At 35.4% G+C, this 576,716-nt stretch overlaps 2 protein-coding genes, 1 long non-coding RNA gene and 1 other non-coding gene across 7 annotated transcripts; 1 reads left to right on the top strand and 3 right to left on the bottom strand.

Moving 5' to 3' along the window:
* Positions 1-24,201: 24,201 nt before the first annotated feature.
* On the bottom strand, positions 24,202-24,899 carry LOC126956130 (uncharacterized). The gene has a single exon (XM_050792984.1). The coding sequence runs from the start codon at positions 24,897-24,899 to the stop codon at positions 24,516-24,518; it is 384 nt and encodes a 127-aa protein (XP_050648941.1). The 3' UTR covers positions 24,202-24,515.
* Positions 24,900-49,731: 24,832 nt separating this feature from the next.
* Positions 49,732-125,200, bottom strand: LOC126957360 (uncharacterized). Of its 2 annotated transcripts, XR_007726723.1 has the most exons (4): positions 125,045-125,200; positions 119,349-119,407; positions 56,188-56,340; positions 55,138-55,292 (listed from the first exon to the last, which is right to left on the bottom strand). It is a non-coding gene; the product is annotated as an uncharacterized LOC126957360 (long non-coding RNA). The 2 variants fall into 2 exon arrangements; XR_007726722.1 differs by lacking the exons at positions 55,138-55,292; positions 56,188-56,340; positions 125,045-125,200 and adding an exon at positions 49,732-50,145 and having other exon boundaries at positions 119,349-119,441.
* Positions 125,201-172,842: 47,642 nt separating this feature from the next.
* On the top strand, positions 172,843-484,427 carry PRR16 (proline rich 16). 3 transcript variants are annotated; one of them, XR_007726721.1, is made up of 3 exons: positions 172,843-173,264; positions 385,335-386,234; positions 483,524-484,427. XR_007726721.1 is itself a non-coding variant. In XM_050795120.1 (2 exons), the coding sequence occupies exons 1-2, from the start codon at positions 173,106-173,108 to the stop codon at positions 386,088-386,090; spliced, it is 915 nt and encodes a 304-aa protein (XP_050651077.1). In that variant the 5' UTR covers positions 172,843-173,105; the 3' UTR covers positions 386,091-386,693. The 3 variants fall into 3 exon arrangements, 2 of the variants coding, with proteins under 2 accessions (XP_050651077.1, XP_050651078.1); XM_050795120.1 differs by lacking the exon at positions 483,524-484,427 and having other exon boundaries at positions 385,335-386,693; XM_050795121.1 differs by lacking the exons at positions 172,843-173,264; positions 483,524-484,427 and adding an exon at positions 322,172-322,259 and having other exon boundaries at positions 385,335-386,693.
* LOC126957845 (U4 spliceosomal RNA) lies at positions 404,744-404,887 on the bottom strand. Its single transcript, XR_007726990.1, has one exon. It is a non-coding gene; the product is annotated as a U4 spliceosomal RNA (small nuclear RNA).
* Positions 484,428-576,716: the final 92,289 nt, after the last annotated feature.

Below are 576,716 nucleotides of genomic sequence, written 5' to 3'. Positions count from 1 at the left end.
TCTGCCTCAGCCTCCTGAGTAGCTGGATTACAGGCGTGGGTCGCCATGCCCAGCTAAGTTTTGTACATTTAGTAGAGACGGGGTTTCACCCTTTTGGCCAGGATGGTCTTCATCTCCTAACCTCGTGATCCGCCTACCTCAGCCTCCCAAAGTGTTGGGATTACAGGCGTAAGCCACCCCACCCAGCCTGAAATTTGTTTTTAAGATCTCACTATGTTGCTCAGGCTGGTCTCAAACTCCTGAGCTCAAGATACGATCCCACCATAGCCTCCCAGGTGGCTGGGATTACAAATGACTACTACTGTACTCAGCTCAATTAGAATTGGAAATTAAAAATACAATGCCATTTACATTAATAACAAAAAATTAAATGTTCAATTATTAATCTAACAAAATGTGTACAAGATCTATTTGAGGAAAACAAAACTCTGATGAAAGAAATCAAAGAAGATCTAAATTAAGAGACATTCTATGTTCGTGGATAGTAATATTCTATATTGTTATCAGTTCTTCCCAAATTGATGTACTGATGCAATGTAATCTCAATCAAAATACTAGCATAATTTGTCATGACTGCCAAAAACCAGAAGAAATCAACATGCCCTTCATTAGTTAATGGATAAACAAACTATAGCATACAGGAGAACACTATTCAGCAATAAAGAAGTGAAGATCCTAAGCCACAAAAAGACATGGAGGAAAGTTGAGAGTATATTGCTAAATAAAAAAAGTAAATTGGAAAAGCTATGTACTGTATGATTCTAAATATATAACATTCTAGAAAAGGCACAACTATGGAGACAGTAAGATCAGTGGATGCCAGAGGTTGAGGAGGTGGAATGGGGGTGGAGCACAGGGGATTTAATAAGTCTACTCTTATTAAGTAAGGGAGAGTAGTAAATCTACTCTCCATGATAGCATAATGGTGGCTACATGGCATTATGGAGTCATCAAAACCGTAGAACTGCAAAATGTTGATAGAAAATCCTAATGTAAACTGTGGACTTTAGTTAATAATAATATATAAGCTTATTAGGCAACAAATGTGCCACACTCATGTAAGATGTTAATAATAGGGGAAACCATGAGCAGTAAGAAGTGGTCCATGGGAACTCACTGTACTATCTGCTCAATTTTTTGTAAACCTAAAACTAATCTATAACATAAAGTCTATTAACTTTTTAAAGCTTACATTAGATATTTAATTTTTAAAAGATTATTTTGTCCCATGTTTTACTTTCTTGTGTCAAATAATGAAAACTAGTTTTAAAAATGATCATTATGAATCACTGTAGAAATACAGAGATGACTTGTACATGTGTATAAAATAATTGATTTTGATAAAAATTGACTGTAGTGATGCTTAAGTAGTTAGAAGGTATTTTAAGTAGTTGAGAGGAAGAGAGAGGTAGTGATTCCAGTAGGGAAAAGAGCATGTGTTGATTCAAGAAGATGGAGTAGCCATGTTGTGAGACAATAAAGGGGGAGGCAATGGCATATGATAGAGGTTATTTAGAAAAGTAAGTTAGATTAAAATTATGGAGAAGTTCCGATGCCAGGAGAGGTGTTTATCCAAACCTGGAGGCACAGCAGTAACATAAACAAAGTAGTGTTGTAAGGATTAAATAATGTCCATGGGAATATATTTACTCCAATGTCTGGAATATTGAAGGGACTCTATAAATGTTAAACTTCTTGTCTTTTCAGATAATTATTTTCATGGTTAAATCAACTCTCAAGCAATATTAAGTGGGTGACTCATAATAACCGACCACTTGGGACAAAATATAATTAGTACACTTAATTAAAATTACGTTAAAATACATTTTTCCTCCTTCAGTCACAATGCTAATTGATTAATGTATATGTCATAATTTTATTTAGACTGAAAACTTCTAGAGGGCAGAGTATTATAATTTTATCATTAGAAACAAATTCTATATAGAGTGGTTATTAATTAAATATTGCTTAAGTATTAAATGAATCATTAGGATGCAATTGATAAGATATGATTAGAACTCAAACTGATTAAAATGCTCTGTAATTTGGATAATCTGTGCTGCTTTTCACTTTTCAAGCACAAAATAACTAAATTCTTCTCTTTCTCCAATAGGCTAAGGTTATGATGATTCTTAAGTGTTGGTTACTTGAAAAAAAAAATTATTTAACAGACATATGTAGAGGATTTTCTTATATAAACTAAAGTATTCTCAGTTGATTCTCTGTTTAATACAATTTAATTTTCACAGATCTTTGTGACATTATTTGAGCATTTAATGAATATTAATAATTATTCACCGAAAAATCTAGTCCAAGGGATTTACAGTGACTCAGAGCCTTAGAGATGAGGAAATGAGGAGGTCTCACATAATGAGGCAAGGACCCTACAATGGTCAAAGAGTTTCATGATGAGGAGAATGTAATTAGTGAAAGAACAAAGTTTCTATTTCTGAGTGCTAATTAACCTATTCACACTTAAATCAAGAAGAAAAAAAAACTTTGGGTGAAAGAAGTCTTCCTATCTTCAAGTGGACTTTTGAGACTGCTATTTCTCTTTTTCATTACTGTGAGATTTCATTGTTTAGTCTAAAATCTGAAATGACAACTTTTGATGTATAGAATCTAGTATTAAAACCTTGAATTTCTAAACTTCAAGATTGTTCAGCATGATATTTTTTTCAGTACAGCAACATTTCAGCATGATTTTTTCAGTACATTAAGTATTTTCGGTTTTAAAAATACATATTTCAGAAAGCACTACTCATCATCCCCCAATACTCTTAACTATCATCATCAGATTCAATTGATTAAATTCATTAGATATTTAATATTTAATTCTAAAACTCAGTAGACATATATCACTTAAAATAACTATGGTTAACACCTGTTAAAGATATTTGTTTGTGTAAGTTACAAATATTATTTTTTTAAAAATCAGCTTATGTATTTACACCTTGACTAGGTCCTTGACCATGTTCAAGGCAATCTGCCTTTTTGTTTCTGTCTCTATCATCAGTGTTGTAGTGGTGACCCCATTATCATATTGATGACTCAGCCTACAATTGTATATGCAGGACAAAATGGAAAACAACTTCACATAATCTGCATGAATCAAAGTGCTAAAATAGTTTTAGTTCAGTCCCCTAGGTCCAGACTCCAGAAGATTTGAGGACAGCAAAAATACACTACAGGTTTGCAGTTTTTGTCCAAAACATTATAAACTAAAGAAAGATAATTCTCCACTTCTCTTTAGTTCTAATCAGCATAAGGAGCTGGCCTCATATTTGCTCTAAAATATTTGAAAGGAGTTGCAGGTTAACTTAAGAAAATAGTCTCATAAAAATAGCAGTCTCATAAAATGGAGAAAGAATTCCAATAAATGTATTACCCGATTTGAACATTACATTTCATTGATAGAGTGTTAGGTTTCATGGTATAGTAACTGATGGAAGTTGAAGAACAAGGTTCTGGAATGCAATTTTAGTTGGCATAATTCAGAGAAAGAAGTTCTTTCATATTCCCCCTAAAGTATTTTACATGGGGGTAAAGAATTATTAAAATTCTTTACCTCCTAACCCACCTCACCAATACATTAGAAGATTTTATTTACTAAATAGCTTAAACACAGCGAGCCTACCTTTAAGATCTTGCTTACACTGTAGAATATAGGGAGAACAGAATGAATGAACCAGATTCCCAGAAAAGGTTTGTAGGTGAATAACAAGGTGAGTGTATAGTTGGTTGAGTCATGAGATACCATAAAGATCTATAGCTGGCTGGTCCCTGAGGCATTTTTCAGAATGATTTGAACACATTTAGAGAGTTCCTGAGGAAGTTGTTTCTTCAAGGCATTTGTGTGTGTGTGTGTGTGTGTGTGTGTGTGTGTGTGTGTGTGTGTGTGTGAAACCAGAATGTACTTCAGCACACAGTCTATTGTAGAGCAGTTCTCAAACTGAAGCATGCAGAATCGCCTGACGGGCTTGTGAAAACACAGATTGCTGGGCTTCAATCTCAGAATTTTGTATCCACTGAGCCTAGGATGGGACCTAAAAATTTGCATTTCCAGCATGTCCTCAGATGATGCCAATGCTGCTGGTCTGGGGACCCCACCTGGTGAATTCTAACTGTTCTGGAGCAGATTCGGTCCACTCGATAGCCACAGATTAACTAAATAACTTGGAAGTCAACAGAAATCCACCTTCTAAATCCTGCTTTAGCAATATCTTACTAAGAACTTCTTGAATTTTAAGCCAGCTGTCTGGCTTCTATCTGTGTCCCCTTGGAGTACAAATCCAAATAACATGTTGCTAAATTTCATTCCCTTTTCATCATGTCCTGTTTTTCCCTGGGTTGATAAATCTTTGAAATTGTTTGAAAATGTTCAATAATTTGGTTCAGTGCTTTTGGTCCCTATAGAAATGAGATATCATTAGAAATTATAGGCTTTTTAAATAAAGACAAAGGTAATACTTTTAAAATTAAATTTTAGGTAATTAGCACTTGCATACCTTGAACTAACAGTATTTGAAACTTATGCATGAAATGTATTCCAAGTGAAAATATCATCTCTGTGTTTATGCCTGTTTCACATTCACAGTTTTTTTTTGAAACTTAAAAATTGGACTGGATTATGTTAACATTTCTGAAAAATAACTGCAACTTACCTCCTCCAAATACCTGAGGAAATAGAACAAAAATACTAATAATTCTCCTAATACCCATTCGACACTCTACATTAATATACACGTTTTCAAATGCATGGACTGAGTTGATTATTTACTTTAAGGTATACACGGGTATTATATGTAGAAATTAAAACTTATCTTAAAAACATTTTGTTATCTCTCCTTTCTACTTCTCAACTGTTTACCAAGCATACACTATACATTTTTCCCCTTTGTCCTTTTATTTTTCTTTATCTTATTTCTAATCATACAATCTTGAGAAAAAGGATATTTGAGTATATTTTTGATGAATGTTATATGGGTAGGTCATAATCTGTCTCATTTATTTTTAGAGGTGAAAATCCCTGATGGGAAAGACATGTCTTTCAATGCAACATGTACCACATGACTCCTAGAATTTTGGGGGTATTTAATAACCTTTACATCACCATCATTGATATTATTATCATCAATCATGGAAGCTATTCTCAGCTCTGATTCAATTAGATGTAGAGAAAAAAGAAGTCTCGTATGTTTCTGGTTGCTGTTCAGCATAACAGCTCCCCTTTTTAAAAATACATCTGCTCTCTTTCAAGTAATTTTTGTGTACCTCTCAGATCTGTAATGCTGGTACCTTCAAATTAGTGACAGAAAAGTTAATTGAAATGAGCTAGCAGTTACTGATGAAAGCAAGTGCTGGGTTCAGCATGATAGTGCTAACCTGTTTCCACATGGCTAACCAGTATTGCACAAAAGCAAATCATCACTGAAATGTAGTCATTCTCTTAATCATCTAATGATTCTATTACTTACGTATATAGATAAATGCACACAGGGCACCCTGTTGTCTTCAGTAAGGTCATTCAGTAATCATTAGAGTCGAGTAAACAAGGGTTATACTGCCCTTCCCAACAACGTAAACTTACCTACTTATATATATCCTATAATTATGGAGCAGAAATATAAAATATAAAATGAGTTTCACTGATACATAGATTTACAGAGCCTGTAACCAGAGACACTATTTTTCCCTTCAAAAAGCTAAAATATTTTAGAACCTGAAAGATGTTTTGAATTAATTTTCATCTATGAAGTGCTTTGTTCAAATGGAATTTTATTTGGTAACACTTTATGTGAAAGAGATAAAAGCATAAGTTGTGAATGAAGTCAGATTGGGAGGTCAACTGGTTGAACTGCTTTTCACACCAGCAGTTCCCAAGGAGCCTCCACAGTAAGCCAAGGGATGTCAAAGCAGCATAAAAACTTCACTCTTTGAAAGTTAATCAGTAGTCAGTTTTTTTCTCCAAAGCATTTATCACAATACAACATACCATGCACAGTATTTTATTTTCTTACTTATTAATTACTTTAATTGGGATCTAAGTTCTCTGGAGGGAGGACCTTTTTGTTTGTTTGTTTGCTACATCATAGGGACTCAAAACTGTTTTTTGAATGAATGAATGCATGGATGAATATGTTTACTAATTAGTGGAGTGAAAGAACAAAATTAGATTTCCAGAATCAAAGCAAAAGTGAGACATAGTCACTGACTCAAAAGAACACACGGAGAATTTGGAGCAGATTAAGTGTCCAAAAGAAACAACTAATAATGTAAAGCCACTTGATAGCTTTCCAATGGTAGAGGAACAGTGTACTAACATTAATTTGGAAGAGAGGAAACTGGGTCAAGAAGATCAGGAAAAAATCAGTAGGGGAAATGAAGAAAGAAAGTAGCTAACTAAATGTATGGCCTTAAATAATTTGCTTAAACTATCTGGGTCTCACTGTCCTCATATAAAATGTTTTTCTAGCTAAGTGACCAGCAAGAACCCCAGGAGTTTTAGGCATAAAAAGGAATCTTTGAATGGATGGTAAAATCCTAAACTAGATGAGGGACAATTTGTCTGCAAATTTGCCTTGGGAACAAAGTAAAGTTTAGTGTAGTATAGAGTTCATAACAGCGTAAACTTTTCTTTAAAAACTACAGTATACTGACTTCCTACGCAATAGATTAGTTTTGCTCCTTTTTGAACTTCCTATAGGTAGAATCTTATGTGACGGACTATTTTCTTGCTTCTTTCACTTAACATTCTGTTTATGACATTTATAAACTTATAACTTTAATAATATATTTTATTATATATTAATATATTAATTATAATATATTTTTAAGTATTACTTTTTTAATGTAATCATCATCTGAATACTGTACATTATACCCATTAAGAAATTACTCATCCTGCCGGGCACGGTGACTCACGCCTGTAATCCCAGCACTTTGGGAGGCCGGGGCAGGTGGATCACTTGAGGTCAGGAGTTCGAGACCAGCCTGGCCAACATTGTGAAACCCTGTCTCTACTAAAAAATACAAAAATTAGCCAGGCATGGTGGTGCATGCCTGTAACCCAAGGTACTCAGGAGGCTGAGTTCAATCACTTGAACCCAGGAGGTGGAGGCTGAGGTGAGCCAAGATTGAGCCACTGCACTCCGACCTGGCATCCTGGGTGATGGAGTGATACCCTGCCAAAAAAAAAAAAAAAGAAATTACTCATCCCTCAGCATCCCCATCACATCCGCACCCTTCCATGTCTCCAGTGGCTGTTATTCCACACTTTATGTCCATGTGTACAGATTAATTAGCTCCCACTTATAAGTGAGAACATACAGTATTTGACTTTCTGTTTCTACTATTTAAAAATCAATTATTTGTTCTTTTTTCCTCAATCTTACCTGCTTGTTGAGTAATTATTTAAAATTATTCTGTTATTCCTCTTTATTATTTTTAGTTCTCTTTTACATTCACTTAGTAATTTTATGCCAAATATTAGAAAAAGTTTTCAAGATGTCTCAGGATCTCTTTAAAATTTTGCAAATTATTGGGAATCCCAAAGATCTTTTGATAATGCAGGCTACATATATTGATATTTGTCATATTAGACATGAAAACTGAAAAAGTGCTAAAACAAGGAACACACAACTACTTGTTACATTAGTCATCTAGTCATCAGAGCAAGGATAATACCACATGTTATGTTACCTTTGGAAAACTTCACTATATAATTACAAGAGAATGAAAGCAAAAAAGCAAATAATATCTTAGTGTTGTTATGAAAATAATTGTCACTGCACACATTCTCTGAAAGTTTCTTTTTTGGAACTTGCTATCCTGGAGATTCAACATGAATAGTTAATTTATCAGACTCTACTGCAGATTCATATTTTTTGTGTAATTTCTGCCCCTTGATTGTGGTGTGAATATAGTGACTCACTTCTAAGGAATAGAATGAAGCAAAATGGTGGGGTGCAAACTCCATGACTAAGTTTCAAAAAGATTTTGGCACGTGTGCATTCTCACTCCCTCTGGATTCACACGTTCTGGGAGAAGTCAGATGCCAGTTTACAAAGCAGCTTTGTGGAAAGGACGGCATGAAGAGAGCCTACAAGCAAATACTTCCCTAATCAAGTCTTGAGATGAATGCAGTCCTGGCCCAATCTTGATAGCAGTCTCATGAGAGATCCTAATACCCAACCATCCAGCGAAGGCCTCCCAGATTCCTAATCCGCAGAGGCTGTGAGATAATAAATGTTTATTGTTTCAAGCTGCTAAATTTCAGGGTTGTTATATAATAATATATAACCTGGTATACCTGGTGCATGATTTCCATGCTTTACCTTCACATTTCTGTGTTTTTATACCTAAATGCTTTTTATTTTTAATTCTGTAGAAGACTTTAGGCAATTATTTGTGTTATTTAGTCAATTTGCATATTTATTTGTAAATTTAAGTTCATATCTACTATCTTTACTCTTTTCAATTTAACAGAATAGTGTTACATTATTTTATATTTCCTTCTCGTATTTTGGATACTCAACTTTTAAAATTCATTTCTCTGTATTAATGTGTTATTTATTATTTTTTTCACTGTTTTCTTTGTGGTTATCCTGGCAATTATGACATACATAATTATTTAAGTCAATTAAAAAATCTTACTTTTTCACCTTCCCCTAGTAATTCTGAAACCACAGAAAAAATTAATTTAGCTGACTTCTTTCTACATATCTGCCTATGTTTTAGTTTCAAATGTATTTAAAATATCATAAGCATTAGAATAATTATTCCGTGTAACCAGTATTGTGTTTATTTACATGTTTACTCCTTTGTGTGTTCTTTATTCCATCATGTATTTTCTAATTTCTAGAGCAATCATTTTATTCTGCCTGAAAAATTCTCTTTGCTATTTACAGTAGGCTTCCATGTAATGAATATTTCACTTTTTTTGTTTAAAAATGACCCTCATATTTTGCCCTCATTTGAATAATATTTTCCCTGGAAATAGAAATTTTGTTTGACATTTATTGTATGTCAGCACATTAAGAATGTCATACCAGCAGACAATAGAATGTCTACTCGTTTCTATAATTTCTATTGTGTGTTTAACTCAGTACTACTACATTTCCTTTCTTCACTGCATCTTAACCTCAAGTATTGGGTGGATGTGTCCTAATGCTTTCAAATAGTAAGTTTAAAAACAAATTTAGCCTATTTTTATAGTTATTCTAAGACAGAGGGTTGATAAGTTATTAGCTATTAAAATAGTCAGAAGCAGAAGTCTAGGTGGTCATTTTTAAGTAAGGATTAAATTGGAGACAATTTTGCTAGACCTTTTATTTGTTGGGGTGGAGGACTTTGTCTTTTGTAGAATTAAAAAACCCTAGTTGCAGTGTTTTCATAATTTGAACATATTTCCATTGTGGTTGAACAATAAAATTGCTTTTGATATTATTTTTATTGCACTTTGCATAGGAAGAACATTAAACTCAAAGATGGTAAGGACAACAGAGATAGACTCATTCATTATGCCTTATGGCTGCTATATACAATATATCAGTTTGGGGAAGAATGAGACATAGGAAGAATTGAGTCTAAAAAAAGTAAGTTGATGTAAACCTTTAGGGAAAACTGACAGCCCTTTCATGAAGATAGGATTTTATTCCACAGAAATACGAGGAGTTACATGAATCACATTAGTTATAGTAAGATCACAGACCATAGTCACATTGTGGTTTAGAGGGACACAGCTTTTATAAAACACAAAGAAAAGGAGAGTAATATTAAAATTGGAGAAGTTATTGAATAGGCTATTAAAACTGTCGAAGTAAGTGAAAGTTGATTTAGTACTGAGAAGTATCACTAGAAATAGAAAAGATGAAATGCAGTTACATGATATTTCAGGGAAATAGGCATTGGGCTTGATTACAAATTGGATGTGGAAAGGAAAGATACACAAAATGAGTAGGTCACTAAATTAGTTAAGAGTTTATTAAATAAAAATTAATTACTTAGATACAAATTATGTTCTTAGAAATTTACATATCCAGAACATTGTGATCAAAACTAATTCTGAAACTCTCTTAGCACTCATGAAAGTAATCACTATTGGAGAAGGCTGGATTCATGATATGGCATTGGAGGAGAAGGGAGGGTTCTTTCGTAGAAGAAACATATATTTGTAAAACAAAATGATGTCTTTGTACTGGACAGTGGGTAATGCAGTAGACCCAGGGGAGAAGCACTAAGGGCACAGTGGGAACCTGAAGTACTTTCTCTGTGGACTGTGGTGGAAATTATTCTTCATTTCTTTATTTAATGACTCAGTCTCTGATTCAAAGCCAGCTAGCACTGGAGATTCATTGGCTAGTAACAATGGCAAAGAATAAGACACATAAAAACTAATACAAGAGAAATTATGAAATCTATGTCTTTCAGTTGTATTCACTATGTTAATTTAATGTGGTAATTCTTGATAAAGGAACTAACATACCAAACTTGACTTGGGGAAGGAGTGAATGTTTTATAACTGTTGGATGTTTGATGAAAGGGCATAGAAATTGTTAATGAGTTCTAAAATCTTGCAGTTTATAGGCAAATAAATAGTGATGTTGCTGGTATTAAAATTAATAGTTATTTTGTGGGAAACTTGGAAAATGTTTGTAAAAATAAAATAGAACAAAAACATTATTATCTTGGCATACAGAGATATTGACGGATAATAGTTCAGAAATAAGCTTTCATATTTTTTCCCTAAATTTATCCCAAATAGGCTCAAATCTATTTAGGAATAGAGGCATAATTCTAGGAACAATATATAGTTTTCATAAAATACAAGAGTAGTCATTTATTTAGCCATGGAAATAAATGCAATAAAAATACCCTAATTTGAAAACTTCCCTTTTGTTATTTTAATTCAATTAAGTAAAAAGCATATATCTTTATAATATGAAAATATAATATAAATATTATTTGAAAATTGGAAGCAGATATTCCTTACTCTAAATTGGAAGACAAATCTTTCATCATCATTAACTCTGTACAAAATTTTGAGAACTATATTCCACATAATATTAAATACAGTAACTATTTCAAAAATCCATGATCGCCTCTATGACTATTGGAAACCAAGAAGAGACTCCTTGGTAATGGCAAAACCCAGTGGAATTGGGAGCCCCTATGCATAAAACAGTAGTCCATTTCTTGGAGCCATTTCCATTTTCCTACAATCCCAGGATGCTTCCCCATTCACTAACCAGCAACAAGTCATCTCAAATATGGAGGCAAATACACAAGCAAGACTCATTTAACATTTTAGGAATGCTAACACCATAAAATGGAGGTTCCAAACTCAACAAACAGAAAAACTGAAACCCAAGAAGAGAGATTTATAAGAGACTAAGAAAAAATCAAAATAAATATAATTTATCTTCTCAGAGATATTTGAAAGATGGTGACATTCAAAAGAAGAAATTGGGAGGAATTATAAAAATAAAAATTTGATTTTTGAAACGAAAATCCCAATTTGAATAACAATGATTATGGCTGAAGAGAAAATTAGTAGGGTAAAAATAATTAAGCTAAGATAATCTTTCAAAATATAGCTGAAGAAGATAAAAAGAAAGTTAAATAAAAAGTAACTCTGAGCATTCAATTTCCATGTAGCAAGTGATAAAGAAGAAAAAACAAGTGATTTACAAATAACAAATATAGAAAGCCATCATAGAAAAAGAAAATTCAGATCTGAACTGAATTTTTATTTTCCATACTGAAAGGACAATTTAGTAAACAGAATGAATAAGAAAGGCTACATCTAGATTGTATTAGTCATGCACAAGGCAATTTACAAAAGAAAGAGGTCTAACGGACTTAGTTCCGAGAGGCCTCACAATCATGGCAGAAGGCAAGGAGGAGCAAGTCACATTTTACATGGACAGCAGCAAGTCACATTTTACATGGACAGCAGCAGGCAAAGAGAGAGAGCTTGTTTGGGGAAATTAACATTTTTAAAGCATCAGATTTCATGAGAGTTATTCGGTATCACGAGAACAGCACAGGAAAGACTGGCCTCCATGAATCAATTATCTCCCACTGGATCCCTCCCACAACACATGGGAATTATGGGAGCTACAAGATGAGATTTGGGTGGGGACACAGAGCCAAATCATATCACAGATACTTATAATACTTAAATTCATTGATAAAATGAAACGTAAGTGATTCTAGACAAGAAAACTGAAAAGAAATGAGGATTTGATTAATATACTTCTGCTTCATTAAAAGGGGGACAAGGAAACAATAAAATCCGTAAAGATCTGAGAAAAATAGTGTTGATCTAAGAAATATTCATAGAATTATGTAATCATATGTAAAAGGAAATATTACACGTTTTAATATTTGCAAATGCTCAGAAATTTTACCACCCATAAAGACTCACAGAAACAACTACAGAAAGATACAGTCTAGCAAAACTGAAAACAAACCAAAAACTTGTGAAACCCAAGAAGCAATGGCAGGATACAAAACTAGTAAATCTTTTCGATTATAAATGTTTACTGAAAAAAGGCATGTGTATTTGTGTATGCATAATAACACAATGGAACTAAAACAGTATTGGTTGAAAGCATGAGAAGAAATAATAGAACAAGTAGAAAACTGGCAATGTATTAGACAAATAAATCAATAGACTGGGGTAGAATAGTTTATAAATAGAAACATATAGAGATATAAATTTACCACATAATAAAGTTAGCTTTTCAAATGGGCGAAAAACTGTATTCAATAATTGGCTATACATTTGGATTTATATATCTACATACTTTCTTCCCATGATCAATACTAAGTCATGTGGAAACAAATAGCTATTCATTTGAAGTTATGTATCTTCAATACATAATTCCACAAAATAAATTCCAGATGAATTTTAGTCCTTTTGGAAATAAAGATATTCAAAAGAAACTTTGGGAGAATATGTATACAACTTTGGTTTGGGAAGGCATTTTATTTAAATATTCAACAAACCATAGCCATAAAATTAATGACTAATAAATTGACTACTTATAAATGTAAGCTTTAAAATAATGAAAGTTACCAAAACAAAGTTAAAAATAGTTTATAGACTCGGAAGAGTATTTAAACATTTATAACAAATTATTATATTTGAAATAAACATATCCTACAAATTATTTAAAAAGCAAAAACATACAATCTAATAGAAAAAGAAACAAAACAAATGAACAATTAACAAAAGATGAAATATAAAAGGCCAACAAACATAAAGGAAATCATTCAACCTCACAGGTAATTTTGGAAAATCAAAATAAAAATACAATTAGGTACATCAAACAGTTTATTAATAATTTCAAAGTTTGACAATATCAGTTGAGGTGAAGGCACAAGAGCAGGTGCTCTCATGGATGAGGATGATTGGTGGTAGTATTAAATGGTATAACCACAATGGAAGACAATTTTGGAGAATTGATTCATACTGCAGCTCTAATCTACCAATCCCACTTAATCCCACTTCTTAGTATTCACTTAAGAGAATTATTCAATATATGACTGGAAGAGCATGTGTAGATGTTTTTACTAAAATATTATTTAGAAAAATGAAAAGATGTAGACTACAGTTTTTCTTTAGTAGAGAAGCAACATGGGCAAATCTCAAAAACAAATGAAAAAAAGTAAGTTGTAAAATGATACACTTCTATCATTTAAGTGAAAACTAAAAACGTGTGTGTACATGTACATGTGTATGTACAAATGTCTGTAATTGTAGAAATGTATTAATCAGTAAACTATTAATCATAGTCACCTCGCACAAATAAACTTAAACTGGAAACAGTAAAAATAAAAAGGAGCATAAACATTTTTTAGGTTGTCTAATATTTTATAATGTATATTTATGTTATTTGTGTAATTATAAATAAAATTTAAAATTTGACATAATTCTGCTATATTCAAAATAGTTTGTAATTAAGTAGTTTGCATGTAACTAGAATGCTGTCATTGTGAATTAGGAAGATTAATACTTGAGAAATAATGAGTTATATTGTGTTAGAAGTTGAATAATTTTTTTCAGATATGATGGAATGGAATTAAGTCTGTTGTCCTATTGTTTTTTTTTTTTTTTTTGAGAAATTTAACATGATAATATCTTGAATATAACCCCTGACTATAGATTAGTAACAGGAGAAAATACAAATATCTGTTTGTAAATAAGTAACAACTGGAAAAACTTTTTGTCATCTTCACTTAACTGATTAAAGCCATCTCTTTGACTCCTTTTTCAGCTTTATTGAGGTATAATTGACAAATAAAAATTATTTATATTATACAACTTGATGTTTTCTTATACATTATGAAGTGATCACAATAAAAACACAAAGTTAATTAACATATCTATCACAGCTACCATAGCCTCTTCTCTCTATTCTTTTTCTTCCTTTTTTCTCTTTTTTTTTTCTTTCTTTCTTTCTCTTTGTTTCTGTGGTAAGAACACTTAAGATCTACTCTTTCAATAACCAGCTAATATCATAATGACAGGATCATGTTCACACATAACAATATTAACCTTAAATGTAAATGGACTAAATGGTCCAATTAAGAGACACAGACTGGCGAATTAGATAAAGAGTCAAGACCCATCAGTTTGCTGTATTCAGGAGACCATCTCACATGCAGAGACCCACATAGGCTCAAAATAAAGGGATGGAGGAAGATTTACCAAGCAAATGGAAACCAAAAAAAAGCAGGGGTTGCAATCCTAGTCTCTGATAAAACGGACTTTAAACCATCAAAGATCAAAAGAGACAAAGAAGGCCATTACATAATGGTAAAGGGATCAATTCATCAGGAAGAGCTAACTGTCCTAAAGAGATATGCGCTTTAGGAGCACCCAGATTTATAAAGCAAGTCCTTAGAGACTTACAACGAGACTTAGACTCCCATACAATAATAATGGGAGACTTTAACACCCCACTGTCAACATTAGACAGATCAATGAGACAGAAAGTCAACAAGCATACCCAGGAATTGAACACAACTCTGCACCAAGGGGACCTAATAGACATCTACAGAACTCTCCACCCTAAATCAACAGAATATACATTCTTCTCAGCACCACATCGCACTTATTCCAAAATTGACCACATAGTTGGAAGTAAAGCACTCCTCAGCAAATGGAAAAGAACAGAAATTATAACAGTCTCTCAGACCACAGTGCAATCAAACTAGAACTCAGGACTAAGAAACTCAATCAAAACCATGCAACTACAAGAAACTGAACAACTTGCTCCTGAATGACTACTGGGTAAATAATGAAATTAAGGCAGAAATAAAGATGTTCTTTGAAACCAATAAGAACAAAGATACAACATACCAGAATCTCTGGGACACGTTTAAAACAGTGTGTAGAGGGAAATTTATAGCACTAAATGCCCACAAGAGAAAGCAGGAAAGATCTAAAATTGACACCCTAACATCACAATGAAAAGAACTAGAGAAGCAAGAGCAAACACATTCAAAAGCTAGCAGAAGGCAAGAAATAACTAAGATCAGAGCAGAATTGAAGGAAATAGAAACCCAAAAAACCCTCCAAAAAATCAGTGAATCCAGGAGCTGGTTTTTTGAAAAGATCAACAAAATTGATAGACCGCTAGCAAGACTAATAAAGAAGAAAAGAGAGAAGAATCAAATAGGCACAATAAAAAATGATAAAGGGGATATCACCACTGACCCCACAGAAATACAAACTACCATCAGAGAATACTATAAACACCTCTACGCAAATAAACTAGGAAACCTAGAAGAAATGGATAATTTCCTGGACACTTACACTCTCTTCAAAGTAAACCAGGAAGAAGTTGAATCTCTGAAGAGACCAATAGCAGGCTCTGAAATTGAGGCAATAATTAATAGCCTACCAACCAAAAAGAGTCCAGGACCAGACGGATTCACAGCCGAATTCTACCAGAGGTACAAGGAGGAGTTGGTATTATTCCTTCTGAAACTATTCCAATCAATAGAAAAAGAGGGAGTCCTCCCTAACTCATTTTACGAGGCCAACATCATCCTGATACCAAAGCCTGACAGAGATACAAAAAAAAAAAAAAAAAAAAAAAGAATTTTAGACCAATATCCCTGATGAACATTAATTCAAAAATCCTCAATAAAATACTGGCAAACCAAATCCAGCAGCTCATCAAAAAGCTTATCCACCATGATCAAGTGGGCTTCATCCCTGGGATGCAAGGCTGGTTCAACATACACAAATCAATACATGTAATCCGGCATATAAACAGAACCAAAGACAAAAACCACATGATTATCTCAATAGATGCAGAAAAGGCCTTTGACAAAATTCAACAGCCCTTCATGCAAAAAACTCTCAATAAATTTGGTATCAATGGAACGTATCTCAAAATAATAAGAGCTATTTATGACAAACCCACAGCCAATATCATACTGAATGGGCAAAAACTGGAAAAATTCCCTTTGAAAACTGGCACAAGACAGGGATGCCCTCTCTCAACACTCCTATTCAACATAGTGTTGGAAGTTCTGGCTAGGGCAATCAGGCAAGAGAAAGAAAGAAAGGGTATTCAGTTAGGAAAAGAAGAAGTCAAATTGTCCCTGTTTGCAGATGACATGATTGTATATTTAGAAAACCCCATTGTCTTAGCCCAAAATCTCCTTAAGCTGAATAGCAACTTCGGCATAGTCTCAGGATGCAAAATCAATGTGCAAAAATCACAAGCATTCTTATACACCAGTAACAGACAAACAGAGAGTCAAATCATGAATGAACTCCCATTCACAATAGCTTCAAAGAGAATAAAATACCTAGGAATCCAACTTACAAGGGATGTAAAGAACCTCTTCAAGGAGAACTACAAACCACTGCTCAGAGAAATAAAAGAGGACACAAACAAATGGAAGAACATACCATGCTCATGGATAGGAAGAATCAATATTGTGAAAATGGCCATACTGCCTGAGGTAATTTATAGATTCAATGCCATCCCCATTAAGCTACCAATGAGTTTCTTCACAGAATTGGAAAAAACTGCTTTAAAGTTCATATGGAACCAAAAAAGAGCCCGCATTGCCATGACAATCCTAAGCCAAAAGAACAAAGCTGGAGGCATCACGCTACCTGACTTCAAACTATACTCCAAGGCTACAGTAATGAAAACAGCATGGTACTGGTACCAAAACAGAGATATAGACCAATGGAACAGGATAGAGTCCTCAGAAATAATACCACACATCTACAGCCATCTGATCTTTGACAAACCTGAGAGAAACAAGAAATGGGGAAAGGATTCCCTATTTAATAAATGGTGCTGGGAAAATTGGTTAGCCATAAGTAGAAAGCTGAAAATGGATCCTTTCCTTACTCCTTATACAAAAATTAATTCAGGATGGATTAGAGACTTAAATGTTAGACCTAAAACCATAAAAGCCCTAGAAGAAAACCTAGGTGCCGGGCACGGTGGCTCAAGCCTGTAATCCCAGCACTTTGGGAGGCCGAGACGGGCGGATCACGAGGTCAGGAGATCGAGACCATCCTGGCTAACACGGTGAAACCCCTTCTCTACTAAAAAAATACAAAAAAACTAGCCGGGCGAGGTGGCGGGCGCCTGTAGTCCCAGCTACTGAGGAGGCTGAGGCAGGAGAATGGCGTAAACCCGGGAGGCGGAGCTTGCAGTGAGCTGAGATCCAGCCACTGCACTCCAGCCTGGGCGACAGAGCGAGACTCCGTCTCAAAAAAAAAAAAGAAAAAAAAAAAAAAAAGAAAACCTAGGTAATACCATTCAGGACATAGGCATGGGCAAGAACTTCATGTCTAAAACACCAAAAGCAACAGCAACAAAAGTCAAAATTAACAAATGGAATCTAATTAAACTAAAGAGCTTCTGCACTGTGAAAGAAACTACCATCAGAGTGAACAGGCGACCTATAGAATGGGAGAAAATTTTTGCAATCTATTCATCTGACAAAGGGCTAATATCCAGAACCTATAAAGAACTCAATCAAATTTACAAGAAAAAAACAAACAACCCCATCAAAAAGTGGGCAAAGTATATGAACAGACACTTCTCAAAAGAAGACATACATACAGCCAACAGACACATGACAAAATGCTCATCATCACTCACCATCAGAGGAATGCAAATCAAAACCACAATGAGGTACCATCTCACACCAGTTAGAATGGCAATCATTAAAAAATCAGGAAACAACAGGTGCTGGAGAGGATGTAGAGAAATAGGAACACTTTTACACTGTTGGTGGGATTGTAAACTAGTTCAACCATTGTGGAAAACAATGTGGCGATTCCTCAAGGATCTAGAACTAGGAATACCATTTGACCCAGCCACCCCATTACTGGGTATATACCCAAAGGATTCTAAGTCATGCTGCTATAAAGACACATGCACACGTATGTTTATTATGGCACTATTCACAATAGCAAAGACTTGGAATCAACTCAAATGTCCATCAGTGACAGACTGGATTAAGAAAATGTGGCACATATACACCATGGAATACTATGCAGCCATAAAAAAGGATGAGTTTGTGTCCTTTGTAGGGACATGGATGCAGCTGGAAACCATCATTCTGAGCAAGCTATTGCAAGAAGAGAAAACCAAATACTGCATGTTCTCATTCATAGGTGGGAATTGAACAATAAGATCACTTGGACACAGGAAGGGGAACATCACACACCGGGTTCTAGCGTGGGGAGGGGGGATGGGGGAGGGATTGCATTAGGAGATATACCTGATGTAAATGACGAGTTAATGGATGCAGCACACCAACATGGCACATGTATACATATGTAACAAACCTGCACATTGTATACATGTCCCCTAGAACTTAAAGTATAATAAAAAAAGAAAAAGAAAAACAAGATCTACTCTTTCAGCAAATTTCAAGTATTTGATGGAGTATTGTTAACTATAGTCAACATGTTGTACATTAGCTCTCCAGAATTAGCTCTAGTTCATTTAGTAGTAATGAAAACTTTGTGCCTTTTGGTCAACATCTTTCCTTTTCTCCCTCACCCAGTTCCTGGCAACCACCATTCTTACTATCTGTTTCTATGAGTTTGACTTTTTAGGTTCCACATATAAGTGAGATTATGCAGTACTTGTCTTTCTGTGGCTGGCTTATGTCACTGTGTATAATGTCCTCCAGATTCAGCTGTGTTTTCACAAATAGCAGAGCTTTCTTTTTTTAAGGGCTGAATAATATTCCATTATATATATATGTGTGTGTGCATATATGCTTTTATGTTTGTATGCATGTATATCACATTTTGTTTATCTGTTCATCCATTGATGGACATATAAGTTGAGTCCATCCATCTCTTGGCTATTGTGAGTAATGCTGCAATGAACATGGAAGTACAGGTGTCTCTTTGAGATCCTGATTTCATTTTCTTTGGATATATATTCAGAAGCAGGATTGATGGACCACATGGTAGTTCTACTTTTAAGTTTTTGAGGAGCCTTCATATTGTTTTTCTATGGTGGTTATACTAAGTTACATTCCCACCAGTGTAAATTAGTGTACAAAGTATACTACAAAATGTATACTGTACAAGGGTTCCTCTTTTTCCACATTCTTGCTGAACTTGTTACCTTTCATCTTTTTGATAGTAATCATCCTAATAAGTGTGAGGTGAAATCTCATAATGGTTTTGATGGACATTTCCCTGATGATTAGTTACATTGAACACCTTTTCATATAGCTGATGGCCATTTTTATGTCTTCTGTTAAAATATGTCTATTCAGGTTCTTTGCCCTTCTCCTTGACTCTTTCTCCTTTCTTTCCTCATTCAGATTCATTTATGTTCACCTCTTAAAATGTGAAGATTGATTGACATCTCAGCTTTAGACGCTACTCTTTTAGCAAAAAAAAAAAAAAAAAAAAAAAAAAAAAAAAAAAATTAATCGCTAAAATAATACTATAAGTTAAGAGCTTTTTATTCTCTAAAATTACCATTTTACTTGAAATGCAATTTTTATTTTAAGTATGCCATGACTCAATACCCAATATTGATTGTCATGTCTTGATTTTTTAATGTTTATTTTTCCTTTGCTATTTTATTTTAATTGTTTTGGAAAATTAAAGCAGATATTATGGTATACGAGAAATATCTTTTATATGCATCTTTTAAAAATGATCGCATCTGATGTTATCTTATTCTAAGATGTAAGGTTCTTGCCACTAAAGCCAGGTAAAGAGTTAAAGCAATGATCCGTGTAATTGAGGGAACAGTAGCTTTAGTTTGACGACTAACCCGAGTCAAGGTTTTACCACTGGAATTACTTAGGTTTACTTTCTAAGTCCCCAGAATGTCTCTTGTATTCTGGGCGATTGATTAAAGAGTTCACAGCAGTAAGCACAACAGAGCCACTATTATCCAATTCAAGGACGTAGTATGTACATGTGAGTCACCATAAAAATGAAGTGATATGTATGGGGGATGCCAAAAACTGTGTAGTAGTTACCAATTTTTGCACGTATTGAAGCTATTACAGGATTGCTATTTCCCTTCCAAACACATCCATACAAAGAACATGCTTGTTTTGCTCTGCTCTCTTGCCTTTCTAGCGCCTGGCATAGACTAGGCCCTTAATAAGTACTTGTTAAATTAATGAAATAAAGAGCTTAAAATTGTGGAATCAATTTGATGATAATTAAAATGCAAAAATAATTTTCCAGCCAAACCCCAGGATACTTTATCACTCTATTTTGTTTTATTTTTATTAGAATTTGACACTTGTTATATTATCAATCTGTTTATTGTCTGTTTCCCAACCAGAATTAGGATTGTCAGGGATAATCATATGAAGACAAATACTATAAGCCCAGAGATTATTTATTTCATTTTCTACTGTATCCCAGCCAAAATATTCTGGCATGAAAACATATTTTGAACAAACGAATAGATGAAGAGTTGAAGACATCTTAACCACAGTAGGACACAAATAAGTTTGATTCATATAAGCACTCCATCTCTGGTTTGTTTACTAACCAAATATTAGTGAGTAGACACAGTTGAAAGTGATAATTAATTATTCTAATATTTATTGATGAGTTGATTGATTTACTCTTTCATCATTCAATATAGGACCTAGAAGGAGAATTTAGGACAGGGTTCCTCATTTAGGGCATGGTTCCTCATTTCCTAGAAAGGTTCTGTTAAATATTCAAGTTTAAAAAAGAATTCTTTAGGAGTTAGGACCCCTGAACAAACTGATATAGTTCAGCTACAAAATAAATTAATCAGGTGGCTTAATGGTTTAATGTTTTTCCTCTGGAGCAAAAGAATATTTTGACTACATTTTTATTTGAACCAACTAGGTACTACAGGGAATATGCTAAGAATAAATGATATTTTATTTCACTTCTATTTATGCAACCACATGTAAAGCCAAAACTGATCAATTATGGTTTAAATAGTTCAAAAATTGTTTTTCATTTTTGTTATCCTGTTCCTGAGTATTCATACACACAATTACCCAGTTTTTTAAGGAAACTGAGCCATCATGTAAGCTAGAATAAATCTGTTCTGAGTTAAACCTCATGTATTTTAAAATTAATTATATTCATGCAAACACTTATAAAACCAATATTTTAACAAATGCAGTGCCATTTAAGTGGAAGTATGTAAAGAACTGAAAGTAGAGTTTTCTAAAAATTATTTTAAAAAGTGATTTAATAAAATGAACCAAAGAACATAGAAACAACCACCTATAAAGCAGACACTGTGAAAGAAGCTTGGGAATAAGAAAAATTACATTAATTATAATATTTTAGTACATGGGCAAAAACAAAATGACAGTGTCATTTTAGAATTACATATCATAATGGAAAATGGTGTTGAAAAGGACTTTTCCTTTTACCAAAATTCATAGGTAGTATCCAAAGTTGAGGACAAAATATCAAGTACCTCACATTCCAGAGAGAAATGAACTCAATTGGAACCCCACTGGTTCTTCTACACCCCAGCATCACTTTAGCCTTCACCCCCTCAGACCTCCCCTGTGTGATAGGAAACGAAGGAGTAGAGAAGGAATGGGATAAACAATCAGTCATTACTGTCATGGGACTTGACTTGGACATAAAAATCTATAGTTTTTGCTTTTTCATTCCTTCTCCAGGAAGAATGGGTGTCTTCTGGCTACAAGAGAATTATGCATGGAGTTTAGGCATGAAACTGCAACTGCCTTTCCATTCTGTATTTGCTAAGTGTGACGTTGCTGAGCAGCTCTCCATACTTATTGGAGAAGAGAGGAGAAAGAGTCAGATACGGCAGAGTGGAAAGAAGATACCAGTGATGCAGTCTGAATCTTCATATTTAATGTGTAATAACGTGCGGATTTACTCTGGTTTACGTGATTAACACTGAAGACAGCCAAACCTAAATCAGTGGATTTTTAAGGAGGGACATCACAGCAGCAAAAACTTTTATAACAAATAAAAACGTAAGAAAAGAGAAATGAAATCAGTGCACTTACAGCTGCATTCACCGTCATGTCCATTTAATGTGGTAATTCCGACAAAGCAGCTAATACATCAAACTTGACTGGTGGAAGGGAGTGACTGTTTTATAACTGTTTCATGGCTTATAAAAGAGCATAGTAATTGCTAAGTAATTCTAAAATCTTACAGTGTATGGAGAAACAATTGCATGATAATTTTGCTTGTATTGAAAGTAACACATTTTATTGCCTCCAATTTCTTACTAGGCTAGCTTGGCTTCTTTAGATGGCAGTCTCAAATAGTTTTCCAAGAAAACAGTAGGAATATACTACAAAGTTTCTTAAGTCCTAGCAATTAGAAGTATTATGACATCCCTTCTGCTTAATTCTACTGGACAACTGCCAGCCCAGATTCAAAGAGAGGAGGAAATAGACTCCATTTCTTATGGGAATGACAAAATCACATTGCATAGTGGGTACATACTGGATTGGGAGAAATCTGTGGCCATATTTTGAAATCTACCACAGGTAACAAAAAAATTAGCTGAGAACAACTAACATGGACATACTTTTCATCAACACTGAAAGAGACACAAAGTAGAGCACGGGTATTGATTTCCAGTTACTTCTCACTAAAAGGCTGCTAAAATTGCTTGACCAACTATGATAAAGAAAATATCTTTGTAATAATGGATTGTGTATTTCTCTTTTGGCATTGTCCAGGTTCTGTTCATTCTCTTATGCCCTTAAAAAAAGTGCCATATTCCATTATAAGCTTTATACTTTATCCTTAGGATAACAAAAATAAATAGTCATAATTACTCCCTTTTAAAAGATAAGGAACCAACGATTTTAAAGGCTAAGTAACTTACTAAGCCACATAGCTGGTGAGTGGTGGAGCTGGAATCCAAATCCAGACAATCTGCCCCACGTCCATGCTTTTAACCACCATGGTTACTGCCTATTTGATTAATTCGGGGTTCTATTTTCACTCTTTTGTAGATTAGAATATAGCTTGCTTATATCAGGGATTTTATTTTTGGCCTCTGCTAATGCACTTGTTCAAAATTCATACTTAAAATAACATCTTAATCAGGGTGAAGTAGTCAATGTTTGGCGTAATTAATCTGCTTCAGTCATTAGTGGGATTGGTCTAATCTGTGTTGTATAGACTGGATAGTGAGTTAACCACACCAATATGTCTGAAACAGTCATCCACCAGAGCCATCAACTCAGGCAGTGGCAGATGGAAAACAAAAAACAAAAAACATAGATTTCATAATGGAAGAAGACACAGGTTGGGACCAGACTGCAGGGTTTCAAATTCTAGCTCTGCCACTTACTAGCTGGGAGACTTCGGGCATGACCCTTAATCACTGGGGATAATAATAGATTCTTCTTGATAGTATGATTATGAAGATTAAATTTAACGAGTTCATATTTGTAGAAATGCTTGGAACTCTATTTTTGTGCCTTTTAAACAATTTTTAAAAATTGTATTTACTTCAGACCACCTAGCCAGGACAAATGATGTGTCTGGGCACTCAGTACATCTGAAGGGTCTGGAGTGGTCAGATGTTAATCTAAACACAGGGTTTTTTTTTGTTTTTTTGTTTTTTTTTAAGTTTTTAAACTTTTTATTTGCATATTAAAAAAATGTGCATTCCAATAATTAAAATCATTTGAACAACAACAACAACAACAAAAAATGGCACTCTGATTAAACTGCATTACAGCCTTCAGGACACCTTGGGCCAGCTTGGTTTTACTCTAGATTTCACTGTCGTCCCACCCCACTTCTTCCAACCCACTTCTTCCTTCACCAACATGCAAGTTCTTTCCTTCTCTGCCAGCCAGATAGACAGATGAGAGAGGCGGGCGCTTTGATGTGAAAGGGGCAGCACAGTCATTTAAACTTGATCCAACCTCTTTGCATCTTACAAAGTTAAACAGCTAAAAGAAGTAAAATAAGAAGGCAACGCTTGTGGAATGTACAGTGCATATTGGCGGCGCACGCCTCATTACGATTCGCCTGCTTGCTTCTCCTGTTCAATCGTTTCTTTGGAAGGCAGTGGATTTTTCTCTTGTGTCTCTGTCTTCTTCAGTTTCGACTTACCGAAATTCTCGATCTCAGCTATACTGGGTTTGTCAGACGTGGTTGCGGAGGAAAAGCGGAGCGAGGCGCGCGAGAACGAGCGAAGTCTGGTCTGCGCAGTGGCCACCACCAAGTTGTCCCAAACATAGGTTTTATTTGTCCCAGTATCCAATTTGTTCAACCTACTGAAAATACTGATCTTCCGTTTGAGAATTGTCTTTGGTTCAGCTGAACTAGAAATGGGACTGGGGGATGACTGTGTCCTGCATTTTACCTCCCAAAGAGTGGGAAAGGTATTTTTTGTCCTCATCCATACCCAGTATTAACCACAGGTGGGTTTCAGAAATTAAAAGGGAAAACTTTCCTCGCTTAGCCCCAGCCTGGGCCCTGAGTGACCTGGGTGACAGTAGCCCCTTGACCTATCACATCTCATCAGCATCTCATGCTTACAAAGTTCTACCCATGGATGACAGATAATCAACCCAGTAGTCATGGTAGCCCAGTCTCCCTTTTCTGCACCTCTGGACCTTTGCACAATGAGCACTAGGCTGAGGTAGTTCAAATGATCTGAACTTCAAAATTAGAAAACGTGGGGCCAGGCATGGTGGCTCACGCCTGTAATCCCAGCACTGGGAGGCCGAGGCAGGCAGATTACTTGATGTCAGGAGTTTGAGACCAGCCTGGCCAACATGGTGAAACCCCGTCTCTACTAAAAATACAAAAAATTAGCCGGGCGTGGTGACATGCACTTGTAATCCCAGCTACTGGGGAGGCTGAGGCAGGAGAATCGCTGGAACCTGGGAGGCAGAGGTTGCAGTGAGCCAGGATCGTGCCACTGCACTCCAGTCTTGGTGACAGAGTGAGATTCCATCTCAAAAAAAAAAAAAAAAAAAAAAAAAAGGAAAAAGAAAAGAAAAGGAAAACGTGGTTCTCTGGCATTCACTGGCTCTTAAAATTGGAAGTTATTTAATCTTACTGAATATCTCTTTCCTCAACTGTACAACAGGGATGATAATAAAACAGTACCTAATCTCAGTACCTAGTGTATCGTTAGCTCTCATTAAATGGTAGCTATTCTCATTTATTGGATATAGTGCATGCTTCAATTATTTCTCTAAAGCTCAAAGGGCCTAGTTCTCATGGGATATATGCCTATTACTTGGCAAATGTATCCATGTATAAACCATATAATATTGTGCTTTGGAAAAGTACATGAGAAAAGTAAAATTTATACCCAATTGAACTGTAGGAAAATATAATGTTTCAGATAGAAAAAATTTATATCATTTATAATTAGAAGGGCTACTGATTACAAATTTTGTATTTCAAAGCTCGTATATTAACCATAAAATATACATCATAGTGTAAGTTAAATGTACCATTCTAAAGCCTCTATTTTAATTCATAAAGTTCATATTTTTATTGCTGCCTTTTGATTTATTACAAAAGTGATTGCTTTATTTACCCAGTATTGATCTAATATAAACTTGCTAAGCTTCATTCTCTTATCAATTAAAAAGTTCTGACTCATGGAATGTTAAGATAATCCATTAAAAAATAAAAATATACTGCATGAATGGACAAAAATGTATTATATACACAATGGAATACTATTCAGTCATAAAAAATAAAATGCTCTAATTTACAGCAACATGGATGAGCCAGTAGAATATTATGTTATGTGACATAAACTAGACACAGAAAGACAAATACCATAGGATCTCACTCATGTGTAATCTACAAAAGTTGATCTCATAAAAGTAGTGAATAAAACAATGGTTACCAGAGACTGGGAAGGGAAGGAAAGAAGAATAAAGAGGAGAGATTGGTTAATGTGTAATACAAAGTTACAATTGGAAAGGAAGAATAAATTCTAGGGTTTTGTTGCATAGTAGGGTGACCATAGTAACAATAACGCCTTGTGTGTTTGAAAATAGCTAGAAGAGAAGATTTTGAATGTTGCCACCACAAATAAATGATAAATATTTGTGGTGATGGATATACTAATTGTCCTGATTTGATGATCACACAACATATATGTCTATCAAAACATTACAGTGTACCTCGTAAATATGTACAATTATTGAGTCAATTAAAAAGAAAAATAATTTAAAAATAAAAAAGCCTGAGATTTGAGCTGCTTACAAATAAATATTATAACACTACATTGTCATTATCACATTTTGACTCTAATACAAAACTATCAGTTCCACAGCATTTAAGAGCATTTGTTTAATGTCAATAGCAGAATTCACAAAACTGACAATTTATCTCACTCTCTTGCTCTCTTTACGTTAAATAGATCAAAATCATGACCAATGGTCTGAGAAAATGTGTTGTTTATATTTAATAGAGTTCAATGCAACTAGAATTTATTCTTAGAAAAATATATTTCAGAAAATTTGAAATGTCAACTCTAGAACTTGAGATAAAAATTCATACTAACTTTGAATTTGGTTCAAAAATAAAAATATGACCCTGCTAGAATTATTCATTAATTGCTTGGAGAGATTTCAAATATTTGACAGTAGGACTAGACAATCCATCATGTTAGAACTGGCATGTGTCTTTGCATTTTAGCTAAAATATTCATGGTTTTAGAAAGATTTAGTATTGTCTTAGTTAATATTATCTTCAGAATACATAATTAGCATTGAGTTTAGATATTTATTACAAACGGGATAAGAGTTCAATATCACTCCTTGGTCAAATAATACAAACATTAATGTATCCATGTCATCACACTGCCAGCTGCTATTGTTAGAGCATCCCCTCCAAAACTTAATGTGGGAAACTTAATTCCCAGTGTGGCAAATTTGGGAAGTGGAACCCTTACAAAGTGAGGTCTAGTGGGAGGTATTTGGATTAGGGGGCTCTGCTTTCCTGGGCTGCTTGGTATCATTCTCATAGTAGTGACTTCTCCCTCTCACAAGATTGGATTAGTTTTCGTGGGAATCTATTAGTTCCCGTGAGAGTGGGCTGTAATAAAGCAAGGACACTCCTTGTGTTTTGTCTCTTTGCACTTGTCTGCTTCCCATTTGACCTTCTGGGATGGCAGCACAAAGACCCTCACCAGAAGCCAAGCAGATGCCGGTGACATGCTTTTGGACTTTCCAGGTACCAGAATCACAAGCTGAACAAACCTCTTTTCTTCACAAATTACTCAGCATCAGGTATTTTGTTATACCAACACAAAACAGACGAGACAAAGACACCACCTAAATACAGAAAACAGTATATAAAGGAAATCAAGTCTTACAATGTTCAAGTTAGCTTATAACATCTGGCTTTGGTTTATTCATGAAATAAATATTTAAAGAGAACCTGCTTTGTGAAACTTGGAGGAACACTTGATCTTCTCCATTTCTGTTTACTTCTTGAGTTTTGTGGATAGAATACTACTGTTAACAGCTGTTCAGAGAAAACAAGATTAAGAGTCAAAATGTTAGAGAATCTTAGATTTTAAAAAGCAATTGAGATTTGTTTATGGCAAAAGTTCTTGTTCTTTTAAAAAATTCTTTAAGAAGGGGATTCAGGGTGTTATAAAATTTCCCAAATATAAATGGCCATGGGCCCCTTACCTCCTATCCTAGTAATATTTATTAATATATTAATCAACATTATAGTGTTGTGAAATCTGTTCCTGAGAAGTCGTCTTTTCTAATCTACTCTTCTTGTGGAGTGGGTGACTGCAGACTATTAAATGTAAGTTTTTCTCAAGGACAATATTAGATTTATTTTGGAATTAAACATAGATTTCTTCCACTTCAAACGGATTTTTTCTACTAAATGTTATTTTTTCCATCCAAGTGGAGTCTTTTTCTAGGATCCTGCCATCTAGAGGATCATGAAATGAATAACTTGATATTATCTAATTAGGTTTAATTTGCTTTTACTGCTTAAAATATGTTATATTTTTCTAAGCTCTCAAAGAGTTAGATAAACTCTAATAAAAACTCAATGATCTCCTTATGTAGAAATTCTTTGTAAAATGTCATGAATAATTAGTACTAACTATAATCTAATATATTCATAAGCATATATATGCATACATATATATTCACTTCAGATGGTCAGGAAGTCTTCTGTACTTGTAGATTTGTAGTTTATGGTTTCAAAAATTTATATCATGGTCTGCTCACCGTTATTCTTTTTCTTGTTGTTTTTGTTTTTATTGATATTATGCTCCTCTCTTACCAAAATGTGATAAATATTGAAGTGTTTATTATTTATTCGTACTATCAATCATGTAACTAAAACTTAATGTTAAGTATATGTAGTTGAGAGGGAGAAATATTTGCATAGTGGGAACAGAACAGTATTTAAAATTACCTTATTAGAAAGCCTCCTAAATTATCTTCTATGTGAACGAAAGTACAGAAAATTAAATAGGAAATATCACTTTCATTAGAATTCCTCTCCTTTGTACATAAGTTGAAGTTTTGTTTCAATATAAAATTACTACGACAAATTCTTTGTCATGAAATATAGGTTCATCTTCTACATTTTTTACCTAACATATTAAAACTTTTTATTTAAGTAAGTGTGAATTCTGAAGTTACCTTGATATTAGTTAGCTTTATTTAATGAGTGGTGGTAAGAAATGAGTTCTTATTAAAATGGAAGAATCTTTGATTCATAAGTAATAAAAGAATGCCTGGAAATTGACAGTTTGAAACAGGCAAGCATCTAATGATCCAGTCGAGATTATTTTAATTGGCTGGACCTTTGTCACTCTAGTCCATCCCAATAAAAAGTTGGTAAGTTACAACAATATGAAACTCTATACAATATGCACATCATCACAGGAGGATCGAGGTTTTGTGGAATCAGAAGCTTATACAATTTGGAGGAGTAATTTTTAATAAAATATTACAAATACAATAATTCAAAATTTCTAGACATTTCTTAGCAGTTGCCTATTCCAGTGAGAGCTCTTGCAGCTTTAAGTTTCAACAGGTTTATGATAAATAAGCCTTTCTATATTATTCAGATATCAAGAATATCTGCTGGAAAAGCATCACAATTGAGGACAAGAGAACTTTACCATTTCTGAAATTAATCGTTCTGGATTTTGATTTCATTACAACATAGGCAAGTGTGCATTACATAAAATTATCTCTAAGGTTTCTTTTGATTGAATAATTTCTATTTTTAAGTGGAAAATTTATTACTTTCAGAGCAAGGCATTCTCCTTGCTAATGTGGAAAAGTGAGTGAATCTTGTTAATTTATTTTGGTACCCTAATTTACATGATTATTTCCTGCCCTCTAAGTTATATTTGCTTTCATAGAGCAAAATATATGTTGGCTGTTCTCAGAGGCCTCAACTGGTTAAAATATCTTGTTCTTGTTTTACAGAATTATTCAATGTATTTTCTAAGTCAGGGTCCTGAGTACTAGCTCCAGATCGTTTGTTTTCACAGAGCAAAATATATGTTGACTGTTCTCAGAGGTCTCAACTTGGTTAAAATATCTTGTTCTTGTTTTACAGTAATAGTCATTATATTTTCTAAGTCAGGGTCCTGAGTACTAGCTCCAGATCATTAGGGAGACGTGGGGATCTTACAGCAGAGAAGAGATAAAAGGAAGAATAGGAATCCGTTCCCAGCATCTGCCTTCTCTTCTTCAGCAAATCTTAGAATTGAAAGCTTGACCTACTAACTGAGACATTAATATCATATATTTGAAAGTTGAAATGATAAGTTCTTATCATTTAGCTTCCACTTATAAGTAAGAACATGCAGTATTTGGTTTTCTATTCCTGTGTTAGTTTGCTAAGGAGAATGGCCTCCAGCTCCAGCCATACTCTTGCAAAAGACATGATCTTGTTCTTTTTTATGGCTACGTAATATTTCATGGTGTATATGTACCACAATTTCTTTATCCAATCTGTCATCGGTGGACATTTAAGTTGATTCTATGTCTTTGCTATTGTGAATAGTTGTGCAATAAACATTCATGTGCATGTATCTTTATGGTAGAATGATTTATATTCCTTTGGGTATATACCCAGTAATGAGATTGATGAGTCAAATGGAGTTCTGCTTTTAGCTCTTTGAGAAATCACCATACTGCTTTCCACAATGCAGATGCTAGGGTCTACTTGAGGAGGGAGATGGAGGAGGGAGAGGAGCAGAAAAGATGACTATTGGGCACTGGGCTTAATACCTGGGTGATGAAATAATATGTACAACACACCGCCATGACACATATCTACCTATGTAACAAACTTTCACATGTACCCCCAAGCCTAAAATAAAAGTTAAGTAAAAAAGAAAGCTGAAATGATGATTAAGTTAGGTGGGTAAGCAGAGTTTTGTTTTTTTAAGCACCAGATAAGTAAATATAGAATTGATATGAATATCACTGACATGTGAACATCTTTTCAGGACTATTTTCCCAAAATCAATATAAAGATAGAGTCTCTTTGCTTTCATTTTCTATTTATATATGAAAATATATAGAGAAAAATTATTCAGAGATGGACCAAAATTTTATCTTTGTGTGGTGCCTCTTTGTAATCATTTTAAACAACTAAAAAACTGTAAGACAGACTTTTTGTTTTTGAAATGGGATTGAAAAATTCCATTTTGTGAACAAAAGAGTTAATTTATAGGATTAGCAATAGCCAAACCCTATCTTTTATATACACAAGTATATAAAGCAAAGTAGTCTTAAAGAAAAATTAAGCATTGTACTGAAGTAGCCTTCCAATTTTACTACAATACATTTTTTTGTGGGATAGATTGGGCTATTTCACATAGATTAAGTTTGACAGGATACCAGACTATTGCTATATTTTTACTTTTAATTCAGTACCCTTTTTGATAAATGTGAGGCAGAAAATACATATTTTTGGTTTTTTTTCTGATGGGGAAAGTCAATTGAATAATACTTCAAAACTCTGCCATGACTGTGTATCTGGCTTACATTATTTTATAGATAGCTGGAGGGTATTTTAGCCTTGACGTTTCACTTGTCCTGAAAATAGTGATGATACATGGACCAGCACTACATAGAGATCCCATTTTTCTTTCCAAAAGTGCAGTGTGATTAGCCTTTTTATCCTCCCAAGACTGCTACCTAGGGAGGCTCTCATGTCAAAGCCAATGCAGCTTTGATGAAGCAGCATCTCAAGATACTGTGGTTTAAATTCAGGGCAGCAGTTGGGAATGGATTGTTTACTGGTCTTATTGTTCACTCAGATTTGTCCCTGTCTCATACAGAGATTGCAAAGGATTTTTTTTTTTTTAAACGGAGTTTTGCTCTTTGTTGCCCAGGCTGGAGTACAGTGGCACGATCTTGGCTCACTGCAAACTCCCCCTCCCAGGTTCAAGTGATTGTCCTGTCTTGGCCTCCCGAGTAGCTGGGATTACAGGCGCCTGCCACCACGCCTGGCTAATTTTTGTATTTTTGGTAGAGACGGGGTTTTACCATGTTGGCCAGGCTGGTCTCAAACTCCTGACCTCAAGTGATCCACCCACTTCGGCCTCCCAAAGTGCTGGGATTACAGGTGTGAGCCACGGCGCCCGGCTGAGAAGGATCTTTTAACTGAACTCTGCATGCTATTTATGGCCTTTGGAGACAGAAGAAATCCAAAGACAATACATTCAGGGCAAGGGGAATGAAGGGAGCTGGGAGAGACTTAACAGTTCGTTTCTACCCTGGCATTATGGAAGTTCCCGGGCACATATGCCAGTCTGTCAAGCTGAAAATATAGTTATTCCTGCAAACACTGAGAAAAATTTCAAAATAAAACTCTCAGATATGCAAAACTTTAAAAGGATAGGTCTAAGAATAAGCAAAATTAATGTCAGTTAAGACCGTTTCCCTCTGAATAATGGTGAGAGCACTTGGTGGAGAAGTCTAGGTATAACTGACTCTTAGCATTTGTATCCAAATATCATTATTGATTTATAACTTTCCCTGGTTTATCTGAGTCCTACAATCTACCTATGTTAGTAATCCCTGCCTAAGGTGGCACAGCTCACTTTGGCCCATGGCAGCATGGCACATTCACCTTTGAGGCCCAATCTGTTCTGAAGATAACAGAAGGGACCCCACTACACTTTAAGAGATTACTCAAAGGGATTCTATCACTGTGAGCTTCTTCACACTGAAAAATGGGATAATGGCAATTCATCTAACAGGAATACAATTCTTTGGACCTACAGGCACCAAAATAACAACAAAAATCAATGAGAAGGAAGCTAAGAATCCCACTGGACCCAATAGGTAAAACAGAAAAATTCTCATTATGTTCATGAGACATTAATTTGTATGTTTTTTTTCATTTGCATCATGTCTGGAGAAAGGTAAACAATCCACACATTATTTTAATTTTAATTTCTTTTTAGACAGGGCTGTGCTCTGTCACGCATGCTGGAGTGCAGTCGCATGATCATGGGTCACTGCAGCCTCAACTTCCTGGGCTTAGGCGATCCCCCTGCCGCAGCCTCTCAAGTAGCTGAGGCCACAGGTACATGTGCCACCATACCCAGCTAATATTTTTCTTTCTTTCTTTCTTTTTTATTATAGAGACAGGGTCTCACTATGCTGCCGAGGCTGATCTTGAATTTCTAAGCTCAAGCAATCCTCCGCTTTGCTCGCCCCGAGTACTGAGATTGCAGGCATGAGACATCATGCCCAGCCTCTTAATTTTTAATTTTTAAAAATATGATCAAACAGGAGCTGAGATCTACTTTTATGAAATGGAAGAGTGGTGGTCAAAGAAGCAGTCATTGTACTAAGAAATGGCTTGAAAGGATTTCGCTTTTCTGTCATCTCCATTAACCCTCCCCACCCACCATTAAGCAAAACAAATCAAAAACAAAAGCAAACAAACGAAAATCAACCCTCAGTAAATTTTCCATTTACATTAAATTTTGCCATGCAATGTTTTAAAACACATGTTTTAGTCTCTCATATAACTCCTTGATTCACACACACACACACACACACACACACACACACACACCCCCTCTCCTACCAAGAAAAATGGAGGCAGCAGGACAGGAAGAAGAGACAGGACTTCACTTACCTTGGTGGTTACTACATCCAATCTTCCTGGCTCCTTCTTCCTCCTTTTCATTGGGGGCATTTGTAAATTAAGGCATGCAGAAGACATCTGCTATGATTACCCTAGGATTCCTTGTATTATCACAAAATTCACTTCCAGGTTTCCAAGGGATGATCCAGTTTGCATATTAGCCATGCTTATACAAATAAATAGAATACTTTGTGAAACAATTTGAAATATTTGCTCAGAATGAACAATATCCTTTACTCAGTAGGTGACGTGTATTGGTTGAAGTTACATAACGGATATTTTAATAAGAGAATGCTTTTTCCCACCTCACCCTTCATCACACATAGTTTCTTTCTGCTGCTAACCCCACTCAGCAGTGGCTAGTTGTAAACTGAAGGCTAAGATGTCTGCAAGAAGCTGAGATTCATAACATTGTGGAGTGTAGGCTGTAGGGTGAATGGCAAGATAGAGGTAACAAAGTATAGAGAAGCAGGGAGAGTTTCTCTGACTGGCTAGGACATGTCATATATTTAATGGAGAAAGCAGTCCACATAAAAAACACGTCTACATATAAGGTGTGATTTAAATGGCTAAGTTTAAATGAAGATGGTCTGTGCCTCATATTGATTTTTATGTTATTCTTTATCCCATTAATTGAAATATTATTATCTGGATATATAATTCTCTTATTAACAGCGTCTGTGAGAAAACCTGTAGCATGAATTGTTCATGTGGTGTGCATATATGAAGGAATTTTTAAATTTTCACTGGGTTTTTTCATATTTCAGAAAAAAAAGTAGCAAATCACTCCTTCAAAGAAGAAAATGTGACATTATCAAGGATGTTGTTCCCATGGCATCATTGACTTTATCCAATCACAGCAGCTTATATTTCCATAGAAACTGGATCTGACAATGACTACTAAAAGTGCAGTCCCCCATAGCAATATCAGTTGAATTAAAAAGGAAGCGTAAATTGTCTTATCAAAATCTTTTCCCACAAAGTCCACATTCTCACATTGTCCTCTGCTATTTTATTAAATACTGACTTGCTGCCCAAAGGAGTGACTTTGTAAGAAGGCTTGAGAGATATAATAGTAATACCAATGATGTAGGTGTAAATTTTAAAAAATTATCGTGCTTATTTCATTTGTTAGAGATAAATGTATATAAATCTTCCAGCAGAGAAGTTTCCAAATCACTTGTTTTTTCCTTTGTTCTTTACTTCTTTTTCTTCATTTATTTTTTTCTCCCTTCATTTGTTCTATCCTTCATTCTTTTTTCTTTCCTTTCTTTCTTCTTTCCTTCCTTTCTCCCTGTCTCTCTCTTCCTCCCTCTTCCTAGCTTTTTTTCTTTCTATACATCCATCTTTCCTCTCTTTCTTAATTATCTGTTTTCCTTTCCATATTTTAAAAGCATCCAGGATTAAGTCCTGTACTAACTAAGGAACCAACAATTTCTTGATCTTCTCTCTCATTTTTTAATTTGGTCTAGTTTATACCTATCTAGCAATGAGTAATCTGTGGCTACAAGAAAAATAATGAGTTCAAATCCCTTCTAACGTAACCGAGAGAGCCCTGTGCGCACACCTGTAAAGACACAGCCATCTGCCATATTCCCCAACTTTGTACCATTCAACAGAAAAACTCCCAGGAAGAACAGCAGCTCAGAATTTTTCTAGTAAGCTCTTTGATAGGAAAGCCAAGATGCCCTTTTCTTCTTTTCATAATGGGCTGTTGTTTCTGCCTTTCCTTTAAGGGTGTCAGGCAGGGAGATAAAACTCAGGAGGGAAGACTGGATGCAGGCTTCTGACTAATAACTTGAGTCAGAAATAGGAAAAAAATAGTTCCTTATTTTCTTTCCATCTGTCTGGCCTCATTTATTTATTATCCGTTCATATAATAGATATTAACTGAGTCCCCACTGTTTCCTCACATCTCCACATAATGCCACTTACCTGTTGCTTTGCATTCTTGATTAATGTCATGCCTCACTTGGATTTCTCTGATAGCTCTTACTTCCTGTCTTTTTCTCATCATCAACCCTTTTCTTCAACCCACCCTACAAATCTGCAGCCAGGTCAAGCTTGCTATGGGGCTGTTTGGATGCTATTATTTCCATTCTTATGAACTTCCAGAATTTTCCCAGTTTTATAGAATAAAATTCAAACCTTTTAGCCTTCAATTCAGGGTCTTATAATCTGGATCCAACAATTCTACTTTTTTAATACCTTATACATAAGCAAGACTGAGCTATGTGCTTGTTCTCCTTGTCCTCTTTTTCTCCTCCTGTCCGCATGCTGTGCTCTCTTCCGTAAGTGCTGATTGACTCACTGATCCTTTTGGCCTTCTTCCTTTACTCAACTGTCAAGCCTCCCTTCATCTTCCCTTTTCTGCTCTCCAGCGGGAATTCACTTCTAGCTCTTCTACAACCCATGGAACGTTATCTCTCCTGTAACATTTTGCATTTTTGAGTTTATAGTTATGAGTATTTGCATACATCACATATTTGCCATTGTAGAATGTATGCTCCTTGAGAGCAGAGCGCACCATTGAATACGCTTTATAGTTCAACAGCATGCTTCGTAGTCTTCAACTGAGTAAATGGATATGTGTTCTGCGATGCCACTCTCTATTAGTTTTAAAAAGACATGTTTAATAATAAGCCTATTGCTAATTTCAGCTATAATGGGGGTGATATTATGGTCCAGTAAGAGCCTTTTGTATCAAGACTTTAAAAACTTTTCTTGCTGTGTAGACAGTGGCAGTTCCATCAGTCCCAGCAAGATCAGAACCTCTGGAGAATCATAACCTTCCTTTGGTACACAAACTATTGTCCATTAACATCTTACTGACTGTAATGATGCTTACCAATCAGATTAAGAAATGTACTCCTAACCCAAGACAAGGATACCTTTTACTCCTTATTTCTAACAGTCTTCTTTGAATGTGTTTTTAAAAATTCACAAGTTTCCAAAATAAAAATGTATAAAAAAGTATATAATGCAAAGTCTCCTTGCCACCCTATTCGTCATGTGCCCAGTTGCCAGTACACTGATAAATAGATATTGCTGTGTTAGAGTTTTGGGGATCTTCCTAGACAGCTTTTTAATATAAATGTTATTATGTTTATTTAAGATATATAGCATGATGTTGTGGGATACATATAGATAGTAAAATGATTAATGCAACAAATTAAAATATCTATCATTTCATATAGCTCCTCTATTGTATATGTGTGTGGCAAGGGCAGCTAATATCTACTCATTTAGTAAAACTCCTAATTACAAGGCAATATTATTTATATATTTAGTTATTTTTATTTTTATTTTTTGAGGTGGAGTTTCGCTGATAAGCCCAGGCTGGAATGAAGTGGTGTGATCTCGGCTCACTGCAACCTCCACTCCTCAAGTTCAAGCAATTTCTCCTACCTCAGCCTCCCGAGTAACTGGGATTACAGGTGCACGGCACCACGCCCAGCTAATTTTTGTATTTTTAGTAGAGATGGGGTTTTGCCATGTTGGCGAGGCTGGTCTCGTACTCCTAACCTAAGGCGATCCACCTGCCTCAGCCTCCCAAAGTGCTAATATTACAGGCGTGAGCCACTGGCAATATTGCTAACTTGGCTGGGAGGCCCAAGGCAATATTATTAACTATAGTCCTCATGTTGTACATTGCTATTAGACCTGTTCATCTTACCTGTCTGCTACTTTGTGTTATTTGAGCCCATTTTCTCCCCAGGACCACCTCCTGGTAACCACTGTTTTATTCTCTACTTTTAGGGAGATTTTTATGTACACAAAATCAAATATAAATGAACGTTTTTCTCATGTTTTATGCCAATCATATCATACTATACAAATTTTATGTGTTTGTGTTTTTTTTCCTTTAAAATGTTTCTTCAATATCTTCCTAGATCATATTGTGTCATATTCAATTGTATGGTAGTGTATCACATTCAGTTCTGGGGATATAACATATTTAAAGAGTTGCTAGTTGACAGATAATGAAGTTTGTTTCTAAACATTATTACAGCCTATACCACAATGAATAACCTTGTACATACATTATTTTCTGTGTATGGGAACTTATGTGTATGATACCTTCCTAGAATTTGTTGCCGAAAGTGTATATAATCTTGGATAGATACCTTATAGTCTTGGACAAATACTTCAAAATCATCCTCCATTTAGACTGTACCAACTTGGACTTTTATCAGCAATGAATGAGAGTTTCTATTTCCACAGACTTGCTAGTTGTGTTTTGAAACTTTGATTTCTGCCAAGTTGATGCTGAAAAATAGTCGCTTTAAAAACTATGAAATGTTTCATGAATTTGCACATCCTCTTTGTTCAGAGGCCCCGCTAATTTCTGAATGGCATCAATTTTTGGGATATGTGTTGCTGAAGTGAGCACTCTGTTTACCTTTTATTTGTGTCTCTATGATTGTGAGATCAATATGTTTTCAGGCATTAAGATATTTGCAGATGTTTAATTTCAAGATGAATTTAATACAATTTACTTTAATAGTAATTTTGAATTTAATATGAGTTTTTCTACTTTTTAAACTACAAATTCATTGAAAATTTTTATACATTTCAGATCTAAACTATGATGTGGCTTGCATATATTTTTTTCAGTTTATCATTTGTCCTTAGCCCTTCAATATGATGACTTTTGCCATGTAAAAGGGTTTTGTTATTTTGTTATTTTTTTTTTTTGATGAATTCTGAATTTTGAGTCCTAGAACGGACTTTTTATACATTGAGATTATAAAACAATTCTCTTGTCTCCCCACCCCACACAATCTCACCCTCTGTAGCTTTTGTGGACTCATTTCCTTACATGTAAATTTTGAATCATTTGAAATTTATTCTGGTATGGATCTGACACTATTTTTGTACCAATAGCATTTATTTAATGTCATTTTATAACTGGTATGAAGTGACTTTATAACATACTAGCTTTAACATACTACCTTTAAATAAGTTTGAGATCAATTATTGAAAATTCTATTCTATTGAATTCATATTCATGTGCCAATACCACAATATCTTAATTACTGAGACTTATAATATGTTTTGCTATTTAAGAGTACTAATTACAAAATATTGCTCTTGTTTTTCATACATTTTATGGCTCCTTTTACTTTTTCATTTTACAGTATGCAATTTAAAGTCAGCAATGTATTTTAAGAAAATGTTGATTTTGTTTCAAGAGCATATTAAATTTATAAATTAATGGGGAAAATTGATTACTTTTTAGGCTAAATCTTCCTATCAAACAACTCTGTAAGCTATTACCTCAAGCTTTCTTTTGTCAGAAGTATATTAAAATTTTACTAATTTTTTGTTAAGTTTGTTGCTAAGTACTTTTCTTGCTATTAGAAATTTTACATTTCATTTTGTCATACTTTCTAACAAGTTGTATATGTGAAATCATTTACTATAATTATAATAATTATTTTCTATGGCTTACTTGCCAAGTTCTCTTATTTGCTGTAGTGATTTTTGTTAATTATACTTGATTTACCTCCAAAATAGCAATCCCCAGTTATATAATTTTCAAATAGATATGTAAAACCTATCTTCAAAGCTTATAACTCATTTTTTCTCTATATTCTAATTGTTTTGGTTATAAAATTATTAAATAACAATGATAGTGGACTTCCTTTTTGTTTTATCCTCTGCAACAGTTTAAATAGAAATGGAATTATCTGTTCTTTTGGATTTTATAGAAAATTCCTCTGAAAAATAATCTTAAACTAGTAGTTTTTGGTGATACGTACTTAACAAAATTTTTCATTTCTTTTATGTTAATTTATCTTTTTAAATGCTGGTGTGTTTTTTCAATAAAATGGATTTCTGTAAATTATGTTTTTCTAGGAAATTGCTTAACTTTTTAGGTTTTACATAGAAGTAAACACAATTATTTCTTATGACTCTAAATTTTCTCCTTTTGTACTTTAGGTTAACTAGCTACTTAATATTTCTGGCTTTTGGTAATTATGCTTTCCTCTGTTTTTGCTAGATTTGTTTCATTATCTCTATTTTACTGTTTTCTTCTGGTACTTCTAGGCTTTCCTTGCATTATCCTAGTTTTTCTCTTATGTTTCTGGTCATTGTTTATCAAATTTCTTTGCCATTTTATTTTCGATATCTAAATTGTAAGCGTTGCAGGTTAAAGATTTAGCCTTCTTTCTCAGCATATTCTTTTTCTATATAGGCTGTCTCATCGATAACGTGGTTTAAATGACTCCCTAAAATATATTACTCATTGAAATTCCACCTCTTAGTTATAGGCACACATTATTCTTTCAGTCATTCATAGACTAATAAAATTACATATATCTAACACTTGGTTCTCTTCCTTCAGTGTTTCTTATCACTGTGAACACCACCAGCATCTGCCTAGTCTCAATCACAGAATCCTAAAGGGATTCTCTCATATATTTGTTCTCTTAACGTCTATTCCCTCTAAATTAATGGATCCCTTTAATTTTCCCACTTAAGTGTCTCTTTAATATATCTTCTCTCTTTACTGTCATGACCCTCTTCTAAGCCACCATCATCTTTTGCCTACCAAGGGGATGGCCTCCTGCCCAGTCTCGGTTTCTTCCCAATTCATTCTTCATATTGAAGCCACGTTAATTCCATAATCCCTTTCTCTTGCTTAAGTTCACTTATAGCTTATTATTATTGTCCAGGGAAAACACTAGAAATATTTATATGGTTTTTAAGGTTCTGAATGATGTGGGCCCTAGACACCAGTCTCAGCTCGAGCCACTCTACCCTTTGCTTTCTCCAGTCCAGACAAACCAGCAGTTTTTTCATTTTCCAAATGCATTCTTCTTCTTGTATCATCTTATGATATTTGCATATTTGCAGTCACTGTTTCTTGAGAAATTCATTCTACTATTCCATTTATTACTAATTCATTATCTTTGGACTTGGTCTTCAAGATGTGTTTCTCAGATTTTTTTCCTCCTTTTTTATTTTTAATTTTTGTGGGCACATTGTAGGTGTATATCTCAGATCAGATTCCTCATATTCATCTTTTCTAGATCCTTTGGGTAGCTCTCTTTCCTCCGTATACCAGTTGAGTTTTCAGGTACACAACAAATTACATAATTATTTGTTTAGTGTTGATTTTTCATACAACATGTAGCCTCAGTGTGGATATCTCTTTGGTACATGACTTAACCCCCCAGTCATAGTAAGATGACTATCTACTAAAGAGTTCAAAACATTGAAAGAAAAAATGTTATCAAGGAAAAAATGATAAAAGTTTAGAAAATGTATTATTATTCTCTAAAAATTGAAACAGAAGATCTGTATTAGCACAATATTAATAATCTAGCAGGACAAATAGTTCCAAAGAGAATTATAAATTTAACATTTCATCTTGGCAAAGAAATAAATGATTAATGATCAGTATTACTGTAATTTTCTAACCATCTAGAATCATAAACAGTATGAGATGCCCAAGTTATACAAAATAAACTCTACATGAATATATATGCAAATTTAATCTCACGCATGTAATCTTAGCCCTTTGGGAGGCCGAGATGTGTGGATCACCTGAGGTCAGGAGTTTGAGACCAGTCTGGCCAACATGGTGAAACCCTATCTCTACTAAAAGTACAAAAAATTAGCTGGGCGTGATGGCATGCGCCTGTAATCCCAGCTACTTGGGAGGCTGAGGCAGGGGAATTGCTTGAACCAGAGAGTGGAGGTTGCAGTGACCTGAGATTGTGCCACTACACTCCAGCCTGGGCAACAGAACGAGACTCTATCAAAAAAAATAAAGAAAAAAAAAAGAAAGAGAAGGAAGGAAGGAAGGAAGGAAGGAAGGAAGGAAGGAAGGAAGGAAGGAAGGAAGGAAGGAAGGAAGGAAGGAAGATTGCTGGTAGAAAAAATTTCATAAAAAGAAGTGTTCACAACAGGAGGGTAAAAGTTGTTTAATATATGTGACGGAAAATAAGTTATTGTCCTTACGTGTTAAATGAAGTCTTTGTGATTATTTAAGAGATAATCACCAAGAAAATGACAAACGCCTAAGTTAAAGAAAAAAATAATGATTTTAAACAGGCAATTCATACAATATTAAATGCCGAATTATATGGTAATTTTGACTGCTTTAATAGCCACGGGAATGAAAATAGAAAGGGTATATTATTTAATTAGGATGACAATGATTAAAAGAATGATAATATAAGAAATAAAGAATATATTAACATAATTAAGGAATGATCAGAAGAACTAGCTAACATAGAAAAAACAGACATTGTTATACAAAGATGGCAAGATTATAAATTGAAATAACCTTCACAGAGGACAAATTGGCATTATGAGTCAAAAATGTTTAGAATGGTCACACTCATTCATTCCTCTCTGAAAAACAACCTAAGAAAATATTCAATTGAACACAAATGGACATGTCTTACTTGTCATTTAGTGTCCTACTTGCAGAAGTGAATAGGACTTTATGGCATAAATATTCATATTATCCATGTTTATAGATACATCTAATTTTCTTCCCCTTGCTTTTAAAAAATTTGTTTTTTATTCACTGTAATTTTTTTCTATAAGTCCTTACATATTTAGAAACACATCCTGAAACAAGATAAAATACTAATACACATACACACACACAAGTGCACACACCATTGCTATTTGTAGTTGCAGCTTTTAACAGAGTGCTTAATGTATAGAAACCATTCCATAATTTCTACTTAAATCAAACTGAAGTGAATACTGTATCATAGGAATTATACAAGCAGAACGTGTATTACCCACTTGTCAAGGATGTCTGCCTTCTTGTGAAATAAAATAAATCTTTCATGTTTTTCCAAACCTCATCTCTAGAAGCTAAGTCATGGTATGCTTAATTGATTTTGATTTGCTCTCACATTTTGTATATAGATTTCCTTCATTTAACAGAAACACCATCTCTATTACAGGATTTGGGTAGAGCTATCAGAGCTGCTGTTTACTCTAGTAAGTGCCCTAGAAAGTCAATTGTTGAAGGCTGAAAGAGTGAGGGTCTTGATCATCTCAGTATACCACTGGAGGCTATGTGAGTAAACAGCAAACTGTTCTCATGAAAGCAGGATGTTGGCGAACTGACAAACTGCGTCTGCCTCCCAGAAGGAATGATGAGGGCAGTCATGACCCAGGTACAAGTGTTTCTTGTGATCAGGCAAATCTAAAGCCTGTTAGCAATAACGTGAACCTGTGATCAATCAAGCAGTTGACCAATCATTACCTCCTCCTCCCTGCTCTTGTTACCCAATAAATACTAAGGGCTGTGAAGCTCGGGGACTGCCTTTGCTCACTAGAAGCAGGGAGCTCTCTTCTTCCCCAGCCCCTTCCTTTAAAACAGTTTTATTTTTGTCTTAAGTTTTCATTTCTACATTTTGTTCCTTCCTTCAGTCTCATAATGATGGTCTCAAGTAGTAACAGTAGTAACAATGGTAACTGCTGTAGTGATGGTCTCAAGCAGTAACAGTAGCAACTGCTGTAATGACTGTCTCAAGTAGTAGCAGTGGCAGTCTGTCACAGTCAATTCTACTTTATCTACAAGTCACCAGCACACAGGTACCTTTTGTTTGCAAAGGCAAATATACAGTAAGTTGCCAGCCAGCAAAGTCTTCATCACTATATCTAAAACTTAAATTTTCAGCTAAGCAAGTCCAGAATTAAACTCTTCATTACTGCTATTAGGCATTAACTTAATCGGTGATGATTATTTTGGTACATTTTTCAAAGTAACATACTCAAATGGCTGTGACATGACAATCTGGAAGTTCAGGGCTAAACGAATATTTTATTTAATTTGTAGAAAGTATAATTCTTGAGATAAATTAACAAATACTAATAAATGCAAAGTTTAACATAAAATTAATGTTATACAGAATTGTAATAATAAGGGAAGTGTTTTGATTTTGTAACAGTTTAGCTTTTAAATAAATACAATGTTTCATTACTTTATTTGAAAAAAATGATTATAAAACATACAATTTGGTAATTGGATGCACATTTTCTTGGAAGGAAGATATTGCAAGTACATGTAACGTAACATTAAAATCAAGAATATTACTACTGTTTAGACCTAAAAGTGTTTGTTCATCAGAAATTAAAGATTTTGCAAATAACTTGCTGTTGTCATTTTTTTTTTTTTTTTTTTTTTTTTGAGATGGAGTTTCGCTCTTTTTGCCCAGGCTGGAGTGCAATGGTGCGATCTCGGCTCACTGCAACCTCCGCCTCCTGGGTTCAAGTGATTCTCCTGCCTCACCCTCCCAAGTTGCTGGGATTACAGGCATGCCCTACCATGCCCAGCTAATTTTGTATTTTTAATAGAGATGAGGTTTCTCCATGTTGGTCAGACTGGTCTTGAACTCCCAATCTCAGATGATCCACCCACCTTGGCTTCTCAAAGTGCTGGGATTACAAGTGTGAGCCACCATGCCCAGCCTGTGGTCATACTATTAATGAAACAATAAATATCCTGATGTCATAAAGCCAAATCACTATGATATAGTAAAGACCTCAGATTAAAGACTATTCTTATAGTCTCTGTAAACACAGGGATTCTCACACCTTGGTTTGAGTACCTTTTACAATAACTTTTAAAATGGTTATTGATCATTTGTGATTACAATTACTTAGTGAATTAGTCTGTCAATATTTGACAACTCCTAAGATAAATCTAAAATTTCATAAGTTGGTTCTAAAATTCACCTGTAAGATTAAATGACTAAGAAAAGCCAAGATAACTTTAAAGAATAGTGATGGGAAGTTTATTTTAAAACTATTTTTCATATTTATTTTTATTTATAATAACTGGTAATAAATTTAAAAAAAAATTTTTTTATTGGCAAAAATAATTGTACATATGTATGGGGTACATGTGATATTTTCATATATGCATACAGTGTGTAATGATAAAATCATGGTAATTGGGATATGCATTACCTCATTTTTCATTTCTTTGTGTTGAAAATACTTCAAATCTTCTCTTCTAGCTACTGTGTAATACACAATAAATCATTGCTAACTATAGCACCCCATTGTGCTATCAAACACTAGAACTTATTTATTCTCTCTAACTATATATGTGGACCCATTAACCAACCTCTCTTCACCACCTCACCCTCTTCCCAGCCTCTGGTAGCCACCATTCTCCTCTCCACCTCCACGAAATCAACTTTTTTAGCTCCCACATATAAGTAAGAACACATAATAATTGTCTTTCTTGCTTATTTCACTTAACATAATAACTTCCAGTTCCATCTATCTTGCTGCAAATGACAGGAATTTATTCTTTTTGGATGGCTGAATAGTATTCAGTTGTGTATATATAACACATTTCCTTCATCCATTGATTGTAAAGTTAGGAATAGTACAGTAATAAACATGGGAGTGCAGATGTCTTTTCCATATATTGATTTCCTTGTTTTATATTTAGATACATGCCCAGCAGAAATTGCTGGGTCATATGGTAGATCTATTTTAATTTTTTAATGAGCCTCCATACTGTTTTCCACAATGGTTGTACTAATGTACATTTCCACCAAAGGGGTGCCAGCATTCTCCTTTTTCTGCATCCTTGCCAGCATGTTATATTTTGTCCTTTTGATAATAGCTATTTTAAATAGGGTGAAATGATTTTGCATTGTGGTTTTTATTTGCATTTTTCTAATGATTAGTGATGTTGAGCATTTTTTCATATGCCTATTGGTGATTTGTATGTTGTCTTTTGAGAAATGTTTATTCGAGACATTTGCCTATTTTTAAAAATTTATTTATTTATTTTGTTTTTGAGACAGGGTCTTACTCTGTCACCCAAGCTGGAATGCAGTGGCACTATCTCAGCTGACTGCGGCCTCCACCTCCTGGGCTTAAGCAATCCGAGCACCTCAGCCTCCAGAGTACCTGGATTATAAGTGTGCACCACCACACACAGTTAATTTTTGTACTTTTTGTAGAGATGGAGTTTTGTCATGTTGCCCAGGCTGTTCTCAAACTCCTGACCTCAAGCAATCTACCTACCTCAGCCTCCCAAAGTGCTGGGATTACAGGCATGAGCCATGGAGCCCAGCCGTGTGCCCATTTTTAAACTGAATTGTTTTTTTCTATTAAGTTGTTTGAGTTTCTTATATATTCTGGTTATCAGTTCCATGTTGGCTACATTAATTTGAAAATATTCTCTTCTAATATGTAGGCATCTCATGCTCATGGATTGGAAGAATTAATATTGTGAAAATGACCATATCACCAAAAAAAATCTACAGATTCAATATAATCCCTATCAAAATAACAATGATGTTCTTCACAAAAATAGAAAAACAGAATCCTAAAATTTATGTAGAATCACAGAAGACTCCAAATAGCCAAAGCAATCTTGAGCAAAAACAACAACAACAAAAACAAAAGAAAAAACAAACAAAGCTGGATGCATTACACTGCCTGCCTTCAAAAATATATTATAAGGCTATCAAAACAGCATTGTACTGGCTTAATAACAGACACATGTTCAAATGGAGCACATTAGAGAGCCCAGAGATAAATCCAAGTATTTCTAACTAACTGATTTTCAACAAAGGTACCAAGGGTATTGACTGGGAAAAGGACAGTCTCTTCAATAACTGGTGCTGGGAAAACTGGATATCTGCAAGCAGAAAAATGAAACTGTATCCCTATCTCTCACCATGTATAAAAGTCAAATCAAAATTGTTTAAAGACTTAAATGTAAGACCTGAACCTGTGAAACTACTAGAAGAAAACATTAGGGAAATGCTTCAGAGCATTACTCTGGGCAAAGATTTTGGGGGAAGACCTCAAAAGCACAGGCAACAGAAGCAAAAATAGACAAATTAGATAACGTCAAGCTAAAACGCTTATACACAGCAAAGAAAACAAGTAACATAGTGAATAGACAATCTACCGAATGAGAGAAAATATTTTGAAATCATATTAATTAAAAGTTTGTTGCTAGTGCTGAAAAAGACAGTAGTTAAACCAATAGAGCAAGAGACAGCACAGAAAGAGTCCTGAGCATAAATGGGAAATTAGATATGACAGAGGCAGCATCTGGAGAAAAAAACACGAACTATTCAATGAATGTTAACAAGAAAAGAGACGATTCGTAGGAGGGAAAATTATCAGATTCCCATTATAATCATGCAGAAAAATAAATCCTCAATGGATCAAAGACCTAAATGTGCAAAGCAAAATTATAAAGACCTATGAAGAAAATAAACAAGCATGTGTTTATACCTTAGGATTCGTAAGGATTTCTTGCAAAAATACAAGATATAAAAAATTATTGATAGAGTTGATAACAATAAAATTAATAAACTATAAAATAAAGTTAAATTACAAACTAAACCAGAAGTTATTTGCACTGCATTGTCTGGCAAAGGATTATATCTAGAATATATGAGGATATTGTACAAATCACTAAGTAAAATAATTTAATGGGTAAAATTATCCAAGAATGTAAAGGCTAATAAACATAAGGAAATATTCTGAAATATTATTTCTTGAATAAAAGAACTGTCATTGTCATTATATTGTTATGTCCTTCTTATTAGATTATATTATCGAACATTTTAAAATCTGACAATTCAAAATTTTTTGTGGATATAGGACACTATGTATATTTCTGGTGGTAGTGTAAATTGGTACTACTTTGCGTAATGAAAGTGGAAACACATAGTAAAATCAAAGACGCACACCACACACACACACACACACACTACAACCCATAATATTCACCTCTAGATAAATTTTCTATAAACCAGAGGAAACCTATCATATCTGTAATAGGATATATACAAGAAAATCTGCTGAAGGTTTTTGTAATAGAAAAATACTGAAATTATTGTTACTGCCTATATACAGAAGAGGATTAAAAATCTAAGATATTAGGCAATGCTATTTATTCAGGACAGGAATAGGAAAAGATTTCATGATCAAGATGCCAAAAGCAATTGCAACAAAAGCAAAAATTGACAAATGGGTTCTAATTAAACTAAAGAGCTTCTGCATAGCAAAATAAACTATCAGTTGAGGAAAGAGAAAATCTACAGAATGGGAGAAAGTTTTTGACAACTGTGCATCTGACAAACATCTAATATCCAGCATCTAAAGGAACTTGAACAAATTTATAAGTAAAAAACATTAAAAGGTGGACGAGTACATGGACAGACACTTAAAAAAAAAAAAAGGCATACATGCGGCCAAAAATCATATGACAAAAAGCTCAGTATCACTAATGATTACAGAAATGCCAATCAAAACCACCATGAGATACCATCTCACACATGTAAGAATGGCTATTACAAAAAAGTCAAAAAATAACAGATGCTGGCAAGGTTATGGAGAAAAAGAAACACTTATACATCGTTGGTGGGTGCATAAATTAGTTTAGCCATTATGGAAGACAGTGTGGTGATTCCTCCAAAGCCTAAAGACAGAAATAGCATTTGACCCAGCAATCCCATTGCAGGGCATATACCCAAAGTAATGCAAATTATTCTATTATAAAGACACACACATGTGTATGTTCATTGCAGCACTATTCACAATAGCAAAGACAAGGAATCAACCTAAATGTCCATCAATGACAGACTGGATAAGGAAAACATGGTACATACACACCATGGAATGCTATGCAACCATAAAAAGAACAAGATGATGTCCTTCCTTAGCCAGGACATGGAAGAAGTTGGAGTCCAGTATCCTTAGAGAACTAACACAAGAACAGAAAACCAAAAACTGCACTTTCTTACTTATAAGTGGGTGCTAAATGATGAGAACACATGGACACATAGAGGGGAACAACACACACTGGGACCTATTGGAGAGTGGAGGATGGGAGAAGGGAGAGAATCAGGAGAAATAACTAATGGGTACTAGGCTTAATACCTGGGTGATGAAATAATCAGTACAACAAACCCCTATGACTCAAACGTTTACCTATGTAACAACCTGCACATATACCCCTGAACTTCAAATAAAAGTTAAAAAAATCTAAGGTATATCACTGTGATGGAAGGCTACTTAGTAGTGAATTAATGAAATAGAACCACATGAATCCATGTAGATAGATCCTTAAAAAATACTAAATGTGTAAAAAAGCAAGCTGCGAAAGTATGCCACCTATTATGGTAAATACTAAAAGCATCCAAATCAATATCATATATTGATAAAAACTGTAGAACACCATCCTCACTCCAGTGATTTTACTGTGCTGGCTCACAATTTAGAAAGGGAGGTCTAAGTCATCTAATGTTAGCAATTGCAATATCTTCAATAAAAATATGTACATCTTTGGTCAATACCTGAGTGACAAAAGAGAGAGAAGAGATTTTCTGTAGCCTGCTTTCTCTCTCTTTTGTAGTTTTGTTTAGAATGGCATTCTAGTTGGCCATGAGAAGTAGAGAGCAAGTCACTTGAAAGGTAGTCTCTCGGCAGGAATGTTCACTGCTTAGTCTAGCAGTTTCCTTTGAGCTACTCTGTGTGAAGGCACTTTCCTGTCTGCACTTTGCTGACGCTGCTGGTAGAGGTGCAGAGCTATAAATCCTTTTCTAGAGTAAAAGAGATGACACTGTGGGCTCTAGATCAGTTAGAGGGCTGCCATATGACAGAGGATGTTACCACTGTGGAAAACTGTACATGTTTATTTGCCTTTTTTTTTTTTCTCGTAAAAATCTTTAGAGCACTGAGTTCCTGCCCCAAATCTGACTCCATGTTAGGAACCAGCTGCAACAATGGTCCTACTTTGCTAAGGGGAGGGCTGATATTCAGTTAGCATAATCCAAGATCTCCATGTCAGTTGCTAAAACATTTAAATGCTTTCATCTTGACTGCTCCATCTCTGACCTTCAGAGGGCCAGCAAACAAAAGGTTAATGCACTTCTTCAGGATGTATCTGTTTTTACTGGGCATTTGGGCTTTTCAAAATTCTAAATATTTTATTATCACTTCGGCTTGGAGACCAGTTATATAAATAAAAGTTTAGAGGGTTGACTTTTATGCTTTTCTGTCACACATGGAGACACACACACACACAGATTTACATAAAAAATGAATGGGGAACAGATTAGCATATAGAGTATATTGTGTATTATTTATATTAAGGGATGTCTTTGGGATGAACACCTATGATTGTGAGATAAAGGGAGCTAGATTGGGCAGAGAGAGAAGTTGAGGAACAACGTAAGTCAACAACAGCCTGAGTTGACTTCACAGGGAGCTTTGTACCTCATATGACCCATTGCAGGTGCACCTCATTGGGACAAAATGGCCAGGTCTTTATAATCTCCGTCAATCAGTGGAGTCTGCTGACTCAGGTAGGGCGTGACCTTAGGTGAGGTTGCTCTACAGCTCAGAGCTTCTCCAGAGTCACTGGCACCTGAAAGGTCTCTGCTGACAGGAATTCCATCAGCAGAGGCAACAAGTCTTTCCTTGAAGAGAAATCCAGGTTCATCATAAATCAGCACTATGGTTTTATTATAGCACTGAAAAAAAGATAAATGCACTTTAAGATAGGTTCGGCTTTAAAACATGAACATAGATCAAGTTTTTTAAACTGTATGTTTTAGCACATGCACAACATTTTAAATTTGGACTTCCACAGATATTAATGTATGTGAGATTAAATATCTTCCTGTAGTCTAAAAATATTAAATCAGTTTCACCATTTCTCTTATTACCTCTTTTCTTTTTGCCCCTCTATTTCTTCTTCATTTTATCTACTTTCTTTATAAAATACTCCTCCTTCATGTAAATCATAAATAAACTCAGGAGAATAAAAATGTAGGGGTCAGATTAATGTAGAATATACTAGAAGACTGACATTACAGATATTAGAAACCACTTACAGATTCTTTTAGTATTAATAGGCTCACACATTTGTAACAACTTCAAGTTTGATATTGTACCATATGACTCAGTTCCCTCCGCTTACACTGCTATAATTTTCCTCAAATTTTCTTGTAGACCAGAAGAAAATTTGGAAGATTCTAAACATTACTGTCTGAGCCAGGATACATTACAACACAGAGCCTGAGGTGAAGCTTACGTGCTACACTTTATTAGGCATGCAATACCAGGGGAGCAAGAATGAAAAGAGCACTGGAGACGGTAAGAGGGAGAGCATAATGGTAAATTTTATGTGTTATCTTGATTGGGCCAAGGGATGTCCAGACAGCTGGCTAAACTTCATTTCTGGGTGTGTCTATGAGGGGGTTTCACGGAAATATTAGTGTTTGAATTGGTAGACTGAGTAAAGCACATGGGCCTCATCCTGAAGGAGTGGCCTGCCCCTCCACACCTGTGGGTGTTTCTCGATAGGTGGAACGAGAGACTTGAGAAACGAAATGAGACACAGAGACAAAGTATAGAGAAAGAGAAAGTGGGCCCAGGGGACCAGCGCTCAGCTTACAGAGGACCCATGCTGGCACCAGTCTCTGACTTCCCTTAGTATTTATTGATAATTATCTTTACCATCTTAAAGATAAGGGGGTGGCAGGACAATAGGATCATTGTAGGGAGGAAATCGGCAGTAAGACATATGAACAAAAACCTCTGTGACATGAATAAGTTTAAAGGAAAATGCTGTGCCTTGAGATGCATATGCAAACATCTCCATAAACCTTTTAGCATTATTTCAGCCTATCACATGGGGAGAAACCTTGGACAATACTTAGCTTTCCTAGGCAGAGGTCCCTGCGAACTTTGGCCCTGTACGTGTCCCTGGGTAGTTGAAATTAAGAGAATGGTGATGACTTTTAACCAGCAAGCTGCCTTCAGGCACTTGTTTAACAAAGACACATCCTGCACAGCCCAAAATCCATTAAACCTTGAGTCACCGCAGCACATGTCTCTTGCAAGGACAAGGTTGGGGGTAGGGTCACAGATTAACAGCATCTCAAATACAGAACAAAATGGAGTCTCTTATGTCTACTTCTTTCTATATAGACACAGTAACAGGCTGATCTCTCTTTCTTTTCCCCACATCATCCAATCAACTGAGGTCCTGAATATAACAAAAAGATGGAGGAAGACTAAATTAACTGCCCGACTGCTGTGCTAGAATATCAATTTTCCCTTGTCCTTGCGCTCCTGATTTTCAGGTATACCTGAACTAGAATTTATATCATTGGCTTTCTCGCTCTCAGGCCTTCAAACTATACCACCATTGTTCATAGGTCTCCTAGGGAGCAGATGATGGGACTTTCCAACCTCTATAAATATGTGAGCCAATACCCTATAGTAAATATCTTCATGGATGGATAGATGTAGATAGGTGTCCTATTGCTTCTGTTTTTCTGGAGAACCCTGACTAACATACAAAGTGAATAAAAGGTGACTACTGAAGATATCTTCACAAGAAAGTACAACTGATTTCCATTCTGTAGGTTGCCTGTTCACTCTGATGGTAGTTTCTTTTGCTGTGCAGAAGTTCTTTAGTTTAATTAGATCCCATTTGTCAAATTTGGCTTTTGTTGCCATTGCTTTTGGTGTTTTATACATAAAGTCCTTGGCCATGCCTATGTCCTGAATGGTATTGCCTAGATTTTCTTCTAGGGTTTTTATGGGGTCTAACATTTAAGTCTCTAATCCATCTTGAATTAATTTTTATATAAGGTGTAAAGAAGGGATCCAGTTTTAGCTTTCTACTGATGGCTAGCCACTTTTCACAGCACCATTTATTAAATAGGGAATCCTTTCCCCATTTCTTCTTTTCATCAGGTTTGTCAAAGATCAGATGGTTGTAGATGTGTGGTATTATTTCTGAGGACTCTGTTCTGTTCCATTGGTCTATATCTCTGTTTTGGTACCAGTACCATGCTGTTTTGGTTACTGTAGCCTTGGAGTATAGTCTGAAGTCAGGTAGCGTGATGCCTCCAGCTTTGTTCTTTTGGCTTAGGATTGTCTTGGCAATGCAGGCTCTTTTTTGGTTCCATATGAACTTTAAAGCATCTGACAAAGGGCTAATATCCAGAACCTACAAAGAACTCAAACAAATTTACAAGAAAAAAACGACCCCATCAAAAAGTGGGCAAAGGATATGAACAGACACTTCTCAAAAGAAGATATTCATACAGCCAACAGACACATGAAAAAATGCTCATCACCACTAGCCATCAGAGAAATGCAAATAAAAACCACAATGAGATACCATCTCACACCAGTTAGAATGGTAATCATTAAAAAATCAGGAAACAACAGGTGCTGGAGAGGATGTAGAGAAATAGGAACACTTTTACACAGTTAGTGAGACTGTAAACTAGTTGAACCATTGTAGAAGACAGTGTGACGATTCCTCAAGGATCTAGAACTAGAAATACCATTTGACCCAGCCATCCCATTACTGGGTATACACCCAAAGGATTATAAATCATGCTACTATAATGACACATGCACACATATGTTGATTACCGCACTATTCACAATAGCAAAGACTTGGAACCAACCCAAATGTCCATCAATGATAGACTGGATTAAGAAAATGTAGCACATATACACCATGGAATGCTATGCAGCCATAAAAAAGGATGAGTTTGTGTCCTTTGTAGGGACATGAATGCAGCTGGAAACCATCATTCTCAGCAAACTATCACAAGAACAGAAAACCAAACACTGCATGTTCTCACTCATAAGTGGGAATTGAACAATGAGATCACTTGGACACAGGAAGGGGAACATCACACACCGGGGCCTGTAGTGTGGTGGGGGGAAGGGGGAGGGATAGCATTAGGAGATATACCTAATGTACATGACGAGTTAATGGGTGCAGCACACCAACATGGCACATGTATACATATGTAACAAACCTGCACGTTGTGCACATGTACCCTGGAACATAAAATATAATTTTTAAAGAGTGATATAAAATTACTGTTAACAAATTACATCTGATGAAAGAAAGAGATTCTTGTTCTATAAAGCTTTTATGTATAAGTATTCCTTTGACAGAAAATAAAATTTAAATTGGAAACAAAAAAGAAAACAAACAAAGAAAAACAAAAAGAAAGTACAACTGATTTCTTAGTCACTATGGATGGTGCTTAGAAGCTGTCATAGGGGGAGAAGGACAAATCATTTACCTTCTTGTTCCTTTCAGTGTATTTTTTCTTACTGTTCAAAGGTTGATCCAGAGCCATTAATTCCTTGATAATTTCAGGGTAAACTTTATATAGCCCCACCAGGCAATCACTGGAAAAGCCAGATTGCTCTTCCCATGGCATGGAACCTCACCAGAGTGTGAACATTGTGAATAAAACCAGAGTCTCCATAGCTCTAGCAACATTAAGATGAAAGTCATGCACAATGCTGGCCTTCTTATCTGGGGATACTAAGTTGTCAGGAAACAAAGCTAAGGGCATAGGTTGGGATTGCATGCACAGGCAAGCTACACCAATAAAGACTGAGCTGTCTCAGGGGTTGTCTTACTGACCCAAGGATAGAGAAACTGGAGAAGCTCAGGTGAGTCTGAGTCTGGCTATACAACCATGCCTGGGTGAACTCAGCTAAACAAATCCAGAAATTTACACAACATAATTCACTATAAATCATTTCATAAAATTCCATATGGCATTGCATTCATATAAATAAAAACAGTGGTTCCCTGTTATTAACTTATAATAAAAACTCAGACTTGGACATGACCTTAGAAATCATGGAAGTAAGTTTCATCACCATTATTAGGAAAGGAACAATAAAATGACTTACTCAAAGTTATAGAGAACATCTGAGATTGAAGAATAGAACTTAATGGATTCCTAAGCCAAGGATTTGATTCACTGTTTCACGCTTTCTCTCATTTCATATCCTAAAATCTTTAAACAGACTTAACACAGGACCCTGTTCAAAATGATACACAACTCACCAACATTTAAAAATGTATATGCAAAGAAATAGACATATGAGAAGGAAAATTATTCATATTGAGAAAAGATCTTCTGATATTACAAAATGAAATCGTACCAGATGCCTTAGAATAGTAAGGTTGATTTCTACCATGATACTCCTAGCAAAGACTTTTCAGATTATCTGGTTCATAGAATATTAATGTGGCATCAATGGGCCCCTTCAGGAATTTCCACTGAAGTTACATGCAAAGCATTGTGCCTGTGTATATTTTCATAGGAAGAAGTTTTATGGTTTATAAGATCCTCAAAGAAGTCTGTTAAAGGTTAAAATGATAGAAAAAGAGGAGGAGCAAGAAAAGGCTTACTCAACTGCTTAATTTTTATCCAGGAGGAAACAGAGGCTCAGAGAACTGTCAAGTAACAGTCCCAACTGCACAAGATGAATGACTGGCAGATTTAGGGCTAAATTATTGCTCTCGTGACTCTAGGTCCAGTGCAATACCATGAATAGAAACCTTTCTTAGAGCTTTGGACCAATAACTTTTTCTAGAAGAACCAAGAGTTAGAAAAAGACAAGAAAGCTAAATATTAAGGTCAAAGGTATTTTTATTCTTTCCTTTAGAGAGAGTTTACAGGTAAAATGTTCATATTTTTTGTAACAGAAAAAAGTGAAAACCTAAGAATTTTTGCTTTTCCCAAGAGGTTTTGCCTTTCCCAAGGTTTCAGTCAGTTAATGACCATGCTGATCTGGACTCTTTGGCTCTATCTTCCTTTCACTCCTGCTGTTTCTGAAAAAGTGAAGCATGAACAGAAATTAACAGAAAGCATGTATGTCAGTTGCACATTCACAGAAATCAAAATTTACAAACTCACTCTATTATTAAATCTCATATTGTATGGAGAGAAAGACTAGGTAAGAAAAATAATTTTGTATACCCTGGAAAGTGACTTTTAGAACTTGAAAGTAATGTGTAGATAGCTATGGTATTTCTTTAACCATGCCCTTTTTTTCTCTAAGTTATGGTGAGAAACAAGATGTTATTCCTGGTCTAAATATAAATAACAGCTTATCCAGAAATTATCTAATTATCTAGCAAACTTGTTAATTTTTACTCTACATCTGTCATTACAAAACAACTTTTAAAGTCATCTTCATTATTTAATAGAGACTTTGATTTTTTTAATATTCAATAATAATGTGGATTTCAAAGGGCATTTCAGCAATCTCCCTAAAGATATAAACCCAGTATTTTCAGAATAGGTATCTTATTAGAGAAAACCTGGGGACTGACAAGGTTTTTGTGATTTGGGGTCAGTTCTTGGGTTATATTTTCTTTCAGAATGAAGTTGTTCTCTCTTCATTATATGCCATGTTCCTTTTATTCACTTTATTATTATTTATGCTATATTAACTTTGCCTAAATTCTGACTTTTGTCCTTCATTTTGCTCTTTTGTGTAGATTGGCAGCTCTATTTATACCCTTTATTTTATACTGAAATAGAGTAAGTTTTTCTTGATTACTGTGTATCTGAAGCCTCTCTCTCCTCTGAGCGTTTTGTTGAGGACTGGATTTTTGTAGCACGTGAACTGGGGGTTGTAAGAGACTGCAGAACTGGAAGGGTTCAGTAGGACTATGTGGTATCTGCATCTATTTTGTCCAAGTTTTGTTAAATGCTCCATACCTGTGTTCATTCCACTGTGTGGGGGATGCATCCCTGCCCAGTGCAGATAGGACCTTTGACATCAGATAATTCCCATAACCCAATTTGGAGACGCTGACACATTCATTATGATTAGTTCAGTTGTTATCTCATCTTTTCTCTTATATCCACTTCCTAACAATAGAGGAGAAAAACATATGCATAATGTGGTTTTGGCATTTACTTTTCTAAGTTATTTGTTAAATTTGTTGTGGGCACCTGGTAGGTATACATATTTATTGGGTACATGAGATGTTTTGATACGGGCAAGCAATGTGAAATAAGCACATCATAGAAAATAGGGAATCCATCTTCTCAATCCTTTCAGTTACAAGCAATCCAATTACATTCTTTATTTTAAAATATACAACTAAGTTTTTAATGACCATACTCACCCTACTGTGCTATCAAATATTAGGCCTTATTCATTCTTTTTACATATTTTTTTTACCCATTAACCATACTTACCCTTCCCCACAATCTTCTACTACCCTTTCCAGCCTCTGGTAATCGTTCTTCCTTCTACTGTCTATGTCCATGAGTTAAACTGATTTAATTTTGAGATTAAAAATATAGTGGCGAGGGAAACAGCCGAGGAACTCCATAAGCAATGTCTTCCTCCCACTTGCTCTCAACTTCTTGCTTATTTATTTGATCTTTTATGTTCTGCTTGATTAAATTGCAGTTTCCTACTGGAAATAATTAGCACTAAGCATTTATGGGACTGTTTAGCTTTTCCTTTACGGCTTTGTGCCCATTAGGGAATCACCAAAATGGTGAAGTACAGTCATTTTCCCAGTCCCTTACAGTGACTCAGAAGAGGTCAGGTGGGGGCTTCTAATCTTGTGGAAATGTCTACTTCCTCCCCCAGACTCCCGAAACTCATCCGCCTTCCATTATTCTCTTGAGTGGAGCTGTGAGTGATACTTTTCAGGACTTTGATTTCTCTTCTAATCCCCAGCCCCCTCCTCAGCACACAGTGAGCAAAATTTGGCACTGCTTCCACCGGCCCAAGCCAAAACATGTCAATATTTTGAACACAGTACTACCCATTTGTTTTGCTATCCTGCACTCATTTTCTTTTCTTTTCTTTTTTTTTTTTTTTTGGAGACGAAGTCTTGCTCTGTCGCCCAGGCTTGAGTGCAGTAGCGCGATCTCGGCTCACTCAACCTCCTCCCTGTGGGTTCAAGCAATTCTCCTGCCTCAGCCTCCCGAGTAGCTGAGACTACAGGCACCTGCCACCATGCCCAGCTAATTTTTGTGCCTTTTGTAGAGATGGGGTTTCACCACGTTGGCCAGGATGAGCTCAATCTCTTGACCTTGTGATCGGCCTACCTTGGCCTCCCAAAGTGCTGGGATTACAGGCGTGAGCCACCGCGTGCAGCCAATCATTTTCTTTTATTGTATATTTGATTCGTATATTTTTGTTGTGTTTTTTTAACTTTTTGTATCTCCTCATTGCTTGATTTTCTCATAAACAGCTTTTAGTATTTTAATGTAAGTTCACTGGCTTAAAATTACTGTCTAGAAAAGATAACCTTTTAAATGACTAAAATATGAATGCATTTACAGAAGGACTGCTGTGATCAGTGTTAATGGACAAAATACACGAAAAAAGTAAAGGGGGCATTGATTCTTTCTCAATGTTTTCTTCTCATTGCATGTTTATATTTGTTTCCTTGATTTAGTGTTCCTGCCTGGAAAAGTCTGTTTTCTCTTTCATTGTATACTTTGAGTATTCACAGCATATTATATCAATGTTCTTAGGAGGCACTTGAATCTCAGTATTCTCATTACTCACGAAAAAGAAAGAAGGAACAAGGTGTGGTTGAATTCTGACAAGAGACTTTCTCCTTCCTCCATTTCTCAGCTCAGTACACACACACACACACACACACACGTTCTCGCTCGCTCTCTTTCTCTCCCTCCCTCCCTCTCTCCTATGTGTGTGGTCATCATAGACTGTTGGGAACAGGCCCCCAAATCTGGCTATAAACTGGCCCCCAAACTGGCCGTAAACAAAATCTCTGCAGCACTGTGGCATGCTCGTGATGGCCTTGGCGCCCACGCTGGAAGGTTGTGGGTTTAACAGAATGAGGGTAAGGAACACCTGGCCCACCCAGGGCAGAAAACCGCTTAAGGCGTTCTTAAACCACAAACAATAGCATAAGCAATCTGTGCCTTAAGGAAATGTTCATGCTGCAGATAACTAGCCAGACCCATCCCTTTATTTTCGTCCCATCCCTTTATTTCCCGTAAGGAATATTTTTAGTAAATCTTATGACTGGCTTGCTGTCAATAAATATGTGGGTAAATCTCTGTTCGTGGCTCTCTGCTCTGAAGGCTGTGGGACCCCTGATTTCCCACTCCACCCTCTGTATTTCTGTGTGTGTATCTTTAATTCCTCTAGTGCCGCGGGGTTAGGGTCTCCACAACCGAGCTGATCTCAGCAGTAGACTATAATATTCTCTTAGTTGTACAATCAGAAATACAATGTTCAGAGATTTCCTTTGTGGCTCAACTTTTCCCACTGAGGTCATGTGATATGAATCTTTATTAAGATCCTCCTCTGGAAAAGGTAATGGCCACTATCAAGAAAGTTGATGGGTTTCACTGAAGACAGCACCTAGTGCTACTGAGAAGTAAAATTAGAAAGCAGATGGATACCTGCAAAGAAAAGGCCTAATTCAGGAAGTTAGCCAAGGCTGCTGTGCTGGTGATGTTGCCAAGACTCCCCAGTATTCTTCACAGCTACAGGGTTCTATTAAGTTAATAGGAGACTCCTACAATGGCCAGAAATTAATTCTGTCTTTTTGTTTAGCAGTGAAAGTTATATGGACTTTGTTAAAGTCAAGATGCCAAGCATTAATTGAATACAATTGCCATAGTAATGTCACAATTACAGGATACCTTCACAGAGGATATGACACCTTTAAAAATATTTGAAAAAACTGTGCACACATGTGCCTACACACACACACTTAGAAGATACACATATAGGAGAGTATATATACATATATCAAGTATAATTATAAAAATATAAAAAGACATATCTATTTATATGTCTTTTTATATTTTTATAATTATATATTGTATATTTGTGTGTGTATGGAAAGTGCCCAAAAGAAATCATTTGATTCATGATTGTGAAGCTGACAATCAATTTATATTCTGAGGAAGTGGCCATTATATTAAAATGTGTCCTGTATTTGTTGAATGAATGATACTAGAAGATAATGGTTTTATTATAATTTGTGCTATTCTAAGCAAATATAAATTGTCAGTAGTTTATATCTAAGCAACTAGTTAGTCTAAACAGAATGAGTAGGAGCTAGGAATTATTACCACAAAGGAAAACAAAATGATAAAATGTAATTTATATAAAAGAGCTAACCCAGAGTCACTATTTAATAAATGGTAGCTATTGTGATAATAATGATTCTAAAGTATTTTATTTTCAACTATTGTTTCCATATAATACTAACTTCCAAAAAATACACTGAAGCAGTATGTACTAGAAAAACAATTTTTAAGGAACTTAGTAACTACTTAATAAAAGCTGAAACAGAGTGAGAAAGTTATGTTATAAAGGATTAGAGGTAAATTGGGATAGGGAATTATCCAGGAAATGATGAATTAAGGGAATCCATTGCAATTGAGCACAAAACTTACCTCTGAATATAAGTCAAGGAAAGAAGAAAAACATAATGAGACATAACTTTAACAGCTGAAAAACAAGGAATCATACCAATTTTCCAGAAGAGACAAATACTCCCCTATCTATGCAATCCATCAGAAATTTATCTTGTGAGTATTTCTATAAATAGCATGGGCTACTTCCAGTTTGCTAGGGGCTCTTCCAATATAAAGCCTATAATTATCTATGTAAAACTTTCACTGGAAAACATTAATGTTTATAAAATAAATTACATGGCCTTCCTCTTAATAGCAGAAAAGGTACTGAAACACATGAATTAATCTAGTTTTAATGAGGTCTGAAATATATTGGAGGACTTTTTTAAGAAACAGAATATACAATTATATATACAATATTAGAAAGAAAATATTTATTTTGTGAAAAAAATAAATCACACAAATTAATACTTGAAAACTTGACCAAAAACTAACAGTCTGCAGTAACGCAGTATTTTGCCTGTTTGCTGACTGTATTCTCTAGGAACACCTCTTCCTAGGACAATAATTTTATTATATTATCTATAAAGAGAATAGCATGATTAAATGTATTTATTATTACTGATAGTTACAAGAGGTTTTTTAGAGCTTCATAGTTTGTAATGCCACATAAATTTTTAGTATTGTTGTCAAATTTGGGAAAATCTTAATCAAGTTCGTTTTGTATATGAGCTATAAGAATTCAGGGAATTTATATTTTAAGTTTTCTTGGAATGACTAATTTTAAGTATTTCTTAAACTGACAGCATACATTGAACCAATACGGTATCAATACTATCGTTCCAGTAATGTATGAGTCTTTTTGTCTCTATTAATGTCAACAATTCCTGTCAAATTGAAATAGTATCAGCAAGAAATTTAAATACTTTCTATGTATTCACATGATGAATTCCTCTTCATTAATTGGATTATCAAACAATCCAGAAGTCTATTTGTTACTTCTATGAGAAATTTATCTTTCTTCTTCAGGATTTACTGTTTTAAGTATGATCTAGTTAGCGTTTTGTCTGAAACTTCAAGAGTTCAGCAAGAGAAGAGCTGTTGGATAAAAAGATATGATCTGAAGCACTGGAATGCATATAACATGCAACTTCACACACACTTACTTGCTGTTTATAGCACCTCTACAGGTTTGTGTCTTACAAAGACAGAAATTCTGATAGATACTTTTCCCTCTCTTCCCATGGGGGAAAAATGTCCTGCGGTTGCTTAAATTATTTATGCTATGTTAAGTTTATTCCTTGCAGGGAGAAACTTCTACATTCACTTCGCATCAATGGAAACAGAATGGTCTGCTAACCATTCTGCATGTTTTATAGTTAGAAGAGTTGTTGAAGGACTAGTTATGGCTATATTTCAAAGCATGTTTCTTTTCCACTACCCTCATTCTTCCAATTCTGGCCACATTATGAACTCATGCCCTGCAGCTTTGTGTCGAGCTGGCACATTATGTACCAAGATGGCTAGGAATAGCGATATTTTCTAATGAGATGACTGCCATCACATAATACAACCATTAAATTTCAAATAAAGGTTTGACCAACCCGAATTCCTCCTAGATACCTAACATTTCTGGGGCCACACTAACTTCAACAGACAAGGAAAGAATTGTGTCAAAGGAGAAAGTGGAATGAACTCAGGCAGTGATTTTAATATGTTGTTGAGAAAATATTTTATATCTTGAAATTTTATGAAATTTTCTACTTTATGAACCCAGTGTAAGGGCCCCTCTTAGGGCCTAGGAAGGTACCTATGGGAGTAACAGGCCCTGAAGGCACAACTTAATTGTCTTCACGGTAAGTCTCACTGGGCAGATGTGATACAAGGGGACTTCCATTACTGCAGGTCTCAGTAAAGTCCTAGGGCCATGAGTTAAGTAGGAGTGAACCCTACAAAGCCTTGAAATAGAGCTTTGTAGTTTGTTTTACCATAAGAAATCTAGAAAAATCAATGTTTAGAATATCCTACTTTAATATCAATACTCTAAGCAAAACATTTTTTATGAGACAATTTAAAATTGAGATAGGTAGGGAAGGAATTCTGTATTATCAATCTGAAAGACACCTACATGTGTGAACATATAATGTGAAATAGTCAGGCTTTAATTTTACTAATACCAACTTCCATAAGGGTGGCCCTGGTATTTTCCAATCTGATCTCCAGAATATTGACTTTACTGGGCAAGGCTAATAGCGAATGTATTTATATATCAAAATATATGTCTTTTATTTGGGATTTTATGAAGTCATATCTGGAGTTATAGAAGATGACTGAGTCTACTCCTCTGCAATAAGGACTACAGATGGCAACATTGACAATTAGTTAAGAAAAATAATTTCCTACGTCAAAGTATGTGACATTGCCAATTTTATAAAATGCCTGCATAGGAAGAAAGTATTTGCAGTGGATCTTGAGAAAGTAACTGGCTCGAAGGAAAGACACTTTAAATAGGAGAAAACAACTTGACCAAAATTGTGAAGATAGGGGTGTTTTCTTAAAATAAAACAATACTCTTTTTGAAAGCAGTAACACTTTCTCCATTAAAAATGAATTTCGAAAGTCTTATAGTCCCTAATCATTCCCATTGCAATAGTTTTCTCTCAAAATTACTGAGAAAAATAAACAAAAGGAAAAAGCAAATGGCTTATTTCATGAATTATTTACATCTTTACTAAGAAAATAAAGTAAAGGAGTTGAGAAGAGAAAAGGCATGGCTTCAAGACTTTGATCTTTCTCGCTAGGATGGAGAGCTCCATGCACGTGAGTACAAGGAAACCCAAGAGGTTCTTTAGGGCTTGTGAAAAGAAAAAGGGACAATTGGGGCCTCTTTCTGAGGAAGCCCAGAAAAAGCAATCCTTTTGTTTCCCGTCTTGAGGAGAAACATGGTGTGGGGCTCACTCAATGTTTTTATCTTCTCAATCATCAGTCTTATGCATAAATTGATATGAGATCATAAGGCCTGATATTCAAGGCTTGAAATAGTAGTCTCGTGTTTCATTTTCTCCTGTCCTTCTGAATAGCCTCTTGGTCTATTTTCTCCTTATCCCACGTATTCTGAATTGTAATCTTATCATGCATTAAATTATGCTTAACTTTTCTAGCATCCTTCAGGATGCTAGACAATTAAACATGTATCATATGTTTTTGTTGATAAACATACATCTATATCTGACTAACGCAAGAATTTGTACTTTATAATTTCTGTGCACAGTCTTGCCCCAGCCCTCAAGAGAAGCATCATTACAAAACATTGCAGGGAATTAAGATATTGTAGTTGAGGATTATTCCCCCTAAACATACCTACAATACTTATATTTTCTATTTTTAAACCAAAGACTCACTTTCGCTTCTATAGTCAATAATAGAGGAAATACCTTTTTAACATTAGTGTCATTCTTATATAACATTTGAATGAATTTCTTCCTCCAAATCTAATCTAATTTTTAAAAATAAATTGCATAATATGTTTTCAAGTATTGTGTGAGTCTATATTGCATTATTTCAATTGGGAAAAGTTATAATATATTCCTTGCCTAATGAAAAGTTTCAACCACAGATACTATGAAAATTTTCTTAGACATCTAAATATCACATAAGATTAACTGTTTACAACACCAATTAAGTAATATCTAGGTAGCTTGTTAGTGGCATGTATGTATTCTAACTGTGATGATAACATATAGAATCAGATACAAACTATATTGCAATAACACCTATTGCAATATTAATAAAATTGAAAACATGATTTAGATAGGTAAGAAATGCAGACAACAACTAGCAGAATAAAATATAACAAAGCCATTATAAGGCTGGTTTAAATATTGAAATATGTTGTACTAAAATATTTTCATATATGGGATATAAAAATTTACAATCACAACAAGCATTTTCAAAATGAGAGTTTGGCATTACAAAAGCTTCATTTTTACACATTTTAAGCAAAAGGAAAAGAATGATTTCAGTTCAGATTTTTTTAAAAGAAAATATCTCTAAAAGCATTTCTAAATGTATTATGAGTGGCTGAGTAAAACCTAGCTAATAACTTCAATTTAGAAATGCAAATTATATTTTACATTATTCACTTTCAATAAGCCATCAGTCAAAGGTGATGCCACTGATAATCATTTTTCTTTCCCATTAAAAGTAACCAAAAGTTCCTTTCAACACATTTTTATTTCTGCTGTCTAAAAGACAGTTCTTAAATCTGTGACAATTATATTTTTAAAATTAAAAACTTTTTTCACAAAAAGCAATGCATTTTTTTAAAAAAAGGAAATATAAGAAAATTCACCAGTACTATATATATATAATGACAAAAAAATGGGTCATACTTTTCACATCTTTTTATAATCCTGACTTATTCTAAAATATGGTTAGATTCTCTTTTTTAGTGAGATTTAGAATTGGAAATGATCTTGTCAAGCTATCGTATAAAACCTTAAAACATATTTTGCCTAGTAGTGCTTTCCCAAAGATTAAAAAAGGATTAATGTTTTTCTATGCTTTAAAAAAATCATTAGTTCACATTTTGTTAATTTGAAATTGTTGTAATTTCAACCAGTACTGGACTGAGGTTTGCCTTTTTTAAATAATATTTATTGAAGTATAACCTACATAAGGAATATGGACAAATTATATGTTACAGTTTGATGAATTTTTCACAAACTAAACATACCCAGCTAGATCAAGAAACAGTATCGCACCAACCTCCTAGAAGCACTCCCTTGTGAGGTCTTCCAGTGAGTACTAACCCCTTGGTCTAATAGTATTCCTGACTTGTAACACCATAGATTAAGTTGTCCTGTTTGTAACTTTACATACAAATCATACAATATGTAGTCATTTTTGTCTGGATTATTTCAATAAGGATTCTAATTGTGAGACTGATCTATATTATTGAGAGTAGTTGCCACATTTTAAATTATCACTGTTGTATAGTACTTCATTGTATGAGTATATAAAAATTTGTTCTGAAGTCTTCTATCATTGGACATTTACATAGTTTCTAGTATGGGACTATCATGAATAGTGCTGTAATAAATATTTTGTATGTCTTTTGGTGAACATATGTACACATTTCTGTCCAAATAGAAATTGCTGGGTCAAAAGATATGGATATATTCGTGGTTAGTATATAGTGCCAACTAATTTTCCAGAGTATTTTTCAAAGTGATTGCATCAAGCTATATCTCCCACCAAGAATGTATGTGACTTTTGGTTTCTCCACATTCTCATCCACATTTAGCACTGTCTTTCATTTTCATTTAGTCATTCTGGTGGGAGAAACTTGCCATTTTTATCTGTAAAATCCTTTTCTAGGCAAAGTAGTAGTGGAAGTAATGATTAATCATAGCATTGTCAGTATTTCCTTGTGCAGTTGTGACTGTTTCACCATTTGAAATGGCACACTTTCAGTGTCAAGTGTAGCAATTAATAGATGCTGTTGTGCATAATATAGTGATGCATACTCTTTTTCATTCTTTTTTATTCAAAACCCTCAATTTTAGATACAACATTAGACTCTTTCCTATTTGGAGAACAGTCACCTAAAAAATCACAATAGAAATACGTTAAGTCTTCTAAATGCATTATCTATCCAAGATTCTTCACTTCTCTGTAACTATTTTACAGTCATGAGTTGCTTAACAACAGGGATACATTCTGAGAAATGCATATTTAGGCAATGATTTTTCATTGTGTGAGCATCATGGACTATATTTATTTTTTATTTATTTATTTTTTTTTGAGATGGAGTCTCACTCTGTTGCTCAGACTGGAGTGCGGTGGCACGATCTTGGCTCACTGCAACTTCTGCCACCCAGTTTCGAGTAATTCTCCTGCCTCAACCTCCCGAGTAGCTGGGATTACAGGTGCTGCCACCGCGCCCGGCTAATTTTTGTAGTTTTAGTAGAGACCGAGTTTCACCATCTTGGCCATGCTGGTCTTGACCTCCTAACCTTGTGATCCATCCGCCTTGGCCTCCCAAAGTGCTGGGATTACAGATGTAAGCCACTGCGCCCAGCCCATAGACTATATTTAAACCAATCTCGATGGTAGAGCCTACTGAGCACCTAGCCTATATGCAATAGCCCATTGCTCCTAGGCTAAAAACCTGCACAACACATCACTGTACCAAATTTTATAAGCAATTATAACACAATGCTAATATTTGTGTATCTAAACACAGAAAAAGAACAGTCAAAATACAGTATAGAAGCTGAAAAATGGCCCAACTATATGAGGCTCTTGCCATAAATGAAGCCGGAAGTTGCCCCAGGTGAGTCAGGGAGTATGTGATGAGTGACTGTGAAGGCTTAGGATGTAACTGTTACACTACTGTAAACTTGATAAGCACTGTACATTTAGGCTACACTAAATTTGGAAAAACATATTTTTTTATTCCTCATTAATAAATTTACTTTCACTTACTATACTTTTTTACTTTATAACCTTTTTAATTCCTTAACTTTTAACACTTAGTTTAAAATACAAATGCACTGTACAGCTATCAAAAATATTTTGTCTATATACTTATTTAAGATTTTTTTATTTTCAAAATATAAAAAAAGTTTTAAATTTCAAAGCTTTTCAAATTAAAAACTGAGACACAAATACACACATTAGCCCAGGGCACATAGGGACAGGATCAGCAATATCATCATCTTCCATCTCCACATCTTGTCCCACTGGAAGGTGTTTAGGGGCAATAATACACATGGAGTCTTCATCTCCTGTAAGAAGAATGCCTTCTTCTGGAATACTTCCTGAAAGAACTGCCCAAGGCTGTTTTATAGTTAATTTTTTTTAATAAGTAGTTTTTAAAATAATGTTTATATAACAATATGTTTATATGATATATAGTAACATACATTTTTTAAATAAGAAGTTTCAATAGTTTTAAAAAATAACAATAAAATATAGAATATATTAAATACATAAACCCGTTAACATAGTCATTTATTGTCAAGTATTATATACTGTACATAATTGTATGTGCTATACTTTTCTATGACTGGCAATTCAGTATGTTTGTTTACACCAGCATCACCCCAAACGCAAAAGTGATGTGCTGCACTATGACTTTCATGTCACTATGTGATAGGAAGTTTTCAGCTCCAGTGTAATTTTATGGGACTACTGTCATCTATGCAATCTTTTATTGACCAAAATGTTATGTGGTACATGACCGCATTTTAAAAATTGAATACATTTAGAAATAAGTGAGGAAAATGTTTAGATCCTTCCAATAGATATCATGTGGTACCTTATAAATAGGGTGACCTAAATTTCAGGTTCCCTGGGATAGTCCTCCAGGTTCACAGCTCTTCCCCTGGAGTAGTACCCCTTTGACTTACAAGGGTATCTTAGTTTGGATGATATATTTATGAACACCCTACTCATACCCAAAACAAGCTCATCTCCTAATGTTCTGATTAGTTTAAGTAAGAAACAGATCCTGTCTTTGAGTGGCTTATAGCTTAGAGTAATTTTCTACTTCAGGTTTGTCTGACTCAGCTCATATTTGATGAACTTTATTTTGGAAACAAAAATTTTTTCATGTTGACTTAATACTGTATAATTTCAAAGTTAGTTCCATAAAATAAATTTGAGCTTTCATATTTGTCCTTTTTGCTTGTTTGAGATCTGAAGCAACACTTTTCAGTGTTTCAGAATGGAATTATGTTGCCTTACCATTACCCTTATTTCTAAATGTGAATTCATTTATTGATCTGGAACATTTTCTCTCAATGATATTGTTAAAAATGTTTTCTTTCATCGCTTGATTTCCTTTATTTGTTAAATTTTCTCTCAAAGCAGCACAAACATTGTGTATTTTAAAATGAGGCTTTATATTCATTTGAATGTTCTTTTAAGAGAAATGACAGCACATATTAAATGCTTTGTGATAATGCAATGTAGCATAAGCTGGAGACAAAATAAGAGTATATGAGTGCATATAAAGGATGTCAGTATTGAAATTCCTTTTGCAGCCTGAATATATTATAACATACTATTTTATGTACCAAATCCTTGGATTTATGTGGATTACATTATGATATGAGAAGTTTGCCCTGAGTAGTTCTGGCTGTTTTAACATAATAAAATAGGTATGTGGAGCTTAAAACACTGACCAGGGATGAAGTGTATCTCAAAGGCAGAAATATGGATTTGATATTTAAGGGACCAATCTGTGCTTATTAATCATAATCAAAATAAGGATAAAATATAATCTGGTGAGTGGTTTTGCATCCACGACCAGTAAGTTTGTAGTCTTCCAGCTACCATATCTTAACAAACAGTATCTCAGGATCCTCTCTCTTACACAATCTCCATCTGGTTGAACTATTTGCAACTAGAAATATATACTTTCAGGTCTACAATTTGGATTACAGCTGTTTGTAATAATTGTCATGTTACATCTTTGCTTACCCAAATCCATGATCTCATTATACTACACTCCTAAGACACAGGGTGATCCTAACATATGAACCAATGATACTGGAAGTGCTCAGCAAGGAGGAACTTCAGAAATGAGCCATAGAAATTATGGGGAGTGATCATTAATAGGAACATTATCAGATATTAAGTAAGTGGTGATAAAACAAAAAAACCATGCAGACAAATCATTGTTTTAAAACCACGAAAAAAGTTGCCTGGAACTGTCTTCATTCAAAATGCTATGGAGTAAATATACCCGTGTATTGCTCTTTGTATAGTCTGTTGTCCTTTGTGCAGCATGACATTTTGGTGAATGGTGGGGATCTGAAATCAGCCAGAACTGATTTTGAATCCCTGAGGCTTTAGATAGGTTGCTATTTCTCTAACTCTCACTAGTTTCACATGTAATCTGGAGGTGATAATAATAATAACAATTTTCTTATGATGTTATGCATATTTATTGAAATGATGTATACAAAGCACTTATCACAGTCATGGCACTTAGTAAATATTCTATAAATGATAGTTATAATTCTTTATTTAAGTCTTGTGCTCATGCTAAAGACAGCATTCCAGAATAATCAACGTTGCTCAAAAAATCCCTAGGAAGTCTAGAAACTTATTTAAAAATACTGCTTACCAAATTTTGAATACTTTTATTCAGGCCTTTCTGAGGGCAAACAAACAAACAAACAAACAATTAAACCCCAACTTGGGGATATACTAAACAAAAATACATCCACTAAATAATGTTAATAAACACTGTGGGTATGGCATTCCTATAACTCCTCCTTCTCCCTGGGAGATTGTAGGAATGCTTTGTCGACTAAGCATTAAGTCGACACGACTAAGGATGTTGCTCAGATCCAGGTGTTCTCTGTCCATTCATTTGCTAACTCTTTTCTGTATGCTACACTATGGGGTTCCAGATTAAAGTCCTGAACTTACTGCTTCCTAGATTGTGATTTTGAGCAAGATATCTACTTTTTACACCTTTTTTTTTTTTTTCTTATGACATGGAGGTCAATATAAAGCACAACTGTGTGAAATTATCATGAAGGATTTAAGGCCTAACATATTGTAAAGAGCAAGTAGAAGTTAGCTAACTACTTGTGCTTTAATAGTCACTAACTCTGGAATCGGTTTACCACCAGCTTCAGTTGATTTTTAGTGTCTCTGAAATTGCTGAAGGTTCAGACATGAGGTAACCATTTTAATTAATTATTCCCATGAATCTATGGAGTGCTAGAATTTTAGAGGACTGCTTGCTTTTCAAATGCTGCCTGAAGCTGCTTATTAGGAGGAAGGTCCTCTGCGCCCTGCCTGCGCTTGCTCATTCTCTCTGTTCTCCGTGCTCTCTGATCTGTGTCGTGTCTCTCTCTGAACTGTGTTGCCAAAGTGGGAGTTTTTTTTCAGCTCCATCTTTAAGTCGGAAAAGAGTTGCTTCTAGGTCATATATGATCTCAGAATGATTCCTTGGCTGTACAGAGAAATTCTGGACTGTAAATTACTTTCTACAGCTACAGTTTTGAAGAACCACCCTAGTGGCAGCGCCTTAGGAATTTGCTGTCTATTTCAATTCACCATTATAAGGAATTATCACGTAGACTATCTACATTGAAGTAACAAATGGACTTCAATAATAATTTTATATATCTTTCATGATTTCAAATTATATTCTAAATTTTCTGGTTTGTAAGATTCATTTATTCATTTCACTCATTCAGCAAATATTTATTAAGTACCTTCCATATGCTACATACTATTTTAGGTATTAGAGGTTCATTATGGAACATAGTTGGAGTATGTTAAGTGCGGAAGTTTTAATTTTGAATATTGGCCCAGAGATAACATTTGAGTAAAGGTAAAATAGCAAGCCAGTTGATATTTGGGGAAAGAGCATTTCAGGCAGGGGAAAAGCAAGTGCAAAGATCTGGAAACAGAAGTGTGTCTGAAGTCTTCATGTAGTTGCAGGCTGAGCAAGAAGACGGATATAAGATAGAAGACCAGAGAAATATCTAGGGATGAGGACAAAATGGGCACATGCCCCTAGGTCATTGTAAGAACTTTGGCTTTTACTTTGGGTTACTGTTTATAAACTCAGATTATCTCTGCAAGATAGAGATAAGGAGTACACATATGGGAAGGCTGTCCAGCTATGCAGATACCTGAATGCCTTGTTGAGAGTAACTAACTGGAAAAGGAAGTTGTAGGTGACTTTATCAGTAGATAGATTAAGGATTCAACCAAGTACAGGAATGTGGTTCAACCTCTAGCTCTTCAAAGTGTATTTTACTCAATCTTACACCAGTTATCACATGACTGAAATTCCATCCTCTTTGATTATTCTTTCTGCTTCAAAATATATTTCTTCCGAAGTACTATTATGAAAAGCAGATATGGTTGAGAACAATAGTACATCTAGCAATGACCAGATCTCTGAGATTAAGGATTTTTGACAGTAGTAAACTCTACGATAGCTAAAGTAACACCTGAAATTTGGTAAGTACAGTCATGCTCTGCATAAGGACATTTCAGACAACAATGAATTGCTTATATGATGATGGTACCATAAGATTATAAAGGAGCTGAAAAATTCCTATCACCCAGTGATGTTGCAGCCATTGAAAAGTTGTGGTGCAACATACTACTTACGTTTTTGTGGTGATGCTTGTGTAAACAAGCCTACTGTGCTGCCAGACATATAAAATTATAACTCATACAATTAAGTATAGTATATAAGACTTACTAATGATAATAAATGGCTGTATTATCAATTTATGTATTTACTATACTATATATATATATATAGTTTTGAGATGGAGTCTCGCTGTGAGCCCAGGATGGAGTGCAATGGTGCAATCTCAGCTCGCTGCAGCCTCCGCCTCCCGGGTTCAAGCGATTCTGCTGTCCCAGCCTCTCAAGTAGCTGGGACTACAGGCATGGGCCACCACACCCAGCTATTTTTTTCTTTTTTTTCTTTTTTTTTTTTTTGTATTTGTAGTAGAGATAGGGTTTCACCATATTGGCCAGGCTGGTCTCAATCTCCTGACTTCAAGTGATCTGCCCACCTCAGCCTCCCAAAGTGCTGGGATTACAGGCATGAGCCACCGTGCCTGGCCTATACTGTACATTTCTGGTTTCTTTTAAAGATAGGGTCTTCCTATGTTGCTGAATCTGGACTCAAACTTCTGGACTCAATCCTCCCTCCTCAGCTGAGACTACAGGCACACACCACAGGCCCTGGCTTTCTTACTTTGCATTTTATCATTACTTTAGAGTATACTTCTTCTACTTCCTAAAAAAAAAAAAAAAAAATGTAAAACCTCAGGCAGGTTCTCCAGGAGCTATTCCAGAAGACAGCATTGTTGTTATAGGAGAAGACAGCTCCATACGTGTCATTGTCTCTGAAGACCTTCCAACTGACGAGATATGGAAGTGAAAGACAGTGATGACTGATGATCCTGACCCAGTGTAGGCCTAGGCTAATGTCTGTGTTTATGTTGTAGTTTTTAACAAAAAAGTTTAAAAAATGAAACTAAAAAAATTGTTAAATAGAAAAAAGCTTATAGAATCATGATAAAGAAAATGTTTTTGTGTAATTGTACAATGTGTGTTATATTACTACAAGAGTCAAGATGTTATAAAAATGTAAGAAGTTTGTAAAGTTAAAAAGTTATAATAATGTTAGGTTAATTTATTACTGAAGAAAGAAAAATACTTTTTATGAATTTAGTGTAGCCTGTGTATAGTTCTTATAAAGTTTAGAGTAGTGTACAGTAATGTACCTAGGCCTTCACATTCACTCAGCCCTCATCCAATGACTCACTTGAAGTAACTTCCAGTCCTGTAAGCTCCATTTATGGTAAAAGCCCTATACAGTTGGACCACTTTTCATCTTTCTTATTGTATTTAGACTGTACTCCTTTTATGTTTAGGTACACAAATACCTACCATTGTGTTACACTTGTATATGGTATTCAATACAGTAACATGCTGAACAGGTTTGTAGCCTAGAAACAATAGGCTATACCATATAACCTAGTTGTAAGTACATCTGTAATGCTCATACAATTATCTAGGTTTGTGTAAATATACTCTATAATGATTGTACAATGAAGAAATTGCCTAATAACACATTTCTTAGAATGTCATTAAGTGATGCATTAACTGTACTTAACTATTAAGCAATCAGGTGTCAAGGTGGTCAATGACAATGGCCTTAATAGTGGTCAAGGACTATGAGCCAAACTGAAAGTAACAAGCCTTTTTTCACTTAGTTGTCACAATACAAGCAAGAGGCAAAAAGTGATGCTAGTTCCCTCATATTCCATTTTCCCCATAAAACAGTACCGGGCAAGGGTCAGATGGATGCAGCAAAAATGGGAGAACATATCTTACTGCCAGGAAGTCCAGAACTTCCTGTATCTTTATGGACCTAAAAGTGAGAGTCAGAGGTGGTGGGACTAGGAATGAGTGAGTTAAAGTGAAAAAAGTACATGAGCCAAGGCTTCTTATAAAGGGATCTTAGTGGAGGCCCCTGGGAAATGCCTCTGTTACCAAACACCAGGGCTTAATTCTAGGTCCTGCTGCTTGCCACCCAATCACTGAGATGATGAGTATTGCCGAGGAAGAAGGCTTTAATCAGGTGTGGCAGCTGAGGAGATGGGAGCTCAGTCTGAAATCCACCTCCCCACTGACTAAAGCTAAGGGTTTTTATAGCAGGGAGGAAATGTAACAATGTGTAAGGAAACAGGAACTAGGACAAGGTAAGGAAACAATCATGATGAATAAGGGGTCCTGCATATCATTGTCTGGATGTGGTGATCTCTATGGGACTTTTGGGTCAGTTTCATTTACAGCAAGACTTTGGATAAACAAGCCTCCAAGTGGAGGTGTCTGAACTAGAAATGCATATATGCATGTGAGCATGAGTCACACAGAGAGTCCTGAGTCCTTAACTGCAGCTCCCTCCAGAAAACTGCAATGTACTCTCTGTACAATCAGTCTGGTGGCAAAGCCTGCTAACTGCCTATGGTCTACCTCAAAATATCAAATGTAGGATTTTGGCCTAGAGGCAGACTCCTCATTAACAGATATTGTTGAATGAATAAATAACCAGTAACATCTAGCTGAATGATAACAGCTATATGCTTTCTAATGATCATAATGTAAGAGAGAGAAGAGAAAGAGCAAATGGCTTCACTATGAACAAACTTCTTTATACTTTTTCTTACAAATGATCCTGAGTTGATTTTACTAGCGCCAGTTTAGATGTCCTAATTAGCTGAAAGAAAATTGTGTCAGCACAAAATAGCAGTAAAGTTATATAAAAGACTGTCAATCTATATTTTGATACTTTCTTCCGTATAACTGGAACAAATTAAGATGAATCATTTAAATAAAAGTTGCCCTAAGGGAAGAACTTCAAACAGTATAAAGTGTCTCTAGTGGCATAATTTCTTTTTAAAAATCTACTAGAATTGGATTCAAGTTTTTATGTCATTATTGGTGAGACTTTATTATATCTGTAATCTACGTTTGGTAGAACTGTTTGATAAATAAATGATGGTTGCTTTAAAATAAGAGGAATATTTTTCTCGATTTCATCATCTTCTCTATTCTATTAGTAACTATGAGATATTGAGACAGATGGAATTTAAAATTAAGACTAAGTAAAAATAATATTGAAATTACTTAGTTTAAGTAACACAGATATCCAGCTGTCCCCCGAATACTGACACATTAGCATAATCTGATATACCTCAAAGCATTTGTTTGAAAATTCAAATAGCAACAAGACTGTTAATGAATTTGTATTTTACAAATGTAATCACTCTAGCAAATTTTAGCGAAGTGTGAATTACCTGAAAAGGCTAAGTCTTGGTTCCAAAGTTCTTTAGTAACAGAATATAGATTGTTTACATAAGAAAAATAACACAATGGTTGAGAGAATTAAATATTAAAAGCTACAGTTGTGTACTCATTTCTTTGTATGTGGATTGAAATACTTAAACATATAAATTTCTGAAGGAATGTAGTCATTGGAAATAATACATATAAATCATCAGTAATAAATTGTTTAATGTTTTCTGAATCTTGAATACATGTATAATATGTTAATATATTTAGAACATTCTGTCATTAGGGCTTTGGGTTCTTCTAGGAAGCTAAGGAAATATTATTTTAATGTTATCTTTCCTCCATATCTATATTATTTCCTTCAATTTGCTTTTAATTAAATATTTTTAATCATATTTAATTTTGTGAAAATCTGTTTAGAATCTAAATATGTGTGTGTATGTGTATATATATATATTCAATAAGGATAGCTTATCTAAAACTTGTTCTGCCATTTTTCTTCCTTAGCAGCTTTCCTTCTGTTTTGTTTTGCTCTCTGGTTAAGAAAGATGACTCGCATCTAAGTATCCACGATTGGTGTTATCACCAAAAAATTGTATTATTATGTACTCAGATGTCCATACTTTAAATAGGATTTAAGATGTGCATTAATTTGTTTTACTTAGAAACCCTACAATGAATATATTTTTTTCTATTCATGTAACAAAACTTATTTCTAAAGAGTTTTTAAAATAAATAACAAATGCAGAAAAAAATATATTTTTTTTCCATCATAATGATGGCAGCGGCAGCCTGTCTGGAGTGGCCACTGTGAGGACACCAGCTGCAGCAGGGAAGGTAGAGCCAGGGCTGTGCACTCAGTGGAGACAGTGGGGACCAGGAATAGGTGATCCCAGTGGCAGCCCTGCACCCTACTGAGTTGGCAGAGTGGGAGCCTGCACTCTCAGGCACCGCTGCAGCCTCCCAGTTGCGACTCCAGACCTGGGCACCCCTATACTCTCTGGGCCCAGGGAGTTCCCTGCCCCTGCAGGCTCAGCAGTGCCGCCTCCTACTTCCTGGAGGAAGTAGGCACTTCCTCTCTCCCCACTCTCGGCACCTGCTCCAGTGCACAGCTAGGTTGTGGACAAGTCTGGGCCCTGTTGTGACCTAGCTAGGTGTGCGTGTGCTCAGGGCAGTGCTGACACGACAGCTAGTCCCCACCATCGCCTTGGCTTCCTCTGAAACTTTGGGTGCTGATGAGCTCAGGGAGGAAGGCTGGGGTAGGGGTAGTGACGGCAGGCCTGTATGTGCCCCTCAGCACAGACATCCTGGGCACCACGGATGGCATATTGATGGCAGCAGGAGACAGACAGGTTCTTAGGTGGGAAGGGGAAGGTCCCTGGGGAACCCCCACATTCAATCCAGGGATAGCCTGGGGGCCAGGCTGCCAGTTTCGGGTGGAGTCCATGACCCAGAGTGAGAACTTCATTGATGCCTTCTGGGCAACGGGATGATGCTTTTTCCAGGCCCACCTATGGCTACCCATGGACCGATTAGCATGGAGTTCCTCCATTCTGAGCACATAAAAAAACCTGACTCAGCCAAACACACACTTATGGGAACAACCTGCCTGCAGAAAGAAGCTATCAACTTCAGTTCTCCTGAGAGCTGTTCCATTGCTCAATAAAGCTCCTCTCCACCTTGCTCACCCTTCAGTTGTCAGAGTAACATCACTCTTCCTGGAGGTGGGACGAGACCACACGGTAGGAGCAAAAGGAACTGTAACACATTTCTGGCAGACTCACTGAGCTACAGGCAGTGACACACTCTGGGACTGTGGGAGTGAAGAGTGGCAACCCTTCTGGGGGTCCGGACTTTGGGGTTCCCTAAGCCAGAACTGCTGTAATACTATAGCATTCTAGCCCTCTGTTGGCACTGGGTGGCTGCCCCATGTAATGGGAAGTAGTGGTGGGACTGGGCCAGGCCAGGTGCTGCTGGCCAGAGCAGGGTGGCAGGACTGAAGGAGCTGTAACACAAACGAGCTGAAACATGCCCCCCTGCTCTCTACACTGTGGGTGGCGAGAAGGAGAGAAGAGATGTAGCCCTTTTACAGGTCCAGACCTTAGGTTTCCCGAGCCTGGGCTGTGACATGCTGTAACACCCTCTTTGGGGTTCTGTGGTTCCTGGCATCTCCAAGCTTTGGGTGCCACCACATTCCCCAGTGCCCACAGTGGAAGCCACTTGTGGTACGCCTGGTTCAGCTGCAGCCTTGCACGGAGGCAGCACCTGTGCCAGCATCTGGAGCTGCCCAATCTGCTGCAGCTGGTATGCCTGGTTGTGCACACTGGCTGGACCTTGCTGCTCCACACCTGGCTCACCCTTGGCAGGCATGGGATGCATGTAGTGCTAGCTGAGTGCAGCCTGCTGGGCTGAGTGAGAAGAATGAGCCCAGCAGGCTTGAGCAAAACTCAAGGAGAGGAGCAGCTGGCCACAGAGGTTTCCAGGTAGTGAAGCAACACCCTAAGGATCCTGTGACAGTAATGGTACTTGATGGAAACTTTTCTTTGATAAACTTAGTGTGAAGTTTTGTGATTAAAAGTTATTGTTTAAAGTCACTGCTACCTCCCCTTTCCTCCATGATTTTGGTGGAATAAAAATAAATAAGGACAGAAAAATAAGACTTTATTTTTAACAAAACTGTAGAAGAGTCACTGCCAAATAGAATAAAATATAAGTGGAATTGAGGGAAGATACTTAGGATTTAAACCATTACAGATGCTTCCATGTTTGTGGCTTTTCCCCCATGAGTTTTCTATTCTGTTGCATTGGCCTGTATATCTGTTTTTGTACCAATGCCATGTTGTTTTGGTTACTGTAGACTTATATTATAGTTTGAAGTCTGGTAATGTGATGATTGCAGCTTTGCTCTCTTTGCTTAGGATTGTTTTGATTATTTGGACTACTTTTTGGTTCCATATGAATTTTAGAATAGGTTTTTCTAATTCTGTGAAGAATGGCATTGGTAGTTTGATAGAAACAGCATTGAATCTGTAGATTGCTTTGGGCAGTATGACCATTTTAATGATATTGATCCTGTAATCCATAAGTATGGAATGTTTTTCCATTTATTTTTGTCATTTCTGTTTTCTTTCAGCAGTGTTTTATAGTTCTTCTTATAGAGGATTCACCATCTTGGTTAGCTGTATTCCTAAGTATATCATTTCCTTTGTGGCTATTGAAAATGGGATTGTGGTCTTGATTTAACTGTTAACCAGGATATTATTGCTGTATAGAAATACTACTGATTTTTTTTTTTTTTTTTTGTATTTTTAGTAGAGACGGGGTTTCACCGTGTTAGCCAGGATGGTCTCGATCTCCGGACCTCGTGATCTGCCCGCCTCGGCCTCCCAGAGTGCTGGGATTACAGGCGTGAGCCACCGCGCCCGGCCTAATACTACTGATTTTCGTACACTGATTTTATAGCCTGAAACTTTACTGACGTCGTTTATCAGTTCTAGTAACCTTTAGGCAGAGTCTTTAGGGTTTTCTGGGTATGGAATTAGATTGTCAGTGAAGAGAGATAGTTTGACTTCTTCTTTTCCTATTTGTATGCCTTTTATTTCTTTCTCTTGCCTGATGGCTCTGGCTAGGGCTTCTAGTACCATTTTTAATAGGAGTGGTGATGATGGCATCCTTGTCTTGTTCCAGTTCTCAAGAGAAATGCTTCCAGCTTTTGCCCATTCAGTATGATGTTGCCTGTGGGTTTGTCACAGATGACTCTTATTATTTTAAAGTATGCTCCTTTGATGCCTAGTCTGTTGAGGGTTTTATCATGAAGTAATGTTGGATTTTATCAAAATATTTTTCTGTGTCTATTGAGATGTTCAAATAGTTTTTGCTTTTAATTCTGTTTATGTGGTGAATCACATTTATTGATTTGCAGATGTTGAACCAATCTTGTATCCCAGGAATAAAGCCTACATTACAGATTTCAAAAAAGCCACAGATCAGATTACTCCCAAATTAGGTGGCATGCCCTAAGAGGAATAAACCTGTGATTTCTTCTTTGTAAAGTGAGGCCAATTGGAACATAAAGGCTCCAAGTAAGTCCCTGTATGCACATGACCCCAGAGTGACAAGGTGGTATGGTTTAGCTGTGTCACGATCCAAATCTCACCTTGAATTGTAATGATCCCCAAGTTTCACGGGTGGGGCCAGGTGGAGATAACTGAATCATGGGGTACTTTCCCCCATACTCTTTTCATAACAGTGAGTTCTCACAAGATCTGATGGTTTTATAAGGGGTTTCCCCACTTCAATCAGCACTCATTCTCTCTCCTACCACCATTTGAAGAGGTGCCTTTTGCTGTGATTGTACGTTTCCTGAGGCTTCCACAGCCATGTGGAACTGTGAGTTAATTAAAACTCTTTCCTTTAAAAATTGCCCAGTCTTGGACAGCATTTTATAGCAATGTGAGAACAGACTAGTAAAGTGGTACTACAGGGAGTGGATACCCATAAAGATACCCAAAAATGTGGAAGCAACTTTGGAACTGGGTAACAGGCGAGGTTCAAACCGTTTGGAGGGCTCAGAAGAAGACAGGAAAATGTGGCATAGTTTGGAACTTCATGGAGACTTGGAGGGCTATGAAGACAAGAAAATGTGAGAAACTGTGGAACTTCTTAGAGACTTTTTGAATGGTTTTGAATAAAATGCTGATAATGATATGGATAATGAAGTCCAGGCTGAGGTGGTCCCAGATGGAGATGAAGAAGTTCTTGGGAACTGGAATAAAGCTGATTTTTTTGCTATGCTCTAGCAAAGAGACTGGCAGCATTTTGCCCCAGCTTTAGAGAACCATGGAAGTTTGAACTTGAGAGAGATCATTTAGGGTATTTGGCAGAAGTGATTTCTAAGTCGCAAAGCTTGCAAGAGGAAGCAGAAGATGAAAGTTTAAAAAAATTTGCAGCCTAACGCTGCAGTAGAAAAGAAAAACCAATTTTCTGAGGAGAAATTCAAGCCAGCTGCAGAAATTAGAGTAAGGAGCAGCCAAGACAATGGGGAAAATGTCTTCAGGACATGTCTGAGACTTTCCTGGCAGCCCCTCCCATCACAAGCCTGGAGGCCTAGAAAAGAAAAATTGTTTCCTGGACTTGGTCCAGGGACCCTTTCTGTGTGCAGCCTCAGGAATTGGTGCCCTGTATCCCAGTCACTCCAGCCTTGGTTAAAAGAGGCCAAGGTACAGCTCAGGCCATTGTTTCAGAGGGTGCAAGCCCAAAACCTTGGAGGTTTACATGTGGTTTGGGCCTGTAGGTGGTCAGAAGTCAGGAAGTGAGGTTTTGGAACCTCCGCATAGATTTCAGAAGATGTATGAAAACACTTATGTTTCCAGGCAGAAGTCCGCTGCAGGGGCAGAGCCCCATGGAGAACTTCTGCTAGGGAAATGTGGAAGTAAATATGGAGTTGGAACCCCGACACAGAGTTTCCACTGGGGCATTGCCTAGTGAAGCTGTGAGAAGAGGTCCACCATCCTCCAAACCCCAGAATGGTCGACTCACCGACAGCTTGTACCGTGCACCTAGAAAAGCCACAAACACTAAACACCCGCCTGCAAAAGCAGCAGGAGTGGGGCTTTACCCTGTAAAGCCTCCGGGGTGGAGCTGTCCAAAGTTGTGGGAGTCTACCTCTTGCATCAGCGTGACCTGGACGTGAGACATGGAGTCAACGGAGATCATTTTGGAACTTTAACATTTAATGACTGCCCAGCCATATTTCAGACTTGCATGGGACGTGTAGCCCCTTTATTTTGGCTAATTTCTCTCATTTGGAATGGGAACATTTATCCAATGCCTATACTCCAGTTATATCTTAGAAGTAACTAATATCCTTTTGATTTTACAGGCTCCTAGTTGGAAGGGACTTGCCTTGTCTCAGATGGGACTTTGGACTTGGACTTTTGGATTAATGCTGGAATGAATTAAAACTTTTGGGGGTCTGTTGGAAAGGCATGATTGTTTTTCGAAACGTGACGCCATGAGATTTGGGAAGGCCCAGGGGCACAATGATATAATTTGGTTCTGTGTCCTCACCCAAATCTCACCTTGAATTGTAATAATCCTCAAGCATCAAGGGTGGGACCAGGTGGAGATAATGGAATCACAGGGCCATTTCCTCCATACTGTTCTCATGATACTGAGTGAGTTATCATGAAATCTGATGGTTTTATAAGGGGTTCCCCCTTCTCTCGGCACTCATTCTCTCTCCTGCCACCCTGTGAAGAGGTGGCTTCTGCAATGATTTTAAGTTTCCTGAGGCCTCCCCAGCCGTGAGGAACTGAGTCAATTAAAACTCTTTCCTTTATAAATTACCCAGTCTTGGGTGTTTCTTCATAGCACCATGAGAACAGACTAACACACAAGGGAAATGGGGTAAGATGAAGAATATCATGGACACATTATCTTCGCCTGAAGAGTGTCATCACTGTGACAGGGCAGAGGGGTATTGTTAGTGGATATCACATCAAAAACTAATCTCTGGCAACTAAGGAAAAATTTAAAAACCAGCAAATGACACGTAACACATTTTGGCTGTCCCACTAACAGTCAAAAATATCTTCCATTCCTTGAGCAGAGATACACCTGTACCATAGAATGATAGTAAGTTAGTGCAACAGACTCAACTTCTCTATGCGTGTCTCTTCAGCTCAATGCCCTGGCTCACAATAAAGTACTATTGTTAAGTAGAACAGTGGCTTAGAAATAAAATCTCTCATTCCAAGATGAGTAGTAATTAGAAATGACAGTGTGTGATATCTGCAAATAAATTACAAGAAAATATGAGCAAAGAAATACCACAAATACATAAAGCAAATTTTAAACATCACAAAGAATACTAAACAGAAGAAATTATAGAGAAACATGTTTTTCTTTAAAATCAGTTACATACAATGTGACATATATAATGGAAAGAAGTTAAAATAATAGTTAATTGGCTTCAAAGAAGACACAATGAGAAAACAGCAGGACAGAGGTGGGTAGCATAGCTCAGGGATAAAATGGAAGAGAAAAATAAAATTATTTTAAAAATTAAGAAAGGTCTTTATGTAAAGACAGATACTACAAAAAAGTCGGTTATTAGAGAACAGGTTGAATATATCTCAAACAAAATGAAATTAAATATTGAAATGTATGATTATTTGCATAGGAAATCTAGAAAGTAACAAAATAAATTTAACAGTGTTTCTGTGGCGGCTAAACAATTTGGGGGTCTTGAGGTTGTACATTTAATTATGTACTTTTATTTTCTCTTATTATAGTCTAGTTTTTACCACTTTATAGCTTTTTAAAATATAAATCAGCTACTGTCTGCATACTCCATTATGTTATAGTATATTAAACTATCTAACAGACACCTTTTAGGTGACATTTATGGCAATTAGATTTGTATTTTATTAATGGATCTTTGCTTTATATAGAATGTTTCATTAAGACAATACTGCACAATCATTGATAATACTTAAAATAACATGATCAGAATTAAATGGAGATGGAAAATGTACAAGGGTAGAAGAGAGTTTATAGAACATAAGAAAGAAAATAAATACAATGGGGCCAGGCACAGTGGCTCACGCCTATAATCCCAACACTTTGGGAGGCTGAAGTGGGCGGATCACGAGGTCAGGAGTTCAAGACCAGCCTGGTCAACATAGTGAAACCCTGTATCTACTAAAAATACAACAAAACAAAACAAAACAAAACAAAACACAGCTGGGTGTGACACATGCCTGTAGTCCCAGCTACTTGGGAGACTGAGGCAAGGGAATCACTCAAACCCGGGAGGCAGAGGTTGCAGTGAGCCAAGACTGCACCATTGCACTCCAGCCTGAGCAACAGAGCAAGACTCTGTCTCAAAATAAATAAATAGATAAATGCAATGAAAAGTCATATTTCAAATGATCAGAGACCATTGCTATTAACAGTAAATGTGGCCAGATGAAATATATTTTTCTAGTCCCCAAAGAATGGTGGACCAGCTAAACCTTTCTATGCGATAAACACACACAACATTTTGGTCATGGACTGGGTCTTGTAATTTGTATCAGAGTCCCAATTTTCTTTGCATAATGCCATTCTCTCTCTTCACTCTACTGTTCCTACCATATCTTTCTTTGTCAGTTCCATTGGTACAGGACAATGTTCACATGATATAAGCAAGTTAATTGAAATGAGAACATCACTTTAACCAATATGTATAAGCTATATGATAATAAAGGGCAGTGTGCTACCCTTTGATAGAGAAGACAGGGCCAATTCTGCAAACCCAGAGAGTTATGGGGGATCTAGGGATTCAGGATGTGTTATTCTGTAGATGCACATCATCCTTTTACAAGTCACAGTGTACAGCTCCCCTGAACGGCCTTCATCATTGCAGAGCCGACTTTCAAGGACTGAGAATTCAACCTTCTCTAGAACTCCAGTACCCTTATAATTAAGTTCTGAGCTGGATCTTACACATAACTAACTTTTTGGCTCCAGATGATGAAAGTCCCTTTATATACCGCATTTAAGTCTTTGGATTCACATTTGGCCTTAAACAGGTGATTAATCACCTTCAGCCTTCATTGTCTTTATTCAAAGTTTCTATGAACCCCTAAAGTAGTCATTCAATTGTCTAGTTAGTATGACTATTGCTTTTTCCAAACTTCCCAAATGACTTGAGATTGTATTCACCTGTGCATTCTATTACTCCCCTATCCCAACCCACTTAACTACTGGTGAAAGTTTTAACAGTTACACGTCTACTGCATGCAGAGTACCTACCTCACTCACTCCTGGTGATAGGCCCTCTTTGCCAACCGGCCAGCAGGGAATCGAGTTCCAGAATCTTTTTAGAGCCTACTTTTTTGAACTGCTCCTAGCATTAACTGTCATATGTGAGGTTACCCAGGCAACAGACTCTCAGATGCAGATTGTTTTGCCCTTGATTTATTGGAGAATGCTTTCTTGGGATCAACACCTACAAGGGAGTAAGGGAATCCGGTTTGTGTAAAGGGATATTTGAATTGATATGCAATTGCAACAGAGGTCCCAGTTAATTCCATGGAAACTAAACTGGCAAAGATATCCCAAGTTGAAATCAATAGGTGGAACTTTGTAGCCCTCCTCCCAATTGATTTTCCTGCAGAAAAGAGGCCTAAACTTGCACCAGACACCTTCCTTTGACCTAGGGCATTCACTAGGGAGAGGTCCATATGTGAGCAGTTAGCGGCTGTAGCTGGGAGGAAGGAATACTTAGCTTACAGAGGGGATATCTGGCAGTGGAGCACAGCATCTAATAAAGATGAATAATTAAAATGCCACTCTCTTCTTGAAGTATTCCTTGTCCTACGTAGATAACATAATGCCCATCCAGTTGTGTGCGCGCCACTGTTTCTCATTCATTTGATTCATTTGTATTATAAATGAATGCTTATGTATCTGCTCAACAGCAAACTTTTAAACTTTTTAAGAACAGGGATTTTACATCTAGTCAATGCTTTACACATACGAGGTACTGGGTAGCACTTTATTATATATGACTACTTTTAGCATCATTAAGAACTGCATCAGAATTCCAAATAAGCAATGAACTAAACTGTCTTGCAATCTAAGCACTTATTAATATGATAAGTATTCATTTATGCAACAATATGAATAAGGAAGAATACTATACTAGAATGATAAAGAATATAGTGGAAAGAACATTTTTGACATTTCTACTGATATAAAAGATGTTTAACAAGTATGGGGAAAGAGACTTAGGATAGATATAAGGAAGAATTTCTTGTTAATAATAAATGTGAAAAATTTGAGACTATTTCATCTAGCACCTGGTTGTATAAATATAGACATAGGTTCAGAAAAGTTAAGTTACTACCCAATACTTTGCTCCCACTTATTGGCAAAATCAGGACTAGGATCAAGGATTTTTGATTGTCTGGTCATGCATCTCTCCTATGCTTTAGGAACCCACTAATTTTAATAGGTAAGATTCAGAGCTGAAAATGAAAATTTACATATAGAAGATACGCTGCTTTGTTTTTTCCAGTGCTACCCTGGACCATTGTTCTAAGTGAGTTTAATGGTAGATACAAAATATAGAGCTCCACATTGTTAGTTTTTTGAGTTAGTTTTGGTCTAAATGACTTTAATAAATAAAATGTTACATCAAGGTAACTTTCTTATAAAATCAAAGGATTTTGTTTCTGTCTCTTGCATTATAATCACAAGGATGATCTGATGACCAGAGTTTTTAAAAAATGATATCCAATACCCTGCAGAGAACATGCATTAGATATGCTGTGTGACTCAATGCATAGCCTCGTGTAAAGATAAACAGAAGTTTCAGAGGTGTTACAATTCACCCTGATATGTTGTCCGGAACACTGTGTTTATTTATTTAATCAGCAAGTGGCTCCATTCACTTAGATCGAAAGACAGGTTGGCATCATTTGGACTATACCATTAGTGGGGATTGTATTTGACAACATGTTGATGCACATTTTGATTTTATTTTAAAATGAGAGGAAGGAGGTTACATACATATTTTATATAAGATATAATTAATAGGTCAATCAATCCAGAGGTCATTTATTGCTTTTATGTTATTAAACAAGTATTATGTTTTATAGGTTAACTTGCACTTAAATATTCCATTTTAAAGTTTTCATTGATGGAAATTCAGATACATTTATTTCCTGTTCATATTTTTGTTTTCTTAGTAAATTAAGTAGCTGCCCATTGAATTTGATTCTAACTTTCTATTAGAAACATGTTCTATGCCTGTAATCCTAGCACTTTGGGAGGCAGCGGCGGGTGGATCACCTGAGGTCAGGTGTTTGATACCAGCCTGGCTAACATGATGAAACCCTGTCTCCACTAAAAATACAAAAAAAAAAAAAAAAAAAAAAAAAAAAAATAGCTGGATGTGGTAGCAGGACCTGTAATCCCAGATACTTGGGAGGCTGAGGCAGGAGAATTGCTTGTACCCAGGAGGTGGAGGTTGCAGTGAACCAAGATCATGCCACTGTACTCCAGCCTGGATGGCAGAGTGAGACTGTGTCTAAAACAAAAAAAAAGAAAAAGAAAAAAGTAAAAAAAGAAACCTGTTCTTCTGTTCCTTCCCATAGCTAAGAGTTCTTTCTGATATTACTTAGCCCACCTCAAGTTTTGATTCTACTGTTTTATCACATATAAATCCATATGAGAATCTGCACATTGTACTCCAATCTCTACTGTGTACCACATATATTTCACTTTGTAGGCATGTTTTGAACATAGGAAAGTGTGAACCCCAGGAACATGATATTTAAAAAATCAAGGCAGCCACTAGAGAATTTTCTTAAAGCTGTTCATTACAAATCTAAGCATACCCAGGGATCCTCTATCATTCCGCAGAGTCAGGGACATTTTATACTAATAGTAGACAGGCATTTTGCTCACTTTTAAATAGTTGTTTTGCAGTCTGCATTACAGAATTTCTGTAAAACCTAATAATTATAGGTAATTTTGAAAAAACACCAAATTTTGAGTTATGAATTAGGATTTCCTATGTAGGTATTAAATACTAAGCTATGAGCTAACAGTTCTGTTCATTGGCCAAAAAATATTTTGCCTACTACACAAAGAATATACTTAACAAGTTTAATAGCACAAGAATATAAATATACACACAAAAATATAGATATATGGAGTGAAATAAAATAGAATCCAATTCAGTTTTCAGTCTCTGGAAATTAAGCCACAATTTGGCCATTAATTTACCTCATGAGAAAATTTGTACTTCTACATTTTATCTTTGAATAATTATGTTTAACAGCCATATACTATTGAAAACCAATATTTGGATGCCTACTTGAAATGAATTGTAAAATATAATTTGCCAGCATATCAGATTTTGAAGAATTATTTTGAAAGTTTGTAGTTATTTATAAGACAGAGGGTTGAGTAGGTAAAAATGTTTTAATTTCTTTCATAAGAAATTAAGAGAGAATATAACAATACATTTTGTTTGAGAAAGGGACAGAAGGCAATAATTCTTATAAACAAAAATGTATATATTTGTATGAATTCATTAATAGAAGGAAAATAATAGGCAACAAGAGGCAGATAGGTGATGGTGTGCAGATTTAGAGACACATGAGATCTATCATCTGCATGACAGAATTTCCTGGTAGCTAGATTGGAATGACGCAGTGTGGGAAGGAAGGGGCCTACGGAGCCTTCCAAGCAGTGGTCAGAGACAGAGAATCAGCTGGAACCACAGGAAACTATTTCCAAGAAAGCTGGTAACATCTGGTCATTATTTGGGTGAATAATTGGTGCTGGGATTGGAGAGGAAGAAATGATGTGTTCCAGCTGGTTAGTGGAGCTGACCAAAGAGACATCTGGATGAATTATCTTTAGAAGTCCATGATGGACCTCAGCTTCTGTGATGTGTCACCAATGAAGATGAAGTCCAAACAAAAGCAGAAGTTAAGGGTAGACTCCGGTCCTCAGAAATGCACACTTTCAGTTGACAAGAGGCCTCATCCCCAGACAAATAGAAAAAAAAACAGGCAGACTGCTATAGCAAGTCCTGTGATATTGGTAGGTATCAAATAAAAAGTTCACTTTTCTTACTAAGGCATTCAGCCAATGGATATTAGAAAAGGGCTATTAAGCTTTGGAGAGGCCTGGAGTTCTTTTGAGAATGGGAACAGCACTGGGAATTCACATAGAGATTAATGTCAGCATCAAGCAATCATTTACATGGTCAAAGTTGCATGGCAGAGTGAGTTGGGTATGCTGCATCCTTGGTCTACTTAGGAGTGTATGTCCAAGACCACTGCATGAGTGGAGAAGGAGAGGGGGTACCAGAGCTCTCCATTCACCTCAGTCATTTAGTCTAGGGTGGAAATGAGCCTTCATAGGTATCATAATAATGTAAAGTCTAGAACATAAGTTCCTGGAGAGCCAGTATCTTCTCTGTTATTCACCACTCAACATCAGTACATCACTCAGTGCCTAGCACATTTCAGGCACTAAGCAAGCACTTGTTGAATGACTGAATGAAGTAAAAATAAGAGAAAGAGATAGGAGAAATTATGACTCATGCAAATACATAAATTCAGGGGGAAATGTCTATGCAAAATAAAATTGTGAAAATCTGGTCATGCGAGAAATGAAGTATTTTACACAAAACATTTGAATAAGTCTTAGGAGGTCTCTCCATATAAGTATAATGAAAGCATCTCATTCCATCTTTTAAATGTACCAATATTTATTTATGCAGTTGACTATTTAGTTGTTTCTTTCTCCGCTTTGTTATTTATAAAGCAAATAGTTCTATAAGAAAAAATAAGTCATATAGAGCTTTTAATATCTTCAAGAATCTACTTAAATAATTTGACAGTTTATGTACGCTTAAAATGATCTTGTTTGCAGTGGGAATTTTGCAGGCACACAGAAAGAATATTGTGTAATTCATTGAAGCAAAATATTAGTAAAATTTAAAAACTGGAAGTTGAATAAACAGATAACATTAACATCAACTTGGCAGAGGTAGGATATTGTTTTGGATCAAAATTATGATTAGCTCCCTGCAAAGAACACATTTTTAAAACAATAAATTCTCATTTTTTCTAAATACAAGTCAATGTCTGTGAAACTGTAATGGAAGTGAATTCCCAAACTGCTTGAATTTGCAGCAATACCATAAACACCATTCTGTGTGAACCATATATAAAACATGTTAGACAAATAATGAATATGTCGGGTTCAGCTCCCACTCAATTCAGTAGGAAAAACTGATCAATATTTAGATGGCATACTTGCCTGCTGAATTTATTCTGAATATCATCCTCATAAGATTTCTATAAGGAATTTCCATTGGTTAATAATTTACTTAGGGAGAACTTTTTCCATCTTTTTACAAAGAAATACATGAGGTCAGAATAATATGATAAAGGCTTTTGTTCTATCTTCTTGATATAGTTTTAATAATAACACAATGGAATGTATATAGGCTACCTTATCAAATTAGTTTGTTTTCATTTCTTTATTGCCCAAGGAAAAACAAGATTTATATTTGATTTTATGTGTTTGCATGTCTATGAATTACTATCTTTTTGCAGTAGATGCGACATAGGGTATTAAACTTCTTTGACTCCTCCATTCCATCTTAAGAGCCAAGGAGAAAACCTATCACATTCAAGCAGTGAAAGGAATCTGTCACTCTGTAGTGGACTTGGTTGCAGTAGATCATTGTGTAGCATTATGTAACCTCTTTCAGTCCCTTTCTTTTAGCTTGTTTTTCTCATCCCAGACAAATCATTAATAATGTTAGTATTCTCCTTTTTAAAAGAAAGTTATGTTTTTGTTTTATATCATATCTAAATAGGTTCAATGAGCTATATGCCTTAGATGTATGAGTAATAGCCACTATGTACAGTAATTGTAAGTTATGGTTGCCACTTCTGGACAGACAGTTGCCTGAATCTTTATTCATGAGTCAAACTTTTTCTTAAACCAAAATACAAATCATTAGACTCTTTTACTCTGGAAAATGTTTCACTTTGACAATAATAAATTACTTTAAAGAGATTATGCAAGCCTCAGGAGCTGAAGACTCACTACATTTTATCTGGGTTGGCTCTCAGTAACTATCAGTTCATGGAAAAAATGAAGCAAGAGGGATGATCAAAAACAAAAGAAGCCAAATAGAGAAATAAATTAATAAAGAACCAAAAACATGTCAGATACAAGATTGAATATTTTCAGCATATTGCCGTTTATGTAAATTATTCTCTGAAATAACACGCATTGCTATAACCTTACCAGAGTGTTGGAGACAAATAGCATACAATCTGAAAAAGCAGTATCTTATTAAAAGCATGCCATTTTCTTTGATATTTGCTCAAAATATTAATTTCTTAATTTAAAAAATCTAACTCATTTGTTATAAATTTAAAAACAAAATAGTAGACCAAAAATAAAGGGAGATTTAATGTTTGAGTGGAGGGATTTCTTTATCGAGGCATAGTGTACTTAAATTGAGATGGTTCTTTAGTTAGCCTGTTATATCTAAGTACAAAAACCTGATTCAAGTTAGGAGCATCTAGGGTACTTATGCTCAGTTTCACTACCAACCATTAGGACTTAGGATCACAGAAATAGTATTTTTAAAACCAGCAAAACTATCTTTAACATTTGAGAAAGATTGTCATGTAGCAATCTCTGGAGTTCTCTATCAGCCACTAAAAGCTAGAAAATATTTAGTAATAATTACCCTGCAATGAAATATATTTTGTTTTTGTTTAAATGGAAAGGAGAAAATCAGTATCAAATCAGTTAAAAGAGGGAAACGATCAGAATAAGCATAAGCACAGACTTCCAAGTACTATAAACAATCTGGTAAGGAAAGAGATGAAAACCATAACAAAGAATCAAGTTAAGAGTACAAAAAAGAAAATTAGAATCAATTACAGAGGAATATATATGTGTGTGTATATACATATGTATAAAATAGACAATTTTTAATTTAATCTACTTACACCTTGCTATAACCTAGCTTTTTGGTTTTTTTTTCTCACTAACTTTATTGTATTGTTCCAAATATATATTATATATTTTATTGTAGAAAGTTAAGAATACAAGCAAGTAGAAATAAGAATCAAAACGTTCTTAAAGACAAAATGTAAAAAAAAAAACATTTAATTTTTTTTCACAAAAATAATGATAGATAGGGTTTATTAACACTTTCAGGCAGACACTGCCATAATTGACTACATGTATTATTTAGTTCATACAAAAGCCCTAAGTAACAGGAACTCTTATAATTTCACTGCTCTTAAAGTTTAGAGTTGTTTTGGTCAGATAATCAATAAGTAACAAAACCTCTTTTTGGAGAAGCATATTCACTGTAATCTTAAAATTCTCTCAGCCTTTTGATTTAGATAATACATTGGGAATTACTATATGATATTTTGATACATCAAGCATCTTCATTATATGTTGGGTACATTAATACTTATTTCCATTTTTACATAATGTTGACAGTATCTGTATGGAAACATTGCAAAACAGAAAAAAAGAATAAAGTATAATACCTGGATTCATCAAATAGTCAGTAAATAATGTATTAGTTTGCTGTGGCTTCCAGACCATATTCCATCAGCTTGGTGTCTTAAACAATAGAAATTTATTTTCTCACAATTTATAGAAACTGGAAATCTAAGATCAAGGTGTCAACAGATTTTATTTCTTTTGCGACTTCTCTTCTTGGCTTGAAGATGGCTATCTTCTCCCTGTTTCTTCACATGATCTTGTCTCTGTGCCTATTTGTGTCCTAGTTTTCTCTTCTAACAAGGACACCATTCAAATTGGATTAGGGCCTACCCTAATGATAACATTTTAACTTCATTACTTCCTTAAAGTTCCTATCTTCAAAAAGTCACATTCTGAGGTTCTGGGAATTAGGACTTCAACATATGAATTTTGAGTGACTCTACTCAGCCAATAGCAGATCCAATTATATACTTTTTAAAACTATGTGTGGAAATTGTTTAGGGAATTACATATTAAGGTATACAAGCGATATGGTTTGGCTGTGTCCCCCCGCAAAGCTCATCTTGAATTGTAGCTCCCACAATTCCCATGTGTTGTAGGAGGAAACTGGTGGGAGGTAATTGCATCATGTGGGCAATTTCACCCATACTGTTCTCATGACAGTGAATAAGTCTCACAAGATCTGATGGTTTTATAAGAGGAATTTCCCTACCAAAGATTTCTCTTTGCTTGCCATCATCTATGTAAGACATGACTTTGGTCCTCCTTGTCTTCCACCATGATTGTGAGGCCTCATCAGGCATGTGGAACTGTGAGTCAATTAAATCTCTTTCCTTTCTGAATTATCTAGTCTCAGATATGTCTTTATCAGCAGTGTGAAAATGGACTGATACAGTAACTTGGTATTGGTAGAGTGGGGCGCTTCTGCAAAGATATCTGAAAATGTGGAAGCGACTTTGGAACTGGGTAAGAGGCAGGGGATGGAACAGTTTCGAGGGCTCAGAAGAAGACAGGAAAATGTAGGAAAGGTTAGGACTCCCTAGAGACTTGTTGAATGGCTTTATCCAAAATGCTGATAGCAACATGGACAATGAAGTCCGGGCTGAGGTGAACTCAGATGGAAATGAAGAACTCATTGGGAACTGGAGCAAAGGTAACTCTTGTTAGTTGTAGCAAAGAGACTGGCAGCATTTTGTCCCTGCCATAGAGATTTGTGGAAGTTTGAACTTGAGAGAGATGATTTAGGGTATCTAGCAGAAATTTCTAAGCAGCAAAGCATTCAGGAGGTTACTTGGGTGCTGTTTAAGGCATTCAGTATTATAAGGGAGCATAAAAGTTTGAAAAATTTGCAGCCTGACAATGTGATAGAAAAGAAAATCCCATTTTCCTGAGGAGAAATTCAAGCCAGCTGCAGAAATTTGCATAAGTAAATATGATCTGAATGTTAATCACCAAGACAAGGGGTAAAATATCTCCAGGGCATATCAGAGGTCTTCACAGCAGCCCCTCCCATCAAAGGCCTGGATGCCTACGAGGAAAAAATGGTTCCTGGGCCTGGACCCAGGGTCCCCTGGCTGTGTGCAGCTTAGGGACTTGGTGCCCTTCATCCCAGCTGCTCAAGACATGGCTGAAAGAAGTGAATGTAGAACTTAGGTTGTGGCTTCAGAGGGTGCAAGTCCCAAGCCTTGACAGTTTCCATGTGGTGTTGAGCTTGTGAGTGCACCAAAGTTAAGGATTGGGGTTTGGGAACCTCTGCTTAGATTTCAGATGAGGTATGGAAATGCCAGGATGCCCAGCCAGAAGTTTGCTGCAGGGGTGGGGCCTTCATGGAGAACCTCTGCTAGGGCAGATAAGAAATGAATTGTGGGGTTAGAGCCCCCACACAGAATCCCTACTGGGGCATGGCCTAGTGGAGCTGTGAGAAGAAGGTCATCATTCTCCAGACCCCAGAGTGGTATATCCACTGACAGCTTGCATTTTGCACCTGGAAAAGCCACAGACACTCAATACCAGTCCATGAAAGTAGCCAAGAGGGAAGCTGTACCCTGCAAAGCCACAGGGGTGGAGCTGCCCAAGACCATGGGATCCCACCTCTTGTATCAGCGTGACCTGGATGTGAGACATGGAGTCAAAGGAGACCATTTTGTTAAGACTTGACTTACCCTGTCAAATCTTTGGTAAGATTTGACTTACCCTGTAAGATTTGGCTGCCCTGCTGAATTTCAGACTTGCATGGGGCCTGTAGCCTCTTTGTTTTGGCCAATTTCTCCCATTTGGCATGGGTGTATTTACCCAATGCCTGTACCTCCATTGTGTCTTGGAAGTAACTAACTTGCTTTTGATTTTACAGGCTCATAGGTGGAAGGTACTTGCCTTGTCTCAGATGAGATGTTGGACTGTGAACTTTTGAGTTAATGATGAAATGATTTATTGAGTCATGACTTCTGAGTTAATGCTGAAATGACTTAAGACTTTGGAGGACTGTTGGGAAGGCATGGTTGGTTTTGAAATGTGAGGACATGAGATTTGGGAAGGAACAGGGGAAAAATGATATGCTTTGGCAGTGTCTGCACTCAAATCTCATCTTGTATTGTAGCTCCCACAATTCCCACATGTTGTGGGAGGAACCTGGTGGGAAGTAATTGAATCATGGAGACGGGTCTTTCCAGTGCTGTTCTCATAATGGTGAATAACTCTCATGAGATCTGATGGTTCTGTAAGGGAGAGTTTCCCTGTACAAGCTCTCTCTTTGCCTGCTGCCATCCATGTAAGATGTGACTTTGCTCCCCCTTGCCTTCACTATGATTGTGAGGCCACCCCAGTCATATGAAACTGTGAGTCAATTAAACCTCTCTCCTTTCAAATTACCCAGTCTTGGGTATGTCTTTATCAGCAGTGTGAAAATGGACTAATATAACAGGCATACCTCAAAGATACTGCACGTTTGTTTCCAGACCACAGCAATAAAGCAAACATTGTAATAAAACAAGACATACAAACTTTTTGGCTTCTCATTGCATATAAATTTATGTTTACATTACATTGCAGTCTATTAAATGTCATAGCACCACATCTTTAAAAACATATATACCTTAATTTAAAAATGGTTTAATGCTAAAACATCATAACAATCATCTGCACCTTCAGGAGCCATAATCTCTTTGCTGGTGGAGAGTCTTGCTTTCATATTGATGACTGCTTACTAACAATGGTGATGTTTGCTGAATGTTGGGGAGGTTGTGGCAATTTCTTAAGATAAGACAACAATTACTTTTGCTACATCAATAGACTTCCTTCTCTGAAAGATTTCTCTATAGTATATGATGCTGTTTGATAGCATTTTACCCACAGTAGAAATTCTTTCAAAATTGCAGTCAATCCTCTTAAACACTGCTGCTTCTTTATCAAATAAATTTCCAAAATATTCTAAATTATTTGTTTTCATATCAGCAATATTCACAGTACCTTCACCAAGAGCAGGTTCAATCTCAAGAAACCATTTTTTTTTTTTCTCATTGAAAGAAAGCAACTCTTGATCCATTCAAGCTTGACTGTGAGATTGTAGCAATTAAGTCACATATTCAAGCTCCACTTACAATTCTACTTCTCTTGCTGTTTCCATCACATCTGCAGTTAATTCCTCCAGTGAAGTCCTGAACTTCTCAAAATCATCCATGAGGGTTGGAATCAACTTCTTCAAAATGCCTTTTAATGTTGACATGTTACCATCCTCCCATGAATTACAAATATTCTTAATGGTATCTAGAATGGTGAATAATTTCCAGAAGTTTTTCAACTTACTTTGCCAAGATCCATCAGAGTAACCACTGTCTACAGCAGCTAGAGCCTTATGAAATGTATTTCCTGGAAAATAAGACTCGAAAGTCAAAATTACAACTTGATTTTTGGGCTGCAGAAGGGATATTGTGTTAACAGCCATGAAAACAGCATTAATCCTGTATATCTTTATCAGTGTTCTTGAGTGACCAGGTGCATTGTCAATGAACAGTAATATTTTGAAATAAATCTTTTATTCTGAGCAGTAGATCTCAACATGGGCTTAAAATATTCAGTAAAGCATGCTGTAAATAGATGTGCTGTCATCCAGGCTTTGTTGTTCTGTTTCTAGGGGCACAGGCAGAGTAAATTTAGAAAAATTCTTAAGGCCCCTAGGATGTCCAGAATAGTAAATAAGCATTGGCTTCAATTAAAGTCATCAGCTGCATTAGCCCCTAACAAGAGGGTTAGCCTGTTTTATGAAGCGTTGAAGCTAGGCATTGACTTCTCTTTCACTATGAAAGTCCTTGATGACATCTCTCATTACAAGGCTTTGTCTACATTGACAATCTGTTATTTAGTGCAGCCACCTTTATCAGTTATCTCAGTTAAATCTTCTGCATAACTTGCAGCAGCTCCTACATCAGCACTTGCTGCTTCACCTTGCCTTTTTATGTTATAGGGATGGCTTCTTTCTTTAAACCTCATGAACCAGCCTCTGCTAGCTTCCAACTTTTCTTCTGCAGCTTCCTCATAGAATTGAAGGGATTTAGGGCTTTACTCTGGATTAGGCTTTGTCTAAAGGGAATGTTGTGGCTGGTCTGATCTTCTATTCAGAACACTCAGACTTTATTCATATCAGCAATAAGGCTGTTTCGCTTTATTATCATTCATGTCTTCACTGGAATAGCACTTTTAATTTCCTTCAAGAACTTTTACTTTGAATTTACAACTTTATTGCTTGACACAAGAGGGCTAGCTTTTCGCCCAACTTTATTTTTGAAATGCCTTCCTCACTAACTTTAATAATTTTTAGCTTTTCATTTAAAGTGAGAGATATGTAACACTTCCTTTACGTGAACACTTACAGGTAATGGTAGGGAGTTTAATCAGCCTAATTTTAATATTGTTCTCTCAGGGAATAGAGATGCTTCAGGAGAGAGAGAAAGATGGAGAAGGACCAGACAGTGGAGCAGTCAGAATACATACAACATTTATCAGTTAAAGCTGTGGTCTTACATAAATGTCATTTGTGGTGCCTCAAAACCATTAGAATAGCAACATTAAAATAATCACTGATCACAGATCACTGAGAGATATAATAATAATTATTTTTATATATTGTTGAAGTTTAAATATTGTGAGAATTCTCAAAATATGACACAGAGTCACAATGTGAGTACGTGGTGTTGGAAAATGTTTCTGATGAACTTGCTCAATGCAGGATTGTCACAAACCATCTGTCTGTAAAAACAAACAAACAAAAACCCAGTGCAATAAAATGAATTGCAATAAAACAAAGTATGCTTGTATTAAGGGCCCTAGCATTTGAGATTTCTTAGAATATGTGCTTTATCTTGAAAACACTATTCTCCAAATACATTGGCTTATATGCTGGTTAGGGATTGAATTAAAAATCGTGTAAATAATAAATTTATTTGTCAGATACAAAATATCAGTAAACTATAGACAGCTCCCAACTTACCTATGGCTCATCTTATGATTTTTCAACATTACAATGGTGTGAAATGATACACATTCAGTAGAAGCCATACTTTAAATTTTGAATTTTGATCTTTTTTAGTGCTAGTGGTATGTGGCAGAATACTCTTTCGAAATTCTGGGCAGCAGCAGCAAACCACAGCTCCCAGTCAGCCACAGGATCACAAGGCTTAACAATGATATTCAAGAATGTACTGGGTTGCCCAAGATATTTGAATATTGTGTTTAAATGTTCATCATGTCTACAAAATGCCCATTCATTATGTCTACAAAATGCCCATTTTTAACTTACGATATTTTCAACTTACACTAGGTATATGGGAGCATAACCCCATTGTAAGTTAAGGAGCATTTGTATTTAGAAGACAGTGAAATGTTATGTATTTATCTTCTGTTTTAAAATATTATATCTTGTTATATTTACCTACTGCTGTGAGCAAAATTGACTTAGTGTAGGGTTCTATAACATTAATATATGAGTACATGAATATTACAACAAGATCAAACCCTCAATTTCCAGATAAGTAAAGTTATCTTAATGCTGGGTACCAGAGTTAACAATCACATGGAGTTTTATTTTTTCAGCTGTGTAAAGTCTGGTTTTAGAACACAAGTTAATGAACATTTCTGCCTTCATGTTAAAAAAAGTGTGTTAGTCAATATTTAAATTCCGTAATACTGTTATGAAGACCCCTTCTCTATACTTCTAAATTAAAGAAAAAAAATACTAAATGGAAATTATTACAATAAATGATTATATTTTAATTATGTAAGTAATTTGTCTTCACTGTTAGAATTTTATATTGTGTTGCCAAAAAATAATTAAATTAGGGAAAATGATAAACAATTATGTTTTCAACCTTCCAAATTCTTTATTTATAAATTATACATCCTGTGATATAGATAACAATGTGATAATATCTACATAATATTGGAACATCCAGGTGAAAATTTAAAATTATGGATATGATAGACATATTATTTTTAATGTAACATTGTAATATATCTTGCATTATATTATACTTTATATATCTTATATATATTATAAGATATAATAGTATAACAATATTATATATACCATTTTGCTGCCTACTTATTGATTTTATCTGATGTGTATAGACCCATGTGCCATACATTTAATGATCTTATTTCATATTCCACCTTCCATCTTGATAGAATATCATTGTATAATATTCAGTAATTTTGTATGCATCCCTCTATTGCTTTCAGTGTAAGTTGCTTTTATTATTTTATGATATACACTAATGCATTGAGAATTCCAAAGAACTTGTCTGATTATATTTTAAGATTAACATCTAGAATTAGAATTTGTAGAATGAAAAGTATGCACATATTTAAAGCTTTAGAATCCTGGGTCAAGTTCCTCTTCAGAAAAACAGAATAGTTCATACACAATTCACAAAAATATTTGAGGATACCCAATTTCTTACATGCCTATAAATTCTACTGACATTGTTTTCAACCAAGAAATTGAATAATGATATATTTTGCCTATAATTTATGTCCTCCGGTTCACATTTATTAACAACTATTAAAGTTCTTTAGGGGATTTCTTCTTTATATTTTTGCCCATTTTTTTGCTAATGTGTCCTAAATACTTACAATATTAATAAAAATTCATAACTACCAATTATTGGGTACTTTGCATTACAGATACTTTCTAAGTACTTTATGTGTACCTAATCACCACACTCTCAAAACTTTCCTAACATGAAAATAGTATTATTATCCCCACTTGACAAGTAGGTGGAAGATTCAAGGTTTGAAACCAAGAGGTTTGGCTTCAGTGTCTACCTTCATATCCCTCATATAATGTTGTCCACCTTTATTTTTGTGTTTATGCCTCTTTATACAAGAAAGATTTTTTTTGAACTAAATTTTGAATATTATTTAATTTTAAATGACTTTATCATTAGCCACATGTAGTTAGTGGCTAATATTGTTTGTTGTTTTTTCTTTTTTAATTATACTGTATGTTCTAGGGTAGATGTGTACAATGTGCAGGTTTGTTACATATGTATACATGTGCCATGTTGGTGTGCTGCATCCATTAACTCGTCATTTACATTAGGTATATCTCCTAATGCTATCCCTCCCCGTCTCCCTACCCCACAACAGGCCCCGGTGTGTGATGTCCCTTACTGTGTCCAAGTGATCTCATTGTTCAGTTCCCACCTAGGAGTGAGAACATGTGGTGTTTGGTTTTCTGTTCTTGCAATAGTTTGCTGAGAATGATGGTTTCCAGCTGCATTCGTGTCCCTACAAAGGACACGAACTTATCTTTTCTTTATAGCTGCATAGCATTCCATGGTGTATATGTGCCACATTTTCTTAATCCAGTCTGTCATTGATGGACATTTGGGTTGGTTCCAAGTATTTGCTATTGTGAATAGTGCTGCAATAAACATACGTGTACATGTGTCTTTATAGCAGCATGATTTATAATCCTTTGGGTATATACCCAGTAATGGGATGGCTGGGTCAAATGGTATTTCTAGTTCTAGATCCTTGAGGAATCACCACACTGTTTTCCACAATGGTTGGACTAGTTTACAGTCCCACCAACAGCGTAAAAGTGTTCCTGTTTCTCCACATCCTCTCCAGCACCTGTTGTTTCCTGATTTTTTTAATGATTGCCATTCTAACTGGTGTGAGATGGTATCTCATTGTGGTTTTGATTTGCATTTCTCTGACGGCGAGTGATGATGAGCATTTTTTCATGTGTCTGTTGGCTGCATAAATGTCTTCTTTTGAGAAATTTCTGTTCATATCCTTTGCCCACTTTTTGATGGGGTTGTTTGTTTTTTTCTTGTAAATTTGATTGAGTTCTTTATAGGTTCTGGATATTAGCCCTTTGTCAGATGAGTAGATTGCAAAAATTTCCTCCCATTCTGTAGGTTGCCTGTTCACTCTGATGGTAGTTTCTTTTGCTGTGCAGAAGCTCTTTAATTAGATTCCATTTGTCAATTTCGGCTTTTGTTGCCATTGCTTTTGGTGTTTTAGACATGAAGTCATTGCCCATGCCTATGTCCTAAATGGTATTGCCTAGGTTTTCTTCTAGGGTTTTTATGATTTTAGGTCTAACATTTAAGTCTCCAATCCATCTTGAATTAATTTTTGTATAAGGAGTAAGGAAGGGGTCCAGTTTCAGCTTTCTACTTAGGACTAACCGGTTTTCCCAGCACCATTTATTAAATAGGGAATCCTTTCCCCATTTCTTGTTTATGTCAGGTTTGTCAAAGATCACGTGGCTGTAGATGCGTGGTATTATTTCTGAGGACTCTGTTCTGTTCCATTGGTCTATATCTCTGTTTTGGTACCAGCACCATGCTGTTTTGGTTACTGTAGCCTTCTAGTAAGACAGATATTAATACTTTATGTATGGAGCAGATAATTTTTCTCAGTTAATTATTTTCTTTGAATTATGTTTCCGATACTTTAATAAAAATACATTTAGTCCTCCTTAAGTTCTCTCTCTCTCTCTCTCTAATCTTGGTTTTCTGCTTAGAATAGCTCTCCCAGGTTACATTCCCCAGGTTACATTGTACATACACATGTACTTCTTTTTTACTCGAATTTTTAATTCAGCTTCTCATTTCTCTCTTTTTTCTTTTTTGGAGACGGACTCTCACTCTGTCGCCTAGACTGGAGTTCAGTGGTGCAATTTCAGCTCACTGCAACCTCCATCTCCCAGGTTCAAATGATTCTCCTGCCTCAGACTCCCAAGCGGCTGAGATTACAGGGACCTGTCAACATGTCCAGATACTTTTTTTTTCTTTTTGCATTTTTAGTAAAGACAGAGTTTTGCCATGTTGGCCAGGCGGGTCTCAAACTCCTGACCTCATATGATCTGCCGCCTTGTCCTCCCAAAGTGCTGGGATTACAGGCGTGAGCCACTATGCTCGACCAGCAGGTGATAGATTTCAACACATATTTTGTTAAATGGAAAGTGAACGATGACTTCTGAAATGAGGATTCCTCAGCCTGGAGCCAAATCTGCATGTTTCATTGTGGTTATTTACAGATATGATATCAAGGCTAATAAATAAAGATATAGGGATGTAAGTAAATTGTAGTTATGAAGTTAATCAGCAGGAGAATTAAAATAGGAAAATTTAAAAGTACATCTTTCTGAGGAGTGGGAAAAATATGGCTAAAAACTGTTACTTTTTATTATAATCCAGAATTACTTTATATTTTTTCATGTGCATGTACTACTTCCATACAACTTTTTAAAACTTAAACTTGGGTAAAAGAATTTCATTTTAGCATAAATATGGGGCACAAACATTTCCTTTATAAAGAAATGATTATTTTTTAAGATCCATTCTTTCTGTATCAAACTGAAATGTCAACATTAGTTATATCTGTTTATGGACTAGTTTTTGATTTTGTTATCAGATCATTGTACCTATTCTTAATGCACAATGCCATTTTATATTCTATAAAGAATTATTTGTTTACCGAATTATTTTCAACAATTTTGATATTTTTATTTGTTTAATTCTCTAGAATCCAAGCATCAAAAAAGAAAGCAAGAAATTTGAATCGTGACAGAGGAAGACTGTAACTCATATTGGCTTAGGGAAAAACACACACATGTAATTCATTGAACAGAAGTGCCTATTTTCGAAACACTGGTTGTCCAGGGTTAAAGTTTGTCATTGTTTCTGCATAGAAACTGACGTCCAGAGCCCATCAGACATTATCTTTGTTTTTGGCCTTTCTCAGTTAATTTTTTTTCACAGGGCTCAGTAGTTTCTTCTATAGATTTCAAATATTTAATCATAATATATAACAAAGACTTTAAAATGTAGATCTTCAGATTACTAAGATTGATCTGTGCGCCTTTGTATCTATGCGACATTTCCTCATATATATTTACATGTACTTATAAGTAAATCTAATGGACTATGATAATGAATTGTTTTTTTCATAATCACCATTATGTTCTCTTTTGAAATGTTAGAAATTAGAAAAAGAAACATTAAAATATCAAAAACATGTCTATCCCAGTTTTGCTACATCTGTGAAAATCTGTGGCTCTCATCTCCAACTGCAGGCAGGATTGAGAGGTGCTCCATGCTGCTGCCTCACTGGACCACCTGGCAGGTACTGCTGAGGCCTACTTAATGAGTGACCACACTCAATGGGTGATCATGATGGAGGTATGGCTCACTTTATTTGGGCTACTGTAACAGAATTCCATAAACTGGGTAGCTTACAAAGAACAGAAATATATTTTTCACAGTTCTGAAAGCTGAGAAGTTCAAGATGAAGGTGCTGCAGATCTTGTAAAGACCCACTTTTAGGTTCATAGAACAGCACCTCCTCACTGTGTGCTCATGCGATGGAAGGAGGGAGGGTCCTCTCTGGGTCCCTTTTATAAGGTTCAGAATCTCATTCACAAGGTCTTGGCCCCAAGACTGAATCACCTCCCAAAGGCCCCACCTCTTAATAACATCACTTTGGGGGACAGAATTTCAACATATGAATTTTGGTTGGAACACAAACATTCAGACTGCAGCAAAGAGTAAAGAAAGGAAAAATTTGAAGATTAGTGTCTGTGGAGGGCCCACTTTCTGATTCATATTTGGCACCTTCTACCTGTGTCCTCACGTGGTGGAAGGGAAGAATTCTGATCTCGTCAGATGCTTATAAAGTCACTAATACCATTTTTGAGTGCTCTGCCCTCATAAACTAATCACCTCCCAAAGGTCCCTTCTTGAGGATTAGGCTTTAACATACAAGTTTTGAGGAGATGCAAACATTCAGTTTACAACAGGTATGAGTGTAAGGCCTCCTTCCCCCACTGGCCTGGCCCAACTGGCTCAGAACTGCTCTGCAATGTCAAATTCTTCCCACCCCATCATTCTTCCTTCCCCTTCTACTTCTGCAGGTTCAGATCTGCATCTTGGTTTGGAGGTTCTTCTCACCTTCTCCCACTCTCTTGCCTTTATCCTCAGCAGATGTTTTCCCAGTAAATGTTTTTCATATCTAATCCCATCTTGGTATTTGTTTCTCAGAGAACCTTAATTTACATAACCTAAAATAAATAAATGTGAAGAAATGTACTTCTATTTAATTCCCAATTCTTTTTATCTCTATTATTCATAGATGTTTTCATATTAATTGAATATTCACTCGAATCAATTTAAATCTCAGTTCTTTAGCTTAGCTTTTCCTTTCAAAATATAACCTTGAGGCTTTAAATTAGAACTGGTGTTTTTGCTGGGGAAATAATTCAAAAGTACCTTAGACTAAGAGTATTTGTGATGACAAAGTGCAAGAACTAGAAAAATACAATTAAAATAAACATTTTAAAATCACTTTCATCGGTTCAATAGATAAGTTTCCTAAAATTATTACAGTAGCAGCAGATTTTCACAGATATCAGAGTCTCAGGTCTTTGTTCCTATATGCAGTATAAGGGTTTTCAGGGTTTTTCTGCCTCTTTGGTGGGGATGCTGACCATTCATTTAATAATCAGTTCACTTATTCATTAACCAGATGTGTGTGGAATATTGTGCCAGTGGGTAGGCTCTATGCTGAGTGTATTTCTCAAGTATTTATTAGATCCTAAATACAGCTAACCTTTGCCTTGTGTTGAATTTGACATTTGGAACACAGATTTAAGTAAATGCCAGAGTTCCACTCTAAAGATGAAGTGATTTCCTCTATTTGAAACTGTTTGTCCTTTTTGGTTCTGCACAGCTCAGTCAAAAGACATTTATACAAACTTCTAGTGGCTGATTCCTATAACCAAATTAACCACAAAATTCTACAAGAACAGGATATGATTCATACCTTGCTCAATGTCTTCATTTCTGTCAGTTTGTACAATTTTTTTCTTTTACTAGTGTTAGATGGATTAACTCTAATATCAGCAACAACATTTTATATGTATGCACACCTTTCTTCCTGCCTCCGCTCCTATGCCTGCCATATCAAAGCCTCTGCAGTGCTCTGTAACAGTCTTCTCTGGCCAGCACTGTCACCACTTTTCCCAATGTCCCCCAGTCTTTTTTGCATGCCTGTTCTCCTTTCCTGGCTCCCCTTTGACAATCACCATTTTTTTGGTACCTCTCCTCATCCCAAATTTTATGTTTCACTGTCCAGAGATGCAAAACTTCCAGATGCTAAAGGAAAACTTCTTTAATCAAAGGACCATACCTTTCCTTCCCAGTTATCCCATGGATAGATCTCTTTCCAATAAAATTATTACCTTCTATGTTTTTGAATTTTCATTTTTAATGATTTCTACTCTTGCTCTGAGAAATTGATTAAAAATTTTGCAATAGGCTGGCATGGTGGCTCACACCAGTAATCCCAGCACTTTGGGAGGTTGAGGTGGGTGGATCACCTGAGTTTGAGATCAGCCTGACCAACACGGCAAAATACCATCTCTACTAAAAGCACAAAATTAGCCAGGCGCAGTGGTGCATTCCTGTACTCCCACTACTCGGGAGGCTGAAGCAGGACAATCTCTTGAACAGGGGAGGTGGAGGTTGCAGTGAGCTGAGATCGTGCCACTGCACTCCAGCCTGGGCAACAAGAGTGGGGCTCTATCTCAAAAAAAAAAAAAAAAAATTTGCAATAACTAATTTCAGAAGATATTTTAGATACTTGGAGCCTATTTTTAGAAACATAATATAATTTTATATTTAATTATATATTCATATTTTAAAGAAGTGTGATAGAGTGTTTAATAGATACATTCAAGCATAAATATATACTAGGATAAAAATTCCTATGGCAAATTGGATTAAAATATAATTTCATTGAGAAAAATAATAAGCCTTTTCAATATTAAAAATAATTTGTTCATATACTGAATGATAGGTTAATCACATAATTATTGTTATATTTATAATCCTCTTGGCTGTCTTTTTAAAAAATATAACAGTTGTATTTAAAATGGAAATAATATCCTTTTTAGCTATGGAAATACATGATACAAATGTTAGATTTTAACTTTTAAAATGTATATGAAAATACCTAGTTTTGAAAATCACCTTAGCAAGTGTCATTATCTGTTCAGATGCTATCACAAAATACCTTAGACTGGGTGGCTTATAAACAACAGAAATTTATTTCTCACAGATCCAGAAGCTGGGAAATCCGAGATCAAGGTAGTGCAGATCTTGTAGACTCACTTTCAGGTTCATAGACCAGCACCTCCTCACTGTCTCTTCATGTGATGGAAGGAAGCTCTCTCTTGGGCCTCTTTTACAAAGGCACAACTTCATTGATGAGGGCTCTGCTGCAGACCGAATAGCTTCCCAAAGACACGACTTCTTAAATACCATCACCTCAGGCGTTAGGATTTCAACATATGAATTTCAGGGTGATGCAAACATTCAGATCAGAGCAGGCAGTAAAGGATTGAAAAATGTGAAGATCCACAAGGCTCAAATCACAGCTTATCAATGCTTATGAGTATCACAGTTTAATTTTGCCTGTTTTATTTTAAATTTTTAAATTTTTTATTTTTTGATAAGGGCTTCCTTCCTCCCTTCTAACAAAGTAATTTTTCTTTACCCAAGACTCTAACAACTATTCAACCATTCTTAGGAAAATATTTTTACATTTTTTTCTTAAAGACAGACTCATCACTCATTGGCAAATTTGTTTTTTGTTTGTTTGTTTATTTTTAATTTTTGTGGGTACATAGTAGGTATATATATTTATGGTGTACATGAGATGTTTTGAAGCTGGCATACAACGTGAAATAAGCACATCATGGTACATGGTGTATCCACTCCTCAAGTAAGATGATCCCCCTTGCACGGGTAATACTTTTGCTCTACATGCTCGCTTCTTCATGTCAGGATAATTCCTTCAAATTGCCCCCTGCCCACCCCAGTAATTTGAGGTCACTTCATTGCCTTGAACAGCACATAGGAGGTATCAGGTTTCCAAACTAGTTGAGAAGGAACTCCTAATCTCACTTATAGGGAGCCAGAGGATTTCATCAAAGGGAAGCTGTGACCTGCAGATGAGCCACTTTCTGGGGGTAAGGAAAAAACCCTCCTCATCACTCTAATATTCTAACCTTATTTGAGCTTCCCAACACACCATTTTCCTGAAAAATCTTCTGTCAAATGTTGCCAATCACTTATTAAGTATTAAATTTAAAGAATACACTTTGAATGTATATCTCATTTGAACTCTCTACAGTATTTGACAAGCATGACAATTTCTTCTTTGAAATCTGGGCTTCCATCACACCTCTGTCTTAGGGTACCTGCTACTTTTCCCACTACTTTCTCTCAAGCTCCTTCATGTGCAGTTCCTTCTCTGTGTGCTCCAAAACTCTGTTTTTCTTACTCTGAACACTGTCTTTGATAATCACACTCACTGTCTGGCCTTCGGTTACCAATAGGATGTTAACACAGCTTACATCTATGTTGTCAGCTTAGGTCTTTCAGCTGAGCTTCCTTTGAATCTTACAGCCTACACTCAATAGGGCTCTTTGTTTTGATGTCAATTAATGTTTTTATGAAATATGAGTAAAATTGTTACTCCAGAAAGATATATGATGTATATCCCATGACTTTGCATATACTCTAACACAGAATCTCAAAACCTGTAGGGACATACATCTTGTTAACTAAGCATAGGAAATCTAGCCACAGTCAAGTTATTCACTCCTCAGCATTAGAACACTTCTTTAGCCAGTTAGACCACTTTTCTCTCCCATATAGCTATTCTCCATCTCTTTTCTAAGCCTCTGCTAGTCAGTCTCCCCACCTAAAATGCTATTCTTTCTGTTCTTATATTCAAATGATCCCCCTTCTTTTAGGAAATGATGCCCCTTCTTTTAGGGGTTGACTTAGTCTTTACACACTCAGTGAAGTCTTTCTTAATTATTCTAATACCCATTTATCATACCTTTCTAGAACTCAAATTGAATGTATTATGCATACAAATTCATTTGAACATTAAGTCAAATACAGTTTTAAACTTATATATACCAACTTTAAGCATATATTTTTTGATTTTGCAACTACAATACAATTATAGGCTGAATGTTTGCGTCCCTTACATTTCATGCATTGAAATCCTACTCTCAATGTGATGTATTAGAAGGTAGGGCCTTCAAAAGGTGATTACGTCATGGGAGTAGAGCCCTCATGAATGGGAATGGGAATGGGAATGGGATTAGTGCCCTTTTAAGCATTCCAAGAGAGCTTGCTTAACTTTGCTCTCTGTCATATAAGGATACAACAAGAAGTCAGTATTCTATAACCTGAAAGAGGACCCTCACTGGAACCCAACCATGCTAGCAACCTGATCTCAGACCTCCAGTATACTGATTGTGAGAAATATATTTCAGTTTTTTATGAGCTACCCAATCTATAGTAATTTGGTATAGCAGCCTGAACTAACTAGACAAATTCCTAAGCTTTTATGGTATGAAATTCTTTATTGGCTAACTTTTAATGCCTAGAACAATGTTCTCAACATAGTAATATTTAACAAGTATTTGTTAAATGAATAGCTTAAAAAAGGCACTCATTTTCAAAGTCAGAGTATATCAAATATTGTTCGAATGACAACTGATAATAGTTAAAATGTTGAGGAAACAGGAGATTTATTTTAACTTAAGAGTCCCAGAGCCACTGTTATATTTTTCAGGAATAAGCATTCACTTGTGAGGTAGGATTTGAAATATATTTTCTTGTCCAAATATATATGCCTTAAAGCTTCTGTTTGTGTGCTTATACTTATCATATTAACTATTCCTTGGAGTTAACAAAGCCCAAATAAAATTTGAAAGAATATTTTGGATTAAATTTCTTTATCAGGTTAGGCAGACCTCAAGAGGATATTGGAATGGACAGAGATGAGGAAAAGAAGTGGAGGGAAAAGTTTAGAGCCTGCAGCTACAGGGAAGGCAATGTCAGGGAAATACTTCGGGCATCAAAGATGTATGATAAAATTGCTGAATATGTGACACAAACAAAGTGTGGGCTGCCAAAAGCAGTAGATACAGAAAGCAGCTCATATCTCTACTAGAGGGATGAGCTTTGTGCAAGGTAACTTTTGTTGCTTGAATATTGAGTAGGGGCTTACAGTTAGTAAAAATATCTTCAGTTGTAGAATAAAGTTGTCACCTTGAGCAAAATGTTCTATCAAGTATCTAAGTGCCTTGCATAGTTAGTTACTCCACCAAAACCATATTTCTTTGGGTATTTTAACTTTTGTTTAATTATTGTTTATGCAAAAACAAAAGAAGGTAGATTAAGAAGAAGTCAAAAATGGAACAATTAAAAGGAGAATAGGAATGTGTACATGGTGAGCATTTGTTTGACTGGTGCAGTGTAGGTCTGGAAATGCTTATTTTATATATTTTCACAATAAGAGAGTTATAAGTACCCTCATTTCTCCAAAAAGAAACTGAAATTTAGCAAAATTATGTAAACAGTCCTGTGTCACTTGGTTATTAAGAGTGAAATCTGGTATTTGACCTGAGATGTCTATAACACCAGTGCTCATACTATTTTACAAAATTCTAAATGAGCAAAGACAAAAATACCATGAGGGCTTAGATTATTTTTCATCATGTGAATAGACATTTTTACATGATGTAAGATTCCCTAATACAGCAGGATAGGTTTATGAGCTGTAAGTAATAGAAATTAATTTTAGATTCAGTATCTTAGTTTGGATCCCAGAATCAGACTTTGAGACATGATTTATATGCAAATAATTCATTTGGGAGGTGGTCCCATAAACATAAGTAGAGGAGTGGTGAAGCGATAAAGAAAAGGGAAGGAAGCCAATAAAAGTGCATCATCAAACAGGTTACTATAGTGGGCAACTATAGCTTAGTCCTACAAGCTTATTACCCCTGAGGAGAGAGAGTTGCATCATATGAACCAGATCTTGGCAGTTAATGATTAAAAGCCACTCCTGTGGAACGTTAATTCCCCAACATTTCCAGCCTGCTTTATGCACAGGTGGAGAGGGCTCCAGTAGCCAGAGCAAGCCCTCAGGCAAAGAGAAGTTAATGATATTTGGAAGTCTATTGGCAGGTATTAAAAAGGCAAGGGGTATGGGGATAAAGAACTCATCTGCTACATTAAAAAATTAAGATGTTAAAACTATGTTAGGCACCTTTGAGAAAATATATTCTCTTTAACACATTGTGTTGGGATAACTGGATAGCTACATGTAATAAAATAATATCTGACCCCTATTTATACACAAAAATAAATCCATCAAAATGGTTTAAAAATTTCAATGTAAGAATCGAAACTGTATACCCTACAACTTAAAGTATAATAATAATAAATAAATTTAAAAAAAAAAGGAATCGAAACTGTTAAACTCCTAGAGGAAAATGGGAGAAAAGCTTCATGACATTGGATTTGGCAATGATTTCTTGGATATGACACTAAAAGCATAAGAAACAGAAGCAAAAATAGACAAATGAGACTACATCAAATAAAAAGCTTCTATATAGTATAGGATGCAATCAAGAGTGAAAAGATAACCTGTGGAGTGGGAGAAATATTTGCAAACCATATATCTAATAAGGGGTTTATATCGAAAATATATAAGGAACTCCTACAACTCAGTAACAAAGAAACAAATAACCTTATTTTAAAAATGGGCAAAGGACTGGCATAGATATTTATCCTCCTGAGAAGACATATAAATAGCCTATAGGTATATGAAAAGATGATCAGCATTGTTAATAATCTATGCTCAACATTATTAATAGTCAGAAAAAAAGTAAATCAAAACAAAATATTACTTTATACCTATTAGAATGGCTATTATTAAAACACAAGATAAGTATTGGCAAATGTGTGAAGAAATTGGAACCTCGTACCCTGCTAGTAGGAATGAAAAGTGGTGAAACTGCTATAAAAAGCAATAGGAGATATGGTGTTTCCTAGCATATTAAAAATGGAACTACCATATGATACAGCAATCTCACTTCTGGGTATGTATCACAAAGAATTGAAATCAGGATCTTAAAGATACATCTGTAATCCCATGTTCATTGCAGCATTTCTCACAATAGCTAAGGTATTGAAACATTTATGTACGTTAACATCCATTTATATATAAATAGATAAGGAAAATGTGCCATATACACAGGATGGAATATTATTCAGTCTTAAAAAATAAGGAAATCCTGCCATATGCTACAAGAAGGATAAATCTGGAGAACATTACACTAAGTGAAAAAAACTAGTCACAGAAATAAACCAGTCACAGAAATACTGCATAATTCCAACTATATGATGTACCTAAAATAATCTAACTCATAGAAACAAGAGAATAGAATGGTGGTTTTCAGGAACTGGAAGGAGGTAGAGGGTAGTTAAAGTTCAATGAGTATAAAGTTTAGTTATGCAAGATGAGTAAATTTAAAGATCTGCTGTATACCACTGTACTTATAGTTAACGATATATTGCACACTTAAAATTTTGATAAGAGAGTGTATCTCAGGTTGTGTTTTTACCACTACACACACACACACAAACACACACACCGTATTAGTCTGCTCTCATGCTGCTAATAAAGACATACCCAAGACTGGGTAATTTATAAAGGAAAGAGGTTTAATGGACTCAGTTCTACATGGTGGGGGAGGCCTCATAATCATGGTGAAAGGTAAAGGAGAACATATACACCATGGAATACTATGCAGCCATCAAAGGATGAGTTTGTGTCCTTTGTAGGGACATGGATGCAGCTGGAAACCATCATTCTTAGCAATCTATCACAAGAACAGAAAACCAAACACCGCATGTTCTCACTCATAGGTGGGAACTGAACAGTGAGATCACTTGGACTCAGGAAGGGAAACATCACACACAGGGGCCTATCATGGGGAGGGGGGAGGGGGGAAGGATTGCATTGGGAGTTATACCTGATGTAAATGACGAGTTGATGGGTGCAGCACACCAACATGGCACAAGTATACATATGTAACAAACCTGCACGTTATGCACATGTACCCTACAACTTAAAGTATAATAATAATAAATAAATTAAAAAAAAAAAAAGAAAAAAAGAAAAGTCATGTCTTCCATAGTGGCAGGCAAGGTAGCTTGTTCAGGGGAACTCACCTTTATAAAACCATCAGATATTATGAGACTTAATTACTACCACAATAATAGCATGAGAAAGCTCTGCCCCCATGATTCAATTATCTTCCACTGGGTCCCTTCCATGACACATGAGAATTTGGGGAGGTACAATTCAATATGAGATTTGGGTGGGGACACAGCCAAACCATATCACACACATATTAGTTTGTGGGTGGAATCATCGTCATGCCAGGAGAAACAGACTCCAAATTACATAGCCTAGAAAATTTCTCCACACTCTTTATGAAGGCATTTTGTGATGCATAATGGCCAACTCCCACAAAGCAGTAAAAGCTCCAGCTTGCACCTCAGCATAGTTAACCCTGAGCATACGACATTCGCATTAGCATTCCTGTTCTGGCTGCTCTTGGCATTTAAACTTGTTTTAATTTTCCCCTTTACCAGAGGGTTTCTTTAGTCCATCATCTTCAAAAATGCTTATCTTTGGATGGTTTCATCTGATTTGCAAAGCCTAGTGGTTTTGCCTGAATCCTAGTTGCAAGGGGTATAAGGAATTTTAGCTTCCATGGTGAAAAGTACACTCTTTCCAGTCAAACTCATCAAAACTCACAAGGTTGTGGGAGGTAAGTCTATAAGCATGGGAAGTTAAGAGACTGATCCTCCATAAAGAAATAATAAATATCCATGATATATAGTTAATATATTTTAATCCACAATTTAATTTTTTTTAAAATAAATTCCCAGAAATAAGCTGGGCATCAAGGCTTTCAATCAGAAAGTGTAAAAGCAGTGTTTGATTGAAGGTCTCAGCTTTAATTGAAGAGGCACACGGATTCCTTCATTCTTGGTCTTATCTCCATTTTTCTTTAATTTTCAGGGCCATTGTTGTTTTTCTGGGTCAAATTTTTAACTCTCCTGGCTTTTTTCTTTACTTTTTTTTTCTTTTTCTGTGTAAGAAACTTTGCTGTAAGAAGTCTTTCTCCAAATGCATCCCTAGGGCACTATTAAAAGCTGAGAGAGGAAGGCTCCTCTCCCCTCTGTTCAATCTGTGAGTCACTCACTCACTCATTATACGCGTCATAAGCCTAAGCCTAAGCCTACCCATAACTCTGTGAAGGCAATTCATTTTGACAATGCTACACTATGCACCAAGAACTATTTGAGGCAAAGAAAGAGGTAAAATATGAAGATAAGAAGAAACTGGCCTCAAGGGAGTTTATGATCTCATAGAGTGCATAAACTAGACAAGTATATAAACAACTGTATTACAAGGATATAAGCAAGGAAAAAGATGATTACTATGACAATATGGAGAGAGGCAAATGAACCTCCATTTAGGACTGGGTCAGGGAAAGGTTAGGGCATTTGAAAAGCTACTTCTTGATGTTTGGAAAGGGTTTGGACAAATGGAGTTAAGATGTGACAGGAATATCTTCTGAAGAAACCAAATAAGGAAAATATGGATTATATTTGACAATTATTAAATAGCCTAATTTGCTCAGAATAAACACTGTCTATAGAATAATAGGAGGAGACACAGACAAGCAGCATGTGAATAGTCCCCTGGTGAAAAGTATGAATCATGGATATCTCAAAAGAGAAAATGGGACCCAAGTTGAGTATTAAGCTTTGTGTTTCTTCTCATGTTGAACAAAGTACCTACTCTTTGACCTTATATTGGCATTTAACTCATTACATTTTAATAAGAAATATAGTATTAGAAATCATTCTCTTTAGACCAATTTCACATTCAGAGATTAAAAAGTGTATGCATGTACCAAATGTTGAATAGACATTATTTTACTGAACTGAGAAACTGATCTTTCTTTATACTCTAGTTTAACATCTTTCTGAATATCCCAGTTTTATAGTGACAAGCACCTTGGATATAATGAGCCAGACAGAACTATTCTGAAAGGCACAGTATAACAAAGCTTCAAGAGTGTCTCTAACCCTCTTTCTCTTTTGATTTCTGCCAGAACTCAGTGGTTAAAATAATGCCATTATACCAGTTTCCAATAAGCATGACAAACTGTTCTAATTAAGCCATTTAAAACAACAATTTTATTCCAAACATATGTGCAACCAAATGTGTTTTTAAATTAATTTTCCCTTGCTCTTTTGTACAAATTAGGATTTTCATAATTGTAAGTGTGTAAAATGAAAATATTAGAAGCCACACTTTCTGACAACATAAATTCTTGACTTATTAAATTTTACACCAGTATTACATGTTAAAAAAACAGTACTTCTGAAACAACAAAAATCTTAACTAATTTATGAATGTTAAAAAATAAAAATATGATATTATAAAAGTAGAAGTATAAGAATGATCTTGATAGCACATCTGTGCTTTAGACAACATTAGATTAATTTGAGAATATTTTTCCTTCAAATGGAGTTTGAAAGGTTTTTAATTCTTCACTCACCTTATCACACATTTAAACATGCATATGTAAGCTTAGTGTCATTGCTATAGTGCTATACAATTATTTACACAAACTTAAAAATGTTCCATATTTCCTGTTTATCACTTATGATTATATCCATATGCCACAAAGGTCTAAACTCAGAATAATTTGGGAATAAGTACTTTCTAAAAATTATGAATTTTGCAAAGGCATGAAGAACAAAATTCAAAGAATTTGGTTTATACCTTCATAATTTGTAGCAATGCAAACAAAGCCAGAGCTATAATTTTATTTATGTTTTACAGTTCATTTTCTCTGGAATGCCACTGCTATCAACCTATGCCAGAATCTCTGTCTTGAACTGTTACTATGACCTGCTGAAATATCTTCCTGACAATCATGACTTTCCCACTTCAATCTGTTTTCACAAGGTAGTCTGAGTTATCTTTTAAACTTGAATATCTGGTAATAGCACTTCACTTATTTAAACTTTCCATGGCTTCTTATTGCTCTTGAAATAAGTAGAAAATTATTAACATGGTCTTGAAGGATCTGCATAATGTAAACCTTGTCCAAACCTCTATCCTTCACCCAGATTCCACTAAAAATAACTGTTTTGGTGGAATATTTATTCCTCAGTTTTTCAAATATGCTCTTCTTTTTATAGAATGCTTTCCTGCTCCTCCATTTTATAGTGATTAAATAGCTTTCAAGTTATAGAACTGATACAGTTTGCCTGTATCCCTAACCAAATCTCAGCTTGAACTTGTAGTTGGCATAATCCCCATGTGTTGTGGAAGAGACCCACTGAAAGGTAATTGAATCATGGGGGTTGTTACCTTCATGCTGTTCTTGTGATGGTGAGTGAGTTCTCACAAGATGTGATGGTTTTATAATGGGCTTTTCCCCTTCTTTACTCTGCACTTCCTCTTGCTGCCACCATGTGAAGAAGGACATGTTTGCCTCCCCTTCCACCATGATTATAAGCTTCCTGAGGCCTCCCCAACCATGCTAAACTGTGAGTCAATTAAACCTCTTTCTTTATAAATTAACCAGTCTCAAGTGTGTCTTTATTAGCAGCATGAGAACAAACTAATACAGTAAATTGGTACCATAGAGAGTGGGGTGCTGCTATAAAGATACCTGAAAATGCAGAAACAACTTTGGAACTAAGTAACAGGCAGAGGTTGAACCAGTTTGGAGTGCTCTGAAGAAGACAGAAAATGTGGGAAAGTTTGGAACTTCCTAGAAAACTAGAGATCTCAGAAGACAAGAAAATGTGGGAAAGTTTGGAACTTCTGGACACTTGTTGAATGGCTTTGACCAAAATGCTTATAGGGATATGGACAATGAAGTCCATGCTGAAGTGCTCTCAGATGGAGATGAAGAACCTGTTGGGAACTGGAGTAAACGTCACTCTTACTATGCAAAGAGAATGGTGGCATTTTGCCCTTGCCCTAGAGATCTGTGGAACTTTGAACATGAGAAGGATGATTGGCCGTATCTGGCAGAAGAAATGTCTAAGCAGCAAAGGGTTCAAGAGGAAGCAAAGCATAAACGTTTGGAAAATTTGCAGCCTGACAATGAAATAGAAAAGTGAAACCTATTTTCTGGGGAGAAATTCAAGCCAGCTTCAGAAATTTGCATAAGCAATGAGGATCTGAATGGTAATCACCAAGACAATGAGAAAAATATCTCCAGAGCATGTCAGGGACCTTCTTGGGAGTCCATCCCATCACAGGCCCAGAAGCCTAGGAGGAATAAATGGTTTCATGGCCCAGGCCCAGAGCCCCTCTACTGTGTGTAACCTAAAGACTTCATGTCTTGTGTCCCATCAGCACAAGCCATGCCTAAAATAAACCAAGGCACAGCTAGGCCATGGCTTCAGAGGGTGCAAGCCACAAGCCTTGACATCTTCCACATGGTGTTGAGCCTACAGGTGCACCAAAGTCAAAAGTTGAGGTTTTCGAACCTCTGCCTAGATTTCAGAGGATGTATGGAAATGCCTGATTGTCCAGGCAGAACTTTGCTGCAGGCAGAAACCTCATGGAGAACCTCTGGTAGGGGAGTGTAGAAGGAAAATGTGGGGTTGGAGCCTGCACACAGAGTCCTCACTGGGGCACTGCCTAGTGGGGCTGTGAGAAGAAGGCCTCTGTGCTGCAGACCCCAGAATGGTAGATCTACTGACAGCCTGCACTGTGCATCTGGAAAAGCCTCAGACACAACACCAGACTGTGAAAGCAGCCAGGAGGGCGATTGTACCCTGCGAAACCATGGCACAGATCTTCCCAAGGCTATAGGAGCCCACCTCTTGCATCAACATGACCTAGATTTGAGACATGGAGTCAAAGGAGATCATTTTGCAACTTTAAGGTTTAACGACTGCCCTATTGGATTTTGGACTTGCACGTGGCCTGTACACCCTATGTTTTGGCTAATTTCTCCCATTTGAAACAGGTGTATCTACCCAATGCCTGTGCCCTTCATTGTATCTAGGAAGTAACTAACTTGCTTTTGGTCTTACAGGCTCTTAGGTGGAAGGTAATCACCTTGCCTCAGATGAATCTTTGGACTTGGACTTTTAAGTCAATGCTAAAATGAGTTAAGATTTTAGGGTAGTGTTGGGAAGGCATGATTGTGCTTTGAAATGTGAGGACAAGAGATTTGGAAGGGGGTAGGGGTGGAATAATATGGTTTGGCTGTGTTCTCACCCAAATCTCATCTCGAATTGTAGTTACATAATCCCTATTTGTCATGGGAGGGAGCCTTTGGGAGGTAATGAAATCATGGAGTAGGTTACCTCCATGCTGTTCTCATGATAGTGAATGAGTTCTCAGAAGATCTGGTGGTTTTATGAGGGGCTTTCCCCCATCTTTTCTCTGCACTTCCTCTTGCTGTTGCCATATTAAAAAAGGATGTGTTTACTTCCCCTTCTGCCATGATTTTAAGTTTCCTGAGGCCTCACCAGCCATGCTGACCTGTGAGTCAATTAACCCTCTTTCCTTTATAAATTACCCATTCTCAGATATAACTTTAGTAGCAGCATGAGAATGGACTAATACAATAACAAAAGATACTGCATTTCAACCTGGGTCTCTTCTGTTATTATAGCCTCACATAGAGCCACATTCTTTCCATTTATATGGTTTACTTAGTAAATAGTAATAATTTGTGTACCTATTTGAATAAAATGTGTCTCCCAACTACACTGTTCATGAAGGAAAGGATTATATATAATTTTGAGCACAATTTTATCTTTAGGGAGTAGAAAAATACCTGTCGTTTATTGATAAATTGAATAAATTACTAAAAATAAAAGCAAGCAGTAAACTGAGTCCAGCAAAGCATAAAAATAATTCTATACCAGGACGAAGTGGGATTTATCACAGGAAGGCAAAGTTGCTTTAACATCTAAAAATCAAATACAAAAAAGCCCACCATATTAATAAGTACAAAAAAAACCACATGATTATCTCAAATGATTCAGAAAAAATACTTGACAAAATCCAACACTTTCATGATAAAAATGGTCACAAGCAGCTGGGCACGGTGGTTCACACCTGTAATCCCAGCACTTTGGGAGACTGAGGCGGGTGAATCACGAGGTCAGGAGATCAAGACCATCCTGGCTAACATGGTGAAACCCCATCTCTACTAAAAACACAAAAACAAAATTAGCCAGGCGTGGTGGTGGCACCTGTAATCCCAGCTACTTGAGAGGCTGAGGTGGGAGAATGGCGTGAACCCAGGAGGCAGAGCTTGCAGTGAGCTGAGATTGCACCACTGCACTCCAGCCTGGGCAACAGAGCAAGACTCTGTCTCAAAAAAAAAAAAAAAAAAAAAAAAAAAAAAAAAGTGTTAACAAGCTAGTAATGGAAGGTAATTTTCTTGATCTAATAAGAGACATATGGGAAAAAATAAAACAGAGCCACATAATGATGAAAGACTGAATTTTTTTTTTTTAACTTAAAATCAAGAACAAGTTAGGAATATCTACTCTTTGAATTCTATTTAAAATTGTACTAGTGGTCCTAGCCAAGGCAGTTAAGTAAGAAAAAGAAATAACAGATTGGGCACAGTGGCTCACACCTGTAATCCCAGCACTTTAGGAGGCTGAAGTGGGCAGATCACTTGAGGCCGGGAGTTCAAGACCAACCCGGCTAACATGGTGAAAGCCCATGTCAATTAAAAATACAAAAATTAGCCAGGAATAGTGTGATGCACCTGCAATCCCAGCTACTCAGGAGACTGAGGTGGGAGAATCACTTAAACCAGGGAGGCGGAGGTTGCAATGAGCCGAGATTACACCACTGCACCCAACTTGGGTGACAGAGTGGGTCTTCATCTCAAAAATAAAAAATAAATAAAAAATAACAACATCCAGGTTGAAAAATAATAAATAAAATTAGTTATTTTCATATATGACATGCACTTACATAGATAAATCCTAAGTAGTCTATGAAAAGTTATTAGAACTGATAAATAAATTCAATAAGATTTCAGGATAAAAGATCAACACAAAAATATGAGTATTTTTATATGATAACAATGAGTATTCCAGAAATAAAATTAAGGAAATAATTTTTATCTGAAATAGCATCAAGAACAAAAGGCTTAGTAATGAATTTAATAAAAGAAGTACAATACTTATGCAATGTAAGCTACAAAAGAATAAATTAATGAAAATATAAATAAGTTGAAAGACGTACTATGATATCCTGGATCAGAACATAATGTTCTCATGGATTAGAAAACATAATATTGTGAAGATGGCAACACTGCCAACTTCATCTAAAAAGTTGATGCATTCCCTATCTGAATGCTAAATGCCAGGTTGGTGTTTTTTGTAGAAACTGACAGTCTGGCCATAAAATTTATATAGAAATGCAAAGGATCCAGAATAACCAAAACAAAATTTTTAAAAAGTTGGAGAACTAACACATCCTCATTTCAAAACTTACTACAAAGCTACAGTAATCAAAAAAGTATAGTACTGGCATTAGGAGAGATTATATATCAATGGAAAAGAATTGACAGCCAAGAAATTAATCTTTACACTTATGGTCAGATGATTTTCAACAAGGATGTCAAGACAATTAAATGGAAAAAAATACTCTTTTCAACGAATGTTGCTGAGTCAACTGAATATCCACATGCAAAAGAATGAAGTTGAATTCTCACCTCAATCATATACAAAATTAACTCAAACTGGATCATAGACTTAAATGTAAGATTTTAACATTTAACCTGTAAACTACTTAGAAGAAAATATGAGAGTAAACATCCTTAACTATTGATTAGGCAATGTTTTCTTAGAAAGGATAACAAAAACATAATAAAAATAGATAAATTGAATAACATAAAAATTTTTAATGTTCATTATGTGTTTCAATAACACCATCAAGTGAGTGAAAGATAATCTGCAGAATGAGAAAAATGTTTACAAATCATATATCTGATTAAATACTTGTATCCAGACTATATAATGAACTCTTACAACTCAGTAATAAAAATACAAATAACCCAATTAAAAGTAGAAAAAGGATCAAATCGATATTTTCCAAAGAAGATATGCAAATGCTCAATAAACATATGAAAAGATACTCATCATTACTCATTAGTGAAATACAAATTAAAATCACAATGGATACCATTTTACTACGGATATAATAAAAAAGACATACAATAACAAGTGTTGGCAAGGATGTGGAGAATTAGAATCTGCAGACCTTGCTGGTAATGATGTAAAATCACCAAAGTGCAGCCACTTTGGAGATCAGCAATTCTTTCAAAAATGTAAATATAGAGTAATCATGTGACTCAATTATTCTTCCCAAAAGTGAAAACATGTATCCGTACAAAATATCTACATGAATCTTCATGGCATTATTATTCAAAATAGCAAAAAGTGGAAAAAATGCAAATATCAACAAAAGAATAGATAAGTACTAAGCAGCATATTGAAACACTAGAATATTATTTGTTAAATAAATGAAATATTAATACATGCTATATCTAAATGATTCTTGAAAACATTATACTAAGTTACAGAAGCCAGTAACAAATGCCACATACTGTATTACTGAATATTAAATGTCCAGAATAGGCAAATCTGTGGAGGAAATCTGATTAGAGGTTGGTGAGGGATAGGGATGCTGTGGGGAGGCAATAGATATGAAGCTGATTTTAGGTGGGAAGAAAATGTTCTAAATTTAGATTACGGTAATGGTTTCACAACCCTATAAAATATTTTTAAAAATTAAAGTTTATACTTTAAATTGGTGAATTGTATGGTATATGAATTATTTCTCAACAAAGATGTTCAAGAGAGATTGAATGAACAAATTAATACACAAAAAATGGTAAACATTGAAGATATTTAGAAATAAATATATTAAGTATGTTAAAGTTTGTTGTATGCTTAATGAAAGAAAATGTAAACTATTCTAATTGCTATGTTAATTAGATATTTCCAACCATTTCTAATGCAGGCTCTATGGAGGCCACTAGCAAACAACAGTTTGAATGTGTAACCTGTTTGTATCGTTCCTAAAACAGTCTGTGGTTTTTATTTCCCAACGTTGAAGCAGGGCTTGATTTTTCATCTTAGCCCTCCGACTTTACTTTTTAAAAATCTTTATATTTATTTACTGATCTCTGAAAAAGATTGAGAAGCCTTCTGACTTCAAGTCTACTACCACATCATTAGTGAGATGTGTGTAGATTTCAGTTAAAAAAAAAAGGTGGGGGGAGTCATATTTAGGAGAGGAGATAATAAGTGTTAATAAAAAATTCCATGTGGAAAATATTTTAATAAATATCTCATTTGGCACTTCAATCCTCCCATAAATTTCTTCTTCACCTGTCACATGTTTTTCACCTCTCTGTCAACTTTCCTTCCACAGTCTAAACCTATTTTTTTCCTGACCAATTGCTTATTCAGAATTTCTTGGTGTTATTACAGTGCCAGCTCACCCATAGCCCTGGACATATAGCTTCTCTCTTAGTCAGTCTTGCTCTGCTATAACAGAATTCTATAGACTGGATAATTTGTAAAGAAAAGAAGTGTATTTCTTACCATTTTGGGGACTGAGAATTCCAAAAGCATGGTACTTACATCTGGTGAGAGCTTTCATGCTGCAATATCCCATGGCAAAAGAGCAGAAGGGAAAGCAAGCACATGCAAGAGAGCAGAACATCAGTGACTGGCCTCACTTTTATAACTACCCTGTCATATGATAACCAACTCATTCCTGTGATAACAACACTAGTCTATTCATGAAGGTGGAGCCCTCATGACTTAATCACTTTTTAAAGACTCCACCTCCAAATACCATCATAGTGGCCATTAAATTTCAACATGAGTTTTGGAGGGGACATTCAAATCATAGCAGCTTCCAAGTTTATCATGTTTTACCTCAATAAAACTATTGGTATTTTGTTACTATGCAAACACACACAGAAAATTTTTTTTTTCTACAGGTAGATCCTTATAAATAAATTAATGAATATTGTTAAGGTATTTTGAAAGACTGAATTTATTAATATGAACAATTAACATGTTCATGGTACAAAAATTTTGCAATTTAACCAGTTTTATTTACTAATATTTATTTATTAACACTGTGTGTCAGATATATGGTAGATGCTGAGTATATCCAAATATTGAAGTCATAGTCCTTGCACATAATTGAAATTCACAATTCAGCTCTTTCACAAGCATGATCTGCATTTACATCCCCCCAACTGTGAAAGGAAACTAAAGCAATATGAGAAAATTAAGGCTCTGGAAGATCTTGATGAGTCATGCAACTACTGTCCAGATTTGTACTCACAGTTTCTAATAATAAATGTGTGGGTTTTTTTTTAATTGCGCCAGTGAATCACACTGACTATAAAAGTTTGCATACATTATCTTATTTAGGTTTCATATAATCCATTTTTGGATTCAGAAACATTTAATCAGTATATCTTGGATAGGTATCATTAACCCCTGTATCTATCAGGCCAGCTCATGTTTTTTCATCTATGTATTACCTTCATTCCTCCTGCCATAGCTACTTCGTTAATGAACTCAAACAAAATCTGAGATGGTTGTATAAGAAAAGCTAATTGATATCAACAGAGTGGTTTATTTTGTTAATTACTGACCATATCCTCAGCAGCTGGATGAAAAATCAGACAGGATGGTTTCTCCCAGACTGTACTCATTTCAAGAAAAACCTTTCCAAATTTTTACCAACATTCTATTCTTATTTACATAAAACAGAACCCACTATTGCTAATTGATATAGTTTGGCTGTGTAGCCACTCAGATCTCATCTTGAATTCCCACATGTTGTGAGAGGAACTCAGTAGGAGGTGATTGAATCATGGGGGTAGGTCTTTCCTGTGCTATTCTTGTGATAGTGACTAAGTTTCATGAGATCTGAGTTCTATAAGGGGCAGTTTCCCTACACAAGCTGTCTTTAATCTTATCTGCCACCATGTGAGAGGGGCCTTTCACATTCTGCCATGATTGTGAGGCCTCCCCAGCCACGTGAAACTGTATCCAATAAATCTCTTTTCTTTGTAAATTGCCCAGCCTTGGGTATGTCTTTATTAGCAGCATGAAAATGGACCAATACAGTAAATTGGTACCAGTAGAGTGGGGCACCACTGAAAAGATAACTGCAAATGTAGAAACGACGTTGGAGCTGGGTAACAGGCAGAGGTTGGAACAGTTTTCAGGGTTCAGAAGATGACAGGAAAATGCAGGAAAGTTTGGAACTTCTTAGAGACTTGTTGAATAGCTTTAACCAAAATGCTGATAATGATATGGACAATGAAACCCAGGCTGAGATGGTCTCAGATGGAGATGAGGAACTTGTTGGGAACTGGAGAAATGATGACTCTTGTTATGTTTTATCAGAGAGACTGGTGGCATTTTGCCCCTGCCCTAGAGATTTGTGGAACTTTCAACTTGAGAGAGATGATTTAGGGTATCTGCAGGAAGAAATTTCTAAGCAGCAAAGTGTAAAGATGTGACTTAGGTGCTGTTAAAGGTATTCAGTTTTCAAAGGTAAACTAAGCATAAAAGTTCAGAAAATTTGTAGCCTGACAATGTGATAGAAAATAAAATCCCATTTTCTGGGGAGAAATTCAAACTGGCTGTGAAAATTTGCATAAGTAACAAGGAGCCAAATGTTAATCCCCAAGACAATGGAGAAAATGTCTCTGGGACATGTCAGAGGTCTTCACAGCAGCTCCTCCCAACACAAGCCTGGAGGCTCAGGAGGAAAAAATGGTTTTGTGGGCCAGGCCCAGGGTCCCTGTGCTGTGTGCAGCTAGGGACTTGGTGCCCTATGTCCTAGCCACTCCATCTGTGGCTGGAAAAGGCCAACATAGAGCTCGGGTCATGGCTTCAGAGGGTGCAAGTCCTAAGCCTTGGCAGCTTCTACATGATGTTGAGCCTACACGTGCACAGAAGTCAATAATTGAGGTTTGGAAACCTCTGCCTAGATTTCAGAGGATGTATGAAAGTGTCTGAATGTCCAGGCAGAGGCATGCTGCAGGGGTGGGGCTGTCATGAAGAACCTCTGCTAGGGCAATGCAGATGGGAAATGTGGGGTTGGAGCCCCCTCACAGCATCCCTACAGGAGCACCAGCTAGAGGAAGGCTATCATCCTCCAGACCCCAGAATGGTAGATCCACTGACGGCTTGCACTGTACGCCTGGAAAAGCCACAGATGGTCAACACCAGCCCATGCAAGCAGTCAGGAAAGAGGCTGTACCCTGCAAAGCCACAGGGGTGGAGCTGCCCAAGATCATGGGATCCTACGTCTTGCATAAGTGTGACTCAGATGTGAGACATAGAGTCAAGGAGATCATTTTGGAGATTTAAGATTTGACTGGTCTGCTGGATTTTGGACTTTCATAGGGCCAGTAGTCCCTTTGTTTTGACCAATTTCTCCCATTTGCAATGGTTTTATTTACCTGTACCCTCATCGTATCTAGGAAGTAACTAACGTGCTTTTGATTTTACAGGCTCATAGGCAGAAGGGACTTGCCTTGTCTCAGATGAGATGTTGGACTGTGAACTTTTGAGTTAATAGTGAAATGAATTAAGACTTTGGGGGACTGTTGGGAAGGCATGATTGGTTTTGAAATGTGAGAACATGAGATTTGGGAGGGGCCAGGGGTGGAATGATGTGGTTTGGCTCTGTCCCCATCCAAATCTCATCTTGAATTCCCACATGTTGTGGGAGGGATCCAGTGGCAGGTAACTGAATCATGGGGATAGGTCTTTCCCATGTTGTTATCATGATACTGAATGAGTCTCATGAGATCTGATGGTTCTATAAGGGGGAGGTTCCCTTCACAAGCTCTCTTTTCTCTTGTCTGCCACGATGTGAGAAGCGCCTTTCATCTTCCACAATGATTGTTAGGCCTCCCCAGACAAGTGGAACTGCAAGTCCAATAAACCTCTTTACTTTGTAAATTGCCCAATTTTGGGTATGTCTTTATCAGCAGCATGTAAATGGACTAATACACTAATTTGAGATAAATGAAATTAATTACAGGACATTCAACATGTGGGTAGCATTTTGGCATGATAGTTAGAGGGGCCATACTCATTCTGATGCTTTACAATGTTTCTGGGACCACATATTTTGGTTTGGGGAAAGAAGAAAATAGCACTGTATATTAATTGCTGATTCAGAATATATGCTACACCCTGAAGAACTGTTCCAAAGCATCTCAAGGTGTATCTTCCAGCAGGTGCTGTAACTGTCTTCAATATTCTTTTCCTCTAGTAGTTTCTAATTCAGATAGTTTCTAAGTGATGAGGTACATAATGAAGACAACAAATTCTGTGACCATAAGCTCCATTGCCTTACTACTTTTGCAAGATGAGTTTCTTAATCAGAATAAATATTATAAATAAATAAATATCATGGTATTAAATATTTTATAAGATATGAATACAGTTATTACTGTTCTTAGAAGTATAGTAGGCAAGAGAATTATAACTATATACCAAATATGTGTTTATTACAATAAGAACAAATTTCCTTCTAATGGACTTCCTAGTAGAAGGAAATCTGGTATGAGGTGGTTTGTTTCTTAATCATATAGCCATGTGGAGGGATTGGGGCCGGAATTGTTGCTATTAAATCAGGTAAAAATTGGTGCAGAAAAGTCAACTTCAATGATGGCTAGCTTGTGCTTCTGTGTCTATGTATTACCTCTATTCCTTCTACTGTAGCCATCTGTTAATGAACTCATTATACAAATTCTGGGGTCGCTGAAGAAAAAATACTGATTGAAAGCCATACAACACTTTATTTTGTTAACTTCATTACTGAGCATATCCTTAGAAGCTGCATAAGCTTTCTTGTAGGACAAACTTTCTGTCAAACTGAACTCATTCCAAAAGCACAACTTTCCAGTTTTTTGCCAAATCTCCATTCTTATCCCTTCCAAGTCCATGATTATCTTAATCCATTTTTAGATGATTCTCGAACATTTAAGTATAAGATGAACTTTAGTGTGTGTTATATATACATTATATTATACATTATATATATATAATTTCCAAGAAAAAATTTATATTTTGCCTATAAGGAAGTTTACTCTGTTGCTCTTTAGGGCCAAGTCCAGGTGGGGTGATAATGCAATAATAGTCCACTTCCAGAAAGCACAGCCACATTGCATAAAGTCATTTGCAAGCTAAGCTGGTGGGACTTACTATCATCTCTACCATGCACAGACACTTCAAACACTAAGGTGCTTAGTGAAATGGCCTGATGACAATGCTGTCTATGAAGAAAGCTAAAGGAAACTTGTTTCCTGTAGGTAAGTGCTGCAATTTACAATTTTCACACAAATAGAAATTGAGATCACATACCAACAGCAAATCTTATTACAGAAAGCACTGAAGGTTATATTTACAAATAAGAAAAAGTATTCAGTAAAGAAGATCTAAGGGTGCTAGATGAAAAAAATAAAAAAAGAAATTGGTAAACAACTGGGAAAATATAAAATAGCAATATTACCTAATTTGAAAATTTAACTGAAGTTATATATATAATGTATAATTTTATATATAGCCTAATATGTAATCCAATTACTGAGACTGTGTAAAATTCAGATATGTGCTATTTAAAGGAAATGTAATTAACAGTAAGCATACAGAAAGAATGAAAAATAAAGAGAAAAGAACACACCACCTAAATACTAACCAAAGTAACGCTAGGATAGTGATATGGTTTGACTGTGTCCTCACCCAAAATCTCATCTTGAATTGTAATCTAAATTGTAATCCCTATGTGTTCAGGGAGAGAACTCCTGGGAGGTGATTAGATCATTGGGGTGGCTCTCCCATGCTGTTCTCATGATAGTGAGTTCTCATGAGATCTGATGGTTTTATAAGGAGCTTTTCTCTACTTTGCTCTGCACTTATCTCTCCTGCTGCCATGTAAAAAGACATGTTTTCTTCCCCTTCCACCATGATTGTAAGTTTCCTAAGGCCTCTCCAGCCATGTGGAACTGTGAGTCAATTAAACCTCTTTCCTTTATAAATTACCCAGTCTTGGGCAGTTCTTCAGAGCAGTGTAAGAATGGACTAATGCATATGGCTATTTTAGAAATAGATAGAAATCAGAGGACTTGGAGCAAGATGACTAAATAAATGCTTTCAGTGATTGTCCCTTCTGCAGGAATACCAAATTGTATCCACACACAAAACAATACCTTCATGAGAACCAAAAATTGAGTGAGCTCTCACAGTACCTTGTTTTAACTTCATATCACAGAAACATATGAAGGTTGTAACTTCATGTCACAGAAAGAGGCACTGAAGAAGGTAGGAAAGACTATCTTGAATTGCAGACACCACCCATCTCCTATCCCCTGGCAGCAGCTGCATGGTGTGGAGAGAAAAATGTGTGCACTCGAGGGAGGGAGAGTGCAGCGATTGGGAGATTTTTGCATTGGAACTCAGTGCTGCCCTGTCACAATGGAAAACACCAGACAGAACTCTGCTGATGCCAATGGAGGGAGCACTTAGATCATTCCTAGCTAGAGAAAACTTGCCCATCACAGCAGCTGGAACCTGAGTTGCGTTAATGCTTGCTACCATGGACTTGAGTGCTCTGGGATCCTAAATAAACTTGAAAGCCAGTCTAGGCTGCAAGGACTGCAATTCCTGTACAAGTCCTGGTACTGTGTTGGGCATGGATCCAGTGCACTTTGGGAACACATGACCGAGGGAATAATCTTCAATCTTTCCATTTGTTTGTGTCCTCTATTATTACAAGTAATTCATGATAGTTATTTGTTCCATTTTTTTCATTAAAAGATAGATCAAACTAAAGTATAAGTTGATTGGAAGGAAATAGACTGACATATAAGGATGAGATTCATTCCAAAACGAATGTTAAAAACTGCACAAATTGTACTGAAGTTACAAAATTAACTGTTTCTATATTTATGTGTTTATTTGACTAATGTGTTTCTGCCATCTTTAAATGTGGTAAACCAAAAACCTTTGAGAACAAAGAATATTTGGTTTTGTTCATCACTGCGTATTTTTCAAGGCCTGACACATGATAGTTTACTTGTTACTTAGTTATAATATAATGCTTATTAGATTGTTTATTAATTATAATAAATGAAAAACTATTCAGATATCAGATAATTAAGGACTAATTGACAGCAATCCAGCACATGCCTAATACTTGATTGATATCTTGACCTTTATATTTGAAAAAAGAAAATACAGGCCAATGGGCATTTCCTAAGGTTTTGCTAACCCCTATTCTAATTTAAGGTAAGATTACTAGTATTGAATTCAGATTTAATTTGAAGTAAGGGTTCTCATAAATAGTTGATACGTTTTAACCTGTACTTCCAGCACCATTAGTTGAAGTGGCTTTTCTTTCCTTACTCAATTGCCTTTGTAGCTTTGTATATATGTAGGGATATTTGAGGACTTTTTCTTCGGTCCCATGCTCTATTCATTTACCTTTACACTATTTCCATGGTTTTTACTACTGCAGTTTCATTGGAATTCCAAAATAATCTAGAACATCTCCTGAAAATTTGTCCTTCTATTTCAAGTGTTTTCTTTATTCAAGGCCCTTTGTATTTTTCAAGCCAATTTTAGAACCAATTCGTCCATTTCTACCAAAAAAAAAAAAAAAGTTTATTGGAATTTTGACTTGGACTGCATTTAATCTGTGTATTTTTTGGGGAGCGATTGACATCATACTTTATTATTATCTTCCAAGTTTTGAAGATGATATATGTCTCCATTTATTAGGTCTTATTTAATTCACTCAACAATATTGTATAGATTTCAGTATAGAGCTCTTGCACATCTTGTGTTAATTCATAAGTGTATTATTTTAATTCTATTTTAAATGGTTTCTCTATTTCACTTGCCAATTTTTCTCCTTATATGTAGAAATACACTTAAGTTTTGACTCAACATTGTATTCCACAGCTTGTTAAATTCACTTCTGATTTGTTGATTGATTGGGGTTTTCAGTGTATACTGTTATGTTGCCTAGGAATAAAGGTAGCTTCATTTCTTCCCCTCCAAACTTAATTCCTTTTATTTATTTGTCTTACTTCCTTGTACTGACAGGTTATTATGTTAATAACTGTAGGGTTTTTATAGATACATTTTATCAGATTGAGAGTTTATGTGGGTAAGACAACATAAACTATCAGATTCTCCCTGTAGGTACTATGCTGAGAATGTATTTTATTTATTATAAATGAGAGTTGATTGTATTGATTTTTTAAAAATTTATTCTGTTAATAATCAATACAATTGATTAACTTTTAAATATTAAATCAATCTTTCATTCCTGGGATAAATTCCAATCAGCTGTAATATATTATACATTTTACATGTTGCTGTGTGCAATTTGCTAATATTTTGTAAGGGTTTTTGTATCAATTTTCATGATAGTTTTTGGTCTATAATTTTCAATGTCTTTGCATAAACGTTTACACAATATTAATATTATTTCTTTTTTAAAAGTGAATATAATTCATCAGTGAAACCAGCTGGTACTAGAGAATAATTAGTGTATTTTTCAGGTACAGAGAAGAATAATAAAAGAATTCTTACAAAGAAGTATTTTGCCAATCTTTAACACTAGCCTCTATTTTTTTAATTTTCCTCTCATTTTTCATATAATTGTTTAATATTGTGAGTAAAAAGGGAACTGAGACAATAAAGATGTCACTAAAAATTCCCATCAGAGCATTTCATTTTCCCTGATGAATAAAACTAGCTGGACAAAATAGAACAGAAACTGCTAAAGGAATCACTCAAATGTAATATTATAAACTATACATCTAATAAAGGTCTAACACCCAGAATCTATAAGGAACTTAAACAAATTTACAAGCAAGAAACAAAGAACTCTATTAAGAAGTGGGCAAAGAACATGAACAGACACTTTACAAAAGAAGATATACATGAGGCCAACAAGCATATAAAACCAGCTTGGCCAACATGGTGAAATCCCGTCTCTACTAAAAATACAAAAATTAGCTGGGTGTGGTGGCAGGTGCCTGTAATCCCAGCTACTTGGGATGCTGAGGCAGGAGAATTGCTTGAACCTGGGAGGCAGAAGTTGCAGTGAGCCAAGATTGTGCCACTGTACTCCAACCTGGGCAGCAGAGCAAGACTGTCAAAAAAAAAAAAAAAAAAAAAGAGAGAGAGAAGAAGGAAGAAAAAGAAAAATGTTCAACATCACTTATCATTAGGTAAATGCACATCAAAACCACAATGAGATACCATCTCACATTAGGCATAATGGCTATTATGAAGTCAAAATATAACAGATGCTGGCAAGATTGTGGGGAAAAGGGAATGTTTATACACTGCTGGTGGGAATGTAAATTAGTTAGGTCATGTAGAAAGCAATGTGGCAATTTCTAAAATAATTTAAAACAGAATTATGATTCCACTCAGTAATCTCACTACTGGGTATATGCCTAAAGGAATATAAATCATTCTACCGTAAAGACACATCCATGTGTATGTTCATAATTGCACTACTCATGATGGCAAAGACATGGAATCAACATAAGTGCCCATCAATGGTAGACTGGATAAAGAAAATGTGGTACATATACAGCATGCAATACTACACAGCTATAAAATCAAATGAGATAGTGTACTATCAGCAATATGGATAGAGCCGTAGGCTATTATCCTAAGCAAACTAACACAGGAACAAAGCAAAATACTGCATGTTCTCACTTATGAGTGGGAGCTAAATATCGAGTATATATGGACACAAAGAAGGGAACAACAGACTCCAGGGTCTACTTGAGGGTGGAGGGTAGAAGGTGAGGATCAAAAACCTACCTATCGGGTACTATGCTTATTACCTGGGTGATGAAAAAGTCTATACACCAAACACCCATGACATGCAATTTACCTATATAACAAACCTGCATATTTACCCCTGTATCAATAATACTACTTTTTATAAAACTTTTATTTTGATCTAAAATAAAAGTTTAAGGTAAAAGTTTAAAGCCTAAACTAATGTAAAACTTAAAAGTTTTTTTTTAAAGTAGTATTAGTACAGGAAGTCAGTTGTTCTGATTTCTTTTTATTAAGGCAAAGTTATCAAGGATCAGGAGAGTTTATGTGGGTAAGACAAATGGAACAGTATTTTTTGAAATTAGAGTTCATTCATCTATTAAAGATGATGTAAATGTCAGTATAATCTTTCTTGCAATCAGAATTTCCTCTAGCTAATTGAGAAATGGATAGATAGAAATTCAAATATCTATGTCTTCCATATCCTCCTTCCTATTCCAAGCCCTGCTACCTTATTCTTAGAAAAGTGTAGATTAATCTATAATCAGTAACAACTATTTGTTTGTCTAATTTCTATTGAGCTAGTTAATATTACAGAAGTTTAATTCTACAAATACTAGCCTAGTTAGCATGTTTAACACATATGCATACACACACACACACACACACACACACATACACACGCACATAACTCATATTTGAAAAATACCACACATAGTAGTGGCATATAATATATGAAAAAAATCACTGTCCTACAAGGAGAAATATATAGCGGAAAAAATACAACCCTTGTTTATGTAGCTCATCACATGCAAAAAGGCAGTACTGGTCTGCTATATTATTATATTGTTCCCCACTTACTTTGCCTTTATGCAGCTTTTTAGCCAGCATTTTTAGATACTTTGCCAAGCAGAGTGATTTACGTTTTTATTTTTTAGACGTGGAAGGCACTTTAGAGTTCTTCCTGACAAAAGTAGTAACATTCCTAAAATATATATTAGCAAACCTATTTTCCTTTGATATTCCAGAGATATTGATCCAGAAAATGTGACCTTATTTTCAGCCTCCTCTCATAATGACAGTAATAATCACAAATGATCAGATGAGATTCAGTTTTTTATGTTTTAGTTTCAGTTTCCAATCATCATCATTCCCGGTTCTCAGTTGAAAATAAATGAATTCATTTTGGCTAGTTTTAGTAGAAAGGTATATTCTAAGGATTATGGACAGCTTTTCCAAATTATCATCGGAGCAGAAGCATTAACTCTTGTTTGAACCTCAAAGAACAAGGCACTTCAAAGATGCTTCAAATTCTGCCATTTTCAGGCTATTACAATATCAGCAAGCCATAGCAAAAGCTGCCAGTGCCAAGAGCATTTTGACTTTGTGACAACACAACCAGAAAAATATAGATCCCATTCTTATAAAATCTAATTCTGCATTAGAAAGCCTTGCGTGTTCACCTCTGATTGGCTCAAAAGTGATCACATAGTGAGCTAAAGCTGCAAGAGAATCTGAAAAAAAAATGTACTTTTTATTATTCTATCTCCTCCGCATGAGAAGTGGTTTGGAATGGGTATTGAGCATTTCATTTACAATATAAAATACTCTTAGGGAAAAACTACTTCTTTTCTGAATAATTAAACCTCTACTCTACCAGAGCACAGAGTAGAAAACACATAAAACATCCTGCAAGAGAGCTTCCAAGTTCATCAATTTTCATCTTCTACCTGAAGCCACTGAGAGGACTTCAATAGGACATTATTGCTCTTCCAATGTTTCCAGATATTGGGTTGCATAACAATACTAGTGAATCTCAAACATATGTACTTATTAACTTACTTTATTTCCCCATTAAGTGCATTGGTATGCCCATGCACTATTGTGTGGAAATACATGATGGAATGTAGAGAATTTGGTAAGCCCACAAATGACTGCCAGAGGTAAATTAAAACTGTGTCTTAAAAGAAAATAAAATGTTTACTGCTCACTTCATAATGAAAGGGACCTAGTAGAATCAATCTGCCATCAGGTGACATGTAGCATACCTTAATTCATGTTAGCATAAGGGAGTCTCAGGAATGGTCGAATTGCTTAAAATGTGTGACTTCAGTTGCCACATAGGGTTCCAGATTGTCTTTACCTCCCGATTGAGGTACCTTCTCCTCAACCCCTGACCATCTGACTACACTGTTAGCCACTGGTTGCTCTACCTCTTCTTCTAAGTCAAGTAAATAATAAAAGTGTCCAACTCAATATTCACCCATTGCCCTTTCAGGACACCAGTGATACAAGCTGTAATGGCACAAGATTCTATCTAGATGGAGTGGACTTATTTTTAGCAACCCACAGAAGCTTAAGTACTATTTTATGACATCATCAGTCTAGAATTTGGGATCTAGATTTGAGTCTTTTATGTTATTTAGTGCTGTCAAAAAATACGTTGTGTATTTCTCTTGTTGTGGCCCCTTTCTATTTGCTTTAAAATTTTATACACCTATCATTTGTTCCATTCCTTAGAGTTTCAAACTCAGTGAACTTATGGTAGTAGATCACAGGAGACAACCTGATTAACTTGTTTTGTCCCCATGTATCATAGGCTACTTGCCATCCTCTGATTTAAAAAGGACTAAATACCTATCAATCTTCCTTGGCCAGACATTTAATTCTAAATATTCCACATGTCCCTAAAGATCTGTGCCTAACATTCACTCTCTGGGACCTATAACTGTGTAATTCAAGATTCCACTTTGTTGACAAGGAACAGAAACTAACGCTGGAAAATTTATTGATTTATTTCAAAGATTTATTTTAAAAATAGCTGGGGTAGAAAACAGAAATCAAAGAAATAACTGAAAAAGTGAGGTCAAGAGAAAAATTGAATCAGGAAATTTCTGGAAACCTTCACAACAGTAATAAACAGGTCTCTCTAGAACAGTTCATCAAAGTAATTCTGTTCCATCAAATTCTTTTGTCACATTGCCAGTTTTCAAATTCCTTGGGTAACTTCTCTGACTCAGTTTAAAATTGTTTTTAAGAAAGTAGATTTGAAAGGGCAGAGGCCAGGTCACACGGCAGTTAAGAATTAGTGGGTCTCCTATATTGAGGTTGTTTCCAGAGAAAGGGAAGCCATCAGAATATATTAAACTATTTTCTTAGGACATCATGGTAAGATGGTGAATCATTAATGACACAGGTCATGCTTAACATGTCTCTGAAACTTTGTGTCTAAGCCAGATGTTTATCTTTCCTCTCTACTTTTTCCTCAATATTAGTAGTTATATAAAATTCTCATTTTTCCCCATTAAATTTGGATGATATATTAGTCTCTCTTAGAGTTTACCAGTTGTATTCTTTATTAATACATTTACTAAAATCATGATTCAACACGCTATTATTAAATTTTTTCCCTTGTGGGGTTGAACCATTTATTTCAGCTAATTTAGTATCTGTTAAATATTTCAACACATGTAAAATCCATAAAATGTATATTTTGCTAGATTAAAATTTTATTTCGCTTGCCTGGAGCTTTTATTTGCATTTTAAAAAGTTATCATCAGAAGTGTGCTGAGAATGGAAAATAGCACTCAAGTTTCTGAAGTAACTATTTAGTCATTTGATTGTTAGTTTTATTTAGAAAGAGTTTCACTAAGGTCAAACGCAAAGAAAATTACTAGACAAGAAAGGTCATTGCTATTAGACAAGATTCAAGAAAGAAGAATTGCAAGATCATGGCACCCAATATTATTTTTTACTCTTCCTTTCTGGCTCTGGAGCACTTTAATTCATGCCATGGTCATTTGAATGTCATTGAGTTGGGTGTTGTGTTCATGCAAAGCCCTTGGCAGGATTGTGTAAATGTAAAAGAAGACTGGAGAAACTGTTGTCAAAGAAAAATTATTTTGTGATTTCTAAATGAAGGTAGCCTGGATAATTGCTATGTTTGTCACATGAAAGAAGCTATGTGATTACACTTCCACATCTTTAAATAACCTCAATGATTTTACACTTTTCTCCATTGTACATTTATATTGTTCATTGGGCTATATAATACTTAGTCTTTGAGACATTTTTGGGGAAGATACCAAATGTTTCTGCTCTATTCCACATATTTGGAATAAGTTGTGGCTGGCATAAACTCTAACAATAAGAAGATAATTTTTCACAGGAAATAGTTTCTAAGTTACATTTACTAACAATATAAAGAGGTGTGGTTAGAAAAGGTTGTAATGTTTAAAAAATGACTGCTAATCCACACAAGAGCTATGCACACAAATTTACCACTAGATTAATATAGAAGGAGAACAAACTGAGGAAAGGGGCTTGAAAGAATAACTTCAATGAGGGACTAGACCTTGAGGCATGTGAATGTACTAAGCCATGATACAAAACAAACTGAAAAATGAGTATTGTATTATCAAGAAATGGTACTGAATAATCAAATATAAGACACAATGTTAGTCTTTAGAGGTTAAAGAAACATATTTTTGCTATGCTCTTTATTTCCATTTTAATTAAATCCATATATGTACAAATTAAGTAGAATTGATTAAATACTATTTGAATATGCCAATCACATAAGAACACAGGATATAATCTTGGCTACTAATAGTCTTCACAACAAGACAGAGAACCATTTGTGTAGGTGGAGACATTTATTATATACATTATATCCTGCAATTTTAGATAAATGTCTGCATTGGGCACAAAGAAAATAAGTAATAATTTTAATATTTTGAATGAAAAGTAGGAATAATAAGCATAAGATTTATTTGGCATGAATAAATGTAAAAGAATTGTTTTATTTGGGTGACTAGTGTCTCCTGCTATAAATCACCCCTAAGAATTTATAACGGATGCCAGGACAAATGACATGTAGGCACTAATGGATATGAAATAAAGTTTATTACTCACACAGTAAGACACAAAATTATTTCCTAAGGTGAAGGGCTCAGATTTTGAAATAAATGAAACAAGAGAAAAGCAGAGGGCAGATGTTGGGGTCCTTAAAATGGCTAGGGGTTGTGGCTGGAGAAGAGACCACATGCAGGGTGGGAATTCACCAGAGTTTGCACCCAACCTCAAAGGATAAATGGAGCACAGAAACTCCTTTATCTTAGTTGTCCAGTGTGGGGTAGCAGGAAAGAAAGATGGGAATCTGAAAGCCGCCAGGTCAAACACTAAAAGAGGAACCCATCTCTTAATTATTAGAATAAAAATAGAAGAAATCAATTGTTTTAGAAGCTGTGGTACAGTAGGAGAAGATGGGGATAGGTAAACAGGGCTTTAAATTAGAACATGAGACACTTGTATAGGTTTGTCAGATGAGAAAATTGCTGTAAGTCTAAGAATTTGGGCAAGACCTGAGCACTATCTCTGGGAGTCACATTTATGTGACTAGGAGCTGGAGTGTGCTAAGAGGTAATTGAGAAGGAGAGGATTTGAGAATGGTTTTGACGGGGTCTACTTAACTGATGTTACTTACAATAGTAACAGGGGATGTGGTGTGAATATCACGGGGGAATATTTCCTTTTCTCCTTCAGAGAAATGTCCAAAGCAGGTAATGCATGTTGGGTTTGAGAATTTAATAATAATCACTTTTAGTAAGACAGAATATTTAAAGTTTCTTAAAGTAAAATTATACATTTTCTGAAAAAATGATGTAATCTATAAATATTTATTGAAAATCTACCTGATATCATGCATTGTGTTAGAAGCTGTAGTGCATATAAAGATTGATATCTTCAAAAGCATAAATATTATCCTAGCATGTAAAATATTGTTTTCCAGAAATATAGGCTTTGTTGGGAAATACTGCATATTATAAAACCTGATTGTTTTCTATATCTTATATTCAGTAAATATTTTTTTCCATGCTAAGAGATAAAAAAAACGTTATGCCACTCATTCATCCTAAACATTTTTTTGGAGGGTGCTATGGTTTTACTTTATTTTAATTTTGATTTTTTGTTCTAGGGTACATGAATAGGATGCACAGGTTTGTTACATAGGTGAACATGTGCCATGGTGGTTTGCTGCACCTAGCAACCCATCACCTAGGCATTAAGCCCAGCATGCATTAGCTAATTTTTTCTAATGCTTTCGCTCACCCCATCTCATCCCCGATAGGTCCCAGTGTGTGTTGTTCCCCTCCCTGTGTCCATGTGTTCTCATTGTTCAGCTCCCACTTATAAATGAGAACATGTGATGTTTGGTTTTCTGTTCCTGAATTAATTTGCTGAGGATAATGGCTTCCAGCTCCATCCATGTCCCTGTAAAAGACATGATCTCATTCCTTTTTATGGCTGCATAGTATTCCATGGTGTATATATACCACATTTTGTTTATCCAGTCTATCATTGATGGGCATTTTGGTTGCTTCAATGTCTTTGCTATTGTGAATAGTGCTGTAATGATCATACACATGCATATATCTTTGTAACAGAATAATTCATATTCCTTTGGGTATATATCCAATAATGGGATTACTGGGTCGAATGACGTTTCTGCTTCTATATCTTTGAAGAATCACCCCACACAGTTTTCTACAAAGGTAGAACTAATCAACATTCCTACCAACAGTGTAAAACTCCATCTTGAGTGAATTTATAACGTGTGAGGAAGGGGTTCCGTTTTTTTTTTTTTTTTTTTTTTTTAATTTCTCCGCAACCTTGCCAGCATCTGTTGTTTCGTGACTTTTTAATAACTGCCATTCTGACTGGCATGAGATGGTGTCTCATTGTAGTTTATTTGCATTTCTCTAATGATCAGTGATGTTGAGCTTTCTTCATATGTTTTTTGGCTGCATGAATGTCTTCTTTTGAGAAGTGTCTGTTCACCTCCTTTGCCAACTTTTTAATGGAGTTTTTTTTTCTTGTAAATTTGTTTGAATTCCTTGTAGATTCTGGATATTAGACCTTTTTCAGATAGATAGATTGCAAAAATGTTCTCTCACTCTGTAGGTTGCCTGTTCACTCTGATGATAGTTTATTTTGCTGTGCACAATCTCTTTAGTTTAATTAGATCCCATTTGTCAATTTTGGCTTTTGTCGCAATTGCTTTTGGTGATTTCATCATGAAATCTGCCTGTGGCTATGTTCTGAATGGTATTTCCTAGACTTTCTTCTAGAGTTTATATAGTTTTGTGTTTTACATTTAAATCTTTAATCCATCTTGAGTTAATTTATAATGTGTGAAGAAGGGGTTCGGTTTCAGTTTTCTGCATATGGCTAGCTAGTTCTCCCAGCATCATTAATTAAATAGGGAATAATTTCTCCCTTGCTTGTTTTTGTCAGGTTTGTCGAAGATCAGATGTGCAGTAGATGTATGGTCTTATGTCTGAGTTATCTCTTCTGTTCCATTGGTCCATGTGTGTGTTTTTGTACCAGTACCATGCTGTTTTGGTTATGTAGCCTTATAGCATAGCTTGAAGTCTGGTAGTATGATGCCTCCAGCTTTGTTCTTCTTGCTTAGGATTTTTTTGGTTATATGAGCCCATTTTTGGTTTCTTGTGAATTTTAATATAGTTTTTTTCCTAATTCTGTGAAGAATGTCAGTGGTAGCTTGATGGAAATAGCACTGAATCTATAAATTATGTTGAACAGTATGGCCATTTTCACGATATTGATTCTTTTTATCTATGAACATGGAATATTTTTCCTTTTGTTTGTGTTCTCTCTGGTTTCCTTGAACAGTGGTTTGTAGTTCTCTTTGAAGAGGTCTTTCTCTTCCCTTGTTAGCTGTGTTCCTAGGTATTTTATTCCCTTTGTAGCAATTGTGAATGGGAGTTTATTCATTATTTGACTCTCTGCCTGCCTGTTGTTGGTATATGGGAATGCTCTGCATATTGATTTTGTATCCTGAGATTTTGCTTAAGTTGCTTATCAGCTTAAGAAACTTTTGGGCTGAGACAAACGGGTTTTCTAGACATAGGATCATGTCATCTGCAAACAAAGACAATTTGACTTCCTCTCTTCCTATTTGAATATACCTTCTTTCTTTCTCTTGCCTAATTGCCCTGGCCAGAACTTCCAATACTATGTTGAACAGGAGTGATGAGAGAAGGCATCCTTGTCTTGTGCTGGTTTTCAAGGGAAATGCTTCCAGCTTTTGCCCATTCTGTATGATATTGGCTGTGGATTTATCATAAATGGCTCTTATTATTTTGAGGCATGTTCCATCAATACCTAGTTTATCGTGAGTTTTTAACATGAAGATATGTTGAATTTTATTGAGGGCCTTTTCTGTGTCTATTGAGATCATCATGTGGTTTTTGTCTTTAGATCTGTTTATGTGATTAACTACATTATTGATTTGCATATGTTGAACAAGCCTTGCATCCTGGGAATGAAGCCAACTTGACCGTAGTGAATAAGATTTTTAATTTGCTGCTGTATTCAGTCTGCCAGTATTTTATTGAGATTTTTTGCATCAATGCTCATCAGGGATATTGGCCTGAAGTTTTCCTTTATTGTTGTAATTCTGCTGCTAGGATTTTGGTATCAGGATGATGCTGACCTCATAGAATAAGTTAGGGAGGAGTCCCTCCTTTTCAATTGTTTGGAGTAGTTTTAGAATTAAAAAAATAATATCAACTCCTCTTCATATTTCTGGTAGAATTCAGCTGTAAATCAGTCTGGTCCTGGAATTTTTTTGGTTGGTAAGCTATTTATTACAGTTTCAATTTCAGAACTTGTTATTGGTGTATGCAGGGATTCAATTTCTTCCTGGTTCAGTCTTGGGAGGTTGTTATGTGTCTGGAAATTTATCCATTTCTTTTAGATTTTCTAGTTTATTTGCATAGAGATGTTTATAATATTCTCTGATGGTTGTATTTCTGTGGGGTTAGTGGCAATATCCCCTTTATCATTTTTTATTGTGTCTATTTGATTCTTCTCTCTTCTTCTTTATTAGTCTAGCTAGTGGTCTGTTTTATTATTTTTTTCAAAAAACCAGCTCCTGAATTGATTGATGTTTTGAAGAAGTTTTCATGTCTCTATCACCTTCTGTTCCACTCTGATCTTGATTATTTCTTGTCTTCTGCTAGATTTGGGGTTTGTTTGCTCTTGGTTCTCTTAGTTCTTTTTTAGAGTGTCAATTTAAGATCTTTCTAGCTTTTTGATGTGGGTGTTTAGTGCTATAAATTTCCCTCTTAACACTGCCTTAGCTGTGTCCCAGAGATTCTGGTACATTGTATCTTTGTTCTCATTTGTTGGAAATAACTTCTTGATTTCTGTCTTAATTTCATATTTACCCAGGAGTCACTCAGAAGCAGGCTGTTCAGTTTCCATGTAGTTGTGTTGTTTTGAGTGAATTTTTAAATATTGAGTTGTAAATTGATTGTGCTGTGGTCTGAGAGACCGTTCGTTATGATTTCACTTCTCTAGTTATGTAATCAGTTTTAGAATAAGTGCCATGTGGTGCCAAGAAGAATGTATATTCTGTTGTTTTGGGTGGGAGTTCTGTCGATATCTGTCGGGTATACTTGATCCAGAGCCGAGTTCAAGTCCTGAATATATTTGTTAATTTTCTGTCTCGATGATCTGTCTAATACTGACAGTGGGGTGTCAGAGTTTCCTACTATTATTTTGTGGAAGTCTAAGTCTCTTTGTAGGTCTATGAGAACTTGCTTTATGAATCCCGGTGCTCCTGTATTGGGTGCATATATATTTAGGATAGTTAGCTCTTCTAGTTGAATTGACCCCTTTACCAGTATGTAATGCCCCCTTTTTTTTTTTTTTTTTTTTCCTTTTTTTTAAAATCTTTGTTGGTTTAAAATCTGTTTTGTCAGGAACTAAGATGGCAACCCCTGCTTTTTTTCTGTTTTCCATTTGCTTGGTAAATTTTCTTCCATCTTTTTATGTTGAGTCTATGTGTACCTTTGCATGTGAGATGGATTTCTTAAATACAACACATCGATGAATTTTGACTCTTTCTAGCCTGCAGCTCTGTGTCTTTTAATTTGGATATTTAGCTTATTTACATTTAAGTTTAACATTGTTATGTGTGAATTTGATCCTGACATCATGATGCTAGTTGGTTATTTTGCAGACTTGTTTATGTATTTGCTTCATAGTGTCACAGGTCTGTGTACTCAGTATGTTTTTTGTAGTGGCTGGTAATGGTTTTTCCTTTCCATATTTAGTGCTTCCTTCAGGAGCTCTTGCAAAGCAGGCCTGGTGGTGATAAATTCCCTCAGCATTTGCTTTTCTGAAAAGGATCTTATTCCTTCTTCACTTATGAAGTTTAGTTTGGCCAGATATGAAATTCTACACTGGAAATTCTTTTTTTAAAGAATGTTGAATATTGGCCTCCAATCTCTTCTGGCTTGTAGGGTTTCTGCTAAGAGGTCTGCTTTAGTCTGAAGGGTTTCCCTTTATGGGTGACCTGGCCCTTCTCTCTGACTTCCTTTAACATTTTTTTCTCCATTTTGATCTTGGAGAATCTGATGATTATGTGTCTTGGGGTTGATCTTCTCATGGAGTATCTTACTGGGGTTCTCTGGATTTCCTAGATTTAAATGTTGGTCTGTCTTGCTAGGCTGGGGAAGTTCTCCTGGATGATATTCTGAAGTGTGTTTTATAATTGGGTTCCATTCTCCCCATCTCTTTCAGGTACCCCATCAGTCATAGGTTCAGTCTTTTTATATGATCCCATAGTTCTCAAAAGGTTTTGTTCGTTCCTTTTCATTCTTTTTTCTCTAATCTTGTCTGCCTGTCTTACTTCAGCAAGATAGTCTTCAAGCTCTGATATCCTTTCTTCTGCTTAGTCTATTCAGCTATTAATACTTGTGTTTGCATTATAAAGTTCCTGTGTTGTGTTTTTCATCTCTATCAGATCATTTATGTTCCTCTCTAAACTGGTTCTTCTGATTAACAGCACCTGTAATGTTTTATCATGGTTCTTAGTTTTTTTGCAGTGAGTTAGAACATAATCCTTTAGTTCAGTGGAGTTCATTATTACCCATTTTCTGAAGCCTACTTCTGTCAATTCATCCATCTCAGCCTCAGCCCAGTTTTGTGCCCTTGCTGTAGACGTGTTACAATCAACTGGAGGAGAAAAGGAACTCTGGCTTTTAGAGTTTTCCGCATTTTTGTGTTGATTTTTTTTCATCTTCATGGGTTTATCTACTTTGATCTTTGAGGTTGCTGACTTTTGGATGACATTTTTGAGGGGTCTTTTTCTTTGATGTTTGTGTTGTTGCTTTCTGATTGTTTTTCTTTTAGCAGTCAGGCCCCTCTTCTGTAGAGCTAATGTGGTTTGCTGGGGGTCCACTCTTGACCCTATTCTCCTGGGTCTCTCCCACCCCTGGAGATATCACCGGTGGAGTCTGCAGAGCAGCAAAAACGTCAGCCTGCTCCTTCCTCTGGGAACTCTGTCCCGGAGGAGCACAGACCTATTGCCAGCCAGAACGCCCCTATATGCAGTGCCTGGAGACTCCTGTTGAGAGGTCTCATTCAGTCATGAGGACCAGAATTCGGGACCCACTTAAATAAGCAGTCTGTCTGCTCCTTGGCTGGGCAGGTGTGCTGCACTGGGGGAAATCCCCTCATCTGGGCTCCTCTGACTCTCCAGTACCAGCAGGCAGAAAAGGCTAAAATTGCTGACCCATGATGCCACAGCTGCCCCTCCTCCTACAGTGAGTTTCTATAGCTTTGTGCTTGGGACCCAAGGCTATGGTGGAGTGCGCTCAGGAGGGGACTTCCTGATCGATGGGTTGCAAGGATCCATGGGAAAAGCATGGTTTCAGGGAGGGGAAGCATAATCCTTTGCCACCTCCATTGGTCGGGAAAGGGAGTTCCCTTTTCCCCATGTAGCTCCTGTGTGGGCCCTTGCTCCACCCTGGTATTCTGCACTCTCCAGGATTCACACCAACCACCAAGTCAGTCCCAGTGTTCCTTAATTGATGATGCAGAGCTTACTCGCAGTTTTCACCCTTCTTGGTGGGAGCTGCAGAGCAGAGTTGCTTCTATTCAGCAGCTGCTCCCCCAGTGCTATGGTTTTAATGTGTCCACTCCAAAGTTCTTGTTAAAGTTTAATCCCCATTGTGGTGGCATTAAGAGTTGTGGCAGAGTTTGGGTAAGCAGACCCCTCATGAATGGTTTAGTGACTTAATTAAAGAGCTAGAGGACCTAACTTAAGTCCTTTTTTGCCCTTCCACCTTCTGCCATGTGAGGATAGTTTTCACCCCTTCTGCCATGTGATGATGCAGCAAGAAGGCGTTCACCAGACATTGAATGCCGTTGCCTTGATCTTGGACTTCTCAGCCTCCAGAACTGTGCAAATTCATGTGGCTGTGTCACCACTTATGGGGTGCCACCAATGTTGCTAAGTAACAGGGGATGGAGGGACAGGCAAGGCAACCCCCACTTTGAGGGGAAAACCAGGCTGGGCCCAGAACCACGCAGGCTGCCATGGAGGCCATCAGCCAAAACTGTGTTTTTTAGTACTTTAATTAATAAGTCTAATAAAATGTGTTTCATATTTTTTTACATATTCTTATAGAGAAATCCAGATTTGCTTTGTATCTATCTGTGTCTTTATATCTATTTTTATATCTATTCCAGTATGAGAATTATTTTTGTTTATTTAGGACTGAATTAAAGACATGTCATTGAAACAGGATCTTTTTTTCTATTTTTAGGTCATTCCAATAAACTATCATAGTTCCAGCAGCTTTTAAGGGCTTAGTACTGACTGGTGTGTGGTTAAGAGGAAGAAATTTCTTAAGCAAGGTTTTAAGATTTGGCATTTGGAAAATTAAGAAAAAGTCATGAATGGTCTCTTTTACTTCATTAGCCAAAAAATAAATTATACAATAATAGTATTATTTGGGTAGCTTTCAATCCTGAAACTCTTGGCATGCAAAGAACTTAACTAGAATTTGATTGACAGATGGACCAAAGACCTTAACAGACATCTCACCAAAGAAAATATGCAGATAACATAGAAAAAGATACCCCACATCATATGTCATCAAGGAAATGCAAAGTGAAACAATAGTGAGGTCCCACTACACACCTATTAGAATGGCCAAAATCTAGAATACTGATAGCATCAAAAGCTGGTAAGGATATGGAGCAATAGGAATTCTCATTCAATCCTTCTGGGAATGAAAATAATATAGTCACTCTTGAAGACATTTTAGCATTTTGTAAACAACTAAACATACTCTTATGATATGATCCAACAATCACACTCTTGGTATTTGCCCAAAAGAATTGAAAACTTATATTTTCACATAAGTACACAAAAATTTGTACTAAGATGTTTATAGATGTGTATACATAAGTACACAGAAACTTGTACACAGATATTTATAGAGGCTTTATTCATAGTTGCCAAGATATCCTTCACTATCTGACTGGATAATTAAACTGATATATCCAGATAAGATAATACTGTTCAGAACTAAAAAGAAATGAACTATCAAACTGTGAAAAGACATGGAGGAACCTTAAATGTGTATTACCAAGTGAGAGAAGCCAATCTGAAAAAGGTACATAGTGTATGATTCCAACTATATGACATGCTAGAAAAAGCAAAACTATGGACACAGTGAAAAGATCAGTCAATTAAAATAAATAAATATGGGCCAGGCACAGTGGCTCACGCCTGTAATCCTAGCACTTTGGGAGGCCGAGGCAGGTGGATCACGAGGTCAGGAGATCGAGACTATCCTGGCTAACACATGAAACCCCGTCTCCACTAAAAATACAAAAAATTAGCTAGGCACGGTGGCGGGCGCCTGTAGTCTCAGCTACTCTGGAGGTTGAGGCAGGAGAATGGTGTGAACCCGGGAGGCGGAGCTTGCAGTGAACTGAGATCGGGCCATTGCACTCCAGCCTGGGCAACAGAGCAAGACTCTGTCTCAAAAAATAAAATAAAATAAAATAAAATAAAATAAAATAAAATAAAAAGTTTTTAAAAGTCAATAGTTTCCAGGTATTAGGGAAGAGATAGGGATGAATAGACAGAGCATAGAGAACTTTTAAGTCAGGGAAACTTCCTTGTATAATATTCTATAGTGGTACATGCCATTAGACATTTGTTTAATCTCACAGATTGTATAGCATCAAACATGAATGCAAAATAAACTGTGGAATCTTGGGTGATAATGATATGTCAATGCAGATTTATCAATTGTAACATATGTACCACTCCAGTGGGGAATGGCTATAATGGGGAAGGCTATGTGTAGTGGGACCTCATTATTGTTTCACTTTGCATTTCCTTGATGACATATGATGTGGAGTATCTTTTTCTATGTCATATACATATTTCTATGTCATATGCATAGGGGCAGAAGGCAAATGGGAAATTTCTGTATCTTCTATTCAATTTTGCTGTAAACCTAAAATTGCTCTAAAAATAGCCTAAGAATGGTTTTATAATAACAGTAGGCCATTATTCATGTTAGCATTATCATTATAGTCATGAATATAGTCTTCTGTTGACTATAGGGAACACAGTGCTTTTAGATTTCCTAGCATCCATTTAGCTTCCATGTTAAAAATAGAACAACACTAAGAACTTCTATATCATATGCACTATAAAACCATATATTGTAGCTCATTAATTTATTTGGTAATAAATTGCTAATTAGTGATATAATACTCACTTGAACAAGTTAGCTGAATGATGCTAATAATCATAGAACACATCCTGAATCTCCATCAGACTTCTTTTGTTTCATTCAGTTGGTCACAAGGAGAAATAGAACAAATGTAATGAATCAAAACACAACCATAAATTATACTAGAAAAAATAGCTCAAAATATATGTCCAGCAGAGTTATTCAGTGCTGTTAACTCCCATTTCCCTATTACCATTTGATTACTACATAATACAGTTGAATTCAACCCTCGAGCTCTTTTTGCTTTATTTGATGGTTATATTTATTGTGTATATCAGGGATACATATTTTAGTGTATCCAATAGCGACCCACATTAGTACATTGGACCTTGATGAGCTTAATCTAAAATTATAATCTGCAATAACCTTGTAATACTACATAGAATATTACTGAGCCAATAAAACATTCTCATTTTTGTTTACCTTTCAATTTACATATAATTTAAATCTGCATTTTATCTAATTAAAGCCAGACTGTTGGACTCTCAAATGTCTTGAGTGATCTATCACTTACTGAAGTGCATGATACTTTTAAAACATAAATGAAAACTTCAGAGAATTACAATTTATATTACACAAATACAACTTCTGTCAATTCTGTCACAGTCAAAACATAACCAGCTGCCTCTGCAATGATATCAAGTGGCAATTAAAATAGCACCAGTAATGTTACACTACAGTGAGGTGCAGAAAATATTTTGTCTAGTAAAAGCAAGAATTATATTTAGATGGTTGAGATTCATGTTCCATATTAAAAGAACAAATGTTCTGAAAGATTAGTCTTTGGTGCCATCATGTCTATTTGTGCATAATCCTGGACACAGGGTGGCTTGCATGAGCCAGATATTTGTCTTGTCCAACTTTAGTCCACTAAGCCGTGGTCTCCATGTATCTTCTGCAGACCATTAGTTCAATGAAATACTAACAGGAATTTTGTCAAAAAATAGATTCTATGATCACAGAGGATTTGGAAATGCTATGTTAAGCTTGCACATTTTTCTCTCCAATGAATTGTCAACTCTTTAATGTACTCACATGCACTATGGATTTTTTTAAGAGAAAATGCATAACTTCCCCCAAATTATTTAATTATAGAACACATGCCAGAATAACCATTAACTTAGATAAAATAAGTGTTTGGGACAAGCAAAGTTGGAAAAAATTATGTTGTTATCTGATATTTGCTTAAGCCATCAAGGAAGTTAACACCAGAAAAAATAAAAATTTAGTTGGATTGGTTACATTTGTTGCACAGTCTAATGTGCTTATTTTGGTAAGCATAGTGGGTGTAAACTTGATTTTTTTTTAGTGCTAACGGCCTTTAATGGAATTGATCCAGAACTCTTTTTTCAAGGAAGATCTACTGGAGTAATGTTGCAAGGAACACGTTTACAGAATTGCATTCTAAATCCCATTTACCACATTTGCCATTCTGCTCATCTAAAGATACTAAAACATTTTTCCGCTTAGAAGCTTCTAATACCAGCAGTTCCCCTGGAATAACTAGGGGTCTGATTTAGCCACCCTCTTAGAATATACGAGGGCCGAGGAGCATTTACAACACATAGTGACACCAAAGAGGTCTTCTTCTTTGAGCAGTTAGAGGCAGCGGGGCAAAGTGACCTGCATTAACCCAAATTCTCCTCTCTCTTAAGTTAACAAGGATTCTGCTTGATGCAAGGATTGACACCTGACATTAGGACCAAAGCAGGCAAAAATAGCAAAGCCAGTGATTTATTTTTAGTAGCTCCTTTTTCAGTGTCTTTCCTTTACTCTCATATTCCAGCCAACCATCTCCCTGGAACCCTTGAGCAGCCTTCTCTCTTCTTATTCCGAGCCTTCTTACTCCAACACCCACTCCTCCACTACTTCAAAATTATGACCCTCATTGACCATTGGTGTTTATGTGTTCTCTTTTCAATGCTCAATTCAATGACAGTAAATGAGTTTTTGTAATGGCTTTATTACACTGAAGAAAAAGAACTGGAGCACATACAACATAATAGAATGGAGAATCATAATTGACTTAATGAAATGGAGGAGGTTAAAACCAAATAATTTTCAGGGAGGCATACAAGGACAAGTAAGGCCATTTGCCCTAAATAACTCAAGAAAAGCTAAAATGTTTAGAGCTATCAAATCGACAAAATGCAAGGATTATGTGGAACTAAAAACAGAGGGATTGGTCAAAAGCAAAGTTCTGTAGATCTTTGGAATCCATTACTATCTTAACTCCCAGAATCTGGAAACCAGCATGCACTGCTTGCCACCACCACCCCCTCAAAATGAAAAGATTATTAAATCAAGAAAATGACAGAAACTAAAGAGTCCCAGGGAAGAAATACCCACCAATATTGATAAATGAGATGGGGATAATGAAAAGCCTGATTTTACCATCATTATAGTGAAATGAACTAAATCAGTGCATCTCAAACTTGAGTGTGCACATAGCAAGAACCTGAGGTCTTACTAGAATGCATACTTTAGTTGATTAAGTCTGGGGTGTGGCCTCAGATTTAGCATTTCTAATACTTCTGCATTTCTGCTGGTCCATGAATCACACTTTGAATAAAAACACAAAAGACAACAAAGTACATTTGTACTCAGAGTAACTAGTCCACTTTTTACTACTTCATTCTTGAATACGGGTAGACAGATAAAAATTGCCATCTATTTGAAGGAAGCCTCCTACATAAAAGACAGAGACCAAAACAGATATTAAGAAGAAAAGAAAGTAAAGTACAGCTAGAGTACAGCTCTAGATATTATCATAGAGATATAAAGTTCATTTATGGAACTAGAGAAGAATTCTAAGAAAAAATAAAAATCAGAGAGCAAAAGCATGATTCTAGGAATTTAAAATACATGAGACACCAGGTGCAGGGGCTCACGCCTGTAATCCCAACACTTTGGGAGGCCGAGGTGGGTGGATCACTTGAGGTCAGGAGTTCGAGACCAGCCTGGCCAACATGGTGAAACTCTGTTTCTACTAAAAATACAAAAATTAGCCACGTGATAGTGGTGCACATCTGTAATCCCAGCTACTCAGGAGACTGAGGCAGGAGAATTGCTTAAGCCTGGAAGGCAGAGGTTGCCCTGAGCCGAGATTGTGCCACTATACTCCAGTCTGGGCAACAGAGTGACACTCTGTCTCAGGAACAACAAAATAATAAATAATCAAATACATGAGAAAAATATCAATAGAAGTTTCAGAAAATAAAATAGAGAAATTGCCTAGAAAGTTGAGTATACATCAAAAGATTTAAAATAACAAAGTGGTTCAAGACCAATCCAAGAAAGCCGGCATATGAAATATGATATATTTAGTAACAGAAAAAAAAGGATGGAAAAATACTAACAAGACTTATCTAAGAAAAAATATTGAAACTAAAGACATACGTCTTCAGAATGAGTTCATGTCCTTTGCAGGGACATGGATGAAGCTGGAAACCATTGTTCTTAGCAAACTAACACAGGAACAGAAAACCAAACACCACATGTTCTCATTCATAAGTGGGAGTTGAACAGTGAGAACATATGGGCACAGGGAGGGGAACATCACACACCAGGGCCTGTCAGGGGGTGGGAGGCAAGGGGAGGGATAGCGTTAGGAGAAATATCTAATTCAGATGATGAGTTCATGGGTGCAGCAAACCACCATGGCACATGTGTACATATGTAACAAACCTGCACGTTCTGCACATGTATCCCAGAACTTAAAGTATAAAAAAAAAAATACAAAAATTCGGTAGGTGTGGTGGTGGATGCCTATAATCCCAACTAATCAGGAGGCTGAGGCAGGAGAATTGCTTGAGCCCAGGAGGCAGAGGTGGCAGTGAGCCGAGATCATGTCACTGCACTCCAGCCTGGGTGACAGAGCAAGACTCCGTCTCAAAAAAAAAAAAAAAAAAAAAAAAAAAAAGGAAAATAAGATAATATTGTAAGATACTCTGAGATAAACTAGAAGGGGTGAAGTCATCTATTTGGGGCTTAATTTTAAAAACCATTGCTTTTTCTTACGTTATATAATTTTGAAAAATAAAATACAATATATTAGAGACAATGTTAAAAACGTAGAAAAGAAAAAGGCCTCCTAAGATATTTCAAGAAATATCAATATCATACACAGCAGCAATACATATTTAACCTCAGAATCTAAAAGACAGCATATAAACACCATCCAAATTCTGAGGAAAAAGCATTTCTATGCTAGAATTCCAGGTTAATTCTTATTCACCTGTTGTGGCAAAACAAAGACATAGATACAAGGACTAAAAATGTGTCTGCTATGCATGCAGTTTAGGACATTTCCAGAGGATGTACTGTAGCCAAATGAAGCATTAAATTAACAAAATGAGAGACTTAGGATCCAGGAAAAAGGCAACTCATGAAAGGATACTGGAAAAACTAATTTCCAAGACAATGAGAAAGAAACATCCCAAATGGACAAATGCATAGCAAGTGCAGAAATAAATGAGTTTAATTGGATTTGAAGAATCAAGGTAGGAAAAAATAGAAATAATGTATTTGAGTATATAAATGGCAATAATAAATGCGGTGAAAAATGTTCCACTTTTGGAAAAAAAAGATAGACTTTTGTAAAAGGTGAATAAATCAATTTGGCAATCATCAATTCTAGGAAAAAAAATGGAGAAACAGGAATGGAAAAATATGTTTCATAACTTAGTTGTTTTATCAGTAAACAACACCTGCATAGTCATAATCATGTAATGTAATCAGTGACTAGTGGTTTTTTTTTTTAAAGCATAAGTTATAACTATGTAGGAGAAGGAGGGAGAGATTATGTGGTTGAGGAAGAGTATTGACAAGTTAAAGCATCATCCATCATGGCCAGAAGTAAAGGGGTCATCTGTAATATTGATGAATCATGAAATAACAGTATAAGCCTATTAATTAGAAATGCAGATATAAATACGTTAAATTCTGTTTGGCTCAAAGTGGCCTCCATACACAATGAGCTGTACCTTAGTTTGATGTTTAAACAAGTTGTAACCTAACTAGTAGTATACCCTTAAAATTAGGCAGCTGAGTCTCGCTGATCTCAAATAGAAAACTGCCAAATTTTGCCGAAATAAGGCAAAGGCCAAACTGTACTAATCAGTTTGCTGCTCATGTTGTAGGCGGGGGCATTTTGAACCATCTTCAGTTGGAAGCAGCCTGCTTCTAGAATCTTTTTCTCTTGTTCAAATTAACTTTGTTAAATTTAACTGATCTCAGTATTTTTTTCAGCGAATACCATAAACAACAGTTAAGAGAGCTGATAGTAATTGCTTTGATAATAATGTAATTAATTTTAAAAATAATATGAGCCAGGGCAAGGACAATCAGTGTTCCAGTAGTTTTAGCTGTGGCACACCCAAAGTAGAGCCTTTATCCCTCTAGTGGGGCTTTGCAGAAGAATGGAGCCCAGAATACTGCCATCCCTTGGTGGTACTTGCCTAAAACATCCCCAGCATCAGAAATCTGGGGGAAGGATGAGGAATGAGGGCCTTCTCCTCCCTAGAACATAAGCCAGGAGCTACATGGAGAGGGCTCTGTTCTTGGCTGCACCAGCCTAGGGTGGAGTTTCCTTCTTCCAGACCAGGAAGAGACGATGAAAGGAGCAGGACTTAATTCAAATGCCATACTGAATTTTAGTATATTTTCTTTAATAAATATTTCTTCATTTATTCTATGATCTTAGAACCATTTCTAGAAACTTAAATGTTTGTTTTATCAAAATAATGTTTGCCAGTTTGACTGGGGATTACGCTGTAATGCCAGAACCAGCCCTCCTCTAACCAGCTTTTGATTTTTCACAAGCAACTCACCTTCTCTGAGATTTGTTGTCTTTTCTTTAAAATGAATACTGTCTAATTTTCGAGGTTTTCATTGGCATTGAAGAAAATATGCAGAAAGGTGTTTAATGTAATTTTTGTCACATGGAAGGCTTCTTTTGTTAAAAAAAAAAAACAATTCTTGTCTTTGAGGAAAAGTGATTATATGTCATGTATTCTTTCATCCACTCAAATATGGCTTGAGCACCAGATATGTGTGCTATTCCAGATGGTGGAAATTTTGAGCAAAGCAAAGGCGCTTCCTTCACAGAGCTTGTTCTAATGGAAGACATAGACAATAAAAAGTAGATATATAAAATGATGTCAGGGATTGATCAATATGATGGAGAAAAAGAAAACACATGAAGAATTAGAAAGTTATATGAGACTGCCATACATACAAATGGACATATGGAGAAAATGGTCTATTTTCTCCAAGAATTCATCAAGGTAAAATTTTCAAGTTTTGCCATTCAAATGCTTTTTGCCTTTAGAAGTAGAATAAATATCTTTTGCCAACACCTCCTAGTAAATATGGACCTGGTAAATATATATATATGTGTGTGTGTATATATACACATATATACATATATACATAAATATATATAGTTGTATATATACTATATAGTATGTATATATACTATATACAAATATATATACAAAATATATACACATATATTTTCAGCTGCAACAGAGGCTAAGCTTCCACAGCAATGCTTAAATGTAATAACCTTTACATATTGCCTCTATTCTTATAAGTTCAAGACTGCCTGAAAGTGTGGGACAGTATAATAGACTTTGTTGACTTCTAATTCTGTACTTCTATGACATAAAGATGTGTGATATATATGAATGGGAGTACAGACAGAGTGAGGGAGATTCTACTAAATATATTATAAATGCTATAAACCACTGCTGGTGTTAAAATATTGTGGATGTCAGATTTTATTATCTTGAGAGTAACTTTGAAAAGAGAAGGAAATATAAAATATAATATAAATTACATAGGAGAGCTAATTACTAAATTAATTTCTGCGCAATATTCTCGCAGATGACAGAATGCCCTCTTGACTATTCTCTCTAAATCACAAACACTGAGATTTCATTGAGTACATTATCAGAGAGTATGTAATTATTATTAAGACATACACCCTGTCTTCAAGGAGTTTGTATTATAGTAGAAACAATAAAAACAGAAATGGCCCTGTAAAGTTCATATCTCGAGACCACCAGCATAGGAATCATGTTAGTAAGTTATCACTATAGCTGCTCTGATGCTGAAAATTCTTCACCTACTTCCTTCTGTCTCAACAAGGATAATGGAGAATTTAAAGGACACGGATTAGTTTTTGGATGTCTTCTGCTTTGTCCTACTCTTGGTTTCCCCCAACATCTCTCAGAGGATCAGATGCTGCTGGAAAAGTTCACAATTGGCTGTTTCAGCTACCAGCCTCGCATGCAGCAACAGGGATTAGGAGATGTGAAGGGATGCTATTCCACACATAGTCTTCCTTTGCCTTAGGCAGGAAGTTGGGTGCTGAGAGTTTGTGCAGATAAAGTTGGCAAACTTTTATGTCACAGAGAGAAACAAGAGTTTTAATACCCAGGCTTCTGCTCCCTCTGAGACAACTGCTGTATTCTACACAACCATTACCATTATTCACCGCTGGCTACCATCATGCAGGATTATTCATTGCAGCATCTCCCCACAACATGCTCTTTTCATTGCCTATAATAGCTTATTTTCTTCTCTCTGTACAGCTTCAAGAAGCTGTTGGCTATGCCTTTCCAACTTGCCTCTACATGTTTACAAATTATTGATCCTGTTGTCTCATGACTGACCTGAAATTCTCTCCATATCCTTTTTTTCTAGAAGACTTCTAGAAGTTCATTAAAAACCCAAATTACCCTTTTGGAGCCTCATCTGTGCCAGGAACAACTTCTAATTCTAGTCAACCAATCCTCCTTCCCAACGCCACCAGCAGATTTGTTTTGAGAGGCTTGGAGAGGAGAGAATTGATATGAAAGACATTTAGAAGGCAGAAAGGGCAAAACTTAGTGACCAGTTGAATGTGTTGTATGGCAGACTGGAAAGAGTTATGGTCAATTTTCTGGATTCTGGTATGGGCACGTGGGTAGAAGATAGAGTATAGGAATTCAAGTAGGTGAGGAGAAGAGAAGAGAATTAAAAGGCTTCAGTAATTGTCATGATTACATTTCAAAATTCTTGCTGTATGTTCAACTTCAGAGGGGTGGAATGAAAGTAGAGCTAACATCAGACAGAACACAGGCAAAAAAGAAAAAATTGCAGGCCCTAAAACAATTAAACTGGCATGGATGATACTATTCATGGGCACCACTTGAGGTACTTGGCAGAGTTTTCATCCAAGTGATAGCATTCAAGAGTCCAGGCCAGAAAATTCTTTCTTTGTTGAGAGAGAGAGCAGTTACTTGATCATGTAAAATAGGTCTATGGCTGTGCTCTGTTCTTAATAAGTTCAAATACCAAGTAAGATGGACATAGGTAAATGGGAGATAAAAGATGGATATGTGATCTGGGAATGAGACAATGAAGTTTCAGAGATGGAGCAGTTCTGGATTATTTAAGGAGTAACGTGGAGGTAAAGGAGATTAGAAATATAGAACATAAACAAATTGTGAGTCTAGTGTATTGGAAAGTGCATTGTCATGGGGGTTTATATTAAACAAAATATCAGATAGAAACAAAGCAAAGTACCATGAATAAGGCAGATTATGTAAAATTTTTCATTTGGAGGTAACTACCATAAGAGGAATGAAATACATTTTTTTGTGAGGAAGAAAACGAGCATGATATTCCACAGCAGCCCTCTTTAATAGAATGTTGTGTAGTGGTGGAAATGCTGTATGTCTTCACTGTCCAATATACTAGCTACTAGCCACACGTGATATTGAGCACTTGAAATATTACTAGTTTAACCAAGGAACTGAATTTTTTAAATTATTTCAGTATATTTAATTTTAATTTCATAAGCACATTAAGGTAATGACTATCATAATGGACTGTATAGTTCTACAGATCTAGAAGAACAATAGACTGAAAATGGTAAGAGTGAGGTAGCACATTGCTGACTGTCCCACCAAAGTGGACCACAGGATGAAAGCGAAATTTGTAATCTTGCCCATTTATCTTTCTAGCCTTCTTACTATCTACCCTGCCCTTTTGAGAGCACAATAGCATGAAGACAAGAAAGAATAATCATGTATAGGGGGCAGAGTGTATGCCATTTATAATTATAAGCTCTTGTTAACTAGGTGCTGTTGATCAATATGTGTGATTTCAGTACTTCTGCCAGCATATTCTTCAGGCTTCTGTATAGAGCAGCAATATCTAGAGTTTGGTCCATGGAACCCTGAGGGTTCTTAGGATCCCTTCAAGGGTTCCAGGAAGTCAAATTTACTTTCAAAATATACTATGACATTATTTGACATTTTCTGTATGCTGACACGGTACTGATTTTATGCAATCCATGATAGATAAAACAGCACCAATCAAGGCAGTGGCACAGAACTATGTAAATCATTATTGTATTCTTCACAGTCAGGCACTTGCAGCTTTTTTAAAAAAAGAAAATTTTATTTAAGAATGTCTTTAATGAGACTATCATGTTTATAAATTTTATTGAATTTTAACTCAATTATTCAACTTAAAAATATTCTGTATAACGAAAGGGGAAATACAAATAAAGCACTTAGGCTGGGCATTAAAAAACAGTGGTTATTCCAAAAACACTGTGCAATTGAGTTGTGATCTGAACATCATTTTCACTCAAAGGAATAACTGAAAATTGTTATTATTCAGAAAAGTTTGGCAGACATTTTCTGGAAAATGAACAAAGTGACCCTATCACTTCAAAAAAACAAATTGTTGATATTATACACAACCCATTTGAGCTTTGACAGGAAAATTTGAATATTGAAAAACGTATATTTTCCACTGTGAGCTTGACTGTTGCTCAGTACTTAAAGACTCTTCTGAGGATATTGGTAATGACATTAATGGATGTGATTTTTATGGTGTATAATGAAATGTGTCAAAATTTTGAAATTATAATTCTGAATAATTCCACAAACAAATAGTTTTCAAATGATCAGTATATAATGATTTAAAGATAAAAATATCAAAGTGCAAGACAGATCAATTGATTTTAATGAAACAGGCAGGGTAAAAAAGTTTACTGATACAGTTTCAGAATGCACATTACAACGAACATGTAAGAACTTACTACTAGTTGAGTTTTAGTGTAATACTATTTTTAGTTATCTGAAAACACTGTTAAAATTATTTTCCCTTGTTCAATTATATACCTGTATGAGGTGGGACTTTCTTTACATATGCCAATCAAAACAATATTCTGCAACAGATATAATACAGAGCAGATATGAGAAACCAGCAGTATTAACCAGACATTAAAAAGACTCACAAAATTGTAAAATAATGATATTCTGCAAACTCATATCACTGATTTATTTGAAAATATTGCAACTTTTTATAAAAGAAAAATATGTTTTAATGTTAGCATACAATGATTTTTATTGTTATCTGTAAGTGAATTAATAAAAATATGTTGTAAATTTTGGTTTTAATTTACAATGTAGTTTATATAGATAAATATAATGCATGTAAACAGAAGAATTTTGGCTCACTCAGTTACTTTTAAGAGCATAAAGTTGTCCTGAGACCAGAAAGTTTGAGGGCCACTGATGTAGAAATATCTTATGCATTTTGCAGGACCTCAGTCTTAGAAAACCTTTTCCTGACTCCACAGCTACTCAATCCTCGTTTTGTGTTAGTATAGCAATTTGTGTAAATGTTTCTTTGAATGTGTTTACACTGTATGAGAGAGAAACAAAGTTGGAAGCAAGCAGACAGAAACATACACAGGTGGAATTAAGCAGTGGCCCTTTTTATAAAGTGGAAACAATCCATATTTATTAACAATAGGGAAAATCAAAAGAAAATAGTGGAACAATGAAAGAGGAGCATTTGACAGGTTTATTTAAGAGAACTAGTTGTGAAGAAGAGTCAAGGTAAAATAATTACGCATGGAAAGGAACAACTTGCATTGTTATCTACACTGAGATAAGTTAGTGTTGATAAAAATTCAGCATTGGTGAAATGAAAACTTAGAATGGTAAGTGCTATGGTCTGAATGTTTGTGTTCCTTCCCTTTCCCCAGAATTATTTTATTGAATGCTAATCTCTAAGGTAGTGGAATTAGGAGGTAGACCTTTTGGGAGGTGAGATTAATGTCCTTATGAATGAGGCACTAAAGACCACTTACCCCTTCCATCATGTAAAGACACAGCTAGAATGTTCCATTTGTGAATCAGAAAGTGATAATATCAGATCATTAATTATATGTAAAGAGAAATAGATATTATTTCAATAATTAATTGTAGCCACAATTTATTATAAAATACCCCCTTTCATACTGGACTATAATTTCCATAAAAGATAGAAAAAATGTGTACTTATCCATAGGTACACCTTTACCCATAGATTTCTTAGAGTGCCTTACACAAGCTCGATTCATAATGAAGTAGTGGTGAATGCCTGTCAAATAAGTAAGTTTGGGTTAATCTGTGTAAAAACATAAACAGCCCAGAAACAGAAACTACTAAGTGTTTCAAACAGAGAAAATAAAATTCATGGAATTGTTTACATGGGTTAGAGAAGAGCTGGTAGGTCAATAAGGGTTGGTGAGGCAAGCCAGAGATTAACAGCAGCTGGAAGCAGGACAACCCTGGGGCAGGGACAAAGAGAAGAAATGGTGATAACAAATCTATAAGGGAAGCTAGATTCCTGGCCAGGAACCATCATATCCTAGAGAGAGGGACTGTTCTGTTACGAGCTGAGATGATAAAGCCACTGCTAAAAATGTTGCCATGGTATCTAACTCTCTCCTAAGAAACAAAAAATACTTTTGTTTCTCTCTTACTCCCCTTTTCCAGTTTTCACCATTAATAAACTTGCTCAGAGGCTGACTGGCAAGAAAAGCTCCCTGGCAGGAAAATGGCATTCCTTGTGATGTGTAACAGTGGAGAAAGGGGCAGGAAAAGGACTACTAGAGTATTAACAAATGCCCACTACAGTAGATCCTATAAGCTACTTGGTAGACTGATTTCTGAGGGAGCTAGCCTGCAGCCAATGGAACACAAAAATACTTCCGTATAGAAAAATTCAGTGTAGATGTTTTTTCTGGCATTATTATTTCAAAAGAGAGTGGAACAAAATATTTCTATTCAGAAAAGGAAGTGTTATACAGGCATTAAATCTACACGTGTTCAAAATATGTTACATGATGTATAGGAAAACATATTTTGAGTAATGAGTGAAATGGATTATACCCATAGACAAAGATTATACCCATAGAGTGATTATTTCTGGCATGTAGAATATGTAAGGCTGCTAGAAACACAAGATGCACAATGGCAAAAGTATTTGCTTTTACATAAGTGGGAAACATTTACAGCTTCTGGAATATAAAACTGTATGATCCTAAACAATCTTGTGTTTCTCGGACCTCACACTTATGGTGCAAGTCATAAATTTCAACCATCAGAGAAAACATTTCAGATTTTTTATTTTCATGTTTTCATTAAAGAGCTAAAAGGGAAATGAGAGAAACATAGTCAATTGCATAAATATGGAGGGTTTTCAACAAGTAGGCTCTGTCTCTAGAATAAAGAAAATATTATTAGGGTAAAGAGGATGTTGCCTACTCTTGGTGAAACAAATTACATGTTTGTGTATCTGTAATATCGACATCAAAGGTACCCAGGAAAGAAAGTAAAACCACAAATGATATCTTATTTCTGTCTCCTGGTACAATCTCCTATGAAATAAAAGGAATGCAAGAAAAAAATGAATAATTCAAATTTAAATTGCCAAGAAAATCTAGTGTACTTTAAAATATCTGGGCGCTTGATGCAAGCTCAGTAGGTAAATGATTAAATAAATATTTGAAGTTTTGCAGGTGGAAAAGTTCTTAGACACCATCAAGTAAAATATCCTTATTATGTAGATGAAAAATGAGACCCAAAAAGAACAAAACACATTCCAGTTTGTATATACGTGATGGATAACAAAGAGTTCCTTTTCTTGACTCAAACACTTGTGGTTGGTCCCTGAACTGACACTGTAGTCAATCAGACCTGGGAAATAATTCAGAGCTCTGCTACTTCCTCTTGTGTGATCATATACAATTAAACTCTTTTTGCCTCAGTTTTCTCATCTGTACATAAAGATAAATGTATTACCTAACTCATAGGATATTTGTAAAGATGAAATGAGCTAATGCATATAATGCACTAAGCGGAGTACATAAGGACACAGCAGATGTTATCCTATTCTCGTTCTACATCACTCCCTGACTTTCCATCAAGCACTGACTAGCTAAGCATTCCAGTTGAAAATATGGTTTACATCCCTATGGAGACCTATAGAAGGAGGCAACAGTCACTCAAATGCTCTTGTAATATTTTCTTTATGACTCATTCCAATGCCTTCCCACTATCATGATGGTATTCTTATCCAGCCTTGATTTCTTCTACCCTGATTGCTTCTATTACCCATAATGAACAGGCTGCCCCAAAGCAAACTGGTCACTGCAATCTTTAGAGTATTTGGACAAATCACTTGGTAATGAAGCCTTTATTAAAGATGTGGTAATGAGGAGTTTCAGTAGGGACAATACTAGGTGGCTTCTGCACTGAGGGGTGGATATGAGTTTCTGGGGCAATTCTCTGCCACACTGTAAATACAAAATAGGCCAAAAAAAAAAAAAGGCCATGTAGAGTAACATGATTTGTATATGATTGGTGTTCATGAAGTTCTGTTGTAATACAGTGGATCAAATGATGTGTAATTGGAATTTGTGCCAGGCATGATAGGCATAATTTATCTCATAGTCAAGGCAAACATGTCATGGGTTTTTCAAATTCTTAGCATTCACTTATAAAAAAATATATAATCCACATTATCAGTAGTCATCATAAAGGCAAAAGTAGTGTGGTCCAGGAAGGTGTCACTATAAAGATACTATTTTAAAATTGGCTACCAAAGGTGGGATGCGGTGGTTCACTCCTGTAACGCCAGCATTTTGAGAGGCCAAGGCGGGTGGATCACCTGAGGTCAGGAGTTCGAGACCACCGTGACCAACATGGTGAAACCCCATCTCTACTAAAAATACAAACAAATTAGCTGGGCGTGGTGGTGGATGCCTATAATCCCAGCTAATCGGGAGGCTGAAGTACGAGAATAGCTTAAACCTGGGAGGCGGAAGTTGCAGTGAGTCAAGGTGGCACCATTGCATTCCAGCCTGGGCAACAGAGCAAGACTCTATCTTAAACAAACAAACAAACAAAAACTAACAAAAGGTGAGGCAGTGCATCTTGTAGCTGTGTGAGTGAAAGAAAAGCATTTCAGTTAGAGGTCCTGAGGTGGCTGAAATACATTGCTTCAAGATTCCCCTTAGACCTCTAGGCCTGTGGACTGGTCTACTCTGCCTTGTGAGAAGGTATAACGGCTCTGTGACAAGTACCTTACAGGGCAACCTTCACCTAAGCTTCATTCACCTACCCTTCCTGCCACCAGACCAATAATTTTGTCAAATCTGAGAATAAGCTGAATGGGGAAGAGCTCCATATGTGAAAGGAGAACAGGAATTTTATACCAAAGGAACTATCAGATCTGGTGAAAATGTATAATACGTACCCAAAGTAATTGGTGAGGATGACTGGGAATATATATTGAAGGTACTGAACCAGAAATCACAAGAATATAATTACGAACATGAGTTTTCCATTTGGAGCCCCTCCCCCATGCCAGGAATTAAGATGCACACACAGGTCTTTGGAGATGATTTTAATATACTTCCTGGATGACTCTTAGAAACTTGGAAAAGGCAGTGACCTACATTGAGTTGGAAATAGCAGAACTGCTGTGGAAGAATATGGAAGAATGGATCAAAAGTTTCAGAGAAGAGCCTATGCTAGAATGAATGTTTGTAAGACTCAAAGAAACACCAGCTGAATATGCCAAAGCAATAAAGGATGCACTGGCAAAAGAAGCACCAGAATTCCTGAATGCCTTAGTAATGGTTGTCCTCTGTATGACAGGGCTGACAGTGGGAGATTCTGTCACTTCGCCTTAACAGTGGGAGTGAGAGAATCTCAAAATAGCAACAGCCAGGGAGCAGTCCTTAACCATTAGAAGTAAGGTGGGTGTAATGATCATAATGGGCATCTGAGTTAGAATGGTAGCCCTGAAATATCTAATATCTGACCCAGAAGATGACACACAAAGCATGATATGCCAGAGGTACCCAACAGGAATATTGATTGTATATAGCTATAAAACCTCAGTGATGCAATTTATATTTTAGAGTTCTTGGTGGGACCAGACTAAGTCTCAATAAAGGGCGGGGATTTGTCTGAAAGTACATGTTATGGACTGCTTGTGTTTCTCTAAAACTCATACGTTGAAACCCTAAGCCCCAAAGTGATAGCATTTGGAGATGAGATCTTAGGAGGTAATAAAAATTAGATGAGGTCATGAAGGTCAGGTCATCATGATACAATTATTGTTCTTGTAAGAAGAAATACCAGAGAGCTCTCTCTCTGTCTCTCCCAGCATGCAAGTAAGAGGTTATCTGAGAACACAGGGAGATGTTGGCTGCCTACAGTGAAGAGAACAAACAGGCTTCAGAATAAAACCTACTTTGGTGGAAAGTTGATCTTGAACTTCTAGCCTCCAGAACTGTGAGAAATAAATTTCTGTTATTTAAGCCACACAGTCTATGGTATTTTGTAATGGTAGCCCAAGCTAATACAACATATTTTCATGGTTTCTTCATATTCTGCCCTGCTTTCTTCTCATCCTTACAGGTTTCTCCTGAGAGCACTCTCTCAATCAAGAGTTCCCATCTCAGGATCTGCTCCTACAAAACCCAACTTAGGATAGTAATGATGTTTATCACTTATTAAGTGAGCATGTGTCAAGTGCCAGACATGCCTACACTCAACATGCAGTGGCAAGCAAGACAAATATTTTACCCAGTTTACAAGGCTCAGAGGCTTGTGGTCTCACTAGTGTGATTTACTAGGTATTTTATTAATCAAAAATTACAGTAGTTTGTAAAAATACCTTTGTTAATGTCATAATTATTTTGACATTAGCTTCTGAATTTATGGTAATCTGATCATAGGATATGTCATGTAATATCTGTTTTAGGAAAAATGTATTAGGAGCTTAAAACATTTCATACATATTCTAGAAATATTCAAAGAGAAAGTATATTACCTGACTCCTCAACCTGGTTTTTACTATACTTTTCTAGTCTTGCTCCATATGTTATGGGATCCTTGGGGTGTTGCTTCACCAGCCAGGGACCACTGTGGACAGTGGTGCCTTTGCCTGAGTTTTGTTCAGTCCCACTGGGCCCACTCAGCCTGGTGGACTGTGCTTGGTTTGTGCTACTGGCCTGGATCCCATGCCTGCCAAGGGTGAGTGGAGTGCTGAGGGTTATGTGAGCAAGCATGGTGTCCAGCCACTGCACACGGCCAGGCACCTTGGGGGCTGTGGTGGGATGGGCAGCTCCAGGTACTGGCATGGGCACTGGCTCCCTGCAAGGCTGTGGCTGGACCAGGCATACCGCTAGCAGCTTCCATGGCTGGCACCAGAGAAACATGTTGTCACCCAGAAGCTTGGAGATGCCAGAAACCAAAGAACCCCAAAGAGGGTGTCACAGCCCTGGCTTGGAGAACTCCTAGGTCTGGGCTTCCCAAAGGGCTGCAGCTCTTCTTTCCTTCTTGTCACCAATAATGTGGCAAGCAAGGTGTGTGTTTCAACCTTGTTGACTTCCAGGGCCACCGACAGTGCAGAGGTGCCCGGGTCCACAGCCACAGCTTGGGCGGCTGCTGCTGCACCCAGGAGGGCAGGTCTCTTGCCTGCTGTCTGTCCGCAAGAGCAGAGGGATGCCTGGGTCTGCAGGGGCAGCTAAGTGCTTGCAACTGCGCCCAGGGATAGCGAGGCTCCACCCTGTCAATTCGGAAGAGGGCAGGGCTTCCTCCTGTTCCTGGCTGCCACCGGCTGGGTACACAGGAAACCCCAACTGCACCTCCCCGACTGCTGCTGGCATCACGGCAGCAGCCACGTCTGGGGCCACCACTGCTGTCACATAGATGCCATATTTCTACTCATTGAAATTGCTAAAGAGGTATCTTTTAAAATACTGTTTGGCTGGTTTCTTTATTATTTCTTCAATCATTTTCTTCCTGTGTTTTCATAATTTAATGGTTTTCTTTACTTATTTTTCTCAGTATTTAATCATAGTCCCTGTGTTCTTTGGTTCTCCTCTCTATGGATTCTACCTAAGAATTTGCCAACAATCATAGTATATCAGTTTCCTTGTTCTTTGCACATTCTTCTTGGGTACTGTTGAAAACTTCAGTGCATAACCAATAAGGCAGGTTGGGATACGTGATTTCAGGCTAATTCTTGGTGCATAAGTGGCACCTCTTTGGTGTATTTCTGCTTTAAAAGATGATCTTATTTTATCCTCTGCCTGTCTTCTTATATTTCCAACTTTAATAAGTACAATTTCCAGTATCCAGGGGTACCTCATGGTCCTTTAATTATTTAGCTCATTTTGTTCTCAAGGACTCTACCCTACCACCCACGTTTTAATCTACATATCCTCTTCACAAAGCGGGTCCATTGTGATCTGTCAGCCACAGCCTCTGCATGGATGTGGAGCTGTAGAAGTGTATATTAGAAGTGTTCTGATCACACTAAAAGAAGTCCCCCAAAATAGATAGAAAGACTGGTTGTGCCTAATATCATTTTAGTAGCCAGGTACCTAATTTCTTATTTTCTTTGTCTTCATAGAAATTTGAAAAGAAAATTGTGGGGGAGGGCAGAATCAAACACCACTAGTAAGAAACCTTTTAAAATTATAACCAATCAATTACATTTTGATATTTTTCAATATAGGGTTAACTTTAGCTACAATTTCCCAAAGGATAAAGACAAATTCACACTCACTGCATGACCTGAGAACGTTCCTTAGGGATATGGTCAGCAACATTCCACCTTCCTCATGCCCCAGTGAGAATCTGTTCAATATGTCTTCTCCAGTCTTCTATTTTATAGATATATGTTGGAGATTGGAGGGGTCCAACGGTACAAAACTCTATACAAAAGCATGCTAAACATTGTTCTAAAAACTAGAATGATATGAGAAACCACACAATATAGAGATACATGTATCATTATAAAGTATCTAGGTGAGAACACTCAAATGAGAAGAAAATGCCTGCACAGAATGAAAAGAAACTTGAACCTCTAATAGACTTTCTAAATTAATTAACATATAAATAAATTTTAATATGTCCTTTTCAATTTCATTAGCAGTGTAACTGACTATTCTATGAAAACATGTAAGCAAAGAAGTTAAAAATAATCCAAGTGCACTTTAAAATATTTCTTTTCATCTATGATTAGGTTGTCCAATATATTTTATTTGCCTTATGTTGCTTATGGAAGAAACAATTGGCACTACTTCTACACAGTAATGGTTTCTGAATATATCTAATTGCCTAGGAATATAATCTGTACTAGATGTGTATGATGGTACAGTTATTTGCACAATTTATGAAAGCTGAAAAAAATCACAAAAAAATAGGAAATTTTGTGCACCTGTAAAAACATGTTTTTATGCACCATATAAACTCATCAATATTCTACTGTTTTAACCTAATATATAACTGGTTTATTAAATATACTGATTACAAATGCCCTTACATTTTAGGATAAGCTAAAATGTTGATGGGAGTAGGACCTTTGGACCAAGATTGGGGACTCCAGGTCTCTCTTCTCATAGACTGAATGACTTCAGATTTCTTTCATATTTTTGTAAATAGGGACCTAACTGGTTGGGTGGCCAGATATGTGCAGACATGTCTATATAAGGCAGGGTCAGGTAAAAGATGGCACTTTCCTAGTGAGTAATTTGAAAAGAGTTTAATACGGGATAGTTGACAAAAGTCTGCATAGGGTGTAGTAAAACCAACCAATGATGCAGAAACTCAGAAGAGGATCAGGTCTGAATGGAATAGGGGGAAGAAAGGTAACCAGAATCCAGAAAGGTCCTTGTCAAGGTATGTGACTCAGGGGTACAGCCAACCCTACAGAAAATATGCAAGATAAATCAATATTCTTTCTCTAGTCCCCAGTACTTGATCCAATCTGGAAGACAGAGAACAAAAGAACACATGGATGTTGTCTATATGGATAAGTTACCTGTGCACAGATCATTGCAAAGAATAGTAGACAGTGCATCTGGTTTTATTAATTCAAATCCTCACTCTGGTAACTCCCCTGTCAGGCTCCATACATCAACCCTATTACCCTCCACCTGCCCTCCAGTTAATATTTCATAACAGTAGAACAATTTCAGGAGAAACTGACATATGATCCCCATTTTATTTTTATAACTTTATTAGGGTTATCCTTACAAAATTGAATGAAAATTTTTAACGTATGTACTATGTCAAAATATAAATAATAAAATTAATTTTCTAATATGCAAATTATCACTAGATTTAGTGAAACACTATATCTTTCAATGATTTTTAAACTTGGAAACATATATGATGCCAGTTAGATAAGAAACAGTATGTACCCCATTAGAAACAATATTGTATAAGTCACTGATTTTTGTGCTGCAATTACTAGATCAAAAAAACTCCTGGGTCAGGAGGAAATTGAATCCAATGGTCACATTATTGCAGAGTTTGGTACACAGTATGTTTTTCACAGAGTTTCAACCATCAGTTCACTTGGCTGTAAATTGCCAGGCATTCAGCCTATTAAAGAAAAGCTGACTGAATCTTACCGTGTGCTGCAGCATGGTTATTTGCCAATGTAGTCTAAGTCACACTTTCTATTCATGTGCTGCTCCACAGAACAGCTCAGATATGTCAGGAATGTTACTGAGCTGCCAATATGTCAAATGCATGGTAGAAGGTACATGGTGGAAAGCTTTCCCTTTTGTTTTCTTGATTACATTAGTGTATTCAGAGCTCCTTTATGGCTCCAGATGGGCACCACTTGAACAAGTGCTTTTCTTTTTATAAAATATTGCCATGCCATTATGACAGGGAAATATCCATTGTTGTATTACATTCTGTTTTACTACAATATTATTAACCCAAACCCTTGAGGATTCAGTCTTGTTTTTCAAAAATTGGAAATAGCCACAGGCTTTGAAATTTCTTGAATAATTCTCAGTCTGAAGTTGAGAATAGGATACTTTTCCTTTAGTAATTCAAACCAAATATCTACCGGCCAACCTCCTTTTCCTATTTCTAAATATCCAGTAGCAAATAAAGATAGAGGTTCAATTATCAGGCAGCTAAAACTAAGCCTGCAAATTCAACCTCTTTTTTTTTTTTTTTTTTTTTTTTTGAGACAGAGTCTCTCTGTTGCCCAGGTTGGAGTGCAGTGGCACCATCTCTGCTCACTGCAACCTCCACCTCCCAGGTTCAAGTGATTCCCCCACCTCAGTCTCCCCAGTATCTGGGACTACAGACACGCGCCACCACACCTGGCTAATTTTTGCATTTTTAATGGAGACATGGTCTTGCCATATTGGTCAGGCTGGTCTCAAACTTCTGACCTCAAGTGAACCCCCCACCTCAGCATCCCAAGGTGCTGGGATTACAGGTACGAGCCACCATACCCAGTCAAATTCTACCCTCACATTTCCGAACTGAAGCAGAAAATACACTACTTTTTTGCACTCAAGGCCAGAAAAGAGATTGGAGGTGCAGAATATGAGAGGCAATGAGTCTAAGAAGTCATGCGTTGTAGGAGAAAGCTCAATGAGTAAGAACAAGGACGCCTGGTTCTGCTCTTAATTCTGTCCCATAACGCCAACTAAATCTTTTAACTTCAGAAACCTTATCTGAAGATTGAGGATAATAGCAGTTCCCTACTCTAGTTTATTGGATTATACTGAGAATCAAGGAAGATTGTGTTATGACATTAGAAAATGCTACAGAAACAGTAAAGTTCTGTATCAGTACAACACAAATGAAAATAGCAGAAGTAAATTGTTATATGAAAATATAACAATATTCAATAGCAATAAAAATACTACTGACACGCACACACACATACACACACACGATTCCCAATAAAGCCTTTCTATACAGAATAATCAAGGCTTACAGACAATCATTTGGGAAGGCAAAAATATGATCAAAGTAATTAATATAAACCTTAATTACCATGTTTACCAAAATGTATTTCATGGAAATTCTTTAAACAGGCTATTTATAGGTGTTAGGTTAAAGGAAGGGAGGGTGGAAGGAAGGAGGGTGAGAGGGAGAGACAAAAGAAAAGGGAGATTCCATTGTAAAATAAAATAAATTTGGAGATTAAATTTAAACAGGTAAGATTTTTCAGACTTTAATATCCTTATATTTAACCTCATCATTATATAAAGTGGGGTATAGAGAAGGCAGAATTTCCAAAATTTTATGTCAGTTGAAACTGCTGGAATATACTTTGAAAAATGCTGTTATAGAGGGATTTGCTTAGTCAAGTAATTCTGGAAAGCAGCCAAATCCTAGAACAGTGAAGTTAGCAAGTTCCTTAATGCACACAGAAGATCAATCAAAGTAAACACCAAAAAGAATAACCATGGCTAACATTTGTTCAGTAATTCACAGATAATAAAACATTCTCACATAATTATCACTTCTGATTCTCCACCCATTTTTGATAAATAAGTATTACATCCACATGTGCAGATAAAGAAGCAAATGCTATTGGAGTGTTAGTGTCTAAGATCACAAAGCTGGTGGCAGAACATTAGTCTCAAATGTAGTGTCCAATCCATAGGGTTTCCATTATAACCTGCTGCTTTACTGTTGAAAAAAGGAAGAGGTCTTATTCTTGTTATAAGGTTACTAGTCCTAGCTTAAAGGTCCCACCGTCACGACTTCATACAACCTTCGTTACTTCCCAATGACCTTATCTCCAAGTATCATCACATCGGAGGTTAGGGCTTCAACATAGGAGTTTTGGTGAGGAGACACAAACATCAAATTTATAACAATATCATTTTATACAGTTGAAGACAGGCTTGAGGCATAAATCATAGCTCATGGACTTGTGGTAAGAGAGGGGGGTAGAAAGTGGAAGTAGCATGCCAATTAAATAGATTAGTGGCATCATTGTAGATCAAAATGATTTTATCAAGGTCCACCAGTTCAGATTGGCATGCTGTCTAAGGCCTTACACTTTAGCCTTACACAGAATGCCCTTAACTACTTGCCAGGCTGCAGATCTGTGTCAGTCATTCCATTCTAGTTCCTGGATGAAGAACTAAAACTGCCTACTATATGTGGTCGCACACAGTATTGGTGACCACCTAACAGCTAACAGAATATGGTTTTATATCTGAAGGTCAGGGAGTATAGCTTTTGACAACTTATTTGTCCACTGTAATTTTATCCTTGATCATAGTTACTCATTTCCTTGGAGTGGGGAAAGTACCTTGAAACTTAATAAGGACAGAAATCTCTAAGTACCTTCAAAATTATCTGGGTATCTGAATGATTGAATAGGGCTTTCATTTACCTTGATGCATGCTGAGTGTATTGAGTTCTGCTAAATGATTAAGGTGTCCTTTGTTCTAGCTGAATCCCCTTCCAAGGAAAGGGGCTGTTAAGCTGTGTAGAGTGGCAACAGGTAAAATTTTAGGAACACCTCCTTGGCCACAGCTGTGTCCTGGAGTAAGTAAAGTCCTAGGTTCTCTTACCACCTAATCCAGCAATTTGAAGCTGTGAGGTAGAACGAGTTTGGGACTACCCTGTTAGGCACTGGCCTCAGGGTTTCAGGACAAGTGGTAATTCCTAAAAACTTGAGTGAAATGGAATAATCGTTTGAGCATTGCTTGCTCATTTGGTGGGCACTTCAGCAGAGCACTGGGATGCTTGAGGTGAGATTTTTATAGATGGGACCTGAGCCTGAAATTGGAAAGGATGAGGGGGTTGGTGGCTTTTGGCATGGGTAAACTGAATGCCAAATCTAGGTCTTGATAGACGCTAACTTGGGGAAGCAAAAACAACTAAAAAACTTCCATCTATGAGATAAAAGTAAAGTATATAATCTGTAGGGTCCAGCCCTACAGGGCCCGTGGGTTTTTCTCTTCATGTGCGGAGACCAGAGATCGTAGAAATAAAGACACAAGACAAAGAGATAGAAGAAAAGACAGCTGGGCCCAGGGGACCACTACCACCAAGACGCAGAGACCGATAGTGGCTCCGAATGTCTGACCACACTGCTATTTATTGTATACAAGGCAAAAGGGGTAGGGCAAGGAGTGTGAGTCATCTCCAGTGATTGATAAGGTCACGTGAGTCACGTTTACACTGGACAGGGAGCCTTTCCCTTTTAGGTAGCCGAGGTGGAGAGAGGACAGCTTGAGTCATTATTTCTTCTATGCTCTTCTCAGAAAGATCAAAGACTTTAATACTATCACTAATTCTGCCACTGCTATCTAGAAGGCGGAGCCAGGTGTACAGAGCGGAACATGAAAGTGAAACAGGAGTGTGACCGCTGAAGCACAGCATCACAGGGAGACATTTAGGCCTCCAGATGGCTGCAGGCAGCCTTGACTGATGACAGGCCTTCCACAAGAGGTGGTGGAGCAGAGTCTTCTCTAACTCCTCCAGTAAAAGGGAGACTCCCCTCCCCGGTCTGCTAAGTAAGGAGTGCCTTTCCAGGCACTGGCGCTACCGCTTGACCAAGGTCCGCTAGGCAACAGGCACCTTCCCAGGCACTGGTGTTACCACTAGACCAAGGAGCCCTCTAGTGGCCCTGTCCGGGCGTGACAGAGGTCTCACACTCGTGCCTTCTGGTCACTTCTCACTGCGTCCCTTCAGCTCCTATCTCTGTATGGCCTGATTTTTCCTAGGTTATAATTGTAGAACAGAGATTCTTATAATATTGGAATAAAAAATAATGCTAGAAACTAATGATTAATAATATTAATATATAATCATATTTATATTCTATTTCTAGTATAACTATTCTTATTCTATATGTATTCTTTATTATACTGGAAAAGCTTGTGCCCTCAGTCTCTTTCTTTGGCACCTGGGTGGCTTGCTGCCCATAATAATCCAATATAAATACTATATGGTGGATATATATATATATATATAGAGAGAGAGAGAGAGAGTTTTAATTTTTTCAGTGGTATGTCTACTTTTTGGGGGAAAGAAGTAGGCCACAGGGTAGGCAATTTTATCCAAGTTGGCTGAATCATTATACTTCTTCACTACCAGTTACTGACCCATGAAGGATGACTGCTAATTCATATGCTGTCTTTCTTTGCATTAATTTTAAAAATAGAATCACTTTCTAAAAATACTTTAGTTCCAACTATCAGAAAATTATCATAATATACATATTTTGAGTGAATAACTCATTTTACAGACATCTGTTGGAAAATTGCAGTAATAAATATACACAACTATGACTTTTCTATAAGAATGGCACAAGTGTAATAGTAGTTTTGTACTCTACAACCCCATCCAAATCACAGTGATTGACTATAGTGTGTGTTCTTGATCTAAGTTGGATGTATAAAAATTTTCTCCTGAGAGCTTGCTGTGATGACCATCCTTTTCTAGTTGTAAAGTTGTGAAAATGTGAGCATGAGTTTACCAGTGACCAAGGTTCAAATTTGTGGAGAAAATGGTATACAGGCAAGAAGCCAATCCGCAAAAGGGGAGTGGGAAATAGAGTCACAAAGAAATAGTCCCAATGATTCTAGAATTTCTGGCTCCAATTCTACCTGAGGATATTTTTATCCTCACTTTTCTATGGTTCAACTCTGAGACATTTTTTTCTGTTGAGTTGAGCAAAATTCAGATTTTTTCACATGGTTAAAAAGTCTTCCAATTAACATACATTGGATGTTCTCTTAATCCATTTGGGCTGCTATAATAAAGTACCACAGACTGGATGGCTTATAAAGAATAAAAATTCATGTCTCACATTTCTGGGGCCTGTGAAGCCCAAGGTCAAGACACGAACTGATTTCGTGTCTGGTGAGGTTCTACCTCCTTTTAGAGACAGGTCTCACTGTAGACTCATATGATGGAAATAGGGAGGAAGCTCTCTGGCACCTCCTTTGTAAGGACACTAATCCCCTTCATGTGGGCTTTGTCCTCATGAATTAATAAATCCCAAAGGCCCCATCTTCTAATACAATTACCTTGGGAGATAGGATTTCAAATTAATTTTGGAGGAATAATCACACCATAGCAGAGGTCAAATAAAATGAACTCACTATAGTTAAGAATGAGGGCAGGAAGAGATACTCCGAGTAATCCCACTTTGTATTAGAGTCATGTAGAGAATTATCTAATTGTTCCTGCTGGGATTATGTCTAATTAAATCTAGTGGCACATCTACTCTTAGCATAGATTCTTGCTCAAGCATTTACAAATATTTGTTGAATTGAATTAATTTCAAAACACACAGAGAAAACAGTTTACTCATTCATTCATTTTGTTAAGTATTTATTGATCAGCCTTTTTGCAATAGACAGAGTTCTAATTTCTCAGGATATTGTGTTGAGTACTTACATTTAAACTCCCAGGTCTCATTTTTTTAAACCTATATACATCAACCGTAGATAGTCATCATGCCAAAAGCAGTTGATACATTAAAAGGAGACATTGTCCAGAACAATAGAGACAATTCAACAAAATGTATTAGTGAACAAGGAATTCTAGCTCTCAATTCATTGTTCCCTAGATGTGATATATTGGATATGCCATTTAGCCTACTAAGGTCTTAACATTTAAGTAGATGCTCTTTAGATTTATACTTATTTAAGATTTATCTAGATGTTCTTTAAAGCTTATACTAAACAGAAATTTAACTAGATGATTTTTAAGGCTTATTCCAGGTAAAAAGAAACTTAAAGTCTTTATTTTAATCTCTCAAATTGGTGGTTTTCAAAGTATGGTCCCCTACCAGCATCCTAGAAATTTGTTAAAATACACATTTTAGACCTCACCCTAGACAGACTGGACTACAAACCCTGGGGCAGGGAGTATAGCAATCTTTTTTTTTTTTTTTTTTTTTTTTTTTTAAGAAGTTCTGATGGGTACTAGAGTTTCTCAACCACTACCTGGACATATAAAATATATTTAATAGTAAATATATGTATGGAAAACTTTTCTAATTTTTCACAGCTATATCACTGATATGGTTAGGCTTAGTATCCTCACCCAAATCTCATCTTGATTTGTAATCTCCATAATCACCACGTGTCAAAGAAGAGACCAGGTGGAGGTAATTGAATCATGGGGGCAGTTTCCCCCATGCTGTTCTCATGATAATGAGTGAGTTCTCATGAGATCTAATGGTTTTATAAGGGGCTTTTCCCCCTTCACTCCACACTTCTCCTTCCTGCCACCTTGTGAAGAAGGTGCCTTGCTTCCCCTTCACCTTCCCCCATGATTGTAAGATTCCTGAGGCCTCCCCAGCTATGCTGAACTGTGGGACAAAATATTTTGGGAATATTCTTATGCTTTTTGTGAATTTAAAATTATGTCAGTGTCACAGAGTTTATTTCCTATGGGTTAATTACTAGGGATCAGCTGCAGTGGATTAAACACACACACACGCACATGCACATATGCATACACTTGAGAATACTGATGAAGGCTTGTAACTGAAGAAACAAAAACTAGATGATCTCTTGTAATTATCCAATTCTTCCTGTTACAAAACTCAGAAAATGATTAATAGAGAGACAGGGAGAATAAAATCCTGGGTTTACAATCACTTCTGTAAATGAGTAAGACCCTCCTTTATTTAGAAATCCTTTCTAAGTTAATAAGTAATGTGGTTTGGGTGTGTACATTTGCAGCTAGCACTAGTACATTAATGAACTTATAGAAAGATTTACCAGAAATTTTATTAGGTGTCACTTTTGCTGTTTGGTCTCTATAACTAGAGTCTAAAACATCCTACATACTGATCTCTGAGAGAGTCTAGGATGACCCAAAGGAATGAAAGATTTTTCCATAGGGTAATACAAAAATAGGAAGTAAATACACTTGATTTATATTCATGGGCCCTTTTTATTCTGTCTTCTCCTCCTCAATATTTTTAACTCTCTTTATAAAAGTTTCTTCTTTAGACATTTTATGGAGATTTGCTTTAAGTGATCCTTAATGACTAGAAGATAGGGACAGACACCACTGCTGCAATCCTACCAGCTTTCTCAGTTTGGGCCTGGAAGCCAATTTTAACTTTTCCCTATTCAGTTAACTCCATATTGTATAAAGATATAGATAGATAGATGATAGTCATTATCTCAGAGTGAATTGTGATATGGGTGTGGGTGGTGTGTTTCTAAGCAATAATTTTGATTTGATTTTAAGCCAGAATTATTTGTTTCAGTAGCAGCAGTGGATATTAGAGTATCAGAAGATAACAGTTTTCTTTCTTTCTTTCTCTCTCTTTTTTTTTTTTTTTTTTTTTTTTTTTTGAGACAGAGTCTCGCTCTGTCGCCCAGACTGGAGTGCAATGGCGCGATCTTGGCTCACTGCAAGCTCCACCTCCCGGGTTCAAGCAATTCTTTCCCTCAGCTTCCTGAGTAGCTAGGATTACAGGCACCCACCACCATGCCCGGCTAATTTTCGTATTTTTAATAGAGATGGGGTTTTGCCATCTTGGCCAGGCTGGTCTTGAACTCCGGACCTCGTGATCCACCCATCTTGGCCTCCCAAAATGCTGGCATGAGCCACTGGCATGAGCCACTGCGCCTGGCCTGTGTTTTTGTTTTGTTTTGTTTTGTTTTAATCTTTAGTGAATGAGATTCAGAGTAGCATGGATATCTTCTTATATCGTGGGAGGATTATTTTGTCACTGTGAAGGAAAATACAATTTCCTTTCCTCCTCTCCAATATCCTTGTCTAAAGTTTGACTTAACTTTGAGTTTGGGGGCTTTCTTACCCACTTGCCTACTATTAAGAGTCAAAAAATAATTCTAATCTAGAAGAATAGTACTTTCTCTTTTTCCCTACCATTAGCTCTGGCTATTTTTGACAATTTTGGAGAGTCTGTAAACCTGATATAATTATTTTCATGTATATTTTTATAAAATGAAGAATTTGAGGATATAAAGGATGTTTTAAAAAATCTAATTATCCCTACCTCAGAGAACTCAAGCATATTACTTATTTAACACTTATAATCATTTCTTCTCTTTTTCTTTTCTCCAGTTTGCATGCTGCAGACTTGTTCTTATAATCTCTTCTTAAGTCTTTCCAGCAGCATCTGCTTTTCCTCATTTCTTCCCCTGATTTTTCAATGCAGTTTTCAATGGTTTTCTTTTGACACCACTTTCAAATTTCATTTTTTTCTTCCGTTCTCTTTCTTCCTCTATATTCCACATATGACTTCCAAAGGTTTTGTAAAGATGAATTGTTCAGGATGAAGAGAGTGATTGATTAAGAGCCTGCAGAACTGGGAAGAGGAGAGCTGCCAAGATTGTCTTCATGTGTAGAAGCATAGTGGAGCTACCCAGAGTGTGAGAAGCAAGAAACAGAGAGCCGTGCTAACGCATGACGAAAAGCGGAAGCCTATTAAAAGAATGATCTGGAGGAGTGTGCAGTGAAGAAAATAGAGTCAGCCTGCCGGGTCAGTAGCTAATAGCCCATGGGTTTGCAACTAAGGAAATTAAAACTCTAGCTAATGAGAATTGTAGACACCTACTGAGAGTGAACCGAAGGCTTCCTATTAACTTCCCTTCTTGGGTCTTCTTGACAGAAAAGTCAGAAAGTTGTTTCCTAATTGTGTAGTAGCAAAAGAGTTGAAATGGAGGTTTAAAAAATGATGAAAGAGAAGTTTGAGGCAAACTCTTACTCAGCTCCTTCACGAGGTCCAAATAGGATGCCTCCCCCACTCCACTCAAAATGTAAATCAGCATAGGTCACAAAAAGAGGAAGGACAGTTAAAAAAAAAAAAAAAAAAAAAAAAAAAAAAAAAAAGAGTTGGGCCAGATAAGACATACAGCCAAGACGACTCAAGACAGTCAGCGGGAATTTGGGGTGTGGGGACTCCAAATTAATATATCCAATATTAGCTTTGTGGAATTAGCAGGATTAGGGTACCTCTTTCAAGAACACTGGTTAAATTTCATGATTTCAATAGATGACCAATAGCTATTATTATGTACCTCCCCCCCCGCCCCTTTTTTTTTTTTCTGCAGAAGTTAAAAAGTTTGTTTGACTCGCAGGTCACCAAGAGATTGATTAGAGGCCTCTCGACATCATTTGGGTTTGGATAAATCTGTAGGGCCACTTTACAGACTGTCTCCAACTCCTGATCCCACTGTGGTTCTTTCTGAATTGATCCAGGTCCCTGCTAGCAAGTGAAGCAGAAAGAATTCAGGCTAGTTGTGAGATGACATACAGCAGGCTGAGATGATGGGGACATTTCAGAACCAAGAGGAGGTGGCGGGCAGGACACAGACTTGTTTCTCCCACCTTGATGCCAACGTGGTCTGGGAGAGATCTCGAAGGGCAACGTCGAGGGGACTGCTAGCGTCAGCCAGGGCGCCGCGCGGTCCGTCGCCCCTCTCCGCAGGCGGGGAGCGAGCGCGTGTGCGCGAGAGCGGCGGGCGGCGGCAGGAGGAGGCGCAGGCGCGCTGCTCGCCCGTCTGCAGCTCCGCGCCGAGCGCCGCGTCTCGGGAGTTGATGGCAGCACCACTGTGCGGCCGCCCGGCCGAGCGCGGAGCGCAGCCACACGCTGCTGCCCAGGGAGCGCCCAAGATGTGGGGGGACCGGGGCGGCAGCGGTTGTAGCAGCGCCAGGGACGGGGGCACGCAGCAGCCTCCGCTCGCTCGCCTGTCCTGACCTGCCTCGCTTGCCCCCAAAGAATGTCAGCCAAGTCTAAGGGGAAACCCTCCTCGTCCTGTCCAGCCGAGGGACCGCCGGCAGCCTCCAAAACCAAGGTGAAGGAACAGATCAAGATCATCGTGGAAGATCTGGAATTAGTCCTGGGCGACCTGAAGGACGTGGCCAAGGAACTTAAGGAGGTGAGAGGCGCGGGGGTGGGGAGGGAGTTCGGCGCCCTTCGACCCCTGCGGGGTCCCCTTCCCATTTTCGGCAGGGACCGCCAGATTTCCAAACTCCTGGGAAACTACAGAAAAGGCGCCTGCAGACGGACTTTCTTTGCTCAGGGTACTCCTGAGAGGAGTTGTTGTTGCACTTTTTAATTTTTTTTTTTTTTTTTTTATCAGGAAGAAATCAACTAGTGTTTTAATCGATGGACCTGGGCTGGTGGGAGGGGTGAACGCACGCGTGTCTCTGAATCTGTGTGTGTGACGACGGCGGAGGGGGTTAGCTGGGGGTGTGTCGGCAGAGGAAGTCGTGAGCAGCCCGGCCGGAGCGTGCAAGATGCTCCTCTCCTGCCCTCTTGCTTCCCCAGAGTCCTTTCGCAAGTCTGCTGCCTATCTGGCAGCCTCCCCAAGTCGGGGCTGAAGAGGGGCCGGGTTCTGGGCCCTGGGCCAGATCAGGGAGGGCAGCCTGGGGGAAGCTTTGCTCAGACTCCCCTCCCTGTCTCCTGAGCCTTGCTGCAGGGAAGGCGACCCGGGCTGCTGGCAGCCTTGGGGCTAAGGAGAGGATCTGGGACTTTCTCACTTTCTCAGTTTCTGAAGCATCCCCTGCTCTCCTCCGAATGTCGTTCCCAGTAACTCTGAGCCTTCCTGACACCCTACCTCTCCTTCCTTCCTTCCACCCTGTCGCCACTTGGCACTGAACCCGAGGAGCAGGACGCGCAGGAGAGTGTGTGTGTGGCCGGGGTCTTGCCACTGGCGTCGTGGCTCTCTGCAACTGGGACTGCTTCGGTTCTTCCCCCCTTTTCCTCTGTCTCACTTATGTTCAGCCCTACTCCCGCCCGCCCCTAGCCCCAGGTGATCCAGATGGAAAGAAGCAGGGAAGGTGTCAGGGTTGAGGCTGCGTAACTCAGGCGGCGGCTCCGGGCGGGGGCGGGGGCCGGGCTGGGAGGGGTGGGGTCTCCCGAGCCAGGCTGGCTGCCGGCGGCGTCGCGGAGCTGGTGGCAGAGTCCCAGCGCGCCGCTCACTACTGAATGGGCTCCTGGTGCGGTTCTCGGTGAGGGAGTCCGTAGCTCCGCTTGCGTGAGAGCTAAGACTGGAACTTCGAAGGTGGTGGTGGCTGCAGCGGGAAAAGAAGGGGCGGGGCGCAGTCTAGGTCCAAAATTGTAATCCTGTTTCTGAAGCCAAGGGGGAGGAGACTGAGGGTTGTTTGGATGACTGGCCTCTAGAGATTTCAATTTCCAAACCAAATTTCAAGAGCCCCGTCGTCTTCCTTCCCTCCCCCCATTACCTCTATGAACTGAACTCCGCATTTGTTACCTAATATAAGTCTGGTAAAATGGGCCATTCGTCACCAGGGTTAAGTTTGCCAATGGCAAATGTCGTTCCTGTAGGTTACTCCGCAGACAGAACATAATTACTACTGAGGTCCTGAGAGTGGCTGTTCATATAGATTCAGGGATAAAACTTGTTCGTGTTTTCAGGGTTTTTCTAGGATTATTGCTTCACAACTGGTTGACAGATGGTGGGGTTATGCATTGAAATTCAATTCTAAAAATGCTGTCCCTTTCTTTGTTATTCTTTTATATGACATCTTTGGCAGACTGTGTTTTCATCTGAAACATTATGGCGTTTTAAAAAATGAAATTGGGCATATTCCTTTCGGCAGAATTGTGCTTAATAATTGGTAAGGTTTCTATGGGGAATGTAGAAAACCTACAGCGGCACAGAAACGTATTTACTGTTATCATGAGGCTGAGACTAAAAGAAAGGTAGTTAAGCAGAATTCTGCATCTGTGAGCCATACTTCCTTATGTTATAATGCCAGTCCACTCACTTTTTTTGCACAGAATAAATGACAAGAAACTACACATGGTCCTGGTTTTACTTTGCATCATTATTTATGGACATTTAGAGATCAAGTAGATCTGTAGTGAAATCTTCAACCTCCCTGTGGTTATTGGGTAGAATCACAAAAATGTAAATCAGGAAATCTGTTGATACCACTTTCTGTGTCTTCATTACTGAAGATTTTTTAAGGTGAAAAAAAAAAAGGTTGTTTATAAGAGGAATAGAAAGCAGAGATACTGTACAACCCAGTAGATGAAAATATATAACAGATCTAGAGATACAATTTTGACTCAACATTTTGGAATATTTGTTTGCCTTAAGGATCTGTTTGAGTAAAAATCTCACCATGAAACTGAAATTTATGACTGATAAATAATGTGATGTGATTGTTAATTACTTTTGTGGGGTATCATCATCCTAGATTTGCACAAGGAAGTGTACCTACTATGGCCAAATCCCAAAACATTGGCTATTCATATAATACGAAGGAAAGTATTTTGAGAACAAAGTATTTATAGGGCATGTTTAACCTATGACATCTTGCAGTTGTCCAGCATGTATCTTTTTAGGATAATCCTGCATATGTGAGTGAACATGTCTTTGGTATAGTTTTGGATAAAGAAATAACAAAACTTCGTATATTACAAAGCTTGTTGGTTTCTGTAAATGAATGTTGCTATTCATCAGTTGTCATATTCAATATTCTGGCAGTTTAAAATGAGTACATGTTAAATATACACTGCTATATTTAGAATTCTAACTCCTTTATTGGCAATGCTATGCTTTTAGACCATAATATATTTTAATATAAATTATCGGTGAGTTCTTCTTAACTTGGGACAGAAATTAAAAATAAAAAAGTAGTTATGACTGTATCACTATGTCAGTCATCACATAGTATTTGTTTTTTCTTTCTGCTTTCAAAAAATATCTAGTTAAAATGCAATCTTCTTTAATTCTGTTCTTTGTTTTTGCATAATTTCTGCACCAACAATATTAAACTTTGGTTTGAGGTTATTTTGAAATTGCTTTTCTTCATAGAAGTTCTCTGGGCTTAAGTCATCTGAAAACTCAGGTAGTAGAATAGATTCAAACATAATAGTAGTTGCTTGAAACACTTTAATAAATAGTGACAAAACTCCAGTCTGCTCAGCAAGATGAGTTGTTATTTTGGGTATCTGTTTTATGATTATTTCATTCTAATTGCTTAATCAGTTATAATTGGATTATATATTAGAAGCAGAGGAACAGGCTTTCTAGAAAGTCCAAGAGCAGCCTTATTCTACTGTCAGAATTTAGTAAAATCTCAAACAATTTGACTTTTCAGAAATAATATGGGTCCTTTAGTTTTCTATGCAATTAATTTATTGGAAAAGCCTTAAATATAATTCAGTATACTTATTGAGCACCTACCATGTTCAAAGTACTAATACCACCTTTTTAATTGCCACCAAGATGAATAAAGCATCGTTTCTGGTCTCAGTGAGCTCCAAAGGTTAGGTAGGGATATATTTATACTGTCTTTCAACCTCAGCGCTATCAAAAGGCATTGTGGCCTTTAGTGGCCACTCTCACTGCAGGCTTGGGGAAATCGAGAATTGAGAATAAGAATGAGTATATGTTGATTTATAAAATGATACATGCTGCATACTTAGTAGTATGGCAAGTCTTTGATGAAGAAAGAAGCTTAAAAAGATTAAAATATATGAATTTTGAGAAATTTGCAGGTGATTTAGTTTGTCATGATTAACATGAATGGATCAATACCATATACAGGAGATAACATGTTCAAATGTTGTAACTAAATATTGAAGATTTCCATTAAAGGTGAGTCTTTTGGAGAAATGGAGAGTTAAAAAGGAAGATTTTGAATTCTTCTTTTTCTTAATGTAAATTAGGTTTTAAGAGATAGTCAGAAGGTAAAAGGAAATAGGTTTGGACTACATGAGTAATCCACGTTGCATTTTTCTACACATTGAAAAAAAAAAAAATAAAAAGAAAATAGTAGTGAAACTCTAGAGTTTTAGGGATAAAATTAACCATAACTGGTAGAGTAGGTGTGAGTGATACTTTTTCACTATGAAATGTAGAAACAAGGCAATTGCTTTTTAAAATATTTCTGAAATAATCTAATGCCTTTGAGTAGCAATATGCCTGTTCTTTTATGAAGATCTCACTGGTAAACTGTTTTGCATTACATTCAGGTATTAATATGGGATCACATATCTTACTCGTCACAGTGACACTGGAATCTCTAATAATCAGCCTTTTATCTGGAAACAAAATTAATTGCAGCTTTAGCGGGATTCTCTTCTAGTTTAGACTTGTTATAACCTTGAGCTTTTCTTGTAGTGTTTATTTTTATGATTTGAAGCAACAAAGCTACTGTATGAGTTGAAAAAACATTTATATATATAATTTCTTGAGAGGCTCTCTGAGTAGACATGACTCTAATGGAGGAACAAGTTAAAATAAGTTGTTTTGTTGTTGCCTTAGAATCACTCAGTGACTGGATCTCCATTGATGAGAAGTATGTCAGCATTGTTGCCATGGACTGGAAAGCACCCATAATTTGTCTTATAGTGGCATAAACTGAAATAAATTTAAGTTGAATTTTGAAAAATTCGAAACCCATAGGAAACAGTCTGATTTGAACTGATGAAAACAGAATTAACAATTATCTGAAAAATATTTTCACTTTTAAATGTTCCCTCTTTTAATGTCTTAACCACTTGATACTCTATAGTTTGTTGTTCTGGAAAGTCCTACTGAGTATTTTTTGGTTAATGAGCCCATGCATAAAAAATTCATTACAAGAAAAAATTATAGAGAATAATCTTGGAAGTATTTTCTTTTTGTTTGAGACAGAGTCTTGCCCTGTCACTTAGCTTGTAGTGCAGTGATAGAGATCTTGGCTCACTGCAGCCTCCATCTCTTAGGCTGAAGGAGTCTTACCAGCTCAGCCTTCTGAGTAGCTGGGACTACAGGCATGCGCCACCATGCCTGGCTAATTTTTAATTTTTTTTTTTTGGTGGAGATGGTATCTTGCTATGTTCCCCAGGCTGGTCTTTAACACCTGTCTTGAAGTCATCCTCCTGCTTAGGCCTCCCAAAGTGCTTAAATTATAGGCATGAACCACCATGTCCACCCCAAAGTATTTTCCAGGTTCTAAAGTTGTGAATAAATAGAATTTAGTAGTTCTTTTAATTGTAGCAATAGTCATACTTTTATTACTTTATACAACAGTCTACCTCCCCAAATTGTGGTATATTTATCAAATGCTAAAATGCTCTAAAATTTTTCTTTACTTAGGCATGATGGCCTAGCATGTTACCAAAAATAATTTTGAGAACATAAACATAGCCAGTAATCATCCATCATTGTCTATTTCCAATGAGTTAAAACATTCAACACTTAGAGGATTAGCTGATAAGAAATTCAAGCAACCTTAAAGTAATAGACAATGTGTTTCAGGAAATAGTGAAGTCATAGATAATAAAGCCCGTCTAATAGGTTTCATTATTACCTGAATTATGTTATTTTCACCCTTGCTTCTCTGAGGATCTCAGGTACTTATATCTAAATATAGAAAAAGAGATAGAAATGCAAGTTGGAGCAAAACATATTTTCCCAAACTATAGAACTTTCCTTCTGTAGAATAGTTTATGAAAAATTTCAGGGTCAATTTTTGAGAATTCGCGTAATAAAATTCCAGTAGGTCGCTGATGCAACTCTGATTGAAATATACATAACTGACATCAAGCTGCAAATACAAAATTAACAAACAACAAAGGGCACTATTAAAAAAATCAAATTTATTTTTTCTGATGTTAGGAGCAGTACATGAATATTATAGAAAGTTTGCAAAAATCTAAAGAAATATAAAAGAGAAAATAAAAATTATCTGTAGTACCACGTAAAAATAGATATACTAAGCATTTTGTTATATTTCCTTTTAGTCTTTTTGTATGCATATTTTAACATAGATGAAGTTATACAAAGTTATAGATTATAAACAATGACATTTTCTACTTTCTTGAATAATATAGATCATAACTATTACACAGATTTACTGTAAGTTACTTCATACTTCTCTTAATGTTGGATAGTCTATTTATTTCCAGCTTTTCATGGTTATTAAATATCACTAGAAAGAGGAGTTTTGGCAATATGAATAGCTAACAGAGGTCTTACTCTCTGCCAGGTACTCTTCTCAGTGCCTTTATCTATATTAAATTATCTAATTCTCAGAACAGATAGATGAGGAAGTTACTAATATTGCCGATTTTACAGATAAGAAATCTGAGGTCTGAGATATTAAGTCATTTGCCCAACTCACTTGACTTGTAAGTGGAGAAGTGAAGTTTCATTGCCAGATAGCTTGGTGTCAGAGAACAGCATTGACCACCAAGCTCTATCACGTTTCCTAATTGTTTTTAAACATTTTCTTAGAAGTCAAGGATCTAAAAGCTTTATAATTCTCAATTCATGTTGCCAAACTGTCTTCCAGGGAGTTTTCACAAATTTTTGCTTGCAGCAGCAGTATATATGTGGACACTGTTTCTTAAATTGGGAGTGAAGCTAATAAACCATTTCGTTATTTCATTAAGGCTTGCTGTAGTTTATTAACTTCATGGTAACAGTCATTGTTTTTGTGGGTTGCAGAAAACAGTATTGAGACAAAATTAATACTGAGTAAATTAGACCTTGCAATTTAAAATTTGCGAATAAAGAGGTGCTGTGATTAATTACCTTTAGTTTATTCAACAAAAATGTTGATAAGAATATTACATAGCTGTTTAATATTCTGGCTGAGAAAATAAAGGAACAACTAGTATGGAAGCTTGTTGATATCTACCATTGTATATAATTGTTTCAAATGAATAAAAATAATTTGGAATGTATTATTCTCTTTTGTTGCTGTTAAATTACCTTAGAAGAGAGACAGTATCCTTAAATTTTCTGAGACGTTTGGGGTTTGACAGTTTTCTTGTTTTCTGCTATGACTGAAGAATTAGAGAATCTTGTTGAATTCTTTACTAGGAGCAACATTGTTGAACTGGCTAATGATGTCATATGTTTATTATAATTTGATTTCTTGTATTAACTTTAGTGCTGTCGATTATAAACCACTTCCTCTCTCCCACATATAAGGGGTATAAGAAATGGCCTTATTCTAAAATTGTTTTCTTTTCCAGTATATTATGAATAGAAATGTTTTTATTGTGTTAAAAGTTAGTGTTCATTTGGAGAATGACTCTGAATTAAGTTTCCCACAGGAACTGGGAACCCAAAGCCAGCAGTAATTCGTCTTTAAACAAGAACCAGAAAGTAGCATTAACTGAAATGAGAAAATAAAGACATATCTAATATCCAAATCAAAGTAGACTCACAAGGTAGTCTGTCAGCTCAGGACAAATGTTGTCTTGCTTATATGGGGTAAGCTATTTATTTATTTAGAAAGGAAAGACATGAGGATTCCAAAGGATTTAAACTCCCAGACCCCACTTTCAGGCAAGAAATATTAACATTGTTAGGACTGAATTTATATTCATCATCTTTGTTTTCTCTCTTTCTACTTTGCAAATGGTACTTCAGATTGGTGTTTGAGATAAATGTTTACTTGCAGAATAATTGAAATTTGGCAAATTACATACTTATGCTCAATGAAACAGTTATGATGTTTAGGACACTATAAATAGATTTTCAGCTACAGATAACATATGTCATCCTTGTCTGGAAAAAGCAAATTTGATGATTTCTGACAGGTTCTTTCTCTAGTACCACACAAATGGTAACAGATATATTGGTGTGCATATACCCCTTTCATAATATCACATCTTATCTCAAGATTTCAAACTGTATGTTTATATGAGAGAAAAACATTGGGTTAAAAAATATCAGTCAAATCAATTGCCTTCTAGCATCAGTGGTTGTTAATATTCCCCCTACCCCCATATCACAAACCCCTTCAAAAGAAGGAAAAAAAAGTTGGGATTATTTCTTCTGGAACAAAATGTCACACAAATGTGGTTCCTGCGCATGTTCAGAGAATCTTGGGTGGGTGGGATGACTCAGGTAAAGAGACAAAACAAGTGGTTGATTGCCATTTTATTTTTTAGAAGTTTTAGCTAATTGTTTGAGGTTCAGCTCCATAATTTTCAGAATTAAAAGTCCTGGCTCTACAAAAAGAAAAAAAAGAAATACTGATGGCTGTGGTTTGATGTTTTTTATGTAGGGGAAAAAAATGAGTGGTGTATCAACAGTTTATTTCTCTTAGAATGTGATGTCAGTGTGAAAATAGATAGTATATTTATAATTCACTACTTTGCAAAAATTGTAGGATGTTGTGTGTCTAAAGGTTAACTCTCTCATTTGGTTGTTTCTTATGATGTGTGCCATAGTATATCAGTAAATAGATGGACAAAAAGTTTTCAGAACTCAATGTAAATTAAGCATATTCTCTTCTTAAAACTGATTCCAGAACAGCAATTTTCTTTATTTTATTATTTTCCTGTGTGACATTAACATGAATTATGAAAGACATATTGAATTATTGATATGTGTAAGTCACTATGCTAAAGAAAGTAAAAGATGCAAATATGAATAAGCTTAATGATCTGCCCTTGAAGTAACTATTTTCTGTTTACTTCTGACGACAGTGATAACACTGTAGGCTGACTATTATTAATTGAGATAACTTTGTAATTTTAAAGCCCAAATATCAGAGATATATTTATGTTTATTCAATTATATATATATATATATAAAATAAAGTATAAATTTGGTTGTCTATTGCACTGATCAATGTTTTTGATAAATGTTTGGGGTTATCTTTTTTTTAATAGGAGAATTTTAGTCTGTGTTACTCAGTAAGGTAGCATAGTATAGAAGGGTGAGAGCGCAAACTCTGAAGTCAGACTGCTTTTTTTCCAAATTGCTCTGCTGTGCAATATTGAGCACATTATTTAATTTCTCTCTGCTTTCATTTTCTCCTTAGCGTGGCGATAGTGACAATGTTACGTGCAGTATAAGTTGGTTACAAAGATTAAATGAGTTCTTTGTAGAACGTTTAGAATAGTTCCGATGCATAAAGCAAGCATTGTATGTGTATCTGTCGTTATTATTATTATTTGAATTTGTCTGAGCCCCTTTATTCATTTATTCAACAAGCAGTGTTTAACACCTACTGTATACCAGGCACTGTTCTAGTTTCTAGGGATATAGTGGGGAACAAAACAGACAAAATTCCTTCATGGAGTTTACGTAGTGGATGGTAAGGGCATGGGGAAGATAGGTCAGTAAAATAAACACCAGTTTACATCAAATATTAGAAGGTGTTCGATCTTATGAAGTAATGAAAGATTATAATGGGATAAACAATGATGAGGAGGAAGTGCAATTTTAAATAGGATTGTCCAGAATAAGCCTCAGTGAGAAAGCGGCATGGCGGCACTGGGGGGAAGGCTTGAAGGCAAAGGAGCAAGCAGTAAGGAAATCTAGGGGAGCATTTTCCCAAGTAGGAAACAGCAGCCCCAGGGGCCTTATAGTGGGCAAGTTTTCCATGCATTTGCAGCAGAACAAGGGGCCAGGGTGGCAGGAGAGGAGGAGCAGGGCAAGAGTAGCAGTGGTAAGGTCAGATGGATATGGGGGACATGTCTAAGGATTTTGACTCTTCCTTGGACTAAAATGGGACTTTTGAGCAGAGAGGTGACTAAATCTGTTATACTTCCATCTTTTTACCTTTAATCTCTGGCTCAGGGTTTCTCCAACTCTGCACTGTTGACGTATTGAGTGAATAATTCTTTGTTGGGGGGATTGTCCTGTGCATTGTAGGATGGTTGGCAGCATCTACAACTAGATGCCAGTAGCAACCAAAAATTTTGATGTGACCATGGAAAATGTTTCTAGATGATGCCAAATGTCCTATTTCCACTTTGCAGTCATAGCACTGGGAACCCAAAGGGCTACTTTGAGAACTACTGCTCTTGCTCTTCTATCTTATTCCATATTACTTAATACTGCTTTTGCTACCTGCCTTTTTCTTTCTTTATGCCTATCCATCAAGCATTGAGACTTCATGTCTCTTTCATGTCTTGTATTTGCTATCTTTTTAAAATACCATTATTTGTATTTTTCTTTACATTTACCTCATTCTTTTTTCCTTAATTCAACCTACTTTAAAAATATGCCTTCCAATTTCCATCCACCACTTCAATTTTCTTGCTTTCCATTTTTTTCACAATGAAATAAAAGTTAAATTGATAATTTGTAAGGGATTTGGGTAAATATGTGTGTTTTAGGATTGGGGAGAAAAAAGGAGAAACTCAGAAGGAATGAAGGGAGCAGTCGAGGCTGAGCTGTTTGTCTTCTTGCCAGGTAGTTTGTGAGTGAGATCAGAGGCAACCTTGATTAGTGGAAGGACTTTTGTCTCATCCATCAATTAGTCTTATGCCGCTTCTGCCGTTTTCATTTCTGTAGACAGAAGAGAATTTAGAATGGTTTCACTGCTGTCTAGTAGGGGACAAATTACAGATGATGATGATACTGATGACTGACAACTGTTAAATGCTCACTGTGTACCAGGGACTCTTGTGAGTTAACTACTTTAATCCTCATAGCCACCCTTTGAGGTACCTGTAATTATTCTATAGGTGAGGAAGCACAGACAGAGAGGTTAACTAAGAGCAAGTGTTGGAGTTGATCTCTTGATATTTCGCCCTTTAAGCCGAAGTCCATGACCTGCTTCCCAATTCCTGGCAGCCACACAGTTGCTCTGCTATTTTTCAGTCTTCTAACTTCAACATAATTTCTTTTTACTCTTTTTCATCTTCTGCTTTCTTTAAATCATGTCTCTTTTTCCTTTCTTGTTTTTCTCCTTTCTCCTCAACTTTCTGTCTTCCTTTTTTTCTTCTGTTTTTCTGCCTTTTGCTTCCTTAACTTCTTTGAAATCCATACCTTATTTACTCATTAAAATTTTTTTTGACACTTTGGGAGGCAGAGGTAGGAGGATTGCTTGAGGCCAGGAGTTCAAGACCAGCTTAGGCAACAGAGCAAGACCCTGTTTCTGTAAGAAATGAAAAATAAGCTGCATGCTGTAGTACGTGCCTATAGTCCCAGCTACTCTGGAGCCTGAGGTGGGAGGATCGCTTGAGCCCAGGAGTTCAAGGTTCCAGTGAACTGTGACCATGCTCCTGCATTCAAGCCTGGGTGACAGAGAAAGATTCTGCCTCAAAAAATAAAAATAAAAATAAACCCAGAAAAATATTTCTTTTATTGCCTACTGTATGCAGGGTACTGGGCTAGTCCATATGGATAAAATAGTCAGCAAAACATATGTAGCCCCTGCCATCTTGGAACTTATATTTTAGTAGAGAGACACTATTCAAATAACAATATAAATAATATTTGTGGTAGAGTATTAAGGGTTATAAAAGAAAATTACAAGATGCAACAAGAGTATATAATCCTTGTTAAGTCTTGTTGATTCTTGCTGAGAAGGGGATTTTGATTAGCTGCTTTCTTTCCCACTGCCACCTCTCTAATCCGTATGCTGTTAATTTCATGGATGGTATTTTAATAGCCCTAGAGCTCATTTATCTGCCTTTTGTTCTCCTCTGCCAGTTCATTCTCTAAACACTGCCAGATTAATCTAATGTACTGCTTTCTTTGGGCCAGTCCCCTGCTTAAAAGATCACACACTATCTCCTATTACTTAAAATGTCAAATGACCAAACTCAGCCTTCCAGCCTGACATCCAATGGTCCAGTCTTTCTAATTTGGCATTATCTCTGTCTTTCCTTCAGTGAGTAACACAGAGACCATCCCAGACAATCTTGACATTATCAAAATATTTTACCCAACTTGATATCTGTACCCCTTATGTTTATAATTACTACCCCACTATCTTGGATTTGCTTATGTCACTTCAAAGTTATTCCCTGTTTGTGCATTATTTTACGATCTAGTAATCTTTCTCTCTCTGTTGATTACTAACTATATAACCTTCAAGAAAACATTTTGAAAGTCTCACTGTTATTATCTGATCAGGAACTTGAACTTGAAAATTCAATTCCATGTAATACTTATTAAGTACCAAAAGCCAATCGTTCTACTTGTATGTGAGAGCCCATTATCTCCCATTTACTCAAGAACATCATGAATAATCTTCCCCTATCTCTCATATACCATCATTGTTTTCTCTGTCCCCTAAATGATTCCTATCAGCATACAAATGAAACAAGTATTAAAACCCTTTCTTAAGCCCTCTTCCCCTAAAAATTACCATCTGATTTCTTAGTTCTTCTTTAAAAAATAAAAATTTTAAAAGAAGTGAAAGAGTTCTCTGTACTTGCTGTCACCTGTTTTCTCCTGTTCTTTCCTAAATCCACTCCAGTCAGATCTATACTCTCACTACCATACCAAAACTGCCTCTATCAAGGTTGTCAGTGACTCCATGTTATTTAATCCAATAGTCAACCCTCAGGCCTAATCTAGCAGCAGTTGACAGTCTCTTTAATAATCTTTCTTCACTTAGCTTGAAGAATTACCGTTTCATTTCACTGATTTTTCTTTTTGTTACCTTCACTTATTCCTCCTCTAGGATGTCTAAACCGAAATTTTCGTTCTTTAAAAAAGTACTCTTCTTGATATTTTATTCAGCCTTGTGGATAAATTCCATTTATATGTCTATGATTCCCAGCCCAAACCTTTTTTCTGAACTTGTGTAGCCAGCAGTCTACTCCCTATCTCTGCTTGGCTAAGAGACACCTTAATTTTGCCACGTAGCAAACTGAACCCAGATCTCCTCCCTCCTGCAAAACCTGATCCCATGCAGTTCTTCCCTCGTCAGTTGGTGTCATCGCCATCCTTTACACCTGGGAGTCATTATTAATTCCTCTTTCTCTCATGCGTTATGTTTAATTCACTAGAAAGCCTAGTTAGCCCCATCTTCAAAATGTTTCCAGAATCTGACCAATTTTTATCTTTTTCACTGTTACCATCCTGGTCCAAGCCACACATTATTTCTCACTTTGATTGCTACAATAGTCTCCTGACTATTCTCCTTCTCCTTCGCTCTCTTAAACCTTTCTCAGCATTATCAGTAAGGGTAAAGTTAGACCATGTTACTCTTTTCAGATCCTTGTAGCAGTTTCTCATTTTACTCAAAGAGCACTTACTGTGTCTATGAGGCCTTGCACAGTGGTCCTCCTTTCCTTGTTATGGTTCTAATGTCGTCCCCTATTTACTACTTTCTCTGTGGCTCTCCTTACTTCAGGCTCAGTTGCAGTTGTCGGCTGTTACAGGAACAGATGCGCTAAGCACATTTTCATGCCTAAATCCCCACCTGAGCAAACACTCACCTCACTCAAACTTTGCTCCAGTGGCACCACACCGCAGACTGTTCGGGCAACTACACATGTTATTGTATGCTGCCACATTTCCTGTTTTTCTTTCCTTTTTTCTTAATAATTGTCAGCGTTTCATATACTGAACAAGTTATTTCTCATATTTATTATTGTTTCCTGCTTCCAGCTTCTGAAGGTCAGTGACGTATTTTTGTTCTCTTTTTGTATTTCAAGTTTCTACAGCAGTGGCTGGCATGTAGTAGATGCTTATTAAATGAATTAATAAATTACCGATCTCTTTCAACTCTAAACTCATCCTTCTGAAGTTCTCAAGGATCAAACTATTACCGTTTTCTTTCTACTGCAATCCAGTATTTGCAGAGAAGGAACAAGGAATAGATATTTATTAGATATTTCATATGGATTATTTATCTTCTTGCCCATTATATACGTTGGTAGTTTTTGGATTGGCTGAAGGGAGCTCTTGTTTCTCCTACTTTGATTCCATAATCTACTAGTTCATTAAACTCATCCCATTCCCATTCAACTCAACCCATGTCCTTATTTTTTGGAATAGACAAAGGATCTCTCAGCAATAGCTAGTACCTGAATGCTTACTGTGTGTCACAGTTTTGAGTTTTTTAAAAAATATTAGCTCATGAAGTCCTTACCCCTCTCATCTCCCAACCAGTGGCTCCCACGTTGTCCCTCCTATGTAGAAATTTTGGAGACATTGTGTCTATGTAAACCCTAAATGTGGCCTGGAATCTCAGGATTTCATCTTCAGACAAAAGTCTGACCCTGATTTAGGAGTGCCCATTTTTCTCTTTTGCCTAGGAATGTAATTTTAAACTCTTTGAAGTACTTAGAATTGTATATTCTAAATCAGACGTAATTCTACTTTCTTCTAATAGAATATATAAACTAAAATGGGGAGAAAGTATGTCTACTTTTTACAACCTTCTTTGTTTTTCTGCTTCTTGAATATCGTGCATTTTTCTTGCCTTTAGACATTACCAATTTTAAATTAACTGGAAAATGACATTTAAAAATGGATATTGGATACTGTTTAAATAAGTTTTAAGCATTCTACTTATGTGCTTTAGAAATAAGCAAGCAGATTGGTAAGACCTAATGCAATTTAAAACACCGAGAAACTAGGTAATATCACTTTGGCTTCTTTTTCTTCTCTTTTATATACTCCCTCTAGTGTTCAAAAATATGGGTACTTACAATCAGCCTATTCAGATACGAAATAAAGTACTACAGTCGTTAAGGTAGAAAGAGGGCTTTCCTAACCTAATATTGTTTGGAGATTATACTATCAAGTTACTGAACTTTCAGTATATTGTATACGAACACATGCTGTCTTTCCTTGCTTGTGGGGATTGAGTCATGCGAGGCCTTTTCATATGCATTTTCAATCTGTCCACTTCAGTCAGGGAGACTATTGGACCTCTGTCTTTAAAGACCATACTATGTTGCAAACTCTCCCTCAGTTTTTATAACTGAAGTCCAGGTTTTAGTTGTGCAATCTGAATATGACATAAACCTCCCAGCATGCTAAATTTATGCAAAGAAAGAAATACTATGTACTGGAATAACCACTACTGGATTATTTTGAACACAGAAATTAAATAATCTAATGAGATCATTTTGCTTTAATATATTAAAATGTTATTTAAATATATTAATTTCAAACTGCTTTAACAAATCACCAAGAAATCCCTAGGAACAACAAATCAGAGAAAAAATATATACTATTGTCATTTAATATAGAATATTAATTGTTGCTAGCACATGTAAAGAAGAAGATAACTTTAAATTGTAAAAGTAACTTATTGCTGTTTACTGATTTTTTAAAATCAGGGACTAGTATTTGAATTAAGTTTTTCTAAACTGACATCTGATAGTATTCAAATTTGTTTGATGCCCTGTAGTTTTTAAGTAACTTTGATACCTACTAGTTCAGTTAGTCATCGTTAGGCAAAGTAAAAAACATAGGATAAGTTACTTCCAATAATTTTCTGAGACATTGTTTCATAAGCTGTATTCACTTATGGAAGTACTTTATGTTATAATGATTAATTCATTTTAAAATAAAATTCAAAACTAGACATTCACCCTGTAACATTTTTTAGGGAGATTTATACTTGATACTGAAACCTTATTCGTAACAGGCTGCATTGTATGCCCTTGGGGAAACTAGCATTTGCTAAAATACAGAATAATATGGCACAGCATGAATGTTTATGATTGTTTCATTAATCATAGACAGTATGCACCAAAATATCCAAGAGTTTAACATCTGCTTCCTAACGTTACTAATACTCATAATGTCCAATGAATTCCAATACTCACCAATAACCTCTTAGTTCTATAGCTCAGGTAACCTAAGATTTACTTTGCATGAATACTGGATTAGCCAATAACATTTCTAGGATTTTATTTTTTGTAGGGAGGGAGATAGTTATCAGGAAAACATCCAAGACAATTTTTGCTCATAATGTTTTTCTTTTTGTGATTTCACTAAAAAGTGAAGTCATACTTAGTATACTGACAATGTAGTATTATCTAATGGAGTTAACTCCTGTAGTATATAGATTAGCTGTTGCTTAGATTTGAAATATTTCTAACCATATTATGTTCTTTTTGGTTTCTGATAATGTGTCTGCAAACTGATGAAGAAAGAGATTTAATGAAAAAACACTGGCACCTGAACAGATGCAGAGAGCAAGGAAAAACAGGGAATGAAGAATATATTTAAGTCTTGTTTTGTATAAACAAGATACTATTGTTAAAATATTTAATGAACCTGCAGATAGGCCATTATTTACTAAGCTGATACAAGATGATGATTGTCTTAAATTGTGAGGAAAGTAAACCAGTTAAGTATTTTTTTATTAAGAAACTTTGATTTCCTATGCAATTATAATATTAAATGTTCTTTTTTCACTCTGTGCTAACAGTAAATAGATGAGGTCCGACTCACTTCATGTCTTCAGAAGTCTTCTTTTAAACCACACTAATCAAATTAGCATTGACTTGAAGTATTTTTCAATATAAAGTACATGGCAGGCAATACTTTGGCCCATCTAATTCCCTTTGATATTTGTGAATTTTCAGATTAAACACAGCTACTTTACAAATGTTTTAAAATGTATCTTATTTCATTTTATTTTTTTTTGGAGATGAAGTCCCACTCTGTGTCCAGGATGAAGTGCAATGGCGTGATCTGGGCTCACTGCGACCTCTGCTTCCCAGGTTCAGGCGATTCTCCTGCCTCAGCCTCCTGAGTAGCTGGAATTACAGGCATGCACCACTGTGCCTGGCTAATTTTTGTATTTTTAGTAGAGATGGGGTTTCACTGTGTTGCCCAGGCTGGTCTTGAACTCTTGAGCTCAAGCATTCCGCCTGCCTTAGCCTCCCAAAGTGCTGGGATTACAGGTGTGAACCACCATGCCCGGCCCTTTTTAAAATATATCATTGCCAATGTTGTTTCCATATTAGTATAGGAAAGGAATTTAACATACATGTATTGTATGCATAATAAAATTATGGAAGTCTTTGGAAGAGCTTCTGTTTTTTGAAAAATAATACTGTATTATTTTAATAACATTCCTTTTAATTGTAGAAAGCAGATTACATTAATCAATACAGTGGAATATGTTCGATTAACATGGCTAGAAATATAATTTAAAAATAAGATGTTTCTGAAAATTTAAGAGAAATTTTCTGACTAAAGTGGTGCTTCATGTACTGTGTCATAGAAACAGAATTTGGTTAGTGATAAAATTTTAAATTGTAGCAGTTTTGTGAAATTTGTTTCAATTTGCCTAGAATAATTTTCTGTTTCAAAATAAATTTTGAAATCGTTTAATGGTTATATTCAATTAGGTTTCCATTACACGAGAGAACCAAGAAGTATCTAACTTGAGTTGGTCACAATCTGTCACTCTAAAGGGCAATTGACTAATGGTTCTTTTTAATTGTTGTTATGAGTGCCATAATATTAATGTGTCTTTAGATGAACTTTAGCATGGGAGCAGAAATTGCGTATGTTATCTAATACAAAGAATGAAACATTTGTCACCTTTTTAAAAAATGAGCTTGTTGCCCACTGGACATTTTCTTTCTTTCTTAAAAAAATAATTTCAATTTTTATTTTAGATTTGGGGGTACATTTACAGGTTTTCAACATGGGTATATTGTGTGATGCTGAGGTTTGGAGTACAGTTGATCCCTTCACTCAGGTAGTGAGCATAGTACCCAACAGTTTTTCAACACTTTTCCCCCTTCTTCTCTCCCCCCACTAGCCCCCAGTGTTTATCACTGCTGTCTTTATGTCCTTGAGTGTCCAGTGTTTAGCTCCTGCTTATAAGTCAGAACATATAGTATTTGATTTTCTGTTCCTGTATTAATTTGCTAAAGATTATGGCCTCCAGCTGCATCCATGTCACTGCAAAGTACATGATTTCATTCTTTATTATGACTGTGTAGTATCCCATGGTGTATATGTACCATATTTTCTTTATCCAGTCCACCATTGATGAGCACCTAGATTGATTCCATGTCTTTGCTATTGTGAATCGTGATGCGATGAACATATGAGTGTGTGTGTTTTTTGGTAGAATGATTTATTTTCTTTTGGATATATACCTGGTAATGGGATTGCTGGATTTAATGGTAGTTTTATTTTAAGTTCTTTGAGAAATGTCTGACTGCTTTCCACAGTGACTGAACTAATTTATAGTTCCATGAGAGTAAGAACCTTGTATGCCTTTTATGTTATTTTACCCTGTTAACTTATGAAAGTGCCGATCATGTAGCAACATAGCAAAGTATATTTAATGAAGATTTATAAACATAACATTTTAAATTTTTTCTTGACAAGTATATTTAGATGACATAGGATGAATAAGGAATTTTCAGTGTCTGAACAACTGTAATTTTAGTTTTATGTTAGCTCCCTTTGTGTCACTTTCATTATTTTAGAATTCAACTATATTATTGGTTATGGTAGGTTAGGTAGGTTAGGATATGCTGCAGGAATAAATCAACCCTGAAATTTCAGTGGTTTCAATCAACAAAGGTTTTTTTGTCTAACACACTGTATTCTCCAGTGCAAGTTGGCTAGGAGCTCTACTCCAAAGAGTCACTCAGGAACCCAGCCTCCTGCAATACTCTATTTCAACATATGGTTTCCAGGGAAAAAGGAATGCAAGAATTCACACCCACACCTGTATATTTTAGTTTGTAAATGACACAGATTACCTGTGCATAGAGAACTGTATCCCCAAGTGAAATGCAAGAGAAATAAAGCCTTCTTATAAATCTATGATGAAAAAAAAATCAGTTTGGACTTGATGAACCCAGTATTGTCTTGGCCACAACTTTACTATTTTTGGATTCTTCCTTTTCAAAATAAGGTTTATGGAATATTTATTTTATCAGATAGGTTTAACATACATACATACATACACACGCAGCTTCTCACAGAGGATTTGCTAAACTCAATACATTTGACATTATTTCTCAAATTTATTGGGATAAAGATTTTGATTTTCGGACACCATATGTCAGAGCTAGTATTCTGTGAAGCAGTTTTAGGAAACAGTGTTCTTGATCATGTCGATTGAATAAATATCAGAATGTGTCGCAAACAGAAGAAACTAATTTTTAATTAACTCTTTAGCCTATAGTAAATTCACAAATATATCAGCTTTTATTTTGCTTGTCAGTAAAATTTTAAATTTAAAAGTAAAATATTGTTTAGTTTATCATGAATATAAATTTCTGAGTATCTCAGATAGCGGATCTGGCCAAGAACCTGGAATTAAATGGGAAAAGAAATGCCTACAGTTGATGTAAATGATTCTTAACAAATTTGCATGAAGATCATGCACTCAAACTTACTTTATTTCAATCAGTTCCAACTTGGACTTAATTGGCACAGAATATTAACAATCTTAATTTTCAGTCTATAGTAGATTGTAGATACCAAATTAGAAGGGGTTGCAAGTTTTCTTTCCTTCTAAAAATTTTCATACTGTCAGAGGTATGAAACAGCATACAACTCAACAAAGGAAAAACCCAGGATAACATTTTTAAAAAGCAAGCATGTAGCTAACAATATTGTTTAATAGAAGAAAATATTCCTATTTCTTAACTACTCAAGTTATCTGAACAAAGTTTAATTACTGTTAGAATACTCACTTTTAAAATGTGAGGCAAATGTGTAAAACGTTTGAAATGATTACCGATTCTAGTACTGAAAGTTAAAAAGGAAAATATATTTTATATATATATAATGTATAATAATTTATATTATATATAAAATATGTAATATAAGAATATTATATGTGAGATCTCATATAGAATATATAAGAATATTCTATATGAGATCTTATATATAATATATAAGTATATTATATATACCAATCCTTATATATAAATATATATCTTATATATTAGATATATTTTATATCTAATACATATTTATATAACTGTATATAAGATATATAATATATAGTATATATAAATGTATGTACAATATAATACATAATTGTATATTGTATATATGAAATATATACATTTATATATTATACTTATATACACATATATAAAATATATACACATTTATATATTTATATATTTTATTCCTAAAAACTGGAACCTTCAGAAACATGGGATTTTCAGAGCATATCATTTTTTTCCATCAATGTTAAATTGCAACACAATGTCATAATGCTGTCTTGAATTTGTAAAATAAAATCTGTCATACAGATTTTTTTCTTATTTTCTTTCCTAGTAAGATGATGGAATAATTAGGAAGTTGGTGTCTATTCTTGTAAGGAGTTGTTTTAAATAGTATACATACATATATTTTAATGTAATTTAATTTCTTATATACTTTAATTCTCTGATTTAAAACATTGTATTTATTTTTTGTCGATAAAAATACATATGATTCCATGGGGGAAGGAATAGATAAGTTTTTTCTTTCTTGAACTTCTGGAAAATAAGCTTTACTCTGATTTAAATAGTATAGCTGATTGTCTGATTTTAGTATAATTATTTCACATAGACAACTTTTGTTAGCATTTTAAATGAGCAGTTAAGCACTCCTAATTTACAATTATAATGAAATACTAATTAACTTGCTAAACATTTATATTTTATGTCTTTTAGAAGAGTGGATTTGAAAGTATTTCTCTATATTTTATATAATAATTGAGTTTTGTAAATAATTGTGATATGCTTTTCTTTAAAATGTTTTGCATGGTTCCAAAAAAGTATTAGGATAAATATTGATCATCCTGTTTTAGACATTTTATTAATGAAATATTATAAAAAGACCATATATAATTAGGTATACTTTTCAGCATGTTTCTTAGAGGCATTTTGGTTAATGGCAAATGCCAACATTAAGCAGACATTAACATGATTATCTACATGTTTACAACATCTGCTATTTGTTCTTGCAATGGATTTGCTGAAGTTCTCTTAAATGGAAGCAATGATGTATTGTGCACAGAAAAGAGTAAACCACAGTGAACTGTTCATAATGAGTTACTAGTAGGACTTGCAGATGTTGGTGTAAACTATGCCTAGATTTAGTTTTTAATGTTTCCCTGGTGTCACACTGAGTATAGCATGAGGAGTCACTGGTAAAGAGTGGAAAATAACTTGAGATTAATTTTCTGGGAAATCTGTAAGCCTGACATTGAAAATGCATTATAAATACTATTTATACTATTTCTTAATCATTTTTTCTTCTTGTGAGTTCTGTGTTAACTTAGATACAAGACCTAAAGACATACACTCACTCCTTCCTTCCTTCCTTTCTTCCTTCCTTCCTTCCTTCCTCTCTCTTTCTTTCTTTCTTGCCCTTCCTTCCTTCCTTCCTTCTTTCCTTCCTTCCTTCGTTCCTTCCTTCCTTCCTTCCCTTCTTTTTCTTTTCTTTCTTTTTCTTTCTTCTTTCCTTTCTTCTCTTTCCCTCCCTCCCTCGCTTGCTTCCTTCCTTCCTTCCTTCCTTCCTTCCTTCCTTCCTTCCTTCCTTCCTTCCTTCCTCCCTCCCTCCCTCCCTCCCTCCCTCCCTCCCTCCCTCCCTCCCTCTCTCTCTCTCTCTCTCTTTCTTTCTTTCTTTCTTTCTTTCTTTCTTTCTCTCTTTCTCTCTTTCTCTCTTTCTCTCTTTCTCTCTTTCTCTCTTTCTCTCTTTCTCTCTTTCTCCTTCCTTCCTTTTCTTTCTTTCCTTTCTTCCTTTCTTGATGGAGTCTTGATCTGTTGCCCAAGCTGGAGTGCAGTGGCGCTATCTTGGCTCACTGCAACCTCTGCCTCCTGGGTTCAAGTGATTCTCTTGCCTCATACTCCCAAGTAGCTGGGATTACAGTCACCTGCCACCAAACCCAACTAATTTTTGTATTTTCAGTAGAGACGAGGTTTCACCATGTTAGCCAGGGTGGTCTCGAACTCCTGACCTCAGGCAATCTGCCCACCTCAGCCTCCCAAACTTCTGGGATTACAGGTGTGAGCCACAATGCCCAGCTGACCTACACTCTTTATTTTTATTGATTTCATTTTTTAAAACGATCTCCTATTTTAAGGAAATTATGTCACTTCCCAAATCATAAAACTTTGATAACAAAATTCATGAGGAGTGTTTAATTGAATCAATGCATTTAGAATGACACAATTACCAATATAAATGTTATTACAAAAATGTGTATAGGGTTTATACATTATAGTGTTCAATCTCTTTGTTTACCTTTACTGTTTTTTATTTGTTTGCTTTCATTTTGTTTTGTTTTTTTGAGACAGAACCTTGTTCTGTCACCCAGGCTGGAGTGCAGTAGAATGATAACGATCCACTGCAGCCTCAGCCTCCTGGGCTCAAGTGATCTGCCAAACTCAGCCTTCTAAGTAGCTGAGACTGCAGGCATACATCCCCATGCCAGCTAGTGTGTGTGTGTGTGTGTGTGTGTATGTGCGCGTGCGCATAGTGACAAGGTCTCCTTATTTTTTCTAGAGTGGTCTCTAATTCCTGAGTTCAAGTGATTCTGTCACCTTGGCCTCCCAAAGTGCTGGTGTTACAAGCCATCTTTACATTTAATTCATATATAGAAAACACATAGTGTTCAGTTTTCTAAGGATAATTTTTGTAACTATTATTGGATTTTGCTTACTTCTTTGGTTTTTAGTTTAAAAGCCTTGTTGATTGTGTTATAGACCACTCTTTTAATTTATTCCTATTTCTATATATTTTACTTTTTAAAATTTCAGTAGTTTTGGGGGTTCAGGCAGGTTTTGTTACATGGATGAGTTGTTTCGTAGTGAATTCTGAGATTGTAGTGCACCCATCACCTGAGCAGTGTACACCGTACCCAATGTACTCTTTTATCCTTGCCCCTCGATATCGCCTATGGGTCCCTACAGTCCATTATATCACTGTGTTTGTTTTGGGGTCCTCATAGCTTAGCTCCCAGTTATAAGTGAGAACATATGGTATTTGGTTTTTCATTCCTTGGTTACTTGACTTAGAATAATCGCCTCCAATTCCATCCAAGTTGCTGCAAAATACATTATTTTATTCCTTCTTATGGCTTAGTAGTATGCCATGGTGTTTATGTACCACATTTTCTTAATCCACTCGTTGGCTGATGGACATTTAGTTTGATTCCACATCCTTGCAGTTGTTAATTGTGCTGCTATAAGTGTGTGTGCAAGTGTTTTTTTCTTATAATGACTTCTTTTATTTTGGGTAGATATCCAGTAGCAGGATTGCTGGATTGAATGGTAGATCTACTTTAAGTTTTTTAAGGAATCTCTATATTATTTTCCATAGTGTTAGCACTAATTTACATTCCCACCAGCAGTGTAAAATAGTTCTCTTTTCACCACATCTACACGAACATCAACTGTTTTTTTTAATTTTTTTTTTACTTTTTAATTATGGCCATTCTTGCAGAAATAAGGTGGTATCTCATTGTGGTGTTATTTTGCATTTCCTTGATGATTATTGATGTTGAACAGTTTTTCACATGGTTGTTGGCTATTTTGTAATTTTTTTTTTGAGAAACATGATTGTGTTATAGACTACAGCAATGCTTTTACACTTTTTCTTATTTCTCATTTGATCAGTCTTTAATAAGTTGATACTGTTTACTTTTTTAATGTAAGCTTTTTATTTTGAGATCATTGTAGATTCTCATTCAGTTGTAAAAAATGATGCAGAGAGATCCCATTTCCCTTTACCCAGTTTCCTCCAGTGGTAACATCTTAAAAAACTATAGAATAAGATCATGATCAGAATATTTACATTGATATAGTCAAGTTACAGAACAGCACCATTGCCATGAGGATCTCTCCTGCTGCCGTTTTTAGCTATACCCACTTCTCTACTGTTTTGATAGAGACTGCCTAACCCTGGAAAATCACTAATCTGTTCTCCATTTCTATAGTTTATCTTTTCACGATCGCTATATAAACAGAATAAAATGATATATAATCTTTTATAATTAGGCTTTTTTCACTGAACATAATAATTTGGAGATACATCCAGGTTATGATGTGTATCTATGGTTTATTCCTTTTTTTGCTAACCCATTTTCCATGGTATAGAAGTACCATAGTTTGTTTAAACATTCACCCATTGAAGGACATTTGGGTTGTTTCTAGTTTTGCACTATTTTTAACAAAGCTGCTATAAACATTAATGTACGTGTTTTTGTGTGAATGTACATTTTTATTTCTCTACAATAAATGTCCAAGCATACAATTACTGGATCAAATGCCAGTTACATGTTTAGTTTTATAAGAGACTGTCAAATAGTTTTCCAGAGTGACTATATTATTTTCAGTCCTACCATCAGTGTATAAGTTATTCAGTTTCTCTGCTTCCTCACCAGCATTTGATATTGTCACTACCTTTTTCTTAGTTATTCTGAGTGTAGTGCTACCTCATTATGGTTTTAATTTGCATATCCCTGATGGTAATAATGTTTTAGCATCTTTTCATTTGCTTATATGCTGTACACATATCCTCTCCAGTGAAATGTCTGTTCATGTCTTTTATTTTTTTGTAGCGATGGGATCTTGCTACGTTGCCCAGCCTGGTCTCAAACTCCTGGACTTAATCGATCTTCTTGCCTTGTCTGTTATGTCTTCTGTCCATTTTAAAATTTGTTTTTTTCTCTTTGCTATTGAGTTTTGAGGGTTATTTATATATCTGATATTAGTTCTTTGTCAGATATAGGGTTTGATAATATATTCTCTCATACTGTAGCTTGTCTTTTCTACTTCTTCACAAGGTCTTTCTTAGAACAAAAGTTTTAAAATTTAATGAAGTTCAATTTATCAATCTATAAATGTTATGAATTTTGTTATTGGTGTCAAGTTTAAGAACCTAACCTTAAATTCTGAAGGACTTCCTCTATCTTTTCCCTTACAATTTACATTTAATTCTGTAATCTATTTTGAGTTAATTTTTGTATATAGTGTGAGACATAAGTTGAGGTGTATTGTTTTGCCTAAGGATGTCCATTTGCTCAGCACCATTTGGTGAAAAGACTAGCTTTCTTCCATGAGTTGCTTTTGCACCTTTACAAAAAAATCAGTTCTGCATCTTTTTGTTATACTATTTATGGATCTGTATTCTGTTCCATTGTTCCGTGTCTGTCCTTCTACTGATACCAGATAGTGTTGATTACCATAGCCATGTAAGTCTTGGAACTATGTAGATTGATTCTTCCCACTGTATTCTTTTTCAAAATGACTTTCGCTATTCTAATTTATGTGTTTTGTTTTTGTTTTTGTTTTTTTACATTTCAGAATAAAACTTTAGGCTAATCGTGTCAATATCTACTATACTGCTGGAGTTATTACAGAAATTGTATACTTTCGGGCATAGTTAAAACATTTACAATGTTGAATCTTCTTATCCCTGAACATGATTGTCTATTTATTTGATCATGTTAGATTTATTTCATTGTCATTTTGTAGTTTTGAGTGTACAAGTCATGTGTATGTTTTGTTAGATTTCTACCTTTTTTTTTTTTTTGAGTGATTGTAAATACATTAGTCTAATGGTATCCATGGAGCATTGGTTCCACATCCCCTGATAATACCAGAATCTGTCGATGCTGAAGTTTCATATATAAAATGGTATGGTATTTGCATGTAACCTACACACAGCCTCCCATCTGTAGATTACTTATAATACTTAGTAAAATGCCTACAATATCACTTTGTTCATGTGGATTCAAAATAGTACTCAGCACATGGAAAATTCAAGTTTAGGTTTTTGGACTTTGTGGAATTTCTTTCCATAAATATTTTCCATCCACAGTTGGATGAATCCACAGATAAAGAAGACTGACTGTAGTATGTTATTTTTAATTTTGGTAACTATCTGCTCATTCCTAGTGTAGAGCGATACATATGATTACCTTGTATTCTGTAACTTTTCTATCATTTAGGATATTTTATGTAGACAATCATACCCTTTCCAAATAAAGACAGTTTTATTGTTTCCTTTCTAATTTGCATGACTTTTATATCTTTTTCTTGCATTATTCCCTTGAATAGAATAAGTTCAATGAGAGTGGTGAGAGTGAATATCCTTTTCTTTTTCCAATTTTAGGGGGAATGTATTCATTCTTTCACTGTTTAAATTACATTAAAATTAAATTTTTAGCTGTAGTTTTTTTTGTAGATGCTCTGTATCAACTTAAAGAAATTCCTTAGTATTTTTACTTTTCTGAAAACTTTTATCATGAATGGATGTGGAATTTTCACAGATATTTTCACCAATTGATAGGATTATGTGATTTTTCTTCTTTAGCTTTTTAATATGGTTGATTAAACCAGTATTACATCCCTTAATTAAATGCTACTTGATCATGATGTATCAATTTTATATATAGCTCAACTCTATTTGGTAAAAAAAATTGATAAGGATTTTTGTATCTATAGTTATGGTATGGACATTGGTATATAATTTTGGTGTTTTTTTTTTTTTGTATTCTTGATCGATTCGGGTAACAGAGTGATAGTGACTTTATAAAATGAATTGGAAAATCTTCCCACATCTTCTATTTTCTAGAAAATATTGAATAGAATTTGTAGTAATTCTTCCATGAATGTTTAGTAAAGTTCTCTAGTGAAACCCTCTGGAACTGGAGATTTTCTTTCTTGGGGTTTTAAAAATTATTAATTCAGTTTCCATAATGGTTATAGAGTTATTCAAATTATTTATTTCATATTGTACATGGTGAGGTAGTTTATGTTTTTCAAGGAACCGATGTAGTTCATGTAAGTTGCGAAATTTAAGTTTGTAGAGTTGTTTATAGTATTCCCTTCTCATTGTTTAGATATCTGCAAGACCTGTAGTGATATTCCCAATTCCATTCATAGTGTTGGTATATCTTCTCTCTTGTTTTCTTTGTCGATCTTTTTAGAGATTTGTAAATTTATTTTTTTTAAGTAAAAGGGCTATGTATTTGATTTATTTTGATTTTGTCTATGTTGTTTATGTGTTTTTTATTTTATTGGTTTTTACTCCTATATTTATTGCTAAGTTCCTTCTGCTTGCTTTGGTTTATTTTTCTCTTTCTAGGCTCTTGAAGTAAATGCTTAGATTATTGATTTTAGACTTTTTCTCTTAACTAATTTTAAGTGTGCAGTGCTACACGTTTCCCTCTCAGCACTGCTTTAGCTGTTCTCCACATATATTGACTTGTTGTATTTTCCCTTCTACTCAGTTCAGTATATTTTTAAATTTTTCTTGAGATTTACTCTTTTACCTATGAATTATTTGAAAGTGTGTTGTATAGTTTCCACCAGTTTTGAGATTTTAATGTTCTCTTTTTGTTATTAATTTCTAATTTGATTCTATTGAAGTCAGGGAACTGACACTGTTATGATTTCAATTCTAACAAAGTAGCTGAGGATTGTTTTAAGGCTCAGAATATGGTCTGTTTTTGTATGTGTTTCACAGACACTTGAAAAGAATGTGCATTCTGCTCTTTCAAGGAGTGTTGCACAGATATTGACTAGATTCTGTTGGCTCATGGTATTGTTTACATATATCCTTGCTATATGTTTCTAGTTACCCTGTCAGTTTTGAGGAAGGAATGTGAAACTGTTCAACTATACTTGTGGTTTTTTGGTTTTTTTTTCTCTTTTTCCTTTTAGTTCTATCAGTTTTTGCTTCCCCTATCTGAGCTGGAGTGCAATGGTGCGATCTTAGCTCACTGCAACCTCCACCTCCTGGTTCACATGATTCTCCTGCCTCAGCCTCCCGAGTAGCTGGGATTACAGGTGCACACCACCACACCCAGCTAATGTTTTGTATTTTTAGTAGAGACGGGGTTTCACTATGTTGGCCAGACTGGTCTCAAACTCCTGACCCCGTGATCCGCCCGCCTCAGCCTCCCAAAGTGCTGGGATTACAGGCGTGAGCCACCACGCCCAGCTGAATTGATTCTTTTATTATATAATATTTGTCTCTCCTCAGAAATTAACATTATATAATGATAACATACAACATTATATTATAATCACATATATTATTTTATATTATCATATATATAACATTATATATGTTTTCTTTGAAATTTACCTGCTCTAATATTAATATAGTCACTCTTGCTTTTTTGATTAATGTCTGCATGACATATCTTCTCCCATCTTTAATATCTGTCTATACCATTATATTGAAGTGAGTTTTTAATAGATAGTATATAGTCATCCATTTTACTAACTCTTTTAATTGATGTATTTAATTGATGTATTGATGATTATTCACATTTAATCTAATTATTAATATGTTAAGGTTTATGTGTGCCATTTTAATTTTTGTTTTCTGTTTGTTTTGTTTTTGGCATTCCTTCTCTCTGTTTTCTTCATCCTGACTTCTTGTGTGTTACTTGAAAATTTTTAGAATTTTGTTTTTATTTACTATTCAGAAATCTATTTTGACATCTGTTTTCTGTGTTTGCCTTTTTATAGAGTCTTTTTGAGTAGTTTTTCTAATAGTTTTTCTAGATATTACATATATATGATATGTGTATATATATAAAATACCTATATTATGTTTTATATATCTATACATATACATATATATCTATACATATCTCTATATGTCTATCTGTCTATCTATTTGTATAAAACTTACCACAGTCTTCTTATGTTGCCATTTTGCCAGTTTAAATGAAGTATGGAAATGTTAACTCCTTTTACTTCCCTTTACTTTCTTTCATTTATGGTGTATTTGCCTTAACTATTTCGCTACTTATATGTAGAAGCACATCAGACAGTGCCATGCTTTCTTTTTCAACCATTAAACATAAGAGAGAAAGCTCAAGAGGAAAGGAATTGCATTTATCTGTATTTTTGTTTACTGTGTTCTTACAGATTATTCTAAGGCTTTTTTTTATTGTTTCCTTTTTGGTTTAAAAAACTTTCTTTAGTCATTCTTTTAGGAAAGGTCTTCTTGTGACCAATTCTTTTAGTTATTATTATTTTTATTTTTTTAATCCAAGAACATCTTGATTACTCTTTCTTCTTTAAGAATATTTTCACTGGTTATAGGATTCTAGGTAACTAGTTTTTTTTCTCTTAGCATTTAAAAATCGTATGCCATATTCTTCTTGTCTCCATGGTTTCTAATAGAAATTTCTGCTGTCTTTTAAATTATATTTTTCCCTGTAGATAAGATGTTATTTTTCTCTTACTACTTTAAAGATTATTTTTGTTTGCCTTTAGTTTTGAGGTTGACTATGAGGTATCTTAGTTTGGATTTCTTCAGATTTATCCTATTTGGGGTTTCCTCAGTTTCTTCAATCTGTAGGCTTGTAAGTCTTTTGCCAAATATGGGACGTTTTCAGTCATCTTTTTTTTTTAATCGCTTTTTTTTTTTTTTTTTTTTTTAAGATAGAGTTCCGCCTTTGTTGCCCAGGCTGGAGTGCAATGGCGCGATCTCAGCTCACCACACCATCGGCCTCCCGGGTTCAAGTGACTCTCCTGTTTCAGCCTCCCGAGTAGCTGGGGTTACAGGAAGGCGGCACCACGCCTGGCTAATTTTTTGTATTTTTAGTAGAGATGGAGTTTCTCCACGTTGGTTAGGCTGGTAATCACTTTTTAAGCCCTATCCTCTTAACTCTCCTAGAACTCCAATGACATGAGTATTAGCTCTTTGATTTTGGTCCATGGATCCCTGAGTCTCTTTTTGTTGTTTTCAGGCTAGTTTCTCTCTGTTGTTCACATTGGGTGATTTCCATTTCTATTGTTATATCTTCAATTCATGGATTCTTCAGTTTCTTCTGTTCTACTATTGATTCTATTCCCTGGTGTTTTAATTTTGATTTTTGTATTTTCCACTACTATAGCTTACATTTTACTCCTCTCTGTATCTTCTATCTTTGCTAAGGCTTTCTTTTTCTTTTCTACTTCTCCTATTACTTTGTTTCAACATTTTTCTAATTATTCTTTGAAACATTTTCTGTTGACAGCTGTTTTAAAACCTTTGACACCTCTATCCTCAAGCTGTTGACATCCATGGATTATCCTTTTTTTTTTTTTCCATTTCATTTGGGATCTTCTTGATTCTTAGTGTGATGAGTGATTCAAAATAAAACCTGGACATTTTAGGTGTTACATTATGAGAGTCTCGGAAGGTGGTGTAACATGTCACTACTCCCAGGAAAGTATAGAAGCCCAGTTTCTCAACACTCTTCTGTTAACACCGGAAAGAGGGAAAGTAGAGTGGAGGAGGGAAGCTACTTTTTACTGCTTTTTGAATATTAACATCCAGTCTCTCTCCTTACTCAGCTTTTTCTGATACCATGCCAATGTGGAGTGGAGGTACTTCTTCACAGCTTCTTGAGGGTTAGACTCTAGCCCACCCTCTTGGCTTTTGCCGGTGCAGATGAGGGTGGAACTCCAGTTTTTCTGTGCTGTTTGCTAGGATTAGAACAACAATAGTCTGAAAGTTTTCTGTCTTGCTAGACTGTTTCTTTTCTCAAGCCTCATGATATTTCTAAGTTACTGGTTTCTTCAGCTGTAAGTCTGGACTATATTAGGCAAAAAGAATACCCAAGGGAACTCAACACCTCTTCTTTTGACTGGGGATTGGTTCTTGAAGTCCCTAGCTTATCTTTCTTCTTCTATCACCCTTTTGAAGTATCTCATCTTAGTGTTATATATAATGTCCAGGGTTTTTAGTTGTACTTTGTGGAAGTTAAAGACAAAATTACATTTACCCCGTCTGTCTGGAAGCAGAATCCTTAATGCCTCCATTTTAAGACCAAAACATTAAACTTATTCTGTATTTGATAATAAAGACATGCATGTCTTAAAAACTAAAATTTTGCCTAAAATGTTAAATTTTATGTCATGAATCTCAAAAATAGGGCAAGTGCCATAGAGAAGCATTTATTCTTGATTTCTTGCCTATTCCAAATTAGATAATGGAAATACCACATGGAAAACTTATTCTTTTTTATAAAATTTTGATATCTTGTCAATATCACTAAGTAAAATGCAAATATACAAATTATACTAAAGGACATAACATGTTTTCTTTTCTGTTGTTAAAATAACAAATTGTTAAGCATGACAATTAATGTAAATTCATGAGGAGATCATCATAATTTATTAAATTCATGCTAAATCCTGTAACTTTTATTTTTTTCCTTTGTTTATCTTATAAATTAGATAGAATTTAATGATTGGATAACACTCCCTTTTGTGTTTTTTTCTTCTGATCTTATTCCTATATAATAACTAAGAACACTTAACAAAGGAAGTGACTATTAAATGAAATACAACAGAAATATAAAATGACAGATTAAGTATTTTCTCCTAAAGAATTCAGAGAGGAAACATTTAACTTCAGCAGCATAAAGTTTTTTAATTTAAAATAATACAAAAGGTTTTGCAGGAATATATAAAGCAAATGTGCAAAGGATTAGGAAAATGCATAGAATTAATTTAATGACAAAATCCTCAGAATTAGGTTTACTCTTTGTAGGTGACACATTTAATTTAATAACACAAATTAAGTAGAGAATTCTACCATTAACTTTTACGCTAAAATAGGTTTAAATATACATTGAGATATTATTAGAAAAGAGGGAGTATGTCCATCAAAAGCTTAACCAGTTGCCAGATATTTCCTTTGTCTAGAAAGGAACAAAATATGACTTGGAGATATTAACACACACACACACACACACACACACACACACACACTCAAATAACTTGAATCTTTATAAAGATAAAATAAAAATAAGTTTAGTTTTTTTGTAGTATATTAAAAAAGTAGTTGTTTGTCATCTTAGGGAACATCTTTTATAAACAATATTTTCCCTATGGTTTAAAAGATTTTTCTGTTAAGATGGCATTTCCATATTTTGGTGCAGATCTCATTCATAGAAATTAGTGGAATTATCCAAATTGAAAAATGAACACATAATATAGTCCAGTTGCTCATAAAATAAGAAAAAGAAATGGCTAGTATAAAAAGTTACTGTGGAAGAGAGGGGGGACTCAAGTACTCCTCAGATGAAGTATGTTAATAAAAGTCTGAATTGGAACAACAGTTCTGGAGGGAAGTTTGCCAGAATTTATCAGAAGCTTTGGAAGCCCTTTGTTTCAGTAATTTCACTTAAGGACATCTGTCCTAAGGAAATAATCAGAAAGGCATAGAAAATTTTAAATAAAAGAGTATACATCAGAATATCCATAACAGTTTCCTTTTATATGTTTTCCTTTGTTCTTTAATTTTCATTTTTCTGTTCCTGTTTTTCAACTTTAGCCAACCAAAAATATTAATTCCTAATTAGTAAAGAACCCCAATAAATATGATTTCCAAATATATGTTTTATATATGTCATATATATATATTAGAAATTGAATTCTAATCCATTTGAACTACATATAATAGGCACTCAAGGGTTAAATTTTTTTCTTACTGTCTTTGTTACTTCTCAGGCAAAAAAAAAGGTCTTTTAAATCTTCTATGTGTTTGTGACAGGAATGTTTTAAATGGTAGAAAACAGAAACTATAATGGAAGGATAACTGATACAGGAAGAGGCTCTGTGTGCCTAAAATGCAAGGCCATCTACTGTGGGAATTCAGAGGTCTTGGTTTAGATTCCAGCCCTGTTACTAACCTTGGGCAAGTCTTTTAATCCCTATTGGAGACAATTTTCTTTTTATTAGTCGAAGCATGTGACCTTGCCATTTTTGTTGGTCAAAACACTTTCATACCAGCAATTTCTAGTTCAACCTGATAAAAATGAGTAACAGACTGTCTCATAACTCTAACAAACTGTGGGTCCATTGTGAAGTTAATGCTGTTGTGTCCCAAAAAATAATAGTAAGTAGTTTCTTCTTATTCAAATGATCTATTTTAGGAGGCAAACGAGCTCCTTTGGCCATTCAGAAACCTTCTCATATCATAGAGTGAAATGGTTAGCTCAGCAAACCTAGGACCTATTCTTTCACTTAAAAAAAGATTTTTTTCTGTTCACAATTCCATATTATGCATTGAAGCATGTGAAATAGTAGAAGCCACTAGGTTAAAAAAGATAATTGCTACAATTTTAGTTAATCTTAGTTAAAGACATTGAAAGCTCTTCAATAAATTAAAGAAAGTTTAAGAATAAATTAGTAAATATGAGTACTGAACATTTTTGTAAATAGCGTTAAAAAATCTTAAGTCTTACATAGTTTTCAGACTCTAGGGCCTAAATTTCATGTTTGATGAATGAGGGAAAAGGAACAAAATTGTAGAAAAATATTTACTTAAAAAGGGATGCAAATTCTAAAGATTTAAAGTTACTTTAAATAATATTTCATTAATTTATAATTTCTGTAAAGTGCCATAATTTTCCATGTTTTCACTTACAGCTAAGAAAAATTAGTTTGTTGATGTCGTGTGAATGCCCTAATAGAAATAATAATTGCCCTAATAGAAATAATAACAGACTCAGAGTTATTGCAGGGAAACCATGGATGTTTTCTTATATAAATATGGAATTTTTCTTACCTATTGTATGGTAAGATAAAAAAGAGAGCAATTAGATTCAGAAACCTTACGAGCTGAGAACATTTGTTAACACTCAAGTAGGAGTTACACTTCTTTAGGAAAAACCTGTTTGCACAATAATTCAGCTGTTGGAGGCAGTGATATTCGGTAGAGGTTCAGGCTCCTCACCCACTCTCTTCTTCCTTCTGCCCTGGCCTTGGTGCTGATTCTGCTAGAAGTAAACAACCAACCATGTTGCATCACCTCAAGTTGTAAAAATGGCATTGGCAACACACTCAAATCAGTAGTCTTTTGAAGTCTTACATTCAGATTCTAGTGGAGACAAAACAGAAGGGACAGGAATTATTTTGAATTCCTACCAAGTGTCTCTTAAACATGGAGCTGATAAGTTACAGAAGAAATTGTGGGGATATATCTAAAGTCTTTTTCATCTACTGTCTTGAGACTGCCTGCTTTGAAGTAGTCTGTCACATACTGACTGGGATGACATGTCTTTGAGAAGTAGTTCCAATTTAAAAAGAGCAGTGAGTCACCCTTCACGGGGTTGACATGGACAGTGATCATTGATGTAAGAAGGTCAGTCTTTGGAAGGAAATGATGTGGTCAGAAGAGAGGAGCTCAAGCAAAATTCAGAGAAGGGCACTAAGCCAGTTTCTTGCTTCCCAGCCAAGCGAGTCCCTCAGCTACAGGGATCCCCTTTGAAGCCAAACCTTTGAAGGGTATGATAAAAATTGGGCATTTTCATGTCACTTCTTAGGTATATTGAGTGCCAAAGAGTCACATACTCTGGGATTACCTGTGCCATTCCAATAAATCCCCCAAGGCCCATAGTTACAGATCTATAGTCAAAGAAATGCCTTGCATCTTCAATGATTTGATTGCAGTAAGTCATGGGAACAGGAGAAGGGGTTGATGATAGAAGGCAAGAATACTTTTATTGTAGCACCTCTCAGGTTCTTCAGGCTATTATTTGTTCCTGGACATTTGGAATATAATCTGGAGAAACATGCTACATTTCAGTTATTTCAAAATAATACTAAAAAGGAATTTCATGTGATTAATTTAATCCTCCCCTCATTTCCCTCTCCTGCCTTCTTTCTTCTCCCTTTCCAAACGCTTTTCTGACTAGTGGAAATGAGTTGCACGATAATATAAACTTAATGAAGTTTCTCATAAATATTTGAATTGAAAACTCTAATGTCTAAAGAAATACTGAAGGGGTCTCTAATAAAGAAACAATTTCTAATCCATTTGGTTATTAAAGCATTCCTGAGCAAACGCATTAAAACAATCCAAGTCCTGGATAAGAACGCTTACAGGGCAGGGAATAGGTTGCTTAAAAGGTGTTGAATGTGGCTGTTGCTTCCTGCTTGGGCAGGTGTCCAGTCACAAATGGACTTCCCAAATGGGCTCCTTTGCACCCCACTTCATACTTGGAGAGGACTTCAGTAGTTGAAACTGAAATTCCAGAACTTGTTTCTCAGAATTGACTTTGAGATTATTTATCATAAAAAAGACCAGACTATCCATCACTGGAGGATGAAGATTGAATGCATTTGGTGACTGTACAAGTGTCAGTTATTTCAATGAAAAAAGTGAATTGGGATTTTACACTTTTATTTTATAACAGATTGCTGCAAAGTAAAGTTTTAAACAGTTCAGAACCTTCTGTTGTCCCTTTTTCTTTGATTAATTTCTCAAAAGCTATAAAACAAAAAGAAACTTTCCATGAATTATTTAGCATGTGTACTTTAAACTGATATAGATATATACATTTTAAGTTTACTGCTGCTCTTCTGAAAGTATGTGTGTGTATTTATATATATGTATATATACACATGCATATACATATGTGTATGAGTAATATGTATGTATACACATACATAGGGATATATATGTGTATGCATATGTGTGTATGTGTATATATACACATTTTTTTCTGCATAGAGTACATCTAGTTTCATCACATTCACTTCATCATGTTTGCTTGTAAAGCTGTATCATATGACAAACAATGAGACTTTTCTTGCCTTGAGAACTTAAAAGTATTGATTTTCCTAGAAATGATGCTTTACGAATAAACAAACAAATAGACAAACATATATTCTGTACAGAGGCTGTGGAGGGTCTTTCACGTGAATTCTTATTGAGTTACCATGTGTGTATGCTTGTTTTAATTTGCAATTTTCGCAAAAAGTAGTTTTTAGGTATTCTTTACAACTTCTTTCACATGTATCTTTTTTTTAAGGAAAAGATACATACAATTTTATTTTAGAATAAATTCTTGCATAACAATACTAAAATATATTGAAATGTATTTTGACTACCTATTTCTAAAGATAAATAAATAAAAATCTGTCAGAGATATGGCCTGATGTACAAGGAATAAATATAATGTAAGCTGAACTGATTTGTATCAATTAGGACTGTGTTCAGCCTTGAATTATGGAAAACATGATTAATGGTGGTTTAAAGTTATGCTGGCCATTTTTATTATATAACAAGAAGTTCTGGGTAAAAATCATTTTAACTGGAGTGAGATGATACCTCATCATAGTTTTGATTTGCATTTCTTTGGGACAGGCAGTCCAGGGATACAGCAACAGGTCCACAGTGTTATCAAAGGCCCAGGCATCTTCTTTCTATTTCTCTATCCATTCATCCCTTCTATTCTAGACATGTTGTGTGACTTTTCTGTTATGGTGGCAAGATGACTGCTGCATCTCTAAGTGTCACATCAGTTTCCAGACCAAAACAAAAACAAATGAACAAAAAAACCAAAACAAACCAAAACAAAAAAGCAAAAAGGGAAAGGAGGAAAAGACTAAAAAAATGCTAAGAAGAGCTTGCTAGCTGAGCCTATCCCTTTACATTTCCCATTTGTTACCATCTTCTCTTTGAGCACAGTGGGGTTCCAAGATCAGAAGGGAGGCCAAAGGGGGTCAGCATTTTAGCTTTCTGGCCTCAATAGAAGAAGGCAAGGAAACTGTTAATGGCCTTGGGAAGTAAATTCAATGTCTGCGACTCCATTCATTTCAACTTACTACCAATGGTAATAGCAGGCTAAAGAAAGACAATAGGAGAAATCCTTTCTGTGAATGATTTGTCTTAAAGGATACTCCTATTTTTATTTTTGAGAATATATCTAGAATCACTAAAGAAACTAGAAACGTAAGGGCACCATCTCTTGCATAGTATGCCACAAATGCACTTTGTATGAGATATAATACCTTGCATCTACAATATTTAAAGATTTCTACCCTTTAAGGCATTTTTATGTTGTATATACCTATGCTGTCAAAAATAAAACAGACATTAAAAACTTATTTTCATTTTTGATGAAATATGTACATAAATTATTTTACTTAAATTACAAAACAAATGTTTCAGTGATCGTCATTCCTGATTTATCAGCAGTGTTTCTCAGCGTGAAAAACCTTATAGTTAGCAAAAGTGGCAAATGTGTGACTGCGTGCAGAAAAGATGGAGTACCTCATCAATTTATTTTGATCATCTTACAGAAAAAGTGTGATTCCTTCAGGATTGAAAGTAAGGAGAGAAGCATGATAAAATGTTGGACTGACATGACATAGACATAGTTTGTATATATAAAGCCTGAAGACTCATATTCAGTGTTTTTGTCATTGTTATGGTTTCATTTTGCTTTGTTTTATATTTTTTTAATTAAAAGTTGTTTTTTTTTTTTTTATTTTCTTACCAACAACTGCTAAGGAAAAGGCATGCTAGTGAACCACTTTTTTTTTAAGGTTGTTCTGAATTGTTAAATATGACAGTTTGAGCTTGGATGTCTTTAAAACAACATTACTGTCTGATGCAAGAATCCATATAAACTTTCTATTTTTCAGACACTTTCAAAACCATATACTATTGGGTTAGATGACAGCTGGATGACAAAGCAGTGCATTTATAACAAGGGCAGATACTGCTACTTGCCTACCCACTATTTATTCCCTCCTTCTCCCTTAATGTCAGAACCTCACTTTGGTTTGAGACACTAATGTGCCCACTAAATAACTATATTTCTCAGCCTCTCCTACTAAATTGTGATGCAAGCAGACCAGTGGTGCCTAAGTATGTCATTGGCGGGTTTTCTGGGAAAGCTTTTAAAGGGAGCAGAATCAGCTGCATATACCTTTCCTCTCTTTCGTTCCTTTTCTTCCCTTTCCCCTTCCTGTAATAAAAATAGGAATATAATGCAAGGAGACACAACTTTCATCTTAAGAAGATGAGGATGAAAACTATATGCTGAGATGAATGGCATCTGGAGTAGTTACTATACGCTTGTTACATCATCCTGGATTGCTTGATATTTGACTTCTTGTTATGCAAAACTCTGTGTGCTGAAAACAGTGTTGTTTGGGTTTTCTTTTATATGCAACTGAACACAATTTTTAACTGTTACAGTAACTTAAAGGAGAATGTGTAGAGTCTTATGACAGTTGAATCTCTTCATAGCAGTCTGCTGCAATATTATATAAGCAGTGTATCTGATGCTTTCTTCAGACAGATAACAAGAAGCCTCAGTTGCTTTAGAAATCAGAAAAAATAAAGGCTTTAGAGCAATGGTATTAGCCCCTCCCCATATCATTAGGTTTCCATATTTGTAGGGCTCAGTCTTCTCCAATATATCCTGAATATCCTTATAAATTATGTCTTTGATTAACAGAGCCTTATTTGGATAACATCATTCTGCAAATATTTTACATTTTTGCTTTGGGTATTTTCCCCACATACAGGGATCATCTTAGGTTTTAAAGCATTAGTTTAAGGATAATGCTATCATACAATTATAGGTACTTCATCAACCACTGAATATATTAAATATATAATTGCTGCCCTGGCATAAACTAAATCATATCATGAGAAGGTCTAGTGCTATCATTATCTGAAAATAAATATTTATTACTATATGCTCCTTTTTGTAATATAACCTGTAACTTTTAGTTGGGTGAGAGGGGGGATAGTAAAGACAATTTGCTTAGTCAAATAAAAATTGTGAAGTTGAAAATATACACTGATGGGACTAGCTTTCTGTAAAATAGGTTGTTTAGATTATATAGCTCTGTCTTCTGTTTATGTTGCCTGTGAATCTCAATAGTGAATTTTTAATTAGCTGGCAAAATGTAGTAGCGCAGTAAATCTTTGTCTTTTATGTACACATGTGTTTTGTGTTTCTAGTATTCATCTTGTAAATTCTTTAGCTCACATGGTGTATAAGCACCACAGGCCCTCTATGGTGTAATCATACATCTGTAGGCCAGATTTTCTCCATGGTTTCTGTTGAGTTCTCTTCATCCATCTGTAGGACCATTTACAACCATATGCTTTTGGTATCAAGTGAGAATAAAAGGATTGACTGAGGCCACCAGTAAAAGGATGACCAGTCATTTGGGGCTACTGAAATGTTTCGCTTGGGTATAGTCACATGCTAGAACATCTGCTGGATTGCTGAGGCTCCGTTTTTCTCAGAGTGAGGCATAAATAAGAATGGTTAAGAAGGGTTCCTCCACTGAGAGTTTATCTATCCATTGCCAGTTCCTTTGTTCATTTCTCATAGTTAAATATAGTAGTATCTAGGCATTATCTGGTTAGAAGGCGTTAAATTTGAGAAGAGGGGTTATAAATTTTAGGCTACTGACTGCTGTCAAATTTTCAATTGTCTTTTGATGTTATGGACATCAGAGTTTTACCCTATAGTATTTGAATTAGAGCAGGAAGAAATTAATGTGGCCTGAAGTTGTCAGGTGAATATCAAGGCAATTCATTTTTTTAATCTGTTCCGTCAGAAACTTTCACTAACAGGGAGTTAATTACCTTCTAAATTGGAATTTTGTGTCAGCATTGAGTAATATTTAATTCATAATGGCCTTGGAGGTCTTCAAGTTTTGTTTCTGGGAAGTGATCCCAATTGGACAGGCTGAGCTTCTGACAGGATAACTGATTCCCTATTTGGTATACTGTTCTTTACACGTCCATGTTTGGACTAGTGCATCAGTGAGGCTTTTACTAGCCCAAAAGAAGCTTTCAAAAAGAGCTAGTTTATGACAAGTTAAAAGTCTTTAGGTTAGAATGCACAAAACTGGGTAAATACACATTTTGTTTGAGCTAGGCTTAACGCTTAAAGGTGCCCTGTCTTTTGTCATTAACTTACTCTGACTGAGTGTTAATTTCTCACCTGTTAAAGTAAGAGAATGATTTATACCTGTCTCTGAAGCAATGTTATTATGGGCAAAGTATTTATGATTGGCAGAACACTTTGTGTTCTTAGAAAGCTATTTAAGTACCAAATAATAACATTCAACGTGTTACATAGGAGCTTGTTAATGCATGTGAGATTACAGTTCATAATGGAAATATGAGAATGGATAGGTCTTGACAGTTGAAACTGCTCCTTAGTTGAAATTGCTAAAATGAAAAATTACTGCCTGGCACGCTTATCATTGTGCAACAGAACCTGCTATCTGTGAGAGATTATTTTGCACTTCCTATCATTTGTAGGAAAAGATTATGTCCCATGAAATGGCATCTGTATTCACATATTAGATGTTAGACATTGTGTGATGCTACAATTTTTCAAACTATCAGTAGCAGCCTACGTATAGCAAATGAAGGAAATAGAATGCACTGGGTGATGGATGGGGACTTAAAAATTATTTAATTAGATAAATGACTTTTATTTAGCATGGTCTCCAGGTTGAAATACCTACAGGATTTATGCTTACCTCAAATCTTGAAATTGAGACAAAGTCAATAAATACAGTGTTATATATATTTCTGATGCACTGAGGTTGTAATGGAATGAAAGGTAAACAAAAAATTGGAGGCTCAGATTATGGTCCAGGTTCTGTCACACATGACTGTGTTTCTTTCATTTGAGAAATATGTGGCTTGCCTTGTTCCTACTTGTCTGGGGAAACTAATATGATGTGGATGAGAGTACAGGACAATATTATGTGATGCGGTCTGGTTTTCAGCTTTGCTATGTCAGAAACCTGACTTATTGGCATGCTGAATGTGGGTCTGTCTCTTAGGGCTCCATACGTAAGCACCCAGAAACTAATGAATCAAAGCAGAATGTCAGTGTATTAATGTGTAATGAGAAATATCACTGCCAAAGGGGCTATCATTTTTAGCTATCTGATTTTCTCCCTAAGGCTGGAGGAACTAAAATATAATTAAAAGCCTGTACAGGTTGCGTGGAATCAGTTTAGGTTGAATGACATAAATTTAAGGTAACGTAATTCATGCAAATAAAGTTTTGTTTGTCACTGGGACCAAAAAAACCGTATTTTTGGGCCAAAATGGACTTTACCTTGGACTGAGCCTCTGAGATTGTTCATTTTACACATTTTTCCAAACTTTCATTGCTGACTCTCCTTCTCATTTGTTATTATTTATTTTAGTCACGTTATAGCCAGTTTTCCATGTCTGGGAGCCACTTTGGGCTTTACAAAATGACTTGTCTTATCTCTGACCTATTATATGGTGATTTATAATTTAATTTTCAGAGGGAAAGCTTATCTCCCTTATTTCTAAGTTCTTCATGGAAGTTTTTGCTGCCTCTGCTCCCCTACTGTCACTGCCTATGGTAGATTAATTCAGTATTTAAAGAACTCAGATCTAGGGCAACTTTCTTTTTTTTTTTTTTTTTTTTTTGAGACGGAGTCTCGCTGTGTCGCCCAGGCTGGAGTGCAGTGGCCGGATCTCAGCTCACTGCAAGCTCCGCCTCCCGGGTTTACGCCATTCTCTTGCCTCAGCCTCCCAAGTAGCCGGGACTACAGGCGCCCGCCACCTCGCCCGGCTAGTTTTTCGTATTTTTTAGTAGAGACGGGGTTTCACCGTGTTAGCCAGGATGGTCTCGAACTCCTGAGCTCGTGATCCGCCCGTCTCGGCCTCCCAAAGTGCTGGGATTACAGGCTTGAGCCACCGCGCCCGGCCCTAGGGCAACTTTCTACTCAATTAATGTATTTATTTTGAGAGTTCTTAGTGTTTAAGAGGCAATTAGACTTTTCAGATTTTAGTCTCATCCTTTAGAAAAAAAAAAATTTGTTTGAAATACTAGCTAGGCAACAGAGGAGAAATAGCCTTATCTTTTTGACACAGTTTACTGTCAAATAACAAGACAAACAGAAACCTGGAGGGGCTGCTGCAGTTGTGTGCTTCACATCAATTTGGTTTACCTTAGAAAAGTGAGAAAACTTGCTCCTTCTAGGGGTCCTCTAGGAAAATGAAGAGCTATTGTTTTTAAACGTTTTGGTGAAAGAGAAATCTGTCTGAAGCCTCTAAGCCCCACAGTTACATTATTCAACTCTATCATTCACCCTTGCAATTAGGTAATATTTTATTAGTGTAGCCAAGGAACCCTGAGAGGAAAGGCATTAATGGAGTTTCACAAACTTTCCCTACCACAGCGCTGCTGAGTTTCAGCACTGCCCTAGATTCAGGCATCTGCTGATTCAGCTTTGCAGGCTCCCAGCTTTACCTAGAATCCCCTGCTGTTCCTGGAATCCCCATCCATTGACCTTGTTTCCCCTCCAGATACAGAGATAGCATTCAAGAGACACATCTCCTTCCCTCCCTCACCTATTGTCCTTAATTTTTCTGTGAGACATGACTTTCCTGGTAGCTTTGAGAGCTTAAGGTTGTGAGGGCTCCAGGTGACCAAATCCCTTAAAGATCACAATTGCCTGGAAGTAGTTCTGCTCCTAGCTAGAAAAGTCAGCAATCTTGGAGAAGAGGTGAACACTGCCAACCAACATGGGCAATCTCTGATAGAGTTTCTCAGAGTGACCTTTCTTGCTCTGAGAGGCCTGCTTCTGACCATTATTCCCAGTCATTAGGAAGGGATGCATTTTGCATCTTACGGGTCAGTGGTTTCTGGCAGCATAGAAAAAGTCTGAGACTAGAATCATATCTTTTCCTACCTGTGACAAGAATATGGAATTGGGAATGTTCATAAAGATCTAAGATATCTAATTATATTAGAATATTTTCTACTTGTCTAGGATATTCAGTTTATCTTTTCTTCAGGCACTCTCCAAACAGCCTGTGTAACAATGAAGCCATTTCCTTGCTGGTAGGGCAGTTCAGGTTCTTGTCTTCACCACACAAAAGAATTTGAAAAGGAGACCAAAGTGAAAGTATAGAAGCTTTATTGGGAGGGAAAGGAAGTACATGCTTAAGAATAAGACAGCACAACGTGGTCAGGGCTCACATACTATATGGATAAGCATAATGAAGGTGCAGAATATGCTATAATAAAGGGAGGGGATTTCCTGTAAGTGGGCAGGCAATTCCCCTAATTGGGGTGCCACCTTTTTCTAGACTAAATATGGTCAGTCCGGAACTGTCATGGCGTCGGGTGCATGAAGGGAGTGGGAGGTTTCCCTTCGGAAATTTTAGGGTAATAAGGGTGTAATATAGCCAAGTGGTGGGGGGTCAGTCAAGCTTTCAGCCATCTTGGATTTAACCAGTTGTGGCTGGTTTCTTCTTTGCTACATTCCTATCTGTGCCTAAAGCAGGATGTCTGCAATCTGTCTTCATTGTTGCAACCTCTCATAACAGTTTCTTTCTGCTAGGGGAAGGGTACTTGTGCTCACCTGTTTGACTCCATTTGTATTTTAGCTATCTGCAAGTAATCATGCTTGTTCCCTTGCTAACTGCCTGCCTCAATTCCTCTGTTTATACCCCTTTCAATGAATTCCTGATGAAGGTGGACTTCTCCTGATGGTAATGTCTTATTGTCTATTTTTCCAACTTTTTCTCAAACCTTCCTCTCCTTTGCTCATTGTGCTGTGACCCCACTGACCCCTTCCAGTTCTCGGAGGAATACTTTATACTCTCAAGACTCAAGGCCTTCACATGTTTCCTCTGCCTGGAATTTTGTTGCCTCTTCTCTTTACCTGGCTTCTGGTCCTCAGACATTCGTTACCCAGGTTTCCCCCTACTGGCCCTCCCCATCACAGTATTCTCTATTACATCATTGTGTTTTTTTCATAGAACTTGTTACAAATTAGACTTACATACATTTATATGTAGTTTATTTAATGTCTCTCTCAATTGATGGCCAGACTTATTAACATAGAGATCACATCTGTTTTTTTTTTTTTTTCTTGAGACGGGGTCTCACCCTGTCACTCAGGCTGGAGTGTGATAGCATGATCTCGGCTCACTGCAACCTCCGCCTCCTGTGTTCAAGTGATTCTTCTGCCTCAGCCTCCCGAGTAGCTGGGATTACAGGTGCCCACCTCCATACCCAGCTAATTTTTTGTATTTTTAGTAGAAATGGAGTTTCACCATTTTGGTCAGGCTGGTCTCAAAACTCCTGACCTCGTGATCCACCTGCCTCGGCCTCCCAAAGTGCTGAGATTACAGATGTAAGCCACCATGCCTGGCCACATCTGTTTTATTCATTATCACATGCCCAGCATTTAGCATTGTGTTTGGCATATATTAGGTGCCCAGTAAGTATTTTATGAATAATTATGAATATATGAATCTAAGATGCCATTTCTAGCCTAATGATTTACTGATTCTCTATGCCATTGCAACAAGGAGCGGGCACCACTCTGGATACCTTGCTTTCAAGGCGGTAGCTTGCCTGGAAATTCTCTGAAATGCCTTTGGTGTCATTCTTCCATTGTCTTGATGAATAGAACCTGGCTTCCTACCATCCATGTTAATCTCCTTAATAAAAGGTTGCTTGGTCTCCTTAGTATTCTCTCCTGAACAGCATGCTTTTCTGTTTTTTACATAGCCTGGCTGAGAGTTCTCTAGATCTTTCCATTCTGCTTCCCTTTTAATTATAAATCCTATCTTTAAATTATTTCTATTTTCTGCCATTTTATTCTAAGCAGCCAAAAGAAACCATGTAGTACCTTGAATACTTTGCTGCTTAGATGCTTCTTCTGCCAGATGTCCTAGCTCTTAAGTCTTAAGTTCTACCTTTCACAAAGTCTTAAGACAAAGACACAATTTCACCAGGTTATTTGCAAGTGTAACCAGAATAGCCTTTTCTCTAGTTTCCAATACCTTATTCCACATTTCCATCTGAGACCTCATCACAATGTCCTTTTTTGTCCACATTTCCACCAGATTCTGATCACAATAATTTAAGAAAAACGCTTCAGACATTTTCTCCATTTTTCTTCTGAGCTCTCACCTGAATTACCACTGATGCTCTGTTTATGGCAATTTGGGCTTTTTCTAGCCTGCTCTTCGAAATTCTTCCAATTTGTATCTGTTGCCCACTTCCAAAGCTGCTTCCACACTTTCAGATAGTAACAGTTTCTTATAGCAACAGTCCCACTTAGCTTCTCAGTACCAATTTTCTTTCTTAGTCTGTTTTATGCCTCTGTAACAATACCTGGGACTTGATAATTTATATAAACAGAATTTTATTTGGCTCATGGTTCTGGAGGTTGAGGAGGCCAAGATCAAGTGCTGCATCTGGGGACAACTTTCTTGCTGTGTCATAATATCCCAGAGGCATTAAAGGGGCGAGAGAGAACACATAAGGGAGCAAGAGGTGGTCCAAACTTGCATTTATAATGAACTCACTCTCATGATAACAAACCCATCCCCATGATAATCACATTAATCTGTTTATGAGGGCAGAAGCCTCATAACCCAATCACCTCTTAAAGGCCCACCTCTCAATATATTTGCACTGGAGATTAAGTTTCCAACACGTAAGCTTTGGGAGATACATTCAAATCATAGCAAAAATGTCATATATTTTATCCTATTTTCAACACAAGTCCCTTTCTAAAATAATCTCTTGCAAATCATTGAAAATTAATATGTGATTAATAATGATGATATAAACTGGTGAAGACAGGGATGAGGGGAACTTTGTAAAATGTAACTGAGCATGGTACCTTTCCTTAGAAATTGCTTGTGTTAAATAACCTCAGGGATACCCTACATTCTGATTACTTTCTTTTTAAAATCTCTATTCTCTTACTCACTGAAAAAAAAAAAAAACCAGATTAGTAGCAGATTTTACCAATATTTGATACAATCTGTACATGTATGTGGATATTAATTCCAATGATGAATACAGCATGTTTCTCACAGTCAATTTGAAGGAGTATGTTGTGAGAGGAGAAGTACAGTGTGCCTTGTGTGGAATGAGGGTTATGCAGTGATGCTGCATTAATTGCCTATATAGCATTTATGTATTATGATAATTTTATGCTTTATTCAGTTGGAAGTTATTTTTGTACATATTATATTGATAGAATTTCTTTCTTCAAGAATCTCTTGTTTAGGAGAGCCTCACCTAAAATATCTATCAAATTTAAATCTATAGTGTTTTTCTTTTTCTATATTGACAATTTTGGGTAAACAATTTTCACTTTCCTGAAAGTTCCCTCTTTTTAGTTCAACTGTTTCCCTAGATTGTCTCCACAATACAGTTCAAGACTGAAAATTTTCTGCTAGAAAGCAAAACCAAACCAAACCAAAACAAAACAAAGGCTGGGCATGGTGGCTCATACCTGTATTCCTAAAACTTTGGGAGGTGGAGGCAGGTGGATCAGTTGAGGTCGGGAGTTTGAGATCAGCCTGGCCAACAGAGCGAAACTCCGTCTCTACTAAAAATACAAAAATTAGCTGGGTGTGGTGGCAAGTGCCTGTAGTCCCAGCTACTCAGGAGGCTGAGGCACAAGAATCACTTGAACCCAGGAGGCGGAGGTTGCAGTGAACCGAAATTACACACTGCACTCCAGCCTGGGTGCCAGAGAGAGACCATGTCTCAAGAAAAAAAAAAAGCAAAAGAAAGGTTTTGTGGTATCTCTCAGGAGGGAAGGACACACACACACATTAGCAATTTTAAGGCATTTCCACTGTGCTTTAAAGTCATCCTGTCACTACATTGGTTTTTAAAGAATGTGAATGCTGCCGAGAAAAGTGTGACCTGCATGGATTTTTTAATATTTTTTCTTTTAAAATGTGGTTATATCAGGCTCTAATCAAATAAGTAAAAAAGGGAATCAGTAGAATACACTGAAAAACTATTTGGTATCTTGCCGTGGATTGGTGATACTTCATAGACCTTGGACATTTCAAAGGCAGAGATATTTTGCACCATAGACTAATGTTAATTCTACCATAGCAAGGGACACTGGCAGTTTCAGAACCTGCTGCTTTATTTCCCATTTTAGCAATTTCCATATGGCTCATATGGTACCTACCAGCAGGCTTTGTCAGGCAGGGCCACTGAGTCACCTGTGGCATTTGGAACATCCTGCTGGGTTTGTATCATAACCAAGAACAATTTCTATTGTTAGCAAATTCTGTGAAAAATTCTCATGAGGTAAATACAGCCCAAAGAGAAGGCTGCTTTGGGATTTCCCTGAGTCAGAGTAAAAAATTGGTAGGAAAAAAATCTTTGGCAGCAGATACTTTTATCCTGCTGTGCAGGAATAGTCTAGGAGAAAATGTTACAACAGAGAATTTACTGAGGCTGATTTGCTTGATTTGAATCCCTTTGGGAAGGCTATTTTTCTTCATTTTAAAATATTAATTTCAGTGTTTTATTTACTTTACTAGAGTTATACAATCAATGCATGAATTCAATTTATTTCCCTATAATTAAATTGGAACATTACACTTGAAGCAGAATTCTGCTCTGACCATCCACCACAGTGTGATTCTTTATTTTCCTACGCTCCCTCACCCCTACCCATTCCTACAAACCCTCAGTAACCATGCTTGAGACTTTTGCTTGTATTCCTGGAGAATTATGTTTTTTAAAAATCTTTTCACATACAGAAATCGGTGCCCATAGAAAATATATAATTTTCTATTCTTCTTTAAAGAACATAAACTATAAGGAAAGAAACATTTGATGTTGATAAAAATGTCTTGCAAAATCTCCAGGGTTTAAAAAAATAATAATCTCATGCATTTCCTTTCTTTTAAAACTTAGCTAAAATTTTATTGATTGTTCTTTTTCGAAAGTAGAACTCCAAAATATCCTGGTTAATACTTTGTAGATAGTAGGAGAGTGTTCCTAGGGAAAACTTGGCTTTGTATCTGTCTCAATAATTCTTTACTCTGTTTCTAAAGGAAGGGGCCATTGTGAAGTGGTGGCTGGACACTGTTTTGAGTACTAGAAGGCCTGGGTTGTAATTTCATCTTTGCCACTGTTCTCTTTGTGACCTTTCTACTTTTGACCTCTGTGAGATCTATGAGGACTTCCTGTACTCTGAAGTTCTAGGATTCTCTACAATGCATCAGTATTTTGCCAAGCTGAATACATTATCTTGGCTGGGGAAAAAGTTTTGTGTCACTATAGTGATGGATGGATAGCTCTTGAGTTACAGGATCTGGTGTCAAATTGTCTGGGATTGAAACTATCTTGTCTGCTTTCAGATGTCTATGACCCAGACGTGTTACTTACCCTCTTTTTACCTCAATCTTTTTTATCTAGAAAGAGAGTGACAGTAATACGTATCTCTCATAGGCAGCTTATGGGTTAAATGAGGTAATGTATAAAGAACACTCAGAAAAGCAAGTGTTGAATACATCTTAATTCTCATTAAATTTTGCAGGTATCTATTCACTTCCGGGGGCAATAATTTCCTCGTCTTCAATCATTGTTTTAATTGTATATGGATATTTGTAAAGCAATATACTGACTCTGTAAGAGATAAATTGTGATAACTGTGGGGTCCTTGAGAGGGAATTCTTTGTATGAAAAGGAGACTAGGGATGAGGCTTCAATATGGGTTCCAGGAGTGGCATGGAAACTGGTACCCAAGTGCATCTTGACTCAGTCATCTTTGCAAAGCTTGTTTACCTTCAGAGAAAGAAAGTTGTGTTTGTGAATTGAAAGGCCTTCCTTCCTCATTAAAATCTTTTTTTTTTTTTTTTTGGTAGAGGCTGCTAGTTGTCTCCAGTATTTAGCCCACCTTGTGTAGTAATAATTTTTTTCCTGGACATGTGGCCTTCTACAATAAACATCACATTTCCAACCCCCTTTGTGGTATAGTGTGGCGAGATGACTACATTTTGAACAGCGGGTCTCAACAGAGGTGATGTGTGTAATTACTACACTTTGTTCTCAAAAGCGTGTGTGGAATGCCGAGGGAATGCATATGACTTCCCCTTGCCTCTTTTCCCCTTCCTGCTGGGTAGATTATAAATGTGATGGCTGGAGCTACAGGAGTCGTCTTGCACTGTGAAAAGGAAATCACCTTTTAAGGATGTTTGAGAACAAGATAGAAAAGGCAGTAGTAAACTTATCTTGTTTAAGATACTATTGTTATTTTATTTTATTAAGCCTATGTGTTAACTAATATAACCTTAATAGTTTGGGGATAAATAATCCTGTGATTGAACCTTCTCCTATTCTCCCCATTCCTAACTGAATATAACCTGCAAGGAGGGAGTATGGCTTCTTATTTCCCAATAGATCATTGAGTTTGGAGGGCATGGAGAGAGAATCTAGACCCTAGGACATGAAAGACAGCAGGTATGTGCTTCTCAGGAGAAAGATCCATGCTGATTCAATACAGTATTAATTTATTATTTACTGAGTATACAAGATAGCTGTAGATGTGCTAATGGCACATATAAAAAAAGATATTCTGCATAGTGATAATTATATAATAATAAGAAGAATGCTAGCTTCTTAGACATGAACTGATTAGAATTTGTGTTATGAATCTTTATATGATAGGCATTGAGTGATGAAATAAACCATTTTTCTCTAGCAGTTTTATAATATAAGCAATTATTTTTCTATTGTGAGCATTCTACTTCAAATATGAAGTTTTTGAAGAGTAATCCTGTATTACTTCACTCAATGAAAATTCCACATCATATGATGTTAAAAGGCCATTTGTCTTTCCTGAAATTAACTTTAGTAAATGTTAATTATGATTATTTTCATTTATAAACTTAAAACTCTTAGAAAACCATTGTATGTCTCAGCTTAAACATCTCTTCTACCAGCAATGAAAGAGCAGCTTTTATTTTTAAAAAAATAGAAATTAAGAGAAAAAAAGAAGAAATATGTGCCAGATATTTTGGGGGGCCCTTAAGATTCTGGGTAAATAACATAAATAAAATCTCTAGCTTCCTAGAGCTGAAAAATAATAATTTTTATGTTTTTTCTTTCTCATTTAAAAAAAAAACACACTTGATTATGTCACTTGTCAGGTTTCTCCTTCATTACTGAAGGAATCTAATTTTTTCTTTAGTTTGATACATCCATACACTCATTTCTTCAATTGTTTTATTATGAATCTTCTTTAGATACCATTAATCCTGAACATTATTAACAAACATTGCAGGAATGAAAGCACAAGAGATTTATTAAAGTGTAGAAAAAAATTTCCTATTTTGATGCAGTAATGTCTAATATTTTATTAGAATTTTGCACACAAATCCCAGCACTTTGGGAGGCCAAGGTGGGTGGATCACTTGATGTCAGGCATTTGAGACCAGTCTGGCCACATGGTGAAACACTGTATCCACTAAAAATATAAAAATTAGCTGGGCATGGTGGTGGGCGCCTATAATCCCAACTACTCAGGAGGCTGAGGTAGGAAAATCGCTTGAACCTAGGAGGTGGAGGTTGCAGCGAGCCGAGATCATGTCACTGCACTCCAACCTGCATGAAAGAGTGAGACTCTGCCCCAAAAAGAAAAAAAAAAAAAAGAATATTGCACACGGAGTTTGCTCTTCCTGAAATTATAGTAAAATCAGAATAAAAGGGAAGCAAGGCAAAGGGACATTGTAGGTAGATGACAGCTTTATTTTAAAAGAACCCAGGTTGAGAGAAACTCTTTATTCAAATCTTGGTTCACAATGGTTCGGTATTTTAACATCTGAAGCTTCTAGTACTTTTACTACTTGTAGCGCATGAAGAAGGAGTCTTTTTGGTTTGGGTGAAGTTTTCACCATTGCATTTTATTGTTCTCAATTTGACCATCTTATGTGAATTGTCACATATGTGTTACATCTGAAAATTACAAAGTCCTGTATTATAAAATGTGTGAATTAAAATAGTAGTATTTTGTTTAAAGCTTTGAGGATCTATTCCTCTTGGAGTTCTGTCTCTTTCTACCAAAAAATTTCTTAAATATTGTATTGATCATATATTTTCTTTTAACTTATTTTGTGTTGAATTTGGGAAACATTACTTCTTTTTTTTTTTTTTTTTTTTCACAGCATCATAGGTCATGTTCCCCCATGAGATGGAAATTTGTCCACAAGAGGCTTATTTAAGTGCCACAGGAAACATCAATAAGGGAATAAGTAAAGCAGAGGGGGAATTTGAACTGTGTTGTATTTGCAACTGGATACAGTCAATTCTAGTGGAAGCTCTAAAATTGGTTTGGCCTTTAGAAATGTCTGATTTGAGACAAAGATCTTGGTTCCTCTGCATCAGCCAAACCAAGGATAGAGGATGCTCCAATGAAAGGAGCATAACCTTGGATGAGACAGTTTCCTTTGGCTCAGGACAAGATAAGTCCTCTTTTTTTTTTTTTTTTTTTTTTTGTATGTTAAGGTCTTACCTAAAATGTTTCTTGAAATGGATTATAATAATCAGAAAGAACAGGTCTTTAGTAATGCAGTTTTTTAATCCTATAGATTTTTTGATTTATTACAATTGTGGTGGATATTGTTATTTGGTTCCGATGGAATGTATGTACTTTGTTTCCACGTGACCTATATGTGTATATCATTAGAACGACAAATTACAGTCTGCTCATGTTTATGGGACTCATTTTTTTCTTAACTTTTTATTTATAATTGGCACTTAATAATTGTCCATATTTATGGGGTACAGTGTAATGTTTCAATATGTGTATATCTTGTGCAGTGATCAAATCAGGGTAACTATCCTATGTATCACTTTAAACATTTATCATTTCTTTATGGTAATAACATTTGAAATCTCTTCTTTATTTTATTATACTTTATGTTCTAGGGTACATGTGCACAACGTGCAGCTTTGTTACAAATGTATACATGTGCCATGTTGGTGTGCTGCACCCATTAACTCGTCATTTACATTAGGTATATCTCCTAATGTTATCCCTCCCCTCTCTCCCCACCCCATGATAGGCCCCAGTCTTTGGTGTTCCCCACCCTTCGTCCAAGGGTTCTCATTGTTCAATTCCCACTTATGAGTGAGAACGTGCAGTGTTTGGTTTTCTATCCTTGCGATAGTTTGCTGAGAATGATGGTTTCCAGCTTCATCCATGTCCCTACAAAGGACAAGAACTCATCCTTTTTTTATGGCTGCGTAGTATTCCATGGTGTATATGTGCCACATTTTCTTAATCCAGTCTGTCATTGATGGACATTTGAGTTGGTTCCAAGTCTTTGCTATTGTGAATTGTGCCGCAATAAATATACATGTGCATGTGTCTTCATAGCAGCATGATATTTAATCCTTTAGGTATATACTCAGTAATGGGATGGCTGGATCAAATGGTATTTCTAGTTCTAGATCCTTGAGGAATTGCCACACTGTCTTCCACAATGGTTGAACTAGTTTACAGTCCCACCAATAGTGTAAAAGTGTTCCTATTTCTCCACACCCTCTCCAGCACCTCTTGTTTCCTGACTTTTTAATGATCGCCGTTCTAACTGGTGTGAGATGGTATCTCATTGTGGTTTTGATTTGCATTTCTCTGATGGCCAGTGATGATGAGCATTTTTTCATGTGTCTGTTGGCTGAATAAATGTCTTCTTTTGAGAAGTGTCTGTTTATATCCTTTGCCCACTTTTTGATGGGGTTGTTTGATTTTTTTCTTGTAAATTTGTTTAAGTTCTTTGTAGATTCTGGATATTAGCCCTTTATCAGATGGGTAGATTGCAAAAATTTTCTCCCATTCTGTAGGTTGAGACGGAGTCTCATTCTGTCACCCAGGCTGGAGTGCAGTGGTGCGATCTTGGCTCACTGTAAGCTCTGCCACCTGGATTCACGCAATTCTCCTGCCTCAGCCTCCCTAGTAGCTGGGACTACAGGCGCCTTCCACCATGCCCAGCTGAATATATATATATATATATTTTTTGTATTTTTAGTAGGGACAGGCTTTCACCATGTTTGACAGGATGGTCTTGATCTCCTGACCTCGTGATCCGCCCATCTTGGCCTCCCAAAGTGCTGGGATTACAGGTGTGAGCCACCGTGCCTGGCTCAAAATCTGTTCTATCTTGAAATATATACTACATTGTTATTTGCTGTAGTCGCCATACTTTGTAGAGAACTTATTCATAGGATTCATTTTTATATTAAAACTGTGAACTTGTTATCTGCTTTTTGACTTAATTTGGAATCATAGAGCATGTATCCCAGGCTCTAAGATTCTAAATTAACTTCAAAAGAGTTAACTGGAATGATTTGCTTTTAAATCTTTCATTTACTTGTTGCTATCTTATAGAGATGGATTTCACTGCTTGTGCATTTTTGGAAAATAGTCCATCTCATCATTATATTTATTTGTTGTTCTGATCTAATTTTAATAAATAGCTCAACACTGGTGTTATGAAAATATTTGAAACTTTTTAAAGGTATAATTGCCTCTTAGGTTACATATATTTTGTTGGAATAATTTAGTTATAGCATATGGTATTAAGTCTATTACTTAGTAGTTGACATTATTATTATTATTATTATTTTACTAATGAGGCAAGTACTATCTTGAGTTGCAGATATGAACTTTGTTATAGCACAGTATAATACATTTATTTGTATTTGACAGCATTTAATGTCAATGTCAATGAATATGACTTTTTAATACTGTTTGTTTTATCTTTAAGTTGCAGCAACGTTCGTTGAAGAAAAATTATTTAATTAAAATTGTTTGATTTAATTTTTATTTTCAAATTGAATTTTTTTTCTTTGTACTGAGCTATAAACATTACTTTATACTGAACTATAAACATTACTACCTATAGTCAGTGACTTATTATGCTTTAAATTATATGTATATTTAAATTAATAACTCTTTTCTGGTGGAAGTTGCTCTAAGCCAAAATTTTCAGAGTGAGTGTGTATATATGTATTGATATATTGAATACTTTTAAACCTAACTTATAAGTGATTTAAGCTCATGTCAGAAATACTCTAATAAGAGTGGAACAAAGAAGAAATAGATAATTAAACCCAAGGGAAATATACAGAATTAATAATTGAAAAGCAGAAAGTGAAGAATATTCATATGTAGACCACAAGTCTCAATGTGGTACTTGAAGATGAACTTCCAACTTGACTCTGCCTTTTTCAGGAGCCGAACTAGAAAGAGAAAACTGCTTAGTTATATGACATTCACTGTTAGCGAGAGTAATAGCATTATTTTCAATGTGCAGATGAGGAAACTAAGACACAGAAGTTTATATAACCTGCTCAGTGGCAAATAGCAGCTGGAACCAGGATTTCAACACTGCTAAGCTGACTTCTGTCTAAACTCTTAAAATCCTTCCGTATGATATAGTTTTTAATATCTTCCCAAAATATTCTCACAGAAAATATAGTACCAAAGTCTAGAGTTTGTTGTAGCCAAATTACCATTCTGAAAAAGGTTCTTAGTGTATTTAATGATAATTGAAAGCATGCCTTTCTTTATAATTATTTTGTGTTAAAGACATAATATATCTAATGTACAAGCTACAAAATTAAGTATGATTGAACAGATTTTGATGCCTTAAAAAGGCAGATACACATTTTTTTTTCATTGATATCCAAACTATTAGGTTGACAATTGAACTCATAAACAGAGAGAGTAGAACAATGGTTACCATAGGCTGGCAAGGGTAGTGTGAGGGACAGAGGAGGAAGTGGGGATGGTTAATGGGTACAAAAATAGTTTTACATACAATAAATATCATGTAGTATTTGATAACACAACAGGGTAACTTCAGTTAACAAGAATTTACAGTACATTTTAAATAACTAAAAGAGTATAGTTGGGTTGTTTGTAACACAAAGAAGGGATAAATGCTTGAGGTGATGAATACCGCATTTACACTGATGTGATTGTTATGCCTTGTATGGCTGTATCAAAATATCTTATATACTCTATAAATATATACACCTACTATATACCCACAAAATTTAAAAATTAAAAAGCCAAATAAACTATTCGGTTGAACATTTGAAATGGCTGGCAAAAAGGTTAACCATTTTTTACTGTATTGCTCAGCCTAATATTGGAAGAATATCTTAAAATATGATAATATAAAAATGTCTTATTTGTTAGTAAGATCATAAGGAGATTTCTTATAGTAGGACTTTCAATCCTGTCTTGCCAGTCTATAAGTCTTCTTGAAAATATTTGGCATGATAACCTCTAGAAGGCAACTTGTCCTGGCAAGTCTCTCTTTCTTATGAGAATTTACTTATTTCTAATACAGTCTTACTGATGTAAGGAAATAAATGTACTTAATATGCTTTGTAAACTTCAAAGTGATATGTAAATATGAGAGGGCCCCATCATATATTTTAATATGTTAAATCAGATTGTCTTCAAATTCACCAGACTCTTTTCAAGTTCTTTCATTCTTAATGACTAGGCTACATTACATGGACACATTATCGCTCCATATTTCTGCCAGTTCTTCCATATCCAGGCTTGAACTTAATAAATTAAATATGAATTATAGCTTCATTGTTGTTTCTCTTTCTTCTTTCCCTTTTAAATTTATGCTATCTTGCTGTATTTTAAGAATCTTTGCAAGCCATCTTAAATAACATCTGGAACATAGCTTACTATAAATAAATATATTTGTTAAATAGAAGTTTTATATAATACTGATCAGTTCTACAGACTACTATGAATATGCAATATTGACCTAATTTAAGAACACGTATATTTCCTTTAGTAGCAAAATCAATATTGCTTTTTTTCTTTTTTCTAACTCTTAGGCAGGAAATTCTGCTAGATATTGTCAGGGACATTGTCTTGTGAAAGTTTTACTTGAAAGTAATTAATGTAGATAAAATGGACACACATGAAACGGGTAAAGAACATGTCAGTGCTTAGAAGTCATTAGTAGACTTTAAAACATAAGCCTTGAGGAGGACCCAGGATCATTCAAGTGGTCAAGCTGGTGCAGTAGATGCCGAGCACATTTTTCAATGAGGCAACAAATTGACTATTAGGCAATAAGTTTTGCTCCCTGGTTCAACAATTAAAAAGAAGAATCAACAGTTTTGGACAGATGTTTCCCCATGCAATGACAACAGATTAAACCATATCTGAAGAAACAAATTTGATGTAATTCATTTTTGGCTGGGAAGGGGGCCGGGAAACAGATCCACAATCTCAGATCTAGTTTTTCTGTTCTGAGGGGGAAGTTTACCTGTGTTATGACCTGCAAAGTAACTGTATAGGTCATTCAACTGTCTGAGCTGCAGAGTTGTATTAACTCCCACAGATACTGTGGGTCTGGATAATAAAGATGTCATCCTGTGGTCAGCTTCTTGTTATTAATATGTAAACTTTGTAGACTTTTTCCTTTTCGTACACCAGATTCCACTTGCCTTCTCCGTCCCAGTAGGAACACGAATTAGGCCATCTTAGCTTCTTGTTGTCATTCCTAAATCTATTCATATCACGACTTTCAGCTCTGTGTATCTTCCAGAAGCATTTTTGTTATTTAAATATAATTGTGTGCCATTTCTTTCTCTTTCTGAATTTGGAATACATTGCTGTGCTATTTATATTTTCCCCTCAGGCAACAAATCCTGGCAATAACATGAATTATTGCTGTTCTCTCCTTCACTTACTCACGTTAGAGTGTATTACTGAGCTCAACTGTGTGTCCAGCCCTGGGTAGGGAACATAATTGGTAGTAGAGCCACCGCCACATGTATCAACTCTGCTCTCTACCCGAGATTAGAAATCACAAAATAATATTTTCTGGAAGTGCAATAGTTGGTTAAATCACACTCTCAAAAATTTTGAATGTCCCGATCTCAGAAAAATCATAGCAAAGTAACAAGATGAAAGAATATACAGTAATTATTTGCTGTTTCCCAGCGTTCTGAGACTATATCTACTTTTTCATTATTTTAGCAGACATTATTGTAGCCGAACTACCTTAACTATACCACATACATCTTTGAAGAGAATTAATAATGTATGATTTGACTGGCCAGTATCAAAATAATTTGCCCACTTGGGATCCCTACTCAGATAGTGTTCTCTAGATTGTATCACTGTATAGGTGTACTTTAGAGTCCTAGGATTATGCAAAGATAGAATTGGAAGAAACTTCAGTAATCATTAAAGTAAAAATAGTAAGCATATCAAGAAAGTAGCAGTCCTGTGAAATGAAGCCAATGTCACACGGTGAGTTAATAATTGAGATGGATTGATAACCTAGGTTTACCTACTGCTAAAGCATTGGCTTTCCTGATAATTTGTTTTTCCTGTAACTCTGTATACACCTTCACCTTGATAATGCTTCTCCATGTTATAGCCTACATAGGCTAATTCCCAAGTATAACATGCAATGAATCAGAACAACCTTCCTTTCCCATGGTCTCACCTCCTAACCCCACATTTCTAGCCAAGTCTCCTAATTTCAGGAAAGTGAGATCTGGCAGTGATGGCTCATTCTCAGTCCCTCGGTTTTGGCTTTGGTCTTTGCCTCTGTCCAGAGTCCTAAACTTGACTTTGTGATTTAAACAAGATCAGGGTACCAGAAATTCACATTAGCATCGGTCTATAGCTATTGCTACATTTCTAAATCCCCATGTCAGTATGGCTGCTTATGCTGCTTCTGAGTGGGAGGTGGAAGGAAGAATGAAAAACAGTGAAAAATTCCTACAATTAGCACAAATGGAAGCTGGAGATAGTTAAAGGAAATTTTGAGAAGGAGAGGGTAAACAACAGGGGAGACAATATTATATTGATAAAAATAGAGGCTCTGTGTTAGGTGAGCTGGTTAGCTTTACTGAGCCTCCATTTCATCATCACCTTTAAAAGAGAAGTAATGCCTACCTTAGATGGTTTGTGAGATATATAAAATCTAATACTGAATAAGCATTGGGACAATGCTAATAATGAGTATTAATTTGAAAACAGTAAAACCTGTTTTAGTAAGAAAATGAGGATAGAGGAGTCATCAGTTACTCCTTTAATTAATATGCATTATAACAAGCAGAAAAGCAAAGATATACACATAGATTAATCTGGAAAAATATAATGTGAAACTCCTAGAGTTCTTGCCTTAATTGAAATCCTGTAGAATTATCTTTGGCACTTTGTGGAACATCTCCAGCTAAGTGTTCCTGTGTTTGTTTTTCTTTTATTGTGGTAAGAACACTTAACACAAGATCTTCCCTCCATATATATATATATTTGTTTTTTTGTTTTGTTTTGTTTTGTTTTGTTTTTTGAGACAGTGTCTCACTCTGTCACCCAGACTGGAGTGCAGTGGCATGATTTCGGCTCACTGCAGCCTCCACCTCCCAGGTTCAAGCGATTCTCCTGCTTCAGCCTCCTGAGTAGCTGAGACTACAGGTGCGAGCCACCACGCCTGGCTAAGTTTTGTATTTTTAGCAGAGATGGGATTTCACCATGTTGGCCAGGATGGTCTTGATCTCCTGACCTCATGATCCACCCGGCTCAGCCTCCCAAAGTGCTGGGATTACAGGTATGAGCCACCACACCCAGCCCCTCCATAAATGTTTAAGTATACAATACATTGTGGTTGACTATAGTGGCAATATTGTACAGAAGATCTGTAGAATTTATTCATCTTGTTTAGCTGAAGCTTTATGCCCCTTGATTAGTAACTACCCAGTTCTCCTCCCCACAGGTCCTGCTGATTACCATTCCACTCTGATTCTATGAATTTGACTCTTTTAGATACCTCATATAAGTGGAATCAAGCAGGGATCAGCAAACCTTTTCTGTAAAGGGCCAGATAGGAACTATTTTAGGCTTTGTGCCTGAGAGGCAAAATCACCAATATTTGTATAACAAACAAATTTCCACAAATTTTCATGATGAAATTCAAAATAATTGAGTCCAACTTTTTGTACATAAGTCTACTGATGAGAGTAGCTGAGTTCTTTTTATTGGGATGGTTAATGTTTTCCTTAATTATTGATCAAACAAAATATTCCCTATCATCAAATTCATTGCTAATGTTCATCTGTAAAAGTCATTCCTAGAGCTTATGGGCTGTACACAACCAGGTGGCAGGCCTGATTTGGCACACAGCTGTGGTTTGCTGACCCTGATCTTAAAGGATTAAGAAAGCAGGAGAGCTCTGAGACATTCTGATCAAATTAACATGCTAGCAAGTAACAGTTTAACTAGCCTCAGGCTAATTTTGAGTTATGAAGTGAGAAGTATAGCTGTAATAGTGTCTGAACATATTTGGATGTAGAGTGCAATTGGAAACAAAATTTGGGAATATGCATGGGTTCCTGATTTCTAAAAGAAGGTTCTTGGATCTACAACTGAATTTCCTTTCGCTTTTTACACTTGCATGAGCTTTCTGCAAAGAGGCCAGACAGGGTTGACAAATGCTTTCCTATTTGAGGATTCCCAGATATTGTGGCTATTTTAGCAGCAGAGAGAGAATACATCAAAGGCAGTGCCAAGTGATGCTCATCTCAGTTCTTCTCTAGAAGTACATGCTAGCCTGGAAGGGAAATTGACAATAAGAATGGAAATTAACTTTGCCTTTTGTATATGCCTAATGTGAAAACAATAGGAAAAGGTGAAGGGAAATCCACAGATATTCCCCAGATCCCTTTCCTATAGTTTTTAAAGATCCAAAATTGAGTTATTTGGTAAATACTAGTTTAGGTAAAAGTTAGAATGGAGAGGTGTACAGAAGTCTTATATCCTCCTGCCATGCAATGATGAACATCTTATGATCCTGGGATGGATAGAGAGAGTGTCATTTACCTGCTGCTGTGGGACATTCTAAAAGTTAGGTAGAATGGAGAAATAAGGTCAATAAATGGAATCCGAATGTGTCACCACCCAAGACAAAAATACTTGGGTTTTTGAACTAAGTCAGCACTGTGGAGAGTCAGAAGGAGGAAGACAGAGAGCAATAGTTGAAGAAAGTCAGATGACATGTGGTAGATTTGGTGTTGCCTTACGAAGACCTGCATTTCAGTGCAATTGAATGGTGATTGCCAGACACATTATTTTGTAGGACTCAGGATACCGACCAGCTCTGGCAACTTTGCCATATTCTGGTGATGGGGTAGAGAAAATAACCTGACATAACAGGGAGGCTATGGAAAAGGAGACAATAGGGGAAAATGTGGTATTTCAGAGGAAATATAAATAATCTGTAAATCAATTATGAATTTGAGTTCAGTGAAGGCATTCAAGTTTCCAGCTGAGCATTAAGGATCCAATGCAGAATGGGAAAGGATGGGGACCTCAATTTTAAGAGTATAAAGGAACTATAGTAGAAAAACCAGATCCAGAGGTGATTTATGGAAAGTTCAGTCTGAGCATGATGCAAGACCATATTTTACCCCTGAAGCCTCAGAGGCAGGCTGAGGCAGCTATCTAAAGACCATTGACAGCCCCGACCACCCACGTGCTGAATGGGGGTGGACATGCTGATGAGGAGTACAAGAGACAGATTATTATGGATTACACAAATATCTAAAATAGTTTTGATGTTCTTCATAAGCTAGCTAAAACTATGGACCCTTGTGAAAAGAGGCAATGTTTGGCTTACCCTGCCACAGATTTACCTGGCTGGTATATTATATCTTGAGTAGAAAATAATATTTTTCCATTTAATTAAATCACTAATTTTTATAATTCAATTTTTGTCTCTTCCCTGAAAAGCAAACTTAATCTCAACTTAGCAGCATTAGTTCTTAATTATGTAGGAGAACAGTACACTTCCACTGATGAAGAACAAAGCAACTAATCTTTACTATATTTGCTTTTCTCTTTATATCATTAATTGAGGGCCCACTAAATACCAGGTGATATACTTGGGTTGTAAAGATAAATATGACATGATTTCTGAATAAAATAGCTTTAGAAATTTTGTTAATTATGATATGATCACTACTAGCGAAGAGATACATAAAATTGGTGCAGAGGCACAGAGGGAATAGTAGCTACTTATTTTTTTCTTTCTGATAGTGTTCAACAATGGCTTATTGGCAATTCAAATCACGTTTTAGACCATAAGTGTACTAAAATAATGTATGATGCATCTTTATTTTTAAAAAAAGTATCTGTCTCTAAAACAAAAATCTGATTTTTCCTCTGTAAAACAACAAGCAGAATACATAACCTTCTTGGTTATATAACAAACTCTGGTGATATTTATCTATTTGAATTAAGTGCAAAAATTCCTGCTGGGCATTTACTATCACAGAGTGCATCAGCTTCCATGGCCTGAGAACTGTTCCTGTTCAAATCAGCTTGATGAGGGGTGAAATAGGACAGGGAAAAATCCTTAAACATCCACTTGAAAAATGTGACAAGGAAGGTAAGGACAAACTTTTGTAGTGACTGTGAGTCTAAGGATTTAAGAATAGAGTATTTTTAACCACTTTGATTGGTTTGTATTAAAATAGAATAATTGTCAAAGGATCTAGTTACCATGGTAACTTACTATATTTTAAGAGCATGTAACTAAAGTCACTCTTTTAAGACCAGAAAATATTAAACACAATACAACAGGCATTTTTTTTTTCCTTTTTAACATTAACTTTTACTACACAAAAATAATATAAAATTGAGTTTTGGGTGCCGGGAGGAAATGAGAAAAAGAGAGCACATTATAACATATTTGTTTCCCTTTTTATGAAGTTTACATTCTTAAAACATTTTTTTCTGTCGTATAGCAAACTAACAAAACCTATTTAAGAATCAGGTACACACATTTCTCATGTAAAAGAGTTGACCTTGTAAATATGCTACAGACATATATATGTGTGTGTGTATATATATACAGTGCTTATATATATAGAATATATATCATATATATTAGCAAAGAATTGTGCTGTTTTATCTGCAATGTGTGTAAATATATATATATTTATATTTTACTATGCACACTGTATATAAAACAGTTAGCACAATTCTTTCCCAGAGTAAGCCTTCAGTATACATGAATGTCAATAATTCTCTGCTTGCCCGATCTCCTTTTTCTTCTGACTTCTCTCTTTCTCTTTGTCCATTATTCACTTTCTTTCATTATATCTTTGTGTACTTTTTGTTTTGTAGTTCCCCATATTGCCTCTTAATTTCTTTTTTGTTTGCTTCCTTGTTTTCCTTTAAATACTTCTGCTTTTCTTAACTAGTTAAAAAATAAGATTAAGTATGAGAGACTTGCATGAAACTAGTGCTAGGATAACTCGATGGTCATAAAGCAGCATATTGTTAAAACATCATATTTGAGCAGCATTTGATGCTGGATGAGGTGAGGTATAGGAGATATTGGGGAGATGGGTAAGAGAAAGGGATGGTAGGGTGAAGTTAGTTCAAAGGAGAAAGGTAAAGGTTATTTAAGGGATGGGAAAGAGACTGCCTGGCATCACTCAGGGTAGAAGTTTCTGTTTTCCCATCTAAGCCAGGCAGCTTAAGACAATCCCTGCTACCAAAATAGTGGAAGGATTTAGCATGAGGCTTTATTAGAGTAAGACAGAATCTTACAATGTTACGTATGTCATTTCATGAAGTGCATACCTTAGTGCAACAAAAGTTAGAAACAGAAATAGATATACAGTTGGTAAAAATAATTGAAATATAAAAGATATGCACTGGCAGCCTCTTTCTGCCAGATCAGACATTCTCATTGCTTAGCTTAACTTTCTCTGTATTCAAATTGTACTGGCTCAGAAAACTAGGTAGTTTAAAAACCCAGACTACAAGTAGTCTGTTCCCATGCATAGGAAGGAAAACTGTCCACCATGAACCTTTGTAGAATATAACATTTTTTTCCTCTTTAGTGATGGTAGTTTGATGGCAAATGGCTTAAATTATCCTATTGTTTTACCATGGATAGAGTTGTTTGGAGGGTGTAGCTCAGATCTATAACAGGATCGTTTGGGGGAGCTTGCTGGCTTCTTCCATGCCCTGCAAAGCCCCAGAGAGCCAGGGGTCATTGTGACCTAAATGCAGGATGGACTGTAGTGAGATACAGCATGTCTGGTATCCAGCTTTTCATCCATAATGCCAGTCACTCCCAAACAAGGGGAACCAATCAATTGATGCATGCATTCTTTAGCAGGTCATTCCAGGTAAGCTACATTTGAGGTGTTTTCCTGTATGAAGTTAGTTGAATCTTTTGATTTCCACCTTCCTGTTTGTATCTTCATTTATTTAGGTGGCTTTGTTTTTGATGTTTTGCCACTGTCACTGTCTAAATGATACTTCACAACTCCCTAGATTGGCATGCATTTGGTAGAGAAGAACACAAGCAAAATCACAGAAAAGGAATATCTCCTAAGCAGAATGATAAATTATAAATATTTAATTTGTACACATATATTTAAATATGTAAATATGCTACAGAGCATAATTAATTTATTGACATAACTGCTGAACTATTGTATAGTAAGTTGATGAGATAGTGATACAAGTGTTGTTAATTAGCATGTAATGCATTAAAGACAACCATATCCAACTTGTTAATAGTTAATTGGAGAGCTAATTATAAAGAAGCTCCATTAGAAATTCCCTTTTTGGGTATGTTCGGGCTCTCTTCTCATATTATGAAAAAGCGTGAGTTGCATTTTTTATCAACAGAGAAAATGAAAATAAAATTTATATGGTGATTGTACAATATGTTCTCAAAATCATAAAAGCCAATGGGTTGTGATCCGGAGAAACTAATGTTGCCCAATTCCTTTCTTAGGCAAGATTACACAGAAATATCATGGTGCTTATCCAGCTATGCCATTTTAGGTAAAGATATTATACAAGTGTTTGGAGAAATTTTCTGTATTTATTACTTATATATAGTTTCTTTAGGAAAACTATAATTCGTTTGAAGGATACTAAGATAATTTTTCTCCTTGAATTTACATGGTAGTCTTTAAAATTCTTTAAGATTATGGGTTAGATTTTATCAAGGACTAGTAGGATAACTATCCCTGAGTGCTATGGATGTTAAATAAGAAAAAAAACAACAAAATTTACACTCCTTTATAGATATAATTAAATGAATCAGAATATTTGTTGAATCTTATATGACATCAGGTTTTATAGGAATTCTTAATAATTTCATTTTTCTGGTTTTGAGAATGTTCCTAATGCAAACCATTGTTCCTTAAAGTGGTTAAAAGTCTTATAATGTACAGTATTGCACTGAAGAATCTTAGAAGAAATTTAAAATATTCAGTTTTCTCTTTCAAGAATATTAACTTTATTTTTTATTATGAAGCCTACAGGATTTTATTGGAAATTTTATTTTTTTAAGAATTAACTTTTAATTGTATAAGAATTTTTAGGAAAAAAATCCACATACTAGAGAAATGACAAAGAAGCAAAAACCTATCCCAAAAGCCATTTACCCCCAAAAAGTAATTAGTAACATTCTGTAAATGTCATTACAGAAACTTTCCTCTATACAAATAAAATGAATGGAATGAGTGGACCTGGTAATGTCTCTTTAACTTTTAGTACTTCTGGGCCGTTCTAGCTCAGAGCAGCCGTTTCCCTGAAGTCACAGGCAGATTATTGCTTCCCTGCTTTTTCATCCCGCCTTCACCTCTGGCTGTTTCCACCATGGGGGTCTATGGCAACTTCACCCTAGATGTCAGATAGAAGATAATAGGATAGTTTACACTATAATCCATTGTTCCTGCCCTTTTGGAGTGATCTAGATTTCTGTGGAGAAATTTTCATGTATTTTCTCTTCATCCGCTGAATACATCTTCAAGGAATCAAATTTAGTAATTTCAAATCAACCTAATCTTCCACATGAAGTATTTATTGGGTGTCTATTATGTGTTAGGCATTGTTGTAGGGACTTGGAGATACATCAGTAAATTAAGCAGACAACGATTCTTGCTCCGTTGGAGTTTAAAATTTAAAAGGGGAGATGGACATTAAACAATAACCATAATAAATCAGTAAATTATATAGCATTTTAGAAAGTGATAACTACTGTGAGAAAAAGGTGGACTGGCATGAAGGGGATTTGAGTGCTAAGGCAGGGGTAGGGATAAGTGCTATTTTCAGTAGAATAATTGTGGAAAAGGTGATACTTGAACAAAGATTTCAAGGCCAGGGAGTTGGCCATGTGACTGTCTTTGGGAAAAACATTCTATCCAGTAAAACCACCAGAGAAAAGTTTCCAAAGCAAGACCATGCCTGATATATTCAAGGAAGCTTGTGTGGCTGTAACGTAGGGAGCAAGGGAAGAGCACTAGGAGATGAAAACAAAAAGGTAGCAAGAGTCTGTCCACTGACTGTTGCAGTCCGTGCAAAACTTTAACTTTTAGGCCGGGCACAGTGGCTCACGCCTTTAATCCCAGCACTTTTGGAGGCCGAGGCAGGCGGATCACAAGGTCAGGAAATCGAGACCATCTTGGCTAACACGGTGAAACCTCATCTCTACTAAAAATACAAAAACTTAGCCAGGCATGGTGGCGGGCACCTGTAGTCTCAGCTACTCGGGAGGCTGAGGCAGGAGAATGGCATGAACTCAGGAGGCGGAGCTTGCAGTGAGCCGAGATCGAGATCGCACCACTGCACTCCAGCCTGGGCGACAGAGCGAGACTCTGTCTCAAACAAAACAAAACAAAACAAAAACAAAAACAAAAACAAAAACCTTTAACTTTTCTTTGAGTTAAATAGGGGACTACCTCAGACTGTTAAATAGAACAACACATGACCTGAATTACATTTTTAAAGATCATTCTAATATTTGTGTTGAAAATAGCCTGCAAGATTGCAAGGGCAGAAAGAGAGAAAATTACAAGGCTATTGAAATAATCTGGGATGAAAGATGACACAGTGGCTTGGACCGGAAAGGTAACAGTGGAGGTAGTGAAAAGTGGCTGGTTGCTGGATATGTGTTGAAGGTACAACAAGGCTTCCTGAGAGATTGGAGTCCAAGGTGAATTCAAGTTTTGTGACCTGAGCATTTTCAGGTGCCTCCATTAAGATGGGGAAGGCTGCATGTGGGACAGGCATGGACATTAATCAGGAGTTCAGGTTTTAACAGGGGGAGATTGAGTTGCTTATTAGACATCCAAATAGATATCTTGAATAAGCAATTGTACAAACAATTTAAGAGCTTGTGGCAGAGATCTGAAAGGGAGATATAAATTTGGTTGCCACTGGCAAATGGGTACTCTTTATTTAAAGCCATAAAACTAATGAGATCACTAAGAGAGATAGAGCAGAGAGTCAAAGATTGAGTCTGGAGCCTTCAGCATTAGGAGAATGAGTACCTGCCCCACACACATCTATTGGTTTTTGAATATCTTAAAAAATATTATATTTTTCCTTTTATCTATTACATTCCAATATTCCTTCTTTGATAATATGTATATATAAGGGATATAAATGTGCTATTCACAGCACCTAATAGAAATGCTCATGTTAGACTCAAGCCCAAATGTTTTACACTCTATTGCACTTAAAGTATCCTATGGTATCTTTTTTGTATATATCATTTTATAGATGGAATTAGGAATCTATCTGTACTTAAAAATGTGTTATCTGTCACATTATTTCTATCTCTGACCTTTTTCTTCTCTCCTTACACGCTCAACATAAGTGAGTCCATCATTTTGTTTTCAGTGTATTTCTAAAGATTCAGTGAATTTCCAAAGATTATCTTAAAACAGATCTTTATAATGTAAAATCTTGCATGTCTGTTGCCTCTGTGTATTTAGATGTGAGCCTCAACTGTCCAAATTGGAGAGGAGAGAAATACAGTTTCTTAAGTCATGTAAGTATGCGTATTATAAAAAAATTTGCATGAAAGATTTTGATTTTATTGGTATTCAAAGTGTTTATTGTTTTAGAAATGACATTATAATGAACCAAATATTTTATCAGGACTTTGTGAGGCATAATTATTTTTAAAAGTATGTATTGTGATGAGTAACATACATGCATCAAAATAATGTAATGAACCAGATTGTAAGGGATATGTAATTGAAATGATTATTTGAATTTACTTTACACGTGTGTGTGTGTGTAAAAGCTTCTGTGAGGATGCTGTTGTCTATTGCTTTGCTCCTCCCCTCAAAGTGATGAACAGCATTGCAGATTTTGGCAATAGTTTATTTACTGAGTATCATCATGAAGAAGAGTAATATGTTTTGTAAGATATTTTTTAAAAACTTTTTAATTTGAAAGGTTTTTAGTCATGGAGAATTTGTACAATTAGTAATTGGAATTCTTGTATACCCAGATTCTTCAGATGTTAATATTTTACTAATTTATTCTTTCTTTCTTACTCTGTAATTGTTTTATCAAAACATTGGTAGTAATTTATATACATGATGCCCCTTTAACTCCTAACTATGTTTGTGTACATTTTCCATAGAATAAGGACTTTCACTTACATATAACAAGAATACACTTACCAAGATTAAGAAATTAACACTTCCTGGGTGCGGAGGTTTATGCCTGCAGTCCCAGCACTTTGGGAGGCCAAAGCCGGAGGATCGCTTGAGCTCAGGAGTTCAAGACCAGCCTGGCCGACATGGTGAAATCATGTCTCTACTGAAAATACAAAAATTATCCAGATGTGGTGGCTCACTCTTGTAACCCTAGCTATTTGGGAGGCTGAAGCATGGGAATTACTTGAGTCCGGGAGGCGGAGGTTGCAATGAGCCAAGATTGTGCCACTATACTCCAGACCGAGTGACAGAGTGAGATCCTGTCAAAAAAAGAAACAAGCAAACAAGCAAACAAACAAACAAAAACACTTGGTCAGGCACGATGGCTCACTCCTGTAATCCCAGCACTTCGGGAAGCTGAGACGAGAGGATGTCTTGAGCCCAGGAGTTCAAGACCAGCCTGGGCAATACAGTGAAATCCCATCTCTATTTTAATAAAAGAAAAAAAATTAAAAAGAAATGAACACTTATACAATGCTATTATGTAGTCTATAGACCTTTGTCAAATTTCAACAATTATCTCATGTTTAGTCACTAACCACACATCATTTACTTTCATTAAATCACAAACCTTGTTTATAAAATGTCACATCAACTAGTGTCTGTGTTTTGTTACAGAATTGTGATAGTTGGGCATAGTTAGTTAGCAAATGACATTGTGTGTGTAACCTCTCTGTGATCAGCAGCGTGAGAGTTCTTACTGCTTGAATCTCCTTAGTAACCAATTGATTTAAATATTAGTGATGCACTGATTCCCATTATGCTGGGAATCTAGCAATAGAATTCACAAGTAATTCATCTATGGAAGCAGTAGTCATCTATAAACGTCAGCTGCAAAAATTTGTGCTGGTTGTGCACACCTGTTTTTTAGTGCTACAATATTGCACATATTTTCTATTATAATAAACTTTATAAAGTTACTTTATTTTTCTGGTTAAATATTTGACACTGTCCAGTTCAAAGACTCCTACAGATGAAATGTCCCAAAATGTCTCCTCTTTTTTTATTAAAAAATTAAGTACACATATACATTGAGTTTACACAAAACATATATGAATGAATGAAGAGAAAACATGTTCCTGAGAAAGGATGGCAGTTTTGTTATGTGGAAAAAGGTTGGTATATGTTTACATTTTAGTGCATCTACCTCTGTCCTCATTGGTCACTGATGAATTAAGTCAGAATACTGGGATTACCTATTGTCTGCCTTTGATCCACTAACGTAGTCCCCTTTTCTTTAAGATTTATTTAGATTAAAGTTTTTAATCTGAGCAGTTAGCACTGTAATGTGACTGATAATTATTTGATTCAAATATAATTTTAAAAATATACATCGTGGAATAGTATGCAACCATAAAACAGAACAAGATCATGTCTTTTGCGGGAGCATGCGTAGAGCTGGAGGCTACTATCCTTAGCAGATTAGCACAGGAACAGAAAACCAAATACTGCATTTTCTCACTTATTAGTGGGAGCTAAATGTTGAGAACTCATAAACACAAAGAAGGGAACAATACGCTGGCGTCTACTTTAGGGTGGAGGGCGAGAGGAGGGAGAGGAGCAGAAAAAGTAACTACTGGGTCCTAGGCTTAATACCTGGGTCATGGAATAATCTGGACAAAAAACCCTCAAGACATGAGTTTACCTATGTAACAAACCTGCACATGTACCCCTGAACCTAAAAAAAGAGTTAAAATGTTAACCATATACAAATCCTAGAAGAACATTCATTTATGAATTAAATTTGAATACATGGAAAATTACACGTATATTTAATTTGTTTTACTAAATTAACTCTTAAAACTTTGCCTTTTATGTCTGGGCATATATTTAGCACTTTTGGAAAAGGTATTATTAACTAGACTAGGGTATAGTGTTACATTTACTTAATTTGCCATGATATAAAATTCCTCAATTACTACAGTACACATGTTGCATACCAGGCAAAACTCGGTGGATCTCCAGCAAGTATTACACAAATGTTACCCATACCAATATAAAAATATTTTATTCATTGTACTCTAAAATATTTTATTCATTGTACTCGTGGTTATTGTATTGGAAGTTTCCCCACTCTCACCCACACACACCAATTGCTCTTAAGCAAAATGAGTTGAATTTGGCCCAGCAAGATTACAGAATTACCTTGCCCATGACTGAAGTTAAAGTGCTATTAGTGGAACTGAAATAAAATTGGAGACAGCAAAAAATAAGTCGTTTTTAAACTTTTGAATAATTTTGTAGTCAGAAATGGTGACCCATATAACTTGGGATTTTTTACATTATTTATAATGTAAGCATAATATTAAAAGATACTTGGAAATGTACTTTCAAAAATACTTTCTGCCAAATAAAGAGATTAAGACTGAGTTGTCTATTCATTGATTTCATTTATGTTGAATACTTAATATTTAGAAAATACAAGCAAGTTGTTATTGTTTCCACTTCAAATCTGAACAAGGTATTTCTACCATCCTCTTTCAAGCTACTGGTTTAGTTTAATTGATAAGCATTCTGAGATTTTTAAGAGAAACTCTTGAGAAAACATGGCATTTTCAGTTGTATTTCTATGAGTCAGGATTTGTCACTACTTTGCAACCAAAATGGAGTCCACACATAATTTGTCTATAGAGACGGCAGTCATCTATAAACCTCAGCTGCAAAATTTTGTTGTTAAAATACATGTAATTCAATTTATTGGATATATGTACTGTAATTTTGAACTTACAAACATTAATATATGCAATTAAAATGCCACTTTTAGTGGAGATTTAGGGGACCAAATAAAGGTTTCTGCTGTTAAAACAGTTTGATAACTGCTTGGTGGTTTGAATTTCTCAGAAATAAAAGAAGTACAGATCTATAGGGTGCTTTTATAAGCTGAAAGCATCTTCAGCATTTGCATGAATGTGTTGCAATTGCAGATAAAAAGGAAGCTTGTCCTTGCTTCCCACACTTTCCTAAATAGTTCCAAATAATCCTGTTCTTTAAGGTATCAGTCATCTGAATTATCTCACTGCTGTCTTTCCCAGTGGTTACAGTTGGGCCTGGAGTCAGATGAGCATGTGCAGCCTGCTTAGGGCTGGGAGAAAGTGTTGGCTGCTTACTAGCAATGGCATTGTGAGTTTGTTCCCTGGAGGAAGATTGCGAAAAGATGGGTGAAGTAAAATACAGAGAAAGAAAATTGGTATGAAGGAAAATGGCGAAGTCAGGAGCAGACGAGACCACTCCAAGGACAGAGAAGGTACCTGGGCTCCTGAGAAAACAGAAAGGAGTAGCTCAGTATGGCTCTTAGCATTTTGTGAAATTTCTGACAGGCAACTTTGAGGCCGTTTCTATGCCATAAAGAGAAAAACTGATGCAGGTTCTCATGAATATTTTCTTTTGAAGAATACTAGGTTTTTAAAATCATGGTATTGGCAAAACAAAGCAATAGTAAATATTATTTTATAATAATATTTTTCCTGGAAGATTAAAAATATTTTAAATTAATATCAAATATTTAAAATAACAACAACAAAGAAACCAAAGCCAAGAAGCAATGCCCATTTATATTCCAAAGGATTTTAATATAGATTTTATTCTGAAATTTACAGGAATACTATTAAATAATATTTGAATAGTCATCTAAGACTTTAGTGGATTTATATGTTATCTTCAGGAAAAATTTTGCTATGGATGGGAAGAGGGTGAATAATGGAAAACAATCTCTCGGGTGTTATACTGATTACTGGGTGACAAAATTATCTGTACACCAAACCCCTGAGACATGCAATTTCCCCATGTAACAGACCTGCACATGTGCCCCTTGAACCTGAAATAGAACTTGAAAAGAAAAAAAAATTGCTGTCTTTGTCAGTAAAAAGGGTGTAGGAAGAGCATTTTGAGCCATGAGATTCTTGTATTATTCATTGGTTAATGAGTATCTAAATTATCAGTTTTGTATAATGTAATTGGATGTTGTGAAGAGCACGGTATGAATATTAAGGTTTTTTTTCTTTTTTCTTTTTTTTGGATGAGTAGTTAACATGTGTAATGGTAGAGATGACTGAGTCATTTTTAGAGCCTATTGTGTTTTATATTATAGGGTCTTGCTGTTTCAAAATCCCTTTTTGGTTGGAATTCATGCCTGGCACTTTTAAAGCCTGAGAGTACGGCTGCCTTCCAGAGGCTCATACCTGGGTAGAGCTTGCCATGTTCCGTGTTTATTTTGAAACCAATTTACTTTTGGTGAACCTAACAGGGCTTCTTATTTTGATGGCTCATTAGACAGAAAAGATAGCAGTAACAGTGTTTTATTTTACTTTATTTTATTTATTTATTTTTTAAATTCAGCCAAGCACATTTACACACTCCATTTTTTGTTCTTGGAGAGCCTCCCTTCAGACCAGGACACAAATTCTCAGCAGGGCCATTGCAGAGGCCCCTGAAGAACCTCTTATCTGTTGGCACACAGCAGCTAGATTGTACTTTTTTTAATTCAAATCTAAAAATGTCTCTTTCCTCTTTAACATGATTTTCGGGCTTGGTCTTGCTTTAATCAGAAAATTTGAGGTTTTTAGACACCATCCAGATTTCTGTCTCAAGTGCTTATAAGGTCCTATGCGCCCTGGCCAGGCCTCTCTTACCGGGTTCATTTCGCCCCATGTGCCCCTAGGCAGTTAGCATTTTGGTCACATAGCCCTGTATACTGTCCCTGGAAAATATGATGTCCCTTCCTGTCCTGGACTTTAGATATGTGGTATCCTCTCTCCTTTGGTCTGTCCTAACCAACTCTTTCCCATCCTTCAAGACAACCCATTTATGCCTAGTGTTCCATTATTGGAATGCTAAGTCTGTGAGAGTTATTTATATCCTACTGCTCAAGGTCATCACCAAGGTCTGATTGCAAAAATTCCAAAAATCAAAACCTCTTTCATAAATGGGTTAAAGAACTTAGCCTCCTAGTGACCATAGAATAGACCAACACTCTCTTTTTGCTATCTCTTAATATTATATACTGCTACTTTCTAACATGTGTCATATCACAACTGTTATTAAATTATTAATTTTGTGATTGGAACTTCATTTTCAGCCTGCCCAGATAGAATGTAAGCTCTGTTTAGGCACCTGGAACAGTGCCATGAGCATGGGGATATGCAACAAATGCGTTTAGATGTACACATACACACATATATGTATTTTATAAAGAGATTCTTTAGAGGTCTTATAATTGATTGCTTTAGTATTCGAGGCAGGACAGGTAATACAGACTACATAACAGTAAATGACTGTTTTTTAGTTGTTGTTTGTTTTAGTTTTTGTTTTAGTTTTTGTATTTTTTGGGGAGTGGGGAGATGGAGTCTCAGTCTGTCACCCAGGCTGGAGAGCAGTGGCGCGGTCTCGGCTCACTGCAACCTCTGCCTCTGGGTTCAAGTGATTGTCCTGCCTCAGCCTTCTGAGTAGCTGGGGTTACAAGTGCGTGCCACCACGCTCAGCTAATTTTTGTATTTTTCGTAGAGATGGGGTTTCACCATGTTGGCCAGGCTGGTCTCAAACTCCTGACCTCAGGTGATCCGCCCACCTTAGCTCCCAAAGTGCTGGGATTATAGGCATGAGCCACTATGCCCAGCCATGACTCTTTTTGAAAAGCCTGAATGTTTTTGCTTCACAACTCTGCATCATTTCTAGTCACAAGGATGTGATTTTGTTAAGTCTAGACCAATATGAACATTAAACTGCATTCTAATTTCAAGAACTAATGACAAGCAATTAAATAATATATTCAGCTACAGCAGATTTGGGCTTTAAAATGATTGCTTAAGGGCATTTAAAAAATATATCTGTTTCCTAATATTTGGAGTCTTATACTTTCATTTCTGCCTTCTTTTTTTTTTTTTTTTTTTTTTAATAATAAAAGTCTCTGGAAAGAATTGTGGCTCTAGACATGGGAGTGTTCCTGCCAGTATAATTGGGGTCATACAACTTTCAGGGCTTAAATGGGCTTTGGGGAATAGATGTTTTCATCAACTAAAAAGACATTTCCTCTAGGATATCTTGGCCACTTCCTATTCTCATGATCATTTTTGAGTTATCAGGCAGAATTTTCCCCCCTTCCTTTCCTCTTTTTTTTTTTTTTTTTTTTTAATTATAGTCTTGAGTATTCGTTTTAGCCACAAATTAAAAAGTAAGCAATATATCTTCTTGATACTGCCTTGTTGAAACCAAATCATTGGCATTTCTTTTCCTTTAGGTGTTACAAAGAAACTGAAAGGGATACCACTTTATTAGCTAAAATTATTTTTTTGTGTGTGTTATATTTCTTAGGGGCACTGTAATTCAATTTTGCAGCCACTTTTGGGCCTTGTTAATGCCTCGAGTCAGTTCGTTGCAAGGTTTTGAGTGCTGATACTTATGCTGGAGTAGCTTTTTGAAACAGTAAATTAATATTTTCTTCAAGATAAATATATAACTTCTGTTTTTACTTCTAACTGATACGGCCTTCTCATCTTTATTAATGGTTTCTCAGTATTTTTAAATAAACCTTTTATTTTGGAATAATTTTAGATTTACAAAAAAGTTGCAAAGATAGTACAGGGAGTACCTATATACTCTTCACCCTTTATCACTATTAACATTTTCATTACATGATTCACCTGTCAGAAATTAAGACATTAACATGGATAAATTAGTATTAATGAAACTCCAAACTTTATTTGGAATTTAACAGTTTTTCCACTAATAATCTTCTATTTCAGGACCCAAACCAGGATTCCACCTCTCATTTAGTCTCCATCTTTTCAACATAAAAACAAAAACGGACAAAAAATGAGATAGAGATTAAGCAAAAGATTGATTGATCCAAAGTGTTATGGTCTATGTCAGTAATGAGAAGAACCAGGATGGTATATCTTATATATATATATCTTGAAGGCAGTGTCATCCCCTTCCAGTATTGTGTAGCTGTTACTGAAAATGTTCTTTGGAGATGGATAAGTTTTTGCTTATTCACATTTATTAGTCTTTCTTGTGAAGACACCTAAGATAGTGTTTATATTATTAGCAGTCATTATTTAAAGAATCAAGAATAGAGATAATACAATCATTAATGAGTGATTATTCAATATGTGTTTTTTTTTTTTTATTATACTTTAAGTTCTAGGGTACATGTGGATAACGTGCAGGTTTGTTACATATGTATACCTGTGCCATGTTGGCGTGCTGCACCCATCAACTTGTCAGCACCCATCAACTCGTCATTTACATCAGGTATAACTCCCAACGCAATCCCTCCCCTCTCCCCCATCCCCGTGATAGGCCCTGGTGTGTGATGTTCCCCTTCCCGAGTCCAAGTGATCTCATTGTTCAGTTCCCACCTATGAGTGAGAACATGCGGTGTTTGGTTTTCTGTTCTTGTGATAGTTTGCTGAGAATGATGGTTTCCAGCTGCATCCATGTCCCTACAAAGGACATAAACTCATCCTTTTTTATGGCTGCATAGTATTCCATGGTGTATATGTGCCACATTTTCTTAATCCAGTCTGTCACTGATGGACATTTGGGTTGATTCCAAGTCTTTGCTATTGTGAATAGTGCCGCAATAAACATACGTGTGCATGTGTCTTTATAGCAGCATAATTTATAATCCTTTGGGTATATACCCAGTAATGGGATGGCTGGGTCATATGGTACTTCTAGTTCTAGATCCTTGAGGAATCGCCATACTGTTTTCCATAATGGTTGAACTAGTTTACAATCCCACCAACAGTGTAAAAGTGTTCCTATTTCTCCACATCCTCTCCAGCACCTGTTGTTTCCTGACTTTTTAATGACTGCCATTCTAACTGGTGTGAGATGGTATCTCATTGTGGTTTTGATTTGCATTTCTCTGATGGCCAGTGATGATGAGCATTTTTTCATGTGTCTGTTGGCTGTATGAATGTCTTCTTTTGAGAAGTGTCTGTTCATATCCTTTGCCCACTTTTCGATGGGGTTGTTTGTTTTTTTTCTTGTAAATTTGTTTGAGTTCTTTGTAGGTTCTGGATATTAGCCCTTTGTCAGATGAGTAGATTGCAAAAATTTTCTCCCATTCTTTAGGTTGCCTGTTCACTCTGATGGTAGTTTCTTTTGCTGTGCAGAAGCTCTTTAGTTTAATGAGATCCCATTTGTCAATTTTGGCTTTTGTTGCCGTTGCTTTTGGTGTTTTAGACATGAAGTCCTTGCCCATGCCTATATCCTGAATGGTATTAGCTAGGTTTTCTTCTAGGGTTTTTATGGTATTAGGTCTAAGATTTAAGTCTCTAATCCATCTTGAATTAATTTTCGTATAAGGAGTAAGGAAAGGATCCAGTTTCAGCTTTCTACTTATGGCTAGCCAGTTTTCCCAGCACCATTTATTAAATAGGGAATCCTTTCCCCATTTCTTGTTTTTCTGAGATTTGCCCAAGATCAGATGGCTGTAGATGTGTGGGTGCAGTGTTTTTAACTATTAGGAAATAATTTGATGATTTTTGAAGATTTTAAGTTTTAGAATAGGTAAGAATAGAGCCTTTACTGAGGATTATTACATCTTTGTCCTTTTATAATAATTCATCTGATTCTAATAAGTATGGCATAACTTGTCTTTATGATAAATCCATAGGCTGAAGTATAGTCCCCTTACCTTTCAGATACAGAGATTCAACTTGTAATTATCAAACTCTTAAGAAAATGGTTGACGTTTTTCTATATTGTAAAATACTTGCTTGGGAAATTTTTATAAAAGATGTCAAAAACGGATGAAAACTTGCTTAAAACTAATAGGTGCTTAAGAAATATATTTAGGTACAAGAGTGTGGCAGTTGGTGAATGTATCGTGGGGTTATTTTTTCCTTAACTGATGCAGGAATTTTATGAGCCTGGTGTTGACTTTTATCTGAGGACTATTATGTCAAGTTGTATTATGGAGACACTTCTCATTTTAGTCATTTAGAAACCAGTCACTTATTTCTAGATATTGTTGTGTAACTGAGTTGTTCATACTTAAGAGTATACATTATGTAGTAATTAATCTATACCAATATACACTCCTTCAGTTGAACATACACTTGGAAATTGTAGATAAATAGGGAAACTGATGTGAACAAAATATGATGTTGTAAAGAATAGAATAATGATTGCTAGTATTTTATTTCTATCATCTATGTCCATATTACTGATAGATAATTTATGTATAACCATATTACATTGGCTTTGTTATGCCTCAGCAATGATTTTACTGCCTTTTATTTCTGAAAATTATTTAAGAGCAGTTATGCATAATTTAAATGACATCAGGATGGTAGTAAGGAGAACTTACTTCTAATGATGGAGCTATTACATTAACTCAGTGATCTCTGGTATTTTACTTGTTCTCTTTGAGTCTCAGTTGCCTCATCTGTGAAATGAAATGTTTAGACTAAAAACCTCTAAGGAGTGTGTTAGCTTTACAGATGGATGATTTTGTAGTTCTTTCTTTTTTTTTGAGACGGAGTCTTGCTCAGTCGCCCAGGCTGGAGTGCAGTGGCGTGATCTTGGCTCACTGCAACCTCCCGGGTTCACACCATTCTCCTGCCTCAGCCTCCCAAGTAGCTGGGACTACAGGCGCCCACCGCCACGCCCGGCTAATTTTTTGCATTTTTAGTAGAGACGGGGTTTCACTGTGTTAGCCAGGATGGTCTCAATCTCCTGACCTCGTGATCCGCCCGTCTCGGCCTCCCAAAGTGCTGGGATAATTCTTTCTTTTTTTAATCATGAGGAATTGTTATTCAGTGTTTGTCTGGCTGTGGAGATAATCTAGGCCAAATCATGGATTTCTGTAATAACCCCTTGGTCTGTGCAATCATCATGGGAGCAGAGGTCTATACCAAATGTGACAAGTACAAATGCTTGAAGTTATCTGCTAGGTACAGAACTGAGTGAAAAAGGAAAACATAGGGCCCTGATGATCCAGATAATCCATGCTCTTTCTAATGGTGCAACTATTACTCAGCTGCTAGGGACTGTAGCCCCGAGGAATGCCAGATCTTCTGACCTGTCAAAGGATGCTACATAAAAGGCTGTTTATGTGAACTCTCACAATCTTCAAATGTTAGCACATAATTTTATTTAAAGAAATACACTCTGTGGACTAAATTAAATATTCAGTATGCCAGAACCCATCCTTTGTATGCTAGTCTGTAATTTCTGTTCTATTTCAGTAGACTTCAAACATTTCTGCTCATTCCAACATTAAGCAATGCCTTTCTCATCAAAACCTAGTATACGCACACACATGTGTATGTGTATGCATGTGTATATATATACATCTATTTATATATATGACACTAAAACTGAAACTTTATACAATAATATGTATAATACAATTATATTTTCTATTTTATTCTATATGACATTTTAAAATTCTGTTCTGTATATTTATATTTTATTTCTTGAAAAAAGTAATCACCCTCACATTCATAAAGTCATTCGTGATTTACCAATGGGTTGACTTATTTTTGTAGAGACGGGGTCTCACTATGTTGCCCAGGCTGGTTTTGAGACTAGGAGGCCTCAAGCTCGGCTTTCCAAAATATTGAGATTACAGGTGTGAGCCACTACACGTGGTCAAGGGTTGACTTCTTGTTCATGACTCTTTTGAAAAATTTAGATGGCAGTATTCTTCATACTTGAATATGATTTTCCCACATACAGATCAGAAATCTGAAATATCTCAGAGGTGATTTTCTCAGCTTGATATCTTAAGAAACATTCCAAAACCACTGTATATTGTTTGCTGATGATTTGAGATTTCCTTGTAGCCCAAGTCATCAGTACACTGGGAAACAGTAGTGTCTCCAAGAAGACAAGACTGAGCACAGAGGTAGGAGGGAAGAATCAGAGATATGCTACTTAGAAAACTAAATTTGAACATCACATTTTTTCTTCTTTTTAATTGCCTACAGATGGCATTTTTTCGTGCTTATTCACATGCACAGAGCTGTGTCTATGAGCATCCTTGTCTCTTCCAAATGTTTTAGTGTTTTTCTGGCAACTAAAATTAGATTTTGTTAGATAATAAATATAGGTGACATTATAGATTGGATTCTGTCCATTTGATTTATATTATTATTAGGCAATTTATTTGAAATCAATCAATGTTCTCTACATAATGTCAAGTTCATCAGTAAAGTTTCTTTCAGCTTTCACATCTTACAATTTTACAGTTGAAAACTCATGTATGGTGGTGGCTTTTATAATGTCACAAAGAAGCCTGAAAAAGTTCACCTTATACTTTTTATTCTTCATATGAATAGGGCATACATTTACTGATAAAAATTGTTATACATATATAAAAATAAGCACTAAATAAGGCATATAGTGCTTTATGAATTAAACTCTTTTGAAAATGTTGCATGGTGTATGTTATAATTTTATAGATATCTGTGGAGAAATATCCTAAAACCATATATTTTGTTAATGAATTATTGAATATTAATGCCGTATTACACTGCTGTTAGTGAATCATTTGTATTGTTATAAATAAGATTTTAAAAATTTGGGTAGCCTTTAGATTTGATCTTTTTTTTTTTAAGATTTTCTTTAAAACACATTTGATCCCCAGTTCCCAAACTTAACTTGAAGGAATATGTCATTCTTCAACAGACTGAAAAATAGGATGTGTTCTTGCCAATTTCTTATTAGGTAATTTAAAATACACCCAGAGGCTCTATTTTGTATTGATTTTGAGAGCATGGTTAGGTGATGATATGGCTTTCTGCTATTAAGGTCGACATGGACCAGCATTTGTTGAGTACTCACCATGAAAAAGTGGTTTTCATACATTATTCATTTTGACACCACTTGCATAGGGTATTTGTATCACTTTCATTTTACTAGTAAGGAAGCTGGAGTTAATAACAGTGTTGCAATGTTAGTGGCAGAGTCCATGTTCTTAACTATCATGTTACTCTATATCCATATTTAGTGTAATAAAGATCTACTCACAATCTGCTGATAATTACATCACCACACTTCTTAGAATATAGTGGGAATGGTTATATACATAAGCATGGTTAATATTCATTCAATACGCAATGGTAAAGATGTACCTGTTGGATTATGAAAATGCTGCACATTTTTTTATAAATGAAAATTAGTTGTTGCTCCATACTGCTCCCTCCCTACCACTCAAAGTCTCTCCCCAGTACCTCAACAGGTCTTCCATGATTAAAAACTAGAAGATTCTTGATTGCATGGTATTGGAGGAACTAACCACAGCATGCCCCTGTGCTCAGACCCAGGTTGTTTCTTTTTTTTTTTTTTTTTTTTTTTTTTTTTTGAGACGGAGTCTCGCTCTGTAGCCCAGGCTGGAGTGCAGTGGCCGGATCTCAGCTCACTGCAAGCTCCGCCTCCCGGGTTCACGCCATTCTCCGGCCTCAGCCTCCCGAGTAGCTGGGACCACAGGCGCCCGCCACCTCGCCCGGCTAGTTTTTTTTTTTTGTATTTCTTAGTAGAGACGGGGTTTCACCGTGTTAGCCAGGATGGTCTCGATCTCCTGACCTCGTGATCCACCCGTCTCGGCCTCCCAAAGTGCTGGGATTACAGGCTTGAGCCACCGCGCCCGGCCTCCCAGGTTGTTTCTGAATGGCTGGTTTGGTCAATTGATTGCTACATAGTTTGAAATCATCCTTGCATGTCAGTGTTTAACTTGAGGAGACAAGTATGATTTGTCAACTAACACTGCTTAATCTGCTGAAGTGAAAGCACACAGAGTGAAGATGAACAAGGATTCAGCTAGATAATTTTTATCTGTTCTTAGGAGAATTAAGAGTGAACGTGGAAATTCAGTCATCTCAATGAAGGTGATGCAGGGCAGTCAAGCCCCCAAAGTGGGACTTAACCTGGAATGGTTCTTGACTTCACCCAGAAAAGACCTCAAGGGTGGCCCACTGGTAAAAGAAAGCAACTTAATTATTAAGTGTTCAGTAGAGGTATTTCTCCTTGCATAGCAGCACTAACCCATAGGCCATATCTCCAGAGTGGCAGTATATGGGCTATTGGCTAGTTATATTGATAACCATTCTTAGTTACATGCAAATTAAGAGAGAGGTCATTTAGAACTTTCTAGAAAAGAGATGTGGAGTTTCTGGAACTATAAAAGGTAACTTTTGAGTTGTTGCTATGGTGCATTGCCATGGCATTTGTAAATTGTCATGGTGCTGGTGGAAGGTGGGAGTGTCTTCATGTTAATGAGCAGTTAGGGCAATTAGACATTGCTTTTGTCACCACCTCCAGGCTTCAGCTGGCTTCTTCATTGACCAGATCGTACTCCAATTAGCATGCTCAGAACCAGAAAAAAAGTACTGCCTATCTCCTACCTCAGGCAAGCCTTGATGAATTCTAAAGAGCTCAAACCATTATCCATTTCCAAGGCTAGCAAAATACTCCTAGAGTCTTAAATCCTTTGTTCCTGAGAAAGTACTTTAAAAATGGGTGGGTGGCAATAGGTAAATTCTTGGTATATAATCTTGGTTTCCAAGTGAGACAGGAAACAAGGATACTTCACTAAATGCCATACACTCATGGACTACTTAAGAAGGTTGAGTATCTCTAAACTTAGAGACTCTGTTTACTTTTACATGTGTTTCTTCTCTTGGAAGGCAAATTAAAAAAGGATGCATTTTCTTTCTTTCTTTCTTTCTTTTTTTTTTTTTTTAACAATAGTAGCTATTATCTTTTGGCATTATCTACAAGAACATAATTGATAACAACAAGATTGTGTTTTGTTATCTGCCACAGGATGTTAAAAGAATAGAATATCAGTCACTGAAGTGAGCAAAGTACTTACTTAGTTGAAAGTATTTAAAAAATTCTACAGCAAGTATTAAGTCCTTTCTGTACTATGAGACTTGTAAACATTCAAAGGAATGTGAAGATCTCTGAGTCTATATGGGTATAATATATACTTATTTCTTCAGAAATTGATTAAAATGCACAATGAATTTATCAATTTTTATAAAAGAATGCACCAATACAGGCAGTATATGAGACATGTTATTCAATTTTCATAGGAGTTTAGCAATATGAATAAACTGCCAGGTAATGAGAATAAAAATACCAAACTTTTTGATGAATAACTATGATAAATTATAGATTTAGGTTGAGTTTCCTCAGCCTCTGTTTGCTGGTAATGACAGTGTTAAGTCTAAAGAGATACTGAGGACAGGAGAAACTGTTTTTCAAGTAAAGAACCTTGATTTTAGAAAAAAACACAAAAATGTATGGCCCTATTTTCAAATACTGTAGATAGATCAGACATGATTCACATAACCATTTACTTTGTTTCCTAAACTGTACCTACTTCTCAGTAAGCAACTGTAAATATATTCACTTCCTTGATGCTCAGCAATGCTTGCTTACCTGAGCACATGCAGACATTATTTTTTGAAGGCAGATATGTCAATATTTCCTATTCATTTTTTTTTTACATTATTGCTACTCTTATACAAGTCTCTCCTTAAAGCTCAGCTAGCCTTTAGTTACAGTTCTTTAAGCAAATTTTTAGAACAGTCAATAATAAACAGAAAAATATTTTAAAATAGTGTGTACTTTTCACTATTGGCTAAAGGTAACTTTTTCGCTTTAGTTGAATCAGGGTTGTTTTAAAGATAAATTGGGATGTGTCTAGAAAAATAACAACTCAGTTATTTTAGGCTGTTTGTGTTCTTTCTGGATGACAGAATAACTTCAGTTTTAAGTGTCAGATGTTACAATTAGCCCTCAAGTTTTGTGCTTGTTCTTTTGTTGTCCTGGAACTATCTTTTTTATCAGTAGAACTGGAAATAAATTAGGGCTTGACATGTTCTTTTTGTGGATTGGTTGTAATGTATCATTGTGAAGGCATCTGACTTGCCATTGGCCAAGAGGTGACTAAGGAATCGGGGAACAGACAGTGATATACACCACTGCATGACTGCCATCCTGTCTGCTTTTAGTATGATTCTACAAATTTGATTTTGATGCATCGAACTGAGTTTAAATGCACTGATACCTGAGTGCTGAAAACTTTGAGACATGCTGGTATTAAAAACAAACTGTCCCCTCTTACTCTCTTTTCATGCATGTACACAAACACACATACATGCACACTCATATATCCATTTGGTTTCATTTCCTATTATAAAGCCAAGTTACCATTCTGAAAGAGCATATTGACCTATTTTCCTCATACCTCTAAGTTGCCTAAATTGTATGTTTCTCTTTTATTGATTGATTGATTGAGAGAGGCTCCTCCAGGCTGTAGTATAGTGGGGTGAATACTGCTCTCTGTAGCCTCTACTTCCTGGGCTCAAGTGATCCTCCTGCCTCAGTCTCCCAAGTAACTGGGAGTATGTGTGTGTGTCACTTCACCCAGCTCATTTTTTTGTTTTTATTTTTTGTAGAGATGGCGTATCGCCATGGTCTTAAACTCCTGGGCACAAGCATTCCCGCCTTGACCTCTCAAAGTGTTGAAAATACCCTTGTGAGCCACCACACCCAGGGCTCAGGCTCCTTAATTCTTTAAAAGAGACGCTTGTTAGAATAACCTTTTCAAAACACAAATTCCAATGTGTCCTTCCTATTATTAAGAATTGGAGGTGACTCTCTGTGGTCTGTTCCATCAACTAAAATCTCAGACTGGGTTGTAAGACCCTTCTTTACCTCTAGTCTTTCTATTTATGGAAACATTTCCACTATTTTTCCATTGTCTGCAAGACTCAGGCAGGCCTACTTTCTTTCCTTCAGAATATCTTATAATTTAGGAGCTGAACATGTCATGGCTAAAGTAGGTAGGGTGGGATACTAACAATTAAAGTAAAATTCAAATCTGGTAAGCTTATTATATTTCATGGGTACATATTTGTTTTATCTTGACTTTAGGTGATTAACTTGCAAATTAATTAATTTAACAAATGCTTATGGAGCATGTACTGTACACAGAAACATTGCCAGACACATAGGGATACAATGCTGAGTAAAAATAGTCAAGTCTCTGACTTTCTGGAGTTTATATTTTATCCTGAGGTACTAAAATTTTATAAATCCTCACAGAAATGTACAATCGTAACTCTCATAAACATGGTAAAGGATGACTAAGGGGATGTGTCCCGGGAAATCAGATCAAAACATTCCTAGAAGAAGTTGGAGAATGGAGCAAAATTAACTAAATGACAAGAGGAGATACATATATGCTAGACAGAGAAAATGTGATTCATAGAAATGTTATTAGAAAAATTAGATATTGAACAGGATGTTCCACAGCATTTATTTGTCATTATTACTAGAAAAGCATCTTCAAGCAAATAGTCCTGTATTCCTGCTTACTACATACTCTAAATATGAAGTTCAAGACATCCCAACATTTTTCGAGAAATAATGGATCTGCACATTGGGTTTCAATAGCTTGTCTTAGTTTTTCTAAAAAATTGAGTAGAATAGAAATTACTTGACTGTAAAAAATATGGAAAAGCCCGAAGAAGTAAGTGACAAAGTGTGGGTTATGTTAATTTTACATGCACAGGGTGTAGGGCATTCCTGAGTTCAGTGGTGATTAACTGAAGATGAAATAAAGTTTTAGAGAGCAGCTACATTCTACTCTTATGACAGGAAGAACATTTCCACTGCCTTTTGTGTTGATTAAGACCAACAGGAATGAGTGGACTTCAATGCACGCCGTAAAAGCATGTTTGAAAAATGCATCATCTATGAGTCAGGCCTGGATTTGAATCCTGGTGCTGTTATGGAGTGACTTTGCCATTGGAAAACAGAAACAACACTAAGAGGATTAATTAATATTTGTGTAAGTGCACAGCATAATACCTTGAACATAGCCATTTCTACCATTATTTTGTGTTTTTCTTAACCCTCATTCCTTCTTTTCTCATTGTTCACATGAATTTTAAAATTCAGCCTGCCTAAAGCAGGGAAGGACAGAAATTGGCAGATGCCTGATTATTTCAATCTTTTCATTCCTCTTCACTAGCTCTCAGTACTGTTTCTCCTTTTCGTTTACTCAAGTTTACTAGTATACCTGACAAAAAATTGTATATATTCAAAGCGTACAAGGTGATGTTCTGATACATGTAGACATTGTGAAGTGATTCACACAATCAAGCTAATTAACATGTGTATAACTTCACATAGTTAACTTTTTGTATGTGTGATGAGAATATGGAAAATCTACTCTCTTAAAAATTTCAACTATATAATACATTATTATTTGTAACTGTAGTTACTATGTTGTGCATTAGGGTTCCAGAACTTATGCACCCTTTGAACAACATGTCTTCATTTTCCTGTTATCCTTGGAAATCATCTACTCTGTGTTTCTGTGAGTTCAACTTTTTAAAATTCTGCATATAAATAAGATCATGCTGTATTTGTCTTCCTGAGTCTGGCTTATTTCTCTTAGCATAATGTCTCCTAGGTTCATCCATATTTCTTCTTTTAAAAGAAAAATGAAAATTTGATGTTCATAGTTAGATGAACTTAAGTTAAAATGCTGGCTTTTTCGCTAACTGGTTTTGAGACCATTAGCCAGTTATATCATTTCACTTGCCACTTCATCATCTATTAAATATGGATAATAATAACTGCCTCATCAAGTTGTTGTTCTGTTAGCATAGGATCTGGCATATAATCAATGCATGATGAATGTATGGTACTTTCTTCTGTATACTGGAAATAAGTCAAACTTAAAGTTAAGCTTTAGCAAATATCACTGTATGTTAAATACAATGTTTTCTACCAACTCCCAATGATTACTTTGATCAGTGGTTAAGACCTGTGCATTTATATAAATGTAGGGTATGATGAACATGTAAGAGAAATTGCTGTTGATGTGGAACTAATGTCAAGGCAGGGGTGTGGAGAAAGACCTCGGTTGCTCTGGAAGGGTTGCTTGGCTCACCAGAGAGAAGATACTAGTAGGTTCTCTGACTTGGTAGAACAGAGTCTCTTGCTGTGCTAGCATCATGTCTTCTACACTTAATAAATAGCCACTATTTGAGTTTATGGATGAATATTTTCACCAAGAATTCAGTTCATGGACTTACTGTCTCATTTAGGACTAGAAAATAACTTTCTTGCTGAAGGAGCCATAAATAAAAGTGAGTGTTAGACATCCTCTCAGATCCCAATTCACAATCTCTATGACATCTGAGGACACATGAAAGTGACATGTATCTTTCATAGTAGTGGCAGGCTATACAAGGAGTGAACCATTTTCAGAAGACCACGTGAACCTGTGAAGTTTATACTGAGTCAAGATTCAATTTATGTTTTTCAAAACCACCAATGGCTCTTTTTATTGACACTGTTAAAAAGATATTGTTGTCATTGGGAAGTATTTCTTTTTTCAGGCTCATTATATTGCCTCCAGTGATTGCACTGGGAACTAGGTGCTTAATTCTTTCTTATTGATATTTGCGGGGATTATCATAAATATGATCTATAAAATGGAATCATAATAACTATAAATGGAGTCAAAACAATAAGGTTTACATATTATTTTGGGCAAAGTCAGATGGAAATTGTAAGGCAGTTACTGAAACACAATATCATTTTTACTATTTAGGATTTTTCCCATTTATATCATTTTAAGATAAACTTGCAAATAAGAATATATTTTCTGATTGTATATAGATTATTTCTAGCTTTTTCTGAAAAAACTGATGTAGTTGTTTGTTTTTAGCCAAAAATAGTTTTAGAACATTCTTGTCAATCAAAAACTAGTATTTTTCATATATAAACTAAACCATGTGTTTTGGTTGTGGAGCATCCTTGTGGAAATGAACCACATGCATTTTTTCCTGCAATTTTCTAAGCTTATACAAATTGTATCTTACAGTAATGAAAATTTTGCTGATGAAATATTTGAGAACATCATGACTGTCATTTTTATTTCAATAGTGTGTCATACCTGAAGTTATTTGGCACACATTTCCTATTGATTTTGAAAGTCATTCCCTGCATGTTGATAGTGAAAAAAAGATTAGAATTCAAATAGGGAGACCTGAGGTCCGAGCTTACCTCTGCAACTAACCAGTTTTATGAGCCTAACTAAATATTTTGAACCCTCTGGGTGACACAGTTCAGAGAATAGACCACATAACTCCGAACTCAAACAACTTCCCTTTAAATCATTTTCTTCAGTTTAGTGAAAAATAAAATATAATGAAAGGCACATAAAGGTTAGTATTCTTGCAAAATTCTACATGGATTTATTAAACCATGGTTTGAGAATATATTGAAAAAAGCAGTGCCCAGAGTGTACTGTAGATTCCCTAAGAACCAATCTCATCACATTCATTTAATGTTTGGTAGGACTACTAAATGATAAATTAAGGACTACTCTGTGCCATAACTTGGTATTAGTGAGGCATTTTACAAAGGGTCTCATGATGTCTTTGTTACATAGGAAGGACTGTCCTCAAACCCAAGAAGAAGGGCTGTTTTGGATTATTGCTCACAGTTTATCAAACACATAATCTTTCCAAATAATGATGCATGCAGGCCTGAGTTTTGGCAGCTTCTTGATTTTGTTGTGGAAGTACTTTCTCTTGTTTAAAAAATAATTTTCAATCTGAATATCTTTATTTTCAAGGTAAATATACTCCATTGTCTTCACAAGGTATTTGTAAGATCATTAGATCATTATAATCTTTTTTCTTCACATTCTTGCAGAGAGATTTTAAAGCCAAACTCACAGCAAGGAGTGAATCATTTTCAAAAGTTAGTAATCTCTTATTGTGTTTCAAAGTAATGTGTAATATGTTACTAACACATACAGGCATAATAACTGTCTTTCATTCTGCAATTCTGATTATGTGTTGAATTTTTTGTAGTTCTCTATACCACAATCAATTATCATGCTTGAAATAATAACCTCAACAACATTACAATTGGGTATATGATTGCCAATGGAAAAAAACACACTCAGATTATATCAACTAATAGTAGTCTTTCATTGAATGAGATTGGATATAGGAAATTTTTTAGCAAGTCATACAGTAGGAATTCAGTAAATGTTCTACTTAAGTCTAACTGCCAACACCTTCTCTAATCGTACTGAAGTAAATTCTGTTTTGTTTTGTCTCTTTTCAACATTTTTTAAAATTAGTTAAATTCATAGAATGAATAACAACTAAATTCACAGATAATACACGATCAAGAATGAATAGTAAACATATTGAATCTTAGAATCAAATTTTTAAAATCAAGTTTGTTTAATGCTTGTGTGGAAAGAACCAGATGTGTAGGCAGGACTGCCATCTAAGATTTTGCAGGTTCTCCCTGCAAACTCACCTTGGGAGGATATTTGCCAATATATTCTGTGCTTTCTTTCACAGGGGTGTCCATAAATATATAGTGTTTATTTGCTTGTCACATTTACAAGATCATTTACAAGATTACCATCTGCAATGGTGGGCAGAAATCATGCACAAATTTAACAGAGGATTTAAAATACTAAACTAATATTTTAAAAATTAAGTTATGTAACTGTAGAATGGGTAAACATTTTTTAAACAAAACTAGGTATTAAAGAACTTTAAGGATTGTTTTGTTAATATTTAGTGAAGGTATGAGACAATGGAATAGTAATATAGGAATTCAGGGATAGAAAGAAAAGGTAGTAATAAAATTGAAATTGCAACTTGGGTTCAATCTGAGAGGAAATTCTATTGCCTGAATGGGGACAAGACTGGTCAGATGTAAAAAAGAGAACTAGCATTTGTGACTAAAGACTATGTTTTAGATCCCCTGTTAGTTATTTTGCGTATAGTATTTCATGTAAGTCTCACAACAGCCTAGATTCCAGCCTTCCTAGCTCACATTAGCCGGAGTAGCTCTACTGTCTCCTGTTTGATAGAACGATAATTTGAAGCATTGCAAGTTAAGTTGCTATTAGAAGGAAGGAACATAACCAAAAACACCTCTCATAATTTCTTAAGAATTTTCTTGAACACAAGAAAGATACGTAAACACAGCAGAAGCAGCTACAGCATATGTTTCTTTATCTCCATGTTCCAGTAAGGGGAAGGCATGAGAGAGACACTCTTCTTTTAGTGAGCATGGTACTAGCATAGCATTGAGGATGAAGCCAAATGCTTGCTAGGTCACTGCTCCTTTATTACGCAAGTTTATATTGCCAATTTGAGAGGATTTATGTTAATAATCTCTATACATTCTTTCAAGGGAAACTTTTAAATATCTAGTATTTATTTATTTATTAATTTACTGAGCAACTTCAGCATTCACAAGGCGATATTCTTATTCATGGGAAGGCAGAGTTGATTTTCTCATTCAGAACATTTTCTCTGCTCCAAGTTTTTCATATTCTAACAAGCTCTTTCATCCCAGAGGTGTCATATAAGATTTATTTGAAAAGAATTGAGCACTGTTAAAAATAAGTCAGTTTTGAATAACATTGTTTTGGACCTGTCAGCTTAGGCTGCCACGACAAAATAATATAAACCGTGCGGCTTAAGCAACGGGAATTTATTTCTCTGTTCTGGAGCAAGAAAGTTCCAAATCAAGGTGCTGGCCAATTTGGTTCTGAGTGAACATCTGCTTCCTGGCTTACAGAGGAAAGTCTTCTTGCTGTATTCTCACATGGCTGTGGAGTGGGGTGTGTGTGTGTGTGTGTAATTTAATTTATCTAGTTGGCTTTTTGGGTGCAGTCTTGCTCGTACTAACTAGGAGCCCATGTCAACTTTTATGTTGATAATTTCTGTGATCACAGTCCTTCAGCTGAAGGCCATTATTTCCATGCTTTCCAGTATACATCTCTGGGACTGGCTTGATTTGCTTTAAGAATTAAACAGATGCAAAGCTATTTCCTGAGAAGAATTCTGGTATAGCTTGTAGATACTCATTTATACTGCCATCAGTTAAAGGAGACCAAGGCTCTATCTTTCATTTTCTCGACAGTTTCATCTTTGCCATTCACATGTAAGAGTGTTGCTGGCCCAGCCTGTATGTTTTTGTTCAATTCAGGTAAAAAGAAACTCCCTCTGAGCAGACAAATTACAAAAACCCTCTTCCTCTGGGTTGACTAGCTTATTGCACATCTTGGAAACTGGAGAACTGGCTGGATTTCTGCTCTCACTAATCCTCAACTAGCTCTCTTCAGAGCTGAACCTACAAAATCATATGTGGAATCCTTGCTTACTTGCCTGGTCCTTTCCCCAAACAGTATTAAACAACTTTCTTTTCAGCTCTGAATTGTCTGAGAGTTCCTATACATAACCAGTAGACCCAACTGCTACATGAAAAAAAAAAAAAAAAAAAAAAAAAAGTCTTCTAGGGTATGTTTATTTTAGAAGATTCTCCCCTGTTTGTTTCTACTACATTATAGAATAGTCTTTATAGAACCAGATGTAACACTGGACCCTGGGTGTTTACTGAAGATTGCTATGACACACAACAATAAAATTTCTTAATTTCTTGAAATCTGTTGAAAACAGGTATTATTTATGAGTAACATTTTCTTAAACACTCATAAATTTTTTTCAGGTCTCAGAACCAAGAAATATCTGTCTTTTCTGAGGTATTGATATGTCATCTTTTCATAAAAGGAAGTTTTCAGTAGTCAGTAGGAAGTAATTGTAAAATTGAAATTCTAGATGTAAGTAATTTCCAATTTTTTGCTTGTTTGATACAGTTTTCCTCAGAGTTTGGATAGCTCTAAATCTAAATATATAATTGCATATATCTATATAATACATATGTACCTTTTTTCTCCCTGTTTATATTTTATTCTACTTACATGATATTTGATTTCATTGTATCTGTGTTCTTTTTGCAAATTGCTTCAAATTATCATTACTAATACAACTAATTAAACTTGCACTGACGTGATGAGAAAATATATGCACTGAGTTTCAGAAGATCTGGGTTCAAATAATTCACCCTGTCATTAGTTATTTTTGTGACTTTGGGCAACTCTTTGGTAGTTCTGGTTCACTTTCTCATGCAAAACAAAGGGTTTGATTACATATAGTTGCATTTCCTATGATCTCTTTTTATTCTTAAATACGGATTTTAAGATATCATTACATTTCAATCCATTAAATACTTAGAAAAAGAAATATGAACCATATCTGATAATTAGATTATTAACCATTTGAAATCATTTAGCATCTCTTGAAATGACATGCTTTAATGTAGATACTTCTCAAAAATCATTTTGGAACTCATGCTACTTGGAACCTCATAATATTTAGAAAATATTTCAAATTTGGGGAGGGGGAGGACATAGGTGTTCAGTCGAGGTTTAGATTTAATAGCACAAAGTGTAGGTTCTTGTTAGAAATTAGGCATATTACCATCTTCAGGGTTTTTAATTTTTTTGTGGGTACATCGTAGTTGTATATATTTATGGCATACATTAGATGTTTTGATACAGTCGTGCAATGCATAATAATCCCATCATGGAAAATGGGGTATCCATCTCCTAAAGTATTTATCCTTTGTTTTACAAATAATCCAATTATACTCTTTTAGTTCTTTTAAGTGTGCAATTTTAAATTATTTTGACTGTTGTCACCCTGTTGTGCTGTCAAATACTAGGTCTTACTCATTTTTCTAATTATATTTTGTACCAATTAACCATCCACACCTACCCACTACCCTTCCCCAACTACCCTTTTCAGCCTCTGGTAACCATCCTTCTACACTCTATCTCTATGATGAACTAATCATGTTTTGATTTTTAATTACTACAAATTAGAACGTGATATTTGTCTTTCTGCGTCTGGCTTATTTCATTTAGCAAAATGACTTCCAGCTCCATCCATGTTGTAGAAAATACAGGATATCATTATTTTTTGTCGCTAAATAGTACTCCACTGTGTATAAGTACCGCCTTTTCTTTATCCATTCATCTACTGATGGATTCTTAGGTTGTTTTCAAGTCTTGGCTATTGTGAACAATGATGCAACAAATATAGGAGTGCTGATGTCTCTTTGATATGCTGATTTCCTATCTCTTGGTATATACCCAGAGTGGGATTGCTGGATCACATGGTAGCTCTATTTTTAGTTTGTTGAGGAACCTCCAAACTGTTCTCCATGGTGGTTGTACTAATTTACATTCCCACCAACAGCGTACTAGGGTTGCCTTATCTCCACATCCTTTCCAGCAATTGTTATTGCTTGCCTTTGGATAAAAACCATTTCAACTAGAGAGAGATTACATTCCACTGTAATTTTGATTTGCATTTCTCTTATGATTAGTGACGTTGAGCACCTTTTCATATGCCTGCTTGGCATTTATATGGCTTCTTTTGAGAAATATCTATTTAAATATTTTGTCAATTTTTAATTGTATTATTATTGTTATTTCCTATAGAGTTGTTTGAGCTCATTTTATGTTCTGGTTTTCAATTATTTGTCAGATGGGTAGTTTGCAAATATTTTCTCCCAATCTATGGGTTGTCTCCTCACTTTATTGATTATTTCTTTTGTAGTGCAGTGATTGTTTCTTTTTAACTTGATGTGATCCCATTTCTTTTTTCTTTGGTTGTCTATGCTTGTGGGATATTACTCAAGAAATTTTTGCCCAAGCCAATGTCCGGGAGAGTTTTCTGAATATTTTCTTTCAGTAGTTTCATAGTTTGAAGTCTTCAATTTGTCTTTAATCCATTTTGATTGAATTTTTGCATATGATGAGAGGTAAGGGTCTAGTTTAATTCATTCAGCATATGGATATCCAGTTTTCTCAGCGCCATTTATTGAAGATTTATTGAAGATACTGTCTTACCTAGTGTATGTCCTTGGTACCTTTGTTGAAAATGAGTTCACTCTAGATGCGTAGATTTGTTTCTGGGGTCTCTATTCTGTTTCTTTGCTCTGTATGCCTGTTTTTATGTTAGTACTATACTGTTTTGGTCACTATAACTCTGTAGTATAATCTGAAGTCAGGTAATGTTTTTGGTAATTGTTTTTGATCAGGGTAGCTTTGGCTGTTCTGGGTCTTTTGTGCTTCCATATAAATTTTAGAATTATTATTATTTTTCTATATCTGTGAAGAACGTCATTAGTATTCTGATAGGAATTGGCGTTGAATCTGTAGATTGCTTTGGGTAGTATGGACATTTTAACAATATTGATTCTTCCAGTGCATGAGCATGGAATATCTTTCCAGTTTTTTTGTGTCCTCTTCAATTTCTTTCATCAGTATTTTATCATTTTTCTTGTAGAGATATTTCACTTTTTGGGTGAAATTTAATTGTATGTATGGCTATTGTAAAATATATAATTTTTACTTATTTTTCAGATGTTTGGAATTGGTATATAGAAATGCTGATTTTTATGTGTTGATTTTGTAACTTGTAACTTTACTGAATTTGTTGATCAGTTTTAATATTTTTCTTGTGGAGTCTTTAGGTTTTTCTAAATATAAAATTATATAATCTACAAACACAGATAATTTGACATCTTTCATTCCAATTTGGATGCCCTTTATTTCTTTCTCTTGTCCGATTTTTTTAGCTAGGACTTCCATTGCCATGTTGAATAATGGTGATGAATGTGTACATCTTTGTCATCCTCCAGATCTTAGAGGAAAGACTTTCAGTTTTTTTCTTTATTCAGTATGATACTAGCTGTGGGTCTCTCATATGTGGCTTTCATTATGTTGAGATTTATTACTTCTATACCCAATTTCTTAAGGGTTTTTATCATAAAGGAATGTTAAATTTTATAAAATGATTTTTTCACCATCAATTGAAATGATCATTTGTTTTCTGTACTTCATTCCGTTGATACGATGTATCACATTGATTGATTTCCACACATTGAACCGTCTTTGTGTCCCTGGAGTAAGTCACACTTGGTCATGATAATTGGTGTTTTTAATGTATTGTTGAATTTTGTTTGCTAGTATTTTGTTGAGGATTTTCACATCAATGTTCATCAGATATATTGGCCAGTAGTTTTAAATTTGATGTGTCCTTTTCTGATTTTGGTATCAGGGTAATACCGACCTCATAGAATGAGATTGTAAGTATTCTCTTCTATGTTTTTCAGAATAGTTCAAGGAGGACTGGTAAAGTTCTTCTTTAAATGTTTGGCAGAAATCACCAATGAAGCTATTGGGTCCCACACTTTTCTTTACTGGGAGACTTTTTATTATGGCTTTGATCTCATTACTTGTTATTGGTCTGCTCAGGTTATGGATTTCTTACTGGTTCAATCTTGGTAGGTTGTATGTGTCTAGGAATTTATCCATTTTCTCTAGATTTTCCAATTTATTGGCATATAGTTGTACATAGTAGCCACTAATGATCCTTTGATTTTCTGAAGTATCAGTTGCAATGTCTCCTTTTTTATTTTTGATTCTGTTTGTCTTCTCTCTTTCATTCTTGGTTAGTCTGGCTAAAGGTTTGTAAATTTTATCTTTTCAAAAAATAAACTTATTAATTTGTTGATTTTTTTGTTTTCTTTGTTTTAAATTTATTTATTTATGCTCTGATCTTCATTGTTTCTTTTCCTCTACTAATTTTGAGTTCAGTTTGCTCTTTCTTTTTAGTTCTTTAAGATGCATCATTAGGTCGTTTATTTGAGGTTTTTCTTCTTTTTTGATGTGGGTCTTATAGCTATAAGTGTTTTTCTTAGTAATGCTTTCACTGTATCCCATAGGTTTTAGAATGTTGTGTTTCCATTATCATTTGTTTCAATAAAGTTTTCAATTTTCTTCTTAATTTCTTTATTTACTCACTGGTCATTCATGAGTGTATTGTTTGATTTATATGTGTTTGTATTGTTTCCAAAATTACTTTTGTTATTGATTTCTAATATTATTTCATTGTGGTCAGAGAAGATCCTCAATATTATTTCAATTTTTTGAATATTTTAAGAACTTGTTTTGTTCCCTAACATATGGTCTATTCTTGAGAATGACCCATATGCTGAAGAAAAGAATGTGTATTCTATAGCCTTTGGATGAAATATTATGTAAATATCTATAATCTGGTTTGGCTCTGTGTCCCTACCCAGATTTCATCTTGACTTGTACTCCCATAAATCCCAGGTGTTGTAGGAGGGACCCAGTGGGAGATAATTGAATCATGGGGTGGTTTCTCCCATACTGTTCTCGTGGTATTGAATAAGTCTCATGAGATTTGATGCTTTGATAAGGAGAACCCTGTTTCTCTTTGCTCTCATTCTGTCTCTTTCCACTGCCATGTAAGAAGTGCCTTTAGCCTTCCACCATGATTGTGAGGCCTCCCTAGCCAAGTGAAACTGTAAGCCTATTAAACCTCTTTTTCTTCCTAGCCTCAGAACTGTCTTCATCAGCATCAGCATTAGTTTGTTCTCACAGACTAATGCAATATATTAGGTTTATTGTTTGTTTCTAGAGAGTGAAGATTAAGTTAAGTCTGATATTTCTTTGATGAGTTTCTATCTGGGACATCTGCTCAATCCTGAAAGTGGGATGTTGAAGTCTCCATGTATTATTGTATTGAAGTCTATCTCTCTCTTTAGCTCTAATCATAGTTGCTTTATATATCTGTGTGTTCCAGTGTTGGGTGGATATATATTTACAATTATTGTATTCTGTTGCTGGATCAATCCCTTTATCATTATATAATGGCCTCCTTTGTCTTTTTAAATACTTTTGTCTTGAAATCTATGTTTTCTTTTTTATTTTTTTATTTTTTTATTTTTATTTTTTTTAAATTTATTTATTATTATTATACTTTAAGTTGTAGGGTACATGTGCATAATGTGCAGGTTTGTTACATATGTATACTTGTGCCATGTTGCTGTGCTGCACCCATCAACTCATCATTTACATCAAATCTATGTTTTCTTATATAACTACTCCTTGACGTTTTTGGTTTCCATTGTCATGGAACATCTTTTTATCATTGCTTTATTTTCAGTCTATGTGTATTTTTATAGGAGAAGTGTATATCTTGTAGGCAACAGATTACTGTGACATTTTTTAATATACATTCAGTCACTCTGTTTTTTTTTTTTTTATTGGAGAGTTTAGTCCATTTATATTCAATGTTATTATTGATGAGTAGGGACTTTCTCCTGCCATTTTGTTATTTGTGTTCTGATTATTTTGTAGTCTTCTCTTCCTTCTTTTCTTCTTTCCTGACTTCCCTTTAATGAAAGTGATTTTCTCTGGTGGTATGTTTTAATTTCTAAATTTTTATTTTTTTGTGTATCCATTGCATGTTTTTTGATTTGAGGTTACTGGGAGTCTTGCAGATACTATCTTATAACTCATTATTTTAAACTTATGACAACTTATCACTGATGGCATAAATAGACAAAAACATGGAATGAAAACAAAAACTCTACACCTTAACTCTGTTCATCTGCTTTTTAACTTTGTTTATTTTATGTCTTACCGTATTGTTGATGTCTCAAAAAGTTTTTGTAGTTATTATTTTTTATTCGTTCATTATTTAGTCTTCCTATTTAAGAGTTTGTATATTCTTTTTTTTTTTTTTTTTTTTTTTTTTTTTTTTTTTTGGTGACGGAGTGTCGCTCTGTCGCCCAGGCTGGAGTGCAGTGGAGCGATCTCCGCTCACTGCAAGTTCTGCTTCCCGGGTTCACGCCATTCTTCTCCCTCAGCCTCTTGAGTAGCTGGGACAACAGGCGCCCGCCACCACGCCCGGCTAAATTTTTGTATTTTTAGTAGAGACAGGGTTTCACCGTGTTAGCCAGGATGGTCTCGATCTTCTGACCTCATAATCCACCTGCCTCAGCCTCCCAAAGTGCTGGGATTACAGGCGTGAGCCACTGTGCCCGGGCCTAGTTTATATATTCTAATTACAGGTTATAATATTCTGTGTTTTTCTGAATGCTTACTGTTACCAATGAGTTTTGTACCTTCAAATGATTTTCTATTGCTATTAACATCCCTTTCTTTTAGATTGAAGAATTCCCTTTAGCATTTCTTATAGGACAGGTCTGTTGTTGATGAAATCGCTCAGCTTTTGTTTGTCTAGGAAGGTCTTTATTTCTTCTTCATGCTTGAAGGATGTTTTTGCCAGATATATTATTCTATGGTAAAGTTTTCTTTTCTTATGCTGAATCAGATCTGAAGCCAGAACAGCACTGGGTCTCACCAAGGCCTGCTGTAACCACTACCTGCTACTACTTGTGTTCGCTCAAGGCCCTAAGGATCTACAATTGGCAGGTGGCAAAGCCAGTGACATTTGTGGGCTTCCCTTCAAGATGGCGAGTTCCCCCATGTCCTAGGAGGCTCTAGAGATGCTTTCTGGGAGCCAGGGATCAAAAACCTTAGAAATTAGCCTGATGTTCTGTTTTACTAAAGCTAAGCTGGCATCAAACCACAATACAAAGATCCTTCCTGCTCTTCCCTCCCCTTTTTAAAGGCAGAGGAACTTCTCCCTGTGGCTACCACCACCAACAGCCCATGGAGGGTTCTTCCAGGCCACAGGCTCATGTTCATTTAAAGCCTAAGGGCTCTTCACTCAGTTTCTGGTAAAAGCTGCCATGTTTAAGACTCACCATGGGCCAGTATGACCTCTGCCCCGGGCAGATCCAGAAATGCTGTCCAAGAGCCTAGGCTTGGACTTGGAGATCCAAATGCCTGCCTGTTGCTCTGCCCCACTATGGCTGAGCTGGTATCTATCTGATATTTATCCATCTATCTGGTGTGAGACAATGTCCTCTTTACTTTTCCTTCTGCTTTTCTCAAACAGAGGGAGTCTTTCACCATAGCCACCATAGCTGGGGATGTGCTGGTTTATCCCTAAAGTCAGCATGTCTCAGAGCCCAAAGCACATGGCATACTAACTGGGTATTACTGCTGGTTATTCAGGGTTCAAGGGCTCTTTAGTCAGCTGGTGATGAATCCTGCTGGGAATGTCCTCTTCTCTTCAGGGCAGTGAGTCCCTTTTGGCCCAAGGAGTGTCTGGAAATCTCATCCAGGAGCTAGGGCATGGAATAGGAGCCTTACAACTCTGTGTAGTGCCCTATCCTACTGTGGCTGAGCTGCTATCCAAGATGGAAGACAAAGTCCTCTTTACTCTTTGCTCTCCTCTTCTTAAGCAGAAGGAATGAGTCGCTTTTGTTGCTGTGAGCTGCAATGCCTGCGGTTGGGAGAGGAGTGGTACAGGCATTCCCAAAGCTGCTCCTGGCTGGTGTCTCCTTAAGTCACATGCCACCCTAGGCCCCCTGCCTCTGAGCCCAGCCCAACACTAGAAGTTGCCTAAGAAATCCAGTCTTTGGGTCCTAGACTGCCTTTCAAGTTTACCTAGGATCCCAGAGCACTCTGGCCTGTAGTGGCGAGGCTTCCCGTAAAACTCTGACCTTCCGACCACTGGGATGGGCATATCGCCTCTAGCTAGGTCCGGTCCAAACGCTCCCTACATGCAAGGACACTGACTGAGGCAAGCATGTCTTTGCTCTCCACTGTAACAAGGTGGCACTGAGTTCAATGTAAAGTTCCCCAGTCACTGTGCTCTCTCTTTCCCAAGTACACAGACTTTCCACATGCACAGCAACTTTTGGGTGGTAGAGAGGTGGTGTCAGTGATGCAAGCCCTCTTCAATGCTTCTTTCGGTGACATGAAGTTAAAACCAGGTACTGGCCGGGCACATTGGCTCACGCCTGTAATCCCAGCACTCTGGGAGGCTGAGTTGGGTGGATCACGAGGTCAGGAGATCAAGACTATCCTGGCTAACACGGTGAAACCCCATCTCTACTAAAAATACAAAAAATCAGCTGAGCGTGGTGGCGGGCAACTATAGTCCCAGCTACTTGGGAGGCTGAGGCAGGAAAATGGCTTGAACCTGGGAGGCGGAGCTTGCAGTGAGCGGAGATCCTACCGCTGCACTCCAGCCTGGGTGACAGAGAGAGACTCTGTTTCGAGAAAAAAAAACAAGAAAAATACAGGTACTGTGATTCCTCACCTCATTTTTGGTTCTTGTGATGGTGCTCTAATGTGTATATAGTTGTTAAAATTTTGTGTTCTTGCAGTGGGGACACATGGTATAGGATTCTGTTCCACCATCTTGCTCTGCCTCCTCCTCAGGGCTCTTTTTTTTAACCTAAGATTACTTAAGCACTTTCATGTTTTGGGGAGGGGGTTTGGTAAGTGTAGAAATCAAAAATTTAAAGAACTGTTGTCTAAAATAATCCACCTTTCAACAAAGCAGTGTAAAGGCACTAAGGTTTTCTTCCTTTAAAGGCTGAAAGAGTATTAAGAAGTAAATTAGAATAATGACTCTGAGGTAAATTCTCTCTTTATATAAACCATATGTAGCTGTAGAGAGATAAAGAACATTGGGAAGCATTGTAATTAGAATCAGCCCTCTACTTTTATGTTTTATACATAAAAAATTTTGAAAAAAAATACCTCTTGTCACTAGACACTACTGCTAATTCCATATGTAATTTCAAATATGGTTTTGCATAACTCTTATTTTAAGGAAAAATTAATCATATACTCTGGGAAATAAATAGGTCATCGTAGTTGTATTTGAAACCTTTTTCTAAATCCTTTTAACCAGTAACACTAAGTATTCAGTATCTTTCCATTGTCCTTATATATCCAATTTTGTAAGGAACTTTATTGCCTGCTTTATATGAGTAAGAGATCTTGTATTCTGAATTATGATATCACAGTAAAATATGCAGGTTTCATTTGATAATTTGGTAATATTTTTGTTTTGGTTATTTTTGGACTACAGCACCCTAGAGTACAGATTAACATAAAATATTTCAGTGGCTTATGTTAGTAATTCATAATTCAATGTATGCAGCAGCATAATGGATTGTAACAGTTTGTGGAGAGCTAGTATTCTGACGATCCACTTATATGCATGTGTTTGATACTTGTGCTAAAATCCTAGCAGAACTTTTCAATTTCTTTTTGTGTGATATATTAGAAGTTAACTGCAAAAAATAATTAAAAAACATATTAAGGCCAGGAATAACCTTGAAATATCAAGTGGTAAGATCAGGTGTAGTTGTACATGTCATTGATATGAGATGAAATTTTTAGTTTCTATGTCTGTAGAAACTAGCCCATTCAGATTAATCTGATTAACCTTCCCTAAATGTGCGGAAGACATTCAACACTAGTATTTTCAAAAAGAACTGGTTCTGCCATGTGTGACTGAATTTCTAATTCATCAAAATGTGACGTGGAAAAATCATACATAATTGAAATAAATCCTGAATTTAACTCCTATCTCTAACACTGGTTGCAAGATCTCTAGCAAATCTCTACTCTCACACATAAAATAAAAATAAATAATACATGCTACTAAAAGACTTACAGGATGTAAGAAAAGAAGAGATTTTCCTGTGAAATAGCTTTGTTAATTCTAAAGTGCATTACAAGCCTTAGCAATTATCTTCCTCAAAACTAATACCACTGAAATATTCTATTTTATTGTTTTGAGTACTGGGCTTACTATAATTGCAATTAACTTTACAGTTGCATTATGCATTCTGTCTGTCACAGTATTAGACATCTGAATTTATTTCAAATAATTCATCCCCTGAATTTTGATAGTTTCATTTAGCGTATTATCACACCGATCACAAGATATTCTATGTTAAATATATAACTATGGCATGGTTGATGCTATGGTTTGAATGTCCTTTCCAAAACTTACGTTGAAATTTAATTGCCATTGCAGCAGTATTAAGTTAGAGACAGGGCCGTCACAAGGTCATTAGGCCTTGAGGGCTCCTTTCTCGTGAATAGATTAATGCTGTTACTTCCATAGTGAATTCCTGATAAAAAGGAACCTAGCCCCATTTTTTCTCTCTGTTCAGTGTGCTATCACTCTCTCTCACCATTGTCTCTGTGTGATCCCTTCCTCAAGACCCTCACCAGATGTGGACTCTGAATCTTGGACTTCCTTGCCTCCAGAACTGTGAACCAAATACATCTCTTTCCTTTATGAAGAACCCAGTCTGTGGTTTTCTGTTACAGCAGCAGAAAATAATCTAAGACAGTTAACCAGGTTGTGTGACTCTTTCTGCCTGTTCTGGTGAATGTTGCCAGACTAATAACTTGACTGCCATATACTTTTGAATCTTGTTGAGCTTTACATGTATTATTTTGGTGTTTCTTTTTACCAAAAGTCTAGAATTTATTGGTCCCACAACTCAGTAGTACTATGTTGTTTGCTGAGGTGCTATTGGCTGATGGAAGTATTTTAGATCACTGATTTAAGAATATCATTTTATCCATGTATAAAAAAATAAAAGGGAGAAACTGAAACACTTCTTGTTTTAAAAGTGATTAATTTTTGAATAGCTGTACACACTATAAAATTTAAATGTTGTGAAATGGCATGTGCTTTACAGTAAGGTTCTTCTCTCTCAATGTTCATGTCTGTCTCTCTTTCAATGACTGTTAATGATTTCTTGAATAGCTTTCCATAAATATTCCTGAAGCAATTCTCTATGAATTCAGTCAGGAGAGAACTATTTCCTTAACTTAGCCAGCATTATTCTGTTTTTAGATTTCCCTCTGGTCTTTGATACCTTACTTTTAAGTTGATAAAAATGTGATTTTCTTATATGTCTCATGAAATTCTGTTAATTTTTTTTTTTTCCTGTTCCTAAGGCATACTCAGTTCCTGCACAGTTTCAAACTAACAGTTTTTCAGCAGTTTGTATTAGGCCCTTCATGCTTATCAAATCATTTTGTGCTATGCTTTCATGCTTATCATATCTTATAAATTGGTGTAGAGGAATAAATCCATTGTCCTATGTCCAATGTCTCACATATGCCATTTAAGCCTATAATGGCATTCTTTTATTTGTCCAATGACCAGCTTTGGCCCATAACTGGAAAATGCATGCCCAGTCTATGCCACTGGGTTTTGGCCTACTTTCTCTTTTCTGCAGCACAATCTGCTTGCCTAGGGTCCTGACAACCTGCCTACCTCTGATAGGACTTCTTATCTGAGAGACTGGACCTTGGCTCTTAAGTTCACCTTCCTGTCACTGTGCTTTACCTATCATATTTGACCTCTTTAATCAGAATACTCACATGGAATAGTCAGAGTACACAGAGGGTGGTGGTAGGATGTTATCATTATTACAACTTCCTATCTTCTGACAGTCAGCCCTGTGCAGCACATTGATGTGGTTTGGCTCTGTGTCCCCACTCATATCTCATGTTGAATTGTGATCTTCAGTGTTGGAGGAAGGGCCTGGTAGAAGGTGGCTGGATCATGGGGGCAGATTTCCCTCTGGCTCTTCTCATGCTAGTGAGTGACTTGTAATCAGATCTGGCTGTTTAAAAGTGTGTAGTACTTCCCCCTTCACTCTGTCTCCTGCTGCCATGTGAAGATGTGCTTGCTTCCCCTTTGCCCTTCCACCATAAGTGTTAAGTTTCCTCAGGCCTCCCTAGCCATACCTCCTGTACAGCCTGTGGAACTGTGAGTCAATTAAACTTCCTTTCTTTATAAATTACCCAGTCTCTGTTAGTTCTTTATAGCAGTGTGAGAACAGACTAATACACACATGATTTATCACTTGGGATCAGGCCCTCTCTTACCCAGGTCCACTCCACTTTCCACTCATCACACTCAGGCCTACCATGTCTATTGGATAGGGCTGCAGTTTCAAGATTCATTTCTGTATGATATGACTGCATTGCTTGGATTGTTAACACATTTAACACATTAGTAGTACCTTCTGGACAAATGATTACAAGATTTACATGATGATATAATCATTTCTTTGCATATTAATCATCATATTAGCGGTTTGGAGAACCCAGAAAAACTGACACAGACGTGACCAGGCAGTGAGCAGTAATAGCAATGATTGCAAAGGCAGATACATGACCCGCATAAGCTGACTTTGGAAAATTAAAGGACTCCAGTTCCACTGAGGGAGATTCTGGATCAATAGAGCTGGAATAGGGCCCAAAGTAACTGCACTTTTAAAAACTCCTGAAGTAATAAGTCTATGCAGCTAGTGGGGAATTATTACCCCATGGAGCAAGAGATGAACTTTCTGTCATTGTTTATGATCAGGGATATGAGATATTTATGGGAAAGATCTTTCCTGAAAGAAAACAAAATAAAGTTGTCTCGGAAAAATGACTTTTTAGTGTTCTATATAAAAGCAAAAATAAAAGACCATCTCCTTTCCCTCAGTCTCACCACTTTCTCTACCACCTAATCAAGGGAACCAATTCTAAATAGAAAATATTGTTTAATATTTGTTGATTTATTGTCTATATTATATACCATAGCAGATATGTCATAACATTTTAAAATTTTGTAGTGAACAGGGTAATACAAATGTGAGAATTACACATTCTTTGGTAATTATAGCTTATACACCAACACAAAAAAATTTTTAAGTGATTCAGATGCTTTTTTGGTGAACATGATTTAGACATTGTCTGGTGCACTAGGTTAACTTTTCAGAACCATCTGAGTAGAATGTTTGTGAAATGAATTTAGCTAAATTTAGAAAAAAACAGTGAAATATTTTTGGAATGCTGTCATCACTGGTTCTTGACAAACAAACAGAACAGCATCATCAGCCATCTCTCAAAGCTTTGAGAATAGATCCTCTTTTTTATGGCCCAACTACTTAACTTTTTATTTCTCACTCTAGGGTCGCATTAGATCAATTAATTCCACTCATAGTTTGATACTCACATTCTATACATCCCTCTAATCAGTATCCTGTTTTTAGGAGTTATTTATTTTTCTTTCTGTTTATAAATGCTTGTTAACATTTTGTCAGATGTGCCAAATTTTTCTGCTATATACTCATGAAAGACTTTTTACCAATTGTTTACTATATCATCTATAAGTATTAAGGCATATTATAAAAATGTATGCTTATATAAGCTTGTGAATTTTATTCCTGTAAAAACTTATAAAACTAATACACAAACAGAGCATACAGTTTGATACTCTGGAGAGAGGTCCTTGATATGCAAAGGTTAAGGCATGTGCATTGCTTTAGTTTTTGCAGTGATGGGGTTACAGGGTTTTCCCCTCAAAACAGAATCTGTATCTTTGAAATGGAGAAACTGGAGTGAGAATTTGGCTACCACATGGAATACGCATAGATGCAGTGTGTTTATTTAATAAAGATTTACTGTCTTGGAAGACATAATGAAATAAAACTCATGGCCCCTGAACTCAAAAAGCTTACAGGTTGGATGAAGGGACGAACACATGAGAAGATGTCCATTAAACAGAAGACTGTAAAAGAGATGATAAGAACAAAATATCACCCCACAAAGAAGCAGCAGAAAAATGACATGGTGTCCTGTCATGTTCCAGAGTGATCAAGGCAGGGTTCATAAAAGGCATGAAAATAAAGCTGGGATTTGAAGAGTGAGTGACAATTTGCCAGTCAGAAGTAGGAAATAACACATGCCAGTTAAGTGTTTGAAAACAAGGGACCTAACTGGGAACATCTGAGTGAAGGGTTGATATACAGACAATAATTGAGATAAAATTAGGGATAAAGTGAAACAAGTAACATAAACTCTGCTTAAAGAAAAAGAAAATGGGAATTGTTAGCTCATAAAAGCTTGCAATTCCAAGGATAGAATTCAATTTAGATTTGGCTTATTCAGACCATAGTAATCCTCCAGATGTGACCAGGACCTGGTTTCTCTGTTGTTGTTTCTTGACACCGTGTCCCCAGGATTTGCTTCATTCCCATATTATGAGCCTCATATCTTTCATTAACAAATGAAGAGATGAGAGCATGTTGTTGATAAATTACATAGAAGATAAATAAAACCCTTCCTCCAAAAAGCTCCAGCAAAGATCTCTAAATGGCTTACCTAGCTATCCCTGAACCAGTGATAACTGTGGATAGAGAGTACAGGATGCATTGAATGGCCCTGTCAGTCAGTTCTGTTCCTAGGTCTGGCACCCTTCTAAATGGCTGAAAATGAGAATGAAGGAAATTTATCAAGAAAAAATTAGGGTACTCTTGATGGAGGAAAGAGGGGATAAATGGTGAAAAGTCAACCACTAAATGCCCTGCTTAGGTAGATATGTTGGGCCAGATGTATAATGTAGGGACCTAGGAAGCTTAAATGGTTTTCAGTGGAAACAGGACCTAATGCAAGAAGAGTAATAGATAAAACATTATATGCAAGTACCTAGGATAATGCTAGGTGTATGGCCAAGTAAAATTCTCATAGATAATACAGTAGAAGACATATACAATAATATTTATTGTAGCTGTATTCATAATAGCAAATCTGAAAACCATCTCAATCCCAATAAGACAATAGTGCATAAGTATTTTGCTGTATATTCACAAAATAATACCTCAGGCAAAATGAACAAAGTATAAAAACATGAATCAGTATGGATAAATCTTAATAATAAATTATATGAAAAATGGATTCTCAAAGATTATAAACATGATAGCCTTTTTGTAAATTTAAAAACAAGGTTTAAATATATATAATTTCTTAAAGGAGAATATGAATACAATAAAATACAAAAAAGTATGAGACAGGAAACAAACAAGTGAATAGGTATTATAGATGGCAATGTTTATGGTTCAGGAAAGAAAATAAATAATGTAAGATGTTAGGCCAAGCTGGAATGGGGTTATTGCGATGTTATTTTATATATGGTGGTCATTGAAGTCTTCTCTTGGAAGATGGCAGTTGAGCAGAGGATGGAGGAAAGTGAAGGAGTGAGCCATGTGAGTGACGAGAGGAAGTCTTCTGCGCAGAGGGAAGACCAGCCTCGCCAACATAGCAAAACCCTGTCTCTACTAAAAATACAAAAATTAGCCAGGCATGGTGGCATGCATCTGTAATCCCAGCTACATGGGAGCCTGAGGCATGATAATCACTTGAACCCAAGAGGCTGAGGTTGCAGAGCCGAGATCGTGCCATTGCACTCCAACCTGGGAAACAGAGCAAGATTCTGTCTCAAAAACAAAAACAACAACAACAATGAAAAAAGAGGATATCCAAATTACCCATAAATATATGAAACAGTACTCAGTTTCATTAGTCAAAGAGAAATGCAAATTAAAACCACTTTATAATATTTGTAAGCTAAAATTATTAAAATAAAAAAATAGATATTGAATATTGGTGAAGACTTGCAGCAACAAGAACTCTCATACACTGTTGGAAAAATGTAAATTGACACAACTACTTTGATAACTGTGTTTGAGAGTGTACTAAAGCTGAAAACAATGCAAACATTAAAACCCAGAAATTCCATTTGTAGGTACATACCAAAGGAACTTGTTCATATACTGCAGTCTCCTCTTATTCATGTGTTTTCTTTCCACAGTTTCAGTTACCCATGGTCATCCATGGTCTGGAAATGGGTGTGTTTCAATAAGATGTTTTGAGAGACAGAAATCACATTCATATAACTTATAGTGTTATAGCCTTTTAATGATTACTTATTAGTGTTAATCTTGGACTATACCTTATACATTAATCTTTGTAAAAGGTATGTATGTGTAGGCAAAAATATAGAATTTATAAGATTCAATATTATGCATGATTTCAGGCACCCATTGGGAGTCTTGGAACATGGATAAATGAGGACTGCTGTATTTACCACAAGATGTGTAAAAGAATGTTTATAGTAGGATTATTCAAAATAATGAAAAACTGGATGTCCTTGTCCAGACAAGGACACACACACACACACACATGCACACACACAGAGACATACACACACACAGACAGGAAAACAACCAGCCAATATCTCTGATGAACATAGATGAAAAAAATCCTCAACAAAATACTAGCAAACTGAATACAACAGCACATCAAAAAGATTATTTATCATGACCAAGGGGATTAATCCCAGGGATGCAAAGTTTATTCAGCATACTCAAACCAGTAAACATGATATATCAGATCAACAAAATGAAGGCCAAAACATCATATAATTATCTCAATAGATGCAGATGAAGCATTTGAAAAAATCAACACTTTGTATGATAAAAACTCAACAAACTATACAAGAAACACCTTAACATAATAAAGGCCATTTAGACAAACGCAAAGCTACCATCATACGGAATGGGGAAAAGCTGAAAAAGCTTTCTCTCTAAGATCTAGAATAAGATAAGTATGCCCACTTTTACCACTTTTATTCAACATAGTACTGGAAGTTCTAGTCAGAGCAATCAAGCAAGAGAACAATATGTAAAAAAATTCAAATTAGCAAGGAGGAAGTCAAATTGTTTGTGTTTGTGAACACATCTATAGCCAATTGATTTTAAGCAAAGGTGCCAGGTACACACAATAGAGAAAGAAAAATCTCTGCAATAAATAGTGCTGGTATAACTGGATATGATGCAGAAGAAGGCAGTTCGACTCTTAATCCCTCACCATATACAAAAATGAATTCAAAGTGGATTAAAGACTTAAATGGAAGACCAACATACTACAAAACTATAAGCATATAGGACATGACTCCATGACGTTGGTCTAGGCAAAGATTTTTCGATAAAACCTCAAAAGCACAGGCAACAAAAGCGAAGACAAACTAAAAACTTCTGCACAACAAAGAAAACAATCATTGGAGTGAAGAGATAAGCTATGGACTGAGAGAATGTATTTGTAAACTACACATCTGGTAAAGGTATATATTCCAAAATAAACAAAAGACTCAAACAACTCAGTAACAACAACAATAACAACAGAAACAAATAACCTGAATAAAAACTGGGCAACAGTTCCTGAGCAGATATTTCTCAAAAGGAGGTATATAAGTGACCAACAGGTATGTGAAAAAATGTTCAATATCACTAATCATCAGGGAAATGCAAATTAAAACAACAATGAGACATCACTTCATTCCAGTTAGAATGGCCACTATCATAAAATTAAAGATAGCAGGTGTTGGTGAGGATGTGGAGTAAAGGAAACCCTTATACTCTGCTGGTGGAAATGTAAATTAGTATAGCCAGTTGAAATCCTGAATAGAACAAAAAGGCTAACCCTATGTGGGTCAAAAGGGACTCCTGCCTGGCTGCTTGAGCTGGAACAGTGGTCTTTTCCTTGAATGAGACAGTTTGAGACCCAAACTGATAGCAGATCTTCCTAAGTTTCTAGCCTTCTGGCTTTCAGACTGGAATTTACAGCATCAGCTCTCCTGGCTTACAGGCCTTAGTACTCTGACTGGAACTCTACCATTGGCTCTCCTGGGTCTCCAGCTTGCCAACTGCAGATCTTGAGACTTCTCTGTCCCTATAATTGTGTGAACCAATTCCCTATAATAATTCTCTACGTGCTTTCTCACTCTCTCTTACATATAAATATATGTATATACACACATACACATATATATGTTTATAACATCCATTTGTTGTATTTCTCTGGAAAACTCTAATGCAAATAGCATTTTTAAATGATTCAGTTTTCCAATGCTGAAATATTCTTTTTTTAAAGCATGGGTGAATTTCAGGAAATGGTTAAAAATGTGTGAATAATTGCGAATTTTTGTGAGTTTATACTAATATGATTCACATATATATCATGATATAGCCAAACAAAATCAATATGGGTTCTAAGGATGTGCACTGAAATTTTAACCAAGAAATTCCTAACAGCAAGGTTTTTGTATTTTATCTGAAATGTCCTTGTTTAAAACCTTACAACATTTATATTGAGAAGTCACTTGCATATGACTTGGCAAATGCTGTAAACTCAGAAAAACATAGAAAGTAGAGGGAGACTGTTTTATTGAGGTTTAGAGAATGATGTTGGTGCACCCATCCAAGGAAACCTTTTAAAGCAGTTTTTTAATATGCCGTGCATAAATTTGCTTGATTGTGGTTTTATTGTCCTACTACAAATACTCTTGCTATCCTATTTCCTTACTAATAATTATACCTTAATTTTATGAGTTACTATAAATTTTTTTCCTTATTTCTTCTAAAAAAAAAAAACAAACAAACAGGGTACATATGTAGAATGTTCAGGTTTGTTCCATAGGTATATGTGTGCCATGGTTGTTTGCTGCACCTATTGACCTGTCCTCTAAGTTCCCACCCCTCAACCTCCACCCCGCAAAAGGCCCTGGTTTGTGTTGTTCCCCTTTCTGTTTCCATGTGTTCTCAATGTTCAACTCCCACTTATGAGTGGTGTTTGTTTGGTTTTCTGTCCCTGTGTTAGTATGTGTTATTTTGCTGAGGATGATGATTTCCAGCTTCATTCATGTCCCTGCAAAGGGCTACATAGTATTCCATGATGTATATGTGCCACATTTTCTTTATCCAGTCTATCATTGATGGACATTTGGGTTGGTTCCATGTATTTGCTACTGTAAATAGTGCTGCAATAAACATACGTGTGCATGTGTCTTTATAGTAGAATGATTTATATTCCTTTGGGCATGTAGACTATAATGGGATTGCTGAGTCAAATGGTATGTCTGGTTCTAGATTCTTGAGGAATTGCCATACTGTCTTCCACAAGGGTTGAACTAATTTACATTCCCACCAACAATGTAAAAACATTCCTATTTCCCTGCACCCTTGCCAGCATCTATTATTGTTTTCTGACTTTTTAATAATTGCCATTCTGATTACCATGAGATAGTATCTCATGGTGGTTTTGATTTGCAGTTCTCTGATGATCGTTGATGTTGAGCTTTTTTTCATATGTTTGTTGGCTATGTAAATGTCTTCTTTTGAGAAGTGTCTGTTCATATCCTTTGCCCACTTTTTTATGGGGTGTTTGTTTTTTTCTTGTAAGTATGTTTCATTCCTTGTAAATTCTGGATATTATACCTTTGTCAGATGGGTAGATTGCAGAAATTTTCTCCCATTCTGTAGGTTGCCTGTCCACTCTGATGATAGTTTCTTTTGTTGTGCAGAAGCTCTTTAGTTTAATTAGATCTCATTTGTCAATTCTGGCTTTTGTTGCAGTTGTTTTTGGCATTTTTGTCATGAAGTCTTTGCACATGCCTATGTCCTGAATGGTATTGCCTAGGTTTTCTTCTAGGGTTTTTATAGTTTTGGGTTTTACATTTAAGTCTTTAATCCATCTTGAGTTAATTTTTGTATAAGGTGTGAGGGAGGAGTACAGTTTCAGTTTTCTGCATATGGCTAGTCAGTTTTCCCGGCATCATTTACTGATTAGGAGATCCTTTCCGCTTTGCTTGTATTTGTCAAGCTTGTCGAAGATCAGTTGGTTGTAGATGTGTGGTGTTATTTCTGAGTCTCTGTTCTGCTCTGTTTGTCTATATGTCTGTTTTGGTATCAGCACCATGGTGTTTTGGTTACTGTAGCCTTGTAGTATAGTTTAGTCAGGCAGCATGATGCCTCCAGCTCTGTTATTTTTGCTTAGGATTGCCTTGACTACATGGTGTCCTCTTTATTTCCATATGAAATTTAAAATAGGGTTTTTTTTTGAATTCTGTGAAGAATGTCAATGGTAGTTTGATGGGAATAGCATTGAATTTACAAGGACAGTATGGCCATTTTTACGATATTGATTCTTCCTATCCATAAGCATGGAATGCTTTTCCATTTGTTTGTGTCCTCTCTTACTTCCTTGAGCAGTGGTTTGTAGTTCTTCCTGAAGAAGTCCTTCACTTCCCTTGTTAGGTGTATTCCTAGGTATTTTATTCTCTTTGTAGCAATCATGAATGAGAGTTCATTCATGATTTGGCTCTGTGCTTGCCTATTGTGGGTATAAAGGAATGCTTGTGATTTTTGCACATTGATTTTGTATCCTGAGACTTTGCTGAAGTTTCTTATCAGTTCAAGTTTTGGGGCTGAGCTGATGGGGTTTTCTAAATATAAAATCATGTCATCTGCAAACAGAGACAACTTGACTTCCTTTCTTACTATTTGAATACCTTTATTTCTTTCTCTTGCCTGATTGCTCTGGCCAGAACTTCCAATACTATGTTGAATAGGAGTGGTGAGAGAGGGATCCACTCTCTTCTGGATTATAGAGTTTATAGTCCTTGCCTTGCATCGGTTTTCAAAGGAAATGCTTCCATCTTTTACCCATTCAATATGGTATTGGCTGTGGGTTTGTCATAAATAGCGCTTATCATTTTGAAATATGTTCCATCAATACCTAATTAATTGATAGTTTTTCACATGAAGGGATTTTGAATTTTATCAAAGACCTTTTCTACATCTATTGAGATAATGTGGTTTGCTTTTGGTTCTGTTTATGTGATTGATTACGTTTATTGATTTGCATATGTTGAACCAGCCTTGCATCCCAAGGATGAAGCCAACTTGATCATGGTAGATAAGGTTTTGGATGTGCTGCTGGATTTGGTTTGCCAGTATTTTATTGAAGATTTTCACATCAACGTTCATCAAGGATATTGGCCTGAAGTATTTTTTGTGTGTGTGTTTCTTCCTGGTTTTAGTATCAGGATGATACTGGCTTTATAAAATGAGTTAGAGAGGAGTCCCTCCTTTTCAATTGTTTGGAATAGTTTCAGAAGGAATGGTACCAACTCCTCTCTGTATTCCTGGTAGATTTCACCTGTAATTCCGTCTGTTTGGGGGCTTTTTTTGGTTGGTAGGCTATTAATTACTGCCTCAATTTCAGAGCTTATTATTGGTCTATTCAGGGATTCAGCTTCTTCCTGGTTTAGTCTTGGTAGAATGTATGCATCCAAGGAATTTATCCATTTCTTCTAGATTTTCTGGTTTATTTGCATACATGTGTTTATAGTATTTTCTGATAGTAGTTTGTATTTCTGTGGGATTAGTGGTGATATCCCCTTTATCATTTTTTATTGTGTCTATTTGATTCTTCTCTCTTCTTCTTTATTAGTCTACCTATTTTGTTAATTTTTTCCAAAAAACTAGCTCCTGGATTTGTTCATTTTTTGGAGGGTTTTCCATGTCTCTGTCTCCTTCAATTCTTCTCTGATCTTAGTTATTTCTTGTCTCCTGCTAGCTTTTGGATTAGTTTGCTCTTGCCTCTCTAGCTCTTTTCATTGTGATGCTAGTATGTCTATCTGAGATCTTTCCAGCTTTCTGATGTGGGTATTTAGTGCTATAAATTTCCATCTTAACACTGCTTTAGCTGTGTCCAAGAGATTCTGGTATGTTGTCTCTTTGTTCTCCTTGGTTTCTGCCTTAATTTTATTTTTTTACCCAGGAGTCATTCAAGAGCATGTTGTTCAATTTACATGATATTGTGTGGTTTTGAGTGGGTTTCTTAATCCTGAGTTCTAATTTGATTTTACTGTGTTCTGAGAGACTGTTTGTTATGATTTCTGTTCTTTTACATTTGCTGAGGAATGTTTTACTTCCAATTATGTGGCCAATTTTAGAGCAAGTGCTATGTGGCACTAAGAATGTATATTCTGTTGTTTTGGGTGGAGAGTTCTGTAGACGTCTACTAGGTCCACTTTATCCAGAGCTGAGTTCAAGTCCTGAATATCCTTGTTAATTTTCTCTCTTGTTGATCTGTCTAATACTGACAATGGGATGTTAAAGTCCCTCACTATTATTGTGTGGGAGTCTAAGTCTCTTAGAACTTGTTTTATGAATCTGGGTGCTCCTGTATTTGGTGTATATATATTCAGAATAGTTAGCTCTTCTTGCCCAATTGTTCCCTTTACCATTATATAATGCCTGTTTTTGTCTCTTTTTTTTTTTTTTTTTTTTTTTTTTTTGTTGGTTTAAAGTCTGTTTTGTCGGAGGCTAGGATTGTAACCCCTGCTTTTTATTGTTTCCCATTTGCTTGGTAAATTTTCCTCCATCCCTTTATTTTGAGTCTATATGTGTCTTTGCACATAAGATGGGTCTCCTGAAAACAGCACACCATTGGGACTTGACACCTTATCCAATTTGTCAGTCTTTGTCTTTTAACTGGGGCATTTAGCCCATTTACATTTAAGATTAGTATTGTTATGTATGAATTTGATCGTGTCATCGTGATTCTATTTGGATATTTTGCACACTAGTTGATGCAGTTTCTTCATAGTGTCATTAGTTTTTATATTTTGGTGTGCTTTTGCAGTGGCTAGTACTGGTTTTTCCTTTTCCTATTTAGTGCTTATTTCAGGAGCTCTTGCAGGGCAGGCCTGGTAGTAACAAATTCCCTCAGCATTTGCTTGTCTGGAATGGATTTTATTTCTCCTTCACTTACAAGTCTTAGTTTGGCTGGTTATGAAATTCTGGGTTGAAAATTCTTTTCTTTAATAATGTTGAATTTTGGCCCCCACTCTCTTCTGGATTATAGAGTTTCTGCCAAGGTGTCTGCTGTTAGTCTGATGGGCTTCCCTTTGTAGGTGACCTTTCTCTCTGGCTGCCCTTTACAGTTTTTCCTTCATTTTGACCCAAATAGCTAAAACAATCCTAAGTAAAAAGAACAAATCTGGAGGAATCACGTTGCTTGAATTTCAATTATATTACAAGACTATAGTAACTAACATAGTATAGTTCTGGTATAAAAATAGACACATAGATCAATGGAACAAAATGAGGACCCCAAAATATAGCCACATACCTACAACCAATTGATCTTTAACATGATCTACAAAAATAAACAATGGTTAAAGGACATCATATTCAATAAATGATAATGGGAAAATTAACTAGCCATATACAGAAGAATGAAACTCTACCTCTTCCTCTCACTGTATACAAAAATTAACTCAAGATGCATAAAAGACCTAAATGTAAGACCTAAAACTATAAAAATTCCTAGAAGAAGCCTAGGAAAAATTCTTCTGGATATTGGCCAAGGCAAAGAATTTATGAAGATCCCAAAAAGAAATGCAACAAAAACAAAACAGACAAATGAAACTTAATTAAACTAAAAAGCTTCTGTTCAGAGAAAGAAATAATCAATGAGGTAATCAAACAACCACCGGAATGGGAGAAAATATTCACAAATTATGTCCCTGACAAAGGACTAATATGTAGAATCTGCACGGAACTAATAAATGAACAAGTGAAAAACAAACAACTCCATTAAAAACTGGACAAAGGACACAAGCAGACATTTGTCATGAGGAGAAATACAAGCAGCCAATAAACATAGGAAAAATGTATCAACATCACTAATCATCAAAGAAACACAAATGAAAATCACACTGACATACCATCTTACATCAGTCAGAATGGCTATTAATAAAAAGTCAAAAAACAACAGATGTTGGCATGGATTTGGATAAAAGGAATACTTACACACTGTTTAGGGGAAAGTAGATTGGTTCAACTTCTACGGAAAACAGTATGGAGATATCTTGAGGAACTAAAATTCATGCTACCATTTGACGCAGCAACCCCACTACTGGGCTTCTGCCCAGTTCAAAAGAAATTATATAAAAAGGTCACCTGCAATGGTATGTTTTTCGCAGCACAATTCACAGTACTGAAGTCATGTAACCGACCTAAGTATCCATCAACAGTTGACTGGATAGAGAAAATGTGGTATATATAAAATACCGGATACTACACAGCAATAAAAACAATGAAATCACCTTTCAGCAACATGCCTGGAGCTGGAGATCATTATCCTAAGTGAACTAACTCAGAAACAGAAAATGAAATCTTGCATGTTCTTACTTATAAATGGGAGCTAAACAATGGGTAGACATGGACATAAAGTTGGAAATATAGACAGTGGAGTCTCTCAAAAGGGCATAAGTGGGGGAATGAGGGTTGGAAGAATATTTATTGAATATAATGTTCAATATTTGGGTGAAAGCTACACTAGAAACCTAATTCCAATCACTATGCAATATACTTGTGTAACAAACACGACATGTACCCCCTGAATCTAAAATAAAATAAATTAAAATTTATATACTCTTATTCTTTTTTAAAAAAGGCATAAGGAAGTAAATTTTAAGAACAAAAGCAAAACAAATAACAAATCCACAAACTATGCTCTTTGATCTATGCTAGAGAAAATATAGTTAAAAATAGATAGAGAAGTATTGTTAAGGACTTTAAAAACAATCTGGGGGCTTTTACCAAACAGGAATTTGGTATAGTATTTTCTGAATGATTTTTTAAAAATTTCTTTCATAATGGTAATATTTAATGTAGGAAAGTTAAGTTCAGAGTGGTTATTTTCAAATGGTCTGTCAATAAGAAATTGCCCAGAGTATGGGAGGTCTCAGACCACCTGAAGTCTAGCTATAAATTGATAGTCCCAAGTCTTGGCAGTCTGCCATATCTACATTGATTATTTATTGCTGCATAAGAAATCATTCTAAAACAAGGTGGCTTGAAACAGCAATAATCACCTATTATCTCTAATAGTTTGTGTGGGTCTCAGCTGGAAGTCTCAAATATTGAAGGTTGAAATTATCTATACTCTCATTCTCTCACAGATCTGATGGTGGGGCCCTGCTGTGGCTTTTAATTGCAAGGCCCATGTGGGGCATCTTCATGTTGCCTGGGCTACCTTACAACATGGTGGCTGTGTTTCAAGAGCAACTGTCTCAAATTAGAGGGTGAGCCAAGCTAAAGTCATTTTGTCTTTTACACGCTAGCCTCAGAAGTCATATAACGTTTCTTCCACTGTATTGTATTGGTAGAGGCAGTTACAAAGGTCCAGCCAGATTTAAGAAAGGAGCACAGATTTCACATTTCACTGGAGGATTTTCAGTGTCACATTTTAATGGGTAATACAAAATAATGTGTGTGTGTACGTGCACGTAATGCATGTCACCATGCTTGGAGAATACAACCTGCTCTTCTGTCTGAGAAGGCCTAGAAAATCAGATAGAAGGCAATGAGCCACATTTTCCTTCTGAAGGTAATTAATTAAACATGGCAGGGGTTAGGCCAACTCACAAGAGGAGACTTTTTTTTGTGTCTCTTAAATTGGTATTTGTACTGAGAAACTGGTAATTTTCTTTATGGACCATGACTGGAGACAGACTTAGGAATGAAAGAACTGTGTCAAGACTGCCATTAAAACTGTAAATATTGAGATTTGGGTATGGTGAACTGTCAGTGCTAAGCTCAGTTGCCTACCACAAAGATATTTCTGGAGATTGCTGGATCCTTTAGGGTGGTATTGTTTGTTGTTTGAGTGGAAGTTACCTCTTAAGTGCTGGGCACTCATACTGTAGGATATTCACTAGTTCCCTGATGTGACAAAGGGATCTCAGACCACTGGCACTGTATCTGTAATCATTTAGGCATTTGACCCAAGCTGTCATTGGTACTCTAGGGAGTCATAGGAAGTTTTCAAGATTGTCATGACTTTTCAAAAATATATTTAATTTAACACTTACTAAGTATCTGTTATGGGTCAAGCACTGTGTGTTGTGATGAAAGTATAGAGGTGAACAAGGTCTCCTTTGTTTAGTAACACATCTACCAAAAGTGAGAGACATGCAAATAGGCCATTTCACTGCAGGATGGGAAATGCCATGATAAAAGGTAAAAGCAAGGGAAGTCTTCTAGGCGAAGGGACGCCACTTGAAAAGAATGGAGAAATGATGTCCCAGGGACTAATTATATATTACAGGACAATGTGGGAAGTGATAGGAGTTGAGGCTCACATGATAAGTAGTATCTAGGACATAAAGGAGAAGTTTATTATTGAGGAGACTTACCTGAAATGACTATATAAAATACCTTTGTTTTCTTGAGTCCTATCTTAGAGACTTGGTAAGGAGTTTTTAAAAGAGGACATCAAAAATTATAAACCTTAAGAGTTGGAAAGAATCTTAGAAGGCATGTAGCACGTAGTTATATAATTCTAGTGAAATGTAGGGTAATACATTGGGCTATGAAAGTGAAAAGATACAGCAGTTGATTAATAGACTGAACATTTAATTGCTAAAACTTTTTCTTGCTCTTATTCTTGAATTTTAAAAAGTATTTTATGAATGCTATTTGAAATTAATTATACTAAATTTATATGATATTCTGTTCCCCAGGCATTTTCTAATTTGTGCTTAAATCATTTTTTTTTTTTTTTTAGATAGGCACAGAGAGTAGATTATCTGCATTTTATAATAGACTAACAGATATATTGTATGGGTTGTGAATAACCCATGATCAAACACTTAGTAATTTCCTCAACCAGGAGTAATACTTCTGACTTCTAACTTCAAATATCATGTTTAAGATCCCAATACTTATAAAATAGTAGTCTTCTGTGTTTAAGAGCCTTCTATGAAGAAGGTCCTCTAGATGCTACTTTCATATGTTACCTTATTTTCCTTCCCAATGATCCCATGAGATAGGTGGTGCTCTAGAGACACCAAGACTTGTAGACACTGGATCATTTCAATCTTCGTCAAAGCAGAAGGGGGCTGAAACTCCTCTTCTCTGATTTCAAGTCTCTGGTCTTTCTGCCTCACTAGATCAGCTTAACTGTTGTCTTCACTCTCTCAAAAGTACGCTTTCAACTCAACAACAAAATATTTGCCCTTCCACCTTGGGAAAGACTCAATTGTTGAAACAGCTTTAAAATTAGTGGCCTTTGAAATGTTAAATAAGAATAAGACAGCTATGTCAATTCCACCTATATGCCTGAGGAAAATGTGTTTCCTTATTGAGGGCTATACTTTTTATTGTTTAAATTTTGAGTCAATTGGACTAACAGCGCATACAACTACACAATAGTATAAGAAAACACAATAGTATAAGGACAAGGTTTACTGTTTGGTTAAGAATTATAAAGCTCAGCTGGGCACGGTGGCTCATGCCTGTAATCGCAGCACTTTGGGAGGCTGAGATGGGCAGATCACTTGAGGTCAGGAATTCGAGACCAGCCTGACCAACATGGTGAAACCCCGCTTCTACTAAAAATACAAAAATTAGCCAGGCCTGGTGGCAACTGCCTATAATCCAGCTACTCAGGAGGCTGAAACAGGAGAATCACTTGAACCCAGGAAGTGGAGTTTGCAGTGAGCTGAGATCATGCAGTTGCACTCCAGTCCGGCAGACAGAGTGAGACTCAGTCTAAAAAAAAAAAAAAAAGAAAAGGCTGGGCATGGTGGCTCACGCCCGTAATCCCAGCACTTTGGGAGGCTGAGGCGGGTGGATCACAAGGTTAGGAGAACGAGACCATCCTAGCTAACACGGTGAAACCCTGTCTCTACTAAAAATACAAAAACTTAGCTGGGCGTGGTGGCGGGCGCCTGTAGTCCCAGCCACTCGGGAGGCTGAGGCAGGAGAATGGCGTGAACCCAGGAGGCGGAGCTTGCAGTGAGCCGAGATTGTGCCACTGCACTCCAGCCTGGGCAACAGGACGAGACTCCGTCTCAAAAAAAAAAAAAAAAAAAAAAAAAAAAAGAAGCTCCTTCTTCACACCACCCCACTCCTTTGCAATCTCCCCTAAATAATGCAACTTAATTTTTGTTTGTCTCCCATGATATTTACATTCCATGAAGAACTTCAGCTGTATTATTCAACACTTCAAGTTAGCATTTCAAGTTGAACGTACGTGTTTCAGGTACATGTAAACATATTACCTACATTTCCAAGATCCCTGTTATCTTGAAGTTTATTCACTACATAGAGAAATAAAATACAAAAATGTATTTTTGGGTTGGGCGCGGTAGCTCATGCCTGAAATCCCGGCACTTTGGGAGGACGAGGAGGGTGCATCACGAGGTCAAGAGATCGAGACCATCCTAGCCAACATGGTGAAACCCTGTCTGTACTAAAAATACAAAAACTAACTGGGCGTGGTGGTGGGTGCCCATAGTCCCAGCTACTTGGGAGGTTGAGGCAGGAGAATCACTTGAACCAGAGAGGCAGAGGTTGCAGTGAGCTAAGATTGCACCACTGCACTCCCGCCCAGCGACAGAGCGAGACTCCAACTCAAAAAAAAAAAAAAAAAAGTGTTTTTGATTGATGAACACGACAACATCTTAATCATTAAATGGAATATGTGCAACAACTGTAAAAAAAAAAAAAATTGACTCGGTGATAGGTCTTAAAAAAAGAGAGACCTAATTTACCAAACTACTTAGAGGAAGGAAAGCATAATTTTATCTTTATTTCAACTGTAATAGTAAATTATCTTCTAAAGTAATACAGGCATACCTCATTTTATTATGATTCACTTTTTGGGCTTCAGTTATTGTGTTTTTCACCAATTGAAAATTTGTGGCAACCCTGTGTCTAGCAAATTTGTCAGCACTTTTTTTTCTAACAGTGTGTGCTTACTTTGTATTTCTGTGTCCCATTTTGGTAATCCCTACAAGTTTTCAAAAATGTATCATTATTATTACATCTGTTATGGTGATCTGTGATCAGTGGTCTTCTATTGTAATTATTTGGGGGTGCCACAAAAATGCCTATATAAGATTTCCAACTAATTGAGAAATGTTGTGTATGTTCTGATTACTACACTCATTGGCCATTTCCCTCTCTTCCTCTCCTTGGTCCTCTCTATTACCTAAGACACAACAATATTGAAATTCGACCAGTTAATAACCCTGTAATGACCTCTAAGCATTCAAGTGAAAGGAAGAGTCCCACATCTCTCCTTTCAGTGAAGAGCTGGAAATGATTAAACTTAGTGAGGAAGGCACGTCAAAAGCCAAGATAGGCCAAAAGCTAGGCCTCTTGCACCAAACTGCCAAGTTGTGAATTCAGAGGAAAGGTTCTTTAAGAAAATTAAAAGTACTTCTCTGGTGAACACACAAATGATAAGCAAAACAGCCTTATTGCTGATTAGAAAGTTTTAGTGGTCTGGATAGAAGATGAAACATTCCCTTAAGCCAAAACCTGATCCAGAGCAAATCCCTAAGTTTCTTCAATTCTGTGAAGGCTGAGAAACTTCATAAAGGCTAAAAGGTGAATAAGATGTAGAAGAAAAATTTGGAGCTAGCAATGGTTTTTTTCATGGGGATAAGGAAATAAACCATTTCTATAACATAAAAGTGCAATGTAAAGCAGCAGATGATGATGGAGAAGCTGTAGCAAGTTATCCAGAAGATCTAAGATAGTTGATTAAGGTGGCTACACTAAATAACAGATTTTCAATGAAGATGAAATAGCTTTCTATTGAAAGAAGATGCCACCTAGGACTTTCATAGCTGGAGAGAAGTCAGTGCCTAGATTCAGTGTTTCAAAGGACATTCTGACACTGTTTTTAGGGGCTAATGCACCTGATGACTTTAAGTTGAAGCTGGTACTTACCTGTCATTCTGAAAATCCTGGTGCCCTTAAGAATGATGCTAAACCTACTTTGCCCTTGCTCTAGAAATGGAACAACAAAGCCTGGATGAAAGCACATCTGTTTACAGCATGATAAACTGAATATATTAAGACTGCTGTTCAGACCTACTGCTCAGAAAAAAATATTTATTTTAAAATATTACTGCTCATTGGCAATGCACCTGGTCACCTAAGAACTCTGATGAAGAAGTACATAAATTAATGTTGTTTTCATGCCTGTTACCACAACAGCCATTCTGTAGCTCATAGATCAAGGAGTGATTTTGACTTTCAAGTCTTATCATTTAAGAGTAATATTTCATAAGGCTATTGCTGCCATACATAGTAATTCTGATGGATATGGGAAAAGTAAATTAAAAACATTCTGGAGAAGAGTCACCATTATAGATGCAATTAAGAACATTTGTGATTCATGGGAAGAGTTCAAAATGTTGACATTAACTGGAGTTTGGAAGAAGTTGATTCTAACCCTCCTGGGTGACTTTGAGAGGTTAAAGACTTCAGTGGAGGAAGTAACTGCCTATGTATAAATAGCAAGAGAACTAGAAGTAGTGCCTGAAGATATAACTGAATTGCTGCAATTTTATGATAAAACTTTAATGAATGAGAGATTTCTTTTTATGGATGAGCAAATAAAGTGGTTTCTTGAGATTATATCTACTCCTGATAAAAATGCTGTGAACATTGATGAAATAACAACAGATTTGGAATATTGCATAAACTTAGTTGTTAAAGCAATGGCAGGGTTTGAAAGGATTGACTCCAATTTTGAAAGAAATTCTACTGTATGTAAAATGCTATCAAACAGCCTCTCATGCTACAGATAAATCTTTTGTGAAAGGAAGAGTCCATTCATGTGGCAAACTTTAGTGCTGTCTTATTTTAAGACATTGCCACAGCCATCCCAACCTTAAGCCACCACCACCTTGATTATTCATCAGCTGTTGCTATCAAGGCAAGAGCTTCCACCAGTAGAAAGATTTCAGCTTGCTGAAGGCTCAGATGACCATTAACATTTTTTAGCAATAAAATATTTTTAATTAAGTTATGCACATTTTTTTAGACATAATGCTATTATATACATATAGACTACAGTGTAAAGATAACTTTTATATGCAGTGGAAAACAAAAAAAGCAGAGTATGGCTCTGGAACCAAATTCACAATACCTCCAAGGTATGCCTGTATTTGTAAATTATATGCCTTGGTTTTAGCTTTTTATTGTGACCTTAAGTAATTCATCATTGGATGTAGAGCACAAATTCTGACAGCATGCTCTTAACCTGGAATAAAACTTCCTTTTCTGTGTTCCTAATTTCTTTTTTAAAATAATAGGACAGACAAATCTTTAATTTCTCTAAATCTCAAGTAGGTTTTCTCTCTATCTAAGCAATAGATTTTTTTTATACTAAAACCCAGTTCTACCATTAATTTCTAGGGAGAAAAGTCCTAGTAAACTTCCTGGATTAGAATGTTGCCTCTACCATTTTCTAGCAATGTGACTTTAAATTACTTAATCTGTCTGTGCTTCAGTTTTAAAATCTATAAAGTAGAGATGATAATAAAACCCACTGGATAAGGTTATTATTATAAGGATTAAATGGTAAGCTTTTTATCCTAACATGTAATAAAAATTAAGCTCATTAACCTGATTTTCAAGGTTTTTTACTATCTAATTTAATGGCATTTTCTGGAAAGTATGTTCTTTTTAAAAATATGCATACTCCAGGCTGGGCACGGTGGCTCACGCCTGTAATCCCAGCACTTTGGGAGGCCAAGGTGGGCGGATCACGAGGTGAGGAGATCGAGACCATCCTGGCTAACACGGTGAAACCCGGTCTCTACTAAAAATACAAAAAGTTAGCCAGGCATTGTTCCAGGCACCTGTAGTCCCAGGTACTCGGGAGGCTGAGGCAGGAGAATGGCGTGAACCCGGGAGGCGGAGATTGCAGCGAGCCGAGATCGTGCCACTGCAATCCAGCCTGGGCGACAGAGCGAGACTCCGTCTCAAAAAATAAAAATAAAAAATAAAAAAATAAAATATGCATACTCCAATTAAGCTGAAACATGCCTAATTACTGAATATTTCTTATTGACTGCAACTTTCACACCTCTGCAGATGCCACTCTCTTTAAATAAAATATCCTCTATCTACTTTCCAATTGCCAGAATCTATTAACATTTGCTATAACATAGCTCAATCCTAGGATAATACTCACAAATTCTCAAGGTATAGGAATGTCCAACTTAGTACAAACTCTATTACCACTTCCCACACAGGCTTAGTATGAGGCTATAGATGTAGGGTGGTGTATTAGTCTGTTTTCACACTGCCGATAAAGACACACTGAGACTGGGAAGATAAAAGAGGTTTAATTGAACTTATAGTTCCAAATGGCTGGGGAGGCCTCAGAATCATGGCAGGAGATGAAATACACTTCTTTCATCTCCATGGTGGTGGCAAGAGAAAATGAGGAAGATGTAAAAGCATAAATCCCTGATAAAACCATCAGATCTCATGAGACTTATCCTCTACCATGAGAACAGTGTGGCAGAAACTGCCCTCATGATTCAAATTATTATCTCCCACCAGGTCCCTCCCACAACATGTGGGAATTATAGGAATACAATTCAAGATGAGATTTGAGTGGGGACACAGAGCCCAACCATATCAGACAGTAATCCTTTAACCAACTGATCAAAGGCCACAAGCTAAAGAGAAACTGGATTTGGATTTTGCTTGCCAAGAAGATTTCTCAGAACGGAGAGTAGTTTTCCCTTAAGTGTGTGGTGATAAATAGCATTCCTTCCCTACTCAAAAGATTTCTATGATTCTTCCCTGATTTAGTTGATCTACTTATTAGGACCTAAAGAGCTAAGTTTTTTGTTTCATTTATGAGACATGATTCTCAGAAAACATTTAGCTGTAAGAGTAGTTTTACTCTCAACAGATTATAAACCAAACCTAAGTAACAATATCGAATGCTCTATTACCTTAACAAGGCCTCATCCCCAACCTCTCCCCAGTTTGATCCTTCAGGATCCAGCTCAGATTCTTGATCCTCCCTTTTAATTCATCTCTGTCTTCTCAATGCCCATCATAATTTTTGCCTGTCTGGCTGAACCCATTCAGTCCTTCTGTGTCCTAAAGTTATTTTTGCACTTGATTTATCTCACTAAGAAATAGTGAGCAAACTTGGGGGAAGTTTGCCACATTTTTGTGTTCTCCGCAAGTATTTTGTCAGTAGGAATTTCTTAATAAATATTTTACTTTATACTTATTCTGTTGTGATTGGTAATATTTGATACTCATTCTATAAAGCCCGATTCAGTGTTGAAGGTTGAAGTTTTAGAGAATTTGACTTTCTTTAAAAAGCTTGAGATTTTTGAATTGTAGCGAATTTATCTAGAATTGTTAGAAGCTAATATTTACACTTGAAGAAGTTATCGGGGGACTTCGAAGTTAGACAAATCCTGGTTCATATCACTATGTGGCTGCTTCTTGATATGTGACCTTTCCAAGTTCCTGCCTCTACAATTATAAAATAGAGAAGCAAAATTTTAAAATGGTATTAGTGAATGTAGAATGAGACCTTGACTATAAAGTCAAGCTCCTGTCTCATGATATGCATTCAGTGAGGATTAGCTGTTATTGTAAATATGAATAAAATGAGTATGTATATCTGTTACTCATAATTGTTCATCACAGTTCTGGTATAGAGTAGTGCACAATAAACAAAGTTTCTTTGATTTTTTATTCTTTAGATTTTATCGAATGATATTCCTATTCCAAACTATTCTAATTCAAATTAAATAATTGTACTGTAGGCCAGGTGTGGTGGCTCATGCCTGTAATCCCAGCACTTTGGGAGAGCAAGGTGGGCAGATCACGAGGTTAGGAGTTCGAGACCAGCCTAGCCAACATAGTGAAACTCCATCTCTACTAAAAATACAAAATATTAGCTGGGCATGGTGGTGGGTTCCTGTAATCCCAGCTACTCGGGAGGCTGAGACGAGAATCCCTTGAACCCAGGAGGTGGAAATTGCAGTGAGCTGAGATTGTGTGATTGCACTCCAGCTTGGGTGACAGTGTGAGACTCCATCTCAAAAAAAATAAAAATAAATAAATAAATAATTGTAATGTATATATCCTTTTATAGCAATTCCTCAATTTTCAGAGAATTCTAAGAGGATATATATGTATATTCCATATATCCCTTTCTTCATTTGTCACAATCATTATATTAAAGGCTATGTAAATTTTTATAAAGTTATTTTAATATAAAAGCAATAACCGCTTTTGTGGTTTTAAGTAGAAACAAATATTATGCTAATTTATTTTATTTTTTCTGAATTATTTGTATAATTACTTTCTGTTATCTCAGAACCAACCTCATAGCCTGTGTTGGACATGTAAGTCGCCTTGGTTGATTTCAATTTTCAGAATTATAGCAATTGATGTGTAATGTCATGGTAAGGATAATGTCATGGTAAGGATAGTTTTAAAATAGTAAACTCAGAGATTAATCATGTTGTAAATGAAAATGCACAGAAGGGCTGAGGAGTTCTTATCTTGAATCTTCAGAAGTACCAAGTAAAGACAGAAATTTTACAATGGTATCTTCTTGAAGAGACGTGCTGAAACAGTTTTGTAAGAGTAGCTTATGTTCCCATTTGATATATATAAGATAAAAAGCCCGGGATTGCTGTTATAGTCTTTATTTATTATGCAGTACAACAGCTTGAATCTTCATGTAGTATTTTGGACATCTATCACTTTCATCATCAAAATGTCTGAAAACACAAAGTAGCATAACTAAGGCATTATACTGTGTTATAGTTTTGCCATACATAATGATAAAGATGTCATACTACCCTTCCATAAATTTTGGTAACAAACTTAACTTGTTTGAAGGCTGCATGCTGCTTCCAAAAGACTCTCTTTCTAACATAAATTTCAGATAAAAATACTCGACTTATTAACATGAAAAATATACTTGTAAATCTGAAGAATAAAATGCAGAATAACTCTTGTAGTAGTAGGAGCCGTATTCTGCAAGTGGATGCCTAGTGTTCTTGACTGAATTGATGGTAAATACAACTAGGTTGTAAAATGGTATATTCTGGACAACATAATTTGTTTTTGTTTTGATTTGATAGATAGTGCTTCAAATGATATATTAAATTCATATGAAGTGAATTCATAGTAAGAAAGAATTTTTTATATTGTGAATTTAAGAATATAGACTTTTGGTGAGTGACAGAACCATAATCTTTTGTGGTGGTTTATTTCCAAAGCAATCTCAAATACAACTGCTTTACACATTATTCATCTCTCCTTTGTCTTTGTTGCCCGTGTGCGTATAACCCATCCCTGTGAAGACCATAACTTATTGTTTAAATGGAGATTTTTGTCTCCATATCTCAGCTAACAAATGACTTTAGATTTCATAATAATGGTTGTTAATGTATAGGGCATGTAGAAGGATTTTGTTATATTATTAACATTTTATTATCCCCCGTGTAATATTCCAAAATGTCAGTGTTAAGTTACTAACTTCTAAAAATATGTTACTCTTTTTTTAGAGAAGCATGAGATAATTGAAGCTACCTTCTTTAATAAATTACAGAAACCTAAGATATAATTTACTTCATTCGCAATTTATCTTTTAATTACTAACTTAGAAATAACTTTGTTACCCATACCAGAATCTCTGGGTCACAGCTAAGGCCGTGTTAAGAGGGAAATTTATAGCACTAAATGCCCAGATCCAAAAGTTAGAAAGACCTCAAGTTAACAATTTAATATCACAGCTGTAAGAACTAGAGAAGCAAGAGCAAACAAACTCCAAAGCTAGCAGAAGACAAGAAGTAATGAAAATAAGAGCTGAACTGAAGGAGATTGAGATAGGAAAAACTGTACAAAAGATCAACAAATATAGATTTGATTTTTTGAAAAAAATAATAAGATAGACTACTAACTAGAAGAAAAGAAAGAAAATCTAAATAAGCACAATTATAAATGACAAAGGAGACATTACTGCTGACCCCAAAGAAATACAAATAATCACTAGAGACTAACAGGAACACCTCTATGCACACAAATTAGAAAATCTAGGAGAAGTGGATAAATTCCTAGACACCTAACACCCTCCCAAGCTGAACCAGGAATAAATTGATTCCCTGAACAGATCAATAATGAGCTCCAAAATTGAATCAGTAATAAATATCCTACCAAGAAAAAAAAAAAAAAAAAAGCCCAGAACTAGTTGGATTCATACCTGAATTCTATCAGATGTACAAAACAAAGCTGATACCATTCCTACTGAAACTATTCCAAAAAATTCAGGAGGAGGTACTTTTCTCCAATTCATTCTATGAGGCCAGCATCATCCTGATACCAAAACCTGGTAGAGACACAATGAAAGAAAGAAAACTTCAGGGGAATATTCTTGATGAACATAGATGCAAAAATCCACAAGAAAATACCAACAAACAGAATCTAATAGCACATCGAAAAGCTAATCTACCACAATAAAGTAGGCTTTATCTCTAGAATGCAAGTTTGGTTCAGCAGATGCAAATCAATAAATGTGATTCATCACATAAAGAAAATTAAAGACAGAAATCACATTATTATATCAATAGATGTAGAAAAAGCTTTTGATAAAATACAACATGTTTTCACATTAAAAACCCTCAAAAATGAGGCACAGAAGGAATGTACTTCAAAATAATAAGAGCCATTTATGACAAACCCACAGCTAAAATCATACTGACTAGGCAAAAGCTAGAAGCATTCCCCTTGAAAACCGGCACAAGACAAGGATGCCCTCACTCAACATTCCTATTAAACATAGTATTGGAAGTCCTGGCAACAGCAATCAGGCAAAAGAAAGAAATAAAAGTCAACCTAATAGGAAGAGAGGAAGTCAAACTATCCTTCTTTGCAGATGAAATGATTCTATATCTAGAAAACCCCATCCTCTCTGCCCAAAGGTGCCTTGAGCTGATAAACAACTTCAACAAAGTTTCAGGATACAAGACCAACATCCAAAGTCAGTAGCATTCCTATACAGCAACAACATCCAAGCCGAGAGCTAAATCAGGAACACAATCCCATTCACAATAGCCACAAAAAATAATAAAATACCTAGGAATACAGCTAATCAAGGTGGTGAAAAATCTCTACAATGAAACACTGCTGAAAAGAAATCAGAGATGATACAAACAAATGGAAAAATACCTGATGTTCATGGATAGGAAGAACAGATATTACTCAAATGGCCATATTGTCCAAAGCAATTTACAGATTCAATGCTATTCCTATAAAACTACTGAAGAAATTCTTCACAGTATTAGAAAAAAACTATTTTAAAATTCATAAAGAACAGAACAAGAGCCCAAATATTCGAGGCAATCCTAAGCAAAAAGAACAAAACTGAAGGCATCATGCTACCTGATTTCAAACTATACTACAAGGCTACAGTAGCCAAAGCAGCATGGTACTTGTACAAACACAGACAGATAGACCAATGGAACAGAATAGAGAGCCCAGAAATAATGCTGCATACCTACAACTATCGATCTTTGACAAAACTGACAAAAGCAAGCAATGGGGAAAGGACTCCCTATTCAATAAATGGCATTGGGATACTGGTAGCCATATGCAGAAAATTGAAACTGGACCCATTCCTTACACCATATGCAAAAATCAACCCAAAATGAATTAAAGACTCAAATATATAACCTAAAACAATACAAATTCATGGAAGATAACCCAGGAAATGTAATTCTGAACATAGGAACTAGCATAGGCATCATGACGAAGGGCAAAGATGCCAAAAGCAATTGCAACAAAAGCAAAAATTTACAAATGGAATCTAATTAAACTAAAGAGCTTGTGCACAGCAAAAGAAACTATCAATGGAGTAAACAGACAACCTATAAAATGGAAGAAAGATTATAATATCCAAAATCTATAAGGAACTTAAAGAAATTTAGCAGCAAAATCAATCTCATTAAAAAGTGGGCAAATAACATGAATAGACAATATACAGACATATGGAAGACATATATGCAGTCAACAATCATATGAAGGAAAGCTCAACGTTACTGATCATTAGAGAAAAGCAAATCAAATCCACAATGAGATACTATCTCACATTAGTCAGAAGGGCTATTATCAAAAAGTCAAAAAAACAAAACAAAAGAAAACAAAAACAGAAAACAGATGTTAGTGTGGTTGTGGAGAAAAGGAAATGCTTGTACACTGCTAGTGGGAGTGTAAATTAGTTCAACCATTGTCGAAAGTAGTGTGACAATTTCTCTATGAGGGAGAAGATTAGGAAAAATAACTATTTTTAATATGCTTAGTACCTGAATAACAAAATTGTCTGTACATCACACTCCATGACACAACTTGGACTGTGTTAACAAACCTGCACACACATCTGTGAACCTAAAATAAAACTTAAAAAAATTCAATGACTCAATCGCTTTGTTCTCAGAGTCTTAATAGAATGTGTGATGTTCTTATGATTCTCCTTTTGCCCATTTAGTACACATATTTTTCATATAAATGCTTTGCAGATTTGTGGATCTCTAATAGTGCTTTATCTTGACAATAGTCTTTTTAAGAAAAATTTAGCTTTGCAACTTGAATATACCTTTAGTATTCCTATCATTAAACATTACCTAATATATTTCCTGCCAAAATGTAGTATTTTGTAAGCACATTTTCAGTTTGAGGTTTTCATAGCAAGTCAAAAGATGAGCAGTGACTGTGAAACTTGCAGAATGTTCTTATCAACATTAAAGATGGGAAATAGAGCAGTCTTTTTATGACTTACAATTTTATTTCTCTCTCTCTTCATCCATCCATTTATCTGTCTCATTCCAGATGTTCTTTTTTTATCTCTTGCCTTTTTTTTTTTTTTTTTTTAAATCCATTGGGCATTGTGATCAATTTAGTTATGCAATCTTGATTTGGACTCATGGGATATGAGAAGGAACCTGCTGAAGCTTATGGGAAAGTCTTTTGCTTTTCCTACATAAGGTACCTAAACTTCATCTGGATACAGTGGTAAAATGGGACAGACTCTGCCACCAGGGTGAAGTTAAAACATCTGAAGGAAGAGCTGAACAATTTCCACAAAACCAGAACCTGATTATATTGAAAAACCTGAGGACCAAACTCTTCCTGGAGTTTCCCTTACCGTTGAAACTTCATTTATTTTGGGCCATTTAATTACTTTTGTTTTTATTCTTTGTTTTAGGAATCGCTTTTTCTCTTCATTATTTTTAACATAATGAAATATGTCAACTATATGCAAATTGCACAGAAGGAGATAATCAATACCTCTATATCAATTGCCCAACTTAAAGCAAATTTTTTTTGTATTTGATTTTAAACATTTTTACACCAAATAAAGTATCACAAATACAACTTACATCATTTGTGTAAGCCCCCTAATTCAACTTTTCTTTTCTTTCTCCCTTTCTCTGTCCCTGCATGTTAACCAAATCCTGAATTTGATATTTATTATTGTAATGCATTTTTTCTATATTTATTTTCTGTGTATGTATAAGTCCAGATATAATATGCATAATTTTTAAATTCTGTCTGGTTTGTGTCATACGTATTTGTGAAAAAAATTATGCAATAGTCTTCTTTCTAGAACTTCTGGTTATAGTTTATGCATTTTTATTTCCAGGAAGTATTTCATTATAGAATATGAAGGACATTACCTTGTATACATATAAAACAATTTATGTACTCACCTGTTGAGTCACAATCATGGTTTTTAAATTTTTGTTATTAAGGGTTTTACATTTTTAATTTAATGAATGTTTATTTCTTGATTACAAGTGTTCATTTGCCATTTGGTAATTTTTTTGCTTACATAATTTATATTTTTACTGGATCATCTCTCTTTTCACATTGATTTATAGAAGACTTTATTTATTATATTTGAGTACTAATACTTTATAGGGTGTATGCTTTTAAAATATCTTCCATTCTATTGGTTGTTTTTAATATTGTTAATATTATATCTTACAATTTGTAGTAAAAATTTTCACCATTGCTATGCTTTGTGCTTTGAACTTTGTGAGTCTTGTTAAGAAGTCCATTTGTATTCCAAGGTTATAAAACTGCATTTTCCTGTGTTTTTTTCTAAAATTTGGAAGTTTTCTCTCTCATTTTTAAGATTTTTTTTTTGTATTAATGTTTCTCTGTAATTTCTAAAATATTAAAATTCTGACTTTGACATTTAAATGTTTAATTAATACAGATTTATTTTGGGATGTAATAGAAGTAGGAATAAAGATATTCTAACTTCCCATATTTATAGCATATTCTCAAACAACATGTAGTCTTTCCCCTTACAGATTTATTATATCAGGTCCCTATCAGTATGGGTGTATTTCATTTTTTTTTTTTTTTTTTTTTTTAGTATGGGTGTATTTTAAGGATTCTGTTCTCTTGCTTGTTCTGAGTAACATGATCATAGACTATGTAACAATATTATATTTCCTCAATTTCTATAACTGCAATGTCTGGATATTTAGGAGCGTGATTCTTCCAAATCTGTGAGGCTCAGTTATCTTTCTACTTCTCTTCCTCCATCTCCTCCTTCTAAATCTTTTAAATATTCTTGAATATTTTTCTCCGTTTGCCTTTTCATTTGAAATGTAAGATCAACTTGTCAATTTTTGTAAAATATTCCTTTAGAATTTTAGTGAAATCTCTTTGGATATGTAGAAAAGTTTGGGGGGAATAGCTGTTGCTATAATGTGGAGGTCTCCCAGTCATGAATATGGATTATGTACACAAATATGCAGGACCATCCTGATGGAAGTTTCATAATATTGTCCATGAAGATCTACCTCATCATTAAAAAATACTTTTTTGTTAGTTTATCTATAGGTTACTTTGTGATAATTTTTTTCATATTCTGTCAATTTCTGCCTTTCTATATATCTGGATTGAGGGCATACGTGTCAGATTTTTTATACATTTCTTGTTAATTGTTTTTACATTTATGTAGCAATCCTCTTTTTTATATAGCATAAATGTAGGCAATTTTTGTCAGTTTAAAAAAACTAAATAATTAAAAAGAATTATCTCCATGATACTCTATCTTGTAGCCATTGAAAATGTTTTGGTGTGGCTCCCTCCTGTCTTTTTCTTATGCAAGCAGGTGTGACTGTGTACTTTTTTTTTCTTTTTCAATTTTTATTTTTGAATCGGGAGTAATATGCAGGTTTGTTATAAAGCTATATTGTGTGATGCTGAGATTCAGGGTATGACTCAACCTGTCAACCGGGTAGTGTGCATATAACCCGACAGGTAGTTTTTCAGCCCTGCCTCCCTCCAACACTGCCCCCTCTAGTAGTCTCTGGTGCCTGTTGTTCCCATTTTTATTTCCGTGTGTACTTAATGTTTAACTCCCGTTTATATGGGTGAATATGTATGTAGAATTTGGTTTTCCATTTCTGTATTAGCTGACTTAGGATAATGACATCCAGCAGCATCAATGTTGCTGCAAAAGACATGATTTCAGTGTTTTTATGGCTGTGTAGTATTGCATGGTGTATATATGCCACATTTTTTTAATCCAATACCCAGCAGTCTTCTTTATTCTTATTAATGCTTTTGACTTTAAAATCTATTTAATCTGGTATTAATGTAGTTAGGTTAGCTTACTTTGTTAGAATTTTTTGTTCATTTTTTAAATTAATCTCTTAATTTCTTTATATTATAAATTTGCCTTTAAAATCAAAATATAGCTTTTTGGAAAATCTGAGAATATACTTCACAGGATCTTTTGTTCAAACTTGCTCTTGTTGTAATATATTTAGTCTCATTACTATGATTGTATTTTGTGCATTCTACCTATTATTGTCTTGCTTTGCTTCTTTTTTTCTGATTTTTTTCTTTCTCTCTTACCTTCTGGTTGACAGATAAAATTTTCTATGCTGTGCTTTTTCCTCTTGTAATTTGGAAGCCATGTGGGCTGATTCTTCCCTTCCCACCCCAGCTTTAAATTCAAAACCTTTGCATAAGTGATACATAAAAATGTAACCATGTAAAATATTTGAGTCTAAACTTATAAATTTTGCATTCTCCCTAAAGAGAAAATTTCTATTTCTATTACTGTGATGGATTTCTCTAAAGTTTGAATATAGTTACTGAAATATTAATTCTTTCAATGAAGTTTATGTTTACTCACTGGTTCATTCCCCTTCTTTAAGGAGACAGAAAACATTAGCACCTTTTAACCTCTCATTTGTTTCAAAATTTATTGACCTCTCCTCTGAGAAAGTTTGTATTCCTAGATCTCCTTAAACATATAAACATGCTTATTTTCAAGTTTCTGTCACAGTATCCTAAAACATCTTTACTTGGAGTGACTTTTTCTTTCACGTACTAATTTTGTTGCCTAGATTAGCATTCAATTTCTTAACATGTATTATCATTTTCTGAGTTTATTTTTGCTTGTGTTTTTCTAACTCATTGTTTACCTTTCCCCATCTAGTGGTTAGTGGTTGCCTTGACCTGGCCTCTAGCCCAGCCTCTTTCAGTTTAGAAGCAAGTCTTTCCCCATGTGTTATTGCTGACATAGTCCAACCAGTTATTCAGATATTAGATAGATGGGTCAATTTCCTCTTTCTGGCTCATAGGAGCTCCTGATGTTCTCTAACCCTATGCCCAAGGACCGTATAAAACTCATGTCAAGGTTTGCAACAGATTTCCTTCAGCCTTCGCCTGTGAATGACTCAAATCCTTGGTATAGTTTTAAGCCCATTAAGTTTCTGATTAAAAAGTTCCAGAGTTTTATGTGCATCTAGGTGCGCTTCTGAAGCATAACACTCGATTAAGTCTGGTTCACCAATTCTCTTTTCTGTTATGATTCTATTTCATGGATATGTTCTTCCTTTTGTAGCCCAGCCCCATTTTTGTTTAATTGTTTTTCTGTTCATGTTTTATCAATCATGTCATCTACTATGTTTGTAGGAGAGTGGGATGTACTAAGACATGTATTTACTATGCCAATTTGACTAGAATTTCCCTTTTTTTGTTTAAGCCCCTTTGACTTATCTTCCTTTGTTTGACCCCAAAGACTTTGAACTGATACAATATGTACACCTTCTCATATTTTAAAAACTTTCTGAAGGTGTTTTTAGTTTTGTCCTTTATTTATTACTCCAACAACTCATAATGATAATTGGGGTTATTTTAATAGTTCAGAAATTTGCAAACTGAATAGAGAATATGAGACCTGCTAAGAGCAGCGTTTAAGAGGTAGCAGGGCTAAGACTAATGTCTAATGATATGGTTCTTTTTATCCCAATGATTTGATTTCATTTTATAATTTCTCTTTCAACTTTTGTTGTAGGTTCAGGGGGTAAATGTGGAGGGTTTTTTATAAGTGAAAATTGTGTGTTTCTGGGATTTGATGTACAAATTATTTCATCACCCGGATAGTGAGCATGGTGCCCTATAGGTAGTTTTTCGGCCCACATCCTATTCTTACCCTCTCTCTGCAAGTAGTCTCAGTGTCTACTGTTTCCATCTTTATGTCCATGTAAGCCCAATGTGTAGCTTGCACTTACAAGTGAGAACATGAAGTATTTGGTTTTCTGTTTCTGTGTTAATTTGCTTAGGATAATGGCCTCCAGCTGCATCCATGTTGCATCAGAGGTCATGATTTTGTTTTTTATGGCTGTGTTATATTGTATAGTTTATATGCACTGTATTTTCTTTACCCAACCCACCATGAATGAGCCTGTAGGTTGATTCCATGACTTTTCTATTGTGAATAAAGCTGCAGTGAATATACAACTGTCTTTTTGGTAGACTGATTTATATTCCTTTCAGTATATACCCTATAATGGGATTGCTGGGTCAAATGCGAATTCTGTTTTATGTTCCTTGATAAATCTCCAAACTGATTTCCACAGTGGCTAAACTAATTTTACTTTCCTGCCAACAGTGTATAAGCATTCTCTATTCTTCACAACTGTGCCAACATCTATTATTTTTTGACTTTTTAGTAACAGCCTTTCTGAATGGTGGGAGATGATACCTTCTTGTGGTTTTGATTTGCATTTCTCTGGTGATTAGTGATATTGAACTTTTTTTATATGCTTGTTGACCTTGTGTATGTCTTCTTTTGAGAAGTGTCTATACATGTTTTTTGCCTATTTTCTTAATGGTGTTTGTTTTGCTTAATTTGTTGAAGTTCTTATAGATGTTTATTATTAGATCCTTGTCAGATGCATAGTTTGAAAATATTTTTTCCATTCTATGCATTGACTGTTTATTGGTAGTTTATTTGCTGTGTAGAGGCTCTTTAGTTTCATTAAGTCCCACTTATTAATTTTTGTTTTTGTTGCAAATGTTTTTGGAGTCTTTATCATGAAATCTTTGCCAAGTCCTGTGTTTATCGTGGTGTTTCCTAGGTTTTCCTCTAGAGTTTTTATAGTGTGAGGCCTTACATTTAATTGTTAATCAATTTTAAGTCAATTTTTGTATATGATTTAAGGAAGGGGTCCAGTTTCAATCTTCCACATACGACTAGCCAGTTACCCCAGCACCATTTGTCGAATAGGGAGTTCATTCCTCATTGCTTATTATTGTCAACTTTGTCAAAGGTCAGAGGGTTATAGATGAGTGGCTTTATTTCTGGGTTCTGTAACCTGGTCCATTGATTTATGTGTTTGTTTTTGTACCTGTACCATGCTGTTTTAGTTATTGTAGCCTTGTAATATAGTTCAATGTCAGGTAGTGTGATGGCCCAGCCTTGTACTTTTTGCTTAGGATTAATTTGGTTTCTCTGGGCTCTTTTTTGGTTTAATATGAATTTTCTAATAGTTTTTACTAATTCTGTGAAAAATGATGTTGGTATTTTGATAGGAATACCATTGAATCTGTAAATTTACATTGAACAATGTTTTCTTTTAACAATATTGATTCTTTCTATTCATGACCATGGAATGTTTTTCCATTTGTTTGTTATCATCTCTGATTCTTTTACTGGTGTTTTACAATTCTTGTTTTAGAGATCTTTCACTTTCCTGGTTAGTTATATTCCTTGGTATTTTATTCTTTTCATGGATATTGTGAATGGTATTGCCTTCTTGATTTGGCTCTCAGCTTGAATGCTATTAGTGTATAGAAATACTACTGATTTTTTTGTACATTGATTTTGTATTAGGAATCTTTATTGAAGTTATTTATCAGTTCCAGTAGCCTTTTGACAGAGTCTTTAGGGTTTTCTAGGTATAGAATTATATCATTAGCAAAGAGAGATAGTTTAACTTCCTCTTTTCCTATTTGAATGCCATTTATTTCTTTTGTCTGTTGGCTCTGACTAGTCCTTCCTGTATTATGCTGAATAGGAATGATGAGAGTAGCGTTCTTGTCTTGTGCTGATTTTCAAGAGAAATGCTTCAGCTTTTGCCATTGATTATGATGTTGGCTATGGGTTTGTCATAGATGACTCTTATTATTATCAAAGATATGTTCCTTTGATGCCTGGTTTGTTGAGGGTTTTTAACATGAATAGATGTCAAATTTTGTGAATGCCATATCTGAGTCTATTCAGTTGATCATGTGCTTTATGTTTTTAGTTCTGTCTATGTGATGAATTACATTTACTGATTTTCATATGTCAAACCATCCTCACATCCCAGAGATAAAGCCTACTTAATCATGGTGGATTAGCTTTTTGATGTGCCGTTGCAATGAATTTGCTAGTATTTTGTCGAGGATGTTTGCATCTGTGTTCATTAGGGATATTGGCCTGCAGTTTCCTTTTTTGTTGTGTCTCTGCGAGGTTTTAGTATCAGAATGATAATGGCTTCATAGAATGAGTTGGGTAGCAGTTTCTTCTTGATTTTTTGGAATAATTTCAGTATAGTTGGTACCAGCTCTTCCTTGCATGTCTGGTTGAATTTTCTGTGAATTTGTTTGGTCCAGGGGATTTCCTGGTTAGCAGGTTTTGTATTACACATGCAGTTTGGAACTCATAATTGGTCTGTTCAAGATATGAGTTTCTTCCTGTTTTAATCTTGGAAGGTTATATGTTTATAGGAAGTTATCCATTTCTTCTAGATTTTCTAGTTTGTCTGCATAGAGATGTTCACATTAGTCTCTGATGGCTTTTTGTGTTTCTGAGGGATTAGTGTTAATGTCACCTTTGCCATTTCTGATTGTGTTTGTTTGAATCTTCTCTCTTTCTTTATCATCTTAGCTAGCAGTCTATCAGGCTCATTTATTCTTTTGAAGAACTGACATTTGGTTTCATTGATCTGTTATGTGAATTTTATTGTCTCAATTTTATTCAGTTCAGGTCTGATATTGGTCATTTCTTTACTTCTGTTTGATACGGGGTTGGTTTGTTCTTGTTTTTCTAGTTACTCTAGGTGTGATGTTAGGTTGTTAACTTGATAACTTCCCACCTTCTTGATGTAGGGATTTAGTACAAGATACTTTCCTTGTAACACTGCTTCAGCTGTGTACCAGAGATTCTGGGATGTTGTATCTTTGTTTTAATTAGCTTCAAATAATTTTTATTTCTGTATTAATTTCATTTTTTCACAAAAGTAGTTCAGGAGCAGGTTGTTTAATTTTAATGTGATTATATTGTTTTGAGAGATATTATTGTTATTGATTTCTTTTTCATTGTGCTGTAGTCTAAGAGTGTTCTTGGGATGATTTTTGTTTTTTTGAATGTGTTGAGAATTGCTTTGTGACTGAGTATATAGTCAAGCTTAGAGTATGTGCCATGTGAAGATGAGAAAAATGTATAATCTGTTGTTGGGTGTAGTATTCTGTGGATGTCTGTTAGGTACATTTGTTCAAATGTTGAGTTTAGGTCCCCAATTTTTTTTTTCTTGATTTTTTTACTTCCATGATTTGTCTAACACCATCAGTGGAGTTTGAAGTCTCCCACTGTTATTTTGTGGTTATCTAATTCTCTGTGGGTCTCTAAGAATTTGTTTTGAGTCTAGGTACTCCCGAGTTGGGAACATATATATCTAGGATATGTAAGTCTTCTTTTTGAATTGAACCCTTTATTATTATGTAATATCCTTCCTTATCATTTTTGAACATTGATGATGTAGTTCATTTTTGTCTGAAATAGGAAAAGCAACCCCCGTCCTTATTGTTTTCCTTCCTTATCATTTTTGAACATTGATGATGTAGTTCATTTTTGTCTGAAATAGGAAAAACAACCCCCGTCCTTATTGTTTTCCTTCCTTATCATTTTTGAACATTGATGATGTAGTTCATTTTTGTCTGAAATAGGAAAAGCAACCCCTGTCCTTATTGTTTTCCATTTTCTTGATAGATCTTATTTTCAGCCTATAGGATCACTGCATATGATATGGGTCTATTGAAGACAGCATACAGTTAGTCGTGCTTCTTTATTCAACTTGCCACTCGATGCCTTTTGAGTGGAGTTTTCAGTCCATTTCCATTCAAGTTCAATATTGGTATATGAGGATTTGAACCTGTCATCATATTGTAAGTTGGTTATTATGTAGCCTTGATTGTATAGTTGCTTTATAGTGTCAGTGGGGTATGTACTTAAATATGTTTTTGTGGCAGAAGTTTCTGTGTTTAACTCTCCCTTCAGGACCTCTTGTAAGGCAGATCTGGTTATAACCAATTACCTTAGCATTTAGTTGTCTGAAATTGATTTTTATTTCCCCTTCACTTTTGTAGCTTAGTTTGGGTGGATGTGAAATTCTGTGTTGGAATGCTTTTTGTTAAGGATGCTGAATACAGGCTCCCAATCTCTTCAAGCTAGTAAGGTTTCTCCTGAAAAGTTCACTGTTAGACTGATGATGTTCCTTTTATATATAACCTGTCCCTTCTCTGTCACTGCTTTTAAGACTTTCGTTGTTGTTGTTAACATTGACTTTGTACAATCTGATGACTATATGCATTGGGGATGGTTGTCTTGTGTAGTATCTCACAGGCATTCTCTGAATTTCCTGAATTTGCATGTCAGCCTGTCTAACAAGGTTAGGGAAATTTTTGTGGTTTTATGGACAGTATTCTCAAATGTGATTTACAATTTGCTTGCTGTTTCTCCATCTCTTTCAGGAATCCCAATGAGTTATAGATGTGGTCTCTTCAGATAATCCTGTATTTCTTGGAGGTTTGTCCATTTTAATGTTTTTTTTTTTTTTTTGGTCTACTTGAGTTGATTCATAGGATTCTTTCCTCAGCTTAGTCTGTTAATGCTTCAAATTGCATTGTTAAATTCCTATAGTGAAATTTTTATTTCCACAAGTTCAATTTGGTTCTTTCTTAAAATGTCTATGTTGTCTTTCAACACTTGAATTGTTTTACTGATTTCCTTTGATTGGGTTTAAACTTTGTCCTGTATCTTGTTGAGCTTCCTGACATTTAGATTGTGAATTCTGTGTTGCCATTTCAGCCATTTCCATCTGGTTAAGAATCATTGCTGCACAGCTAGTGTGGTCATGTGAAGGTTAGAGGATACTCTGGATTTTAGAGTTGTCAGAATCCTTATGCTGGCTCCTTCTGCTCTGTGTGGACTGACCTACCTTTAATCTTTGAAGTTTTTTGGATGGGGCTTTTTGCTTTTATATTCTTTGATGCCCTTTAGGGTTTGATAGTTGTATAAGTTGGGTTTAGTTTATTGGCTTCATTTCTGTATGCTTTTCAGGGCCAAGGCTCAGCTCAGCACTCCTGGGCTGCATGCTCTTACCCTGTCAGGCTAGGACCAGGCATGTAGCTTTGTTTTCTGGTCCCTGGAGGTCAAACATCTGCTGCACTTAGTAGGGGGCCATGTATTCTCTGTCCATTGGCAACAACACTCCAATGGGGCTGCCAGCAAAAGCACTCCAGCCAGGCAGTGGAGGGCCACAGAGGAGTATCTTGTGGTCAGGGGCCTGCGGGCTAGTGCACACCCACAGAGGCAGGGGGGATGCAGGTGAGTGCACAGTGGTGGGGCAGTTGTGGGTGCATTTGTGTTGGTGCGGCAGTGGGGCATGTGCACGCTGCATAATGGTGGGACAGCCATGGGCACATGTGTGCTGGCAAGGGTAGAATTTCAAAGAAACTTCAAAGTTGTTAAGTCTTGATGTAATGCCATTTTCTGGTTTCTAAGATGTGTCAGCGTCCTTTCTACACATCTCCCAGTACCTACAGGTAACAGGGCAACAGAGGCTGTGATAGAGCCTCCTCAGGACTCCCAGAGCTGAGGAGACAGAGCAGTAGGCATCCAGTTATATGGTTTTTTGACTATTTGACTTATATAAAAGAAATTTCCCACACATTGGTCATTTATATTTCAAATATGTATTTTTTAATCACATTGACTTATCACCTGCATTTTTATATACGTTTTTGTATTGACTTTTTAATTTAAATATATTTCTTTGAAAATGAAAATTTCTGTTACTGGTTTGGTAAACTAGTTATGTTTTCCTAAATAATATTAAAATAAATACATAATTACTAATTATTTTTTTCATTAATCACCTAAAGTCACTTTCGTCATCAGTTGATGCTCTTAGGAAAAAATGTGATAAACCATCTGAGTGCAGTGGTTCTTGCACTTAATCACATAATCCCAGCATGTTGAGAGGCCAAGGTGGGAGAATTCCTTGAGACCAGGAGTTAGAGTCAAGCCTGGGCAACATAGTGAGACCTCATCTTTACAAAAAATGAGAAAAGAAATTAGTCAAGAATGGTAGAATATGCTTGTGGTACCAGCTACTCAACAGGCTGAGGTGGGAGGATCGCTTGGGCCCGGAAACTCTAGGCTACAGTGAGCTATGGTCACCACTGTACTCCAGGCTGTACTCTCTTACAAAAAAATGTGGTATGCCATACTGTTTCCCTTACCTAACATTATGTATTACTGGCTCTAGGTATTTAACAGTGCAAAGATCCAAGTAATTTCCAAAACATGGGCAATGCTTTTTGGATCCATTTAGAAAAGAAGATCATTTTATTCTATTAGATTCTTGCATATAGAAATTTTAAGTATTAGTGAATTCTTTTTTTTTTTTTTTTTTTTTTTTTTTTTTGAGACGGAGTCCCGCTCTGTCGCCCAGGCTGGAGTGCAGTGGCGCGATCTCGGCTCACTGCAAGCTCCGCCTCCTGGGTTTACGCCATTCTCCTGCCTCAGCCTCCCTAGTAGCTGGGACTACAGGCGCCCGCCACCTCGCCCGGCTAGTTTTTTGTACTTTTTAGTAGAGACGGGGTTTCACCGTGTTAGCCAGGATGGTCTCGATCTCCTGACCTCGTGATCCGCCCGTCTCGGCCTCCCAAAGTGCTGGGATTACAGGCTTGAGCCACCGCGCCCGGCCTGTGAATTCTTTTTTTTTTTAATTGCCTTGTTGAAACCTGTAAATAGTGGTTCCCAATTTACTTGTTTTAATAAATTATTTGAGACAGTAAAATGTACCCATAATTTAAAACAACATTGTTCATGTAGGCAGATGTACAATATATATCTTAGGTTTTTTTTTTCAAAGAGAGACTGTCTCTTTTCACCTTTTACTGAAAAGTGAAGAGATCTTAGTGTTTGCTTTTTATATACTCTGTTTCACATTCAATGACACGATGTGAAATATGATAATTATTTTTATCTTATCAGCTGTAAATGGAAGAAACTAAAACAAACTATTCTTATGTTTTTCTCTTTTGGAGATAAATAGTTTCTTTGAAGATATTTTACCATATAAAGAAGATTTCGTTTGAGACTTACAGAGATTCATAGGTGAAGATGGAGTTGGGTCCCAGAGTTGTGCTGGGAATATGGATGCTGCAGTAGGGACACTTGATCTGTGCTTCATTAGAGTCTTGTAACCATCTCCATGGTTGATCTTAGTTTCAAAGTCTTTTCTACCATCTGCTTCAGAAGGATAGCAATTTCCTACCAGAGCTTCTCCACTTCCCAAAGCATACTAAGAAGGATTTTTACTAACTTAAAAAAAGATCTTATAATCAGGGTTTTTTGTGGTGGTGGTGCTTTTGTTTTCCTAGAGATGATAAACCATGCATGTGTTTGTGTGAGTGTTTCAATTCTGGTAAACTCATTTTTGATAAAACAAGATGAGTCTTATATACCTGACACATTCTAAGACATTCTCACCCTTCTTTATTTTATCTCCCCTTGTAAATACAGAAATAAATCAATAGTAGCAAACCTCATATGTAGAGTTGTACATTTTTATATCTTTGAATCACGACTTTCTCCAATTTATCCATCCAGTAGGTATCAAATCTAGGAGTTGCCATGCTGGAGTCACAGGCATGCAGGCAATGGAAATAATTTGGCTGCATGTTCTTGCATCTTAAGTTCATAAGAAAAGGGGAGCATATTTTGGTAGAAGCCCTTCCCTTATGTTTCCTGAAAATATACCCAGCGCTTAGTTTTGAATCTAAGTTTATAAGAAGTGAAATCCAGAGGTTTCTGGTAGCACAAGAATGGAGTAAAATTTTGCCTTCCCTGCATAATATCCATTTTTTTCTTTGCTCTTGGCCTTTTTAAATGAGCCTAGGCTTGAAGTAAAAAGAGTGTGCTCTTATGCAAAACAGATTTATCAGACTAGGTCTCTGACCAGATTGATGCCACTGAGCTCTTCCTATGTATGAATGTTGAAACCAGCACTGGTATTCAGAATTTAATTTGATTACATTAGTTTTCAACGTAAGGGGCAGAAGTGAATAATACAAAACTATCCAACTAATACAAAAATAAAACAAAAACAAAAATATAGACATGTTCACAAGATGACTTCTTGTTTACTACTTAACAGTCCAAATTTTTCAACTAGTAGTTAGAAAAAAAGACTAGAGTTCTTATTTGTGACTTAATATACCAAATAAATGATTTAAATCTATTCATGATAGGATTTTTCCTATTAGGCTAGATTTTTTTCTAACTTATTTTCAATTATAAAATTATTTTTCTTTTAAAAAGTGTATTGCAACAATCATTAGATCTTGTTAATTCCCTAGACGATATTTCACCTCTCATTGCTTTTTTTCCTTCTTGCCGTGATCCAGGTTGTATTTGCATTTTGACCTACCGAAAATAAGCTGGGATTAACCTATTTCTTGTGGATTTCTGGAATATAAACTGGGGTCTTCATTTCCTTTATACTTCTTTCAGAATCAGAAGGGTGTCCCAAAGAGGGTATCTCCTGACAGTCTTGGTATTCTGTTAAGAAAATTAATCCTTGAAACTCTTCATATTCAAAAGAGAGCTGATTATTCATCCCAAAATGATCACATCTTCTAAAAACGTTTTATTTTCTTTCATAAGAAGAGATATTCTTTTTTTTCAACAACTATATTCAGATATACTCCACATACCCTGCAATTCACTTATCTGTACAATTCAATTGCTTTGGTATATTGCATTACTAATTTTTAAAAACTGCGGTTAGATATGTGTAAGTAAAATTTGACATTTTATTCATTGTTAAATGTACCATTCAGTGGCATCATTACATTTACAATGCTGTGCAACCATCATGATTATCTATTTCCAAACCTTTTTCATCATGCCAGACAAAACTCTGTAATCAATAAATGAGAACTCCCCACTTCTCTCTCCCTAGAGGCCCTAGTTACCTCTAACCTACTTTAAAAAAAAATTTTTTTTAAAGGAATATTCTTTATTGAGTTTTTACTTAGCTTTTCTTTTCAAATTGTTTTGAGGTCATTGTCAAATTATTATAGAAACAGAAATGATCTCAAGATGTAGAGCCATTATCTAAGATTTTCGACAATGAAGAGCTTCTAAGTAATATTAAAATAAAATAATGGATATCTTATTGAATTATTTTTTTCTTTCTTTAGGTGAAATCTGAAACACTTATACATTTTTAAAACATGTTATTTTCAGAATTTGATATGTGTGAGTGATACTTGTATATATCCTACATTACTCATGCAATGAAAAGACAGAAAAGAGAAATAAACATGTTATTTTTACTCGCTGGAAATTGTTACTCCATTTTCTTTCCCATTTCTCTGGACTGTTTCTGGAACAATAATTGTCTAAACCTCGAGGAAAACAGTCACAGTGTCAGTTCTGTTCCCATGGTCCCAGAATTACTTTTTGCACCACACTTAGCTTTCCAAATTCTCAGGTGCCTCCTGAAGTGCTAGTTTCTTTGGTTTTGAGACTTGTCTTCCTGCTTTTCATAAATAAGGGCATTTGTTTCCAGGCAGTCCTGACACAGTCTAATCCCAGATATGTGTGGCACCCTTCACGGGCCCATTTAGCACCTACACCATTATCCTGAAAAGGCAGGTGCAAAAGCAATTCATTCCCTTTGCGGTGGAGGGAGGTATCCTCCATTGCTGTTTATCTGTTTGCTAGTGCCAGCTGAATAAATTCACTTGCTCTACAGAAGTAACTGGTCCAAAATTAAATACTGCCTGAAAATATTCTCTATCAAAACTGCACTCTTTCTTTATTTAGACCCTGAATGCCTAATGTGACAGCATGGGTTTTTAGTTTTCAGGCAATAATAATTTAAATTATATTTAAATTAATTAATTTAACCAGTTTAATTTAATTAGTTTAAATTATATTTAAATTAATATAATTTATTACATTAATTTAATTATATTAAATTTAAATTAATTATATTAATTTAATAAAGTATATGAAATAATAAATATTTATTTTAACTATTTCAATAAAACTTAAAGCTAAAATTAGTTTCAATACATACTGATATGGTTTGGTTATGTGCCCACCCAAATCTCAACTTGAATTACATGTCCCAGAATTCCCCTGTGTTGTGGGAGGGACCCAGGGGAGGTAATTGAATCATGGGGGCCAGTCTTTCCCATGCTATTCTCATGATAGTGAATAAATCTCATGAGATCTGATAGCTTTATCAGGGGTTTCTGCTTTTGCTTCTTCCTCATTTTCTTTTGCCACTGCCATGTAAGAAGTGCCCTTCACCTCCCACCATGATTCTGAGGCGTCCCCAGATATGAGGAACTATAAGTCCAATTATACCTCTTTTTCTTCCCGGTGTTGGCTATGTCTTTATCAGTAGCATAAAAACAGACTACCACAGTAAATTGGTACTAGTAGAGTGGGGCATTACTGAAAAGATAACCTGAAAATGTGGAAGTGATTTTGCAACTAGGTAACAGGCAGAAAGGTTGGAACAGTTTGGAGGACTCAGAAGAAGACAGGAAAATGTGGGAAAGTTTGGAACTTCCTAGAGACTTGTTGAATGACTTTGCCCAAGATATGGACAATAAAATCCAGCTGAGGTGGTCTCAGATGGAGATGAGAAACTTGCTGAGAACTGGAACAAAGGTGGCTCTTGTTATGTTTTAGCAGAAAGACTGGCAGCATTTTGCCCCTGCCCCTAGAGGTTTGTGGAACTTTGAGCTTGAGAGAGATGATTTAGGGTATCTGGTGGAAGAAATTTCTAAGAAGCAAAGCATTCAAGTGGTGACTTGGGTGCTGTTAAAAGCATTCAGTTTTATAAGGGAAGCAGAGCATTAAAGTTTGGACACTTTGCAACCTGACTATGTGAAAGAAAAGAAAATCGCATTTTCTGGGCAGAAATTCAAACCAGTTGCAGAAATCTGCATATGTAACAAGGAGCCTAATGTTAATCTCCAAGACCATGGGGAAAATGTCTCCAGTCTATGGCAGAGACCTTCAAGGCAGCCCCTCCCATCATAGGTCCAGAGGCCCAGGTGGAAAAAGTGGTTTTGTAGGCCAGGCCCCAGGTCCCCATTCTATGTGCAGCCTAGGGACTTGGTGCCCTGTGTCGAAGCCACACCAGCCTTGGTTGAAAGGGGCCAATGAAGAGCTCAAACTGTGGCTTCAAAGGGTGGACGCTCCAAGCCTTGGCAGCTTCCATGTGGTGTTGAGCCTGCAAGTGCACAGAAGTCAAGAATTGGGGTTTAGGAACCTTTGCCTAGATTTCAGAAGATGTATGGAAATGCCTGGATGCCCAGGTAAGTTTGCTGCAGGGGCAGGACTCTCATGGAGAACCTCTGCTAGGGCAGTGCAGAAGGAAAATGTGGGGTTGGAGCCCCCCACACAGAGTCCCTACTGGGGCAATGCCTAGTGGAGCTGTGAGAAGAGGGCCCACCATTCTCCACACCCCAGAATGGTAGCTCCACCGACAGCTTGTACTGTGCACCTGGAAAAGCCACAGACACTCAACACCAGCCAGTGAAAGCAGCCAAGAGGGAGGCTGTACCCTGCACAACCACAGCAGTGGAGCTGCCCAAGACCATGGGAACCCACCTCTTGCATCAGCGTGACCTTAATGTGAGATCTGGAGTCAAAGGAGATCATTTTGAAGCTTTAAAATTTGCCCCACTGGATTTCAAACTTGCACAGCCCTCTAACCCCTATGTTTTGACCAATCTCTCCCATTTGGAATGGCTGTATTTACCCAACACCTGTACCTCCACTGTTTCTAGGAAGAAACATTGCTTCTAGCTTGCTTTTGATTTTACAGGCTCATAGGCAGAAGAGACTTGCCTTGTCTCAGATGAGACTTGGGACTGTGGACTTTTGGGCTAATGCTGAAATGAGTTAAGACTTTGGTGGACTGTTGGGAAGGCATGATTGGTTTTGAAATGTGAGGACATGAGATTTGGAGGGGCCAGGGGTGGACTGATATGGTTTGGCTGTGTTCTGTCCACCAAATCTCAACTTGAATTGTATCTCCCAGAATTCCCCCATGTTGTGGGAGGGACAGGGGAAGGTAATTGAATCATGGGGGCTGGTCTTTCCCATGCTATTCTCTTGATAGTAAATAAGTATTACAATATCTGATGGGTTTATCAGGGGCTTCTGCTTTTGCTTCTTCCTTGCTTTCTCTTGCCACCACCATGCAAGAAGTGTCTTTTGGGTCCTGCCATAGTTCTGAGGCCTCCCCTGCCATGTAGAACTGTAAGTCCAATTAAACCTCTTTTTCTTTCCAGTCTCGGCTATGTCTCTACCAGCAGTGTGAAAACAGACTAATACACATATATATTATTTGATTTGATTCTTTTTGAAGATATACTAGTTTGTATTCTAAAATGCTAATAAATGTAATTCTTTTTTATTGCATTATTTAGTGAAATATGTATATAATATTACTTTCACAAATTGTAAAAGTTCTTAATATGAGTATTAATACATGTATTCCCTTCAGACTGGGCACTCAAATGGGATGATCATATTTTAATCCTGTGAACTCACATTTTTATTTTGCTAATGTGATGAATTAATAAAGAAGTCACTCTGTGCTATTTTCTGTAACTCAAAACACTTATTGGGCAAAGACAAATAAGCATGCGGTATACTATTTAAAGATTATGAGGAAAGCATACAATTGGCAGTTCAGGAGAAATTGAAAAAACTTGTAATGCAAATATTTGCCCATGAGTTTACACATGGAGCATGGCTATAGTGTCTAAGTAAAGTGAAGGAAACTTAGCAATTAAGCATGAATTTTAAAACAAGAGTCATGTTTGTTATTTAACTGCTGATTTTCTGAATATTCATAGAATACATAATTCAAACCAGTATTGGTATTTTATAAATAAGAAATACTAGATTTTATATCATATTTTATCATTGCTTTTTAATAACTTCAGTGGAAATAAAATTTAAAGCTTCATAATTTATTTTTTTCTGTTTACATTTTTAAAAATCTTACTATGTAGTATTTTGTCATAGAAAGTTATGCTTTGTATTTTTTCAATAATTACTTAAGCCTCTTACTAAGATTCATGTCTTAAACCCCACAAAAACATTATCAAATAACTTACATGTAGGCTTCCATTTGAGAAAAAATAACTAAAACATATTAAAAATTGTTAGAATTTTATTTAATTCATATGATTGGTTTACATATGTGATCTATTATATAATTCAATCCAGTTTTAAGCATGTATATTGTAGGCTTTTCTTGGGTCTTCTATGCAATTTCAACAGCATACTTATATTCTAATACTTTTTAAATACTTTTCCTTTAAGGCACTAACACATTGTTTAGGTGATGGCCACTGAAAATGAGACTGAACCTTGCATTTCAGTTTTTTATATCCAGGCATATATGGCTCATTTAAGAAATCTGGACTGAGAATCCAATAGCCCTCTGCTGCTTAGCCTAAGAGCTTAGCTTTCATTGTGTTTAGCCAATAAACAAATTTCCTTTGATTCTCAGAAGATGGCGTCGTAAAGATGAGTAAGAGGTTATCGATTCCCTGAAGGAACTTTTAATGTAGTCAGTTGGATAACGATTAGCATTTGAACAGAGCTTTCCTTAGTAAAGCACTTTTGCACACACACAGATTCAATTGGTGAATATTTGCAGCTTGTAGTTTATGGGTGTTTATTTGATCTCCAGATAAATCTGATGGCTTAATACACAAACATGTTTTTTTTCTGTAATCAAACTGTGACCCTGCACGTGAGACATATTTTACAAATATATGTCATTGAGCATAAAGGAAACAAGGTAATGTGGCAAGTTGAATGTAAAACCTATCATGACTCCTCAAAAACCTATTCAAGTTCTGTTCTCATACTGTGGGCTGTTTTGTATATTCTTACTGGAAGAATAAGCAAATGTTTAGGGTGGAGTTTTTAAAACAGATTTGGGATGTTGATTCATTCTGCACAGGCCAGAAATGTAAATGCACATTTGTCATGAATTCAGGGTTGGTACCTTCCCATCCAACAAATTCAAATCATTTTCTGTTGTTTTCCAATGGCCAATGCCAAGCCTAAACTTTAGACATTTTCCTTGTAGTATAGATAATCATACTTTGGATAATTGAAAACACTTTAATGATTTACTTCAAACCTTCACCAGATAATTTTCAAGCCTTTTCCACTTTGGTTTGATTAGCCTTGTCTGAGACTGTGTCTAAAGTACACAAGAGGAACGAAAGAAGGAATTGTTCAGCTTGTAGTTGGCAGGAATGTTCTATTGCTGAATAAGTTCACAAGTTATGGCTGGAATGATTTGGTAATAGTTTTTCCACTGTGCATAGCCAGACAATCTCAGCCAACCAGCAGAACAGAATCTATACTGTCAAAATGGAAAAAGTGGTGGCAATTATGAAGCCGGGGGATTCTGGCAGTACATGCAGAATTTGGCTCTTTCACTTTACCGTGAGGAGGAACATATGGGCACCAGCTTGGTCTGCTGCTGTATTGCCCGGAGAATATCTGACACTGAAGATTAATTACAAAGCCCAAGTTCTTGGTTCAGAATTCTTCATTCAAGTGCTCTGAGAACCTCTGTCAGTAAAAATTCTGACAGGCATTGTTACTTCCCTGTTCTGTTGACTGTATAACAGAAAAAAATAGCAAACATTTGTAAGCACTTATTATGTGCTTTTAAAAGTGTGAAATTATTTACATATATTAACTTAGTTAACTCTCACATTAACCCTGCAAAGCTTGTACATTTTTTAGCCCTCTTTTCAAAGATAAGAAAACAGAAGTACAGAGAAATAGCCACCAAGTATCTTGCCTGGGATTACATAGCTAGTGAGTCTGACTATAGAAACCACACTTCTACCACAATTCTTTAGTGTCTTGAAATGAAGAACAGAGTTCAAGAGGAAAAGCTATATTCTCTTCTGTAGGCCCTTAAGCTGGTTTCTATGGATTTCTTTTTCTTTTTTTTTTCTTTTGATAAAGTTTTTTTTGGGGGAGGGTGGAGGTGGATACAGAGATATGTAATTTTCTTCTGAAGTATTAATATAGAGAAAATAGTGTTTGCCATTTTCTGTTTTTCTACTTCAGCATTATAATTTTATGAATATCTAATTTTTGTTAATAATGTCAGGATTATTCATTGTAGATTTAAAGTGAAATATGATTAGAAAATATGATAGTTCTTGTTTTTGATTGTTGATGTTGTTAAATGTTTTAACCATAACATTAATACTATATAATAATTAAATAGTGCCTGCATACTCTATTCATTAGATTATTATTTTTAATTAGTATTTTGCAGTCAAATGTTATAATGTAGTTATAATTTAACAGAAGTGTTTTCTGTCATCCATGTGTATATAATTAAAATGTGGGTGAGAATTCTGGACATTTTATTCATTGTCATGTTCCCAATAACCAGGAGGGTTCCATAGCACATACTTAGTGCTCAGTGAGAGTTTATTGAATATATTCATGGGTGGATGAATGATGAAGTTAAATACCTTGAGCTTATTCAAATGTATAATTTTGCTTTTCTTTACTAAATATTCAAGTTATTGTTGATAAAGAAAGTCAATAACATAAGAAGCAGCAAGAAACAGAATAGTGTGCCCTTTCTCAACCCCCACCCCAAACTGATTCTTTTGAGCTCCTTGAGGAAGAGTACTTTTTCACTCATTTCTGCATTCCTAGTACTGACACAGCATGGTGCTCTACAAGTAGCTAACAACAGAGTGAGTCAATAATTGAGCAAACTCGGCTATATTAATAACTCACCGGGCTATTGGATTCTCAGTCCAGATTTCTTAAATGAGCCATATATGCCTCATTAGCAAAACAATATTGAATGATGAGTCAGTGTTAACCTACAGAAAGCATCCAATGATTTGCTGTGGTATACTGTTCTCAGAAAGAATAGGTACTCAGTAAACATTCTTGAAGACTTGATTGATCGATACTCATAGTTCTTATGTTTTTACTCACAATACGTGGTCTTTCACATGCACTTCCTTCATAGACGTGTTCTTATGTTCACTCTTCTTCTCTTCCATCCATGTGTAATTTCCATCAGTATATCCTATTCCTTCATGATGAATGCCCCCCATCCATTCATAACCTCCTACACCATGTCCAGTCCAGTGTTTTTTGGAAAGTCTAAAGTAAATAAACTAATTTTTAAAGTTTTCTAATTTTTTTAACAGAAGCTCCATTACCTACTCCCACCTCCCCACATGATGAAACAGGGAAACAGAGCTGCAGGCATACAGTGACAACAGGACATCAGGAAATGCCCAAGAAGGTCAGCCCCACCTTAACATGATGTTTTCAGAAATTTGGACAGCACATACCAGCATTTCTAAGAAACATGCAAGACCAATATATCATTTGTAATTCGAAATATATGTAAGAGTTGCAATTAACAATTAGGTCTCTTTGAATATTAAAGTTATCAAATGATGACCATGAATAACGTAATTAATGCTCACAGCACTATTTATCATCATATAAATGATCATATTTTTAGTCTGTGTTTTATGTTTAAATTCCACATAGGGAAACAAGTATAATAATATCATGAATTTCAGCAATGATTTATTTTTAAGGATCCAAAAATATTTTAAGAAATATTTGTGATTTGTTCGAAATTGCAAGATTTAACTTCCAAGGTATCAGAATTAATGAGGTCATATTAGAATATTCACACTTTTTATTAACAAAATCAGTTTACACTTTGATAATTTCTCTTCATATATGTCGATTTTAGAAAATTAATTTTAATCATTAAAAAACAATAAAAATTGTATTAAAAATACGATAATTTAAAATCAGATATTAAGCCAATAGTCCTGTTTTAAAGATTGGTTTATGGTGCACAGAATTCATTCATGACATTAGAAGTATATTCATAACATAATCTTGGTTGTGCCATATGTGACCATAAGAAGGATCATTACCTTTAACAACTGTGAATTCCCAATGAAGTGAAAACATGCATAGTCAAGCTCAATAATTTTTTTATTGCAATTTTCTATGTTCCCATCATCAAAGGCTGTCAGTAAGGGTTTCTTTGATCTCAGTATTTTTCTGCGTATAAAAGAACATGTGTTTATTGCTCGTTATGCTCTGGTGCTTCTGGGACAATCATTTCAACCCCCTAATCTATATAAGACTCTAGTTACTGTTTGTGTTAAATATGGATACTAAATTTTTCCAATTCTAGATAAAACCTGAAAGATGCCATGATTAGTCAATTATTGGATTTTAAGAATAAATCTGTTTTATTTAAAATCAAATATAAAAGATGTCTGGATAATGTCAAATAGTAGAGATATATTAACATGTTTACAATTACTGTTTTTCTTTAATCAGTTACCTCCTTTTGTCATGCATTTGACAACACTCTATTTGAATGAATTCCCATGAGTAGTATTGATTTTGTTGTTGAGTGCCTATTAAATAAAATTTCTATATTAGTGTATAGTGATTTTAAGAATGTAATAAGTAAACTATTTTTAGTTTTGAGTCTATAGTAATTATACTGTTTTATAACAGTTTGTTAGGTGTTGTTTCATGAATCAAGTCTTCATTTTAATGTGTTTGTTCTAATTGTAAAACAAGAGGGAATGGTATTTGGAATTTAGCTATATTTATTCTCAATCAGATCTACTTAAGAGGTAAGTAAAAAAGAAGTTATAGCACATCATATAAAATAGATAAAAAAGGTATACTGAAAAGAAAATAAATTGTTGATTATCTCAGGATAAAGAGGAAAAAGTAAATTTAAAAGTCTCCCTATGTCTGTTATTGCTAAGAGAGACCCATGGATAAATACTTGGAATTATTGGTTTTTTTTTGTTTCCTTTCCTTTTTTTTAAATTACGTTAATTCACCTCAAAGCTATACAACTCTGATATTAACTTGCCAATTAGCAGTTCGTCAAGTCACTTATTCAACTTGAATTCCTGAGACCTTATTCAATTGATTCATAAGACGTTCAGCTGACCCAAAGGACCAGAAAATTCAAGATGTAGTGTCCATATATTCTGCTTGATGTGACTTTTACACAAAAAGTCAGAAAAAAAAAAAAAATTCTGTAGGCGTAGCTTTTCCCACTGGAATAAAGTCTTGATGGTCTATAACCAGGCAGCATTCTTCTTTATCTAAAAGAAATTACACGGGCATAGATTGCTAACTCATGTTGTTTGGGGATGCCACATTGGCAATATATTCAGAGGCAATTCTCTGTACATATTACATGATGCCCCACACATCATTTCCTAAAGTCAAGTATTTTGTACCCTTTAGACTGCTGCTGTACTTACCAGACAGACACACCTCTCGAACTCAGTTCTAATTTTTCTTGAAAAAAGAATCAGATCTAAATATTTAACTGTTTGAACTGAGTTCAGTTGAATAAAAATGATGAATTGACTGTTGAAGTGATTGTAAAGTTGACTAGTAAAAATAATAGTATGGAATGTGCAATGTCTTTCCATCATTATTATAGGGGTTATATATTTTGTTAAAATACAAGAAGTATTTGTTGCATTGAGCAAAAGAGAGAACCAACCATTTAATATTACTATTGATTTCAATCACAGAGCTAGTTCCTGAGAATTGAAAACATATCATAGGTTAATTGACTAGCAGTTGTCACTCAAAATCGTTTGTTGCTATACTAGCATACTAATGAAAATTACATACCCAAATAAAGATGAAGTAAGAAAGCATGAGGGACTGATGAATCTCAAGAATGCAAAAATTTCTCCTGAGTCTATATTAAAATATAATAAAGCAGTTGTTTGATATCTTTATCATTTTTGTCAAACCAAAAATTAACAGTCTAAACTAATCTAATCAATTATTTAATTCATTATTTTACTCAATAGTTATTGACCATGCACTTTGTGGTATGCACTGTGCTAGAAAAAAGAAATATAGAGATTAATAAGACACAGTTCTACCTGTGATAGGTTCACTGTCAAGTAGAAGACTAAAACAAGGTAATACAAGAGTATATCGATGTTTACATAAAAATAATTGTTTTCTGCTTGAGTTGGAGGTAGATCAGAGAGAATATGAAAGTTAATAAATTGAGTTTTATGAAGTAAGGATGTATAGTGATATTAGAGAGGAGCTAAAATTAATGTGCCTCAAAAACTGGAATAAGTATTGTTTGTTATCTGAATTTCTAAAGAAAGATTCACAATAAATTGGCAAGTCATGGTAAAGTTTGGTGTTTTTGTGAAATGAAAAGAAGATGAAAAATTCAGAACAGAACTTTTGCAAGATTGTGGAATTCCATAATAACATAGTACATGAAATTTATCTTTAATTTATTTATCACTAAGAGTGACCTTGAATATTATAACAGCAAAGAATTACGGAGCATTGTGACACCAAAGCCAGAAGTTGCAATGGTGAAACAGGCAGACGAGCTTCATGATTATGTTGCAATGCTCCATAGATGGGTACAGTGATTAATAACCTGCAGGAAAGTGTGCTTATGAGGTGAGGTTGCTTGATTTTGTTGTCAAATCAAAACAACTATAGATATTATTCCTGAGAAGCAGTCTTTAACCCAGCTTTAATCAGAAAACAAGTAGTTCTGTGATGTAGGTCAGTGAACTTGCTGTGATAGCAATGATGTATGTGAAAGTGCGAAAGAGTACTACATTTTGTTATTGTCAAAATGTTATCTGTCAAGGTTCTATGTATGGAACAGATAAATTTACATTTTCCCTTCTACCTCTCTGGCCACCTCTTGTTAGTGTATTTTGCTGAGTCCTTGCCTCCTCAGCCACTAAACATTACAGGGTCCTAATACTCAGAGCAAGACTTGTCTCTCCCTAGTTTACTCCCCCTCCACCTGTTTATCTCTCTGGGCTCCCCATCCCAGCTCTTTTTGCTGATCTCATCCAGTCCATAGCTTTCTATACCAACTATATACGAATGAATTCCAACTTTGTATCATTAGCCTCTCCCCTTTGTCTCCATTGGATGTTTAATAAGCATCTTAAAATAAACACATTGAAAGTGGGAACTTCAGAATCAATACCGGGGCCCATATTTCTCTTTCTCCTTTAGTTTTCTCTATGTCAGTTAATCACTCCCTCATCAAGCCGCTTGGGCCAAAACTCTGGGTGTTGTTTTCCTTTAGAAAGTTTTGTCAAATATGCCTCCAAAATGTATCCTGAATCCTTCTTTTCACTGTCTTTACTACTTGCAACTTTTCTGTCCTCATCTTTAAATTAGACTGCCCTTACATGAATTCCTTTCCAAACTCTACTCCTTGCTTTCTTACAATTCACTTTTCTTAGAGCAGTTAAAATAATGTTTTTTGTTTTTGTTTTTGTTTTTGTTTTAAATATAAAGGGATTCATACTATGCTACACTGAAAACTTTTGCCACTTGCCATTGCCACTTGGGCTCCTTCATGCTGCTTGTCTTGGAGATCTCTATTTTGTGATCAGTCTGTTTACTTTGTGATCATTCCCCTGTGATCTGTTGACCTTGTGATCAAACCCTGTGATCTCTTCTCAGCCAGAGCTAATCTCGTCTCAGTCTGTGATCCCCCTGTCCAGTACTTTACTATACAAGACATGTTTTGGTCTCAAACTCATTCCCACTTGATATAATTAGGCTTTGCATCCCAACCCAAATCTCATCATGAATTAATCCCCATAATCCTCATAATCCACATGTGTCAAGGGAGAGACCAGGTGGAGGTAAAAGGATTATGGCGGCAGTTTCCCCAATGCTGTTGTCGTGATAGCGAGTGAGTTCTCACGAGATCTGGTGGTGTTGTAAGGGACTCTTCCTAACTTCGTCAGCACATCTCCTTCCTGCCACCGTGTAAAGGAGGTGCCTTGCTTCCCCCTGGCCTTCGCCGTGATTATAAATTTCCTAAGGCCTCCCCGGTAATGCTGAAGTGTAAGTCAATTAAACCTCTTTCCTTTATGAATTACCAAGTCTTGAGCAGTTCTTTTAGAGCAGTATGAAAACAGACTAATACAACACTTTTGGTCCTTTCCACTTAGCATGCACAAATTGACTCACTGTATTATTTTGGTTCCATTTCATGTCACCTTTTTCAGAGATGTCTTTGCTGACCACTTAACCTGAGCATTAGCTGTTCATGTGCATCTCTCCCACTCACACACTTAGTCGCTTGGTGCAATTCTATTTCTCACAGTACTACCTGTAGTTTTTTCCATGGCACTTATCACTTTAGGATTTCTTGTTTTTGTATTTCTTTTCTTCTTTGCTGACTGCCTCCTCCTGTCAAATGTAAGCCCCTTAAGAGTATGAGTCTCATCTCCCTTTTTTATTCCTGAGACCTCGGTATCTAGAAAAGTAATGACACAATAAGTGTGTATGGAGTGAAGGAAAGAGATTCTACAGTTAATTCTTGTTTTCTATCTTTAGAAGCTTTGGAGAGATTAACTATATATATATATTTTAAGAGATACACAGAGCTGAAGATATGTCTTACTCATTACTCTGATATTGTCTTCTGAGAGCAAAGCATGACAAGTGTTTATTTTTTACAAGTTGGCATTCCATATTTTATTTATTTATTTATTTGTTTATTTTATATTTATTTATTTATTTATTTATTTTTTGAAGTGGAGTCTCGCTATGTCACCAGGCTGGAGTGCAGTGGCGCAATCTCGGCTCACAGCAACCTCTGCCTCCCGGGTTCAAGCCTCAGCCTCCCAAGTAGCTGGGACTACAGGCACGTGCCACCATGCCCAGCTAATTTTTGTATTTTTAGTAGAGACGGGGTTTCACCATGTTGGCCAGGATGGTCTTGATCTCTTGATCTTATGAGCCACCCGCCTCAGCCTCCCAAGGTGCTGGGATTACAGGAGTGAGCCACTGCACCCTGCCACAAGTTGGCACTTCATATTTTAGCTACTTCTTGCACTCTTTAAATCCTGTACTTTTTACATTGTTTCTTTTTTGTTCTTTAAAAGACTATGTGTCAAAAAGGAATTTGATTTGCAGAAACTAAATGTTAGCACTTTGAAAAAATGCAGTAGGGAGAGGGACTAATAAAAATGTGTAATTTTCTATTTATAAACACAACACATTTTATGTCTTGGAATTAGGGATTAATTTGTGATATTTTTTCACAAAATTGAAGGATAATATAAAGTAATGTATTGACTTCAGAGACATTTTATTATTTTCAACTATTTACAGAATATACCACCACTTGAAAATGTACTGTTACTACAGTTATTTTAGGATAGAAAGAGAAGAAGAAAAAAAAAGTTATGGTCATTAGACTCCTCAGTGAGGAAAAAATAAAAAAAAACACATAAAAAGGGAAAGGTTTTATAATGGCAACAGTATCAAGAGTTAACATAAATTATAATGAATAAATTATATCTGTCATTGCTAGATTTTTCTTGGTAATTTTATGTAATTATCTATGTCCTAATTCATTCCTACTAATCAGGATTCTACCTGTATAAATAAACTGATTGCCTGGGACAAAGTGGGAGGCACTTCAGTGTAATTATTAGAACATGGATTTTGGGTTTAGAATACCTGGCTTTGAAACCCAGCTTCACTACTTACTAGTTATGTGGCTTGGGCACATTACTCAGTTTCTTCTTGTGTAAAATGAGGATTCATTAATAAATACCTAATTTATGACGTTGCTTTGAGCATTACATAAGGAAATGTTAGCTAATATAGTATTACTCTATTTATTATTATCTTCACCCTTACCCATGTTATCATATATTATTAGCTCTTTTATTTACCATGTCATAGACCCCAAAGGTTATATTAGAATAAAAAGTAATTGTATTAGTTTGTCATGGATTCATTAGACATCCAGAGCAGCAGTGTTTTCCAATGTAGGTAAATGGGTATTACACTGAGGAAAAGCAGACTTCATTATTTTAAAATTTGATAACTACTGAGTTAAATACATTTAGTCAGGACTTTTCAGAGCCTTTAAAATGTGAATAAGGATGAATATGTTAATGAGCTTGATTTAATCATTCTACATAATATATATTATTTGTATATAAAAACAATGTATAGATACATGACAACTATAGGTTTTTAATTTTTTACAATTGTATACTTAATGTTTATGTGATTAAAAAGTTAAAAAAATTAATATGCATCATTTTCTTCCCACGGGACATAAATTGTGCAAGATTTTTCGCAATGGGGTATTTTTCCACAGAGGCTCTGCTACTCTTAATTCACAGATAAGGAAAGAATAACTGAGTAGGAAGAGAGCATTCTTATGGTCAGGTTAGGGATCCTTTCTGCAGTATTAAATAAACACATCTGTGAACTTGAAAAGCTTTAGTTTTTCAGCATTACACACATATAAAATGGATAAGAGGATTTAAGATGAAACTGAAAGTAAGATATAATTTAGACCTGGCTTGTTTCACTCCTATTTGAAAGAAACATTTTCCTGTGGCTTAAATAAACCAATTAGAGTGATTAAAGAATATTGGTGTGGCATATATGTAGAGAAAAACTGATCATGCCTCCACTTGCCTTTTCCAAGAATGTATCTTACTTCAGCAAAATGTTTCTACTTCTAGTAAAAGAGATAACATAGCATAGCAATGCAAATGTAAACACTGGAGCCAGGTTGCTGAGTTTGAAACTCAGCTCTGTACTTATTAGCTGTGTGACACTGATCAAATTACTCAACGTCTCTGTGCCTCAGTTATCTGAAAGTGGAGATAATAAATACTAATTCATAGGGGTGTTACACATTTTAAATGAGTTACTACTCTTAAAGTATTAAAAACTGCTCCTGATCATAATGTGCAGAGCATATTTGTTCAATAAGGTAGAAAAGCTACTGATATGGTTTGGCTCTGTGTCCCCATCCAAATCTCATTTATAGCCTCCATAATTCCCACATGTGGTGGGAGGGACCCAGTGGGAGATGATTGAATCATGGGGGTGAGTCTTTCCTGTACTGTTCTCGTGATAGTGAATAAGTCTCATGAGATCTGATGGTTTTAAAAAGGAGAGGTTCCCTGCACAAGCTCTCTTCCCTTGTCTGCTGCCATGTGAGATGTGCCTTTCACCTTCTGCCATGATTGTGAGACCTCCCCAGCCACGTATAACTTTAAGTCCAATAAACCTCTTTCCTTTGTAAATTGCCCAGTCTCACATGTCTCTTCATCAGTAGTATGAAAACAGACTAATATAACTACATAATTACTTTGTACTTTTTTTTTGTCTTTCTTTTTCCCTGTGTCTAGTATCATATTCATAAGGAGGTGATAGGAGGAAGAATGAGTGTTCAGTGGTAGAAATCTAATTCTGCTACTTTGTCCCTGAACTCAGTGATGTTCTATCTTGAAGCAAGTGGTTATTAGAGAGTCCCTTCCCCACCAATTACTGTGTGGTAGTGATCAGATGGGAAAATACGTTTTTAGTTTGTTTTGTTTTTTTGAGACAGGGTCTTGCTCTTTTGCCTAGGCTGGAGTTCAGTGACACAATCACAACTCAATGCAGACTGCAACCTCAACAAAGTGATCTTCCCTCCTCAGCCTCCTGAGTAGCCAGGACTATAGATGTGATCCACCATCCCCAGCTAATCTTTTAATTTTTGGTAGAGACAGGTTCTCACTATGTTGTCCAGACTGGTCTCAAATTCCTGGACTGAAGCTTTCCTCTTGCCTTGACCTCCCAAAGTGCTGAGATTACAGGTAAGAGCCACTGTGTGTGGCCAGAAAATAAGTTATTTGCTACCCTCTATATAAAAATATGTGAGTTTCTGCCTGATAGTATGCCATGTTAATCAAGAGTGAGGTTTGCATCTCTTAGTAGGAAAATAGAGTCAGAAATCTTCTAATCATCTTGTTTTATTAGCACTACCACTTTCTTGATGTATTTCCATTATGATCTGGTGCATAGGTGTTATAATAGTTAACATCAAATGAGCACTGTGCTAAATAAGTGTGTTTTGCATCATCTGACCCTCATGACAAGCTTATTTATAAAGGATCCATTGTCATTATCTCCCTTCTACAGCGAAGGAAACCAAGTAATATCTTGCTTAATTTAGAACTGGTACAATTGCTTTGCATATCTTAGTACCAATTTTCCCAAGGCTCGGTAAGCATTATAAACGTGTATACCCATAAAACTGGATTGTGATGTCCATAAATACATTATTTATCATACTCAAAAAATGAAAACAATCCAAATGTTCATCAACTGATGATTGAGTGAAAAAATGCGATATACCTATACAATGGCATACTGTTTGGCCATAAAAAGTAAACAACTGCTGACACATGCTCCAACATGGATGAACTACAAAAAGGCCCCACAGAAACAGTATGTTAAGTAAAAGAAACCAGATATAAAAGACTATAGTGAAATGTCCAGAAAAGGCAAATCTATGGAATCAGAAAGTAGATTATTGGTGGCCTATGACTACAAGTTATAATAGGGATGTTTGCAAATGAGCATGAGGGATCTTTTGCAGGCTCTAAAAGTGTCCTAAAGCTGGATTGTGGCAATGGTTGCACAAATCTGTAGATTTACTAAGTATCATTTATCTAAAAGAATTGTACACTTAAATGGAAGAATTTTATCATATGCAAATTACACTTCAGTAAAGTTTTAAAAAGACACAAATAAATTGGATCATGGCCCAGAAGTACCATAGTTTAATGATAAGCATAAAGCAGACTCAAAGTTTCAATTTTACAATTCATTGTAATTTTTAAACTTATCTGTGTTCCCTCCATAATTTGCAGAGTAAAAGATAAAACATAATTTAACATCTAGCATAAAAAAATAAACTGGCAATAAAATAGGAGTCTTATTTATTTAGAATTTGGTACTGGCCTTATTTCTCTTGGATATGATAAACTGAATGTCTCACTTTGGAAATAAATTATATTTTGTCCTTCATTTAAAATTTGTCTCTTCAAATGAAAAGGTTTAATTGGAAGTTTTATCATAGTACTATATTTATATATAAAGTAAGATCTGCAAAGTTTAAAAGAAATCCACTACCTGTACCCTGGATAAGTAACTAATATGCTCCTTTATAGTCAATCACCCAATTTTATTATGTTCAGTCCTTTGATTTTCACTAAATTGTACTTCGTAATATATGCAGGGCATTCATTTACTGTTTTTCCCCTTTCACAATCTAGACAACAGAGTCATATAGGGATTAAGCCCAAATCATGTAGCTTTTAAATGGCTGAGATGTGGCTAGCACTCCATGTTCCTCAACACTAGTCTTATATGATCTATACATGATCCTGCTGTGCTGCACTCATTGCTTAAATTAGTAGATATTTAACAAGTCCTGGTTAATTCTGTAGAGCCATGGTAGATATCATAGCTGGGTTATTCAACAGCTATATTACTACCATCTTTTAAGATTCTTTTGGCAGCATATAGTAAATGGGAACTGCAAGCTATAAGGGTTTAAAATTTGACTGGGGACTGATGAATTATAATAGTCTTTGATGTGCTTCAGGCATCTACCAATAGACAGATGCAGAAAAGAATGATCCTACACATACACAACATATCCATCTGAAAATAATGTTCCTGGATGCATCATTTTTCACTACTGGGCTTCAATCTTTGTGGAAAAACAAATAGGAAAGTATTATAGATTATTTAACTATTGTGCTGGCTGGCCATACATCAAAGCAAAAGAAGAGAGCCACCCTGCTGCTTTTTACAAAAGGTGTAATTAGGCTCTGATGGAGCTCCAAGGTTTTCTTCCCCAAAAATATTCTGAATGGCAGTTTTCCTGATGCTTAAAAGCCTTAGATCTCAGTCCATTTCTTATGGACTCAACAACTTACTATTAAAGAAAGACTTGTCAAAAGCTTACAAATCAATTTTCTCTCTTCTTTTCTTAGTGTTTGTCTTAAAGAAATAAAAGAAGTTCATGTGTGTGTTTCTTTAAAACAATATCTCTTGATCTATTCTTAGTATAATTATGTTTCTTAACAATATTTCCTTTCTGTTGTCCTTACTCTGGTGAATGTATTGCTTCTTTTAGCAACAACATGTATCATACAATCACTTTTTCAATTGCTCTGGTTATCATGTGAATTTATGTTTCTTACATGTGAAGATGGATTGTTCCCTAAAAGGTTGGACATCAAGCCTGCATATTTTGTTTTTGATTTGCAGTTGTTTTGTTTCACTTAATGTTTTCTGTATTCAGAACCTGATGCGCTGACAGTAAGGGAACACATATGGGTATCTTTTTAAGCAATATGCATGGGAACTATGGAAACACTTTTCTAGTTATATTTATTTATTTTGTTTTTAAGACAGTTGTTTTTTAGATATAAGTGAGACTGAGTGGGGTGGACTTAATGTAAAGCACATGTGTTGGCCAGTTTGCAGGCACTTGTTAGAGCTCTCTGTGCATATGTGGAATAATGAATTCTGTTTCTGTTATGTGTTTCTCGTGAAGCCTAGCACTGTGTTTTTAAAGGCTAGGAAGCATATAAATGTATTGGAACCTTTTCTCCCATACGGCAATAAAGTGGAAAGGATAAAAAAAATTGTAGGTAAGAGAGATTAGATTTCTCCAGGATAAAGCAGATTTGTATCTTTTATTTTTTGTATGAAATTTTCTACCTATCATTCTACCCACTATCTATCTATCTCTCTGTGTGTCTGTCTGTCTGTCTGTCTGTCTATCTATCTATCTATCTATCTATCTATCTATCTATCTATGTATCTATCTATCTATCTATCTATCTATCTATCTATCTATCTATCTGTCTGTCTGTCTGTCTGTCTTTCCCATCTAACCGTAAGCATCTTAAGGCAGAAGCCTATGAGTTTAATTGTTGAATTTCCTTAATTTGTTTGAAATAAACACATATATATATACCTCCTCAATATGTCACTTAACGAGATATACTTTTTTAACTTTTAAGTTCAGAGGTACATATGTAGTTTCATTATATAGGTATATTGTGTGTCACAGGGGTTTGGGGTACAGATTATTTTATAAGCTGCGAAATAAGCATAGTACCTGAAAGAAAGGTTTTCAATCATCATCTTTCTCCCACCCTCCATGCTCAAATAGGCCTCAGTGTCTGTTGTTTTCTTCTTTATATACTCAATGTTTAGCTCCCACTTATGAGTAAGAATATGGGTATTTGGTTTTCTATTTCTATGCTAGTTTGATTAGCATAATGGCCTCCAGCTCCATCATTTGAGATCTGCAAAGGACATGATCTTTATTTTTTATGAATGCATATTATTGCATAGTGTATATATACCACATTTATTTACCCAGTTTAACATTGATAGGCACTTAGGTTGATTCCATGTGCTTTTGTGAATAGTGCTGCCATGAACATATGTGTGCATGTGTATTCATGGTAGAATGATTTATATTCTTTTGAGTATATACTCAATAATGGGATTGCTAGGTGAAATGGTAATTTTGAGATGATTTCTGCAAGTGATTTCCGAACATTATTTCTAAACATGAGTTTTGTAACATTATTTCTAAAATGAAATTATCAAATGCTATTAAGTATTTCTTTTATGCCTCTTGACCATTAAAAGCATCTTAGAATGTTTTAATTCTGCTCACCACCTTACTAATATTTTATAAGTATTTGTTTTCTGTGTCATAAAGTAGCCATTACTAGAATTGTTTTATACAGCATTGCTTATTTAAATTTACTGACATGTTTTCCAATTTCTTGGCTCACTATACCTTCACACACCTTTCTGTCTCAGTTTTCATATTCTTAAAATACAACCTTTAGTTCTTTCAGTTAAGATCAGTTAGTAGAAGACTCTCTTTGTTTTTGTTTTGAATTATATTTACTTTACCGTTCATTTTAGATTATGACTTACTACTGGGCATAGGATTCTAGGCAAACAGTTATTTCCAGTCTGCATTTTAAAAATATTAATCTATTATTTTCTGGGCTGCAGTGTTGCTTTTGAGAAGCCTGAAATCAGCTGTCAGCAAGATCTTTTATTTACTTTTGTCATTGGCCGTTATGATGACCCAAGATGTGTGATTAAAAAAAAAAATTACACCCGTATCTGATGTTTTTCTTCTTCTATCCAAGGATTCATGATTTTTGCCAATTCTGAACTATCATTCTTTAAATGCTAATTTATTTCCATTTTTCTTACTTTTATTCTTTCTCAATTTCTATCAATTTTGTTTTTTCTTATTTTATCATTTACATCTCCTAACCACTTTTTCTATTTTTAATATATTTATGTTTATCCACTTCATTTCATCTTGTTCATGTCCTTAGTCAATTTAAACATACTACTTCACAGATTGTCTTTTTCTATTATCCTAAGTTCTTGGGATTCCATTCCTATTGCTTGTTCTCTGGGCTGACTTTCTGGCACAGTGTACGGTTTTTTTATATATTTTGTCCTTTTGACTTGTAAGGTCATCCTAAGCTTTGAAATCACCTAAGGTCTGACTTTCATCTACTCTGGCAGATGTTCCTGTGCTTTTGCTACAGTCCACTGCTAGACATAATTGCCAAGATGTATAGGTTCTATAGATTTGAACCCCAAACCTAGGTCAAGTTTTTTAAATGTTGCAAAAAAGAACACCTTTTTTTTTCTTTCATGGACCCAGAATATGAGGAAAGCATCCATGTCTTCTACTTTGAATAGATATATTTATTTTTCCTGCCTACCCACTAACAGATGGTGCAGCTGTTCTATATTCCTTCTATGATTGATATATCTCTACCTCCTCATTATCCATGGTCTACATCAGTGTCAACCCCCGAATTGTTTGGTTACCCAGCAAATGATCAACTTTCTCCCAAACAAAGGTTTATTTCCATACCAGCTCATTGGTTTACACTATTGTTTCTTGCCCTTGGAAAGTCCCTTTCCTTTTTAAACAAACCTAGATATGCATTTTGAGAGATGTTTCAAATTATCTAGTCTAGCTAGACTAGTAAATTGTGATAAATATAAGTCTCCCAGAATGCTAAGTTATTTAGCTATGGTTTCACTAAGTATTGAGGACCAATATCACCCAAAAATAAGCTGATTTTTAATGTTTGTAATCAACTCATCATAAAGAAGCAGAGGACAATAAAATAAATTGATAGTGAAGATTTATTTAAAACATAGTACTTCAAAGGGGATTTAAAGAATTTAAAATAGAGACATCCTTATCACTATATATCACCACAATAAATTAAGAGTTGATGATTTAAAATTTACAATTCTGGATTAGGATTAAGATGGCAGATAAGAGGCAGAACTATCTTGGGTGGACAGAGCAGCATGTGGAGACTTACATCGTGAACTTTTTGCACCAAGAACTATGCAGGAACATACCAGGAAAGCAAAGAGAATCAGCAGACCTTTTGAAGGACTGGATCACCACTGCAGGCTCCCTGAGACACTGAAAAACTGTGAGTCAGCTTGCTTTCTCAACAGGCTGCTCATGGTCTGGGATGAGTTCTCAGCCCTGGTCATTGTTGGCCTGGAAATAGATTTGGTGTTGTTGTCGGGGGACAATGGTACTGGACATTAGAACTGCCAGCTGCATGGGATTGGCGTGAGGCTGGTGACTGCTGGTATTTCCCCATTTCCCTGGTGACCTGTATGACTCAGTAGAGGCAACCATAATTCCACTGGACTGGGAACTAGACTCCCATTCTCCACAGCAGCTAAAACAAGCCCTGACCAAGGAGAGCCTGAGCTCAGACAGGCCTATCCCTACCCCGACCTGGTGGTCTTTCTCTACCCACCCTGGTAGCTGAAGACAAAGGTCAGAATCTTTTGGGAGCCGTACGTCCCGCCCACTGCCTGAGAATCCTGAATACTTAACCAGGTGTCCCTAGGGCAAGTTTACATTCCCCCATAGGACCTCAGCTGGTACACTCTTGAAAGCATCACCTCCTGGCTGGAGGCCAACCAACACAAAACCAGCACACTAAATGAAAACACAACCAAAGACCCTCACAGAGTCCACCTCACTCCCCTACTACCTCCACTGGAGCAGGTGCTGGTGTCCACAACTGTAAGACCTGAAGACGGATCACATCACAGGACTCTTTGCAGATACTCCCTAGTACCAGCCTGGAGCCCAGTAGCTCTGCTGGGTGGCTAGGCCCAGAAGAGCAAAGACAATTACTACAGTTTGACTCTTAAGAAGCCCCATTCCTAGGGGAAGAGAGAGAACACCACACTAAGGGAGCACCCTGTGTAACAAAAGAATCTGAATAGCAGTCAATATCTTCCCTCTCACATAATCTACCCAAATGAGAAAGAACCAGAAAAACAATTCTGGTAATACGGTAAAACAAGGTTCTTTAACACCCCCAAAATTTTGTACCAGCTCACCAGCAATATATCTAAGTCAAGACAAAAATCTCTGAATTTCCAGAAAAAGAATTCAGAAGGTCAAATCCAGGAGGCATCAGAGAAAGGTGAAGTCAAACATAAAGAAATTAAAAACATGCTACAGGGTATAAAAGGAAAATTCTGTGAAATAGAAAGCATAAATAAACAAAACAATCATAACGTCTGGCAACCAAGGACACACTTAGAAAAATGCAAAATGCACCGGAAAGTCTCAGCAAGAGACTTGAACAAGCAGAAGAAAGAACTTCAGAACTTCAAGACAAGGCTTTTGAATTAACCCAGTCCATCAAAGACAAAGAAAATAGAATTAAAAAAAAAAAAAAATGAACAAAGCCTCTAAGAAGTTTGGCACTGTGTTAAAATTCCAAACCTAGGAATAATCAGTGTTCCTGGGTAAGAAGAGAAATCTAAAAGTTTGGAAAACATACTTGAAGGAGTAATTGAAAAAAACTTTCTTGGCTTTTCTGGAGATCTAGACATGCAAATACAAGAAGCTCAAATAACACCTGGGAAATTCATTGTAAAAAGATTATCACCTAGGCACATGGTCATCGGGTCATCTAAAGTCAAGACAAAGGAAAGAATCTGAAGAGTTGGGAGGCAAAAGCCTCAGGTAACCTATAAAGGAAACCCTATCAGATTAACAGCAGATTTTCAGCAGAAACCCTCAGGATAAAGAGATTGGGGCCCTATCTTCACCCTCCTTAAACATAACAATTACCAGCCAGGAATTTTTTGTCCCAAAGAAACTAAGCTTCATAAATAAAAGAAAGATACAGTCTTTTCCAGACAAGCAAATGCTGAGAGAATTTGCCACTACCAAGCCAGCACTACAAAAACTGCTAAAAGGAGCTCTAAATCCTGAAATACACCAAAGTAGCATATTCTTAAAGCATAAATCTCACAGGACCTATGTAACAATAACACAATGAAAAAGAACCAAGGTATTCAGGAAACAAACAGCATGATGAATAGAATAGTACCTCACATCTCAATACTAATGTTGAATGTAAATGGCCTAAATGCACCACTTAAAAGATATAGAATTGCAGAATGGATAAGAACTCACCAAACAAGTTTCTGCTGTCTTCAGGAGACTCACTTAACACATAAGGACTCACATAAACTTAAGGTAAAGGAGTGGAAAAAAGATATTCCATGCAAATGGACACTGAGAACGAGCAGGAGTAGTTATATCAGACAAAACAAACTTTAAAGTAACAGAAGTTAGATAAGAAAAAGAGGGACATTATGTAATGATAAAAGGACTAACCTGACAGGAAAATATCACAATTCAAAATATATAAGCACCTAAAACTTGAGGTCCCAAATTTATAAAACAGTTACTACTAGATCTAAGAAATGAGATTGACAGCAACACAATAATAGTGGAGGACTTTAATATTCCACTGACAGCACTAGATAGGTCATCAAGACAGAAAGTCAAACAATGGACTTAAATTATACCCTACAAGAAATGGAGCTGACAGATATTTACAGAACATTCTACCCAACATTTGCAGAATATACATACTATTCATTAGCACATGGAACATTCTCTAAGATAAGCCACAAAACAAGTCTCAGTAAATTTAAGAAAATCAAAATTGTATCAAGTACTCTGTCAGATCACAGTGAAATAAAACTGGAAATCAACTCCAAAAGGAGTCCTCAAAACATGCTAACACATGGAAATTAAATAATCTGCTCCTGAGTGATCACTGGGTTACAATGAAATCAAAATGGAAATTACAAAATTCTTTGAACTGAACGATAATAGTGACACAACCTATCACTACTTCAAACTGAATGATAATAGTGATTAAACCTTTGAGATACAGCAAAAGTGGTGCTAAGAAGAAAATGTATAGCATTAAATGCCTACATCAAAAAGTCTGAAAGAGGGCCAGGAATGGTGGTTCACACTGGTAATCCCAGCACTTTGGGAGGCCAAGGTGGGGGGATAAGTTGAGGTCAGGAGATCAAGACAAGTCTGGCCAACGTGGTGAAACCCCATCTCTATTAAAATATAAAAATTATGGACATGATGACATGCGCCTGTAATCCCAGCTACTCAGGAGGCTGAGGCAGGAGAATCACTTGAACCCAGGAGGTTGAGGTTGCATTGAGCCAAGACCATGCCACTGCATTCCAGCCTGGGGAGCAGAGTGAGACTCTGTCTCAAAAAATTAAACAAAAAAATTAAGTCTGAAAGATAACAAATAGTCTAAGGTCACATCTCATGAAATTGGAGAAACAAGAACAATCCAAACCCAAATCCAGCAGAAGAAAAGAAATGACAAAGACCAGAGCAGAACTAAATGAAATTGAAGCAACAGCAACAACAAAAATACAACAGATAAATGAAACAAAAAGTTATTTCTTTGAAAAGATAAAATTGATAGACCATTAGCAAGATTAACCAAGAAAAGAAGAGAGAAGATCCAAATAAACTCAATTAGAAATGAAACAGGAGATATTGCAGCTGATATTATATCAATATAAAAAATATGCAAGGCTGCTATAAACATCTTTACATACATAAACTAGAAAACCTGTAGGAGATGAATAAATTCTCGGAAATGCACAACCCTCCTAGACTAAACCAGGAAGTTATAGACTCTCAGAACAGACCAATAACAAGCAGTGAGGTTGAAATGGTAATTAAAAATTTGCCAGCAAATAAAAGTCCAGGACCAGATGAATTCATGGCTGAATTCTATCAGGCATTCAAAGAATAATTGGGACCAATTTGTTTAACCCTATTCCAAAAAAATGGAGAATGAGAGAATCCTCCCTTAATCATTCTGTGAAACCAATATCACCCTAATACCAAAACCAGGAAAGAACAACAAAAAAGGAAAACTACTGACTAATATCCCTGATGAACATCAATGCAAAAATCCTCAACAAAATGCTATCTAACTGAATCCAACAACATATCAAAAAGATAATCCACCATGATCAAGTGGGTTTCAAACCACGGATGCAGGAATGGTTTAACATACATAAGTCAATAAATGTGATACACCACATAAACAGAATTAAAACCAACAATCGCAAGATCATCTCAATAGATGTATAAAAAGCATTTGACAAAATCCAGTGTCCCTTTATGATTAAAAACCTTAGCAAAATCGCCAGAGAGACATACCTTAAGGTAGTAAAAGCCATTTATGATAAACTCACATCCAACATAATACTGAATGGGGAAAAGTTAAAAGCATTTCCCTTGAGAATTGGAACAAGACAAGGATGCTCACTTTCACCACTTCTATTCAACATAGTACTGAAAGTCCTAGCCAGAGCAATCAGACAAGAGAAAGAAATAAAGGGCACTCAAATCAGTAAAGAGGAAGTCAAACTGTTGCTGTTTGCTGATGATATGACTGTATACCTAGAAAACCCTAAACACTCATCCAAAACACTCCTAGAACTGGTAAGTGAATCCAGCAAAGTTTCGGGATACAAAATTAATATACAAAAATTAGTAGTTCTGCTATACACCAACAGTGACCAGGCTGAGAATCAAATCAAGAACTCAACCCCTTTCACAATGGCTGCAAATAAATAAATTAATATAAAATACTTAGGAATATACCTAACCTAGGATGTGAAAGATTTCTACAAGGAAAACTATAAAACACTGATGAAAGAAATCATAGATGACACAAACAAATGGAAACACATACCATACTCATGAATGGGTAGAATCAATATTGTGAAAATGACTATACTGCCAAAAGCAATCTACAGATTCAATACAATTCCCATCAAAATATTACCATTATTCTTCACAAAACTAGAAAAAATCCTAAAATTCACATGGAACCAAAAAAGAGCCTGCGTAGCCAAAGCAAGACTAAGAAAAAAGAACAAATCTGGAGTCATCATATTACCTGCCTTCAAACTGTACTGTAAGGCCATAGTCATCAAAACAGCATGGGAGGAGTGTAAAAATAGGCACATAGACTAATGGAACAGAATAGAGAACACAGAAATAAAGCCAAATATTAATACTTAAAGCCGACTTATCTTTGACAAAGCAAACAAAAACATCAAGCGGGGAAAGGACACCCTATTCAACAAATGGTGCTGGGGTAACTGGCTGGTCATATGTAGAAGAATGAAACTGAATTCTCATCTCTCACCTTATACAAAAATCAACTCACGATAGATCAAAGACTGAAGTCTAAGACCTGAAACCATAAAGATTCTAGAAGATAATATTGGGAAAACGTTTCTAGTCATTGACTTCGGCAAAGACTTCATGATGAAGAACCTTAAAGGAAATGCAACAAAAACAAAGATAAGTAGATGGGACTTAATTAAACTAAAAAGCTTCCGCACAGCAAAAATTAATAATAATTATAATAATAACCAACAGAGTTAACAGCCAACCCACAGAGTGGGAGAAAAATCTTCATAATCTATACATCCAATAAAGAAATAAAATCCAGAATGTACAAGTAACTCAAACAAATTGCAAGAAAAAAAAAATCCAATCAAAAAGTGGGCTAAGGACATGAACAGACAATTCTCAAAAGAAGATATACAAATGGCCAACAAACATATGGAGGAATGCTCAACATCACTAATTATCAGGGAAGTGGAAATCAAAACTACAATGCCATACCAACCCACTCCTGCAAGAATGGCCATAATCAAAAAATCAAAAAATAATAGATGTTGGCATGGGTGTGGTGAAAAGGGAACATTCTTAAACTGTTGGTGGGAATATAAACTAGTATAACAACTATGGAAAAACATGTGAAGATTCCTTAAAGTACAAAAAGTAGATCTAGCATTTGATTCAGCAGCCCCCCTACTAGGTCTCTAGCTGGAGGAAAAGAAGCCATTATATGAAAAAGAAAAAAAAAACAATAACAGCAACAACAGCAACAAAACTTGCACACACATGTTTATAGCAGCACAATTTGCAGTTTCAAAAATATGGAACCAGCCCAAATGCCCATCAATCAATGAGTGAATAAAGAAAATGTGGTATGTAGGTACCATGGAATACTACTCAGCCATAAAAAGGAATGAAATAATGGCACTAGCAGTAACCTGAATGGAATTGGAGACTATTATTCTAAGTGAAGTAACTCAGGAATGGAAAATCAAACACGTTCTCACTCATATGTGGGAGCTAAGTTATGAGGATGCAAAGGCATAAGAATAATACATTGGGCCGGGCGCGGTGGCTCACGCCTGTAATCCCAGCACTTTGGGAGGCCGAGGCGGGCGGATCACAAGGTCAGGAGATCGAGACCACGGTGAAACCCCGTTTCTACTAAAAATACAAAAAATTAGCTGGGCGCGGTGGCGGGCGCCTGTAGTTCCAGCTACTCAGGAGGCTGAGGCAGGAGAATGGCGTGAACCCGGGAGGCGGAGCTTGCAGTGAGCCGAGATCGCGCCACTGCACTCCAGCCTGGGCGACAGAGCGAGACTCTGTCTCAAAAAAAAAAAAAAAAAAAAAAAGAATAATACATTGGATTTTGGGGATTTGGGGGAAAAGGTGGGGGATGACGAGAGATAAAAGACTACACATTGGGTACAGGGCACACTGCTCTGGTGATGGGTACACCAAAATCTCAGAAATCACCCACTTGGGAGAGACTGAGGTGGGAGGATCACTTGCAGTGAGCTGCATTCATGCCACCGCACTCCAGCCTGGGTGACAGAGCGAGAGACCCCATCTCAACAACAACAAAAAAGAAATGTTAGCCAGATTCATTAATTTTTGAATTCCTTTGGTGTTGGCAGATATAATAGTAACCTTTTGTAAAATACAAGTTGAGTACCCCTTATCTGAAATGCTTGAGACTAGAAATGTTTCAGACTTCAGATTTTTTCAGATTTTGGAATATTTGTATGTACTTAGTGAAATACCTGGTGAATGGGGCCCAATTCTAAACATGAAATTCGTTTATGTTTTATATATATCTTATACAAATAGCCTGGAGGTAATGCTATACAATATTTTAATAGTTTTGTTCATGAAACAAAGCTTGGGCTGCATTTTGACTGTGACCTGTCACAGGAGGTCAGGTGTAGAATTTTCACTTGGGGCAACATGTTAGTGCTCAAAAAGTTTTAGAATTTGGAGCATTTCAGATTTCATATTTTTGGATTAAGGATGCCCAACCTGTATAGAAATGGCATCACAGACAGCTTATTTTTCCAAAGTCATCCATTCAGTTATTAGTAATGTGGTATTTTCAACCAGAAGTATATCTAAAGCTGCTTAAACAATGTATTTGAGCCATTTTTTAGAATAATTCATGACACATAGAGGCTAGAACAATTTCAGTAATGGTAGTCAATATGATAATACCACTGTGAACCAGGCACTGTTTGAAACATTCCATTTATTGACTTATTTAAGTCTAACAAGGTCATGAGATTCAATTATAATCCCATTTAAAGACAAAGTACTCTGAGGTATCTCTTTCTCAAAGACATGTTGGGATTTACAGCCAAGCCATGTGCAGCCTGGCTCCACAGTCTAGTTGTGAGCTACTGCTCTGAACTTTTTCTTTTTTTAAACACAAATTCATGCACATGCAAACACATACAACACACATGCATACCAACACACATACCCCAATACACCCACACACAGCCAATGGCGTGATGATTATCTTAGAAATGTTTCTACTTAGATTTCTCTCTCTCTTTATCTGATTGGGAAGAAAAGGGACAAATTTTCTCACTCTTCAATTTATAATAGTGGCCCCAATATAATGGATCATATAATCTAATATAGAAAGATGTTATTTTAGAGGAGTTGAGGTACATATTTTATACGATTGAAGCCAATATCTTATCTGTGCAATTAATTTCATGGAGTTCTGAAATTATTACAACTCTGATTTTGTTACTGTTGGAAAACTATATTTTATTTCAAACAAGTATGTAGTGACTTAATATAGAATCTGTACTGTCTTCTCAGAACAAACAAATGAATGACATTTTTTACTAGCAATAACTTATTTTTGTTGCTTAGTCATCTTATGTATAATGATTACCTGTTAATAGATATTAGATATTTAATGCTTATTTTGGATTTAATTTATTTTTATTGTTTAATATTAAGTCTTTTTGTTATTATAATTTGTTTAAACCGTATAATTGTTTGAAAATAGACTGGAATTATAGTCAACTTTATTTTAAGAAGATCATAAAAATGGAAATAATGTTCTAACTGAATAGAAATAACCTTTTGTTTTCTTTCATGATATATCCAGGTATATCGTATTCTGTTTTCTTTTATCATTTGACTGGCTAAACTAAGTGAAAAATGTCTGTAGAAATGATTTTTACCTGCTCAAAATCCGAAGACCTAAAAGAGTGGCAGCTTTTCTAATTCTTTTTTGCCTTAAAATACTCTAATGATGAAGGGATGCTGGATTTTATGGAAAGCTTTTTCTGCATCTAAGGAGAAATGCAGAACCACAGTGAGATACCATCTCATAGCAGTCAGAATGGCTATGATCAGGAAGTCAAAAAATAACAGGTGTTTTCTAGGTTGCAGAAAAAAGGGAATATCTGTACACTGTTGATGGGAATTATACACTGTGCAGCCACGGTGGAAAGCAGTTTGGAGATTTCTCAAAGAACTTAAAACAGAGCTATCAATCAACCCAGCAATCCAAATACTAGATACATACCCAAAAGAAAATAAATCATTTTACCAAAAAGACACACACACTTGTATGTTTAACACAGCATTATTCATAATAGCAAAGACATGGAATCAACCTAGATGTCCATGAACATTGCACTGAATAAGGCAAATGTGGTCCCTATACACCATGGAATACTATGCAGCCATTAAAAAAGAATGTAATTATGTCCTTTGCAGCAACATAGATGCACCTGGTGGCCATTATCTTACATGGATTAACAACACAGGAAAAGAAAACCAAAAACCACATGATCTCACTTATAAGTGGGACATGGATATAAAGGTGGAAATGACAGATTCTAGAAACTACTGGAGGGGATAGGGTAGCAGGCAGCAGGTCAACAATGGTTGAAAAACCACCAATTGGGTACTATGTTCAATACCCAGATGACAGGATCATTCATATCCCATACCTCAGCAACACAGTTTACCCATTTAACAAACCTGCACATATACCCCTGAACCTAAAATAAAAGTTGAAAAAAAATACTCTCATGGTCATTTTAAATTATTGCCACTGAGTTTAAATCTGTGACCTATAAATACTACAATGAATTTTATATTCATAGCATTAACATGTTTGGTGACTATATATAGAAAGAGAGACATGAGCTACGTACACATAAAGTTTTCGTGGAAGTGGTCATTCTAATATAATGCCCCCCCAACAATAGTCTTGTAATTTACCACCAGTGAAATAGCAGTTTTTAAGGCAGTGTATTCTGTGGAAAAAATAGTGTTTGATTTACACACAGGGAATTGGAATTACATTTAAGCTGGTTGCATGTACTTGTCAGTGGATCATTACATATGGTATAGAACATGAATTTAACTGCTGTTTTGTTCACAGGGTAACTTTTGGCCAACTCCTTCATCTTTATTAAAAAGTAGCTGAATGATACTGTCAAAGCTGAATGACTTCACTACTCAGAAAAAGATAGAAACAAGTCAAAACACAATTCTTCTCCCTTGCTTCTCTGTCTGAGTCTCTCACCTACAGAGCTACTATTAGGCATTAACCCTTTAAATTGAACTAGCTTATTGGCTAGGCAGTTTTCACTTTGCCATTGTGTGACTTGGCAGTCTATGAATTGGCTCTCAGTGACTTGGCTGAAGTTCTGCAGAGCCTAGAGGCAGTGAGTGAGAGAAATATCCGTTGCCCACAGTTTTTAAAAAGAGACGATTGTAAGGCCTAGGCCTTGGCAACCAGAAGAGCAGAGTACGTGTGGGGAGAGGAGAGGAGCCAAAGGGTAATAACAAACAAGTAAAGGGAAACGGTGAGAGTGAGAGGCTAAACACAACTTTCGTCTAGCTTAAAATTGTGCTGAGGCAATAGCAAATATGACTTGCCTTCTTTGTATACAAGAAAAAATATTTTTCTTCTTTCAGCAAATGCTTATTGAAGATTGTGTATCAATCAGTGTGCAAGGGCTGGAGAATCAACAATTAAGAAGTTTTTATACCTGGTCTGCTGGTGCTAACGGATTAACTGAGGAAATTAATAAGGAAGGCAGACAGACCAGCAATTATATTGCCGTTAGATAAACATAAGCAACAATGGAAATATATAAGTACTATATAGTTTCTAAGAAATTGCAAGGGCATGAGAAAGGGAAGAAAATGTTTTGTTTTCTGTTCCTTTTCCTTTAACTATGTTATCCAGCCCTTTTACACTGAAGGAAAACCCTACTTTCAGGTTGCATCATCACACTGCGCTGCATGAAGTGAGGTGTGGCAAAAACAAACCCTAAGCAGCATTCCTGCAAAAGAATGCTACCTATGCCTACAGGGAGACACCCGCTCAACTGCCCTTGATTACCTTGGGCTTTAATTTTTCTCTAGCTGGCTTTCACTCTTTCTGATGAAAAGAGCAAGTAAAAGAAAATGCAACTGTTCCCTCTGAAAAAATGTGCCAGGGACAAATCGTCCATGTGCAGCTTCACCCTCCATCTGCAGAGAGCGTTAACCAGAATCTGCAGATTAGTTTTCGGTCCTGACCTCAAGGGTGGCATCTTTTGCATATAGATATTTATCTGGATGTCCCTAGGACTTCAAATCCAGTATGTCAAGAACAGAGTCCATCTGATTCTCCACTGTCCTTACCCTAGGCATCTCAAACCTACTGCTCTTTAGGTATGACTTACATTGTTCATCCGTTTACTCAAGCCAGAAATTCAGGTTCCTTCTGTAGCCTTCCTTTTCTCTTTACCCTCCACATCTAATCAATCACCAAGTCCCGTCAGTCCTACCTCCCACACTTCTCTATCCATTCCTTTGCTCCTTCTTTTAGGCTGTCACCATTTTTCATCTGGATGATGAAGACACCGTTCTCACTTATCAGTCTCAGCTCCATCAGCCACCAAAGGGACCTTTTTAAATATTTTATTTGCAAATCTGATACTGTCATTTCCTGTTAAAAATTCTTCAACAGCTGTTTTTTTCCCCTATCAGTTGTTTTCAAAGTTGTTTATAGTGGGCAGAAACCTCATTCAAATGATATTTTATTCCAATTACATGAAATTGATTAGATGTAAAGTTTAATGTGTGGTACAGAGATGTAAAGACAGTGGTGGTCTCAGAGAAGTTTTTTTTTTTTTTTTTTTTTTTTTTTTTTTGATAACCTCTCTGGATATCTTGCTAGATAACACAAGGTACCTCAGTGCATCTGCAGGGAAGAACAGAAACAGCTTGAAAATCACTGATCTGTAGGATAAAAAAGTATAAACTTTCTTGTTGCTTGTTATGTAAACTCTTAATTATTCACCTTTTCAGGCTCATTTTCTACACTCTGCATGTTTGCAATTCGTGCTGCAATCATAACTTTTGCTATTTCATATATACACTGAGATTTATCATACCTCTTTCTGAACACTAGTCCCTCTTTCCAGAATGTGTCCCCCTATCAAGAACTTCAAACAACTGGCTACTTATCGTCTGAAGCTCAGTGAGCATCATCTGTTCCACGTCACATTACCACTGCCCACCCATAGGCACACGAAAACACTCCTTCTCTATATGCTGCCACTGCATTCCCACCTGTATAGCATATTATTTTGTAACTCTGTATTGACACCTGTTTCTCTACGATACTTGCTGAGGCCAATTGCTGGTTTCCATGTCTTCATTCTTGATTTCTGAGTACCTTACACAGTCTTTCTGCCCATAGTGAGTCATTAATCAGTATTTGTGACATGATTAAATGGATAACTTGCTTTTTAAATTACTGTAATTAGAATAAAATTCCTTTCAAAGATAAATATACTCATAAAATATTTGATATAGTGATATGGGCCTTCATTTTTAGATTAAATGAGAATTCAAATGTAAGTTTATTGATAATACAAAGTTTGAAACAAAGAAAAGATATACAGGTTTTCTTAAAAAAAAAACAAAAAACTCTATCACTGTCGTTTTCAAATTGTTTGGGACCCATACATTGGATGTGAGATTTTCTTTTTAGCTTCTTTATTTTATTATGAGTTAACTTAAGTCATTTGAAATTAGTATGCCCGATCTCTAGCCCATTCAAAGTTTCTCATCTCTATATTGTTGTACTTTGAGCCCTGGTAGTCAGTATCACTACATATAACTGTTAAATTTAGCTTACTTTCTGGGAACTGGATGTTTAAACTCAGAAGTAATAGAAAAATGAGAACATGATTTTTAAAAAAAATATTCACTCATTTTGTTTTGGTCAAAATACTACAAATCCTTAGAAAACTAAATTCTAAAGTATAGAGTTTATCTTTTTTTAACTATTAAAACCTGATGAATATTACAGGATATGTCCTAAAAGCATAAAATTGATTCATTAGCCTTCAGTGTTAAGCAACAGGTCATATCTGTTCCAGGTAGGACCTCAGTAAACCTGGATGAACTAGAGAGTTGAAGATAGCCTTAAAGCTAATGCTCTTTAGGCCGAGCATGGTTGCTCATACCTGTAATTATAGCACTTTGGGAGGCTGAGGTGGGCAGATAATTTGAGGTCAGGAGTTCAAGACCAACCTGGCCAACATGGTGAAACCCTGTCTCTACTAAAAATACAAAAATTAGCCAGGCGTGGTTGTGGGTGTCTGTAGTCCCAGCTACTCAAGAAGCTGAGGCAGGAGAATCCCTTGAACCCAGGAGGTGGAGGTTTCAGTGAGCTGAGATCGCACCACTGTACTCCAGCCTGGGTGACAGAACAAGACTTTGTCTCAAAAAACAAAAACAAACAAGCCTAATGCCCTTTAGATGAGGTCATAGAACTCTCTGGATAGAGCTCAATGACTTGGGTTCTAAAACTGTTCCTTCTCTTACTAGCTGTGTGAGTATTCAGGCTAATTACTTCTCTAGTACCTAGTTTCTACTTCAGGAAAACAAGAATGACTATCTCATAATCAGATTAATTGAGATAATGTCTGTAAAGTTTTCAGCTTAATTCTAGGCACAGGGTAAGCATTCAGTAAATGATTTATTATTATTATCATTATTTAACTTTAACATATACAATATTTGTCCTCTGAAAAGCTCGATCTCTATAGCAGGGCTGCCAAGAAAAAAGGTAAAATGAAATGCCCAAGTATGTTAAGAATCTTGGAAAATGTCAGACATTGATATTATAACAAATGATGTTTAATGTTGTTCATATTCTTATTAAAAGAACCTCATGGGATTTGGAGATACATTGGGACTTTTGAAAATATCTGAGAGTTAGCCATTGCTTTTACACCTGAGTCAACAGAAAACTGAATCACATTTACATTTCTACTTAATCTTGCCTTTTGGGTCAAAATGTGTCATAATCTTTTGAGATGAAGTCCAGCATTAGCTCATTTTTTTATGGTGGATAGTCATGTTTCTTCATTTGACAAGGCATTTGGAAAGACATTTGAGTTTCTTTCTTAGAATAATGGATGATGCCTGTATTTCTGAGATAGAATATTGTCATTGAAGGTATTTCATATAGTGAAACAGTGTTGCTGGTTTATGTACTTCAGTTGATTTACTTTGTAAGTTCATGAACCACATGGGAATTTAAGTAACTTGACAATTTTGATACAAAGCCTTCTTACCTGATCATTTACAATAGAAAGATCCATCTCTGCAACTAATTCATCTAAAGCCAGCTCTTGGCCGAAATCAAATATTTATTCCTGTGCCTCTCTTCTGACTAGATGCTTTGTCAACATTTGTATCTCTTGTTATCTCTGGAGAAGATCAGTTATTTACAGCTTCTCCGAAACCTATACCTTTTTAATTCTCTTTTGAAATGCAGATTATTTAGCTCTATTTAGCATCTATTATGGAAACAAGACATGAGTCCTTTATTTACTAAATCAGTGAAGATTAGAAAAATTGAGTAAATACTTTCTTCTTTGTCTATGTCATAAATTTTCAATGTATGTGTTACAATATCACAGGAAACATATTTTAATGGAGCTGAGACTTTAAGACTGGTACTGTATAGTACATAAAAGTCTGGTTATAAACACACACACATACATACACACACACATGCATACACACACACACACACACACGAATGCCCACCTGTCCCCACCCCTACACACGCAGAGAGAAAGAGAGTGAGAGAATATAAATTATTTTAGTTGAAGTGCAACTTCAATTTTCCCAAATACTATTTTTGATCAGCTATTAGAGGCAAAAGTCATATTAGATCCTGTGGAAATAATGAGGATGAAAAATACATATTCCCCATTTTCAGAGTGTTTACAATCTGATAATGTGAGATGTAAGTATGACATTTGCTACAAATTACTAGTTTAAACAAAACGGAAAGTTTTTGAAGTTGCTCAATAAGTGGTTTAAGGATACATATGTTTGTAGGTCCTTCATGTTTGGTTAAGCCAAAAGCCCAATTATTTTCTCAAGAGCCAAGTTTCTTTTGTTGCTCCATCATGTCATCCTTGGTTTTGGTGTTATGCTCACTCTAGTGATCAATTTATCTGCAGCACTTCCAGGCATTACATCTTGAATAACAATGACTAGAAGAAAATAAATATACACCATGTAATCTTGTGGATATCTTTCTTAAGACAGAGGAAATCCTTCTCTGAAGATAGCCCAGGAGTCTTCCCTTCTATCTCTTATTGCCCAATGTGGGGGTCATAATTGATTTCAGTTGATCAATGTTCAGGACTTAGCCACAATCCTCTAAATATGACGATAAGCTCACATTGCAAAAAATATACGTATTATATATATCATAGTTTCATGAATATTATAAAAATATTATTGAAGTTTTATTGAAATGTAAAAGTGGCAAGGGGTTTACAGACTGGGGAAAATGACAGTAATCTCTGTGGTTGTGAAATAAATGAAGAAAGTGTCAAAAAAGTTTTAGTCGGCCGGGCGCCGTGGCTCAAGCCTGTAATCCCAGCACTTTGGGAGGCCGAGGCGGGTGGATCACGAGGTCAGGAGATCAAGACCATCCTGGCTAACATGGTGAAACCCCGTCTCTACTAAAAATACAAAAAACTAGCCGGGCGTGGTGGCGGGCGCCTGTAGTCCCAGCTACTCGGAGGCTGAGGCAGGAGAATGGCGTAAACCCGGGAGGCGGAGCTTGCAGTGAGCCGAGATCGCGCCACTGCACTCCAGCCTGGGTGACACAGCGAGACTCCGTCTCAAAAAAAAAAAAAAAAAAAAAAAAAAAAAAAAAAAAAAAGTTTTAGTCACCTTATTTATAGAATTTTTGTCATCTTACATCTATCATGTCTATCATACCACCTCTCACATTCGCAGGCATTTATTTAGAAGATTATTTGCTTTCTGTTGTGACACCATACTGGAATTTCATAAGGACAGGAATAGTCACAGTCTTATTCATCAATATGCTCCTCTTTGTTAAATAAATCAAAGAGTGAATGAATGGTTTTGGAGGCTTTGTAGAACTTTAGCAGCCAAGAAGAGAGCATTCCAGGTACAGGGACCATCATTAGCAAAGTTATAAGTCAGGAAAACTCAGACACTTGGCTGAATCTCCAGGCAAGTATAGTAGAAGAGTGAGAATCTATGCTGGGATTATAGTTCAGAGTTTCAGAGTATGAAATGCGTGATTTTTTAGCTTCCATTAAGTATAATTAATATTTCAGAGTTGGATGGTGATTAAGGGCGCTGTTTTAGTAAGAAAATCGTGACAATGATATGTTAGATATAAGAGGAAGAGAGTCAATATAGGACTGCTGACTAGAGGCTGTATCAATATTTGGAAAGAGCTAAAATCCTGATTTGGGGTTAACGAATGGGAAAAAATACAATAAATGCATATCTAACAATGTTACAGGTAAGAATTGAGAGGATTTATAAATAAATAGGAAAGGAATAAATTAGCAATGGAATGACTAAGAGAAACAACAACAGAATAATATATATCAGAACCAAGCATTATATTGTTTTGTTGTTTTTTTTTCCAGGAATCATGGGTTGCAGAGACAGCATGTTGTAATGAGAAAAGGCAATAGTTCTTCTAGTTGAATGACTTGGGTCCAGATCTCTGAGTCATCTATATTAAAAAATGTTTAATATTAGAAATTTTTAAGAATGACACAATCATAAAAGTCAGATTAAATGCCTTCAAAAATTAAGTAAATTATTAATGATTTATAGGAGCCTCAAAAGGAGTCCATGATTAAGAAAAGAGTTAGAATAAGGTTATGGCGGGAAACGTATAGAAAGGGAATTAAAAAGGACATGTTGGAATACGTTAACAAATTTTGTCCAACAATTATTCAGTTGTTGCCTAATATATGTCTTGGCTTTAACCATATATTTTTAGAACAGAAAAGGGTTCTATGATGTCTTCCAATCTTCTGTTTTGCATTCAAGAGATAACAATTAAAATTGTTCAGATACATAAAACCTGCTTAATTTTTAAGGAGATTTCAAAAAAAGATTTCATAAATAGTCTGTATGTAACTGGGTCACAAATATCGGTCTCCGCCAAGAAATTTTTCTTGCAACTAGAGTTAATAGCGTATAACAAAAAGTAAGCTTATTCATTTTTAGTTTGTCTCTCTGTATAGATTGTATTTGACCAATACCTTTGCTAATACTTGATTTATTTCAAGTACATTATAATATTACCATTCAAATTATTTCTTTACTAATTCTAATTTCTAAAAGAGTAACTGATAAATTCCATTTTTAAGATCTGTAATTGCTTTTGGCTTACCTCTGAACCCTGCTTAAAAATTTATAATCCTTTTAAATTTTATACAGCCTAGAAAATGTTGCAGGTCTTTGCAAAAGGATCCACATGTCATGCCTCATCTTCATGCCATTTACTAAAGTGCTTTACAAAGAACTAGTGTTTTTAAGTAGCAAGAGAAAACTGCCAGTTTACATAATTTTGTTTGTTTGGAGGGAAGAGGTATTGAGATCTTGAATTATGGCTAGCAGAGAAATAATACAGCAATAAATGCATATTTAGCTGTGCAGAGAGGACTTATTACACTATTAGATACAGTATTTTGGAAAGGAATGGGTTAACAATTAACTAAAATTAGAAGATTAAGGAAAATATGAGAAGTTTTTGGAATACATATTACTGATAAGTATATTTAGCTTGCTTGTATATAGAACTTCTCTGAACTTTAATATGCTAATTTCCCATGTAAATATATAGAGTTTAGAAAAGGATGTTCTACATTGTACTCACTAGATGTTTTTGAATCATAGCTTCTATTTTCAAAGTGGTGATACATTGCTGAACCTAGTTATATGCTATAAATAACAGCTAATATTTATTGAGTATCTTTAATGGTTTCATGTTTAGTAGCTTCACATTTGTTATCTCATTTCACGTTCATAACTCTGTAATGTAGGGTATTAACATTTTTTTAATAAGGATTCAAGCCTTTGAAAGATCAGTTATGTTCCTGGTGTAGAAAATGGCAAAATCAGAGTTAAACTGTTTGTTCTACCACCAGTATGCTTCCCTGCCTTCCCTTACATTCAGAATTTGTTAAGCTCAATATAGAAGCTTTCTGCCTGAGAGATGGCTGTTCAGAGTAACATTATTTTTCTGTTTTTCTTTAGAGAGAATAAATATCTCTATTATTTTTAAATGAATGACTGAATACAGAGCTGAAAGTGGCAACAACCAGGACATTTCCCCAAAACAAATATCTTTAAAGAGAACCAACACTAAAATTTTATTTTCTTTCAGAGAGAGAATTGATGGAAGGGTTAAATATGGGGTTAGTCAGTGATGTGCTGACAAATGTTTTACAACTGGCTTTTTGAGGTGGGAAGGCAAAGCCCTAGTTTGTAGTATTTGCCCATTCTTATGGTGTCAGTACTCCCATAGTAGCTTATTTCAAGCTACCAACCTATGTCACTGAATGTGGAATTGGAAAGAGATGCACAAAAGCAGAGCTTTATGTAGAATTTTTAGCTTACACAATAGATGTAAATGCCCTCAAGAACATGGATAATAGTAAACCATTAGAAAGTAACAAGTTTTGAATGTTTATTGCTTTTGTTGTTAGTATGATTAATTGTAAGATTATAATTTAATTTTTAATCATGGTTTAACAATTGGCTCACAAATTCCAGAAAATTTAAGAAATGGCTCTTGTAAGCCAGTGCAAGCTGGTTCCAGCACACCACTGGGGTGGATTGGAAGAAGATATAACTTAAGTCATGTAGGAAATAAATTATCTAAGGGAATATTTTAGGTCTATTTTAATATTCTTTTCTCCTATTATATTTGAAGTTTAGTATGAGTATTAATTTTAAGGTAATGGAAACAGTGATATTTTTCTCTAGGAAGGTTACAAAGCATTTCTTGCCGATTTCCATTTATCACTCCGATTTATGGTGTATGACAGTCAAGGAAGCCCACATGATTCATCGTTAGGATGAAGATCAACAGTAATTTTACCCCAGGGATGAATGAAAATAGCAGAATCTATTTTTGAGGATCATTGTCATTTCTACTACTATTGACTATACAGGATTTATGAGTTATCCGTCTTTTTATTTTTACTTTATTTCAAAAAGAAATATGATAACTGGGTTTAAGCATAAAGTAAACAGATGTAACTCCAGGCTATGGCCATTTGGAAGGTGGTTTAGATTACTGAATGACATTAAAAAGGTGGGGAGTACATTTTATAATTTGCAATATAACATGGGAAAAATCTACCATGTTATTTTCTGGGTTATTAGATTAAGAAAATATTTTACATATTAAACTGGAGAAATAATGAAAATATATTCTTCAGTCTTATTTCCCACTAGACTTTTAAATACTTTTTTTCTTAGGAGATAAAAATGGTAGTATCTTGCTTATTATATTTTTATAAGGCACTCCATAATAAATTAAATTATATAACATATTAATCTTCTATGAATAAATTCTCTCTCCATTATTCTGTATTTGTGATATTAACTCTGAATATTATATAGTGTATATTTTTGGGCATTTTCTTTAGAAAATCTGAAACTATTGGGAGGCCTAGGCGGGCAGATCATGAGGTCAAGAGATCAAGACCATCCTGGCCAACTAAAAATGCAAAAATTAGCTGGGCATGGTGGCAGGCACCTGTAGTCCCAGCTGCTCTGGAGGTTGAGGCAGGAGAATTGCTTGAACCCAGGAAGTGGAGGTTGCAGTGAGCCAAGATCATCCCACTGCACTCCAGCCTGGTGACAGAGCACTCCAGCCTGGTGACAGAGCAAGACTCCTTCTAAAAAAAAAAAAAGAAGAAGAAGAAAAGAAAATCTGAAACATGCAAAAAGAAAGAATAAGAAATAAATAATTCAAACTTCAACTAGTTCAGATTGTCAAATGGTTTTTATACCTGGATTATTTTTATGCTTTTAAGTTCTTTCACTTGGTTTTGTGTAGACTTGGTTTATGACTGTTTCTATGGATGTACATTGATATAAAGATCAAGTCAACTGTTTTGATCATCGATTTAGATGATTCTATGGAAAAGAAATATTTGCAATGGTGTCTATGTGTTTTTAATTGATATTCTACATGGACATCATGAATTGGACCTATGGTAAATGTTCTTTTCCTGTAGGTTTCTGTATAGTATAGCAGTCATGATATACTTTGGAATCATATAAACTTGTTACTTTTAGTATGTACTACTTTCTTCCAAAAAGTACAGTATGGAAAGAGAGAGGAAAAATGAGAGAACTTTATATAGGAGAAACTGACAAACACTACCTGAAGCCAAGTGGACCAGCTTAATATAAATGTAATAAGTCATATTTTTAGTAAGTGTTATTGATGTGATGTGTTAAGAATGGCGTTTTACGTCTGTGGTCTTCTCAAAAACACATTTCCTTAGTCTAAACTTAAGAAAAGTGTAGACAAACCCCAAATGAATGACATTCAACAAAATGCCTGACTAATAATCCTCAAAACTGCTAAGGTCATGAAAAATAAGTAATATCTGAGAAATTGTAACAACCAGACAGCCTAAGGAGACATGATACATACAGTATCTTCAATGGGATCGTGCAACAGAAAAGGGACTTTAGGGGAAGACTGAGGCCATCTCAGTAAAATATGGGCATTAGCTAATAATAATATTAATATATTAATATTGGTTTATTAATTGTAAAACTTGTACCATACTAATGTAAGATGCTAAAACTAGGGGAAACTGAGTGAAAGGTAAATGTAACTCTCTGGACTATTTTCTCAACAATTCAGTAAATCTAAAAATGTTCTAAAATAAAAAGGTTATTTAAAATAAAACCATGTATACAATAATGCAGATATATTTCATCATTCACCTGAAATGCAGCCAATTAATCTAGACATAAGAGTGTATATGAAATATTAATCTGTTTATATAAAGTTCAAGGATAGGCAAAATTAATTCATGCTATTATAAATCAAGAAAAATTGTTTCGGCCGGGCGCGGTGGCTCAAGCCTGTAATCCCAGCACTTTGGAGGCCGAGACGGGCGGATCACGAGGTCAGGAGATCGAGACCATCCTGGCTAACACGGTGAAACCCCATCTCTACTAAAAAATACAAAAAACTAGCCGGGCGAAGTGGCGGGCGCCTGTGGTCCCAGCTACTCGGGAGGCTGAGGCAGAAGAATGGCGTAAACCCGGGAGGCGGAGCTTGCAGTGAGCTGAGATCCGGCCACTGCACTCCAGCCTGGGCGACAGAGCCAGACTCAGTCTCAAAAAAAAAAAAAAATTGTTTCACTTGGGAGAGGAAAGTGACTGTAGAAGGAGCACAAGGTGTTTTTTGGGGGGGGCCTGTATTATTCAGATTCTTGGTCCCTATGTTGGTACCATGGATGTGTTCACCTTGGGAAAAAAAACAATTGAGCTATAATTACGATTTTTAGATTTGTCTATATATGTATTATAATTCAATAAAAGTAAAACGGCAATGAGAGTATTTTTTCAGTGACATTTGGATTGTATACATTATAAAGGGTTTTTAAGCATTAAACACCAAAATGCATTTTGTGTAAAATGATTTTTAAAAATTAAGAAACAATATAGTATTAACAATATAGTATTTAAAAAGATATTAGTATATCTTTTTTGTATTATTTAAATTTTTCCATGTCTCTTTTTAAAAACTCGCAATACACATCTTTAGAAAAACAAAGGTATTCTAGAAATAAGAGATAAATCCTAATCAGATTTAGGAAGGGATATCTGCAGTCAAGAGCACTAATCACCATTTATTTGACTTAGGCCTAGGTTTATGGTGAGTGTACTTCTGTAAATAATTATAAATCAACTGCACAATGCTTCACATTAACAAAAATAGAACAAAGTTAATGCAGTCATTTATTCTCACTAGTTGTGATGCATTTCTCCAGTCCCTGATGGGAAGCCCTTATGTACCATACACCTTATATTTATGTGCCTCTCATGATGGCCTGCCTGCACATGTCAAAATGACCTTTTAAAAGTGAATAATGCCTTAGCTTAAACCTCTTTCATGATTCCTCCTCACTATCTGGATAAAAATTGAAACTCCTAAACAAGACTGTGGCACAGACTGTTAATTGTCCCTTAAAAAATTACTGATTGTTCTTCAATAAAGTAATATCCAAATGGTAACTAGGCAAATGACCACCCTCTCCCAAAAACCTATATTTCTCAAGCTCTCTTGCAACTAGTAGATGTGACAGATAATGTAGACACAGCCAGTAGAATTTAAGTGATGTGAACAACTTTCAGGAAATATCCTTAGAGGAGGTGTATTTGATTTGCTGCCCCTTCTCCCTTTTTTGCTGCTTGGAATGAGGACATGATGGCCGGAAGTCATCTTGGACCACAAGTTAGAAGATGCAAATTGAACATGCACTTGACTACCTACTTTACATAAGAATAAGAGACTTCTAACTCATTCAGGCTTCTTTTATTTTGAGTATTGAATCTAATCCTAATGTTTTGTTTCTACTCCCATTCAACCTTTGTTGCTTTGCATAGGAGACTAACTAATGGACTTACTAGGAGAAGACAAAATTTAGTGGCCTTTTTTTTCCCTAGTATGTAACAAACTACTTGACACATTAAGAGTTGTCACAAAAAAAGTCTTTTTTATTTAACTTGGTTAAATATAAATATCACCTCCAACAAAAATTAAATTCAGAGATACATTGCAAAGCTAAAGAAAATCTCAAATTATCTTCCATCTCCATTGGTTCAGGAATTTGAAAGATACACAACGGAGAGAAAAGGTAAACATCAAATATTATGAATAATTTCAGAATGAGAGAGAATATACTACATCCATTAAAAAGAATATGATTCTATGAAAATATGTAATAAAATAATATGTAATAAAATATGTAATAAAAATAAGAAAGGGTCTTCATATATAAACATATTATGACCATGTTTAAAACTTCAATAAAAGGGTTGAATGGTAAAGCCCTAAACAGCACAAGCCAGAAATAGAAAGTTTAGGAAAAACAGATAAAAACATTGTAGGATCAACCCAGGACATCCATTACCCAACTATTAGAAATTATCAGAAGGAGAGAGGGAAGGATTAGAGAAGACAGAATGATCAAAAACATAATATATGAACACATCTCAAAACAAAAACGTGATGCTCAATGTATACTTACTGAAGTATGCATATATGCGTTCTTTATCTCTTGTACACTAATCGTAATTATTGATCATATATTACCTGCCAGAATATATACTAGCTACTGAAAAGAAAAAGATAAATAAAATGATATTTCTATTTCCAGTCTCCACCCATCACTCTGCTCACTTATTGTTTATGTTAACTCAGGCCTGTGGTAATGATATGATACTTAATAATAAATGCTTATTTTCTCTTGGTGATTGTGTATATTAGCTGATAGACATTAAGTCTATAAAATTTACTTGTACAAATTATTAAAAAGAAATGTATAATGTTGGGAAGAATTTTCAATGGGTGATATATCTTCAAATCAATAATTGACTTTTTTTTTAAAAAAAGAGGTTTTTATGGTCCCTTATAGTTTAGTGTAAAAATAAAGCATAAAAAGAGATGGACCTCACTTTGGGAGGCCGAGACGGGCGGATCACGAGGTCAGGAGATCGAGACCATCCTGGCTAACACGGTGAAACCCCGTCTCTACTAAAAAATACAAAAAAATTAGCCGGGCGTGGCGGTGGGCGCCTGTAGTCCCAGCTACTCGGGAGGCTGAGGCAGGAGAATGGCGTAAACCCGGGAGGCGGAGCTTGCAGTGAGCCAAGATCCGGCCACTGCACTCTAGCCTGAGCGACAGAGCAAGACTCCTTCTCAAAAAAAAAAAAAAAAAAAAAAAAAAAAAAAAAAAAAAAAAAAAAAGAGATGGACCTATTATTATAGACATATATAGAAGCATTTGTACAAACAAGTAAAAAGAAGGAGAGGAAGTGGTACAAGTAGTAGTTTGACAATATCTGATAACCAAATTTAGTGCTTCATTTTCCCCCAAAATATTTCTTTACTCAGTTTGAATGAGTAACTCACAGATATGGTCTGTGGGATTGTCCATGAAAATACCCTGGTATGGAACACAATAAAATAAAAATATGCAATCACATGACTCATGGTAATGCGAATTTGGATGATAGTAATTGACGATTTTTTTTTTTTTTTTTTTTTTCTGAATGCAACCCACATTTTCAAATGAAGGTGGTCAAATGAGAAGGCTAAATGTGAAAAGTGAGACACCCTCTTGAAGATCCAGGTGTGTTTAGGAAAGGTCCTTATATTCTTGGTATCCATCATTCCCAATTCCTTGGATAGGGATGATGAGACAGGTTCCAGCTAACCAGAAGATCCCTTGAATCACTATCACTGTACAGGAACCCCAGCCAGTCACGGAACCCAGCCTTTTCCCTATTTTATATTTTAGACAGAGCATACAGTTGCCACCAGGTGGTGCCAAATTCCAACTGGGACTTGGATTTGGAGTACACAGTCAGACCCAGAATTCCAAACCTACTAACTGCTTAGGCTTGTCTGGTTCATTTCATTATTTTCAAAATGTCATCACTGCCTTTTACACCAATGACTCTCTTTGAGCCTTCTTACCACATCATGAAAGGATTTTACTGCACTTTAATTTCTGTTGACTGAAATTCTGCAAGTATACTATCTTCAGGCAATCATGGAAGAAGAAGTCAACTGAGTAGTTAGATTGTATAGCTAACTTACATCTTTGCCTATCTTTGGTTCAATTACTTCTTTTCTTATAGCACCTCTCTTCTTAACAGATGTAAGATAAGTGGTAGCTATCATGTGAAAACTGTTATTTCCCTCCATAATCTATCATGTCACATTAAGCTCCAAAGAAAATAGACATTCTTACAGTAGTAATCAGTCCCCCACAAAAAAATTGACTAAAGTACTTACCAGACACACCAGAATAAAGGAAAAATCATTGTAAGTATAATGTCAATATCTAAAATCCAGTATAATTAGTTGTGACAAAAAATACACTACGAAAAGCACACATTTCAGTTAACATATTTATGTACACCTTGCCAAAGTAGCTTTTTACCAGTTTTAAAAATAGCCACTTATATAATTTTTGTGTCTATTATAAACAAATATAAGCAGTTTAAGTAGTCAGCCAATTATTGACTTAGTGTCATACATAGGTGATATATTTGTGCTTAATATTTCTGTAGTAAACTGGGAATTTATTTCATTCAACCTACATTTATTATGAGATTACCATCTGTCTGTGCACAGATTAAGATTCCTTTTATTGAAGGCTTCTTCAAGAACAAAACATATCCAAATGCTTTTCGTAGGAATATTTGAGGTTAAAATAAAAGAACTTAGAATTTTTATTCCTTGGGGCTTTGGAATGAGAAATGTCTGCATTTAACTTTATAGGAGCCAAGTGATTTTTTAAATTAAAGAGCTCAGATTGTTTGAAAGAAGATTGCACCTCATGCTATTTTTATATACGGAAAAATCATCACAAAATCAAACGGATTTATTTCTTTTAACTTGCTGAGTTCTTAGTATAGTTCAGCTACTGTTTTGCTCATAGAGCTCTAAAGGTAAATTAGAAATGATTCACATGTACTTTGGTGTTTAAGGGAGACAAACAATTAGCATGCCTCTTGCCAGCCCAGGTTTTAGACCAATTGAGAATAAACTTAGAGTAAGCAGATTGAAGCCAAGATAACACCTAAGTGTCTGACAAATGGCAGCTTGAAGAATGACTCATGTGCAGTGATGTGCTTGAGGCAGCTCATAGGGGGTTTGTGAAAGCTAATTATTTACACATTCCCCTAGTTCCATGTTCAATGATCTCATGCTGGTACCTTGAAATCAAATTGTGTGGGAATATTTGCACTATGAAAATTGGTAAATGACACATTGGGGATTTTTTTACCCTGGAGAGCTGGTTGTTAGACATTTAACAGAATGCTACCCACTTTCTGCAAGGACATCTGTGTCTAAATACTGAATCCCAGAGTTACCCCTTGAGCCCCACAAGATGAATACTGGGAGACATGCTCCCTGCACCTGGAGTTAAACAAGTGGATTCTCTTCATATAACTTATTCATCAGAGGAAGGGAAAAGGAACACCTTTAATTACGTATACTCTTTCCAAACTCTCCTGTTTAGTCTGCCTTCCCGAGGACAGAAGAAGTGAGGATATGACAACTTGGAAGAAAGCATTAGGAATGTGAATGCATGTTCCCCCACCTGTTGCCGCCTACCTTCTGCTTTTTGTTCATATTTTGGAATGAACCATTAAGAACTGGACTTTACTAAGGGTGTGATTGTTGCCATATGGGGAGGATATTGCCATTCCTTTAGGGCATTTTCTAATGCTATACCAACACCAACCTGCTATCCCAATGCCAACCATTGTTTCTTTTTGAGTACCTTCCTGGGAATACTGGTGATGAGGTTTTGTGGGTTTTGATGTTGTTGTTGTTGTTGTTCCCAGAGAGTTCTAACTATTGGACCCATATTTGAAAATGAAATATTAGTAGATTTAAATTCAATTTTCCCTCTGCAGATACAACTACATAATGTTCTTCCCCTTTTTTTTTTCTGCAACAATATGTGATTTCACAATGGAAGGCATTCCTCACATTATACTGAGAAGCTCACAATTGGGTAACTCTCCAGTGTGACATGTATGTCTGCCCAGTATATCAACTCCAGCCTCACTTAGGTTTATAGGTTTTCCATATTTCTGCAGCTGTTGTAACAGTTTCCCATGAGTAGGGGGGGAAAAAGATTTAAAAAGCTCTGAATTCTCTTGTTCTTCATGGAACCAACACTTGCACAATGTCCAGGCAGCACTAGGGAAACATGAAGCAAATAGGAAATACCTGTGTTCACTTTTTCACTGTCTCCTTTAAGCAGTGAAATTGTTCCAAATAATATAATTAAATAAATTCCGAAGGCTCTATGTATTCAATTCTAAATATTTACTTGCTAATCTCTTTCTTATCCTGTATTGTTTCCAATCTCACTGTCTAGAAGAAGCTTTGAAATTTGATGAAAGACAAAAATAAGATACTACAACAATACATTTGCATATTGAACTCCGAGACACACAGATACAATTTATATAAAGAATAATAAAATGCCAACAGTAAGAATCCCTACGTATATAAATCTGCTCCCATTTTTCTAATTATATGAGAGTGAAATCATTATTTAAAAATTAATACTTTTTAAGGCTGAAATCCAGAAATATAGTCTGAAATCAAATTATCTTGCCCTTGTTCATCTAAAAGTCTAAAGAAGTAGTATTTCCTTCTTGTTTTTTTATTTCTTCATCTCCCTCTCCCTCCTACCCTTCCCAGCCCTTGCCAACTTCTTATTCTTCCCTCTGGTCTTAATCAGGGTTCTTTCAGGAGTTCAATGTGGGTTTTCTCTCTCTTTCTCTCTCCCCTGCCACCCCCTCATAGTTCTTTTAAGGTCTCAGATGTTACATTAGTTTGATTCCAAGTCTTTCATTAACCATACTTTAAAATGCTCAAAGAGTTCATTGGATGCACACGATGATCGTAAGCATGGGCCCCACAAAATAAAAATTCAAAGGTGAACCAATTTGATTCCAGGACCTAGTAGTTGGGGTTTTTCAAAGATCATCCTTTATTTTTATTCTATTTCTTTGTTAGGTAGATTTTGTTGTCAAGTACATTATTTTTTTAAAGAAGCATTCAAGATATCTGTAGTCTGTGTCTTCTTGGTTCCTTGAGAGCTTCTGTTTGTTGTCTCTGTAATTGGATAATTTGGCAATTTTTAAATGTCAACTATAAAATGTAATATGTTTCCTCTTTCAGAATGTATAGGCCTACCCACTGAATATGTTTTTATTGATATATAATACTTGTACATATTTTCAGGGTACATGTGATAGTTTGATACATCCATGTGATACATAATGATCAAAGCAGAATAATTGGGATATCTATCATCTCAAACATTTATCTTTTCTTTATGCTAGGAATATTCCATTTATAGCTATTTTGAAATATACGGTAGATTAATATTGATATAATCCTTTCAACATAGCTTTTTATTTCATCCTCTGGGTTGGTAAGTTTTGGTCTTTTTTATATTTCTTGAGTACCTGAGGTTTGAAACTATCTTGTCTCTTGTATTTATATGTGAACGGTAGCTTGGCTAGGTTAACATTCTTGGATCAAAAAAAGACAGTCATCTGAGGGAAGGTTGGTTTAACTTGCAGTGGTTTGAGAATGTACCACTGGGCCAGATCACTTGATGCTTAAAAAGAGTGTCGGTTGTTATAGCTGAAACACCTTCACATTCTGGCTACTCATCGGGTTGTTGAAGTATCTAAGATAATATGCATGTCCTCCAACCCAGAGCCCCAGTACTTCTCACCACACAGGCACTGCCGTGCATTCTGTAGTCAGATCACTGTTCCTCATGGCTTAGATTGCTCCGTCCAGATTGAGTGTGGAGTGTAGGGCATAGAAGAGTGTTTCATTACTAAACTCATCCTAAGTTTATGAAACTAGAATAAGGACAGTATAAGTACACTCACAACTTTAGGCAAGCCAAGGATTTTATAGTACACTTAGAAACTTTCTATCTTCTAGTCCTCAAACATATATGTTATAGTTATTACATAATTTCAAATTGTATTTCTTATGAACAGTTTTGTTCTTGTCAACACATTTTAAATAATATGATATTGGTGGCAACATATTTTATAATTCTAATTTTTGTCATTGACAGACATCACTTTAAAGGAAGCATACCACAGTGCCCTTTATGTTTGTTTCTTAACAGAGAATCTACATTTAAATAATCTCACATACAATTAAAGTATTCAAAACTTTTCCATGGTAAAGCAAGTCAATACTTTTTCACTTTTCAACATTTTAAATTATGAACACTTTTAAGCATATGTTACAAAAGAAAATAATATAATAATACAAGGTAGCAATGATCCAGATTTAAGACATGCTCTTGTTTGACATATTTGCCTAGGGCTTTTTTTTTCCATATTTAAATGACACAGATACCACAAAACCCCTGATTCCCTTTCTCTCAAGCCAATCTCCTCCATCTCCTTGACATTGTAGCTTATCTTTCCTGTTGCTTTTGAATTTTTGCTACAGAGGCCCTCATGACATTATGCAGTCTTATGTGTGTTTTTAGAATTTGCATAAATGGTATAATTTCAGAATTTATTTTGTATTATGATAGTATTTAGTATTTAGTGATTATGGAATATAAAAAACAACAAAAGGATTTGAAATTCTTTTCTATGTTTGATATGATCCTATGGTGTCAAATATATCATCAAGTCATTTTGCTTTTTTATTTGTGTGTTTGTTTTTAAAGAACTGTTTGAGATCTTGTAATCTGTGTTTTCTTAAATCTTTGAGAGTTTCTGTCAGTTGTCTGTATACTTGAAGGATAACTTAGCAATTTTAAAGTAATCCAAGATAGCATATTTTCTTCACAATGTGTAGACACCAGGACATTGAATGTTGCTGCAGTCTCTTTGTCATAGCTTGTCCTGTCATCTTTTGGGAAGGTACATTTTGAGCTTCATATCTTTCTTGGGTACTTGAGGTTTGAAACTGTTATGTCTGTTGTCTTTATACTTCACAGCAACCAGATATGACATTCTTGGGTCACACTTTCTTTCCTCAGAACTTTGTACCCATTGCTATTCCATCTCCTGTCTTTTGATGTTGCTCTGGGAAAGTCTGAGACCAGCCTGACTTTTCTCTCTTGTGCTTGAATGGCTCCTTTTGCTTGGTTCCACTGAAGTGCTGGATAATTTCTTAGTGGCAATTGTTTGCCAACAGATTTTATTGGAACACATTGTACAATTTAAATGGCCAAAGTCAGTAGCTTATTCCTTTCAGAGAAATTAGCCTCTTGAATACTCTTTTTTTTTTTTTCTGTTCTATAATAATGGAGTCAATATGGAAATAATCCTAAAAGTAACATTCCTTATGATGTATATCAACTTTATATTTCCTCCATACCTATTCTTTCCTTTTCAGTTTCCTTTCTAATTTATTTAAATTTAATACAGAGAGATCTTTGCCTTGGCTACTGTCCTTCAGAACACTCTACTCTGTCCTCCTCCAGCTGCTATATGGGCCAAGCATCTCTGTCCACCTAAAGTCTGTATTTCCCAAATCTGTATTTCCCCTCTAGATCACACTACAGTACCCAAGACCCTGGAATTCCCCAACCGTTGTTTTAAAACACATTTCAACGACTCATGGTAGCTCCTTGTCGTGAATTTTCTGTCTGAGGGCAGACCAAACCACTAGTATGTTTATCCTGAGACCTAAGAAATTGTTCAACAATTTGACTATTTGCAGGCACTATGGAAAGAGCTTGGAAATGTGGGCTGGGGTATCCACATATGTACATATGAGGCTCCTCATGTTATAGGCACAGCTGGGGTGGAAAATGGAGTGTAATGGGCTATGGTCAGGCCTTGGCAGCTAGGGTTGGTTCTTCACTGCTACATACTGACATGGAATGCTGAGTTATCCATAAATTCTGTCTTAAAAATTTGACCTTTCAGATCTTTTATTAAGGTGTATTTTTGAAGGTAGCAGGATAGAATATGTCAACATTTTCAATAGTTTATTACCTTAAAATGACCTTTATATAATATTTGGATATATTGTATTTTACTCTTACCATAGGCTTTGGAAATGTTAGGAGCAGGCCTACGTGAGAAATTTCTGATTTTTTTTCCCTTCTGTGGTCACAGTGTTTACGTCAATAATCCAGTTGCAATCATGTCTATTCTCCATCTTACTTCATGCATATTATTACTTTGTCAGTAGTGCTATTCTGGAACTCAGTTTTTTCCTTTGACTCTTCAATTCCTCTTCTATTTTATTCCCTTTTAATAAGTATATATCTTATGTATTTTTGTAGCACAAAACACTCAGGGAAGTTTTTCTTCTCTTCCAAACAGCTTTTCATCTGCATTTTGCACTATGTATTTCTTTCTTTCTTTTTCTACCCTTCCACACACCTTGTCACAATAGTGTTTACAGAGTCACCTTGCCAGTTCTTTTCATCTTGCTATGTTTAATTTTAAAAGATCTGAAAAAGACCTGAAAAGTGTGCTAACTTTTAATTTTAAAAGCTCTGAAAAAGACCTGAAAAGTGTGCTAACTTTTCCTTAACATGTTTCTCTCATGTCTAAGACTGATGATCCTCCTAGGCAAGGCCGAGCACGAAGGTGAGCTTATTTCATTCCAGACAGAGTCCTATAGCTTGAAGGCCTGAGGGTCTTAGAATAAGACCTTATTCTTTACTTAGAATAAGTACAAATGATTACTCCATCATCTTCTTTCTAAACTTTTCACTATTACCTCACTTTTTATAAGTAAAAATCATGCATATTTGCTGTTGAAAAGGTTAAAAAAGTTTAACAGGGTACAAAAAGTAAAAATAAAAAAAAATTAGAAGTCATTTTATTTCCACTTTCCTTCAATGCACACTGTCTACTTTAATTATTTGTTCTTACTGCCCAGAAACTTCCTTTGTTATTACTTCCTAGAGATTCCATTCTTCATCATGCCGTCTTAAGTAGATTTTGTACTTTAGCTCATGCTAAAATACTTGAAGTTAAGGAAAATGAGCTTAGAAACAACTTTTCTCCTATCTAAGAAGCTCTTGCCTCTCTGAGGTACGCATTCGTATCACTGTAGAGCATGTATATTTTTGGGGATTGAATTGTTACTTTGTTGCTTTGCACAGTTGAGTCTAAGCTACCTCTCAACATCTTGGTACACTTTGCTAAGCAATAAAATAATTTGTAATAGAAAGTTCCTCAGTGACATGTTATGACGCTCTGGTGGGTCACAACCCATTTTTGAAGTGGACTAAAGGTAACTATTGTTTACTAATAATAAATATTGAAGTTGTGGAATTAATTTACTTTAAAAATTAACTATATTCATTAGTATGCTGATTAAAACAGTGAGTGTGTAAAGAACTGGACAAATCTAGCCGGGTGCGGTGGCTCATGTCTGTAATCTCAGTAGTTTGGAGGCCGAGGCGGGCATATCGCCTGAGGTCATGAGTTTGAGACCAGCCTTACCAACATGATGAAACCTTATCTCTACTAAAAATACAAAAATTATCTGGACGTGGTGGCAGATGCCTGTAATCTCAGCTACTCAGAAGGCTGAGTCAGGAGAATCACTTGAAGCTGGGAGGTGGAGGTTGCTATGAGCTGAGATTGCACCATTGCACTCCAGCCTGGGAGACAGAATGAGATTCGGTCAAAAAAAAAAAAAAAAAAAAAAACTGGACAAATCCTTATCTGTCTTAAGGTACTCATGCTGCAATCCTGGGAAGCATGGCCATATGAGCAGATCTTGTTAGATGTGATGAGGCAATGAAAGGTTGAGAAAAAATGTTTTAAGAGAATAAAGTGACCCTCTGCGAAGGGCATGCCCTATGAGAATTTATTGTTTAGGAAAGACGAATGTAGATATTTTACTTTTGAGGAAGATTTATCCAAGTGTTTTTTTCTAACATGCCATAAGAGAATAACTCTGTGATGGCTGCATGTAATGACACTAAGTCTTTTAAGCAAACGGCCTCAAAATGTTGACGTGTGTGTGAGCTCATTAACTCCTCCAAGCAGATTTGGCACAGCTTGCACAATGAGTTTTTAAAATTATTTTTATTATTACACCAGTGTTTGAAAATCTGTAAATTTCACATAAAAATTATTTTAGCTTCTCTGAAAACCTTTTGAAAAGGGCAATATGAGGCCCCCACACCCTCCCCTCTTTATCATAGCTCCCTGCTTGATGGCGGTGTATTCGTACACCTCCCCCTTTTAATTTGCCAACTCTACAATTTGAAAATGGCCTATCATTTTTTAAATAATTCCTTATATAGCTCTTATGTGAATATGAATGATTAGCATTAGCCTTCTGGAAAAATGTGTTATTAGACTAGGTTGATATTACAAATTACTCAGAATAATTAGACATTATCCTCTAGTTTTTGATTTCTACATGTGAAAATCATGTGTCCTTCAGCCCATATGTCTAATCCTCCACATACTAAATTTGAAATTTTAAAACTTGTTGTCAAACTTATAATTTTAAATTACCCAGCATATTTTAAGAGATGTTTTTTAAGTAATGATATTAATTTAAATGCCACAATTGTTTCACCTTTTGTTTTAAATTAGAACTCAGTAAAAGAAAAAGTCTTGTTTTGAAAGAAAAAAGTGTTTCTAGGTTTTACGTTCACAGTGTAACAAATATGCTAATTTATTTTTTAAAGTAATAATTCATAGAGAATTTAATGAAGTACAATAGAAATATACAGTTTTGAACACTAGGGGGCTTTGATTTTTTTTTTTTTTAAACGAATGAGTATATTTATGAAGATAAACAATGGATTTATATGACTACCAAAGGTTTTAGGGTGTAATTATAATTTTTTTTTTTTTTTTTTTTTTTTTGAGACGGAGTCTCGCTCTGTCGCCCAGGCTGGAGTGCAGTGGCTGGATCTCAGCTCACTGCAAGCTCCGCCTCCCGGGTTTACGCCATTCTCCTGCCTCAGCCTCCTGAGTAGCTGGGACTACAGGCGTCCGCCACCTCGCCCGGCTATTTTTTGTATTTTTAGTAGAGACGGGGTTTCACCATGTTAGCCAGGATGGTCTCAATCTCCTGACCTTGTGATCCGCCCGTCTCGGCCTCCCAAAGTGCTGGGATTACAGGCTTGAGCCACCGCGCCCGGCCAATTATAATGTTTTAAATGTTATAGTACACAAAATAAACAATACTTTTATTCTGACCATAAGCAAAATATGTAATATCTTTGATGCACTGTAGGTAATGAAGGCAATGTTTTATATTTGGACATGTGAAAAGTGATAAATAATACAGATTCACAATGGGATTGGTTTTACAGTTTTCATATGTTCATTGCCTTAACATTTTTAGGAGTTAGAAAAAATATTCTATGTTTTGCCTTTCTCAGTACCACAGATAGAACATGTGTATTTATAGTATCTCCCAACATAGTTTTGTTAAAATTAAACAACATGAATGGCTTTTGCTATGGATACACTAAATTCTCTGTTTTCATAAAGAAAAGAAGTAAATGTTGAAGTCTTTCTGGGATTTGGCAACAGAATGAGAGCTGTAAAATATCAATTTTCAAAATCTCTTGGCAGATTTAAATGACTTATATTTGTTATGTAGACTTTCATTGTTTTCAAATTATATGTAATTTATTTTTATAAAAAATCTCTGGAGCCCCATGACAGTGAAAGCAAATGGTTAGAAAGCCTATTCTACAAGAATTTCAGATTTTAAACCCTCTCTTTCATGTCACATATTCTGGATGATTAAATCAGACCGGAAGATACTGTATTTTAAAATGCAACCCCCTTACTCCATTACGAATGCTGGAACTCCAGCACAGAAAGGAATAGCATAATGCTTGTATACCTTTAGTAAACCAAGGATAATGTCCCCCTGTGCATTCATGCTAAGCACACTCCCCTCATGTTTGAGCCAAACTTGGTATTTTCAAGTTGTGGAGAATATGCCAAAGATGGGCTTTAGAGATTTTCAGATGTTTTCACGAACGCAAATATAATATGATGTAATCTCACAATTTTTATCATTTTCCGTAATTTCCGTAGGTTTGCTTGTGACAAGAATAATCCTTTTTTATGACTTGCTTTTTGGCACTTTTCTGATTACCTTCAGGTAAAACCCCACCCATTAGCATGGTGTTGAAGACCCTTAGGCATTCTCAAACCTCTTAACCTGCATCTTTTTCCCTTTCTGTCTTTACACATTTCCTCCTTTTTCTAGCTTGCCCATTTATTTACTAAAATCCTAAAATATGCACATATACACACACACCATACCCCTTACGCTGTACTACATTGGATGGTTTTATACTCCTAGAACTCTCGTTTTATTTTTCAAATATTCCTTTTACTGTGCATTTTATTGTGCTTTATGTGCTCCCTACTTTTTTCTACCTCTTCTCTCAAAGATCAGATATCAGAGTTTCTTTTTTACTTTCTTTTAAAAAAATTGCAAAGTACAGAGCTAACGCTGGAAAAATCCAGTTTTATCATCTCAAACTAGTGAGAGTCCAAATCATCAATACATCCAACCATCTTACCTTTACATGCAGTAGTGTTATCAGTATCAACATTTCTAGTAATATTACTTTGAATACATGATAAATGCTATTATTTCTACAGTGGAAATATCTGCTTGAGATATCAAGGAGAGGATAGAGTTTTCTGATCTTTTTAACAAGTAATTTAATACTGTGAATAGATACTAAGATAATTTAAGCAAATAAAGTATAATTTACTAAAATGTGCCTTCCTTTGCATTGTATGCTAAGCATTCTGCTCAGTATCTGAGATGTAAAAAGTAAAAACATGTCAAAATATCATTTTAATGTAAATGTAAATATTTATTTAAAAATATTGATGAGTAATACTATATATTTCAAAATTGTTTTAATGTAGCACGTGAATACCATCTCTCTATGAAAGTGCCATACATTTTAAATTTATGTGTCTGTGTGTGTGTATATATATATATACGAAAAACAAAGAAGTTATAATTCTCATGAACATAGACTATTTATCACCCAAATTTATTACTTCAAAAGTTTATAATCAACCACAAAATGTAAACAATAAGAATCTAATATAAAAACATTTTGTTGTAAGACTTTTCCTTTGATTATTGTATGTTTATTGTTCATTCATTCAACATATATTCTTATTCTAGACATAAATGCACAGAATTTCCTGCCCTCTGGGAGGTTACAGTCTTGCCAAGGAGACAAACCTTAAGGGGCTAATTACACAATGAATCACTGGATCACCATGTGGTACATGGTGTGAAACACAGGAACAGGAGATCTAGGGCTGCATAACAGGACTTGAAGGCAATCGGGAAGAGTGCCTTGAGGAGATACAGGGGCTTTCTTGAAGGGCAGGTGAGGGGTGTGTGTGTGTGTGTGTGTGTGTGTGTGTGTGTTGTGGGAGGAAACAGTGAAACGAACTAGTCCTAAGTAGAGAATGCCTTATACAAGAACCCACAGGCAGGAACTTAGCATCTTCTAAGCATTAAGAGAAGTGAAAAGAGTGTGGAGTGAGGATGGGTGACACAGGAGCATCCTGGTATGGATGGTAGGACCTGGTTCCTGGGAGTATTGTAGCCTTGTTAAGTATTTCCTGTTTATCTTAAGAGCAATTACAAATTAATTAAGGGCTTTTAATAATTTATATTGTGTGTGTGTGTGTCTGTGTGTGTGTGTGTATGTGTGTGAAATAGATACATATTTAAAGAAAGTCTTCTCTAACTGCAAGGCAGAGAATGGATTGAATAGAAGAAAGAGTGGATTGGATACAGCAGAGTCTTACTCTTACTACCTTACTGTGATGCTTGTGGAATATTTTTTATTGAACTAGTTTAACATCTATAGGGAAAATTAAAAGAGACAACTTGAGGATTTGTTTAATTCATACTTCACAAATACAAAAAGAGATTACAGATATTGAAAGCTATAAGCTTGTGTTAAAGTTTACAGTTCCATTATCTTGAGTTACAGTCTCTTTCTGAACATGATTAACATAATGGAATCATTTTGAAGTGTATACACACAAAATGCAAGTAGTCGCAGCTTTTACATCTGTTAGGTTACTAAAGCAATTGTGATGAAGGATGTTTCCTTTGCCACACTTTACAGGAAGCCTCAGAGAGCCATGCTGTCTGTTAAAATCACAAGGTAGCTGATGAAAACAGGAGATAAAGTTAGCAATGATATTTCAGCCATTATAATCTGTAAATAATGTTTGTTACAAATGAAAGAAAAGCAAAAACCTCATTTATAAAACTTATATACAAGTAAACGTGAGAATTACATGTAGGGACTATAACATGTAATACATTTAACTATATGGAACTATGTGATGCTTTAATATCACTTTCTCCCTTAGTACTTGTTTTATGTTTCTTTTTCCTAAATAGGATTTCGGCATGTGACAATTAGAAGTTAGAAGTGGTGTATGATGATTTGGGTCATTTCTACTTATTTCAAGTGCAGTTCACAAATGTGTATGGTTGTATGACAAAATGAATTAAATGAAACCAGGTACTTTGGCGTTATATTATGGGTCTTTAGAAAGCACGTAAACATCTTGTTTTACAAATTATAGAGTTAAAATTTTTACATCATTTAGTGTTCCAATTAACATAAACCCCTGAATCTTGTGTAATTTTTCAAGGCTACAAGGGTCTGTTAACATTTTTACACAAATCTTATCTAGAGTGGAATTTTATATTTAGATATGGGCTGTTTATATACTACCTATGCTATGGCTATAAAATAATTAGACTTAAAACATGAACTTACCAGGCCAGGCACAATGGCTCATGCCGGTAATCCCCCAGCACTTTGGGAGGCTGAGGTAGGTGGATTGCTTGAGCTCAGGTGTTTGAGACTAGCCTGTGCAACATAGCAAAACTCCATATCTAAAAAAAGAAAAAATTTGCCAGGCATGGTGGCACATGCCTGTAATCCCAACTACTCAGGAGGTTGAGGCAGGAGAATCGCTTGAACCTGGGAGGCAGTGGCTCCAATAAGACAAGATTGCACCACTGCACTCCAGCTTGGGCGACAGAGTGAGACTCAAAGAAAAAAAAAAAAAAACCTACTAAAACATGTGCATTCATCTACAGTCTATGTACAAATACTTCCTACAGTTTTTAATCAGTCCTGTAAATACACATCTTTGGGGAATTGAGCTTTAAAGTTTCAACAAGTATCTGAAGTCTTACATGGCAACACTACAGGGCCTCCTGCAACCTCTTAACTGGTTTTTTTTGGCCATGTGTGGTATTGATATGCCATCTACCTACTTTATTTTTACCAATATAGAAAAAATTGTCCTTCATACCTGCATGTCACTGTATATGCTGCTGCCTCTGGCAAAAAAAAAAAAAAAAAAAAAAAAAAGGCTGGGTTAAATGTAATGTTTCTTGGATCCTATGCATCTCATCTTTCTTGGATTCCATTTTTATTGTGCCAGAATATCTCCTTAATTAACTTTTAAAGAATGGATGTGAAGGAAGGAAGTGTCTTTGTCCTTAATATCTAAAAATATTTTAATTTACTTTTACAAAACATTATTAATTTAGCCAGGAATTAAAACTGGGGTTGAAATAATTTGTCCTGGAACTTTTGAAGTTACTGGTAAAATGTCTTTGACTGTCTGTTCCTCCTTAATAAACTGTATTGATCATGTGATTTGTATTTTTTCTCAGTGTCTTGAAATTGACTTTTCTTTATTTTTCATTCATTCTCATCAGCATTCAATTGGTCCTTTACATTTGAAGCTCCATTTCTGTTGTCAACCATGAAATCTTTATTCTTCCATTATTTATTTTATTATTACCATCTCACATTTTCTCTTTTTCTGTTTCTGGAACTTCTTAATCAGTTATTGAAGCTCCAATATTGATCTTTTTGCTCTATGTCTTTTAACTTTTTTCTTGTAGTTTTAAAATACATATTTACTTTATATTTGATATTTCTAAGATTTTATTTTTATCTTTCAGCCTATTAATATTTTTTAAATTTAGCATTTGTTTTATATTCCAATTTTTTATTTTATGATTTCTTATTTTTTACATGTTATTATTTTATAACTGCAGTACATTTTCAAGCGTCTCTAAATAGATTAATTAGATTTAATACAAAGTTCTATTTAGTTCACTAATAATGGCAGCTTCATCTTCAACATTGATCAATTCTTTCATTTTGATCCTTCTGTTTTGTGTTGTTGCTTATCTCAAAAATCTCATGAAACTTAGTCATATGTTCTTAAAATATAGATGTTTTAGAATCTTCCCATACATGGAGCAAGAGCAAATGGCTGGATGTTGTGACTCTATCTTCATGACTTTCCCAATGGAAAAAATGAAGAGCTTTATTCAGAGCTGCTGTTAACCATACTCAGAGCATTCTTATCCACAGACATTGTTCCATATTTTTATAGCAAGGATTTCAGTTTTTTTCTTAAGGTTATTAGCTGTTACTATGTTGCCAGTCGTGTTGAATGTGAAAGAGTATGGGGCCATTAGACACAATGTGTTCTTGTGAAATACAGTGATTCAACAATGCCCCACTCTAACTTTTGTATTACTTATCACTTCCACTTTTTCTATATTCCACTTTAAAATTTGAAATTCTTCTGGGACATCATCAGTGCTTTTTCCACCTTTTTAATTAATTCACCTATATATTTATAAAAATCTCTGGTTAGATTTCACTTTTCTCTCAAAGTTTTCTGAGTTTATTACTATACTTCTTTACTCTCATTTAAAGATGATCTGAGGAGGAAGACATGAAGTACATATGGTTAGTCTCATTTAAACTAGAAACTTATTTTTTTATCCTCAATATCTTACATATTACCAGATGAATAGTACTTGCACAATAAATATTAATTGAATCCAATTGAACACAGAAAAATAAGACAAATCGCATTATAGTTTTACTTGCTTTTGACAAAAAATATTAGGTAGTAAATACTTAATTTATCAGGCTCAACTATGAATAATGATTGTTGTCTATTTTAAAATCTAGTTTATTTCCAGAGAACAGGATGTAAGTTGCCACTTATATGCATATTACAAAAGGAAACAACACAACACCTCCCAAAAATGCACCTTACTCTGTTTCCAGAAAAACTTGCAAAAAAAATTAGTAAACATTTTTAAGTATATATCCTCCATATTTACCTTCTGACAGTATGATTAGACGTGTACCTTTGTGTGGGTGTGTATATTTATTGTCACTGTGTGTTTGTTTTAGTATCTCTTTCAGAGAAAGCTTGTTGCTTTGGAATATCCTTTGTTCTTTATTTTGTAGAAGAACCATATCCCAGATAAAAGTCTACATTCCCCGTATCCGTGTATCAGGATGACTTTATTTTGACTGGTGAGATGTCAGCAAATAAAATGTATTGCTTCTAAAACATCTCCTTAAAAAAGAGTAGTTATGACTTCCCCACCCTCTTTCATTCTACCTCTTGAAATGTATATGTGAAGGCAGGGCCCCAGTCCTCAATTTGGACATGAAAATGGAGCCCACCCCCTTGGTATAGCAGAGCAGAAAGTTACACAGACCTTGGGTCTCTGACAACATCAAGACCGTCTAACTTACTCTGGATTTTTCAAATATATCAAGGAAAAGAAAAGAGTTAAATAATACAGTTATGGTGCTTGAGATGTTTCAGACTGCAAAGAGAGACATGCTTAGTTGCTTTAGGTGATAAGAACTTATGAACAATGTGGAACTATGTCAGGAGCCGATTGGCCTCATCTGTAAGAAACAATAATATTGTTAATGAAATATAATTCCTCTAGAAATCCAAAGACAGGCCTAGGAACCCAATGCAGTTCTAGTCTTCCCTTTGGAAACAAGCATTTAGTGAAGATCTCCTGAGCGACTTTTTCATACTGGACATTGGACATTTTCAGAAGTCAGAAGAGGCCCGAGTCACTCCTAATTTTAAAGTTTTTATAGATTATTCTACATAAATAAATACAAAGAGAAGTTAACCAAATTGTGAGACAATTTAAATGTTTCCATTTATGACATTGTTTCTAACGCAAGTAGAATTCAGTGTAATTTTACCTTTCAGAAGATAACCACAGGGTTTATTCACACATATGAATTAGTATACAGTGTATCAGAAATACTGTGCTCTAGCAGCAGAACACAGAGTTGTAGGCTGTATAATGAAGTGCTTGTTTTCATACTGTCAGTAGATCATTAGGATAGGTGGGTAGAGATTTTTCACATTTTATATGAAGTGCGTGTGCGGTGACTATGAACTCAGGGCAAAGTGGCCTTCCTGTGCTGTGTCCTTGCTGGAATATCCTCACTGTTGACTGCACCACTTCCTGCCTCGCCTCTGTTAGGCTTATATGAGGGCTCTTCCAGAGGAGGATATGCCAGTTGCTCTCCTATATACTATATATTATGCCTGTGTTGGACACAGTTCTTTTACCCACCAGCTTTTGGACTCAGCTACTGAGAAAGATCAAACAGTTATGGGAAGGTAGTGTTTTTACCTGTCTCCTCCTTTTGTTAGAAATTCCTATAGCTCCCATTAATTTCTCTTTTCAGTTCTTCGCTGATAATGCCACCATATTTAAAATGTCATTGTTTTATAAGTCAACGTTAAAGATTTTACAGGAATCTATAAATGTTCTTGGAAAGGTTTCAGTCAGGGTTAAGTTCCTTATTTCTCTCCATTAAGTTTGTTATTGAAAATTCTTGTGGTTGAGAATTGTTGACAAGGAGGAGCTAAAGATTCACTCAAGTTGAAAGAGGTTTACATTTTGTTTTGTTCTTAAGGCAACTGAATTATATATTTTTTTATTAAACAATATAAGTAAGATTTAGGTTCTAAATGCACTTAGTGCTATATGGAAATTTATTTGAAGAAAAATATATACTTAAACTCTTTTAGTTGTTTTGGAGTTGGACTCAACTGCTTTTTGTGTCAAGCTTTGGAGCAAAGCTTTACGAGTTAGGCAAAATAGGAAGAGAGCTCACCAAGTCTCACCAATTCTGTATTTTTCTCTGTCTAATCAATTTTATATGTCTTTCTGGGCCATCTGGAATTGGAAGGATTAAAGATGGTGAAAATCAGACCCAACCATGGAAAGCTGGGGTAGCATGGAAATATTGGCAATAAATGACTTTTTTCATAGTGTCTATATTTATTCAGTTCCTTCACTAGACAAATTCTTAGTGAATTCTTACTATGTGCAGTCACTGTGCTCTCTGCCAGGGATAAAAGATGGAAACACATGCTTATATGTTCTGGGGGAATACACATAAATAGACAGTCCTAATACATTAAGGCAACTGTAGTATTAAAAGGACAAAACACAGTGGGAGCATAGGAAAAGGAGCTACTAATAGTTTTCTTATCTTGCTACTTTGCTGAATTTGTTTACCAATTCTAATAGTGTTTTGGTGGAGTCTCTACTCTTTTCTAAATATAAGATCATATCATCCACAAAGAAAGTTAATTTAACTTCTTATTTTCCAATTTGGATTCCCTTTATTTCTTTCTCTTATCTAATTGCTCTAGCTAGGACATCTGAATTCCACTCTAATGACACCTCTCTGGTGCCATTGCCCTTATTCATTGTAGTTTACGATTTGTAGAAGTAATATAAACTGAATTTGGATTTCCACAAATAACTTAGATTATATAATTATTTAATTTCTTCTAAATCTGCTTTTCTGTTTCAAAATTAATTAGATATATTTATCCATAGGTGAAAATACTGAGCTCCTGTGATTCCTAACTTGTATTTATCACTATTATTAATTATTCCAGTCTACTATAGCTTCCTTTTTATATATGGTTTTAAAAACCTCCTGGGATTTTCAAACACAACTTCTGCCATTATCCTTGTTTTAAAACTCTCTTTGTTTCACTGTGATTAACCAAGTCCTCCACAGACCCGAATAGCCACAATTATTTGGACAAATGACTCAATTTCAAGTTTGAGATACATTTTTTCTGGATACCTGATGTTTACGTGTGGATGTTCCCAGATTTGTGATTGATGCCATGCTATCTTCTCACCTCCAATTGTCTGTGAAAAATCTATCCCTTCAGCCCTACTTTCTTTTATTTTTTTTTTTTCTTTAATTTCTATCATGCCTGTGGTTACTATTCCTTTAGGTGCAATTTCATACTTTGAAATACCTTAAGCAAAACACAGATGTGCAATTATAAGGATATAGTAGATTCCTTTTCTAGGTGATTTATTTACTTCTCACTTGGCTGTAATAAAATCTAATTGGTTAAGTAAATAAAATGCAGCACCCTTTAGTATGTTTTCCACATAGCATCTGTAAGATTTACTTATTTTATTTTTTTCTAAATCTTTTAGCTAATGTTAAATATTTACTATTCAACCTTAAGAGAAAGGGGAAGAAATCCTGCCCTTTGCCACAACATGGATGGACTTGGAAGACATTAAGCTAAATGAAATAAGCCAGATACAGAAAGAAAAATATTGCATGATCTTACTTAAGTATATGTGGAATCTAAAACAACAACAACAAAATCAGTGGTTACCATGGTCTGAGTTGGGGGTCAGGGAATGGGGAAATGTAGGTCAAAGGATACGAAATAGCAAATATGTAGGATGAACACATTGAAAGATTTAATGTACAATATGAGGGCTATAGTTAACAATATTGTATTGTATTTAGGATTTTTGCTAAATGAGTAGATTATAGCTCTCTTGTTGGGGAGAAATGGGTAACTATGTGAGATGATGGAGATGCTCATTCATTCCACTGTAGAAACCACTTCACTGTATATGCATTTTATAACCTAATGTGTACCTTAAATACCCACCATAAAATTTATTTAACAAATGTTAACATTTTCTCAGAATGACTTTATATCCTTTTAAAAGCAATAAAATATTGATATTATGTAGCTGATGACTTCCCTCATTTGTTGCTGTTTCTCCTTCTCTGAATTTGATGTGTATTCTCTATTTCTATGTATTGACTAAACTACCTGTGCTTCTGTGCCTAAACAAGACATATCTACTGAATATATCTTTTTATTATTTCTTAAAATATTCAACATTAGGTTTTCGAGATTTATCCCCGCTGATACATATAGCACTAGTTAATTCATTTTAACTGCTTTATATTTGCTAACACAATCACTTTTTAATAGATATTTAGGTTGTTTCAAATTTCTTGCTATAACAAAAAATGATAAACCTACAGGGAATATCCTTGTGTATTTTCAACCCCGTGAACATCTATCGGACTTTCCCTGGCATAGTCAAGGTTCTGTTCCTAGTAGAATTGCCACAAAGTGTGTACCTTATTCAATGTATAAGATATTCTTTAAAAGTTGTCTGAACTGACTGAATTTACATTTGCACTGACAATGTATAAGTTCCAATTATACACATCATCACCAACAACTGGCATTATCAGGTTGTTTCATTTTTACCAAATCATTGAGTTTGAAATGTTATGTTGTTTTTTTCAAGTTTGCATGACCTCAATTACTAGTAAGACTGAGTGTTTGGAAATTTGTATTCACTTGATGTGAATTGCTACTTCACAATCTTTTTTCCACTCATATATGTGTGTACACATGAACATGAACTCTAAATTATATTTTATTTATTAATTATTCACCTGAGTTGGTATCGATACTATACTGTTGCTTTGCTTAAGAAAGATTTGGACTAAGTTTTGTGCTTGGAATTAATATGGCTGCATCAGGTTGCATTTGGATATTTGCCTGATATATCTTATTTCTATAACTTTATATTGTCTTTCTATGTCTCTTTTTGACAGCAATCACTACTTTTATCCATTATTTTAATCTATTTACACTCTTGTGATTACAAATATATTGGCATCACTTATTCTATTATAGAGTAACTTTCATTTACGATGCTTTTTGTTGTGATAAAATTTAAGATTTCTTATTTTCTGCCTTTTTAGATTTATTGAATTTCCTTTATTCACTTTTTATTTCTTATTTATTTTGGAAGTGATAATTTTCTACCTGTTATTTCAATAGTTTCTCTAAAATTTGCACCTGTAGTTTTGACTGAATAAAGTTAATCAGTATCAGATAGATAATAATTTTTCTCACACACACAACAAAGACAATGACCTTAAATAGTTTAATTCTGATTGTCCTACAATCAGACATGTTCTTTTTCCTAGTATTTTAGCTTCACATTTTTCTTACCCCATCCCAAATTAGTCATTAATATATTATGTTTTGTAATCAATGCATAACTTGACTGACTTGTTTACCAATGCCTTTGTTTATCTATGCTTCTTGCATTCCAGTTCTTCCTTCTGATTATTTACCTTTCACTGAATTTTCGTTTATCAATACTTTCAATACTGAGCTATAAGAGCAATACTCTCTCAGTCTTTGTTGTCTAAAAATGTCTATTTCTCTCACTTCTGTATCAGTTGAACTATATTAACATTCCCAATTATTTTTCACTATGAACCTGTTTCTAAATTATCTTGGGACCACTGTTACTTGTGTGAAAATCTGTCAGCCTAATTTTTGTTATTCTATAAATATTTGGTGTTCCCTTTTTTGTTGTTGTAAAACTTTTATCATTGTTTTTCAGTGTTTTCTAGTTTCACTATGGTATGTCTGGGTGAGAGTTTGTTTATATTTTCTTCTTTGAAACTCTGTGTACTTTAACTAGAGGACACTTCAGTTCTGAAAGTACTAATTCATGGTCTGTTTGAATACTCCCCTCACTTCTGCAACTCTTTAAAAGAAAAATATGTGGTACTTTATCACATCATCTCAAAGGCTCTCACAGGATAGCTGCTACCTAACTCTCCAACCTCATCTCTCACAGTACCCTTGAGCCAAAACAGTCTTTAAATCACTCACACTCAGGTGATCTCTTCTGTCAGAGGGCCTTTATCAGGCTCTTTCCTGACAGACTGCTTGAACCACTCTTCTGCCAGTAAGCTCCAACTCATCCTTACAGAATGCTTCACTCACCTTTCTGATGGGGCCTTCCTCTTCCCTTATAACATCTTATATTCTTCAGAGTACCTGAGCTAGTTGCACTTTTACAGTTACTTGTTTGAGGATCTAGTCAAAGTCAGGCCCTTTCACTGGATTCCCTGCTCCATGAAAGCAGCGTTTTGTTTGTTTTTTATTCTCTTGGAATTTTATAGGCACTCGGGACATAACAACGTAGAGACTGAAACCAGGTAGGAAGCGTAAAACAAGCAGGAACGGAGGTGGCATTTATTCATCCTGAAAATCAGCTTCACTTCCCTCATAAAAGACATGTTTTCTCTCCTTTGCTGCAGAATTTACTACGATAAAATGTGTGGGGTAGATAACCTCCAGGTGAAAGAGGACAGGGACCCAGGAGCCAAGACTGTCTCTCTACCTCTCACATTCTTTAGACAGCCTTTCACTATAGTTTCTAGACAGAGCTGGTGAATATGCAGCCAACTCGGTGCTCATTTATGGATGAATTCTTTTCTTCCCATTTTCTTCTAGAATAACGGAGCAAGTTTTGAAGTAACAACCACTTCCAAAAATCAAATCGGAAAGAAAATGCTTTTTGCTCACACTTAAACTCAAGAAATAACCCTCGGAGCATTTACTTAACAAATCCTTGCTGAGCCCCTAATTAATACCGCTTGTTATGTTAGGCCTTTAGAATGCAACAGGAAAAATTTTAAGGATGTGTCAGAGTTAACCAGACTAAGAGAAGAAGGAAGAGCATTTCAGGAAGAAATAATGTTTTGTGCAAACATTCTGTGGCAGGAAGCAGACAGACAATTTTGAGGGCCTAAAGAAGACCAGAGAGACTTCGAGCAGAAATACAGAGTTGAGGATTGAGAGTTATTTAGGAGCATGAGACAGTGACTGGAACCGACTCATACTAGCTAAAAAGCCAATCATATTTTTTAAAATTTTGTGAGCTGGTTGCTTGGTAAACATAACAGTTATTAAAAGTGAAACTGGGCCGAAGCGAGTGGATCATGAGATATGCGTTCGAGACCAGCCTGGCCAACATACTGAAACCCCGTCTCTTTTTGTATTTTGTAAAAATACAAAAAAATTAGCTGGGTGTGGTGGCAGACATCTATAATTCCAGCTACTTGGGAGGCTGAGGCGGGAGTATTGCTTGAACCCAAGAGATGGAGGTTGCAGTGAACTGAGATCGCATCACTGCACTCCAGCCTGGACGACAGTGTGATACTCTGTCTCAAAAAAAAAAAAAAAAAAAAAAAGTGAAACTGTGTAAACTTGTAATTAAACTAATTACATTAAAACCAAAGGTTTTCTCATTGTTCCCTGTTATTTTAAATTATTTTACTGCAGTTCACTATTGTTTGTGCTCCTGAGTTTATTTATATATAGTATACTTTTTACTTGTGTGCTACTGTACATTTATTCCCAACCTCAGACTCAGTAATGTCGCATTACTAACCTGAAATCAACCACAGTGGGATTTTACACAAAACCTTTCGAATGAAGACTTCCTTACACTGCCAAGAGCCAGGTGATAAACACCAGTATTCCACCGAGTGAGACTGTACTGTGCAGAGTCCTGGTGCAGAACCCTGAAGTCTGTCTTAAGAGTTGATCTTTATCACAGGAGAAATGAGCAGACATATAAAGGATTTAAATGGGGAGTTAATGAAAGCACATTTCTGCTTCGAAAAAAAAAAAGAAAAGAAAAAGAAAAAGTCATTGAGACTACTGAAATGAAAAAGGAAGTAAAGTGGCTTTAGATAGTCCATATGGCAAATCATAGAGGCTCAGAGTAGGATGACAGAAGTGAAAATGGAGGAAAGTGAATGGATTTAAGATTCATTATTTAGGAGCTAAAATGGAAGGACTTGTTCTCCGGACCAGAAGGCGAGTGAAAGGATGGTATCCAATATAGTTTCTGGATTTCTGATTATTCAGATGTGAGGTTTGTACTGTCATTTGCTAAAATAGAAAATACTAGAAGAAATTTGTGGAATTTATTATATTTGTTGAATGTTTTGAAACTGCTGAGTTTGCAGGCCTTTGAGATATCCAAAGACTGAACCCTGGTGGCATTTACCTGCCTGCTGGAATCAATCACTTAAGAGTCTCGTTGGGAAGAAGTAAAGTCTATATCCTGTCCAACATCTAGATGCTTTTGGTGTTTTCATTTTGAGCCCAATCCTGCCACCATGTGACAAAGAGCCAACTTCACAGTTGATTAAACTTAGACCTAAGTAAAAGAGGAGGGAGCAATCTCCATATGGAATAAATGGGATGGAAATGTGTGAAATGAAGGAACTGTCTCCTTACATAAACTATTTTTAAAACAGCCCGTTAACTTTTCCATTCTTATATATGTATAACAGTGCATATATGGTGGCTATGAGAATAGCCTCCAAGACCTCTGAATGCAGAGTGTAAATGACTGAGGACCCTGATGTTGCACTCTAAAAGCCAGCATTTCAGCAGTGACCACACTGCTGCTCCCAGCCAATGACTGAACAGGGCAGAGACACTAAGGTAGCCCTGTTATGGGAGATGTCAGACTCCCCAATATCCTTGCCAAACTCTCCTTAGAACTGCATTGTCTAAGATACTTCCATTCAATGTTCCTGTCTTCACAACCTTTCTCCTTAACATGGGTGATGACCTGTCTTATGCTCTGATGCCTCTGCCAGCCTTATCTGAGTCCCTGGCCCCTCTGCCTGGTGCCTGTAGTAGCCCTTGACTGATGTGACTTCATGTCATTCCCCCAGTGATAGTAAACGTCTGCTTTTTATTAGTTTAGCATCCTGGGCCCAAATAATTTTCTTTCCCTTTCTGCAAGGTGAGACAGCTTTTGCTTCTACCCTCTCTCAGAAGCAAAAGATCGTTGCCTGTATCTTACAGGTTGGAGGGTTTCTTGCTAACACACCAGTAAAGGTTCTGCTTTATAAGGAAGAACAGTCTGAGAAGTGGATGGGGTTTTGTGCCTGTGTGCCCAACAGGGCCTCTCTTCCATCTCTTTTCTCCTCTCAGCCTGAGAGGTCTGTGAAAAGGAGGCCATGAGTGAGTACAGATGTTACTGTGTCTGAGACTTCCCAGGATTCTAAATTGTCATAATAGCACATATTCAACCTTTAATTAGTCATCAAAGTTTTAGTTGTTTTCTTTACCCACTCTGATGGTTGCTGCTTTTTTTCCTGTGATTTTCTAAATGTTGAACAGTTGATGTCTTCTGTATATCCTCAGAGGGCTTGAAACTCTTGACAGTTCAGTTCATTTGGTTGCCTTGTGAGGTCAGGTCTCTGTTGGTCTCAAGAAAAGTTATGATTTTGCAGATGATCTTTTTTTTCTTATTTCAAGATTGGAAGCAATGTTCTCCTACAGCTTTCTACATGTTAAGCAGAAGGGAAGCACTTTCTGATTATTTTAAAACATCAGTTATATTTCTGCATCAGGTTTCGTATTTTATGGGTGGGTATATCAGAGTCAGAAATAGAATGCATATATAAATCATATGTTATGTTCTAGGCATGTGAAATTATGTTATCAAACAGTTGGTCCTCTGTGTGATGGTCACTATTCTGTAAATTTATTGACTGAAAACATCAAGCAACAATGGAATGCTCAGTTCAATATCAGTTAAAGCTTCCATAGCAGATTTCCCCTAGACAAAAAGACATTGTTTCTAGTATACTTTGTTTGGGTCATTCTTCAAAACAATTACCTTGTCCTTTCCACCAGGTGGTTGACCAGATTGACACCCTGACCTCTGACCTACAGCTGGAGGATGAGATGACTGACAGCTCCAAAACGGACACGCTGAATAGTAGCTCAAGTGGCACAACAGCCTCCAGCCTAGAGAAGATCAAAGTGCAGGCTAATGCACCGCTTATTAAACCCCCAGCACACCCATCTGCTATCCTCACGGTCCTGAGAAAGCCAAACCCTCCACCACCTCCTCCACGGTTGACACCTGTGAAGTGTGAAGACCTCAAAAGGGTGGTTCCAACTGCCAATCCTGTAAAGACCAATGGCACCCTTCTACGAAATGGAGGCTTACCAGGTGGACCTAACAAAATTCCAAATGGAGATATCTGCTGCATACCCAACAGTAACTTGGACAAGGCTCCAGTTCAGCCTCTGATGCATAGACCTGAAAAAGACAGATGTCCCCAGGCAGGGCCTCGAGAACGAGTTCGGTTCAATGAAAAAGTACAGTACCATGGCTATTGTCCTGACTGTGATACCCGGTATAACATAAAAAACAGGGAGGTCCACTTACACAGCGAACCTGTCCACCCACCAGGAAAGATTCCTCACCAAGGCCCTCCCCTCCCTCCTCCACCCCATCTCCCTCCTTTCCCACTAGAAAATGGGGGAATGGGAATAAGCCACAGTAACAGCTTCCCCCCTGTCAGACCTGCAACTGTGCCTCCTCCCACTGCACCAAAACCACAGAAGACGATCTTGAGGAAATCAACCACTACAACCGTGTGATGTATGCCATTAAAAAAAATGTTTTTTTTTTAATTTTCTATATTATAAACATAAAATAATAAGTAATGAGCACTTTCTACTCAAGCAATAAAAAGCCCAAATATATTAATCCTGCATTCAGCAAAGTGGCATAAAAATCACCTGGTAAGTATGCAGCACATTGCTTATATCCTGGGTATGCATTATTTTAAATGTTGTATCATTAAAAACCTCAGAATGATGAAAAATACGAATGCATTGTTTTTGCAATTGACCTATGACAAACTGTGAACCTGCAGATTTCACCTATTTTGATTTACTATAAGAGCTGGGATTTGATTCATTTTATTTATGCCTAAGTCATCTATGCATTAACATGTCATATTCTTAACTTTGATCTAATGCTTTTTACTAGGAAATTTTAATACTGAAGGACTATTTTATTATTTTTTTCTAAAGATGTTTGTCACTAGTTTTTCATTATTAAATGCTGAGGCCAATACCAAGAAGTTTATTTTCTATATTATACAATTATGAATTACGTGCTCAGCTATATATGTAATAAAATACTTTGGTCTGTGGAAATACTGTTAAATCAATAAACAATAGTAAATAATGACAAAACCAAATGTTCCTCAGAATTAAACTGAAGTAGTGGTTCATTTAATCTCATTTAACATTCCTCAAAATGGGCAGCAAATCTGACAGAGTTTGGAGAAGTTACAGTGAGTATATATCAGAATTTTCTAAATGCAATATCATATTCCACATCATAAATAGAAATTTACACACTACATATTTTATATTTCCATTTGGTACTTCAAGAGCCTTCTGTCGAACTCTCCCTATGTTGCCAAGCCCTCCTCATACTCAGCATTCTTCCAGGATGGACCCTAAACTATTACATTGAGGCTGTAGGGTGTTTTGCCTCCTGCATTAGCAAACTCTTTGCCTCCGCAAGTGAACCCACATTTACAGGAGAATTATAGGGGGAAATCTGAATGCTTCTGGTATCAGGAGGTGTTCAGCATTGGGCATAAGTTTTTCCCCCTCAGAGTTGAAAGATACCGTGGGCTGTTGCTGTCCTCTAAAAGAAAGAGAAGGAATCTTTCCTTCTAACATCAACTAAAAATCCTCCTCTTCAGTCTTATCTACCAGCTTAAGAAACTTTACCCACGCGTGGGCCAAATTTAACTTCCAATTGCATTCATTTCAATTGATGAGATATTTTGTCCTGGAGCTGGAAATGAGTTTCTCTCCCCTAGAGTTATGATGAGGACAGGTTCCTGAAAACAAAATTGATTCATTTAGTGGTAAGAGTAGAGGGAGTCATCTTTTGTGGAAATGTAGTTATTGCACAACTTGATACAGAATCCGATGGCTTTTATGAATATTTGGCTTTTGCTCTCAAAATTGTAATCTTTGCACAGGGAGGTAGCCTTCAATCATATTTCTTTCTTGCCTTTTTCAAGCTAGATCATGGTAATTTAAATAGTGTTTTTGACAGCTTCCTATTAAAAATGATTATATATTTTAGATGGAATACAAAAAGAAAATAGGCCTTCTCTTTTGAAGGAACAATCAAATGAGTAAAAAACAGAATGTCATGTTAAATATTTACTCAGCATGCATTATGTTTCATAGATGTTGGACATGAAGATAATGAAAGCAAAATAATCAGACATATAATAATCGGAAAGTTACAAAACATAGATCCATAATCAAGAAAGGCCATAATCTAAAATTTGTTATCTATATTATTAAGAAGTTTAATAGATATGAGCCAGGTAAATAAATAATAGACTTATTAAATACCAAAATAATGTGTTCTTAACTTTTCATTGCATGCATTTAGTCTTGATATAAATAAAGCCAGGGTTTTATCATATTTCTAGGGTTAAATAATTACTTCGTTTCACATGTCTATCAAGAGCTAGACCGTTCAATATTATACACAGTTGTAGAAAACATGCAGTTTTCTTTCTTCAATTCATCTTTCGTCTTCCGCCAGTTACTGTGACCTAATAATCAACCTATAGTTTAATACTGTGACACTTTTCGATGTCTGGGATCCAAACCTGATCCCAACGTAGAGCTTTCTAGCAACGACACATCACCCACAGAACAGATAATTTCCTTGCAATAAAGCAAGATGAATAAATTGAAACATTCAAGTTGGTTGAGTAAAGACATTGAGCCAGATGCCTAGAAACAATCGCAGAGTTCCAAATCCATTTCTCTTTCTCTAAGTATAGGCAAACCTTCTCCATGAAAGACTATATTTTTCTGTGTGATTGGTGACATACACCAAAACTACATTTGTTTTTATTCAACACATAAATAATTAACTACTGGCTTAGAAATCTGAGTTAAATACCATCCCCCAAATGTTATAGTTTTGACCTTGCTAATAAGGACCTTACTCTTTTATGATAGTTTATTCATAATCAACATTTAATGTTAGATTACAGCAGTCTTAGGACTTATTTTGAATTTATTTACTCCATGCTGTTTCATTTTTTATTAATGCGTGGAATATATTGTACCAATATGTTTTCTTGCCCAAGTGATGATATTGCCACATTCATTGGAACTTAGTTATAGTTTTACATATATACAAACTTGTAAAACAGAAAGCAGTTAACATAGAGCATCATAATATTTGCCTGCAAACTTATAATTAAAATGTCATAAGTGGCAGCACAGTTTTTGTAATCAGCCAACATTGCTTTCAAAATGTAAATGTTGAAGTGCAAGCTCTACACATCATCCATTAAATCATCATAAAATAGAGTACATACTTCCTCTTCCTAAAGACCATAAACAGAAATGTTTTCCTCAAATACTTGAGACTGCATTTTGGTAACAATGTGCATTTGAACACTTTTATTTACACATAGTGTTTACCACAGAGCCAGCATTCATACTCCTTTGAAGGTGACGTTTCCACAAAATGTAAAATGGTAATACACTTCTTATGATAATCTCCATTCATACTGTAAAAATAGGGCATATTTCAAAAGGCATGGTACTCATTAATTAAATTGGAATACACTTTTTTTTTTTTTTACTTTAGACAAAGATTTTCCCATTTTTGGAGTTTATTGTATTTCTACTGATGAAAGGTGAAAAGAAAATAAAAATTGATCAAAGTTATCTTCCACCTACCAATAGTTGTAGCAGTTGTAAAGGGAAATAAAACACATTTTTAAGGTCATGCTTAAGCCAAATCTAAAAATATCTTCACAAAAATACAAGGGCATACAAAAACAAATTTTTCACTCTTCCAATTTATGTTATTATATCAATTTCTTCCCTCATTCATTGAATAATTTTGGAAGAAATGAATCTACTATTAGCAGAAGTGGTTTAATTAACCTCAATTATCCTGTGTTTGAATTATAACTGCATCCTAATTATTCAATGAATAAAGGAATATGATACAGTTGATATAGCTTTCTGTGGACAGATGAGCATGACCGGAATAGCAGCTATTCACAGTCTCTGAAACTATACAAGACCTTGAATCTACAAAGTTTAATTATAGCTCTTTCTGGGTGCTCCATGAAGAAAGGTCTGCATTTAGTTCTGCATATAATTGCACAAGGAATGGTGTGATCAAGTCGTGAATCACTGCCTTGACTGAATTTTTTTCCATGGATTGTATGTGACGATGCGATGCTGAGTCTTGTAATTATCCTGACGATTTTGTTTGTTGCTTCTAATTCTCTCTTGGCAGCACATCTTGCTATAACCTATGTTCCAAGTTGTAGCAAAAGATTACATTGCAAGGTACTTTGATGAAACACTGATGATTTCTAAGTGGGGAAATGATTTATGAGCAATAAAGTTCTATAAAAAGCCGTATCATGAAAGTAGATAAAGTGCACAGCATCGGACAATTACTAGACATTTTCACAAAATCACATCACATTTTCTGGGTCAATGTGTAGCTATGACACATTTAAATGTTTACAGTAAACATTTTGGAGTTTTCGAATTCTTCAAGTAACATGATTCTGAAATAATGGCAGATGTGATGCTATGATTAAGGCACACAGTAGTATTGAACATAAAACTGCAGTTAGTCTTATCTTCATGGAGTAGCAATTATGAAAGCTGTCATTTCATTTGAAGCACTTGAGTTTATCATTCTGATCTATTGGAGAAAAAACATCCTGAAGTGTAATATAAAGAAGCTTTACAAATAACCCTCTTTTTAAAATATGGTTAAGCTGACATGGGGTATGGAATTGTGTAAGACAAAGGGAAAATAAGGAGGAAATATTGCTTATAATTTATAACTTCTAGACTCATCAAATATAGGTAGACTAATATTAACTTCTTTCTCAAACTTAACATATCTCTAATACTAATACATAACATAGGAATTAGTACACTTATTTACAAACGGAGTAATTCCAGACCTCAGTTTCAATATTCTGCCAAAATTTTCCCCTTGATAAGTGTTGGGCTGGCATTTTGTGCTGCCAGCATGACTCACCATGCTTTTTCTCTCCACAGTATTGCCACTTAATTGTGTTCTTCATAGCCCCAAACTTTGTAAATCTTTCCTTTATTTCGATCAGTTATTTTGACGCTTGAAAGGGGTTACCTAATGTTGTTTTGACATTCTTAATGTGTTTGATCTTTGCAGAATATGAAAGGGATTTCAGGCAATTTAGCTACCATCTAAAATGAACGAGCTGCTGAATAATGCAAGCCTCATTTTCTCATGTATTTTACCAGTGGCTTCACCTTTTAGTTTCTTTCTCTAAGTTCAAAGACTATTATTTTGGATCTTTTCCCTAAGAAGTTCTGATTCCATAGAATTATGTCATTGATCCTGAATTTGTCACTATCATACACTGGTGTTTCACTTGTGAATTTCATCTATTTAACATTGACCCCTAAAGCCAAAAGTAGCAATAGATGTACTCCATGGAACCTCTAAAGAGTGCATTAAAACTCTCTCTAATAAAAGCATTCCTATACCTTTGTTATTAGGCTATGGATATGATTTCCCTGTATTTCATAATGTAATTGTCAATTATCCTAACCACTCAAAGGGATTTTAGACCAGCTAAATAAAACAATGTGTGCCTCAAGTGGGTCAGGGTTCATGGCAGCAAGATACGTGCTATCTAATCCTTATCAAGGGCTTACTTTATTCTAAACACTCTTCTAAGGGTTTTACGTGAATATAAAACATTTCCTCATAACATCATTTTTTCCTTCGACCCGATGTCTTGGACACAATTATTATCCACATTTTACATATGAGAAAACTGTGGTTTTGGAAACTGGTTGCCCACGATCTTAGGGCCAGTAAGTGGTCAAGCGGAATTATAAGGCAGGCAGTCTGCCTCCACAATCCATATTCTTTACTATCTTTCAGCAGCACCTAAAACATCGATCATGCATTGTGTACAGGTAATCTGTAGAGTTGAAAGTCATCGTTTTCTGGAATTTGCCTTAGAAGGCTGTTGGGAGATATAAGATAGAAAAATAAACGTATTTCTGTGTTAGCCAAGATAGACTAGGCTATATGCTATGGTAACAAATAACTCCAGTATCTCAGAAACATCTGAATTCTTTGTTATGAACTCTGTCAGAGTTCATCCTGAACCTGGGAGAATCTTCAGAGCAGGAGTCTCTCAAATGGTTTATTCATTGGTAAAGACTGTTGACCCTGGGAATCCAACATTCTCATCGAGGATCATCACAACATAGTAAGGGGCAACTGGAGAATCTTACTGATGCTTTTACATCAGTTAAGATTTATGCACCAAAGATTGGTGCTTTGACGCCCTTGCATGTGTCGTTGGCCAAAACTAGTCACATGGCTTTTTTGTAGTCCCCATATGCCCAGAAATGGAAGGAGATCTGCATATGGGTGTGGGCCCAAGTCATAGCCATCGCAGTTTCAAAGGGGTAATTTTTTAGTGTCTGAATATTTTATAGACTCTTGAAGACTTTGTTTTCTTTTTGTATTACCTCATGCTCACTTCATCTCACCATAAACTAGGATGTCATTTTATTTTAAACACAGATACAAATGAATCTACTATAACTCTGCTAAAAGCTTAGCAGGAGGAATTAACAACATTTAGTATGATGAGGATTGAGGGTTTTTTTTTTTTACAAATTTTAACAACCATATTTGAATTCTATCTGAGAATAGTCACCAACAGGCATTTTTAAGTTAAACACTTTAGAATTTCATACTAAATTTTCAGTTGGCAAGTTTCTGAATAAATAATCTTTCAATTATAATTAGGTTCCTAAATGAATTGTCCCCCAAATATTACATAAACCTAATTTGAAGATACATACTAATCTCTCCAGAATAGCCAAATAAATATCATGATGTACTACAGAAATTTAGGACCATGATGATGTAAATTATGATATATGTATATATAATATTAATCTGGACTACAATATATTAGGATCAAAATATCGATTTGAAACAAGAAAGTCTGTGTTTGAGTCTCGATCCTCCCAGATCTTTTTTTTTTTTTTTTTGAGACGGAGTCTCGCTCTGTCGCCCAGGCTGGAGTGCAGTGGCCAGATCTCAGCTCACTGCAAGCTCCGCCTCCCGGGTTTATGCCAGTCTCCTGCCTCAGCCTCCCGAGTAGCTGGGACTACAGGCGACCGCCACCTCGCCCGGCTAGTTTTTTTGTATTTTTTAGTAGAAACGGGGTTTCACCGTGTTCGCCAGGATGGTCTCGATCTCCTGACCTCGTGATCTGCCCATCTCGGCCTCCCAAAGTGCTGGAATTACAGGCTTGAGCCACCGCGCCTGGCCTTCCTCCCAGATCTTAAGTGCTCCTGAGAGAATTACTCAACCAGGTTTGAAATTTCGTTTAAAGTATAGATAACGGTGCCACTCTTTCTACCTAATGGGGCTGTTGGGTCACTAAGTATGTATCTTGAGATTACCAGGACTCCTCCATTACAATGTAATAAACAATATCAACAGAAGGATGCTACAATTACACAAACCCCAGATGAACTTCTAAGGCAATGGGACTACAAGCTTTAGTTCTTTCCTAGACAGCAATGCTGAAATGCAAAATGGATGAGGCAACATGGATATGCAATTTCAGGATTCAACAAGTCTGCAACCTTCAGAGTTATTGAATAGACAGAGCCACTAAATTATTCTATTTCATTCTTTGCAGAGGTCAGAAACATGTCCCAAACTTTTATAATATCTTCTAGATTGGTGCTAACTGGACTATGTATGTTCTCATAGGAAATTATTATTTCCTCAATGCTTTGCTTTAAATTTTACTGTGTTATTTGCATGGGAGAAAAGCTCTTCTGCTAACACAGAATGGGTTACACACATAGTTAAGGTCAGTTGTATTTTCTGTTTATTTACTCAAACTTCAACTCTTTCTCAACCCATGTCTTTCTTGCAGTAATATTTATAGAAATGATATGTATTACCCCTGTTTAATTTTATCTAATCCTTCACAAAGTCTTCGTCCTGTACTCATTCCTCAAATTACGTGGTTTCACACATTTTATTTCTAAATATGTATTTCTCTAGTAACATTAATTGTATATCTTCTATTACCACTCAGTTTCCTAACAATTTCCCCTGCATTCCTCCTCTGAAGGACACCACCCGACAACACGTTGTTATGAGGCCCTAATTACTTAATAAATGTGAAAATTCTAAGAGTAAAACCTTGAACAAATACAAATCATTGTTATTAATTTGTGATACTTCTTACCAAATTATTCGTGTTCTTTGTTAATATGGTGGATTATTTTTTATTTGCCTTAGTTGATGCTAATGATATTGTTTTCATCTTATTTATAAAGTAATCACTTTACTTAGATATTTTTGTAGTTTATATTATCAGGTAAGCCTAATGATTTTCTTAGAACCTTGCCGATTCATTTGTAGAAGTCTCATTTTTGATGGATTATATTTTGTGAATTAGGAAGTCAACAAATGAACATGATAAAATTCTAAGAAAACTGAACCAAAAAGTATGGTTTATTAAACTGTTTTGACAAGTGTAGCCTAGTTTTAATTACAATAACATGTAATAGCACATGAATAAATGTATTTAGAATATAATTCGTGAAACTAAAGTCTAATACACTAGTAATCTTTGCATCTTCTAAAAATATTCATATAAGAATAAACCATCTTTTGTTTTAAAAAAGTCTAGGTTTATGATTTAAAACTTAATTTATCAGTGATATTTTTAAAATTCTGACCAAGCATTAACTACTGCTCTGCTTTAATAAAAGTTTGTGATATATCTGAATACATATTACAGTGAAGGGCATTTCAAAAGGACTGAGAACTGGAGTCCTATGGTTACAGTGATTTATGGCTTCACACATTCACCAGTATGAATATTGCCAATAAAAGTCCAAAAATATCATCTGGAACTATTATTTTCTACCAGTTCAAACCACTCTTTATGACAAAAAAGGAGTATTTGGATTGATTTATTTTATCTTCCTTTAAAAACTTTATAGTTGTATCAGATAATGACTATCTTATGTGATGTTGAAAATACAGTACTGAAGTTCTGAGTTTATAAAACGTTTCTTTTTCTAAGTGGACATATCTATCGGTTATTAGGGAATTAAAATTAGCTCCTCCATATGACTTCTCAGTAATTTTTCTGATTACCTAAACTCCAAATTTCAGCTATAGTTAGCTTTTCAATCTCTCATTTTTTTTAAATCTAAGTAATTTTAACTTTTTGCCATGTCTTCCTTTGTAAAGTCATTCCCAATGACTCTCCTCAGATGGGCTTTTGTTGTCTCCCTTCTGAAAGTTGCATTTGCCACCTGCCTGCTCATTTGACCTCTTGCCTTAGTTTCTACTCCATCCTGCCAATACCCAACAGAGAAAATTTCCTCTCACCATTTCATCTCAATCCAAAAATGTTGATGGTTTAGGACTGTCTGCTATTTAAAATTCTTACCTCTGGGCTTAGCAGTCCTAACAAAAACACCTCAAAGTCTATCTTTATAATCTCCCAATCTAGCGACCCCAAACCTGAGAAGGCTGCTCCACCTGAGTAGTCTAATTACTGTTCCCCTGACATGCCTTGCTGCACCTTTTCCTGGACTTGTGACCCAGCCTGAAATAACTTCGTTTTGTAAGCCTTGCTCTGTAGATTTTCACCATTTATCTGAATCTTATCCTAACTTGTAAAAAAATCTATTCTAACCATATATATATAAAATCGGGGCGGTGACTCATGCCTGTAATCCCAGCGCACTGGGAGACCGAGGCGGGTGGATCACGGGGTCAGGAGTTCGAGACCAGCCTGGCAAAGATGGTGAAACCGCGTCTTTACTAAAAAAAAAAAAAAAAAAAAAAAAAGGCCGGGCGTAGTGGCGGGCGCCTGCAGTCCCAGCTGCTCGGGAGGCTGAGGCAGGAGAATGGCATGAACCCGGGAGGCAGAGGTTACAGTGAGCCGAGATCCCGCCACTGCACTCCAGCCTGAGTGACAGAGTGAGTTTCCATCTCAAAAAAACAAAAAACAAAAAAACAAAAAAACCCACAGTGGTATAATGAGTACAACACAGGTAAAAATTCACAAACAAAACAAAAATATATAGAGAAAAAATAATTGGTAATTAAATAAATATAGTTTTGTAGTGTGCATATTTTCTTAAATTAGCACTATTATTAAAGGCAACACTTACCATACCTACTTTTACTAACAAGAAACTATAGGGTAAATAAAGTCGAAGAAATGTAAAATGATTAAATTGAATTCCTTCACTTTATTGACCTCTTAATAGGCTGAATAAACTTGTGAAAACACATGCACAGAAATGTAAGTTTCCTCATTTGAGATAAATTATATTCCTATTTCCTCCAACGAAGTGGTTCTCTAGAGAAGATGAACTGCTACAAAGTGGTGTGTTAGAATCTGAATCTTGGTTCAGAAGAGGTAAGCAAGAAAATTTGAGCTAATGATGTAAAATGCTGTAACATATTCAGAAAGTGCTCAACAAAAAGGAGAGGAAGTGGAAAATGAAATTAAGAAATATACACTCACCACAAAAAATATATGTGAAGTAATGCATATGTTAAATCGCTCAATGTAGCCATTCCACAATGCATACATATTTCAAAACATGTTATACTTGATAAATACATATAAATGTTTTGTCTATTTAAATAAATAAATAAAAATGTTTATGAAAGAAATAAGCAATTAATATATTGTACTTAAAATTTGACCTGAACCAAGAAAATAAAATAAAAGTTAGGCCCTTAAATTAATGCATGAAGATTTAGTTACACTTTTATCACTTAGATTATAATATTTATGTTTACTTTTTTTAAACAAGTTTGAAAGGAAAACAAATTTGAAGATAGTCTCTACTTTGACTGACTTTATGTGGAGAAAAAGTTGCTTTTTCCTCTCGGAAGCAAATAGCTGATAAGAAGGATTTCTGAGACAGGTCCCTTGTATAAATGTTCCCATGAGGATGAGGCTTTTAGTTAGGTTTATATTTAGTCATTCAATTTCATGCATTTAAAGATCCATCTCATGCTAAACTCCATCCCAATCACTATGGTGATGTAGGTGGGACAAGAATGAGTACTCCCTGCTGGCAAATGATCTCCATGTCAGAAACAAAGATAAAAATATAAGAGATAAATACAATTTGCAACTGGAATTGTACAGATGGCATTCTCCTTAAACCATCCTAAACCTGTCCACTTACTGGAATAAACACACAAAGTTATATGAGTTTTCTTCCCAGTGAGAAAATTCTAATAGTTTTAGTATGGTTATGTTCAGCATTTACATCAAATTTATTTTCTAAGCCTAGTGAACTGAAGCCTCATGTTGTTTCATTTCCTGTGGAGTGCCGTCATGTGCACTGAATACACAGCATTCTTTCTTTTGTGTTTGATGAAATCACTTTGGTAAAGATACAGCTGCCATCCCAATATGTATTTGTTTACTGAATTCATAGAATGAACAATCAGATGTAAAGTGCTTTATTGATTATCTTTTCCTATTCTCATGGCTTTGTCTGTTGCTTTTGTTTAATGTGTTGTTCCTTGCAATGTTTGAAGAGATTGGAGTGAGATTTGAAAATACTATTTTTATGTCTGTGGTTCTCTGTGTGAGAGTTTTCTTATTGATAGTTAAAAAGTGTGACATTTACTTAGCATGCAGTTATAAAGGTTAGTCCTCATAGATTTCCTAATCCATGAAATGAGGAAAGTTATTCTGAATTTCTTATAATTTAAATCCCACATAAATAGCTGCCAATTACATAATATATCCCAATTCTTTGTACACAGAGATGAAATTGGATTTGTCAGTATGTGCTGTCTCTAGGTATTTTGGGAGCTTTTCTGTAATGATTTAGATACTGAAGATACAGCTGGACTTAGGTAGACAAACAGAATTTTGGGCTTTTGTTTCTTTGTTTTTCCATTGTCAAAATTCAAACACAGAAGTTAACATAAGAAGCCTTTCTCTTAAGAGAACACAGGCTCCTTTCTAAACTGTAGAAAAGAGCTCTTTAAAAAAGGGGTATGGAAAACAGAAATTTTGTTGGTGGTGGAGAAGGATAAAAGATCCTTCTAGATTCTGAGCAGATAGTGCTATGAAAAACTGAGTTCCCATCCAATCTGGAATCTTGGAAATGGGCAGAGATGGGTGGAGGGGAGGCCTGGTTTCTATGAGTGTGGGAAACTGACATCATTGGCTTGAGGTTGTTTTCTTCTTTTCCCTCCTTTCCTGGCCTAAGGATGTGTTGCAAACCTGAAAGAATGCAGGGTTTCTATATAAATGTTGTACTATTTGCACCAAAGAGAACACGATTTTATTTTCCAGATGGAGAGATGAGCAAATCTAAGAATATATGTTCTAAAAATTCTTAGCATTTTATGATATAGAAACTAGAGCACCAATGTACTCAGGAGTATTTTAAAACTCATGAGCCTTATTTCTTTGCTTTCTGTTATATACCAATATGAATCATAATCCTCTCTAAACATCAGAATCACTTGGGAAGCTTCACACCCTGTTTCCCAAGCTGGACCAATTACATCAGAATCTCTTTATGGTGGCTTCAGACATCAGTAGACTTCAAATGACCCAGGTGATTCTAGTATATCAGCAGAATTAACAATAATTAAATAACACAATACAGAGAATGGCACATCTGTTATTATTTTATCCTAATTGAGACAGCATAGAATCAGTACTTATGAAGCCTATTATGCGTTTTTTTCACCATATGTGTAAAAGACAAGAATGTACTAGAAATTTATATTTTAAAAAGCTTATGTGGAGCATTAAAACCTTTTTTTAATTTAATATAGTATTAAAAAGTAATTCCTGGGCTAGAGATCCATTTAAGATTAGTTTAGAGTGGGAAGTATATGACTTCCATGCATTACTTTAACACTTAAAGTTTTTGTGATTCACTGGCTCAGTGTCCATTGTAAAAAAACGAGAATACATTTCAACAATAAATTGTTAAAAAGAGTGAAGTCTTAATATTTTGCATTCAAAGAATATTGCTTAGGTATCAGTAATATGCTTAGGTATCAGTAATTCTGAAATGATTATGTATATATAATGTTATGTTAATTATATGAAAATTATTCATTTATAGCTTTTATTCAGATATTCTGATGGTGCAGTTAAGCTAAACTATCCAATAAAATATCCCAACATTGTCAGAAATGTTATATTCTTCATGATATTCCTCAAATTTTTTCTATATATCATGTTGACAAATTATAATAAGCATATATATCTTAGTATGTTCCACATGTGCTTTTAAAAACTTTATCTGTTCATCTTTTAAATTTTTATTCTAGGGAAATAGAAGTCAATTTTCAGTGTTCAGGAAAATGATATTCTTCAATATCAAATATCCAAATGATATTTTCTGTTCATTATGTTTTTTCTTTATAATCAGCTTATATTTTCCACACTGGCTTTAACAAAATTTTAATTTTAATTTATTCTCATGTTTTTGTGGTCTCTAGCTAAGGCAATAAAAGTCATTTTCTGACATTCAGGATATAAGTTAATAACAACAACATTATAATCATTATGATCATTATGTATATTTGAATGTATAGTTAATACGAAAGATAGCAATAAGTATAAACAATTCACAGTGCTCTTCTCTGACTCTGTAGTAATTATTGGTAGAAATAAATATTGTCAGTTAATAAACTTGAACTGGAGCCTGGTATAGGATGATGTGGATAGAAAAAAAATTGTAACACATGAGAGCCTAAAAAATATGAATTATTCTAACAGCAAAGATCTTGGTACATCACTAGTTGCTTATTGCATAACAGAAAATGAACCTCTGAAAAAACACATTTACTCAAAAATTCACATTGTATCTTTCATCATTCTGCTTTAACAGTCATATAACGAAGTTCAGAGACATGTAGTCTAATTAAATGGGTACAAAAATGGCTTCCAATGGCCTTACAAATGATCCCAGTAAATAATAACGAGAAAGACACCACATTAATGAAAATGACAATTTTATTCTTTTGTGCTCAAAGAACTACTTGAAAGAAGGGTTTCTCTGGTTTAACTCTGTATTGCCTTTAGATTAAGATGGACTTCGCGATTTTACATTTGATGGCTGCTAAGCAAGTCATCACCATGCCTCCTGATGTAATGACATGTAGATATTCTTACCTCTTGATTTTTGTCAGTTCCTAGAGAAGAAACTAGCAGTTTGACTTTGGGGACATATTTTCACTCTCTGCTTGAAATTTATGTTAATATTTGAGCTGAAGACCTTTTGCTTTCTCTGGCCAGGTTGCAGCCGTCAAAGTCTCGTCATTGTTATTGGCGTTAATGTGCACACCATTCAGGCCGGCTCGGTGGATAGAAATAGAACTTGCTGATATGCTCCTTCAGCCTGTTTCTTCATTTAACAAAACAGCAAACACACAAGGAATTTTTTTTTTAAGTTGTTCAACTGCCATATCACACCGTTTTACCTGATCTTTGAAAAGAGACATTTTGTGTTTTCAAGGATCTCCATTCAGAGAATTCTGTGGTTGGAAAGAGAGGGGTCTGAGAAAAAGTAACATTTATTAAGCAACCATTTTATGCAATGTGGAATATTTTACATATGCTACTTTAATTCCCATAACAACTCTTTTCAAATAAAAATTGCATAGGACAGGTTAAACAGACAAGAAAGATTTTATTCAAACGGTGTCAAGATAAGATTAGTTCAATAAGGGAGAAAGATTGAACTCAACTTCATGGAGACAAAAGACAGGCTGTTTTTGCCGCTGCTGTAAGCTATTGTGGGAAGGAGGTTGGTCAATGTGATTAGGCCATCTGTGTTTGCTAATGACCACTTATCAAAGTTAAGCTCTTACCCTCTGATAGACACTGGGATATAGGGAGTTTATATATAGGGACACTATCTTTTTTGATGATTACATTTCAAAGGAATGGTTCCCAGATTGAGAAAGATCTTCCTAGGTTGTAAAACTGGAAAGAGGCTGGGAGAAAAATTACATCTCAAAGGAGCAAGGAAAATCTACAATTGAAGGGTTTCTAGACTAAATGCTCTAAGAAAAGGGATGTCAGAGGCTTGTAGTCTTATTTAACATTTAGAAGAGCTTAGGGGACTGTGAAGGCCATCGTGTTCACCATTAAAGTTACTTACTAAGAGCCTGAGGCTTGGAGGTTTTACTTTTGCTTGCCCTAGTCTCCCAGCTATTACGGGACGGAGTAGAACCATGACCGTAATTCTGATATGCTCCAAAGCTTGTGACCTTACCAATACACTTCAGGCTTACAAAAGTCCTCCATGGGAGGAGAACGCTGACCCAAATAGGAGGGATTGTCACATATTGGGTCCCGAAACTCTTCTAGATACTTTTGGAAAAATAAACTTCTCTCTAAGGAAGTTCTGTTCATTTAAAACTATTGTAAGCTACATGTTCTATGGCTTTCAACAACTGGAATGTTTCACTGACTTAAAAACAGATGACGCTTTAAAGGAGGAAGAGCCATATAATCTGCCTGACTGTTATGTTCCATGTTTTTAATAATGGTTTCTTACAGACAGCACATGAGTCTCTTAGGATATTTATGACATAGCTCTAGGAAATTTCCATTTACCCTCTTAAATGAAAATTTATTCTGCACTACTCAAGAGTTAAGACACTATTCTTGATAGGTGAAGAAGAAAATAACAATTAAAGACAATTATTTCAATTGTTAGTAAAGAGAATTTCTTTTATTAAAACCTTAAGGGAAACACGCTATGAAAAAGTTGCCAGGTGCTCTGAAGGGGCAATTCTCTTGCATATGAGGATGAGGCTTGTCAGCTGGGAAAACATCCTGGGATCAGATCCAGGTGGTGGGCTGTAAACCAATGGCCTAGTGAGACAGAAGTCTTCATCTCATTTAATTACTGTTTAGCTTTTAGCTTCTGAGAATGAAAAAAAAAAAAAAGTATATATTTTCTCTGTACAGGATCAGTGTACATGAAAAGATAAATATTTTCACCATAATAATTTGTCTTGATTTTTAATGTAACAAATTATAACTATCTAATTTGTCAGTATTTCTGACAGTGAAAACACCTTTCTCATCCCAGTTAAATCTCCTAAATTTAGTAGCCTTCAGGGTTGTACATTTGCCTTTCCCAGTCATGCATTTACTATAACGTAGTCAATGTTGTTCATTACTCCTGCTCTTTATCTTAGGTTACATGAAAGACAAAAGTTCCTCTTCGTGGTAATGAATTTATCAAAAACTTTTAAAGTTAAATCAAATGCTCTAGTTATGGCTAGCAGTTATTTATCTCAACTTTTCAACAGAGTGGTGATTAGTTGCTTTTATTCTCTTTTTATAAAAGCAGTAATGAGCTCCTGGTTGGATTTTAATTGTCAGGAAATTATTTCCTTAGGATATCTTGCATGAAATTACCTCAAAACATCTTTACTTGAATATGTGAATATTCCAGTAAACGTCAGACAGGAAAAGCTAAAAATGTTATTAATGTTGAGGAAATAAAAGGGAAAGTGTAAAGGAGACACTTGTAATTTTATGAAGTAAGTGTACAAAGCAATTATCAAATTATGTAAACATTAAAGAAAGATATTCGTGGATTAAGTATGTCAGTTTCAGAACCCAATCCTACCAAAGGAGACCAGAATTAAACTAAGTGTACATGCACAACTTAAATTTTTTTAAGAGTTTGTGGAAATAGAGAGCAGAGTTAAAGAAGGTTCCTGAGCATTATTAAATGCATTTAGTTTAAATTAGCACTTGGTTATGGTGGAATCCCTGGGCCATTCTTAATTGATCATCTACAAATGATGCCAAAACTTGCAGGAAGTCTCTGCAGGAAAGAGTTTTATTGTTTGTTCAAAATATGTTCTGAATTTATCTTTACTCTTTGGCACATTCTTTTTATTTATGATGATGATGATGATGATGATGATGATCATGAGACAGAATCTTGCTCTGTTGCCCAGGCTGGAGTGCAGTGGCGCGATCTTGACTCACTGCAAGCTCCACCTCTCGGGTTCCCGCCATTCTCCTGCCTCAGGCTCCCGAGTAGCTGGGACTATAGGCGCCCGCCACCACGCCCAGCTAATTTTTGTATTTTTAGTAGAGACGGGGTTTCACCGTGTTAGCTAGGACGGTCTCGATCTCCTGACCTCCTGATCCACCCGCCTCCGCCTCCCAAAGTGCTGGGATTACAGGCGTGAGCCACCGTGCCCGGCCTGGAACATTCTTTTTAAAAATTCTTATAATTATATGTAATTTTATATATTATGGGCTCTTTCTGGAAAAAAAAAATGAAAGAAACAGTTTTATTAACGTGAAACACCAGATAAAATCCCTTGATCTTAGCATAATATTTTTAAACCAAACAATGGCTTGATTTAAACAGTATTTATTCTGGTGATGGTTTGTTTTTAAACTCAAAGTGGCCTGGTACAAGTTGATGGTATTTGAGGGTTTTGCACTAGTAAAATGCTTGTGCTTATAGAAGCAAATACCAATTGAGAAATACCATGGCTATCTTGAAATAAGGATACTGTTTCTACCATGATTATGGAGTCTGAATTATAGGCACCTCCAAACACAGTCCTACAATCAACAAGTTCTTTCCAATGAAGTTCTTTCAATCTGTATTTTGGAAGGGTTACAATTTATGTTTCCCTGTACAGTGTTTTTCTCTCAGGTTAATGTTAATTGTAAGCGTTCCAAAATATAGTTTTTAAGATGCAATTAAGCTTCTTAATTTTATTTTGCAATGTTATTTTTAAAAAAACAATTATATGGATACACATTAGTTGTTCATATTTATGGTGTACATGTGACATTTTGATATAAGCATGTAATATGAGATGATCAAATCTAGGTAATTGTGATATTCATCACCTCAAACATTTATCATTTCTTCATGTTGTGACCATTCTAGATCTTCTAGTTTTTTGAAATATACAATGAATTATTGTTAACTATAGTCTCCTCTTAGTCTATCAAACACTAGATCTTATTCTTTCTATCTAGCTATATTTTTGTACCCGTTAACCAAACCCTCTTCCTCCCTACTCTTTATTACCCTTCCCAGCCTCTGGTAACCAACATTTCACTCTCTGCCTTCATGGGATCAGGTTTTTTTCAGCTCTCACCTATGAGTGAGAACATGGGATAGTTGTCTTTCTGTGTGTGATTTATTTATTTCACTTGACATAATAACCTCCAGCTTCATCCATGTTGCTTTAAATGACAGGATTTCATTCTTTTTATTGCTCAATAATATTCCCTTGTATTTAAATATCACATTTTCTTTATCAGTTTATCCATGATGGGCACTTAGGTTGATTCCATATCTTGGATATTGTGAGCTGCAATAAACACAGGAGCGTAGATATGTCTTCAATATATTGATTTCCTATCTTTTGGATATATAACCAGCAGTGAGATTGCTGGATCATGTGGTAGTTCTACTTTTAGTTTTTTGAGGCTTCTCCATACTGTTTTTCATGATGGCTGCACAAATTTACATTCCTAACAACAGTATATGAGCTTTCCCCTTTTTCTGTATCCTGGCCAGCATTTGTTATTTTCTGTCTGTTTGATAAAAGTCATTTTGACTTGGATGAATGATATCTTTTTATCATGTGAATTTCCCTGATGATTTTACATTTCTCTTGATGATTAGTGATGTTTAGCATCATAGTTCTAGTGGTACAATCGGCTGGTGCACAGTACATACAAGGCTTTTTAAAAAAATCATCATTTTAGTGGGAGGAAAGGGGAGGATCTCAAAGTTGTTATTGGTTACTGAAAACCTCATAGGCTCTAGCTACTCTTCCCATAATATCCAGTGGAAAAAAAAATACTCATTATGGAGGCATGCGAACAGCAGGAAAGTTTATAGACCCTCTAAAAGGATTAAAATTAGAAATATTTTTAAAAATTTTAGCCAGCTTGTCTGAACTACCACATGCATGGTAGCTCACCGACCTCACTCCAAGTTACACTCTAGTCTGTTATTACAGATGTCTCTATAGAACTTATTGCTGCTGTATTAGTTATCTATTGCTGCTGTAAGAAGTATGACAAGATTGGTGGCTTAAAAGGGCACAAATGTATTATTATTATTATTTTTAAAATTCAGCCCCATGGTGATTGTTAGAAATTGCCAGTGTCAAATATCAGACTTCAAGTCATCATGGTGAGATATTGAGAAAAGTTTTCGATTAGCAAGAATCATACCTTGGATAAACCTCAGTGGGTATAATACTGCCTCTTTGTGAAGTTTGTATTATAATTCTTATACACAGAAGTCTAAAATGGGTTTCACTGGACTAAAATAAAAGAATTGATAGGGCTATGGTCCTTTGTGGAGAATCCACTCCCTTTTTTTTTCCCCCAGCTTCTAATGGCAACCTGCATTCCTTGGCCCTTGGTCTGTTCCTCCATCTTCAAAGGCAGCAAAAGACTGGTTAAGTCTTTCTCACATTGTATCACTCTGACTCTGGGTCTTCTGCCTTCCTCTTCAACATTTAAAATTCTCTTGTTATATTGGTCTCATTGGATAATGCAGAAAAAAATTTTTCCCATCTCAAGGTTAGTAGATTAGCAACTTTTATTTCATCTGCAATTTTAATTCCCCTTTGCCATATAACAGCATATTCATGGATTATGGGGATTAGAATGTGGGCATCTTTGGAGAGCCATCATTCTGCCTAACATAACTACAATTGTTTAACTTCTAGTTTACTTGTTTTTTTTCTGTTTTCTCCCACCAGAGTATAGACTCAGTGTAGAGTCGTAATCATGTCTGTCTCTTTCATTTTCTCCTGATTGATTGGATGAAGACCGAATAGAGGAATGAAAACAATATGAGGTGTCTAATGTGCTGTTTTCTATGATTTTAGCTTGCCAGATTAATACTACTACTCTATGCTGATTAAGAACTATCTGAGATTTACCCAAAGGTTCAGCAGAAGGATATTAATCAGTATGTCACTTTATTACTCATAAAATTTAGATATGTGATCTGGGCCATATAGTCCTATAGATACATCTTTCCTGGATTGGACCCACTTGGCCACCAGTTCTGAAGCTGCCTGAAGCTGTGCTGGACAAAATCCTGCTTTTATTATAGATTCAAGCCTTGTAGCGCATAAGAGATAGTCCACGAGAGAGTCTATGATCTGCAAAGGGGAGGGCTTAAGCCAAGAATGATCTTCCTTTCTTCCAAATTCACCAGATATCTTGCACTTGTCTTTACAGGGAGGGATAAGGGATTTACAGAGAGAGGCCAGGAATGTTACTCTATGGAGCCCCTCCCATGGACATTTGAAGTGAGATGAAAGGCAGTTATTATGTTAGCCTTAATTTGACCACCTGTGTATTATATTTTTCCTCTAATTAACAAGTTTCTGATTGTATGTTGTTAGTGCTCTGTATATCACTAATGGCTGGGCTAAATTCAGACTTTTTTATCACATAAATTTGAGGTATACAACATGATGTTTTGGTATACGTATACATAGTGAAATGCTTACTACATGTAAGCAATTTTACATATCCATCACCTTCTGTAGTTACCTCTTTTGTGCGTGGTAAGATAACTTAAAATCTACTCTTTAGCAAATTTTCAATATACAATAAAAAATATGCAATAATACAATACTATTAACTATGGTTTTCCTATTGTACCTCAGATCTCTAGACTTATTTATTCTACATAAATGCAAGTTTGTACCCTTTGACCTACATCTATGCATATCTTCCCCACTGTTGTACAATTTCTATGTATTTGACTTTTTCTCTTCTTTCTTTCATTTTATTTTTTAGATTCCACATATAAGTAGGACTATGCACAGCAAAGGAAGTAATCAACAAAATGAAAGGGAGCCCTACAAATTGGGAAAAATATTTGTGAACTATATATCTAATACAGGTATATACATATATGTTTAATATTCAAAATATATAAGAAACACAATTCAATAGTAAAAGAAAAAAAATCCAATTTTAAAATGGGGAAAGGATCTGAATTAACATTTTTTCCAAAGAAGACCTACAAATGACAGATATATGAAAAGGTGCTCAACATCACTAATCTTCACTAATATTTAGGGAAATGCAAATCAAAACCACAATGAGTTATCATTTTGTACTTGTTAGCTGCTATTATCAAAAAGTCAATTGATAAGTGTTGGCAAGAGTACTGAGAAAAGGGAACCCTTGCACACTGTTGATAGGAATATAAATTGGTACAGCCATTATCGGAGACAATATAGAGGTTTCTTAAAAAGTTAAAAATAGAACGGCCACATGACCTAGCATATACATATACAACCAAAGGAAATAAAATTAGTAACTTGAAGAGATATCTGCCCTCCAGTCTTCATTGCACCATTATTCACAATAGCCAAAATGTGAAAACAACCTGGGCTCATGGACAGATGAATGGATAAAATATTGTGAGGCACAACAGATAAACACACACATACACACACACACACACACACACAGATATTACTTAAAAAAGAAGAAAATACTGCCATTTGTGACAACATGGATGAACTTGGAGGGCACAATTCTAAGTTAAATAAGCCAGACATAGAAATAAAAATACTGCATAATTTCACGTATGTGTAAAATCTCTTTTCAGACTCTTGTAACCTAGATACATAAATGTAGCATAGTATATCTATAATCTGTGCATATACAAGGCTTTCAACTTTCCTTTCATGGGCTAGGGAAAGAACATCCTGACTAATCCAGACATGTTTTCAGGTACACAGAAGAATTTTTTTTTTTAATAAGAAACAGTAAATATAAAATGAAAACATTTTTTTCTTGATCTTTATAGTTCTCCATTTTGAAAAGTAGTAAAATCCATATTATGTGTGGGAAACAGCAATTCACAATCAGAAAATTTGTGAAGTTTTGATTTTAAAACTTGTGTGATTAAACCATTCATATTGTGGACAAATAATCTGAGTCCGAAAGACAGTAAGTAGCTTGCCCACGTTTTCATAGCTCCACAGTGACCCAGAGTTAGAACCAAGGCCTTTTCCTCAGTAGTTTTTCCTCTTTTTCTGTTTGTTTCATAGTACATCTTTTTATATGATAATTTTAAGATTAATAATTGTTAAGATTAATAGTATATGGCTACTATAACAATTTGAGCATTTAAATATGTAATAGTACAATTAATTAATAAGAATATATTTAGAGTGCCATGAAAGCATGTGAACGCACTTTAACTTTCAAAGCAATCTTTTTCCAAGTGGTTCTCCTATATCAAAAACCAGATTTATATTAGAAAACTGCTCCCTGTTCAAAGTTTTGATACATTTCCAAGACACATGAAAATTCCTAGTGTTCTTAGATTTATATACTTGATATTTTATAATCAGAAAACAATTTATAAGGAAAAATTCTGTAACTTAATTTTTTTCAGGAAAACAATTTCTTCTTTGTGCTTGATGTATTTATAATATGATATTAAATCACAATATTAAGTTCACTAAAAGAAATAGCCAAAATGCTAAGTGTGATTGTTATAGTTGATAATTAATATTGAGCAATTTATTAGAACATTTATTAAAATCAAATATAAAAGAACATAATGTGAAATATATAATTTGAACTAATTTAATATTCTGAGAAAGAAAGTATTGCGATCAAAATTACCTTTTGCCAAAATTGATTTGGAGTGGGAGGTATAGAAATTTATTGGTTGCCTGTGTATGACTCCTGTAAGTGACAACCTTATTTACATTTTCAACTCTGAAATGCAAATCAAAACCACAATGAGATACCATCTCGCACCAGTCAGCATGGAGATTATTAAAAAGTCAAGAAACAACAGATGCTGGCGAGGCTGTGGAGAAATAGAGATGCTTTTACACTTTTGATGGGAATGCTAATTAGTTCAACCATTGTGGAAGACAGTATGGTGATTCCTCAAGGATCTAGAACCAGAAAATACCATTTGATCCAGCAATTCCATTACTGCATATATACCCAAAGCAATATAAATCATTCTACTATAAAGACACATGCACACATATGTTTACTGCAGTGCTATTTACAATAGAAAATACATGGATCAACTCAAATGCCCGTCAATGATAGACTGGATAAAGAAAATGTGATACATAGACACCACGGAATACTATGCAGCCATAAAAAGGAATAAGATCATGTCCTTTGCAGGGACATGGATGAAGCTGGAAGCCATCCTCCTCAGCAAACTAACACAGGAACAGAAAACCAAACACTACATGTTCTCAGTCATAAGTGGGAGTTGAAAAATGAGAACACATGGACACAGGGAGGGGAACAACACACACCAAAGCCTGTTGTGGATGGGGGATGAGGGGAGGGAACTTAAAGGACAGGTCAACAGGTGCAGCAAACCACCATGGCACATGCATATCTATGTAACAAACTTGCACGTTCTTCACATGTATCCCGGAACTTAAAAAAAAAAAAAAAAAAAAAAAAAAAAAGAAGTCGTAGTCGTAGCCAAGGTCATCTAGATTTTCTCTTCTGTTATCATCTTCTCTGTTGGGAGTTTATAGTTTTCTATTCTACACTTAGATCTGTGTTCAATAAAACCTTATTTACAGACAATATAAAAAATAAATACATTTTGAATTCTGAATGCTGATTCTAAAATTAATTATTGGATTTTATTATGAGTGGCACAAAGCACTGTGGAAAAGTCCATGGAAGCTTTTATGATTTCAATGTTTCACATTCGTAGCCCTTACTACTCAATGAAAACTATACAAACACACACATTCTATTTATGGCTTAATTGGGTATTAAGTAAGCTATAACTGAATCTTTCACAGGTGCGTTCAAAAGTCAAACTTGAATGAAAATATTTTTGATGATAATTCTTCATATGTATTAATATGATTTCTGTTGAGGACTATTGTGTCTTAACAAACTCTTTATCAATGCCATCTGCAATTTCACTTCTGAATTTCATTTCAGATTTCAAATACCGAATTATTTTGCCCTATGATAGTCTGATTATCATGTTAAAACAAATAAAGAAAGTAAAAGCAGTGGTGGGATATATGAAAATCAAAATAACTTAAACTGCTTGGTATTTTTTCTTTTGTAATTTTTTATGTTTGAACATCTCAGGAGATACACTATATTGGGAAGTTTGCTGCTGTCCCCCTCCTCAATATCTTCTCAGATGAAAAGTAAATAGAAATAATACAGGGAGACATTTATCAAGGCTTGCTGCTTTGCTCACATAGGCCTTCTCTCTACAGAGTAGATGTTGAAGCTCCACTCCCCTTTTGCTCACTGTGCACCAGAAAAATCTCTCTCCTTTATGGAATTCTGAACATCAAACTAGGAAAAGGCTTCAGCAGTGGCAAGGATTAGTTCAGCCACCAATATATCTCATCTGCATTCATATTACAAATTTAAACAGCAACAACAACAACAGCAAATCAGGAGAGTCTAGAAAAAGCAGCTCTAGAAATTGTCCAACATGAGGAAATGTACATCACTAAATCATTTTCTCCCACGTCTTTGCTACAGTTACTCAACATATAATTTATTGGGGTCCTTCTTTGTCAAACCCTTTTCTAAATCCTCACTCTCCTTGACTTTGTGACCAGCAGAGCTCTGTCTTCCTGCCTATGTGACTGATTTTCTCAGGTAGCAGCCCTGATTTCCTCTTGCTCTTTGAATCAAGTGAATTCCATCTCTTTTGTTTTCAACCCTTCTCATTTTGTCAAGGAGATATATATTTCCACTATCTACTCCATAAACCAGTGTCAGATATCTGAGGAGCTTTAGCACTTTATCACCCTTTTACATGTTTTTCTTCTTTCCTACCCCAGCTGTTTCAGCAACCATATCACCAGCCCTAGCCCTTTAAAGACAAAATTGTGTTTTAATCTGCCTGGTACCACCAGTGGCTCACATAGTTCCTGAAATGGATGCAAGGCTTAACACATGGTCCTTGGGGGCTGGGCATGGTGGCTCACACCTGTATTCCCAGCACTTTGGGAGGCCGAGGTGGCAGATCACCTGAGGTCAGGAGTTCGAGACCAGCCTAGCCAACATGGAGAAACCCCATCTCTACTGAAAATACAAAAATCTGGGTGTGGTGGCGGGCGCCTATAATCCCAGCTACTAGGGAGGCTGAGGCAGGATAATCACTCGAGTCAGGGAGGCGGAGATTGCAGTGAGCTGAGATTGCATCACTGTACTCCAGCCTGAGCAACAGAGAGAAACTCCATCTCAAAAAAGGAAAAGAAAACAAAACAAACAAAAGTCATGGTCCTTGAATGAATGAGTAGAATGCAGGAGTGAGTGAATGAATCAGGATTCCTTAGCATTTAGTCTATACCAGGCAATGTGGTGGTACAGGTGAGGAAGATGGATGTGGCTCATATACTCAGTGAATTTACAATCTAACAATTTTTCATGACCTTGTCACCCATAGTTTGACAAGTATTTTGATGTTAAGTTGTTTTGTTATAATGCTGTGATGAACATATTACTAAAAAATGTTTTTCTACACTAATAATTTGGAATACATTTTCAGTTATAGAATTAATGGATGAAAACGTACAAACACTTGTTTAAGTATTTACTATCTCTTCCACTTTCGATGTGTTAATAAAATAAGGATTTCTAACTAGTGGCAGATTCTTGTATATGTCTTTAGCCAGAGGAAAAATAATTCGAAAGAGAAATTTTATAGTTTCATATATTTTAGTTCTGATCTAGTCATTGTGTCTGATATTTTCTAGTTATCCTTGATTATTTATTTTTGAAACCTTCTAAAGAAGCTGATGAATAACCTGATGAAAATGATGAGTTGGTTAATAAACTCATGCAGAAGAGATTTGCATAGAAATCACAAAGCTACTTCTTACACCTGTGTATTTTCAATTTTCTACTTATCCACTGGCTGCAAACAAAATAACAATGCTGTCTGTCACATATGCAGTCCTTTTCTTCTTGCCTGGTAATAATCTAGAAAGATGATGGCATTTGACTTAAAAGGAAAAAGGGCTCATCTGAGCATTGTGCTATATTTTCTTTGAGAAGAATCTGATGTAATATCCTACCTCATCTGCCACTCTCTGTGAATCTGTGCTCCTTATAAATCAGTGTTTGAAAATAAACCACACTGTCTAGCATCAAGAGACTGTTAATTAAATTTGAATGTCACAATGAAAACTTTATAAACAACTATTGAGGTTTTATCTTTTAATATCAGAATCTAAATAGAAATACTTAGTGATGTTTGCTTTATACATTTAACTGAGCCTTACATTCAGTACTAAAAATTTAAAGTAGCAGCAATTTAATATTCTGCTTTTTTCCCTCCTCAATCTAAAAATTTATTGTGATTAAGACAAAAGATAAATGCCTTGTGGATTCAACCCATCATCTTTATAACGCACTACACTTCTTGGAACATTATTGAAAGTTCATACTGAGAGTGGAGGAGTTTCAAAAATCCCATAATGTGCCTCACTAATGCATGAGATAATATTTCCATGAAATTTTCCCATCTAATATTCACATCCTGCAGTGAAACCTAGAGTTTAATATTCATTTACCATTTCTGTGGTCCTGCTTAATTAAGTGGAAAAAATCTATGTCATGTAGGACACCTCTGACTTCAAGTATCAGAAAACACCAACATACTGGCTTAAACATAGAGAAATTAATTATCTTTCATACCAAGAGGACACACAACTCTGGGAATGGTGATTCAGCAGCAAATAGTACAGGCAAGAAACCAGGTTTTTTAACCTTTATTTTCTCTGGCAAACTCCCTTTACAATTGCTAAGTCCTTGCCCCATTATAGATATCACATACAGACTCCAAAGTCTCCGAAGGAGCAGTAGTCAATTCTTTCTTGTGTGTGTGTTTTTAAGGCTTATTAAATATTTTTTCAGAAGTCACCCAGCAGGCTTCCCCTATATTCTCATTGTCCAACATTGTGTCTACCACCTATACCTAAACCAGTCGTTAGAAATAGAAGTGAACTAGGATATGTAGTTACAATCCATGGTTTCCCCTGGTCCAGGAAAACCATCACTCAGCCATGGATTACATAGTGCATGGGGGTGAACCTAGAATATAATCAGGACTTTCTTACTAATGAATTATAGGGGTTCAGCTTTAGGCAGGCAGGCAAATATTACCTCAAAAATTAAACTAGATTCGGTCCCTAAAGTATTTTACAGTGTAGTGTGGGGAGCTAATGAAACGATAAATGATTGTAACCATTACCACAATGTATACCACTAATAGAATGCAACTGGGGTTCTCATTGAAGAAGGGGCATGTAATTTTAGATTAAGGGGAGTAGTCAGAGACAGTACAGCTGAGGAGAAGATTAGAGGACAGATATTATTGCTACCTGATTATAAATGAATGCAGTTTGGGCAATATGTCATAATTTTCTTCAGTGCATTAAGTTTTGACAAAATTGTGTAAGGTATCTTAAAGATTTTTGTTATTGCTTCAGTTACAAGTAAAATGTCATTGTTATATACTTTTCTTGGGATATATATTTACAAGTAAGATGAAATCTAAATCTTCATTATATTGTTAGATTTTATTTTTTCAAACCTGGTGAGTTTCATTGACGAGAGTGATAATGACAATAATGATAGATAATCATAGTGTTACAGATAGATGTGATGGCAGTTTTGGTTTGATTGTGTATAATGTCAGATCAATTGCAGAAAATATTTTACTCTAAGGTTTTGTGTTGTTATACTAAACATCATTAAACTATTACGCAATAAATTGACTCCATCAAGGTAATTTTCAATTATACTGTCATGTAAATAGTAGAAAACAGGTCGTCTTTTTCAATTTTTCTGTTATAATCACAAAAGGACAGAGAGATAGATATGAGGTTCTGGACTTGTTGCTGATGGGGAGATTTTTATGCTCATTAAATCCATTTTTGAACAGTACTATGATTTGAGACATATTGCATAACAACCAAATAAGCCGGTTGTCTGATGAAATGCATATATCCAATTCTAGGTAAAACTAAAAATTAGCATGGCAACTCTAAGAGAAAAGCTTTAATTTAAATTTTCTGTTTGTAGAAATGTTCAAATAAAATAGATTAATGACACAGATGTTACGACCCTTGTCTTTGGCACATCTTAGATTCAGTTAAGTTTATTTTAAAAAAATTATTGTATCTTGAGCTCACATATGAATTTATGTTAAGTGAGAATGGCATATGTTATATCTAATTGATTTGACATCCCTGAAAATTGTATAACATTTATCTAAAATAAAATATTTACCAAGTTTGTTCTTAATTTGGAAGAAGTCATAGCATATATTGCCTAAAAATTAAAGAAACTTATATAAACCCCTTCATATAGTGGAAGGTTTTATCAGTTACTTAGATAGGCCCAAAGTAGAGCAAACATTTATTATATACTGTATATTATTTTATTGATATTTCATTTTGTCAACTGGTGGCAAAAGTGAAGTAATTATTCATAGCCATAAGAATAATAGTCTTGCCTCCTATCTCCTGACTTGCTAAAGGGGACCTCAGTCTCTGTGAATGTGGCACATCAAACTCAGGATTCAGCATGTTCTCTACTTTTATGTCCCTACTTATTTCACCCTTTCTTCCTTCCTTTTTCATTTCCATCATTTTTCTTTTTTGAATTTTTATTCTGCTATCTACCAAAACTAAAGTTTATTAAATTTCCATTTGACCCATTACCATCTTCTTCATCTTTTCCAAATGAAAATATGTGCATCTTTCTTCTACATATAAACAAAATGAAGTCCTCCCAACCCTTTCATATGCTTTAATTCATGAAATGTCGGAGAATATTAGTTCTCACCTCAAGACACATCAGAATTGTTCTAACATTCACATAACTGGTCTCAATATCTGTCTATTTTTTCTGGCTTTATCAATTTATAGTAAAATTATTTTTGGGTGGATAGTTGATATCCACCCTCATTTCTCTTCCCTACTTTTTGATCAGGAGATTATAAAACTATTGAAATGTGGAAAATAAATATGTTGCCTGAATAATTGATTCAAAATAACAGAAAATTCTGCATTATGCAGTTTGATTATATTTGTATGTGTTCTATATTTAAGGCAAATGTTTTCTCAAAGTGTCTCTTGAACAGTTTTATGATGGATTTATATTTTTCCCATTTCATAGTTTTACTTAAATTAACTGTAAGTGTTAATTTTGGGGGTAAAAAAGATGGAATATTCAAATACCCTATCCTTCAGAGTTCATCAGTGTGAAAGAGGAGTCTCCCATATCTCAGAGAACTGTGGTAATCTTCCAATGGTAATTAAAGCATTATCTCATTTCATCATTTCATCATTCATCTCGCCATTTCCTGGAAAAGGTTATACTGATGACCATCATCATATGGAAACTTTTGAACATCATAATTTCTTGTCCAAATTACACATGTAAGTGTATGCTCCATAAATAGTTGTTGAATAAAATGTATGGAATTCAATTATCCATTCATCCATTTATTAAATAAGACTTTACTGAGTGGCTATTATTTACTACAGATTTTTCTAAGCACATAGAGATACACCAGTGAACAAAACAGATATTCCTGCCCTTGTCGAAGCTTATCTTAGGGGGAAACATAATCAATTACATAATAAACATTTAATAATTACATTATATGGGGTGTTGTAAGGTGATAAGTTCAATAGAAAAATACATACAGATCAGGGTGAGATGATCTAGAATGACAGGTTAGCAAGAAGGGGCATATAATTTGCAATTTGAAATAGCGGTATCATGTTTGACCTCAGTGAGGAGATAATCTTTTCAAGCTAGAACTTGGAAGCAGCTGAGAGACTAAGCAATGTAGTCATATGCATTATGGACTTTGGAGTCAGAGAGAAAAGCAAATGTGGAATCCCTAAAGAGGCAACACCCTTGAGTGTTTGAGAAAGGATAAGGAGTTCAGTGTGCCAAATTGTTGTGAGCAAGTAGTGGAAGGAAGCCACATTATATGGGACCTTCAAAGCCATTGTAAAGTTTCTGGGTTTTATACAGAAAACTAATGTGAACTGACTTACATTTTAAAATTATTGCTCCTGCCTCTGTGTTGAGAATATACTATAAAGAGGAAGAATTCAAGATGGAACAGCAGTTAAGTGGCTATTATAGCAATTCAGACAAAAAAATGGTGCTTGCACCAGATAGCCCAATTGGAAGTTATAAAATCTGTTAGTATTCTTTTTTTATTATTGCTATGCTTGGATACATGTGGGATACATGTGCAGAACATGCAGGTTTGTTACGTATGTATACATGTGCTTTGCTGCACCCACTAACCTGTTGTCTACATTAGGTATTTCTCCTAATGCTATCCTTCCCCTAACCCCCTACCCACCAACAGGCCCTGATGTATGATGTTCCCCTCCCTGTGTCCATGTGTTCTCCTTGTTCAACTTCCACTTATGAGTGAGAGCATGTGACTTGATATTCTGTTCCTGTGTTAGTTTGCTGAGAATGATGGTTTCCAGCTTCATTCATGTCCCTGCAAAGGACATGAACTCATCCTTTTTTATGGCTGCAGAGTATTCCATCTGCTAGTATTCTTATAGAGCCAAGATTTCCTAGGTTGTGAGAGAAAAAGAAAAGACTCAGATACTATCGTTCTGTATATCTCAGGGTTAAGCATTCTCTTTAAGAACAATACAGAAATCTAAAAATGAGGTAAGCTCTTGGCAAGATATATTATGTTGAACTTTAATGTAATAAATTATAGGATTTATAGAGTCAACAGCCACAACAACTGTGGTTCACATTTATTGAATGTATAGTAAGGTCCAGACTTTGTAGGAAATGTTCTTACACATGTTATATCTTTCAGTCATTTACAATATCTGAGGGTTCTAGTATTTTTCTATCTCAAGCCAATGGAAAATCCCAATGTAAAAAAGTATGAAATCACTAAAATTCTGGTAAAAGAGCTAATGAACAGTCCTGATATCTCAGTTACCTTGGAAGCTCAAATTTTCACTAACCTGAGCAGTGTAGCAAAATGGTGAAGCTTATGAACTCTAGAGCAGACTGTTTCATTACCATAGTTGTCTCTACCACATACTGCTGTGAGAACTTGAATAAGTTACTTAATCATTCTTTCTCTAAGCTTTTGTTATCTGTAAATTTTGGGTAGCAATGGCACCTGGAGTTGTGGGAATTTTCTTTCTCTGTAGATCTGTAAATATAGAGACAGACATATTTTGTATATATATAAAATATATATATTCTTAAAGTATCTATCTCTATATTTATATCTATACTCTCCATATATTTTAAGAATTAGGTATATAATAAACTATAAACTTTTACTAAAACTGACATTTTAACAAATATTAAAATTGTTTAATACATTCATATCAAAGTAAAAAATTGGATACAATTTAATATTCTATATAAATCACATTTCGAATTGTCACTTTCACTTTTGCATCAATACCATCATTGTAGCTCATTCCATAAGAATTTTATAGAATTATATCTAAGGATATGGAATCTAAAGTAATTTGTAATTATTAATAAAATGGTTGATTTTACACTGGACTCAGAAGAATTGATTACATGGTAGTGGCCAGCATTATGCTTCATATCTGGTATGTATTTGGTACTCAATTTATATGTTTATTTTCTGAGTAACTTCATTGCAATTTCACTTGTGCTTTTATAAAACATAAAGCCATATTCATTTCTATGCATCTTATCAGTAATTTCAGCATGGAAAAGAGAAAATTCTTGTGCTGTCTATGAGAAATAGTTTTTCTAAGTAAATTAATAATTTAAAAAAGGATAATTACAAAAATTCAATGACTTTAACCATATAATGAACATACAAGCAATATGCTGATGTCAAATAGCATTTTATATATTCAATAAAGCAAATGTGCCGGTACTTGTATTTGACAATACAAGTCATTTATATTAATATTTGTGCCAGACAGAAATAAGACTCTTGATTTTCACAATGCTTGAACTTCACACTGTTTATAAATTACTCAAGCATTTATTGCGATTACTCCAGACTAGTACATTTCCTGTGCTTCTGAATTGCCTGGCATTCCAGGCCACGCACTTCTTCTTCATTTATTTTGTCCCTATGCAGTACATATTTATTTAGTTAAGACTTTTTCTTGGTATTACGTTATCATTTTTAAATATTCAAAATGCTTTATCGTCCAATGTGGGATTATTCGAAGCTATTAACTTTATTTTATTCTTAAGGTTTTGCATTAATATGAAGTGGTTTTTAATTTTATGATTATTAAATAAGAAAATGAGAAAATACAGACAATTATGGCATAAAAAAGCACAAAACTACCCATAATCTTAAAACGCAGGTGATCTCTGTTTGCAATATTTTCTTCCAGTCTTTGAATATGTTTTTCATGGTTGACATCCTAAGCATATGGCTTTCTCAAACTTTTATTAGCTTTCCCAACTGGCTATTAATTGCAAATGAACTTCAGACACTCTATCTTAGATTCTCTTCCCTGCAAACTTACACTCTCCTAAAACCCTACTGGGAATTGCATGACATTTATTAATTAATTTGGGAAGAATTAACTTATTTTCACTATACTTAGTCTTCCCACAGAATTGTGATTAAGAACGCAGGACCTGCAGCCACAGACCGAGCGTTCAAATTCTAACTCTAGCACTTGCTGTGTATGTAATGATTAATAAGTTGCTTCTCCCCTCTCTATTTTAAATTCCTCTTCTGTAAACTGGGGATGAGGACTGTGTCTATTCCTAAGGGTTGCTGAGAAAATTAAATGTGCTTATTCAGGTGAGCACTTAGAATAGGGCCTGGAACACCGTGAATTCACAATAAATATTAGCTACTATTTTTCATGGATTATATATTATGATTTTCAGTGACTGATTAAATCACTCATTACATTTATCTTCATATAGATTCCATGAATCATGGTAATTTTATAATTTTGCCTGTTTAACTTTTTGACATTCCAGCCTGAGTGACAGAGGAAAAATGTTCTTACTGTGGAATTTTCAGGCTGCAGTTCTCAACTGTTTATACACCTTTCCCTACTGTAGTGTGATAGCCTTGAGTGCAGAAATTATTTTACTCTTTGAGTGCTTAGGGTCCTAAAAAATAAAATATTGGGTAACATTGATTTTCAGTAATTTTTTCTTGAATTAATGAATGAGTGAATGAATACTATAGTGAGAAGGCAGAAGAACCCCTGCTATCTAAGGAAGGAAACTTACCTGTCACAATGTCACTTCTTCAGGTGACCTTTCAGATATCTCCCTACCCCCACATCTATTATGTTCTTGTAATATCCTGGACTTTCCTAGCACAGCATCTCAGTGCATAATTAAATTGCCATGTAACTCATTTATTGTTTCATCAAATATATAGGAAGAGTCTACCACATACCAGACATTCTTCTAAGCTTCAACGACTAATAAACTGAGTTCCAGCCTTAATGGTATCTGTATTCTGGTGGGGGAGATATGAAAATTAAAAAAAAAAAACAAAAACAAAACCATGTATAGTATAATTTCAGTAGCAATAAATATTTTGAAGACAAATATTTGAAACATGACCGGTGAACATGTCATCCTTTTATCTTGAAAAAGATTATTAGAGAGAGTACTGTGAGAAGATAATTGAAAAGATAACTGGATAAAATAAGAGAACAAGACATGGTGCTATCTGGAGAAAGCGTATTTCCACCAAAGGCAGAATTGTATAAAGCTGCTGAAATGAGAGCCAGCTGGGGCCTTATGAGGCTTGGAGGCTGAAGCAGAGTGATGAACCAGGAGTAGGTAGAAGTTGTGTCATGACAAGATCAGGACTATATGATTAACTTAAGTCTCATGTTCAGGACTCTGAACTCCTTGAAGTTGTAAATTTGACACTTCGTTTGTTTGTTTGTTTTTCACATTCAAGACTTAACCCAGAATCTGACCCATAGTGCGTCTTCAGTTAAATAGGCCAGGTGTAGTAGCTCATACTTGTAATACCAGTGCTTTGCGAGTCCAAGGCAGGAGGATCACTTAAGGCCAGAAGTTTAGACCAGCCTGGGCAACATAGTAAAACCCCCATCTCCACACAAAATAAAAACACACACACACATTAGTCAGGCATGGTGTCATGTGCCTTTAGCCCTAGATGCTTGGGAAGCTGAGGCAGAAGGATTGCTTGAGCCTAGGAGTTTTAAGTTAAAGTGAGCTATAACCATACTATTGCATTCCAGCCTGAGTGACAGAGGAAAAATGTTCTTACTGTGGAATTTTCAGGCTGCAGTTCTCAACTGTTTATACACCTTTCCCTACTGTAGTGTGATAGCCTTGAGTGCAGAAATTATTTTACTCTTCTGAGTGCTTAGGGTCCTAAAAAATAAAATATTGGGTAACATTGATTTTCAGTAATTTTTTCTTGAATTAATGAATGAGTGAATGAATACTATAGTGAGAAGGCAGAAGAACCCCTGCTATCTAAGGAAGGAAATTAATAGTTTCCACTTGCAGCATATTATTAGTCCATCCTCTTTGAGACTCCAGAGCTGTGGGTGATGTAGTCATGCCAATGTTTTGGAAAGGTCTTGGGAAAGAGGGGAATTGTTATGCTAAACACGTGCCTTTCTACTTGGCACTAAGTTTGTTCATTTTATGCCATTAAAAATATTTTTTACACAGTTTAGTACTGAATATAGTGAATAACAGAATTCCATAGACTGCATGTTATTTTGGTAGTTGCTGATAATGCTTTAATTTAAAAATATAACGAAAGTTGGCATGTAAATAGTGCTTTTATGCTAAACAAAAGAAAGGCAGAGCAAAGATTATATCCTTTGGATTCAAGCAGTAGTAGTAATTATCTGTGGATGTCAAGAAATCACAATTGCACTTTTCCTCCGTAAGCCTTTCGTGGCAGTGCAGCAGGGGATAAACATTAAGACTGACAGTTTAAAGGTCTTCCAGTGAGGGAATATGGAGACAGTAATGTCTGCACAACTTTCCTCAACACCACATAGTATTTTGATTTTTTAAAAATACAGATATTTCAGAATCATATATTAACAAATTTCAAACTGTTCTCTTCTGGCTCCTGACAAACAGAAATGGCATGCAGATGGGAAAAGGCCGCTGTCATAATCATAACTTACTATTTGGATTCTTACAAATTTTAATATTTCCTAGTTTAGTTTGTTTAATAGCTCATGGTTTGATACGATTTGATAGTTAATAATGCCTTGAACAAAATAGATGACAAAGGAGTACTTGCTGTTGATTTTACTCATTCGGAATGTAGGTTAATGGACAGGTCTTATCTATTGCCCCTTCTGACTGACGTGTCCACTTTTGATGGTGAGAAAACATTCAGTGTCAACTTCTCATAGAAATGGGCTGAATTCAGGGCTGTATTTACTTAGAAGGCCTGTTTGAGTATCTCCATGGCAAACTGCCTTGTCCTTCTACTGGCCTAGGTAGTAGCATTGTTACTATAGTTAATAAAAGAGTAGCAAAATGTTTTCCTTGTTTTCTACATTTGTCTTCTAAAATAGTTATTCATATTAAATGGGTCAGCTGCTCGTCAACCCACTGAAATCCCCTTTCAGGCCCAGAACAACACTGAAGCTTTCTTTCAAGCCAATGGCATCCAGTTAATCACCAATTGATCATCCACTGAATGATCAACGTTCTGTCCTGTAATTTCCTCCTTCCTTGATTTCTAAAACTTCACCTACTGGTATTTTCTTTTACTTTTTTCTCTTTTTGTGTCTCAAGTTTTATTTCTTCTTTATGCCAAGTACATCTGCTGCTCCAAGATTCTGTACTTGTCTCCCTTTGCCTTACATGTTGCATATTTTACTGTGATAATCCCTTCTGGTTTTATGGCTTCAAGTCTACTTACAAGCTGGGGACCCTCCAGTTGGTGTCTTCCGAAGAATCTGCTCTTCCAAATTTCTAATCTGTGTGTTCACCTGCCTAATCTGTATATTCACATAACTCCATTTGGGTATCCTGAAGGCAATGTGAAGCCAATGTGTCTGAGACAGAATTCAGGCTCCTCCCCACAAACCTGTGCTGTTCTTTCCTTTGCAACTTTTCCAGCAGACACCCATTTTAGTAAGCCAGGAGAATATTGTTTAAACACTTAGAAAAATTTCTTTATCTGTGAAATGAGAATAATATTTGTCTTGAAGAATTACTTTGCAGATATGTAATGAATTTAGCAAACAATGTGGTTTTAAAAATCTTTATTGATGCCTGTATAATATATACAAATAAAATTAAGACTTTAGATATTTATGTTAAATATCTAACATATTCTGACATATTCTAACATGGATATGTGAGATATCTAAATATATAACATATTCATGTTAAAATATGAAAATATAGAAAATAAGAAAGTTTACTAGTAGAGTTTCCTATATGTTCATTTTTTTAATCACTAAGAAAACTTTTAAATACATAAAATGCTTGAAAATCTTACAGATTAGACAAATGCATTAATAATAGAAGAAACCCTGAATGTAATCTAAATATTCAAAAATAAGATTGCGTTACTATAGAATATCTATTCAACAGAATATTAGGCAGCTATTGAAAGTAGTGTCAGTGTTCGTAATATATCACATGAAAAAAATTATTATATAGAATTACATATATGGTTTGGTTAAATTATATATAAAATAAATTTCAAAATACAGATTGTAAGTGTATGTGGAAGCTGAGATTAATTTTTAAAATAGTATTTACTATAATTTGTTTTTACAGTTTAGAAAACAAAAATTGCTGAAGCAACAGTTTCTGATCTCAAAAAAAAAAAAAACAAATAAGTATAAGCATTAAGACATACTACAATAGTTTGATATAGTAACAGTAAGAAGTTTATTTTTTCAAAAATAACCTTTTTTTACACAGGATCCTGGAAGGATGTTTCATTTTAAACATGAGACACAAAAACAACAAATTATTTTTTCTGTTATCTATTAAGGAGACAATTCTTAAAGTTATTAAATTTTGATGATATAATTATGAAATGATGTTAAGGGTATTTTCTCCGTTGATGGCAATTATACCTGTCCAGATCATACTAAATTCCCATATGGTATCCTTATTTTAGCAAAGAATGAAAGGGGGTGATTTGGAATCAAATATGAACTTGAGCTTTTCTAGTTTTGTTTTCTCTTGAGAATTTATGTTGGTATTTTCAAGAAGAGAATTTATTCAGACTCTACAGGGAAATGCTTTATCTGTCTGTCAAAGTGTATGGAGTACTTTTCTGCATCTGGGCAGCAGTAACCTGCAGTCCAGGCACTCAAGTGCCTAATTTGTGGCATTGTTTACTCTACTTATTCTTATAGCAGCCACATACTACTTTGAAATCATATGCTGGTGATTATGTTTGAAGCCTGCATCTATTATTTGAGAATCTTACTGCAAGGCTATATGCATCTTCAAAGTGAATAAATGAAGATTTAATTTGGTGCTTATACCGCACAGAATGCCTTAAATACCAGGTGTTCAGTATATCATGTATGCTTTCCCCTACCTTCCCTAAGCCATTTTATTCTAACAGATGCTGCAGGAGACTGTTCCTTCCTTCTGCTGAAACCAGTGGGGTTCTGATAGCATATTTTTGCAGATTCACTGCTCATGATGAAATCCTTTGAATTCTAAAGTGTTACATTTGTAAAACTTCCTCTAAGCCTCACAGAATTTAGTAGAATCCATCGAGGCACGACAAATGTGAACATGTGAATTGACTTATGGAAGGACTGTATATTTTTTTAATGACTGAAGAAAGTCAGTAGTATCATAAACATGGATGGTTTCTAAAATCAGACATTTCTGGATTTGTATTCAGATTCATGCTCTCCAGCTGTGTGGCCATAGGTAAATTTGTGTCTCTCTGAACCCATGTCTTCTTATCTACTAACCTGGCAGAACAATACTTATTTCTTAACATAATTTTGAGAGTTAAAATGAAGAGTTGTGTGAAAACATCTAGCCTTGTGATTGACAACTAAAAGACGCTCACTAATACATTTTTGGGTGTCTATTATGCGGCCAACATGGCACTAATAAATGATGATTGAACGGTCCTTCATTTACTAGGGTTTGAGTGTTTGTTTGCTTATTGTCTGTTTCTCCTCCAGTGGTTTGTAAGCTCCATGAAAGCAAGAATTTTATTTATTTTGTTCATGCATGGATGTTTGACTAAATAAATGAATGAGTGAAATATCCTCCAATATAAGTCTTTAAACTGGATAGTATATCCAAATGATATTGAGTGGAGAGTCTCAGAAAGTTCCTCACAAAACATGATCGAAGACAGGGAATGACAAACAGCATAGTTCCCAGGATAACTGCCATTGGTTTGATCTCACTGGGCTGTGAAGGCTAAGGCGGGGAAAAGTTGTATGTCACGGAGGGCTTTGCATGCCATGCCAAGAAGTTAACTTTTTTCTGCAGTCAAGTGGCTTTCAATCTTTGCTATGTGGATCCACATGGGCTCCTCACAGTGCCTCGAAAATGCCAAAGAAATGGAGAGATAGCCATATAGACAGGACTTTATTCTACAACTCCCATTTCTCTCCCGTAATCCCAGTATGAGACATCAACCAGAACTGTTATTTTCTTTATGCATTTAAATACTACTTTTTGAGTTTCTCTGTATGCTTCATTTTAGAAATCAATGTACTACTTTATGATAGATAGAAAAATAACTTTTTAGCAGTGACAATGGAGTATTTGGTGCAGGAGAATGGTATGAAGATTTTATACTTTAGATATATAATCTTAGCAGCTCTCTACAGGATGAATTCTCAGGCTTTTAAGGTAGGTAAAAAAGTTAATCATGGTACAACCAGGGTGGAAAACACAGAGACACACATGGATTTTAGTGTGAAGATGTGCAATCAATGTAGTTCCTTCCTGTTATTGCACAACTTGTGGAATATCCAGCAAGAGGTGTCCGACTAAAAGTTAGGTAGACAAATATGATGATTGGGAACATTTCTGAGCTGAATACATAGATTTGGGTGTCATTTGCATAGTGGTCAAATTATAAGAGTTGATAAAAATTAACTAGTGAAGGTTCTTGAAGAGGGGCAGTGGACCAAGGATGGATTCTTAGGAATAACTGGCTCTTCAGAGACCAAATTGCTGGATAGAGTCCAGCAAGGAGATGAAGAAATGGTAAGCAATGTAAAAAAGAAAACTAGGACAGTTTGATTAACTAACTTGAGGTAATAGGATAGTTTGGAAGCCATGGGCATGTTGAGTTTAAAAGGAATAAATGAAGGTATGAAATATAAGATGTCTATTGAATTGATGAAATAGAGAGTCAAAATTATGCTTCATGAATATGGAAAGCAAAATTGTTATTTACCCTGAGATGATCTTTCTAGCACTACCACATCATCTATGTTTAAATTATCGCAATGCTCAGCTGAGAATCTTTTGCTCTTTTTATTGCCTATGGACTCACTTATGTTTATTTAGTCTGAAAACTGTTCATATGGACATTAGAGTTAATTGTTTTGTCATTTATGAATATTGAGGAGTATGAATAAAGCACAAATTATATACCAGAACAGGATAGTCTTAAATATGAGCCCTTTAATCTCATGTTTAAAATATGGCATTTAGGTTTCATATTTGTGAGAAAATAGAGGTACAAGTTATACTTTGTATGTCAACAGATCTCAGAATCTAACAAGTTCTGTGCATGAATCTGATGGAATATTTCCCTGGAAAAAAATAGAGATATATGTGGGCAGTAGATATTTGTATTTAAAAATCTATAGTAAACTAAAATATTTAATTCTGGAACACAGAGAACAAGAATTGTGAATTAGAAATCTTCATAGCTCTTCACATGCTCTTAAACTATAGGAGAAGCCTTGCATAGAATGATTGGGAGCTTCAATTCCAATAAAATTTGGGGATTGCTGTTGTCACAGTGGTGTGCTGGATCTGGCTCGCACCACCTCATAGAAACCAATTTTATATACCATTTCTCAAGTTCACATTCAGTGATATCATGTTGGTAATTGCAATCAGGCATGGTGGAAATATTAACACCATGGAACTCATAAAAAAACTACAGATAAAAGCTTGTTTCCACCCCTGAAAAGCTAGTTGTTAAAATTGACCAGCACATCACTGGATTTGCATCACTGACAGAAAACACAGAAAATGCAAAGGGCATTTATCTTCACCTTTAGTAGGACTCTTTTTTGTGCCTTAGTACATTAAAATACAATTGCATAAAGTGCTGTATCCATTCTTAATTTTCACAGCAAGACAAGTCTGGCAATGACAGTGCCTTATACACTAAATAGGACCGATTCTGTTTGAATGCTCACTCATTTAGAATATTGCATCATATTAACATGAACAGGCTCATAATCAATAATGCCAATAAAAAGCGTTCTGCTCGCTAGCCAGAGAGACAGACTGGTGATAGCTATGTGGAAGATTCCCTGGTGAAAAGGCCCTGAACATAGCTGGTGAGAGAGACTGGTGCTGGTAGCCCTAGGGGGCTACAAATTGGTCTTGACAGAAATAGACACTCACCCTGGACTGGGCTTTGCTTTCCTAGTAGAAGATGCAAGTGCTCAGAGTACTACAGAGAAACGAAAATAAAAGACATTGCACAGATTTGGATGGCCAACCATCATTTCTTTAGACCAAGAAACACACTGTACAGCTCATAGTGTTCAGCAGTGCACATAGAGATATCCTCCTCAGAGTAATAGTTTGGTAAGAATTATAATGGACAATTGGTTTATCAGTTGTCTAAAATAAGATAAAATTAAAACACGTAAGGCTGGTTTACACATCTTCATGAGTATGTTCATGCTTAACATGAGTAGAAGTAAAGGAATGTCCCCACTAGACTTTTCTTCCATTTTTGTTGGTTGATCTGAAAATGAGGGAGTGGGTAATGATGCTGGTGTGGCTATATAATTCTTGCCAAGGGAGCAGTATCCTGATATAATGATGATGCTATTTTTTCTTTCTTCCCACTATCACTTGATTTTTTTCCCTACCTGATGCAGTGGTCCTAGGATCAAGGCTGCAACCACAAGTGTTGGAAGCATATACAATTCCTAAGGAGAAACTGTAACTACGTTTTTAAACCTTAGGCCCAAATTCCTAAGGGTCTGATGGGGATAGGTTGCGCCTTTACCCCATCTGGCAAAAGTGGAGCTAAGAATGAGTGCATATATACTGCCTGATAGTAAAGATGGCCCACTAGGTCAGCACCTATGTAACCTTACCCCATATGAAAGGGAGTGGACCAAGGAGGAGGTACTGTTAGACTAATATTGCTGTCTGCAGTCTAGACCAGCACAGTGGTAGATTCTAATGTCCCTGCCAAAGGTGAAAATTTGGGGTATAAATGGAAGAAAAAGGAATGAATAAATGAATTTTAATTAGGGAATATCAGATATTATAAATGCACCTCACAAGAGGCTCAGAGTAAGAGATGACATGTCTCTTAGCTCAATTATACCAGATGCCTGAAAGGGTAAAGCTATATGTTTGTTGAGACAACTTTTGCTGTTGGAACCTGACAAAATGGAATGGAAGCCTGCAAACCTGAGTGGCCTCACCCAACATACAATGTGATGATGCAGTGGACTATTTATTAATATGACTGAAGTATTCTAGTATTCTGGTAATGTGGTGGTATCTCTGGAGTTGTATATCCTTTTTTTTTTCTTTCTTTTTTGAGATAGAGTCCTGTTCTGTCACCCAGGCTGAAGTGCAGTGACTCAATTATAGCTCAACTTGAACTCCTGGGCTCAAGCTCAAGTGATCCTCCCAACTCAGCCTCCTGAGTTGTTGGAACTACAGGAGTGTGCCGTCATGCCCACTAAGTTTAAAATTTTTTAAAGAGATGGGATCTCACTATGGTGGCCAGGCTGGTCTTGAACTCCTGGCCTCAAGAAATCCTCCCACTTTAACATCTCAAATTGTGTATTCTTTTGTTGTAAGGGATCTGGGTTTAAAAAAGAGGATAGACTGTAATATTATAAAAATATATATTTGGGTTTTGACCCCATTTCCCAGTGTACAACTCCCCAGATCCCTATTTGTGCAAAATTTCTACCCATATTGCTGAAGATTATTTAAATTACTCATTCAGTAGCTCAAGAAGTTGTATAATCATGAACAACATTAGACCTATGCTCTGCTCTTTCAATAACGCTGTTGTTATGCAACTGGGAAGCAGCTAGAGTTTTCAAACTGTAATTAATACAGAAACTTTAGAATCCAGCCTGATTACCTAGACTTTCCACAGTTTTAATGAATTGGTTTAAAGAGTTTCTAATAATTTTTGTCATTTTTTATCAATTGTTTTCTTTCTTTCATTTTATTTTAGTGTTTACAATGCATCCCTTGGTTTGAAAAAACAAACAAACAAAAAAAAGATTAAGGAGCCCTTTACCAAGTAAAATGTTTTTACTATACTTTCAATGCATTAAAACATACTTAAAAGTTACATTTATTTTATTTCAATCTATGTTATCCCTTACTTACAGTGATGTGTGTGCATTTGTGCAGATAGAAAAAAAAACTACTTATTCATTAATAAAACTGTGTAACTGATTTTTTTTAGCTCTTATTTTTAAATGTGTTACATCTATAATCTCCAAGTAAAAGGAGTGACGCACAGGGGATGTAAGCCCTGGGATTCATTGCACATGTGTTCTTTCCTCTCTTGCTTGGAGCCTGAAGCGGGAGGGCTCCTGGCCCGGGCCTGCCTGCCCAGAGCATTGGCACTGGTGACCATTTGGGCTTCCTAGGAAAAAGCCACATAAGGGGAAGTAGCTGAAGAACAAAAGCAGGAGTGAGGAGGGAAGAGGGAACAGGAGGCTGGGGCTCATTTTTCACACTCCTCTGTGTGTGTGTGTATGTGTGTGTGTAAGTGCATGTTTATTCGTTACAGTTTTTCTCATTTATAATATGTTCTTTTCACTAGGAAGGAAAGCCTTTGAGACTGATAATTGTCATTACATTTAGAACTTAGTCAAAAATGTTATTTAGTTTTTATTTTGCAGCAGCTGTTGCTAAACATGAAAGATAGTACAAATGCTAAGCCGGCTGGGATTTTATTTTTTTTGAAAATTCTTATACCAGTACCTAGTAAACATTGGTTGATGTTATCTGATTGGAAAATAAACTGCTTTTTACATTTTTTTCTGAATTCATTCCTTTATTAAAAGGCAAAGTTGTATATTGCAGCACCTAGCATATTTCTTTTATTCGTATTTGTGCCTGTTACTATTAATATGAAATATTTATCTTCCCAAGTTTAAAACAATGTTACAGAGATTTTCACTAGTTTGAGATAGCATATTGAATATCTGTACAAATCAAGAATACTTTGTTGGACTTAAAAATGAAACAATATCTACATTCAGCTTGACAAGTATCTATTGGATGAATGAATAAAATTTGGACACATTTTTCTTTCAAATTTCAGTTTTGCAACAGATCTCCAGAATCATTTTCATTTTGGGAAGCTGAAACTCTATGGCCATTGAATACCAGGTCCCCATTTCATCATCACCCTAGCTTATGACAACACCATTCTACTTTCTGTTTCTATGAATTTAACTTTCTTAAATATCACATAAGTGGAAGCATACATATTTGTCTTTTGAGATTGACTTATTTCACTTAGCATGAGGTCCTCAAAGTTCATTCATGTTTTACCACTTGACAGAATTTCCTTCTATTTTAAAGGCAAAATGATATTCCATTATATGTATATACCAGAGTTTGCTTATCCATTATCTGTAGGCGGACATGCGTGTTGCTTCCACCTCTTGGCTATTGTGAATAATGCTGCAAAGGCTGTGGGTATGCAAAAATGTCATCAAGATTCTGCTTTCAAAGTGGGGATGTGTATATCCACATTGGATGCATCATTTTATAATCCTATCAACAGTGTACAAGTGGTCTGGTTTCTCCACATCCTTACCCATATTTGTAATTTTCTGGAATTTTTTAAATAGTGGCCATCCTGATGGGTATAAGTGAGAGCTCATGTGGTTTTGATTTCCTTTTCTCTAATGATTAGTGATCATGAGCATCTTTTCACATGCTTGTTGGCCATTTGCGTATCTTTGGAGAAATGACTATTGAAGTCATTTGCCCAGTTTTTTACTCATATTATTTGTTTTTTTTTTTCCTTGTTGTTGTTGTTATTGTTGAGTTACAGTTCTTTATATATTCTGGTTTCTTTATTTAGTCTTTATATATTCCTTATCAGATATATGATTTTCCTCCTATTCTGTAGGTTGATTTTTTTTTTTACTGTTATTGCTATGCAGAAACTTTTAAGTTTGATATAATCCCACTTGTATATTTTTGCTTTCATTGCCTGTGTTTTTGTGTTATTCAAAAATCATTGCCAAATACAATGTCATGAAGCTTTTCTCCTATGTTTGCTTCTAGGAATTATCTAGTTTTCGGCCTTACATGTTTTAAAATCAATTGTGAATTAATTTGTGTACACCATGGAAGGTAAGGATCCAATTTTTTTCTTTTGCATGTGGATATTCAATTTTCTCAGCACAAATTATTGAGGAGGCTATTCTTTCCTCATTGAATAGGCTTGACATCCTTGTCAAAGATCATTTCACCACACACACAAGGTTTTAATTATGGGCTGTCGATTCTACTGCATTGGCATGTATGCCTGTCTTTATGCCAGTACCACAATGTTTTCATGACTAAAATTTGGTACTGTGTTTAGAAGGAAGGAAGCATGAGATCTCTAACTTTACTTTTCTTTTTCACTTTTTTTAAGACAAAGTCTGTCACCCAGGTTGGAGTGCAGTTGTGCAATCTTGGCTCACTGCAACCTCTGCCTCGTGGGTTCAAGTAATTCTCCTGCCTCAGCCTCCGCAGTAGCTGAAATTATGGGCATACACCACCATGCCCAGCTAATTTTTATATTTTTAGTAGAGAAGGGGTTTCACCATGTTGGCCAGGCTGGTCTCGAACCCCTGGCCTCAAGTGACAACCTTCCTCAGCTCCTAAAGTGTAAAGGTTTTTTTGACCATTTGGGGTCCCTGGAGATTCTATATGAATTTTTAGGTTTTTTTTCCTATTTCCTAAAAGTGTGTCATTGGGATATTGAGAGGATTTACATTGAATGTGTAGATCACTTTGAGTAGTATGTATTTTAACAATATTAAGGCTTTCAATCATCTCATGAACATTGGATGTCTTTCCATTTATGTGTGTCTTCTTTAATTTCCTTCAGCAATGTTTGACAGTTTTTAGTGCATAAGTCTTTTGTCTCATTAGTTCAGTTTATTCATACTTCATGCTTTTTTGTTCTATTGTAAATAGTATTGCTTTCCTAATTTCCATTTGGTGTTGATCATTCTCAGCGAATAGAAACATAACTCATTTTTGTGTGTTGATTTTGTGTACTATAACTTTGCTAAAATCTGTTGTTAGTTCTAACAATGTGTTTGTGTGTGTGACAGAGAGATCTTTAGAGTGTTCTACATATAAGATCATGTCATTTGTGAAGAGAAATGATTTATGCAGATAAATGATTTTATTTCTTCCTTTACAATTTGGATTCCTTTTACTTTTTTTCTTTGCCTAACTGCCCTGGCTAAGACTTCCAGTACTATGCTGAATAAAAGTGGTACGAGTGGACATCCTTGCTTTAGTCCTGACTGAGTGGGAGAAACTTTCAGTCTTTCGCCTTGAGTATGGTGTTAGCTGTCACTTTTACATACATGGCTTTACTGGGTTGAAGTAGATTCCTCCTATTCCTAGTTTGTTGAGTGTTTTTTTGTGTGTGTGAAAGGGTGTCAAATTTTGTCATTTTTTTTTTTTGCTTTCATTGAAATAATTATGTGAGTTTTGTCCTTTATTCTGTTAATGTGGTGTGTTACCTTGGTTGATTTTTACATGGTGAGCCATACTTGTATTCCAGGAATAAATACTATTTGATCACAGTGTATATTCCTTTTAATGTGTTATTGAATTTACCTTGCTGTATTTTGCACATCTTTTCCTGTAATAGCTTTACCTGACTTTTTTTATTTTTATTTTTTTGGAAGAGTTTGAAAAGGATTTATGTTAATTCTATTTTAAGTTTCTGGTAGAATTCTTCAGTAAAGCCATCTAGTACGGGATTATTTCGTTTGTTCTGTTGGTTTGTTTGGAGATTTTAGACTGCTGATTCAATCACCTCACTGGTTTTATTTCTGTTCAGATTTCTTAATTTCTAAATGATTCAGTCTTGATAGGTTGTATTTCCAAGAATTTATCCATTTTTGCTAAGTTATTTATTTTGTTTGCATCTTAAAATTCTTAGTATTCTGTTACTTGTCCCTAGAATGCTACACAATACTGATGTTGAGAAATTTGTTCTTTAAATAGAAAGAAAGAAAGAAAAAACACATTTTGGAGATCAATTCAGGAAATATATGAAGCAAAGAAAGCTTAAGAAAATGCCTTTTTGGGCAAAAAGTGTAGGAACTAGGTATTAGAGTGGTATAAAGAATCATGAGGGAAGAAGAAATTTCTGGAAAAAAAGAAGAAAACTCTGTCCATATAGGAAATAACATATTTAATAAGTAGAATATACAATATGGAATTATTTGACAGTCTTTTGTAAAGCATTGCTCCTATCAGTAATACATCTATGGGGGCTTGTGGATATAGCTGTAAGGTAATCTTCTCTTTGATTTTATTGAATAAAGTTAACTATTTCATTAAGTTGGAGGGTGGGTATAAAAACGAAAATAACCTGGCCAACCTAGTATCTGGAGTTTCCAATCTATATATGATATTCTTAGTGAAAAAAAAAATTAGAAATTTATTTAATATTTTTATTTCACGTTTTTTCTTAATTATTTGACATTCACTTTTAACTTTTCAAGTTTTAATATTTGCATGACTACCCCCTTCCATTTTGTCCATTTAATAAGTTTAATAACATCATCATTATGGCTGAAAGTGAGGGAATGATTTTTGCATGTGTTACAAAGCCTTTTTAAACTAGTAAAATCCTATGAACATATAAAACCAAACCATTTTAAAAGTTCACAGGCTCACAGTTGATCGTAGATTTCTCTTCTTTAGCACAGAGTTCAAAATTTGGCCTATTATCTTGGTAGGTGCATTTGTGTACCAACTTGATTGGACTTCATCAGGGAGTGACTGAGTGATTTGTGCTCAGTGTCAGTAGTTACAGCTTTAAGCAGATAGTTCCATACTGCAAGAGGCAATTTAGCAAATAGCAGTGAGCAGAGAGATAGGGACACCTGCTGAGACAAACCAAGATGAATTAAAAGGAACTGGCTGGATCAAATACTAGTTTTGCAGAGGAGATCTGGTTCCTGGAATTTTTGTGTGACATTAATATTTCCTGCATAGGAAACTATTATTTACATACAACATTTACCACTCTCCAGGCACTAACAAAGAATAAAAACACTAATAAGACATGACTCATGTCTTCAGAGAACATAAATATAAATGGAAATAAATAGAAATAAGCAGTAGCAAGTGGAATAATAAAGCAGGTATAATTTTGGGAAGCCACCCTAACAGAAAAATTTAGTGAAAGATACTGAAAACCAAAGTTTCTATAAGTGAGTATGTAACAAGAACAATCCTTTAATAGGATGCTTATATAAAAGATGGTCTCTGTATTATGAGATATTTAGATACTGTTATAAAAATTTATAATGCTGAAATATGAATATAGATCTGGTCTCTCAAAGTTGCATGTATCTAAATACACACCATTAAGTATTGAGCTGCTGTCAAAAGACAAGGCTGAAAATGCAGATCACAAGCTTTTACATGGTTATGAGAGGGGAATGGGTTACTTTTCTTTGTCTAACTCAACTATGAGAACAAGTCTTTAAAAGAAAGAGACAGTTGTCGTGTCTGAGTTGTGCATATAAAAATCAACCTTTTAGAACGTATATTGAAAGATAAAATTGGGACTAACATGAGTCAACAAGTGATACAATCTACTTAGATAATTTTAACAAATTGGTTTATTTTACATTGTACATAGGAAGTCAATAACCCTAAGTTTAAACCTAACAATAGCACCACTCTCTAAGAAGACTTGCAAAAAATGTTCTGGCTGTAGAAGTTTCTTTGCTTCTTCTCTCATTAGGAAAAAATCATTAGCACAAATTATCAATTTAAGAAGGAAGTAATGTCTTAAATATCTTTACTGGATGTTTCATATTTTTAGCCTTCTAGAAATTCTGCAATTCCTGTCAGGTTCGAGGAAGTAGAGTTCTGGATGAGATTTTTCCGTAAGCTTCAAATAAATTACTGAAATACTAAAACATATTTTAAAATTTATATAATAGATGAATGAAATCAGAAATGGCAGACTTGATCTACTAAAATGCTTTATGGCAAAGGCAAATATACTCATATGCTTAAATGGTTATATTATAACCTCTAGGACCCTGGAATATTATTCAGTTTAAAGTTTTAGCTTAGCTAGATGAATGACAGACTAATAGGTCAGTGATTATTACTTCTAAAACAATGGCAATGTCATTGAATACTTAAGGGGCTTTGGTCTCTGCTTTTCTTCTGTTCAGATGCTATTTGCACATAAGCAGAAATGGTGCCCTGATTCATTTTTCTTCTCTTCTTTCTGACCCATTCTCTGGGTATTTCATGAAGCTGTATGGTGTCTTGTCAGATTTCCTCACTAAAGTTAAATTTTTTTCTCTTTGGAATTCATAAAACATTTCTATAGGCAAGTTTATCTACATTTTCTTTATGGTTTTTGTATTTTTTGTTATGGCTAAAAAAGACTACTTCCATATAAAAATTATAAATAAATTCACGCAGACTTTCTACTGGAAGTTTCTTGTGTTCATTTCTCTTTTACTTTTAAACATTTTATTTGAAAATACCACACTTTTACTACTGTACTGTACTGTCACTTTTGTCATAAATCAACTGACTATACATGTGTGGGTCTATTGCTGCCTGTCTATTCTGTTTCTTTGGTCTACTTTTGTATGACTATATCAATACCACACTGTCTTAATTATAACAACTCTGCAAAATGTGTCAATATATGGTAGTTTAAATCCTCGGCTATTTTTAAACTTTCTTATTTCTATATATATTCTGGAATCAGTTTTCCAAAATCCTCAAAAAAGTTCACAGGAATTGGTGGAGGGGGACAGATTATCTTTAACATTTAGATTAACTGAAGTATAATTTACATTTTTATAATATGCAGCACTATTTTTATTTTGCATTATTTTTATTTTTCTGTGTTTTAAAATGTTATTTTTATTGTATGATACCATAAAAAGGTATCATTTAACTTTACATTTTACTTTCATAGCAAAATCATAGATCATTTTTTACAAAAGTAAAGAGCTCAATTAATATTCCTTTTAATATATACCTCAATTTATTTACTTTTTCTTTAATTTCTCTTGCATTATTATGTAGTATTTTATATAGAACACTTGAAGATATTTCTTTAGCTATATTCTTCCACATCTGATATATTATACTATAAACATAAATAGCATATTTTTAAATAATTTTTTTATATAGAAGTACAGTTAATTTTGCATGTTGACCTTAAATTTGCTGATTTTGCTAAATTCACTTATTAATTCTAATAATTTATGTGTATATTCCTTCATATATTTATTTATTTATTTTATTATTGAGGCAGAGTCTCGCTGTGTTGGCCAGGCTAGTTTCAAACTCCTAGGATTAAGAGATCCTCTAGCCTCTGCCTCCAGAATAGCTGCAATTGCAGGCATGTACTACTCCATCCAGCTTTCTTTCATAATTTTTACGTATGCAATCATATCTATCATCTATAAAAAAGGAAAGTTTTATTTCATCTTTCTTCATTCTTATAACTTTTATTTCTTTTTTAGTTATTACAAAGTTTTGGCATTTTAGACCAATGTTGAATAGCAGTGACAATAGTAAACCTTTTTTTCTTATTCCAGATCTCAGAAAAAAGCATTCAATATTTCATCATTAAGTATCTGTGGAGTGTTTTGTTTTGTTTTGCTTTGTTTTTTTGACAGTATCTCGCTCTGTCACCCAGGCTGTCGTGCACTGGCCCGATCACAGCTCACTACAGCCTTTGTCTCCCTGGTTCAAGCAATTCCCCTGTCTCAGCCTCCCGAGTAGCTGGGATTGCAGGCACATGCCACCAAGCCCGGCTAATTTTTGTATTTTTAGTAGAGACGGGCTTTCTCCATGTTGGCCATACTGGTCCCCAACTCTTGACCTCAGGTGGTCCGCCTGCCTCAGCCTCCCAAAGTGCTGGGATTGCCGGCATGAGTCACCACGCCAGGCCTCTCTGGGGTTTTTATAGATACTATAAGATTTAGAAATTTCTATTCTGGTTTTTTGCTAAGTATCTTTCTTTTTAATCATAATTTGTTATTAAATTTTTTCAAATGCATTTTCTGTGTCTATTAAGATGATTTTCTCTCCTCTTGTTAGCATTTGTCTGATCTTCATTTATTTACAATTAAGCTTTTTGTATCACAGTGTTTTAACTGCATTTATTTTATAGAATATGTAATATTTCATTATTTTTACAAAATACATGGGTTTGAAGCCTATGAATAAATTCATTTACATTTGCTAATGTAATGAACATGTTAGTTTGAATTTCTGTTGTCTGCTTTATTTTTAATGCTTCTATTTTCAATGTTTTGTTACTTGTGGGTTTTTTTTTTTTTTTTTAATCTGTCTTTTATAGTTTAGATGTCTGTGTGTGCAGGTATGCCAATTTTCCTCAGAAAAATTGGAAAGTTTATAATGCTCTTTTTCTCAGCTCTTACATTCAAAACTTTTGATATTGCATGTCATATTCTTGATAAGTATCTTCATTATGTATTTTTTAATGTTAGTTACCCCTTGATCTCTGAATTTATTTTTTAATTTTAAATTATTTTTGTTTTAATTTTAAATAAAAAGTATTAATTTTAATTTTACAAAATATATTAAAAGCATAATTTCTTCATTTAATTCTGCACCTAATACCTATTGGCTTTCTTCAAAGCAAGATTAATTGTAAAATAATGCATCTAAACTTTTTTCTATCTGTATTTCTTTCTCCTTTCTGCTTTAACAAATTACCATGAACTTTGTGTCTTAAAACAATGTAAATAAATACATTATTTGTTAAAAACTCTGGACCCCATAAGTCCACAATGAGTCTCATGGATCTAAAGTCAAGGTGTCAGCAGGGCTGGCTCCCTCTGGGCTCTAAAGGAGAGTCCATCTTCTTGCCCTTTTCAACTTCTAGAGCTTGCCCACGTAACTGAGCTCATGGCCCCCTTCCAGTCATCAATGCACCATTCCAACCTCTGCTTCCATCATTACAGCTTGCCTTTCCCTTCATCTGACAGAAGGCTGTGATTATGCTAAACACACCTGAATAATCCAGGAAAATCTTCCATCTAAAAATCTTTAATTTAATTGCATATGCAAAGTTCCTGTTCTACCTATTTTCTTGGAATGTAACTATTTATAGGTTCCCAGGATTAGAAACTGAACATCTTTGGTGTCATTATTCCATCTCCCACACTCTTTTCTCTTTTTTCTTCTCTTAATATTTTCTTCTACTGTATTTTATGTGGTTTATTTTCAGGCATTCACCTCCTATAATCCCATTTCCCCAGTTACTTTATTTTCACTTTTATTTAAATAAATTCAGTGTTCCTTTTATATCTTGGTTAGTAAAATTTAGTTTTGAGAAGCTTTTGTTTGATTTTTTTTTTCAAGAAAGTCTCACCACTGGTATATTTCATAGGTGATTTAAAAAAATGTTTGAGGGTGTGGGCTATAGCTTTCATTGTGAATGTCTGCTCAGTTGGTATAATAGTGTTGGGTTAAACTTTCTTTCCCTTAGAATTTCAGAGTTATTGTTCTGTCTTCTGCATTCGAATATTGTAGTGAACTGTCTGAAGACAGCCTGATATTTGTCCAATGGTAAGAAACTTTGCAAACTTTATCTTTTAATTTCAATTACTTGAGATATATTTTATTACTAATAGTTTTGTAGCAGACGTTTCTGCTAGAAAATGCTCTTTCATGGTTACTTTTACTTTTTGCTGTATTTTAGGAGATTTTTCTTCTGTCTCTGAAAGCATTTAGATCTTATTAATTGAATTTGCTCCTTCAGGGACTCCAGTTATCCTTGGTTTGCAGGTATCCAGTTATCCTTTGCCTAACTTTCATACTCATAGTCTTTTTATTATTTGCTTTAATCACTTTATTTTATCCTTTGTTTTCATTCCTAATATGTTGTTTTTTTTCCTATTGATTAGTGAATCATTTTTACCTATTATTTTCCTTTATGCATCCAATATATGTAATAATCCAGTAGTAGTGTAGCACTGGTCCTATATTTGTCTTCTTATACTTCAGTTTTCCTTGGTTGTTTTATAACTTTATCTTTGAGATATTGTTACTGAGCAATGGACTCACTGTACAATGTACACAGAAGCTGATACTATGGCACTTGCTTTTGCAAAAAAAGGAAGACTTTATTGTGACTTCAACCAGCAAGGAGACAGGAGGCACTGATCCAATTTGTCTCCTCTATCTGGGGTCTGGAGTAAGCTTTATAGGTTAAAGAGGACAAGTTGGTATGTGAAAGTGCTGGCAGGGTAGGTTTTGTTGGAAGGACTTCAAACAAGACTATAGTAAGGCATGGAGTGGAGTCTTCTTACCAGATATTCCTAGAAAAGGGACCCTTTACTTCTGAGGGTGTTCCAGTTGTCTGGCGCCAGCCATGTCTCAATCTTTCAGTTCCATGGGGGTGGAAGGGGGATTGGGGAAGGAGACGGATCTTTAGTTCTGGGTGTTATCTGAGGTCTGAATTTTCTTTCTTGCACATGCTCTGTCTGCATATCTTGCAGACTCCTAGCTCTGTGCCTGCAAAATAACTGGACATTCTATTATCAATAGAGAACATCCAGATAAGACTGGCCCAGCACTTACAATATTGATATATTAGATTCGTGTTTCCTGTTAAACTTTTAAATGTAAATTATCCATTATTTTCTTTTAAAATAGACCTCATGACACTTCCCACCTGACTCACTTATAACATGGACAACTTAGTCCACATTTTCTATTTGCATCATTATTTTTTGCATACATTTGTCATAAATACTTTCTTTTCCCTTATCTGACTTTTAGTCATCTTTTCTCAAAGCTATAGCTCGCCTCTGTGCGTGGCTGGTGTGTATTTGAGGAAAAAGGATTGCCAATGGGGGTAAAACGGGAATCAACTGAAACTAGGTGCAAAACTAGTTAGAAAATTTGAATTGTATCTTTTAACTTAATGTCCTATAACCCAATTCACTGTAGAGAAGATGTATCCTCCTCCATGCCAGAAGATCTGCAGGTTTCAAGGAGCTCCTATGAATTTGGTGCAGAACCTTAGAGTCTTGGTATTTATCAGCGAGCAGCTGCTGAAGCAGTTTTTGACCCCATTTCACCCTGGCTTCTCCTGAAAGTCTTTCTCAATCCTCCATAATCATAAGAAGATAAAGAGATTGTCAAAGTGATTTTAGGGCGCTGTGCTGAGTCCAAAGTGGGTCAGATATATTTTACGTGTTCTTTTGCTTCTTACTACCCAGAAATCTTTTATTTATTCTTCTCTACATTTATGTTTAATGAAATTATTGTTTATGCATGGCATCTTGCTTCTGAGTGTTTGAAATGTTTCTGCTTTTTCTCTCTGCTTTACTCCCAGCCAGAAAACCAAAATCATTAAGATCAACCATTTTCCTTTTTCTGAGGTGTTTTGGAAGTGTGTTCTCTTTAAGCAGCCTCCATTCTTTCTCATTGTGCTCTTTCCATCCATGGATTTTTAGTAGATTTTTTCAGGATGTTTTAGAATCACCTTTGTCTCCCTCTGCTTCTGATTGGACCGTTAGGAATTGCGTAGAGCATTCAGGGTTTGTAGAATATTAAAACAAAAACAACAACAAATAATACTCTCCTTCTCTGGCTACCGGGTTTTGATTTTATGGCCTCCAGTGTATTAGTGGAGGGTGGTGTATGTTGCTTTGTCGTGTTTTGTTTTAGCCTTGTATTTATTTTATTCTATTTTTAATTTTTGAGATGGAGTCTCATTCTGTTGCCAAGGCTGTAGTGCAGTGGGGCGATCTCAGCTCACGCAACCTCCTCCTCCCGGGTTCAAGTGATTCGCCTGTCTCTGCCTCTGGAGTAGCTGGGATTGCAGGCACCCACCACCACGTCCGGCTAGCTTTTTTCTTTTCTTTTTTTTTTAAGTAGAGAAGGGTTTCACCATGTTGGCCAGGCTGGTGAAACTGTCTGTATCTCCTGACCTCAAGTGATCCGCCCACCTTGGCCTCCCAAAGTACTGGAATTAGAGGTGTGAACCACCGTGTGTGGCCCTTAGCCTTTGTATTCATAATTTTAGTTTGGAGGCAGTGAAATTTTGAGCTTTGGCGTAATTTTGTCATCTTTAGAGGCTTGTATTTAGATTTGTTCAATTTTTTCTAAAAGCTTTTTTTCTAAATTTAATTATATTACATTTTTGTCCCTTTGTATCATTTCCATAAAACGATTGAAACAGAAACATGCTGCTGAATGTGATCTCCGTGGCCCAGGAACCAGAACTGTGATTGAATTTGGTATAAAGGTAGTGATACTGAGGGAAATGAGATCTGCGTCTAATCCTGGTATTGTTCCAGTTAAGTGTGATTTTGATTTGGGAAACATCTCTCTTCTGAAGTTATAATTGATTTTCTGAAATGTACCCTTAAGTCTTTAAAAAAGTAAGACATTTGGAGATACAAGAGGAATTCGGAGATTTTTTTTGGTGAAGTGTGTCTTAGTAAGAAGACTTGAGCCAACTGGAACCAAAACTACGTCCTTCCCAATTTTGTCAATATTTTTCCATAATTTTGCAGTGTCTATCTTTGGAAAATTTCTTTCAGATGAAACACTGGATTAGTAGTCTGCAACATTCACTATGTATAAGAATTGCTTGGGAATTTTTTAAAACAATAGCTGCCCAGGTCCTAGCTCCAGCAATTTGTTTTCAATTTGTCTGGGTGCAACTCTGATAGTGATTTTTTTTTTTTCAAAAGCTCTTGGAGGTCTTTAATGTATAGCCAGAGTCGAGAAACATTGTAACAGAAAATCAATCAAGGGAATAGTCATTTTCAGGAAGGGATGCAAGGGAATACTGGCTTAACTGGACCACAATTTGAGAGTAATTGAAAGCAAATTATTTCCGCTTCATTGGGATTTACAGGAGAAATTATTTTGACTTAAACTATTGTCCAACATAGTTATTGGATAAAATCATCTCTCTTCTGAGGACTAAAAAGCAAGCTTTCATTTAAATTTGAGTGAAAAATATTAAAATATTAATTTAAAGTCAGCTCCATTTGAAGAAATTTGCTTCATCAGAGTTGCCAAGAGATGCATTTCGTTATTCGCTGTTGAAGAGAAAGTTTGCTTTTAAGTTTACCTGAAACTTACCGTGAAGAAAAAGCATTCAAAGTTAAATGTGATTGAAAATCCCAAACATATTTTTTCATACAAGACCCCAAAGGACATATAGATTTATGCTTAGAGACTGGCTACATGTGTGGGGCTAAGAAAACAGCTGGGAAGATTTACATTTAACAGTTAATTTACTGACCTACTAGTCAATTTACCTAGGCATGCTTCATACATTCAAGTTTAATTTTTTACCTTTTTAGTTAATTTGATGTGTAAATTAAGCACTCCAACTTTTACTCTGCTAAGAACCAATGATATTAACCAAACTTCCGTAAATGTGTGAGCTGCATTTTCAATTAGATTGTATCTGATGTAGAAGGCTCCATCCTTTAGAAAATGCTTCAGTCTCCAGTAGAGCCAATCAGATCAATGATTCTCAAGGTGTTGTAAGATGGCCAGTGGTAGATGTTACTGTGAAAAAGGAGCAACATTGCTTGTTAACTAAGAAAGCTACCCTTGACATTCTCACACAATGAATGTCTGTAGATACATAATCTAATATTAAATTGATAGGCATTGTTTAGTGAAAAGCAAGATGTACATATAGAATAAGGTGCTTTTTAGAGCCTAGGGTTTTAGTCTGTTTATAGAAAACAGTGTAAGGAAGGAAGAGAAGATAGATGAAGGAAGGAAGGAAGGAAGGAAGGAAGGAAGGAAGGAAGGAAGGAAGGAAGGAAGGAAGGAAGGAAGGAAGGAAGGAAGGAAGGAACAAAGGAAAGAAGGAAGGAAGGGAGGAGAAAAAGGAGGAAATAAAAAAAAGTCATTTAGTTTGTCAAAATTTCCTAAGTGATATTTGTAATTTATGTTTTCCCTGGATTGCTAGAATTTATATTAAAAAAATTATGTGTACACTTAATTCCAAAAAACTAGAAAATCTACATTTTGTGCAATTGATTCCCCACATTTTAGAATTACTTCTTTTTATAATTATACAAAAGTATGTCATTTGTCAATCATTGTTGCCATATATTTCTCTATATATTACCCAACAATTTAAAAATGTGAATGATTCCTGCACTATCAGATCTCTATTTGGGAGTCCCTTTGACAACATATTATTCAATGATTAAATTTCCGGGATAGATGGAATTTTTAATAATGATTATTAATATTGCCTTGAGAGAGTAAAATACTGAAATAGGAAACTAAGTTGCTCCTCTGCACCTATTTTTAAATTATATGGTTTCATGACATGTTCAGACTGTAGTGAGGTTGATGATTTCTAAATAGACAAGATTTACTAATATCTACCTCTTTCAGACAAATAGTAATTCTCTTCCAAAACATATTTGCTTTACTTTTGACAAACTAATGCTGAAATATCACATATTTTCCTCACACCATTTCTGCATGTATAATTCATTCTTTCATGAATTCATTCATTCACCTGACATTTTATATGTGCCTAGTATATTTTGGGACTTTAATAACTTAAAAAAAGTATCTTTCAATGTGGAAAATATGGAATAGTGAGAAAAACAGACATTAATAAAAGACATAATTATTTAATCTAAAACCTTAATAAGTCTATGAAAAAATAACACAAGGTCTTATGAAACGTTTGGGAGATGTTATCCAAGGTTGAAACTGGGAAAGCTTGTAGAAGAAAATGACATTTGAGCTAAACTCGGAGGATTGAAATGGCATTCATTTAACAGGTAACATGTCAGACAGATAAATGAGATGCCATAAATCCTTGAGGGAGAAAAGAGCATGCATGAAGAATTAAAAGAACTGAAAGAAGGCTCCTTGTGGACAGACAGCAAGGGAGAGAAGACCCAGGGACTATGAGATCATGCAGAAATCTAGAAATGTCAGAATGAAAGTTTACTTTTATTTAAGGGAAATGATAGAAATGGAATCAGAGTGTTATTTTGTTGTTAGCAATTTCTTAAATTTGATTTTATAATTGTACACTTTAAACAATTTTTATATACTCCTGCTGAAAAAAAAATCTAGATATTTCTTTTGTATATGACACCACCAAGTGGCAGTAGTATGCCAAGGCCTTACCATATGTCAAATAGTAAGATTTAATTACAGATAATATGTAATAACACTTTTTTCTTTGAAAACATAGAATGCATATATCTGTAAATTAAAACAAAAGCAATGCTAAACTCATTTTCATAGAAAACACTAGAAAAACAGTTAAAGGTATGATTTGAAAATTTTATATCTTTTATATCATCATCATAAACATTCTTAGTTATCTTTATAACATAAAAAATGTACAGGATTAACTTGAGAATTCCAATTTTAGAAGCACAAAATTTAACTTGAAATTACATCAAATAAGACAAAATTGTTATGTTAGGGGTTTGAATAATTATGTCACATAAATTGTTTTTTATCCATACATGGGGAAAATTGTTGTTGCTACCTGAGCTTGAATATGTGTTATAGAATAGTTATAAATTATTGTAGAAAAGCCAAATGTAAGCCTTTTAATATTTTGTTTTCCAAGTGTTGATTATTATTCATAACAATGCACTCTCACTTTCACATTTTCAGTTCAATGAGAGTATTTATTTTAGATTGTCATGCTATGTGCTATTTTCAATAGGCATTTCCAATCTCTTTGTGTGGAGAGCTGATAAGATTATCACTGATTTCACCCATAATGCAAAATAATTAATACCAAAATTTAGTTATTTATGTTGTTATGAAATTTTATTTTCAAATAGCAAGAGTAAGTAGAAAGAATTCTGTATGATAGCAACAAACAGTGTTTACAGAAAGGAAAGTGCATATGGATATTCCTGTTTGAATAGTCTGTGTCTTGAGAAATGAATGGTACAAAAGAACCAAAGAATATTTTCATGTTGAAATGTTCTAATGTCAAATTTCAAATCAAACTTTCTTCAGTAGATTTAAATAGACTGTTTAGAAAAGATCATGTAACAATTTATTTGTCTAACCACCTCTCCTTACCCCCATGATATAATGAAGATTAGAATATGTTTGAAGCCAGAAAAAATACATATGAATCAACATTAGTCATTCTCTGAATTTTTTTCATTTACTTTGTTGTGAAAAATTGGGTACCTTTGTATAGCAAAACATTCAGCAGCGTGGTTTTGTTGAGTCTAATATTTTTGTGGGAGTTTAAAACAAATAAGCTGTTAACTGATTGGTGAAAGAGCTTCTTGAAAAAAATACATTCAGCCTCAGTCATCTGATTTTTTTCAAACTTAATATATTAAGAGCCTAATAGGTAAATTATTGATTCATCCTGATATGATATGAGCCAATTAAAAACTCCATAGGATTCAACTCAACCAATACTTTTACCCTGTCAACATATTGGATGACACTTCATTTTATTTAAAAAAATTTTCAGGGTCGGGCACGGTGGCTCACACCTGTAATCCCAGCACTTTGGGAGGCTGAGGCAGGTGGATCACCTGAGGTCAGGAATTCGAGACTAGCCAGATCAACATGGTGAAACCCTGTCTCTACTAAAAAGACAAAAAAATTAGCCTGGTGTAGTGGCGCACACCTGTAATCCCAGTTGCTCTGGAGGCTGAGGCAGGAGAATCGCTTGAACATGGGAGGAGGAGGTTGCAATGAGCCAAGATCTCACCACTGCACTCCAGCCTGAGTGACAGAGTGAGACTCCATCTCAAATATATATACACACACACACACACACACACACACACATATATGGATACATACATATGTACATATTTATGGGGCACATGTGATATTTTGATACAAGAATTTAAATTCAGTGTATAATGATCAAATCTGGGTAATCGAGATATTCACCACTTCAAGCGTTTATCATTTTTTGTGGTGTTGGGAATATTCTAAGTCCATTTCTCTAGTTATTTTAAAATACACAATAAATTAATGTTAACTATGGTCACAGTATTGTGTTGCTGAACATTAGAACTTATTCCTTTATCCAACCCTTATTTATCCCCTACTCCCTACTACCTTTTCCAGCCACTGGTAACCATCATTCTATTCTCTGTCTCCATGAGATCAATTTAGCTTCCATATATGAAGGAGATCATGTGATATTTGTCTTTCTGTGACTTGCTTCTTTCACCTGACATAATGTCCTCCAGTTCCATCCATCTTGTTGAAATGATGAGATTTCATTCATGTCATTTTTATGGCTGAGTAGTATTCCACTGTATCTGAAGTACTTCTCCTTATTCATTCATTGATCGATGGGCACTTAGGTTATTCCATATTTTGGCTATTGTGAATAGTGCTTCAATAAATATGGAAGTACATACTGATTTCTTTTCTTTTAGATATACACCTGGCAAAAGGATTGCTGGATTATATGGCAGTTCTTTGTTTAGTTTTTTGAGACAGCTCCATACTGTTTTCCATGGTGACTGTAATAATTTGCATATTCCAATCAACATGTATCAGAGCATTCCTCTTTCTCTGCCTTCTCACCAACACTCATTATTTTTTGGTCTATGTGATAAAAGCCACTTTAACTGGAGTGAGACCATATCTCATTGTGGTTTTGATTTGTATTTCTCTGAAGACTAGTGATATTGGGCATTTTTTGGTTTATTTTAGCGCTACAGTTTAAATTCTTTTTCATAATGGTGTATTTTCAGAGAACTTACCTCCCAGGATCCACAAAAGGAATATAATAAGTAAAATATTTTTATTTGAATTACTTCAAATAGGTACATGCTTTCTTTCTTTCTGACCTTATAAGTTTATAACAGCATTTTTTGAAAGAACAGGTGGATGAAAATGAACCAATCATATAGAATTACTAATCTCATTTCACTATCAGGACATCTTTGTAGGGGGTTGGTGGAAGTATTTCAGTTTTCTCCATTAACACAGGCTCACAGGTAGGCCTTTATGTATTTACGTTTTCAGTGTACTTCTGGAACATTCATTTAAGTTTGCTTCCTCAGAATTATGTGATATTAAACTCCAGTCACCTCTTTACTTAGATACTTCAAAGATTTCCCCTTTATTTTTAAAATTGTTCATTGTCAAGAAGAATTGGCTTTTTCTGAAGAAGCTTGCGATGTCTTGATGTAGTTCTTATAACACCTCTAAATAAGTTAATATTATTTCTATCACATTGTCCTGGTTATTACAGTCATACACAGTCATACATCATTTAGGAGTTTGTTATTATAGGAAGACTCGCTAAAAAAACTGAATTCCAAATAGAAAATTGGTCATTTTTATGAAACACTGCCTACTCCAGGGAAATGTATTTCCAATTGGCTTTGACCATTAGACAAGAGAAGCCCATGTGAAATAGGCTATAAATACATTAATTCCAGACAAGACCTTGGCATCCATGATGGGTTACAGAACAGATAACAGTGAAGATAATGTGGGGCTGAGGAAAGAGAGGAAATAATATACAATAACAGAAAAACCTTGCTTCATAACCTGTTTATTGTTTTTTTTGGAAGGTAAAGAGGGACAGTGAGGGGCCTATCATTTGTACATGAGAGACATTTTCTCATCTTGCTATTTATCTATGCACTGATTAGGCTTATTTGTGCTTAGATCAAACTGACTTAGTGAGACCCAAAAGAAAAGAGAAAATAAGATTTTCTTTAAAAACTTCCTATATGAAATGATACCATTTTGTGAGACCAACAATTCGTAACTTCTATATTCCTAGATTGTGTAACAAGATAAAACTGACCGAGCTGCCCAAAGTCATAAATAGATTATTTCTTTTATATCTAGCTCAGAAGTTTAAAGAATGATATTTGGTTATAGTTTCTATTTATTCATAGGTTTTATAGATCAATTTAGCTCAAGTAGGGAAATTACAGAGATTGTTATTTAGATTAAAGTAGTCAGTGGAAAGCAGTAGATAGAAAATGAAGAAAAAATGAAAGTTGAATTTTCAATGATGTATATAAAATAAAATATTTTCTCGGGTAGAGAATGGGTGAAATAGATCAGACAACAATGTAAGACTTTTTTCATCTCTTTCATTTAAAAAATTGTATAAGGATAAATGAAGATAATATTATTGATAATGTCAAATGTCACACTAAGGATTTTTTATTTCTCCACGAATAGATGAGGAAACATTAATTGTTGTGAGCAGTGGAATGATACGATTTTGGATTTGAGCAGAGGAGTGAGCAGAGCAGTGAGTGAGCATTTGTAAAAGGTCAATCTGGTGTACAAAGTAGATTTGGAGAGAAGTAAACTAAAGAAATTTAAGGGAAATACAAGTCAAATGAATTAAATGATCTAAAGCAGCCCAGGAGCAGAGCAAATAAGAAATGGCCTTTGAATCTGACAGTCACTCATTTATGAAAGTATAATTTCAGCACAGTAATACGGTTGGAAATCAGGCCATAGAAAGTTAAAATGTCTTTTGTGTGCTGCAAATAATAAATTACAATTCAAGTAAGAGGAAGAACAGGTACATAATGGAGCCAAGAACAAAAAGAAATGTCCCCATTTGTTGAGACAAGTCAGAAGCCATGAGTTTTGCTTGAATAAATTTAGAAATTTTTAGTTAAATAATGGAGTCTTAGAAACTTGATGAGTAAAGAATGGTGAGTGATCTATATCTGTGTGCTTATTTTTTATTAAAATTACACTTGCTTCAGAATTTAGATCAGTGTGAGAATGGTGACAATGATGATAGTGATGATACTGATGAATTAGATATACAAAACATTTTAGTTCTTACTATATGCCAATCACTGTGCCAGATTCTTTCACATACATTGCCTTGTTCAATTCTTACGACTGCCATATGAGGTATATACTATCATTATGCAAATTTGAATGAAAATTCCTCGGTTATTTAATTATATGTACTCTAATATACCTTGAGTTTTACATATATTAAGTGGAATATTTTTAGAAATGTTCTTATATTTTCTTCCTGATATAACTAAAACATAAGCAAAATTGTAAAAAGTTGTCTTCCTCAGCAGATGAATACAATTAGTAACATCTTTACTTTTATTTATTACTAACTCTATACTATTGGTGAATTAAAAATTAAGAGCCAGGTCAAAAGATATGGATCAAAGCCTCCTAGTTCAATAGTCAGAAGCCATGAGATTTAAGAAGGAGAGTGAAAATATTTCACTTGATAATGCTATAGAAAATTGGGAATGGAATATCATAGAATGTACAAACCAGAGAGGAGAAATTGCTTGTGTTGAAACCTAGGGTTGATCATTTTTAAGCTGTATTATGTGACTAAGTTTCTTTACTTCTTTCTTTTCTCATTTTTAACTTTTAAAAAATAATTTCAATTTTTCATTTTAGATTCAAGGGGTACATGTTAGGCTTGTTATGTGGGTATATTGCAAGATGCTGAGGTTTGAAGTATAATTGATCCTGTCAGCCAGGTACTGGGCATAGTATCCAATACCTAGTTTTTCAACCCTTATCTTTCTCATTCTTTTCTCCTGACCATTGGTCTCCAGTGTCTATTGTTGCTATCTTTATGTCCATGAGTGCCTGTGTTTAGCTCAGAATTATAAGTGAGAACATGCAGTATTTGATTTTCTATTCCTGTGTTAGTTCACTTAGGATAATGCTCTCTAGCTGCATTTATGTTACTGCAAATAACATAATTTTATCCATTTTTTATGGCTGCATAGTATTCCATGGTGTATATGTACCATATTTTCTTTATCCAATCCACTGTTGATGACCACCTAGGTTGATTTTATGTCTTGTTATTGTGAAAAATGCTGTGATGAACATATGAGTACACACGCATTTTTGGTAGAAGTATTTGTTTCTTTTGGATACATACCCAGTCATAGTGTTACCAGTGGTGATTCTTGACTATGAGTAGTCCAGGTTCTTGGTGTTTTAAACAAAGAATTGCAGAAAATGCACAAAAAAGCAACAAAAGAATAAAGCAATGAAAGCACAGAATTATTGAAACAAAAGTACACTCCAAAGTGACAGAGGGCTCAAGCAGTGACTCAAGGTCTGGTTACAGAATTTTGTGGGGTTTAAATATCCTCTAGTGGTTTCCCATTGGTTACTTAGTTTAGACCCTATGTAAATGAAGGAATGGCCTGCCACTAGTCTGATTGGTTGTGGAAGGTGACCAGTCAGAGGCTGAAGTGAAGTTACAAAGTTACACTTTATGTAAACGTCAGATTGGTTACCTAAGGGAACCAATCAGAGAATGAAGTAAAACTACACATGAAGACTAGGCCTGCAACCAGTCTGATTGTTTGCAGTAGGGAACCAATCAGAGAAACTTTCCATTTTTCAACTCCCCGCAACACAGAAGTGGGGAGGGGCTTGCAAAGGTAGTACCTTCTGATCCTTTTGTTACTTAAGCAAGGGAAGTTTGAGTTTTCCTTTTGATTTAGTTGTAGGAAGTCAGCGTGAATTCACCTTAGGTTCCCTGCCTCCAGACCTCCAAACTGCCTTCCAAAGTGGTTGAACAAATTTACATTTCTACCAGAAGTATATAAGCATTTCCATTTCTCTGCAGCCTCATCAGCATGGGTTGTTTGTTGACTTTTTGATAGCCATTCGGACTGGTATGAGATAGTATCTCACTATGTTTTCGATTTGCATTTCTCTGATAATTAGCAAGTGGAGTATTTTTTTTTTCATGTTTGTGGGCTACCTGTATGTCTTCTTTTGAGAAGTGTCTGTTCATGTCTTTTGCTCATTTTTTTTAATGGGATTGTCTTTTGTTTAATTGTTTAAGTTCCTTGTAAATGGAACTTTTTATATTAGACCTTTGTTGGATTCATAATTTCCAAATATTTTCTGGATATTAGACCTTTGTTAGATTCATAGTTTCCAAATATTTTCTCCCATTCTACATAGGTTGTGTGTTGAGTCTATTAATAGTTTCTTTTGCTGTGCAGAAGCTCTTTAGTTTAAATTAGGTCCTACTTGTCTTTTTTTGTTTTTGTTGCAGTTGCTTTTCAGAACTCAGTATAAATTCTTTCCCAAGGACAATGTCCAGAATGGTAGTCTTTAGGTTTTCTTGGGGAACTCTTATAGTTTAAGGTCTTACATTTAATTATTTAATCCTTCTTTAGTTAATTTTTGTGTATGGTGACAGGTAGGGGGTCCAGTTTCATTCTTCTGCCTATGGACATCCAGCTATACTAGCACAATTTATTGAACAGAGAGTCCTTTCTTTATTGCTTATTTTTATTAACTTTGTTGAAGATCAGATGGCTGCGGGTTTCTGGCCTTATTTCTGGGTTCTTTATTCTTTTCTTCGTCTATTTGTTGGCTTTTGTACCACTACCATGATGTTTTGGTTACCGTAGCCTTATAGTACAGTTTGAAATTGGGTAACATGATGCCTCTGACTTCGTTCTTTTGGTATAGAATTCTTTTGGCCATTCAGGCTCTTTTTTGGTTCCATATGAATTTTTGAATAGTTTTTCTAGTTCTGTGAATAATTACATTGGTAGTTTAGCAGTAATCACGTTGATTCTATAGATTGCTTTGGACATTATGGCCATTTTAATGATATTGATTCTTCCATTCCATGAGTATGCAATGTTTCTCTATTTGTTTGTCTCATCTATGAGTTCTTTCAGCAGTGTTTTCTGGGTGAAAATTTGATCTATTGGATTTCTTTTTCTTTTGCTATATAGTAAAAGAAAAATAATGTGGTGTTTGAAATCAAGAAAATAATTTAAATTTATTTTGTTGTTATCATATGATTATAAATACTCCTTGACACAAATATTTCTAAACATAGGATCATGATATTCTTAATTTAATATTAAATAATAAAGTAGTAATCACAGATAATACGAGATGAATTGAGATCATAGGTTTGGTGAATTGACGATGTGTAAGTAATGGCAAATGTAAGTCTCTTATTGCTTTTATTTTGAGAAATTGTAGTGACTGATATACTCAAAATGAAAGTGATATTGCTAGTCTCTGGATTTAAATAGAAAAATGGAACTATAGATTTCATATTCATAATCATTCTATGAAGATTTTGTCAAATGCATTGGAGTAAAAATTATCATTAACCTATGATTTATGAGATAAATAAGGAGTAATTATATGTAAACTTAGAATGTAAAACTATTTTTAATATGGCTACTTTTGTAACTTAATTGTTAATCAAGACTTCATTAACATGTTTATTATTCTTGTAACTTTATTGTTAAAACTTCATTAACATCATTAACACGTTTTTTTCACTGTAGGTTATTTGTAATTGTGCATTTAGGTAAGTAACTTATTTGGAATCAAATTGGATGCAAAAATAATGGAAATGGTTTATCTTTATTATAAAATATGTTAGGTAATTTTTTGTATTCTCAAATGTAGTATTTTTAGATGAGTATTGGTTTTCATAATAAGTGAAAATAATAATAGCTAATATTTTTCAAGACTTATTGTTGCTAGGCTCTGTATCATAGGCCCCATATGCATCAGCTCTTGAATTTCATTTAAATTTTATCAGCTTTTATATATGATCTCTTCAAGAAATTGGAAAGTTATTTTCATTCTGTTGTAGAGCATGAGGAAAATGAAAACTTTTTTTTTTTAACTTAGTAAATATGGTTTGGCTTTGCGTCCCCACCCAAATCTCATCTATAATTGTAATCCCCACATATTGAGGGAGGGATCTGCTGGGAGGTGACTGGATCATGGGGGAAGTTTTCCCCATGCTGTTCTCATGAGAGTAAGGGAGTTCTCACAATATCTGATGGTTTAAAAGTGGCAGTTTCCCCTGAAGTCTCTCTCTCCTGCTGCCATGTAAGACGTGCCTTGCTTCCCCTTGGCCTTCTGTTATGAATAAATGTCCTGAGGCCTGCCAAGCCATGCAGAACTGTGAGTCAATTAAACCTCATTTGTTTATAAATTACCCAGTCTCTGGTATTTCTTTATAGCACTATGAAAACATACTAATAAATTAGTCTAAAAAAATGTTTGCCTATCAGTTACATAACTGTCATATTTTTTATTTTGAGCATATTTCCTTTTGAACACTGTTGCTGATACAAATAGAAATTGCAGTTATTGAAGAGTTGTACATTGATTTTTATACCATTATTTCTTAAAATTTCCCTTAAGATATACATTACAATTTATATTACCCCAGTTCTACAATTTTAGTTCTACATTAAAATGTTGCCAAAATGTTTATCTTATAGAGATTTGTATCCAAAACATATAAAGCACCCTTAAAAACATCTACAAAAGGCTATATAGTATATGATTCTAATTATATAACATTATATGAAAAAGCAAAACATATAGACACAGTAAAACTATAAGTGGCTTCCATGGGCTCAGCAGGAGGTGTGGAGGGTTGACTATATGAAGCACAATATTTTTTTCTTTAGAAAGAGTAATTAAATTTTATGATATTGTAATGGTAGACTTGTAACATGTATTTGTCAAAACTCACAAAACTTTATAGTACAAAGAGTGAACCTTAGTGTATACAAATTAAAAAATCAGTTAAAAGTTTTGGAGATCCCAAAGGAATTCATAATAATATAATCTAAATTAAATATGAAATAATCTCTTTGAAGGGGGTATGTGTAAAAGATGCTGACCTAAGTAATTTTGGATAGGATTTAGAGTCTTGAAGTCTAAAGACAAAAAGAACTGCATACATACACTTGTTGTTAAACTTGTTTCTTAAAAATCATTTAGAAGGTTGGGGGATCCGAAAAGGAATGCATAATATGACAATAGAACCTAACTCTAATAACAATGTATGAAATAATATTGTTCTCTGAAGCGGGTGTGTGTAAAAGGTGCTAATCTAAGTCATTTTGCATAGGACTAGAGTCTCTAAGTCTAAAAGCAAAAAGACCTACATATGCATACTTATTGATAAAGTTGTTTCTTAACAGGCTGTAAGTTAATTTTGATATTACTACACATGTATAATTGAACTGAATAATTAAGCAAATGAATGGTGGATGATTGGAGCCATATTTCTCACTGTTGCAGTAAATTTACAGATTAGTAAGAGGAGGAGGGTAGAATGAGCCATGTTGTAATCGATTAAAGTTGGGCATATCAGTAAAAACTCATGTTTAAATTAATTTATATACATATGGTGGCATATGGAAATAATAAGTTTTAAATATATGTGAAAATATAATCATACAATATACCCATATCCTCTTAAGCCATTTTTAACTACTGACCAAACCTGTCTCATCTATACTTGCATCTTCTGCCTCCCCTTCTTATTAGTTTAAAGCATATTCCAGGTATCATATTTTATTTATAGAATTTTGGTAGTTATATCTAAAACAAAAAATCCCTTGTTTATTCACCATCACCACTACATCTTTAACGTACTACAGAACTGAGCCTGGTGCTTTTTCATATCCCCTTAGCATTTACCTCTAAAGCCAAAGCATCTTGTTTAATTACCTGAGACTTTGCCTAATACTTTCATTTTTCCTGACCACAGGATCACATTAGGCCTTTGTGTAGAATAAGCTGCAAGGGCTGGGAGCAGCTTTTGACCAATATCAAATAGGAATTTAGGGGATAAATTCCCCAGCCTGCATCCCTCAGTTAAGATACCTCTGAAGTGTGATGTACATTACAGCAGGCTTGAGTTCCAGTAGCACAATGAAAACCTGATGGATAGTGCATCTTGTATGGAATCCCTTCCTTTCCTTGCCTTACTTCCTCATTTCTCTATTTGTATCCTGAGATTACCTCCCAAACAATTCTTGTTTCAGAATCTGTTTTGGAGGGAGATCAAACCAAGTCACATTTTCTAAAGAAATTAATGATAATTTCTTAATGGGATAAAATATTAAGTGTTAACATTTCTAATTGTCTTATACATATAAAATTTATTATTTTATTATACATTGTTTTATATTAAAAATCAAGACTCAAGGCCCTCCCATATCTATTGCATCATATGTATTTTAATTAATATATCTATTTTATTTAATCTATTTTAATTATACATATATATACATATCTATCTATTTTAATTAATCTCTATGCATGGTTCCCTTCATATCTTCTGTATTTCTTGTAGTTTATTTTTTGAGGAAACTGGATTGTTTAACTCATACATTTCTCATGGCCTGACCTTTGCTGATTACATCCCCGAGCTGTAGTTTAACAGGATCATTTTTTGTTAGTTAAATGGTATTTGGAGATATAATCTTGTCCAGATAAAGATTTGATTTTTTTCCCCTTGGCAAAACCACCCATAGGCTATATCTCAAAGACTGTATCTATAAAAAGGAGCATAATGGAAATGCCTGATTCTCTCTTGTTCTTGGTATTAGTAATCATGCGTAAGTGTTTAGATCTATTAGTAAGAGATTGCAAAATTATACATAAATCAAAAGTTTATTTTAAAATCAAGGTATATTTTGTTTAGATTTATCTTTTTATCAATGCATAATATTTATACATACTTATGTGGTACATGTAATATTTTATTACATGCTTAGAATGTGTAATGATCAAGACAGAGTTTTAAAGATACACATACTTCAAACATTTATCATTTCTATGTGTTGGGAACATTTCAAATCCTCTCTTCTAGCTATTTTAAAATACACAATACATTGTTGTTAATAATACTCACCCTACGCTGCTATTGAACATTGGAATTTATTCCTTCTCTCTAACTGTATGCTTGTACCCATTTACCAACCTCTCTTCATTTACCTCCCCCCAACACATACCTTTCCCAGCCTTTGATAACTATAATTCTATTCTCTACCTCCATGAGATCAACTTTTTTACCTCCCACATATGAGCAAAAACATGCAATGTTCATCTTTCTGTCCTTGGCTTATTTTACATAATAATTTCCAGTTTTCATCCACGTTACTGAAAGTTACAGAATTTCAGTCTTTTTATGGCTGAGTAGTATTCCACTGTGTATACATACCACATTTTCTTTTCATTCATTTGTTGATGGTCACTTAAGTTGATTCCATGTATCTTTGCTACTGCTATAGTGTTTTAATAAGCATTGTGGAGGGCAGGTATCACTTTGATATATTAATTTCCTTTCCTTGGATAAATATCCAGTAGTGGAGTTGCAAATTTTTATGGTACTTCTATTTTTAGTTTTTAAAGAAATCTCCATACTGTTTTTCATAATAATTGTATTAATTTACATTCCTAACAATAGTATATAAAATTCCTTTTTTCTGCAACCTTGCCAGCATCTATTTTTTTTTTTTTTGTATTTTTGAAAACACCTTTTCTAAGTAGGGTAAGACAATATATTATTGTGATCATTGTAGTTTTGATTTGCATTTTTGCATTTCTCTGATGATTAATTATGTTGACTATTATTTTTTGTTTTGTTTTGTTTTTTAGAAATGAAATCTCCCTGTGTTGCTCAGTTGCTCTCCTGGGCTCAAGCAATCTTGATCATTTGTATATCTCCCTTTGAGAAATGTCTATTCAGGTTCTTTGCCCACTTTTTAAGGGCTTTTTTTTTTTTTTCTGGTTGAATTGCTTGAGTTCCTTGTGTATTCTAGGTATTTGTTCCTTGTAGGATGAATACTATGCAAATATTTTCTCCCACTCAATAGGTGGTCTCTTTGTTGACTGTTTCCTTTGTTGTGCAGAGGCATTTAAGTTAAAAGTTTCATTAGTTTATTTCTGTTTTTGTTATCTGTGCTTTTGAGGTCTTAGCCATAAAATTTTTGCCAATATCAATGTCCTTGAGTATTTTTTCCTGTTTTCTTCGACTAACTTTATAGTTTGAGGTCTTAGGTTTAAGTCTTTCATTCACTTTGAGTTGATTTTTGTGTATGGTGAGATGGGGTCTAGTGTCATTTTTCTGCATATGAAAATCCAGTTTTCCCAGCCCCGTGTACTAAAGATAATGCCAATATATGTACTTAGCACACTCGGCACCTTTTATAAAAATCAGTTGGCTGTAAATAAATATGTGGATTTGTTTCTGGATTCTTATTCTGTTCCTTTCGTCTATGTGCCCATTTTAATAGCAGTATTTTTGTTTTGTTTTGTTTTCGAGGCAGTGTCTCACTCTGTTACCCAGGCTGGAGTTCAGTGGCATGATATTGGCTCACTGCAACCTCTGCCTGCCCAGTTCAAGCAGTTCTGCTTCAGCCTACAAAGGAACTGGGATTACAGGTGCATAATCCACCACGCCTGGCTCATTTTTTTGTATTTTTAGTAGAGATGAGGTTTCGCCATGTTGTCCAAGCTGACCTCAAGTGACCAGCCTACCTTGGCCTCCCAAAGTGCTGGGCTTACAGATGTGAGCCACCACACCGGGCCTGCAATCATGTTTTTATTACTATAACCTTGGACATATTTTTCGAGGTCAGGTAATGTGATGCTTACAGTTTTTGTCCTTTTTGCTCAGGATTGCTTTGATTGTTTGGGCTTTCTTTTGGTTTCATATTGGTTTTAGCTTTTTTTATTTCTATGAAAAATAATGTTGGTATTGTGATAAAAAATTATACTTAATATTTGGATCGCTTTGAATAGTATAGTCATTTTAACAATATTAATTATTCCAATCCATAAGCATGGGATATCATTCTCTTTGTTCATGTCTTCTTCAATTTCTTTCATCAGTATTTTGTAAGTTTACTTGTAGAGGTGGTTCACTTTCTTCATTAAATTTATTCCTAGATGTTTTATTTATTTATTTTTGTAACTATTATAAATAGGATTGGCTTCTTGGTTTCTTTTTCAGCTAGTTTATTATTAATATACAAATATGCTACTGATTGTTTATATTGATTTTGTATCCTGAGACTACTGAATTTGCTTGTCAGATCTCAGAGGTTTTTGGTGGAATCTGTAGGATCTTCTAAATTAAGAGGCTCTTCTAAATGTAAAGAGGGTCAATTTGTAAGAGTCAAGCTGTTTATAAATTTAGAGGACTTTTATTTCTTTCTCTTGCCTGATTTCTCTGGCTAGGACTCCCATTACTATGTTGAGTATCAGTGGTGAAAGAAGGCATATTTATCTTGTTCTTAGAGGAAGAGCTTTCAGCTTTCCCTTTTCAGTGTGATGTTATCTGTGGGTGTATCATATATGGCCTTTATTATGTTGAAGTATGTTCCTTCTATGCGTAGTTTGTTGAAAGTTTTTATCACGAAATCATATTGAATTTTACCAAATACGTTTTCTGCATATATTGAGATGATCATATGTCTTCGTCCTTTCAGTCTCTTGATGTAATATGCCATGTTTATTGATTTCCCTATGTTACACCAGCCTTGCATTCCTGGATAAATCCCACTTGATCATGATTTAAATTTTTTTGATGTACTCTTGGGTTTACTCTGTTGCTATTTTGTTGAAGATTTTTTGTGTCTATGCTCTAGATATTGGCCTGTAGTTTTATCTCTGTGTGTTCGTGTCCTTGTTTGATTTTGGTGTCAGGCTTTTCAAAACTAGATGGAAAGGTGACCTATTCACTATATGTAACATATAATGAAGATTATTAAATCCTTGATTAATCAAGGAAAATATTAAATTTTATTTTAGTGTTGACAACTGAATAATGCAAAGAAGTATATATAATGCATTTTAGAAATTCTTAATTAAGCATTTTATTACTTGTAGAGGTCATTGTCAATTACCCGTCAAAGATATTTCATTTCTTTTTAACATCAAGAAAATTAAATAATTGGTAATTAGCACTTTCTGCCACCCACTGGCATTTATGGTTCCACTTTGAAATTTAAATTCATTAACCTTTCTCATCATACAACAATATAAAACTTCTCCCCAAATTTGCATCATTTCCCAGATGTTTGAATGATATCCTCTGTCTTTTGAAACCTGACATACTTTGATTTGGAATATGTATGTTCTACTTATAACACCATATAATTGTAAGAAGGAAGACAGAAAGTAGAGAACAAAATTACATGGTTCTAAAATGAAATAAAAGGTCCTTAAAATATAAATAATGGGTCATGAACACTTGCATGACCAGAAAATAATCTGTGAAATATTTTCCCTTAGATATCACATGTGCCTCTAACGATGTTTAAAGAGAGAAAATGTAACCAAATAGACTTAAATGAAGTTCAACATATTTTAGTCTGTCTTTGATGATTCAAATGTCCCTTGGAAGTCTCTTACATGTATAAATAACAGTTGTTGATTTTGGACTGTGACAGTGGTGAAAGCCTGTTTAGAACAGATCAGCTTAAGCAGATTGCATCATATAAACTGTGAAAAACATCCAACTCTGGGGTAGTTTTTAGAGTTTAAAAGTTCTGCCTTTCATTTTTATTATTATTTAAAAGAACATTTTTCCCTGAAAATATTTGGCTGTAAAAAGTATTCTTTAATACAAAAATTAACCACTTTACTTCTTTTCTAAACCTTTTATCCATTTTTAAAAACCTTTATTGAATTGCAGTATGTATACATTCATGTCCACCTATCATCATTTTACAACTCAATGAATTTTCTCAAACTAAACGTAGTATGGAACTAGCATTGAAATCCAGAAATAGATGATTACCAACATTTCCAAAGCCCTCATATGCCTTTTAGTCACTATTTCTCACGCTCAAGATAATTTCTTTCCTGATTTCTAATCCCACTGTTTAGTTTTGTCGGTTTTATACATGAAGAGGTAAGTTCATAGCCTTTTATAATTAATTTATTTCAACTGATCTTGTGTTTACAATCTTCACCCATGTTGTTGCATGTGGTTTTTGATTGTTATTCTCATTGCTATATACTACTGTTATGGAAATATACCACAATTTATTTATCCATTCCAGTGTTGATAGATATAGTTAATAAGTATCCTTTGCAGTTTAGGGCTATTATAAACAGTGATGCTGTAAACATTTTAGTACCTGTAATTTGGTAAAGCTATCTAGGTATTAGCTATACACCAAAAATGGAATCCATGAGTTTTGTGTCTGTATTTTTAGCTTTAGTTGATACTTCAAATAGCTTTCTGAAATATTAATACAAATTTACACCTGACATCAGCAGCATTTCAGGGTTCAGGTAGCACTCTCTTCTTCCCAAAATTAGTCATTGCCTGCTTTTATCTATTCTAAAGAGTATGTAGTAGTATCATATTGTTTTTAATTTTCATTTTTATTTTGCTTAATGGAGTTGAGCATTAAAAAAACACATGTCTATTGGCCATTTGGATTTCATCCAGTGTGAACTGTCTATTCAACTATTTTATTACTTTTCTATTGTATCTTTTTTTTTTTTTGTCATTGATACACATAGTTGTGACATACTCTGAACTGGTAAATTGTGCCATATATGCATTGCATATGTCTTCTCTCTTCATGGATTATGTTTTCATTATCAAAGTGGTGACTTTTATTTCTACCCACTTTTAATAATCAGCTTAATTACTCTTTTTTCATAAATTTTCTCTTAGGTGAATCAGCTCACTCTGATCTTCCATTTCACTGATTTTCCAGTAACTGCAATCTTCAATATAGCACAAAAGCCTTATTTTTCCACAGGGCTATAAGCAGCTAATTATAGAGTTGGGTATATAATATATGATTATTAAACATTTGATAAAAATAAATGACCTTTGGACTATAGGTATAAATTGACAGTTCCCAAAGTGGTGTCCCTTCTATCAATGCCAGTAAATGAAAAAAAGAAAATGGGTTTAATATAATCCTGGTTAATTGTCAATTCTGGCAGGTAGAATATTTGATTTAAACTTATTTCAAAGTACCTTTTTTATCTTCTCCTCTATAGTGGCTGAATGAAGACAAAATATTAGTGATTCTTTTATTCCAGAAAATAAATGTTTTAAAATTTGATGTAAAAACATTAATAAAACAAGAATGTTTGTGTATCCATTCTTTAAGTTACTCCGCTCACATTTGCTTAAATTTTGGGACCAGATGGTCATGACTGGATAACAACATTTTGATGTGAACATAGCAAGAATTAACAGCAAATACTTTTAAAGGGTTAAAAGTTAACATTCACATTTGTGTTAGGCTGCTCTCATCTTTAAGAGCTGTTAATAATGTCTCGTTATTACAAAGTCAAAACATCTCAGTCCAGATTGCAGGACTGTAGGACATTGGTTAACTTGGTGATGCCACAGGGCACCATAGAAGTAGGCAACATGTTTTGTCATGCCCAAGTGAAAGGCAAACTTTCACAAAGTTCTATGCTAATTATACTCTCCAATAAAATACTGTATTTCACAACCCCTTCAAGGATGGTTCTTTACATTCACCCATATGAGCAAATGCCATCACTGGGGCAAAGTGATGTCAGGAAAGACATAAGTAAGGAGTTAACAAATGCAGCATTACCTGTTCTCCTTCACTCCAGTTTGAAGAGTCAAAGATGTTTGTCATCTGAGTCCGAAATTCAGCAGTCTCACCTCCCTGAGAATACAGAAATTACTTTGATTGCATAAAGTTTGGAAGTACTATTTCACAACAGCCAAATCACACAGGGAAGTTGAGGACAATCTAACAAACATGACGACACAGGATGAAATTACCTATTAAAAAGGCACTATTTAAATAAAAGCAAATGAAAGAGCTATAGCAAATATGGCAATCTTGAATATAAGACTTGAAACACGGTTCTCACTGTAGCTCATCCCAATTCCAACACCCCTTCCAAATACAACTTTTGCATTAAAAACATTCACAACTTAGAGTGACTGAGCTCTTGCTACTCCACTTTTGTATAATCAGTGTTTCTCAGTGTATTCACAGAATTATGCAACCATAACCACAGTTTAATTTTAAAATATTTTTATCACCCCGTAAAGAAACCTCAATGAAACTTAATTCTCATCCACCTACTCCTAGCTCAAATCAACCAGTACTCCTAGCCCAAATCAACCAGTAATTTATTTTTGTTCTTTAGCAATTTGCCTCATTTGGCCATATCTCATAAATGAAATAATAAAATACATAGTTTCCACTCAATCTTAATACATATTTTAATTTTCAAAAACAAATCTTAATTTTTCCTTATTCTTATTTCCAGTTATTATAGATAGGTCTTTATAAAATAGCACCACACAATATAACTCTAGAACATTTTTTAAAAGAAACAGTGCTAGGTATTGTAATTTATTATTTTCTTAATATAAATTATTGTTCATTTTAATCCCTCATATTTTCCTCAGTTTGAGATGTCTCTACAGTATTTTAAGCAATGATTTCTTCTACCTTCACTCCTTGAAAATGATCAGTTATTAGGTAATAAAATATAGAATTTATTGACTTTCTGACTTTGTCTCTAATTGGTTGTAGAAGCTGGTGTGAATACCTACCTTCAAGAACTCTGAATCCTGAATTAATACTCAATAAGTATGGGGAGAATAATACATTTTACTCACCATATTCACCTGAGGTATTATAAGAAGGAAATTACAAAGGGAAAAACAAAGGTTTGTAAAAGTATGTTGAAAAAAATAGGCCGGGCGCGGTGGCTCACGCCGGTAATCCCAGCACTCTGGGAAGCCGAGGCGGGCGGATCACGAGGTCAGCAGATCGAGACCATCCTGTCTAACAAGATGAAACCCCGTCTCTACTAAAAATACAAAAAATTAGCCGGCCTCGTGGTGTGCGCCTGTAGTCCCAGCTACTCAGGAGGCTGAGGCAGGAGAATGGCGTAAACCCGGGAGGCGGAACTTGCAGTGAGCCAAGATCGCGCCACTGCAGTCCAGCCTGGGCGACAGAGCGAGACTCTGTCTCAAAAAAATATAAAAATAAATAAAATAAAATAAATAAATACATACATACATACATACATACATACATACATAAATGGTTGCAGTCAGAGTTGCTGCAGCTTACATTTCTTAGGACTTTGATTAAAGTAAAAAAATATTTGAAAGGAGCACATATGTGGTAAGTTTAATTTAAAAGTAAGAGCAAGACAATAATCTGAGAACAGGTTTGACTGATTCCTTTCCCTGCTCAGACATTGCCTACAACTGTGGTCTTCAGTGGATATACATATTTTTATATTGCTGTGAAGCTAATTAAAAAATTAATTAAAACAATGTCATTCATTATCTCCTGATCATTACTCTAAGAGTAAAACCCAAAGGTTTTGACCAGCTTGCCAAAATTTACATATGCAAACTCAAACTCCCATTCTCCAACATGTACCTGATCTACAAAAACCAAAATATTTCTCAGTGTCCTCAAACAAATTAAGATACTTCATGTCTTCATGCCTTTATTTTTTAAGGTTCATACACCTATTTAATGCCAGAAAATGTCAAACATTTAATTTCTTTATTTAGTCCTCAGAAGAACACTTCTACACAGTTGATTTTTAATAGTTTTGTTAAGGTGTAATTGATACACAAAAAAAACTGCATATATTAAACGTGTATAATCTGGTAAATGTGGACATATGCAAACACTATGATACCATCATCAGTAATGGCAATAGACATATACAACACATGCCAAAGTTTTCTTGTGTCTGCCCCTCCGTCTTTTTGTGGTAAGCACACATAACATGAGATCTACCCTCTTAATACATTTTGAAGTGCATAATACCACATTGTTAGCTATGGCACTATATTGTACAACAGATCTCTAGCACTTATTTATGTAGCACAACTGAAACCTTATAACCTACTGAACAACTTCTCATTTTCCATTCCCTGTTGTTTCTATTGCAGAACTTCTTTTTTTTAAAGGTCAAGTAATATTTCATTCTTCGTATGTACCATATTTTCTTTATTCATTAATCTGTGGATAGATGCTTGAGTTGTTTCCACTTCAATAGATGCTTGAGCTGTTATTGCAACTAAAGCTGCAATGAACATTGGAATGCAGATTTTTTTGACTTACTGATTTCAATTCATTTGGATATATGCCCAGAAGTGGAATTGCTGGATTATATGGTAGTCCTATTTTTAATGTTTTGAGGAGACTTCATACTGTTTTCTCTAATGACTATACCAATTTACATTCCTGCCAACAGTGTACAAAGGTTCCAATTTTGTCATATCCTCACCGACACTTGTTTTCTTTTGATTTTTTAAATGAAAGCCAACATAACAAGTGTGAGGTGATATTTCATTGTACTTTTGATTTTCATTTGATAATGAGGTTGAGCGTCTTTTCTTACAGCTGTTGGTCACTTGTACGTCTTCTTTGAAAAAAAATGTCTCTTCAAGTCCTTTGCCCATTTAAAAATTGGGTTATTATTTAATTGTTGAGTTACATTTTTATAAAATAAAAAAAATCCTAAAATTCATATGAAACCAGAAAAGACCAAAAATAGCCTACACAATCTTGAGAGAGAAGAACAAAGCTGGAGTCATCCCACTTCCTGATTTCAAAATGTATTATGAGGCCCCAGTAATTAAAACTCTATAGCACTGACACAAAGACAAACACAAAAGCCAATAGAACAGACTAGACAGCCCATAAATAAATCCATTCATACATTATCAGTTGAATCCATGATGGAGATATTAGTCTCTTCAACAAATGGCGTTGGGAAAACTGGGTATCCACATGCAGAAGGCAACTGGAACCTTGTCTTACATCATACAGAAAAATCAACTTTAAATAGATTTAAGACATAAACATAAAGTCTGAAACTACAAAACTACCAGATGAAAACATAAGGGGAAAATCTTTTTGACACTGATCTTGGCAATGATTTATTGACTAAGATACCAAAAGCAGAGGCAACAAAAACATAAATAGCCAAGTGAGACTGTATCACACTAAAAATGTTCTTCACGATAAAAGGAATAATCAACAGAATGAAAAGACAATCTAAAGAATGAGAGAAAATACTTGAAAATCATGTATCTGATAAAGGGTTGATTTATAAAAAATACAAGGAGGATCTACACTCAAGTAGACAAATAACCCAATTTTCATGACTTTTATTGCACATGCTATTTTTACTGACTAGCTCTCCCTACTTGCCTCTGCCTTGTAAATTCTGACAAATACTTTATAACAAAATTCAGATATCATCTTCTTTTTGCAAGGATATACAACTCATTTACTAGCTTTTCTGAATTCCCATATCTCTGTGAGTATTTGACTCATTGGAACACACAGACACACACACACACACACTCTCTCTCTCTCACACACACACACACACCTTGCATCTTTTCTATTTATCTGAATGTCTATCTTTGTTATTGGATTTGGGAGTTCTCTAATTATAAGATAATAAAACATTCATTTCTTCATTTCTGGTATTTCTGGTATCTTGCGTGGTTCATGGTTCAAATTAAATAAGTTAGATGTATTTTTGTTGACTAAGTTAAGAATGAACCAATGGACAGAAATCCTTTCTGATAATACATAAACCATCTTTAGATATACTTTAAATATGTATTAAACATTTTAAAGATTATAGGCAAAAAAATGTGCTTTCTGGTTATGGACTGCTGAAAGAAAGGATTTTTAAAGCTATTTTTCTACTTAAAAATGAGGACAGATACTCAAAATGATGCAACAATCATTAGCAACAACCCAAACACACTGCAGTAGTTCTGACCATGACCAGGTATGAGCCAGAGAATAGCCTGAGAGATGATGCAGCATACTATACACAAAAGCAAATGTCTTGATTTTGGCAGTTTATATCATCATTCCTTTAGTAGAGTGAGGAGATTTGAGCTTCAGGACAGACCACTATACAATCGAGAGACATCTCTATGGAAACCTAATTCAATCTCAAAACTTGTCAGCGAATATGACACTAAGGGAGAAGCCATAATAAAGTCATTTTTATTATTCATAACTGAACTTTTATGCAAAGGAGATAGCTGGATGTCAAGAGTGGTGAATGAGGGAGGGGAAGCAACAATCACCAGCTCTCAACTCAGAGCGCTTGAGTCTGAAGGGGATTAATAATGAACCATACCAACTCAGCGCTGCTTAAATGCTGAAATCCTATGTCCAGGATATTTGTTAGTATATTTTATATTATGAAAATATATACTTCAATTTTAAAAATGACCAGAAACATAACTTTATATTATATGAAGTATTATATAGCCATTAAATAATTATATTACAGTGATTTTTGTTATGTTATAAAATATGCATTGAAAATTAGATCAAATAAGAAAAAAATGTTTAAAAACTGGAATAAAATATAAGAAAGCTATAATAGTGGATGCCTCTGAGTGTCAGATTGATATTGTATCCTTTCTTTAAGCTGTTCTTATTTTCTAAGGATTTTAAATAATCATGTATTAATTCAAAGATTAAAAATATGTTAACATTAAAAAACAAGCATAGGGATATCATGTAGCTGCCATATCCTATCTCTGAGATTTGACAAGTAAATGAATCTTTTCAAATTTAAGCAATATGGAAAACTCAAAACATGAAGTATTGCAAGCCCTGTTTCTTCTTCCTTTTTAACTGTTACAAAAAGGTAAGATGTTTCTTCTCATCTGCGAAGCATTTTTCTGCCTCTTCTACTCCTCACTCAAACTGCAAAACCCTCCTAAATTTTGACTTAGCTTACTTTACCATGTAATATCATCTGTAATCTTTAATCTCTTTTGTTTACTACTGTATCTGGAGTATATACAATAGTACCTGGCATATAGAATGCATAATTCAATAATGGTTGAATGGGATTGTGGCCATTAGTAACAGTTACTTGAGATATACTATTGAAGCAAAGCCTATGTATTATTAATGAACTCAGTATTTCCTGGCATTACTAGTACTTTAAACAATTCTGCCATACTTTAAAAGCTACTAAGTTTTTTATTCTCTTTCTCACAGACTGGTCAACCACCCAGAAGGGCTGATTGGAATGGATATAAGATTATTATTTGGAATGGATATAAGATTATTATTTAGATTGATGGATAATGCTTTGTCACACAATGTGTGATACAATTAGGCACCAGATACCGTGGTTTTCTACGTATTCCAGAATTTGTTAAGTTCACATCAGACTATCTTATTTACAGTCTTCGATGCTCACAAAACATCTTCCATGGCTCTCTAAAAATTTGTTTCAATAGCATAACCCTGAGGCTGTTCAGTGCCATACCTTCAAACCATATACAGTTTTCACATGGAGATTTTACTTTATCTGAAGCTCATATGAATTTTTACATTTAAGCCAAAATATACTAGATATTGTGGACTCTTGATTCACATCATCTTTGTACCTCTTTCACCCAAATTTTTCTGGAAGAACAATGGTCTTGAGGTAGTTGTAAGTATGCTATATTATATAGATGTTGCTATAGCAGATGTCTACTTCTGAAACAAAGCAATGTCATCTGTGTGTGGCTTTGACTTTGATCACAGGCTCCAAACTGACTTGAGAATGGATTCTTACTAGTATCAGTTAAGATTCTTACTAGTGTCAGTTAAAATTTCTATTAGTGTCATTAAGATTAGGTTCCCATGTGTATAAGAGTCCCCAATCACCGCGACTTGAAAACAATAAGGTACAAGTGTATTTCTTACATACAAGTCTTGAGGCAGATAATGGCTTATATGGCAAGTCTGGTCTGTAAAGTCCATAAAGACTAAATTTGTTTTAAATGTTCCTCTTGGCCATTCTTGACATAGTAAGTTCATACTAATGGTTCAAAATGGCAGCCAGAGCTACAGCCATCAAATCAACATTCTAGCCAGTAGTCAGAGTAATGGAAGAAAATTGTTGGCCACAGATATGGGTCTAGCTTTCTTTGCAAAAGGTTTCCAGAAGCTGCTTTTTCATTTCTTTCCTTTTCCAACTTTGTCACACAGGCACACCTAACTTCAAGTTAGAATTTATTTTACATGGTCAGCTACTTAACTAAAAATTAGGTGTTACATTTTTTTTTGAAGGAAAAATGGCTATCTCTCTGCCAGACTGTCAGAATCATGTGAGCTAAGACTTGGAGTGGGAATGTCCCCTAGAATAAAGATGGGGAATATTATCAGAAGTCAAGGAAATGAGTACAGGGAACAAAACACAGATGTCTAGTTTACTGAAAAATATGAAGTACAAAGAAATATAAATTATAATAAAGGCAGACTAAATGCATTGTTTTGTGGAGCAAGGCAGAAATGGCAAAAAGATGTAAACAGACTTCATGTTGCATAAGCATCTCTATGTGTGGGTATTAACATATTTTTGTACTTGATATTCCATAGCTTGCAGATTACCCCTTACAAAACTTGATAAAGTTAATGTGTTTATAAGAACACAAAGTCACACTGCAGATGGTAGTATATTTAATTACTAACTAGCTTTTATAATATTTTATTTATTTTTGAGTTGATAGATTTCCTGTTGCTATGAAAATATCAGTTTCTCAATTTCTTAAGGTTGAGTAATTTCTTAAAGAGGAGATTAATTTTTCTAAACAAGATGAAAGCAAAGAGATAAAAAGCAGCTGCTATGGTTTCATGATTTAATCGTACAATTCTTAGTTACCTATGCAGAAGGGATAAGTTTCATTTCTATAACAGTATAGGGACACAGGAGAAAAGATTGTGTTGTCCCCCTAAAACAGGAAAGCTCAACTATGGCCTTATCTGTTTACTCACTTTGTAGTTCTGTTCTAGAAAATTTTCTCATGATTTTTTTTCTTCAGAAAAATAATACCTAACTTGATTTCTTATGTTGGAGTTTTATATGTATAAACATTATTCTCTGTAGTAAGACTTCTCAAACGGGGGCAATTTTAACTTCTAGGAGAAATTTGACAAAGTACAGATAGAAGCCACCAGATGCTACTGATCATTCTACAGTTCACAGGCCAGTCTCTGCTTCTCAACCCCAATAAAAGATTATTTAGCCCAACTGTCAATCCTGCTGAGTTATAAAACCCTGATCTTTAGGAATTTACTTGGAAGGGAGAACATTCTCTATTAGTGCTAAAAAGATACCTCTAAATCTGTATGTGATTTTTAAAATAATACCTTTCTACAACTAAACTTGTCCAACTCTAAACCCTAAACCAAGGGCTCTTAATTAAGCTAAGGTCTCTGCAATGCAAGGGAGTCCATGAATAGGCATCTTACAGTCATAAGCAAAATATTATGTGTGTGTGTGTGTGTATATATATATATATCTGAATATTTATAAGAGATCAGGTCTACAGCGTTCATCTGAGTCTCTTAAGGTATTTATGACTTCAAAAACCAGCCATTGAATTTATTTACAACCTCAAAGAGTTTTACTGTATTAATCACACATTATCTTCCTTCCATTCAGCCAAGCTTCTCTTTCAGGCATTGTTTTCCCACACGTACTCTAACCTTACTCATTTAAGGCATATACTATACAGTTAAGCAGATATTTTTCCATAACCTCCTCTTTGTCCTCTTCTCCTATCTTGGGAAATGGCATTACTGACAGTCCAAGTCACTAGGCCAGAAACAATAATAGTAAATCTTCCTCACCTCCCCATTTGTAACTTCAGTTATTTTTCTGAATAGAAACACATGGTAGAATGTGTTGTCCATTCTACACCCTAAATATAATAATCAAATCCACCCCCTCGTCTCTACCCCTGCTGCCATTTTCTCAGTTCAGTATCTCATTTTCTTTTAGTTGAAATATAGCCTTAATAGTTTCCTAACCTGCTCTTCCTGATTCTGTTCATTTCCATTTCATTCTTTACACCACTGGATAGACATCTTTCTAAACTATAACTTTTTTTTTTTTTTAGATGGAGTTTCACTCTTGTCACCCAGGCTGGAGTACAATGGCACGTTCTCGGCTCACTGCAACCTCTACCTCTCAGGTTCAAGCAATTCTCCTGCCTCAGCCTCCTGAGTAGCTGGGATTACAGGCACCTGCCAGGACGCCTGACTAATTTTTTTTTTTTTTTTGTATTTTTAGTAGAGACAGGGTTTCACCATGTTGTCCAGGTTGGTCTCAAACTCCTGACCTCAGGTGATCCACCTACCCTGGTCTCCCAAAGTGCTGGGATTACAGGCGTGAGTCACCATGCCTGGTCTAAACTATAAATCTAACCAGCTTGCTTTCCAGATAAAAACACTAAAGATCTGTCTTCCTGCTGTTACATGGTAACATCCTAACTACAGCAGGGCAATCAGGATCTTATAAATGCAGGTCTAAGCTCCCTCTGGGGCCTTGTCTCCCACTGTAGCTGCTCCCACTGGAGTCTGGGGGCTAACTACATTGATTTCTCGCCATCATCGGATATGTACTTTTTACTCTGTTCCTGTTATGCCTCAGTGATTTTCCCTCCCTTGTTGAAATTCTATTCAGCCTTCATAAGGAAGCTGGGCTTCAAAGTATTTTCCAGTTCCCTGAAGTAGAGTTCATCGTTCTTATATTTCTGCTCAAAAATCATTTGGTACTTTAACATCTTTTCATCTTTGGTTTTCAAGTGCTTTGGGCAGTTCTTGGCACTTATGTACATTTTCAATAAATATTTCTGTAACTGGATTAGACAACACTATAGAAATTCTAGACTTTGCTTAATGCTAAGTAATAGAAAATCCATGAATTCATGGGAGGAGTTAAATGAAACAGTTCAATATGAGCTCTAAAAATTAGAGCTTGGATGTTAGTTTTGAAATGACTGTTATTAAGACCATAGATAAATAAAGTTCCAAAATAGTTTGAGGAATTTACATGATTTCCTGTTTCATGTATAGAATATGATATCACCTAAATAAAAGAATTTGAGATTTAAAATCATTTATTTCAATACATAGAGATAACAGATATTATTTAAATTTCTCATAGATTATATTTGCATTTGTACTTCATTGCTATTTTTGTTAAAGTCTCTCTCATATCACAATTTGCAGACTAGGATCAAAATTAATAATGAATTGTAAAATACATAAGTATCAATATTCTAAAAAGTATTGCTCTGTTTTTATTCTGACCATAATTCTTATTATTGTTGATGAAACTTTTATGCAGTAGTAGGGGTTGTAGAACGTAGGGGTTTACAGACTTAAATTGTATAAACAAAGCAACACTATCCAAAATTTTGTTTAAGATATTATGTGATCTGAATTAAATTCAGGAATCCTAGAGGGCTGGAGGCAATTTGGTGTTGATAAAAACAAACAAACAAACAACAAAAACAACGAAAACACCTTCTATTACCACAGCTTGGTCCCCAAGCTCTTGGTTCTCATGTAAATAGAAATTAATAGAGGTTAACACCAGGGCAAATAGAAATGTTCAGACTTGATGTAAATAATTTTTAACATCTCATCAAGTACAATAACTTTAAGGCAATGAAAATAACCAAATGAGTTTTATTTTTCAATATATTTATTCAACCTACTTATTGAGTACCATCTATATGTTGAACACTGTGCTTGTTAACATTTATCAGTAAGAGGTTAAATACGCATATTGTTTAACTTTTTCTCAAAAGTAATACAAATTTAAAATTGCTATTGTGTTTTATTTTGTATATTTTATTTTAGACTTAAAAATATTTTTGGCCTAAATCTGGTATTTTTTAGCAATTTTGAGCTATCAGACAAGACTTGAATTTCACCTAAGTCCCCACCTGCTCCTTCCTTTTTGCTCACGTTTCCCTATTCTCATTAGTTTTATCCTTTATGGTTTATTATGAAGCATTTCTCACTATTTTATTATCCAAATCTACATTTGACAGATGAGAATCTGAGAACCAGGAAATTTCAATATCTAGACTAGTCATATAAGTAGGAAGTGAAAAAGCCAGAACTGAAAAGAGGCCTTCTGATTTATTTCATTATACATACCACAGTGTCTTATTATTTTCCTCTGAATCCAATATATGCAGAAGCACACTGAATTCTGGGGATCTATTAAAATCAGTGCTGATTGATAATGCAAAATAAAAAATGTGGAAATCATAGGTGCTATTTGTTTGCATATTGTTCAAGAGGAATTATTAAGTTGACTTTATTAGACTCTATCTGAACCAAAAATGCATTGAGAGCCAAACACTGAAACTATTTTTGGTTTCACCATTATGGAAGTTATTATATTTAATTCTGAACATAGTATGATAGTAGCCCTTCGACAGTGTAGTTTACTTCTTTTGGACATAAAACACTATGTTATTAGATACTATTTGGGAAATATCCTGGCAATGTTAAGATACCTAAAACCTAAAATTAATTGTAAGTTTAATGGCAAAAAAGACTGCTGATCATTCAGTTATTTGTCTAATTTACAAGAATAATAGGGGTTAAGAAAAAGACAGGTGGTAAGGAACTGACCCATTCTCAGGTTAAGTAAAAAATATCATAGATACCTGCCAATTAAACTTGTAGGACGTCTTATTTTGCTCAAGTAAAACAGAACCATTTTAAGAGGTTTTATTAATGTTGCGCTTTCAAGAGCTTTCCAGAAACACCATTCAATTGTAGCTGGAGCAAGACATTTTTCCTATCCTTAATCTTACATTATTCATGTTTGCCTAAAGAGAAAAACATTTGAGAAGAAAAATAAAATTTAAGTTGAATATATTTTATTTTGCTTTATTTCTAATGTCTTTTGAGTACAATGTTTTAAAAAAGGAAGTGGAGAATAGAGACGCCCTCTTACATAGACAACTAGATGTTTTCCCAAGTCCAGTAGCTTCAGTGACCTTAATAACAGAGGAAAATCCCAGATTCCTTTTCCAGAATTTAACGTGATTGTGTTCAGCAGATTAGTAATGGCTGAAGTCAAACTGTTTTTGACTTCAACCCTGCCTGTGTTTTGGTAGGAGAGAAAAGTTAACCTGATTAAGTTCATAAAATTTCAACCCACAAAATCCAACTTGCTGATTCACGGAAGGCATTTTGTCATCTATTTGAAAGCCAGAGGAAAAAAAGAAATGCTGTTTCATAAAGATGAAAGCAGCATTTGATTGCTTGTCTAATGCATTTAATGGTTGAAAAGCATCAGTGGATATTAGAGAGGGAAGTATTGTTATCACTTGTTTCAAGTAATAAATTAAAAATGGAAATGAAATGGTTTGCCAAGAATGTTTAAACAAGGAGGAGGGAGAAATGTTAGCATTTTAATTCTATTCTGATTGAAGGTACTCTCGTTCCACCATGAAAAAATAATGTCATTCTTCCAGCATGCCTCATTTCCAATAGAACTCAGTAAAATGTGCACATGTTAACATTAGATTCCGCAGGGTTTAATGCAGTTACACAAAGAAGTTTTGCCAGAAGGAGGGAAAAATATCACAGCCATTCATTTCACAGCACTCTCCAATCTGGCTGCAACAGTTTCTGTAAGCAGCACATCAGTGAATAAAAAGGAAATTAAAAGGAGGAGCAGGAAAACAGGGATTTAGGATGAAGGAGTTTTCAAAAACATTTTTGGCTTTAGAGAAAACAGTTCACAATCATTATCATGAATAAAATTACTTCTTAGCTTAGGTTGATGGAAACATTCTGAAAGCAGAGCTTTTAAAAAAATATAACAAAAAAACACAAAAAAACTATCCTCTGAACACCATTAGTGAGGATCAAGGGGAGCTGGAGAAAACATCCTTGTTTTATATAGCTGAATCCCCCACTTCCTCAAATGATGCAGTAAATGTTCGCATTTCGTGTGCTTTTCCGTGTTCGTGGAACATGACACAGTATTCTGGTGACTTTCTAAATTGGGTCTTTTAGCATTTATACTTTAGTACTTTCTATGCTCTGTATTATATTATCCTAAAATAATTAAATAGTAGAGGGTATTTACAACTCTTTGATTGCAAAAATGGCACATGCTGTTATTCTTAATAACAGCAAAGGAGAAAGCAAGAGAGTTCGTTTGATTCTAGTTTCATTTCTTGGCATATCTGCCACTGCGACCTCCTTCAGTTGTCAGAGATTGGACTCAGGGTGTATGACGGCTCTCCTATCGAGGTGTGCCAAGTAGCCTTGGGTCCCTTTCAAGAATCAAGCTCTTGGGTAGCTTGTTCAGCATTCCTGTGGAGTTATCTACAAAAATTTATATCTGTTGACTGTTTATGTCTCTTTATAAAGGGGAAATAAATGAACATTGCAAATTCATTTGTACCTGTGCTCTCATTTACTTTTGTCACCAACCTTGGGAGGTAGATATTAATGTCTATTCTCTTCGTTGTTGTTGTTTACAGAAAGGAAAACTGAGTCTCAAAAGCTATCTTGTACAGATTCTTAGACCTACTGTGGGATGGAACTTAATTATGAGCTCCAGACTCCAAAAACATCACATCCTACCAGGCACTGTTTTAGAGTTCATCAGTATTTTCTAATTTATACAAAAAGTTCAATGTTAGCCTATAACTAAGGATATACTATAGAATTACACATAATGTAAATAAATAAATAAATGATTTAATTAATATTGCTTAATTCCCATAGAAGGAGTATTGTGTAAGTGATTGGAATTTACACTTCTTAATTATAAGAAGCTGGTGGTAGTCTTAACTAATTTAATTGCTTATTTGTGCCCATAACAGGCAGTAGAAAGGGATTTCTAGAAAACATTTTTCATGATAATATTTTCAACTTGGATCTAAAAGACGTAAAAACATTTTCATTTTACATCATTTACTTCTTTTCTGTGCTAGAATTTGACTTTAATATTTAATCCTAAAATGTATATAATGGTATTACAATTTTTCCAAAAGGCTGACAAAATATCCCAAATTAAGTCTGATCTAGGCTTCTAAAATAAGCTTTTTAACTTTTTTTTACAATACACATATCTTAAAAAGTTACCACATTGTAGTAATCTTAATGACATCCTTCATAAAATATAATTTCCAGCCGGGCGGGCTCAAACCTGTAATCGCAGAGCTCTGGAAAGCTGAGGCAGGGGGATCACGAGGTCAGGAGATCGAGAGCATCCTGACCAACATGGTGAAACCCCATCTCTACTAAAAATACAAAAATTAGTCGGGCGTGGTGGCGGGCGCCTGTAATCCCAGCTACTCAGGAGGCTGAGGCAGGAGAATCGCTTGAACCCGGAAGGCGCAAGTTGCGCTGCGCTCCAGCCTGGGTGACAGAGCAAGATCTCAAAAATTATCTATCTATCTATCTATCTATCTATCTATCTATCTATCTATCTATCTATCTATAATTTCCATAATTATTAAATATTATGTTAACATTTATTTCAACTGAATTAAATTGACAAAATGACTTTTTTTTTTTTTCAAACTGATGATATTCTACATGGGCATATCATAGAGAGGAAAATATTCTTTTCTATCCCCTTTCTTAGATTCATGGCTGAAGCTCCTGAAACAAAAGACGTTTAACAAGATTAACAAGATAAAAACATACAAATTTATAAAATATAAATTTTATGTGACATAGAAGCACTTATAAAGAAATAAAGACCAGAAGAAATCGGTAGACCTGGGTATTTTTTATGCTAGTTTTGATGAAAATGGGAATGCTTTTGGAGACGCATGAGTGAATAAACAAATATGATCTAGTGGTAATTAACTAGAGGAAACAGAGCAAAGTCTATTCAGATTCTTCACTGTGATGCTTTGTTCTTCAGAGGTAAGTGCCCCTTTCCTTGGTGTATGGGAGGCATCCCGCACGTAAGGATTTTATCATCTGCTTCAGGGAGATCAGGAGAAGGTCAGAGACACCTTCCTGCCTCCGTGGTTTTCTCAAATTTCTTAAGCTTAAAATACCCAGTATGCCAAGGAGCCATATTTTGGAGTAGCACATTCTCAACCCCATCAACGTACATATGTGAAAAAAAAGATACAATTTCAGATAGTAATAAAAGCAGTTTTTTTCTTGTGTGCATGCTGACGTTTCATGGACAACAGAGCTTCTATATCTTCATTAATATCTATAGCTAATTTTCTTAGGGAATTTCACCAAATTCGTTTTTCAAGTATTTATATATTGTAGATAGACCTTACAAATTATGTCCTTATTTTAAAGGGAAAAGGTTTCAGGAATTGATAAAAATTCTATTTTTCTAGATAAAATTGTAACAACTTTAACAAGTGGGTATTTGTAATTTACTAATAAAAATATTGATTTAGCATATAAAAAGTTCAGGGCATTCTTTCTACTATTGTTCATGTTACCACTTTTCTTTCATGCGCATTGTTCTTCTGTAGTGACTCTTGAATGAAAAAACACCCACAATAAAGCATAATACCAACCTAAAGTGAATGTGTGGTTGGTGTTATTTTGGACCTTAATGTAAGAGTTTGGAGTGGACAGATTAAATCGTCTATTTGGGACAGACTTGCAGGATCAGCTTCATAAGTATGTGACCAGTACATTTGTACAGGTCCCTGTGCTCAGTGTTCAGAAGTACCCCCCTCCAAAACCACAATCCCTCCATACACACACCCCACCTTCATAACTGGACCCCATGGCACTTGGGGTTTTATTAAGGTCTACAGTCACCATCTTGATGATTTTAATTGTTTTTTCTTTGAATTTGTGTTTTAAAAGTGAAGCCCGATGGGACAATGATGCATGACTAGGAACTCAGCACTTCCCCTTGAGCGTGGTTCCACATGTCCCTGGATGAGTTCCTAGTTACCTATTTTCCCTCCCATATGCTGCTTCCCTCTGTCTCAGTGGGGACCAAACTACTGCTGTCATGAGTTAAAAGGCAGGGCTCCAGGGATTGTGAAGGTCTGTGTTCACTCTGTAAGCATCCCTGTGTCCAGTGGAACAGGCATTAAGTGGTAAATCTAGAGAGACTGGATGAGAAAGAAAAAGCTTCTATCCTGCTTTTTCAAACAGAGCCCTGAATTTTATTTTCTTTGGGCCCTGCAAATTTTGTGGCTGGTCCTGGTAATTTGGAACTAATGTTAATGAATATAACTGTCTGAACCCACCAGTTCAGATGAGAAGGGCAATTCTGAAGTGCATGATATTTCAGGGTATCAGGTGCTTACTTTAGAAAATGGCCATCTAATCTTAAAGATTTAAATTGTCATCTCTCTAAGTTGTTGCTTGTCAGGCAGATGCACACTTACTAAATATTCTCAATGTGAGAAGCACTTACTCAAAGTTCATGCAGTATGTCTTGCTGGTGGATGTACAGATTCCTTAGGCAGTGCTTGCACTGCTCTCAGACTCAGGAAAACAGGTGCAGCCATCAGAGAATTACAGTTGCATTTTAGAAAATGTCATATATAATTCATAAGAAATAATTATTTGTGTTAACTTAGAACCACAATGATAGAATTAGTAATATTTTCTTCACATTACAATAATCATTTTCAATGTGATTTACTCAGTATTCATAGTTTGCGAAGCATGAAATGAAAGGTTTTTCTAAAGTAGCTATTTAATCAGACTTAAAGACTACAATGAAGTACATCCATAAATGACTTTTTCTAATTTAATCATAGGTGTTTAATTCTATATATATCCATATAATAACCAAAACAAACTTCTCAAAACTTAGAACTGATACACAGGCAGAATGTAGAACGTGCTAGATGGGTAAAACGGCATCACGTTTTAAAAACTGCACTGAAGTCATTTTCTCTGTCTACCTAGAATGCTTCCCTCAACTTTCTTTTTTCAAACTGGTAATATGCTGCCTACCTGTATTTTTTAAAATTTTTAATTGTTTTAATTTTTACGAGTACATAATAGTTGCATGTATTTAAGTGGTATATGAAATATTTTTATATAAGTGTACAATATGTTATGCTCTAATTATGGTATCTGGACTCACATCACCTAAAACATTTATCATTTTTTTGTGTTGGGAACATTCCAAACCCACTCTAGTTATTTGGAAATATACAATAAATTATTGTTAACTATAGTCACTCTACTGTGCTACCAAACACTAGATCTTATTCTTACAACCTAAGTGAATTTTTGTACCCATTTACCAACCCCTTTTTCCCCCCCATTCCCACTACCCGTACCGGCCTCTGGTAATCATCATTCTACTTTCCACCTTCATAAGATAATTTTTTAAGCTCCCACCTATGAACAAGAACATATGTTTTTGTCTTCCAATGGCTGGAAGACATTATTTCATTTGACATAATGCCTTGCAGTTCCATCCATGTAATTACGAAGGATATCCTTCTACTTTATGGCTGAATAATATTTCATTTTGTATATGTTCCAGTTTTTCTTATCCATTTGTTGGTTAATGGACACATACTTATTTCATATATTGGCTACTGTGAGTAGTGCTGCAATAAACATGGGAGTACAGATATCTCTTAATATACTGAATTTCTTTCTTTTGGATCTATATACCCAGCAATGGAATTGCTGGATCTTGTGGTAGTTCTACTTTTAGTTTTTTGAGGATTCTTCATACTATTTTTCATAATGGCTACACCAATTTACATTCCTACCAACAGTGTATGAGCTTTACTTTATCCACATCTTTGCCAGCATTTGTTATTTTCTCTATTTTATAAAAGCCATTTTTAAATGGAGTGAAATGATACCTCATTGTGGTTTTGATTTGCATTTCTCTGATACTGAGCATATTTTGTATATGCCTGTTGGCAAAGAGACAACCTATAGAATGGGAGAAAATATCTGCAAACTATTCAACTCACAATAATCTATGAGGAACTCAATAACCAGAATACGTTAGGAACTCAAAAAACTCAATAGCAAAAAAAAAAAAAAAAAAAAAAAAAATCTGATTAAAAAAGGGGAAGAGATCTGAGTAGACATTTCTTAAAGAAGAAATAACTGTCTTAAGAGCTAGGTTAAATATAATTTTTATCCATGAAAGCTCTTTGAAATTTTTCCCAGGTCTCAAGGAAATTTTGCTCAACTCTCTCTAATATAGCACATTTTATACTTTTGCTAATTCTTCCTAGAAGAATGACATTTAACATCGTATTCAAAATTCTCTCTTCTCTGAGAATCAAAAAATCATAGGCTCATTATGACCAGGACAGGAGTATCCATGGCACCATCCTGATGGTTCTCAGGTGTTAGGTGTATTTTTATTTTTATTTATTTATTTATTTATTTTTGAGACAGAGTCTCGCTGAGTCACCCAGGCTGGAGTGCAGTGGCCCGATCTCAGTTCAATGCAAGCTCCGCCTCCCGGGTTCACGCCATTCTCCTGCCTCAGCCAGCCTGTAGGTGGGACTACAGGCGCCCGCCACCACGCTCAGCTAATTTTTTGTATTTTTAGTCGAGATGGGGTTTCACCATGTTAGCCAGGATGGTCTCGATCTCCTGACCTGGTGATCCGCCTGCCTCGGCCTCCCAAACTGCTGGGATTACAGAAGTGAGCAACCGCGCCCGCCCTAGGTATATCTTTAAACTATGTAACTAGTTGCAGGCGCTACACAGGCTACTCCACACCTCTCCTGACCACCCTCTGCTATTAGAGGAAACCAGTAACATTTTGATAAGTGCAAATAAAAGGAATCTCTCCCTATGTATAACATCCAGTAGTTGTAGGCTCAACTGAGCAATCTCACATGACTACAGTAGGCCACACTTGCTAATGGCTTCATTAGAAGAATACAAATATCATAAGCAAAGCTTGCCAGTAGTGCAGTATTGGTTATTATTATTATTTTTTTTTCCATGAGAGTTTTGACAAGTGTCTAGGGCTACAACCTTTTTCTAACTCTGCGAAGTGTCAAGTGTGAAAGATGAAGACCGTAGGTATGAGAGTTATCCTGACTTACACTTAGGTCCCGAATAGGAATCAGTATTTATTATAACAGCCCATAAGCAAAGAACGTGACCAATTACAAGAATGCCCAGAGTCAAGAAAGCTCATCTCATCATGATGCCTTATTTCAGTGGGAAAGCTTTGACTGCCTTTTATTTTCTTTTCTTGCTATTGATTGTTTAAATGTTCCCTAAGGCAAAGTTAGTAATTTATCTTTTTCTACCAGATTATTTGATTTACTTGTACACATAGACGTCTCTCTCTGTGTGTGTGTGTGTTTTTTTTTTTTTTTTTTTTTTTTTTTTTTTTTTTTTTGAGACAGAGTCTCTCTTTGTCACCCAGGCTGGAGTGCAGTGGCGCGATCTTGGCTCACTGCAACCTAGGCCTTCCAGGTTCAAGCAATTCTCCTGCTTCAGCCTCCTGAGTAGCAGGGACTACAGGCGCCTGCTACCACGCCCGGCTAATTTTTGTATTTTTAACATAGGCGGGGTTTTACCATATTAGCCAGACTGGTTTCGAGCTCCTGACCTTGTGATCCGCCCGCCTCGGCCTCCGAAAGTGTTGAGATTACAGATGTGAGCTACTGTGCCTGGCCTAGAAGTCTCTTAAATGCTCTTTTTCCCTGATTTCTAAAGTTATCCATTTGCTTTTTCTTTATGTTTTTCTTCTTATTCTTCCATAGCAATATATATATTTTAGTCATTCTTTTCAAAATAAAAGATGATTTTAAAAATCAGGTTTTTCATTTTTTGTAGCTTTGCTAGTTTTTATTAATTTTTAAATTTTCATTAGTATTTTATAGTTTATGGAAGATTTTGTTATTTATTTATTTATTTTTGGTTTCTTGAGTTAAATGCATACCTGTTATCTTGAATTTTGTTGTTTTATGAGTCAGAAAATATTGTCTATTTGGTATCTAAATTCCCAAATATTTCTGTTTCTTAATATGAATAGAGGGATAGCAAAACATATTCTTCTTTTCCATAATCATAAAAATTACCCTGGGTTAACGTTCAACTGTTATTTCCATGGAAACCAGATCCTGGTAGATTGTCAGTCATATTACTAGGCAACATTGCCTATAATAAGAATAAATCAGGATGGATAAACTGTATCTGGTTTGGGAGGGCTGATTTTAACAGTCAGGCAAAATAAGACAGATTTTCTTTAACATGATTTTGGTCTCTTAACAGTTACTACTTCTTAAAATCCAACAGACACATGACAGACACATTGTCCTATAGTTTAAAATATTTAAAATTGTATATTTATAATATATATTAAATATTTTAAATTATGTATATATAAATATTTTATAAAATATATTTAAAAGGCTATAACTAATATACAAAAATGTATGTAATTAAAATGTGTAAATACAGATTATAAAGGAGAAAATTATAAAAATTTTACCAAAATCCAAATAAATATATAATTATGAGACATGTCTGTTTAGAAAAATTTTTTGTATTATTTTCAGCATTTCCTTAGCTTTGCTTGCTGTCTTTGGCATTTTTAAATCATACTGCCCTTACTGCATAGAAATATTCTCAGTCACTTAAAATGTTACTTATATAAATTAATTAACTTGACGTTTCAGTGATTCAAGACTAAAAATTATCTAGCATCATTCACATTTTGCATATTACATTTGGGCCTTGAAACATTTACAAGAATGAGAAAATGACCCTTGAAGTGCTTGAAAACTTTGACCTATTCCATCCAAAAAGTGAGTAAATCTTATATGGTTTTAAGCCAAGTCATTTCAAACATAATAGAGCAATTAACCCGTTGACATGAAGAATGGGTCGGAAGGCATTTCCATGGAGGGTGCCTGAATTCATTTTTGATTGTGCAAGGTCTTTCTGTTTGTCATTTATTTTTTATTATTTCAATGAGGAATAGACTTATTTAACTTGTGTAACAGTGACAGTATATTACGTCTCTATACTTGAAGTAAACGTGCAAAAAAGAATGTGGAGGTTTCAAAATTTGTGTATTTTATAACCAATAATAATGGAAGTTCATACAATTATTAAATAGGCAAAATTATACATGAAAAGCTATTTGAGGCTTTGTTTAGTGGGCCTCAGATAATGGATCAAATGTGGTATCTCATACCATCCAGTAAGAAGCCTGGATATATGTAACAAATTTTCAAAATTCAGTGATATTTAAATACGTTCCTTTAATATCCAATCTTAGAATCTAATCAGTAGATATAGACTTCTACTGGTTAGATGATTTTTGTTTTCTACTTGTAACGTATGGCCACTGAGGGTTGAGAAGCAAATATCCGCTTGCATAAGATACCTAAAAATTTGGTGGAACAGGAAAAGCCTATAATAATGTTTGCTCACATCTTGAATGTATGGTAATTGAATAAAATGCTCTCTTAATTTAGTAAGAAGGAATGGGTTAGTTTACTCACTTCAATTTACTGTTAAGAAAGCATCTGCAACTGTAGTCATAGTTATTGCTTTCAGCCGGTGTCTTCGCCATGTCTTTACTGAAAATATGGAGCGTAAGTACTTCCCTCCTCCTCATTGTACTTTCCACACTTCTTCCAGGCACGCTCCTCATCAAAAGTTTTCAACATTTTCCATTGCCATTAGCATAAATATCTAGTTTTACATAGTGTAAAAGGACACCTTGTCCTCTGTCAAGCTCTTCAGAAACATGTCTTTTCTCTTTGTAGTTTTATGCTATACAATATTGAAGGTATCACTCTCTCTCTCTCTTGCTTCTATACCTTTGACCATGCTTGTCCCTCTGCTTGAAATACTCTTATTCATAACTAATAACATTTTATTATTTTTGAAAATTGCAACCTATCCCTTAAATTTCAATTCAAATGCCACCTTTTGTAGGCTCACTACTCCCATGTTCATTTTAAAATATTATATTTATGTATGTCGTGGCACCAATTTTTTACTATGAATGTTTGCTTTTTTAACCTTCAGATACTAATCTCCTTGGAGAGCAAGAAATAAGTTTTTTTGTATCCATGGATTCTAGAGTAGTATACAATAGGTGATGAATCAACATTTTTAAACAAATAAACATGCAAATAATAGATTGAAGTTTTAATAAACTGTAGCAGCTTATCGAAGGCTGCTGAAGACTCCCATATTACATAGCCATTAAAAATATAATTGTCACATTTAATTATCGTTGTTTCAAATATGTGAATTATGTACCCACACATTTGTGGAAAGTCGGCTTTGTGTGCTTTTCATACTGTTTTTATTTAATACTAAAACAAAAATATTATTGTAGGACTACTTCTTGTTCATTAATAACAGCTTGAGCGCTGGTTTCCTTTAAATACATAGAGACTTATATTTCTAGATGATACAAAAATGGCACAAATAGAGGCAAGCAATGCTGTTGGGATTGTATAAAGTTTAGGCCAGTTCCATCCAGGCTTTTCCACTTTTCTGTACAGATAAGTTCCTGCATCTTCTTAAGCAACTCCATGAAGAAGATTGTTTTTTACTGCTTCTCTGTCTTTCATGAACACCTTTAGTAATGACTCAGAGTAAGCCCTCAAGTCTCATTGACCTGTGTTCAGTGATTTTTCTGGTTTTACTCTTGGAGACAGGAGAGAGAGTTATTGACTTTTTTTCCTTTTTGATTGTTCATTTAGATCATTTAGTACTAAAACATTGTCATGGTAGTTGGGTAACATAATGAAAATTATCACTTATTAATCTAATAGAATACTGACTAATAATTTTGTCACAGAATGACTAAATTATTTACTCTGCTGCCTATATGTATGTTCGTGTGGCTATATGGGAGAAAACCACATTCTCTTTGGGGGTTTGCCTAACCCCAAATGAAAGGGTTAAAACAGGGGTTTCTCAGATGGACTTTAAGATTCAAAAAAAATACACTTAAAGGCATTCCTCTGTCTCTAACTTTTCTAATAATTTATAAATCAATTAATCATTATACTGGGTTTATAGTAATAGCATTCTGAACCTATTGTTGTGAGTGTAAGCATAAATATTCTTTATTACATTCTAACTTAAATAGAAGACCACAGATGCACTCCATATTAAGTGGCGCTAAACATGTCTGATGTTGGCTTGTCAGGGTGATAACTGTGGCATTTCTTTTTGTTTTCCCAAAAAAATGCATTAATTAGAGATATGGATGTAATTTATTTTAATGTACTGTTTTAAAAGTATTACAGATATTCCTAAAGTGAAGAAAGATTAATTCTATGGCTAATTATCTGCTGTATCAAGGAAAAATATCCCTTTTCTAATCTGGTAATAAGTTTAAACTATATAGATTGCAATAAAAATTACATCACTCTTATATTATAAAGTGTTGTGAAATTACACTTTGTGGTTATTATTTCAAATGAAAGATCTACCTTAATGGAAAAGTGTTTCTTAACTATATTGAAAATTTATTATACTTAATGTCAAATTTATCTGAAGTTCTAAGCACTGTTAGGAATAAGGGAAGATCTTTTAATTTAGGCATAATCTTTAATTAAGTACTTTAATTAAGTACATACTACTGTACTTAAATTTTGATGACTAACTTATAAAATAATATATACAATTTAAATGTTTTAATATTTATTTAAATATTTAAATATTTATTTAAAATGTTTAGACATTTAAAATAAAATGCTTGACAATGTAAATAATCAAAAATTATTTTTATTATTAACAGAGGATTGCTTCATTTTTAATAATTTTTATGTGTTTTTGTTAAACCATATTTACTGTTTAAACTGACCATATTTGTATTTTGTTTTCCTTCTTCTGACAGCTCCTTCAGATTGGAAGGAATACCTTTACTTGGGGGCATGTCAATTCGTTTTTCTCACTTCAGCTTCATCTTTATGACTTCTTGAGGACAGATCTAATTCTAAAGTAACCAGAAGCCTGACCATCTCAGAGCAGCAAATCTCTCAGCCTTGGAACACAAATGATCTCTGATACAGTCTGCGTAAAATCATCTTCCTCTATCTGACAGCCATGAGCAGAGCCTTGGGGGTAAAAACAGCCACAGCCTTAAATCTCTTCACTCAGAAACTACCATGAATATAAAATAAATAGATGGAAAGTACTAAACAAGAAGCCAACAAAACATAAACACCAAACCAACTCATCTTGTTTCACTATGGAAATAAACTGTTCCCAGATGTGAGACCAACAAAATTAATATTAAGCAATTAAACCAGTAAATTATAAACTGATTTACCATTTGGGAAGATTAAAGTATAGAGAGATGAGGTACTTCTAGCCAGAATTACACATCATTTCAAAATATGTAGACAAAAGAAAACAAAAAACAAAAACTGAATGAACAGAGAAACATTGCAGCAATGAACAGTCTTAGGACGAATGTTGCTTTTTCCAGACAGAGAGTGTTCGCCATCTTGTGTATAGCCTCAAAGCCATCCTGAGATAATAGCATTGTTGTCAATTGCTTGAAAATTTTTTGCATTCAATCCTTCACCCTATATTGGTTGGAAGAGGGGGGAAGTCAGTTCTTACTGATTACTTCTCAGTGAACTTCTAATATTTGCACTGTCACTTCCATTCAGGGTAATGATGTGTGCTGTTATTTGCACAGATGGTCCCATGAGTTTTGAGACCACAGCAAGCAGTTTCTTGCAGGAATCCAAAATGGAAAAATGTAAGAATTCTCAAGACATTGATTTTTCTTCCTTCCAAAAAAAAAAAATCAGTTATCTAATAAAAAACGGATTTGATTTTAAAACAAATTTAAAAACAACTACAGAATAACGATGAAAAAGCATCAGTGTGGTCAAATGAATGAAAAAGGGATCCAAAGTTTTTAATGAAGATCATTTGATATCATTAACAACCAAGAAGTCAAATACAGTGAAATGCATACTAAGCATTTGTGTTGAACATCTATTTGTTCTCTTAATTAAAAAGTCATTTTTAATTTGTATTTGGCATGTGACAGTTTTTATAGCCAAACAGCATTTTCAGTTTATTTTTCTAAATAAATGTGTTGTTTGTAGTTGCTTATTTGATTTGGTTTTCATTACCAAGAAAACAAGTTTCTTTTGGTTCATTGGCAAGCTTTCGTCATATTAATTCAGAACTAATGGAAGATTGATATTTCAAATATTTTTGTAGTATAAAATTATGCTTTCTGTTTTCTAAGCTCTGAAAAACATGATATATTTTTCACTATGACTTTCTTGTGAGGGGCTATTTTAATATTATAGTTATAGTAACTATTGAGAATTAATTTTAGTACAATGGAACATTGCTAGAAAACAGAAAGCTCAGGTATTGTATCAGTAAGGATTTTTTCTAAGTTTTGTTTCTAGAATTCTGTTCAGAAGGTAATAATTAGATAAAAAGGGTCATTAATTATACCTAAAGTGTTCTCATTATTATTATCCAGAAGTCTGCTAAGAACTTCTATTATCTATCTATCTATCTATCTATCTATCTATCTATCTATCATCTATCTATCTATATCTATCATCTATCTATGAGTAGGTAATCACACCTGGAGAGAAAATGGAGCTCAATCAAAAAGGGCTGGTTGTAGTGTACAATTCACACATATTGCACTTAACAATTAAAAGAATAGGTCATTAGGTTTATTCCCAAACTATGATATAAAATCAAATTCCCAACATATTGTTCTATACACTTAAATTGGTTTACACTCTGCAATACCTCCTGGCACTTAAATATCTTGCAATGTAATGAGGAAAATTAGTTTGTTTTGCATGATTTGAACCTCTGAAAACTAATACATAGTACATTAAAATAATCCAGCAAAGAATCAATTTTCCAGTTCCTGTGAGATTATGGGCATTGAAATAGATGCCTGGACTCATCCGTATTATTTTAAAATCCATGCTGACTGCTTCAATCTATAAATTATTTGAACTTATAAATAGGAAAGCCAACTTTCCCAAAAATATTTAAAAATAAAATTAAGCGAGCATATGTGATAAAAAAATATAGTTCTTTATTTTGTGCTTATACTCAGTGAGAAGCAGCACTTCATCAGCTGTACTCTCTGACGAGCTTCTAAAAGACTGCAAATATGTGAAATGATCAGGCCTGCTCTTCAGCAGGATAACTCCAGTAGCAGTTTGTAAAGTGAGTTAGAGTGAGACTGGAGGTGGCCAGACTAGGAAAAGTGTCTAAAATTTTCCTTGAATTTAGTTTGTTTTTTCTCTTAAGTTTTGATTATATTTACTTTCCTAGTTATTTCACTTGTCCATCACTGTTTCTTCTTTCATCTTCGACTTTTAAACCTGCTATTCTCACAAGTCAATATTACTTTTACAAAATCTATTAAACAATTGCCAGTCCCTACTAAGAAGTACTACTTAACAGGTTTTCATTTTTATCTCAAAATGGCAATGTAGATAATCTTCACTTCCTAACCTTTGCTTTTAGAGTGCTGGTGTCTTACACATAACATGCAAGTCTCTCCTTGCTGGCCTCTGGTCACATAATTATTATGATTACTTAGGTAAGATAATCTTGCTTATTTACTGAGTGCTCACTATGGGACATGAATTATGCAGGTCATTAGGAACAAAAGGGTGAGAAAAAATACATAGATATACATAAATATATAGATCTATAGTAATAGAGTCTAAAATCTAGTTGGAGAGAACTACATTAAACATTTAATTACACATTAACAAAAAATTACAATATGCTGAATTCTATAAAGGAAAGTATGTGAACTGGGTGTGGCGGCTCATGCCTGTCAGTCCAGAGCTTCAAGAGGCTGAGGCCAGGAGGATCACTTGAGTTCAGGAGTTCAAGACCAGCCTGGGAAAAATGGTGAAACCCTGTCTCTACAAAAAATATAGAAATTAGGTGGCTATGGTGGTGAGCACCTGTAGTTCTGGCTACTTGGTTAGCTGAGGTGGGAGGATGGCTTGAGCTCAGGAGGAGGAGTTTGCAGTGAACCAAGATTGTGCCACTGAACTCCAGCCTGGATGACAGAGCAAGACCTTCTGTGGTTGTGTGTCTAAACATAGAAAAGACACAGTGAAAATATGGTACAACCTTGTGGGACTACCATTGTGTAATATACGTTGTTCCTTGTTAATGGAATATGGTTATGTGCTAAATGTATCCAGTACAACAAATGTAGGTATGTGTAACTCCTGAAAAGATGCTGCTTTTCTTTTTTTTTTTTTTTTCCAGAAAAAAGAAAAAGAAAAAGAAAAGGTATATGGTATGCAGATATCACATGTCCAGTGGATCTAATCCAGTGGGTAGAGAAAGCTTTGAACTGAGATCTGAAGGGTGACTAGTGGGTGAAAAGGGAAAATCACGTGCAAAGCACTGCAAAGGGGAAGAAGAAGGTAAGACATCAGAAGACCTGAAAAAGTCTAGAGTTGTGCAAAGAGAAAAAAGAGAGTAGTGCAGAGAAGACTGGTTAGATGGAAATCAGATCTTACCTATCTACATCCTAGGTAAAGAAACAAAAATATGAAGAGTAAAAACGATATAAAGAATAAAACAGTATGAAGAGTAAAACAATATGAAGGGTAAAAAGAGTAAGTATGCAGAAATGACAGAAGTATAGTCATGTATTACTTAACAACAGGGATACTTTCTGAAAAATGAGGAGTTAGGTGATTTCATTATTATGCAAACATCATATAATTTACTTACATAAACCTGGACTCTATAGCCTATTTTGCTTGAAGGGCACAAACCAGTACAACAAATTACTGTATTGAATACTGTAGGCAGTGGTAACACAATGGTAGTTGTGTATCTAAACATACCTAAACATAGAAAAGATATAGTGAAAATATGGTATTACCTTGTGGGACCACCATTGTAAATATACATGGTTCCTTGTTAATGGAATGTGGTTATGTGCCGAATGTATCCAGTACAACAAATGTAGGTATGTTTCACTCCTGAAAAGACTAAGATGACATGTCCCTCCCACCACCAAGTCCACCATAATCTCCCTCACTCATAAACAGGAAAGATTTACTTGCACTGCCGAAACAAAGAAATGCAGAAAGTTACACAATAGAAACAATAGGTTAAAATATATCGGACTGAGTGTAAACTATAAGAAAAAAAGGCTCAAAATGAATACGATCATGACTCATATTATTGTGCTTTGCTTTATTGTGCTTCACACAGATGTTGTGGTTTTTACAAGTTGAAGGTTTGTGGCCTACATGGGGCAAGTCTATCAGCACCATGTTCCAACAGCATGTCATATTTTGGTAATTCTCACACTATTTCAAGCATATGCATCATTGTTATATTGATATTCATATTATTATATGTGTTCTGGTAATATGTGATTTTTTGATGTTACTATTGTAATTGTTTTGGGGTGCCAAGACGACGCCCATATAAGATGGTGAACTTAATAAATGTGTGTGTTCTGACTGTTTCATCAAGCAGGCATTCCCCTATTTCTCTTCGGTCCTTAGGCCTCCCTATTCCCTAAGACACAAGAATATTGAAATTAGACCAATTAATAACCCTACAATGTCCCCTAAGTGTTTAAATGAAAGAAAGATTTGCATGTTTCTCATTTTAAATCAAAGGCTAGAAATGGTTAAATTTAGTGAGGAAGGCATATTGAAAGCTGAGACGGGCTGAAAGCTAGACTTCTTGTGCCAAATGATTTGCCAAGTTGTGAATGCAAAGGAAATGCTCTTGAAGAAAATTAAAACTGCTCTAGTAAAAACACAAATGATAAAACAAAAAAGTGAAGCAGCCCTATTGCTGATATGGAGAAAGTTCAAGTGGTCTAGATAGAAGATCAAACGATCCACAACATTCCCTTAAGCCAAAACCTAATCCAGAGCAAGGCCCTCAACATAGAGACAATATCCTCCACCAGCAAAAAGATGACGACTCATGAAGGCTCAGATGATTGCTAGCACTTCTTACTAATAAAGTATTTTTAAATGCATATATACTTTTTAGACATAATGCCACTGCACAATTAATGGATTATAATATCTTATAAAATAACTTTTATATGTACTGAGAAACAAAATAAAAGTGTGTGACTGGCTTTATTGAGATATTCACTTCATGCAATGACCTGGAACCAGCAACATCTTCGAGGTGTGTCTATATCAAAGAGAGCAAAATTCTAAATTAAAAAATTAAGAATGGCCTTGGAAGCATTTTCAAACTTTTACAGGACATAATACTCAATGGAGTTAAAAAATTATTCAATAGGCCTGTGTTAATTCATAATGACTTCAGCAACTATAGATAGACTTACAATAAACATGTATAAAAAATGTGTTGAAACTAATTTGTGTTATATTGTGTTTGCCTATATTTGCCAGAAAACCCAAAATAATAAACAAGTGTCTGTTTTTACCTAAAAAGGCAACTCTATGAAATCATCAGGAATCAGGCTTCTTTCAACTTTCTGCTCTGACATCCTTAAAATATAACATTTTTCCTCATGATCCTCAACGGTAGATGGAACTCCAGACATTATACACATGTTCCAGGCAGTAGGATGAGGAGACAGCTATTTCCTTCTTTTAAAGAAAACTTACTGAAAACTATTCATACAATATTTTGGTATCTTTGGCATTGTTCAAATCTGAAGCATAGGAAGAATTCAGGAATTTAGTATTTTGGCTGGCCATGTTGAATGAATTTGGCATTCTGACACTAAAGAGGCTGCAGAAAATAAATGATGGTATACACAACCATCTAACTCTGCCACAAGACTTTAAAATGTGACACTAATTCATCATGTACTAGTTTGAATATTGAGGATTTCTGGCATTAAATTATATGCAAACATGAGAAAGTTAAATTTTCAGTGTATATTTTCAAGAGCAAATTGGTAAAGTGGAGTCACAGCATACGCACATTTAATCTTCGAGGATTCTACTACACTCATGTTTATTCCTTTCTGTAAATATGTGCACAAGAGTGGTCAGATGGTGAGACTCATCTCCTGTTGCAAACAGCTCATCACACTGTGGTTCTGGTTCATAAGGCACCTACACTTTATAGGTGAGAAAAGGGATTGTAAGGGAAATTGTAACTATGGGCATTCACACTCCATTAGGATAGTTTAATGTATTGGTAAATATACTTTATCAATAACTGACTTGTGCACATTTTAGTAGGGTGTTTTCATCACTTGTTTTTTGGAAAAAGGAACACTAAAGTAATACAACATTGTATTTACTTAACAAGTACTTAACGTTTCGGGGCACCTTTTATGCTGGGTCTATGAAAGCATCCCTCATACCTTTTGGTTTGGACATATCTAAAGAAGAGCTTGTTTATTGAGAATAGTGAAAATATTCAGGTATTCCTGAGACTTTGATTGAGGAAACAAAACACCCTCAAAATGTAAAATTAATTATGTAAAGGAGATCCGTGGGTTCCACAGAAAATGCAGGGCTCTACAGTTATAAGCACTTGCCTAACCACAATCATATACTTTCTTTAGTCTTTTGCCAACCATGCATGTATAAAACAACTACATCAATCAAAATGATTTGAGATTTAGAAGTGAAAAAATAGAACACATTATGACATGCAGTGTGATCCATCAGAGAGAAGGAAATCCACAGAATTAAAGACATTGCAATCTTTTTAATCATAAAGTAAAGCTAATCCTTGGAAGACTAATTTAACCAATGCTTATGATCAAAATGAGTGTTCTAAGCCATGGACACATATGTTGTGCAAGCACCAGTCAATTTCTCTGAGGATGCTCTACAATGTATTTGGAAAAGTATCTAAATATTTCAATAGTGTTTATTCTTATATTATTTAATGTACAAATCGAATCTGCAATTTGTTAATGAATCTATTTCTGAATAATTTCCATGTTTCTATAATTGAATGCAAATAAAATATATATAAATTTTTAGCAAAACCTGAAAGACTGCAAAAATGAATAATATTTAGTGCACTAACAACAGTTCCTTTGGAAAATTAGCAAGCATGAAATACGCAGTACTTTATCATATTTAAAGGAAAGGCACTTTAACTTAAAATATCTAGAAATCGAGGGAAAAAAGCTTGACCATGATATGAGAAAGATACACAGTGTCTTACATTACTTTAAATTCAAGTTTTCACTTTACATAAGAAATATTTTAAATTCATCATTATTATAAAAATAAAAATAATACATATAAAACAAAAGTCCCCACATACTACCATTTGCACACTCTTCTCTGAGCTAATTACTGTCATCTTTGATGTAAATATACATGTCAATAGAAAAATAAGAATTGGTGTGTATGGCCGGGCGCAGTGGCTCAAGCCTGTAATCCCAGCACTTTGGGAGGCCGAGACGGGCGGATCACGAGGTCAGGAGATCGAGACCATCCTGGCTAACACGGTGAAACCCCGTCTCTACTAAAAGAAATACAAAAAAACTAGCTGGGCGTGGTGGCGGGCGCCTGTAGTCCCAGCTACTCCGGAGGCTGAGGCAGGAGAATGGCCTAAACCTAGGAGGCGGAGCTTGCAGTGAGCGGAGATCCGGCCACTGCACTCCAGCCCGGGCCACAGAGCAAGACTCCATCTCAAAAAAAAAAAGAATTGGTGTGTATATGAATATGAGTATATGCATGCTTTACATTCATAGAATCATAATTTATATAATGCTCTACTACTTAAATTTGTTCCACTCAGAAATGGATCTTGGGAGAGAGGGGCAGAGCAAGATGGTAAAATAAAAGTCTCCACCAATCATACCCCTAGAAAGGATGCTAATTTAACAACTATTTACAAATAAAAAGCACCACTGTAAGAACAAAAAATTAGGCGAGTACTCACAGTACCTGGTTTTAACTTGATATTACTGAAAGAGGCACTGAAGAGGTAGGAGAAACAGACTTGAATCACCAGTGCCACCCATCCCCATCCCCCAGCAGCAGCCTTACCCTGCAGAGAAAAAATCTGTGCCATTGAGAGAGGGAGAGAAAAGTAACTGTGAGACAGTGCATTGATCTCAGTGCTGCTCTATTATACCAGAAAGCAAAACTGGACTGAACTCAGCTGATGCCCACCCACAGAGGGAGTGATTAGAGCAGCCCTAGCCAGAGGGGAATCACATCCCAGTGGTTGAAACTTGACTTCCGGCAAGCCTTGCCACGTTGGGCTGAAGTGCTCTGGGGCTCTAAATAAACCTCAAAGGTTGTCTAGGTCACAAGAACTGTAAGTCCTAGACAAGTCCCAGGGATGAACTGGGTTCAGAGCCAGTGTATGTGTGCGTGGTGGTGGGAGGTGGTAGCACCAACTGAGATACCAACAGGGTGGCTGGGAGAGAGCTGTCGCCACTCCTCCCCTAGCCCCAGGTAGCATGGCTTGTGGCTCCAAAAGAGATCCCTTCCTTCTGCTTGAGGAGAGGAGAGGGAAGAGTGAGGAGGACTTTGTCTTGCATCTTGGATACCAGCTCAGGCACAGCAGGGTAAGGCACTGGTCATAGTCGTAAGGCCCCCTTTCCAGGCTCTAGCTCACAGGTAACATTTCTAGACACACCCTTGGATAGTAGGGAACCCATTACCTTGCAGGAAAGGACTATTCTTGGCAGCATTCATTACCTGCTAACTAAAGAGCCCTTGGGCCTGAAATAACCAACAGCCCTACCAGGTAGTACACTGTGGGCCTTGGGTGATACTCTGAGACTTGATTTCTTCAGGTGAGTCTCAGCACATTCCCAGCAGTGGTGGCTATAAGGAGAACTCCTCCTGCTTGAGAAAAATGAAGGGAAAAATAAAGTAGACTTTGTCTTGTACCAAAGGTACCAGCTCTGCCACAGGGGTATAGAACACAAAGAGAGCTCTTGGGGTTCCTGATTCCAGGACTTGGCTCTTATATGGAATTTCTATACCTTCCGTGAGACTGAGGAGAGCCCACTGCCCTGAAGGGTGAGTCCCAGGCCAGGCAGCATTCACCACAAGCTGACTGAAGAGCCCTCGTGCCTTAAGGGAACAAAGGAAGTAGCTGGCAGTACTCCCCATGGGTCTGTGGTGGCAGTGGTCATGGGGCAAGGCTCATCTACTTTTGACAAGGGGAGGGAAGAGTGGGAATAACTGCATCCTGTGGTTTGAGAGCCAATTCAGCTGCAGTGCAATAGAACGCCAGGTAGACTTTTACGATTTTTTACTCTAGTCCTTGGTTCCCGGATGGCACCTCTGGCCCCATCCTTGGCCGGGGGAGGTAACTGTCCTGAAGGAAAGGGAACCGACCTTGCTGACTTTGCCACCTGCTAATTGTAGAGCTCCAGGGCCTTGAGCTAACATAGGCAGTAGCCAGGGAATGGTAACAGGAGGTCTTGTGCTCAATGCCATTAAGCATCAGAGAAATGCAAACCAAAACTACAATGAGATTTTATCCCACTCCAGTTAAAATGGCTTATATCCCAAAACAGGCAATAATAAATGCTGCTGAGGATGTGGAGAATAGAGAACTCTCATACTCTGATGGTGGGATTGTAAATTAGTACAACCACTATACACAATAGTTTGGAGATTCCTGAAAAACTAAAAATAGAGCTACCATACGAGCTAGCAATCCTACTCCTAGCTATATACCCCAAAGAAAGGAAATCAGATATCAAAGAGATATCTGCACTCCCATGTTTATTGCAGCACTATTCACAATAGCCAAGATTTGGAAGCAACCTAAGTGTCCATCAACAGATGAATGGATAAAGAAAATGTGGAACTTACACACAATAGGGTACTATTCAGTCATTAAAAAGGAATGAGATCCTGTCATTTGCAGCAATATGGATGGAACTAGAGGTCACTAAGCGAAATAAACCAGGCACAGAAAGACAAATATTATACTTTCTCATGCATTTCTGAGAGCTACAAATTAAAACAAATGAACTCATAGAGTTAGAGAGTAGAACGATGGTTACCAGACACTGGGAATCGTGGTCAGTGAAGGTAGCAGGGAAGTGGGTTGGTTAATGGGTACAGAAATACAGTTGTAAAAATACATGAGACCTAGTATTTGCTAGCACAACAGGGTGACTATAGTAAAAAAACATTGTAATTGTTCACTTTAAAATAACTAAAAGAGTGTATTGGATTGTTTGAAATACAAAGGATAAATGCTTGAGGTAATGAATATCCTATTTATCCTGATGTGATGATTATGTATTACATACCTGTGTCAAAATATCTCATGTCCCCATAAATATATAAATATACACCCTACCATGTACCCACAAAAATTATAACTTAAAAAAATTAAAAGAATAAATCTTGGATATCTTTTCATTTCTATATGAAAAGATAGATACATATACAATATATATTATATATTTTTTATAATTGTTACTTGTTTCTCATGATAATGCTTTATCTATCTCAAATGAGAATTTAATCACTCATTTCTCAGTCATGAGATATTTAGGTTATTTTCCGCTCTTACAATCCATACTGTATGGGCCACTGGCGTAGTTGATTTTCTATGTACTTGTGTATATTCCAGTGTAGAAACTGAGATCACCTCTTTCTTCAAGAATATCCATAGCGAGTGTTATAGCATTTATAAATGCTACAGATTTTTGAATTATATTCTTATTATTTGATAGTAATGGTAGTGATGTATGAAAAGTCCTTTGTTCATTTCAGGAAATTCTACTCAATTAACAAGAAAAGAAATTAAGAAGGGAGAAAAACCTAAGTGTGAGAGGTAATAGGAAATTTCACTGGAGAAACGTCCTTTGGTGCAGTAATTATTATTCTCCAAAAGTACAGATGTAGACATTAGTTAAGGAAGCGCAAGGAAAGAAGACAAATACATTTCAAAAAGCAAAACATGCTCCTTAGGGATTCTTACAAAGCATCGGAAAATCCTGTGCTTGTTAAATATTATTTGCTGTATGATGTCAGTTAATGTTAAGGCTTCTGTTTAAAGAGGTCATTAAATATTTTCCCCCTCTGGAATGAAATCATGCTTTTAAGAAAAACAAACAAACAGTTGTTTAATTATGGTATAAAATAGGAGATGTGCTCTTATATTCACTGTGGCTTAGTCACAAAATTGCTTCTCTTAGAAATTCAACACTTTCAACAGGAGAATATACATAGTAATTAATGTAGAACAAATAAAAATGTCCACTTATGTAGCCTAACAGTTATTTTAAAGGAAATAAAAAGTATCCATTTGAATTTCAAATGTCAGAATATTCTGTTTGCACATTAAAAGTATTAATATTCTACCAAATATTAACTAACGTATGTAGGTATTAAAGTTGTATTGTCATGAAAAATTAGCAGATGGTTAAGAAGTTAAAATCATTTAGTTTTCTCAGAGAAAAACACTCCCGTCCCCCAAGAAACAGGAAATAGTTCTAAACTACTCCTTCCATGTAGACCATTCCAGAGAATACTGAGAATTCCTGAAGTGGAAATGGCCTTTGCCAATGGATTTTTACTGGCATGGTTTATTTTCTTCAGCATGTGTGATATAAACTGGACACTCATGTTTTCCTAAAGAAAATAATTAAATTTGCTAAGAAAATTAAAATAACTGAAGCAAAACTAAAAGCAAAAGAGAGAAGAGATAAAAGTTTGCTTTTATTTGAGATTTGAGAAGCAGCCTCCCTTTTTTGTGAGAAAGCTCTTTTAGATACAGGTTTTTCAAAGCAGAAAAGATCCATTAACATTACCAACTGGAAATACCGACAAAAATAACTTGAATATTAAATTACCAAAGGAAGCCTCAGAGTAGTTCTCTTTAGCCTTTTCTAGAGGCAGATTATCTCAACCTACTGGCAACTTTAACTTCTAAAAGAGTGTTCATGAAATCCAACACTTTAAAGTCATCAACCCTTCTTCCAGGAAACTCATAATCCTTGAATTTAGGCTAGGTCCAATTTAAAATCTTGCCCTTGAGTATTCTCCTTTACTCATTTAACAAATATTGAGCAGATATGTTCCAAATTTGATCAGGTGAATAGGGATTGAATGAAGAACAAAATAGACAGCTTGCCCTCATGGAACCTAGAATCTATTTCAGAGAAGGACAAGGGATCTGGTAATTAAAACACAGACTGAGAAGACCTTTGGTACAGATGGTAGAGCTCACTCATACTCAAATCATTTTCTTGATGCCGATGAATTTAGAGGCCAGAAAGTATATATATTTTCTTAGAGAGAAATTAAGATTGCCTTAAAGGAAACCGTTCCATTTCTAAATAAACTACCATATCTAAAGTCACCACTTGGAGTGGCATATCACCTAAAGAAGCATCTTCTGTTAATACTCCACCAACTGGGATGGGCATAGAAGGTAGAGTCCTTTCTGGATTGGCCATCAGGTGATATGTTCCTGACCTGTGGTATTCTGAAATGATTTATTTTACTATGCTCCCTTCCAAAAAGGACTTGAGGAAGCCTATACCAAAGACAATTCATGCAAAAAAAACCTCATAGTCACAAACATGAACATAGTAGCAAAAGAAAGGAGATAAGACAAATGCTTTTACTGTAAGGGTTAATACATTCTCATTGCAAAGCGTAAAATTTAACTTCCTAGAAATCAGGGCAAAACTGAAAAATATTAAGCTGTATAATTAATTCACTAGAAAGAGGAAAACAAAGTGCCAAGAAATGCAATAAAAGCCAAGAGCTTAACAATGAAGTACTGTACATTTCAGTAAAAGAAGTTTTGTAAGTGAGCATGCTAATGCAGTCTGTTTGTTGTTTCTTATTTTTTCAAGACTAAAACTTGAAATAACTAGATGACTGTATATAAAAGCCTTTCTTCTGTATAAGCCAATATTTTTGCTACTTTGGAGTTCCCAAATCCTCTAAATATCTGTTTTTTTCCACATTGAATAAACTCCCTCTTCCCCTGCTTGCCACGCGCTGTAGGATAAACCAGTTCCTTCTCAGCGTCTCTGCATAATGTTCATTCCTCCCTTTTCCCAACTCCTCCACTTGCCTGTTCCCAATGACTTCTCGGTTCCTCAGGTCAGCCCTTGGACTAGGTATCTTTCTCCACACTGTTTCTCCTCAGACTGAACACCACCCATATTCTCTTTTCACTGAGGCACAAATAGCACATGGCTTTTCTGGGTCTAGCAAATTTTACTGAAACAAGAGAAATAGTGGAGGATAATAGCCTTGCTCAAGGACCAGCACTCATTTTAATATGTACATTGGATAGTATTAATCTAAAATTTCACATTTTGCATTGCAGAATGTCAGGGTTTTTTGTTCATATCCTATGTATTATCATCTCTCTTTCATATCCAAATTACAGCCATCTCAGCTGACCACATTTTCAGACCATTCTGTCTCTAACTGCCTTCAAGCCCCAATTATTGTCACTTTCTTAAACAAAGCACTTTGTCATTAAGACCTTCTTTTGCAAAGCCAAGAAAACTCTTTGAGATAATTTCTCAATAAAATCCCATCTATATAATGCTTCCCACTAAAAGCTTGAAATTAAGAGAGTGCTTGTTAAAACAATGAAATTTTTAGGCACCTGGTAGGATAGAAAATAAATAGAAATATTTATTTTTTTCATCTGTCCAAAGAAATTTCTCAGAAGTTGTGGGAGAGGGATTGATGGTTTCACTGTGAATGTTTCATTTTTTGTGTTTTGTTTTTCTCCAATCACATGAGCACTGTTGTAAATAGATTTTTATAAATGAACTTATGCCCTCTTGTGGTAAAATGATTAACCTAACCATTAAACTTGTTCTTTTAGTTGTTGTTGTTTGTTCTATATTTTATTTGAGAAAGACAGAGAGAATAAAAAGATGTAAAGGCCTGTCTTCTCTTCTGTTCACATTAATGGCTTAAGTTATCATCTGTACCGGTAGTTACAAAACATAATAATCAAATATTTATATAATTCTATCAACTTGGTAGGGCAGAAATCATTTGAGGGAATACAATAAGTTTAATTACTTTACAAATGTATTAATTATACAAGAAATAAATATGTTAGAAATTCAGGAGTGATGCTAACATTCTACAAATTTTTAATCAGTGTCTACTAGGCTGAGGGATGATTTTAAGAACTGGGATAAAATAATGCAAGAAAAACAACAGAGCTTGTACTCTAATGAAAATAGTTAGATGACCAGTAAACACAAATGTAATAACAAATACAGAATATGTCCAATGTTAATAAGAAATATAAAGAAAACTACAGCAGTATGTGGTGAATAGAAAATGATGAAAATTGGGAAAGTAAGGGTTATTAAAACACTATTTTATACAAAGCAGTATACAAGAATGGAATCCTAGGGCACTCCATTATTTGGAAGTCAGAGAGATGAGTGAACTATGTGTGAACTATGTGAACATTGGGCTAGTAAAATAGAAAAAAACTAAGATAAATGAAAAGTTAAAAAAAAAGTATTTTAAGAGGTCAAATAAAAAATATCATGAAAATGACTAACCTCATTTTAGGAAAAAGCACAGTAGTCAATCAAAAGGCAATCTATGTATATACTTTATATTCAACTATGTGTTAGGAGCAAATTAGCTTCTCACAGGCAAGGCTACAAGGGTTACACGTGGTGATCATGATGATGGCTCACATTCTCTCTGACTATGTCTGCAATAGTGATGCTGGTCTAGAACTACACATGGTGAGTAATCACATTTAACTCTTCGGCTTCACCAGCAATCAACAAATTCAATTCAAGTGATATTTGTGAGCCACTCTAGTTTGAGTTATATTATACCTGCTTTGGCAGGGTGAAAGAACAGACATCCAGGCACCTTGCATTACTGTTAAGTCTGAGACTGAGACTGTATTGTTAAATTTTTTTTAAAAAGCAACGAAAACTGATTTATTATAAGAAACAAAGTAGAAAGGAGCAACAAGGAGCATCCAACAATTGATGATTAGGTGCAGTGTTACCCAGGGACTGGTGTGTTCTACAGGGCAGTTGCTGTGGTGCTCATCTGGACAGGGAGAGGACCTAAGGATAATTGTTAGGTAACACAATAGGAGTGAGATGTCAGGCTCAGACCTTAGGGTCCCAAGTGAAAGGTTGTATGATTAATTTGTGTAAAAACTTGGGGATGTGAATGGAGTGGGCTATAAAGACTCTTTTACCAGGGCGGCATTGATAATGGATGACCAATCATGCTTCTTTGTTGGAACTAATGTGAAGATCTCAACCATGTTCCTTTGGTGCTCATTCTCACTCCAAGTCCCTTATAACATGCTGCTTTCCCTGAGCCTCCCTTTCTATCCCAGTTCGTCCCTCTTTTTCTGTGCAAAACTTCTAGTTGTCAGTCTGGGATGAGTAGTGCTCAGCTGGCTCAGTTGTGGTCAGGTCTTCCTTCAGCTTTCCCAGTAGCTTGGAAGTATCAAATAATATGCTCTTCTGCATGCATGGAACCTGTATCTAGGGTGTGAGTAGCTAAAAGCCTTGAGGTTTCCTGAGAAAGAGGAAAACACTTCAATATGCAAGTATCCATTGTTCCAGGATCTGTTCCAGCTTTCTTAGCAACGTTTACTACTGAAAGGAGACAGTGAGGAAATAGATTTGTTTGATTTAACTTTACCATCACTACTGGTAAACAGCAAATAAGCTTTGAATTCTGAGTGCTAAGAACACTATGTACATATAGAAAGTGTACCTGGTAATTATTATATTTTAAGAATTTGAAGATAGTCCTGAATCATCAACAGGATAATAGGTAATAGGAGTGGTTGATGTATTTTTCACCTTCCATTTAATTTATTTCTTTATTTTTTACTCTTGAAGTCTTCATATGTCAAATTATTACTCTGGAGAACATTACAGGTCTCATTCGATATAATGGCAAAAACATACAGAAATGGTTACAGGGTTAGATAATAAGATTGATAACAAAAGCATTGGACATGATTTAACTTAGAGAAGAAACAAGTTAGGGGAAAACTGACAAATAATTTTCGTGTGAATAATGCTTACGGAGAAAAGACTATTAAGCACTTAGTTTCCATGAAGACAATGTAAAAATAAACTGGCATAATTAAACCTTATTAAGTAGATTTTTTTTAAGTAAAGATAAAATTCTCCTGGTCGTGTATACTGTATTAAACCTCGGTTTACTGATTTTTCTTCAGTCTGGCATTCATCGATTTTTAGCCTGGTTTCTCCCATCCAGAAACTGGGGAAGCACTTGTGGACGTTTATGTTCCATTCAGAAATGGAGCATAAACTATTATTAATAATAACTCATAGCAAGGAAAAATTAAATATGATAAAACAGAAGCATGTGCCTGTGTGTCCCTGTCCCCTAAAGGCCACCAAATTTAATAGAATAAATTTTAAATTTGCAAAATTGAGGATTTGTTTTATAATTAACTACTGCTACAAACTCATATCAAATTTGTAGAAAATATTAATCCAAGACAATGTCATGTTTAGTTTAATGACTGTTGGCTTGTCATCAATTTGAACTGTATAGAGTGGACACTAAGGCACCTGCTAAGTGTAGGAAACATTGCAAAATCAACCTATCATGAAAACTGCTGGAAGCCAAAGTATGTAATTTGAGCATCTATCTGGCTGCTGCTTAAAATAATGTTTGATCACATTTACTGCCCTGGATTCCCAAATGCAGAGTTTGGGGACATGCAAATCAGTGCAGGCTCTTTTCTAATGGCTTTCCAAATAATTGACCTCTCTATTGCCTTGTTCCTTGAGGAGCTATTTACAGTTTTTTTTTTTTTCTAGTGATACTTCCACTTCTGTGCTGCTTTCACAGCTGTATCTCTGATGACTGTGCTCTAGCCAAAGAGAAGGAACAGTCTTGGAAGCATCGTTGTTGTTAAAAATACTTCTTAAATGTCTCTTCCTGAGGTGGAATGTGTTTCTATGTTGCCTAATAGCTGCAATTGATGGATAAAAAACGAATGTTTTTAATAGTTTAATAATTAAAATTTGCAAAGTGGAAATAATTGAATCCATTAAACATAATTTTCATCACGAAATATAAAAGATGATAATTCTAGGTGTTCTGTTAAAGGTAGGAATTGAAACAGAACAACATAGTTTTCTCACTCCATTGCACTGGTTTGGAAGTTCTGTAGGTGAGCTTTTAACATATAAAAATGACATTCTACTAGGATAGACTATAAAGGAGCATTGTGTTTTCATTTATTGTCATTTACATAAATATATGGATTATAGAGCTGAATTCCTTGGGATAAAATCCTGGCTTAGAAACAGTTCTGGATTTGTGATCTTGATAAGCTACTTAAACTTCCCCACCTCTGTTTCTTTATTTGTAAAATAAAGATAATAATTGCACCTATTTTGTAATGTTTTTTGGATTAATTGACTTATAACATGCACACTCTTAGTATATATTTACAGTACATAGCATAGTACTAAGTCCTAAACAAATATTAACATTAGCTAGAGTGTGTAACTTTTTATTTTACAGAATATAAACATCTTTTTTTTTTTTTTTTTTTTGAGACAGAGTCTTGCTCTGTCGCCCAGGCTGGAGTGCAGTGGCCGGATCTCAGCTCACTGCAAGCTCCGCCTCCCGGGTTCACGCCATTCTCCTGCCTCAGCCTCCCGAGTAGCTGGGATTACAGGTGCCCGCCACCTCGCCCGGCTAGTTTTTTGTATTTTTTAGTAGAGACGGGGTTTCACCGTGTTAGCCAGGATGGTCTTGATCTCCTGACCTCATGATCCGCCTGTCTCGGCCTCCCAAAGTGCTGGGATTACAGGCTTGAGCCACCGCACCTGGCCAATATTAACATCTTTAAGTCGGATTAAATTTGATGTAAAATTGCCCCTTTGTCAATAGAATTCAAGGGTAAACACACCCACTGGTCTAAGACCTCTTCAGGTTTCGAACTCCTAAAATTCCACTCATAAATAAGTTTTCACAGAGTGAGTAAGACATAAGTTCCCAGACTTGCTTTCCCAACCAACTGGGTCAAGATGGTGCACCAGATACTCATCACTCCCTACCCACTATACTCACAACCTTGCTAACTCTATTCATATTAAATCCAGAACAAGTAATTTATTAAACTTTCCCTTCGTCTTTATGTAATTACCACCAGGAACCTCAGATTTCTCTGTCATGGTCACCTCACTCTAATTACCCTTTCTATCTCCTGTTCTATCCCTTTCTCAGAAAGGTTTAACTTGCTGTTTGTAATTCACAGTACATTATCAATATCCCTCCCCTCTACCCAAAAAAACGCATTTACAAACTCTTCTCTAAACTTCCCTTCACTTTCCAGCTTTTAAAAAAATCTAGGATTTTTCCTGAAAGAATCAATTTCCCCTGAAACTTCCAATCAGTGGCTGCTTTTTTAGCCCTAGTTGTCTTTATCACTGAGCTTTAAGAGAGGGTTGGTGTCATCCATAATGTAGTTTGCTTACAGGCCATTTTAGACAATTCTCTTGTGCTCCTCTGGAAACCCCCCCACCACCCAGACATAAATCTTATGATAAAAGATTATAGTAACCTTTATCTTTCATTCTTTCCATCATCTACCTATGCCTTGGCTATTCCTCTTCATTTCTTGGATATTTAGCTCCTGGCTCTTTGTTGCTATCTTCAACACTTCCACGGTCTTAAATTCTTGACAATGTAAATATATACACATAGATGGATCTTCCAGTATCTTTCCCCCTCATTTCTTGAGTACCTCTCATCTTGACTTCAACCTTTCATCAACCATTTCCTACCATACCCTAGATCTTATTTTTACCCCAAACTCTACATTATTCATTATTTTCTGTATTTCACTTTGAATATGTCTTCTCTTTCTCCACTCCTTCCTTTAGTGCCCCGTTTCCCATTCCAAAGGCCCGTCCCACTTTAAATATGAAAATGACTGTCTTTTCTTACTTGACATCAATTGCGGTCACAGTCACTTACATTCTTAACATTTTTTCCTTCCTTACATAGCATTAATAATTCACTTAGTTATTATAAGCACTCATTTTGATAAAATTCCAATTCCCTTATCCCTCCCTTGCTTCTTTAAATGACTAGGTTAAACTAGAACTATGGTTAAATCTAATTCTTCAAATACCCATTATAGAGATATATCCATACAATTGGATAGGGCTAGAAAGAACAATAAACTTGCTCCTCCATTCCACTATAAAACAATGAACAAGAAGAGTTTGTGTCTTTAATGATCTTTAGAAATCTTCCTTTACTTTATTCTTCTACTCAAATTATATATTCTCCTTTATTTTCTAACCACTGTTATGTCTCTTCACATCCTCATTCTTAACTGATGACTGAACATTTAAACTGAAGGAAGAAAGTTTCCACAAACTCCCACCCCTAGTTTTACCCATCTACAAGTATCTGTACTGGCAGACTCTGCCTTCCCATCTGTCACCAGATTAATCCACACAAGCTTATGTCTAAAACTAATTCATTTACTTAAGCACTAGAATATACTCTCGCCTACTTAAGGATACCACTCCAGTGACTGTCCTCTCTCTATCCTGGATCATTGTTTTGTTTTTGTTATCTCCTGACTTATTCCCATCAGCAGCACGAAAACTTTCTTTAAAAAACTGCAGTCATTTCTCATTCTCATCTTACTTGGGCTGACATCATTTTTTGACACAATTGATCACATTTTCTCATCCTTGACACATTCTCTGCACTTAGATTCCAGCACTATATATTTCTTTTATATTCAACATTACTAGTTACTACTTCTCAGTCTCTCTTTTAATTTTTACACCTTTTAATTTTGATATAAATTTAAAGTTATTGAAAAGTTGCAAAAATGAGAATTCCAATATGTATGTTTCTTACCTGTTTACTTTTTGCCCCAGTTGCAGTCACTTGTTCTCATTCTCTTTCTACCCCTGAACCATTTGTAAGTTGTAGACATTATGTCTCTTTACCTCTAAATATTTCTAACTGCATTTGTTAAACACTGATATTTTCTTACACAACAGCACAATAATCAAGATCAGAAAATTTTACATTGTTAAAATAACATTATCCTACCGAAAGCACAAAGTTTATCAAGTATCTCAAAACGGCTAAATTCCATCTTATGCCCCCAGTCCAGAATCCAGCCTATGATTCCACATTGCACTTATGTGTCATATCTGTTTATTTAAATCTGAAAATGACTGTCTTTTCTTACTTGACATTAACATTTTTAAAGAGTACAGAATAGTTATTTTGTAGACTGTCTCTTAATTTTGGTAATTCTGATTTTGTGTGTGTGTGATAGATAGACCCGGCTTACGCATTAGTATCAGATGTATCACAAAATTGATATAGACTTTTTAGTGGGTATCAGGAGGACTATGAGTTTGTTTTATACCAATATTGCTCATATTAACTTTGATTACTTTAAGGGGAGACTACTACTCTTCTCCACTGTAATGTTGCTATTTTTCATTTGCAATTAATCAGTAGTTTGGAGGAGTTTACATCGACTATATGTAGATAGTCAACTATCAATCAAATGTTTACTCACTAGTTTTAGCATCCATTTATAATTTCTTAATTCAGTGATTTGTTCTTTATCATTTGACATTCTACAGTAAGAAATTTTCCTACTTGCTTGCTAATTTATATTAGAATGGAATAATGGATTCTTATTGTATAATATGGGTTATAATATAATATTATAATTATATATTTTAGATATTCAAATTTATACAGATTTGGGAATTAGGAACCCTTTCAATTTGACTTTTTATATATTACCTTAATTCTTTGCAAATATTCCTACTTTCTGGCAAATAGGCTAATTTTGTGTTTTCCTTGTCCAAGACCTGGAATCATCCTTCTTTAAGAAAGTCTAGCTCCTTTCAAATGAAAAATAATATTTAGTAACCAAGCTTCTGAGTGCTAAATGTGTTCATTGCTACCGGTATTTTATTGCTTCTAGGCAGAGTAAAAGTATAAATATACACAAGATATTAAGGTGTGTATACACACACACACACACACACACTACATTTATTTCTTTATTTGTATTTCTTTCTTTTACCTATATATAAAAAGCCATGAGTTAATACTGATGATTTTCTTTCAAAATCAACAACACAACATACTTTTTAGACATTCTTTTTTTCATATTTGTAATTTATTTCCCCAATAGGGAAAAATATGTCTCCATTATTCCCAAAATTTATATTCATTTGCTCAACTCTAGAATATAGACAGAGTAGTTTCAAAATTGCCAACTTGTAACATCAGGGAAAGCAAACCTAGTAGCTAAAATTCAATATTTGCTTAAAGTTTTTTTTTGGTAAATTTTAGATACAGTAAAATGCACCAATATAAAATTTTGAATTTCATGAGTTTGATAAATGTTTGTACAACTCTATCAAGATACAGATTTCCATCACTACAGAAATTCTCATGTGTCCCAAACACTCAATGTCTACTCATTCTGGGGTGACTATTTGTTTCAGAATGGTTTTGACTTTTCTAGATTTTTACATACATGGAATCATCAAGTGTATATTCTCATGTCCAACTTCCTTTCCTCAGCTTGTCTATGAGATTCAACCATATTGTTGTATATGTACGTAATGTATCCCTTTTGCTACTGAGCAATGTTTTAAAATATGATTATATTACAACCAAATGCATTTATTCATTTTTCTGTTGATGAATATTTCAGTTGTTTATAGTTTTTATCTCTGAGTACTGCTGTGTGTATTTTGTACAAGGCTTTTTGTGTTTTCATTTCTCTTGCATAAATACCTAGAATTAGAATTTCTGGGTAATGAGCAAGGTATATGTTCAATTTTTTAAGGACTTCAAGCAGATTTTCAAAATTTTTATATATATATATACACACATATATATACACATACATATATATATATATATATATATATATATATATATGTAATTCCCCCAGTAAATTATGAGAGTCCTTGGTGTTTCCCATTCTGGTAAACACTTGGGTTGCTAGTGTGTTTGTTTTTGTTTTTCTTTTTTTTTTAATACAGCTCAACCATTATAGTGGGTGTGCCATAATATTTTTTCTGGTTTTAATTTAAATTTTCCTGATGACTAATGATGTTAAGCATGTTTTAATAAGTTTATTTACTTTTATTTTTATTTCCTTGTGAAGTGTCAAGTATTTGTTTGTTTTATATTGAGTTATTTGTGTCAGTTATTGAGTTGTAGAATTATTTATGTATTCTGATACAAATTCTTTGTTAGATAGATATTTGCTACATTTTCTCCCAGATTATGATTACTTTTCCCTTTTAATTTTTTTCATTTTAGATTCAGGGGCGCATGTACTGGTTTGTAACATGAGAATTACATGCGCATTGGTGGCGATTGGGTTTCTAGTGTACCCATCACCCAGTCCTATTCATGTTGTTGCAAAGGACATGATTTTATTCTTTTTATGGTTGCATAGTATTCCATGGTGTGTGTGTGTGTGTGTGTGTGTGTGTGTGTGTGTGTGTCACATTTTCTTTATTTAATCATGCATTGATGGACATTTAGGTTGGTTCTAGGACTTTGCTATTATAAATAACACTGTAATAAATATAAGAGTGCAGATATCGTTTTAATAGGATCATTTCTTTTCCTTTTGGTAGATACCTGGCAGTGGGATTGCAGGGTGGGATGGTAGTTCTATTTTTAGTTCTTTGAGAAAGCTCCATACTGTTTCCCATAGATGTTGAATTAATTTACTTTCCAATTAGCAGTGTATGAGCATTCCTTTTTCCCTGTATCTACATCAACTTTTTTTTTTTTTTTTTTTTTTTTTTTTTTTTTTTTTTTTTTTTTTTAAATAAAAGCCATTCTGCTGGTGAAATGTGACATCTCGGTGTGGTTTTAATTAGGCTTTCTCTAGTAATTAGTGATGTTGAGAGTTTTTTCATGCTTGTTGGTTGCTTGTATCTCTTCTTTTGAGAAATACCTGTTTATGTCCTTTCTGCAGTTTTTAATATTTTTCTTGTTTTTGGAGTTCCTTACAGATTCTGGATATTAATCCTTTGCCAGGGGCATAATTTACAAATGTTTTCTCCCTTTCTGTAGGCTGTCTGTTTATTCTGTTGATTATGTCTTTTGTTTGCAGAAGCATTTTAGTTAAATTAACTTCTGACTGTGTATTTTTGTTTTTATTCCACTTGTTTGTGAAGTCTTCGTCATAAATTGTTTGAATATGCCGATGTCCAGAGGAGTTTTCCCTAGGTTCTCCTCTTGTAATTTTATAGTTTCTAGTCTTACATTTGGATATTTAATCCATCAGTTAGTTTTTGTTTACGGTGAGAGATAGAGGCCCAGTTTCATTCTTCGGCATATGGCTAGCCAGTTTTCCTAGCACAATTTATTGAATAGAGTGTCCTTTCTCCATTGTTTACTTAAGTCAACTTTATTAAATATGAGTTGGTTATAAGTATGTAGTTTTATTTCTGGGTTCTCTGTCCTCCTCTATTGCTCTATGTGTCTATTTTTGTGTCAGTGTCATGCTGCTTTAGTTACTATAGCTTTGTACTGTAATGTGAAGAAAGGAAATGAAATATGATTCTTCCAGATTTGTTACCTTTGCTTAGTAGTACTCTGGTTACTGGAGTTGCTTTTTTTTTTTTTTTTTTTTTTTTTTTGAGATAGAGTCTGGCTTTGTTGCCAAGGCTGGAGTGCAGTGGGCCACAATACTGGCTCACTGCAATTCTCCTGCCTCAGCCTCCTGAGTAGCTGAGATAACAGGTGCCCACCACCACGCCTGGCTCATTTTTGTATTATTACTAGAGATGGGGCTTTACTATGTTGGCCAGGCTGGTCTCAAACTCTTGATCTCAGTTGATCTGTGCACCTCAGTCTCCCAAAGTGCTGAGATTACAGGCCTGAGCCATTGAGCCTGGCTTGGTCTTTTTTTCTTTCCTTGCTTTTTTTTTTTTTTTTTTTTTTTTTTGTTGTTGTTGTTAATTTTATTTTGGTTGAACTTTAGGATTGATTTTATTAATTCTGTGAAAAATGACATTGGAAATGTGATAGTAATTGTTTAGTCAAATCTGTCGATTGCTTTGGGTAATAAGGTCATTTTAACAATATTCATTTTACCAATCCATGAGAATGGGATGTTTTTCCATTTGCTGTGTCATCTATGGCTTCATTTGGCAGTGTTTTGTAGTTGTTGTAGATATCTTTCACTTTCTTGGTTAAATGTATTCCTAGGTGTTTTATTTATTTATTTTTTTTTTGAGTGGCTGTTGTAAATGGGATTGGTTTCTGAATTTGGTTCTCAGCTTCAACGTTATTGATGTACAGAAATGTTACTGACTTTTGTATGTTGATTTGGTATCCTGAGACTTTACTGAAGTGGCTTATCAAGTCTAAGAGTATCTTAGAAGAGTCTTTAGGGATTTTTAAATATATGATCATGTCTTCAGTGAACAGAGTCAATTTAACCTCCTCTTTCCAATTAGGGTGCATTTTTATTCCCTCCCTTGTCTGATTAGGACTTCCAGGACTATGTTGAATAGGAATCGTGAGAGTGGACATCCTTGTCTTATTCCAGTTCTTAGCGGAATGTTTTCAACTTTTCCCCATTTGCTATGATGTTTCCTGTGGGCTTATCATATACGGTTCTTATTTTGTTGAGGTGTTTCTGTCTATGATTTAGTTCATTGGGGATTTTATCATGAATTGTTGAATTTTATCAAATGTTTTTCTGCATCTATTGAGATGATCACACGACTTTTGTTCTTGGTTCTGTTTATGTGATAGATAATGTTTATCGATTTGTATATGTTGACCATTCTTGCATCTCTGGAATAAAGCCCACTTGATTGTGATGAATTATCTGTTTGATGTGCTGTTGGATCAGTCCCCAGTATACTGTTGAGAGGTTTTGCATCTATATTCATCAGGGATATTGGCTTGTAGTTTTCGTTTATTGTGGTGTCCTTGTCTGATTTTGGTATCAGCATGATACTGGACTTGTAGAATTAGGGATAAATCCCATCTCAATTTTTTGGAATATTTTTAGTAATACTGGTACCAGTTCTTTGAACTGATAAAATTTGACTGTAAATCCATCTATCCGGGCATTTTCTGCTGTTGAAAGGTTTTTCTTACTAATTAAATTTCATTGCTCACTATTGATTTGTTCATGGTTGTGATTTCTTTTTGTTCCAGTCTTGGGAGTTTGTATGTTTCCAGGAATTTGTCCATTTCTTCTAGGTTTCCTGACTTGTTAGTGTAAAGGTGTTTATAGTAGTCTCTGATGATCTTTTGTATTTCTCTGTTATCAGTTGTAATGTCACCTTTATCGTCTCTGATTGTGTTTGTTTGAAACTTCTTTTTTTCTTAGTCTAGCTAGGGGTCTGTCAATTTTATTTATGCTTTTAAGGAACCAATTTGTTATTCATACTTTGTATGACTCTTTTCATCTTAATTTAATTAAGTTCTGTTCTGGTCTTCGTTATTTATTTTCTTCTGCTAGCTTTGGGTCTGGTTTATTGTTTTCTTAGTTCCTTTAGGTGCAACTTTAGGTTTTCTGAACTTGAGAGTTTTCTATCTTTTTTATCTAGGGCATTTCATACCATGAACTTTCCTGTTCACACTGCTTTTGCTGTACCCAGATGTTTTGGTCTCTATCTTCATTCATCTCAAATAACTTTTTAATTTTTGCTTGAATTTCATTGCTTACTCACAAGTTGTTCCAGAGCAAATTGTTTAGTTTCCATGCCCTTGTGTAGTTTTGAGCGTCCTCTTTGTATTGATTTCTAATTTTATTCCAGTGTGGCCTGAGAAAATACTTGATTTAATTTTGATTTTTTTTTTCTTTATTGAGACTTGCCTTATGGCGAAACATATGGTCAATTTTGGAGAATGTTCCTTGAGCAGATGAGAATGTATATTCTGTGGTTGTTGGGCACAATATTCTGTAAATGTCTATCAGTTACATTTGGTCTAGAGTACAGTTTAAATACAAAATTTCTCTATTGGTTTCCTGCCTTGATGATTGTATTGGTCTGTTTTCACACTGGTGATAAAGACCTACTGAAGACTGGATAATTTATTAACAAAGAGAGGTTTAATGGACTCTCAGTTCCATGTGGCTGGGGAGGCCTCACAAACATGGCAGAAGGTATAGGAATTATGGGAGCTAAAATTTAAGATGAGATTTGGGTGGGGACACCGTCAAACCATAACAGTGATCTATGTAGTCATGCCAGTAGGGGTATTAAAGTCCCCCACTATCATTGTATTGCGATCTGTCTGTTTTCTTAGGTCTAGTAGTATTTGTTTCATGAATCTGAGTGTTCCAGTTGTGAGTGCATATGTATTTAGGATAGTTAAAGCTTATGGAACCTTTTATCACTACGTAGTGCACTTCTTTGTCTTTTATCACACTTGTTCATTTAAAGTCTGTTTTTTCTGACATGAGAATCGCTACTCCTGCTCACTTTTGTTTTCCATTTGTGTGGTATATATTTTTCCACTCCTTTACTTTGAGTCTGAATGTGTGTTTACCCAGTAGGTAGGTCTCTTGTAGACAGCAGGTGGTTGGGTTTTGTTTTGTTTTTATTCAGTTTGTACTCTGGAACATTTAATTGGGTCATTTAGACCATTTACATTCAAGGTTAATATTAACATGTGAGGTTTTGTTCCTGACATAATCGTCTTACCAAGTAGTTTTTTTTTTTTTTAAATTTTCAATTATTTAGCTGCTTTATAGAATCTGTGAGCTTTGTACTTGTTTTGTCTTTTCTGATGGTTAAGTATTGTCCTTTCATTTCCATGTTTAGAAATCCACTGAGAATTTCTTGTAGGAGCAGTGTAGTGGGGAAATATTCTCCTAGTAATTGCTTGTCTTGGAAAGACCTTATTTTTCCTTTATTTATGAAGCTTAATTTGGTAGGACATAAAATTCTTGTCTGGTACCTGTTTTCTTTAAGAAGGATAAAAATAGGCCCCCTCTTTGAGGTTGTAATGCTTCTGTTGAGAAGTCTATTGTTAATCTGATTGGTTCTCTGATTTGATGCTTTTCTCTAGTTGTCTTTAAGATTTCTTTCTAAAGCATTGACTTTGGCTAGTCTGAAGGCTATATGCCTTAGAGATGTTTGTCTTGTATGCTGTCTCACAGATGTTCTCTCCATTTCTTGTAACTAGATGTCTACCTCTCTAGCAAGATTAGGAAAATTTTCTTGAATTGTTCTCTCAAATATGTTTTCCATGTTGCTTATTTCTTCTTCTTCTTCTTCTTATGTCAGGACTTCCAATAATTCATAGATGTAGTTATAGTGACTTTACTTAATGCCTTGTTTCTCTAAAGCTTTGTTCATTTTAAAATTCTTCTTTTCTTATTTTTGGCTGATTGAGTTAGTTCAAAAGACCTGTCTTTAAGCTCTGAAACTCTTTCTTCTTGGTCTAGTCTAATGTTAAAGCCTTCAATTTCATTTTTAAATTCCTTAAGTAAATTTTTTCATTTCCAGAATTTGTTTGATTATTTGAAATTTATTTATTATTTATTTATTTATTTGAGTTGGAATCTTGCTCTGTCACCCAGGCTGGAGTGCTGTGGCATGATCTTGGCTCACTGCAACCTCCACCTCCAGGGTTCAAGCAATTCTTCTGCCTCAGTCTCCTGAGTAGCTGGGACTATAGGCGCTCACCACCACACCCGGCTAATTTTTTGTATTTTTAGTAGAGATGGGGTTTCACCGTGTTAGCCAGGATGGTCTCAATCTCCTGACCTCGTGATCCACCCGCCTCGGCCTCCCAAAGTGCTGGGATTACAGGCATGAGCCACCACGGCTGGCCAAAATTTATCTATTTTTCATTTCCTGAATTGCTTTAGTATTTTTCTTTGTTGTTAATTTTCAATCTTTTCTTGGCTCTTATTGAGTTTCCTTGCAATCAATACTTTGACTTCTTTAACTTTTATTTCTGAGTTTCCATTTTGGTAAGAGTCCACTGCTAGAAAGGTAGTATGATCCTTTGCTGGTGCCACAACATTCAGATTTTTCATGGTGCCGGATTTCTCACACTGATTTCTTCTCAGAGGCGGTCACTTTTACTTTTTGAAATTATTTTCATTTGAATACGATTTTGTTTTATTTTGCTATTTTTTTTTTCCTTTCCCTTTTTCTCACCCTTTACAGGGAATGGGATTGTAGAATATGTTGGATAGTCTTTTTGGCTTTGCTTCTATAGCTGTGTACACTTCTGTCAGCACATTTTATATTAAGGTGTGTGGTTTAACCTGCAAACCAGTAGGTGGTGCTGATGGGTAAGAGCCAGTTGCAGCAAAAGCAGATGGGTATGTACTTGATCTTTGTTTACTGTGAGGTACTCTCTCTTGTTTCAGGTGATGGTCTGGACAGTAGAGGGCCCTGTGTGCAGAGCTTCCTGTTCAGCTTGGGTGGGGGAACCCAGCTTGGTAGAACTGGATGCCCTGGCTTGCCCATGAATAACTCAATGATGAGCACAGGCAAAAGTCCTGGTAGGGGTGGTTGGGGGGAGCTCCTGGTGAAATATGAAATGCACTGTGGTCTCTGTTGCGGGGGTGGGGGGTCTACATCAGCTCCACGTCCTAGAAAGGCAAGAACATGTTCGGTTTCCCTTTTCTATCCATGTCCTGGGACTCAGAACATTCGGTTCATATCTATGCTATACTCTCCAGATCACAATGTGATCCATGGAAAGTGCGTGTCTTGCAACGTTTGTGAGGCAGAACATACTCTCTCAACCCAATACAGACAGCTTTATGTTTTGCCTTTTCTCTAAGATGGTAACAATGCTGCTCCATATGGGGGGGGTGGGGGTGAGCACTGCCTTTAGGTCCATGTTGGGGTGGCAGCTGCATTGGGGTCCTGTCACTGAAGTCAGCAAACCTTGTTTGGTAGGGAGAAGACAAGGCAGGGTGTCGTGGGTCACCTAGTCTGCCCACAGCTTCTCTACACCTCAGCTGTGGTATCTGTGCTGGAGGCACGTGATATTGCCCAGCCTCCCTCATCCCTCCTTGGTCCAGGAACTGCAGGGGCAGAAGCAGCAGGGAGAGTCCTGGGGTACATAGTCTGGCTGTTTCCCATACCATGGCTGCAGAATCTCAGAATCTATACCAGGAGCACTCGAGAGTGCCTGGCCTCCCTTCTTGGCAGGGTGGTGGCAGCTGGGACTGTGCTGCTCAGGGATCAAAGACCTACAGGATTACAAGTCGGCTTGGGTGGTGCCTCTGCATTCTCCAGGTGGTCCTCTGTGTCAATGTGGACGTCCCGTGAATAGGAATGTAAAGGTCCACGGCAGAGGTGTGAATCCCTGGGCGTCTAACAATCACTCATCTTTTCTCTGTGTTAGAGAGCCTCCTCTGGCTCTGTGCTGCTCCTGAGTCAGCCACTACTCAGCTTCCTGGCTTTGTTCTTCTCTGCTTTCTGTGGGTCCCGTCACTTCTCTTGTGAACCTCAGAATGATCTATTTAATGATCCACGTGAAGAGTTAGTATTTACTTGATTTTATTTTCTCTCTGTGGGAGAGGTATGCACTAGCTGCTTCTAGTCAGCCATCTTGAGCCAGAACGCCTATCTTTTTTTATTTTTTGAGACTGTCTTGCTCTGTCGCTCAGGATGGAGTGCAGTGGTGCCATCTCGGTTCACTGCAACTTTCGCCTCCGGGGGTCAATCAATTATCCTACTTCAGCCTCCGGGTATCTGGGACTACAGGCCACCGCCATTATGCCTGGCTAATTTTTGTATTTTTAGTAGAGATATGGTGTCGCCCTGTTGGCCAGGCTGGTCTCGAACTTCTGACCTCAGGTGATCCACCCACCTTGGCCTCCCAAAGTGCTGGGATTACAGGCGTAAACCACCGCTCCCAGTTCCTATCCTTTTTTATACTTTCCTCTGATTTACAGATTTTTAAAATTTTTGATACTTTCTTTTCTTTCTTTTAGAATTATTTCCTTTTGTGTTCTGCCAAAGATGTATTTGCTTACTCCTATGTCACAAAGATATTCTCCTATCATTTTATTGAGAGCATTACAATTTTATCTCAAAAGTTATGAACTATAATAATCCTTCTCCAATGTGTAATTTATGTTTGCTGCGAGTTAATGAAGCAGCTAGGATGTCAGGTATACACCCTGCGGTGATACACCATTGTGTGTCAGGAAAAATTAGGACAGGGCACACACAAGAAGTTTAGGAGCGGAAGTTTAATAGGCAGAAGAGAAGAGAAAGAGAAACAGCTCTCTTCATAGAGAAAGGGGTTTTCAAGCGGGAAGGACTGGCTGGCAGGAAAAGCGCCAGATTTTATAGTCCAGTTAGAAGAGGTGGTGTCTGATTTACATAGGGCTCACAGATTGGTTCACTCAGATATGACATTTACATAATGCCCAAGAAAGGTTGGTCATCCCACCCTAATCTTACTATGCAAATAGACTTTCCAGTTGATCAGGGCCAACTTGTCTGCTCCTTACAGAACACCTAAGGCTGAGAAAGAGAAGGGAAGGTGGAGCCGCCATCTTGAACATGTCTCGTCCCTAGTTCCTGCTGGTATTCACCAGTGCAAGCTCCCTGCTTGCTTGTCTGTGTCTGCAGCTTGACTTTACAGGCTGTTCTTTGTTAGAAAATGATTTGGGGCTGCTTTTCATTAAAAAGAAAAGCCTGACGAGGACTCCCATACCCTTACTATCTGCCTGAGTGATTTCTTCTTAACTCCTGTATCCTTAAGAGTCAAGAAATTTTACCATCCTTCCTTCAAAATATTGAGTTAGTTTTATAGTTAGTATATAGTTAACTGTTTAAATATCATTTGTTTTAAAGATTTTATTTTCCCTGTTGAATTACAGCATCAGTATAACTCCATTTCTGGACTCTGTGCTGTTGATCTATTTGCCCTATTTATGTCAATACTTTATTGTCTTGATCACTATGGATCTATATTAATATATTAATCCCTAAATTTAGGCAGGGTATATCCTCCAACTTGGACCTTTATTTATTTATTTATTTATTTGCAAAATTAGTTAGGCTACTGTAAATCCTTGCCACCCCCTTGATACTTTTAATTTAAATTTTAGAATTAACTTGTCTGTTTTATAAAGCAATTACTTGGGATATTGGTACCTTAGGTCAATTTTTGAAATAATCTACATTTTTAATCCTATTGAGTATTCTAATACATAAAAAAGTGTATATTCCCATTTCTTTGTTTTCTTTAATTTGTCTTAGCAACATTTTAGTGCAAAGATCTTGTATTTTTTGATAAATTTCTTTTTACATATGTTATTTGACATTATTAAAAGTAAAACTTTTAAAATTTCATCTCCCAATTGTTTTCTGCAATATATAGAAAGGCAAGACACTCTTGTATATTGATGTTGTACCAAGAAATCTTGCTACTTACTTATTAGTTACTTATTATGTCAGTGCAAAAGTAATTGCAGTTTTTGTCATTTCTTTTACTTTTCACCAACCTCATAGTTGCTTTGGAAATTAGTAAGAATTTTCTACAAAGACAATCATGTCACTTACAAATAGACAGAATTGTTCTTTCTTTCTGATATTCATGCCTTATATTTAGTTAATTTTTATTGTCTTCTTTCACCACCTAGAACAACCTACAGTATAATTCACATGCATTATGTGTTACTAACCTTTAGGGGTAAAAGTTCAATATTTCATCATATAAATCATCTCAGTTGTATTTTTAGAGGCCTTTTTGTAGGTTGTAGGTTGAATAAAAGTTGCCCTTTTTTATTACCCATGTGGGTTGAATGTTTTTTCTCAGACTATTGAAATAAACAAATGTTCTCCTCTATTTTGTTAATATGTTATTTATGTTGGTTGTTTTTCAAATGTTAAGCCAACTTTTTATTACGCTGGTAACCCCAACTTAATAATATGTTGTCTTTCTATATGTGGTCGGATTCAATTTGTATTCAAGGTGTTTTTCAATTTATATAACCTCTTAGAATGACTTTTTCAAATTTTGGTATTACAGTTATGAGTGCCTCATAAAATAAATTGTAAAGCCTTTCCTTGTCTTATATCTTTAAAAGTGTTTTTGTGAAGTTGGATGATTTAGTCATTATGTGTTTGATCGAATTCAACCGTGTAACCATTGGAGTTTTTGTAATAAGATTTTGAAAATTAACTCAATTTCTACAGCATTTAAGAGGAAATTAAAACTTTCTATGTCTTTTATCAATTTTGGCAAGGGGTGTGTGTGTGTGTGTGTGTGTGTGTGTGTGTGTGTGTGTGTGTGTGTGTTTGAGACAGAGTCTTGCTCTGTGCCCTAGGCTGGAGTGCAGTGGGCAATCTTGGATCACTGCAAGCTCCGCCTCCTGACTTCACGCCATTCTCCTGCCTCAGCCTCCCGAGTAGCTGAGATGACAGGCGCCCGCCACCACGCCCATCTAATTTTTTGTATTTTTAGTAGAGACGGGGTTTCACTGTGTTAGCCAGGATGGTCTGGATCTCCTGATCCCGTGATCCACCCGTCTCAGACTTCCAAAGTGCTGGGATTACAGGCGTGAGCCACCGCGCCTGGCCGGCAAGTTGTGTTTTTAAAGGATTTTCCATTTCATCTATGTTGTCAAGTTTATTGGCTTAAAGTTGATTATAATAGTCTCTTAATTTTTTAAGTTCAAATGACCTATAAAATATTCATATTCTATTTCTAATATTAATAATTTGTGTTTTCTCTTTTTCTTGATCACTTTTACTAAAGTCACTTTAATTTTACTAATTTTGTTTATCTCATTCTGCTAAAAGAGTATCATGTAATTTCACATGATATTTTAAAGTAGTACATTAAATGACTGAAGCAATACCTTTAAAAGATCAACTGATGTAATTACTGTACAAATGTATGAAAGGTTAAATCACAGATTTCTTATGTGTCTTGCAAATAAACATGTTAATTCTAATAATGTACATAGTTCTGGAAATTTGCAAAGTAATGAATAATCATTGACCCATTCATAGAATTTATCAGCTTAAACAGATACCTTGCTTAAAGTGTTAATATTTATTGATAATTAATATGGCAATATATTTCTATATTTTAATGTAGCAACAAAAATTTAAGTTTATATTTTCATATAGATGTATTTCTGCCTAAAGTATAATTTATTATTTTTGCTCTGTTACCCAGACTGGAATGCAGTGATGCAATCTGGGCTCACTGCAACCTCTGCCCCCAGGCTCAAATGGCCCTCCCACCTCATCTTCTCAAATAGCTAGGACCACAGGCACGCACCACCATGCCCGGCTATTTTTTGTTTTTTTTTTTTTTTTTTTTATTTTTAGTAGAGATGGGGTCTCATCATGTTGCCCAGGCTGGTCTCAAATTCCTGAGCTCAAACAATCTGCGTGCTTTGGCCTCTCAACATGCTTGGAATACAGATGTGAGCCACAGTGCCTGGCCCATAAATTGTTTCTTAAACTCACATACAGTGTTTGTAGTCATTGATAAACCAATTATTCTTTCCTACTAAGGATTTTTATTCATAATATCTCCCTTTTACCTTAGTAAAAAGGTAAATCCCATTTATAGCTCAGACTATATTAAGCTATTTTTATAATTAATACTTATTAAAATCAAGTTATTTTAAAATGTCATTTTCCAACTTCTTGTATTAATATTGAAATTTTGACTGTTATTTTATGTGGAACAGCTAATGCAAAAAGAAATTTTATGAAAATACAAACAAACTATCATCCATAATTTCAGACATATGGTAAAAGCACATTTTGCGCAATGTTTCTTCAAGACAAATTGCTGATACCCTTAAAACTACATATCTGAAAATTACTTTCAGAGACTGCATAGGATAAATGCCTACAATATTAATGATTAATTGCATAGATGTATATGTACTGTTCCATTTAATTATAAACTAAGAAAGAAATGAGAATGAGGAGGTTATAAGTCCAAAACAAGAAAGCTCTGTGGGCTTGATGCCATTACTCTAGAAAATAAATCCTGCCATACAGCACACAGAATGAACACAAGTTGGAAAATGTTTCTTGTGGAAGAAAAGCTCATTAAAGTAGGTTTGGATTACTTCAACAGAAGGTCCATGGAAGTGTTAACTGCCATGATCGTGAAGAATATTTCCCTGTTTCTTATTCCATTATGTGCACATCAAATTCTATGACTTTCATTTATGGTCAATAACCAATTTCTTCTTAGAACACTGAAAGGTTACAACCTAGTTTGCTCAGAGTAATGAAGATTTACTGGAATGTGAGTCATCCTTATTTAAATTAGCCTATTGAGTCATCAATTTTCAGGGTCCCATATGTGCATTTTGTATTTATCACTGTCCTTTGGCTAATGGGTTCATATCATAGTTTAAGCCAAATGTCAATTTTAGTTTATAAGCCCCAGTTACTTCCACTGAATGTGCTCTTCATAAGAACCAGTATTACGGTTTTGTTTGTAGTAACTGAAGGAGAGATTCATCAGAGAGATATATGAGAAGAAATGAACAATTGTGCACTCAGTTGATTTTCAAGATTAGCAACAAATTTTTGAAATTAATTTTAAATTTTCTTTCACATTTTTGAAAAATAAATGTTATATAAAATATTTAATAAAGCATATAGAAATAATAATCCTTACCATTGTCTTAATCACTGACAGTTTAGCATTCTAGTCATTTACTGTGTCAGTTCATAAACATCTAATGTATAAATTTCAGCAAATATGTGTACCCTAATATTCCTTTAAATAACTTTTTACCTTAGTGCACACAAAGTTATTGTTTCAGAAAATACTATATGTATCACCACACTTTCTTTGGAATTTAAACCTTTTCTGCCCATGTGTTTACCTGTGACTAAATTGTGACTTGGGCATTCAAGGTTTTCAATTTCTGGAATTTTCAAAGTTTTATCAACTGGGTAGTTACTGCAGTTATTCCTTACAAAGGTTGTTCTTTTAGTTCAGAAGTTTACCCTCAAAATCTACGTAATTATTATCAAAGAAAGCTGGCTTTTTCTTTTCTAAGTGCTACTATTATTATTGTTATTATTATTATTATTATTGTTTAACACTGGCAATTAATACCCAGGCTTACCTGTGTAAAATTTTCTTCCTTGGTGAATATTTGAAATGTTCTATTTTTCCATAGCCGTGTTTTCCATAGCTGTTTAAGCTCAATACTTTCATACCTGTAATTTGATAGAAATTATTGAGTTCCTTTTCAGTGTAAGGCATTGCACTTGGCATAAGATATGTAGGTAAAAAGGACATATATGTTCTCCATCCTTGTGGAACTATAGTAAAAATGCTAAGGAGTTCATTATATACCTAATTCGTTACATTGGTGAAAAGTGCTATGAAGTGCAAGTACAATATTCTATGAATGCAAAATAAGGTTTACCACCTAAGCATAACTAATTCATGACTACCACAATATTGTCAGTATACCAGCATTAATAAAAAACCATATGATTAGAGATATTGACTTGTCATTTTATGTTAAATATGCCACATGCATAATATAGATTATTTCAAAATTTAGCAAATAAGCCTTAGATGTATCCCAGTAGTTGTCTCTGTGCTAGTCATTGGAGATCAAAAGAAAATGAGGCTGAATATGGTCACTCATGCCTGTAATTTCAGCAATTTGGAGGCCAAAGCAGGAGGACTGCTTGAGACCAGGAGTTTGGGACCAGCCTGTGCAACATAGAGAGACCCTGTCTCCGCAAAAATAAAAATAAAATTAGCCAGGCTTGGTAGTATGTGCCTGTAGTTCCGGCTACTTGGGAGACTGAGGCGGATGGATTGCCTGAGCCCAAGAGTTTAGGGTTACAATGAATTATGACCATGCCACTGAACTCCCGCCTGGGTGATAGAGCAAAAACCACTGTGTCAAAAAATAAAAAAAAAAATAAATAAATAAATAAATAAATAAACAAATAAATATCAAAAAGATACTGTGCCTGCTTTTTAGAATCTCATTTAAAGACAAGTTACACATATATACTATTTACACCAACACAATGTGGTAAGACCTTGTATAGAATAATGTATGCTATGGATGAAATTGTGTTTCCTCAAAATTCATATGTTGAAATGAAACCCAATGTAATGCTACTTGGAGATGCAAACTTTGAGAGGTAATTAGAATTAGCTGAGGTTGTGAGGATGGCACCCTCGAGATAGGATTAGTGCCTTTATAAGAAGAGACACCAGAGAGCTTCCTCTTACTCTCTGCCATGTGAGGACATAGCAAGAAGGCAGTTGTCTGCAAGCCAGGAAGAAAGTCCTTACCAGAACCTAATCATGCTGGCATGCCAATTTAAAACTACCAGCCCCCAGAACTGTAAAAAATAAATTTTTATTGTTAAAGCCACCCAATCTATGGCATTTTGTTATAGCCACCCAAGCTGACTAATAGGATGTAGAAACTATATTAGTAGCACAGAGGGAAGAATAATTGATGCTACTTAGAGCAATTAAAGAAGACTCCAAAAAGGAAGATATATTAAAGCTCACCCTTGAAGGATGAATGTAATTTTACTACTAGAGAAGAAGATGAAAGGGCATTGTAAGTAGGAAAAGCAAGATCAAAGACAGAAAAATAAGTGATTCAAAGATGAATCCCAGAGTTTTACCTCATTAAATGAGGTTACTAGTAATGCCACCAACTGAAATAGAAAATAGAAAACATAAAAAGGTAGATTTTACTAAGTTATAACATGATACTAAATTTGACCAAGATGATTAATTTAGCTTTAAACAATTGCTGAATGTAAGTGTAGAAATAATAAGAGAAAAAATGAGAAAATTTGCTTTCAACATTTCATATATCTGTAGTGGATATTATGTTTTCCTCTCAGATCTCCTCTTCAGGGCCAATGTATCTATCTGCTAACAGCTGACAAAATAACACAAAGCTAAAGGATTTTCCTTCATCAAAAAGCTGCACTGTTTAAAATTATATTCCTCTTGTGGTAAGGTGAGAAGATGAAGGAGGATGCCTGTGGACAACCGGGTGATACAGAGCTTGAAGATCTGGTATCTGGGTGATATACAACTGGCTGATGCAGGGCTTGAAGATCTAGCATCACTATCTAATTTTGGGACAACTCTAAAGGGTACCCCAAGTTCCAGAACTTTCTGTAAGTTGGCTGATTATTCAGCTGCAACTGCACTGTGGATCAGCTTCTTCTACTGCCAAATTCTGCCTTTCTCACATTCTTACAGGCAAAATTAGAAACACTGTTCAATTAACCTTCTCATTTCAAATCGCCATTTCCAGGGAACCCAGCCTAAGATGGTACCAGCATGAATTTCAAAAACATCCATATGGACACCTGTTAGGCTGGCTAAGGAGGAAAACTGTTAATGTATGCAGAAGTTGCTGCAGAATCTGACCAATATGTGTCAATGTTCCATCATTAGATGAGCCTGTGGACATTAGATTGCTGCTGAGAATCCTGAATCATAGGAAACAGAACAGAACAGGAAGTTAGGGAAGTCAGAGTTTATCAAAACGTGAGTATCATCCTAGGAAACAAAATGTAATGCATCTACCCTGTGAGATCATACTACTTTTCTTCTAGGATAGTTTTTGGAACATGAAAAATTGCTGACCCCAAATAAATTAAGTAGAAATGCTAGAGTTGCCAGGCAGATGGTGAGGGAAAAAAAGTATCAGATAAGTGGGCATGCTAAATTGAATATACAATGTAAGTCTAGATAAACTGCTGACAGTGTTGCATAGAAGTCCTAGAGGACACAAGAGATGCTGTTATAGAACTGAATAGTAATTATTAGAATAATTGGAACTCAAAATAATAAAGACAAGATGGTGGTGCTTAGCCATCAGAATCAAGGTAAGTACAATGACTGGCAACATCTGAGCGGCAGACAGAGAAGTCTTTACTCACTTCTCTGTATGAAGACAGTTAACAGATTATGTCAGTCCTTGAGGAAAAATTAACAGGCAATCAACTCGGGTTTTATTTAATTTATAAAATCAAAGCAAATCAAAGACGGATGATCAGGAAACTTAGGAAAGCTGTCCACTGAAAAATCAGTTCTTTTCCCAAGTTCAGATCAGTCCGTTGCTCAGACCATAACCTCATTGAGTAAAAGAGAGGGTAGGCCTATGATAAAGGGTAATTTTCCACTGTGACAAATACCCTGTAGTAATTCTCCATACTTCACCAGAATGACCCACAAATGTTCATTATGGTAACCTGAGCATTGAGAAAGGAAAATATCTAGTCTTTCAACGATCGATATAAACATGGATGTAGTAAGGAGAAAAATAAAACACAATAAAAAGGAACCAGATAGAATCTCTAGGACCCTCTAGAAAATATATTTTATGTGTTTCTAAACTTTCTGCAGATTAAACATCCCAAAAGAATGATCAGGGCACTTAAAAAATACAGTGATACAAATTATCCATACAGAAGCACTAATAGAAAAAAATATTGAAAATAATTAGATATATGTTTATATTAACATTAAATATGTTCATTAAACTCTAAGGTAATCCTAAGAAGTTGAATAAGAGTGCCATTGAACTTCCAGAAAGGTGGTGACAAAGAATTGAAGGAAAAATGGGCTAACATTTTCTAAATTTGTTCACATGTTCTAGAAAGTTCAACAAATTCCAATCAGGGAAACAAACAAAAGAAGCTGAGGCATGCAATTCAAATCTCATAAAATGATTGTTAAAGAGAAAACATTGAGAGCAATAAGAGAAAAAAGAGGGATTAAATACAAGGGAATAAACACTGACTTTTCATCCAAGCAATACAAACCAGAATACACTGGAACAACATCTTTAAATTCCTAGAAAAAAGCCTACCAACCTAGAATTCTGCTTTCAGAAAAAAGGATTATTCAGAAATGAGGAAAAACAAACACATTTTTGGAAAAAGAAAAGCTGGGAGAATTCCTCATCAGAAGATTAGCACTTTAAAAAAGTTTAAGGAAAGTTTCTTCTGGCTAAAGAAACATTCATCAACAATTGTAGTAAGGAATGAGGTGTTAATAGTAGCTATGTGAATTTTTTTAAATTCTTTCATTTTTCAATTTATTTAAAATATATTTTCCTATTTAAATAAAAAATAATGTATCTGTTAGGTTTATGACATAAGTAGATGTAGCTCTCATATCAATAATGGTAAAAAGAAGAGAAAGGTGAAATAGAAGTATATGATTATACATTTCTAACATTTCTCTGAAGTGGAATAACATTACTTGTAGATAGAGTACGATAAATTAAGATGCACATTGCAAACTTTGGAGCTCCTACTATATGAAATTTAAGAGTTATAGCTAGTAAGGACATAATAGAGAAATATGAATAATTAAAATATTTAAATAGTCAAAAAGAATGCAGAGTAAATGAACAAAAAATGTATGAGACAAACTGAAAATCAATAGCCAGATATACCTCCAAACAACCATATAAATAGATTAATTACAAATAATCGAAACTTTCCAAATAGATCCAGAGACTATTACACTTAATTAAAAGGCTAAATACAATTGTGTGTCATCCAGAAGAAGTACATTTTATTTCATTATGATTATTATTATGATTATTATTTTAAGAGATAGGTTCTCAGTTGCGCAGGCTGCCGTGCAATGGGGTGATCATTGCTCACTGTACCCCAAAATTGTGACTCAAGCAATCCTCCTGCCTCACCTTCCTGAGTAGCTAGGACTAGGAGAGTCCCATCATGCCTGGCTAATTTTTTATCTAATTTTTTATTTAGCAGGACTTTTTTTTTTCACTACAACTATGTAGTCAATACTAATGTAATATTAATTGGGAATAAAGGCCTGCTTTCAGAATTGAAATTGCTACCAGATTTAATAAAAAAAAAAAAATGATGTGTACACTTTTGAAGTCTGTGTAACCACTAGGAAGTCATTTTCAAAATATGCCTCCCTTCAATGTGAAATCAGGTGTATGGTAGGTCAAACACATCACTGTAGTCATTACTGCTTACTATTACATTGTAGTCAATGATAATGTAAAATTAGTTGGGAATATACATCATTATATTGATGATGTAGTCAATACTAATTCCTATGGAATACAATGGGAAATTAGTTGTAGGATAATCATTTCAAATCGTTGTAGGATATTTCATCCTACAACTAATTTCTCATTTCCTATCTTGAGAAGAATAAAACTGTTTCTAATGGCTGATGTTTCATATTCCTGGTTATTTTATGTAAGGAGTTCCAAGTAGTCAAAATATTTTATTCTATTTTTAGCACAAATAACCTGGTACATTATTATCCCAGAAAAATGTAGCCTGTTATCACATAAACTCACTCTTCTTTCACTATGTTTAAACTACTTACTGTACTTTCATACTTCCCATTAAAGAATGAGTTTGTATGCATATATCCCCTTGATTATATGATTTTTTTAAATTGATATTTCATTTGGTGAATTTTCTAGCATTATATTTCCAAGTGTTTAGTTTTTGTTATGACCTATTTATTGGTTTTATTGATAGAAGAACTTTCTGCCATTTCTAAATAGCATTTGAAAAAAATTTTCTCCAAATTATGCCTCAGGGATTGTGTGATAAATGGGTTCTTATAAGACCTTCAACTAAGTGGAAATTACAAAAAAAAAAATACTTGGAAAATGTTTTCTGGATGTAAGAGGGGAGGCTTTTCTGTGTTCAAATGTAGTTACTTTGAAAAAACATCTCAATATCTTCAAAAGCATTAAAATCATAGAGGATATCTTAACTGAAAAAATTATATGAGAAATTTATAACAAAAAATCTGCATATCTCAAACTTTTGAGAAATTACCCTTTTAAAAATTGATGGGTTGAAAAAGAAATTATAAAAGTAATTTAAATGTATTTTGAACTGAAAGGAAAGGAAAACATTACACATTGAACTTTGTTGGATGTACTGAAAATAGTACTTAAGAGGAAATTTTTAGCATCAAATACTTATATTAAAAAAGAATAATTGTTTCAAGTCAAAGATCTATGCATAGACCCAAAGAAACTAGAAAAAGAAGAAACAAATCCCAAAAGAGCAAAAGGAAAGAAACAATAATGATGAGGCTAAAGATAAATAAATTAGAAAATGGACAAATAATATAAAAGGTAGATCAAACCAAAAGTTAGTTCTTTGAAAATATTAAAATTCATTGTTAAATCCCCTGCTAGATTGATGAGAGAGACAGAAAGAGAAAGAGAGAGAGAGGGAGAGAGAGAGAGAGAGAAAAAACACACACACACACACAATTTGACAGTGATAGAATGAAAAGTCCTGCAGTTAAAGTATAGTAAAAGAGTAATTTAAATTAAGATTTAAAGAAAATACATTAAAGAATCTTTGTTACTTTGGGGCAGACAGAGATTAGTGAAACAGGGTACAAAACTCGCTAAATATAAAAGCAAAAATTCAATTAAAATTTTATCAAAAGTATACATTTCTGTTCTTTAAAACATACAGGGAAATGAAAAGGCAAACTACAAAATGTTAGATATTCTATATATAGATAGAAGGCAAATTGTATATGATATGTTGATTATTTTGATATGTATATTTGAGAGTGAGGATATTTGATGGATAGAAAGAAACCAAGGAAAATTCCCATAGTATGACTTAAGAACTATATATATACACACACATATACATATATAAATATAAAAACCCTTTTGTTTTTATATATATAAAACCGTTGTATATAAATTTAAAACCCTTTTGTTTTTTATATATATATATATTTAGGATATGTAAAGGGCAAAAATGTTACTAAACATTATGTTTAACATAACATAACATAAATGTTATATTACTAAAATTCACAACATAAGACATCTTTTCTACTAAGCAGAGATAAAGATGCTTAACACCATTAGTCATCAGTGAAATGCAAATTAAAATTTCCAATGAGATATCACTACATATTCATGAGAATGGTAACAATTAAAAAGACTGAAAATAGCAAGTATTGGTGAGGATGTGGAAAAAGAACTTCATACCTTGCTAGTAAGAGTGTTTAACAGTATAACCACGGAAAAGAGTTTGTCAGCATGTATTCCAGCAATTTTGCTATTAGTTATCTACCTTAGAGAAATGAAAACATGTCTTCAAAAAGATTTGCATGCAAATCTTAATAGCATCTTTATTCATAATAGCCTTAAACTGTAAACAAACGAAGGATCCTTAATAGATGAATGGATAAACAAGCTGTGATATATGCAAATAATAGTATACTACTCAGCGATAAAATGAAACAAACTATTTATACATAAAACATTGATGAATTTCACATTATGCTGAGCTACCTAAGACATTAAAGAGCATACACAATATTAATTCATGTAGAAATAATTCCAGAACAGGTAAAACTAATCTATAGTAGTAGAGAGCCTATCAGTTGTTTTCTGGGCCAGAGGCAAGCAAGTGTAAAATGCAAATGACAAAAGGAACAATTTGGGGGCTGATAGAAATATTTCATTGCTTGATTAGTGTGAGGGGGTATACAAACTCATCAACTGTAAACTTAAAATAGGTGGTTTTTCATGCATGTAACTCATACTTCGGTGATGTTAACTTTTTAAGTAGAAAAACAAATGGACCAAACAGGATCGAGGTGGGACAAGAATTGAGGCAGGGAGGTTAGGTAAGGTACTGTGAATCATGCGAGTAGGTAATGATGGTTATAATAGAGGAAATGCAGGACAAGAAGACATTTGTGGGATCTGTCTAGGAAGCAAATTGCATATGATATGTTGATGATTTAGATATGCGTATTTGAGGGTGAGAATGATATACGCACTGATAGGCATGAGTGGGGCAGGAGAGGGCTCCCCGCCACCGCCCACTAGGAATGTCGGGTGATAGACCAGCAATTATTGCATTGTCTCTCTAAAAAGATAATTCAGCAGCCAGGGAGTGACAATCTCCTGATGGAACCTACTGTTATTTAAAATATTAATTGAATGCCGGCCCCAGGGAGAAGCAACTTCCTGGACATGGGTGTTAAGAGACAAAAATGGCGACGTATGATCTCCAGCTACAGGCCACCAGAAAAGGGAAGCCTCAGATGGGCATGTGTATTACTCCCTGAACACACTGCGGGTGCTGAACTCCAAAGGGCAAAGAAAGCACTGTGCATGCGGGAAGCCGACCCTAAGGGAAGAATCGTGGGAAAGCGGAGAGCCTACAAACTCCAACGATCAAGGTTAAAATTCCCCCCCTTTTTTTTTTGGTCTCTCTTTCTTTCTTGACCTTCAGGCTCCCACTTGGGTCTCTTACAAGTGAATTTTCCTTTCTTTCCTATTCTAAAGCCTTTTAAAATAAACTTCCACTCCTGCTCTGAAACTTGCCTTGATCTCTTTCTGCTTTATGCCCCTCAGTCAAATTCTTTCATCTGAGGAGGCAAGAATTGAAGTTGCTATGGACCCATAGGGATATACCACTGGCAGCTCCCAGTAACTCGAATCTCTGCCACCAATAACAAGAATATTTGATGGATAGAGAGAACTCGAGGAAAATTCCCAGTGTATGGTTTAAGAAACCAGATAAGCTGGGTGCAGTGGCTCACGCCTGCAATCCCAGCATTTTGGGAAGCTGAGCTGGGTAGATTGCTTGAGCCCAGGAATTTGAGACCAGCCTTGACAACATGGCAAAAACCCATCTTTACAAAAAATACAAAAATTAGTTGGATGTGGTGGCATGTGCCTGTGGTCCTAGCATTCAGGAGGCTGAGGTAGGAGGATCACTTGAGCCGAGGAGGTCGAGGCTGTTGTGAGCTGAGATTGTACCACTGCACTCCAGCCTTTATCCTGGGAAACAGAGTGAGACCCTGTCTGAAAAAAGAGAAAGAAACCAGATGGAGTTGTTTATTTAAAAATAGTAATAATAAAAACCCTAATTAGTCTGACACAGAAGCTGGTTTGGTGGGTTGGGTCCTGTGGAGAATGAAGAGGTCTTTTTTTGGTTGTGTTAATTTTAAAATGATTATTGAACAACATTTAATAAATCAAATATCAAGTGTGTTGGATATAAGTCTGAAGTGTTAGGGCAAGTTTGAACCTTAAATTATAGATGTGGAAGCCATAGCAAACAGGTTATGTTTAAAGCCATAGGCTCACAAAATATTGCTAAGAGGGAAAGCATGTTTAAGGAAGATAATGGAACCAAGGACATTTTGTGGCTCAGAAGGAAAAAGGAACCCACAAAGGGCGACTGAGATAAAGCAGCTACAAGGTAGGCAGTCAACCAGAAGCTTGTGGGGTTCTAGACACCAAGAAATGGGAGGGTTTTAGGAAGGGAGGTGATCACCTATATGTAAAGGAATTGAAATGTCAAAATAAGATGAGGAAAGAGTAGTGACCACTGAGCAAACTTTTTGTTACCATGACAAGATTTTTCTCTGCTGGAAAGATAACGAAAACCTGATTATAGTGGATTTAGATCATATGAGGTGACTCTAAGTTTGTCAAGATGGTTTACAATGAATTGAGAAGAAAGAAATGGGGCAGCAGTAGAAAGATGAGGTGGAGTTCAAAAGATGTGGAGGTTTTGTTTCAAGGGGAAAAAATAATGCTTGTTTTTCAGCTGGTGTAATATTTTATAAATAATTGAGAAATTGTTGATGCGAGAAAGAGGTGTGTCTGAGGAAAGTCTCTGAGAAGGAGATAAGACAAAATCAAACCCCAAGTGGAGGAATTGGCATTTAATACCAAATTTCATTTTTGGGAAATACAGCATCTTATTAAGATAATGTATTATTATTGTCTATACTTAAATACTCAATTTAGAACTAAACCTTTCTGTAAAAAATAATCAAGATAAGATTTGGTTACAGTTATTATAATGCTTACCATTCTCTAATTCCTCTTTTTGGTTTAGCACATGTGCTTTTGCCAGTCATGCTTACCCTTCAGGATTAGCCTTGCCTTCATTAGAAAACCACTTCAAAATTAAAATAAAAAGAATGCAATTCTAAAGGTGTTACTCACTGAAGTTATTTTTATTGAAGGGAGAAAACATAGACAATTTTATCCTGAAGGAAAGAATAGTTTCAGCCTAGCTACTAATGAGACTGTGAAACCAAAAGACACCACCTGAGAATTTGGTAGCAGCATCTTCTGTTCTAAATAACACAGTCCTTGAAAAATATACGGCTACAGAAACAGCCACTCCTAGTCCTTTGATCTGCAGAGCATAGGGCCCTATTAGATGTTGTAAAACTGCACACACAGTTACTAATGAAAAGTTGAATTTGTATAGTCAGTTCTTTAGGAGCCACTAACAACTATTCAGAGCTAATGACACTTTTCATATACTTTGGTAAGGAGGGGGGTCAGTAAATGTTTAAGGGTCATAGTACGAAGTGAGGAAAACCAGCTTGGATGTTGAAATCTTATGAAACAGAGATGTTTAACATTTGAGAAGAAACTTCAAGACTGTGAAAGCCTGAGGTCAGGTTGTAGGAAAAAGTCAAAGAGGAAATTATTTTTTTAAACGCTGGCATTTAAGATTTTAATGTTTTCATTGGCATGTCTTCCAAATATGTGAGAGGGCCTTCCACTCTCCCTGGAAGATTTGGGAAGCCTGGGGCTTTTCCTTGCTCCTTTTCCCTCCTCCTCTATACACGGATAATGCTAAACACATTAATATTAGTTAGACCTCTTTAGCTGCAAGTAACTGAATACACCAAATGTGGTTTAAACAATGAGAAATATAAGCTGCAAGTAACTGAAGACACCAAAAGTGGTTAAACAAATAAATCCAGAGCTGGGATGCGAAGGGCCTATGTCGGTCTCTCTGGTAGTCTCTTGACCAAAAAAGGGGAAACTGCTGGCATTGTGCTTCACCTGGTAGTGACCCAAACCAGGAACCAAGAGGTCCCTACCTTAGCTCTCCCTTTCTTAATTATGAGGAGAAAGCAATCCCTGAAGCCTCTGATTTGACTTTTCTCTTTCTCTTGTTTTTCTGTCACATGACCATGTCTAACAAATCATTGATAAGAGAAATAGAATGATTATGATTGGCACAGACTAATGAACATTTGCCCCTTGGGGAGAGGGAAGCCCCATAAAGATACATGAATGACTAGTTACTACATAAAGCCAGGGTTCTGTCAGCAAGGTAGAAGGGATAACTAGTGACTATTCAGAAGATAGGGCAATGCATGAAACGTGATGAGCAGAGTAGCAGGTGCGCAGAAGCATTTAGTAAATATTACCTGCTATTGTTGCTTCATCAGAGCCATTCTGATGGGAGATAAAACAAATGACAGCAGCATTACACTAACCTTACTCCAGACCGCATACTCTGCCCTACAACCACTCTGTTATTAAATAGTATACTTAACCCTTAATTGTAGTTTTAATTTATTTCCTTTACTCTAAATCCTTTTCCTTTGTCATCCTATTTGTCTCACCCAAGCAGCAACCAATCAGTTATGTCTCCAGCCTTATCCTCTTTCAAAACAGTTGTACGTTGTTGCCAGATTATCTTTCTTAAGACAAATCTGATCTTGTTGCTGTCTTCCTTCAGAGTCTCTAACAATGCCACATTTACAAAATAAACGGAAGACTCACACCTGGGATTTCTATTGTCTACAAAGAATCACTGAGTCATTTGCTCAGATCACCTCCAAGGGAACTGAGAAGGGCTGACTCCTCCCAGAAGTGGGAGAAGACAGCCTATTGGCAAACACAGGTGGGACTGCTGAAGTGATGCACTTTCCAAGTTATTCCTGCTGCCACGCTGCTGGAAGTTTGGTTAGCAAACATGTTCCAGCTGTTTATTTCAGCTGTGGAGAGCTTCCTTGTTCAAGGCCATGCCCTTGCGGAGGGAGCCCATATTTAGTGACTGAGGGAGGTAGGAGTATAAAGGCCTGGCCACTTTAGCCCATGCAGTAAGGCTCCACTTTCTATATGGGTGGCTGAGGTTTTGTCAAGCTTCTCTCTCAGTTTGACTTCTTTCTCTGCTCTCTTCTGTTTTCTGTTTCCTCTTTTCATCGGTTTTAATCCCTTATAAATATTTTGAGCCACCTGTCCCTCTGCATCTGCTTCCAGAAATCTCAACCCGCAACAACTAGTAATTTCTACCAGAAATTCCTTTAACTCTGAACTCTTTCTGCCTTGATTATCATTATCTAAGCTGCTTTTCACTCTACCCAGAAAAAATTACAGTCCCCTGGGTTTGTCACCATAAATTTGCAGATAAAAATACGATTTTTTTTAATACTTACATGCTGCTGAGTGCTATCTTTCTCTTTTGCTCTCTCACTCTCTAAGGTGTAAATAGATTGAGTAAACAGTTTCTTAGAAGAAAAGTTGTCGTCCTAGGTTCTATAGTTATTAAACCATGAAACAGAAACTCACATCCTTCTGAATCATTTAAAACTTTATAGCCTGTTCCCTTTATAATTTTGTTAAATTGCTTGAAACACCTGTTCTCCTTTTCCTTTAGAGACTCAATGGTACTCACCTGTCATTATCCACGGCCCTTCCATGGGCTGCCATCCTGTGTTGATCTTATAGCTACTATAGTACACTTCTCCATGTATCATGGTACTTTTATTCCTGCATTATCATCCTGTATGCTTATCGGGACTTACTAATGCCCTGGAATTTCCTAAAATTTAAGGCCTGTGTCTGATGCAGTTATACTTTACCTACTTTTAAAAGAGATATTGAGTGATTTGGTGCCAGTACATACTAAGTACTATAAAAATGCTCAGTGAATAATAAAACTCTTTTCTCCCCCTAGTTTTACACTTACCATACCATCCCAAGGGACTCAGTAAATGAATAAAAGATAGTGACATTGCCAGAATGTGGGTAATGAACATCTGTGAGTCTAAAAGATTTGATTTATTAAAGATTTTTTTCCAAACTCTGATATTTGGTTATACTCATGGCTGACTGCACAGTGAAATATAGTACTGATGATTTGGGAAGAGCAGAGATATCTATCAAATAAAGAACTCTTCCTAGAAAGAACTACTTTCTGGTTGGATAGTCACTTGTTCATTTGTTCATTTGGTTAAATCCGTCATTCAGAGGTTGCGATGTACAAGATCCCTTTAGATATTACTATTTTGGTTAGACAAGATAATCACATTCAAGGGGGGTGTGTGTGTGTGTAACAAGAATTATGACATGAGTATTAATATTTTTGTTCCCTTCCTAACCCCCAAGTACTATTTCCCATGATTTTCTTTGCGTAATAAGCAGACAAGGGATAAACAATGCTGATGAAAATCTTCCATGAGATAGGTGTGTGTGGGGAGGAAGAAGGGGCTATAAATATCTATATGTTGATTTTATGTGGCTGTTACATATATTTCTGCATAAGATGCATATTTCTGGCTCATAAGGTAAGTTGATGATATAGTTTTTTGAGTTTAATAGCTCCCATTTGCAGGACGAAGAGTGCAGCAATTAGCAAACTTACTGGGGAGAATGAGTGAAATCAGGAAAAAAAATCAACCTACAAGGGCGTCACTTTTTATTTCATGATATTAGTGTCACTGTGCAAGTTACTCTCAAAACATAAAGTGAGAGGAAAACATAAGGGCACATTATTTAAAAATTATGATTGGATGGCATGATGACATATTGCATAATTAAAAGTGTATTAGGGTTTGGAGGGTATGAAGGAATGTGTATTAGTCAAAAGACCCTGGAGAGCACCTACTAGCAGAAATACCCATAGAATTCAACATGTGAAGGTGTTTATATTAAATTAGAATACATTGATAATAAAATGCTGAAACTTGTTTATATTCACTAACTTCTTTGCTATAGACTATAACACAATATTTGTGTTCTCCTAGGATTCATATGTTGAAACGAAATCTACAATATAATGGTATTTGGAATAGGATTTTAGGGAGGTGATTACATTATGAAGATAGAGCCTTCATGAATGGGATTAGGGCCTTACAAAAGAGGCTCCAAAGAGCTGCCCTTTACTTTCCACCAGCAAGAAATCACCGTCTATAAACTACAAAGCAGGCCTCCAGTAGACACTGAATTTGCCAGGGTCTTGAAATTAGGCTTTCTAGCCTCTAGAACTAGAAAAAACAAATTTCTGTTGCTTATGAGACACCCAGTCTAGGGTACTTTGCTAGAGCAGCCTGAATGGACTAAGACACTTCTCTACCAGGGATCTACCAGGTCTCCATCATCCAGGACCTAAAGGGTTAATACTTGGTCCAGCAGGGCATCTCCAGGACCCTACATCAGTGTCACCATTATTCTTTCTGATGGTGGGTGTCATGCTGAGCATTACCCCAATGTGCGTGTATATTTAAAAATGTTAAGCAGCAAAAATCTTGGAAAATTATTAAATTAAATATTAATATAATACAGCCATTTTGGTGTCTTTTCAGTATATTTTGAGTTCCTAAGGTAGAAATTGATAAATTCTTTAAATCTTGTTTGCCTACTGTCTTTTCTACTAGGCCTCATGTCTCTAAGGCCTAGAGCTACCCTTATCGTCACAGCAGCTCATCCAATACATCTCGGTTGTCTTCTTCTGTTTTATTTTAGAAGCTTAACCTTAAATGACCTTACTTCATATCTTCTCTTATCTGGCAGAAGCACTTTCTGTCAAGAGGTTCCACTTTTCCTGAGGTGCTTAGTGACTCCTGACAATAATCATTTTTCTTCTGAATGGATAGAGATAAAGAAGAAGACAAACACCTGAAAAAGACTTCTTACTGATTTTAAACCTGGGAACAAATGATAGTTTGCAGCTTAACAATCAAAATCAGATTCTGCTTCTGCAAACAAATTTCTCCAATTTAATGGGCAGCTGACCCTGATGATTATAGTTATAGTATAGCATGGTTTATTTACTTAGGGTCTTGGAAAATTTATCAACTAATAACATTAGGTTGTATAAAGAATTTGAGAGGCCTTATATTCTTTTGTAATGTGAGTGTTCACAACATAAATACCATTCTGTGGTCAATGAGTACTTATAAACAGATAAGTATTTAATGTTTGATAATTAGTTAAAAAAAGAAAACTATGACAAAATCCATTAATCCTAAGTGTACAGTGTTATTTAACTGTAGTATTGTCTAGATAACAAATGAAAATTATGCAAATAGGAGAAAATAAACTACTCTACAAAATAACTGCAATAGAAGATTATAATATTCCCCATAGAACAGTATTCCATTAAAAATCAGAAAATATACTTTTTATCAGTGGCTGTATCAGAGAAGCTGCCGTTAATCTACAACAGTGATGCCAACAAAAACTACACCCTCCAGTTAGGCAGTTAATTGATGTCATTAAATAAAGAAGGAATGCTTTCTAGCACTTTTATTTGATTCCTTATGGCTATGCAATTTGAATAAAACAATCTTTCTTATTTTCCATGTAAAAAATACACATACAATGTATATGCAATTTGAAATACAAATATGTATACTTTTCACTGAAATTATTTTCAATGAAAATAGCCCTCCCTTTGTCCAGTATAAAAGTTAACAAGCATGCCCTACAAATAAGAGTCACTAGGGGAATTTGATGTTTTGGCAAGTTAAATGTTATAAATAAAATTCACTTAATTTTAGGAAGCCTATAGAAGCCAGCACATAGTTTAATGTCAAAATATGGCTACTTTCCCTGCTGTGACAGCCTTTTCATTCTTCAAGACCCTTAAAGTGTGTAAACCACCAAGTGCCTCTCCCTCCTTTCTGGCCTTTCTCCTTCTCTTTCTTTCCATCCTTCCTTCCACCCATCCTCCCTTCCAATTATCTCTCCTTCCTTCAAACTAATATCAGGCACCTACCATGAGTTCAGCAATGTATTTGTCCATCTTCACGCCGCTGGTAAAGACATATCCAAGACTGGACAATTTATAAAAGAAAGAGGTTTATTGGACTTACAGTTCCACATGGCTGGGGAGGCCTCACAATCATAGCAGAAGGCAAGGAGAAGCAAGTCACATCTTATGTGGATGGCAGCAGAAAAAGAGAGAGCTTGTGCAGGGAAACTCCCATTTTTAAAATGATCAGATCTTGTGAGACCCATGCACTATCATAAGAACAGCATGGGAAAGACCTGCCCCCATGATTCAGTCATCTCCCACTAGGTCTCTCCCACAACATATGGGAATTATGGGAGCTACAAGATGAGATTTGGGTGGAGACACAGAGCCAAACCATATCATTTCACCCCTGGACCCTCCCAAATCTCATGTCCTCACATTTCAAAACCAATCATGCCTTTCCAACAGTCCCTCAAAGTCTTAAATCATTTCAGCATTAACTCAGAAGTCCACAGTCCAAAATCTTATCTGACTAAGGCAAGTCCCTTCCATCCATGAGCCTATAAAATCAAAAGCAAGTTAGTTATTTCCTAGATACAATGGGGGTACAGGCACTGGGTAAATATAGCCATTTCAAATGGGAGAAATTGGCCAAAAAAAGGGGACTACAGACCCCATGCAAGTCTGAAATCCAGCGTGGCAGTCAATTCTTAAAGCTCCAAAATGATCTCCTTTGACTTCAGGTCTCACATCCAGGTCATGCTGATGCAACAGGTGGGTTCCCATGGTCTTGGGCAGCTCCATCCCTGTGGCTTTGTAGGGTACAGCTTCCCTCTTGGCTGCTTTCATGGGCTGGCTTTGCAGTATACCACCTTTCTCCTGGCTATTCCAGGTGCACAGTGCAAGTTGTCAGTGGATCTACAATTCTGGGGTCTGGAGAATGGTGGCCCTCTTCTCTCAGCTCCACTAAGTGGTGCATGAATAAGGACTCTGTGTGGGGGCTCTATTCCCACATTTCCCTTATGCACTGCCCTAGCAGGTGTTCTCCATGAGAGTCCCACCTCTGAAGCAAATTTCTGCCCTGGCATTGAGGCATTTCCATATATCCTCTGAAATCTAGGCCAAGTCTCTAAACCTCAATTCTTGACGTCTGTGCACCCACAGGCTCGACACCACATGGAAGCTGCCAAGGTTTGGGCTTTCACTCTCTGAAGCAACAGCCTGAGCTATACCTTGGCCCCTTTTAGTCATGGCTGGAGCAGATAGAATGCAGGGCACCAAGTCCCTAGACAGCACACAACAGAAGGATCCTGGGCCTTATGAAACCATGGTTTCCTCCTAAACCTCTGGCCTGTGATGGGAGGAGCTGCCACAAATGTCTCTGACATGCCCTGGAGACATTTTCCCTATTGTCTTGGTAATTAACATTCCGCTCCTTGTTACTTCTGCAAATTTCTAGAGCTGGCTTGAATTTCTCCTTAGAAAATGGGATTTTCTTTTCTTTTCTATTGGATTATCAGGCTGCAAATTTTCTAAACTTTTATGCTCTGTTCTCTTTTAAAACAATGCTTTTTAACAGCACTCAAGTCACCTCTTGAATGCTTTGCTGCTTAGAAATTTCTTCCACCAGATACCCTAAATCATCTCTCTCAAGTTCTAAGTTATACAAATCTCTAGGGCAGGCACAAAATGCTGCAGTCTCTTTGCTAAAACATAACAAGAGTCACCTTTGCTCCAGTTCCCAACAAGTTCCTTATCTCTGTCTGAGACCACTTCAGCCTGGGTTTTATTGCCCATATCATTGTCAATACTATGGTCAAAGGCATTCGACAAGTCTCTAGGGATTTCCAAACTGTCCCACATTTTCCTGTCTTCTGAGCCCTCCAAACTGTTTCAACCACTGCCTGTTACCCAGTTCCAAAGTCACTTCCACATTTTCAGGTATCTTTTCAGCAGCACCCCACTCTACTGGTACCAATTTACTGTATTAGTCCGTTTTTACGCTGCTGATAAAGACGTACCAGAGACTGGGCAATTTACAAAAGAAAGAGGTTTATTGGACTTACGTTTCCACGTAACTGGGGAGGCTTCACAATCATGGCAGAAGGCAAGGAGGAGCAAGTCACATCTTATGTGGATGGCAGCAGGCAAAGAGAGAGAGCTTGTTCAGAGAAACTCCTGTTTTTAAAACTGTCAGATCTCATGAGACCCATTGACTATCATGAGAATAGCATGGGACATGGGAAAGACCCATTCCCATGTTTCAATCATCTCTCACCAGGTCCCTTCTATAATATATGGGAATTATAGAAGCTACAAGATGAGATTTGAGTGGGTACACACAGCCCAACCATATCAAGCAACCTATAGAAAACTAAGAATACAAAGATGAATGTCTACTGATTATTGTTTCCAAACGGCTTTATTTTTGTTTCTCTTCCATGAAGACTTGCATTTGCTTTCCAACTTATTATAATAGAGCATCAAACTATTAAAATTTACTATCCGTGAGGCTTGGGCAGGAAGATTGCTTGAAGGCAGGAGTCTGAGGTTAGCCTGGGCAATATAGTGAGACCTGGTCTCTACCAAAATAATAATAATAATAATAATAATAATAATAAAATAAAGGCCTAGCCTGGTGGCACACACTTGTAATCCTAGCTACTGGGGAGGTTGAGGCAGGAGGGCTGCTTAAGCCAGTAATTTTGAGTGTGCAGTGAGCTAGGGTTGTGCCACTGCACTCCAGCCTGGGTAACAGAGTATGACCCTACTTCTAAAAAGATACATACATACATAAAATATAATAAAGATTTCCTATACCTTTCTCCTCCCAAATAAAAGAATGTCCTTCCTCTTTAACCTATCAAGTAAAATCAGAATATCCACTGCTAGTTTGCAAAGGCAGCTGATGGAGTCATGATGCACCTCACAGACAAATATTCATATTATTTTTAACTGAGTTGAATGTTTACCCTTAAAGGGGGTATCAACCTGTAGAAATTGTGAGATCTTGAGTGAAATAATAAAGCATATTCTTGAGGGTGTGGACCTTGGGAAAACGGTTTATGAGTGTCATTCATGGTCGAGCTTATGGGTGCCACTCAACACACACATTGTACTCTGCATAGCGCAGAGAGAGAGAGGCTTTGGGAAGCAGGTTTGTCCTTTGGTTCATTACCAGTGTGGCTATTTACTAGTTATGAAGAGGGGAGAGCCTCAGGTTTTTCATCTGAACTCAATAAAGAGAAATCAAGTCAGCTGTAATTTATAAGGTGTTGTAAGTCAGTAAGTCTATTATAATTCTTAAGCTCTGCATACCTTAAACTTCTCTATATGAAGTTGTCTAAAATCTCACTAACTAGGAGTTGGAGCCTTAGCATATATTGTTTTCATTTCTCAGTGTCTGTCCTTCCTATTTTTTTCTAGTATGTATGGCTGAAGAGCAGAGGCATGCTTGAGCAGGCTGGTCTACCTTGGAAGAGCCAATTGTGCATATCTCCTCCCAAATTCACGTTTCAACGTGATCAAATTGGTAGCTTGAGACAAGCCATGGTGAAAGTATTTACACTATGGAAATTAGCAAATGCTACAAAATTAACTGTTTTTTGTTCTGGAAACATTCGCTAGCCTACCAGTGGCGAGAAACAGAGATGTGCCTCTTCTAGTCCCAATAACAGCATAGGAAACTGCCAGTCCTGAGTCGCCATGCCCTCATGGCTATGTCTTACTGCTAGGAGGCGATAGTATCTTCAAATCCATCCCAAACCCAGCTCCACCTTCTGATGAGGGCAGCCTTAACATTCCTTTTATCTTGACTAAATTTTAAAACAGGCTTCTTCATGACAATAAACCCCTTATCTCCCTTTCTTTAGAGCATTGACTTTAGAAAACTTATTCTGAATTATTTCTCTGCCCCTTTGTGATGTGCATTCTCTCCTAGCCTCTTGCTAGTTTTACAACCCAGCAATGTCTTTCTCAAGGTCATGGGAGCTATCTCTTTGAAAAACAATCAACAAGAAAGATGGGGTCCCTCTCTCCCAGTCTCTGAGGGAGGGTAGGAGCCTAACTTCCATAAGCACTAATTAGCAAACACAGATGTACTAATCACATTGAATAGCTCTCCTGTGACCCTAAAGGCCTTCAGGACTTTTCCAGTAGCTCACTGGAGTGCTTAAAATCTCTCCCACCTTTTATTTTAACAAAGCTGAGTTCAATCTTTCCCCTCTTACTGCAACAGTCTTGGATAAAGTCTTTCTTGCTTACCTGTTGGTACAGTTTTTCTTTGACAGTTGCCTACTCCCAGTTTCTTTGCAACACCCATCTGTTAGTTCACTCCTCTTAAAGTGTGTGTTTCAAATACCACTTCTAACATGAGGTGATTCGTTGCTGTCAAGCTCTTTGCTCATGTGTTAGATATTCTTACTTTGTTTTATGATTAGAAAGAAGGCAGATTGATTTTATAGAGAACCCCAGGTTAGTTTTATTGGTGTCATTGAAAATGAACTTAGTCATTTGAATTTTTGTAAATACAAAAGCACTATTTGCAAAGTATATATTAAAATATATATTTTTTAAATAAAACAAATAAAAAAATAAAGTTCTTCCCTTTTAGTTCTTCAAGCTTTTATCCATTTCTGCAAGTCATGCCACATAGCTGTGCTTTATGAGAGGCAACCAACCATTGTTATTTAGCAGATTCTCTGGGGCAGTGAACTCCATGATCTTGCCCAGAATTAGCATAAGCAAAGTCAGTACATTCCTGGTTGCCAGGCACATATGCACCTTCACATTACCACCAAGGGAGGCATAGCGCAGACCTGCCTAGTAGTGCTTCAACATATTTCACTTGTGTGCATATTGCTTTACCAATCCCTTTAAAATGTAAATTTTCCTCTTTAATGTTTAATATTTATGCCTACTGCTGCTTTCTCATTAAATTATCCCTCCAACTTCTCACCAAGGTGTGACTCTGTGGATTGCAGACCAATTGCCAGGAAGTTTTGTAGAAGCTGCAAACGGCTTACTTTCTCTGTCTCCTTCCTTTTTACTAGCTATGGCCTTCATGGCTGAGAATTGCTTCTGAAGCAGCTCAGGCCAACAGATAAGACTGAGTGTTTCACAAAAATGAGTGTCAGTCTCATGATGGTATTAAGAATTGTGGGTTCTTAAAACACTTTCTCTTTCCTCACCTGGCTTTGAAATGTAATTTGATATAAATTTAGTGATTTCCGGGTACATCTATCACTATCCCCAAACAAATTGGGGTTTCAAGTACCCCTCAATTATCAGACTACTGGACAGGGCCCAGAATCCACCTATCTCAGGGAACTGTAGGTTCTAATTATTCCTTATTTCCTCCACACTTTGACTCTTTGCTGCTCTTTGCTGACCTATGCCATCTTCCTACCCCCCATGACAATCAAATCTTTGGCTATCATGGTAGTAGACTCTTCATTTTTAAAATTTATTAAGGCTCTGATTTAGGCTCTTTTTTTTTGCCCCTAAAATATCAAATTTATTTTCTCTACTCATGAAATCATTACCCTAAAGCAGATCCCACAGTTCAGGTGTTCGAATGAAAGAAAGGCCAAGTATTACAGAAAAATTAAGAGGATCTGATAATATTTCAAAATATCATGCCACCATATGCATATTGACATAAATACTTTGCCTATGTAAGAGGAGTTTTGGTGTAGATACTATCTATCATTATCTTTAAGCAAAAGCCCACGTAGAAGATATAAAAGCTTTCCCCATTTTCTTCCTAAACCCCAAATAAAAAGGAAATTGATTTGGCTAGAGATTAAAAACAATAAGCACAACACTCACTTTACCCAGGGTTGAATTCCATTTGCAATAATTTTTTTTTTCAAGAGCACTTTTGGATTTGCAAACATACATTATAATTTAAATCTGACATAGTCAGTTTTAAGCATTATTTGAAATGCAGACAGGAGTTAAGTAAGCACTTACTGGAGTTTATCCTATGCGGAATGCAGGAAGGATACGACCACAAAGCCACCTTCATCTTCCACAGTATACATTAATATCTTTCAACTGAAAATACTGCCTATTTTGCTAATTAAAGAAGACCTTTAAGTTAGTATTCCCTTCATGAAATGAAAGACAGCCCTGCCACTTTATATACACGTATATATATACCATTAAACTAGTGATTTATTATTACTAAGTCAGTCGACTATCATTATGAAGCAATTTATATAAGATTATTTCCAACTGCATGCTTACTTCCAAACTATGAATAAAAATCTTTCATCAATGAAAAGAATAGGAAATGTTTACATGGTTCTTGTCCACAGCGCATTTTTGTTCAGAAATCATGAGTTGAAGGTTTCTATTCAAAAATCAAGAGCAGAATGGACTTGCAAAGCTTTATTGGGAGGGGAAGAGGAAGCCCTCATTGCTTGTCCCTTCCTTTCTTTGTGTTCTGAAAATTTTGACTCAGTGCAATGAAAATAATCAGAATGAAACCTAGCCAAAAGGCAAGTCATCTCAGATTCTGTCAGGGTTCCACCACTTCCCTCCAGCGTCCTCCCTCATTTTCTTTAGAATATTGTTAAGCTTTAAGACCTGCTAATAGAATCTATGTCAAATAAATTTTATTGGGAAAGAGATTTTGAGGTGGAATAAAATTATATTATTTAATCCTCTCAAATTCTGAGTGATTTACTTTAATCTGGATTAACAAAAATGCCTGAAGACCCTAAAAAATTGCATAAGATTTCATCTCAAAAAAGCTCTTCTCATATGTAAAACCACTATGTAATAGAGAAGGAGTTTTAACTCAACACTCTTGAAGCTGAGAAAAAATCAGTTTATGTGCCCTCATGCAATTTTCAATCTTCTTATGGCTTTCTGTTAAGTCTCACTCAAGGCAAGATTCTGTATTGCTAATAAGCATTCCCAGTAATTTAGAGAATTGACCTCATATTTCCTCAAATAATATTCATTGGTATAAATAAAAATTGTTTTTCTGTTCTGTTTTCCCCCCAGTTTGCAGGTACACATCTTGATATATTTCATTTCGAGAGTTCTTAGGAGAAACCTCAAAATATAGGCAATCCTCATCCAGAGAAGTTAAATCTATTTATTTTTAATGACTTTGGAAGTTTTGTTTGGTGTAGTTTGAATAATAATATAGGCCATGTGGCACATTTGAAATGCACCTTATGCCTTTAGGAGCACCGCATAGAGAAGGGCAGTTGTCTTCCAGTGCAGGTGAAATGGAGTTATAATTAGAGAACAGAGTGACTGTTAATGGCAGGAGATATAGTGTATAGATCATGACACCTTGGATACCAAAACTAAAGATTTTTCTAATACAATCTGAGGTTGTAATGTTTCTAGGTCACCAATAGCAAAAATGTATTTATTTAGCAATGGTTAACAGTTTTCCTGAGATACAACCAGTAGGCTACCTACTGATTAGTAAAATCATCCCAAGTACTACAGGTTCAGTTACTTGGTAAGTTACATAAGTTCCCTTAGCCTCAATTTACTCATTCATTAAATAATGGCTCTGAGTAAGCATGTAATAATCAGCTGTTGTTGACCAAATGAATGAGCACCTACCTTACTAACAGACAGGTATTAATAGGACTAAAGGAGATAATATAGTATAATGTAAACAAATGTTTAATCATGTACTTGGCATAAAGTAAGCACTAATTTCACATTAGCTTCTTTTTCTCTTTTCCACAAAGTGTTTTCACATTCATTATCTTATTTAGGTCATGTAATTTATAGTAGTTTATGCAGAGTACTGTATATATTATTGATACGGCAGGGTGCAAGGAAGTGCTGGGTAGAGAAGGGCAGGAACCCTGGTGAGGGCTCCTCCACCCTCGGGTCTGTGCCCACAGACCTAAGTGAGGACAGGCACTCCTGTTTTTGTACACAAATGTTGCACTTTCCAAGACCACTCTGGCCCACCACACTCCCGATCCTGTACCTACAAAAATCTCAAGACCCTGGTAGGCACACACACAGGTGGGCGGACATCAAGCAGAGTAGAGGAACAGAAGAGCACACCTACAGGCACCAGCAGACATCAACAGGTCATCAACAGTGGGACAGTGTGGAATTTAGTTGGGGGTGGTCGGAGGAGAGTCCAGCCACTGGGCGGCCCAATGCTGGGGAAAGGCCACCATCCCACTCCATCCCCCTTCTAGCTTCCCTATGCACCTTGATGAGAGCTACCTTTACTCAGTAAAACCTTGCAGTGATTCTCCAAGCCCATGTGTGATCCTTTCCAGTACAGGAAGGCAAGAACCTGGGATACAGAAAGCGCTAGTCCTTGTGATAAGGCAGAAGGTCTAATTGAGCTGATTGACACAAGCTGCCTGCAGACGGCAAAACTGAAAAAGCACACTGTAACACAAGCCCATTGGGGTTATGTTACAACCTCAACCTTAGACACTTCCATGGGGTTGGAGCCCAAAACGCTCCCCACAAACTGCCTGCCTGCCTGCTCTCCTTAGGGGTTTGAGCAGAGGGGCACTGAAGAAGTGAGTCACATGCCTGTCGCATGCCCTGCAAGGGGGATAAGGGAACTTTTCCCGTTTCATTATTCCCATTTAAAAATGAAATGGTGAAATTCAGGCAAGCTAACTGGCTTTCTAAGGCCAATGTGGCCAGCAAGTATGTGAGCCTGTGGTAAAACCCAGATCTTTATGGTTCTGTTTCAAGGCCTAACTTTCATTCCTGCCACTACTGTGAGTCTATTCCACTTTTGGGGTCCAATTTTATCCTCTTTAAATTAGAGTAGTTGAAGTCGGTGGGCTCAGTGTCAGTTAATTTATGGCCACAAAAAAGATGTGTCACAATCAACTACACATTCTCGGTGGCATATAGTGATGTGCATTTGCCTAACTCACAAATCTACAGGTCAGCTGAGGGTCAGCTGATCTAGACTGAACACTTCTGTGGATGGCTCTGCTCCACGTGTCTCTGTTCTCCTCCTGGGAGACCCCAGGCTTATTCTTCTCATGTTATGGCAGATGTAAAAGAGAGCAGGTACAACAGCACAAACTTCTGTTAACATTCCATTAACCAAAATAGATCATTTGACAAACTCAAAAGGGATTCCTCTGTTTCTTTCATGTGAGGAGGAACTGCCACATCATATGGCAAAGAATGTGGATTAGGGGAGAGTGATAAATTGAGGATGCTAATGTAATGTACTTAAAGTGTTAAGATTGCTTTTAGTTCTAGCATATTTTGATTTTCTTCCAATTAATTTGTCTGTCAGAGTCTCTTCCTCATTTTCTTTAGTAATGTTTTTCAAATTGCCAAGGGCAAACGCGATTTCAGTGGAAGGCAGAAAACTCAGGTCAATTTGCCATTCTGTGATTTGTGTGTGTGTGTGCATGTGGGTGTGTGCATGTGTGTGTGTGAATTAATCTTGTTCAGGTTCTCTGAACATATTGTTCCAGAAAATGATATTTAATTATAGTTTCACATGAGGTTGGAATACTACATTCTCTTCATTGTATATATGGTTTCAGGGTTCATACAGATACAGGTAAAAAGTAGAACACAGGGGCCAGGCGCAGTGGCTCACACCTGTAATCCCAGTACTTTGGGAGGTGAGGTGGGCACATAGCCTGAGGTCAGGAGTTTGAGACCAGCCTGGCAAATATGGTGAAACCCTGTGTCTATTAAAAATACAAAAATTAGCCGGGCATGGTGGCAAGCACCTGTAATCCCAGCTACTGGGGAGGCTGAGGCAGAAGAATTTCTTGAACCTGGGAAGTGGTCATTGAAATGAGCTGAGATCACACTACTACACTCCAGCCTGGATGACAGAGTGAGGCTCTGTCTCAAAAAATACAAAATAAAAATAATAAAAAATAAAAAGAGAATACAGGGACAGAATTAAGATACTAGTCGCACAATATAGAGACTTTGGTTTGAAAAGTATATTAAAAGGCTGAGGAAGTGGGGAAGGAGCTGTAACAGAATGCACAGGGGCACTTCTGTCAACTGACCACAGACCTCTGCTCAGATCACTTAAGAATCTCTGTTTAGTTCCAACATTCAGCCTCCTTTATCTCAGTAGCTATCATTGAACTGCCTATTTTGTAAACATCGTTTTTCTCTTTATTTCTAGATAGTTGATCTTCGTGTTTTTTATCTTCAATATTTTTTAAACTATAAAAACAGGAATTACTATTTAAAAACATTTAAGCAATGCAAGAAATACATGTAGGGGAGCATTAAAGTCATTTTTGTATTTGATGTTCTTAGAAATAATCACTTAAACTTATTTACTTTTAAGGATCTCCACTGACAGTCCTCATAGGGAAACAGATACAAATAGCGAATATAGAAAGGGATAATGATTCCAGATTCTAATGTCGGGAGGTGGAAAGAGGGAGGACATTCAATTGAGCCTATGCTGTGTTCATCCTACCATTCAGGCATATTTGGAAGACTAGTGATTTAAGGCAGGGATTTACGTATTTATGTGAGAACAAGGAAACTTCTAATAAAGAATTGATTATAATTCTTTATTATAGAATTATAATAAGCAGATAGGTCATTGAAGCAGATAGGTCATTGATATATAGAGAGTATTACAATGATAGTAAAGGGCAATTTACTCATTATTTTCCATCCATTATGACAAAAACCTTAAGATGGTGGAATAGGAAATAAAAAGGCTTAGTACTTAAGTCATGACAGATATTTGTAGAATTTGTGTAGAAAAGGGGTCATTGGTTTTTGTGTATAAATTAGCACCTGAACCTTGATATTTATAACCTCCATGTGGCCATTGGCACCTCAGGGGCTGGAATCTTCATCAACACTGACACTGCCTAAGGGGATAGAGGTGATGACCACTGCTCTGCCCAACGCAGACAGCAGTGTCATCTATGCTTGACACCACATTAGTAACTGCGACTTCAGAGATCATCCTCTGTGTAAGTAGCCGTGGGTCCTGTTGGGGCTCAGAAAATAATACCCCAAAGTATGGCCCCTTGGCATGCTAAATGTGATGAATGAAAGGATGTTGGAAAACCTCAGAAGCAGCCTCAGAACCAAGGTCTCTTTGACCTTCTTGTGCCCTCCTGCCTCTTTCCCCTCATCCTCCCCCAAAGTCAGTCATAGAAACCAGAATTCCTTTTATTCAAGGCAAGTCATAGAAACTGCAACCCATTTTCTCCAAAGCCAGTCATACAAACTAGTATTATTAATCTTCTGCCTATCTAGCAGCTTTCTATAAAGAAATTCTCTGACCTACTCTTGCCTGATAATAAGTCGTGAGACCCTTGTTCCAGATGGGTCCTACCCCATTCCCAGGAGAAAGGAATGTTATACAGAGGGGTCAAGAAGAATCTAAACTGACATCCTTTCTGGGTTTCCCAATTCAGTCTATTAGCATTAGATTACACCCTTTTGTCCAATCATATTCATATTTCTACATAGCTGTCCATTCTTCATCAAACCTAAGCATAAAAATGGATAGTTTTGTTTGTATCTTTGGGTCCTCATTGTGAAGGTTTCCATGGCACATCAAATTTTAAATAAATTTGTTATGCTTTTTCCTTAGCCTGTGTATTCTTACAGGAGTATTGACTATGACTCTTATGATGGGGAGAAAATGTGTCATGCCCTTTCCACCCCTGCATTCCTGAGATTATCAACAGCTGGTACTTTGAGATGGATTGAGTTGATGATTGTATTAGTCTGTTTTCACACTGCTATAAAGAACTGCCCAAGACTGGATAATTATAAAATAAAGAGGTTTAATTGAGTTGTAGTTCTACATGGCTGGGGAGGCCTCAGGAAACTTACAATAATGGCGGAAGGGGAAGAAAACATGTCCTTATTCACTTGATTGCAGGAAAGAGAAGAATGAAAGCTGAATAAAGGGGAAGGCCCTTATAAAACCATCAGATCTTGTGAGAACTTACTATCATGAGAATAGCATTGGGGAAACCACCCCCATGATTCAATTACCTCTCACCAGGTCCCCCCCATGATATGTGGAGATTACAGGAAATACAACTGAAGATGAGTTTTGGATGGGGACACAGACAAACCTTATCAATGATTCCTGATGGTTGATGTACTGAAGGCTCTGGACCCTTTGCAGGGTCACAAATCTGTGAGTAAGGGGCAAGAAGACATAATAATCCTTGTTCTTTTACTACCTTGACCTTAGTGAGAAAATGGCAGGTTATGTTTAAATGAGCCGAGAGAGACACGGGCTTTGCCTTTGGTGATACTTAACCCATGCTCACCTGTCCTTTGAGGTCACTAATGGTGGTGACAAAATTCAACTTTTCTATCCTCACAAAACTTATTAAGCAACAATAGCACAACAAAACAAAACAAAAAATAGATAATCTGACTCACTCCCAAGGAAAAGAATAAATTCCGCAATGGAATCAATGTTTGAGTCTTCCCAAAATTCGTATGTGGAGTTCCTAATCTCCAAAATGATTCTATTTGGAGGTGGGGCTTTTGGGAGGTAATTAGATCATGAAAGTGGAGCCCTCATTACGGGATTAGTGGTCTTATAACAAAAACAGGAGATATTCTCTTTCTTCTCTGTGTGAGGATACAGCAACGTGCTTGTCTGCAAGCTAGAAAGAGAGCCCTTACCAGGAAGCTAATCAACAGGCACCTTGACCTTGGACTTTCTAGCCTCCTTAAGCAGTTGACCCTTGAACAACATGGGTTTGAACTACGCAGGTCCACTTATATTTGGATTTTTTTTCAACTAAAGTAGATTAAAAAAATACATTATTGCTGGGCTGCAAAACCCCCATATATTGAGGGCCCAACTATTATATATGTGTGTTCTGCAGGGTTGACTAACTGCAGAGCTTGAGTATACAAGGTATACTAGGGGAGATAGTGGGAGTGTCCTGGAACCAATCCCCCAGGTATACCGAGGGATGACTGACTGTACGTGCTGTGTGACTATATATATGCTCTATATATATATATATATAAAATATATATATTATGGCAACCTGGACTAACCAAGATGAACTCAAATTAATTGGATCTCAGAGTCAACAGGGAATGGGAGAATAGGATGAAGAAATAAAAAGTAATATCACTCTCATTCTCTTCCTATTCAGTATCCAGACAGGCCAGTTCTCATGTTGGAAAAATTCATATCTGATGAGACCATGGGGAAGAATTTTCTGAAAATGATTATATATTGTCATTCTGAATTGCCTGAAAAACGAGCTGACTGTAACAGTTCTGCTCAACTTTTCTATTGGAAGGGCTGCAAGTTTCCATAGGAGCAATGGCCTCCTGTTGACAAATAGATTACAAGATTTTATAAGACCCATTATCTTCAGGTGACATTGTCTTTATGTCATCCCCATAAAACTCCTGTAAAAAGTGGACACTCAAGCCCTGTTGTTCATGGAGTTTGTGCATCTTTTGACTAAGTATAAGAATAAAGAGTTATGGGGTAATGGTTTCTCTTCACTGAAGTAGAAACTTGTAATTTATTCCAGGCTCCAATATACCATTTTGTGGAAAAATTAGAGAATGTAGAATATTTACCTTCTCCTACCTTACAGACTCAGCTTTTATGTTTTATATTTCTCCTTTTCTCAGTAAAGCCGTTCCTTAATCCATATTATCATAGAATTTTATAAAATTTGTTCCAAGTCCTAGTGAAAGGCAAATAGGGACTAAAAACAGCCCCAGTTTGCACAACAGTGAGAAAAGTTTATTTTTATGGTAATTGTTGTTAGTCCAGGGAATAGCCATTTCTCCACATTTCTAAGTTGAAACATTTTAATGTTTGAGTGGCAACCATCTCTAGTTCTGGGTAATAAGTTGTGTTCGTCTGTGCCAACCGTAGTCCCATTATTTGCCAAAAATTTTGGAATCGCATTTTAGCTGAAACAGGAGTCTTGGTTGGAGTGCCTTTTTTTTTTTTTTTTTTTTTTTTTTAAATTTGTCCAGGTTTAACTTACGATAAAAGAAAGAACAGCATATAGTAAAGGCCTTTATGCCATCACTCATTTCCTTGCCTGGGGTGCTATCGCTTAAGAATATGGTGGTTGGTACTGCAACTGCCATTTTGTGCCAAGAAAAACCTTTACCCAACAACTGATAATGGCGCAACAGAAATTGGAAAGAATCTAGTTTCTAACGGACTGCTAAATAAAAGTCTATTTTTAACTTTTTTGTGTGGAATAAATAATATAATTATTGTTTAAACAACCTTAGTTAAGTATTCATTAATTTGTAGCTGAGGGATTCTAACTAAACTGCTGTTCTGCAACAGAAATCACCTATCCACGTGACTATAGCTTTAAAAAGATGGCTGCATGTGAAAATTCTTTTAATATTTAAAAATTGAATGTGAAAATTTTTAGTAGAAAAAAGAGAAACTGAGGAATTTAGGACAATAGTAAAGGTTTATTTTTTCCCCGAATAGTCTTGAAATTAATTTAAAAAATGGTGGTAATTAAAATGGGGCCTCATAATTTACTTCTTACCTCTATTGTAAGAGAAAAAGGTGAGATGTTTAAAAGAATGAATGCTTTGTAATCTGGGAGTGCATTTCGAGTACAATGGTGGGTCCCAAAGGAGTGACAGGTCGGCACTTTAGGCGGGGCTAGGGTCATCCTAGGAAAGTGACCTCACTACTGGAAACTGTGTTAGTGTTTTGATCAAGTTTTTATAGGCCAAGATTGAGGCCTAGTCAAGAAAATGTTCAGAGGAGCCTGGCTAGAGTTTGGTCAAGGAGAAGATCTTTGTCATCAGTTTAAGAATTAATTGTAGTCATATACCAAAATTTTTAAGCAAAATTTTTGATACAAATAAGCTCCCCCAAATATTTGCTATCTTAAATCACACTTCCTGATTTACTTTATTAGCATTTGTTTACCTATGCAAATTTATTAGCGAGTCACCAGTAGAAAAGACATTACAGTAAAGACATTACAGTAAGGAAACATAAAATATATGAACAAAGACACATTAGACCAGACAACCAATATTTTTCTCTGCTTCTGAGTTGAAATGAAAAGACAAAAATAAGTTAATCTACTTGATACTGACTTTCTATGACTTTGTTCCCCTATCCTTTATAATTGTGATTACTATAATAGTAATTCCATTATTAGTTTATTAATGGTATTCATTTTGATTAATTTGAATTTCTTAGCCATCAAATCTTCTAATTGCTCTGCTGCTTTTTAGGACAATTATTCTTTCTGGAATACTTATTAGGGATCAAGGGTTGGGTACCTTAAGAAGGAAAATCTTTATGGAATTAAAAGCTCTGCATATGTTGCTGAGAATACCATCATTTTAAAACAGCAAAGGCAAAAAGATAATTAAATTCTGGTTTTGTAAACAACATGTGATAATGAGCAGTCCCGGGCAGGTCACTAGAGTTCTCCTCTTGCTCTCTATCAACAAAGTAATAACAGTTTGCTAGGAGGCTGGAGCACTGTCATTAATGTCCTCATTTTGTTCCTAAATACACATTAAGCTCTTGAAAAAATGTAAAACTCTGAAATTAAAGAAATTTATGTCAATATATATATGAAATTATGTAATACAGTTTTAACATGTTTGAATTCTTGCTTCAGTATCTTAAAAAAAAAAAATTCTCTAAGAATGACTGTAAACTGTGTAATGGAATCATAAAATGTAGTAGAATAATGCCACACACTTATCTGGAGGGACTTTGGGTCTTCTAGCTGAACTCCTTTTTTTAACAGATGAGAAAACTGAGGACAAGAAAGGTTAAGTGCTTTGCTTAAGGCCAGCCACCTTCTCTGAACTTGGTTTTCTGGTCCCTAGCCTACTGTTTATGCCCTCTTTACTGTGTTATCTCTCTCCCTCCCTCTTTATCTTCCTTTTTTTTTTTTTTTTTTTCTTACCTGACTTTTGTTTTGTTTATTTATCTTAACCTTTTTTCACTGTGTTTTCTGGGGAAAAGGAACCAATAATGTTTGTTTACCGCAATAAACATTTGGACTACAAGCATATAAAATGCAGACCAACTGCCTGCATCCATGAAGCAAAGGTACACAGCAAGTCACACTGCAGAAATGCACTTTCTTTACTAGGTCTAAGCATAAAATCAATGCTTGCATTAAATGCCAAAAAGTAACAGTCAAGCATTGCTTTGATGATTTCAAGACCTTTACTCTGCTGTCTATTTCTTATCTGTTGTTTGCAATTCATCTTCCTCAGGACAAACAGCTTAGCTTTCCAACATGATGTATTGAGGATACACTATTTATCTAAAAATCTTTAACAGATTTCCAGTGCTTTTTACATATAGAACAAAAATAAACCTCACAAACTCATTAAGCAGACAATGAGGTTCCTTTGGACTGTCGCCTACATTTTTAGGCTAACCTCACATATTTGGTTACCTCTCCTCTGGAGCAAAACCACCAGTTTCTTTGCCGTTCCCTAGATAGCTGTTACCATTTCCAAGTGTGCACTTTCCCTTTCCACTTGCTGAGATTGTATTATTCATCTATTCGTTCTTCAAATTTGTTCTCCTGAATTTGCTAGATTGAGTGACTTCTTTGAGCTTCCCCATTTCTCCAGTAATTTAAAAATTTACATACTAATTTTCTTCTAGTTATGATGACTGATTTTTTACTTTTTCTTTTCATTTTCAAAATTTTTCTCTGAAAATGGAATATATACAAAATAACATATTTAGCATATGATTCAAATATAGATAATAACAACAAAACAAACACCCCTTTACTCACTACCTTAGGGGAAAAATACCAGAAATCTACTAACATTTTGAGGCTTCTGAAGGCCCATTCCAGATCCCATTCTCTTTCCCTATTCACAGAGGTAAATACTCAAAGCCTATTATTATTCAATTACTTTTTATAAATATTTTTACCACATACAGGTGTATCCCTAAACAGAATGTTGTTTCCTTTCTCATGGTTTTGAACTTTACAAAAATTATATCATATCAAATGTACTGACTTGCTTTTTTCTTTTACCCTTCAATTCTGAAGATTAATCCATTTGATGTGTGAATACATAATTTATTTCCATACTCTATAGTAATGTAGCATATGACTACACCAGCAAATATTTATCTACTCTACAGCTGATTTTTTAAATAGTAAACACTACAAATGAACTCATTCAATACCTATTTTCTATACCTTCTGGCCTGCTTTGGAGTACAGCAACAATGGAAAGCTCAAAACTATACTTCTCCACATCTTTTACAGTTATTCTGGATGGGATCTTGACTTCACATGTTGCTACTATAATATATCATAAGTGTATTACTGTATATTTTATAATATGATTTAGGATATTTTATTATTTTTATGAAAAGCTCTTGACCATTTTTTTTGTATACATTTTGCATCATGTATGGTGTTTGTCCATTTTGTTGCTCTTGTTTTATAAGAATTGTACTTCTCATATGTGTACTTAATTTTGACTTCTGAGCTCATGTTTGGACATAATTTTTGTCCCTTCAAGTGATTTTAGAGAAAGAGAAAAATATAAATCCACAGAAGAGGTCCCAAGAATATCATTTGCTGCTGTACTATGAAGAAACTTCTCTGGTCCCAAATTCCCCTCTACAATCTTGAAAGAAGCATTAGTGTAAGAATATTATCTCCTCACATTGCAATTCCAAGGGAGATGGAGAAGTGAAGGCATGAAAGTTACCAGTTGGTCTGGGTATACTTATTTTCATAAATCCTCACTTCTGATATATATAATTATTTTGGATGGACTTCTTATATGTTTTAATATTTAAAAACTTTAAAAAAACTTTTAAATATATCAAAATTGCTGAAGTTCTTTTTTTATGATAAATGAAAATGTATACTTTATTTTTTTCTTATTATTATACTTTAAGTTCTAGGGTACATGTGCACAACGTGCAGGCTTGTTACATATGTATACATGTGCCATGTTGGTGTGCTGCACCCATTAACTCGTCATTTACATTAGGTATATCTCCTAATGCTATCCCTCCTCCCTCCCCCCATCCCACAATAGGACCCGGAGTGTGATGTTCCCCTTCCTGTGTCCAAGTGATCTCATTGTTCAATTCCCACCTATGAGTGAGAACATGTGGTATTTGGTTTTCTGTTCTTGTGATAGTTTGCTGAGAATGATGGTTTCCAACTGCACCCGTCTCCCTACAAAGGACATGAGTTCATCCTTTTTTATGGCTGCATAGTATTCCATGGTGTATATGCGCCACATTTTCTTAATCCAGTCTGTCACTGATGGACATTTGGGTTGGTTCCAAGTCTTTGCTCTTGTGAATAGTGCCACAATAAACATACATGTGCATGTGTCTTTATAGCAGCATGATTCATTAATGATTAAAAATTTTCTAATGTCTAAGAGTTATCACCTTGAGCTTGATACAAATTTGAACATCTAATTAGGCTTTCATTAAGAATAAATAAAGGGGAATCACATAAAGCAACTGCTTTCATACTCCATATGCTTCCAAATGAAACATGTCTTCTCATTAAAATGATATTATTGGTTTAGCTTTTGTATGTAAAATTTTTAAAGATTAGATTAACAAATTAAAAACTAAGAAAAATTAAAACCTAATTTCAATAGCTTCCCCTCTCTTTTCCAAAATTAATACCAGTATAAATCTGGTATTAATATATAAATTACATGATATAAATCTTATATCACATAATTTTATCTACTTGTTAAGTCTGTCAGAAAAATACATACAATGCAGAAGAGGTTTGTCTCTTTATAAACAATTTTGTGTGTATACTAATGAAAGAAGATTACCTATCATTTTCCTCCCCATTAGGTCCAAAAGTCTACTTTCACATATACTATCTTTTTTTCAATTATATAGCTTCAAAGTGGATATAAACCCTTTGATATGTTATTAATTATTTTTACTATTGAACATAAAAACTTCATAAGTTCCTCTAGTGACTATAATTTGTGCTTTCTGGGGGAAATTAAAAAAATTTTTAAAAATTCAACTAAATGTCTGTGTACAATTATAATTATATTCTCTTCTTGAATTTATTTGACAGTAACCTCTATTACAATGAGGTTTCCTTATCAAACTCAGAGGGAAAGCTTTCAACATTTTCTTATTTAGCATGATGTTCCTCTACCTTAGGGAGGTTTCTTGCTAGTGTGCTAAAAGATTATATCATGAATGGTCATTGAATCCTTACAGGTATTATTACTGACTCTTTTAAGATAATTAAATAATTTTAATATGAATTTGCTGACAATGAAACCTCTCTAATTTTAATTATTGGAGGTTTATTTTAACTTCTTTTTATTCTTTTAAGGTGAAATAAACATAACATAAAATTCAGCATTTTATTTTTATTTTTTATTTCTTTTGAGACAGGGTCTCATTCTGTAGCTCAGGCTGGAGTGCAGTGGTGCCATCTTGGTTCACTACAACCTCCACCTCCAGGGTTCAAGCAATTTTCCTGCCTCAACCTCCTCAGCAGCTGAGATTACAGATAAGCGCCATCACGCCTGGGTCATTTTTTAATTTTTAGTAGAGACAGGGTTTCGTCATGTTGGCCAGGCTGGTGTCAAACTCCTGACCTCAAGTGACCCACCCATGTAGGCCTCCCAAAGTGCTGGGATTACAGGTGTGAGCCACTGTGACTGCTGAGATTCACCATTTAAAAATGAACAACTCAGTAGCTTTTAGTACATTCAAAATGTTGTGCAGCCACCACCTCTATCTTGTTCCAAAACATTTCTCTTCCATTTTTGATTGATATTTTTGTGGTTATAACATTCATTAGCAATCTCCCAATGCCTGCCTCTTCCCCACAAAGAGTCCCAAAGGACCCAAAAAGATATAATATTGTCTTCTGACTCCCAATGTGTTTGTTGCAAATTAACCTTCTTTAGATGTTCATTTCAAAGTAATTTTTCTTCTCTTTCTGCCTACATTTAAGATTTTATCTTTGTCTTTGATTTTCGGTAGTTTTATAATTATGTGTTTAGTTTCAGTTTTGTTTATATTTATCTTGCCTGAGAATTCTTAAATCAGATTTTGGATTTTTTAAATCAGTTTTGGGTAATTGTCAGCTATTATTTATTCAACTATTGCTTTTTATTTTATGTTCTGTCTTTTCTCCTTTGGAATTCCTATGCATATTTTTGACTGAACCTTTATATTCTTTCAGTATTTCACATTTTAACATTTTCCTCTGTGCTTATTTAACATATTTTCTCTAACCCATCCCAACTCATTAATTCCTTTTTTATGTAAAATTTACTAGTAAATATATTTATGAAATGGTCAATTCACTCATTATATATTTTTATTTTTAAAAATTATGTTAGATCATTTAAAATGTTCAGTTCTTAAATATTTTATCTTTTTATTTTCTTGAACAGAAAAATAATTACTTTAAAATTTGTATCTGTATTATCTGGAAACCCTTGCAATCTGTTCTATTACCTTTTATTTCTTATGAATTTTGTTCATGTTTTTTGTTATCTTCAAATGTCTAGTCATTTAAAAATGTATACTAGATTCTCTTTCTATATATATGTTTTTATATATGCTAGATAATATATATGTATATGAAAGATGATTTGAAATCTGCAATGATGGTATCTTCCTCCAAATCTGATTCATTTTTCTTCTTTCAGGGGCAGAAGAGACACTGAGTGGCATTAGCAATGCCAAATTACTATAAACCAATCATAGAATGAAGTGACTTAAAGCTGGGCTTCAGTCTCTTCAAAGGTCAAATTTCAATTACTTTTGGGTTTTTCTAACCCTAGATCTGGAGAGAGGCTTTACCAGACACTGTCTTCTTTATTAGGCTTTTTACTTCGTATTGTACCACTTGCCTGTAAGCCCGTGGAAATCACTGCTCAGCTTCTCCGCATCTCAGCCACCTCTTTTAGAATTGTCAAATGCTTACAGCAGATCATCAAGGTCATCTTTCTAGAGCTCCTTCACCTAGATCTTGGCCCCATTTATCTCCACTTCCTTACTAGTTCTGCAGTGCCTTTATGTGCAGGTTTTTCTTTTCTCTCCTTTTTAAAAATATTGTAACTTGCGTGAAGATTTATACGAATTTCTTAGTTCATTATCAGTGAAGACTAAAATTCCAGCGGACAATTTCGTATCCAATTGAATTATCATTTAATATTGAGGGTGAAATAAAGACATTTTCAGATAAAATACTAACAGGGTTTACCAACAGTAGATCCTGTTATAGCTGAATTGTGTTTCTCCCAAATTCATGTTAAAGCCCTAATCCTCAGTACCTCTGAATGTGACTGTATTTGGAGATAGGGCTTTTAAAGAAGTGATTACATTAAACTTAGGTCATTGGGATGGGCCCTACTACAGTTTGACTGGAGTCCTTATAAAAAGTGGAAATCTGCCCAGCACTTTGGGAGGCCAAGGCAGGCGGATCACCTGAGGTCAGTAGTTCTAGACCAACCTGGCACACATAGTGAAACCCCGTCTCTACTAAAAATACAAAAATTAGCTGGGTGTGGTGGCACATGTCTTTAATCCCAGCTACTTGGGAGGCTGAGGCAGGAGAATCACTTGAACCCAGGAGGCAGAGATTGTAGTGAGCTGAGATCATGCCATGTTCTCCAGCCCGGATTGCAGGGCGAGACTCTGTCTCAAAAAAAAAAAAAAAAAAAAAAAAAAAAGAGTGGAAATATAGACACAAAATGGACACTAGAAATAGACACAGAGAAGACCACTGGAAGACACAACAAAAAAGATGGCCATCTGCAAACCAGGAGAGAGATTTCAGAGGAAACCAAACCTACCAACACTGTGGTCTTGAACTTATAGTTCCCAGAACTGTGGGAAATAAATTTCTGTTAATTCACCCTGTGCCACCCATATTTTGTTGTGGCAGCCCTAGCAAAATAATACAGACCCTTATAAAGGGAAGTACTAATAGTTTGACTCCTAAACATTTTCAAATCACAGCACACATATAAAATGATAGTATTTTTGTAGTGTGTTGGCTTAAGTAGGTGAGGATACTTATGGCCAGAGATCAGCCCCAAGGCTCTCCCTATTCTAGTCTCTACCATCTACGCTAAGGGCTGAGGATATCAGTATCTCATGTGCATCTGTAAGCCATTCATGACACCCCAACTGGGAGGCTCTCTTCTACAAGATAAACTTTAGGAAGAAATAAAATCATCTCACAAGAAATGTTTGAAATGAAAGGTAAGAAGTTTCTCTCTATACGTAAATTGAAGCCTCGGGCAGAGTTTCACAATGGCTATTTTTTTTTAAAGCTTGTTGAATAAAAAGATACTAATCTAACCACTGACTTCCCTCAGTGAGCCAAACTTCAATCTCCCTTATCACTTTCACCTTCCAGCCATTCTTTCTTGATTCTCCACCTGGATTCCAGCAATTTATGAGGATGAATCTATGAGTACAGCTAGCTCCATTGTCTGCTTTGAGTTTCTCTTCTGTCTTTGGAAACTACAAAAAGTTTTTATCTTATATCTGATTCTAGTTTTGTTTCTGGTTTTCTCTTTTAATATTTTACTTATGATTAGCACGTCTTTTGAACACAGGTAATATACTGAAGGTACGGATAGATGGTGACATCTTAATTAGATATCCAACATAGTTGTTATTCAAACAGTATTCAAGCTACTCTTTGCCCAAAATATTGTATTATGACCTACTGCGTTAGGATTCATGTGTATCAATTACTTTATGGTACATAGAAACACACGAATTTCAATTGCACACTGGAAAATTTGACATTACTGAAACTATTTAGTGACTATTTAGAAGACATTATTTTTACCTTGGAACAATAGGCACTAAAGTTGATTTTTTTCTGGTAAAATTCTCTTCCCAAAAATGTTAGTGCAGAGTTTTAATTTACTTAGTTTAAACCAGTGGCTATCAATTTTAGGGATAATTTTACTCTCTAGCCCAGGGACATTGGGCAATATCTTAAGACATACATTTTGATTGTCATGCCTTGGGGTTGGTGGGTGGAGGACAGGGATGCTGCTGCACATTACAATGTATAGGACAAACCCATACAATGAATATGATCCAATATTTGAACAATAAATATGGTCCAAAATTTCAATAGTGTCAAATTTTTTAAAAGTCTGGTTAACACCTGTGAAACAATATTCAAAATTGTCTAATCAAAAGCTGTGTCTTGTTGCAAGTTGGAATGTAATGTAATTTAATAATGTTTCAGTCTTATTTTTTTTCCTCATGTCTAGGTTGAATTCATCCACATACCTCTTGTCAGAATGAAGAGCAGGTAGATATAAAAGAGGATTTCATCTGAGGTCAGGAGTTCGAGACCAGCCTGTCCAACATGGTGAAACCCCGTCTCTACTAAAAATAGAAAAAAATAGCCAAGTGTGGTGGCGGGCACCTGTAATTCCAGCTACTCGGGAGGCTAAGGCAGGAGAATTGCTTGAACTTGGGAGGGGGAGGTTGCAGTGAACCAAGATTGCACCACTGCACTCCAGCCTGGAGTCAAAAAAAAGAATTTACTTCCCAGTACAGGACTGAATAGTCAACTGATAAACCTGTAATTTTATCTTGTGTTAGTCCACTGGCATAACTGGCCCTAGGAAACAACTGTATATGAAGATTTTTTTTTTTTTTTTTTTTTGAGACAAGAGTTTCACTCTTGTTGCCCAGGCTGGAGTGCAATGGAGTGATCTTGGCTTGGCTCACTGCAGCCTCTACCTCCTGGGTTCAAGTGATTCTCCTGACTTAGCCTCCCCAGTAGCTGGGATTACAGGCATGCACCACCCACCCGGCTAATTGTTTTTGTATTTTTAGTAGAGATGGGGTTCCACCATGTTGACCAGGCTGGTCTCAAACTCCTGACTTTAGGTGATCCACCAGTGCATTAAAAGAACCCCCTCCCTTTTTATAATTCTCTTCTACTAAATTCAAGTTCATTTAGGATAGAGTGTATTAAATAGTATCATACAACATATGTACTCTGAATATCTGCTATCTTATTTTTTTTTCTGCCCTTCATCCTCTATAAATCCATATTCCAAATTTAGAACCAGTGTGTGTATATATATGTGAGTGAATACACACGCGCGCACAGACACACACACACACACACACGTGTCCCCAGCCAAATCACATGTTGAATAGTCGTCCCCAGTGTTGGAGATGGGGCCTGGAGGGAGCGAATTTCTCATGATTGTTTTAGTACCATCTTCTTGGTACTGTACTTGCAATAGTGAGTGAGTTCTCGGGAGATCTGGTCATTTAAAAGTGTGTGGCTCCTCTCCTCTCTCTCTCATTCCTGCTTTCACCATAAGATGTGCCTGCTCTCCCTTCACCTTCTGTCATGATTGGAAGCTTCCTGAGGTCTCACCATAAGGAGCTGCTACTATGCTTCCTGTATAGCCTGCAGAACTGTGAGCCAATTAAACATATTTTCTTATAAATTACCCAGTCTCAGGTATTTCTTTACAGCAATGTAAGAACAGCCTGATATAATGTGTGTATCAACCTAAAAATTGTATGAGACCTTTTATTTCCCCTAAATTCCTTTTTCCTCCCACCTGCCCCAGACATTTTGGTCTGTTAGTTCCTTTTTTTTACACAGTGCCCAGCAGCATGGCCTTTTTACACTTCTTCCCAAAATGCCTCTCTGACACTCTTCTCTATTATGCGACTCTAACCCAGTTTCTGCCTTCCAAATTGCACAACGATAAGTTCATTTCTCTTTTTTCTTGGAAGAAATACATTTACTCAGGTCTTTCTTTGCACATACTTTATTACATGCACTTTAATTGAAAAATTCATGTCCATTCTAAGAAAATGCCTGCCCGAAAAAAAAAACCTTGAACAAAATACTTTGTTCTTTTTTTTTTCCATAGAAATGAAATAAATGGAAGGGAAAAAAAATCCCAGATGTTTGTAGAGAGCATGTATAATTACACTGGGTACAAATGAGAAAATTCTAGCAGATATGTACATTGACTTCTGAAAAGATAAAGAGGCTTCTGTTTTCTTTATAAATAAGACTTGAAAGACATTCATTTCCAGATGGCAATATCATATTGTCACAAAGAATAGCTTTAAACATACATACTTAAACATTACGATTTATATGATATTACTACAAGGCAGAATACTCACATATCCCCAATATGTTTTTACACTAGGAAAGATAATTCACAGAAAACACATCTAACACACACCTAGCAGACTCACACAAACCAAGCACATATACCCACAGACATAAACATGAATATGCACACACACGCTCTATATCTATACAAATATTTTCTTTAAATGGCACTACATTTTCTGTTCTCACTAACTTTTCTTTTTCTATCATCCCCACTTATTTTTAGATAACATCTATACTTCTCTGCAATATTTTCCTCTTACAGAGTGACTCACAGGATTGACTGTGGTGTTCTGTCCTTGGCTTCAGTTCCTGAGTCTGGCAGGTTATTTAAGGCAACACTATTTATCTACCAACCAAAGTCTTCTCACCGTGTAGCCTCATCTTTCATGCCAAAAGCACAAGCTCTCCTCAGGCAAAGTTCATGAGGGTGGCCTGAGCTATCATTTATAGGTGGTATTTGTTCATTTTATTTTTGTTACATCAAAAAGTATATTCAAACCAAGATTGTTTTGTTTTGTGTTTAAACATTTATGTGCTTTTATCCAAGTATACAAGTATATTCCTTACTTTTTCCAAGGAAGCAATGTTGTAGCTAGCAACAACTGTATACATAAAATTTTAACCATCTGTTATTCCTTTAACTAAACAATACCAAGATTAAAGAGACTACCAGTAGTTTAGAGGAATACAAGAATAAGCCTACTGCTGACAGAATAAAAAGTGTGTGCACATTTACATAAGGATAGCACTCATTTTTCTTCAACTTTTAGCAAATTGGTGTAGAAGTAAACAGACACTTTCTAAATATTAAAAATTAAATTAAATTAAATCAGATTCACCAGAAACATGAGATGTTTACATTGAACTTCGTGTTGCTTTTCACTATTTCAAACATGAGACATATTCCTATACATGGCTTTATTCTAGCAGTTCTTTCCATTTGCTATATGTAATTATACATTGGTCATATTCATTTTGTAGAATTTCTTATAAATGTACTGCTAAGAAGCAATCTTTCCCAAAGCAAGCATACATTATTCATCTTCCAATCTGTCTTTAAGCACAGAGCTATGGCAGAAACTTACCCTCTATCAATATATTATACAAAGAGAAGGCTATTGTTTACATGTGTCAGCTATGCTGTGCTCTCTTGAACTTATGCTTTTTCAGGGGTGCTACAGTTAGGCAGTGGAACAATGCAAGCTTCCAGTTTGACCAAAAAATTTAAAAGAGAAAAAGTATGATTTATGAAGTAGCTACTAAAAATATGCCATCCAGTTATGGCCAAAATATAAAGTAGTATTTGTATTCCACAAAGGAATCTGTGATTAGGCAAGTGCTGTAACTGATGTTTATTTTGCCACTTAATTCTGAGACAAATTATTACCTCTCAAATGAATGCTGATAGAAATAAACCAAATGTGTTTTTTATTATATCTATTAATAGTTAAGTTCTAAACAAGGGGGTTTAAAAATTTGTTTCCTTTCTAAATTGTAAGTATAGATGAAATTTCTAGAATCAGTATTATGGAACATATGTAAATTGCTTTATCACTACATATTTAGTGACCATGGATGCTGGCATACTGGCCTCCTTACCATAGGCAATTTCTGATGTCCTAGGGAATGCTAATCAATTTATGAACCAGATGTTACTTCCACATATGGCTTAGAAAGGCTGTAATCTCTATGATTGAAGCCCATGAGACTCTTCTGATTTTCAAGATAGGGTTTTTTTATGAATTTATTTTTATGGACACATTAAATTATGTATGCATGAGGCTCCTTCAACACACTTTTTCACAGGGAGCATGATAAAGTTTTTAGTGTAGCTTCAGCTTCCTAAAAAACTACCAATAATACAATTATGGTAAAATTACCCTACAATTGTAGTTGCTTCTTTAAAACACCACGTGTAAAATGAAAACAGTTTTAATGGGCAATACATACCATTAAGATCTCATTTTTGAAATCTATACTCAGTAAAGCCCATTTGTTGTTTGGTTCATATAAATTTTATTTTGAAGAAATGTTTTTAACTCAAGTAGATTTGCCTTGCATTATAATTACAGGAGAAATCCTATCGATGTGAATAAACTCTAAAGATAAAAATTTAAATAAAAATAAAGATCAAGCACTGACTTCTGATATCACTTTTATTATATCTATTATATCTATTATTGACTTGGTATTCTGAGTTGTGTTGTGGTAATAGTAGTGGTGCTAAGAGAAGCTCTTATTTCAGTTAAAATAGACGTGTGAGCCATTCAAAATACACATATTTATACTTTATCTGAGCAGATTTTATCTAAAAAGTAGCATAAGAAAAACAGGTCTATTACTCATATCTGCAAGACTTGTGACAAAAGTACAAGTGGAGACCCACATTTCAAATGCCTAAATACTTACAATTTACAAGACTAGTCAACAAGCTACTACATAAAGTATGTTTTATCTTTCTCTCTCAACAAAAATACTTTTGTATTGACAGAATAAAAAATATGTGTAAAAGCTCTGGTTTTTATATGACTGAAAGTCAGCAGAATATCAAAGGTGACTATTTAAGTATTATTTTACATGTTGATGCTCCAATAATTTTAATACTAAAATATAAGCCTGTAAAGTTTATTGATTATCATATAAACGTATATTTCATAAAATTTAATTTTCTTTGCTTGATTGGAGTCCACCTTTCAGTATGAAGAGACCATTCAATCTACTTTCCATAATGCATTCCACTTTCTCTGTCAACTTTACCTGGTATCCCCAAGGTCAAAACACTTTTCATCAACTTCTCTAGAAAGAATCAACTTTCTTCTAGAATTCTTTTGGAGTCCAAGAAGAGTTAGAATATTCCAAGTTTAAGACTTTAAAGGTCCTAACTTTTGAACTCTGCTGTAGTTACTTGCCTCCAGAGGTATCTATTGTCTCCAATTACTGAATAAGTCTAAGGTTCTTAATAAACATAGATCAGCGTGATCTTACCTCTTGGTATGAAATAGTTTTATTTTTGCTAACTTCAAGTAACCTGTGATTTGTTTTGATTACCTCTTTGATTTATGAGTTATTTGGAAAAGTCTTAATTTCCAATTGGATTTTTTTTTTTTTTTTTTTTGAGACAGTGTCTCACTCTGTCTCCCAGGCTAGAGTGCAGTGGTGCAATATTGGCTCACTGCAACCTCCGCCTCCCAGATTCAAGAGATTCTCCTGCCTCAGTCTACTGAGTAGCTGGTATTATAGGTGTGTGACACCACATTTGGCTCATCTTTTGATTTTTGATTTTTAGTAGAGACCGTGTTGGTCAGGCTGGTCTCAAACTCCTGACCTCAGGTGATCCGCCCACCTTGGCCGCCCAAAGTGCTGGATTACAAGTGTGAGTCACCATGTCTGGCCTAACTGTATAATTTTTAAACAGTTATACATGGAAGCAAAGAGTAGGAATGAGGTGAGTGTGAAAGTAGTGGAAAGATCTGGAAACCTCTGTTTTTCAGGTCTCTTTGGATGAGAGCAGAGGAGAGGCCATTCTCTCCCAAGCACATGACCTGGCAGAAATTTTGCTCATCGGAGCTGCTGATGCCCAGTTAGATCCAGTGGCCTCCCAAAAGTCTCCAAAATGACTAAATGCAGGAGAGAGACAAGTACTTTCATTCTCTATACACATTAATTGTTCTCTGGTCTGCACAGGCTGGGAATTTGCAATCCCTTGCCTCAAAATCTAATTCATATTTCTTATTTCTCCAGCTAAACAGGAGAAAATATGGCAGCTGTATCCTGGAGAGACTGTGTCTTCAGAACAACAGATATTGTCTCTAGAATTTATCAAAAAGATCATTTTAGTTTTGTGGTACTGCAGTAAAGGATGGGAGAATAAATATCCATGATAATGTGTGATCAGACTGCTATAGAAAGTGTACACTGAAATACACAGATGTGTTCAAAATTTAAAAATATACTACAGTGTAGTTAATTTTTTTATAAAGTGCAGTAGGCAAAATAAATAAATAAAAAATGGTATGTTAACAAACTTGACATTGAAAATTCCTTGGGAAAGCACTATGTTGGTGACATACAGTCTTTTAATAACTCTAACAAAACTAGTTGTTTTTTCCCCATTGGGAGAACACATTAATGTTTTTTGGTTTTGCTTTGGTTAAAAACACGTTGAAGTTGTTTGGCTACTATTTAGGGTCATGTTGTAAAATATATACGTTTAACCAACAGGATTATGTTAAACCCAGTATGATGCTCGGGCTGAAATGCACAAGGGGATGAAGACTCATTTGGGAGATAGCAAATTTGTGTCTCCCATCTCATGCCTAAGCTTATACCAAAAGGCAGTAATTTTTCCAACTATTTAAATTGATATTTTAGTCTCATTCACATCTTTTTGAAAGGCAGAGTTGAATTACTACAAGTGAAATGTATGTTCAACTTGATGCCAGTTTGCTTCCCATGTTTTAAGTTAGAGTTTGAAAAATTCTACCAACTTGCACGCAATTGAAGAATCACCAGACTTGCGGTGTGTCATAATGAAACGCACTGGCAATTCATGTTTGATACGAACAAAATTTCATTATTCTTGATATTTTGGAAAGACTTAAGTCAATTTTTTAAGTCAGTACATATAAAATGTGTCACTTCTTATTTTTATTATTATTAACTGAATACCATGAGATTTGCTTTAATCTTACTAATTTATTTATACATTAGTTAATTTGTCTAAATGAATTTGATATTGGCTTTTGGAACAAATCCATAGAGATTATGCTTAACATTTTAAGAAAACAGTTACTGTCAAACTCAAGCAAGTGCAAGTTGTGATTCAGATTACTAACAGATGTTGAGTAGCAAAAATACATTTTCTATGTGTGTGTACATGCATATCTGTGATTTTAAAATTTAAAACATAATTTAAGCTCGTTTCCCAATTTCCACATGCACAATACTCATAGTTATAACTTTCTGGAAGGGATTGAACCTTAATTGTAAAGTGCCAGTGCAATTCATGCTAAATATGTTCTTTCTAAATGTATTTATGCATTAAATGGGTTTAACATTGTAATATCACTAGCATAATAACTCACAATTGAATATTAATGCTGAGAGTAAAGATGCAAAGCTCTTCTACGTAATGAAATCTAGAATAAAATAAAACATGTGGACCGAGCAGAGCAAAATAATGTTCTTCAAAAACAATGTTTATTATCACCTACAAAGCTGAGCAATCAAAAGTTGAGGTTACAAGCAGCCAGGATCCTTAACTCTCTAACTATAAAGAAAAAGAATAAATCATTATTCCTGTAAATATCAAAAGAAGAATGTGTTCATTATAAATTCTTTCAGTGCTGCAAGCTTAACAATATGGTATATGGTAAATATCATTTAGTCATATAATTTTATTGCTTAAAGGAATCATGGTACCCCAATCTTCTTGTTTTGTATATGGGGAAATTGTAAGCCAGTAAGATTAATTCACCTACCCAAAGTCACACAACCAGTTATTAACCGACCAAAGTTTTAAAACCAGATATCTTAACTCACTCTTGTGATGTGATTTTTCAACTTTAGTACCAAGCAGAGTGTGCTATAAAAGATTATTTTAGGCCAGGCGTGATGTAATCCCAGTACTTTGGGAGGCCGAGGTGGGCGTATCACCTGAGGTCAGGAGTTTGAGACCAACCTGACCAATATGGTGAAACCCCACCTTTTTTACTAAGAATACAAAAATTAGCTGGTCGTGGTGGCGTGTGCCTGTAGTCCCAGCTACTTGGGAGGCTGAGGCAGGAGAATTACTCTGGAGGCGGAGGTTGCAGTGAGCCAAGATCGCGCCACTGCACTCCAGCCTGGGTGACAGAGGGAGACTCCATCTCAAAAAAAAAAAAAAAATTATTTTAGGACAGTATATATAGTAAGGACAGAGTTTTGTCAACAGGGAGTAATGGTTGTATTGCTTTAGGATTTGCCACTTAGTAACTTCTTGACATAATAAGTTTTATTTTATAATCTTTCTTAGCCTCTATTTTATGTCTTATAATTTGGTGGTAAATATAGATGTTACCTGGAAAATATTTTGTAAGGAGTAAATGGAAAAACTTATTTAAATGCTCAGCACAGTGATTGGCATATGCTAAGTGCTACGTAAGTATCATTTGTCATTGTTTATGATTGTTGTTTTCTCTTCAGAACATGCTAAAAAATACAATGTGAGCCTTTGAAAATAGCTTGTCTCAATAGAAGGCCTGGAATTAAGATTTTAGATGCTCTCTGATGTCATACCCCTTGAGATTTCCTACTGATCTATGTAATTTATACTATCAGTAAACAGACAATTATGTGAACAACTCAGTCTTTTCAGTCAAATGTGTTGAACTAGTCATTAGAATTAAAACAATCTGGGCTGATATTATGAATTATATTAGTATTATTACAACACAAATGAATGACAATACGCATGTTTAAAATACTTGGCTGTTATCCCTCTGTTTCCTTTCACCTGCTGTATACATTGTGTCTTGAAGTTTCCACGGTTCTATTTTCTTCATTCTTGTTAATACTGTTCTAGACCACATGCCTGGGTTAACTCAGCAAGTGTTGTAGCTGGCTCATCTGTTTCAAACTCCTTCCATCTCTTATTGGTCTGTTTAATATTTTGCTGCAAGACTTGTCCAAAGAAATGAGTCAACAGTGAATCCCTAATGCTTGTTCTGGCATTCAAGTTTTGCCATCCCCTGCACTTCATCAGCTTTCATTATACTTTACTACTTATTTCTCAAACTGATAATTTCTACTCCCTCAGGTTTTCACCTTTCTGTCTCCCAGATACAACAGGTACATTTTCAATGTTTTAATCTTTAGTTATACTCTTTATCCTGCCTGAAATGTTCCTTAACCATGCTTTTCCTAGTGTCGATTGGCATTTGGTTCTATATTGAATACACTGATACTGCTTTTTCTGTTTCATAACTCCCATAAATTTATGAGCCCCTTACTGACCCAGCAACCTGAAAGCAGCAGAGACTAAGTTGTCAACCAATATTGTTAAATTTGCTTATTGGAAATAAGACAGAAATTTGGGATGTGAAATGTAAACACTGTTGTGGAGCATATGTGTGGACTGAAAGAGCACATACTTTTTTGAGCAAAACAGAAATTCTTTTCCAAATTAATCCTCAAAGCTTCATAAATACATATTTCCAGATTTCAGTTTAGTCAGGAATAATTTGGCAAGAGTTTTAAATCAATTTCTAATAGATTGTAAGTTTCAGAGTAGCACATTTCCTCCTCTACAAACCCACATGCTTTTCTCACCCTATAAAGAGATGCATTATATAATTTTGGGGATTTATAGCAGGTGTAGCAGCACTTTAAGACTCACCAAGGGCCAGAGCTAACCTTGAAGTTTAGAAAGGGTATTGTTTAGAGATGGTACACGTACCTTTTCTATTTATGAGCAGTGGAACAAGTGACAATGTTTCCCCAGGATAATTTGAATTTAATATCTCTTGTGAGAGATGTTGCACTGGAAATGCAGCCTTGCTTCTTCTAACCTCTCAGAAGAACCCCTTCGGGCTACCATCAAATAGTCATTCTGGTGTTAGTCCGGAACTTAAATTCACATCAGCCCCTGAAGTTTGAGACAAAATCTGGTTAAGCAGTTCATGAAGAGTGCTCTAGAATATTTCTCTTGACATGTGAGCTCTAAACCACACATTTTTAGTTGTATTTGCTCTTCCCAAATGCTATTAACAGGGGAAATCATGATAGATTTGTTCCAGCAAAGTGTATTTTACATACAAAAAATAAACATTTTACATTTTTTATACAACTCCAAAAGTGATTATATGACTCAAGAACAGCTAACAAAACTTGCTGACTGCTTTGGACATAATTTCTTAGACTAAGAAAATGTATAATCGTTGGAGGAGATGCTTGCAATGATAGTAAGCTAGACTAGAACAGAAAATTAACCAGGAAGCAAATTTTTCTCTCATTCACACTTCACATAAACTAGAGTGTTACTATGCCATTTATACATTTACATTCTTTGAAGTACCTAAAGTTACACATAGATTAGATAGTGAGTACTGGCTAAAGGATAAGATAAAGAGAATGTTACACATCTGTTTTGTTGGGTTGAGACTATACTAAAATATAGACAATCTATTTTTGTATTATTTTGATGACAAGCAAGAAATAATATTTTCAGAATAATAAGGTTTGCATATTGGCTAAACATTTTCATAATTCATTTTATTTAACTTACAAAATACCACATATTAAAATTCACCTTATATGGAGAGCTCTCATTACCTATTTACATGAAATTATTTTATTTATTCACTTGTAACATCGTTCGGAAAAGTACACAAATTGTAAGTATATGGCTCAATAGATTTTCAAGAAATGACCAATATCAATAAAAAAAAAAAGACCATTACTAGCATACCATAAAACCCTAGGCACTTTTTCATTTAATACCTCTTCATCTTTCCAAGGACTACCATTATCCTGATTTTAAAACCATATATTAGTTTTCACTGTTTTTGAATTAAGTATATTCATGCATTATATACTTTTGTATGTCTTGCTTTTTACACTTAGCATTTTGTTTATGTAATTCAGTTAAGTGATTCCTTTAGTAGTAATTTAATTTTCTCTACTGTATAGTTATGTATTGAAAAGATATTATACAATTTATCTATTTTAGTAGATTGGTAGTTGATAGATATTTGGATTGTTTTCAGTTTTCAGTTATTAGCAAATAATGCTGCTATAAAGTTCTTGTAATTGTCTTGGCACAGGTACATATGCAATTCTGTGGGCTATATAACTGGGAGTGTAATTACTAGTTCATAGGCTATGCTTATGTCTAGCTTTAGTAGTAACTAACAAATAATTGGAAATCTTTTCATCTTTAATGAATAAAATACTGCTATATTTGAGTTTAAGTCTATTACCTTCAAATTCCCCTTCAATTTCTATGTGTTGTGCTTCTCTTTCCTTTTTTACTTTTGGATCAATCTGGGGCTTTGTTGTTGTTATCATCAATCATTCTATTTTTTAAAGACTTTTTGAAAATTGTTATTTTATTAATCATTAATGGTTACCCAGGAAATTACAACATAGACTCTTTAATACAATCTAGTATCATTTAATACTTTTAACACTTCCTATACAATTTGTCTTCTTTTAAGATCTAGCCTCTTGTGCTATTGTTGAAATGAATATTATAGTTCTATATTTTAAACCCCAAAATGTGACATCATCATCATTGCCATCATGGTTGTCATCATTGTCATCATCATCATCATCATCATCATCATCGTGAGGCAGGTTCCATGGGCTGATTACCAACTTCTCTGAATCTGGTAAGACAGAACCCCGCCCCTGCCCCCCTCCACACACACACACACACACACACACACACACACACACACACACACACCAAGTTACATAAAGTAAATTTATTACTTACAGATAGGTAGCAAGGAACAACAGAAGCCAAGAATTCATCACGAGCTGGTTCCCTAAGGCTCAGGAAAGCTTTCTAAGGTGGATGGAATCTCATCTGCACATGCCCCACTTGCATTGCAACTGAGGTACCAGGAAAGCAGCCTGCTCTGGGGTTTATACCAAGGGCATTGTGACTTGGGATAACCTGTTGAAAGACATCCTGTTTTGGAGGAATGGAGCAGAACAAAGCCTGATCTCTTTCAGCCGTTTCCTTTCTATCTCGGATATTGCATTCCTAGTACATTCTGTGGGTAATCTGGGGTACTATAAGCAAGAAAATGGCAGGAGATTTGTTGAACCAAGGCCACCTGGGAAATTTTCCTGCAACACATATGTTTATTTCAGACAAACATGTGCTTTCTAATTATGTCTATTATTTTCTGAAATTTTTTGCTGTCATTTGTAATTATTTTTCTTCCAACGAATAGTCTCCTTTAAATATTTTCCAGTGTCAACCCATTAGTGACAAATTCTAACATTTAAAGAAAAGTTATTGTCATTTCACCATCTGATTTTGCAAAATACAGAATTCTAGGTTGACAGTTATTTTATTTGAGCACTTTTAAATTGTCACTTAATAGTCTTCTGGTTTCTATTGTTTCTCTTGAAAAGAAAATTGTCAGTCTTATTGTTGCTTCTTTGACAGTAGGATGTGTTTTTTTCTTGTTACTTTTGAAGATCTTCTCTTTAAATGTGATTTTCAAAAGTCTTACTATGTTGTGTCTAGGTGTGATTCTCTTTGCATTTGTCATTTTTGGTTATTAAAGAGTCCTACATCTGTAGGATTGTTTTTTTTTTTTATCACTTTTGGCAATTTTTCACTGGTATCTCCAAATAATTATCACTTTATCTCCCTCTTCTACTTAATCTCCAGTTATACATGTTTATTATCAAATTTCTCTAAGCTATGCTATATATTTTCCATCCTTTATCGCTTCCCATGAATCAATCTGAATATTTTTATTGATCTACATTCTCTGTTTACCTTCTCTCTTCTTCTATATCCAATCTCCTATTAAACCAATCTTTTGGTATCTTAATTTTAGACATAATATTTTTAATTTTTTAAATTTCCATGTAATTATCTTTTAAAATATATTCAGTTCTCAGGTTAAATTTCAGTCTTGTCATCTTTTAAAAATATATCAATCACAGTTATTTTAAAATCCATATGTAAGATCTAACATCTAGATAACCTTTGGGTTGTCTCTGTTGTTTTTTCTTCCCCGTGGGTTTTCAGTCATTTGGTCTTTTTTATTTGATATAATAGTAATCCTTGATCAACTATCAGACATTGTTTATAAAGCCTTGTCAAGATTATTAGCAACACTGAACAATGAATTAAATTTGCTTTCTGCCATGCAGCTAGAGTAGGGATAAATTACCATAATACAATTTGGGATTAAACTTATGCAGAATTGGATTCAAATATTTTATTAGGGTAAATTCATGTTCAGATTTACCTTATTCCTAACTCACATCAATCCTAGAATCCCATGTGGAAGGCTGATGTGTTTGCCAGGGTCATTCTCCATTGACAGACTGAATTCTAATTCCTACTAACTCTAATCTATGAAACTTCTAAAAGTTTTGAGCTTTCCCAGCATTTTACTTAGTTTTTTAGCCTTTGGCCATGAAGCTACTTAGATACTGTAAAGGGCATATTGGGGAAAGCAACACAATATGTATGTTCACCTTAATGCACTTTCTCTTTGGGATTGTTACCCCGGAGGCCTGTATGCTCAGTCACCTGAATTCTTGAGTTTAGGTTGCCAACCACATATGGCTGCTGAACCCTCATCTCATATTCCAATTTTTCTAGCTGATGCCTCAGGCTACCTCTCTTCCATGTGTAGCTTATGATTTGGTATACAACTTATAGGAAAAGTATAGCATACTTTTATGCTGAGCTCACTTCAGTGAGCTTTCATTCTCTTCGGAATTCTGACCTGTCAAGTCCTAGTTGCCGTGGTAGATGTTTCCTAGCTATTTTCAGGGCAAAGTGTCTTTTCTACAAGATATCTTACTGTTATCAAAAGAAGTTCAATTCAATTAATTTATACTCTGAACTATCAAATGACTAAATGACATATTTTTTAAAATATCAATCAATGCATCACAAACAGATACATATTTACACCTATAAATGTTCTGCTTTCTAAGTAGCCTATCAAAAATTATTATTATGTGACATTCAGCCAGGTTGCTGGTTTTTAAGAGGACTTTTAGAACACAATGACAAAATTTCTTTCCTCCAAAATTACAAAAAATAATAATTTTGGTTAGGAAACATCCAATCGTAATGCACATAGTTAAAATGTAACTATATGATTTTTCCTTTTAAATTCAATCACGCATACAAAAATAAATGTCTATAGTGGAAATTTGGTATCTTTTAAATAAAATAAATTACTTTTGAAATAGTTATTTATGTGACATTTGTTTATTCTTTCAAGTCACTGGCATTTTCTAAGAAATTGGTCATAAATAAACTTGTAATTTTATTCAGTTTATATTTATATAAAATATTACACACATACACATATACATATATTTATAATATAATGCACAGTTAATATATTAAGCATTCTGTATCTTCTATACAGTAATATAATAGACATTTTATATATATTATAATATACATATTTATAATGTACATATTTCTCCTTGTGCCAGATGTTATTGGAGTAAAGGCCTGTGCCCTTAAATTGCTTCCTGAAAAATATACATGATGTTATAAAACATACCCACACACATAATAATAAAAAGAGATGAGATGAAGAGAAGGAAGGACTAAAAGTGCTATTTGAGCAACATTAGAAAGTATGTGCTTAGTGCACATAATGGAAATAATAGACCAGATCTCCTTCACACATTTATTTACTAAATTAACTTCACAATTTAACCAAACGAGAAAAAGAATCCGCCATTTATTTCAATGAATCTTACAGCTGGTGGTAGCTTGACTTGGGAAATATAAATCTGCTATTTTTCCAGAGAAGCACTGTCCAAAAGAAGTATTATGCTGGCCACATAAGTAATTTTAAATATTTTACTAACCATGTTTAAAAAGTAAAATAAATAGGTAATTTTTGAAATAAATGTTTTAAAATATTGCAACACCATCCATGTAGATTTGAAAATATGGGTCAATTAACTGAGAATGTAAATTATTAAAACATCAAAAAAGGAACTTTCTGATTTTCTTTGTGAACATGAATATTTAAAAATTAATAAACTTTATTTTTTAAAAACAGTTTTATGTTCATAGCTCAAGTGAGCAGAACTCAGAGTTCCCATATACCTCTTTTCTACACATATCCACAATCTCTTTTAGTACCGACATCCTGCACCATAACGATACATTTATTACAATCTCTAAACATTGATATATAATCGTCCAAATTCCATAGTTTACATTAGGGTTCACTTTGAATATTGTACATTCATTTCATGGATTTGGACAAACATACATTAACGTGTATCCATTAAAGTACTGTACGTGCAGAGTATTTTTACGGTCCCCTAAATCTTCTGTGATGTATCTATTCATTCTTTCCCCCACCCCAACCCATACAGCTGCTGACTTATAGCCTCTATAGTTTTGTTTTTTTCTAAATGACATATCATTGGAATCACACAGTATGTTGCCTTTTCAGACTCGGTTCTTTCAGTTAGTAATATGCATTCAAGTTTCCTCCACGTCTTTTCCTGACTTGATCATTTCTTTTCAGCAAAGAACAACATTTCATTGACTGAATGTACCACAGTTTATTTACCCATTCACCAACAAAATAACATTTTGGCTGCTTCCAAGTTTTGGCACTTATAAATAAAGCAGCTATAGACATCTATGTGAAGATTTTCATGTAGACTTAAGTTTTCAGCTCTTCTAGACAAATACCAATGAGAGCAGTGTTGCAACCTATGTTACAGTATGTCTCATTTTACAAGAAACTGACAATTGTCTTCCAGATTGGCTGTACCATTTTGTCATAGGATCCTTTGGGTGTTGCTTCACCAGCCGGAAATTTTTGTGGTTGGCAGCACCTCTGCTTGAGTTTTGCTCGTGCCTGCTGAACTCATTTTGCACACTCGGCCAGGCATGCTGCGCTCGGCTCACGCCACCAGCCCAGATCCCACACTTGCAAAGAATGAGCCAGGTGTAGAGTTGTGAGGGGTGTGTGAGCAAGTGAATGCAGGGTCTGGCCACTACACACAGCCAGGTGAAACAGCTGCTGCAGTGGGGTGGGCAGCTCCTGGCACTGGCATGGGTACTAGCTCTGTGCAAGGCTACAGCTGGACCAGATGTGCTACAAGAGGCTTCCACCGTGGGCACCAGCATCTGGCTAAAGGGAACGTGGTGGTGCCCAAAAGCTTGGAGACACCAGGAACTGCAGAGCCCCAAAGAGGCTGTTACTGTGTGTCACAGCCCTGGCTCAGGGAGCCCTTATAGCTGGGCTCCCAGAAGGGCTGCAGCTCTTCTCTCCTTTTCATTGTCCACAGTGTGGCAAATTGGGGGAGCATATTTCAGTGGGGCTATGTTTCAACCCATTTGTGTTACAGCTTTTTCAGTCCTGCCGTCCCACTCTGGTCCACAGCTCCTGGGCTAGCCTGGCCCCACTGCTGCTTCCCATTGTGTGGGGTGGCCACCCAGCACCAGCAGAGGGCAGAAGGACTATACTGTTACTGCTCTGGCTCAGGGAATCCCGAGGCCTGAGCCCCCAGAACGGTCACCACTCTTCACTCCCACAGGCTGGGAGCATGTCACTGCCTGCAATTCAGTGAGCCAGCCAGGAACATATTACAGCCCCTTTAGTTCTGGCCCACAGCTCTGTGAGCCATCTGGGAAACTGTTATAGTTCCTTTTGCTCCTGCCTTTCGGAGGGTCCTGAGTTCTTGTCCTGTATCCAGAAAGAATGAGGTCATGCTGACAACTGGAAAGTGAGCAAGGTGGAGAAGAATTTTATTGGGTGATTGAACAGCTCTCAGAGAAGAGGAGACATGAAGTGTATAGCTCCCATCTGCAGGTGGGTAGTCATGATGAAATCTGAGGCTGGCTGAGTCCAGGGGTTTTAGGAACTCAGAATGAAGTGTGTGATGATTGATCCATGAGCAGGAGGAAGTATGTGCTAATTGGTCCGTGGGTAGGCCCAGAAAAAGCACCGCTTGAATGGCATCAAGGAATTTCTCACTTCAGTTCATAGACTTCACCTGGAACTGGCAGTCCAGTCCCCAGGCTTCAGGCCCTCCCTGGCTTGAACGTGGGGTTTCACCAAGGACCTGCTCCTTCCTGCCTATGAACCTATCTGCTCTCACTATCATCAACTTGGCATTCTTTTCAGCAATGAATGAAAGTTCCTGTTGCTTCGCACTCATCAGTTTTAGATTTCAGCCATTCCAATAGATGTATAGTGGTATCTCATTATTATTTTAATTTCTGATTCTCTTATGACACATGATGTGGAACATTTTCCATATCATTTACTTATCATTCATACATTTTCTTTAGTGAGCTGTATGTTCAAGTCTTTGGCCCATTTTTTAACTGGGTTGATTGTTTTCTTATTAAGTTTTAGAAGTTCTTTGTATGTTTTGGATAACAGTCCTTCATAAGATGTGTCTTTGGCAGTTATTTTCTCCTAATATTTGGCTTGTATTCTCCTTCTCATTGCCTTTCTTAGAGAAGAAGTATTTAATTTTTATGTAATCCAGCTTGTCAATTATTTATTTTATGTAACAAGCCTTTCATGTTTTACATAGTCATGGCCATACTTAAAGTTATCTACATTATCAATAAGATTTGGATGTCTTGTCTCCTTCAAATATCATGTTGAACTGTGTTCCCCAATTTTGGAGGTGAAGCATCGTGGGAGGTGTTGGAAAGTGGAGGCAGATTCTTCATGAATGGCTTGGTGCTACTCCTTGTTCTCTGTGTGTGTGTGTATGTGTGTGTGTGTGTTTTGAGATGGAGTTTCACTCTTTTTGCCCAGGTTGGAGTACAATGGCATGATCTTGGCTCACTGCAACCTCTGCCTCCTGTCATTCCCCTGTCCCAGCCTCCCAAGTAGCTGGGATTACAGGCATGCACCACTATGCCCAGCTAATTTTGTATTTTTAGTAGAGACAGTGTTTCTCCATGTTGGTCAGGCTGGTCTTGAACTCCCGACCTCAGGTGATCCGCCTGCCTCGGCTTCCCAAAGTGCTGGGATTACAGGCCTGAGCCACCGTGCCCGACCTCCACCCCTTGTTAATGAGAAAGTTTGGTTGTTCTGTTAGTTCACGTGAGAACTTATTGTTAAAAAGAATCTGGAACCTTATTCTCCCTCTCTTGTTCCCTCTCTCGCCATGTGAGATGCCTGCTTCCACTTTGCCTTCTGCCCTGAGTGAAGCTTCCTGTTCTTTATCAGAAGACAAGCAGATACTGGTGCCATGCTTGTATAGCCTTCAGAACCCTAAGCCTAATAAACCTCTCTTCTTTTTACATTGCCCAGTCTCATGTATTCCCTTACAGCAATGCAAAATAGACTAACACAATTGTCTTTTAGGAATTTTATTTTTGTGTTTTATGTTTAAATCTGTGGTAATTTTGACTTAATTTTTGCTAAGTGAGTAAGATCTGTGTCTAGATTTATATTTTGGAATCTCAATGTCTAGTTATTCCAGCACCATCTGTTGAAAAGACTATCTTTGCTTTATTATATTGCCTTTGTGCCTTTGTCAAAAATTAATTGACTTTATTTATGTGGGTCTGTTTCTGGGCTCTCTATTTATTCCATTGATCCAGTTGTCCATTCTTGTGCATTTGCAAATAGCACAATATCTTAACTATTGCAGCTTTATAGTAAGTTTTGAAGTAGGATAGATTCAGTCCTCTGACTTTGCTCTTTTCTTTCTACACTGAGTTGGCTATTCTAAGTCTTTTATGTTTCCATATGAATTTTAGAATAAGTTTGTCAATATTCACAAAATAACTTTCAGGGATTTTTCTTGAGATTGCATTGAATCTATAGATCAAGTTGTGAGAGTGAGCATCCTTGTCTTGTTTCTTGGACGGAATGCTTTCAACTTTTCCTCATTCAGTATGATGTTGGCTGTGGGTTTGTCATATATGGCTTTTATTGTTTTGATGTATGTTCCTTTGATGCCTAATTTGTTGAGAGTTTTTATCATGAGGCAATGCTAGGTTTTATCTAATGCTTTTTCTGCATCTTTTGAGATGATCATATGGTTTTTGTTTTTAATACCGTTTATGTGATAAATCACATTTTTTATTTTTGTAAGTTGAACCATCCTTGAATCCACAGAACAAAACCCACTTGGTGGTGGTGTATTATCTCTGTGATGTGCTCCTAGATTCTGTTTGCTACTATAGTGTTGAAAATTTTGGCATCTATGTTTATCAGGGATATTGACCTACAGTTTTCTTTCTTGTTATTGTTTCCTTTCCTGTGTTGTCATCAGGGTGATATTGCTTCAAAAACTGAGTTAGGAAGGGTTCCTTAGTTTCAGTAGGATTGGAATGTACATGTACCAGTTCTATGTACATCTGGCAAATTTTGGCTGTAATTTAAAAGCTCATTTGGCTATATTTTAAAAGCCCATCCAAAAAGTTCCAGGCTTTTTTTTCAACTGAGAGATTATTTTATTACAGATTC

The sequence above is a fragment of the Macaca thibetana genome, chromosome 6 (genome assembly GCF_024542745.1).
Source record: "Macaca thibetana thibetana isolate TM-01 chromosome 6, ASM2454274v1, whole genome shotgun sequence".
NCBI classification, from domain to species: Eukaryota; Metazoa; Chordata; class Mammalia; order Primates; family Cercopithecidae; genus Macaca; species Macaca thibetana.
Note: the sequence above shows the minus strand (reverse complement) of the source record. Positions and strands in the feature narration are given on the sequence as shown.

Coding starts and splice junctions, on each gene's coding strand:
- LOC126956130 (XM_050792984.1), bottom strand. CDS start 24,899: ATGAGGACAAAAAATACCTTTCCCACTCTTTGGGAGGTAAAATGCAGG.
- PRR16 (XM_050795120.1), top strand. CDS start 173,106: ATGTCAGCCAAGTCTAAGGGGAAACCCTCCTCGTCCTGTCCAGCCGAG. Junction 173,265..385,334: donor TGGCCAAGGAACTTAAGGAG/GTGAGAGGCGCG, acceptor CCTTTCCACCAG/GTGGTTGACCAGATTGACAC.